At 46.2% G+C, this 412,856-nt stretch overlaps 11 protein-coding genes, 1 long non-coding RNA gene and 2 pseudogenes across 39 annotated transcripts; 12 read left to right on the top strand and 2 right to left on the bottom strand.

Moving 5' to 3' along the window:
- Window positions 1-13,611: 13,611 nt before the first annotated feature.
- On the top strand, window positions 13,612-52,735 carry KDM4A (lysine demethylase 4A). 3 transcript variants are annotated; one of them, XM_031465581.2, is made up of 22 exons: window positions 13,612-13,724; window positions 16,024-16,201; window positions 16,833-17,008; window positions 19,637-19,751; window positions 20,930-21,123; window positions 23,185-23,234; window positions 23,952-24,055; window positions 24,450-24,587; window positions 25,292-25,539; window positions 25,943-26,142; window positions 27,710-28,095; window positions 36,282-36,402; window positions 39,483-39,664; window positions 41,179-41,383; window positions 41,855-41,931; window positions 42,625-42,680; window positions 44,251-44,359; window positions 44,666-44,851; window positions 47,699-47,869; window positions 50,830-50,949; window positions 51,215-51,307; window positions 51,438-52,735. In XM_031465581.2, the coding sequence occupies exons 2-22, from the start codon at window positions 16,064-16,066 to the stop codon at window positions 51,576-51,578; spliced, it is 3,210 nt and encodes a 1,069-aa protein (XP_031321441.2). In that variant the 5' UTR covers window positions 13,612-13,724; window positions 16,024-16,063; the 3' UTR covers window positions 51,579-52,735. The 3 variants fall into 3 exon arrangements, with proteins under 3 accessions (XP_031321441.2, XP_064349726.1, XP_031321442.2); XM_031465582.2 differs by lacking the exon at window positions 13,612-13,724 and adding an exon at window positions 13,946-14,019; XM_064493656.1 differs by lacking the exon at window positions 24,450-24,587.
- A 2,098-nt stretch (window positions 52,736-54,833) lies between these two features.
- ST3GAL3 (ST3 beta-galactoside alpha-2,3-sialyltransferase 3) lies at window positions 54,834-240,149 on the top strand. 9 transcript variants are annotated; one of them, XR_010383863.1, is made up of 12 exons: window positions 54,834-54,982; window positions 76,209-76,353; window positions 131,409-131,456; window positions 147,770-147,812; window positions 169,595-169,687; window positions 212,037-212,131; window positions 214,720-214,783; window positions 215,616-215,711; window positions 216,007-216,193; window positions 232,419-232,486; window positions 233,441-233,587; window positions 233,766-233,905. XR_010383863.1 is itself a non-coding variant. In XM_031465604.2 (12 exons), the coding sequence occupies exons 2-12, from the start codon at window positions 76,239-76,241 to the stop codon at window positions 239,196-239,198; spliced, it is 1,125 nt and encodes a 374-aa protein (XP_031321464.2). In that variant the 5' UTR covers window positions 54,835-54,982; window positions 76,209-76,238; the 3' UTR covers window positions 239,199-240,149. The 9 variants fall into 9 exon arrangements, 6 of the variants coding, with proteins under 6 accessions (XP_031321468.1, XP_031321464.2, XP_031321465.2 ...); XR_004140935.2 differs by lacking the exon at window positions 233,766-233,905 and adding an exon at window positions 217,255-217,339 and having other exon boundaries at window positions 233,441-233,491; XM_031465604.2 differs by lacking the exon at window positions 232,419-232,486 and adding an exon at window positions 239,109-240,149 and having other exon boundaries at window positions 54,835-54,982; window positions 233,766-233,912.
- LOC135322847 (receptor-interacting serine/threonine-protein kinase 2-like) lies at window positions 93,037-94,297 on the top strand (annotated as a pseudogene).
- Window positions 94,942-95,446, top strand: LOC105090923 (receptor-interacting serine/threonine-protein kinase 2-like). The gene has a single exon (XM_064493655.1). It carries the CDS (start codon window positions 94,961-94,963, stop codon window positions 95,444-95,446), a length of 486 nt encoding a protein of 161 aa, XP_064349725.1. The 5' UTR covers window positions 94,942-94,960.
- Window positions 108,261-110,396, top strand: LOC116156744 (small ribosomal subunit protein eS28-like; annotated as a pseudogene).
- Window positions 225,520-242,420, bottom strand: LOC135322881 (uncharacterized). The gene is made up of 5 exons (XR_010383865.1): window positions 242,124-242,420; window positions 228,752-228,950; window positions 228,268-228,558; window positions 228,003-228,124; window positions 225,520-227,240 (listed from the first exon to the last, which is right to left on the bottom strand). It is a non-coding gene; the product is annotated as an uncharacterized LOC135322881 (long non-coding RNA).
- Window positions 242,421-242,907: 487 nt separating this feature from the next.
- ARTN (artemin) lies at window positions 242,908-246,088 on the top strand. The gene is made up of 3 exons (XM_064493658.1): window positions 242,908-244,694; window positions 244,990-245,134; window positions 245,206-246,088. Exons 1-3 carry the CDS (start codon window positions 244,635-244,637, stop codon window positions 245,670-245,672), a joined length of 672 nt encoding a protein of 223 aa, XP_064349728.1. The 5' UTR covers window positions 242,908-244,634; the 3' UTR covers window positions 245,673-246,088.
- A 7,187-nt stretch (window positions 246,089-253,275) lies between these two features.
- Window positions 253,276-273,392, top strand: IPO13 (importin 13). 2 transcript variants are annotated; one of them, XM_031465585.2, is made up of 20 exons: window positions 253,276-254,139; window positions 255,864-256,645; window positions 262,060-262,200; window positions 262,291-262,432; window positions 262,526-262,692; window positions 262,895-263,015; window positions 263,102-263,249; window positions 263,690-263,871; window positions 263,951-263,977; window positions 264,162-264,296; window positions 264,470-264,613; window positions 265,954-266,034; window positions 266,561-266,698; window positions 266,889-266,985; window positions 269,903-269,955; window positions 272,223-272,289; window positions 272,378-272,436; window positions 272,590-272,679; window positions 272,946-273,127; window positions 273,220-273,392. In XM_031465585.2, exons 1-20 carry the CDS (start codon window positions 254,056-254,058, stop codon window positions 273,314-273,316), a joined length of 2,937 nt encoding a protein of 978 aa, XP_031321445.1. In that variant the 5' UTR covers window positions 253,276-254,055; the 3' UTR covers window positions 273,317-273,392. The 2 variants fall into 2 exon arrangements, with proteins under 2 accessions (XP_031321445.1, XP_010980610.2); XM_010982308.3 differs by having other exon boundaries at window positions 253,279-254,139; window positions 255,909-256,645.
- Window positions 273,393-275,408: 2,016 nt separating this feature from the next.
- DPH2 (diphthamide biosynthesis 2) lies at window positions 275,409-280,270 on the top strand. 3 transcript variants are annotated; one of them, XR_010383862.1, is made up of 7 exons: window positions 275,409-275,759; window positions 275,954-276,066; window positions 276,321-276,544; window positions 276,727-277,410; window positions 277,500-277,676; window positions 277,758-278,056; window positions 278,721-280,270. XR_010383862.1 is itself a non-coding variant. In XM_010982306.3 (6 exons), the coding sequence occupies exons 1-6, from the start codon at window positions 275,613-275,615 to the stop codon at window positions 277,880-277,882; spliced, it is 1,470 nt and encodes a 489-aa protein (XP_010980608.2). In that variant the 5' UTR covers window positions 275,409-275,612; the 3' UTR covers window positions 277,883-278,686. The 3 variants fall into 3 exon arrangements, 2 of the variants coding, with proteins under 2 accessions (XP_010980608.2, XP_010980609.2); XM_010982306.3 differs by lacking the exon at window positions 278,721-280,270 and having other exon boundaries at window positions 277,758-278,686; XM_010982307.3 differs by lacking the exons at window positions 276,727-277,410; window positions 278,721-280,270 and having other exon boundaries at window positions 277,758-278,686.
- Window positions 280,271-280,380: 110 nt separating this feature from the next.
- On the top strand, window positions 280,381-283,702 carry ATP6V0B (ATPase H+ transporting V0 subunit b). Of its 2 annotated transcripts, XM_010982305.3 has the most exons (8): window positions 280,381-280,562; window positions 281,266-281,314; window positions 281,534-281,617; window positions 281,746-281,823; window positions 282,037-282,106; window positions 282,217-282,268; window positions 282,488-282,678; window positions 283,402-283,702. In XM_010982305.3, the coding sequence occupies exons 1-8, from the start codon at window positions 280,496-280,498 to the stop codon at window positions 283,426-283,428; spliced, it is 618 nt and encodes a 205-aa protein (XP_010980607.1). In that variant the 5' UTR covers window positions 280,381-280,495; the 3' UTR covers window positions 283,429-283,702. The 2 variants fall into 2 exon arrangements, with proteins under 2 accessions (XP_010980607.1, XP_031321480.1); XM_031465620.2 differs by lacking the exon at window positions 281,266-281,314 and having other exon boundaries at window positions 280,432-280,562.
- An 881-nt stretch (window positions 283,703-284,583) lies between these two features.
- B4GALT2 (beta-1,4-galactosyltransferase 2) lies at window positions 284,584-294,492 on the top strand. Of its 3 annotated transcripts, none has more exons than XM_064493653.1 (7): window positions 284,584-284,873; window positions 286,500-286,855; window positions 287,052-287,287; window positions 290,347-290,537; window positions 290,714-290,836; window positions 290,951-291,055; window positions 293,622-294,492. In XM_064493653.1, the coding sequence occupies exons 2-7, from the start codon at window positions 286,552-286,554 to the stop codon at window positions 293,770-293,772; spliced, it is 1,110 nt and encodes a 369-aa protein (XP_064349723.1). In that variant the 5' UTR covers window positions 284,584-284,873; window positions 286,500-286,551; the 3' UTR covers window positions 293,773-294,492. The 3 variants fall into 3 exon arrangements, with proteins under 3 accessions (XP_064349723.1, XP_010980606.2, XP_064349722.1); XM_010982304.3 differs by having other exon boundaries at window positions 284,749-284,979; XM_064493652.1 differs by lacking the exon at window positions 284,584-284,873 and adding an exon at window positions 285,854-286,004.
- Window positions 294,493-294,905: 413 nt separating this feature from the next.
- CCDC24 (coiled-coil domain containing 24) lies at window positions 294,906-298,646 on the top strand. Of its 7 annotated transcripts, none has more exons than XM_031465618.2 (9): window positions 294,906-295,025; window positions 295,249-295,420; window positions 295,647-295,822; window positions 295,944-296,060; window positions 296,761-296,832; window positions 297,416-297,470; window positions 297,948-298,017; window positions 298,102-298,180; window positions 298,264-298,646. In XM_031465618.2, exons 2-9 carry the CDS (start codon window positions 295,295-295,297, stop codon window positions 298,499-298,501), a joined length of 933 nt encoding a protein of 310 aa, XP_031321478.1. In that variant the 5' UTR covers window positions 294,906-295,025; window positions 295,249-295,294; the 3' UTR covers window positions 298,502-298,646. The 7 variants fall into 7 exon arrangements, with proteins under 7 accessions (XP_031321478.1, XP_031321479.1, XP_031321477.1 ...); XM_031465619.2 differs by having other exon boundaries at window positions 296,758-296,832; window positions 298,268-298,646; XM_031465617.2 differs by having other exon boundaries at window positions 296,758-296,832.
- Window positions 298,647-298,783: 137 nt separating this feature from the next.
- On the bottom strand, window positions 298,784-329,517 carry SLC6A9 (solute carrier family 6 member 9). Of its 6 annotated transcripts, none has more exons than XM_010982298.3 (14): window positions 329,224-329,517; window positions 323,624-323,739; window positions 312,047-312,203; window positions 311,334-311,465; window positions 310,708-310,978; window positions 304,831-304,963; window positions 304,471-304,605; window positions 304,269-304,372; window positions 303,656-303,893; window positions 303,432-303,566; window positions 303,220-303,319; window positions 303,030-303,130; window positions 300,168-300,338; window positions 298,784-300,049 (listed from the first exon to the last, which is right to left on the bottom strand). In XM_010982298.3, the coding sequence occupies exons 2-14, from the start codon at window positions 323,651-323,653 to the stop codon at window positions 299,855-299,857; spliced, it is 1,902 nt and encodes a 633-aa protein (XP_010980600.1). In that variant the 5' UTR covers window positions 323,654-323,739; window positions 329,224-329,517; the 3' UTR covers window positions 298,784-299,854. The 6 variants fall into 6 exon arrangements, with proteins under 6 accessions (XP_010980600.1, XP_031321446.1, XP_064349717.1 ...); XM_031465586.2 differs by lacking the exon at window positions 329,224-329,517 and adding an exon at window positions 329,031-329,173; XM_064493647.1 differs by lacking the exon at window positions 329,224-329,517 and adding an exon at window positions 327,093-328,044.
- A 63,948-nt stretch (window positions 329,518-393,465) lies between these two features.
- On the top strand, window positions 393,466-394,878 carry KLF17 (KLF transcription factor 17). Its single transcript, XM_010982344.3, has 2 exons — window positions 393,466-394,306; window positions 394,623-394,878. The coding sequence occupies exons 1-2, from the start codon at window positions 393,475-393,477 to the stop codon at window positions 394,868-394,870; spliced, it is 1,080 nt and encodes a 359-aa protein (XP_010980646.3). The 5' UTR covers window positions 393,466-393,474; the 3' UTR covers window positions 394,871-394,878.
- The last annotated feature ends 17,978 nt before the right edge of the window (window positions 394,879-412,856 follow it).

The following is a 412,856-nucleotide window of genomic DNA, read 5'->3' as shown; positions in this document are numbered from 1 at the left end:
CTTGTCATTCTAGTAAAGTAGGTACTGGACACACAGCAACATCTGCAGGAGCCTTTCTGCTGGTCATCAGTCAAGTCCTACCGGGTTGTCAAACCATGGAACTTCTGGGGACAAGAGATGAACAAGACCCAGAACGAGTGGGGAAGAGAAATAATACATGTAGTCAGCAATGACCAGACTGGAGAGAGTGTCCTGATGAGCACAACACAGAGGTGCTGTGGGTGCACTGAGGCAGCACCTCTCCCTGCGACAGGATCAGGGAAGTCTTCCTGGAGGAGGTGACAAACTGGATTCTGAGTGCTTCATAGGGTGAGTAGGTGTTGCTTTCAAAAGGTGGGAGAAGCATTTCTGATGGAGAGAGCAACTTGTACAAAGGCTTGGAAGCATGAAACACATCAACAAACATGAGAAACTACAAGGAGCACACATGACTGAGCTAGAGACCTAAGGTGAGAGAGGTTAGCTAGAAGCAGCTAAGGGGACTGAAGGGGGTGCAGGTGTCCCTGCTGGGTGACGGGCCTCTGTAATGTGCTGTGCCACCAACATTGTGGCTCTAGCGCACTCCAGTGTTGCTAGCTGTCTCCTTGGGGGCTGTGAGTGACCAAGGCCTGGGCTCAGAGCTCTCCTTGGTTTCCCAGCTCCTAGCTCAGTGCCTGGCATATTTCTATTCATTAAGTAAAACACCATCGCTGCTTTATGCTTGATGGTATTAAATTTGAATAAATGTTTGCTAAATTAAAGAATGAGTCATTAGGTATTTTCAAGTGAGGGATAAATATCAGATTGTCACCTGAGGAACAACAGCATAAGAACTGCACCAGGCAGGCTCTGCACACTGCTTTAGGGACATGAGTAGACCCTCTTCTCCCCACAGATGAGACAGGGTGATGGAGATTAAAAACCTGGTCAAAAACCACAGGGCAGGTGCGCACCAGAGCTGGGACCCATGCCTGGTTATGGCTGCTCCAGAGCCCCTGCCCTTTCATGGACTGGTGTCAGCCCCCCTCCCTTCACTGTCACCCCCCAACCCTGCTCCTCCTCCCGGGCACCCCATCACAGTGTATGGCACCCCACCCACCCACCGGTTCCCCACTCAGACCTCTTTTCCTCACCACCGCATTCAGGTGATCACCACACCCTGCCCATTCGGCCTCCTCCTGCACCTGCTCCGTTCTCTGCATTTCCAGTGTTTCTGTCCCCTCTCCTGCCTGGTCTGCTGCTCTGCCTGCCCCCAGCCCTGCCCCAGCACTGCAGCCAGTGATTCTATTGGCAGACGTGACCTGATGAGACCATGCCAAGACCTCCTAGCCAGCCCAAAATCCTCGGGTTTCTGAGGCTGCGGGACCCAGTTTCTGCAGCCTCCTCTCCCGTCCCTGCCCCCGCTCCCCCATCATGACCCAGTCTACTCTTTACCTTTTGTGCCTACCTCATCATTCTCTCAGCTTCAGACCTTCACACAAACTATTCTGGAATATTCTCCCCCACCTCTCTAGCTGGCTAGCTCCTGGTCGCTAGGTTTCCGCTGAAATAATTCTTTTAAAAGCCATCCTGAACCATCCTAAATGAGGTTGGCTGACCCTGCTGTGCAAGTAACCTGAAATATTTGTCCTGTCATTCTCACAACAAGGTGGGGGGTGGGTCCTATTATGCCCATTTTGTAGATGGGAAAATTAGGTCTCACCCACTCAGTCAGTACTTGTCGAACATCTGCCGTGGGCCAGTCGCATCAGTGTGAAGACTTCTGCCCATGCAGTGTTTATACTCTGGTGGGAGGGAAAATGGTTCACGTGAAAAGTAATAAATAAATGTATATGCAGTTTGTCAGAAAGTGATGTGTCCTGAGGGGGGAAATCAGAACTGGAGGGGTCAGGCACATAGGGAAGGTTAGATTATTAATCGGGGTGGTCAGAAGAAGCCTCATTGAAAAGATGGGATTTGAGGCAAGACTTGAAGCTGGTGAGGGATTTTGCCTAAACGTCTTCGAGATGAGCATCCATGCTGAGGGCACAGCCAGAGCAGAGGCCGGGGTGCGAATGTGCCAGGAGGGTTGAGGCAGGTGTGGCCATGACACTGGGAGCAGGGGTGAGAGCAGTGGAGGTGAGGTCAGAGGAAACAGTGCAGCTCCTACGCCAAGGGAAAGATTTGGGCAGAAATCCAGGCCTGGTAAGTAGGGCCCAGATACTGGTTCTGTCTTGGAGGTAGATAGAACTAAGAGGATGTGCTTGTGGACTGGAGGAGGGGAAGGAGTCAAGGTTCACCCCACAGTTTTGGCCTGAGCAACTGGAAGGATGAAGTTGCCATTTGTGGAAATGTGAAGCTGCAAGGAAGGGCTGAGTACCTGCTCCAGGCTCCCAACTGGAATTTGGTGGGTCTGCCTGACTCCAGGGCACTTACCTCACTGCCACCTGCCCATGGCTAGAGGCAGAGTCAGACACATAGAGTCAAAAAAAAAAAAAAAAAAAAAATGGAAGGAAATACACCAAGAATTGTGAGGTTGGGTGATTGTTTTCTTTGTAATTTTCCAAATTTTCTATAAAGCATTAATATGACTTCAGTTTTTAAAAAGACAAACTTTTAAAATGGTACAACCAATACTTCGTTTTTAAAAACAACAAACAGAATAGGATAGAAGTGTAAAACATTAAGGTCCCCCTCCCGTTCCTGCCCCTGTCTCCCTGCAGGGAGTCACAATTTAGTCTACATTCTGCTGAGTGTTTCTATGAATATACAAACGTATATAAACTTCCATTTTTTTTTATAAAACTACCATCATATTAGTCATATCTTTCTGCAAGTTGCCCTTTTCATTTAAGTCCATTGGGGACTTCTTTCCATGTCAGTATTTCATTTTTAAAACTGCCACATACTCTTCTGTTATAGATGTGGCATGATTTTTAAATAGTTACCAGTATAGCTTTTTTAGTAAAGAAAAAGTGGACACACACGATTAAATAGATAAAAATAATTCAAAACAGCCTTAAAGGATACAAAACAGGTCAACTTTCCTCCCTTCTCTCCCCAGCTCCAGTTTCCTTCCCTGGAGCTCCTGATTTGAGCAATTTGGCTGATAGCATCGTATCTTCAAAAAAAAGTTGATTGCACCGTTAGTAGGTAGTACCTGGTGAGTCTTTACAATAAAACACGTGGGGTTTGGTCAATTTAGATGACCTCCCACCTGTACCTCCTGATTTTGTTAGATAAATTATTACCCTTAATTCCTCTGGAGCTCCCTGATAACTTTAAACAACATATATATAAACATTTATTTATCACCTTAGGCAGTGTTCTATTGATGACCTTCTATGAAGAACGAGAAAATTAGCTCACTTTCCTTGGGTTCCCCTCCTTCCTCCTCCAACTACCCATTTTTTGTTATTTCACACTGTCAAGGTTTGTAATATTTTTTGTTCTGTCAGGATAATTAAGTATTTCATCCCCCAAACTGAAAGCCGATAAACAGCATTTTAATTGGGTGTTTATGAAAATCTTTCGAGCAGCCATTTCAGATAAGTCTCTCCACTTTTTTGTTTCCTTCCCTTCTGCGTCACACGCAGCTACTGCTGCTGCTTAGCACCTTAAGTCTTTTTCTTTACCTGAGTGGAGTACCTGTCACAGTTTTTCCCCCCGTAGGATCATAAACGGATTCTTGTATGTCTGAAAAGATCTTTCTTTTACATTCACTCTCAGTTTTAGCTTGGTCTGGTGAGGGCTTCGTTGTGAAAATAATTCTCCCCAGAAACATTTAAAGCTGTTGTTTCTAGTTCTGTCTTAAGCAGCTGTTGGAGGAGGAGGAGGGCTGTAAGGCAGCTGTTGCTGCTTTGCTAATGGCTTTCTTTGTCAAATTACCCTGCTGTTTGCCTGGTCGCCCACTTTGATTTTTTATTTGTAGATTCTGAACTTGCAGCCAGTCTAGGCTTCTCTTGGGAAGGACGACCTTTGACTCAGGGATCTTTTGCTGTGGTTTCTCTCAGGTCTGATTTCTCCATCAACCCAAGTGCACCCGCTATCTTTTGGAATTTTTATTTCAAAAAATACTTTGGTGTACAGTTATTGTGAGTATCTAAATTGGGTTCCCCTCCTAAATAGTTATTTGTTTAGATCACCTTCCCCCCCGAACTGATTTGTGATGCCTCCTTTTTATTACATAGGAAGTTATAAGTACAGAGTCTACTTCTGGGCCTCAAGTGTGTTCCATTTGTCTGTCAAGGCCAAGCCATAACTACTCATTTAACTTCTGTGACTTTGTTTTATTACTTAACACAGCTAATCCCCCATCATTATCTTTTTTTTTCTCTTCAAAATTAATTAGTTCTAGTCCCCTGTTTTTCTTCCAAGTAGACATTAGATTATTTTTGGAAAATTCCCCTCCCTCAACTTTGGTTGCAGATTTTATTGTAGCTTGATAAAATTGCCAGCCATGTGTGTGAAGGATATATGTTAACATAAAAGAAAGAAAAGCTGGTTGGAGTCTAAATGAAGCCTAAAAATTGGAATCAAAAGCAAGCTGTGCTTATCCAGCCTTGCTGAGAGGGAGGAAACACTGTCTGACAGGTGCAGCCATCCCAATTTCTAGAATGAGGGCAGTAACGCATGCAGTGCAGCCTCTCCACATCCCCAGGGGCCACAGCCTGGCGCTTCAGACCATCAGGCTCTTCTACACGGCTCATCTCTCCTTAAACCCTTTACTCTGGCTTTCTCTAAATACCGTAGTTTCCTAAGCCCGCCATGCTAAACATCTGTAACAATCAAAGGGTTGAATCCAAAACTGCTCTCAAATCAATAGGAACAAAAGGAAACACCCTGATAGAAAAATGGGCATGAACACAAATAGACAATTTACAAAACAAGATACACAAATTCCAGTAAAACTATGGAAGCTACTTCAGCCTCGCTATTATTCAAAGAAGTGCCAATTGAAACAACAATGAGATACCATTATGTGGCTATCAAATTGGCAAAACTTATGTGTTAATATGATGTGGTGATTTGAGCACCCACGTTGCTAGTGGGGATATAATCTGGTGCTACCTTTTGGGAGGAATATTTTCAATATCAGTCAAAAACCTTAAAATATTTTTAAGCCTTAAAACTTTACCTTTGACCCAGTGACACACATTTAGGAATGTTTATAATGGAAACAATCAGACAAATATTTTTTAAATCTATAGGCAAAGCTTCATGGTAGCATCATTTATAATACTGAAAAGTTCGAAACAACCCCAGATACACACACAGATATATAATCTATAGCTTTGCTCAAGTGAATTTGGAGTCCATCAGTATCTGCATCGCCTGGGAGCATTTTAGAAACACTGAATCTCAGGTCCCACCCCAGACCTACTGAATCAGAATTTGTATTTTGACAACTCTTTAAGGCATCTGTATAAGCATTAAAATTAGAGAAGCCCTGGCAAGCTTGTTAGCAGTAATTTTTCCAGGTTGTGATGCTCCCTGTTTTAAATGTCTTTTCTGGCTCCTCTACCTCTACTGTGCACTTTTTTTAAAAATAAGATTATGTCAATGGTAGAGAAATTGATCAGGCTGTGGTTGCACTTGCCTGGATGCCTTTCCTAGCACATCTCATCCAAGTCCTCGAGGAATTGTCTCTTAGCCCCTTCCTCCCCTACCCTTGACCAGACGGCCTCATATCCAGCTGTGCTGCTGGTCCAGCAACCATAGCACTGTGCTGAAATTATTCTTCTTGCTTCTTCAGCTGTTCACATACTCAGATAGGAAAAAACAGAACAAAACTAAAGAAATTATCCAGGCTGCAGTGCAGAAATGAAATGCAAATTGACATGATAATTATTGTTTGATTCATCTGTCTCCTCCACTGGACTGTGAACTTCTTGAAGGCAAGGACTGTGTCTCACTTGCCTGCCAGCTTAGTCTGGCCCAAAGTAGGATCTGAACAAATGTTTGCTAAATGGATAAAAGGGGAGGAGCTTGACCTGGTCCTGAGGCAGGAAGTAAATCTGATCTTCAGGCAGGATTACAGTTGAGGTTGCCACAATACACAGTCCTCAGAATCTCCACCCTGAGTACACACCCTGGTCAGCTCCTAGAGGGACTTCCCACCCTTCCAATCACCTCAGCTAAGGATCTGCATCTGCCACACCAAACCCCAACCTCTCCCTGAGGACCTGCTTTTCTCCCCATCCCCCACACCAACAGGAGGAAATGTCTTGATGGAGATTTACTAAGCAACAAGATTTTTGAATGAAAGAAAGAAAAGTCAGCCAGGACCTGGACTGGACTTTGACCTGTAGGGAGATTTCTGGCCCCAGAAGCTGGCTCCTCAATCTCTCCACAAAGACCTTGTGTCCCAGGCCCCTCTCCAGGGATGGTCCTTTCTGGCCTCCTCTCTAGCACACTTTCAGGGCAGTCTGCAGTTACTCCCTTCTGAGCTCCTATGTGGTCCTAAAGATTTAAATCCAACAAACGCACAGTATACACCTATGACGCACTATAATAATGCCTGCTACCATCACTAACCACTTAAACATGCCAAGCACTTTACCTGCTTGTTAAAATGTAATTCCCCCAACAGTCCTGTATAGTAGCTTGTATTAGTATCTCCTTTTGCAGCTGAAGACTAAGATTCAGAGAGGTCAAGCAACTCATCTAAGTCACACAGCTAGAAAGGAAGCAGCATCTATATGTGAACCTGGATCTGTGTGACTCCAGAGCCTGAATGATTAACTATTCCACAAACTGCAATCCATGCGGTTTCATTTCTCTATTCCTTCCACAAATAATATTCTAGGAGTGTTTACAGAGGACTTACTGTGAACCAGGCATTGTACAAGGGTGATGGGATTCAATGGTGGAAAACATAGTAGTCCCTCCCATTAGAGGCTTAGTCTGGTGGGAAACTGACATCAGTCACAGAAATCTTACCCACATACATAATGACAAACTCTCCAAGATGCTCTGAGGAAAAGTGCCTAAAGCAAGGAGAGCAGCACGGAACTAGCCCGACAATCAGAGAGGCTTCTCCCAGGAAGTGGTCTTTAGTAAAAGCCCTGAGGCAGGGGTTTCTAAAACAGCTCCTTAAAGAAAGGTCTAAGAGAGGATTCCTCCTTAAGGAGCTGTTTTAGAAAACAGAATGAAGGCCAGGGAGGCTGGAACCCAGAGAGGGGCAGGATAGGGTGGAGAGTGGGCAGGGGCCAGGTCGGTCAGGGCCTGGTAGACCAGGGTCAGGAGATTTGGAGTCCATGGTGAGGGCACAGGAAGCTTTGAAAGGGTTTTCAATAGAGCAGTGAATTCAGATTTACTTTTTAGAAAGATCAGTCTGGTTGCCGTTTGGAGAACAGATTGGAGGGGGTAATGGTTGCAGGGGTCCTGGAGAACAGTGGTGTGGCTTGAGGTGGGACGGCAGTGCCAGGGCAGGTAAGAAGAGCAGGGTTCAGGATAGAGTTTTGAAAGTTAGGTCAATAGGACTGGATGTGGCTGCAGGAGAGGAGGACCGACTCTCGGGACCCCTGGATGAATACAGATGCCTCTACTGAGACGGGGAACACCGAGTGGGGAGCAGGGTTAGTGGAGAACCCAGAGTGCTTCTGCTGAGTCTGAGGTCCCTGCAACTGCCCAAGCAGAGAAACAGGGACCTCATCTTTGTATCCTGAGTTAGCACAAGATAGGTGCTTATTTTAAAATCTTTTAGATAAAAGAATGTGCACATGGGTAGAATTTGAGTCACATCTTGAAGGATGGGTTGCATTTGGCCTTGAGATACAGGTATTTTGGAGCCCGAGATGAAAACAAAACGAAACCCAAGTGGAACTATTGGTGGGAGCAAAGGAGAAGGGAGAGACTGTGCTGTGGAAGTGGCTTGTGGGCACCCCTTGCTGAAACTTGCCAGGGCTTTTGTGCCTGGGCTGTAACCTGGAGCATCCTCTGCAGAGCGAGAGAAGAAATCAGAGCTAGAGAGAAAAATTATGTTTTCATTAATGGAGGAATCCAGGGTGTATTTGTGGGTGTGTATGTGTCTGCCTCAGAGTATTTTTACATTTGTATTTTTATGTTTCATAGGTTAGAAGGCTCTGGTCTTCCCAACTGTGTCTGCAAGACTGAACTGAGGCTGAATTCTCTGTATACATGGATAGGCCTGGCTGCAGAAGCCCCCTCCAGTGAAGCGGGCTGAGGGGGTCAGGCAATGTATGCAAGTGCCTGGTGCCTACAGATCATGGCTTCTTTTCCTGGGCAACTAGTGTCAGGCCCTTTGCCCAGAGCATCCCAAAGCTCCAGGGAAGATATTTCTGTTCCCCAGCTGATGTCCATAGGCAAGGGTTGGAATGTGATGCCACCAGAGGTGAAGGCCAAAGGCCTCACTAACATGCAAACATAGTCCTTCCTGTCTGTTTACTCATTCAGTTCATCATTCATTCATCCATTTATTCAACATGTATCCACAGGCTCAGTGTTCATTGCAGGTTACTTAACCTCCCAGCATCCTGGTCTCCTCAGCTGTAAAATGGGAACAGTATTAACACCTTCTTCCAAAGTTCATTCTGAGAATAAAATTCAGAAATGTCATTTGTTCACTCAACAAATATTTAGTGAGCACATACAAAGTGCCAGGGCTGTCCTAAATGCAGAGGATCTTGATGGGCAAAACACAGACCCCTGTCCCCACAGAGCGGATTCTAATGGGGAGAGTTAAACAGTAGAAAAATTAGTAAAGTATGTAGTGATGATCTGGGAAGGCTTCACTGAGGAGGTGACATGTCGGCAAGGCCCTGAAGGAGGTGAGGGAGTAAGCCATTCAGAGTGGGGGAATAGGCAACCAGAGCAGTGAGCTGGGGGAGGAGTTACGCAGGGAGGGGGGTGGGGGAAGACTGTAGGCCATTATGAGGACTTGGCATCTCTCCAGAATGAGATAGAGAGCCATTTAATGGTTCTAAGAGGAAAAGTAACATGATCTGGCTTCTAGTATTAAAGAATTACTCTGCCTGCTGTGCTGAGCAGACTGCAAGGGGGCCAGGCAGAAGCAGGGAGAATTATTCTGATCAGGCTATATAGATGATGACGGCTTGCGTCAGGGTGGTGGCAGTGCAGGTGGAGGAAGTGCTGGGCTCTGGACAAATTCTGGAGGCAGAGAAGGACTCTAATTTCTTTTTTTTATTGAAGTATAGTCAGTTTACAATGTTGTGTCAGTTTTTGGTACATAGCGTAATAGTTCAGTCATACATATATATACATATATTCATTTTCACATTCTTTTTCATTATAGGTTACTACAAGATATTAATACAGTTCCATGCTATACAGTATGAACTTGTTATTTATCTATTTTATATATAGTAGTTAGTATCTGCAAATCTTGAGCTCCCAATTTATCCCTTCCTATCCCCTTCCCTCACGCCACTTCGCAACCACAAGCTTACCCTTTGTGTCTGTGAGTCTGTTTCACAGACAAGCCCACCTTTCTTTTCTCTAGATTCTACATATAAGTGACATCACACAGCATTCCTCTTTCTCTTTCTGGCCTGCTTCACCCAGAATGATAATCTCTAGGTTCATCCACGTTGCTACAAATGACATTTTTTTATTATCTTTTATGGCTGAGTAGTATTCCACAGTATAAACACACCACAACTTCTTTATCTAGTCATCTATCAGTGGGCATCTAGGTTGTTTCCATGTCTTGGCTATTGTAAATAGTGATGCTATGAACACACTCCATGTTATTTGTCATCAGGGAAATGCAAGTTAAAATCCCAATGAGATAGCATTTCACACCCACTAGAATGGCTATAATCAGAAAGATAGTAACAAATGTTGGCAAATATGTGGAGAAATGTGGAGAAAAGGATGATGGAGATGGAAAATGCTACAGCCACTTTAGAAAACAGTTTGGCAGCTTCTTAAAAAAATAAATATAAATTTACTGTAAGACAGAAATTCCTCTCCTAATTATCTAAGAGAAATGAAAACATACACGTTCACACAAAGGCTCCCACATAAACGTTGATAGAATCCCTATTTATAGTAGCCAAAAAAGTGGAAAACAAGCCAAATGTCAATCAATACTACAAAAGGATACTATTCAACATTAAAAAAAACAAAATACTGACACATGCTACAGCGTGGACAAATCTCAAAAAAAAAATCATGCTCAGTGAAAAAAGCCAGACACAAAAGACCATCTACTGTATGGCTCTATTTATATGAAATGTCCAGAAAAGGCAGATCTGTACAGAGAAAGTAGATGAATGGTTGCCTGTGCGCTGGGAGTGGAGACAGAGAGTCACTGTAACTGGGCACGAGGGATCTTAATGAGGTGGTAGGTTTCACTGAGGTGATGAAAGTGTTCTAAAACTGGGTTGCTTGACGGCTGAATGACTTGGCAAATTAGGCTCTACCCTTAAAGCGGTCAGATTTTATGGTATGTAAATTATACCTCAATTAAAAGTTGTTTTTGGAAAAACTAAAGTGTTAATAACAATGTAAACAATTTTTGTGAATATAAGGCATTTAGCCTGTTGCTCAGAACGTCGTCAGTGCTGAGGAAACGTAGTTACATTTGTAAGCTAATGTTACTGCCATGATTGTTACTGATCTAAGGCTTACCCTGGGCTGGGCGTGGTGCTGGGAGCTGGGTGAAATGAAGCTCCAGGAGAGAGCCCTTGAGCTACGAGCCTGCTGTGAATTTTATGCCAAAATGACAGTTTAAGGTCCAAATCCTACCACCGTTGCCAGTGAGTTACTCTAAAAGTTGTTCTCCCCTCTTCTTCTCCTTCATCACAAGCACAATTTTTGTGATTTTATTTATTTGTGTGAGCACTTGTTTCATGTCTGTCTCCATCACTAGACTGTAAACACCACGAAGGCAGGGTAAGGTCTTCCACTCCTTACTGGCAGGTGGACAGATTCTGGGAGACTTTTTGCTGGATCTGATACGAGGGAAGGGTGCTGCTGATACTGTCCCTTTCTTCCGTATTCCCTTGAGTATGGACAGGGTGCCTGGAGCTTCAGTAATCCCGTCACAACCGTGAGATGCACACGTGAGGGCCAAGACCAAGTTGTCAAGTAGGATGGAGAAAGATGGAGGAAGCCTGTATATTTGGTGACCTCGTTGAGCATTGAGCCAATGCCAATAAATGCCCCCCTTCAGACTTTTTATTACATTTGGGAAAAATAACTTTGCATTTGTTTAAGTCACTGTTGCTAGGGTTTTCTATTTCTGGCAATGGGACACATTCCTAAAGGATACTACCAATAAGACCAAAGTGATACTCTTGAGAGATTTTCGTCTCATGGAGGAAGATGGGCATGGAAACAAATCCAAACATTTGTAAAGCACTTGCTCTGTGGGACTCTGTATGGGTGAGGTGAGGTGATAGACAACATTAAGGAATCCGTAGTTGCCTACTGGTTTCAGGCTTTTTTTTTTTTTTTTTTTTTTTTGGTTTAGGCAATTGGATGGATGGCTGTCCCACTAAGATAGGAGACCTAGGAGGTGGAGCTCATTTGTGGAGTGAATAGATTAGTTCTTTCTTGGGCATGTGGGTTCTGGGTACCTGTAGGACACCCAGGTGGGTGGGGAAGGGGGGTGTGTCCAGAGATAGGAGGATGTATGATTCTGAACTAGGTCCTACTGTATAGCACAGGGAACTATATTCAACACTTCATAATGGCCTATAATAAAAAAATAAAAAGAAATGTGTGTAGATAGATAGATATAGATATAGCTATATATATCTGAGTCATTATGCTGTACACCAGAAACTAACACAACATTGTAAATCAACTATACTTCAATTTAAAAAAAATTAAGATCAGATACATCAAATGCTATGCACAACTTAAAAGTGTACAGCTCAACATTTTGAACACTTCAGTGTAATAACCACTATCCAGATCAAGAAACAGAACATTACTAATACCCCAGAAATTTTCCTTATGCCCACCCCCGCCCCGCCCCCCAATATGTTTTACAACACCATAGATGAGTTTTGCTTCAAATATCAACAATTTAGGGGTGGGAAAGGAAAGATGAGCTTAAAAGGGTGACTGAGATAAACTGATCAGAGATATGGGAGGATAACAAGAGAACATGATCTAGGTTCTACCTATCATGTGCAGATACCAATTGGAAGCTAGTGATACAAAGTAACAGGGATCCTGGAAAACCCTTTTTGGCAGCAGTGAGAAATGTAGCAAGATCAAATTCATGGAGGAGTTGGTAGTGACAGCAGTGCTAGTAACTGTATCCATGCCCAGCACAGTGGAGTCAATGAGGCAAGCTAGAGCATCTGAGAGTGGTGAATGAATTCTATGGTCTGATTTGGGGTGGTATTTTCCTTGTTATGTATACTCCAGGTTGGATTCTTCAGATTCAGAAATTTTCTGAGCTAACCAATATAATCTACAAGAGAAAAACTTTATAATTGTGAAAGACTATTGGTTTCCTACCCAACAGTCATTCCCTTGTCTTTTTTGCAACACAATTCGGTTTTTTGTTTGTTTGTTTTTTAAGGAAGCCCATGCTCAGGACCAGGGTAAAAATCATGATTGCTTTATGTTCATTCCATACGATGTACTACCATCCTTTTTGCCAACATATATTAACTTTCATCTTCATAACAATCCTGCAAGACAGATACTATCTTTTCCTTTTTACTGATGGGAAGATCCAAGCTAAGAGGAGTGACTGGTTTTGAACACTGATGTGACTCCGTAGCTTTTTACAGTGCACAACAGAACTACTCATCCAGGATTATTTTGTACATCTTTTATGGCTGGTTGTGGGTATTCCACTTTTCTGTTTGACCTCTCAGACTGTCCTGTACGCCTCCCTCTCTATCACCCTTGACAATCTGGGAGTTCCTTAGGACGACTCATTACCTCTCAGGAACAGTTCCTAATGACTTCTAGGAAACCCCTCTCCCTCCAGAAGTGTGTCTAATGACTCCCTGGATCTTCTCCCACCCCAAGAGCTGCTCCTAATGACCCCCTAAATCCCCGCCCACTGAGGAAATGCTTTTTAATGACCCTAAGGACATCCCCTCTCAGGACTTGTCCTAATGACGCTCAGAGCTCCTTTAACTGCTCCTTTCAAGAAATGTCCCGGTTTGTCGGCAAGTGAGAGGGTTCTCAAGACATGGGACTTTGTATTTTAAAAACCGAGACAGTACCAGGCAAGCCGGGACAAGTTGGTCACCTTATCAGGAACTCCTTGACTTCGGAAGCTGCCCCTAAGGGTCGAGAGCGCACTTCTATCTTAGGTAAGGGTTCTACTCACCCCTAAAAGACTGTCCCCACCCCTTCGTTAGAAACATCTTACAATGGCCTCATCATCGCCTTTACTCTGGCTGACTATCCCATTTCTAGGCACTAGTCTCTTTCAATCTAGAGTAGCTACGGGCAGCGAGAAGCCCGCCTATGATTGGCCAGCTCTGAGATTCAGGCGAGATGCTCAGTGGCCGCGGTCCCGAGTGGTATAGCATTTCCTCCTGGCAACAGCCCGAGTCGGCGCTCATAGGCTGAGGAGATTGATATGCCCGGACTTTGGGGCGGATGCAGCACTCGCTCATTGGCTGCTGGAAGGCTCATGGCGGCCCTCGGATTGGTTGACTCTGTGGAGCACTGTGCGGCTGCGCAGAGGCCGACTTGAGAGGAGGCGGAGCCTTGTCCTTCGCCGGCTGGGAAAGCAGTGGGATCGGCTAGTGGCGACAGCAGAAGCCGTGCCTTAGCCCTGCCGGGGCGGTGGGCTTTAAGTAAGAACCACAGGGTTTTTGAATCCTTTAGGTTTGTTGCTGCTGGTAGCCGTGACCGTGAGCTCCGATGGGGGAGGGGCGGAGGGTGGCCTTCAGTGGTGACTGAAAGGCATGGGCCTCGGCCAATGGAAACAGGAGCTCCTAAACTGGGTCCTGGGATTGGTCCTTTCCAATCTCTTATGGCCAATGGACGTCGGGAAGGGTGGGCGGGTCTACTGGGCCTTATTTTCTTCTTCCTGCGGCCCAGCCTCACTCGCCTAGGCGGCGGGGCCGGGAGGGGCCGGGCGTCTGCGCGGTGAGCTTTGGGGACCTTGGGAGCGAGGGGCTACTTTGGGAGCGATGCCCGCGGGAGCGGCTGCGGGGGGAGGGGGCGGGAGTTTGAGGTGGTTGTTGGCGACAGCTCCCTTTATTGAGTACCAGGCCTAGTGCTTAGTGCTTAGCGTTTCGCTTGCATCATCTGAGTTAATCACAGCAACCCTGCAGGGCAGAGAGGTTGGGATCCCCATTTTACAGGAGGAGATACTGAGACTCGGGCAGCTTACACAGCCAAGGTCATACAGCTAACAGACAGCAGAGACCGGATCTGTATTCAGAGTTGTTTTGACTTCTGGGCCAGTGCTCTCTTGAACCACTAGGCTTTGTTGTTGGGCGGGGAAAGGAAGGTGTCAGGGAACAGGAACTCTCCCCAGGGAATAGAATGGGGGAAGGGAATCCTCGAGTAGAAAAAAGGGAGCGAGCTATTGAGGTAAGGGCGAGGAAATCAGTTATTCAGCAGTTACTGAGTGCCTACTCTGTGCGGTGCATTGTTCTAGGTTCTAGGCATACAAAGATGAATTAAGGCCAGAGTCGCATGAAGCCTCAATAGGGGTTTCTGAGGCCTGGGGATGGGCCCTAACACTGTGTTCACATGATTGTATGTTTTTGTAAAATTTGCGAAAGTAAGATATCTTGTGTTATTTTTAAAAAGAGGGTCCTCAAAATTGAATAAAACTTCAGATTCCTCTACACTGGAATCTGCCCTTGCAAAGGGCTTAGACTAAGGGGAGATTATGATGTAGGCAGCATAGAGTAATGGAAGGAGTACTTGGAGTGCATTACAGGACTGTGGGCAGACTTCCTAGTATGTAAAATAGGAATTACAGCATACCTGCCATGCAAAGTTTTGGTGAGGTGCATGAAAGTGCTAGGCCAGAACACAGTTTATTTTTGGTGAAATGGAAGCAAGAGAGATGGGGGTTCTGGGGCTTGTCTTCTCTCCTGCCTTAGACAGTTCTGCTCCATGCTGCCTTCCCAGTCTTTTACTAGGTTGTTGGTAGGTTGGAGGCAGTTTCCTCCCTTGTGATCTCTCCGGCTCTCAAGGGGCTCTCAAGGGGACTCTTGGAGCTGAACTGCCGTGGCTTTGAGGCCCAGGTTGGGGGGAGGGGGGTGCTGAGTAGAGAAAAAAAGGACACATTGGTTTTGCTTTTAAACTGGCTCCTTTATCTGGTGTGCTTGATTCTTACTCAGTTGAAATAGAATGTTGTGTTATCAGGCAGTGGGGATGCACCCACTTAGCTGAAGGCCTCATCTAGAAACAAAGTGGTATTTAATCTCCAGTCAATTATGAAGTTTGCCCTGTATTGCCAGTTTATTGCCTGTTTAAATTTTGTCCTTTGAGTTCTGGGTACAGTACAGTTGAACTAGTCTCTGGCTTGACTTCATGTAGCAGTCATGTAACTATATTTTGGTTTAGATGTGAGAACAATTTCACTTTAGGTTTTAACATTCTTAACTGGGGCTACTAATAACAGGGTACTTTTTAACTCTTGAACTTTGTAATCTTGTAGCCAAGTTAACTTAGGAATCTAGAATCCTTTTTCAAAACTGTGCCTTAGAAGGGAGCCCATTGGTTGATTTTTATTTCTAAAAGAATCTGGTTCTAGTATAATCAGTTTAATACTTAGAAGCAACTAGCAAGGTGTGAATAAGGGAGCAGCTGAAAAGATAAGAATAAAATATGGGCGGGGCAGCTGTATTGTTAGATGGGACCAGCAAGCAAATAATTAGTTTCCCTTTTTTAGCAGAAACAATGTCTCCACTTGAATACATATAGTTTTGATACATCAGATTCTTTCAAACAGCCTTTTCTATCTGTATTTCTTACTCACTTAAATAATTTACCTAGAGGCAGATTCCAAGTGTGAGGTCTTAATGCTTCTTGAGAATTTCTACGTCTTTTACTATTTTCAGCACTGACATTTCCAGCATTTAATTTAAGTTATATTTTAAGTAATTTTATACTTTTAATGTGTTTCTTCAGATTCCTGCCTGACCAAAGTGACCTCAAAAAAGAAGGAAAAATGGCTTCTGAATCTGAAACCTTGAATCCCAGCGCTCGGATAATGACCTTTTACCCAACCATGGATGAGTTCCGGAATTTTAGTCGTTACATTGCCTACATTGAATCCCAAGGAGCTCATCGGGCTGGGCTGGCCAAGGTGAGGGGTGAGGCTTTTGTAACGGAGGGCAGGCGGTAGTCAGACTTTCCCTAAGTGAAGGCTGGAAGAACTGAGTTTTACTGAAAGGCAGGTGGGGTCATGATTGAGTGTATGCTGTCCTATTTGCAAGTTAATTCCTTTCGTTAACATCTGAAGTGTCTCTGAGGTAGGTAGAGAGCTGTTTGGCATCTTTAAAAGGGAGGTGAAGAGCAGTGTCCCAGGACCAACGATGGGTGCTTTAGTGTTTTCATCTGTCACTGAGTGCTCGCGCCACCCAGCTTCTCTCCATCTCACTTAGCACTGATAGTACTTTGGCTTCCCACTTTGGACTTTCTATTAGATTGAGAGAGAATCAGCTCTTCAGCCTCCTCTCTTGGTGCCCAGATAGGATTCCAAGGCTGAGAGTGAATATTCCTTACCTGAGGTCATTGCAACCTGGCAGCTTGTTGGTGGCAGAACTGGATGGGGGCTAGCATGACAGTGTAACTTTGTGTTTGAGTGAGCATGGTGGAATCAAAGTGACTTTCTAGTAAAATCGACTGTGATGTTGGACAGCAGCCTGCCCACTTCCTGGACTCTGACCACCAACATGCCAGGTTTCTGAGCTCTTTGTTTCTTGTGTTCCCTACAGGTTGTGCCTCCAAAAGAGTGGAAGCCACGAGCGTCCTATGATGACATCGACGATCTGGTCATCCCTGCCCCCATCCAGCAGCTGGTGACTGGGCAGTCTGGCCTCTTCACTCAGTACAACATACAGAAGAAAGCCATGACCGTTCGAGAGTTCCGCAAGATAGCCAACAGCGACAAGTGAGTGAGAACACTTTCTTTCCCACGCGTCTGGGACCTGGCATGTTCTGCTCAGAGCTGTCTCCCAGACTATTGCCCTCTTACTGAACTGTTTCTGGAACTCTAGCTTCTGTCTCCCTTTCTGTTCTGTTCTTTACACAGAAGCGTTCCTCATCTCTATGCACTGTCACGGTCTAAACTTGTCCTTATTCTTACATAACTTAATCCCATTGTTTTCCTTCTAAAGTAGGACCATTTTCTGACTCTGGTAAGTTGCAAGGTTGCAAAGGAGAAGGTTGGTTCAAAAGGAGCTTCTGCCAGATCTATCGATAATACCCACCTACCGAAAAGTGGCCTTAGTAGTTTAAGTTGATCTCTTTCTTCTGGGTTCCTCTGTCTTTAATCATGTCAGACTCCTCACCACCCATCAAGATGCTGTCATTTGCATTTTGACATTAATCAGTTGTGAGTTGACTCCCAAGCTGGGTGCTATTTTCTGTCACTCTGTCATCTGTACATTCTTGTCTCTGTGGGAAATGTCTTTGTTTAGGCCTGCTGTTTTTCAGTTGTTTTTCTCTGCTGTCTTTAGTGTTTTGGTCTCATTTGACCTCAAGATTCACAGAGGAAGAATTTTGTGTTTCCCTTCTCCAGCTCCGACTGCGCCTTCTTAATCCTCTTTCTTGGATCTTCTCCCTTCCCACGTTGCTTCTTCATTTTGAGGCTCCACAAGGGATTCTGCCTTCCCCCCTTGTCTTTTCTCCAGAGCTTTTTGGACCCACACATGTCTCGGTTTCAGCCAGGCAGATGTATTGTGGCTCCGCCGTAGGGGAGCACAGAGCTGGAGCCTCAGCTTGCCAGCCTTCACACGTCCTGTGCTGTCATCTCACATCAGATCTCACTCTTTCTACATTTGTGCTTTGCTTTTTCCTTTGACTTATCACAGTTCTAAATGTGTGCTTCAGCATTATTGGCAGCTTAACTCTTAAAGCATCTCTATTGCTGGCCAGCCTGCTGTTTCTAACGAGAATCCGGGTAAAAGCACATTGAGGAAGAAGTGTGCATGCTCTGCACCCGAGAGGCTGTGCCATCCTTCACGTCTGCTTTCCAGCTCTGCCAGAGACCAAGTGCACTGCTCTGTGTCACATGGGGCTCCTCCCACTCAGAGGCCACACTCGGCCTTACCTTCTTTCAGGATAATACCCTCTTTTTAAGTGAACCAGTCCTGTGTCTTTTCTCTTCAGCCGGAATACAGCCAGTTGTTGCCCTTGATTTCTGTCTGCATGGTCTGCCAGCTCTAAGAAAACCCAGTAGGTAAAATCTAAATTTATAAAGCAGATCAGTTGGAAGTAGTTATTTATATTTCATAGGGAACTTGAGAGTTCTCAACTTTTTTGTTCATTAGATTGACATCAAAATGTAAGGCAATATTTAAAGTAAGTTGCTCCCCCCCACACACTTATCCCACTATCTCTACACAATTTCATTTTGGTCTTCACTTCCACTCCTTATCCACTCATTTTTGGCCATTTGAGTTAGAGTGTGCATTTTCAAATACCTGTTAGGTTTACATATTACTCTTTTTAAATTGCTGCATATTAATTTTCATAGGGAGCAGATTCTCAATATTATTGAGCTTTAAAGAGCATAGATATTTTCAACGGCTTTATGTACAGTTAGAGGTATAGATAGTTGTGTATGAGTGCGTGTGCATACATATAGATGTGTATTGCACTAGGGACATGATATGCAAAACCCTATATATTTTTTTATTCTTATTTTTTATAAACATATAGTCGATTTACAGTGTTAGTTTCTTGTACAGCAAAGTGATTCAGTTATACATATACATACAAGTATGTTTTTTCAGAATCTTTTCCATTACAGCTCATTACAAGAAATTGAGTAGAGTTCCCTGTGCTACACAGTAGATTCCTGTTTATCTGTTTTATCTATAGTAATGTGTATCTGTTATTCCCAAACTCTCCTAATCTGTCCCTCCCTGCTTTTCGCCCCTGGTAAACCACAGTTTGTTTTCTATGTCTGTGAGTCTATTTCTGGCAAAACCCTCTTTTTATGTTTTTAGGACTGTTTTATATTTCTATTAAAATATTTTGTTTTCAGGAATGGTTATTGATTGAATGTTAGTCACCACACAGGGGGCCAGGAAGGTAGCAGTGACGAGACAAGTGAGCCCTCTGGGAGCTGCTTCCTCACAGCGCAGGGAAGTGAATACTCTTCCAGGGCCTCAGCTCTCCATGTGCTGGAGGGTTTTGGCTGTCTGTGGATATGCAGGGATTTGCAGTTCTTGGTTCTCACAAATTTTTAAGCCTGTTTTCTCCCTGGGTGGCCAGGCCACTGCTGACTAAGCAGGGTGTAGTTTTAGTAGAGTCTTGAAAGAGTTGAGATAATTCTTAAGACGATGGGCTCACGTCTTTGTGTAGGTTACCTTCCTTGGGCCCAGAACTCATGGAAGGGATGTTGAAGGAGTTACTGGGTATTGGAACCTTGAAGGCCAAGGTTATGTGTCGTTCATTTGAAATTGTCTTGGTATCCGTGGGACAAGGGATTGTATCTTGTGCTGTTCATAATGCCTAATGAATTTAGTCCCTTGTAAGTGGCTAACACTTTTTTTTCTCCCACTTTTGAAAGGTACTGTACCCCACGCTATAGTGAGTTTGAAGAGCTTGAACGGAAATACTGGAAAAACCTCACATTCAATCCCCCAATCTATGGTGCAGATGTGAATGGCACTCTCTATGAAAAGGTGAGACTCACTGGAAACTCTGCAGCATTTGTGCAGTTTTGTAATGTAATCCCATTTTTATCTGCCCAGCGTGCAGTAGGCACCTCAAAGCTGTTTTGCTGAATGGGCGTTTGGACAGAGGAATGCTGTGCTCTCTTAATTACGGGTACTTTTGCATGTGACTGAATTTTACTTCTCCCACTCTAAAGGTGAATTGGATGATATGGTGTTCTTTGCAAGGGCTGTTAGAAGAGTCCGTGGGTGGTAGTGGATGGGTTCTGGAAAGGGTGGGATCGCAGTAAATGAAATGTTGGAGGAGGGCAGAGCGGTTTCTGGGGGAAAAAAAAAAGAATCGCTGACTAATATAATGAAAGGAGTATGCATTTAAGGAGAGAAACATATTTAGGTTTTTAGAATCCTCAAATAAGATTCTGTAGCAAAATCTGTTTTAACAAATTTCTTTGGCTTAGGATGTAGTGCTTTTTGGCATAAAGAACCGCCTTAGATACGGTACAAGGAAGGAATATCTGGGACCATTTTAAGATGATTAAAAAACCTGTAGGGTGTTTCAGGGATTATCCCTCTGATTACTTTAATGTTTTTGTAAATTATTGGAATGAAGGTGTACAAGAAGTGGCTTCCAGTTTTGTTGGTGAGGGTGTTTTTGGGTGGTGGGAAGTGGAGCTGGAAGGCTCGAGTCCAGACATACAGAGAAAGTGGGCTCCTCGCTGCCACTGACCAGTACGACTCAGGGTAAGGACGTGACATTGTAGACTTACTGAAGACACTGCCCAGTGGAAATTAGGGCTAGACAGGTCACATATTGGTATAGCTAATTTCCACATTTTGTGTCTTTTATGCTTTGAGAGTTCTTTCCTCTTTTGACTTGAGTTTCTTTAGCGTCTGTTCCGATGCTTCCTTTTGCTGTCACCTCCTTTTTTATTTTTCATTTACTGGTGTTTAGTGTTGTTCAGCAAGTGGTATTTGTCCTTCAGGGGTACAGTGGCTTCAGTTCCAGCGGTGGCTTTGCACTGGGAATGAGGGGTGCTGTGGTCTTCATGTCCATGCAGTTTCCACATTAATCTAGGTCTTTGTTACAAGTGACAGCTCACCTGTGATCCACTCTGTGATTGGTAGGTTCAGAGCCTCAGTTTATATTCAGTGTAATAACTTGCCCTGGTCCGTCATTTCCTTTGCAGCATATTGATGAGTGGAATATTGGCCGTTTGAAAACAATCCTGGACTTGGTGGAAAAGGAGAGTGGGATCACCATCGAGGGTGTGAACACCCCCTACCTGTACTTCGGCATGTGGAAGACATCCTTTGCCTGGCACACCGAAGACATGGACTTGTACAGTATCAATTACCTGCACTTCGGAGAACCTAAATCCTGGTAAAGTTGGCCTACAGTTGGCACTGCAGCTTCTCAACTGTCTTGTGCACAGGAAACACCTTGGGATCGAGGCAAAATGCAGATTCTGGTTTGACAGGCTTGGGGTGGGACTGGCATTTTGCATATTATCCTGATTTTCAAGCAGTGAGGTGCAATTGAAACTCTGGTGCTCCCACTGCCCTTTGAGTAGCAGGTGTTTGAGGGCAGGGCCCTTAATACCACTGTATGAAAACAGAAGGTGGCTGAGTTACTGAGAGCCACAGAGGCTCTCCCAGGCTCTCCCTCTGCTTTCTAATTTCTTTTTTTGAGCAGGCCTGAGGCTTTTCTTAGAGGCAGATTTCCAAGACTGGAGTCACTCCTTCAGATGATAGAAAGCTTTCTTTTCCTCATGGAAAAAATATTTGGTGAGCAGCAGTGTGTGCTTAACTCAAGATGCAAGGCCACTCAGTGTATGCTCCCTGCTCTTCACTATGGCTGCAGTCTGGCCTGCGAGACAAAGATTGGTTCTCTGGTCTCTCCCTGCGCCCACCCATCTCCATCTCGGCATGTTAGTGAAGGTGCTGCCTTCAGAGCGTAAGACAGATGAGGTGCCCACCCTCACACAGGTGGGAGACTGGTTAGGAGATGGAAGGTGGGAAAGGAGCTCTGATGGGGAACAGTGGGTGCGACAGGTCCACATGGGAAGGTGCGTGAGCGTGGGAATTGGAGAAGGCTCCCCTGAAAGAGGTGACCTTGCAGATGAGGATGTGGTTCAGGGGGTTGGTGGTGGGTTAGAAGGGGACCGGGGGAAGTGTGTCTGTGTGGCTACAACAACACCTGCAAAGACTAAGTTGAGAGCGAGCTTGATGTCTTTAGTGACGAGAGGAAGGAAGTCCCTTTGGTTTGGGTGCCATGTATAAGGTGGAGGAGCGAGGAGGCCGGAGGGGACACCGTGGCTGGTCATGGGGAGTCAGGGAGACTGCATCCACCTTCATTCCTTCTCTAACTTCTTCAGCCACATCCTTTCCTAGGGGTTTTCTTTTCTGTCAACTGTGTCACATTTTCCATCCTTGAGGGGGGAAGCCCTTTGGAGCCTGTGACTCCCCCCCGACTACTGTCCCGGTTCCTTCCTTGGATGGCTCAACCTCTAGAACCTCTGGCTTTTGTGTCTGCACCACGTTTACTGCTTGTTCCCTGAAGCTGCTTGTTCTGTTTTCCTGTTGAGAGGTTTTCCCGTTCCTGCGTACCCTCTTGAGGTCATCTGAAGTGAGGCCTCCAGAGACTTCTGTGCAAGGTCCCCGATAGATCCGACTCCTTTAGGGGACAGGCATTTTCTCAGCCCCTCATCTGTTTTGTTTTATAATAAAGCTGTTTAGGATGGGAAGGTTTTGCTGTTGTGGAGTAATCTTTAGAATTGATTATAGAGGTTCAAATAGACTTACTGTGAGTTCCAGAATATACAATTTAACAGTTTTGCAAAAGTTTTAAATAGTCTTATATGTGTTTTTTTTTTTTTTTTCTGTCATTTTTTAATGAAGAGTTCTTTGGTGTCTAGATAGATACCCAAGAGGGTAGAGGAGTGAGTAGTGAGTGATTGGGTAATCAGTGTAGCTGTTGTGGAGAAGGGAAAATGGGTTTATCAGCAGGTATGGGGCCAGATCTGGTGTCGAATCCATCTTCACCTAGTTTTCGACTATTCCTCTGTGCCACCCCAGTTAGGTCTTTGAGGCTCTACCAAGAGCACTTTAGTGCTGTGCTTTTTTTTTTTTTTTTTAATTTTATTGCACCAACAACATTAAAAGGAAAGCAACAATGAATGCACATGGTAAATCCTGGTTCACGGTAGATGTCCAATAAATGTCTTGTTAAATGGACGAATGTAAAAGAAAGAAAATTGCTTCTGCTTTTATGTGGGTGCCCCACTCCTTGCCCAAATAATCTAATATTTTTCCATATTCCTGTCTAGTTTTGGTAGTTGGGAAGTTGAAAACTCTGTTACTTTGAGCTGTTTTGGGAGTGGGAGCAGGCCCCTTGGCTCCTGTACTGTCCTGCTCAGTGGCCAGCGCTTTTGTGTGATTGCAGGTACTCTGTCCCACCCGAGCACGGAAAGCGTTTGGAGCGCCTGGCCAAAGGTACGCTGTCTCCTCGGTGCTGGGGCAGACCCTCCTGTGAGCTGCACTCATTGCTCTAGATGTCCACTTTCTGTGGTCAGAGTCTTACTTGTCCTTTCACAGGCCTGCATTTGAGGGGTGAGGTAGGCTGATCTCCATAGCAGAGCAACTGAAATTGGAGCCTTTCCCCATTTTGTCCTTGGAAGGGAATTAGTAATTCTTAGACTGCCTTTGTCTAAGTTTTATCATGCATGGGTTTATTTGGCCAAGGATACTATTTGTACTGGGTTCTTTTCCCTAAAACCCAAGTGTTAAATTCAAAATTGAATTATTTTATGCTCTGGTTCTTTTTAAGTAAACTTTAGTAAATTTGTCCCTCTAGGGAGTCTGTTTCACAAGAGCTTGGTTAATGTGCACTGTAGATGTGTTACTGACAAAGGGTGGAGGATACAGGTGAATGAAGAGCAGCTCTAAATAGTTTCGAGGCTTTTTATAAGAACAGAGGTAGCCGGGGCGATCCCCCAAACAGAATTTGATGACCCAGCCTACAAGAGAGACAGCCCAGAGGCTTGTTGTAGAATCTTAGGATTGGCCCTGGAGCTAGAGGGATCCATGGAGATCACATTGGTGATTCATCCTCCTTATCATTCAGATGAGACACCCAAGTGTGAAGCGACTCCGGGCTTACAGAGGCAGCATGGAGCCGTGTATTAACTGTCCCCGTTTTCAATTCAACAGGCTTTTTCCCAGGCAGTGCTCAAAGCTGTGAGGCTTTTCTCCGACATAAGATGACTTTGATTTCTCCTTTAATGCTAAAGAAGTACGGCATTCCCTTCGACAAGGTGAGCAGGTTTTGCACACAGTGGTCCTTAGGCGTACATGGAAACCACCCTTTGTGGTCTGTTTCACAGAGGAGCTTTATTCTGGTCGATCCTCTGTCCCAGGTATGGACCTGGTAGACACTGATTTCAGTGCATTAAAGGTGGGCAACTACCTTCCTGGGGACAGAGGAGGGTCGCACCCCCTTGAGCAGAGTTAATTTGGAGGAATCATTAATTATAGTCATGGCGTCTGATATGTGAGGGTTTTGTATGTCACAGAGGACACCAGGTCCCCAGGAGTTTTATGGCTTGTCCGTGGTCACATAGCTAAAGCACGACAGAGCTGGAGCCCAGGGTTCCAGGTCTGGAGACTTCTGCCATTTGCTGCAGCTGCTCCAAGTCTGCTCTTGTTCAGGTGACTCAGGAAGCCGGAGAATTTATGATCACTTTTCCTTATGGGTACCATGCTGGCTTCAACCACGGCTTCAACTGTGCCGAGTCTACCAATTTTGCCACCCGGCGGTGGATCGAGTATGGCAAACAAGCTGTGCTGGTGAGTCTGCATGGTTTCTCTCTGTAATAACCACATCTAACAATGACTGGTTGAACACACTCTTAGATACACTGGCGGGCATTTAGAACATTTCTTTGAGCAGCTGGAATTCAGAAACAAAGTGGCAGGGAATGTGCAAAAGTGCCAGCATCTTGTGTTCACAGAGTGATTTAAAAATTTCTTCAGATTGGGCACGTATAAAATGAAGTTTCCATGCTTGAGTCCATTGAGCATTAAAACCACACCCACACCCAGCGCTGTTTCTTGCTTTAGTCACCGTGGGATTTGTCTGTTGAGGAGTTCTTAGGGATTTCCTTTTGCTCTAGGGAAGCAGCAGGGCTGGATGCTTGGCCAGGAGTTGACTTGCTCACGTGGTCCTGGCTTGGAGAGAAATCAAAGGGAAGGTGGACGTTGACCGTACAGGGTCTAAGTGCTGAACTGCATCTCTACCAGCTCTCCACGTGCCCTCTCGGTGCCTGGGTGGACTTGCCCCAGTGCCATGCGTTCTCCGCCCTTTTTCCCTGCTTCCTTTCTCATTTGGAGACTCCAGCAAGGGTGTTATGCCCTCAGCCTGTGAACCCAGAAGAGTTCAGCTTTGAGCTGTCTTGTGTTTTTTTCCACTTGGAGGGAGGAGATGGGAGCTGGGGTCCGGTGGAAGCAGGGAGCGCGTGCTCACCTGAGGCCCCTCTGGTGCCTTGTGACAGTGCTCCTGCAGGAAGGACATGGTGAAGATCTCCATGGATGTGTTTGTGAGGAAGTTCCAGCCAGAGAGGTACAAACTCTGGAAAGCTGGGAAGGACAGCACAGTCATCGACCACACCCTGCCCACTCCAGAAGCGGCCGAGTTCCTTCAGGAGAGCGAGCTGCTGCCGAGAGCCCGGCATGAGGAGGAGTGCCCGGAGGAGGACATGGAAGCGCTTGAGGATGGAGAGGAGGGTGACACGAAGAGGAGGTAACCTACAGCCCTCAGGGCCCAGTTGCTTGGGGTGGGCGGTCCAGGCGGCTCCATAACCTGCCAGGAGGCTGCTTTTGAGTGGGGTGTTTAAGCCTCCGCTGAGGGAATTTTCTTCTTGGGACAGGCTCCAGAATCCTCAGTGAGGTGTTCAGGCCCTTCTTTGTGGCTGCCGCCCAGGAGGGATAGCACCTCCACGGGGGCCTTAGTTTGCTGGAGCGAGGGTCACATACAGGCAAGGTGGGTGCTGATACAACTGTGTTGGATAGAACAGGCTTGCGGAGGTGACGTCTCCGGTCTCAGGCCTGACGGGCTCTGGCCGTTTGTTTCAGGTCGTGTGTGAATGTGTGTGTGTGAGCCGATGTGTCAGGGGCTCTTAAAGAGTCTGCCCTTCTCCTTGCAGCCTTGCCAAGCACCGCATCGGGACAAAGAGGCACCGAGTTTGTCTTGAAATACCGCAGGAGGTGAGTCAGAGCGAGCTGTTCCCCAAGGAGGAGCTGGGCTCAGGGCAGTACGACATGACGGAGTGCCAGGCTGCCCTCGCGCCCATGAGGCCCACCCACAGCTCCGTGCGCCAAGTCGAGGACGGTCTTGCCTTCCCAGGTGAGTTGGTTGTGGTATTTGCCCCACAGCCCTGCTGCTCTGTTCTGTTAGGTGCCATGTGAGGGCGCGGTCACAGAGGAGGAGCGGGGAGGCAGGTCTGGGAGCAAGTAGCACGACTGGAGTGTGAGAAAGAAGTGCTTCGGTTAGGGTTAGGGACACACGGGGCGGCTGAGGGATGTAGGGAGAGACCCCGCTACCCCTTAGCCTGGTGAGGTAACGAGGAACGGGCTCCTGTGAGATGAGCAGGAATTCTGCAGGCAGACTGGAGGACGTAGAAAGGGCATCCTCGAGAGGAGCAGCAGGGGTGAAGGCGTGGAGATGTGCCACTGCACCAGCTGTTTGGGGATCTGGTAGTGACATCCTGTGACTTGAACTTGGGGTGGGAAGTGTAGGGGACGGGTGTGTCACAGGAGATGTTGCTGGAGGAACGGGAATGAGATGGTGGGGGTACTGCCCACCATCTGAGAGTTTGCTCACTGGGAGGCTTGAGGGGCTGTGTTGTATTTTAGGAAGGGATGTTGTGGTCCAATACAGTGTTTTGTTTTATTGTTTTTAATTTATTTTATTGAAGTATAGTTGGTTTATGATATTGTGTTAATTTCCAGTATACAGCATAGTCATTCAGTTATACATATATATATTTCTTTTCATATTCTTTTTTATTATAGGCTATTACAAGGTATTGAATATAGTTCCCTGTGCTCTACAGTAGGACCTTGTTGTTTATCTATTTTATGTATAGTATTTAGTATCTGCAAAACCCGATCTCCCATTTTATCCCCTACCCGTGTTAGCGTAAGTTTGTTTTCTATGTCTGTGAGTCTGTTTGTTTTGTAAATAAGTTCATTTGTATCATTTTTTTTAGATTTTCACATATAAGTGATATCATGTGCTATTTTTCTTTCTGGCTTAATCGCAATCACCAGGTCTATCCATGTTGCAGCAAATGGCATTATTTCATTCTTTTTTGTGGTTGAGTAGTATTCGCACGCGCATGTGTACACACACCCCCTGCGGCTTCTTTATCTGCTTCCATGTCTTGGCTCCAATACAGTGTTTTTAAAACATCCACTGGGGAGGTTGTTGAGGGTGGATGTGTTAGGGAGTGGCTACTTTCATTCTTGGGACAGGCATGAAGAATCTCTGTGCTGACAGTGTGTCTACCGACAGCCAGACAGCTCTGTGGACTCAGACCCTAGGGCCTGACTGCCTTTGGTGGAGCAGACTTTCTAGCCTGGACTGGCTGACTCTCTGCTGAGCCGCAGGAGACATCTGAGGAATGGCAGCTGCCACTTACTGAGTGTCTGCCAAGAGCCTGACTGTGCTCCCATCTTATACACAGCCCTGGAGATAGGTGCTAGGACCCTTGCATTACAGAGGGTGAGTGAAACTGGAGGCCCAGGGAGGCTAGGAGCTAGCCCGCATCACACAGTGCCCCCATAGGTGATGGAGTCGGAGTTTGGAGCCTCGCTCGCCGTCCACGATGTCTGTGCTTTGTCACTCTGCCTTTCACGAAGTTCAGATGTGCATGAGGAAATGGGCTCCGTCCAGTGTATCTGTGTTTCAGATTATTCCGACTCCACTGAAGTCAAATTTGAAGAGCTTAAAAATGTCAAGCTAGAAGAGGAAGAGGAGGAGGAGGAGGAGGAGGAGGAGGAACAGGAAGCAGCGGCCTTGGACCTTTCTGTGAATCCAGCTTCTCTCGGGGAACGCCTTATCTTCTCAGGCTCCAAAAAGAAGTTGTCTTCCAGCCTGGGCTCTGGTTCTTCCCAGGATTCTATTTCTTCCGATTCAGAAACCAGTGAGCCTCTGTCCTGCCGAGCCCAAGGGCAAACGGGAGTTCTCACTGTGCACAGCTATGCCAAAGGGGACGGCCGGGTCCCCGTGGGAGAGCCGTGCACAAGGAAGAAGGCGAGCACCACCAGGAGCCTCAGTGAGCGGGAGCTGGCCGAGGTACGGGCTTCGGGCCATGGTTCTGGGGTGGGCTGCTGCAGGGCTTCCAGATGGCAGGAGAGACCCTTAGAACAGACCTCCAGTCTGCACACGAGCCGAGCAAAAGCCAGGTGGCCTTGGCTCACTTCCAGCTCATTCTCTGCTGGGAGTTCCTGCCTCTTTCTCTGTGACTGTTGTTCCAGAGACTTGCATTGCAGCCTCAGTGATGCCCTCGGTGGATTTCAGCTGAGTCAGGTGCGTCCTCTGACCCTCCTGGCAGTAGGGACACAGGGTTAGGGGGCAGTGGTTGCAACCCAAGTGTTTGAGGGTTGGGGATAAGGTGGCCTTTCTTACCCTAGACTACCCCTGTAACATTCTTCACCTCCTGGGATAACATTGCTGGGAGAACTTCCTTTTGGAGACCAGGATGAATTCCCAGAGCTGTAAACGTGGACATGTTGGTTCAGGCTTTCTCCTAGAACACACTGTTGCCAAAAGCTATGTCTTGTTCGTTCTGTGCAGAAAGGCACTTGGTGGGTCTGAGTGGGATGCAGCAGGGCCGCACTGGATGCAGCCAGACTCAGGCTACCCAAGCGAGCTGCTGTCTCCCAGCCGCACAGCCTGTGGGCAGGTGGCAGTCCGGGGCAGCATGCGGCGGGGCCGCTAGCAGGTAGAAGTCAGCGCAGAAGTTCTCCTTTGTCCCACATTCCCTTCCCTTTCCCTTTGAAAAATTTGTTCTCAAAGTTTTTATTACGAAACATTTTAAGAGTACATAAATAGGATACTGTCGCCAGTCCCCGTGGACACTCTGCACGTTAACGTTTGGCACGTTGGCTTTACTTTGTCTTCGGCTGAAGTGCTAACACTTCATCCACGTTAAAATTCCTGTTTTTCAGTAGTGCCTTCCTGTGGTTGGTGTGTCCCCTTGTCTTTAACACCTGTGTCATTTTCCCTTCTGCTGTCTCTGAGTCTTGGGGCTCAGTCTCTGTAGACTCCCTTTATCCTCCCCCTTCTCACGGCGGGTGCAGGCTAGTGAGCCGGTGACCACTGTGCTGCCTCTGATGGCTGCTCTGTCTGCGCCACTGCGGCCTCTTCCACAGAGGGCTCTTCAGCTGGGAGACGGAACCCCTTCAGTTCCCTGTGGTCGCATCCCAGCCGTTGTTCCTTTGCAGAGCCCTGTGCCCTCTCGTTCATCCTGCCATCGCACTGCAGGTCCCACTGTCCTTCTCTTGCAGTGTCCTGACTTTCTTGCCTCCAGTTGCAATCACAAATGCAGCTAACAGTAGCAAGGACTTACTGTGTTCTAAATACTTTATCTGCATCGTTCAGACGATAATGGCTAACTTAATTTTGCCACAGAGTCTTGTTTTTTATGGCTTTTTTTTTTTTGGTGGGGAGAGCCAATAAATAAATAACTCCTTTATTCCTCCAAAATTACAAACCAGTTAAATATTGGGTACAGGAAGCAGGCATATGATGCTCAGAATGTCACTTTATTGCCATTTACAGTTGATTGAAGGGACTGGCTTCTAACCTGTGGCCACATGGCCAGGCTGCTCACTTACCCTCAGTTAGACAGATGACCCACCTGGTCACAGGCAGTCCTGGACTGCGCAGGCACTTCCCGACACTGTGGCAGAGCGTCTCCTGCTCGCCTTCCACGTGTTGTGTACACAGACCAGAAGGTACTCCCTCCACAAAAGGCAGGTCCCAGTGTAGTGATGCCCACTGACGTCCGAGGGCCAGGGAGGAAGGCAGGAATCCTCTCCGTGGCGAGGGCCAGGGAGGAAGGCAGGAATCCTCTCCGTGGGAATATGCCGGGAGAGGAGGCTTCTCTCCAACACGCCTCTCTTGTGCAGCCCCTACTCAGAAACTGTTGAGTGTCTGTCCTGGTTCCTTTTTACTTTGTGTGGACCTCTCGGCCACAGCCGGATGGTAATACCCTTCTCCACTCTGTCACTGGTCATCTCTCCCACCTCCCCCCTTGCTGTGCTGGCATCTTTGCAGTACTTCAGATTCACTAAAATATCTTAGCTGCTTGGCCTCTTCACTTTATAATGGTTGCTAGTGTCTACTCTTGGGCTCAGACTGTGTCTTCAAGGACCTCACGGTCCAGGCAAGTAGACAGGTGAGCGGGGATTTCTGATACTTAGTGATACTCGTAGCACCAGTGGAAGAGTTGGCAGCTTGGCCCGGGGTTGGGGTGAGGACTTGAGAGAGACTGCGGGGAAGAGGTGTTAGCAGAAGTATGCCTGGTGAATGGGATGAAATTGGAGAGGGAATCTGGGGGAGAAGAGGGTTGAATTTGGTGATGGTGGCTCATGCCGCGGTCTGAGCACATGGGGGTCCACGGTGGTTTTTTAGGTCTCAGGCATGTGAGATGAGAGGGCCTTGGGAGGTGTGGGTAGGGGTGACTGGAGCTGGGTCTTGGAGTTCTGCCTGTTCTCTGAGGCACCTTGACTTGACAGTTGTGGCTCAGGAGGCAGGGGAACGTTCCCGCTGTGTGTTTTTGGAGATTGGAGATTCCATAACACATTTTTTTTAATACACAGCGATGCACTGGAAATAATGCGATGAACCACAAATACTCCTCACCGAGATCTAACAGCTGTCAGTATTTTCCACAGTTGCCTCATCTCTCCTTTTTTATTTGTTGAAGTACTGTGTAGCAAATCCTGGTGTCATGTGATTTCTTCTCTTCTTCAGTGTGCATCTCTTAAAAATACAGGTGTTTTCTTAATCACCACACATGCCATTATTGTACCCAGCAAAATCAGAAAAATTCTTTAGCATCATCTAATACTCAGTCCATTATCAAATTTCCTCAGCAGTCTAACATTGTTTTACAGTAGGTTTGTTTGAATCAAGATTTAATTGATCTTACAATTGTTTATTATGTCTTTTAAGTTTGCCTTAACCTGGGCAGTGCCCCTCTGTCCAGCCCCCGCTGACACACTCAAGAAACGGTGTTGGTGGTTCTTTAGATTGTCCAGTGAAGGGTTTTTGAAGCTCCGCTCTGATATTTTGGAAGAACATTTTGGAAGCAGTAGAAGGGTTTTGGGGGGAAGAAGGAGGCAAAATTAGAAACAGCAGTGGCTCTCTTGATGGTGGAATTATGGATGATTTTCACTTCTTGCATTTATAAATTGAATACTTTTTATGAATAATGTGTTATTTTTATGATCAAATACTTCTGCATCAGGAAAGGAGGGAAAAAGACTTGCAGTAGGGAATTCAGTTTGGAACCTGCTCCTTTAGTCTGTGATGTGGGAGGACCGGTGGGGAGAGTGGGGCTAGACTGGGGGCTGCCTGAAAGGTAGGAGCCCAGGGCTGGGGGCTGGTGTGGGCTGAGTGGGAGGGCATTGCGGTGTGACTTGGGATTCCAGCTTGAGTTATTTACTAGATGGACGGCAGTGTATCAGTGGAGGATGGAGGTCACAGGAAAAGTGAAGGGATGTTTGAATTCGGCTCAGGACGCACATTCAGTGTGGGGCGTGCTGAGTGTGACCTGCCTGTGAGGTCACACACACCTGCAGCTCCAGAGGGTCGGCCTTCCCTTGGAGGGCATTGGTGGGCATGGAGGAGCTCACCTGTGGGGCGTGTGGAGGCTGGAGGCAGAGGGCCTGGGAAGGGGGACAGTGAGTAAAGAGCAGCCAGAGGTGCAGGGGAACTGGGAGAGGCTGGTGCCTCAAGAGCTAGGGAGGAGAGACTGGGAGCCTGTGAGTGTGCCTGTGTTGTAGGGTGAGGAGAGGGCCTGGAGCCCTGAGCAGGAGGGTGCGAGGGGCTACCCCGAGACGGGGCAAGAGGGGGTGGCTGCAGGTGGGTTTGTTTTTATTGTGGTAAAATAGATGTGACATAAAATATGACTCTAACCGTTTGCCTTTGTTTGGTGTACAGCTCAGGGGCCTGTTGTGCAGCCGTCACCAGCTGCAGATGCTTCTGAGGTGGGAGGAGACAGGTGTCACTCCTGGAACAGTCCTCTGGCTTTTTGGGCCCCAGCCCTTTTCCAAATCCACTACCCTGGAAGCCTTTCATTGCTTCCCACCTGCTTCCGGGTCTCCTTCCAGTCTCTGTGGTGCTTTGTTCCTTTTTCACGTCACTGGGCCCTGGTCTCGGGGCGATCGTCACAGGCTGGTGCGGATGTGCTGTGAGGAGCCGGGCCCGTGGTGCATTCGGCTTTGCTCCCTAAAGCACCAGCGTTGTCCCCAGGGCTGGGCCCAGGAGCCTTCTGTTATCGTGGGCGGGATGAGTGGAAGTTTAACTTTAGTGAGAAGCTGACGTCAGGATTAGTGGGGTGGGCGGAATGGTGGACTGGCAATCAAGGCTTTGGCAGAAGCTGAGACATGCTGCTGATCCCTGGAGAAGTCTCACAGCGTTGAGTCCATATTTGGAAACAGCTGGATTTTGAGGCGCACCCTTGTGGCCCCCTCTCCTCACTTCAAGCGTCCCCCAAGGTGTAACTGGGCTTCTTGCTGTTCGGCTGATGTGCCACCACCTTGTGTCAAGGACCCTGGGTGACTGGCTGCCAGGGCATTGCAGCCTCGGAGTTTTCAGTTACCTGCAGGCTGAGCCGCAGGGGTGTGCCTGCTGCAGGAGTTCTTGTTAGTTGGGGCTGCTTTGGAAAGGTAAGTTCCCGAAAGAAGAGAGAACGGTTGGTTCTTCTGCAGCAGAACAAGCCCTATTAGGAACATTGATCTTGACCTCTCTGCCCCACATTAAGGGGGTAACAAGGAACTTGAGAGCTTTGAGCTCCCACTTTCTTGCCGGCAGAGGCCTGGGAAACCCTACACGCCATCCCACCCCATCCTCACAAAGAGCCCTGGGGGGCCGTGCCCATTACCCCACTTAAGCAGTAGGTTGCTACTTGCCAGGGTCACATGGCTAGTTGGTTGAACTGGGGTTTGAACCCAGCCCTTTCTGATAAATCCTGTTAAATTCTAATTCCAGTTTAGAAATTGGAATATGTTGGAGGGCAAGACAGCACTGTGGGGAAGGGTGTGGATGCCCTGTAGCAGGAGGCAGACTTTAGCCAGAAGATGGGAAAATGTGGAAGGACGTTCAGGTATTTGAATAGGCCTGACTGCTTTGGTCAATGTCAGTGTGATGATAGCGGAAAGGGCAGGCTTAGACTGGGACACCAAGTCTCCCTCTGGCTGGGCTGTAAGGTCCTTGAAGGTAGAGTCAGGTCTTACAATGTCTGCATGGCCACAGCACCAGCAGGCATGGCATCCTGGGCACATCTGCTGGGTGTGTAGCAGGCACTTAGGTTAAACACATGTGGACAGAGGCGGCCTCCTCCTTCCTTTCCCAGAGCCACATCCTGGTGTTCTCGGTCTTGACCCCTCTGCCTCCTCCAGTACTAGCCTATAAAATAATTTGTCTCCACCTCTTACCCTATACTAAACCTTTTGTTGCTGCTTCAACAAGTTTCACAAACTTAGTGTCTTAAAACAATGCACACTTACTCTCTTGTAGTTCTTCAGAAGTCTGAAATGGGGGCAGGGCTGTGTACCTTCCTGGAGGCGTGGGGGGATCCATTTCCTTGCCCTTTCCAGCTTCCACCCGGCTCCTCCGTTCCTTGGCCCATGGCCCTTTTCTTCCACCTAGGGCAACTACACCTTCCTCGTTCACATCACTTTGGCATTGACTCTTCTTCCTTTTTCCATTACTGAGCACTGAATACATACGGCCCACCCAGATAATCCAGCATGATTTAAATTTAAAGGCATCTGATTAGCAACTTTAACAGTTCTTTGTGATGTTAACCTAACGTATTCACAGGGATTAGGACTGTGTTTGGGGGACCATTACTCCCTCTGCCACGTCTCCCTAGTGTCTTTCCTTTCAGGATCATCTTCTCCGCCCATAAAACCATACTCACAAGGCCCTTACCCTGAAATACAACTGCAGGAAATTTCCTTCTCAAGCCGCGATCTCATTCCTTCCCTTGATCGTCTCAAAAACAGTCTCTGTGATGTATTCACTCCCTAGTTCCTTATTGCGTGGAATTTACTTCTAAAAAAGTCCTGGCATGTCCCAGTTGCTGAATCCCTTGGCCACTGCCTGCTCAGCTCTTCGGTGGTCTTTGGACTGGATTTCCCCCCAGAAGCCTCGCCCACACCCCTGCTTATATCCTCCTTTCTTCCCGCGTCCTGGAAGGCTTCGTCTCCAGACAGCCCTCCAGTCAGTCTTTCACTGATAGTGTCATCCGTTCACGATTTTAATTCTGAACCCGATGCTGAGGAGTCCCAGATCTACAGCTCTTGCCGTGAACTTGTTTCTGAACCCCCAGGCTGGATTTCTTCTTGCCTCCTGGGTATTTCAAAGGAAGGCCCCCAGGCAGGGGGCGTGTGTACCACATGCTGCATGTTCAGCTTGGCTTGTTACCACTCCCGCCTCGTCCACCTGAGCCGTCTCAGCCTCTCACCTTGCTGACCAGGCTGGAAACCCCACCGTCTGTTTCCTTTATTCTCTTGCCTTTTCTTCCTAGTCTCTGCCACATCTCACATTTAGGCCTGTTATCTAGGTGGTCTTCAAAGTGGGGGATGCAAGAAGATTATGGGGGTGCAGGAATTAAATAATGGGACTTTATTTTTACCTTAATCATTTTGTAGTCTACTTTTGCTTTAATGTGTAAATACATTGGGATGTAGAATTCATCAGTAAGCATACATGTGTTAGGGTGCATCTTCCTACACCTTTTATTTCCATGGTAAGACTATCAAATAAATTCGGTAACTGTGGGTTTTCCAGTTTGTTTTAGCCAAAGAACCACTTTAAGTGAAACCTTAGTCATTTAAAAAAATGTAAATGGAAAGCAGGGCTGTCGTGGTTGGAATGGAGGTGGGCCTGGAGCCCCAACTGTTCATGCTAATGGAGGCTTTTGAGGGGCCTTCTTGGTGTATGTTTTGGAAACCAGTGCCTTAGACTGTCATCATGGTTCAGATCTGATTAAAAGTCCGTGATGGTTGAAATCTCTGTGGACTCAGTAGTAAAGCTTCCCCACCGCCCTCTCTCCTCCACCATGTTGCACGCTGCCCTGAGCACCACTCACTCGTGTGAGCATGGGTCACCTCCTAGTTCCGTTTCCTCACACCTTCCTTCCCCGGGCAGGCCTTTGGGCTTGGTAGTCTCGGTCAATGATTGCTGAACGAATGGACTAAAAGACACTCAGCTGATGTCTGGAATTGGAGGCTGTGCTCTGCCTGGACGTGGCCTGCTCAGCGTTTGGTTTTTCTTGATGTCCCTGGCATGGCCCTCAGTCCCGGGGCCCCGTGAGCTGCCCGCAGGGTCTGCAGGCCCAGCGTTGCTTCCCTGATGTGGCTCTGCGGTGCTGCCACTTCTCTGTGGCACTTGGAGGCACTGGTTTTTGTCCCAGTTTGCAGAGTGGCCCTCTTCCAGGCCTCGTTTCCTCGCTAAATGGGTTTTGCTATGACCCCGTGCCTCCTGTTCGGTATAACCAAGTTTTAAATATGTTGATTAGAGACAGGCTCTGATGCGTGTTATGATTCAGTCCTATGCACTGTGAACCTGATCACATTTGCTCTGACACTGTGAATGTGGTGTTAAACGGACCCTTCCTTCCGTGGCCAGGCTGGAGCTTTCGAGTGGCGCTGTGTCCTGGCTGATGGTCTCCCTGGCGGAGGGGAGACTGATGGAGCGGTGACCAGTACCAGCTAGAGCTGAGGTCTCAGCTTCAGGGGAGGTCGGCCTGCTTTCTTTTTAATGAGCCAACTACTCCTCACTCCTTTGAATGTCCTCTGGCCTTTCAGACCTGGACGGCCCAGCCACCTGGTGCTTTGTGGCAGGTGCTGCTTGCCTTCTGGTCCAAGGAAAGGGGCCTGTGGTGCTTCCTGGTGCTCTTAGACAGTCTTGTGACAGTGCGCTTAAGGGGGGCACTTGGCACCTTCAGAGCTAGACTGGTTTTACTTTTGGTACATTTGTTTCAGGCTGCTTCTGAGAAGGCCAGGACCCTCACTTACTAGGCACAGATTTTGCCCGGAAATGTTTACATAATCCTAGTTTAGACTGGTTTGCATGACACTGTCACTTTGGCTTTTTCTAAGACAGGTGTTTTCTGTGTGTGATTTTATACTTCTCCGTGTCTCTCTGTTCCCCGCTCTTTCCCTCGATTTTCATTGTAAGACTAACTTCTGTTGTGTCCCCAAGTGGAGCAGAGACCATTCTGCTTTCTTGTGTTTGCCTAGGTCACGGATGAATACGTGTTTTCCCTGGAGGAGACTAAGAAGTCCAAGGGCCGGCGGCAGCCTTTGAGCAGACTCCCCCGCCATCACCCTCTCGTGTTGCAGGAATGCGTCAGCGATGATGGTGAGTGTTGTTCCCCATCCACCAGGAGAGCAGCTCTCCCTGCATTAGGACCCGCTCTGACAGGACCTCAGGAGGCCAAGCTGAAGGCCAGGGGGTAGGCCTGTGTGTCTTAGCTGTTCTCCCAGATGCTCCATGAAGAGGGCAGGATGTCAGGATATCTAATTTATAATCGTTCTGAGTTTGAGTACCTTGGAATGTACCTGTTGGGGATCACTGTATGCAGATTCTTTCCTTCTCTTAGTAGGCACCAGACTGATTTTTCAGGATAGCAAGTTCTGTCTGATGCCAAGCCTTGTGCTGAGTGTGTGGCAACAGAGATAACTAAGATATGTCCCCACCCTCGGGAAGCTCACAGGGTAGTGAGGCAGACTGACCTGTAAACAGATCTGAAGGAAGTAGGTGTTAGTTAACACAGGCAGAGGGGACAGCATGACTAACCATGGGGAAGACAAGCAAGAAGGTGTATACAGAGGAAGCAGCTCAGTGTGGCTGGAGTTACAGGGCCAGGCTGGGGGTGACGAGTGGAGGAGGAGGAGTGAGGTCATTGTGAACTAAAGAGTGGGGACTTTGCTCTTTGCTCATAGATGTTCTGGAGCCTTGGAAGTGTAGTCAGCAGAGGAGTGACGTGGTCAAGTTTGACTGTTAGATAGATTGTTCCTGGTGGTTGCCTCTTGAGAAAGAGCAGAGGGCTTGTATTGTGGTCTCTGTGAGATAGGAGGGTCTGAAACAGCATAGTGGTGGTCAGGATGGGGGACTGATGTGGTGAATGTGTCTGGAGGATAAAGTCCACTGGATGTGGTAGTGTGAGGGCAGTAGGGAAGGGGGAAGCCCAAGTAGAGTGCCTTCCGGGGATCTGGTGCTGGTTGGGTTTTGGAAATCTGTGTTCAGCGTCTATGGAGGATCTAGACTTGGGGTGCATGGAGGTGGTGCTTGCTGTCTTTATTAGGATAGACGGGGCCACTTGGGGAGAGGGCACAGAGGCTGGGATAAAGAGGACAGAGAAGAGGAGCCTGTGAAGGAGACAGAGGAGGAGGCAGCACATGGAGGGTAACTGAGGTGTCGCTGGGGCTGAGGGAGTGACTGCCGTCCGCGCAGCGTGGTCTCCTGTGCTGTCTGGAGCCCCCGGACCCAGTGAGGTCTGCTGGTGAGCCTGTCAGTGACCAGGTCCCTTGTTACTCCCAGCCAGTGCCCGGCTTCTTCCTGCCCTGTCCTAGCCTTGCTCGCACCCAGGGCTGGGTGGGCAGTTTCTCTGCTGTTCTCTATGGTACAAGGACCTTGATAAACTGGTGGGGAAAGCCTCTTGATCCTGCAGTCAGAAGTAGGCCAGACCCAAGTCAGAAGTCCTCAGTGGCCTTCCTCCAGCCCAGACTGGGGCTTCAGGTCCTCTGGGGTAGCAGCAGCCTAGCTTCATGATGGCTCCCAATGTGCAAAAGCAATGTAGACTGTAGAAAACTGGGAGAGCAGAAAAAGCTATAAAGAGGACAGCAAAACTACCCCGCAGAGGTGACCACTGTGAACATTTTAACGTGTTACTCTTGCCAACTGTTACAGTCAGATGTTATATTATGTCCATGTCCTTTTTATAATAATGCAGATGAGATCATAATATACAACTCTCCAACTTTTGTGATTTTAAAAAAAAATCTCAAGGGTGGAAAAGTTGAAGGAATAAAAATCCTGTGTATCCGCCTCCAGTGTTCAACAGCTGTTACCACTTTGCCAAAATTGCTGTTTCTCCGCGTGCCTTGTTTACGTACACACGTGTGTACATATTTGCTGTATCATTTGAAAGGAAGCTGTGTCATCAGATCACTTGACTTAAAGTACACCGGTAGGCATCTCCCAGGAGGGCTCGTCTCCTGTATAAACACCCCACTTCACTACATCTCAGGAAGTGAGCGGTGACTCCATCATAGCCTCTGCCCTTCAGTCTGTGTGCGTCTTTCCCCGCTTGTCCTAAACGTGTGTTTTTATAGCTTTTTCCCTTTAAACCGGTATGAACCAAGCTAGCGTCACACATTGCATTTGAATGTTTCTTTAGTCTTGAACACACCCCTCTTTCCACTTATAACTTTTTTACCCCCCAATGGAGGCAGGACTCATTCAGGGAAATGCACACATTTTCACTTTACAGCTCAGTGAAGTTTTTATCTATATGAACTGTAGAATTTTGACTCCTGCAATTTTCACTTAACAGTGAACATTTTCCTTCATTATTCATTCAGTTTTCACAAATAGAATGATTTTTGGCCACTTTTGATTTTTGTAAGCAGAGCAGATGTCAGTGTGTTAAGTTTTTCAGTTGTGATTGTGAGGCAGTCTGTTTCTGTTTCTTCCCTCCTGTTCTGGTCACTCTTGTTCTAGCCAGGATGCAGAAATTACCTGTGTTTGTGTTTTGGCACCATGGCTTCTGGCTTGGCCTGTTGGATGGGGCTTGTAGGAGTTGATTTTCATTGTCTGCATTGGCTTAAATTTGCTATGGTACCCTTCACTGAGGTCGGTCGTGTGCACTGGCAGCTGCCAAACCCCTTTGGATTAAACATGTCTGAAGGCATCAGGGATAACTGTATTTTTTTTTTTTTTTTTGGAGTTGGGAGGTAATTAGGTTTATTTGTTTACTGTAGGTGCTGGGGATTGAACCCAGGACCTTGTGCATGCTAATAAGCATGTGCTCTACCACTGAGCTATACCCTTCTCCTGGGGATAACTATTTATTTGCACCAAGCTTGAGTTGTAAGACATGAACACATAAATGGGTACCTCGCCTAAGTATGTTTCAGAGCTTTCCTCGGGCTGCTCTGCACAGGTCTCCAGGGTCTCGTGGAAAGCACTCGTGTCCAGGAAGAAGTGAGATCATTGGAGGGGTTGTAGCTGTGGGTTCCAGGGCTCTCATGGCATCATCCAAGTATTGTAGGAGTCTTTTGAAAATGACTTCCGCCCTTTGCCTCTGTCACCCGTAGGATCTTGGTTAGTCCCAACCTGGGACCATGAGCCTTGGCTGAGCTTATCTGCGCTCCAGGCACAGCTACAGACGTGCAGGCCTGGTGCCGACTGACTCTTGCCTCTGCTTTGTCCTCTAGAGATATCAGAACAGGGGACCCCCGAGGAGGAGGCTGAGGAGACAGAGGCCTGGGCCAAGCCCCTGAGCCAGCTATGGCAGAACCGACCTCCAAACTTCGAGGCCGAAAAGGAATTCAATGAGACCATCGCCCAGCAGGCCCCTCACTGCGCTGTCTGTATGATCTTTCAGACTTACCATCAGGTAAGCCCACCTCGTCCCCTCTTTTGGCCCAGGACCAGCAGTCATAGGGAAGCTAGGTTTAATGGGGGGTGCATAGCTTAGGGAAAGGCATGTTTCCTAGTGTCTTCTGTCCCATCATGTGCTGGAAAGGCTTTGCCAGGTGGTTAACTGTCAGCAGTGCGGGGTTTTTACTCGAGAATGCTTTGGGGAAAAGCTGAGGGCGCGGCTTAGGCTCTGGGGGATTTCCTGCTGCCCTTGGCAGTCATTGTTTGCTGAGGAACCTGCCCTTCTGTTACTCTGGTCAGTGACGATTCCTCCCAAGTGGGTTGCAGTTCTGGCCAGTCAGTCTGGAGGACTGCAGATTTCTTTAAATTAGTCTGAACTTCAGATGAAAAGCCAGATCCTCCAATGTTGTCTCTTCTTTCCTTTGCTACCATGGATGTTGGCAGTGTTGGAAAGGAACTTGGGAGGGGTAGGAGCAGAGGGCCTGCAGGATGGGGAAGGGTGGGAAGGCACCGTGGCTGAGCCCAGCTGTGCCCCTCCCATCCCTGGGGTGTTTGATGGCTCCTCCATCATGGGTCTCTTTGGGTCCAGCTCTAGGAGGCCAGGAAGGCACCCACAGCAGCATGTGCCAGATGGCTAACTCAGTCTCAGCTGGGACCTGCACAGGGTGGTATGTTGTTAACCAGTCCCCTGGTGACGGTTAAAGTGGTGTAGCCGCCACAGAGCCTGGCAGCCAGGTTCATGTTTGCCAAAGAATGAAACTTTAGACCTAGACCAATGCACTTTGAGTTAGTAATTCATTACTTCTTTCCATTGACCAAAAACAAAGCCCAAAGAACTTTATGCCTTTGCCTGTGAGGGAAGCAGGCAGATGGCCTGGCTGTATTGTCAGCAGATCTGCCGAGTGGGGCTCAGAGTTTTATGAGTGGCATAGGCTTGGGGGTCGACATTTCTGGGCCCGTCCTTGGAACCGGGGTGATGGTGGCATCCAGTGGCAGAGCCAGCAGAGTCTTGCAGTCAGGCCATTTGCCAAGGGAAGTCCATGGACATAATAATGTTCTTCCTGAAGGGGCGGGGCCCCAAGCCAGGAATGGCACATGGGGCTCCAGCCATGTGACATGACTGCCGACATGGGCCCCAAGAGGAAGTCAGTGCTGGCTGCTGGGAGCACCTGTTCTGGGTCCTCTCCCTGGGTGGGGCCGCCGAGCCGTGCCAGGGAGCCCCCAAGAGCAGCCTGCTAACATCTCAGTGCATTTTATTACCACTTGGTTTGGAGAGATTGAAATCCCAGTTGCCTCTTACCTCGCTCCCTTTTCTCAGTTGTCCCCTGGGGGCTTTCGTTTGATGCTGCTCTGAGAAATTGAATTGGAGTCATTAGAGGTAACTTCAATTAGCAGCTCTGGGATAATGGCTGTGCACCCAAGGGCCATAGCAGTTCCTTGTCAGGAAGGGAGCAGCTTTCTACCATGGAGCAGGCGGGAGCTGAGGACTTGGCGCATGTTCACTGAGGTGTGTGCCTACTCCCTCCTCAGGTCGAGTTTGGAGGCCTTAGTCAGAACTGTGGAAATGCTTCAGATTTAGCCCCCCAGAAGCAGAGGACCAAGCCACTGATTCCAGAAATGTGCTTCACCTCGACTGGCTGCAGCACGGACATCAACCTGTCTACCCCCTACCTTGAGGAGGACGGCACCAGCATTCTAGTTTCCTGCAAGAAGTGCAGTGTCCGCGTCCACGCCAGTGAGTGCCTCTCACCTCTTCTCTACATCCTGCCCCAGTGGCGTGGGACTTCTCACTGGCAGTCCTGCCACTTGTTGGCCTCCCTGCAGCCTCCCAGTGGCCTCCCTGGTCCCTCAGTGCAGAGACTGCTTTTGTGTTCTTGGGGAGGTTGGTGCTAATTGAGTCTTGAGTTTCCTGGGACTCTGGGGTCCATGCTTTCACTGTCCACCCTGGACTGTCCTCTTGGTCACAGATACCAGGAGGGGCTCAGTCCCCAGTGCTCACTAGGTGTTTGTACCCATGAATCTAGTTTCTGACTTTTTGAGACTTTGGAGCGTACTATATGGCTACATCGTGGGGGCCCGGACTCTAGAATTCAGGGGTCTCTGTAAGATTTGGTCGTAGCTTTGGGAGGTAGTATTTGGAAAGAGTTAGTCTTCACTCTAACGCTTACATCTGGGTTTAATTTGCCCATCTCGGTGTCTCTGTTAGGTTGCTATGGGGTCCCCCCTGCAAAGGCTTCTGAAGACTGGATGTGTTCTCGGTGTTCGGCCAATGCCTTGGAAGAGGTGAGTGCTTCCATGATGTTGCTGTCTCCCCATGAGACCTGGAGTTTGCTCAGGGCTGGACTATTTCATGTGGGCTTTATGTCCCAGCAGTCTGCACGTGGCCTGTTACACAGTGATGTCAGGGAGTGTTGTCAGAATAAAACCCCACGACAGTGAGAGTGTTCTTTGCCCACCTGTGGCAGGGCAAGAATGGAGTCTGGAAACTGTTTGCTCCATTGTGTCAGGACCAAGTGGAGGTCCTCCTGTGGATGGACCATAACCCTCTGGAAAGAATTGAGCCATCAGGCTGGAGCATCAGAATAGGGCTCAGGTGGTTCATTTCATAGCCTTCTCTTCATCCCTGTCCCACCGCCCCTGGAGCCTGGCAGTGCCCACATAGGAGGCAGTCAGAGCCCTATGCCTCCAGCTTGAGCAGAGTGTCATCCATGACTCTGCTTATTGTTATTATTAATAAATAGTACCGGCAAAGAGGATTATGTTAAGTCAGGGGAGTAATTGGTGTGCTTTAGCCCCGCGTGGCCTCCGTGTCTTCCTCCAGGGGTGTGCTGTTACAGGGCTGAGCTGGCGAGGCCCCGCATGCTGTGGGCTGCTCTCTTATGTGGGGGCCACGGTTGCCCAAAGGAAGTTGAGGGGAGAGCAGATGGGCTGTTAACGACCCCGTGGTGACCACTCTCCCTCCCTGCTTCTTGGCAGGACTGCTGTTTATGCTCATTACGAGGAGGAGCCCTGCAGAGAGCCAACGACGACAGGTGAGTTCAGAGCTCTGAAGCCGCAGGCGGGCACACCGTGAGGAGGGTGGCTGTTCACCGACACGACTGATGAGGACTTGGAAAGCACATTGTTTGGGGCTGAAATAGCATCTCCAAGACTCATTTTGAAAAAGGGAAGTCAAGTGGTCCCAGAGCCTTCCTACTCTACTTCCTCTCTGAGGCAGCCCTGGAAGTAACGTCCTCTGCTCGGAGGAGCTCAGGTGGACTCACGAGAGGACGAAGGCCCCATGGAGGTGACCCAGGGGCTTCACGGCTGGAAGTGAGGGTGGTTATGGTGTTAGCACGGGGGCTGGTGCAGAGGTAGCCACGGCTGTGGGCTCTGAGCCCTTTCGACAGGCAGGCTCCCTTGCTGTTTAGAATGAGGGTGGGTGTCCTAAGGAGGACAGTGGGACGAGGAGGAGATCCCCGTCCTACCTACCCTACTGCTTCACATCTGCAGAATGCTCTGGGTTCCTTAGCTCTGAGCTGGGCTTTTTGGCTGTTGGGCAGCTCGCTTTCACTGAGCTGGATTTTTGTGTTTGGTCTTGGCTTAGTGGTTCTGAGGTAGAAATGTGAGGGGATTGAGGCTTTTGCCCTAAAGAGCCGGCTGTCTAGGGGCTAGTGCACACAGGTCAATGGGCAATGAGGTGAAGCTCCTGCTTCGGCTAAAATCCTTGGAGCACATGCACTGCCTGGCCTCCAGCCTCACAGGAATCCCCTTGTGCTGTTCTGCTTGCTACTTCCAGTCCTTTAAAGGCACTCGCTGCCACAACTTGAGGTCACTGTGTTTCTCACAGTTGGAAGACAGTGGTGTTAAAGTTCTTCCTCATTTGGAGTGGAAATGGCTCTTCTTGGACCTCCCACCTTGACCTTACAACCCTTGGTCAGCCCTCCAGGGCCACGCAAAACAAATCTGTTCCCACTCTCACACCACAGCCCTGTCCGTACTGCAGACAGTGTCCCTGAGCCCTGACACTGGCTGTTTAGGTTTTCACCTGCTCTGGTTCTAAGATCTCTCGCCATCTTAGCTGATCTCATCTTGGTGCATGTCAATTTCCCCAAATGTTCAGAACTCACTTTAATTGAACTGACCTCTCAGAGTAAGTGGGGCTTGCACCAGACCTTACAGTCTGAGGTGGATGAAGGGAGCAGAAGGCAGTGGTCATTTCAGCCCGGGGAAAGGTTTGGGCAAAGGCCTAGAGGGGAGGGCGGGCTGGGGTTACTGGCAGATTGGGACATAGTTGGAGATGTTTTGAGGAAGCACCTAGGCCCTCTAATTTCTTCTCACTCCCCAGTTAGCTTGGCTCTGCTCCTTTTGCAACAGGTTGTGAGCTAGTGGTGTAAGAAGTATGTCCCTGTGCTGACCAGGGCAGTGTGGTGGGGACCTGTTTCCGCATATCATTGTGGAGACACTTCTGGTTCTTACCTCATTGGGTTTCAGGAACTTGCTGGGAAGTCTAGTGGTCAGGCCGAGTAAGGCAGGAAGCTCTATCGGCAGCCCTCGTAGGAAGAGAAGGCCCCAGGGCCTCGGAGCCAGAGAGAGACTGAGATGGCCTTTGCGTTTTGGCAGGTGGGTCCATGTCTCATGTGCTGTGGCGATTCTGGAAGCGAGATTTGTCAACATTGCAGAAAGAAGTCCAGTGGACGTGAGCAAAATTCCCCTGCCCCGCTTCAAACTGGTAAGGAGAAAGATGGGCTTGTGACTCTACATCCTATCCCTGTTTCCGGGTCTCTGTGTAGACGGGGACATAGCATTTCTGATGGCGTCCTCTGCTGGCCTTGGTTTTGGTCACGGTTTACGAGTCTCGTCCTCTGGCTAAAGCTACTTCATGAGGACACCTGTGGTCAGACACAAGATTAAAAGAGGGTGTGTGCGCCCTTGTGTTTTGGGAAGGGGGTTGGCTCTTGCATTGGGGCAGGGGAACAGTAGAGGAAACTGGACTGTTAGTTCCTGGAACCATTGGCTTGCTTTCCCTGTGTCATAGAAATGTGTCTTCTGTAAGAAGCGGAGGAAAAGAACCGCTGGCTGCTGTGTGCAGTGCTCTCACGGCCGTTGCCCAACCGCCTTCCACGTGAGCTGTGCGCAGGCCGCGGGTGTGATGATGCAGCCAGATGACTGGCCTTTTGTTGTCTTCATTACCTGCTTTCGGCACAAGATTCCCAACTTGGAGGTGAGGGGGGTGCCATTCTAGAATCCTCTCGATGGTTTCCAGGACCGTTTTCTCTGCAGGCTGTCTGTTTATTGTGTCAGCAAGTGTTATGCTTTGCGGAGCGTGCTAATGGGTACGGGGGTGGCCCCCGTCCATCTCTCCTTCCTGCCTTGTGCTTCCTAATCCAGTGGCATCAGCTGCTGTGGTCGATTCCTTTTGATTAGCTGTTCACTTGTTTGCCTCTCCTCCGGATAAACTCCTTGAGGGTCTCTGTCTTATCAATCTCGGTGTCCCTGTACTTAACACAGTGTCAGGAACATAGCAGAAACTCTGTGTAAAGTGTTGTGAACTGGGGGGAAGAGCGGTTAGCCATTAACCCCCATACAGTAGAGGGTTTTGTACTTCTCTAAACGGTGAAGCTCAGTGCAAAATCCATGAAAGGGTTTGGGGTTGAAGGTGACATTTGAAGTGGGTCTTAAACAGTAAGTAGGAATTGTGAGCAAGAGGGCCTTCAAGTCTTCAGAAACAGAATGAGTGAGTCTCAGAAGAACAGAAGTGGAAGACTGGTTCCAGGAACGTGGCGGGGGTGACACTGGACAGGCAAGCAGTGCCAGAGGATGAGGGCCCTGGGCCACCATTCTTAGGAGCTTGACCTCTGTCCTTCAAGGTGTGGAGAGCTTCTCTAATATTATGATTTAGAAATATATATATATATATATATTTGTCTTTTTTAACAGTTCCCCTGGTGGTTGTTTGAAGAAAGGATTGAGGGAATGAGAATTTGAGGCAGGGAGACCAGTTAGCCAAGGTGAGAAGTGAGGTCTGAAGTGGGAGCACAGAGGCACAGCTTTAGGGTCACATCCAGCACTGGGCTCCTACAGTGGGTGGAACTGTGACACAGTTTGTTGACTGCCATGGGGAGAGAGGACGGAGGAAGAGGAAGGGTGAGGGAGTGAGGGAGTGTGAATTTAAGATGACCCAGGCTGCTCCCTTGAAGGGTGGAAGGGATGCTGATATGATGGTATTAACTGCAAACAGGAGCTGAGATGGGGCTGGGCTATTTTGCAGTGGGGAGGGAGGAAGATGAAAATGAGGAAAGAACCTGTAGACTGAGATTGCAGGAGAATCTGATGGAGCTCCCAGTAGGCAGCTGGATTAACTGGATTAAGACTGGGTTATCATCAGCATTTAACAGGATAGTTAAATCTAATTCCCATTAGAAACGGGGCTCTGGAGATTCCTAATCTAAGGAGCAGATGGCGGAGCAGGAGGCAGAGGGAGCAGCTGAGCAGCAGAGGGGTGGAGGGAAGCAGAGCACCACAGCCAGCAGGCCAGCAGGGGGCTCCCGAGGGCCAGCGCTGGCGGGAGGGCCAGCTGGCAGCATGGTCACTGGGTTCCCCAAACCGGTGGCTCCATGGGGCAGTCAGGTCAGAAGCCAGACTGCAGCTGGAGGAGACCACCATCAGTGAGGTATAGTCCAACAAAGGAGACGCTGATAAGAGGCTTGTCCACGATGTGGCAGAAACAATCACAAAAGGAAGGACACGACAGAGCACCACTAGCCCTGAGGATAAACTCTACCATTTGGATCATGAAGGCCAGTCTGCTGACTGGGCTCTCCTTTCTTCATAAAGATGTTTTAATTGAGCAAAAGTGCTTGGGTGTGGGTTAGGAGCTTAGGAAGAGGGATAAAATTGTCAGCGTGTAAATGGGGCTCTGGAGGAATAAAAGCCTGAGGACTCTTGAGTCCTGGCTCTGGTAAGGAAATAGGAGTTTCACGCTGGAACAGGAGAGTGGTTTGGCGGCTGTATGCTGTTGGTGCTGGGGGTTCTGTGGACTATTTCTTTCACTAATTCATTCTTCACGTATTTATTGAGCATCTACTGCATGTTAGGCAGTTTTAGGTGTGTTTTGTCTAGTGAACCAGACAAAAACAGTCCCTGCCCTCCTGCATTTCATACAGTAGAAAGATATATAGAAACAAGTAAATAATACAGCGTGTCAGATGGGAAGAAGTGTGGGGATAAATAGCAGGATACGAGAATGGAAGAGGAGGTGGTAAGGAGTGTTGTCAGTAAGTTGACACTGGGATGTGAGGGAGCCAGTGTGCAGAGCACTGGGCAGTAGCATTTCAGGTAGTGGGAATAGCAGCACAGAGACCCTGAGGAAGGAGCACGCTTGGCACGCATGCTCAGAGAACAGCAAGGAGGCCAGCATGGCTGGAGCACAGTGCCTGGGCAGCCTGGGGAGGAATGGTTAGACATTAGACTGCCACATGCTCTGTGATCTCAAGGGCGAGTTCAGAATGAGAAGAAGGATGATGTGAGGGCCCCAGAGATGGCAGGGCCCTTGTGATGGGGAGCTGTTTGTCTGTCGTATGCAGCTGAGGACATCCAGGGGACCTGAGTCTTTGTTCCCTAGCCCAGAGGGTAGAGCTAGTGCTAAGACCTGTGTGGAACGTTGTGTGGGGGCCCTGGGCCTCAGATCACATGTTGAGTCTCTACTTTGCTGTGTGTCTAAGTTGTGTGCACTAGTAGGTGCTGTTTGGTCAGTTCCTTGCAACAAAAGGGAAATCACAAGGGTCTGTTCTGGGAGGTTGGTGTAAGATAGGGTGGTATAAGGACTAGTTGTGGACTGGGAACGGGGGAGGAGCTACATTCATGGGCGAAAATATGACACTAGGTTTTTTTATGTCTGGCTGGGGTGTGGATATCTGGAGAGACCTGGTTCAGCTCCTATCTCTTACTCCTTTTCACTTTTCCATTCTCATGCTTATCTTTTCCTGGTAAAGAGGAACCAGTTGATCTTGGTGCCCATTTGCCAGGCCTCTGGCAACGTGGGCCTAACCCAAGCCTCTGTTTTTTCCAGCGTGCCAAGGGGGCCTTGCAGAGCATCACTGCGGGCCAGAAGGTCATTAGCAAGCACAAGAACGGGCGCTTCTACCAGTGTGAGGTGGTAAGGCTCACCACCGAAACCTTCTATGAAGTCAACTTTGATGACGGCTCCTTCAGCGACAATCTCTACCCCGAGGACATAGTGGTAATGTCTGCAAGGAGCTTCTTGGGCTTTTTGGAACAGGGGTATTTTTAAGTCTGGCTGGCAGACTGGCTGTGGGCCTGCCTGCCTTTTCTAGCCAAGCCCATGGTCCCATCAGTCATTCCCTGAACAGAAAAGCATTTGTGCTGGTCTTTCTGTGCAGAGAAAACTGTGTGCCACTCAGATGCCTTGCTTCCTCTGGAAGCTTCTAGGAATCAGCATTTTCTGTAGTTCTTTGAAACATGCTTGTATTTCTGTCTAAACTACTCCTGGAGGCGTTCTGGTGTGGTTTCCAGCCCAGGCTTCAGAATAAGACCAGTTTGTCAGTACAAGCTGCATCGCTTAGTAGCTGTGTGATTTGGGGGAGAATTACCCAGCTGAACTCTTTTCTACCATGTCTTCTTAGTAGATGTATGGAATTTGCTTTTGGTTCTGTATAGTTGAAGGCTTTGGGGCTGAATAGAAACTGCTTGGAGGCATCCCTGGCCTACTTATGTTATCAACACCTGAGACACTGGGGGCCCTACCTGGACCCAGTCCTGGGTTTCCTGGCTCAGGACTGAGGACTCAGTTCAGGTTTCCCCTATCCTCACCCCCGACCCTGCCTTCTTTTCTTGTTAGACTAAGCACCAGTGTAGCGGGAGGAAGCCACGTCTTCCTTTACCAACAGGTGTTTCCCACATTTATACCACACTAGCAACTTAGTTGCTAAAAGCACTCATTAGTTATAAGGTGGTATCAGTGTTTGTGGCAGTGGAATAGCTAAGATTTATTAAAGCTTTTCCAGTTCGCCAGGCACTACGTATGCTAAGTGCTTCACCCAAGTATCTCATGCCTCATTCCAACTCTGAGAAGTAGGTGCTATCTCTGACTCAGAGAACAGTGATCTCAGGTCTCTTCTAAAAGTTACGGAGGACTTAAAGAGCTTGTATTGCCAAAGAGCTTGTGTGTTTGAATTATGTATGTCAGTATTTTCTCATTAGAAATTAAAACAGATTAAGTGATTTGAAGTAGTCCCTTTTAAAATGAAAAACAACTTCATTTTAAATAAAACAAAAAACATTAGTGAGAAGAGTGCCATTTTCCTACAGTTTTGTGTGTCTTTTTAATGTCACATCTTCGGTTTGTTGCCGTATATTGTTTTGGTTAAAGTATATGAAAGAAATTTGGCCTCACAGGGATATGTAATTGAAAAGGGGAGGAGTATTTAAATAGCCTCTCGGATGATTGTGGTTATTCTACTTCGCTACTACACCAAAGCTCAACGAGTGGTTATTTCTCAAAAGCTAGAAGCAGTGTGGAATCTGAAAGCAGCTCAGCGAACCTTGCGTGCTCTACTACGTTGAAGTTCGTGGGTCTGTCTTGCACCGGGAACGGGTCTTTGACCCAGGCATGATTTTGTGCCATCATCCACGTTGATGCAGTGGGCTCTGCCAGTCTTCCAGATGTTAAGTTTTATGATGCTATATCAAAAATGCAACTTACGATGCAGTATCACTTTCATTTGTATCATCGATCTGAGAAAAATCTTTACATTTTAGGAAGCTTCAAGCTCATGGTGGTGATACAACTCTTCTGAAATTCTAATTTGCGCTTGAAAGCCTGGGTTTTATTATTGGTGGTACTGTCAGTTGTTTTCCTCGAAGTGACAGGCCCACTTCATTCATTTTCAGGAGGCTGTTTGCCAGTACCCAAGTCTGAATAACCATAGTTTGTCGGTTGGTTTTTTTTTTTTTTTTAAATCTGGTGTTCAATGAAAAAAAGCAGTTACTTCTTACAACTTGAACAGTTAGACCATGCTTTTCCTCTAGACAACCATCATGCTTTGGCGTCCAGCAGAAGTGTCTTTTGGGTACTAACACATGAACTCAAAGATTAAGGTTTAACAAAAGTAATGCTTTTTCTGCTTCATCAAGGGACAGTGTTACGTGAAAGTAGGTTTTCCCCCCTTTTCCTACAGTATGAGTCCACAGCGGTTAAGAGTGCAGTAACACGTAGTAGAGCTCAGGGCCATTGGTTTGTGCTGAGGTGCCAGCAGGTGTACCTGTGATAGGTTTTGCACAATCACTGCAAATGTCAACACAGTGAAAGAGGCTAGTAATGTTTTAATGCTGTTATGGAAACCGTCATGCCCTCACATGCTCCTGTGGGCGTCTCAGGGACCCCTCTGGTCTGCAGACCACACTTTAAGAGCTGCTGCTATAGGAGAGGAAACTTAATCTCTGAGAACTTAAGTGACTTATCAAGGATCACATACTGGGCTAGCTAAAACTTCCACCTGAGATTGGGGGGGGGCAATACTTTCTACCTGATTGTTGAATTTATACACATTATAGTTACTGAGTACCTAGTCAGTGATGGGCACAGTATACAACCATTTCTACTCAGTAAGTGAGCAGGAGTATAGAACCTTCCTAACTCTTGTCAGTAGTAGTGAAGTTGGTAAGAGCAGTTTGAATATTGCCTCATTTTAGACTCTGTCCTGCTCCCTCCCCTGTGTGTACCTTTTCAGGCCACGTTCCCAAGGATGTTCTCCCCGGTCTGCCCATCAGACCTTTCATTCAGCTACCATGAACACGCTCGTACATTGACCTCCCACTTTATACCAAGCCCTCTGCTGGCATTGCAGCAAGGGTACTCCCTTCTGCAGGGAGTAAGAGTCCTAAAGTTTTTTTGCCAAGTCCCTTGGTAGGTGTTCCTGTTAAGAACCCACTTCTTAAAATAGCTGAGCGCAGTTTGAGTGTTTGTTCCTGGAAGAGCCCTGTCCCTTAAAAGAGACACAGTCGAAGGAATGTGAGAAGGACTCTTGATCGTGGCACTTGTCATCTACCTTTATTGAGTTTACTAAGTTGACTTTTTTCGTTGACCAAGAAGCAGTAGCCAGCAGAGATATGGGGCCAACTTTGGGGCAGGTCTTTAGAAGGTGGACCTTCTTTCACTCTTCTCCCTTCCTGTTCCCTCAGAGTCAGGACTGTCTCCAGTTGGGTCCACCTGCTGAAGGGGAAGTAGTCCAAGTGAGATGGACTGACGGCCAAGTCTATGGAGCCAAGTTTGTGGCCTCCCACCCCATCCAGATGTATCAGGTAGCCAAAGATTTTTGCTGGGGATGGGGGAGGGGGGAGGGTACTTGATTAATTCATTGTTTCCTCTTGGGCCAGAGGCAGGTATTTGCTTTTGGGAGTGCTAAGGACTGCCCTGTGTCCAGTCTGCCAGGTATGGCTTCAAACATGGCAGGCTTTACTTCAGTGTTCTAAACCCTTCCTGCGACTGCAGGAAATTGCACTGTGAGTGGTGGACCAGGGAGAGAGGGAAGGATATCTTGGCCAAAGGCCTTTGTTTCCTTGGTAGGTGGAGTTTGAGGATGGCTCACAGCTTGTGGTTAAGAGAGATGATGTGTATACGCTGGATGAAGAGCTTCCCAAGAGAGTCAAGTCTAGACTGGTGAGTGTGTTTTCTGTGTGCCCTCGGTTCCTATCTGGGAGGGAGGGAACAAAAGAATGTGTTCCTTTGGCTTTTTTCTCTGGGATGATTGGCCACAAAGGGCTCATTTGGCTTGCCTGTTCTTCTGCAGTCAGTAGCCTCAGACATGCGCTTCAATGAGATTTTCACAGAGAAAGAGGTTAAGCAGGAAAAGAAACGGCAGCGAGTTATCAACTCAAGATACCGGGAAGATTACATCGAGCCTGCACTGTACCGGGCCATCATGGAGTAGATGCTTCCAGTGGCCAAGAGATTCCCAGCTGTCAAGCCGAAAGCACTCTGGGGTTCCACAGCACAGCAGCCACTTGGAACTCTGAAGTCTCTAAAAGTGAATTGTAAAATGAAAAGGAATGAAATAACCGACCCCATCATCTTCTCACCCCACCCTCATCGAATTCCACTGTAGTGAAAGGACAAGCCGTTCTTGGACATGTGGCAACAGCCACTGATCTCCCAGCGGATGGGCTGAGCACTGGAACGCTGTGGCTGCATTGGCCCCGGTCTAGAATGGGGTCGACTGTGCTGGCTGGGCTGGTTGCCCTGTTCCTGGCCTAGGACTTAAGCTTCCTAATGATCACCTGCACCAACTAGGCAGAGGTGCTGGTGCTTGCCCCTCCACCCTTTTGTATTTATGTGTGTGTGTGTGTGTGTGTGTGTGTGTGTGTGTGTGTGTGTGTGTGTTTGCGTGCGCGTGCGTGTGTGCGTGTGTGTGCTTGGTCTGGACCAGCTTCTGCCAGCCCCTGGCCTTTACTTTCTTCCTTGCCTATCCAGGGCAACAAAAATGTGAAATTCTGCCCTCAGCTTAGCTGAGTGAGGGCTCCTGGGGGTTGGCTGGAGATGGGTGTGGCATCTGTCTGTCCCTGGAACTGCCTCAAGGGAGTGCTGGCAAAGTAATGAGATGCCGAGAAGTTAAGGCCACTTCTTGGCCCTCTCTTGAAGGAGAAGATGGGGGTTGCGTGGGTGTGTGCCTGTAAATACCACGCTAGGCATGGAGCCGCTGAGGACAGTGTTAGAGGATGTGGGTGGGGAAGACCCTGAAGGGGGACTCTAATGATGGAAGCAGGCAGAGCCTGGTGGGTGATTCTGTCAACAGAAAATTGCAATCATGCAGGGGCTGGGAGGGTTAAGATGAACTGGGGCCACTGGAGACTGGGGCAGGTTTAGATGTGCCTCTGGTCTGGGGGTGGGAGGGAGCTGATTTGGGGGGTGGGTGGGACTGGAGGGCAACACTGAAGGGGTTAAACAGGTTTTTGCTCCTCATGAATTTGTTTGCCTGGGTCCAGGATCGGAGGGCTTCACACTTATACCCTGTGTATACAAGAATCAGATTTATAATACTTCCCCATTTTTTGTTACGTATGAACGCTATAAACCAAATTATTTTGAAAACCGGTGCATCACCTTGTCCTTAGCAATAAAATATATTGAGCAGAGGTTTGGCTGTATCTGCCCCAAGGAGCCCGAGTGGCCCAGGGTCAGGCCGAGAGTGTATCTAGTCACAGGCCATGGAACAGGGCCGTGTATTTTATGAAGGCTCAGTAAGGCAGGATCCAGGAAGCCCTCCTGAAGAGATGGGTTGCTTGTCAAGTTCTGGTCCTGTGGCTCTGTATGGTGGGACCTGGGGAGCAGAGGCACATCTGGCCATGAGTACCTCCTTTTGCTTTCCTTGCCTTAGTGATGGGGAGGAAGAGGTAGTAAGAGGAAGGACCAGGCCACTTCCACAGCCTTGTAGAACTGAATTTGATCTCATCTTGCCCCAACTTGTTAACTTCATTGAACAGATACAAGTTTATGCCGGTGTCTGTTCCATCAAAATTGTGGAGCTAGCCTGAAAGGAAGCAGTATATTTTAGGTGCTTGAAGAGCAAGGCGTCGATCCCCAGGTGGGTTCTGAAGCTGTTCTGAGCTTCCTGTAGTTGGAGAGATGCTTCCCTGGGGGAAGACCCAGTCCCTTTGACCCCCCAGTGAGTTCCTGAGGTCCAGGTGGACAAGGATAGAGCAGCAGCAGGGCAAGGAGGGTTCAGTGAATTGGGCACAACAGAGCTGTTCCAGCTGGTCTTGGACAGCCAGGTACTAGGCCCTATTTCTTGGCTCCTTCCAGGTGCGGGTCAGCTCAGCAATTCAATGCTTCTTTGTGTCCTGGAGCTTGGGAGGTGGTTGTCACCTGGTGTCTGGTTGTGGGGGAAGGGAGGAGCAGCAGGTCTCAAAGATACTCTTCTATGCCAGTTCCCTCCCTCCTGGGGCCGTGAAAGGGAGGTTGACTTTTTTTGTCCAGCACCTAAGGATTCCTAGGGGAGAGTAGACAGAGCCAGGACTTAATGGATTGGCAATCCCTGGGAGCACACATCTTTGGAGGGAAGGAACACTTCCCCAGACTTGGTAAGGAGGGTCCCAGACCTCCTTACCTCTCACTGACCCTAGCATCCCCAGCCCTACTGAACGACAGGCAGAGTTGGGGTGTTTGGTGTAACCCCTGTCGAGTTCTTGCTCAGCAGCTTTTTTTCTAGAAACTTACTTTTATTTTGGCCTAATGTTCTAACCCCCTGGGAAACTGAAGTTTAAAGAGGTGATGATGCTCAAACCACACAGAACAGGCTGTCTCTCCTGCCTGCAGTGAGGCCTGGGCTCAGAGGACTGGCTGACTCCAGGGAAGCGCCCAGCAGGTCTTAGGCAGGCTCCCCTCAGAAGCCTTCTTGCCAGGGCAAACTGCCTTCCTTTGCAGTCATGGATCACAGCCTGACAGTTCCTCCTCTCTCTGTAAATCCCCTGGGAAGAATTTCCTTTTAAATTGCGCCCCAGGAGGATGCCAGGGCTCAGCTGCGGGAATGAGGGAGTGGGGTGGGAGAGCTGGGACCGCCAGAGCTGCAAAGGGTAGACGAGTCGGGGCCGAGTGGTCCTATGCCCAGACTAAAAATTTTCTGCGAGGCTCTAAAGTTAGTGATAAATAAGGGCAGCCAGTGACCTCTGTCCTCCCTAACCCACAGGACTGGGCAAGGTCACCCAGCTCGTGGACGTCCCACAGCTTTGGGACTCAGCCTGGCTCCGGGCTGATGCCTGTGTCCCTCGGCGTGGAAAGATCGTGGCCCCTCGCCCCCCGCATGGGCGAGGAAACAGGGTCGTCCCGGCGGACAGCGAGCCCCGCGGCCGTCAGAGGTCAGCGCGCTCTCCGGAGCGTCAAGCCGGGGAAAGAGGATTGCTCAAGGTGGCGGATGGGCTCCTTGTAGAGTGCTGGGCGTCCGCTCGAGCTTCCCAGTCCTGGCCCCCGGGAGGGGTGGCCGGGTCGGAGAACTGGGTTCCCGTGCCTAGTGGGCTGCTAGGGGCTTGCGCCCGCCCACGGCCTGCAGCACAGCTCGGCATTGGTCAGCCGTGCGCCCCGCCCGGCGCCCGTGCGCCGATTGGCCGCTGATGCCCGGCGCTGAGGCGGAGAGCGGGATTGGTGGTCCCGCCGTACCCGGGTCGCGGCCGTGCGCTCCGCCCGCCGCTGCGTCCCCACTATGGCGGCGCCCAGGCAGCCCACCGCGTCGTGGGCGCCCGCCGGGGTCCCCCGCGGCCGCCGCCGCCGCCTCCGCCGTCGCCCCCGCCTTCCCGCTCGCGTTGAGCCGGGCGCCGCCTCCTCCCTGCCTCCCTCTCCGCTGCGGTAAGGGCGGGTCCTGCGCGCGTCGGGAGGGCAATCACCGCGGCTAACGGTTGCCGCGCCGCCCCTCCCCTCCCCCGCCGCCCTCGGTCTCCGGGTCCGGGGGGAGGCGCGGAGCCCGCACGCGCTGCTGCTAGGAAAGGAGGGGTCGGGCGCGGCCCCGCCATCTCTGAATAATGAAGTCTGGCTCTGACTGGGGGCTCGGGCAGGGAGCCCGGGCCCTGGACGACCTCGCCAGGGTAGGGACTGCCAGGCCTCGGGAGAGAGAACGGCTGGACCTGGGCCGAGCGGTCTGAGGTCACCAGCGCGCGAGACCCCGCAGCGCTGCGCACCTTGGCGCAGAGGAAGGACATGTCAGGCGGGCCTTCTCTATGGGAAGAGGGAGGAAAAGTGGAAAGCCTGAGTGGGAATCAGCAGCATACGGGTAGCAGTTGTCATTGCTTTTTGCTCTACCAGCCTCCAGATGTTCAGGGGCCCGGGGTCAATTTGATTGACAGACTACCGCCTTCTGCTTTCTCTCCTGTGGTACTTCTCCCCATTGTTTACTCTGTGATTATGCTTGTAGGAGGAAATATCTTAGTGATGAAAGTAAGTTTGATTGGGATAGTATCCTACGAATATTTCGAATTCCTTTTTACAACAGTGCCCTTTTTTTTATAGTTCCTTAATAAACCTCATTTATGTTTGTGTTACTCGCACGTATGAAGGACTGAAACTTATGAACTGAATCATTGTTATTAATTGAGAGAGAGACCAACGAAGGTAGCTGTTATTTTGTAAAGAAATACGAACTTTTCTGTGGATTCACTTTGAGTTATCTTTACTATAGCTGATTGAACACCAAGCTGGGAGGAAAAAAAAAAAAAAAGCACTGATTAGGTTCCTGAAAGGAAACAGTCCTCATGGAAAATTAGGTTATTTCTAAGTCAGAATCACCTTGGAGTGATGATTATTGCCTTGTTTGGTGTATCTTCAAATCAAAAGGATTAAAAGGAAGTTGGTACAAAAATTTATGACCAAATGGTTTTTTCAAATAATCTCTTAAGGCAGTAGCAGCTCCTAAGATGAAAGATTCTGAACTCAAGGGTATTTTGAAGTATTAACTGATGAATCTTTCTATTTCTCATGTCTAAATGTCTCACCATGGTTTAATAAAAGAAAATTATTAATGAGGGGAAAAGGCGTGCATATTCTTAGAGACTAAGTGACTGCATCATCAATAAAGTGTCTACTGAGTGCATATTGTGTGCAAGGCAATGAAACTGTGGGGACCTCATGACCTGTATTATTGTATGAGGCTTGTTCTAATGGGCCTGCGAGATAGTTGTGGGGATAAAGGGTACACAGGAAAATGATCACTAATAATGTGGTCTCTGGAATTCCAAAACAGTAGGGACTATGAGAATTTGGGGAAAGGAGAAATCCATGTGTTTGAGGAAAGTTTCACAGGGGAGCTGAGGCTTGAGTTGAGCCATGAATGGGTAGGCCTGGGTGGTGAAGAGACAGAAGTGAGGAAATGAGAAGGTGAAGATGGGAAAGGTGGCAGAGGAGAACCGAAAATGATCATGGGTGGTTTCAGGATGTTCTTACTGGACAAAGTAGGAGATGAGGTTGTACAAAAAAGATAGGTTGATAGCATCAAATCAGGAGGTAACTTTGTCCTCAGTAGAGCAAAGTATAAAGAAGTAGTACTTCAGATGAAGCTGGAGCTAGCCATTAGAACCATGTACAGTAGCACTGCATTTGGCCTTGTGACTTTTCTGATTAACCTCTCAGCTACCCAGGATCCTCACCCCAAGATTCATTTTTGCCTTTCTTCTTTTCGTCCCTTGTGTTAAGCTGGTTGCCAGCTCTTGTTGCTGCTACCTCCACACTCTTTTCTAGCTTCTTTCTCTGCCTACTGTCATCACCCTGATTTGGGGCCATTGATAACATTCTCTTGAATTACTGCAGAAACCCCCCAGCCTTTCCCCGCCCCCTTCCTCCCATCTATCCTGTGTACTGTTGTCACCTCCTGGTAACTAACTGCCTCAGCCTAGACTTCTGATGGCTTACCACCATCTGCTGAGTTAAGCACAGACCAGCCTGGCCTGGGCAGTGTGGGTAAAAGCACTATTTGCCATTTCCTTAGTTTTTTTTTAATATTTCTGGGTCAGTGGAACTATTTGCTCTTTGTGTGTTGCTGTTTACTTCAAATCTTTGCTCATGTTGCTTTTTCTATCTTCAGTGACCACCCCCCACCTTGAATCTCTAATTGTTGGTTTTTACCCATGTTTCAGGGCCATTTGATATGGAACTTTCTTTGTGAAGTTTTCCTATGCTTTTCTTACCATCTAGATGGGACTTGTATCTCCTTTAAACCATCATAACACTAGAGCCTGCCTTTTTTCGTCTGCTGCCAACGTAAGACTGAAGCTTTTCCAAGACATGGGCTATCTGCATCATCTAGCACAGTGTTTTGTACATGCATAGTAGGTACTTGGCAATATTTTACATTGAACCTAGCTTTGAACCAGGATGGATGCAAACAAAATTATTTACACAGCCAAAACTTTCATCATAAAATCTGTAAATAAGTTTCCTTATGTGAGAGAATTCCTTACTGAGAGAGTACATTGATCTGGATAGCTTGGATTAAGCTGAATTAACAAAAATTGTCAAGATTTCAGTAGCTTAACAGAACAAAAGTTGACTTCTTATTCATGCCTCGTGTCTAGCATGATTGCACAGGTAAGTCTGCTCCTCTCAGTCACTCAGGAACCCAGGCTGATGGGAACTCCATCTTAACATGGTGTTTCCATGATCATTTTTATCGAGTGGAAGATGGTGATCAAAGGACAGTGGCTTTTAAAGTTTCTGTCCTGAAGTGGCACATGTCACTTTCATTTATGTATCATTGGCTAAAGCAAGTCATGTGGCCATGCCTAATTTAAAGAAGGGCAGGAAATTGCAGTCTTAGCATGTGCCCAGAAAGCAAAAAGCCAGAAATAACTGTTGGACAGCACTAATGTCTGCTACATCTTCCTGGAGTAGCACAGCCCATGGAAGATCAGAGGTAGTAAAATCAGATGGGCTACTGAAGAGAAACATATTAACAGTAGCAAGAAATAATAGCTCTCGGCATGGGATGAAGGTGAATTAGGAAGTCAGAACTCCATTAGAGGCAAACAGGCCAAGGCCGTTGCTACAAGGGCAGTCAGTGCTATTCCAGCCATAGCACGGTCTTTCCCAAGAGCATTGCTGTTTTACAGCGCCCTCTGTAATGAACACAGGAATGGTCCTGAGGCGTCCACAAAAAGTTAAATTTTATTCAAGATATTCAATTTAGGAAGCCAGGAAGTGTGTAATAACTTGAGGTACATTTTCACCTGAATGGTTAAAACAAAAAGGATCTTAGTCCAACCTTATTAGTTTAATTGGGTTTAATGGAGGCTGTAAAACTTTGGTATTTGGGGAGGAGATTTCACTTTCAAAAAAGAAAATGAAAGAATGGATTGAAATCTGGCTTCTGCCACTGATTGCCTGATACTGAGCATGTGTCTTCGGTCTGAGTTTCCTCATCAGGGAAATGCATAGGGTGATTACGAGTTCATTTTGCATGAAGTGCTTTGCATAGTACGTAATTCAAAGTAAACAGACATGATCATGATCAGTAGCAGCAGCAGGGTTTGAAGAAACTGAGAAATCAGGTAAGAAAATCCCAGGGATGTAGGCAGAAGGGTTCCCCCAGATTTTCCTACCTGTTCCCCCTTCCTTGGATCGCATCCTGCCACACCTTTCTTATTTTTGTATATATCATATTTTATTTTACTTTGTTGTATATGTGTCTGTAGCTTCCACTATACTAGGCTCCCTTGTCATCCCACAGAGAGTTATTGAACATGAACTCTGTGCTAGGCTCTGTGCTAGGTCACGGTGTTATAAATGTAAAAGGCTTATCACACGCCTCAGAGAGCCTCTAGTCTGGTAGGACCAGAAGCCAGTAAACCAGCAGTCAGGATACAGTGTAACAGGCTTTGTTTGAAGGTCCTGTGGGATCCCCTCAAAGGGGACCTGATGTCACACAGAGAATATAAATAATGGTTTTCTAGAGAAGCTCACACCTAAGTCTTGAAACAACTAATTAGCTGGGCAAATATGGGTTTTCAGGCAGGAAACAATGTATGTAATGGCCTAGAAACACAAGAGAATGTGGCTACGTCCTGAAGATGCTTACGAGGCAGGAGAACAGGATGTGTTCGGGAGTGTGTGGGGGCTGCAGAGGTCAAATTGTGAAGACTTTTGAGTTCAGGAGTTTATCCTGATGAGAAGGAAGAGCCACTGAAGGATTTGAAGGTAGGAAATGACTTTATCAGCTTTGCCTTTTAGGAAGATCACTGTGTGTGGAGGCAGGAGAGGAGTGAATGTCCTGTCTCCCTGACATGGGAAGTTCTAAGGTTTGCAACCATAGTACCACACCTGCTACACAGAGTAAAATATTTATGTATGAGGAGAGCTTAGAATGGAGGGAAGGTTATCAGTTAGACTACTGCAGTAATAGGAGGGGCATGTCCACGTCCTTTCCAGGGGTACAGGAGTCAGCAGACCAGGATTTCCATTGTGGCTTCACCAGTTTCTACAGTATGGCCTTGGGCAGGCTTCAGGACCTCTTGTGTTGTCTTGGCTTTCAAATTTGTAAAATGGGGATAAAAATCCCTACCTTGCCAGGTTGTTCTGAAAATCTGAGCAAATAAGTGTAAAATGCCTGGTCTTGTACTATTGGATACATGAGGGACCTATTATAATAAAAATAATAGTTTTAAGATTCTTAACCTGAAGTGTATTACCTGGTTCATGGTAGGTGATCATCAGCCTAAAATCGCACCACCTAGAAATAACCACTGCCAACATCGTGGCTTTATTTACACATCTTAATTGATTGATGACGCTGGTCTGGGCAGGTTAGGCATAGGGAATTATTCTGAGATCATGAGGGGAAGAGTTGGTTAGTATGAATATTATACCAATTTAAGCATTCTTCATATCCCAACAGATTATATGTGGCCATTCAGCCTTTCCCAGCCATCAATCAGAAGTGACACTTGCACACATGCAGATGCTCTTGTCACTGACGTTCTGACGTTCTGTCTGCCTGGGCTGCTGACGTGTGCGCCCCTCCTTCGCCTGTCCTCCTCACTGCCGACTGTTGCCCTGAAGTTTTGCTCCTCCTCAGTCTTCTAAATATGTTTGTAAATGTGATAACGGGGTTTTAATTCCAATTTGTTCTCCTTCAGGATTCTCCCTGGTCATCCTGGCTGACAGGAGTTTCTCCCCCTCGAACTTCTGCGCAACGTAATTTATGTTATTCTGATTAAATGTTGTCGACTGCCTTGTCTTACCCTTATTTGTCTATATGTCAGTAAATTTCCCTTTTTCTTGATAGCAGTTTTCCTTACAAAATAATGGGAAGATGGCATGTTTATGTATTTTTAACATAGCTTAAAAACCCATGGAAGCCTTTTGTTTGAAATATGTTAAACAAGTTAGAATATTCTGTTACTAAATTTTCTAAGTATATAGTAGTGATTTTTAGACTTTTTGGTCTCAGGACCCTCTTTATAAGTTTAAAAATTATGAAACCCCAGAGAACTTTCTTTTTTGTGGGTTTTGTCCATTGATAATTAATGTATTAAAAATTACTGAGAAAATTTAAAATCATAATACACAAGCACACACTCTGTTAGCTGTGAGGACAGTGGTATAGTCACATGCTATATGTCACATGTTCCGTAGCCTCCGGAAAACCGTGCTGGGCTCTTGTCAGTAAGAGCGAACAAGGCAAATAATGTCTGAGAATTACTGTGAAAATAGTTTTAAACTCATAGATCCATTGAAAAGGTCTTGGGGACCCTCAAGGGTCCTGAGACCACAAATTGAGAACTGCTGGCGTATAGATATGAGAGTTTTTATAAGCGACACTTTTATATCTTTTTGGCAACAGAGTAACATAAGGATGAAATCACTGCCAAACATCTGTTTTCATAATGCACTCAACATAGTTTCTTTAAAAAAAAAAAAAAGAAAAAACCTAGTTTCTAGCTTTTGTTAAGACACATTCTTCACCTTGAAAGAGCAGGTATGCATATTTTTGGAAAATCTTCTAGGTGCCATACTGTTAACAGACATTTGCCGTCCCAGAAAAGATCAGCAACCTTGAAACACCGTATTTTTTGTGAAAGAAAAATATACAACTGCTCTTCAAGTTCTAGAAATCTTATACGTGCTTGGCCAGATGATAACCAGAGAACTCTGAGGCATGTGGTTACTCACCAGCTTATTGTCAAGTTTAATTATGATCCTATTTAAAATAAGATCTACTTTTTATGAAATTAACCACAGAGATGTCATTTTTTAACGCACAGACTGCACTGCACCACACAGCAGTGGTGAGTGTTGGTACCAATACCCACCATGCTGTGGAACTTGCACACTTTCTGAGGATTCTTCCTGAACCTCACGTGCCACAAAACATCTGACATAGGGATTATGTGAGGAGGCCAGCAAACACTGAAATTAAATACCAGGAAAGTTCATGAACAGAAGTTCTGGTATCTTCTTTTGTTACCTTGGTGAATCATTTTGAGTGCTGTTTGTGATGTCCATCCTCTCTGACGGCAGAGGCCTGGGCTGTTACAACAGCCTCATCTTGTTCTTTCTGGCCATCTCCAGGCAGTCCTCCATCTTGCTACTCAAGGGATCTTTCTAAAAAACAGGTCTGTGTCACTTCTCTCCTTAATCCCTTCAGTGGTTCTCCATTGCCGGGTGGGATAAATTTGAGACTCCTTAGATCTACTGTTTTGCTGCTTCAACGTCTTTGCTGAAGCTTTTCTGAAACCTCACAGACAGTTACTAATTTCCACTGCCCCACAATGTCTGTAGCTGTTTAACTCCACGCATTACACTGTTCTTGAGGGCGGTTACCACACTGTCCTACTGCTCTGTTCAGGTGAGTAATAGTGGCTTCTGCCTGGACTGATAAGAACGACATAGCTTCTAGCATGGTTCCAACATAGTTATTCTGCAGCATTATATTTCTTTCCTTGCCTTTTTTTTTTTTTTTTTTTTAAGATATGAGCAGGTAAACACTATGGAACTGCTACGTAGCCTAAGACATCCAAAGTCCTAGAGATGTAATAGCAATGGAAGGGAGCATTTGTCTCATGTTTTCTAATGATGTATTTTACACGTACAAGAATGTAACAATATAATTATACCCATCACTAAATCTTAACATGCCATATTGCTTCAGTTTTTGTCTTTTTAAAGAAATAGAACATTTCCAGTAAAAGCCCTCTGTATATTTCTCCCGATCTCCTTCCTCCTTCACCATTCAATTCACTGTCTTGAATTTAAAGTTTTAAAATTCCCATACATGTTCTTACGCTTGTGCACTTTTGCTACATGTTATGTGTCCATGTACAATACGTAGCAGGGGCCACCAAACAGGCCTGTGGGTTTTACTGGAATGCAGCCATAGCCATGTTTAAGTATTGTTCCTGACTGTTCTCGTGCTGCAATCATCTGTTTCCGGTTTTCTGGACATATTGCCATCTGCCATCCCCTAGCCACCTTCCACACCAGCCCCCATCCTTTTATCTCCATTGGCCCAGACAAAGCAAGGTCATCTTTTCAAATATTCCAGTTGAATTTTCTCAAGGCTGATTGAAGTCAACTTTTCCAAATAAAAAATTATGTCTAGAACCTTGTCCTCTGAACAACGTTAAAACAAATAAGCAAAGCCCCAATAAAACCAAACATTGACAGCTCCTATTCAGAAAGGCTTTTTTTTTTTTTTAAGTAAAAACAGAAGTGAATTAAAACACGCGAAACTGAAAGTTCTGTTTCTTTGGGTTTTTACCCCTCTCCCCTAGCCTTTTTTCTCAGTTACTTCTAAAGGGGACATCTGACCAGAGACAAACTATTTTTTACTCTTCCGTCTTCTATTTTAAAACCTTGGTGTAGATATCTAATTTCTGCTCAGAAAGTCAACTGACTGCCCATGTTACACAAGTCTGGGTCCAGTCAAGAGAGAGAAAACACCTGGTACTTTGAGCAAGTAAAGTTTAACATAAGAATTATCAACTTTAACACTGAATTAGAGTAACATGAGATTAGCTAGTGAGAAGTAGAGAAATAAGCGCATGGAAAGACCCAGCATTAGCCGTCGGGGGAATGCACATCAAAACCATAGCGAGACACCACTTCACACCCACCAGGATGGCTGTAATCAAAAAGGTAGATGATAAGGAGTGTTGGCACAGGTGTGGAAAAATCAGAACTCACATACACTGCTGATGGGAATGTAAAATGGTACAGGGGCTTTGGAAAACAGCCTGGCATTTCCTCAAACAGTTTAACAGAGTTACCATATGATCTGGGTATATTTCACTCCCAAAGAAATCGAAACTTATGTTGATACAGAAATTTGTACATGAATATGCATTGCGGTATTATTCAGTCAAAAGATGGAAACAACCCAAATGTCCATCAACTGACAAATGGGTAAATAAAAGATGGTATATCCATACGATGGAATGTTATTTGGCAGTAAAAAGAAAGGAAGTACTGACATGCTACAACATGCACGAACCTTGGCAACACTATGCCATGTGCAGGAAGTCTGTCACACAGGACTACATATTGTGTGATTCCATTTATATGAAGTGTCTATAAACATTTGCCTGTTCTGTGGAATAGAAAGTAGTTTAGTGGTTGCTTAGGGCTGGAGGCTTTTAGGGGATTGTCACTAGGGTGCAGAGTATCATTTGGGTAATAGAAATGTCCTAAAATTGATTGTGGTCATGTTTGCACAACTCTGAAAATACAGAAAGCCATTGAAATGTATACTTTGAATGGGTGAGTTGTATGGTATGTGAATGATATTTCAATAATGCTGTCAAAAAGAAGTGAAGAGAATGCTCAAAAATAGAGAAACAGACCTAAGGAGCAGCTGCTGCCCCAGGGCTGAGCTAGGGTGCTCGACAGAGAGAGCTCCCAAGAGATCCCCCCGCAGGCTGAGATCCAGGCCACGGCTCACTGGATTGCAGATGAGCCACTCTGATGCTGCATGGTGGTCCTTGCCAGAAATCTGCCGTCCAGGTACTGAGGAAAGCTGTTTGCAGAGGGGTGTCTCATCAGAGGCACTCTGCTATGAAACTGCCCAAGAGGAGAGCTGAGGGAAGCTGTTGGCTGCTGCTCATTGCTGACTGCTGTGCACTGGAAAAGCCGAGTGTGACACAGGAGCCTACCAGTAGCACACTGGTACATACTGCAACCCAGAAGCAGGGGCTTTCTGACATCCTTTAGTGACAAAGCTTGGTCTCATGCCAGCTGAGAAAAGAAACATTAAGGGCCCAGATCCATTTTGCAGAACAAGCAAAAAGGATGAATTTGGAGCTGAGAGGCAGTAAGTCCGTAACCCCCACAGTGGCTAATCAGAACTGCAGCATACCTTTAGCTTTTTAATTCCCTTTGGAGAGCTTCAGGTTATCCTCCCCACCTTGGCTGTTGTAGTTTGGAAAAGTTGGGATGCTGTGTCGTTGGTCCAACTTACCCTCAGCCCTGCTCTCTCTGATTAGCCGTTTTTGCATGTCCTTTTTTGTACCATTTGCTTGGGTCTCTTTTTCAGACACCAGTTATGTTTATATGAGATCTCCTATGATTCCTGTTGTGTTTTTATGTTTTTGTTTGGATTTGTTCTGGTAATCCTTTTAAATATTTTGTTCTTTTTCATTTTATCTTGCTCATTTTTTAATCCACCATGGCCTTCATGACTCTTACTGTGAGGCTTTTGTTTTTGTGGTGGTGATGTTTTTCTTCCTTCGCTTTTCCTGAGTGCTAACTTTATTTTATTTAAAATTTGTTGTTTTACTGTTTCCCCCCTGAGCTCTCCCTTTAATCTCTGCTTTTAGTCAGCTCTTGTTTTACAGAGCCTTTTGGGAGTGGACAGGGCTGGGAGAACCTTTGTTGTGATCTTTGTCTGTTCTGTACTTCCCCTTGACCCTGCCCCTTCATTTCTTCCACTTGATTCTGTAATGATTCCATTTTATTATTGTTCTGATGTACCATTTCACCTCTTCAGGTGAAAAAAGTTACATGACTGAAATCAGATCATTTGGATTTGAATCCTAGCTCTTCTGCTTACTAGCTTCATGGTCTTAGGATAATTTTACCTGTGCCTCAGTTTCTCTCTATATATAATGGGAATGATAACCTTATAGGATTGTTGAGAAGGTTCAGTGAGTTAAATCATAGAAAACTTTTAGAACCGCAGCTAGTCCACAGTAAGCACTATATGAATATTAGCAATATTAATTAATTTTTCCCTCACAGTGACTTGCAATTAGAAAATGCACAGTTCTTCTGCATAGAATAATGTAATATATTGCATGTTAATTAACACCTTAAATCTGCGCAGTCATGCGTAAAGTCTGAAAAGGAGGTGTACATTCAGCAAAAACATTTTAAGAAACTGATGAGCTTTTCAGTAACTTGTTCAGAGATCTGGGTAATAAATAGTATGTAATAACTTCTAGTTGGCTTGTGTCAAAATATTCAAAGGGGAAATACTTTGTGGCTTTTGCTCTGTGGAACTTTGTCATAATTGACTTCATATTCATTATGGCTGATATTTGAAGGTCAGCAAAATTCTAACATATCAGGCTAAAAATTGTTGCCAGGTATAGTTCAGAAAATAACCACATTGTAGGATGTTTTAGAAATGACAGGAGTTTGGTGCAGTTTGTTTCAGTGAGTTCAAATTTTTATAAAATTTTATTTTTTGTAGCTGATTGAAACAACCTAGCTTTATGTACATTTTGTACCTTTTTTTGAGCAGACTAACTGACTGAACATTTGGTCAGTGAGCAGATACATTTTGAATACCTACCAGGGATGCAGTGGTGAATAAAATAGACATGTTCCCTGACTGGATTAGCCAGAATATAAATTTTAAGCAAATTACTGTAAATACTCGTAAGATTATAAGTGCACTATGTAATGGATGGGGATATACAGATGCTGTGGGAATTTCTAATAAGGGGATGAACCCTAAAGTGTGGAGACAGGTGAGGCTTCCCTGTGGAATTAACTTTTCAGCTGAGACTTAAAGGCTTAGTGGGAGTTGTCTAGATGGAGTGACAGAATCAGGATGGCTTCAGCCTGACATTGGGAGACTGTGTGGAGAGTTCAAAACCCTGAAAGACATTCATTGTTGCATGTGAATGGTGAGGTGGTGAGGTATGGCAAGAAAGATGGGTGGAGAGGTGGGTAGGGGCCAGATCATGCAGAGTCTCACATGCCTTTTAAGGGGTTAGGACTTGACCCTGAAGAGGGTGGGAAATTCATAAAGCTTAAGCCTGGAAGTGAAGTGAATTCTATGTGGAGAATGAATTGAAGAGGATCAAGGATGGAAATGGGAGTACCCAAAGGAACTGAAAACAGGATTTTGATGAGATAATGCACAGCCATGTTTATCTCAGCATTGTTCACAGTAGGCAAGATACAGAAACAACCCAAATGCCCATCAACAGATAAATGGGTTTAAAAAAAAGATGTGGTGCATATTCACAGTGGACTATTATTCAGCCACGAGAAAGGAGGATATTCTACCATTTGTGACAATATGGATTGACCTTGAGCACATTATGCTAAGTGAGATAAGTCAGAGAAAGACGAATACTGCACGGTATCATTTATATGTGGAATCTAAAAATCAACCTGTAAAAAAGCAGAGTAAATGGAAGTTACCACAGGATAGGGGATAGGGAGGTAAGACTGATGATGGTTAAGGGTACAAACTTGTAGAGGTAAGTAAATAAGCCATAGAGGCCAAATAAGCACAATATGATGAATATAGATAATAATATTGTACCATAATGTAAAGTGATAAATATTGCTTCAGTGGCAATCATAATATATAAATGCATCAAAGTAACACATACATCTTAAATTTACAAAATGTAGCATGTCGGATTTATCACATGCACACATGGAAGAGTGGATACGGGAGCTTATTGGGAGGCTATAGTAGTCCAATTAACAGGTTATGGTGACTTGAAATATGATGGTGGCATGAAGGTAGAGGGGTGGATGGATTCCAGACGTATTTAAGAGGCAAAATTCATAGGACTTGATGGTGATTATATATGGAGGGTGAGTGAGAAGGAAGGTAGTGTCACAGATAATTTCCAGGTTTCTGACAGAGGCATCTGTGAAGGTGTTGCCTTTAATTCTTTTATTGAGATTATGAACACTGGAGAAAGAGGAGGTTTATAGACTATAGACATTTGTGAAACATCTAGGTGATGATATAGAAGTAAATAAACGGACATGGAACTTAGAAGAGACATCTGGATGGAATATATAAAGTTTGGGATAGTCAGCATAAGGATGGTAAATGAAATCATGGAAGTTAAATGAGATTGCCTTGCGGGTATTTATGGAATGAGAATATAAGAAGGCCTGAGACAGCGCCCGAGGTTCTCTCTACATTTAAAATTGCTTGTGCACTGTCTCTTTCCCCACGTACACAAACACATGCATGTGCAAATTATGTCTTTAGTATGTATTACTTTTTGGAATGTGTACAGATTACATTAATTGTGTCTAGAGTTGGGAAAATAATTAGAAATGTATTAATTTATTTGATCTTTAAACAAACACTTCTTAAAAGTACTGTGTCCTAGGTGCTATGCTGTTAAATATAGGTGACTCACAGACTGAAGTTATAGTTTCTGCTTTCAGACTGTATGCTCATTCTTTACAGAGATAGAGAAATAGACAAGATATTTTACAAATGTTATGATAAAGGTAAGCATGCATATTAGGAGAGCACAGGGAGCCGCAGTGTAGGGCAGTGTTTAAGGAGTGTTTTTTGAAGGAGATAAGACTTTCACAGAGTCCTGAAAGGTGAGTTGGTGTTGCTAGGTGAAGAAGGCAAGAAAGAGCTCTTAGCACCACACCATACCATCTCTTACAGTTTCTGATGCTGTATTAAGTTCAAGTCACGGGAGGAGTGGTGTCCAGTGGCTTTCGCAGTTAAGAGGTGACAGGTAGGATCCGAAGCCAGATCAGATTGTGGTGGGTTGAAGAATGAATGGGAAGTGAGAAGTCAGACAAACTCTTGTAGGGCAGGGTCTAGGTTTGCCTGTCTTAGTGTCCTCTGTGCCTCACATAATCCCTGGCACTTGGTGTTTGTTGCATTAGCTTTGAACAGAAGAGGGACACGTGCTTCTCTGAGAGATGAATGCATAAGGAGGGGATGAGTCCAGATTGCTGGGTTCCCTCTACATGCTGAAGAGAGCTTGCTGTGAGCACCTGCAGCTCTTCACCCGCATGCTTTTTTATGGCTGTTCAGGGAGGTCAGGTGCGCTCCTGCAGCCAGAAAAGTTCTCAGCGTTAGCCTACTGTTAGTGTTCTGTGTTTTATTCTGGTCTTTTTCCTTTTTTATAGTTGAGTATATGATACTTGTATCTTACCTTTTTTTCATTCAATACTAGGTAACAAGCATTTCCCCAAGTCATTAAAATTTTTTCGTAGACGATATCTCAGTTGGCTGCATAATCTCTCATTTGATGTTTTTTTGAACGTGCATTTGCCCATGTGGTTTAATTTTTTTCTTTTAAGAATTTTAACTTTGAAATAGTTTCAGACTTACAAATAAGTTGCAAAAATATTACAGAGAACTCTTGGGTGTCCTTCAGCTAGTTTACAGTGGTGTCTACCAGATTTCTACACTGTAAAATTACTCTCTTCCTTTCTGTATACATTAGATTATATACTATCCCATTTCTCAAATTTTTACTCATTAATTTCGGCATTCTTTGATGTTTCTTAGCTGACTTATTGCTAAAATGGTTGCTGAATGGTGATTTTCTTATTACATTATTCCTTCTACATTCATTCCACTCTAAGGAAGAGCGTTCTCCTCTCATTTACTAAATTTTAATTTAATGAGTCATAATCCGTTATTATGTCTAAATTACTCCAGATCTGGCCGTGAGGTGCCCCTCAAGCTGGCTGCTTTTTCCTTTTGACATGTTGTCACTCTTTGAGTATTTTCTTACCTTCAGGCTTGTCTTGTGCTTTCTGTGCCTCAGCCCTGGAATTAGCCATCCTTCCAAGGATCACCGGCTGCTGTTACATAGTGGAGGATGGTATTTAAAAAGCAAGATCTGGGTGCTAGGTGTGCTCATTGCTGGTGGGCTGTGATTGCTGCTGGGCCCGTTCAATGGACAGAGCTAGGGCTTATATGCGTGTACACACACCAAGGCACACCCACACTGTCCACTGCTACAGTTACTTTTATATTTGTATGTGTGTATATATTGAAAACCATCAGTTCACACTGATACCGTCAATTCTAGTGCAGTGCATAAGATTTATTCTAGTTTTTCCTTTTCCTTATTTGTGGCTCGCTTCTCCATCATTGAGAAATCCAGCTCCTGTTAGTCTCAATAAATTTACTTATTGGGTCAATCTCATATCATGTGTTGCCACACCCCCAGACCTCTCACCATGGCCTGATGCTCCTCCCCCACTTCACTCCAGGTACCTGTGCCTATCTTGCTTGGCCCCTAAAGCCTAATGGCTTTTAGGTTAAGTTATTTAGAAAAGAAGAGAGGGAGAGAGCTCATTCTTTTTTATGGCTGCATAATCCTGCATTTTGTGGATATACCCTGGTTTATTCAACTCCTACTGAAGGACTTTTATATTACAAATAGTGCTGTAGTAAATAGCCGTGTGTGTAAGTCTTTTTGTATTTTTTTGTCAGTGTATCTTTTGGGATAGTTTCTTAGAAGTGAGATTATTGGGTTAAAGGGTGGGGGCATGTGTGATTTTGTTAAATATTGCCGAGTCCCGCCCACCACCAGCACTGTGTGAGGGTTCTCCCTGCAGCCTCACCACTGGAATATGTTGTTAACCTTTTGTCCCCACAGTGAGTCTGAAATTTCATCTCAGAATCTTGAGGTGTTCTTTCCTCTTTGTCTTCGAGGTTTGGGCTTAGATTAAGCTCTCATTTGCTTCTTCGTATGTCATCCACTTTTGAAAATCAGTTTCCTCTTTAAGATGTTTGTTCTGCCTTTTTATTTGAAGATGATTTTCCTTAATGGAAAAGACAGAAATAAAGTAGGTGACTAGTTCACCATTCTCACTGCCGTATCTGTTGAACAAATTGGGCAAATCTGTTGGCTGACTGTTGGTTGTGTGGGTGGAAGTCCCTGTGTGGCTGTGGCAGTTCAGGACAGAAAGACCTGGGTGGGGCTGGTACCAGCCACTTCAGTCCCCTTTCAAAAAGAATGAAAAAACTTTCCAAGAACCACCTGCCTTTTGTAGGCAGGCTGCTTACACCTTAAATTTTTTGTTGTTTTTGTGGGAGGAGTGGACAGAATACATAGTCCTTTGTGTTACTGGAAATGCAAGTCTCCAATTTTTATTTCACTATGAAACCTTTGTACACTTGTTACTTGAATAAATACAAAAATTAAAGTTCAGTATACGAAAACATTGTGAAAAATACCCTCTCCAGACCCACTTTTCAGAGATGATTATTGTGAGAAGCTTGGTGCATATTCTTTTATGTATGTACTTAATAATTAACCTTAATTTTAAATATTACTGTCGTCCTTGTTTGTTGCCACCAGCGTGGGGCCATACAGACATTCATAGACATACTGTTCTACAGGATTTTCTTTCACTTAGCAGTATATTCTATTTTCCTGTGTCAGGACATGTGGGTGTGTCTCATTCTTTTTAACTGGTACATTGTATTCTACACTTGTTATCCTCCTGCCCCCATCGATTCATCATCCACCTTCTTTCCTTGTGTGCTGGTATCCGACCTCTACAAACTGCATCATCTGGGCTTCCTTGCTCTCTGGTTCCAGTTGGGATCAGCTGGTAAAAGGTTATCAGAGGGCGAATGATGAGAGAAGTCAGAGTATTTATTGTCCCCAGCTGTGCCTTGCCCTGGCTGTAGTAGCAGCTGTGTTTATCTGTGGCCACTGCCCCTATTGGCTGGCCTGTCTTCTCCAGCCAACCCTTGCTGGGCTCCAGGAACGCCCTTTTTTCTCCTTCCATTTTCAGCTTGAAAGTAGAAGTAGCTTCCTGCTGTTGCTAGTTCTTGAATGCTTCACACCCCTGGGTGGTTCCTCTAACCTACTCACACAGCTACGGAAAAGCCCGTCATTCCCTTCCTTTGGTTAACTCCTTTTCCTACACGGTCTACTTCCTGCCAAGACCTCAGCTGATACAGGTATCATTGTGTAGACGTCCTACAGTGTATTTGTCTGGTTTCCTACTGATGGACATGAATGTTGTAAATTTCAGTAGATTCAGGTTTCCCCTGCTATCTGAAAGTGGACCATTCCTGTGAAATCTTTCGTAAGCTGAAATGGTGGAAAGCGAAGATGCAATTACCACTAATATATAGGGAAAATTTTTTGAGTGTTCCCAGACCCAAAAAATAACCTACCAAATCATACCAGATAACATCAACATATAGTAAAAGCAGAAATGAAATGATAAACACACAGCCTTCATAAAATAGAAATAATGTATGCATGGTGTTGTTTCACTCCCCAGAATTGGGAAGACAGCAGTTACACTGGAAGGCTAAGAGGTGGTGGTGACGGTGTGTGAGGCTGAATTGTTGGAGACTGGGGTGGTGGGAGGTACAGGAGACTGGGGTGGAGGAGAGAGGGGAAGAGGGTAATTTATTAACATCTCATCATTGTCTGAATCCATCAGAGCAGGCCGGTTACTGATGTCTACACCTTTTTCTGTGTCTGTCTGCCTTGATGTCAAAGGTTGACATTTATTGTCTGCTGTGGGTAATGTGGCTGATGTGACAGGCTTGAATAGAACAGTATGCTTGACTGCTTAGCCTCACACATTTTTCTATCATACAATTCTTTACAGATGCTCAAAACATCCTGCAGACCTGCCCTAAACCTGTGTATCCTTTCAAAATTTAAGTCATACTTTTGTGCAGCACTGCCAGTCATAGTGAAAATCTTACGTAAATGTTTCATAATCAGTTCCTGGATGACTTCACTATTTGGCTGTTTGCTATTGCATTCAGTTTCAATCTGTATCCTTTACTCTTGCAATTATGGCAGTTCTTCATCTGTCAGTTCTTGGTCATAGGGTGCCAAAATCTCGTCAGCACCTTCATCAGCTTCTGCAAACCCAGCCTCCTTAGCTAAAGTCACTATTTCCTTACTTATTCTTGACTTGAAGCCCTGAAAATTGCTTACTACTTCAGGACCCTGTTTCTTCCAAACACCGTTTTCTCACCAAGACTTTTAGCCTATTGAGAGCATCTCCACGATTAGCAGTTGTCAAGTGTATATTGTAATCTTTTCAGATCTCTCATAAAGATGCTTTGGAGTTGCCCCCTCTGTCAGTGGCACTTATAATAAAACGCACCACATTTTTGCCCATAGTACGTAAGCCTTAATTGTGGCTGTTAGGCCTTGGCCATGCAGTTGCAGCAACATCGTATTTGGTGGTGAGAACACATCATGGATGGTACTACTATACTTGGTAATGCCATGTGGATGAATGGCACAATTATCCATAGTCATGAGGCAGCTATCACTGAGGTTTTTTCTCTACAGTATTTTTCAACAGAAGGACTAATGTGTCCACTCGTGTACTCAGAAAAAGTCAGGTGGATATTCCAACCACTTGGATGGGAATGAAACATAATAGGAAGTGTGTTCTTATCATGCCTTTAAGTGCCCCCGGGTTTTCTGGGGGGTACACGGCTAGAGGCCCTAGGGCAGCATCACAGTGGTGTTAACAGTAGGCAGAGGGCAAGCCTGTCCTTCGATGCCTTGTGTCGCTTAGCCTGCTTTTCTTCTATTGAAGTACATGTCTTGCTCAGCAATTTTTTCCAATAAATTGCAGTTTTGTCACAGTTAAACAGTAATTTTCTTCAATTCTTCTGGGAACTTTTCAGCAACTTCAGTATCAGCCAAAGCACTCTGTCCAGTAACCTTTAAGCTGTGAGGCTGCCTTCATCTCAGAAACTAAACCACCTTTAAATTTTACTCTTGTAACACTTTCATCAACATCGTCCAGTGCTTTCTAATTCAGCTTATTTAAAAGACTGATTTCTCCTAAAGTATAAGATAGCGGAACACTATGCTTTCTGCACCCCGCAATCCACTCAAGCAATGAACTTTGCAATTTATCCATAACTGGATGCCAACTAAAAGAGACCACTTGGCTACTAGCAGAACCAGTGGTAACTTTGGCAGTTTTCAACACTCTTTCTCTCTGAGTGTAAATAGTATGAACAGTGGACGAAGGCAAGTTCAACGCAAGCACAGTCTAAATGCTTACTTATGTCCAGTTTTATGCTAAGCATAACACCCTTACAAGTTCTCTTAGGCTTTTCTGATACCTGAGGACACGTCTTGCTAACAGATACACAAAATAAATGGAGATAAAGCACAGATGCTCACTTTTACAATTTAAAGCTCTGGTGGCTTCATGCGGACGGAGATGCCCAGTGTAGTTCCTGGGGAAGGAAGTTGGTGGTGCCCCTCTGGGTGTCCGCTGCTTCCGTAATGGCTGGATGCAAAACAGATGCTGAAGGCTGTCTTGGCCGTTCACCTCTTTTCATGAAAGTGAAAATCCTCTTTAGATTTCTTTCACTTAGTAAAAACAGGTACTAATGTAGGTCTTTCTCAGAAGTGGTGTAAAGCAAACTTTCAAAAAATGGAATATCTCTACCTCCAAATTGCTCCTGAAAGTCTACCAATTTAGATTTCTATTGTGTTATTTGTTTGATTTTTTAATATTCAAAATTATCGAGGCAATACTTGACTTATGACATTTAATTCAAAGTATATAAAGGGAAAGTTATCTTTCATCATTGTATCCTATATTTTAGAGGTAACCATGTCAACAGTTAGCTATAGGTGGGGGCGGGTACAGCTCAGTGGCATAGTGTGCTTAGCATGCACAAGGTGCTAGGTTCAATCCCCAGTGCCTCCATTTAAATAAATAAACCTAATTACCCCCCCCAAAAACCAAAATAGTTAGCTGTGTACCCCATAATAGCTTTTTAAGAAAACATATGTGCTTGTCATAAAGTCAAATATATAGACAAAATAAATTCATTTCTATACGTGTGTGTGTATCTATTTCTGTATCTGTATCAGTCTGTTTATTGAAAGAGCTCACTTCTAGACTCTTCCGTTGATACGTTTGTCCTTTCCTGTGCCAGTATCCATCAAGCTTAATAATTATGACTTTGAGTTGATCTTAGTATGATAAGGCTAATCCTCATTTCATTATTTTTTATTAAATTTTTTTCTTCACTCTTCTTGGGCATGAACTCTTTGGATTAACATTAAATCTAAGTTAAAAAAATAATAGGTTTTGACTGGAGTTAGACTGAACTTGGAGAGAACTGACATTTCAGGAGAGCTGACATATTTCCAGTATTGAATCTTGTCACTTAGGAACTTGTTATGTCTGTTTATTTGGATTTTTTATGTCCTTTGGTGAAAATCTTTTGTTTCTTCCAAAGCTTAGTTTTAGGTATTTTATAGATTTTGTTGCCATCGTGAATGGAATTTTTTCCCCTTATGTTTTCTAGTTGGTTATTGCTGGTGTAGTTTTTTAGAGGCTGTTGATTTTTGCAAGTAAACCATATAATCACTTACTTTAATGCATTTTCCATTAGTTCTAATAGTTTTTTGATTGGTTCTCATGGCTTTTGTAGGTGGACAGTTATATAATCTGCAAGTGATAACCTTTTATCACTTCATTTATAATATTTATACATATTTTGTCATATATTATTTTGTGACTGAGGTATCTGGGAGGTGGGGAAGGGTGATCCTGGGAAGTCTTTTTGGCTGATGCTACATTAAGGTGAGTATCAAAGAATGTGCAGTAGGTGGAAAGCAGGGTGGTGGAGAATGTATTCCAGACAGACCTTGAAGAGAGAAACAACAGGAAACGTTCAGCGCATAGAAAGAAGAGGGGCTAGGGCACAGGGCACAGATGAGGTTGTGAGAAGCAAGAGGTGGTTGGAGGGTAAATAGGACTGCAGTCAGAAGCTGCTAGACTATAGGGAGCAATTACTTTAGAGCAGTTACTTTATTCTAAAGGAATTGAGAGTTTAGTGAAAGGTGTGTTAGGCAGAATGACCCTTCAAAGATGGCCACACCCTAATCCCTGGAATCTGTAAATATGTTACTTTACATGGCAAAAGGGACTTTGCACAAGAAATGTAAGACCTTAAAATAGAGAGGTTATCCTGGATTATTCAAGTGGGCCCAGTCTAATCACATGAAAAAAGCAAGGAAGTTTCTTTGGCCAGAAACAGAAGCAAGGAGAAGTTGGAGAGATCAGAGGGGGAGGGACTTAACCCTCCATGGGACCATGTGGAAAACATGAGAAGGAGTAGGGGAGCAAAGACTGTCTGATAACCAGCGGAGAAACACGGGGACTTGGGCACTACGGCTGCAAGGAACTGAATTCAGGCTTCAGCCTGAAGGATCTAGGAAGTGAATTTACCTCCAGCTTCTCCAGAAAGAAATGCAGCCCTGCTGGGCCCCTGGGTTAGGGGCTTGTGATACCCTGTGCAGAGGACCCTGCTGAACCACACCATACCTGGATTTTTGGCCTTTATAACTAAATCCATGTGGTGTCAGGCTGCTACATTTGTGGTACTTTGTTGGAGCAGCAGTTAAGTACTTATACAAAGGGGTTTATGTAATGTCACATTTTGTGATACTAACAGATTGCTCCTTGTGCTGTGTGGAAAGTAGGTTTGGGAGAGTGCATATTTGCAGGTGGGAGAACATAAGTGGTGTGGACTGGGGTAGTGATGGAGGGAAGGCTGTCTGATTTGAGATTTATTTGGGAGGTTGGAATTGCCAGAGTTCAGTCATTGATTGGGTGTCAGCAGTGAGGGAGAGGAGGGCCATGAGGATGACTGCTGACTTCTGGCTTGGATGCTGAGTAATGGTGAAGCTGTTCTTTGAGACTGGGTTGAGCAGGTTGGAGGATCCCAGGTCATCAACTCAGTCAGTGGTAATTCTAGGTTGTCCTTCATTTGGAAATTCTCCTATAAATAGTTATTTTAAGGTGGAGTATATCAATAAGATGATTGCTTGATCATTTAAGACCTAAATTGTCTTTTTTTTTTTTTTTTTTTTTTTAGGTCATGTAGGCAATTGTAAATCATGTGAAGATGGGACTCTTGGTATTTGTACGCAATCTGCTGCTAGCCCTCTGCCTTTTTCTGGTCCTGGGATTTCTGTATTATTCTGCATGGAAGCTACATTTACTCCAGTGGGAGGACTCCAGTAAGTATGGCCAGTCTCGCCCACCCCCAGGAAGAGCCTGCTGCAGGTCAGGACTTGGGGTTTTCCTGTGGCTGCAATGCTCTCATTGTCTTCAGAAATGGGCAGTGAGAGTAAACTGAGCATTTCTGGGACTGAGGCTTAGAAACCACTCTTGTTGCTGTAGGTTGAGACCTTTGATATTCAAAAAAAAAAAAAAAAACCCCAACTGCATGTCATGGCAAATCTTTTTATGAACTCAGGGAAAATGTGCAATTCTTCCATAAAAACCCAAACCATACCAGTCCTTCTGGTTCTCCAGTGTTGTTCTTTTTAAATCACTACAGTTTCTTGCCACTCCCATTTGCCAGTTATTGCCTTAGGGCTTGCTGTTGAAGTTGGTTTCCTGATGCCCTTAAAACATTCACCTTTATCTTTTCCTTGCATTTTCAGTTTTCAGTTTAACACTGGCTTTGTTTTATTTTCACTAAGGAAATTTTGTCCACCTAATCTTTTTAGCCCTTGCTGGTACTGCACGTGCAGCTGAATAGAACAGTGGCTTTTCCCCCACACCCACTGACTCCTAATCCTGTTCTCCCACTTGTAGTCATACTCACTGTTGTCTGTGTGGCTGTCTGAACGCCCCACCCCCGCCCCTGACTTGCTTCTGGCTCCCCAGCACTGCCTGTGTTGTGGTTTGGGGATTGCAGTTGGAGAACTTGCATTGAGCCGCACCGACCTCTGCACGTTGTCCCCTTGGCTGTAGTTCCAGGTGTCACACGGTGGTCACATGTAGCTTTCCTTTTGGTTCTTTTATCTGACGGCTGTCTGAGCTGTGCCCAGGAAAGGTTGGGTGGCCTGTTCTGATTCCTAGTGAGTGTTTCTTCTCTAAAATAGTTTTATTTTTACAAACACCTACTAGATACCAGTGTGGAATTCACTCAAGAGTAGAGTCAGTCTCTAGATATGAGGTTAAAATGAGTTGGAAGAGGCAACTGGCAATTGGCCTATTGCTCTACTGACTCCTTAACATGGAACTGCTCCTATGAAGTGGTTCATTTCTTTCTCAAACTTCTGAAGCAACTTCAGCCAGTTTTAAAAGCGTAGTGTTACAGCTTTCATTTATTGTTTTATATGGAATGTTCAAGTGCCTCTTAAATGCGTAGCTTATAATTATCACTAATTACTTTGTGTTTCCAGAGTTTATTTAAATTTCCCTGTTCCAACTTATTTTTAAAATCAAGGCGACAGCTCAGAGTAAGGAGTATTTATATCAGTGCAGTGCGGAATTCTGTAGTTAGAGACATTGTTCATACCCCTAATGGATGGATTCATCTGTATCCATAAAAAAGATGGAAAAATGTGCAAGGATTGGGGGTGGGGTCTCTCTGTTAAAAGCTACTGTCCAATGACATAACCAAGGATTCAGTCATTTTTTCCTAGAGAAATCAAGAAAGACGTTAACTTGGGGAAGAACTCTCGTGTTTCAAGTTTTAGGCTAGATAATTTACAAATTTAATTTACTTCTTGTTATAACCATGGGAAGATGCGATTATTATCCCTATTTTCCATTTGAGCAGACTGAAGTATTTAGCTTAACTAATTTACCCAAGTTTTGTAGCTAATTGTTAGAACTGGAATTGAATTCTGATTTTCTGTCTTTAAAACCTATGTTCATTATTTTACTGTAAAGTGTAATAAAGATTAGGATAGGATTTAATTCTGTATTCTAGTTGGTGAAAAGAGAGAGGGGAGGGACTCAGAGAAGAAATAGTATAAAGTGTCAGGAGGGACAAAGAGAAAGAAAAAGAAAGGAAATTAAGGGGAAGGGAAAGGCAGAAAGTCCTCCAGGCGACAGGGGTTTGTTAGCTTAGAGGTGACAGGTGCTGCTCGTGTGCTGTAGGCTTCCATAGTTTGTGTTATCTGCTGTCCTTTGAGTTAGTTGTTCGCTGACTAACCACTATCCACAGCTTTTCTGTGACTCTGACTCTCAAGCCTTGCAGGTATTTGACTCCAAGTAGGTTGTTTAGACCTTCTTACTAGAGCATATTGTTTCTGTGCAGTAATATCAGAGACTAGAGTGATATGACCAGCCCTGAAGGCTTAACAAGTCAGAGAAGGGTCCCTCACTCAATAAACAAGGTCAGGCTGAAGGAGCTTCCCAAAGCAGATGACTGCTGTGTACCAACCGAAAGTTAGGCAATGGTTTAATGCTACTGATGGTGATGCCAATAATAATGAAATGAAAATAATTTATTGACTGTCTACTGTATGTCTGTACTGTAATGAGAGCTTTATTTTCATAATTTCATTTGATCCTCATAGTTTATGTTGATTATTATTATCCTCTTTTACACAGGGCTGTAGAAACTGAGGCTTCAAAAAGGCTCAGTAATCACGAGTTTGTATGTCTTCATCTGTGGAACTCAGAGGGCATTTCCAAGTTTGAAAAAATAAATGTCTTTAGCACAATTTTCCCTTAATTTTTATACTACTTGTGACTCATCAACAATATGTATTGGAATTCCTTCATAGTGGGGGAAGAAGAAGAGTCTAGAATTACATTTTTATTATTAAATTATTCATCCAATAAGCCGTATGTTCTTATTATGGCCCACATGCTGTTCTGTGTAAACTGCATATAAGATGAACATAGACTTTATGCTCTCAACCTATAACATGAGAAAGAAATAGGACAACTATTATAATGTGTAATGTTCTAAAAAAGAGGTTTATGTGAAATGCCATGTTAGAGCATGTAATCCCCTCCAGCTAGAAAATTTTAAGATTTAATTAATCCCAAGGCATATTGTAGAAGGATGCAAACTATTTTGTTTTGAGCAGTTTATAGTCACACATGGCCAAGACTTGCCAGGACTTGAGTCAAATGCTTCCTGTATGAGACTGGTGTAGTTATCAATCTGTTTTAAAAAGTTGAGGTTTCCTGTTCTGCATGATAATGAGCTTGAAAGTTGCCATTTTGACCTACAACAAATGAAAAGCTGAACAGACTGAAAACTCACCTCTTCTTGGATCTGTAAGTGAGGGGAGGACACAGGGCAGACCACTGCCACCCAGATGGGCGAGGCAGGTGAATACAGAGGGTCTCATGTCAGAACTGTCACAGGAGCCAGCGCCGGAGTAGACAAACTTGAATTACACTTGATGAATTGCTGGAGGCTCAGGGTGGACAAGACTAAGAATTATAAACTCCAGGAGGACCCAGTCATAGGGGGACCCCTACAGTATCATGAGATTTACCTCCAGGAGCTGGACCAGATTCCCAAAATAAATATTGGAGAAAAATCCCCTCCTGCATCTGGCAGGGAAAGAAAAAAGAACCATTCTGAAATATACTGGAGTACTTTGTTTTTCTTAACAAGGCCTGCCCTCCAGAAAAACTAGTTAACTGGAGCCTAACCTGTTGGAGTATTATCAGAGCCTAACTGGCCTGGGGGAAGTGAAATACCCACTCCAGCCATCTCTAGTGTTGCATGTGGAAGGGAAATATTCCGCTCCAGCCCACTAGCCACTTTACCCCACCTAAGTGGGGAGAGAAAAACTGGGAAATGCTTGTGAAGTTCACTGAAAGACTGAGACCCAATCATAGGGCTGTAGAAAGTTTCCCATCCCCCCACATCTTACCACCTCATTACTAAAGGCCTATTTATAGCGTTCCTTTTACCTGGTACATTATGTCTGGCTATCAAGAAAAGTTATAAAGCATAACAATAAACAGAAACAATTTAAAGAGACAGAGCAAGCATCAGAACCGGATGTGGCAGAGATATTGGAATTACCAAAGCAAGAATTTAAAACAACTATGATTGAATATGCTAAGGGCTTTACTAAGGGCTTTACTGGATAGAGTAGATAGCATGCAAAAACAGATGGCCAGTGTAAGCAGAGAGGTGGAAATTCTATGAAAGAACCAAAAAGAAATACTAGAGATAAAAAAAATACTGTAACAGAAATGAAGAACCCCTTTGATGGGCTTGTTAGTAGACTGGACATGGCTGAGGAAAGACTCTCTGAACTAGAGACTATATCAATAGAATCCTCAAAAACTAGAAAGCAAAGAGAACAAGGACTGAAAAAACAAAAAAACAAAAACCAAACAAACACACAAAAACCCAGAATATCCAGGGACTATGGGACAGCTGTGAGAGGTGTAACATGTGAAATGGGAAAACCAGAAGGAAAAGAGGGAAAGGAACAAGAAATATTTGAAACAGTAATGACTGAGAATTTCCCCAAATTAATGTCAGAACCAAACCACAGATTCAGGACACTCAGAGAACACCAAGTAGGAAAATGCCTAAAAACGATACCAAAGCATATCATTTTCACACTACAGAAAATCAGAGATAAAAAATCCTCGAAGAAGCTAGAAGGCAAAATATACCTTATTCATAGAGGAACACAGATAAGAATTGTATCTGACTTCATCTCAGAAACCATGCAAGCAAGAACAGAGTGAGGTGAAATATTTAAAGTGTTGAGAGAAAAAACCCACCAACCTAGAATTCTGTACCCTGTGAAACTACTCTTCAACAGTGAAGGAGAAATAAAGATTTTCTCAGACAAACAAAAATCGAGGGAATTTGTTGCAGTAGACCTGCCTTGCAAGAAATGTGAAAAGAAGTCTTTAGAGAGAAGGAAAGTAATATAGGTCAGACACTCAGATCTACATAAAGAGCACTGGAGAAGGAACAAGTAAAGGTAAAATAGAAACTTTCATTTTTCTTATTCATAATTCATCTAACAGATAACAGTTTGTTCAAGATAATTCCAACAATGTATTTGATTATGTATGCTTACATATATATCACATGTATGTGTATGTTTATGTACAAATAAAATAAATGATAGCAATGATATATTGGATGAGAGGTAGAAATTAGGATTACTTTGTTACTATAAGGTATTCACGCTACCCGTGAAGTGATATAGTGTTATTTGAAAGTGGACTTAGATTAGTTGTAAATATACATTGCAACCTTCTAGGACAACCACTGAAAAAAGTAAAAATGAAGTATAACCATTATGCTAAAAAAAGACAGTAAATGGAATCATAAAAATGCTCAGTTAAAATCACAAAAGTCATAAAAAGAGTGGAAGAGAAAACAGTAATGAATATGGTATTACTCTGCCTGTATCAGTAATCTTGTTGAACGTCAGTGGTCTAAATGCACCAATTAAAAGACAGAGATTGTCAGAATGGATCAAAAAATACAATCCAACTATCTGTTGTCTACAAGAAACCCATTTTACTTATAACGACATACAGATTAAAAGTAATTGGAGAAAAATATACTATGCTAATGCTAGTCAAAAATAAGCAAGAACAGCTGTATTCATTTCAGTCAAAGCAGGCTTCAAAACAAGGAAAGTTATCACTGATAGGGAAGGCATTACATAATGATAAAGGCTTCAGTTCCCCAAGAAGATATCAAAATTCTTAATGTGTATACACCTAACAGCAGATCCTCAAACTATGTGAGGGAAAAATTAATAGAATTACAAAGAGAAATAAATGAATCCACCACCATAGTTGGAGACTACAACACCCCTTTGTCAGAAATGGACAGATCCAGCAGGCAGGATATCAGTAAGAACCTAGTTGAACTCAATAACACTGTTAATCAATTGGATATAATTGACACCTATAGACTACTTCACCTAACGACAACAGAACACATGTTTCTTAGACTCACGTGGAGCATTCAAGATAGACCACATTCCGTGCCATAAAACATATCTTAACAAATTTGAGAGAATAGAAACCATACAATGTTTGCTTTCAGGCCACAAAAGGATTAAGCTAGAAATCAGTAAAACAAAGATAACTGGAAAATGCCCAAATATCTGAAGATTAAACATAACACTTCTAAATAACACATGAGTCAAAGAAGAAATATGTGATAATTTTTTTAATATTTAGAACTAAATGAAAATGAAAACAAAACTTATCAAAATTGTAGGACACAGCAAAAAGAGAAATTTATAGCACTAATGCATATATTAAAAATATATTAAAATGCATATATTTTAAAAAAGATCTAAAATCAATCACCTAAGTTTTCACCTTACAAAACTAGAAAAAGAGCAAATTAAATCCAAAGCACACAGAAGAAAAGAAATAATAAGAATTAGAGCAGAAATTAGTGAAATTGAAAACAGCAAAACAATAGAGAAAATCAGTGAAACCCAAACCAGTTTCTTTGAAAAGATCAATAAACTCAGTAAGCCTCCAATGAGGCTAATGAAGTAAAAAGAGAGATGACACAAATTACTAATACCAGAAATGAAAGAGGGATCATCATTTACTGATTTAAAGGCTTAGAAAGAAATACTGTGACCAACTCTGTCCGCAAATTTGGTAACCTAGACAAGATAGACCAATTCCTTGAAAGACACAATTTGCCAAAATTGACGCAAAAAGAAATTGACAGTTTAAGTAGGGCCATATCTATTAAAATAACTGAATCTGTAATCAGTACCTTCCAAAACAGAAGGCATCAGGCCCGGATGGGGTCACTGGTGAATTCTACCAAATTTTAAGAAAGAAATTAAGCCAATTCTCTACCATCTCTTTCAGAGGACAGAAGCAAAGGGAGAACTTCCTAACTTATTCTATGAGGCCAGCATTACTCTAATACCAAAAGCAAAGACATTACAAGAAAATTACAGACCAGTATCTCTCATGAACATACACACAAAAATCCTCAACAAAATATGAGCAAATCAAATCCATAAATCTATAAAAGAATTATACACTATAGTTGTAGGATTAATCTCAGGGTTTGCAAGACTGGTTTAACATTTGAAAACCAATTAATATAATTCACACATCAACAAGTTAAGGAAGAAAAATCACATGATCATTTCAGTAGCTGCAGAAAAGGTATTTGACAAAATCCAACACCAAATCATGATAAAAATTTTCAGTAAACTAGGAATAAAAGGAAATTTCCTCACCTTGATAAAGCATATCTACAAAAACCTGCAGATAACATCATACTTAATGGTGAGAAAATAGAAGCTTTTCTGTTAAAGTCAGGAACAAGGTGAGGATGTCCCTCTCACCACTCCTTTTCATTATTGTACTGGAAGTCTTAGCTAATGTGATAAAACAAAACAAAACAAAAAAAGGAAATAAAAGCTATACAGATAGGGAAGGGAAAAATAAAACTGTCTTTGTTCACATATGACACAATTGTCTATGTAGAAAATCCACAGGAAGTGACAAAAAGCTCCTAGAACTAGTAAGCAATTATAGGAAGATTGTAGGATACAAGGTGAACATACAAAAGTCAATTACTTTTATATTAAACCAGCAGTGAACAAGTAGAATTTGAAGTTAGACATAATACCATTTACAGTAGCACTACCCAAAATAAAACACTTATGTATAAAACTAACAAAATACACACAAGATCTATACGAGGAAAACTACAAAACTTTGATGAACAAAAAATAAATTGAAGGATATTCCATTTTCATGGATAGGAGGACTCAATACTGTCAAGATGTCAGTTCTTTCCAACTTTATTTATAGACTCAAGGCAATTCCAATTAAAATCCCAGCAAGTTATTTTGTGGATATCGACAAACTGATCCTAATGTTTACATGGAGAAGCAAAAGACCCAGAATAGCCAACACAATATTATCGAAGAGCAAAGATGGAAGACTGGCAATTACCTGACTTCAAGACTTAGTATATTAAAAAAAAAAAAAAGGCTTGCTCTAAAACTACAGTAATCAAGATAGTGTGGCATTGGCAAAAGATTAGACAACAGATCAATGGAACATTGGTAAAGAGCGCAGAAATAGACCCACATAAGTATAGTCAGCTTATCTTGACAAAGGAGCAAAAGCAATGCAATGGAGAAAAGATAGTCTTTTTAACAAAGTTGTACTGGAACAACTGGACATCCATATACCAAAAAAAAAAAAAAAAGAAAGAAAAAGAAATCTAGACAGACTCTACACCTTTTCCAAAAATTAACTCAAAATGGATCACAGTCCTAAGTATAAAAACATAAAACTAAAAAATTTTTAGAAGATAGAGGAGAAAATCTAAGATGACCTTGGATTTGGTGATGACTTTGTAGATATAACACCAAAAGCACAATTCATGAAAAAAGAACTAATAAACTGGACTCCATTAAAATTAGAAACTTCTGCTCTGTGAAGAGAATGAAAAAACAAGCCACAGTTTGGGAGAAAATATTTGTAAGGACACATCTGATAAAGGATTGTTATTTAAAAATATGAACTCTTAAAACTCAACAATAAGAACACAGGTAATCCAGTTTAAAAATGGGCCAGAGACCTCACCAAAGAATGTTTACAGTTGGAAAATAAACATATGAAGATGCTCCACATCATATGTCACCAGGGAAATGCAAATTAAAATAACAATGAGATATCACTACATACCTATTAGAATGGCCAAAGTCTGGGACACTGATAACACCAAATGCTGACAAGGATGTGGAGCAACAGGAACTCTCATTCATTGCTAGTTGGAATGCAGAATGGTACAGCTACTTTGGAAGACAGTTTGGCAGTTTCTTACAATGCTAAATATACTCTTACTCTATGATCCAGTAATCACATTCCTTGATATTTACCCAAAGGATTTAAAACCTTGTGTTCACACAAAAACCTGCACATCGATGTTTTTAACAGCTTTATTCATAATTGCCAAAACTTGGAAGTAACCAAGATGTCCTTCAGTAAGTGGAATGGATATCTAAATTATAGTACATCCAGACAATGAAATATTATTAAATGCTAATAAGAAATGGACTCTCAAGGCATGAAAAGACATGGAGGAAACTTAAATGCATATTGCTAAGTGAAAGAAGCTAATTTGAAAAGGCTACATACTGTATGATTCCAATTCCAGCTATGTGACACTCTGGAAAAGCAAAACTGTAAAGATAATAAAAAGATTAGCCAAGGTTTGTGGGTAGGAGAGGGGATGAATAGTCAGGGCACAGAGAATTTTTAGGGCAGTAAATCTGTATAGACTATCATAAGGGTGGATATAATCATTATGCTTTTGTCCAAACACACAAAGTGTGTACATGAAGCATAGACTGTAAACTACGGACTTTGGATGGTGATAATGTGTCAACATAGGTTCATCAGTTTTACAAATGTACCACTCTGATGAGGGATACTGATAATGGGGGAAGAGTATACATGTGTGAGGGTGGGGGTATATGGGAAATCTCGGTACTTTCCCCTCAATTTGCTATGAACCTAAAACTGCTCTAAAAAAATAAGGTCTTAATTTTAAAAGTACTGTAGAATTATCCTACTTTATGTGTGTATGTGCATGTATATACACACATACATATATATTATGATAAAAATTATGTACATATATTTAAATTAATGAACAAACCAACACAGTGGAGCCAGAAAGAGTTGAATGCACTCAGTTTCTTCATCTTCAAAGTGGAGATACTATACTTAATTTCTCAGCTCTAATGCTTTTACTTAGGTCAGTGCCTTGTATAAGTGTCGGATAGTTGCCTCTTATCAATAGACTTTATTTCTATGGTCCATTTTATGGAAGCATAACATTTTAATTTGTTTTGACTTTTATTTATATATAATAAATTAAAGTGGATATTTCAAATGATTAGTATTAATTTCCTGTGTTATGGGAGCTTTAAAAATTCATGTTACTCCATTTATCAGTTAGCAATTCCTTTTGTGTTTTTGCCCATATTTACAGAAGATCGTTACCAGAGAGATGATAAAATATTCATTAGTGATCTGATTGCTATGGAGAATACCATCTGGCAAGTAAGTTGGAGTTTGGATCTGATATTGGGAGGATACCTTGAACTTAGCTTGATAGTCATAAACAATTATATTAACTGGTTTCCATCTTAAAAATGAAATGGAGGCTGGCATTTCTGTCCTGTGGCTTAGGATGGCACTCTGCTTCTGATGATAATAGCATTAACTGGTATCAGGCTAGTCCTCCCTCTTTAAACAGCTGTAGAACTGGACAAAATAAAGGAAGCAGCTCCCATCAAGCAGTGGACCACAGGCAGTGTAAAAGTTCAGTCCCTAAGAGAGGGAAGAGTGATGAGGTGACTTCCACAGTTGCCTAGTTCTCTTTTGGGGGACAGTTTCCCACTCCTGTTCAGTGACCTGGAGTCTGAACAATCTGTGGTGGTTCCACTAAACTGAGGAGGCAGGGATCAGAGTTTAGGGCAGCTGAAGTGGTTGAAATCTGTGGGGTGAGCCATCACTGAGTAGGGAGTGATGAGGGTCTCAGAAGTCTGTAGGGGGATTTCCTGTGAGCCTACAGCTGAGGACTTGGCTGTTAGACACACACACACACACACACACACACACAGGGCAGAAACACCTGAGGCTTTGCCATGCAAATAGCAGCTGCTGTAGGGTGAGAGCAGAGGTCAGTATAACGGGGGTAATGGAGGGCCGGGGACCTTGAAATCACAGCCCTGCCAGCGTGGAGAGATCTCATTAACACTCGAACACCCCCCTCCCCCCGGCGTCCAGCTGAGATATCAGAAAGGCCATGCCTTACAAGTAAAGATCTCATCCTGGAGGAAGATCTACTCGAGACGCACCCTAACAGGGGCCCGAACCAAGCCTCAGCAAAGCAGATTTTGAAGATGGGTCCCTTCCAGTTAGAGAAGTCTAAAATACCATAGACTTTCCTCAAATCCGTACGAAACATAGCATAACATCATGGCTATACAGGTTGAAAGTGGTCAGGCAGTGACTGAACTTTCTCAAAATACAAATCAACATTCTCCAGAGGAAGACAGTAGTACTCATAGTTTCTACATATAACATCCACAGTGTCCAGTGTTCAGTAAGAAGTTACTGGACACACAAATAAACAGGAAAATGTGATCCGTACGCAAGAAAAAAACCCCAAGTCTATCGGTAAGAGGACCCAGATACTGGACTTAGCAGACAGAGTAGCTATTATGGGTAATCTCAAGAATTAAAAGAAATACAGTGAACAGTAAGTAATCTCAGCAGATAAATAGAAACTGTAAACCAAATGCAAATTCTAGAACTGAAAAGTGTAGGAATTGAAATGACTATTTTATCTAACACTAGACAGGATATAACAGAAGTAATGAACTTGAAAAGAGTAGAGTAAAAATTATCCAGTAGGAACCACAGAAAGGAAAAAATATTGAAGGAAAATGAACAGAGCCTCAGGGATCTGTGGTACAACATAAAATTTTCTAATATATAGGAGAATTGGGCAGAAAAAATTTTGAAGAAATAATGGCTGAAAACTTCCTAAAATTTTGGTGAAAACATTGACTTACAGATCTAAGAAGCTCAGCAAACTAAGAAGGATAAATATTGGGGGAGGGGGGAAATCTAGATACATTAATAGTCAAACTTCTGAAACCTAAACATAAAGTGAAAATCTTGAAAGCGGACTTTACATATGGGGGTAAGAAATTCCACTTACCTTTCAGCATAAACAGTAAGGATCTGAACACAATGAAAGATCTTTAAAGGACTGAAAGAAAATACCAAAAACCTGTGATTCCAGAATTCTTTATCTGAGGAAAATATCCTTCAAAAATGAGGATAAAATAAAGACACTTCCAAATAAAGAAAAGTTAGCAGAATTAGTTGCTAGTGGAATTGTAATACAAAAGAAAGGATATCCTTCAGGCCAGTGGGAAGTGATAGAAGATGGAAACTTGGATCTACAGGAAAAAATGAAGATCCCCGGAAATGGTAAATAGTGGACAAATATAAGAGACTTTCCTTTCTTCTCATAACTTGCTTAAAAGACAACTAATTGCTTACAGCAAAAACAGTAACCCTATAAGGTGAGATTTAGAAGACGCGTAGAAGTGAAAGATACGACAACACTTGCACGAGGAGTGGGGGGTGAGTAAGTGGAATTTTATGCTTATAAGATTACATTTGTGAAAAGGAAATAAATGGAAAGTAGGAATGTTGTGAGTAAAGGGTAAAGTGAGTAAAGTTTGTGAAGTAAGGAGTAGGAAATGTCAGATGAAAAGAGGTATTATACTGACTCTGAATAGACTCTGGCGAGTAAAGGATGTGTACTCTTTATTAGAACTCTTAAGTAGAACAACTGCTAACGAAAATAACAAAAAGAGGTGTGTATCTAAGAAATACAGTAGAAGAAATAAAATGGAGTGCTAAAAACATATTCAGTTAACTCCCCAAAACAGCAATAGAAGAAGAAAAAACAGAAGGGAGAAATGGAAAACAAATGGTAAGACAGTTGACGCCATCCTTAGTGTATAAATAATTATATTTAAATGTGAATGGGTTAAAACTCCAGTTGAAGACAAAGTGTCAGAATGGTTAACAAAACATGATCTATGTCCTGATGTAAGAGATATATTTTAAATTTAAAGACGCAAATAGGTTCAGAGTAAAAGGTTGGAAAATATATCTTATATAAACAGTAAGATTAGAAAGTTGGCACAGCTATATTAATTTCAGGAAATTATACTTCAAGACAAAGAGTTTGCGAGAGATTAGAGAAGGTCATTACATAATGATAAAAGGAGCAGTTCACTAGGGAGACATCTATTAATATGTATGTATCTAATAAGAGAGTGTCACACTTCATTAAGCAAAAACTAATAAGACTAAAGGGAGGACAGGGCAAATCCACAATAATGTTCAAATATATTAATACTCCTCTCTCAGTAATTAATAAAACAAGTCAAGAAATCTATAAAGATATAGAAGATCTAAGCAACACTATCAACTACTTCTGCCTAGTTGACATTTGTAGAACACTTCATCCAATAATGGCAGAATATATGTTCTTTTCAAGTGTAAACAGAGTGTTCATTGAGACTGATATTAGGCCATAAAATACGTCTCAATACATCTTAAAAGACTGAAATCTTACAGCATATATTCTATGATTATGATAGAATTAAATAAGAAATCAGTAATGATAAGACAGTAATTGCAGGTAGAGGCAAACTAAAGCTTGCAGGCCAAATCCAGCCTGCTGCCTATTTTTGTAAATAAAGTTTTATCAGGTCACAACCATGTCAGTTTATTTATGTATTGTCTATTGCTGCTTTTGTGCTCTAATGGCATCATTGAATAGTTGTGACAGAGGCTATCTGGTCTGCAAAGCTTAAAATATTTTAAAACAGAAAATAACAAGTGTGGGCAGGGATGTGGAGAAATTGGGACTCTTGCTGCATTGCTAGTGGGAATATAAAATGCATTCCTATGTGCATTCATAGGTGCAGCTGCCATGGAAAATGGTATGATGATTTCTGAAAAAATTAAAAATAAAATTACTATATGATCTATACTATATGATCTATATCTATATACTACAGGATTATACTTCTGGGTATATACACAAAAGGCGTAAAAGCAGGGACTTGAACAGATATTTGTACACATGTGTTCATAACAGCATTATTCACAGTTGCCAAAAGGTAGAAGCAACTGACCTGTCCATCAGTGAATGAGTGGGTAAAGAACGAAATGTGGTGTATACATGCAATGGAATATTATTCTGTCTTAAAAAGGAAAGACATTTTGACACATGCTATATGGATGAACTTTGAATTCATTATGCTAAATTAAACAAACCGGTCAGTAAAGGACCAATATAGTATGATTCCATGAGGTTCCTGGAGTATCAAAATTCATAGAGACAGAAAGTAGAATGGTAGTTGCCAGGGTCTGGAGGAAGTGGGGGGCGGATGTGGAGCCAGCTTCTAATGGTACAGAGTTTCAGTTGGGAAAGATGAAGAAGTTCTGGAGATGGATGATAGCAATGAATGCACAACAGTGTGAATAATTGTCACAGAACTGTACACTTAAAGTGGTTAAAATGGTAAATTTTATGTGTATTTTATAACAATACATTTTTTAAAAGGAATAATCAAGGAAATAAGAGAGAAAACATAATTTAGGAAGAGATGTGGCAATATTACTACAGATCCCACACATAGTAAAGGGGTAATAAGGGAATATTATGGCCAGTTTTATGGTAATAAAATTGACAATTTAGGTGAAATGGGCAAATTCCTTTGAAAACACAGCTTACCAAAACTGATTCAAGAAGAAATGGAAAAACTTGAGTAGCTTTGTATCTATTAAGGAGCTTGAATTCATAATCAGAAAGCTTTGGGCCCAGAGAGTTTCACTGGTGAATTCTGTAAACATTCAAGGAATGGTTTAATACTAGTCTTACAGAAACTCTGAAAATAGAGGGAGAAATAGTTTGCAGTCCATTTTATGGGGCCAGCATGATCTTGACCAAAGTATAGCAAGTATATTACAGAAAATAAGATTAGCGATCATTATCCTTCATGGACATCGATACAAAAATCTTCAATAAAATGTTAGAAATTGAGTGTGAGATACATATATTTAATATAAAAATTATTATATAATGTGTGTGTGTGTGTGTGTGTATATATATATATATATATATAATTATACCCAATGTATAATAAGGATATTACATTATGCCTAAGGACTTCAAGGTTGGTTCACCATTTAAAAATTAATCAATGTAGGTAGAAAGTGCCAAGATGACAGAGTAGAAGGATGCTCTTAGCTCACCCTCTCCCACGAATACACTAAGAGAGACATCCACAGACCCACGCATTCACTCAGAACACCTGTTGAACTTTGGCAGAACATCGCCTACTTCAAAAGACAAAAAAAATTCCTCACAAAATCTGGGAGGAGAAAGGAGAAAAAGAAGAAAAAGGAAATTAGTGGGAGAATCTGTCCTGTGGGGAGGGAGCGGCAAAAGAGGAATATTGCTCTTATGTTGGAATGCCCCCTCTCCAAGGAAGAGGTCAGTGGGTACAGAGGGGGACCTCTGAGGCTTAGAGGGTTGCATGGCAGGTGCTTGGCTGACAGAACTGAGAGAAGCCGGCACAGAGGGCCCTGCGATCTCTAGCCCTAGATGTGAGCCAGTGAGGGTGGGCCAAGACTGGCTGCCCGAGCTGGGCAGAGGGCTGGGGCTGACTGCCAAGAGGCAGCCTCTGAGGGCTGGAGTGTGCTGTGGGCTGTGGCTGGGAATGTATACTGAACAGAGTAGCCCAAGTCCCCCATAAAAAAAGGCAACACAGCTGGTGTGTTGAGGGGAGGGGTGCAGTATAGCTGGGCTGTAGCCTCTGTCTCCACAGGCCCATGGCACCATTGTTGACACGTTCTCATGAGAAGAGAGGTGGGGCTCAGCCATAGCCACCATATTCACTGGTGCAGGGGTGAGGTTGAAAACTGAATCCGTACCCAGGGCCTGCACAACTTCATAGATGGGACTGAAATTTGTTTACCACCTCAGGCAGAGGGGACTGATTTGCTCCACGGGTGCCTTTGTGGATCCGCGCCTCTAAGACAAACAAGCAAGGAGCGGAGTTCGCACAGCAGGGGCGAGTGCCGGTGCGGTTTTCAGTGGACCTGCATACTTTACGTGGACGTGGTGCTGGGGACAGCACTGACCCAGTAGCGCAGCTACACAATTGCTAGGGCTCTGGGGGCTTTGCGAGCATGCGCCTCTGAGACCAACGAGTGGAGTTCGCACAGAGGGGGCAAGTGCAGGTGCAGCGTTTTCAGGGGACCTGTGTGTCTTACATGGACATGGCACTGGGGACGGCACTGACCCAATAGCCCACCGCGATCCAGGTGTGTGACCCAGATGTCAGCGGATGTGCACTGGTAGCTCTGAGGGCAGAGAACCTGGGGGATGCCAGAGCAGAGCACTGACCTTCCTGCGGCCAACACGGGGACAAGGGCAGCATCAACAAAGAGTGCCTGAAGTACTCCAGCACCCCCTGCCATGCACTGCAGCTCAGACACAGGCCTGGAAGCCTCCAGTCCAACAGAAGGGGAACAGGCCTGGCCCCTGTCAGGCTGTGACAACCACAGAACAGAAAGGAGGTCCCACTCAACAACCTGGGCAGGCTCTGGTCACCACGACACAGGCCACACCCACAATCAAAGGGATAACAGCCACACACACGGATGTGGCAACCGTTCATAACAGACCTCGCTACAAACTTAGTAGAGGTGCACGGTCTACGTGGGAACACATCCTCTTTAAAACAAAAGACAGAAAAATAGCCCTTCAAGAGCATGGTAGATAACTGATACTCCATAATCCATAGGGCCAGAGAGATACAAGTAAAGCGAGGAAGCAGAGGAACCACTCCCAATTAAAGGAATGAGAGAAATGCCCCGAAAGAACCGCCAGTGATTCAGACTTCAGATAGTCTACTAGATCATGACTTCAAAAAGGGGATGGTAAAAGCACTGAAAAATGAGACTGAATAAACATGCAGAATACTATAAAAAGGAAGTAAAAACTATAAAGAGGAGCTGATTAAAAACAGAAAAATCGGTGGCTGAGATAAGAGTTGAGCTAAAGGCAGTCAAAAGCAGATTAGATAATTCAGAGAGACTAGGTGACTTAGAAGACAGGATAACGGAAGTCACCTAAACAGAACAGCAGACAGAGAAGCCAGTGAAAACAACACAAGGGACCTCTGGGATAATATAGAGCATGCTAATCAACAAATAGGGGTCCCAGAAGGAGGAGAAAGAGAAAAAAGGATTGAAAAGATATTTGAAGAAATCATAAAGATCCACTGCCCAGAAGAGATTTCTCCCCCGGGGTGAGAGTTTTCTGACTCGGTATGAGGCTGCTGAGAGCAACTTTCCTCAAAAGAGAACTTCCAAACCCAGCGGTTAGGGGCAAGAAGACATATTGGGCGCCCTTGGCTTCCTTCCCCACCTCCGAGCCCCGCGAGTGTGGCCCAGACCGGGGCCGTGCCACAAGACGGAGATCCCAGGCCCCAGGCCCTCTTCCCCGCCTCAGCGTCCACGGCTTAAGTCGCCTGAGATGCGTGGGGAGGGAGGAGCTCGGCAGGCGGGCGGTGCCTGGGAGGGCCGGATCTGGGAGAGGAAACCCGCAGAGTTGACCCCAGTCTCCAGAAGAGTCTGCCCCAGCTGCGGAAGAGCAGCGGCTTGGCGTAGGCTGCATGGGGAACGGACGGCCTCGTGACTTAGTGTCCGGTGGCCTAGAGGGCCTGGCCGACTCCGCTCGTGCAGGGGCGAAGCCGCGGAAGCGGAGGGCACAACTGGAACCACCGGCGGCCTGAGTGCCCGCGCCGCGGGCCACCACAAACGAGGGGGCCGTGTGCAGCACCTGCCCACCACGGGCTTGCCGACCTGTGCTACCTGAGCCGCGGTGCCTCTGGCACCCTGTCGTCGGCCCGGCACGCAGACCGGTGCGTTCAGGTGGCTGTGAAGCACCTGCACGTGCACATCCCGCTTCTCGACAGTGAAAGAACTGATGTCTTAAAGAGAAGCTGAAATTTTACACAAAGCTAGATTTAGTTACATTCTTCCAATTTTGGGAATTTGCAATGAGCCTGAATTTTTGGGAATAATTACTGAATACATGACAAATGAATCATTAAGTGAACTCCTACATGGGAAAAATGAATATCCCGATGTTCCTTGACCATTGAGATTTCGCATTCTGCATGAAATTGCACTAGGTGTAAATTATCTGCACAATATGAATCTTCCTGTACTTTATCATGACCTGAAGACTCAAAATATCTTATTGGATAATGAATTTCATGTTAAGATGGCAGATTTTGGTTCACCAAAATTGCACATGGTGTCCCTCTAACAATCACGAAGTAGTAAATCTGCACCAGAAGGAGGGGCAGTTATGTATATGCCACCTGAAAGCTATGAACCTGGACAGAAGTCAAGGGTGAGTATCAGCATGATATAAGTAGCTATGCAATTATCACATGGGAAGTCTTACTCAGAAAACAGCCTTTTGAAAAGTCACCAGTCCTTTGCAGGTTATGTATAGCGTGTCACAAGGACATCGACCTGACACTAATGAAGAAAGTTTGCCATTTGAAAACAGCCTTTTGAAAAGTCACCAGTCCTTTGCAGGTTATGTATAGCGTGTCACAAGGACATCGACCTGACACTAATGAAGAAAGTTTGCCATTTGATTTACCTCAATGAGCACTTATGATCTCTAATAGAAAGTGGATGGGCACAAAAATCCAGAAGAAAAACCATCATTCTTAAAATGTTTAATAGAACTTGAATCAGTGTTGAGAACATTTGAAGAGATAACTTTTCTTGAAGCTGTTATTCAACTAAAGAAAACAAAGTTACAGAGTGTTTCAAGTACTGTTCACTTCTGTGACAAGAAGAAAATGGAGTTATCTATAAACACATCTGTAAATCATGGTCTGCAGGAGGAATTGTGTGGATCCTCTCAGCTCCATAGAACTAGTGGTTCTCCTGGAGCCTCAGGGTTCCTGTCAGCTCCTCAAGAAAATGATTTTTTTTTACCTAATTCTTAAGATCAGTACTTCTGGATCATATAGTTAGTAGCTGGCAAACCCAAGACTCAGAGTCAGGTCTTTTGATAAATATTTTCATGTCACTGTACTATACCATGTTGTCATCATGAAGAAATTGTTTCTGGTTGAAGGTTGAACATCCTATAGTTAGAAAGGATGGGCATTCCAGGCAAAAGGAACAACATAGAGGCAAAGAAGCAAGAAAACAGAGAACAGAAAAATGCAAAACTTTTCTGTGCTGCGTCAATGTCCAGTAAATCACAGTTGGAACAGTAACATTTCTGTGGCTCAAAAGACAACATTCTGTGATCACAAGACTGCCCCATGTTCTTTAGCAATAATAAATCCACTCTCAGCTGAGGGAACTTCAGAGCGATTTCAGCCTGGTATAGACCAACAGTGGATTCAGAGTAAAAGAGAAGACATTGTGAACCAAATAACTGAAGCCTGCCTTAACCAGTTGCTAGATGCCCTTCTGTCCAGGGATTTGATCATGAAGGGGGACTATGAGCTCATTAGTACCAAACCTACAAGGACCTCAAAACTCAGACAGCTGGATACCAGTGACATCCACGGAGAAGAATTTGCCAAAGTTATAGTACAAAAGTTGAAGGATAACAAGCAAATGGGTCTTCAGCCTTACCCAGAAATACTTTTGGCTTCTCAATCATCATCTTTAAATTTATTTCAAAATAAAAGCTTATAAATGACTCTTTTGCAAGAAGAAAAGTCAGTTTATAAAAGGGTATTTTATGTTTGTATTGCCTTGATCATGTTGTTTATATAGGATCCATAGGAGTATTAAAAACTAGAATGAAATTTCTTCTTCAGATAAAAAAAATTAATTACTGTAAAATGTCAATGGACTAAATGCTCCATCAAAAGATACAGAGTGGCAGATTGGATAATAAAACAAGAACCTACAATATGTTGCATACAAGAGACCCACTTTAGGGTGAAGGACATACATGGATTGAAAGTGAGAGGATGAAAAAAGATATTTCATGCAAATAGAAATGACAAGAAAGCAGGAATAGCAATACTGATTTCAGACAAAACAAACTTTAAAACAGAGACCATAAAGGAAGACAAAGGTAACACTATATAATGATTAAAGGAGCAATATAAGATGAGGATATTACACTCATTAAAATATATGCACCCCATATAGGAGCACCTAAATACATAAAGAAAATACTAACAGACATAAAGGGAGAAATTGGCAGTGATACAATAACAGTAGGGACTTAAATACCCCACGTGCATCAATGGACAGATCATCCAGACAGAGGGATCAATAAGGAAACACAGACCTTAAATAACACTTTACACCAAATGGGCTTAATTGCTATTTATAGAGTATTCCACCCAAAAGCAGCAGAATACACATTCTTTTCAAGTGCACATGAAACCTTCTCCAGGATAGAGCACATGCTAGACTACAAAACAAGCCTCAATAAATCTAAGAAAACTGAAATTGCCAAACTAGAAACAACTCAAAGACAGTTAATGGATAAACAAATTGTTATATATCTATACAATGGAATAATATGCAGTATTAAAATGGAATTAACTATTTTTTCTGTTTTTATCAAGACATAATTGACATGTAACATTGTGCTGATTTCAGGTCTACAGCATGATGATATAATATATGCATATATTGCAAAACTTACCATAGTAAGTTTAGTTAGCATTCATTACCTCCCATAGTTACAAAAAAAGAATTAACTATTGATGCACAAATAACATGGATGAATCTCAAAATAATTGTGCTGAGTGAAAGAAGCCAGACATAACTGAGTACGTAAAATATGCTTCCACTTACAAAAGGCAATCTCATTTATAGTGACAAAAAGCAGATCAGGGGTAGCATAGGAATGGGGTGGGGTGATGGGTGGATTTAAAGGGGCATGAGGTAACTTTGGGGCTTGATAGATATGTTCATTAATTAATTGTGATGATTTTGCAGATGCATGTCAAAATTCACTATGTTGTACATTTTATATGTGGATAGTTTATTGTATGTTAATTATTCCTCAATAATAACGTTTTTTAAAATAGCCAGAGAAAAAAAGACTGATTACCTTCAAAAGAACAACAGTTAGACTTACAGGTGACTTCTCAAGAGTAGCAATAAAAGCCAGAAGACAGTGGACTGTTTTATTGTGTTTAAGGAAAATAACTGTCAACCCAGAACCTGCATATGCAGTGAAATCATTTTTCAAGAATGAAACAAACACTGAAGAAAGTTCACTACTGATACATAAAGCCACTTACAAAATATAAGCCTCAGAAAAAAGAAAATTATTCCAGGAAGAGGATGCAAGAAGGAATGGTAAGAAAAGAGAATGGTAAACATGTGGGTAATCTAAATCAATATTAGCCATATAGTATTTTTAAATGGCAGTATTGTCCAATATTCAGCATTATAAAAAACAAAGGGATGGAACCATACTATGAGTCAGTAATAGCATATAAATTGAGAGAAGATGTTAAGAGTTAAAGTATATTTCTTGTAATGTTTGGTAGGAGGGTTAAATATATCAGTAAACTTAGAGGTTAAGTTAAATATGCAGGTAAGATTTAAGTTAAATATGCAGGCAACTACTACTCGAATAGAAAGAGTACATAACTTAAAAACTAACAAAAGAAAAAAATTAATGAGAAAAAAAGAAGGCAGGAAAGTCAAACAAAAAGCTGATTTTGAAGGAAGGCCAATACTTAATATCTGAAACAAAAAATTGAATAGTTGGTAGTTTAAGCAAGGAGAGTCATGCTTGTAAGACCTAGTCTCAATAAAGCAGAGAGCAATGGCTTTCAAAGTTTGGTCAAGAGTATTTTCATATTAATGACAAGATATTGGTTGCCCTATGCAGTGTGTTGACATTTGCACTAATGATGTAAAGTGATGGTGGGTGAAGCTGTTCACACCTGAGCACAGATCAAAGCAATGGCACCAAACTGTCCTGGCAGTCATTGTGTTTTTCACTGCCACACACAGTACATTAAAACAAAGAAAGAAACAAAACCAGTTTCACTTAAGAATGTTCTTGATGAAACAGATTTAATTATATCTTGACTTTGGGGTATCATTTTACTGAAAAACAGATATGAAGATGAAGTGGGAAATATGCATAATTATCCATATACTTCCTTACTTGCACTGTGAAGTGTTAACATTATCTTGAGGAAACGCACTTGTGCGATTGGACTGCAAGCTGAAATAGCTGCTCCTTTGGTGGAACACCATTTCCACTTGGAGAAATGATTGACAGGCAAACTGTGGTTATTCACGCTTGAGGGTTTGGCAGTCCTTATCTTAGAAATGAATGAAGTAAATGAGCCTGTCATTTCAAGGGGAACAACTATTTTTTACTATGATAAAACTTGAGATTTCAAGTGAAAATTTGAATTCTGAAAAATGTATCTGTCTCCATGAAACTGGCACCTCAATATTTAAATGCTTTTCTGATGAGATTGATAGTGATATTGACAAATGTGCTTTTTTATATTGTTTAATGAACATGAAAACATAGGAAGGTCTACATAACTCAGTGAACCAATAATGTCCAAATGACCACTGTCAGGATGTTATCAAATCATGCAAGGATAAAAGATTCATTCAAGGTGTAAGATAGACCAGTTAATTTTAATGTAACAAAGTATGAAAATGTTCACTGATACGGCTTCCATTTTAACGCTGCCACTAACCTTTAAGAAACTACCACTTTTTGAGTTTTGGTGTGGTATCAAAGAGGAATACACATACTCATCTGAAAAGGTTATTATAATACTTATCCGTCTTCTAACTATGATAGACCAACATTTTTTTCATATATTTCATTCAGAACATTTCACAACAGATTGAATGTAGAAACTGATGAGAATCCAAATTTCCCTTATTAAGTTGTAAATTAAAGAGATTTGCAAAAAAGTAAAACTATGCTACTTTTTTCCTACTAATTTTTTTGGGAAATAGTTTTTTTTTCATAAAATTATATTCTGTATGATAATATTTAATGGGTTTATTATTAACTTTAAGTGAATTAGTATTTTAAAATATCTTATTTTCTAATGTATTAAAAATTAATAATTATGAACCCACATACACAAACACTCTCAGGAGTCCTCAGTGAGTTTTAAGAGTATAAAAGTGTCCTGATACTAAAAGTTTAAGAACTACTGTTTTTTCTGGAGTCTTCAGAAGAGTGGTTCAAGGACTGGTGGACTTTCAGAAGCAAGAGTATTTAGGGAGTGGTTGACCTTAAGCTGTGAGTTCACAGTTACCTGAGTAAGACCATTGCTGATTGGATGACTTTCAGAAGCGTAGTCATTGAAGTTGTTGTCTGGCTTTCAAAAGCTTGTATAATAGTGTGAAGCTATCATTGTTTGATTTAGATGAGTTGAAAACTAGTTCTGCCATAGAAAACGAAAGTCAGTACTCTGCGTAATTAGGACCCTTTTATTCTCTTTGGAAAAGATGGGAGAAAAACAGAAAGCACAACTCCTATAACTCAGTAATAAAGAGACAGATAACCCAGTTTTTCAAATGGGCAAAATATCTGAATAGCCATTTCTCCAAAGAAGATTTAAACAGTAAGCAGATGAAAAGATGTACATCATCATTAGTCACCAGGGAAACGTAAGTCAAAATCACAAGATACTGCTTAACATCCATGAGGACGGCTATAATCAAAATGACAGGCAATAACAAGTGTTGGTGACAGTGTGGAGAAATTGGAACCCTCTTGCACTGCTGCTGAGAATGTAAAGTGCTGTAGCCACTTTGGAAGACAGTCTGGCAGTTACTTAAAAAGTTAAACATTTAGTTACTATTTGACCCAACAGTTCCGCTTCTAGGCATAAAACTCAAGAGAAATGAAAACATATCTACATTAGAACTCACACACAAACATCCATAGCAGCATTATTCATAACAGCCAAAAAGTAGAAACAATCCAAATGTCCATCAACTGCTGAATGGATTAATAAGGTATGGTACATTCGTACAATGGAATATTATTCACCAATAAAAGGGAATGAGGGCAACATGAATGAACCTTGAAAACATGCTAAGTGAAAGGAGCCAATCACAAAGGACCATGTATTGTATGAGATGTCCAAAATAGGCAAACCTATAGACACAGAAGATGGATTAGTAGTTGCTTAGGACTGGGCGATAGCTGAAGTGTAGAGAGTGATTCTTCCTTAACCGCCATCTGTCAAGGCCACATCAAGGTGGGCAGTAGGAGAGATACCCTTCCTGGGAGCTGTGTAGCCTTAGCAGTTCGTTTCTTGTTGGTGGGGGTTTGGGAGCCTAGGAATTCTTTTAAGATTTAATCATCACAAGCTATTGCAGACTGGGCTCGGAATTTCTTTGGCTATACAGTTCCCTCAAAACCTAAGTAGCCAAGTATAAAAATATTTTTTTGAGATAATTGTGGAAATACGAATGTGGACTGAGCATTTGATGATATTAAGAAATTATGCACTTTGTTAGAAATGATGATACTGTGGTCATGTAAGGAAATGTCTATGTGTGTTATAATTATGTCTAGGCAAAGTATTCAAGGATGAAACAGCATGATATCGAGAGACTTGTTTTAAAATAATGCAGCCAAAAAAGAGAGAAGGAGAAATAAAGAGGGGTGAGGGAGGGCATGAAAGGGAGAGAACCAAACCAGGAAGCCAGTAGCAAAATGTTTGTTTCATCTATAGGATGGGGCTCATTGTATTCTTCTCTGCACTTTTGTGTGGTTAGAAAACTTTCATTAAAAAAAGTCAAACAAAAACTTTTATAGGTAAGTAACCACAGCTGCCGAAGATCTTATTTAGACTCTTGATCTTTTGTTCACTGGCCTCTGTGTTCTGTCCTTCTTCTAGCCTTTAAATTAATTTGTGACTACTTTGTGAGACCTTTCGAAACAGTAGCCTAGGGTGGGAGAAAGTACTTCTGATCTTCCCCTGTGGATTCACTCCACAGGTCTGGCAGATAACTAACTACAGGTTGAAAAATGTTTGAGGTCACAGTTTTCTCCTGTGAAAGTTGCCACTTGGCAGCATCCCCTTAAAACTGCTTCAATTTGGGTTACAAATCCTACCATTTATATATAAATACAGAATGTATTTATATAGAAAGAAGGGGAAAGTCTTGTGCATATATATTCATATTTATATATACACAGGTACATATATTTAATATAGATTTGCATAAATATGTATAAAACAACTCTGAAAGCATAGAACCCAGTAATAATAACTTTGGCTGCCTTCAGGGAAGAAAGCTGATAGCTAGGTGAGGATACAGGATAAAAGAGAACGAAGGACCAAATCCTGGAGGAACCAACATCTAAGAGGTGGGAGGTAGGTGGTCACCTCTTATGAAGTCACCCTGAATAAACAATGTTTCATACACTCTTAGGAAGCCATGGGAAGAAGCCTGAGAAGGAGCAGCCAGAGAGATAGGAGGGGAAGTCAGAGGTGGGAGTTTTAAAAAGGCTAAGGCTTGCATGTGCCCTTTGACCCAGCATTTCCAGTTCCAGGAATTCATCTACAGGTATACTCGCACATTTGGAAAACGGGCTGTGTAGACGGTTATCCACTGCAGCATTTTTTTTGCCTATTTGTTTTTGGCATCGTTTTTAGCATCATTGTTTTTAATAGCAGAAGTTTGGAAACAACTTAAATGTTCACCAGTAGGGGCCAAGTTCACTCATCCAGTGGGGGTGCTCTGCACCTGAAGAATGAGGAGGCTCTGTTATGTGCTGATATGAAAAGAGTTCTAAAATACATTGTTCAGTATGAAAAGCAAGGATCAGGAGTTTTGTGTGCTTAGGATGTTTTAAACTTTTATCGTTCTGAAAGGATGGTTATCATATTCCTTATTATCATGGCAAAATACTGTTTTTTTGGTTGTGCTTCTGTGAACTCTAGTATTGTTACTATTTGCTTTTTTATTACAAGCAATGGTCGGCATAATCAAATATTTGAGTTATTAAATCTGTTCCATTTTGAGCCAATCACAGTTGCCTCCTGCTGTTTTGTATCTGACTGCCTAGTGCCTTTATATGGTGTTTTAGCTTTCTAATGGAGCTTTGATATGTAGCAGTCTCCTTGAGCCACAAGAGGGCAGAAGAACCTTATGATTGCCTCAGGACAGGCTTGTACTGGGTATCTTCCTTCTGGCAAAATTGTGCATGGAATTGTTCTTTCACTGATTCGTTCACTAGATGGCATGCACCTAGAAGGCAGGGCTTCTTCGTGTCATAAATGGAGGCAGTAGGGGGATGACAGGAGAGAACATAGATTTTGGCATCACAGATACCTGCTTTTTGCTCTTCCTCCCTCCCCTGTGCAAATTACTTAGTGAACTAGTTACAATCCTTAATCTCTTAGAGCTTGAATATGCAAGACATATATGCAAGAATATGCAAGACGTCCTAGAGACTGGAGGCTTCAGAATAAGCTGGACCTGACTCTGATCCCAGCCCTGTGACCTTGGGTAATTTATTTACTCTGTGTGAACCTGAGTTTTCTCACCTGCAAAAGTAGTTAAGGATTCAGTGAGATAGTGCATTTAAAGCTCTTAGCACTATGTGACAAGCAATGAAGAAGTAACTGCTATAATTGTAAGACCAGCTAACAATACAGATGGATAATGGATCCTCAGTAATTTTTGTTATGTGGCTCTTTGTTATGTACTTACTAATTCTTTATTTGATTACAAGCAAGGTGGTAATATTTTCATTAGGACAATTTCAAAAGCTCCTTTTCTTAGAGGGGCCCTCAAAATATTTGTGGTCTCTTACTGATTTCCTTGCAAAGAATTAGTCTCTTAATACTGTAAAACATTTTGAATTTTTGTGGAGAGTCTCAATTTTACAGCTTCCATCCCACTGTGATTTTGTGTATTTTTATTTTTGATTGGAATATAGGTATTTGTGCCCTGGGCAGAGGTAGTGTTGGGTGACATGGTATTGCGTCAAGGATACTGCACCTGTCTCAGATTGGGATCCCAGGGAAATGGCTCTGAGATAAAGAGTAGTATGTGAAAATCTTATTGTGGAATACTTTAGGGAGCAACACCCCTGGAAGGAAAGGAAAGGAAAAGGCAGCAGGATGGTACAGAGGGAGAAGTTGGCTGTGATTCAGTCCCAAGAAAGGCCTCAGGCTACCGCACGGGGACTGTGAAGTTGGAATGGTCCTTCTGAGCTAGGGGGAGGGGGCTGGTTCCTCCTAGAATAGTCATTGGATGAGGCCACCCTGCCCACGCATGACCCTGGGCAAGGCAGCTCTCTTCAGCCACAGCGATTCCTGAAGAGAGCTGAGAACTGGGGGCTTTCTTCCCACCGTGATCCCAGCAGCGGACTAGTCCTTCATTACTTGAGGGGGGATCTGAGGGGCACACTACAGCTTTCATCAGTGCCTGTGGCCCCCTAAAGGGAAAACAGTAACATGGCTAGTGCAGTTTAACGAAAGACAGCTTTAGACAGAATTGCTTGTGAGTAATACTTAGAAATGATTGTTACTTTTAACTTTTAAGAATTCAGGATAAAGTCATTTTAGTCTAAGTGGACCCTTTACTATCCCCAAATTTCTGTGGCTTAGCACATTGAAGGCTCATTTCTCTCACCACACTATCTAGTGCAGATCTGTGACACTAGGGGAAGGCGTTCTGTTCTACCTAATTCATTCAGGGACACAGACTCCTTCAAACTAGTGACCCTGCCACCTCTGAGGGCCGTGGAATCTTCCACTGGGTCCTCTGAGCAGAAACAGGCAAGATTGTGGAGAATGTGCTGAGGGTCTCAAGGGGCCAGCTTGGAGGTGATGTGTTTCTGCCACCCACATTCCATTGGCCAGACCCCATTCACAGGGTCCCACCTACTGAGGGGAGCTGGAAACTAGAGTAGTGGGGTACCCAGGTGGAAAAGGATGGACATGTAACCCTCACTGCTACAGTATTATCTTGCTCTTATCCTTGTGGTGGCTGGATTTAGTCACTGCTGGTGAATCAAAGACACTTCAAAACTGTACGTTTTTAATTTCCCAGAGTTACGTATTTAAATTGCCATCATCATAATAGCATGGTTTTGTTCATCTGGGGCTTATTTTAAAAGGCTCAGGAAAGCAAAATTTTACCAGAGAGAAAGGATGGAACAGAGTTAAAACAGAGCTGAGAATTTAAGGATTCCCTGCTCTGGAAAGGCAAAAAAGAGGCAAAATAACTTCAGGTGTGAGCGTGTGTGTGTGTGTGTGTCACAGTAGAGAAGAAAACTGGAAGCCTTTGCGCATGTCGTCTAGCTGTGAAAGCAAGCTCACCTCTCTCCCCCAGCTTGAGCAGGAGCATCTTCTCAGAGGTAACATGGAGGTAGTGGGAGACAGAGGATTACAAGGAAATGTGCCTGCAAGTTGCACTGATAGGTCCTTGTGGGGTCTCGTGTAAATACCACCCAGGCAGCCCTTGAGCTGGAGGGAGAGAAGCCAAGGTAGCGATATCAACTTTTTCTGTTAGCCAACAAGAAAGAGTACTGCTGAGTGGCGGCTGGTTACTTGCTCAGCTTTGTTCTAGGCAGTGTGGGGCACACAGGAAGAGAGGCAGCAGGGCCTGAGAAGTGTGCAGACTGACAGCTGATGTCGCAGAAAAGATAAGACAGGGCCAGATTAAGTGTTTCAGAGATGAGAAGGAAGATGTGAAATTGAGGAGGGCTTTGAGAAAGAGGTAGGCTCTGAGTCAGGAACCCTGACAGGTGGCCTGGGATATCTGGGGACCAGGGAAAGGTGGTCTGGTTAAGTAGAACATTAGCAGAACCTCTGAAGCAACAGCGATTGCTGAGAGTGATGTGAAGAATGGTGGGGGGAGGGGGCAAGGAGTAGTGAGACCAAAGACTGGAGAGTGAGGGCAGAGCCAGGTCACAGAGGGCCTTAATGTCAGGTGCGCGAGGCAAGGCCATGAGAGGTTCTTCCACTTAATAGAAATACCTGATGGAGATGTGGTGTTCTGGACTTCTGTGTGAAGGAAGATTCACAGAGGTTTCCTGTGGAATTTCTGTTTGAGTACCTAGAATTTTAAACTGTCTTCCTTTATTCCATCAGCAAAGTTCATTCCACAGCCATTTAAATCATACTTATTAAGCTAGTTACTGTACCAGTGTCTAAAGATCAAAGTTAAGCCACGGTCTCTACTTTTGAGGAAATTATTGTCTGGTTAGGTAAGATACACTTTGTAAAAACAAGTGCACTGGGTCACATATGTGAAGACAGAGGGATGTACAGCTGTGCTTATAGCGCTCGCCAAGCTTTTAAAAAGCCCACACTCTCCTGTGGAAACATTGAAGTCTCTCAGTCTCTCTTCATTAATGTTTAATAATACAACAAATGCCATAATTAGAAATTAATTCAGGGAAATCCTCCTGCCCCTCCCACTCCCCTTGATTATTACCGTTAGACAGGGAGTGGTTAACTGCACTCGGAAGAGCTGCGCTGGGGATGGGCACAGGAAAGCCTTCAGAGAGGAAGTGACTCACAAGCCTGGACCTGAAAGATGAATGAATAAGGTGAGAAGTGCATTTTAGGCAGAGAGAGTAGCGTGAGTAAAGGGGGAGGGACCTGGAATAGGGCTAGGAGAGAGCCTTGTAAAGAATGCTGAGTTTGAACTTTGTTAGTGGGAAGCCGCTAATGCAAGGATTTTAAGCAGGAGAGAAGTGTGGTGGGATTCGCATTTCAGGAAGAGAACTCTGGCAGCAGTATGGAGGATAGATTGAGACCGAAAGATGGGAGGTAGAGATACCACCTGCCACAGCACTTCACCAGGTGGGGAGGTTCAGGGATGGGGGAATGCCTGGAAAGGCTGCACGGTGCAGGGGGTACCTGAGCTGAACAGAGAAGGATAAGGAGGCACAGAAAGTAGCAGTAGGGGTGTTCCTGGCAAAGGGCAGATTATGGGCAAGGGCACACAGTGTGAAAGAGCATGGCATGTGTAGAAAGCTGTGGGGAGTCTCTATGGCTGGCATATAGGATATAAATGGGGAATGATAATCACTGGGTGGGTAGGTAATCATTCAGATCACATTAAAGAGGTTAGACTTATTAGGTAAATGAAGAGGAAGCCACAGACCACATAGGAAGCAAGTCCCAACAAGTTTCCAAGGGTTGATAGCATACAGAACAAAGTCTCTGGCCATAGTTGAATTAAGCTAGCACTCAATAACAGAAGGATAACTAGAAAATCCCTTTCTGTTTAGAAATTAAGACATGAACTTGTAAATAATTGTTGGGTCAAAAAAATCATAATGGAAATTGAAAAACAGTTTGGACTGAATGGTATTGAAAATACTACATATCAGAACTTATATAATGCTACTAAAACCAAGCTTTGAGGGAAATTCTTGGACCTAAAGGCATAAGTTTGGTGGAGGGGAGCCAAAGGCTGAAAATCTAAACTTGTATTTCAATAAGTTGCAAAATGTACTATAGCAAATGAAACCCAAAGCAGGAAAACAAAATAATAAAGAGCAGAGTTTGATGAAAAAACAATTTACAGTGTAAAGGATTAACAAAGCCCAAAACGTGTTCTTTCAAAAGACTGATAAAATTGACAAACCCCTGGCAAGACTGATCAGGAGGAGCTGGGGGAGAGAGAGCACGCAGGCACCAGTGCAAATGAGCTATGCCAGGAATGGGAAGGGGACAGCACTGGGGAAGGCACAGACATTCAACAGATAGAAAGAGGAGGTTGTGAGCAATTTTATACCAAAAGTTCTGAGAATTTTGTGAAAATGGATCAGTTTCTAAAATAACTGACCAAAACTGACTCAAGAAGTAATAGAAACCATACAATCCTGTGAGCATTAAACCAAGGAAATCAATAATCAAAAATCTTTCTACAGAGAAAACTCCAAGCTCAGATGGCTTTATTGGAGATTTCTTAAAAAGATTGAAAAGAATAAATAAATAATTCCAGCCTCATACAAACTCTTCCACAGAACAGAAAAAAAGTGACACCCCTTACTTGTTTTTTGAGACTAGCACATCCTTGATACCAAAACCCACCAAAGACAGCTCAAGAAAGGAAAATGACAGGCCAAGCTGCTTAAAAATATGGATATAAAAATCCAGAACGAAACTTTAGCAAATTCCACAATATATTAAAAAAAATACATCATCACCTAGTTGGTCTTATCCTAAGAATATACACGATTGATTTAACATTAGAGAAATCCATCAAAGTAATTAATCACATTAATAATAGGTTTTAGTAGGTTAAGTATATTTAAATGGATTATAAAGGAAAAGTCATAGTATTTCAATAGATACAGAAAAAAACATTTGGTAAAATTCAGCATTCACTCATGCTAGGACTGCTTAGCAAACTAGAGCTAGCAGAGAACTTTAAGCTGAAAAAAGATATCTATCCATAAAAACTCTCCATAAAACATCTTGCTTACTAGGGAAATTTTGGAGGTTTTCCTTTCAGGATCAGAAACAAGACAAGCACCAAACATGACTTTTTCAGTATTGAGCTGGATGCCTAGTGCAGTGAGGCAAGAAAAAAAATGATGAAAATCTAACCTGAGGAAGTTAATAGGAGAGAGGTGTGGGCATGGGTTTGAGAGAAATTTAGAAAGCCTTGCCTGACTTGGACCCATGTATTCATTTCTTTCATTGATTAAATATATTGGCTGGTAATGAGAATATAGAAAGAAGTTGAAACAAAGGAAAAGGACCTAATATTTATTCAGTTCTTATTCTGTGAAAGTTCTGTACTAGATGCTTTTGCATATTTAATTATTTAAATCACATATTCTCTTTACTATCTTGAAAACTCATGCAGTTGATGATTAGGGAAACTACCTGAGAAAAAGGAAATACATTTGCATAAATTCATCCCAATTGTTAAATACTAGTTCAAGCTCATATTTAGCTATCAAGAGTATGTTATACTTTATATATTTTTTCATTCGTTTTTAATCATATAGCAGGTCTTTGAGGTAGAATGAAGTCTGTCAAAAGGTCTTTTCCTAATTTTATAGATGAAGAAGCAAATATAAAATTATACTGATTCGCTCAGTGTCAATATAGGACCAAGACTTTAATCTTTCACTCCAGGGAGCACAGAAACTATAACTTCAAAGCACATAATCAAAAGATTTTGGAAATGGAAATCTGTTGGGGTCCTAGAAGCATGGTTTGGGCCATCACACAGAATATCTCTAGTTACAGTGTGTGTAAGACTATGAGAGAAAGAAAGGGCAGGGAGGGAGAAGCGGAAGGCGGAGAGAGAGAGGAACAGCGACCTCCTCCGCCCCAGTGACAGGCCTCAGGTCCACAGCTGTATGCAAAGATTAACACAAACAGGGCAGATTTTGGAAGTATTGGCACAGGAGGGAGGTGCAACCTTATTATGACTCGCTGAGGGAGAACTGGTGACAAAAACACCATGAAAGGGAATGTCCTGTACAAAGACCACATTTATTGGAGAAAAAGAAGCCACCCTGAGAGTGAGAATAGAATGAAAATTGCTAGCTCTCCGCTGCCCGCCACCGCGGCGCCGTCGTGAACACGAGCGTGTGCAGCCCATCAAGCCGGCTGTGGTGACCAAGGTGCTGGCTGGGCAGGACCGGTTTGCAAGGACAGTGCACGCAGGTCCGCGAAGAATTCACGGATGTACCGAGCCGCTCCATCATCCAAAACCTGAAAGGTCCCGTGCGCGAGGGTGACGTGCTCGCCCCTTTGGAGTCGGAGCGGGAGGCTGGGAGCCTGCGCTGAGCTTACGGCTGGGTCCCGGATATCTGAGTCAACCACTTGGTCCACGAGGAAGATCTGCCTACCGTTTATATTGTTTAAAAAAAGAAAGAAGGAAAATTGCTTAGTTTATTAACTGTTAATACTAAAAACAAAACATCTGATAAAATCTTGCCTTGCTTAGAAGGAAGAAGACATTATTCAGTTTAGCAAACATTTCCGAATTTCTGCTGCATGCCAGATAGTTTGCCAAGTGGCTGGGATGCTTAATCAAACAAGTTCGATCTCTGAGCTGGAAGGAAGCTCTGAGACGTGATCTCCAGCAGAAAGTGTCCACAACTTCCTCTCCTGATATACAGAGCCCTCCACCTTTTGCTCTTCAGCTGTCTTTGCAACTTCATCTGCCAGAGTCACAAAGTTAGCTGTCATCTGCTGCCTTTCGTACTTTTCATCCTTATCTGCTTTCATCACATCTCCACTCTTCCAGTTGTTTCCAGTTGACAAGTCCAGTGAAATTCTTTTTCCCTTATCAGCTGTCTGTCACCATCAGTTACCTTCCTCTCTGACATTGCCACCTTCCACTTTTTCCTGGCTCTTTCCTTTGGGCAATAAACATGCTTACTTACATATACATAAAAATTATGAATATATTTTATATCTGAAATAAGTACTTGAATATGTCTGTAGTAAATAGATTGACATGAATTAGGGATCTCTTTTCCATGTAGTATAGATTCTTAGAAGTTATTATTTATATTTAAATAAATGAGACTGTTAGGTGACACCTCTTGGGGAAACCACTTTTGACTCAGTGATCTAAAACTTAGGCCAGAACTCAGAAATTATAGTTTTTAATAATTTTTTGTGTATATTTACACCATTATAAAAGAAAGTTCATTATAGAATAAACATTTATAATTCTGTCATTTGGAGGCAATTTGAGGTAAATTTTGTTTTATTTTCTCCTGAACTTTTTCCTATGTCTAGCTTTTTTCTTTGTTGTATATAATTAATCACATTGGTGTATAGATACCATATATTTCTTAAGATTTTTAATTGTGTAACATAGCAAGAATATTCTGAAATTATAAGGTCACAGTGTATTATGTAATTAAATGAGTAATACATGTTAAACATGAATACATGGTCATGTAAATACCTTCAATAAACAAGTGTACAGAGTGAAAAACAAGTTATCCATCACAAAATCCTATTCTTAAAGATTTGCTGTGTATTCTTCAAGGCCATTTTTCATGGATGTGTGTTTTGTATATGTGTGTGCAATGTTTGTACCATCAAGGCTATGGTGGTTATAGTTGTGATGATTATACCATTAAATTAAGGAAAATAAATTTCTTAGACAAATGGACACTTCTCCTTGTTTAACAGAAGATTGTCTCTTTCAAAGGTGTGTGCTCCTGGATTTGGGACATCATTTTTCTCTCCTCCAGGATCATGGAAGTTAAGCGAAAATATACAAAAGGGAGGGATATTAGAATTCTGCTGACTTGAAACAGAATGTATCTAGGAGAGGTGTAAGCTCTGTACCTAGATTCTTTTTTCTTTTGGCCTGTGGATGTCCTGTTGTTCCAGCACCACTTGTTGAAAAGGCTGTCTTTGCTCCTTTGTACTGCCTTTGCTCCTTTGTCAAGATCAGTTGACTGTACTTATGTGGATCTATTTCTGGGCTCCCTATCAAGGTTCCATCGATCTATTTGTCTAGTCTTTTGCCAATTCCACACTGTCTTGATTACTGTAGTTTTATGGTAATTCAGTCAGGCAATGTCAGTCTTCCAACCTTGTTCTTTTACAATATTGTGTTGGCTATTCTGAATCTTTTGCCTCTCCACATAAACATTAGGATCAGTTTGTCAGTATCCACAAAATAACTTGCCGGGATTTTAATTGGAATTGCCTTGAAACTGTTGATCAAGTTGAGAAGAACTAATACCTTGACAAAATTGAGTTTTCCTATGGAACATGGAATGTCTCCATTTATTTAGTTTTTTTTTTAATTTTGTTTATCAGAGTTTTGTACTTTTCCTTATATAGATCTTATGTGTATTTTGTTAGATTTATGCCTGTGTATTTTATTTCGAAAGGTACTAATGTAAATGGTATACGTTTTAATTTAAATTACACTTGCTTAATGCTGGTTTATGGAAGAGTGATTGGCTTTCATATATTCTCCTTTTATCCTACAACCTTGCCATAAGTTTTTTTGTCAATTCTTTTAGATTTTCTACATAAACAATCATGTCATATGTGAACAAAGACAGTGTTATTTCCTCCTTCCCTATCTGTACACCTTTTATTTCCTTTTCTTGTTTTAGCTAAGACTTTCAATGTTGAAAAGGAGTGGTGAGAGGGGACATCCTTGCCTTGTTTCTGACTTTAATGAAAACTCTTCTATTTTCTCACCAATAAGTATGATGTTATCTATAGGTTTTTGTAGATATGCTTTATCAGGTTGAGATTTCTTTTTATTCCTAGTGTACTAAAAGTTTTTTATCATGTTTTGGTGTTGGATTTTGTCATGTACTTTTTCTGCATCTACTGATAAGATCGTATGATTTTTCTTCCTTACCTTGCTGTGCTGTATTACATTAATTGATTTTCAAATGTTGAACCAGACTTGCATACCTGGGATTAAGCCCACAACCATGGTATATAATTCATATTACAGATTGCTGTTATTTGATTTGCTCACATTTTGCTGAAGATTTTTGTGTGTATGTTCATAAGAGATACTGGTCTGTAGTTTTCTTGTAATGGTTTTGTTTCTTTGTCTGGTTTTGGTATTAAAGTAATGCTGGCCTCATAGAATGAGTTAGGAAGTTCTCCCTTTGCTTCTGTCCTCTGAAAGAGATGGTAGAGAATTGGCTTAATTTCTTTCTTAAAATTTGGTAGAATTCACCAGTGACCCCATCTGGGCCTGGAGCTTTCTGTTTTGGAAGTTACTGATTACTGATTCAGTTTCTTTAGTAGGTATAGGCCTATTCTCATTGTCAATTTCTTCTTGTGTGAGTTTTGGCCAATTGCGTCTTTCAAGGAATTGGTTCATCTCATCTGGGTTATCAAATTTGTGGGCATAGAGTTGTTCATGTATTCCTTTATCTGAAAGTAAGTTTCAGAGTTTTTGATACTTTCTCTTAAATATCTGCATCTCCTAAAAACAAGGATATACTCTTACTTAACCATAGTACCATTATTACACTAAGAAAATTGACTTATTAATTCTCATATTAATTACTTAATAATTAACTTACTAGTCACAAAGGGAGAAAGCATTCTGAGGGTCAACACCTTAACCAAATGATCAAATTTAACATCATCAATATGATAGTCTGACATTATATGCCTTCTAATGTAATGCAATAAGAAATACACATCACTTTTAGACTGTTTGTTCCAATAATGTTTAACCTGAATCTAATTGTGAGGAAATAATCAGACAAGTACAAGATGTAGGACATGCTATGAGCCAGCTGACCTGGACTCCTTAAAGAAAAGTTGGTTACATGAGTAAACAAAGATGGAGGAGTTGGGGTGGACCTAATTAAAAGAGGCCAGAGAGACAAATATCCAAATGCCAAGGGCAAGCTTTGACTGGAACCCAGATAAAAGGGGGAAAAGCCATAAAAGACCTTAGAGGGGATAATTGGGTCAGTTTTACTACTATATATGGTAATACTGAATCCTTGTTATTTTTATATGAAACAATGTTAGTAGTTGTGATTCTAATTCTAACTTGATTTTTTTCTTTTGATATTTTTATTCTTGTTTCACTGAGCAAATGGGACTGTATACCCTGTAATATATTTTAATAAAGATCGAAGCTATTTTCTGTCCCATTCCCTTGTGGATGGTAAATGTTTTTGCAGTAAATGTTTCCAGAAGGCTGCACCCTGCTATATATACGTGCAGGTGTTGTGTTGGCCCGGAGTGGGCTCATGTCTCTGCCATATTCAGGATCTTTGTGTTGCTGATTGGGAACTGGATTTTTTAGGATCAAGAGTAGAGAAAGGGCAAGAGCGGTAAAGGATAAGTATGGCATAAGCTCTGTTTGAAGAGAAAAATTACTCATCTTCTTTGAGGAAGATAGAAGCAAGCATCCTATAGGTATTCTAAAATAGAGACTCCTAAATACCTGTAGTGAGAAGTGCTATGAGAGGGAATAATAGGAAGACTGTCCCAACCTGAGGTGTTACCTCAAAGTATAACTCTGAAGATGTTTAGCCCTACATCTCCATCCTCTGCCTCTGATTACATCCAGTCCCTGTCTGCCTGATTCTTTTACATTTCCCTCCCTAGTTTTAGAGTGAGAACCAGCTAACTTATTCTTTGCATACTTTGGATATCAATTTATAAAGATAACTTGTTACTGTTGCTGAAAAAAAGAAGCACTCTTCTCTATTGCCAGGATCTACCTATTTTTCAAGAGAAGCTGGAAATCTATGTTTTTATGTGGTATCTCCTGATTTATGAATGTTAACAAATTAATAACTTTTCATGCACTTTGTGGACTAAGCATAACATCACCGTGAGCCTCCAGTTTGCAACATGTGCTGAGGGGACACAGAATTACAGGTATAGGAAAATTCTGAGTCAAAGATTAGGCAAAACTCCCTTCTTGTCCAACCCTAAATTAAAGTGTTTTACAAAGTTACTAAATAAAAGATTCAGAATACTAAGGACAGAAACCAGAAGAGGTTTTTTGGTTTTTTTAAAAAAACAAGTCCTTTTAATTTTCTCTTCAATATAATATTAAGTAAAATAATTATTACCTTCATTGATTTTTTTAGTCCTCTGCTGGTGAGGTTTCTTGGTTTCATTTTTTAAACTCCAAACACTAAAGTTCCCTCTGTATTATGAGGGGCAGACAAAGGTGATTTGTCCACAATTGACCCTTGTGACCACAGGGGTCCATGTTTCCCTAGAGATGAGGTGACCTGCCTTCCACTCCTTTTTATTTTTTAAGGTAACAGCTTTCTTAAAACACAATTTCTGTATCATAGAATTCTCCCACTGAAAGTATACAATTCAATGGTTTTTAGTATATTCACAGAGTGTGCAAACATCACCACGGTTAATTTTAGGACTTTTTCATTACCCCAGAAAGGAACCCTGTATCCATTTGCAGTCATGCTCCATTTCCCCCAAACACCTCTGGTCCTAAGGAGCCACAAAGCTACTTCCCACCACTGTAGATTTGCCTGCCCTGGACATTTTATATAAATGGAATCATACATTATGTTATCTTTTGTGACTGACTGCTTTCACTTCACATGTTTCAAGATTCATCCATGTTGAAGCATGTATCAATACTTCATTCCTTTTTATGTTGAAATAATATTCTATTGTGGATAGACCACGTTATTTATGGTGTCAACTTTAATAATATAATAACCAGTGATTTTACCAGCAGAAGTGAGCTTATTTGGGAACAGCAGAGAAATCGCAATTCAGGTACTGTAAACTGTGGTGAACCATAAGCAAATTCAAAGAACGAGAAAGGAGAACTTTTATAGGGAAACAGAGGTGGGAATTGGGAGGGGCTGGAATAACCAGAGAGTTCATTGGAGGAAGCTGGGAGTCCAGAGTATGGAGGCTTCTCATTGGTTGGACTGCTGCAGTCTCTGATTGGCTGGGCTGTCCTGGGGTGGAGAGAAGTTTTCTACTTCCTTTTGGATAGTAAAGTAGACGTACCTTTCTGTTGGAGATCTGGCATATGTCTCTTCCTGTTTGGAGTAATTGAAGATATGTGACAGGGTGTGAGAGCTCCCCCTACAGGCCTGTTCTGACTCCAGTTTTAGCTGAGATTTCCTTAATTAATTACACATTTCCACCATTTGATTAAGATCATCCCTTGAAAGCATTGCTGATCAAGAGTCAGAATCTCCACATGTAGTAGTTTGCCTCTCAACCTTCCTTGGTTGTCATGTTCTTTGTTGGAGGGAAAGTACACAAATTAGAAACCTCCTCACAAGACCACATTTGAGTAACAAGGAAAGGTAGTAAGTATGGAAACTTCTCAAAAGTTTCTTATTAAAAGTCCATATTTAGTCAAGGTAAGTGCTGTAAATTGTTCTTAAGCACTGGACTGGCATCATCTTACTAGACATGTCATTTTTTCAGAGATTTGACAAGCAGTAGGTGCAGAACTTAACAAATATACAGAGCCGAATTTAAAACAGCATAATAAACCCAGTGTGCAAGATAATTCTAAACCAGAAGCCCAAACCTGATGGTAGCCAGTTGAATAAATCAAAAGATAAATGGGTTGACAGGCAAAATTTGGGGTAACCAATGTGCTTGCTCTTTAATTTTATGCAACTGGGTCTCTACTTCCCCAGAGGCATTTATCCACATGCAACAAGAGGTGTTTGCTGTTGCACAGATGCCTCCTTGTTCAGGAAGTAAGTAATCAAGGGCTGTGTGGCAATCCACAACCACCTTGGCCAAGGAGCTAATTGAACACTGCTGAGCTGAAACTGCATTGGCTATGGAGTTAGCTAACTCCTAACGTCAAGGAGAGATTCCTGATTATGTGTTCATTGGTGCTCACTTCAGTCCATGGGAAGAAAGCGCTCCCTACAGAGGCAAAACTAGAATCTTGTATGCTTCCTGGAAGTTCTCGCTTAAGGTGTTTTTAAAGCTCTAATGGGATGGACCAATGAGAGGCTTCTGTTTGGCTATGAAGGGAGAACAAGACAGTGAATATAGCAAGGGTGCACCATCCTTGTGTTCTCCAGTTATCAAGGCAATGAGTTGTCCAGGCATAAAGGCCATTCCCAAACTTCCACATATGAAGGCATAACCAGGGGTGTAATAAGGCCCCCTCATAAATGATAGTGTCTATAGAGTCATTTGTTGGCATAAAGGCATTAGCATTACTTAACTAAGGCTTGTACATAAGGTTATTACACACCAAGAGATTACCTATACGTATAGATGTGTCAGTGAGTTTACAAATGACGTGACTAACACTGGCAACTCTACAGAACCTTTCATACAGATATTTAAAGATCTTGTTTTCACATCCCAGGGTTGGGTCAAATTGAAGCAAGGAATAAGTTTAGGCAGGCTTAGCACACTGACTCTATAAAATTGGCCCATGGAACAATTTGGACAGACAACAGCATCTGGAACCCCAGTGAAATTACTTATAGGATGAACCAAAGGGTCATCTTGAATGGACTGATGTTTCCAACGGCAAATCCAGAAATCAGACAGGTTTCCCCTTTTCACAAGGGATTGAGAAATATACAGACAAGGGCATTGTCCTTCCGTGGAAAGGAGGAAGAAAGCATGGTGAGGGACAGTATTGAAAGAAAGGTACACGGGCTTGGTCTGGACAATCTTGGGAAAGCTTTCAGCCTCTGATACTGTCTGCTTCAGATCCTAGTGAGTTTTATTTTCAGGTCACCAGATGGTCCATTTGGGGTTCAGTTGCCTCTTTAAGTACAACATGTGGATCCAGAAATCTACTCCTTGGAGTTTGGTGGCAAAAGGATTAGTTAACAGTACCTGATATGGGCCCTTCCAGGGAGGCTGGAGAGAGTTCTTTTGAAGGTGCCTCTTCTAGTACACAAAATCTCCAGGTTGTAGAGTGTGATGTTTGGGGTCTTTGTCTCCTGTGAATGTGCTGTGAACAGGGTGCTCTACTAGAGCATCGCGATTATTTTTAATATATGTAATTAGGCCTTTACAGAAGTATGTCTCTTTATCAGTTGCAGATTGAAAGGAGCAGGAGCCAAGTGCATTGGGCATCCTGTTACAAGAACAGACTCCCATCAAACCCATGCAAATATATACACTGCCATGAAAAAACGAGAATATTTAGTAAGTTTCAGGACTTTTGGAGAGCCAGGTGTGGAGAAAAGGATAAATGCTTCAATCTTTGTTGTGAACATACACTTTATTAAATACTGTAAGTTTAGATAGCCTTAAAAGGAGAGGAGGGAAAGAGTCCCTTTACCACTAGGAAAAAAAACATTAAAGCAATCAGTTTTCCATTACTTTTAGAATTCCTTACCCAGTTCAGTCTTATGATCTAAAGTTATCAAAACCCTGAATTCCAAAGTACCTGTCAGAGTTTTTTACATGAATCTCTTTAAAGATGAAATGTATTTGCAAAGCATTAGAGTAAAGCAATAACTGCCTATAAGTGGCAAAAAGACTTGAAAATACCCATTATTAAATATCTAATGAGAGTCTATTATAACAGGATTGACAAGGGGTTCCATTAATTTCTGTGACATACATTTTAAAATTATGACTAATAACATTATAATCAGGACACCTTAGAATTTCAGGAATTTTATACAATTTCAGAACACTTTTATTAACATATACCTATTACAAATATAAGGCTCAAAGTTTTAGTATTCCTTCTTATTTGACAAATGTCTGATATAATCAAACATATCAAAGAAGCCTGATGAGTTTAACATTTTACTAGATGAGAGAAAAATCCTTTGAGGTTTTGCAGGGGCCCTGTGGAGTAAGAGCCCAGAGCTAGTTCAAGGTTGGAGAAACTTCATTTAGAACCTGATTTTTGGGAAGTTTGTAAAAAAACATCAAAAGATTTTGGACATTTGATCAAACAGGATCATAGATTATTATGAAATGATACTTAATTATCTATTTGATCAAAGTAATAATAACTAACAGATTACAGAGGCAAATATAAAAGGTTACATAGTTGTAAGCAAACCTTAACTCTTTTAATATTAAGAAGATTCAATTTTCTTAAGTAATTAGAGGCCAGATTAAGACAACATGAAGCACAGGGAAGAATTTTGGTAAAACACAAATCTGTGTTTTCTAAGCAAATTACTTACAGGTAAGGAAAAACCTTTCACTATCTCTTATCAGGAGCAGACCAATAGTTCAAAAAAACTTTGATCTTTTAACAGACATAAAAACCAAATTCTAGTTTTGGACCAGTGTACTTTTGACATTAAAAATGAGTTTACATTTTAAAATATATTCGGTTTAATCCTAGCCAGCTTGATCACACAAAAGTTCCTTCTTTCAAAAATTCTTTTTCCATAAATCTTCTACAGCTTACTATTTCCATTCAACCTTGTCCTGTTTTTCCTCTTCCCCGCTCTGAAACATTCAGTGTCACTTTAGGATAAAGTTACTTTCTTTTCCTCAACAAAATGCATTTCCATTCCTCTACCTTTCCTTGCCCAAAACACGTATCTTACTTTTCTTATATACATAGTTGTTTCCCCTTATTATTTCTGATAGCTCTAAGCAATTGTGAATGGCTCGTTACAAATTTATGAATACACTTCATAATTCTTAAAAGCGTATTTCCCTCATAGGAAATTTTCCAATGTGGCATGTTTACCAATAGACTCAAATATCTTTAGTTCTTTTGTAAGGGAAGCCAAAAGTAGATGAACCTATTTTAAGTAATATTTCAGTATTTTATCTTATCTGAGAATGAGCTAGATATTTAAATGACTACCCATTATTTAATTTAGCAAAACTGTAAGGTTTCAGGATACCAAAAAGATTTGGGGAAGCTATTTAAAAGGCTTACCTAGAAACTTATATGTTATCCACATCCTTTCAATTCACTTGTTCTCAGCAGTTATATTTAGAACACTCATGAAAAATTTTATCATGCCAAGTATTTTTCTTGCTGACCAATTTTGTAACAAAGATAACATGAATTTCTCTGGCCAATAAACCAGGTAGAATAAAAATTGTATGCCTACATTATTTTCAGCACTGATAACTCCAAAGACATGCCTGTTTTAATTAAACCATCAACCCCAAACTAGCTTTCAAAACCAGATCACATAAATTCAGAAAGCACCTTGGCCAATCTCAGTTATATTTTAATTCATATAAGTGCTTGTTTGTTTTTAAACAAATTAAATAAAGCTCTTTTACAAATTAATTTTAACAATACCATCCAGAGGTAGAAAAGAAAAAACAATACCATGCATCTACAACACACATATACATACATATATAGATACACATCAGCATACAGACAGATGCAAATAGGGACCTTATAGTTTTATTTAAAATTTTAGTGATGTCTCAGGTACAGTAATACCTCAAAAAGAATAGTTTGATCCAAATTGTGTTCCTGGCTTATTGTAAGGATCATTTTAGAGCTGTTTTTAGAATTAATTTGTCTTTCAGAAAGTTCTGCATACCAATCAAAGAAGGCAATCTGTTGTCTCGTGAGTGGTTTGGAATTCTCTCTTTTAAGGGTGCCCCTCAAGGTGGACTTATTTAAAACAAAGGTTGAACCTTTTGAACAGGATGGGTGACTTACCAAAAAGCTTCACAAACAGGCAGACACAGAAAGCAAATTTTCTCCTAGGAGTTTTGAAGTCTGTCTATTATCACAAATCTAGGGCAATTGCTGTTTAAATCTTTCCTTTTAGTTGTTTATTTGCTCCAGTTGACTTACAAACAGTAATTAGGAGTTTAGCATTTGGATCCTCAGAGGGTCTAACTTTAGAGGAGCAGGTTTTTGCAGAGGAGGAGAAAGGAAGATAGCATCAGGGACAGGGTCTGAGCACAAGCTGGCTGCCAGGGCCGAGTCTGAGACAAAGCAGGTGGAGAAGACACACAACATGGTGCCCAAGACAGAGCAGTTGGGGGAAGGGGACACAAAGAGCTTGACTTTGGAAGCTGTTTTGTTCTTTTCTAGTGTTTTTGTTTTTGTTTGAGGCGGGGTTATTTCAACCAATTTAGAAACGGAATCTTGCAGAAAGGAAATTTTAGAGTTTTGTACACATTTTGGAGCTTCCAGGTATCAGTGAAAATAAATACACCATTTGTTTTGTTTCATTTTAGAACTGTGGTCCTCCAATTTAATCTTAAGAAAAATGAGTTTGGGGAGATTAAAAGTTCCCTTTAATGGCCACTGTAATTTCAGATTACTTTAGTTCATTTGGCCAACTTAGTTAAAAATGCACATGTCGGGGTTCCATAGGTTTTAAGCATGAACCAGCCAGAGTCCCCATAAAAGGGCTGCCCTCAGAGCATTTAGATGATCAAGATCCCATTTCCCTAAATTCTTCCAGAAACCCAAGAAAGTTGATAGAGTCCTAGCCCAGACTGCAAAAGGAATAAGGCAAACTCTTAGTTCCCAGTTAGCTCAATCCTCAAAAGAGAACCTAGCTACCGCGTGCTCCAGAAGACAACTTGAGTACTCATTAAGGACAAAGCCTCGAACCAGAAAGGACAAAGCCTTTCCTCTGAAAGGAGAAAGCCTTTCCAGATCTTGAGTAAAATTGAAGACCTCAAAATACAAAAAGAGCAGAGCTCAGAATTTGAGAGGAGACTCACCAAATTGAAAGCAGGCAGCGACTCAGGGAAGCCATGAGTACAAGGGTCTCAGTACAGGTACCTCGCTTGATTCCAGGAGCCATCATCTCTCAGGGTTTGCTTCCTTTGGACCCCACTTCTGACACCAAATATGTCAACTTTAGAAATATAATAGCTCGATATTTTACCAGCAAAAGTGCATTTATTTGGGAGTACCAGAAAAATTGCTGTTTGGGTAGTGCAAATTATGGCAAATCATAGGTAAATCCAGAGCACAAGGAAGGATAACGTGCTTGTATAGGGAAGTGAGGGGGAAGTGGGGTTTGAAGGGTCTGTGATAACCAAAGAGTCCATTGGAGGAAGCTGGGAGTCCAGAGTTGACAGGTTTCTCATTGGTTGGACTGCTGCAGTCTCTGATTGGCTGGGCTGTCCTGGAGTGGAGAGAAGTTTTCTTCTTCCTTCTGAGAGTAAAGTAGAGGCACCTCTCTGTTGGAGATCTGGTGTGTGTCTTCCTGTTTGGAATAATTGAGGATGCGTGGCAGGGTGTGAGAGCTTTCCCTATAGACCTGTCCTAACTCTAGTTTTACCTGAAATCTGTATTCACAATCCATTCATCATGATGGACATTGAGGTTGCTTCCACTTTTTGGCAATTGTGAATAATATTGCTGTAAACATGCATGTTCAAGTTTTTGTGTGGACATGAAATTTTCATTTCTCTTGGGTATATGTATACCTAGCAGTGGAATTGCTGAGTCATATGGCGACTCTGTACTTAATGTATTAAGGAATACCCAGGCTATTTTTCCAAAGCTGCTTTACCCTTTACATTCCCATTAGTAATGTATTCCCTTTCTGCCCATGCCTTCCACTCTTAGTACTTAAGAGGAATGATGGTGATATCAACCAATTACAACTTTTCATTTCTCAGTTGTGGTACTAAGAGATATATATCCTTTCTTTGCAAATAGAAATAATGCAAAGTAATGGATATACAATTTTTCTTTTCATGACAAAATGTAAAAACTTAACTGAGCAACCTTTCATCTTATTCCTTCCGTTTGTCTTAACTAAGTTATCTCTTGGTAGTGGAATGGTACCGTACTCTTGATGACAGCCTATCAATTACCTCTTTTTTTCCAGGTGAAGGAAAGAATGTCATATGGCAGATTGACTCATCCTGTCCAAAGGACTCTGGCATATGTGAATATTGCAGGCCCTGTTCTCATGGAGATTCATACCTTTTTTCAATATTTGGATTTTTAAAATTATTTAGATTTGAAAGGAAATCCCAAGCATCATGTCGTTTTACTCATAAATATTTCTGTATGCATCTCTAACAGATAAGAACATTTGAAAATATAGCCATTAAAATAAAACAAAAATAAATAAGTGGGACCTAATTAAACTTATTTTTAATTAAACTTAAAAGCTTTTGCACAGCAAAGAAAACCAGAAGCAAAACAGTAAGACAATATACAGAATGGGAGAAAATATTTGCAAATGATATGACCAGCAAGGGATTAATTTCCAAAATATACAAACAGCTTATACAGCTAAATATTTTTTTAAAAACCCAATCAAAAAATGAGCAGAAGATCTAAATAGACATTTCTCCAAAGAAGACATACAGATGGCCAACAGGCACATGAAAAGATGCTCAGTATCACTGATTGTTAGAGAAATGCAAATCAAAACTATAATGAAGTGACACCACACACCAGTCAGAATGGCCATCATCAAAAAGTCTACAAATAATAAATGCTGGAGAGGATGTGGAGAAAAGAAACCCTCCACACTGTTGGTAGGAATGTAAATTGGTGCAGCCACTATGGAGAACAGTATGGAGGTTCCTTAGAAAACTAAAAAGCTAAAAATAGAGTTACTATATGATCTAGCAATTCCTGTATACCCAGAGAAAACTCTAATTCAAAAAGATACATATAGCCCAGTAGCCCAACATTCATAGCAGCACTATTTACAATAGCCAAGACATGGAAGCAGCCTAAATGCCCATCAATAGATGAATGGATAAAGAAGCTATACACACACACACACACACACACACACACACACGAATATTACTCAGCCATAAAAAGGAATGAAATAATGCCATTTGCGGCAACATAGATGGACCTAGAGATTATCATACTAAGTGAAGTAAGTCAGACAGAAAAAGGCAAATACCATATGATATCGCTTATATGTGGAATCCAAAAAAAAAAAAAAAGATACAAATGAACTTATTTACAAAACAGAAATAGACTCACAGACATAGAAAACAAACTTATGGTACCCAAGGAGAAGGGGAGGGAGAGATAAATTGGAATTCTGGGATTAGCACAGCTTCTAATAATTTCCTGATAAAGGATGCATGAGAGGTAAATTTCTGAGACCTTGCCTGTGTAAGAGTGTCTTAATTCTAATCTTGTACTTAATTGATAGTTTGGCTGGGTATACAATTCTTGGTTGGAAATTATTTTCCCTCAGAATTTTAAAGATATTGCCTCAATGTATTTTAGGCTTTCAGTGTTTTTCTTGAGGGGTCTTATGCTGCTCAGATTTTTAAAACCTGTTTGTCGTTCTCTCTGAAAATTTGAGTATTCTGAAATTTCATGATGATGTACCTTGCTGGAGGGCTATTTTCATCTTGTGCTGTACACTCAGAGGGCCCTTTTGGGCTCAAAAAACTCAAATTCTTTAGTTATGGGGAAATTTTATTGAATTATTTCTTTGACTATTTTCTCCCTTCCATTTAAATTTTGTTTTCTTTTCATAGAACTCCCATAATTCAGTTGTCATGTTTCCTAGACTGGTCCTCTAATTGTTTAAGGAAACCTTTTGTCTTCTGTTTTCTATCTTTATCTTTTTTGCTGTATTCTGAAAGATTTTCTCAACTTATTTTTTAATCCTTTTTATTTCTGCTATCATGTTTTTAGTTTTCAAGTTATTCTTTTGTTTTTATTTACTAAATGTACCTTTAAAAATGATTATCTGTTTTGTAAACAAAATATCTTCCCTCTGAGGATTTTAATGATTTTATTCCTGAGTTTTCACCTTCATGTGTATTTTCTATTTTTCTGCATTGTGATCATTTTTCACTTGTTTTGGTCTCTGTCTTTATTTTAGATGCTTTCCTCTAATGCCTTGTTGTTGGTTGTCAGCCCATACTGCAGAGTGTGCTGTCTTGTTTTTAGTATTGTCTTCTCTCCTACTTCTAGTGGTACTGGTGGGGCCAGTGGTTGAGGCTTTGGGGAGTGTGGTGGTGTATTTGAGGTCATATTTCAGCTTTCCCCACTGCTAGTAGTATAGGATTCACCTTTCCTAGTTTTGCTGAGTAAGTTCCACTGGTTTATTTGCTTTTCCAAAACTTTTGTTGCTGATGTCTCCTCTCCTATTTTCTTGTTATTGTGTATTTCTGATTTACAAGAAATAAACAACCTTTTCTGTCATTTTGAGGGGCTTGGAAGAGAGCGGAGGCATGTGTGGAATCTAAATCAGAGTTCAGCAAATTCTGGTTCCTGCACCAAACCCATCCCTTTCCTATTTCCAGGGCACCACGACTAAAACTTTCCCAGGCACCTGAAGTTCCAGACTTCATCCTACCATCTCACTCTCAGTTTCCACACATGCCTAGTATCGTTCCAGCTTCTTCTGTTGCACAAACAGGTGTTTGTAAGCAGTGCCACCCTTCCTCCACCTGCCCCCACCCTCCTAGAGGGCAGTTGGTAGTAGAATTCAAGCTACTCCCAGACTTCCTGGTCTCCCCATGGGTGATTATACCCCAGGGGGTGTCCTGCCTCTGATCCTCAGCCAAGTGCCTTTTGTCTCCTGGATGACATAGCAATTTCTTTCTCAATTTCATGATGACTCAGTTTTTAAAAATAGTCTTTGATGTGTCAAAGCCTTTTTTGAAAGTCTAAACAGGCTGTATTGACTAGTTCCCTTTTAGTAACATGCATTTTACCTCCTGAAAGGAGCCCTAATATATTAATTAGGTATGATTTTACCTTCCTGTAACCACACACCTCTCACTTTCCATGCTTCAGTGCCCCTTCTTCGATGTTCCCTCCCTCCCAGCACAGCCTGTCCTGTAAGGTTACGGCATACCAGCTCCAATACTATCTCCTCCATGTCTTCCCAGGTTCTCCCAGAAAAAAATTCTCCCTCCTGCATCTGAACTCCTGTAGCAACTTCTCTAGAGGCATGGAATACATTTGTATCTTCGTATTATCCTCCTGATAGTTCAGAAACTCTTTTCATGTCAGGGACCATGTCTAATCTTTCCATACAGCCTCTTGAACTTACTAAGACCTCTGTATATGTTTGGTAAGTTAAATTAATTAAATAAATCTAAGGAATACCTTCCTGAAATAAGTCTACTAAATCAACAGCCTCCACTTAATTCATTTACAGCTGAGGCCCTGCAGTCTGATCACTGTACAGAAATTGTTCCCACTGAAGTTACGGATGCCCTCCCAATGAGTGATTCTTCAGTATCTTTGCATCCATCAGCGTCTTCCACCTCTTTGCCACATTTGGATCCTCCTTATAAATAATTCTTACTTCCTCTGGCTTCCTCTGTGCTGCTACTCCTACCTCTGATTATTTCACTGATTTCTCTTCCATATGTCACATCCTTCTAAATCAGTGGTTATGTCTTATTTTCTGTCCTCAGCTTTTTTTTTTCTCTATGTATTGTCATTTACTCTTGTTTGTTTGAGATTGGAGTTGAGAGGGAAGAAATTGAGGGCCTCAGACTAGGGGTTAGAGGAGAACCAGGATCTAAGCAATGGAGAAAGTAGAACATAACACAGGTAGCCACATGGCCACTAAAGTATCAGTTTTGCTGGTGGACTGATAAATCCCCAAAGGTGAGAGCTCGTTCATGAAGCTAGACTGGAGAACACAGCTTAGACCCAAGGACCAAGCAGCGCCTTCTACCTGTCCTGAGATTTAGACCCTGTGGTGCGAGTTGTGCTCGGAGCAGGTCATCAGGGAGGCAGAAAGTGCTCCAGGGTATTAAAAGCATGAGGGCTGGAGGGTAGAGGAGGTGAGCCCACTCAGACTACAGACAGCTCCAAGATACCAAGAGACTTGAAAAGGAGAATCTCAATTATAGGCCAATTCTTAAGGGAACTGAGGAAGTGCTAAGCCCTAAAGTCTCATGGAAAGATGATCCATGGTGTAGCTGACTGCCGCAGAGACTGGCCCTGGAGGAACATTCTGGATCTAAGGTGGCTCTTTAAAGTGTCTTGTTACCCTCAACTGAGGGTCGTGGCTCTTTACTCTGATGCTCTGCCACTAACGTGGGCCCCAAGGCCCGGCATCAAGTCCAGCCCGTGGCCTCCCAGTTTCTGCTCTTCTTTGCTTGTATGCTTGTATCTCCTGCCAACCGCCCCAACTCTCTGCACTTCCCAATCCCAGTCTCCAAAAGGTGGAACTTCTCTGCCTTTTAGATGGCTGATCAGTCTATGAATTGCCTTCTCTTGGGTCAGGTACTCACCTGTGGTCCAGTTGTCAGTGCCCAGAGGAGAGGCAGGGTCCTGTGGCTTAGGTGAAGGCCCCTCCCAGTCAAGCAACAGTCAGTTTCCATTCACCTAAGCCCAGAATGTAAATATAGTCCTCTTTCTTTCGTGTCTCTCACTCATGTCCCAACAGTCACTAGTCCTATAAATGTTCCTTTTTAAACATTATTAGCATCCAACCTTATTTCTTTTGTTTTCTTTTTTTCCCCTATTTTTTCTACCTTTTTTTTTTTCTTTCTTTCTATAATGGAAATCCATCCTTTTTTCTTGGTTTCTGTTGCCACTGCGTTGGTTCAGGCCACTGTCACCTCTCATCTGGAATGTTGCATTCTCCTCTACCAGTCTCTCTCCCCTAACCTACCTGTTACCCTGTTACCAGAACAGTCAGTTTACTTCCCACATAGCAATGAAAGTTTATATTTAAGAATATAAATCAGATCACATTACTCCTTTGGCTTTAAGCAGGGGCTTCTACCTGCTATTGAAATACAGCCACAGACGTCTTCCTGTGGCCTCCGCCATGAGGCCTCCTACAGATCTGGCTCCTGCCCTCCTCTCTGACCTCATTTCCCACCCTCCTTGTGTTCTCCACGCTCTGTATTCCAGCAACACTGGCCTTCTCTCTGTGTCTTAAATATACCAAGATTGCTGTACTTGCCTTCCTTCTACCTGGAGCTCTTCCTCCCTTGGTCTTGTCTTGGCGGGCTCCTGTCTCCAGGTCTCAGCCATATGTCACCTCCTCAGAGAAGCCTTCCCCAAACACCTTGTGTCTAGTATTGCCTGTACTTCCACCCTTGGTCACCATTATGTTGTTGAATATTCTTCATCCCACTTATCAACGTCAGAAATTATTCTGTTCATTGCTTACTTATTTTTTTCAAACTCTCTGACTAAAATATAAATTCCTTGAGAACAGGAACATTCTTGTTCTTTACCATTGTATACCTGAGTCTGGTGCATGGTAGTCACTTAATAAATATGTTAAATTAATGAACAGTGAAATATCTCCCTCATTACCCTTGTATCCATATCTATACATTATACTTAGCCTCCCCCAGCTTTATTGAGACACAATTTACAAATAACATTGTGTAAGTTTAAGGTGTAGGACGTGGTCATTTGAAAAACATATATTGTGAAATGATTGCCACAATAAGGTTAGCCAGCAAATCCATCACCTCACAGAGTTACCTTCTTGTGTGTATGCATGCGCTGAGAACATTTAAGATCTACTCACTTTGGCAGATTTCAGGTATACAGTGCTGTATTGTTACCTATAGAATGCTTGGCTTTATGTGTGTTTTTATTTTACCTGTTAGGTTGCAAGCTACTGGAGGGAAGAGGTTTTTTTGTTCTTTATGTTTTGTTTTCATTCATTCTTACCTCACTAGGGCTTACACATGGCGTCCAGCAGAACACATGCACTGAATGTGTACCATGACAGATAGTACCCAAAAGTGTAGCTGCTTCACTGCGTAATTTGAGTTTTGGAAGCCTCTCCAATGCCTGGAAAGACTGAGCCCCATTCTTCATCCTCCTTTTATATTCTTTTTATCCGCTTCAGAAACCAGACACAGGAAACATCTGACCATAATAAAAGATTTCCAGTAAACTCCAGGTTTCCTCACTGAACAGAGTCATGTGCAGCAATGCTCTGTTGTACTTTGGTCTGGAATTCTGTTTGGTCACTTGTGTAGCACACCACATGGCTGCCTCTGGCCTGGGAGCCAGGAACAGCCGGAGCCCGGGCTGCTTGAAATAAAAATGACACATTTGTGAGCCTGAGAGGGAGAAGCCTTGATATTCTTGCTCTGTTTCTTGCAAAACAAACTTCTCAATTTGTTGAATACTGAATTTTCTCTTTAGCTGTCAAAGTGGTTTATAACTAAAATGATCTTACATCCTTTAGAATAAACACAAAAAAATGAATGGCCAAACTGATTCTCAAATCTCTGCCTTAAATGCTCAAAGCAACATCTGTCAAAACTTATGCAAAACATGGTGTGTGTCACTACCATCCTCCTGAAGCTTCTGCCCTCTCACGTGCATCTTCTGCAGTTTAGGGACTCGTGTTCTCGGGAGCATCCCACTATCACTTGAAATAATATTTGCAAAAACTCTGACTTTTTCCTTCCAGTGAGACTCATTTGTTTGGTGCTCACCCCTTGCACACCCTTATCACACTTTATATTTATTTTAAGTGCCTCTTAACATGTCTGTCTTTCTGGGCTGAAAGGCAAAGACTATGTCCTATGCAGCTCTCTGTCTCTCATGTCTGGCACATAAAAGGCACTTGATCATATTTGTGGGAAGGAAGGAAGAAGAAAAGAATTTTACAGAAGCCAGTCTATTTAGGAATTGATGTAGCTGAGGTATGTTTAAAGTGTCATGAAATATAAGGGTGACCTCAGTAACTAAGTAACTAAGCTGAATAGCTTTTCCACATGTACAGTGAATAACAAAGGAGATCAAGAACCTTCCATCCTTTTGCATTGGTACCAGTGAGCTAGAGGTCAGAAATCCTAGAGCTGCTTTAGAGAGTTCTTTTTTAACTTTTTTTTCCCCCTGATAATACAAGTAATACATGTTCACTGTAGAAATTTTGCAAAAATACAAAGAATAAACATCACCTATAATTCTTTCACCCGGAGACGACCATTGTTAACACTTAATTGTTTTTCTTTCTTTTACTCTTACTGAAGTTTTAGTCTTTTAGTTAACTTTCAGCCTTTTTTCTTTACATTTAGACTGACGAGTTTAATAGAGATTATTTCAGGACTGCTTGTGAGTACAAAGAAGGTAAATTGGAGTTGGGAAAATACTTGTCAACTGCAATAAAAATTTGAGATGCTGTTTTTATTGTTGCCTGTCTGGGCAGTCAAGTCCTCAGAAAGACTTTCCTAATTTTCTCCAGGTGAATGCGCTCTCTCATCTGGAAAGTGCCTAGGGCCCTTTTCTTACTACCCACCCACCTCTGGCCCCTCCGTACTGCTTTGTGGGAGAGCTTTTATCTTCCAGGGGTGGGGCCGGGCTTGAACCTCTGAAGGTACAAGGGTATTTCAAGGTTGACTTGAATTGAATGAGAATCTGTATGCAGAATGGATTTATCCCATCCCCAGTCTGAGAAATATCACTTAGATAACATCACCTTTGAAGGAAAGCAGATATTTACTAGTTTATTCCTTTGTTTAATGAACATGTTGATCATTTTCTGTGTGTCAGACACTGGTCTAGGCAACAAAGCTTCAAAGTGGATAGATGGTCCTTGTCCTCAGGGAACTTGCAGTTTAGTAAGAGAAAAAGAGAAGTAGGCACGGATTATAATGCAGTATAATAAATGCCATTGATGGTGGTACAGTGATGGCCTAAAGAAGAGGAGGGGCAGAACTGATCAGAGAAGGCTTCAAGAAAAGGAGATGATTGCGTTGGGTCTTCATAGAAAAGTGGGAGTTTCTTAATGCAAACACAGAGAAAACAGTACCTCTGATGTCTAAAGACACGAAGGTGCATCTCTCTTTGGAGAAATAGAAATAGAAGTAGTCTGACATATCTGGAACATGAGATATATTTGAGGTGGTAAATGAGCCAAAATGGTAAAGACCTTGAATGTCAGGGTTTGCACTTTATCTTACAGGCTATGGGAAGCCAGAGAAGTATTTAATCAAGAACAAAAACACACTCTGGTGTACTTTTTAGAAAAATTGTGCAGCCGTATAAAGGATGATGAACGTGGGCTAAGCTGGAAACAGGGGTTTGGCTAGAGGACTATGAGAACAGTGCCAGTGAGAAAGGATAAGCAGACTTCCAGAAAAAGCAACTCTACAGCGACAGAAAGTAAATTAGTGGTAGCCTGGGACTAGAGGTGGGAACAGGGCGTGACTGTAAGTGGGCACGAGGGATCTTTTTAGGGTGACAGAAATGTTCAAAAACTACTTATGCTGATGGTTACACAACTCTGTAAATTTTCTGAAAATTATTGAATTATATTTTTTAAATTAGTGAATTTTATAGTATGCGAATTACACATCAATAAAGCTCTTTTAAAAGAGAGAGAAATAGGACTTCTCTTCTGAACAGCAGCATTGAGAGGAGACAGATGTGAGAAACGTTGATAAAGAAGTAAAATTTGTAAGAGTTAGATGTGGATTGGATCTCCTACAAGGTAAGATGGTCAACTATATGATTAGCCAAGTGTCCTAATTATGCTTCTACATTTTTCTGAAAGAAAAAAAAAAATCAACCCTAGCTTTTATTTGGTAGGTTTCAAAGCAAATGGATCTGCCCTTAATTGGCAGTACAGCATCTGCCTTTGGATCTTTATCAAAACCACATCCTCCAGCTCTCTCCAGTTTACCCAGTTCTTAGTAAACAGCTGGTTATGAGAAAAAATGTTTATGAACGGTTGCCTGAAGGAGCTGAGATCCATCCATTTCTCTAGGCACTGTCATCCAGCAAATAGGTATTGCCTGCCAGGTGTTACGCTGGTAACAGAGCTGTGAATAAGGCAGGCAGAGTGTCTGCCTTTACGAAGCTTAGAGTCTAGCAGTGGGGACAGAAGTTACTTATAGTTATGATAATGACTGTGTCAGATTTCCATGTGCGATAAGACAAAATGACATTCTTCTGAGATCTGAAGGATCATGTTGGGGTGGGACACTGCACGGGGTGTAGACACTGGTCCTGTATGCAGCCAGCCAGCATTGCTTTGTAGAGACTGAGCCTTTTTAATGTGATCCCTTTTTAGTCTGGGGTCTCTGGGGTTATCTTGGGCCTTAAATTATCTTGGTGTCATTTATAATGGCTTTTATTGAGCTGTGCATTGGCTTTATGCCATCATTGGTATTGGCTCATGTTGTAAGAAACTGCCATACAGGATTCACAATTACTTGTTACAGCAATGTTGTAGAAGTTACAGTCTTCAACATCATGCAACATCCTCCCTTACTAAGACCCATTAAGAGAAATTTCTTTCTGATCACTGTATAGTATATGCATTTATACTTTGCTCTTCTGGCCGCTCGGAGACGCCCTGTCCCATCTAACTTCGGGTCTCCACGTATAGCATCCTCTCTGCCTGGAATGCCCCATTCCCTTCTTGTCAGGTTTAATCCTTACTTATTCTTCATTATTTGTTCAAGTGTCACTTCTTTAGGGAAGATGTCCCTAACCAACACCTACTCCTCTTCCAAACTAGGTCTAGCTCCTAATAGAAACTTTCTCAGCACTCTTTTCTCTTCTTCTTTACTTAATCCGTTTTTATTTGAAATAACTTGTTGTTTGGTAACTTTTTTCTCTCTTAGACTGATGACAGATCCATGAGGACAGAGACCATGCTGTTTTTTGTTTGCTCCTGGATCTCATAGTCATAGTGTAGTGTCTTGCACTTAGTAGATGCCCAATAAAGATATACTGAATGGTTGAGTGAATGAATGAATGAATGGTGGGCAGTAAATCGTATTCATTTTCCCCTTTTCTTTAGCTGTTTGGGAGCCCCGGCTTCTTTGATTCTATCTGTAGTGTTTGTGTAGGTCCTCATGGCATGCATTTTGTGCACTAACAGTCCCCTGACTGTATTTTTCCTTTCTTTGATTTCTTCACTTTTAAAATTCCAGTGCATACTGTAAATTCCTATAGGTCACTTTATGCCTTTTGGGGGAAGAAATAATAAACTGGGTGTATGAGCAGGAAGAGAAAGGGAGGAGCCCAAGGGAAATACTAGTGCCTTTAACCAGATGCAGGAGGGAAGTTTCCTTTTTGCTTTGTTTTCATTTTGTGTTCACTGTGAGAAGGAAAAAGAAGTAAATGTGTCCCATAATTTGGCAGGAAATGCCTCTGAAGATTTTGGGGCCTGTCTCTGCCCTGAGATGTTCCTCCCAGTGGCACGAGGCTGGGGGCTGGGCACGGCAGGGCCTCTTGGCCCAGTGGACGGGTGGGCATGGACCTGTGGAGACTGTCTATGCAGCTGAGTCCCATTCCAGTTTGCCTTTCCTTGGGGGAGGGTTTGGGCAGCCCCAGTGGGAGTTCTTTTGTCTGTTGTTTTACTATAAGAAGGGGAAAGAAATGAACTTGTCCTCTTGTATTGCAGATTCAATGGTTCTTTCCTTTGACTCCGCTGGACAAACACTAGGCTCAGGTACCAATCCCTCTCTACCATCCTTTCAGCCCCCAGCACTGGCCGCATTTGAAGTGGAGCCTAATGAGGTGGGGGAGGGGGTGTCTGGGGAGGGCACTGGAGTATCTCAGTATTGTGGGAAAATCTCAAGAAGCTTTTCTAGAGACCTGTGGTCTGGGAAGCAGCAGGAGGACGCACCATCTGGAAAACTTTGCCAATTGCTTTAAAAGTGTGCACTGAGGAGTTTGCAGTAGATGCTCCTTCCTCATTCAAAGTGGTCCAGGTTCATGGGAGAGGTGTCTGTTTTCTGTGCACATATCCTGGCTCAGAGAGTGAGGCGGAGGGCGCTGAGAGACCCCGGGCTCTGGGCACGCTGGAGTAGATGACCATCGGGGCTGTCCAGTAACATGCCGGCTAGTGAGAGTATCGCTGCTTCCTGAGGACATCCATCCACCCTGTTGCATGTTCACACGCATGCCCCCACATACTCGAATACACACCTCCTCCAGGAGATGCACTGCACTGTGTACTTGTGCCCAAGCACATGCAGGCCAACATACCCCTGCTTTTCCCTGTGTCTGTGGTGCAGGACAGACAAATTGGCACACCCTTGCTTTGACACAGTTCACCCAGGCTTAATGCAGCTTGACTCTCCCCTGTCTAAGGCAGTCTGCCTGCCCCACACTACTATGCTGTTGGCAGTGAACAAAAAGAGAAGATACTTTGATTCTTCAGTTCGCTGCCACCGCATCCCCAAGGGAGCCTTAGAATGACTTTACCTCATGAGAAGAGCATCTCTATGCATCAGGTCTCCATTTTTAGTTGAAGTTGGTGGTCCTTGTACCACAGGTGCTGCCTGTGAATAACAGGGAGACGTTGCTGGCCAGCTAAGGGCAGTGGACCCATTTTGCTCCCCTTGCCTGCAGTAGACTGATGTTTCACAGAGCAGCTGTGAGTTCAGGCCGTTGTGACAATGAGGACAAGGGGGAAGATGTTCAGAGAATATGATCACAGCTACCACTTGTTTAATATGGCCACTCATAGAGCCAGTACTCTCTGCCTTACCATGCTTCAGGTGTCCCTAATGAAATGCTGAGATGAGGGAGTCGCCTTAAGATAGAGTAGACAGATAAAAGCATTTTTAAATAGATGCAACATTGTGTCAATTCATATGGGAAAAAATGGAACAATTTTATAAAAGTTAAGAACTTCTATTAATCAGAGATACCATTAGGAGACTGAAAAGGCACTCCAGGGTGAAAAAAAGATACCTGCAACACAAATAACCAGCAAAGGGCTTGTTTCCAGAATAAGGAACTACAAAAATCAGCAGGAGTAAAGAAACAACCTAACATAGAGACAAGCAAAAGACCCGGGCAGGTGCTTCGCAAAAGAGGGCTCTAAATGACCGATAACTCTGTGGAAAGGTGTTGGATTGTGTTAGTACCTAGGAAAATGCAAAGTAGCGTTTCAGTTCTATATCACTGCCCATCTATCAAAACAAAGAAACTTGAAGAGCTGGTCATCCCAGGGCTGTTGAGGATGTGGTGCAGTGGAAGCTCTGAGGCTCCACTGGTCAGTGGGTAAGTTGGTTACAACCACTTTGGAAAAAACTTTGATGGTGTCTTGCTAAATTTGAAGGTACACCTACCCACGACCTGGCATTTCCTCCTCTAAGTATATTCCCTGCACAAATGGGATACATGTACAAGATACATATATAAGGACCTATTTCTGTCACTGAATGCAGCCGAAGGCTTGGACAGAATGCATTTAGCAGCTATTTGAGGACTCTGAAATATAAATAGTAGTAGACAGATTGGGGGAAAACTAGAATTAAACGTACCATCACACTGGCAGTGAATTTCTCATTTTTCCCCTGGTATCCCATGACCTGGACTCAAGGCAGCCTGAAACCTAGGCACAAACAGAGTGGACACCAGGGCACAAATGGAGAGAATTCCAGAGGACCTCTAGTTATGGCTCTAGGTATAAGACTCAGATGGAGGGAGAAATCCCAAGGGTTGTTTTTGTCTGTTTTCTTTATCCCTGGTCCCCAGGCAGTGCTCTCAGTGGAGGTGGTGGTAGTGCTGGTGGCAGCAGTGGGGCCTTCAAGCACCTGAAACTGAGGAAGGGAAACCTTCTCCTTGATCAAACCTTTCTCCCTGTAATCCCAAGACAGTAGGGTGAAGTCTAGTTTCTTTTCTGTCTCTCTGCCTTTTTGCTGTTTGGTCTCAGATTTGGGTACAGCTCAGGAAATGTGTGGCAGAAAGTGGTAACTAAAACTCCAGATTTGGGGCCAGAGAACCAAGAAGGGGAGTCTTAGTGACCTGGGAAGTGTACGGAGATAACAGAGAGGAAGGAGCTCAGGAAAGCGACTCCATAAAGCTGTGTGTGAACTTCTGGGCTCACCCTGAGCTGAGCATGTGTGCATCGGACTCACCAACACACCAAAATACTCTGAGAACTGAACCAAGGGATAGACCACCACCTGGGTCCCAGAATGGACGCTGGTGGTGCACACAGGGACACAGCTGAACAGGCTTTGATGAAACTGGCATTGAAACTACAACTCACAGAGGGCTGGTCAGATCTTGCCACCTAAATCCAACCTGGTTGATTGTCTGGTGAAACAAAAATATCAATATTCTCTACTGGATTTAAATAAGACCTAGTTTCATCATGTAATATTCAAAATATCTAGGATACAATCCAAAATTAATTATCATATGAAGAACCAGGAAAATCTCAACTTGCATGGGAAGAGACGGTCAACAGATGCCCATGCTGAGATGAAACAAATGTTGGGATAATCTGGCAGACTTTAAAGCAGCTTCTGTAAAAACACTCCCGAAAGTAAGGACAAACACCACTGAAATGAATGGAAAGATAGAACACGTTAGCTAAAGAAAGAAAAGATACAGAGGAGAACCAAATGGAGATATAAGAAAAAAAATACAGTAACTGAACATTTGAAAACTCAACTGAACAGACTCAATCACAAAATGGAGAAGACAGAGGAAAGAATCCGTGCACTTGAAAATGAAGCAGTAGAAACTATCCAATCTGAACAGCAGAAGAAAAAAGATTTTAAAAGTTGAATGGAGCCTCAGTGACTTGAGGGACAATACCAGAAGGTTTACCATCTGTGTTGTTAGATTCCCAGAAGAAGAGAAAGGGTGCGGTACAGAAGAAATACTGAAGACGTAATGGCTTAAACTTCCCAAATTTGGTGCCCAAGTGGGGTTTATCCTGGAAATGCAAGGCTGATTCAACATTCAAAAATCAGTCAATGTAACCTACCATATTAACTGTCTAAAGAAGAAAAACTACATGATCATGTCAATTGATGATGAAAAAGCCTCTGACAAAATTGAACATCTACTCATGATAAAAACTCTCAGCAAACTTCAAAAGGAACTTTTTCAAACTGATATAGGGCATCTACAAAAAACCTACAGCAAACATCATACTTAATGGTAAGAGACTGCTCTTCCCCTGAGATCAGGAACCACCCTTGAAAGTCCTAGCCAGTGTGGTAAGAAGAAAAAGAAATAAAAAGAATACAGGAAAGGAAGAAATAAAACTAACCCTCCCCGTAAGTGACATGATTGCCTACGTAGAAAGTGCCAAGGAATCTAAAAAGCAGTCCTAGAACTAATAACTGACAGGATACAAGATCAAAACACAAAAAATCAATTATATTTCTAGGTACTAGCAATGAATAATTGAAAATCAAAAATTTTTCTAAAAATTACAGTAGCCCCCCAACAAAATACCCCCTCATCTATAAATCTAATGAAATGTGTGGGATCTGTATACTGAAACTTGTTCTTCACCCATTTTCCCCCCATCTACCAAACCATTCAAGCCACAAACCTAGGAATGACCATAATTGTACTTTTTCCTCACTCTGTCCCACCTTTTCTGTCTTCACAGTGTGTTCTTGTCCAGCCAACTCTTTCTTTTAAAAAAAAAATTCTTTGTGTTTTTTTTTTGTTATTTTGGGGGGCAATTTTATTTGGTTCATTTATTTAAATGGAGGTACCAGGGATTGAACCCAGGACCTCGTGCATGCTAAGCACCGCACTCTACCACTGAGCTATACCCTCCCCTCCAGCCAACTCTTCCTAACACCACTGTCCAAGGTACCATCTCCTCCCCTCAAGACAAGTAAACATCTAACTGGTCTCTCGCCTCCCAGGGGTCCATTCTCCACGTTGTACCCAAAGTGACCTTTTAAAAATGTAAATCAGATCATATCTTTATCCCACTGAAATCTCTTCAGTGACTTTATGGTGCATTTAAAATCCAAATTCCATGACCTATAGGACCCGACTTGCTGGCTCCTACTCCAGTTTCTGTTTAATTATCTCAACACTTTCACTTTAGTCCATTTGCCCGTCACTGGCATGCCTGCCATTCCATGAATATGCCAAGTCCCTTCCTGCCCCAGGACCTTTGTACTCACTTTTCCTCTACCTCGACTGCTCTTACCTCCTGCCTTGCATGACTGTCTCAGGTCTTTATTCAAATGTCACCTCTGCAAGAACACCTTCCCAGACCACTTTATGTAAAGTATACAGTAGTCTACTCTCTTGACACCCAGGTCTTCTCTAAGAAGATATGTCTATTTCTTGTCAGCACTTATCCTTCCTGCAGAGTATCTACTTATTTTCCTGCAGACTGTTGGTCTCCCGAACTACAGTGTAGGTTTCATCTGGCCAGGGACCTTGCTTATCTTGTTCACCACTGTGTCCCTGGTACTTAAAACATTACCTGGCTCATAATAGGTTCTCAGTAAATATTTGTTGAATGAAGAGTAGAAAAATAGAAATAATAATGTCTATCACTTAACGAATGCTTAAAGATTACATAAACAATGGCATATCCATACAGTGGAATACTGTACAGCCATTAAAAATGATGATGAAACTTTATTTTTATTGACACAGAAGATGTTGAGGGTATTGTTGAGTGAATAAACAGAAACAAACAGCATATATATTGAGGTCACATGTAAGTTAAATTATATACACACATTCACACATATATTTGTAGAGATTTCTGGGAAGATGTTCACCAAAATATTTGCAGCAATTAACTTTAGGTAATGAGGGTTTTGAATGGTTCTTACCTCATTGTTTATAAGTTTTTTACATCTGAGTTTTTACAGTAAGTTTGTATTATTCCTGCAACTGGGAAAAAAAAGTTTTTGTTTGGAGAGAGGGACTCTGTCTTTGCTTGGTGATTATTTGTATATATCTACCCCATTAGGTGGTAAGCTCCATGAAGTTTCAGGTACAGTCTGCAGAGTGAATCATTTTTCCCATTTTCTGTCCCATCTGCTCTTTTGACAAATTGTCCTTCATAATCCTCCTGCAGCTTAGCACAGGATGCCCTGGATGGTCTGGACACACTTGGCATCACGAATAGAACTGAGTTCACTGCGTGCTTAGCTCTAGATGTCTGCTTTTTTCCCAGGACAGAGGGGAAATGGTGCATGACTTCTTTGCCTGCTTTGGGATGGGACTTCTACCCACCAATGGAGGTTCCACGCTCCATTGGCTCCCAGTACCGTCACAGCTGTGCTGTGCTTGGGTGAAGGGCTCATAGTCACAGGGGACTCCATCTTATCAGGAGCCCCTTGCGAGGCCTCTCTCCTCCCCCACAGCAGTGTACACCCGTTTGAGATTGGACTTCAGTTTGTGAATGTCTAACTTCTTTTACTGGGTCAGTTAAATTAGTCCAGGTCAGTGACTTTTTCTGTGTTTATTTTATAAAACCGCTTTTCCTATTTTAGTTTGTCTTTGATTAATTGATCCTATGTTATGATTTATTTTCCCGACTGGAAATGATGTGGGAGCTGTTTGCACTCTGGTCAGCCCCCCTGGGCCTCTGTTGACTCCCGTGGCTCATGTGTGAGCATGGATGGGCCTTTTGACACCACCCTGGGGCCAGGGTGGGAAGCAGTGGAAGATAACTGCTCTCGTGGCAGCTCTGCTGACATGAAGCTCTGCTTTTCTTGTTTCCTCTCAGGATCAGCGCAGCATAGAGTAAGGAAAAGAAGCTGCAGAGTCTGACCTGGGTCGGTTCAGCAACAGCCCAGCTAGTCCATGTTCTGGTTGTGGCCCTCTCTGATGCTCTGTTTCCTCCTCTGTAAAGCAGAGAAGATACCCAGCTCACGGGGGTCCCAAGCATCAAGCTGAGACTGTGGTCTAGAGGACTGAGCGCAGCATGAGTTCACAGCAGGTGCTCAGTCAGTTGTAATGCCCTCCATCTTCCCCTTTGTCTGGCCTGTCTGACCGTCCATTTGCAACTGTTGCCAACTTCTTCCTCCACCCAAGTCATGACATACATTACTTAGGTTTAATGTAGCCCATGACTTTTACTGGAGGCTGTACAGGGCCATTTCTTCAGAAATGCGGGATCTATTTGGGTCAGGTTAGGCCCTCATTCCATTTACACCTCTTCCCTCTGCGCTCAGCAATTCATCACAGCGCAGAGATTGGCGTCAAAGACCCCTTCGGAGAAGACCTGGCTGCAGAGCCATTTCTCCTGTGTGGTTGCAGTTTCCTTGCCTGATGGCCTGCCCTGCTTCTCCGGCTTTTGTGCATTCTGATACGAAGCACTGCAGTTATCTGATAGAACGAAGCCGTGTTTTTATCCCATAAGCTGAACTTTGTCTACTTCAATAATGTTCCTCAAGCTGGCCTTCCTGAGGAATATTCACTGTTGTCATTAGCAGCAGTTATTTCATATTCGTCTGCTTTGTGCAAAGCGCAGTGACAGCCGATGGGAATTTGTGGTGGTTCTTTAGAAAGGGAAGTGGGTCACTGGAGACGGAAAGTGCTGGTAGCACTGCTGGCTCACAGTGGGCACCTGTATTCCTGGAAAGTCCGTTTGGGGGCTCAGTGTACGGAGAGTGGGGCTAGAGTGGGGCACTTCCTTTCAGAGAGCTCTCCCTTCATCCTAGGATAGGATCCCACTGTGTAGCCAGTGCCCCAGCTGTTTATACATGAGAGTATAAGGAGGAAGTGATATTTGCACACCCTGCTAAGATAAGCATGAGGGGACTTAGGGTTATCTAAAGAGGGCATTGTGAAAACATCTGTAATTTTCTTTACATTATGGAATTACGAGGAGCAAAATGAAATACAAAGTATTATGGAACATATCAAATGTTGAATCGCTGTAAAACATAAAAAGAAATATTTTCAAGTTTTTAAGTTAAAAACTTGAGCTTGTTTCACTCATCTTTATCTCAGGCTGTATGCCTCTCAGGTGGTCAGTTTTCATAAATGTTCCATATATGCTTCAAAAGAATGTACATTCTCCACTTGTTGGATGTAGGATCCTCTGTAAACCAAGCTAGTTCAAATTTATTCATTATTCTCTTCAGATCTTCTGATTTCTCACAGATTTTGTAAGCCTGATTTTCCAGTGGTGTATGAGTTTCCCATGTGATGACAAGGGGCCCATTATATATTTCTCCTTGTAATTCTGTTAATTTTGCCTGATACAGAGGGAGGTTTCGTTATTAGGTGCATACACACTGTAGTGTGCGGTCCTTTTTGTTTATATCCAGTTTCTGAACCTCATAGGAGTTTAGATAAGTTCAGAACAATATATCCCTTTGGCAATGGAAGAGTTAATGGTTAATTTCAAAGACTCTTAAGCTTCTGAAAGGCACTTTATACATTCACAGGTCTGACTTGGTGCAGCTGCAGGAGAGGAAGAGCAGAGATTTGCATCATTCATGCAACTTCCCACCTGGAGCCGGGCAAGGACACACATGTGCTCTTTGGTTAGGGGCTCTTTTTTTTTTTTTTTTTTTTTTTTAATAATGCTGGGCTTCCCACCCTGGCTGAGGCAGGAAGCCTAAACCACCAGACTAAACATCGCTCCTTCACTGTGCAGCTGCGGTCTTGCTTCTTTGACACCTGGGAGGAGAGCACCTTCAGGTGCTGGTAGAGCTGTGCGTGTGCATCAGCACACATTGTGCCTGGTGGCTTGAGAGTCCCAGAGTCTTCCATCCTTATAGATTTGGGATCATTGGACTGCTGGTGAGATCAGATTCTTTCTGCCAGCTTCCCCAGAGGTGAATTGTCCCTGAAAAATTGGTACACTCAAAATAGCATTTCCATTTATAAGCTAAATTTACATGCAACCTCAAGAAACATTTGTACACAGTGAGATGCTCTGAGATCTGCAGCTTTGCCCAGACCCAGCAGTAAGAAGCTCTGCTCCTGTATTCCCAGAGCATTATGCCTGTGACTCCCTGATCGCTTTCTGTTCTAGTTTATATTCCCTAAAGATTGTGTGTTGGCTTTCCTGCTAGTCAGGGAACTCTGAGGAACTGGGTATAGATTAGACCATCAGTAACAAATTGGGAGTATGCCTCGTATTCAGTAATAGCTCATGAATATGAGAATAGAATGCTTATCAGATAAGATCCCTGGGAGAGCTGGAGATGGGGCAGTGACTGTTTACTCAGGGGTCTCAAGAAGGCTTTGCAGAGAAGGTTAAATTTTAGGCTTTTATAAATGGCAGGATGTAATTACCTTGGCAAATTTAGAATCATCAAAAGGGAACTCCAAAGTAAAAGCCAGAAACTGAAATTAGGGAAGAGTGCCTAAGAAGAACCAGGGCAAGGTCTCCATAGGCAGGTGACTTCGCTGTAATCAGCTGGATAGGCTGGAAACCAAGCATGGCCAGAGCAAGGGAAGCACCACTGTAAAAGGTGGTCGGACTAGTGACTGCTAGAGGCAGCAAGAGGTGGAGGAAGACAGGTCTTAGGAGGAAGTCAGTTCTTAGGGCTATTCACTAGGCCCTCTTGGTCGCTAGGTCACTCGTTCATTCTTCCATTCATTCAGCACATGTATGAGCCCCAACTGTGCCAGACCCTATATTAGGTACCAGAGATACAGACACATACAGTTAGGATTGTTTATTATAAGCAACAGAAACTGACCCTGGCTAACTTAAAACAGAAAGGAACTTATCAGAAGGACACGGTACCCACAGAATCAAATTAAAAGCCAAACCACTGGCCCTCAGAAAGAGCATGAAGGGCAGTGCTGGGAATTCGGGAATCTAGACTGGAACAGTGGTCCATCTCTTGGATGAAGCATTAGTAGAACTTCTAGTCTAGTGGAGGAGAGCCAGCAGGCAGAGTCTGATGAACGTATAATTACATTTGTATAAGGGAGTAACTATTATGAGGTCAAGTAGGTACACTGTAAAAGGAGCACGCATGCAGGAGGGACACAGCCCAGACAGGAGGGTCCAGGAGGCTCTGCTAAAAGAGGACGTTGGAACTAGGGTCTCAAAGATGAGTAGGAATCAAACCAAATAAAGAGACATTTTAGGCAGAAAAGAAACTGCTTCTAAGAGAAAGGCCTGTGTTGAGAGAACTCATGGCTCATTCAGAGAACTGAAAGAAGGCCCAAGTGGCCAGAGCACACAGCACATAGGGGAGAAGATAGTACAAGACAGAGCTGGAAAGGCAGCTAAGGCCCAGTCGTGAAGGTCCTTGTGGCGCTACAGAAACGTCTGCTAGATTTAGCTTTGGTGACAGCTGTATCTTGAAGGATGAGTTGAGTTTACCCAGTCAGCAAGGTGAATGGGGGCATTTCAGGTAGAGGGAACGTCACCTGTGACAGGTGTCAGGCATGACGGCTGCCTGGAGGGGGTGGCGGAAGGCAAGGCTGGAAGACAGGCGGAGACAGACTGCGCGGTTGCCGCATGGCCCAAGCAGCAGTGAAGGCTCCAGCAAAAGCAGCGGCCACGGTATAGGAAGGAGGATTTGTATTTAGAAATGAGAGAAATAGGGCACACCAAAACTTTCATTCTCAGAGGACTGAACGGTAATGCCATTACCAGAGAAACAACAGGGCTAGGGGGACAGGGGAAGGTAAGTCTGATTTTCAGCGTTTTGAGTTTGAGGTGACTCTGAGTCATTTAGGGGCAATGTGTAGGAAATACCCAATGTGAAAGGGGGTGGGGAATGATACTGTAAGTAAAGGGAAAGGCAGGCATGAAGATCTGGAGATGGTAAAGATACTTTGGAGGAAAATAAAATAGTTGAGTCTGGCTAGGACAGAAGTGTCAGGGCAAATGGGGCGACGCAGGGAGTCAAAAAGTGAACTTGAGATGATCATTACAGGTCAGATCATGAAGGTCCTTGTAAACCAAGAGACTGAGATTTATTCTGGGAACAACAGAGGCCATTTAGATTTTTGAGCAGTTATGACATAATCATATCTATCTTATAGAAAGCTAGCTCTGGTTACCTCATGGAGAATCCAGCAGAAAGAGACAAGATGGGACCCAGGGAAGCCTGGTAGGAGGCAGTTGCTAGTAATGCAGGTGAGAAGTGACGCTTAGTCAAGGATAGTAGAAATGGAGAAAAGTAAGTGGATTTGCGATCCACTTAGAAGATGAAATTAAAAGGGCGTGGTAGTGAATTAATGAAATAAGAGAGAAGCAAGAATCAGGGAGTTCTCTCAGGTTTCAAGCTTGGGCAGTTGGGTGAAAAGTGGTAGCATTCATTAGGGTAGGGAATACAGGAGGAGCTCTGTATGTGAGAGTGGTGAAAATGAACTCTGTGTGAGGCAGCCTGAGTTTCAAGTGCCTATAGGATATCAAAGTGGAAATGTCCAGGGGACAGCTGGGTACACAAGTCCAGAACTCAGGAGAGAAGGCTGGACAGGAAGGAGAACCCAAACAGAACCCAAGAGTCTTCCTAAGAGGAAACAGAGTTGAGAATTTGAGGGAACCAAGGCAGCCAGAATTCACGGGCAGAGTACAAGAGAGGAGAGAGCTGCACACAGAGAAAGCACTGGACTCCTCAGCTGATCAGAGCATGTGTGTGAGGAAACGACTGGAAGCCAGGGAAAGAACCTGGAAAGGAGGAGGCAGAATAACCCCTGCAGCTCACACCTAGGAATAGTGGGGAAATGCCACAATACATGGGGCATCACATAGCGTACTCAGAAGGGTATTGCCTTGGCAGAGGGGCAAAATTAGTAACGGTGCAAATTAGCCATAGACTAACGTCCACTTTTGCCTCTAACCCTCACCCTACATAGCTTAAAAGCAAGCCTTGAAATGATCAAACTGTTTCTAAGTAATTTAAGTGCACTTCAAAAATACTTAAGGAATGCACAAATATCCTGCACCCAACATGGGAAAATGCATATTATTGGCATCCAATCAAGAATGACCGGGCAATTCAGAAAAGCTTGAAAGTACAACCCATAGTGAGGGGGGAAACCAATCAATAGAATCAGACATAGAGATGACACAAATGATAGAATTAGTAGGCAAAGACATTAAAATATATTCCATACTTCAAGAAGGTAGAAGAAAGCATGAGGATATCAAGGAAAGACATGTAGGATATAAGAAAGAAACCTAGAGCTAAGAAAATAGTTTTTGAGATGAAAGTATACTAAATAAATAAATAGCAAATTAGACACTGCAGAAGAAAAAACAGTGAACTAGAAGAGACATCAGTACTATCCAAAATGAAATACAGAGTGAAAAATTACTGGAAAGAAATGAACAGAGCATCAATCAATGAGTGGTGGGACTTCATGCAGCTTGACGCATGTGTAGTCAGAGCCCCCAGGAGAGAGGGGAGGGCAGGAAATTTTTTGAGGGAATAATGGCCAAGATTTTTTCAAGTTTGATTAAAACTTTAAACCCCCAGATCCCAGAAGCTCAGCAAACCCCAAACACAAGGAAAATGATGAAAAGTGCAGCACAGCACTTCATAAGCATTCCCTTCTCACTACCCACAGGTCCTTAGCATTTGAGAGAAAAAGCAGCTGCCCCTTGAGAGCCGCAGGAAAAGCCCAGTCTCGCAGGGCAGAGCCAGGCTTCAGGTCGGCCAGAAGGTAGAGGGAAGTAAGCCAGGTAGTTGGCATCGGAAGTTCAGAGGGCATCATGAGACAGATTTAAAGAGGAGACTGGACAGGGAAGAGAAAACCCACAGCAGAATGTGGATGTGAGAAGAAAGTCCGTGGCCCATTTTAGCGGTGGTCGTACCTATTGTATCTGGGAGATTCAGCCAGCTCTATGTTTTCCAAGGACTTCTGCTGTTCCCAGGAGCTTTTATTTGTTCAGGACAGCACGTTCCTCCTTCTGGTAAAATGCTCCTTCTAACCAGATGTGTCATGTTGGAATCAGAATTTGATACAAACCCCATCTCCTTGAGCACTGTGACGAAGACAGGGGTGAGGAGCTGATGCAAGCTAGACCACTTCGATCCCTTCCCGGGGAGTTTGCCATCAGGAGCAGAGACCGGGTCCATCCCCTTCTCAGTGGCTGAGCTGAAGATTCAGCCTGCAAGTTGCTGCCGGCTGTTTCCTGACTTAGGAGGAGAGCTAGTCAGGGACAGCAGAGCTAACCGAGGGAAGCCTGAAGCCTGCTGGCGTTCGAGTCCCTTTCGGTCTTCCCCGAAGTCGTCTGCACCCTGACCCTTCCCACGCTTTGGTTATGTGAAACAAACCAAACTGCCCTACTTGCCTAAGCTGGTACAACCAGTATGTTGGACATGCAGGAAACATCAGGGGATAATCACAGCCACTTTCATTGGTCTCTCTCTGTCCCGTTAAGATGTTTTCAGTGCGGGAGGTCCAGAGAATTTTTTGGTACCTATGAGGTAATAAGAATCCTGTGGTCACATTGAGTCACCAGTTCCAAAATTAGAGCGTCCCCGCCTTATATAATAGTCGCAGCTTTCAGTTCATTCAGAGCTGCCCCCGCATCAGGGCTTAGTACCAGCAATGCTGACCCAGGGAAGGGGATGTGCCCTGCTTGTCCTTCTCCCACTGGTCCCTCAGTCGCTGGCTGCAGTTTCTGACCTCTGGAATTGGTGGGGAAGGGAGAGAGAGAATGAGCAGAGAAGACAGAAGATAGTGTCGGCACTGCGCTGGCAAGTGTGTTAAGCTGACTCTTGTGGGGTGCTCTCATAGACGTTTTGGAGACCACTCTCTCTAGGGACCTCTCCTCTGCAGGTCCCCTGATGTGGGTCATGCACTCACAAAAACCCTGTCGCTCACTCCTGTAGCTCCTGGGACTCCCAATGTCCATTCTCACTTCTGTTTGCTGAGGACCCAACAGCCCTCTGGGCAGATCTTTTGGAAAGGACCTGAAACAACCAAATACTAGCTTATTCATGCCTCCTTCTCTGCAACAAATTCTAGAGGTCAGTTCTGATGCAGCTCTATCCTCCCCAGCCAGCCCATCTTGCGTCCTTCGTACTTCTCAGGTAGAACTCAGGCACCTGGCAGTCCGCTGTGTTTCTCATTCTTTACGGGTCATGTGTTGAGCTTCCCTCACCAGGCTTAAGTAAGAGACAAGTACTAAGGGAGGTGGAGTTCTGCCCCTTCAGGGTAGTGGAGTTCATACACTGCTTTCTCCGTAGAAATTCTTCAAGTCCTCTCTCTTTTAATCTCTCACCATCAGTTACTTTTATATTTGATGTAGGAGAGCCTTTAGAATTATGTAACACATTTTCAGATATTACCTTAGAAAACTTAAAACCTAGTCTAGCATCTCACTTCAGTGTCTGAAAATTTACCATCCTAGAGGCTGGGCTAAAACTTTCTTAGCATCCTGTTAGAATTTGACTTGGATTTATGACCAATGTGACCAAATAATCCTGATAACAATAGTCAACAAATATTTATGAAGCATCTCCTGTGTGCAGCCACAAAAGAGAGCTGCTTCTAGCCCTCCTGAGCTGCTCATCCAGGGCAGCATTTACAGACCAGCGGCCTGCTGGCTGCGTCCTGCCCCTGGGCATACTGTGGTTGAGCCTCATAATCGTTAATTTTTTTCTTGAATCTTTTGCCAATATTTACAAATTGAGAAATTTTACCTTAGAAGTTCCAGATTCTTGGCTTTAAAAAATTAGAAAATGTGGCAACGCCAGGCCTGCACTGCTCCTTGGTGTAGTTGGCTGGAGGTGGGGGAGGCTGCTCTTTCCGACAGGGCATAGCGTCTCCAGATGGACTCCGTTCCCTTTTGGTGGCTCTGAGACCTGAAGCCAGTGTCAGTTGCCATTTACCATTGGGCGCATGCAGTTACCTTTTCTTAAATTAAGAGTAAAATGAAATGTCTCTGGTACTTGTGTCTCTTAACAAAAGAGAACAAATAACAGATAGTCCAAGAGAGCCATGGAAGGACAGGACATAATTGATTTAGAAATGCAAAGTGTTCTTACATATTTAATGTGCAATTAGTGTGTGTGCGTGTAAAACAGAACTTAAGATGCCATTGGAAAATGACCCACGGATATAATTATGGTTACTATACAAAAATAAGTGATGAAAAAAGACCTTTCAACAGGATCTGTTTTCAGTGCAGCTAAAGTAAGTGGTGTGAGCTGCTGTGAGAGGGCATTACATTCTCCCACTTCTCTGGTTTATGTTATCTTCTTGCTTGGCCCCTGACATTTGAGTTTGCAGCAAAGGAAAAGCATTCTCTGGCCTCTCTGGAGGGAATCAGCCAAAGTGTGGATTCATCGTATGTCCAAGGAAGTCTTAGCTCGGGTCTGAGGAGCGGCAGGAGGGTTTCCCCAGTGTTATGGCCACGTGGGGAAAAAGCAGCAGGTGTTGGCAAGTTAACGAGGTTTTCTTTTTCATGCAGTGATAAAATAGGATTGAAAGAGCATTAAAATTTGAAACTAACTCTTTTGGCAAATTTTGTTTTCAGTTTATTTTAAAAATTGAAATCTTATTGATTTTTTAGAAGTTCCTGATGTATTAAGCAAAGTGTCTCATCCATTCATCTGAATTAGAGCAAAACCAGGATTATTTTGAGGAAAGGCTTTCACTTGCCTGAGCGTATTCTCTTGGAAGGCAAGCCTTCTGTTGAGTTGTGTGTCCTAGTTGGTTTATCTTCCGTTTTAGTAGGAGGAATTATTCTCTCCCCGAAGCTCAGCTGCTTGTGAAAGCACACAGTCTGGCCTTAATTGGCCTTGCAGAGTGGCTCTTGTGAGATACTTGTCCGTGTGTGTAACTTCCCTCTTTAGCCATTCATTGCTTATTAAAGACTGAATTCCTTGAAAGCCGTGCTGTATGGCCTTTTCCAAAGTTGTTTGGTCTTGGTATTCTGTTTTATCCTCAAATTAAGCCAGGCCAGCTGAGAGCTGCATTCCTAGACCACCTTATTTTGACACAGCACTCTATACACACACACACACACACACTCCAGTCATTGAACAGAGCTATATGAAACAATCTTATAACACTTTCTGTCATTTCTTTTTTTTTTAATTGAAGTACTGTCAGTTATAATGTGTCAGTTTCTGGTGTACAGCGCAATGTCCCAGTCATACATATACATACATATATTTGTCTATCATTTCTTTATAAAAATATGTTTGAGGACACAGGAAACTTCTCTGAAGTGTTATTACCAGAAAGAGCTAGGATTCTCCTAGTTTATTTCATGGATACTCTAAACCATTGTATCAGTGCTTTGCACTTAGTTTCAGCTGTGAGAAATCTTGGGGCTAGATCTGTAATCCTTTTCCAGCAAACACATAAAAGCTTAGGACATCTACTTTTGGCATTCTTATCCTGGCTGCTTTTTATTATTTTTCCTATGCTTATTTCCCCCTTGTCCCCAGATTTCTTCTTTTTTAAAATCTTGTACTGCATACAGTTTTTAAAATCTTCTTCAACTTCATTTTAGAATGAGGCAAGATACAGAGAAATTAAATAAAATAATGATTTATCATTTGTTTCAAACATCTTACCAGGTTTTTTTTAGATTTCATTTTAAATTTCCTACCCTTTATTAAATCAAATCTATCACTTCTTTGTAATTGTCATGAAGAGGATCACTGCCATGGGTTTGAGGACCCTTGGCTGCCATATCTTCACCCCAAAGTTAACATGGCTGATTCAGCACAAATCTGAGAACTCAGAGCTTAGAGAAAGCAGAGACTGCTTCTGACCCTCTTACTTCTCCAGGGGTCCCGTGTTGTGGTTTACTAAATTTCAGCTTCAAGCACAACATTTGAACAGGAAGGCAGTTACAGACCAGCATAGGCCTGTTTGGCCTACAAGGCCTAGGAAGTACCGGCATGGAACCTGGTCCTTCACAAGGCAGGTGTTCAGCAAGAGTGTGGTGACTTAACTTTATTTGCAGCTTAGGTGTTTGGATCTGTCCTTTGAAGCAGTTGTCTGCCACCCCTGGTCAGGGCCTGGGGAATGCAATCTGCTCCTGTCACCCATGTTCCTGGGGAATGCAATCTCCTAGTGTCAGCTGTGCTCGACATCACTGACATTTCCTGCTTTGCTTTTCTTTTTCAGAGTATGATCGTTTGGGCTTCCTCCTGAAGCTGGACTCTAAACTGTGAGTAGAATGAGAGCAAGCCTTGACTGTGTGGTAGAGAGCTCTGTGAGAGCTGGGGGCCAATCCTGGAGGGTCATCTCTCACCACCCCTGGGGTTGTTGGGGGATTCCCAGGGCCTCTGTCCTCAGTCTGTCGGCAGAATCCTGGAGTCTGCTGGGGCCCAGAGAGGATGGGGTTGTGGGTACAAACATAAGGCCTGGCAGACACAGACAGCTCATTACAGAAGGAGCCACTGCCAGGAGTTTGAGGGATGAGAAGGAAAGTCCTCTGCTGCAGAGTGGAGGGTGATTGAGTTGCAGCAGGAGGCGGTGGCCTTTCAAAGATGCTCTGCAGCCTGGCATGCAAAACCTCCCATGATCAGCTTTCCTCCCCACCTTAACTCCTGTCACTCTCCCATGGGTAAACCCTCCCTTTCCCTCTCTCTGCCTTTGCATGTGTTTGTTATCTGTGTCTGCAATCCCCTTTCCTTGCTTGTCCACTGGGAAAACTCAAAGGCCACCTCCCTACACGAAATGATCTCTTCCTCTGCTTCCTGTGAATTTTCTGCCTCTGGCACCCATTATCTCATTATTTTATAATTAACCATGTAATAGTTATTAATTTAAGTAACAGCACAGTCTTGGAGCTGGGCCAAGCTGGGTTCAAATCCCAGATTGCCATCTACTTTCTTTCTGACTTGGGGCAGGCCACTTAACCACTCTAAGCCTCAGTTTCACCTGTAACATAAGGATGTGAATATGCCTCCCTCACAGGGTTGTGGTAAGGATTGAATTGAAATGATGAATTCACAGGGGCTTTCAAGTAAGTATCTAATCCTTTCAGTATCCTCCCTGTTCTAGCCCTCTCAGTCTCCCTAGCACCTAGGCAGGGCTGGCATGTGTGTGTTAGGTGCTCAGTAAACATGAATACACGGAGCCTGGATGACAGCTGGATACCTGTGCTCTTCCCTCGTTAGACTGGGCTGCCTTGAGATGGGGCTGAATCCCCTCTGTGCTCGTGCCCTGCACAGCACCTCTCACATGGTTGATGTGCAGTAAATGGTTGCAGAACTGCCTGTGGCTCCTTTCTGTGGTTAGTCATCTTCATATGCCTCTGCCCTTGGCCCGTACCAGACAGACGTGAAAGGTCAGAATTATGTCCCCTTTCTTTCCTCTTTTGCACGAGGCCTTGACCACAATTGCTTCTGATGGTGACGGCTGCACCTACCTACAAGACCTCAAACCTGGGGTTGTTTGGCTTTCCTGCTGAGTTGTCTGGCATCTAGCCCCCTTACCCTGGCATCTGGCTTCTTGGCCCTGGTGCCTCTTCCTATGAGTTCAGGCATTGTAATTCTCTCAGTTTTTATATATCGTGGAGGCAGCCATGAGGGAAGAGTGGTCTGTTCTTTATACCAAGCTAGTAGAGAGATGTCAGCGACGTGTTAACACCTGGGGAATCGGGCTGGATTATGCTAGTAATTCACAGCCTTCACCCTTAGAAAATTCTTGTTTTAGTGCTCTGGGCAAAAAACAAATCAGGAATAAGCTATAAGAAGTGAAATACAACCAGAATGGAAGAGATGTAGTAATTTACCAAGTCGAATCACGTTGATGAACGAAAGACATGTTACCCAGGACATGCTAACTACAGTATTTAACCTGTCTTCAGTGGTGTAAGGGGGGATTAGGAGGGCATTCCTGCCCTGCTCTCCTGACAGCTGGGTGGTACACAGTAGGTGGTGTACCAGGCCAGTTCCATAAACCGTTGGAATCAACTTGGTCTTTAGCCCAGAGAATTGGTTTGGCCTCATTAGATTTAACTCCCAATTTAAGGTATAAGCTAGAACATTCCTGCCTCTTACTGCAAAGGTTTTTCCAATCCAGTGCTGTCTTCAGAACAAAGCACAGATCTGTGGGAAAGGTTTTTAATCTGCTTTCAGGGAGAAGTTTCCAAGTTAAAGATTCTGGGTTTTAGAAGGAATTCCTTAGCAATGCTCAGTTTTCCCCTTATGAAGTCTTTCTCTGCTGTGTTGTGTTCTATTTCTGATGTATAGGAAAGATCCTGAACTAGGATCAAACTGGATTTGATACAATTATGAGCAGCCCTTGCTGCATAGAATTATACGGCCCTATATAATTGATTTTAGCTCTCTGGATCACAATTTTCCCTTATGAAAAATATAGATAATAATACCCACTTCCTTAGGTTTTTATGAAGAATAAAAGAAAGAGTTCTATAAAGTATGAATAAATATGCAAATGTAAGAATTGCTTTTTATTTACTTTGATTGATTTGTTTAGCTTCTGTAGTAAAAGAATTCTTATGTTCTGGAAAATTTTAAGCCATTATGTCTTTAAATACTGCCTCTATCCCACTTTCTCTCTCTACTCCTTTTCTGAAACTCTGATTAAGTGTTAGACCTTCCCATTCTAGCCTCCAGGTCTACTGACTTCCGTATTTTCCATCTTTTGATGCTTTCTGCATTAAGCTGGAACCCCGAAAGACTCAGCATAAGGATAAACTAGGACTAAACCTGCACCCCTAAACCAGGACTGCAGGGAAGATTGCCAGAGCCCTGAGTGGATCAGGGCACTAAGTCTATAAAAAAGAAACTCTTGATATTCACAGCGAGGGCTCTCATCACTCAGGTGAGCCCTCAAACCATGAACTCAGTCCAGGACATTCCAGGCTGGTAGTGCCTTCGAGCTCCTGGCAGAAGCAAATGCAGACCCTTTCTGGAGGAAGACATGAGTTCTTTACAAATAACTTTTCAAGGAAATGAATAGCTCAAGGTGAAAAATAACTAAGCACACAGGAAACAAGGCTCCATTAGGGAGAACCATGAACAACAACAAAGGGGGACCTACGAAGACTTCTGAAATTGGAATTATCAGACACAGTTTATAAAGCAATTAGATACACTGTATTTGAGGAAATAAAGATAAAAATTGAACTATATATATATAAAGGGAAGTATAAAAAGCAAAATAGTAGATTGGAAAAACAAAAATTCTAGAATTGAAAAATACATTGACCAAAATTAAAAACTCAATAGAAGGATTTAGCAGCTGATTAGATACAGTTGAAGACAGAATTAGTGAACTTGAAGCTAAGTCAGAAGAAATGACTAAAACAGAGGTTGGCCAGCTTTTTTTTTGTGAGGAGCCAGTCAGTATTTCAGGGTTTGGGGACTTCACTGTCTGTGTCACAACTACTCACCTTTGCTGCTGTAACATGAAAGCACGCACAGGCAGCGCATGGACAAGTGAGTATGGCTGTAGCTGTAGCCAATAAAACTTTATTTACAGGCACTGTAATTTCAATTTCATGTAACTTTTACGTCATTAAATATTATTCTTCTAATTTTTTTAATCAACCATTAAAAATGTAAAAGATGTTCCTAACTCCACAGACCATACAAAAAACAGATAGCAGGTCAGATTTGGCCCACAGATCATACTTGGCTGGCCCTTCATTGAGAGTGCAGTACCAGTGTATCTGCATGAGAAGTGCCTCCCCACCCTAGGTGTTCTCAAATCTTGAAATCCGTTTACAGTTGACCCTTGAGCTACACGGTTTTGAACTGCAGTGAGTCCGCTTCTACGTAGATCTTTTCAACAGTAAACACTGTAGCACTACACGGTCTGCCATTGATTGCATTCGTGCATGTGCGATTGCATATATGGAGGGCTGACTGTAAGTTATATGCAGATCTTTGACTGTGTGGAGGGTCAGCGCCCCTAACCACCTTGTTGTTCAAGGGGCAACCATATATAGAAATATTCTATTAATTATTATTATTAAAATATAGAAATCTTCCTAAAATATCTCTATATCCAGTGATACTCCAAACATCTGGAAATAGATGTTTTGGGGTTTTTTTTTTCTTCACTGTATTCTTTTAATTACGTCTTTGCAGAGTAACTAGTTTCCTATTTCCTTTGAGGGTTCCCTCAATTCTTGTATCTACATGACAGAATCATTTGTTGGTGCTATGAAAATTATTCAGAACACTTAATATGCACTGAGCTGTACAAAACCTTCTTTTAACTGCAAACTCTGTTGTTCAGGAGGGCAGTGTTTTTTGGAGGTTCAAAACGTGGGCTGTCGAGTCAGACAAGGATTTTTAAAGCCCAGTTACACATCTTACTAGCTATAATCTTGAGTGAGTTATTTAACTGCTGAGCCTCAGTTTCCCATTCTGAAGTTGGGATGATAGTAATCACCCAAGGATGAAATTCAACCTATCCTTATCGATGTTTGGTAAACCGGGAAGGATATAGCCCCTAAATGAGATCTGAACCTCAGCTTGCCTCCTGCTTCATGCCACAGATTTCATTTCCTCACTCATTCTTTTAGCAAATATTTTATGAGTGCTGACTGTGTGCTTTGTAATTGGGATAAAACTGAAATTCTAAACCCATGTGAACAGCCTTAGAAGCCTGATTGGAAAGGATGTCTTGTGAGCTGAATCTTGGTGAAGGGGCAGGGAGTAGATGAGAACAGCAAGTGGGGGTAAGAAGTAGTATTTCTGGATAGCATGAGCGATGGACAGGTTTTTTTTTTTTAAATAAAGATGATATACTTGTGTCTTGGAAGCATAAATGGAGCACAGAGAGGGTATGAGGGATCCTCAGATGCATGGGGTATAAAGGAAATGGTGTTTTCAGGGCTCAGGTTTCTATGAAAGCAGAAGATGGAAGGAACATTCACTGAAAAAGTGAGGCTGTAAAGAAACAAAAGTTCATGGAAGACAGTGGAAAGTTAAGAGTCTGGTAGGGGAAGGGTGGTGGGGGAGAAGCAGGAGATTGGACCAAGAAGAGGAAGCCACAGAGAGCAGTAACTGGGGCATGAGAAAACCCACAAGGATATCATTGAGGGGGTGAATAACCAGGATGTGAGGCTGGTGAGCTGGGTTTTGCTGGCCTCAGAATTGCCTGGGAGTTAACCTTGTGTTCCCTTGTGGGTGGGCACTTAGGCTGCTCAGGGCATTCAGCTGCAGTCTTATTGGATGATACCTCCAGAGGCTTCAAGTCTGGTCCCTGGGGAGGCTCTGGGTTCCCTGAAAGGAGTCTGCTGTCCAAAGTGCAGGGCCCTAGGGAAAGGTTCAGGGCTCCAGGCTGCTGCCTAGACATTGAGGTAAGCACTTCCTCATTCATTCTTTCTTGAGCAGCTACTATGTATCTTTTGTGTCAGGCAGTATCCTATGCTCTGAGGATATACCAGTGAACAAGGTGGTCTGTAAACAGAAAGTGTGATAAGTAATTAATGTTTTCATTATCTTGGAAGCTGATGAGTGTTATGGAAGAAAACAGAGCAGGAAAAAGAAATGCTGGAGAAGAGACTGCAAGTTTAAAGGGGATAGTCAGGACAGGCTCATTGCAAGGTGACGTTTGAGCAAAGACTCACAACAAAAGAGAGGGAGTTAACCCTGCCAGTATCCAGAGGCAGAGCACTTCAGACAGAACCCTGAGGAAATCTCAGTCTCAGTTATGAGGAACATGACACCAGGAGCCAGGAATGTGCCCATGGTCCAGCCCAGAGAAGAGCCATCTGGAGCCTTGATGGCGCCAGACCCTGGTGTCCAGGTGTGTTTTTCCTGGGCTGATGTCAGCCTTCTGGAACCTGATTTAATTAAATGGAGGTGTCATCTGTTTCAGCTGGATGTGGGTGGGTGCTCCGTGCTCTGGGAAAGCACCTGTGTCCTGCCACAGTGGGTGTTTTATGGTAGCCGTGTGGGCAAGAGTGTGGGGGCCTTAATGCTCAGTCTGATTTTATAAGGAATTCTGCATGAAGACCCAAAGATACAGGAGCCAAAACCAACAACTTCTAACCCCCAAAGGCTTGTGAAAACCCAGCCAATTGTGAAAGGCCTGTAAACACGGAGCAGTCTAAAATATACCCCAAGGCATAGTTTACTATTTCCAGAACCACCTGCCAGGTTCCCTATGGCTGCAGGAGGAACGTGTGTATTGAGCACCTACTCTCCGCACAATTCCATGCTAGGTACTTTCTGTGTTACCTGTTCTGCACAACAACTGCTTACACAGTCTCATTCAGTCTCGTGGCTTTTATATCATCTATGTGCTGATGACTCCCAAATTTGTATCCCCTTTCCCCACACTCCAGACTCATGTATCCACTTGCCTCCTTTACTTGGCTGTGTAATAGGCATCTCACATTTAACATGTCCAGAAACAAACACCTGATTCTCACCCCTGCCTCCCAGAATCTTCCCTAGTCCAGTAAATGGCCACTTCATCCTTCCGGCTGTTAAGCATCGTATCTTTGACACCAAACTGATCATCAGCAAACTCCACTGGCTTTACCACCACTTCTCACCGCTTGACCTATCACTGTGTGCCGACAGCCATCATCTCCTACCTCCTCGTTGCACTCCTATCTGCTCTCCTTGCTTTCATGGTTGCTGCCCTGTGGTCTGCTTCCACACTGAAGCCAAAGCCATCCTGTTAAAATGCAAGATGGCTCTGGCTACTCCTGAGATCTGAACCGTCCAATGGCTCCCCATTTGTCTTAGAATAAGAACCAGAGTTTTTACCACGTTCAACCATGCTCATGATCTGGACCACATTTTCTCACTACTCTCCTTGTTTATTATTCCATACTGGGCTCCTTGTTGTGCCTCAGGTACTCCAGGTCCATTCCTGCCTCAGACTCTTAGCATTTGCTCATTCCTTTGGGACGCTCTTTCCCAAACACCTGCAGAGATTGCTCCCTTCCTCACCTCTTCAGACGTTAGCGCAAATGTCCCCTTCTAAGATGTTCCCTGCCCATGCCATTTAAAATTATATATCCATCCCCCATTAGCATCCCCTGTTCCCCTTACCGTGTCATTTTTCTCCAGAGTGTTTATCACTGTTGGACTCCACTTGTTGACTGTCTGTCTCACTTGAGGGAGGGCAGCAGTGGGGGAGTGGGGAGGGGGTTCTAATTTGTTCACTGCTATTTCCTAGCTCCTAAAACATTGCCAGCACTTAGTGATTGCTCAGTAAATATTTGTTGGTTGAATGTGTGAATTGGCGGACCACTCTATGAAGTAGGAAGTATTTAAATGCATGTAACAAATGAGAACCATAAAAGCAATTTACTGTGTTCACAGAACCATATGTGGTGAAGCCAGCATCCCAACCATTCTCTGCCTGACTCCAAACATCCTACTCGTCGCACTATTCAACATAGGTTTCTATTTTTTCCAAATTCACACTGTCAGTTTGATCCTAAGTTTGAGCAACTACAAAAACTTTGTAAGGGCAGGAACTGTGAATGTCCCACTCATGGATGTATTCCCGATGCCTAGTCCAATGTTTCTGGTGCATAGTAAATATTCAATAAATGTTCACAACATCAGTTAAGGACAGAGAAAGAGGATATGAGAAAGAACAATGCCATCTTTAATAACAAATCCCAGATCCCCCAAGTATCAATATTGGAAGATTTGAGGGAAATCACATCTTTATGCAGTGATGAGGACTCCCCTGCCCTTAATCCTGAGTTTCACCATCTCCTGGTGGGTCTCTCACTTCAAGAGCTGCTGCCACCAGCACGTTGACTCCAGAGAGCACAGGTTCTCTTTAATGCTTTAAGGAAAAGAGAAACCACCACCAAAACAACAACAACAAAACGTTTTCTCTTGGTTCCTCCGAACAAAGCTAAAAATATTTCACTAAAGATTAAAAGAGGACAACAGGGAAACCCTGAGGGTAAAAGAAACCCAAAGAAGCAGTCAGGTTTGCAAAATACAGAGTTCTGTCCCTTTTGTAGACAGCTGAAGCCAGGGCCGGACTTTGTTCATGGCCGGAGAGCGCAGCATTGCAGGGTCTGACTGGGTTCTTTGCTTCATAGCTTCCAGCCTGTTTCACAACTCGCTGTTCAAAGACAGCCTCCTAGACATCTTGATACCTATGTGATCAAGACCCAAAGAGCCAAAGTCCCACTCTGTAGCTCACCTGGAGCTCTTAGCACAGTGGGTCTTAACCTTAGCTGCATATTGGAATTACTTGGGGAGCTTAAAAAAATTACTGATGCCTGCATCCCACCCCCTAGAGATTCTGAAGTCATTGGGTTGGGGTGCAGTATTGGGATTTTTTTTTAATCCCAGATGACTCCAATATCCAGCCAAGTTGAGAACCACTACTCTAAAAGATTCCATTTCCTGTCTGAGGAACTCTTCACTTTCCAGGTGATGGATGCCAAGAATAAACTCACCCTGGAGGTGAGGCTCCTGCTTGTACATAAATCATGTATACACAGTGTTTCTCAACCCAGGACCTCACCACCCAGAGATTCTGATTTAGTTTCAGGAATCGGACTCATTAATGTTTAAAAGTTCTGCCAGGTGATTTTAACCAGCCAGGGTTGAGAACCAAGGGGGTGTAGCCTTCAAGCCTATCACTGTGACCATATCTGAATATGGCATAATAACTATGCAGAATGTAGTAGTAATTACGTTAGGACAGTGAGATTGTGGGAACTTTTTCTTCTGAGCTTACATTTTCTGTGTTGTCCTTAATATACCTTTACAATGAAAAAGTATATTTGGATGTGCCTTTTCTGTAATGAAAAAAAACTTTCATTATGATCTCTAGGTCTCTAAACACTATTTTCAGAAATTCCTTTTATATTAATTTTTGGTTACCAGCCCATTACCTAATTTTTCCTTCATGGCCTTTTAAAATCTGAATCCATTGAAGGGTTTCCTGTACATTCTATCAGCCTGTTTAAATATCTCTTAATTATCTATAATTGAAATAAATATTTGTGTGAAAATTTAGTATCTATCTTTTCTGTGCTGTCAAATCTCCAAGAGGTCTGAGGGTGAGGCATAAGTCTGGAGGAATGAGCAGACCAAAGCATGCAAGGCTTTAGAGACAACAGTAAGAAGTTTTGGCTCATCTCGAAGGCAAAAGATGCACTAGAAGTATTTTAAGCAGGTGAAAAGCAGAATCAGTTTGACTCGTAGAAAGATGATTTTGGCTGTGGGAAGGTAGATGGGTTGGAGAGCAGCAGGAGTGGAAAAGGAAATAATACTTAGGAGGCCATCAAAGAAGCAAAGGGCAGAAATCAGTAAAGAAAATCAATACAACCAAAAGTGGATCCTCTGACAATATTAATAAAATTGATAAACGTCTAGCGAGGCTAGAGAAGACATAAATTACTAATACCAGAAATGAAAGAGGAATCATCACTACTGATTCCAGAGATGTTAAGAGAGTTATAAAGGAATATTATGAACAACTCTGTGCTCACAAATTTCATAACTGAGATGCAGCAGACTACAAGTGACTGGTTTCACTAGTGACTTCTGTCTAACATTAAGGAGAAGATGATACCAGTTCTCTTTAATATCTCCCAGAAAATAGAAGCAGAGGGCACACTTCCCAACTTGTTCTGTGAAGCCAGCATTACCCTAAAACCAAAAACAGATAAAGACATTATAAGAGAAGAAAACTACGGACCAATATCCCTCATGAACATAATGCAAATATTCTCAATGAAATATTAGCTTTATTATATCGTATTAGCATATTGAACCCAACAATGTATAAAGCCACACACCTAAATGAAGTGGGATTTATTCTAGCTATGCAAGGCTGGTTCAGCACTAGAAAATCAGGTACTGTATTGCATCACATTAACAGGCTAAAGAAGAAAAATCACATGATCATAACCATAAGATGCAGAAAAGCAAGAATCCAATCATGATTTAAAAAAAAAAAACTCAGAGAACTAGGAATAGAAAGAAACTTCCCCAATTTGATAAAGAACATCTACAAAAAAAATCTACAGCTAGCATCATGCTTGATGATAAGAAACTAGATGCTTCCCCCCTAAGTTTGGGAAAAGGCAAGATTGTCTCCTTTCACTACTCCTATACTGAAAGCTCTAGCTAATTCAGTAAGAAAAGTAAAGGAAATAAAAGGCATAGATATTGGGAAGGAAGAAATAAAACTGTCTTTGTTCACAGTTGACATGGTTGACTATGTAGAAAATCCCAGAGAACTGACCAAAAACTCCTAGAGCTAACTAGCAGTTATAGCAATGTTGCAGGATACAAAGTTAATATATAAACATCAGTTGCTTTCCTGTATACCAGCAACGAACAATCAGAATTTGAAATTAAAAACACAGTATCATATACATTAACACACACGAAAAGGAATACTTAGGTATAAATCTAAATATGTATGTAACTACAAAACTCTGATCAGAGAAATCTAGATAAATGGAGACCTATTCCATCCGTAGATGGAAAGATTCATAAAAAGATTCATTGTTGTTTAAATGTCAGTTCCTCCGGACTTGGTCTATAGATTCAATGTAATCTCGATTAAAATCCCAGCAAGTTATTTTATGGATATCAACAAACTTATTTTAAAGTTTATATGGAAACACCAACAACCAAGAGTAGCTCCCATAAAACTGATGTAGAAGAACAAAGCTGAAGGACTGAGGCTACATGACTTTAGACTTACAATAAACCTGTAGTAATCAAGACAGCATGGTATTTGTAAAAGAACTGACAAACAGACCAATGGAACAGAACAGAGAGTCCAGAAGTAGTCAATTGATCTTTTACAAAAGAGCAAAAGTAATTCAATGGAAGAAAGGACCGTCTTTTCAACGTGCTAGAACAACTGGACATCCATATACAGAAACTGACTCTTCCACCTTACACCTTTCCTAAAAATTAACTCAGAATGGAATGTAATAGACCTAAGTGTAAAACACAAAACTTCTAGAAGGAAACAGAGGAGAAAATCTAAGTGACTTTGGGTTTGGCAATGAGTTTTTAGTTATAAAACCAAAAGTATAATTCATGAAAGAAGAGATCAATAACTTGACATATTAAAATTAAAAAAAAATTTTTCTGTGAAAGACATTGTTAAAAGAATTTTTACAAAGGCCACAAAATGGAAAAAAATACTTGTAAAACACATGTTTGATAAAAGACTTTTATCCAAACACAACTGTGTAAATCAACTGTGTTTCAACTTTTAAATAAATAAATAAGCCTATTAGATCAATTGCAAAAAACAAAACAAAACAAAACCAAAAACTCCTCTTATCCAGAATATACAAAGAACTCTTAAAGCTCAGCAATAAGAAAACAACAACCCAATTAAAAATGGGCTGAAGCCAGAAATAAACCCACACACCTATAGTCAATTAATCTTCGACAAAGGAGGCAAGAATTTACAATGGAGAAAAGACAATCTCTTTTGCAAGTGGTGTTGGAAAAGCTGGACAGCTGCATGTAAATCAGTGAAGTTAGAACACTCCCTCACACCATATACAAAAATAAACTCAAAATGGCTTAAAGACTTAAACATAAGACAGGACATCATAAATCTCCTAGAAGAGAACATAGGCAAAACCATTCTCTGACATAAATCATAGCAATGTTTTTCCTAGGTCAGTCTCCCATGGGAATAGAAATAAAAGCAAAAAATATATATATAAATGAATCACTATGCTGTACACTAGAAATTAACACAACATTGTAAATTGACTATACTTTAATAAAAAAAATTGAACAACAAAACAAACAAATGAGTATATTTACAAAACAGAAAGTGACTCACAGACATAGATAACAAACTTGTGGTTACCAAAGGGGAAAGGGAGGAGGGATTAGCAGATACAAACTACTATGGATAAAATAGATGAACAACAAGGTCCTACTTTATAGCACAGGGAACTACATTCTATATCTTGTAATAACCTATAATGAAAAAGAATCTGAAAAATATATATACATATATATGTATAACTGAATCACTATGCTGTACACCAGAAACTAACAACATTGTAAATCAACTAAACTTCAATAAAAAATAAAAATCACCTGGCCAGATATCCACCTTACCTGACAAGATACGCAGATGGCAAATAAGCTTATGAAAAGGTGCTCACATCATATGTCATTAGGGAAATGCGAATTAAAACAACACTAAAACATCACCACACACATATTAAAACGGCTAAAATCCAAAACACTAACATATCAAATGGTGACAAGGATGTGGAGCAACAGGAAGTCTCATACATTGCTGGCGGGAGTGCAGAATGATTCAGCCATTCTGGCAACGTATTTATTATAAAGCTAAACATCTCCTGACCACGTTATTTAGCAATTTCTCTTGTCCGTATTTACCCAATTAAGTTGAAAACCTATGTCTATACAGACACTGCTCACAAATATTGTAATATGGCACAAATGTTGCACATTGCTCTAGTTTATACAATAATAAAGGCCTTTTTGTTTTATTACCTTTAAAAAAATTCATAATTGCCAGCAATTGGAAGCAACCAAGACATCTTTCACTAGGTGAATGGATGAAACAAACTGTAGTACATCTAGACAAGGGAATATTATTTGGTGTTAAAAAGACTTGGAGGGACCTTAAATGCATATTGCTAAGTGAAAGAAGCTAGTCTGAAAAAATCTACACACTCTATGGTTTCAACTATATGACATTCTGGGAAAGGAAAAACCGTGGAGACAGTAAAAAGATCAGTTAAGTACTACACTGCAGCTCTTATGAGATTTAGCCCTTCCACTGGGCTCAAATATGCACTGGCATGCCAGTTGAAGACAAGTCCCTCTATATGAGATGTTGGCTTCATTTCAGTGACCCTCCTTCTCTGTTCCCAGGAGTCTCCTGACCTCACTGCTGTAGAGCAGAAGTTTGGAGACAGCCAAGTGAATAGGAGAGACTAACGCAAGTTAGAAAAGTAAAAGGAACAATCTTTTCCTCATTAAATTAGTCAAATGATGATAATAATTCAGGTGACCTACAAGTAGTAAAAGCAGAAGTCAGACATTAAAACAGTAGGAATATTTACTGACATTTGTATAACCTTTCAAAGAATGTTCTGACCTATATTGTTGCAGGAAATCATTTGATCTTCCCAACAGTCCTATATTTATTATAGCTATTTTAAGAGTTAAGGGAACCAATTATCACATGCCTGAGGTTACACAACTAGTAAGTGGAAGAGCTAGTTACTTAAACTCTAGTCTTTCTACCTTTAAGCCCCACTGTTCTTTCTACCAAAGAAAGCAAGGGCTTTGGTGAGAAAAAAAAAAAAAAGAATGGATTTTAGAGTCAGCTTGTCAAAAATGAGAATAATACCCTAGAGTAAGGCTGCTTCACGGGTGAGCCCAACCCTGGCTAAATATTTTTTTTTGTAAGGCTTTATAAATAAGTTGATGGGTCTGTGTGAGATATAATGATTTATTGATGAGGATTTAGAGCAATGGGGGAAGAAGTGTTATTTACATATGTGTTTATTATCCAGTCAGGGCACATGAGGGTTCTTCATAGTATCCAAACACCATTTCTTTCTGTTCAGGTTCAGGAAACACCTCATCATGTTTTTTATTATCAGGTGCATCATTCTCACCAATTTCACATTTCCTACCACAAGAAAAAGGTAGCAGTACTGTTATTATTTAAGGTGTCATGTTTCTCTGGAACGTGTTTTATAGAAACGATGTACATCTTCCTGTCTCTTCAGTCCTCTGGTACACTTTATTTCTTGCTGGTTACATCATTACTCATGATGCTGTATTATCCTTAGACTTCATGCAGGCCAAAAATACTGGCTTCCAGTGACTCTCAAAGGTTGTGACTGCTTTGCTGACAATGATCACAAACGCAAGTCTTACCCAAAGCATGCAGGGAAAATGTGAATTGTAATTAGTTTTATGGTTGTGTTAAATTTATCATTTGAAACTGCCAAGACTGACTCACGAAGAAATGGATAATCTGAACAGACCAATTACTAGTTCGGAGATGGAATCAGTAGTCAGAAGCCTCCCAATGAACAAAAGTCCAGGACCAGGTGGCTTCACTGGTAAATTTTACCAAACATTTAAAGAAGAATGAATACCAGTCCTTCTCAAACATTTCCAAAGAATAGAAGAGGAGGCTATTCAAACACTTCCAAACTCATTTTACGAGTCCAGCATTACCCTGATACCAAAACTAGACAAAGACACTACAAGAAAAGAAAATTACAGACCAATAGCTCTGATGACCATAGATGCAACAATCCTCAACAAAATTTTAGCAAGCCAAATTCAACAACAGATTAAAAGGATCATACACTATGATCAAGTGGGATTAATTCCAGGGATGCAAGGATGATTCAACATCCATAAATCAATCAATGCAATACACCACAGTAACAAAATGAAGGAAAAAAGTATATGATCATCTCAATAGATGCAGAAGCAGCATGTGACAAAGTTCAACATCCATTCATAACAAAAACTGTCAAAAAGTGAGTATAAAGGGAATATGCCTCAACAGAATAAAGGCTATATATTTTAAGTCCATAGATAGTGTCATATTCAATGGTGAAGAGCTGAAAAGTTTTTCCTCTAAGATCAGGAACAAGACAACAATGCCCACCTTTGCCACTTTATTCATCATAGTATCTGAAGTCCTAGCCAAAGCAATTAGGCAAGAAAAGGAAATAAGAGGAATCCAAATTGTATTTGCAGATGACATGATATTGCATATAGAAAATCCTAAAGACTCCACCAAAAAACTGTTAGAACTATTAAACAAATATAGTAAAGTTGCAGGATACAGAATCAATACACAAAAATCAGTTGTGTTTAAAACAGTCTCATTAATAATTGCATCAAAAATAACAAAATACCTTGGAATAAATTACCAAGGAAGGGAAAGACACGCACACTGAAAACTATAAGACACTGATGAAAGAAATTAAGGAAGACACAAGTAAATGGAACGATAGTCTATGCTCATGAATTGGAAGAATTAATATTGTTAAAATGTCCATAGAATCCAAAACAATCTACAGGTTCAGTGCAATCCCTATCAATATTTATCATTTGAAATTTTATAGTATAAACTTGAAACAGCACATCTTCCAACATGTCTTCTCTTGGACTCTTTTAGCCTCACATGCCTGGGTCTAAAGGCTGCACTGCCTTAGAGGATTATTCTAAAGCTAAATTAGATAATTAAGTCAACTGTCTGGCACATGGTTTATTCTCAATAAATGTTAGTTCCCCTGTTCTTTTCACTACCATCCAGAAAGAGGTTGTGTTTTCTTTTTTTAAGTAAGACGTAGAAACAAAATAGAATTAGAGCAGTTGCAAGAGATCCCTGGTGGAGAGTCTTTGTGAGAGTTGCCTATACAGCTCAGGCTAAAGCGTTTGCAAGAGCTTATTGGAGAGCATCCTCCCAGCTAAAATGAAATAAATTTCAAGGCCCTGGAGACAAAGATAAACTACAGTAATGTCAGCTCCAGGATCACTAATCAAACAGCAGAGTGGCCTGGTTTGTTGAAAGGGTATTGCAGTGCCCAGTCGCACGAGCTGAAAGGTAGGGCCTCCAGAGCTGAGAAATAGCCCAGATTCTAGGTGGCATAGACCAAGCAGTCCCTCTTCTCTTATAGTTCTGGAAGAGACATGATACTATGCAGCCAAGTTTATCATAGGTCACCGTAAATGGGGCAAAGCTACATAGAAGCCCAAGTGTGTGGTGGAGTTCACAAAGGGTCAGTGATGCCCACCCAGAGCAGGATGGATTGGCAACACCCCAAATGTGAGTGAACAAAGAGACTGGTGATAATACAGGCAGAGCAAGCAGGCCTGTAATCAGGGGATCAGAGGGAAAAGGCAGTCAGAGGAGACAGAAATTGTCCTTAAGGAAAAACTTTTCTATCTTGGAGCTTGAAAGGGTCTGTGGCACTGTTAAGTGTTAAGTAACCTTTCTTCCATAAAGGCTATTTCAGAAAAAAGAAATGTAAAATGAAAATGTTTAGTGACTGGCTAAGATTACTAACCTAGGCTGCTTCTGCCATTTCCCAAACCATGTCATTTTTCCAGAAACATCCCTTTAGTACCTAAAGAAGTGCATCTTCATCAGGAAGGTTAGAGAGGATAGAACTGGAGAAGCAGTGGTGGGGTGAGCTCTGTGCTGAGGGTTCTTTCTGTGTGCTCATCATGCAGGCCCTCCCATCACAGTTATACTGGCTACCTTTGATCAAGTTGCTATATTTGTTTGAAAAGAAACCATTATTTATTAACTGTGATTTTTCAGGCAGTGTGCTAAGCGTTACATACATGGTCTTATTTCATCCTCACAACCAGTTCCTTGAACTGCTTCCACTGAATGAGATAAATTTCCAGTAAACTACGACGTGGAATGAGGGAGGGGGCATAGTAGGGGGTTGATTTGAGTTCAGTCCTTTCTGAGAGGTTCTAGAAATTAGACCATTGGTCACGAGATGCCCATCACTGATCTATAGAGTCCTAACCCTAAAAGTCCCTTCTCCATTTCCACCAGCCATCACCATCACACCCCCACACTTCCTATCAATTAACCTTTCAAGTCAAAGTAACCAATGGAGTTCAGTCCAACAGACATTCTGTTGGGTACTTACATACTCAGCACCATGCACTGTGCTCAGATTTCTTGGTCTGGGAGAGAAAGATATTTAAATGGACAGTTATTCTTCAGTATAACAAGCGCTAGCCATATTGTGTCCTAGTCATCATTGTATCCCTAATCCCAGGCCAGCATCTGGCACAGAACAAGACTGTTAGAGTTAGCATTTTCTGAGAGAGAACCATGTGCCAGGCATTGTACTAAGCACTTTATTCTCAACATAATCCTCACAATAATTTTATGAAGTAAGTACTAGTATAATTCCAGTTTTAAAGATGTGGCGATTGAGGCACAGAGTAATTAAATAACATGCCCAGCTAGTAAGGGATAGAGCCAGGATACAAATCCAAGCAGAATGACTGTTGCTTCTAAATATCTGTTGAGCGAATGAATGAATGAATGAATGAACGAGAGGGAGGGAAAGACGTGGGAGAGAAAGAGAGTGTGGGAACAACTGAGCAAGGTCAGGTTCATGTCAGCTCTAGGTAAGATGGGGCCCACAGGCAGGGTAGGTTGGTTCTACTTTGGAGGGGAAGCAATCACGAGAAGCTTCATAAAGGAAAGTGGTGCTTAAACTGAATGTTACAAGACAAACCGGTAGTCACTGGCCAGGGCAGGGCAGGGCAGGGTAAACAGAGCTAAGGCACATTCTCAAGGACATTTCTCGAACTGTCACATCTCTCCTGCATCATGCATGAGTTTGCTCCTTATTCTAACCAGCTCATAAACTTGCTAAAAATTTTCCTAACCTCAAAACACATCTTTCCCTGCTTCTTCCCTCTAGCTATTGACGCATTTCTCTGTCTTCCTTTATAGCAAAACTTCTAAACATTGCAGTCTCTATTCCAGAACTCCAGTTCTTCTGTTTTCTCTTAAACCCAATGAAGTCAGCATTTTGCCCCCACACTCCAGTGACACAGCTGTACTCAAAGTCAGGAGTAACCTCCATGTTGCCCAATCCAGCTGGGCGTCCAGGTGTGGTCAATCCTATGTCCCCACATTAGCGGGCCTAGTGCAGCGTTTCACTCAGCTGGTCCCTGCGTCCTTCTTGAGACACCTCCTTCCTTTGGCAACTGAGACCTCACACTCTCTCCTGATTATTTTTCTATCTCATGGACTGCTGCTTTCAGCCTTTTGCTGTGCTGCTCCTCGCCTCCCAAATGTTGATCCTTAAAACGCACATGGTGATCAGGGCACTGTCCCACTGGAAATTGTTCAGTGAGGATGTGTGACAGAATCCACACTTGAGCCAGGTGTTGGAAACCTCCAGGACCTGCCCGTGCCACCTCACCTTTCATGTCATATCTGTGTGGTGCTCTAGAGGACAGCCAGCCCCTCCAAGCGTGCTTTCTCACCACATTCTCCACCATCCCTGGGAACTGAGAGGTTCCCACTTGCAGACGAGGAAGCAGAGAATCAGGTTGTCCACCACTTGCCCCAGGTCACACAGCTTGCAGTGTCTTTTGTAAAAGTTTCTGATTCCGGGTCCTACATCCTTCCCATTTACGACCCATCGTTTGGCCTGATCCCTTAAGCTCAGTGCATCCGAGTGAAGCAGAGGAGTGGAAGTCTGGTTCCTTCTTTTAGGTTCCAGCCTTTCCATCTGGATTTCCTCTTGAGAGTGCAGTGGTTTACACTCTTCACCCCAGGCGCTTGGTAGTCACGTTTGCAGGACAATGGGTGCTCTTACTGGTTGAAATGCTAAATCCCCCCAAAGGAAAGGCCAGCTGCAGAGTATGAGAAGAACAAGGGCTGCATGATTTGATCAGACATCTAGGGGGGCCTCCTGGCATTTGGAGTGTGAGCGCCTTAGAGAAACTAACTATTCTGGCCCGAGGGAGTTGGCGACTGTTAATCTTGGTGGTTTTGACCGCTAACTGCCCTAGAGGTCCCCGCCTGCTGTATGACTCAGAATCCCCAACACTCCCACTATTCTTCTCTCGCTGGGATGGTCAGGAGGCCATTTCTGAGGCATTTTAATTTGGTAATGACTTGACGTGGCCCACTCTACCCAGGGCTATGTGTTTTAGAAGTTACTGTTGCTTTCTCAATGGGGGGTTGATTTAGACCTGCTCATCCTCGATATCTAGCGACCCTGCACTGCCCTGGGAGGAGCCTGTCCTGCTGGGTTCTGGTCTCCCTGTGCTCCAGTTTACCTGGGCACCCTCTTCTCATCATGGCTCGGACTCTTCCATAGCCCTGATTCTTGAAGCACCTTGCCGGAAGTTGATGGTGTGCAGGAGAGAGGGGAAAGATGTGCCCGAAGCTTTGTCTGTAGTTGTACAGGCCTTTCTGCAGTGCTCTGTGCTAAAGGGGCAACCGCCACCCATCTTTCCTTCTCTTTGTGAGACTTATGGAATTCAGAAAGCCCATAGGGACCCACAGAGCAAGGCAGGCAGAAGGTGGGAGACTGAGAGACGAGAATATGACAGGCTCATGATGTCTCACTGCTGGTATTCATGCTCCCCGAGAGCTGTGCATGGCTGCTTCTTCTTCTATTTTTTTTATGATATTCGTAAATTTATTCATGATGTACATGTTAGAAACTAATGCTGTGTTTGGTGGAGCTTTAGGCATAGCTCTTTAAGAGAGATCTTTTTTAAAAAAACAAATATTGTATTTTAAAATCACCATTCTAGAAGATAAAACTCAATATAGATTCTGAAAATGAACGTGGACAAGGATTGGAGGGTAGCATAAAATGAAAAAGTCAAGGATTGCTGGTGAGATGGTGGAAGATTATTTTTCTTATTTAGAGTTTTCTGATGTACTATATTGTGGCAAGTGATTGAGAAGCCAGACCTTCAGACAGCAGCTTTTAAAGTGTACAAGTATGTATAGTCCTGTGGGACTTCAAGCTTATGCCCTGGTGGGCAGCGTGGCCAGTTGATCTCGAGGTGTCCCCTGGGCAGCAGTCCCCACAACGGGGCTCCAAATGAGTGTATAAACTCCTGTCTCGGAGATACCTGGGAATGGCTTTGACGCGGACTTCCTCTCGTTCGGGGTTGCTGGGAGTGGCTCAGCCCGTCTTTAAGTTTTTTCAGAGGGTTGTTCCATGTAGCTGTAGACTCGGTGTGTTTGTGGGAGGAGGTAAGATCAGGTGTTTGTGGGAGGAGGTAAGATCAGGATCCTCTTCCAGTGCCATCTTGACCAGGAAACTCCTAAACCTCTTAATTGCAGTATCTACCTGAAACCAGAGGTCAAGTGTAAGAATAGAGTTTATTAGGGTACACTGTCACAGACAGCAGTGGGCCACGCCGGCCAGAGGTGCCCGTGTGAGCCTGTGCGGGGCTCCTTGACTCTCGTGTCTGCCCCATCTGCAGCAGCACCGACCACTCGTGCTATCCCTGGACTCGGTGCTTCCCTCTGTGGTGGCGCTGACTGTGACCCACACCAGTGGTGGTGCCGGAAGAGCTCCTGCACTGCTGTTACAGAGTAATCAGTTCAAATAGTATCTACCACCTCCTAACTGTCATCTTGGCTAAGTCTCTTCATCTTTTTGAGCTCACGTGTGAATTAATCATTAATAGCACCTATGCATGTGGCTGTTGAGAGGAGTGACTTAAAAAATGTATAATGTTTTAAAATTGCTGTGCCTAGTCCAGAAGCTTCAGGCAGCTTCAGTAATTGCACTGAAGTTTATATTTCATTTCTGAAATATAGTTGCTTACATAAGGAAATATTGTTATGCACATGCTCTTATTAAAGCGTTGACTTTCTTTTGCCTACCAAATAGAGGTTCCTGCCCCCACCCCCACACTCTGTCTTGTCACTCAGCATTTGTATTTCCATTTCAGGCTTTAAATTTCACTGGTAGGGAAGGCTAAAAAAAAGTAGATTTCTAGAAGAAATTGCCCATGGATACAGATGAATTTTGTCTAAATTCAACAAGCAATGACTGTGTAAGGCCCTGGGCTGGGCCCACAGGGCACAAGAATGAGTCACATGTGACACAGGACAGGCAGTGGCGTCATGGTTCCTGGCCATCCAGTATAGGTGCCAGCTGCCCCCCTCCCCCACCCCCCACCGTACCTGCCCCCCTAGCCCCTGCAGAAGGCAGCCTGGAGGGAAGACTTGCCACAGGGCCCCAGCGCAGCAGAGCAGCTGGGCTTTAGAGTGCTGGCAGCTGGCCCAAGGGGTGGGGGGAGGTCGGGACTGGGAACTGGCAACCAGCCAGGGCTCCCTCAGGTGCCCCAGCCATCACTGAATGTGTCCTGTTCTTCGGCTGTGGTTTTCTCTAGACTGTATTAGGCAGAGTTTTTGGTGGCAGGGCAGTGACCCCAGCCCCACATTGAACACATAAGGACATCGAAGCCCAGAAATGCAAGGTGACGTGACTACAGTCACACAGCAACAAAGCCAAGGCTAGAACATACAAGTCTCCTGAAAAAATAGCTCCCCCTGACTTGTGGCCTCCTGAGATTGCCTTGTTTCCAGTCCAAGTGCAGTGAGGCTGTCAGGGCCATTTTGTTCCTTTAGAAAATCACAGGGGTCTTCTGTGTGCCCATCTCTGTGCAAGGAACTGGGGTTGCAGGGTTAAATCTGATCCTGACCCCGGGAATGTACAGTACAATGAGGGAAACACACCACCACCAATTGTAGTTCAGTGTGGCAAGTACTGATGGGGGTCAGCACGTAGTGTGGGTGGCAGGGGGGCAGACGATGAGCAAAGTGGACGCACTTGGCCCAGTCCGGGGGTCAGGGAATTACTCCCAGGGAAGCTGGCATCTGAGCTGAGTAGAGAAGGACTAGGAGCCCTAGGCAGGTGGAGAGGGACATGGAAGAACATGCCAGGCAGAGAGAACAGGAGAGCAGGAAAGCATCCTCAGCTAAACATCTGAGGGCTACAGTAATAGCCCCAACATACATGTGACCTGCATGAGGGCCCTGCAAGTGGCTCCCGCTGACTGGCTCATAGCTTGTCTGGGGAGAACAGAGGCAGATGAGGCAGGACATGTAGGACAAGGCAGGAAGGTTGAAAGGGCAGTGCCTATGACTTTATCACAGCCTGAGCAGCTCTCTCCTTAGGTCTCCAGGCCTCACTCTCCCATTCTGGGAGCCTGGATGGAGTTCCTGATTTCCTCAGGATCAGGCTTACTGCCGAGGATCTATGCGAAACCCACTGGCTTCCTTTTACCAAATTCTACTGAGAGGCCTTGTGTATTTATCTACCTATTCCTTTTGGGTTTCTTGGTCCCCCCCCCCCCTTGGTGTGGGGAAGGGGCTGAAGTGCTGATTGGAGGGAATGAAGCTGTATTCAAGGTTTAAACACCTACAGCCGGCTCTTCACGAGCTGGTGCCCCACTGCCCAGGACCTGGTGAGCTGTGACCCTCCTTCTCTTCCCGCAGGCCTGCTGACTTAGCCACCAAGTACGCAAACTTTTCCGAGGGGACTTGCAAGCCTGGCTATGCTTCGGCTTTGATGACTGCCATCTTCCCCAGGTAAGTGCTCCTGTTTCTTCCCACCACCTAGACAGCCCGGTCCATGGCCCAGGACCAGACACCCTGCCCCTTGTGGCCAGTGCTGTGCTCCTGAGAAGATGAGATTCTGGGGTGCCTTCCCTCCTGTGTCCTTGAGTCTGTGGGTGCCTGGGAAGGACCTTGCTTTCAGTTGGTTCCTACCCCAGCCCCACCCTGGGCCCTTGCTACCCCTTGCCCCTGTCCTGTCACTTGGAGCTGGTACTTGCCATCACAGCTTTTTCTGTGGAGGGGCGGGAGGGGGTGAAAATTCCATTGTTGCCCCTTGGAAGCCAGGTGTCCAGAAGCAGCCAGACAACGCTGCACAGCACAGAAGCTCGTGGTCTTTTTTGGAAGCTGGGACCAACAACCTGGCTTTGGGAAGGCATAGCCAAATAAAGCAGGAAATACAAAGGAGTTTCTGAGTTCCTGATTTCCTTGATGTCAGGCTTGCTGAAAGAAGCTGTGCCAAACCCCAGGAGTTCCTTTTACCAAATTCCACTCAGGGGCCTTGCTTGCTTATCTGCCTTTTCCTTTCAGCCTTTCTTTTCTGAAGCCTTGGTGTGGAAAAGGGCCTGACAGGCTGAGATCATCTTGTCTACAGTCCGAGTGCAGTGAGACTATTGGGGTTGTTTTTGTTCCTTCAGAAAGTTACAGGAGTATCTGACTTGGAGGGGATGTAGGAGAGGCTGCTCTGGACCTCCAGGAATCAGGACATAGTACTTGGACCACCAGAGGAGCCCTAGGGGCAGCCTCTTGGGGTGGGCTCTGTTCACCGGGGCAAGTGTGTGCACCCCATCCCTTAGAAGGCTGGAGTTGGGGCACACAATGTGCTTGCAAAGGAATGCCGAGAAACAGCTTGCCCAGAAGCAAATCCGGGATGTTTGGATTTTATGCTCCTTTTCTTTTTCTAATGTGAGCAATCTAAGCTTAGCTCCTTGTAGAAAACAGGGGCTCTGCTGGCCAAAGATCTGGTGTTCAGATAGCGATCTCTTTGTCCAGGGTCTGTCTTCTGACTTGATTCCAAATGTTTTGCTTCCCCCAGCTATTTACTGAGTACCTCTTAAGTGTCTGGCACTATGTTCCGTATTCTTACACAGATTCTCTCAGATCTACATGGCTCGGTCCCCTGGACCAGACACCTGTGACTTTTCCTTGACCTGTATACAGATTTTCTAATTGAAAGTAATACAAGCATGTGGAATAAAAAAGCCTCAAATAGGACAAAAGGGTATATACTCCCACTCCAGACCCCAGAGACAGCCAATATTGCCATAAACGGGAACATGCTGTATTTATTGTTCTGTATCTTACTTTTCACTCCTAACAATAGATCTTAGAGATTATCCTATTACCAGCATATATGGATCCACTGTATATTTTAAGAGACAGAACATAGTCTTTTTTTTATTGAAGCATAGTCAGTTTACAATGTGTCAATTTCTGGTGTACAGCATAATGCTTCACTCATATATATACATACGTATATTCCTTTTCATATTTTTTCATTGTAGATTACTACAAAATAGTGAGTATAGTTCCCTGTGCTGTCCAATATAAACTTGTTGTTTATCTATTTTATATATAGTAGTTAGTATCTGCAGATCTCAAAATCCCAATTTATCCCTTTCCACCCCCTCATCGTAAATTTTAAATGATTGCATAATATGTAATTGTATGGAGGTATCACAGTTTTATTAAAATAAGATTTGTTGTGGTTTAATTTACATACAGTAAAATTTACTTATTAGTATAGTTGTGTGAGTTTTGGTAATATCTTTGTACAACCACCACATCAATAGAACATTTCCATCATTAACCTCCAAAAGTTCCCTCGTGCTCCTTTGCAGTTAATCCTTCCCTTGACCTTTCTTGAATCTTTCTTGAAAGATTGTCTTTCAAGAAATTTGACCAGGCCCTGACAACCACTGTCCTTCTATATTATCAGAATGTCACATAAATGGATCATATAGGAGCCTTTTGAGTCTGCCTCTTTTGTTTAGTATTATGCATTTGAGATTAATACATGTGTGTAGCAGTTGCTTGTTCCTTTTTAATTGCTGAATAGTATTCCATTGTTTGGGTGTTACATTGTATGTTGTTTATCTATTCAACAATCAAAAGACATTTGGGTTAATTCCAGTTTTCAGCTCTCATAAATGAAGCCAATATAGACATTTGTGTACAGGATGTATGCTTCGCTTTCTAGGAATTTGCCAAGTTTGCTTCCCCAAGTGACTATACTGTTTTACTTTCCTGCCAGCAAAGTATGAGAATTCTAGTTGTTCTGCATCCCTGGCTTCAGTCTTTTTAATTTTAGCTGTTCTAGTAGGCCTAGAGTGATATCTCACTGTGATTTTAATTTGTGTTTTACTAATGACCAATGATGTTGAGTACCATTTTCATGTACTTGTTTGCTTTTCTTTTATCTTTGGGGAAATGTCCAGATCTGTTGTCTTTTTTCAGTTGGTTGGTTGTCTCCTCATTGAATTGTAAGAAGACTTTTGTAAATATTCTGGTTAGAAGTCCTTTCTCAGATAGGTGATATGCAAATATTTTCCTCCAGTCTGTAGCTTGTCTTTTCAGTCCCTTGATGAAGTCTTTCACAGAGAAGAAGTTTTTAATCTTGATCATGTCCATTTTATCAATTTTTTCTTTTATGGATTTCGCTTTTCATGTTTTATCTAAGAAAATTTTCCCCTGATCCAAAGTCAAAAGGTTTTTTCCTATTTCCTTCTAGAATTTTTATAGGTTTAGTTCTTACGTTTAGGTCTATGACCCATTTCCAGTTATTTTTTGTATATAGAAAAAGGTAAGGGTTGAGATTCATTTTTTGGCAAATGGATGTTCAGTTGTTTCAGAACCATTTGTTAAAGACTATCCTTTCTCCAAGGAACAACCATGGCATATTGGCTGAAAATCAGTTAATATACATGTGTGCTTCTGTTGCTGGATTCCTTGTCCTATTCTGCTGATCTCTATGTCTATACTTGCACCAGTATCATGCACACACAGATAATCACGTCCTCTGTCAACAGACAGTTTTGTTTCTTCCTTTCCAATCTGGATGCCTGTTATTCCTTTTTCCTGCCTCCCTGAATTGGCAAGGTGAGAGTGAGCATACTTGCCTTAGTCTTTTACCATTATGGTGTTAGTTCTAAGGGTTTCATAGATACCTTTCTCAGGTAGAGGAAATTCTCTTCTATTCCTGGCTTGTTGAAAGTTTTTAATCATTAATAGATGTTGAACTTTGTCAAATACTTTTTCTGCATCGTTTGAGATAACCATATGGCTTTTCTTTTTTTGTCTTTTAATACGATTGATCACATTGATTGATTTTTTCATTGATTGACTTCGGATGTTAAGCCAATCTTTCATTTCTCGGCTAAACTTCATTTTGTCCTGATGTATTATTTTCATATATTGCTGGATTCAATTTGCTATTGTTTTGTTAAGGATTTTTATTTTTCTGTTCATGAAAGATATTGTTCTATACTTTCCTTTTCTTGTAATATCTTTAGTATGCAGTTTTCTGAAAGTTTTGTGTAGAATTGATAATAGTTTTCCTTAAATGTTTGATAGAATTCACCAACAAAGACATCTAGGCCTGCAGTTTTCTTTATGAAAAGCTTTTTTACTAAGAATTTAACTTCTTTAATAGGTCTGAGGCTTTCTTATTTCTATTCAGACTTTCCTATTTCCTCTTTGATAGATTGTCTTTCAAGAAATTTGACCATTTCATCTAGTTGTTGTTAAATTTATTGGCATAAAATTGTTTATAAAATGTAACTCTTTTAATGGCTAGGATCTCCAGATAGGTCTTCTCTTTCATGCTTAATATTGGTAATTTCTATTTTTCTCTTTTCTTCCTAATCTGCCTACTTAGAAGTTTATTATTTTTATTGATCTTTCCAAAGAACTTACTTTTGGTTTCACTGATTTTTCTCCATTGGTATTTTTTTCAATATAGTGTTGATTTCTGCTTTTACCTTTATTATTTCCTTCCACTTACTTGAGGCTTAATTCTTTTTTGTTTGTTTGATTATTTCTTAGGGTAGAAGTTTAGACGATTGATTTAATTCCTTTCTAACATAAACATTTAGTTTCTCTCTAGATTCTTTTGAAGTTTTTTTGCTTAATTTCCAAACATTTGAGGATGTTCTAGATATGTTAAAGATTTTTGGCTTATTTTTGTTGTGATCAGACAGTATACTTTGTATGATTTTAATACTTTTAAATTTATTGAGACCTGAGTTATGGGATAAAATATGGTCTAGCTTGGTGAATATTCTTGTGTACTTAGGAAATATTCTGCTGTTATTGGGTATTCTATAAATGGTAATTAGATTAGGCTGGTTGATAGTATTTGTCAGTTCTGTATCCTTACTGATCTTCTGTCAATTACTGAGAGAGGGATGTTGAAGTCTCCATTTATCAGTTTTTGCTTCAATATATTTTGAAACTCTGCCATTTAGTGCATATACATTTAGAATCATTCTATCCCTTTGCTGAATAGATCCCTTCATTGTTCTGAAATGTCTCTTTTGCGCTGGTAATAAATCTTCTTTGTAGGATACTAGTGTAACCACTCCAGCTTTTTAAAAATTAGCTTCATCATGTACATGTTTTTCTGTCCTTTTACTTTTTTGGTGAGGAAGGCATATGTGTGTTATACCCTTGAGTATCAGAGAAGTTGGATTTTAGAGGTAGGATGGGCAGCAGTCCTTCCTTTTACATTTAACCTATTTCCTTATAATTAGAGTGGGTTTCTTGTAGATGGCACATAATTGAATCTTGCTGTTTTATCCAATCTGACAATGCCTGCCTTTTAATGCAGTGTTTATACCATTTATGTTTGATGTAATCATCAATGTGGTTGGGTTTAAATCTACCACCTCACTATTAGTTTTCTGCTTGGTTCTTTTTTTCTCCCCTTTATTTTCCTGCCTCCTTTTGGATTAATTGAGTGTGTTTTACAATTTTATTTTACCTTTACTATTGGCTTACCTCTTTGTTTTGTTTTTTCATGATTTTTATAAAGTTTATATAATATATGTATATATTTTTTCCTTTTTCTTTTTTATTGATGTATAATCAGTTTACAGTGTTGTGTCAATTTCTGGTGTACAACATAATGTTTCAGTCATACATATAATACATACATTCAACATCTTTAATTTATAATCTGTTTTCACACAATATTATATAGCACTTCACTTAGAGCTCATGAACCTTAGAACACTGTACTTCCATTTCCCCTCCTGCCTTTTGTGCTGTTTTTGTCGTACATTTCATATTTATATATATTATAAGCCCACACAGCATTGTTCTTATTTATTTTTGTTTTAAACAGTTAATCATTTAAACTGAATTAAAAAGAGCAGGAAAAGGCAGCCATGAAATGGCAGAAGATATTTGCAAATCATATATCTGATATGAGGTTAATATCCAGAATCATTAAAGAACTTTTACAACTCAACAATACCAGCAACAACAGCAGCAGAAATAGACAAAGGACTCATATAGACATTTCTGCAAAGAAAGTATACAAATGGCCAACAAACACATGAAAAGATGCTCAACATCATTAGTCATTAGGGAAATGCAAATCAAAGCCATCTTGAGATACTATCTCACACTCATTCGAGTGGCTGTTATAAAAAAAAAAGCAGAAAATAGCAAGTGTAGACAAGGATGTTGAGAAATTGGAACCCTTGTACCCTGTTGGTGGCAATGTAAAGTGGTGCAGCCACAATGGAAAACAGTATGGTGGTTCCTCAAAAAACTGAAAATAGAATTACTATATGACCCAGCAATTCCACTTCGGGGTATATACCACAAAGAAATGAAAGCAGGTTCTCAAAGAGATATTTGCACACTCATGTTCATAGCAGCATTATTCACAATAGCTAAAGCAACCCAGATGTCCATCAACAGATGAAAAGATAAAATGTGGTATATACATACAACAGAATATTATTCACCCTTAAAAAGAGGGGAAATTCTGACACATGCTACTGTGTGGATGAACCTTGAGGACATTATGCTAAGTGAAATAAGCTAGTCATAGAAAGACAATACTGTCTTAGTCCACTTATGTAAGGTAACTGGAGGAGTCAAATTCACAGAGATAGAAGATAGAATCGTGGTTGCCAGAGGCTGGGGACAGGGGGAAATGAGAATTTGCTGTTTGATGGATATTTAATAGATACAGTTTCAGTTTTGCGAGATGAGAAGAGTTCTGGAGATTGGTTGCATAATGTGAAAGTATTTTACTGAATTTTACCCTTAAAAATGTTTAAGATGGTAAATTTTATGTTATGTATATTTTACCATAATTTAAATTTTTTAAATTAGTATGAAAAGTCTTTTATAGTTACCCACAAACTTAGTTTTACTGTTGGTCTTTATTTCTTTATGTATTTCTATATGGTATTCTTTCAGGTTCTTCCACCTGAAAAACTTCTTTTAACATTTCTTATGAGGACAATCTGATGGCGTTAAGTCTTTCAGCTTTGGGTTGCCTTTATTTTACCTTCAGTCTTGTAAGTTAGTTTATTTGTTTGATTGGTAGGTTTTGGCTGGGTGTACAATTTTAGGTTGACAATTTTACACATACAGTACTTTAAAGATATAACTTCATTTTCTTTCGGCTTGTATAGTTTCTAACAAAAGTCTTCTGTCAGTTTAATCTTTTTTTTATTTTTTGAGATTTTTCTCCTTATCACTGGTTTTCAGCAATTTGATATGATGCACTTTGTTGTGGTTTTCTTTATATTATTCTTGGCTTGGGTTTATTTAGCTCATTGGATCTATGGGTTTATAGTTTATTTTTAAATTAAATTTTATTTTTTGCCCTTATTTTTTCAAATATGTTTCTGCCCACCTCCCTTCCCAGGATTTCAGTTACATGTATGTTAAGCCATTGGTCCCATTGGTTTGTTTGATGCTCTGGCTTGTTTAGTGTTTTTTCCCCTATCTTATTTCTCTTTAGGCTTCATTTTGGATAGTTGATATTGCTGTGTTTTCATGTCCACTGATACTTCTTTTGTGGTATCTAATCAGCTGTTAATCCCATATGGTATATTTTCATTTCAGATATTGTGGGTTTTTAAATATTTTTTATTGAAGTGTAGTGGATTTACAATGTTAGTTTCAGGTATACAGCAAAATGATTCAGTTATACATATACATACACATATATACATATATGTATTTTTCTTTTCAGATTCTTTTTCATTATGTTATTACAAGAAATTGAATATAGTTCCCTGTGCTATACAGTAGGCCCTTGTTGTTTATCTATTTTATATATAGTAACGTATGTCTATAATCCCCAACCCCTAATTTATCCCTCCCCACCCTTTCCTCTTTGGTAACCATAGTTTGTTTTCTATGTCTGTGAGTCTGTTTTCGGTTTGTAAACAGATTTTGTATTGTGGTTTTTTTTGTGTGTGTTGTGTTTTTATTCGCTGAAGTTTCATTTAGGTCTTTGTATATCTTCCATTTCATTCTTTATTATGTTCATGTGTTTACCTTCTTGAATACTTGGAACATATTTATAATATCCTTTAACATCCTTGTCTGGTAATCTCATCATCTCTGTCATTTCTGGGATGGTTTCTATTGATTGATTTTTCTCCTGGTCATGGACTATATCTTTCTGATTCTTCATATGCCTGCCTGGTAATTTTTAAATTAGATTCCAGACAATGCAGAATTTACATTTTTCTGTGCTAGACCTTGTTGCATTCCTTTAAATAGCGCTAGTTTTGCTGGGCCTGTGGTTAAGTTACTTGGAATCAGTTGTATTCCTTTGAGACTTGCTTTTAGCATGGTTAGTACAGGTCTTGAACAGCCCTTTGTCTTGGACTAGTTTATCCCCATTACTAACGCAGTACCCATCTGAGAGCTCAACCCAATGCCTTGTGTATTTTGAGGCATTTCCACTGTGGCTGAGTTGTTGCCACAATGGTTTCACGAATACAAACAACTCCCAGGCCTGTGTGAACACGAGGAATTGTTTGATCTACTGCTTCCTGATGGTCTTTCTGAGCCTCAGAGTTTCCTCTCCTTGTATGTGCAGATCAGTACTTGGCCCAAGATCTGAGGGGACCCCTTTGCAGATCTCCAGGGCTTTCTGAGCAGCTCTGTCCTCTATGCTAGTCCTCTCCACAAATTCTAGTCTCCTTGGCCTCTCTAAACATTGATCTCTCTTCTCACTCAGAAAGACCACTGGGCTCTGTTTGGTTCCCCATCCCTGCACTGGTCCGAAAACTTATCTCATCTATTTTGATTTGTTTTCTAGTTGTTTAAGGTCCCATCCCTGTTATTCCATCGTGGCTGGAAGCAGAAGTCCCTTCTTTACATAGCATTCCGTGAACTGAGCTACAGCCTAGTGCGTCCGTTCCCTATTCATGGACAATTAGGCAATCGTCATTTCTCACTACTGCAGATACTACTTCAGCCTTTCAGAATAACCCTTTTTTATACAGCATTTCCCACATGTGAGATTATCTAGAATAAAGTGATACTTCTGGGTCAAAATTTATGTGCATTTGTAATTTTGAAAGTTATTGGCAAATTGCCGTCTGTAGCAGTTTTTGAATTCACATCTGCACATAGTAGTTTATAGCGGTGCTTTCCTCTGTTGTTTTTTTTTTCCCACTACTTTTATAGCTTTGTTATTTATATTTAAATTATTAATCCATCCAGGTTTTTTATTATTGTTTTGTTTTGCTGCTGGTGTTAGGCACGATCCCTGGTGCTGGGATCTAGGTTTGTTTAATTTTTCTCCCTGTGGGTAGCTACTGTTTCTTGATATTTTGACCAAAAAGTTCTAAGTACATTCAGGATTTTGATTTTTAATGCAACAATATTTTGACACTAAAGATCTTAATGTAGCTCTTCTGACGTATTAGTTTTGACACAGTCTGATAAAAACAAACTATTTAATCTTTCTCTCTTTTTTTTTAATTACCAAGTGTCATGTGAAGCATATTCTCACTCTGTCCCTAAGCCTCACTCCTCCTGAGCCCGCCCAGCCACTGACTCCCATACTTGGGCCCAGTCTGGGGAGCAGGCTGCAGAGTCCTGCTCCTCTGGGAAGCCAGCCTGTTCCCTCACACACCTTTGTGCTGTCTGCTGGGAAATCCTCCTTCCTTCCTCAAGACTTGCCTGCCCGGTACATCCTCCTCTAATGGGAGAGACAGGGAGGAGGGGGCATGAGGTCCGAAGGAACTCAAATTTATTGAACATCTTCTCTGCTCTACACATTGGATTAGGCTTTTGTATCTATTGGTCTCATGGAATGGAAAGTCTTCCCTAACCTCAGCCCCTCTGCACACATCCAGTTTCCCGTTCCTCAACCTGTACCACCGCAGCGCCGCACACGTAGCTCTGTTGTCGGAGTTCTAGTTATGCATTAGTATCTCTTCTCCCATAGTAAGCTGTGTACTTAGCACAGAGGCAGGGTCTTGTTCATGGCCGCCAGCACTTAGCAGAGCCTTTAGCACTTAGGAGGCACTTAGTACTTACTTTATGAATAGATATTAATTTCTGCCCTTGGGAGACTGACAATCTGAGGGTGTGAAGTATGTTGGTAAAACACTCTTTCAGTGGAGAGAGTTACTGAAGAAACAATAATTATTTTGACATGTACAAATACATGATAGATTCGAAAGAGATGAGATTTGAAGACAGAAAGTTCTCACAGCTTTCTCACTTAACAGGCTGTATGTGACCTTGGAAATGTCTGAGCACTAGTTTTTAGAATTTTAGAGACTAACTCATTAGTCAAGAGAATGAAATGAGATGAGGTATCTGGGGCTATACATGTTAGATCATTCCAGCAAAATTTAATGTTAGACACTAAGTGAATTCTGTTTTCTCAATGATTTTCATTAAATCAGGTAAGTTTTTTCGGGAAGAAGTAAAGATCCCAGAATAGGTCATGATAAAACATTTAAAAGTAGTTTTAAAGAAAACGATATAACTTATGAAGACTTAATTGACGTTCTCCATTCTCCTGGCAAAATACTTTGGTACATACGTTTGGATGGCGTTTTGCAATTTGGTGAATGACTGGGTGTCATGTCGCTTGGATGGGACCAGTGGAGCCACTCACCACTGGGAGCAAGCATGGTGTCATGATGCTAAGCCTGTGGCACACAGTTTCAGCAGAACGCAGAACCCGATCCAGGCTGTGCCCATGCTGCAGAGCAAGAACAGCAGTGACAGGGATGGCTAACAACTGCTGATGTATCGATACTGATGTATCAGGGCTTCTGCTCAGACCTTTTCCTTTTTTTTTTTTTTTTTTTTGTTTGTTTGTTTTAGTCCTCCTAAAGATCATATGAACTAGGATTGTTATTAATACAGTTTTAACTATGAGGAAATCGAGGCATAGAGAAGTCAAGCAATTTGCCTGAGGTCACACAGACAGAAAGTGATGAAGCCCAGTTTTGAACCCAAGCACTCTGAGCGCAGAGCCCACATGCTTAACTACTGCATTCTACTTCCTCTCACAGATACTGTTTCATGGACAGGGTGGCTAGTGGCTAGAGTCCAGAGGTCCACCAGATGCCTGGTGGCGGCTCATGAGGTACTGGTGTAAGAATTACCCTCTTGCCCAGCTCTAACAGAGGAAAACCTCACTTCTCTTAAGACACGCTTTGCTTTGGGAAGGCCAGGGTGCATGGTGTGTATCTGTGACCATGTGTGTCTGGTTCTCATACGGCTAAGGAATCATTGCCATGGTCCAAGCTGGCCGAGTTCCCCAGAGTGCAAGGGTGGCCTTTGAAACCTTGCTGAGCTCTCAGAGACAGGAAGTCTGGAGTATTGACAGAGTCCCAGCTGACTGTTTTGGGACCCTTGCGTGAGAAGGTGCAGGAGGTCTATTGCACTGCCCTGGGGAATTTGAAAGCTTATGGGCTCCTGGCCAGGGTAGCTGGGTATCTGGTATCCCCGCATTCCAAAGCCCCTCCCTCTCTGCCCTTCCAGAGAAGGATCCTGGGACTTCTAGCACTACAACAGTGGGGAGGAATGGTAAGATTGAGCGGCATCCATGTAAAACTTTGTTGCGGTACCATAAGTTACAGAGGAGAATAGAGCACCGCCCACTTCCACAGAATCACTGTCCTTCTAGATTGAGGGCAGGCCAAGTGTCCCCCCACCCAGGGGTATGCAGAAGACTCATTGCTCTATGCTTCCTCACATCCCCTGATCTCTGCCGTTTAGCTTCCACCCCTGCCCCTCCCATCTCTGAAATGCTCTTGTCCACATCACCCAAAAGGACCAACTGATAAACCCAATGGGTAGACCTCTTTTTTTACCTCTCAGAAGCATTGGGCACTATTGATCTCTTCCTCCATTCTGAACATTTTGAAACTCTCGCTTCTCAATTCTTTGTCTAAATTCCCTTCCAGTTCTCCTCCTATTTCTCTATTATTCCTTCTCAGTCTCTTTTATAAGCAGTCTTTTTCCTGTACCCAACCTTAAATGCTGATGTTAGAAAAAAAATGTTGCTTTCTGCCAGGGTTCAGTTGTGGCCCTCTCTTCTCCTCCTCTCCCCTCCCCTCCCCTCCCCTCCCCTTCCCTCTTCTCCCCTCCCCTCCCCTCCCCTTCCCTTCCTTCTCCTCCCCTCCCCTCACTCCAGCTAACAAATACTCTCAGATCTTTTTGGAGCCCCACTCTCTCTGGATTTCTAGACCCACATATCCAACTCCCTGCTGGACAGTTCCACTTGGATGACTCTTGAGTATCTCAAACTCAATGTATCCAGCTCACCAAATTTCCACTAATCTAGTCAGTCCACATTGCCTATTTTGGTGAATGACACCACTGTCCACTCTGTCATCTGAGCCAGAAGTCTGGGAGTTACTCTTTCTCCTTCCTTTCTCAACCAAATATCCTGTGAATCGTTGAGTCCTGACACTTCTACCATTTATTGAGAAGTAGTCCCTTCCCCTGTGTTCTGATTCTCCAGTCTTTCCTGGATCTTGGACCCGAACATCCAGGAACCTGCATCTTCATTCTCTTTACTGACTCCTTCATATCACTGTTTAATCACACTCAGGTTGCCTTCATTCCTCAAGAAGCTGCCACAATGACCCTGCTGTTCTATAGTAGATCTAATGGTAAGAGCTACCATGTCATTCATTCAGCACATCTTTATTGAGCAGCTTCTATGCACCAGACACTTTTCTAGGTGCTAGAAGCTTCAGCATCGTATAAGATACGTAAAATCTCTCCCCTCAATAGCTTACACTCTGTTGGCAGATGCAGCCCATGTGTATAAAATGTCACAGCTTTGCAGAGCCATTGCTGTGTGCCAGCAACTGTGCTAAACACTGTATATTCACTACCTCATTTAGCCTTACAATAGCCCTGGGGAGTAAGTGTTGTTATGCCCATTTTACAAACAAAAAAGCTGTAACTTACCAAGGTTGCAATAGCACAGAATCAGGAGTCAGACCCACCAGCCCCACCTTATGTCCTGAGTCATGGCTCTGAACTGTGAGCCTGTAGGGGATTACAGATGCCTTTCGACTGAGAATGTTTTGAGTATTTTCAATATTTAAGTATTTCAGTGCAATGAATCCTTGAGTGCTGGGCCTTTCTGGGAAGAGTGGAGTGCTCAGTAACTAAAGCTTCTCTGCAGAGTGTCCAAGGGCTGACAGCTTTGCCTGGGCTAGACAGACCACATGCCTCTCTTTGACTTGGACTCCAGCTTGAAGCTGGAGGAATTACCATTTGTGTCCTGATGGTTTCTCTGTCATCAGTGTTTTTCTTGTGTTCCTATGTGAGAAATGTTCTGACCTCCTCTGGGAACCAATCCAAGATCTGCTTTTAAATTAACTCCCCTTCTTGTCTCAACGTACCCTTCTTGTTTCCCCAGTGGTTCCAGGAACTCAGCCCCCTAGGACCCTGTCGTTCCGCTCTCCCTACTCCCCATCTCTTTCCTCTTAGCTCTGTCTTCCAACCATTATAGGTGGGTCTGTAGCATATGGCCAGAATAGTGTTTTCTTGGAAAAATCTCCTTTCCTGGATGACGAGGGACCCACACTTCTTTGCATATGTGGATGTTGCAGACCCACCTGTGGGGTTTTTCCTGATTATAAGTTCACCTGCTCTAGATGAAGTGCTGGGCCCCAGTCTGCTCACTGCTCCTGATATGATCGAAGCATGTCTTTTCTCCTGCCCAGGTCAGGACCTGAGGGGCTGTGTCTCATCCTCTCTCTAACCTCTCTACCAAGAGACCTCGGCAGAGTGTCCCAGCAGGCAGCAGTTGGTTGGGAGCCTGTTATGTGTCATGGAATCAAAAGTGATGTGAACTGGCCTGCAACAAGATTTTTGAGGATTTGAGAATAAAGTTTTAGAAATGTCTATAGCCTAGGGGAGAGTGTAGCTCAAGTGATAGAGTGTGTGCTTAGTATACACAAGGTCCTGGGTTCAATCCCCAGTATCTCCTCTATAAATAAATAAATAAATAAATAAACAAACAAACAAACAAACAAACAAACCTAATTACCCCCCCCAAAAAAGTCTATAGCAATTAGAGTAAGTTTTTGTCAGTTGAATCTAATAATTAAAAAATGGAGCTTATATATGTGTGTTTTAATTCTTCTAGAGATTCATTTTTATTAAACTTTATAAAAGGGTCACACTCTGTGACAGAATTGAAATTTAAAAGGCAAAACAAACTGGTCCTTCTTCACAGGTGGTTTGAGAAGTGTGGATTCTGGTGAGATGAGTACAGGCTTTGGAAGTGAACAGGACTGGGTCAGCTTAACCTCTCCAAACCTCCCTTTCTCAGTCTGTACCTGCCAGCCTTAAGGTTGAGGGAGGCAGCCCATGGACACAAACACATAGCGGGTGTGTGTGCTCTGGAAGAGGCCAGGACAGAGGGCTGTGGAGGCACAGAGGAGGGGCGATGAGAGTTTGACTGGGGGCATTCCTGGTGCAGGTGATGCCTGGGCTATCCTGGGAAGGATGGAGCTTCAGAAGCAAAGTCAGACACACCAGTAGGGAGCAGCTTGTCCCCTTGCGGACCCAGCTCCAGGCTCTGCCAGAGGAACCCTCGATGTGCTTAGAAGCTCAGCGCCTGCTGAGAGCCGGCTGGCAGGCTGCATTCCTGTGGTATTTGGAAATTGATCTTGTCAGATTAGCAGCTTTGCTTTTTTTGGTTCAGGTACAAGATTCCCATGTGGGAAGCTCTGCTGCCTATGGGGACCAAGAGCTGGTGAAAGCACAGAACCTGATCCTGGCCCTTCTCCCGAGCTGTGCGAGGCTCCGGGCCAGGACCGGCCCAGCCACGGGCTACTCAGTGAGGGGGAGGGCCCGAGTTTGAGCTCCACCCTCACCAGTCCCGGGGCAGAGGCAGAGGCTCTGCAGAGAAGAGGATGCTGGTGGTTTCAGGACCTTGGTCCGGCTCTCCCTGCTCTGTCTGCAGTGGAGGTAGGGGGCATCACTGGGTGACTTGCCTCCCCAAACAAATGGCCAGAGCTGGAAGGGAGAAGCAGGGCTGAAGCCTCCCACTCCCAAGTAAAGGCAGGACACCAGTCCATGCCCACCTCTTGTCATGCGAGCTCTCTACTCTCTGCCCCCACACCTTGCATGGAGCCCGGGCTGAGGCAAGTGAAGTAGCCAGAGGGAAGCCACGGAGCCTGAGTTCAGCAAATCACTCAGGAGAGAGGTCTGAGATGGAGGAAGGAAAATGGAGATCATCCATTGGGAGGGCAGACGGGATTGTCCAGGGTGATGTGGAGAGGATTGGGCATATGGTCTCTGCTCTTGGGAGACCCCCATGGTGGGGACACAAGCCTGACTGCTGGCAGCATCACAATGGTAGGCCTGTTGACAGCTGGCTCTATGACATCTCTGTGCCTCTCGTGTTGGGACGACCCATCCTCCTTCCCTGTGTTCCCAGGGCTTAGGATGGGGAAGCTTCCTGCAACAGAACAACTTGAGAGTGTGCAGTTTGAAAACAGATAGTTGCAAAAAAAAAAAAAAAATTTTGCACTCTGCTGCTCAGCCCCTCAAGAAAGAGTGTCTGGGCCAGAGGCCAGCTGTAGAGCTTGTCCCAAGAAGCCCCCAAATGGAGCAAGACCCCCACGTAGGGCAGGGCAGGTGCAGGAGGCCTGGGCTCTGTGGGGCCTGATTAGGGGTGATTCTGTGCCTGCTGTCCCCGCTAACCTTATTCCCATGTGTCCCCGGGTGGCTGTCATCAGCAAGGTTCTGGCCGGGTGAAGGGCTGTCTCCACCTCATTCCCCATCTCCGCCATCCAACCTGCACACCCCCAGGACCAGCAACAGGGATTAAGGGCAGGACTTGGCTCAGCTGTGTGCTTGCCCTTAGGGCCTTTTGCACCCTCTCTAAGCCGCTGCCAAAACACCTGTGCTTTCTCTTCTTGCTCAGAGGCTGTTGCATGCACAGGTGCCCCGACAACCAGGTCCCTTCCCCCACAGCGGGCCTGTCTCCACTCCTCCCCTTCCCCTGAGGGAGGATGCAGTGAGAATGACCACTGGTTTGATTAGGTCTTGTGAGCCCCTGTGGTTGATGGAAGGGAGGCCTCAGAGGCAATGACCTTTTTTTAAAATATGGTCAGCAGCTGCCTGTGGTGTGGTCAGTTCTTCTGGTAGCTGGTCTTCCTGAAGCAGCAGGAAGAGCAGTGCCAGAGTTAGCCAGTGCTCGAGGCTGTGGGGAAAGACTGCTCGTCCGGGAGACTTGGGCCCTTGACCCAGCCCTGTCTCCAGTAGGCTCCAGCTGTCACTGACCCTCATGGAGATGCCTTCCTTTGCTGCCACTCCAATTATTGGGAGGAAACAAAAGGTTCAGGGGCTGCAGCTAGCCAGGGAGATCTGCTGGCACAGCCACAGCTGTGTATAGGGTGCAGGTTCCCAGGTAAGCCTGGCTCTGTCTGTCTCTGTCCCAGTACTCATCCAGAGACTCCCTGGGGCAGCATCTGCTGAAGGAAGGAAAGACCAGCCACTCTCTGCCCAGCATCTGGATCCCCAGGGCCGGCCTCTGTGAACAGCAGGTCTTGTCCTTGTCCAGTTATGAGCCCTTTCAAGCAGGGCTCGGGAGTAGGATGCAGAGAGGGTAGGGCCAGGGGCCTGTGGCTGCAGCCACCATGCTCCCTCCTGCTGGAGGTTGCCCATTTTCCTTCCCTGGCCGTGACTGGGCCTAATTACTGGTTATATTTCAGCCTTTTTCTGAGGATTTCCCTGGATTTCAGGAAGTAGAGAGCTTTGTTGCTGGGGTGAAATTGGTCAGGGGAAATGGAGGGAGGTTCTGTGCCACCTGACTTCGCCCCTAGGTCAGTGATCCCTGAGGTCAGGGCCCAGCCAGTACCCATCCAGTTTCACAACATCTCATGCATGCCCTTAGCAAAGACTGAATGGGGCTGGGGGCTCCCCTTCCTCAATCTGAGCAAATGAAAAGAGCTTGGGTTTTGGAGTCAAATGAACCTGGGTTTGAATCCCAGCTTCGCCACTTAGCTAGCTAGGTGACCCTGGACAAGTTCCTTGGCCACGCCCAGCTTCGCTTCCTCATCTGCAAAATGGAGATAGCAGTCCCTGTGTCAGGGACAGTTCTGAGGATGACAGGAGCTGAAATCCATGAGGTATGTGGCCTGCAGTGAGTGCTCAGCCATGCTGGTAATTGTTGTTGCTGTTCTGGCCTCATACCCTGACGGCCTCAACTCCTGTCGAGACCTTCCAGTGATGTGTCTCATCTGGGAACCGTCAGGACTTGTGCAGACAATGCATACAGACCCAGATGATTGGCATTTGTTGATATAGGACTGCCTCTACATATCAGGAAGTGTGGCTTTTGAAAACTCCAGCTACACAGGATGCTATGATAATTTGTAATTCAGTTAAAAAAAAAATTCTTCTGACCCCCTGACAGCCGTCACAGCACAGGGAACTGGTACCTGCTGGCGCCCTAACCCGTGGGTGGCCCTGCCCCACAAACCATCATCTTTTATGCCTTTGTGCTGTGCACATGCTATTCCCCTAACCTGGCATGCTCTTCCCCAAATTCTCCACCTTGAGAACCATGACTTTGACAGGAAGCAGCTTGAACATCATCTACCACAGAGCATGGCAGCCTCTTGTGTGCCGCCTGGGGTGTCCCTCCTCACACTCTCCACCTTTCAGACTCCAACTCGGATGGCACCTCCTCTGTGATGTTCTTGGGGACCCACAGGCAGAGGTTGACAGCTCTTTGTGTGTCTCTGTCTGTAACCCGTCACACACTGCACTGCAACTCCCTCCTGGGTCTCTGCTCATCCTTGTCTGATTTTCACCTTCAGTATACCCTGTGTTGCCCTTACTCAGAACGAGTTGGGGCCAGCTCCGTTTCCCTCGCCTTCGTCAGTCCTGTCACACAGTCATTGCAGCGGCTTCGGCTTGGAGCAGGAGACGAAAGCGGGGTCCTGCTCACCTTCCTGTGCCACATCCAAGCCTGCAGCGCCCCCAGACCTGGCACTCTGCACCTCCTTCCAGCAGCCACCCCACTAGCGTCAACAGTGGGAAGAGTCTCATCAGTTTATTCTAAGAAGTATTAAATTCCAGATAATTCTCCCCTCAACACATGGAATTTGATGGGCTCCCTGAATAAACTCAAATAATTGGGAATTGCAGATCTATTTGGTCACTTAACTCAGTTTTGCTGAGTGCCTGTGTTGGACACTGGAGAAATGGGCTTGAAAAATGCAGCCATGGTGCCAGATCAGCATCTGGGGGCCAGAAGTCAGAGCTGTCCCTCTGTACCTTGGGGTTCTGGTGGCACTCAGGCCAGGCTGAAAGGTGAGGCCCTCTCCCCGCCACACCCCAACCCTGGCCCTGGTCTGGCTACAGCACATGCCATCACTCGGTGAGTGTCACAGTAGCTCTGCGGGCAGTGGCAGGACTGAGAGGGTGACAGCTTTTTAGCCACAGAAAAGCTGGCTTGTGAATGCCTTTCATGGAGCAGAGTTATAAGGAGACAGAAGTGACATCTGAAAAGCCTTCTGAGCAAGTCTTCTTGGCATGTTCACCCGAGTCAAGCCCAAACAAAAGGCTCTTGATGCTATTTCTTCTGCACGAGTCACGAAAAGCTTCAGACTGAGGCTGGGCAGTTTCTGCCTCTACACTTCAGAGACCGTAAAGAATGAGGACTGGCTCGGGGAAGTTGTGGCTCCGTCACTGAGCCAGACTCTGCCCCCTGGAATTGGGCGTGCCTGCGCAGCGTGTGGTCTTAATCCTCCCCAGCCCCCCACAGAGGCTCCTGTGTGGCAGAGGGTGCCCTCGGGGCACAGGAGCAAGCCTCCCACACCCTCCTCCTCCACCTTGGGGACCAGGACCAGGACTTGCAGACCCTCATCTGGACCTTTCCCCTTGGTGACAGTTTGCCCCACTCCTGACCTCCAGGGACCCAAGGTAGATTCTGCCCCTTCCCCAGACCCTAAGCACCCCTTCTCTGCCAAGCTGGATACAGGGCTTTGGGGAACAGTGACAAAGGAAGAAACAATTGTTGCTCCCAGGAAAGGCTCCCTCACGCTGAGGGTGATCACTGGTGAGTAGCCTGGGCTGTCTGGAGTCCGGGCCCTGGGTGGGAAGAGGCCTTGGATGACATGCTGAGGAGTTTGCTCTTTGTTATAAGGTCAGCAAAGGTTTTGAGGGAGAGAGGGACAGCGTCAGATTTGTGCTTTAGAAAGGTCATTACTGCCAATGGTCGGGGAAGGATTAGAGGTGAGACTTAGGAGGGAGCCTCTTGGGAGGCAGTGATAAGGCAAGGATGGGTTGGTGAGATGTTTGAGGAGAAGTGACATTAGGGGGCTGGTGTAGGGATAAGTGAGGAGAAGGGGTAAAAATGGATCCCCAGATTCTGTTTGGGGTAGCTGGGGAGATGGTGGCACCACTTTCTAACCTGGAGAACACAGGGGGAGAGCAAGTTTGGGGGCAGCTCTTGAGATCATTTGGGGAAATGCTGACCTTAAAGTTCCTGTGAAGCATCTGGTGGAGATGTGGAACACCAGGGTCCTTAGTTTTTCTTTTCCCCAATATCTTTCTTTTATAAACAGCATTGGTATGAACAATATCCTTATAAATAAGTCTCTATACAGTTCTTTGACAATTTCCTCATGTCTCTGACACAATGGAAGAAATTTTTTCTTGATATACTGATTTGTTATTTATCCCTCTTTATCCCTAGACTTCTCAACTTGAAAACTCTTTGCCTAAACTTCCTTCCTACTCCTTCCCCGATTATTTATCTTATAAGCATTACCATATACTGGATACCATGCTGGGTACTAAGGATACAGAATAATAAATAAACCCTACCCTAGAATTTGAATCTCTAGGGGGAGTCAGACATGAAAACAAAAATATACTATGGCATAAATGAAAATATAGGATGCTGTGAATATACAGAAAGAAGACTCCAAATTAAATTGGAGAGGTCAGAGAAGACTTTTTTTCCTAAGGTGAATTTCTGGTTTCACTCCTCTCCTACCATTATTATTTACAATATCTCTTGATTGTCATTCTAAAAATCTGCTTGTAGCATTTAAACACCAGAGACTATCCTTTCTCGTTGGTTCATTGGTGAGTGGTGACTCACCATCATTCAGCTGAAAACTTTTCTTTCCTTTTTATTGTTTTGTATTTGGCAGGGGTGAGTATTCCAGTTGTCAGTGGTTAGGTTAGATCACGTCAGTAGCTCCCCCAAAATATGTGGCCTGTGGTCCTGAAAGGTTCATGGGCCCCTCAAAGCCACACCCAACCAGAACCCAAGAGCTGTACCTTTTCCTGGTCTCCTGACCTCTTCTGGAATCCTCGCTGTTTGCTCTGCACTCTGTATTTTCTCATCAGTGCCTGCTCTCAGAGATACCCAGGTGAGGACGTGCCCAGCAGTCTGGGCAAAATGCCTGGGAAGTTCCTGTCCCTCTGGTGCTGTGAGCCTGTAGCCCTGGGAGGGCACGTGACAAAGAACACCTGGAGAAGCCATCTTCTTTGGGTGAAGTGGTCAGAGAAGGATTTTTGAAAGAAGTGTTATTTTATCCAACTGTTAAAGATTGCATAGAAATTAGGCAACTGAAAAATGATAGGGCAGGTGTTCTAGACAGGGGAACTGCACAAACTAATAGCGTGAGATACTCAAGGATATTCAGAGAACTGCAAGTGATTTGGCGTGTTTGGGGCACATGTTACATCCCAGAATGCTGGAAGACAAGGCTGGAGACGTCATCCAGGCCTAGGGCCAGGGCCAAGGAGACCTTACAAGTCCTACTGAAAGGATTCTGATTCTATCCTGAAGGACACCAGGGAATTATTGACATGTTTTAGACAAGGAGGTAAGAGAATGCCGTGATCAGATTTGCTACTTGGAGAGATTGCTTTAACCCAACAGGGAAGATGCACTGGAGGAGGGAACTTGGAAACATGAAGATGGGTTAGGAGACCGCTGCAGTAGCTGCTGAAGGCAGTCCCATGGGGATGGAGATTAGAGGCTATTTGAGGAACACTAAGGAAATAGAATCAACGTGTCCCTCCTCTCCTCCCAGAACATCTTGTGTGGCCGTTCTCCCACCACTACCACATCTGATCATGACACTGTTGTCTGTCTCCCCCTCCAGGACGGGAGCGTATATGCCTCTTTGTGGCCAACCCTAGCACCTAACAGCCCCTGGCACTGATTAGGTGGTCAGTAAATACTTATCAAGCCTGCTGAATTGATTTGGCGATTAACTGAGTATGGAAGGCTGGGGAGAGGGAAAAATCTGGAATGACTTCCAAGTTTCTGGCTTTGAAGGTAGGAAAAATGGGAATACCATTCATTGAGATAGGGAACCCAAGAAGAAGAGCAGTTGTTTCTGGTTTTAGACTTCTGGCTTTTGTTAGGAGAAGAGGAAAGGGCAGAGATCACAAATTTGGTTGTGGACGTAATGAGGCTGAAATACCTCCAGGACACTTAAGGAGAGATGTGGAATAATTATTTACATGCGTGAGTCTGGAGTCCAGGAGGAGAGGTCAGATCCAGAGATGATGCACTGGGAACTCTCAGAGTGTAGATGGAGTTTGGGCAGTGGATGAGGTAGTGTAGGGCAAGTGTGTAGACCGGGTCCTCATCTGGCAGCTTGCAACCTGAAGTAGACATGCTTTGTGTAGCTGGCATAGTGTTTTCAAATCATGTGAATACTTTCAGGCAGTGTGTCCACTCTGGCTTGCCACTCCCCGCCACTTCTTGTTGTCTTAACATCTGGCCCAATTAACATATTTGTAGTAACTTCTGGGCTCCAGCAGGCATTTGAGCTTATAATTTTTGGAGGAAGAAGAAGAAAACAGAAGGACACAACTCTGAGGAATACTAACTGATAAGGGCTGAATAGGAGGAAGAAATAATGAAGGAGAATGGGGAAGAATGGCCAGAGAGACTAGAGGAAGTCATGAAATCAATATTTTGTTCACTTGAAAATTATGGGAAGCAAAGTGTCATAAAGTATAAAATGCGGATTTCATTTGTTCCAGCAATTCCACTTCTCAGTATTTAACATAAGGAAACAATCACATCTGTGCACACAAGTTTGGGTAATATGATGCTTGTTGCAGCACATTTATATTAGCAGAAAATTGGAAAGAACATACATGTCTCTTAGTTGAGAATGATTAAGTAAATATAGGAAGTCCATGTGAAGAAATATATGTAGTCATAAAAAATGATGCCAGACTTATTTCCTGACGTGACCCCACAATTTATTTTTTCAGTTTTTCGAAAGCTAGTTATGGAACAGTACATATCAGATCATTCCGTTTATGTTAAATGTCTTGTTATAGAAGGAAATGTCTGGAAGCCTTCATACACAAATTACAAGAAGTTCCCAAAAGCTAAATCTAGTAGACCTTTCTCTGGCTTCTGTGTCTCTGACCTTTCTGTGGTTTTTGACATTGTTAACCTTTCTTGGCTTCTGCTCCTTGTCGTCATTCCCTGACCTTTGTCCCAGAGGCTGGTGATCAGGACTGAAAAGTGGCACTCAATCCTAGGAGAACCCTTCGAAACTGGTAGCTTGTTTATATACGAGACACACCCAAAGCAGGGCACTTACTGAGCAATTCTATGGAAAGGAGCAGTTAGGGACAGTATTTCCCTGGTCCTTAGTCCCTCCAAGTCTACATAACTTTCTGGAATACAGCCCTTCCCAGGGTCTCTGGGTACAAGTTTCCTCTCCTCACCCACATCCCCCGCCCTCTAGCAGAATTGCCTGGCTATCCCCTCTCTCCCACGCCTTCTGTTCAATCAAGGGGTTATTTTTAACAGCGTTGTGTATACCCTGCTTAAATCCTGGCAAAACACCAGAGCTTTGGAATAGACACCAAGATGGAAATATTCTCCCACAGCCTCCCCCCTTTCTAAAATTTTTCCTTTTAAAGAGAGAAAACAAGTCTTCTAAATCGTAGACAGCCCTACTAAGAAAGTCCCTGGACACTAGCACTGAGTGACTAAACTCGCGGCCTTGGCCACAGAGGTTGGACTGGAGACAGGACCTGCTGCCACTTTGGGCCCAACTTCAGCCCAGGGGAGCCCAGGAGGAGATGGTTCCTGCCACTTCCCTGGGCTTGGTGGGCCTAGAACCCCTGTCTCAGAATGGTGGAGATTACCTAGTCCACTCCCTATTCCCAATAGCCAGAGGCTCTGAACTTCCAGAAGCAGCCTGTCCACTTGAGGATACTCAGTAACTGGTAAGTTTTAACTAGGAAAAGCCAATATCTGCCTGTCTGTAACTTCCACCTGTGGCCCTGCCTCCACCTGTCAAAGCCACACAGAACAAGCCTAACCCCTCCTCTCTCTCCGATGCTCAGAGATTTGAGGCTGGTGATCAGGTGCCCTCAAGTCCTCTCTAGCCAGACATCTCTGCCCTCATGAGGTCCCATAAGGCCCCTGCCTGTCACGGCGGTTCTCTTCTCTGGGCTGGTTCCCTTTAGGAGGTGCCCAGAGTAGAGCTTATGCTTGCCCAGAGGTGGCCTGCCAGGCAGAAAGGATGCATCTCCCCATTTCCACAGCTCCTCATAGTGGCTGACACCTAGAGACACTACTTTAGTGGTCATGGCACCTTGACCATAAGCCTCTTCTTGACATGCTGCTGCCAAGTCCCCACCCCCTTCCTACTCAGCACGCGTGATGGAATGTATGGGCCCAAACCAGGCCTGGCCATTGTAGCTGCCTATCTGGAGCGTTTTCAGTCCTCCATGGACCTCCGACATAAGCTGTTTCTTTCCTTTCTGTTTGTCTTTCATAGATTTGATGACCAGCCATTCTATCCTTGTCCAAACAGTAGACATAAAAACAGTGACCAAGTTTGGGATTAACAGATACACACCACTATATATAAAATGAACAACAAGGACGTACTGTACGGCACAGGGAACTATATTCAATTTCTTGTAATAAGCTTTAATGGAAAAAAATCTGAAAGAAAAAATGTATGTATGTGTATGTATAGCTGAATCTCTTTGCTGTACACCTGAAACTAACATTGTAAATCAACGGCACTTCAATAAAAAATAAAATTAAAAAAACCCCAGAAACAAACAAACAAACAAAAACAGTGACCAAGGTAAGCCTAGAGCAGAATCTGCCACTGACCTGGTAGGTGTGAGCAGAACTAGTCACCAGCTACCAAGCTCTCAAACCACCTTGCCGTCTCACCCACGTTGCTATCTATCCCTCATCCCTTAGAGAATCTACCTGAAAGGGCATTTGCCACTTGCTCTTCCAGGACCTTGTCACAGGCGAACTTGTGTCTGAGAGCTCCATGCACAGGACTCCTCCTTTAAGACTGCAGACTCCTAGAAGGAGCACCGACTTGGAAATCAGGAACCTCAGCTTTCAGACCTGGCTCGGCACCTTCTCACTTTGAACAAATCACTTAGAAAGTCTTTGAACCTCTGTTTAGTCATCTGTAAATTAGGGGAAATGTAGTCCCTGCTTACTTCAAATGGCTTTTGTGAGGCTAAAAGGATTATGGTATAATGAGAAACAGTAGGTAAGAATAAGATGATGATAAACACTTATTGAAAACCCACCAGTGTGTAAGCACCATGAGTGACACAAATAGGAATCACAGAAGCCCTGCTGAATTTTGATCCAGCAGGAGGTTTGGGTATGCCACAGCCCATCGCGACCCCAGGCCATGCCCTGAGCAAAGGAGCTAGAACCCGGGGGCAGGGGAAGTCAGGGCTCAGGGACCTGAGACTGGGCAGGGTAGGAGCTGCCCAGGAGGGTCTGAAATCAAGTTGAGAACAGCCTGCCTTTGCTAGTTGGGTCCAGTGTCAGGACACGTATTGAGAAGCGGCTTGAAACCTGTGGAGGCAAGTCAGGAATAGGAGCTTAGAGGTTGGAACTAGCGATGAAGTCCTCAGCAAGAGCCGTGTCTCCTGAGTGGTCGGAGTGGAAGCAGCTGACATCAAGCTGCATCACAAGACAAGGGTCTGTGGTCACCGCACGGGGACTGTTCCTAGAGACCGTGCCTGTGAAGGGAGAAGGACGGTGGGCTTGAGGCTGGGGCCGGTGCGGCCATGAGAGTGAAGTGGGTGTGCGGACCACCAACAGGAGGGACCCTGGACACCGAGGGGAAAGGTGGAAATGAGGAGGAGAGTGGTGGGATAAATGATACAACAAGGTCCCCGAGGTCAGTGAGGGGAGGGAGTGGCCTTTGCTCTAACAGGGAGACTTCGTTCCACAGGACAGCAGAGTGGTGGAAACACACGTGGGCTTGCACGTGCAGCATAAGGGTGAAGGAAGTCCCTTCTGGTGGCTTTTGTTTTCCCTGGGAAGCAGAGATGGGACCAGGTGCTGACCACGAAGGGCAGGTGTCAGGAGAGAAGGCTGAGAAGAGTGGAGAGCGTCTGTGAGGCCCCGTGGAGTCCTCAACAGGAGCGGCTGCTTACTAGGGCAGCCCCGGGCCGGCAGCAGCGAAGCAGGCCAGGTGGGAGGCCAGGACTCGGAGCAGCACCAGCTTATGTGCTTGGGTGCATTTCCTACGACAGGCTTAGCCATCCAAGCATGGGGGCGAGGGTTCTAGAAGAAGTAATGCCAGCAGAAATCTTGGCCTAGGTTGATTGTGTTTCTGTGGGGACTCGTCTGTGGGAAACAGCCCCTGTTCCAAAGTGTGGAGAAAGGTGCCAGGAGTTGGTGTCGGGACAGGACTCAGGCTGCTCCAGAAGGGAGCAGCATGGCCAGAACAGACTGTGCCAGGCGAGTGGCTGGCCAGGGACAGTCCCTGCACGTGGACACAGCAGTGGTCTCTGGTGGACTGAGCGCCCTAGCCTTCCTGGGATGCAGTGGCCTGGCAGGTGGTACACTGAGCGTGGAGGGCCCAGGAGAGCCCCGGTGGGGATTCTGGAGAAGGAGGCGACAAAGACAGCCAGGCTGTGCTGCTGTATGGATCCATGAGGCCAAGACGTGAGCCCACAGGGGAGGGCCGTCCGGGCTGTGTCTGGGGTGTGAGGGAGAGGCTGGGGTATGAGGCACAACAGCCCCGGGCCCTTGATACAAGGGCGTGGTCTGAGGACAGGACTTGCGAACGGAACGTCTCACTCAGTCACTCTGCAGGCTTTAGCTTCCTGGGTTAAATAGAGGTGGTTCACGTCTAACCAAGGATATCAACGTCTGGGAGCAGGGCCGAGCCTGGCCCGGGGCTGAGGGACTCCTGGGGGGGCTGCTGCCGGCTGCTGGTAGGGCAGTTACTGCCATCAGCCCTGCCTCTGACCTGGGACTCCCTGTGGGGAGGGAGGGCACGGCTGAGACCAAAACTGGGAGGGAATGGGGCGAAGGAAACCGACAGTTGTTGAGCAACATGGTGTGCAGGAACTTTGCATGCCCCGTGTCATTCCATCTTCACAATAATCTGTGAGGTGGAGTGGTATTGGCCCCGTTTTACATTCATTTCATTCAACAGGTATTCATTGAGTGCCTGCCAAGTGTCGGGAGCTTCTCTAGGTGCTGAGGTACAGCAGCGAGCAGAAGAGAACATCCCCGCCTTTGCAGCACTCATGTTCTGATGGGGAGCGGGCCAAAAAACCGCTGATACATAAATAAAATGTATATAGTATGTTAGATAGCGGAGATGCTAGAGAAAAATACAGCAGGAATGGGGAACCAAAAGTCAGGGAGGGGTTGCCGTGTTAGACGGGGTGACTGGGAAAGGTGACATTTCAGTAAAAACCTGAAAGAAGTTAGGGAGGGGCCGTGTCGATCATCTGGGGGAATAGCCGTCCAGGCAGGGGAAACAGTGCAAAAGTGCTGAGGTGGATGGGATCCAAAAACAGGAAAGAGGCCTGTGTTGCTGGAGGGGGAAATAAAAGACGAAGTCAGATCATTAAGAGAAGTCGACAGCATGGGGAGGGGACATTGTGGGTCATCCTAAGGATGGGGGATTCTGAGCAGAGGAGTAACTTTGGTTTTAAAGGATCCCTCTGGCTGCCTGGATGAGAAGAGACCGTTGTGAGGCAGGGAGTCCAATTAGGAGGCTGCCGTAATAACCTATAAGAGAGACAATGGTGACTCGGACCACGGTGGGAGCAGTGGTGGTGGTAAGAAATTGTTGCATTCAGGATATATTCTCAAGGGAGAGCTGACGGGTTTGCTGACAGCTCGGACGTGGGGATGAGAGAAGGAGGGTGACTGACATCAGGTCTTTAGCCTAAGCAGCTGGAAGAATGAAGGTGCCGTTTATCCAGATGGAGAAATGCTTGCAAGAAAAGCAGGTTTTAGGGGGAGTGGGAGGAACTCAAGCTTAAATATGCAAAGTTTGAGATGCCGCTTAGATAGTGGAGATATCGAGATGGCAGGGGAATATCCAAGCATGGCATTCGAGGGAGTGGTCCAGGCTCTGAAAGCAGCAGAGATTGTCATATAAGTGAATGTATATGGAGAGAGGAGGCCAGGGCTGAGCCCTCCGGCATAGAACATTTAGTGGTGCCGAGAATGAGGAGGAACGCCCAGTGTGATGGCAGGAAAACCTGAAAATTGTGGTATTCTGGAAGCCAAATTAAGCAAGTATACCAAGGGGAGTAATTAACTATGTAACATGTTACTGATAGGTAGGGTGATTGTATAAGTTATTGTCCAAACTAGGACACTGTTGAGAGTGAAAGTGGATATTTTTAATAGTTACTCCAGGGTAAAGACACATAAACCAAGATCATCCCACGCAAATCAGAATGTTGTCTGATAGGTCAATAAGAACTGACCATTATATTTAGCAACATGAAGGTAACTGGTGACCTTAAAGGACCAGTTTAGGAGTCACTAGAATGGATTCAAGAGAGGCGAGAGATCAGAAATGGCGAGTGTAATAGCTCTTTCAGGGTGTGTTTCAGTAAAGAGAAAAAAAGAAATGCGTGGTAGCTGAATCTAGGTGGTCGTACTATTCTTTCAACTTTTCTGTATGTTTGGTTTTTTTTTGATAATACAGAGTTGGAAAAGTGAAACTGTTAAAGCGTTTAAAAATATTTTTATAATATGGGAAAAATAACATATTTGGATGCTGATGGGAAGGGATAGGGTCTAGGAAACAGAAATTGGCCTTAGTCGCGAGTATAGACGCTCCAAACAGAAAAGAAAGTAGAGAAGGGAGGCAAAGGTGCAGACACGTGGTGGTGCAGAGCCTGCGGGAGTTCTGCTTGTTTCAGATATTTCAGTGCAGTGGTGAGCAAAGTCATCTGCTGAGAATAAGGATGAGGGAGGAGGTGTTAGAAATGCGAAGTCAGAAGGAGCGTGAATAGTTATTTAGGGAAATGAGAGAGTAACAGGACTAGTAGCATGTAGTATGTTTGCCAGGCAGTTTAAGGGCCTTACTCACTTGAATTTTTTTTTCAAGAATTTTTTCCCCATCTTTATTGAGACTTTTTTTTAAATCGAGGTGTAATTGACATACAAGATTATATTAGTTTCAGGTTATAACATAATGATTCCATATTTGTATATACTGCAAAATGATGACCACAATAAGTCCAGTTAACATCCATCACCACACAATTACAGAATTTTTTTCTTGTAGTGAGAACTTTTAAGATTTACTGTCTAGCAACTTTCAAATATGCAATACAGTTTTATTAACTGTAGTCACCATGGTGTACATTACATTTTATAATTGGAATTTTGTAACTTTTGACCTCCTTCATCCATTTTGCCTGCCCCACAACCCCACCCCCCACCTTTGGTAACCATCAGTCTGTTCTCTGTGTGTATGAACTTGGGTTTTTGTGTTTGTTTGTTTTAGATTCTACATAAAAGTGAGATCACATGGTTTTTGTATTTTCTTTGACTTGACTTATTTCACTTAGCATGATGCTTTAAAGATCTACGTTGTCAGAAATGGCAAGATTTAATTCTTTTTTATGACTAAATAATATTCCATTGTGTGTGTGTGTGTCTGTGTGTATATCACATTTTCTTTATCCATTTATCCATCGATGGACACTTAGGTTGTTTCCATATCTTTATCTCACTTGAATTTAAGGCAAGACAAACCATTAGCCTATGAGGCTCAGAAAATAATGTTTCCTACAGCTTCTGTAACAAATTATTCTCTCGTAGCCCTGGAAGCCAGAAGTCTGAAATCAGCATCCCTGGGCTGAAATCAAGGCACCAGCAGGGCTGCATTCCCTTTAGATCCTCTGGGAGATTGTCTGTTCCTTGCCTCTTCCAGCTCCTGGTGGCTGCTGGCATTCCTTGGCTTGTGGCCACATCACTTCAGTCTCTGTCCCTGTGGTCACATTGCCTTTTCTTCTTACATACAGAAGCCTTCCACTGCCTCTGTCTCCTAAAGACATTCGTGAATGCATGATCCAGGATAATCTCATCTCAATATTCCACCTTTATGTGGTACAGCCACTGTGGAGAACAGTATGGAGGTTCCCTAAGAAACTAAAAATAGAGTTACCATATGATCCAGCAATCCTACTCCTGGACATATATCTGGAAAAGATAAAAACTCTTAATTTGCACCCCAGTGTTCACAGCAGCACTATTTACAATAGCCAAAACATGGAAGCAACCTAAATGCCCTTTGACAGATAAATGGATAAAGAAGTTGTGGTGTATATATACAATGGAATATTACTCAGCCATAAAAAGGAATGAAATAATGCCATTTGCAGCAACATGGATAGACCTAGAGATGATCATACTAAGTGAAGTAAATCAGACAAAGACAAATCTCATATGATATCACTTATATGTAGAATCTAAAAAATGCTCATGAACTTATTTATAAAACAGAAACAGACTTATAGACATAGAAGACAAACTTATACGGAGAAGGATAATTTAGGAGTTTGGAATTAAAAGATACACACTACTATATGTAAAATAGATGAACAACAGAGACCTACTATATAGCACTATGTTCAATACCTTGTAATAACCTATAAAAATAATCCAAAAAAGAATATATATCTGAATCACTTTGCTGTAAACCTGAAACTAGCACAACATTGTAAAGCAACTATAGTTCAATTAAAAAAAGATCCTACCTTTATGAAGTTTATAGTGTAACAGAGAAACACCGACAATAAACAACTTATAAGTGAATTATTTAGTAAATTAGAACAAGCTAAATACTGTGGGGATGGGGGAGTAAGAGTATGACAAAGTGACAGGTTGAGTGCTAAACAGAGCGGTCAGGATTCACCTCAGGGGAAAGGTGGAACTTGAATAAAGACTGGAAGGATGTGTGGGAGTGAGCCAGACACATATCTGGAGGAGAATGTTCTGGACAAAGGAGACAGCTCAAGACAAGGCCCCAAGGCAGCAGGGAGTATGGCTGTGGCGGAGGGAGCAGAGGGCGGGCAGTAGGACATGGAGACAGAGAGGAAATGGAGGAGGGGGGGTCAGGGATCACGGTGGCCTTGGCCACTGTACAGCCTTTACCCTTTCCTCTGACTGAGACAGGAAGACATTGCACATCAGGAGAGATTGATCTTCAATAGATGAATGGACACTTCCTCACTTTTATCAAGAGGGAAGGAGAAGAAAGTGGGGCAGATACAAGTGGTTTTGTAGATTTGGTGACAGACAGATCTGTGACCTCACTTCACAAATATCTATTCAGCACCTACTATGCTAGACATAGTTCTAGGTGCTGGGGGATATGACTGAACAAGAGAGGCAGACCCCTCGTCACAGAGAGCTTGCTTTCTCTAATTATAATAAACCAGTACACATGAGAGAGAGTCAGCAATTGGGCAAGACAATTTTAAATGGTGCTAAATGTTTATGAAGAAAATAAAATAAACATAAGTGATAGAGACAAAAGGAAACCCACCTTCAACAGAGGAATCAGGGAAGACTTCTCGGAGGAGGTGACATTTGAACAGAGACTTGAATGAACATGAAAACCCAGGCTTGGGAAGGTCCAGAGGGGTTCTAGAAAGATCTAGGGGCAGAAAAATGCGGTGTTGAAGGACTAGCCAGAAGGGGGAGGGGGAGTCGGGGAGAGGACCTGAAGTGAGGCACGAGGCAGGTGGGGTTTAGTCATTGTGACCACAGTGTGGTGTTACCCAGAGGGCAGTGGGGAGGTTTGGGGCAGAGGAATGGTACCACGTGGTTGATGACTGAGGACCCTTCCTGGCTTATCTAGGGAATGGAATGAGGTGCAAGAGTGGAAGCTGGTCACTGATCGTTGCAGCATTGGAAAGGTGATGGCTTGGACCTGGGTGGAGACAGCGATAAGTGGATGGATTTACAATATGTTTAGAGAGTAACAGGATTTGCTGATGACCTGGATGAGAGGCAGACGAGAAAGAGAAATGAGTCAAGAATGACTCAGAGGGATACTGCCCAATCGGCAAGAGAGAGGATTATTTGTAAAATAGGTGTTTCTCTTTGTAGAATGTGACAATCCCAGGCAAATGGGACTGAAAAAGAAAAGAATGATCCTAGGTTTTGCTTGATTGACTATGGGAGCCAGAACCAGCACCTCTCCATGATGGTCCTAGGCACCGTTGGTATTCCCACCATTTCTTTGAGTTCTGTCACACTCCTGCCCTTCCAACTCACCCTCGAACATCAGTGCCCAAACTTGGTGAAATCTCTCCAGCCACCTTTTCTGCTTCTGCTTCTGCTTCTGGGCTGCTGAACTGTTAACAGAGACACACAAACACACGTATTGGCCCCGCCGTGGTGTCGTGGGCTGCAGCCTCTGCCAGTGCTCAGCAATCCTGGCCCTGGTTGACTTACCACAGTGACTGTTCCAAACCGCTACCATTCATTGGTTACTGCAGCCTACATCTTCCCACCCACAATCCCTAACCCCAGAGATCTCCCCAGAGAAATGGGACTATCTGGTGAGCATTCTCAGGTTCCCCCACCTCTCAGTGCACCTACCAAAGTAGCCACCCACACATCCTCCCCCATTCCCCAGGAAGAAGGCATCCTGCCTTCTTGTGTTCCCCACCTCGTATTCTGCATCCCATCCCCTTCTGGTCCTCAGGACCTCACTCCGCTGTCGCCCCTGTGTCCTGCACCCCACCTCTCCTCTGCCGTCTCTTTCCCACAATACAAACATGCTCAATTCTTTCCCCTCCCACTATGCTCGCCAGCTACTGTTCCATTTCTGTCCTCTCCTCCACGACCACGTTTCTGGAGACATTGCCCCTTGTCTCTTGAACACTTTCTCACGTCTCTCCCTGCTCATCCCCCTGCAGTCCGGTTCTGCCCTCTCTCTCTCCCTGATAGTGCACTTCCGTGTATCCCAAAGGCAATGAGATAAATAAAAATAAGGATGTAAATTGTGCCGATCCCTGAGGCCCTTGTGGGGATGAAGTAAGATGATGTGCATGAGCACTTAGAACAGTGTCTAGGACATTGAAATTGAAAGAGCTCGGTAGCTGTAACTTGTTGCTGTTACCATTGCTACTGTAGCGGTATGTTTCACATTTGCCTCTGTGTGTATCATGTGTTTCACCATGGCTGCCTCACCCATTATCTGCGAAGCAGGGACTCTAGCTGTTTGTTGTCATGTTCCCAATGACTAGCGCAATGCCCAGGATGAGCTAAGTTCAGCACATATTGGAGAGACGGAGCGGGGCACTGGGGGTGGGATCATGTCCTTGGGCTCTGGGTTTTGTGGCCTCTGAAGACAGTCTGACCATCGTCTGGGCTCTCGCTGGGGGAGGCACACTTGCCCCCCATAGCAGCTTCTCAGCTCATAGTCCTGTCCTCACCTCCCATGCTGCCCACCCTTAACCAGGAAGTCCAGGCCCCTGTCCTTCCTCCCTTGTCCTCACTGGGTACTGGCTGTCAGCAGAGCCAGCGGGAGCCCTGTCAGCAGGATCCCAGGCACTGCCCCCTTGAGGGCCTCGGGCTCCGCCTCCCCTCCCCTCCTTCAGCACAGGCCTCCCTGCCTGTCATACGTGTCATGCATGTGGCTCCAGCCTGTCTGGACAAGATGCGGCCAGGGTCCCTAAGCAGGCGGAGGGGCAGCAGCGGGCAGGATTTCAGACGAGGAGGGGCCAGCTAGGAAACAGTAGAGACATGAGAAAGCCCAGCCCTCAGAGCAGGGAGATGAGAGTATCCACGAGGGGCCACGCGAAAGCCGCCCTCAGATCTCCACAGGCGAGCAGCACCTTGGCCGGGATTGGCCCGGGAAGAGCCACACCGTGGAGCCCGTCACCCCAAGCCCTCCCCCCTCTTCCACCAGCGGTCATTTACTGAGCACCTGCTGCGCAGCTGTGTGCTGGGGTGGGAACGGCCGGGAGTGTGCAGTCAGTGCCACGAGCAGGGCACGGAAACAGCAGGGACCTGGAGGCTCGTCAGCCCCACGTGGCTCAGGGAAGGCCCTACCTGTGGGGAGACAGGGCAGAAATTCAGCCTGTGAGTGAGAAGGGGAAGAGAACTCCAGGCCAAGGGAACAGCAAGTGGAAAGGCATGGAGGTGTTAAAGAGCCGGGCAGGTTCTAGAGTCTGTAAGTAGCTGGATCTGGTGAGAGCTTTGGGAAGGGGAGGAGAAGAGGGGGTATCTGAGGCAGGGACGTAGACACAGGGCAGTCAGATCACAGGCTTTGTAAACCACACTAAAGGGATTACACTGTATCCTCTAGTAGCTGTTGTAGTTGGTAGAAACCCGTGTCAAACTAATTCAAGCAAAAAGGAAATGTATGGATTTACGTAACTGTTAAGATCAGGGCTGAACTGTCTCCAGGCCCACCCGAAACTAGGACTCAAACAGTGTCTTTCACCCCCCATCTTGGTGCTATCTTCCTCTGGGCTTGACTGTGTGTAGACAGTTCCCCTGTGGAGTCACAGAAGATGGTTCTGGCGGTTCTAGGCCCAGGCTCCACAGATTTTTTTCTCAAGGGTCCAGATGGTAAATTTTTCAGCTTTGCAGGCCAAATCTTCTCTGTCACAACTACTCAACTCTGCTATTACAGCATGAAAGCAACCATAGACACTAGGTAAATGAATGAGTGTATCTGTGTTTTAATAAAACTTTATTCAAACAGGCAGCTGGCCCTGGGCCAAAGTTTGCGCAAGCCCTGTTCTAGGCTTACATGGTCTTTATAGCTCACTATCTTGGAAGAGAAGCGAGACTCCTACATCCCCCAGTGTCCACGCGTTAAATCCCAGAGAAGATTTTGATTCATCCCACTTGGGCAGGTGCCAGTCATTGAGCCAATGCCTGTGGTTCTGATGGTGAAATATCTTGATTGGCCAGCCTGAGCCTTGTGCCCATCCCAGTAGCAGTGGTGGGGTCAGCTCAACTAGGACCGTATGGAATGAAAAGTAGGATGCTTTCCAGAAGTGGGGAGGAGTGCAGATTTCCCCTGCAAGGTGCCAACAAGAAAGAGCATGAACTGAGTGCCCCAAGTTACCAGTGATGATCCAGCTTGAAATTGGTCCTGACACAGCCTCAGGGCAGCAGGCCAACCCTGGCAGTGCTGATGCAGGCCCTGCCCTGGCCTTTTCCCTCTGTGAAGAGTTTGCGCCTCAGCTGCCTTATTTACACCCAGTCAGAATTTCCTTGCCCACTCATTCCTCCTTACACGTTGCTGCGCCTGCCTGGGTGGGACTAGGGGGCAGGTCCCTGGGAGTGGGTGTGGGTGGGGGGCTGAAGCTCCCCTGCCCTTGGCAGGCGCTGCTTCCTTCTGGCAACCTTGGCACTCTCTCTCCCCATCTTGAGGGGAAGGTTACTTCTGGTTCTCTTCCCTCCTGTGCCTTTGTCTGCACTCCCCTTCTCTTCGAATACCCTTCCCAAAATGTTCCACAAAGCTCACACTTACTTATCTTTCAAGGCTCAGCTTGGTTTTGTCAACATCTCCTTCAGGATTTTCTGACACACTATCAGAGTAGCTAAAGTAAAAAATAGCGACAACCCCCAATGCTGGCAAGGATGTGAAGGAACCGGATCACTCATGCGTGGTTGATGGGATGTGCAATGGCCCAGTCATTTGGAAACAGTGGAAGCTTCTTCAAAAAGTATACTTGAAGAACCATATGACCCCACAACTGCACCCTTGATATTTATTTCAAAAAGTGAAAACAGATGTTCACAGAGAAACTTATGCACGAATGTTCATAGTAACTTATGTACAACAGCCCAAAGTGAGGCAATCCACAAGTCATCCAGTGGGTGACTGGGTCACAGACGTTGTACCTGAATATCAGAATACTACTCAGCCCTGAAAAGGAAGGAGTACTTAATGTACACAACAGTTTTGATGAATCTACAGGGGATTATGCAGAGTGAAAAAGGCCAATTCCCAAAACCTACATATTCTAGGGCTCTATTTCATATGTCTATATAGCACTTCTGAACAAAATTAAAAATTAAAAACCAATTAGTGGTTGCAGGAGTTAGGGGCAGGGAGAGAACATGGGAGAAAGGAGGTGGATGTTGTCATAAAGGTGAAATGTGAAGGATCATTGAGGTGATGGAAGTGATTTATATCCGGACCTCCGTGGTGGATACGAACCTACACATGTGATAATATCACATAGAACTAAACATACACACATAGACACAAATGAATACAAGTAACCCTGGGGAAATCTGAATTTGAAAACGGGGCAATGATTGGATCAGACACTTCACCAAACAAGATACACAGATGACAGATAGCCCTCGGAAGATATTCAGTATCATTAGTCACTAAAGAAATGAAAATTAAAACCATGAGATGCCACTTTGGGCTGACTGGAATGGCTTTGATGAAAACCTGACATCTCCAGAGCTGATGGGGATGGGCAGCAAGTGGAATTCTCATAAATGGCCGAGGACAATAAAAGGCAGAATCCAGCTTCCACACTCAAAAATAGTTGCCGGTTTCTTAAACAAGTAAACATATACCTACCCTGAGCTATCAATTCAATTTCCAGGTATTGACCAGGTGAAATAAAGACTTATGTCCACAAAGTACCTATGACAAGTGTTATAAAGGCTTTATGTGACAAAGAGTGGACACTGGATCCAACTCAAATGAAGGATAAACAAACTGGGTTCATCCATGCATTGGAATCTGCTCAAAAATGGACGTAGAGTGAACTACTAATGCCTACAACAATGTAGACAGATCTCAAATGCATTATGCCAAGTGAAAGAAGCCAGAATCAAAGGACTACCGTGTATGATTCCATTTCTGTGGTATTCTGACAAAGACTCAACTGTAGGGACAGACAGCAGATCAGTAGTTGGCAGAGGTAGGGGTGGAGAAGGGTCTGACTACAACAGGACCTGGGGAAATTATGGGAATGATCGAACTGTTATATATTGTGGTTGTGGGGTGTTTACACCTCTGTATGCATTTATCAATACTCATAAAAATATTTCTTCAAAAAAAAAATTTCCCCACACTCCAAAGTTGGTCCGAGACCTTTGTACCCACACCAGTTCCAAAACATAGGATGTGCAGACGTATTTTCTTATGATTATTTGTTTACCTATGTCTACCATTAGCTCCTGTAGGGAAGGACCAAAGCTAGTTTACCTTTAGGTCCCCAGCCAGCACTCCAAGCTGGACCAGGCACTGAGTAGGCAAGTAGTCGCTGGATGAAGCTGTGTTCTCCAGCTCCATCTAATCCCGCATAGGACTGGGGACAGGAGCTTCGTGCTCATGCTCGGAGCAGTACTGGTTGGTTGTTACCTGCTGTTTGTCTTCTTTGCCTCTTCTCGCAGGACATAGGCCCACCTGTCCTACAGATTTACCACCCTTCCTCCTCAGGCTCCTGCTTGCCATGGGATCCATTCAGGTGGGTCAGCGAGAGAAGTGACAGCAGGATGTAAGCTTGACAAGGCACCGACCAAGTGCTCATCTTGTTTGCTTGGCCATATCCCAAGGTGTCACTGTGCAGGGCCATTTATGTGGGGCTGCCGCAGCGAGATCCCAAACAAGACCAGGTAGATTCTAGAGAACCCGTGTCCCTCCGCTTTGTCTACCTGCCCCTTCCCAGATCAGGTTCTAGGAAGGAGGATCTGTGTGGTTTGGCTTTCACCCATTAGATGACAGTCTCACGCTTCTGGGACCAAGGGCTGTGGCTGAATCTAGCAGACTGACGCGCTGTGGCCCCTGGTCTCAGCACCTACTATTGGGCTCTGCCTTCTCTTTGTCTCCTGGGCTGCTTGGGCTTTTCACACGTATTGGGAATAGCGGCTAGAAGGCTGGCTGCCCGACCAAACAGGCACAGATGGAGAGGTGAAGCTGGGTGTTGTCCTAATCCAGCAAACCCACATCTGGAGGCGCCTTTCTCAGCGGGTTGGTGGGGACGACGAGGAGACCCCACTCTGGGTCTGCTGGTGCCCACAAACAACTACTCCCCTCCCAGGAAATAAGACCCAGTTAGCTGTCCTGCCGGTCTCTGGGCACAGTTTGTTCTGGGCTTCAGGAAATGGTTTAGGTAGATGCACCAGAATTGGATACATTCACCTTCTACACTGCACCTCAGCCACACTGCTGGATGTTAAATGAGCTGCAAGATCCCTTTGGGGTGTCCTGGGTTGCCCATCCTGGCTGGTAGACTGGCCATCGTAAGAGTCATCATCCTCTCTCAGTCTGTAGTCAGGGCAGCCTTGGGGACCTGCGGTCCCAGCCTTGCTGTGAAAGGCACAGGAGTCAGACTCCCTTAGCATGTGCCCTCCTAGAGCCCCAAGTCTCCACCACGCTACACACTAGGATCCAAGAAGACAAGATGCACAGGTCCCCATGCAGCTTCCGCCTCCTTCTTCCCCTGTTTCTTCTCACGCACTCACACACACCCTCCTGAAACCTGATCTTAAGGCCCCTTTGCGTGCTGGGGCTCTCGGCAGAGGCGGTGAGCTGGCGGGCTGGGGCCTGTCTACTGGAGCCTGCCGCTGCCCCACCCTGCCCCGCCCCCCCAAGGCCAGGGCAAGCAGGTCAGGCATCCCACACCCCCACCAGTCTGGCCAGTTATTCTGCACCTTGAGGGCCACCTCCGCCCTGGCCAGGCCCCCAGACTGGCACTCTGGTCTCTGGGCAGAAGCCCTTGAATTCTCTTCCAGGTGTAGCATGGAGCTCTGCCCAGACCACCTGCACAATTAACACAGACACACACACACACACATACAGCACCTCTGTGTGTCACCCCAACCCACTTCCTGTTGTTTATGGCCCCCCGGCTCAGCTTCCAAGGCCTCTGCAGGCACTGAGCCACCTCATGGGGGCTGAACAAAGTGCAGTGGAAATACTAAGGGAAGAATGCAAGTCTACCTGGGGTTGTCAGGAAGACTGTCCAGAGGAAGTAGCATTTGCACTTAAAGAATGAGAAGGGATTTTCCAGGCAAATATAGAAGGAAGAGGGCTGGTTGGGGGCGGGTACATTTCAGGCAGAGGGACTGTGTGTGTAAATGCACCAAGAGCAGCATATTCGGGAGCTATAGAGTGCATGGTTGGTGGAACACAACTGGTCTCAGGAGAATGAAATCCAGGTTGCATTAGATGGAGGAGTGGATAGTAGATGAGGAAGTTGAGACAGAATATCCACTGCTGTTTCTCGAAGTTTTGCCACGAAAGGATAGAGAGAGATGGGTAACTTGGGTACATGGTCAGGAAAGTGCTGAGTTTGTTTGTTTGTTTGTTTTCACACAGGAGAGACCTCAGCTTGATTGTATGCTTAGGCCAAACAGGGATGGGATCCATCCACAGCATGACAGAGGATTAAGCTTTGGTGGACGAAGGGCTGGGGTTAGGGAGCAAGAGGCTGAAGGAGTTCCTGTCTCGTCGGCTTGGTTTTGTGTGTGAAGTGAGAGAAGAGAAGAGATTCCTGCTTAGATAATGTTGGAAGAGGATAGAGAGTTTATGGAGAGTAGAGAAGGTTTGGAATAACTACTGAGCAAAGGAAAGGGTCCAACTAAGGCTCAAGTCCATCAGTTTGTTGTGGTACCTAGCAGTCCATGCATGTGTGTGTGTGCGTGTGTGTTTGTGTGTGTGTGTGTGTTCCTACAGCACTTTGAGTATATAAAATATGAGTGTAGGATCAGATTAATCTCTGATTGGGTTTTGCCTAATGGATGAGACAAAAAGACAATGGAGCAAGAGGATACAGGGTCCTGGCAAGAGAGAAATTGAAGAAATGAATGAGATTCTAGCCAGGAAAGAGATATAACCTGGGAATGAAGAAACTTTTTAAACTAAAACTCAAAACCCAGAAGCAATAAGGGAAAAGATTGACAAATTTGACTACATTAAAAAAAATATTGCCCAAAAAAGGGAGGAAAAGAAAGCAAGAAAAGAAAACACCACAAGCCAAGTGAATAAATAAATAAACTCAGAGAGATATTTATAATTGTATCTCAGAGAATTCATACATTTAATAGATAAAGAGTTTCAAAACAAGAGAAAAGATGGTTAGCTAATGCTGTGGTGGTAATCATATTGCAGTATCTGTGTATAAAATCACATGTTGTACACCTTAAACTTACACAATGTTACACATCAGTTATAGTCAGTTATATCTTAATAAAGCTAGGGGGGAAAAAGAAGAAAAAGACCAATAACCCTTTAGAAAAATGGGCAAGACACATGAACCAAGTTCACGGAAAAAGAACTACAAACGGTTCTTCCATTAATGAGACAAATGTTCAATCCATTCATAATAAAAAATGCAAATTAAACCCACACTGAGATACTATTTCTTCCTATCAGACTGGCAAAATAGAAATGTTCAACAGTACATTCTGTTGGTGAGGCTGAGGGTGGAAAGGGCACTTTCATATGTTGCTGGTGGGTGTTGTGAAACGGTGTGATCTTGGTGGAAAGGAATTTGGCAATATGGAGCAAAATTATATATATGCGTATTTCCCTTTGATCCAGCAAACCCACTTCCAGGAATCTATTCTAAAGATACACTGGCAAATGGAAAAGATGTATGCATGATGTTATCCATTGTAATCACTGTGGTGGGACCTACTTTACAAAAGACTAGAAACAACTCAGGGGACTGATTGAATAATATATGTACATACCATAATGGGGTGTTATCAAGTCTATTACTCTCCTACCAGGATCTATTGTAAAGTGGGGAAAAAAATAAAAAAGTGAAACAGGGTATATGTTCCCTTTCTAGTGAATATAGAAGGGAATAGAAGTTCACACAGAAATGTTATGTATTTGCTTATATCAAAAAAAAAAAAACAAAACAGCAAAGGAGGCTAAAATAAAAACTAATAAAAATGAATACTGTATGGGAATAGAAATAACAGGAGTTGGACACAAATGAAAGTGTGACTTCTCTGAGTATATCTTGCTTTATGGATTTAATTTTGGAATTCTATAAAGGTTCATATCATCATAAAACAAAATTAAATTAAAATGAGGGATCAGAGGACTCTCAGAAGCAAAACCAAAATGAAACAAATGAACCTAACTATGTATTGTTGATGAAGTAAACTTAGCAGTTTTCTTTCAAAATAATTTTGCAAAAGCAAAGTAGTTTGTCTGTACCTCTTGTGGGGTATACCCTAAGGAAAAAAGAACTGCAAAGGAACTTTAAATAATTTTTAGTAGTGATAATGCTAGTAATAATACTGGTGTTGTTATTCTGAAACTATTCTACATATTTTCTATATGTATCTACATGTATGGATATATTAGGATAAAGCAAATAAATAAAATGTTACTGTCACTATAAACAATGATGTCAGCTTAAGAGAAAAGAGCTATAAATATAAAATCAAATGTTCTCAACACATTTCTTCATTTGCGTATCTTTGTACATTTGATTTTGGGGGGTCAATTTTTGTCAGGTTACCAGCAGCTTATGGTTTTTATTCTGTCTATTTGCATAGCAATGTTTGCATACTATTATAAAGTGAAAAAAGTAGTCTATAGAGCAATCTGAAAAACAATATGGGAAAAGGAAGATCAGTATGGATGCATACCAAAAGGTTAATTGTCTGTGTTGTGGGATTCTGGTTATTTTCTACTTGTGCGTGTGTGTGTGTGTGTGTGCGCGCGTGCACATGTGCACGCACATACCTATCTGTTTTTTTTTTCCAAAACTAACACATATTACAAGCGACACCAAAAATAAGGTGTTTCTTTAAGTAAAAATTAACATAATGAGCTTTCTAATCAGCTGGAAAGAAGTGAGGAAGGAGGAGGACAAGGAAAAAAATATGTGAGACCATTTGGCTAGATCTTAGGCGATTTCACTAGCATATAACATACAGTACATGCTGGGAAGCAGATAAAATCCTGTCCAAGCCTGACGAGCAACTGCGTAACTTTTATAAGCATGGTCCTGACACAGGAGAGGTTCTTGCCCCAGGTTTATCCACGGGGACCTCTGGTAAAACATCAAATATATTAATTCACTTAGATTGCGTGTCCAGGCATGAGAAACATGCATGACCTTTGTACACAGAAGGGACGTGTGCTCACTCAGAAGCCCAGAGGAAAGCCACTGTGCAGGAATGGCCTTCCTGTGCTGTCACGTGCTGACAGCTTCTTCCCAGCAGCAAGTGATGGGGAGGGAGCAGCACTGAAAGTTTTCGGCCTATTTCAAGTTCACTTCACAATCTCTAATAATGTTAGGCCTCCGGGTGATTACTGATGTTGTTCCCCGGGGTCCAGTGACTGATGCGGTTGGTGACGATGGGAGTGAGACGTGGACACTGAGGTTAGAGTCTGTGGGAGGGGCCGGATGAGGTCTAGCTTCTGGGCTGGGGGTGCCTCTCCTCCAGTCTTCAGTTTTTCAGTGGGCTGATTCAGGCTGAGTGAGAAACAGAGACCATCCCCAAGGCCTGGGCCTCCACACTTCCATTCTTGGCCAAGAAGACCCCAAGCAGACCCCGCAGCAAGGTCAACACACAGACAGTGACCAGGTGCTGGCCATCTCCTGGGCTGCCCTGAAAAAGGTCTCAAAACCAGGTTGCTAGGTTCCGTGTGAAGTCGTGTTGTCCAAGCACCTCTGACAAGCTTGATGCCTCTTGTCCCTCCGCTGCCCTCACTTCCTTCTGCCTCCCCCTGATGCCATGCCCACCCCCTGCGTCCCCCCTGCCCTGTCCTGCCCACTCTTCTGCCTCCGGGGGAAAGTGAGACTTGCCTTTTCTGTTTTCTCTTCGCAGCTCAACATCATCACCTCATGCTTTCTTCGCCCCTCTTTTCCCTCCCATCTTTACCCCAGGCCAGCACTCCCCCTCACCTTAAGCTCCGAGTCCCTCCCCGACCTCCTGAGGAGCTCAGCACTCCCCGTCCTCCTCTGCCAGCCACAGTGTTCAGGCTTCTGCGTGTCTGAAGCCTCCCCTCAGCCCTGCCTGCTGGCCACAGGAGACTGCGATTTTTCTCTTTGTCAGACGGCCAGCTCCTATGGCTGTTCACCTGCTCTGTCCTCTCGTCTGAATTCTTCCTCCTCACCCTGGGTGGTCCACCTCCCAGAATTCTCTCCCAAGTTCTGCCTCTCTGCCTTGGCTGTATTTGGGGGTATTTTTCTGCTCAGCTGGATAGTGTCTCATCTCCGTGTTCCCAGATCTCAGGAACAGCGTGGGCAGCAGTGACTATTTGATGGATGTATGCATGGATAACCTGCCAGAGGGCTTCCTACTCTGAGATACTGGTCCCTGCTGAGGGCATCTTGTCTCTCCATTCCTACAGCTGGCCACATAAGGACTGGCCAGGCCCATTCCTCCAAACTCAGGCTCCACTAAACAAGATCTGTCAGACCCCACCCGGCAGCTACCCAATGAACAGGCTGGGGCAGGGAGGGTGTACTGGATCATGGAGGGTGGCTTCCGGCAGACCCACAGCCAAGACAGATGTACAGAAGAGCCAGCCAGTACTTCAGACTAGTACTGGAGCATTTTGGGATCCTGAATAGCCCTGTTGTATTCCAGGTTCTCCAAGCCAGCACCCATGTTCCTGGATGACTCCTTCCGCAAGTGGGCTAGGATCCGGGAGTTTGTGCCGCCTTTTGGGATCAAAGGTCAAGGTATGTTGGGAACCCTGTCCCCATTCTCCATTAACATCTCATCCCCTAGACTATCTCCCTACACTCCAGGACAGGACTTTACCCTCAGAAGTCTCCCTGCCTGGGAGCATCCCCCTCAACAGTGCCCTCCCTTCTCTCCCTCTTTCCTGTCCTTCCTTTTTTCTTACTTCTTTAGTGGAACATTTTCTCAGAGCCCACCACTCTGCCAGGGGCTGGGTGTACAACAGTGGAGCGGACAGGTGTGGTCCCTCTCCTCAAAAAGCTCCATTCTACTGCAGACACAGATCCTTAGAGCGCAAGACAGTAAGGACTCTGATGAGGGAAGATCACAGTGCTGAGATCACAGAAAATGGGTGTCTGAGACATCAGTGCCCCCTCACACCTAGACCTTCAAGGACAAATCTAGTAGGTTGGGTTGAACCATATGAAGAGCTCCTTTTTCCTGGGTGCAGGTGTCCAAGCAGCCTAACTTTTCTCCTAAATCCTCACTCGAGATTCTGATCCTACTAAGCTTTGAAGGACAGGAAAGGCCAATTCAGAGCCCATAGGCCAGCAGGCAAAAGCACCCAATAGTTGATGGCCCTTCTGCTAAGGTTCCCCTCCTAGAAAAAAAAATTCATATACTTGACCTTGGCCAATTGGTAGCAATATGCTTTCTCCTCAGAGGTGAAACTGGAGGTGGGAGAAGGAGGGGATCTGTGGCCTTCCCTGAAGCCCACTGTAAAGTGGATCTGTAGGCACTCAGTATAGAACATTCCTTACAGGTTTGTTTCCTTACCCTTTCTCATTCGACTTCTGGACAAAATTGTCCATGCCTACTGTCTCCTCTTTCTCACCATTTACTCCTGAAGAACCTCTTCTCCTCCCGCCAATTCAGTGAAACTGCTCAGTGCCCCCATGAGATCCAAAGGGTACATTTCAAGTTCTTAATTTGATCTCTTAGCTGCATCTGACAATCTGTTAAAAAATATGTGGTTGTTATGTTTAATTTTGGAAGCATCCTTACTTTATCTGAAATATTTCAGGCATATAAAAAAAGCATAAAGCCTAGTATAATGAGTACCCACGTACTCCCTACCCAGCCTCAGAAATAAAACTTGAGATAGAATTAAAGCTCTGTGTAGCCCTTCCCTTCCTTCCCCAGGAGACCATCATCCTGGTTTGGGCATAATCATTCCATGCCTGCTTATATATTTCTACAGCATTTATATATCCATCAAAAATATGGCATGATTTTTGCACTTTTTGAACTTTACAAAGGTATTGTATATGTGTGTGTGTATTTCTCAGATTGATTTTTTTGCTTATGCTTTATCTGTGTTGATACATGTATCTGTGTTGGTATGTGTAACTCTAGGTCATTGACTTTGTAACTGCTATGTTGTATTCCATATATCGCATTTTATCCATTTTCCTTTGGTGGACATTCAGGTTGCCTCCAACATTTTGCTGTTACAAACAGTTCTGCAGTGAACATTCTTGTACAAGTCACCTTAAACAAACGTGTGAGTTTGTTGATGCTATCCACCTAGGAGCAGAGTTGCAAGATTCTAGTCTATGCACATCTCTAGCTTTACTTGATAGTAACATGCCTTCCACTGTGGTTTTACCAACTTACTTACCTTGTCTTTAGGTCTTTATGTACATTATCTTTTCATCTTCCTAACAACTCTGCACAGTAGAAATTACCATCTTCATTTGAAAGATGAGGAAACCAAAGCTCAAAGAAGTTAAGTGATTTATCTGAGGTCACAGAGCTCATAAGCAGCATAGCCAGGATTTGAGTCCAAAGCTGATATCATGATCTGTTAATATTATAATGCCCTCATTAAACCAGAGTCTGAAAGGAGAGCCACCCTCACTGCCAAAGCCAGAGAGAGGCCAAGAAGAATGAGGTCTGAATATGGTCACAGGATCTGAGAGCACAGAGGTCACAGGGCCCTTGCTGAGGGCAGCCTGAGCAGAGTGCAGGTAGGCAGATGCCAGGCTGCAGGGCTTGGAGAGGGAAGGCGGTAGAGACAGCTGGCAAGAACAGGATTAGAGACCGACAGTGTTAGAGGGAGAAGGTGAGGGGAAGATGGTACTGGAAAATGCGGCAGAGTGGCCTGACCTGGGGAGCTGGCTGGGACTACTCTACACCATTGGTTGTCCCCTCACTTGCTTCCTGGTATCTGCTCGGTGGGGGCACAGAGGTGAGCACGTGGTCTCTGCCTCTGATAAGCACTCTCATTCCAGGAAAGGCTGACAGGCAAGGCCATGCCTGGGGATGTAAGTCCAGAGAGCCTGACTGCAGAGCTTCCAAAAGCCAGCTGACACCCCCCAGGAAGGGCCAGGGAAGCCCTGAGTAAGGAACTGCAGGCCGGTGCTGGGGTCTGACTCCAAGCAGAGCTGTGGGTGCCCGCCTCTTCTTCTGCTTCCATCTCCTTTCTCAGGGAGGAAGTTGGGCCAGTGGCCCAGCCTTGTGTCCAGAGCTCGCTCCTCCACCTCCACCTCCAACTTCACTCCAGAACCAGGTGCCTTTAAATCGGCCAACATTTCATGGGAACTTAAGTGACCCTCTAACAGCTACCTCCCTTCTCTGTCCACAGACAATCTGATCAAAGCCATCTTGTCTGTCACCAAAGAGTACCGCCTGACCCCTGCCTTGGACAGGTGAGCCACTTGCTGCCCAGCCTCCCGTCCCTCGGCTGCTTGGCACGTGCAGAGGTGCTGAGGCCCAGCTGGCCTTCCCTGGACACGGGCAGGTCCTCCAGCGTAGCCACACATGCACACACAGCACACACACTGGGATGGGTGAGCAGATATGCGGGGCCACCTCTCAGCCCTCAGACAGCAGGATCTGAGGGTGAGAACTGAGCTTACTGGGCTGGAATCATTGGGATTGAGAAGCTGGGTGGTGGGGCAGCTGAAGGGGCTTAAATCCAGGAGGTACTGACAGCTCTGAAGCCAACAGACCCTGAATGGGGGAAGCCCCAGGGTCAGAGGTGGGAGAAGCAAACTGAGTAGGGTCCCAGGTGGCTGCTGAGTGCATGGGGGCTTCTTAGTTAAAAATAAGTGCAGCCTTGAGTCCTGGAGCCTCTGGTCCCATTCCTCTGTTCTGGCTTTTCTGGAGTAGCCCTCAGGCTCTGCCTGCTTCTCCCTTTCCCTTGAAAGCCTAAACCCCACTAATCCTTGAGGAGTCATTAACCCAGAATATCGTCTCTCCAGAGTCTCTTTCCTCCCACCCCAGAGCTAGTGCCCAAGCCCCGCCCACACGTTTCCCTGGAGAAGCGTCAGGACAGGAGTGTCTGCGAGCCCGAGTGGCTCAGCTCTCCTCTCTGCAGTGTGGTTCTGACCTCCTCCCAGAAATGCTGCTGAAAGCCCACTGGTCTTCCTCCTCTGTCCCAGCCTGTGCTTGGCCGAGGGCATGGGATCAGGGGTCAAAGGAGCTGGGGGGAGGAGGCCTGGTGGACAGCCCTCCAGAGGCCTCTACCTGTCCCCTCAGCCTCAGCTGCCGCCGCTGCATCATCGTGGGCAACGGAGGTGTCCTTGCCAACAAGTCTCTGGGGTCACGAATTGATGACTATGACATCGTGGTCAGGTGAGCTCCCCAAAGCAGAGTCTCAGGCACATCCGTGTCCTGGCCCAAACCCTGGCCCCTGAGCCCTTTAAGGACTGTCTGTCCTTCTGGCCCATTGGGCTGGAGATCTGCTGAAGCCTCGAGAAGAACCCTGGGTCGGAGGGATTCCAGACAGGAAGCTAGGCGGCATTGGGCGGCCTGGGCTTGTCATTCTGAGCACCTGGGGTATCCTGGGGTCATGGTGCCTCCCCAGACACAGGCCTGCAGACCATGCAGTGAGTGCAGGGCAGGCTCTGACTGGGCCTGCTCTCTGCAGACTGAACTCAGCACCCGTGAAAGGCTTTGAGAAGGACGTGGGCAGCAAAACTACACTGCGCATCACCTACCCGGAGGGCGCCATGCAGCGGCCTGAGCAGTATGAACGCGATTCTCTCTTTGTCCTCGCTGGCTTCAAGTGGCAGGACTTCAAGTGGTTGAAGTACATCGTCTACAAGGAGAGAGTGGTGAGCTCCCTGTGTGCCGGCTCATGCCCCTCTTGCCCCGGCCTTGCCTAGCTTCCAAGTCAGCCCCTTCCCCTGAACCAGGCAGAGGGCAAAGAACAAGTAGAAACTTTCTAAAGGAGGCGTTAAGGACCCAGAGGTGAAAGGGGCAGAGAGGCCAGGGGATGCCAGGGTCGCTGGCCCAGACTCCTGGAGCCGATATGTCTGCTCTCTGCTACCTGCCTCCAGCTCCCTGGGCTGCAGGTCCTGCCTCGGCCTTCTCTAGCCAGGCCCCTAGTGCCTCCTCAGCAGCTCCCTGGGCCCTTCCCTGACCCTTGCTCCCCGCTAAGGAAAGCTCTCACTTGGCTTGCCTAGCATACTGCTGATCTTCATAATCCCCTGCCCTCACTTTGTCCTTGTCCCCCAAGTCCCTCTTGCCATCGGTGAGGTCTCTCTGACCCCAGTCGTGTGGGTCTCCCCTCCTTCCCAGCCAAGGGAAGAAGGCCTTATTTGGACCCTGGGACCGTTCTGCAGGGACAGCAGACCCCTCAGTTGAGGGTGCCAGTTCCCAGACTCGTAAGTCCTGGCCTCTCTCCACTTTGTGCTTTTACCAGTGACCTGTGGTTGGGTCCCCATCCTGCCATTGAGTCTGGTTCCACTCTGAGGATGGACAGATTCTGTACTCATTGTTCTCGACAGACAAGGGTCAGGGCCCGTTTCTTTAGAGAGCTTACATGGCCGAGTAGGGTCAGACTGCTCCTTAGTGGACCACCCACTGAGTCCCCCTCCTGAGTCCTCTGTCTCTCAGCTCTGGCCTATGGGGCTCTCTGCCAACTTGTCCAGGCCCGTTCCTCCTCTCCCCTCAACCAGCTGTCACCAGCCACCATGAGGGAGGGGCACTGCAGAGTTCAGGCCATTCATCTTCCAGTACCCCAGCCTCTTACCAGGGGAGAAAGATGACAGACAGCCCTCCGCCTAAAGTAAGAAGCTAGCTGTTCTTTCTGGAGGCTTAGAGGAGAGCTGGGGGGCTGGGACAGCTTCTCCTGCCTGTGGAGGTCTCAGCGCAATCTGGTTTAACTCCACAGCCTTTTCCCAAGCAAGGCCAAGTGCAGGCAGTGCCAAGTAGGTAGCAAGCAAGAGAGAAGACAGAAGTCAGGTCCAGAAATTCAGGTAGGTGGGACAGGGGAAAGGGGAGCCCACTCAGAGCCAGGCTGAAGGCGGCAGCCTGGCTCCCCAAAGGGGAAGAAAGGGTTTGGCTTCAGCCAGTCCCAGCTGCAAGCAGACCCACTGCCCACACAAACCAGGCAGAGTGTGGGGGCTGAGGGAGCGCCCCTCTGTCCTCACAACCCCATGGCCTGAGACACTAGTGTCCTCAGAGCCCTTCTCTTTGCCTTGAAGGAATAGAATTGGCATCACAGGTAGGCACTTTTCAGGGAGAAATGGGAGGAAAGTGGGTCTGCCTTGGTGAACCCCAGAGAGCCTGGGGGCTGCTTTCTCACCCTGCCTTCTGCCCATCTGCCCACCCGCTCCTGGCAGATCTGCTCCTCTGCCCGTGGATACCTGTCAGAGGAGCTCCTAGAGGGCAGGGCCCTGATCCCATTTGCTTTTCTTCCCCCTCAGTGCCCAGTCACCACAGATAATCTGGAATTGGCTCAAACACCAGATCCTGCTTCCCGCTGGGCAGACTGGGATAGGACAGGCTAGGCCACAGGGTGGGGCAGGGCCAGCCAGGTGGGTCTTATCACATGTTTCTTCCAAGGTCACCCAGATCAGTTAATTCAAGGCTCTTACAATTAGTCCAAGGGAGTAAGGAAGGAAAGAAGAAAAGGAAGGAAGCCAACTAGAGGCGGAAGACTCAGTGTACACAGGCCCCTCGGGGAGCAGACAGCAGGGCCTCATTTTTCCCAGGAAGACTCAGGAGCTCACGGCTGGCCTGGCCTTGGCGACAGGCCTATCCAAGGGACTAACTAGAGCAGTTGGGATGAGGAGGTGTGAGCTGTGCTCAGTCACACCCTCACTGTGCCGATGTCTGTGTCCTGTCTTGGCCAGGCCCAGGCACATGACCAGTCCTGTGGGCCTTGGTGAGTACTCCTTCCCAGGGTTGGGGCATGTGAGTGGAAAGGGGACAGAGGAGATCGGACAGAGTCCTCTGAAGTTCCATGAGCCTTCCCTGGCTCCAAAGGCAAAAATAACTTGGGCCTTTAGAGTGAGCTTCTGGAGGAAAGCAAGTGACGCCCATGGCCTCACCTCTCCCAGCACCTGAAGTGGGCCCGCCCAGGGCCCTGGAAGTTACCCTGGAAGTCTCTCCTTTAGTGCCCTCCTCTATCCCAAGCCTAGGGCTGATGCCTTCACAGGACCTCTCCCACACTCTCCTTCACTTCTCTGCATCTGAGACCGAGGTAAATGTGGGAGAGGCTGCTTCCCCAGACCCCCATCTGTCTGGTGCCCAGCCACAGACTTGCCCTGCTCCTGCAGTGATGTTTCTAACCATGCATCCTCTGGGCTACTGGAGAGCTCACTGCACCTGTGTGGAGCTTCACCTGCAGAATTCTGGCAGAAGGCAGCTCTGTATTCAGGAGCCACAGCCTGGCTGGGCAGGCCGGAGCAGGTAATAGGCCTCAGTCATGGCTGCTGCCTGCCACTTGCTATGCGAGCAGTCACTCACTGCATGTGTAACTTCCTGGTACCCAGGAGTCCTGATGGGGCATGGGAAAGGGAAAGATGTAGGGAAGGAAGAGGGAACAACCCCAAAACAGCGTGTGCTGGGGCTTTTCATGCTTTCTTCATCCAAATAGGAGCTGTCCTCGTCACCTTTTGTGGCTGTTTGGTTTCCTGATTCACTGGGCAGTAGCACAGATAACTCCAAACAAGTTACCTTTAAAGGGGCCCTTTATCCCCCAGATCCCAGGAGACCAAGCAGGTGGCGGAGTTCCCAGCAGGCCTTGTGTGCTGGATAGGTCTGAGGGGCGCCAGTGGACTATGAGTGGGGAAGCTGAGGTTCGGAGGGAGGGAGGAACTGGGGATATGGATGTAGGTCTGTGGAGGGAGGGGCAGCCTCCAGCTTTTGTGAAATTCTTCTCAGAGGCATATCTAGTTCCATCCCTCCACGCACGCACTCATTTGCCAGGCATCACTGGGTGTTCTCTGCTGGCACTGTGCTGCTCCCTGGGAATACAGAGATGAGTTAAATACTGTTTCTGACCCAAAGTCACTCAGTCTGGTGGGAGAGACAGTGCCCAGCTGGAGTTATAATGCAGTGTGATAGGTGCTCTGACCCGAGCATCCTCTTCCTGCTGTTTGATGAAGGCTGGATACGCCCTGTCCATTGTCCTGAGGAAGGAGCCCTGGGACCTGGAGAGGAGGGGGCATGTGACAGGCAGAGCTTCCTGTGCTGTGTCCACTGCCTCCAGCAGCCTCCCAACCATGTCCCAGAATGCTGGTAGCCCAGGGCTTCAGAGACCCCAGGGAGCTGCCTTCCTAGTCCTCTAGGCTGCCTCCTCGGCTCTTTGTAATCCTCTTTCTCATCCTCAATTGTGAAGCTGGAATGCTGGCCTCACTGCTGAGCGGCCTCTGACTGGTGGGCAATTCAGCAAGGCCCCGAGGCCTGGGCTGGCTTGGCATGGTTCTGGGCCAGGAGAGGGTTGGGAAGAGGACACAGGAGAGGTGTGCCCCTGGACAGCCTTGACACAAGCCTGACCTTCTAGCTGTAGCTCAGTCTTTGCGGAAGGAGGGAAGGACCCACATTCATGCATAGGAAACCGGGCCCCAGATTTGAGAGGCAACAAGGTTGAAGAGAGAAAAGCAGCTTCGGCCTTGGCGTCAGATAGACTTGGGTTTACATTTAGACTCTGTCACTCTTAGCTGGGTTGCCTTGGGCACATCACCTTGGCCCCTTAGGCTTAATCTCATCTATAAAACTGATCTTTCAGAGTTGTTTTAAAAATTAAACAGGATGAAATATAGAAGCACCTGGCACAGTGCTTGACAATAATTTCTGTCTATGGCAAGTATTAATACTATATATTATTTTAATATTATTACTGGTGGTAGTGCTGTTAGAAGAGGCCAGTTATACTAGGGAGTGAAGCACTTATCTGTCTAGACTGTAGGGCCTGACCTAGGAGGTGACCTAAAAACAGGGGTCAGAGGCCGGGCCTAGAGAAGGGAGAGACATGGGCCTCCTGGTGCAAGGCCGCAGGGGTGGGCTAGCATCCTGGAAATCCACAGGGTGGATGGCCACTAGGTGCCCGCGTGCAAGGCTTTATGGGACCAGGGCTGAGATGGGAATTGAGTGTCCATGTGCACCTAAACCTATGCTCTGCTCCAGGCCTGAGAGGGAGGCAGAGCCTTAGGATGGGCTCTGCCCAGGAGGAGCCCAGCGTGGACACCACCTTGCCTCTGGGGATACTCAGAGCAGGGCATCCAAAAAGCATGGGGATGAGGGGAGGGCATAGCTCAAGTGGCATCCCCAGTACCTGCTCTAAAAATAAACAAACCTAGTTACCTCCCCTGCAACCAAAAACAAAAGGCGTGGTCAGGCTGGCCAGCACCATGGCCTCCTATTGCTCAACGAGGCCTCTGCTGAGCCAGCTCCATGGTCCTCACCCCACAACCTCCTTTCCGAGCCTTGGAGATGAGCTCTCCCGGATACCATGTCCTCTTCAGCCATTTCCAGTGGACACAGCCCTTTCTCCCTTATCTCTATCCCCTGTGAGAGCCAGCGAGGCGCCCTGCTCATTCCCCATCCCCCATCCCAACCATTGCTCCTCCCCCCACAGAAATGCCGAGGGATAGGGGCTCAGGTCACCACATCCTGCTCCTCTTTGTCACCATCATTCATGACCTCTTGGTGACTTGCCTCATAATCACTGTCATTGCCACAATCATTGTCTCTCCTCTTCCCCCTCCTCGTCTTCTTCCTCCTCCTCCTTTTCTTCCTCCTCCTCCTTCCATCATCCTCATCATAGCCCTCTTTTATTAAGCTTTTCAGTTCGCCAGCCTTTTTTGAGTTCCTTCCTTCAGTTCTCATAATGACCCGATTTGATAAGTACTGTTACTATCCCCGTCGTGGGGTTTAGGAAGCTGAGGCACAGAGAAGATGTATCATTTGTTTAAGAGCACAGAAGTAGGTAAAGGGTAGAGGTGAACTCTGACCCAGCTCTGACTGCCCCAGGGATCTTCCTAAGAAATACATCTGACCACATCACCCTCCTGCTTAGAATTCTCCATCAGTCAGCTCCTACCTGCCGTGGCCCACGGGAGTGATAAGAGCTACCTTTTACTGAGCTCTTCCACATGCCAGGCCCTGGGCTGCGTGATCTATGAGGCTGTGTCAGCCAGCCATCTCAACCCTGTGAGGCCGATACTGTGAGAAGTAAGTGGTAGAGTGGCGTTTTGGACCAAAGGTGTCTCACTTGAACCGTCACACTCTAACACCTCTCATTTACTCCATGATTCATTTATTCAGCAAATCCAAGTCAGTCACCAAAATCACACAGAGCCCCGGGTTTCAAGTACTGTCTCTCTCGCTTAACAACTGCCTCTGCCCTTGACTTTCTCCGTTTCCAGCCAGTCTAGCACCAGAGAGTCACACGAGGAGAGAGCTCCAGCTGAGATGGTAACACTTAGTGGTGTTAACTTACTAATATCTTGACACTGCTTGCCACTCCCATGTCCTATCATTGTTCTCAGAACCTACTCTCACCATCATCTTCAGTTCTGCTCTATCTCCATCCCCACTCTAACCAGAAATCTCATGTCCAGCTCTGCAGGGAAGATAAAGGTCATCACTAGCTGAAAACTCTCAGTGTCCCCTGCCTCTGACCTATAAACTTAACTGCACCCCATCCATCCCTACATCCATCCTCCATCCTTTCGGTGCCTCTTGTGTTCAAGTTCACTTTTCTCTTCTGCTCTAGGTGCTGTCTCCTCCCACCTTCTCAGGAACTGTCTTCTTTTATTTATCTCTTTTGTTACCTCTTTACTGGTGCCCCCTCTTACATCTACACATTTGTTCAGGTCTCTCTCACCTCAAAAATAAAAGCTTCCTCTTCAGCTGGTGTTCACTCTCTCCCCTTCCTTTCTTTTTCAGGTTCCTGGAAAGAGTCATCACCTGTCCATCTCCATGTTTTTCTTCTTCTGATTCTCAACCCTCTCCAGTCTATTTTCCAAACCTATCCCTCTATGGCAGTGGCCTTCTGATTCTAAATCCAGTGTACTCAGCCTTGCCTCCCTTTAAAGGAACAGCTCATCAGTAAATATTCAGCGAGCATTTACTGTGGCCTGGGCACAGAGCTGAGCTCTCGGGATATACCTTGATTCTTACAGACTCGTGGCCAAAATCCTGGGAAGCATGCTTGATTCCTCCATCTCCTTTGCCTTCTGTATTCAATCATTCAGTCTCCAAATCTATGGTTCTCCCTTTTAAAAATGTCTTCCTTGGATTATTTCAGCAGCTTCCTATCTCCTTGCCTCCAGTGGGGTCTGCCACCAACCCATTCCCCACATCTGTATCCAAAAGATTCATCTTCAAGTGTCCATCTGGTTGGTTCATTCTCCCACTTAATGGGTCCCTCCCCATCGCCCACATGCAACAGCTCTTGAAGTGCCTTCTCGAACAGTAGCATCAGTATCACCTGGAAACTTGTCAGAAATGCATTTGGGGGCCCCACCTTAGATCCTCTGAATGAGCACCTCTGGGGGTGGGCTCAGCAGTCTGGTCTAACGAGCCCGCCAGGTGATCTGGATGCAGGCTCAGGTGAGAGAGCCACTGGCCTGCAGGATAAAATCCCAAGTTCACAGCCTAGCACTCTGGGACCGGGGCCTTCCCGCCCCTTCCTTGTCCTTGCCACTCTGTCTTGCACCCAACGTCGCTCTCCACGCTGGCCATATCAGAGTATATATCCCATTTCACACCTCCATGTTTTGCCTGCTTCCCTTCCCGAGGCTGGATTAGATGCTCCTCCTCTGAGTCCCCATCATAATGCTCATCACTCTGTTGTACTTAAGGGTTTACTTATCTGTCAACTCTTATAAGCCTCTGGAGGGCAGGAACTGCCCTGTTTATCTCTGTAAGCCCATCGCCTCCAGCAGCATTGGAGACAGAATTAGCATATGTAAATGAATAAATAAATGTGGAAACTGAGGCCCAGAGGAAGGCAGGGACTTGTGGCAGAGTCAGGATTGCAACCTTGATCTTCTGACCCTCCATCAGGGCTCTTTCCTCGCAAGTAGGCCACCTCCTCTCCCATTGCCCCATGAGATCATTCTTTTCTATTCGGACCCTTCTGTCCTTTTGCTCTCGTCTCACCTCTCCTGGGCAACTCTTTCCTCTTAGCCATGTTTGATCTTCTTCTGTGGTTCCCAGATCATTCTCCTTGATAAAGAAATGAAAACTAAACAGTCCCTGGCGCTCTGCCTCTTTTAGAGGCACCGCACAGCCGGCCCCAAGCCGACTCCTCTCTTTGTTCATTGCTTTTTCCAAATATAGCTTTCAGAAAGGTTTCTGACCCTCTCTTCATGGCATACATCAAAATAAATTCCAAATGGACTAAAAAGTAAAATATGAAAAAACAACCAAAGGAAATTTTGAAGGAAGTAGAATAGAAATCAAATCCCTGGAGGGGAAAGAACTTCCAAGGGACAGAAGTGCTAGGAGGAATCAGGCTTGATAATATATGAAAATTTATATTAAATTTGCAACAACAGAGGGAAGAGTATAGCTCTAGTGGTAGAATGCATGCTCAGCACCCAAGAGGTCAGGGGTTCAAACCCCAGTACCTCCTGCAAGGGGAAATCACTGAAGAAACCTAATTACCTCCTCCTCATAAATTCACAACAACAAAAAAGACTGGCTACCACCAAACTTTGAAAATATATTAAGGAAATATGACAAATAGTTATCATCATCAGAGTTAACAAGAAGACCATTCGGACCCCAGCAGATAATGGGCAGGAGACTGAACAGATCACACAGAAGGAAATATAACTAGTAAGCAATAGAAATATGTTTGACCTTTCTGGCAGGCAGAAGATTCATGTGAAGGCACCAGGAGGCCATTTATCACCTATCACATCTTTGGAGGATGTGTTTAACTATAACGCGTGATTCTGGCAAGAGTGCAGTGACAGGTGCTCTCAAAGGCAGCTAGTCAGGGTGTAAATGGGGACCAACTTTTTGGAAAGGAAATGACACTTGGCACCAGGAGGCATCACCCAAAGGAGGAAAAATCTGCCTACAAAGATTTGTATTATAGTGTTATTTATAATGGCCAAACCCAAATATAACCTAAGGGGTTTATTATGGAAAGCATGGTTCAACTACTGGACGGAGTATAAAGGAGCAGACCGGCGACCCTGCAGAGGCTGCAGGCGCCCGGACCAGCCAGCGCAGCTGCTGTTGCTGTTGCTCCTTTGGTGCGGGTGAGGTTGGTGAAACAGCACTGGAGTCAGTATTAGGAACAGAAACCAGTCCCTTCCTCTGCCTCAGCCCACATCTTTGAGTTTCATTTTCCCCTTCTGTACAATGGGCATAGTAAAAGCTTCCCTGTGTGGCTCGCCTTGCTGGATCTCTTTTCAGGGTCCAGAGGGAAATGCCCACCCTAGGCCCATCCTCCCCTGCTAGACCATCACCAGGTACCGGAGACCTCAGAATTTCTTGCCCTAGCAGTGCCAAGCTCACTGATGGTGGAACTCACCTCCCTGCGCATATCCCTAAGCCCAAGGAGGGATGCTTGCAGAGGCATTGAGCAGAACTTGGATGTACAAGCTGGGCAATCCCCATGCCTGCACACAGGGATGGGACCAGGGTGAAGGGGAGGGGAAGATAGACTGGGGCTAGCTTTCCCTACTCCACTGTGGTCCAGAATTGTTTTGGGGGGTTGTTTTTTTTTTTTTTTTTTGGTGGAAGGGGGGGCAATTAGATTTATTTATTTATTTTTGAAGTGACAGTACTAGGGATTGAACCCAGGACCTCATACATGCTAAGTACACACCCTCCCCCTAGAGCTCCAGGAATCCAAATTCTCAATTCAGGCCTGCCCTTCCAGGTTGTTTTTCAAGAGAGGATAGAATAAGGGATAAGTGGGGAGCTCAAGATTTCCAGATACTACTATATATAAAATATGATAAATAAGTTTCTTCTGTTATAGCACAGGAACTATATTCAATATCTTGTAGTAACCTATAATGAAAAAGAACATGAAAAGGAATATATGTATGTATGCGTATGACTTAACATTATGCTGTACAACAGAAATTGACACAACACTGTAAACTGACTACTTCAATTAAAAAATTCTTTAAAAGAAAATAAATAAAAGCATGCAGAGGTCTTTAAACAGAGAGAGAGAGAGGATAGAATATATTTTATTTAATAGCTTGATACCTTGATTAGAATCTAAAATTTAAACATGTGGTATGTGGACATCCACTTGTAATTTTGTCCCTGGCCCCACAAATCTTAGGGATGAGCCTGCCCATGCATGTAGTACCAATGGTTGGAAGTGAAGCTGGGTAGACAAGGGACAGACGGTGAAGGGTCTTGTAAGCCAGAGTCACATCAAGGTGCTTGGACTTCGTCCTGCACACTAATAATAGAAGACAACGAGCTGACTTTCTACCAAACATATCATGTGCGTGACTTTTAATTGTCATAGCATAGAAACGCTATGAAGAAGGGACTAGTCTTCTTTCTCATATTTTATAGATGATAACGTGACTTTGAAGGACAAAGAACTCTCTTACGGATACAGAGTTAGTTGTTAGGGTTCAAAAACAGAATCACGGAATTTGAGGGCAGCCCAATCCACAAGCAAGGATGGGAAGGGTGCAGTTGTGGCTGGATCTGCACAGAAGCCACATATTGGTGTTGCTTGGTTCCTAGGAATGACTGAGGATTGAAGACCGAGTTGTTGGGGAGGGATGGTGGCAGCTGGATCCCTCAGAAGAAATGGATTGGATAAGAAAACAAACCTCTCAGGTCCTTGGGTTTCTTTAGGAGGGGACTGGACTGGATGTTCATAAAGGTCTCTTGTATGAATGCAATCAGTATTTTGAGGGTTATTCATTGCCTGAAATATTATAGAATACATTTGTACAAAAAGTACATGGTTTATATGTAACAGATACTTGTGTATTTGTTGTTTCGTTGATCTGGGTTAATTAATTCTGAAATATTTACATCTGTAAATAGCCCTCTTTTCAAGCTCTTCTTCACTTTACTTCGAGTTTTCTTAGTATGACACCTTGCTCATTCTCCGTTTTAAGTACTATGCATGTGAACATTTTGAGGGTAGGTCTTCCATGTATATGTTTTAAATAAGTATAGCAGATGTTTTAAACCTCTTTTTGGCTTTCTCACATCATAATAATTATACTAAATATTGAGATATTTGTACACAGCCCTGTCTTTCCCACTGGTTCATAAACTCCTTTTGAATAAGGAAAAAAAACAAAACCAGACCTGCGCTCTTGACTATCCTGACCAGCTGTCTCAGTGGTCAGTGGAAAGCCTCTGAGATTTTGGCCCTGAGAGTATCGAGATCAGATTTGCGCAGAATTGAAGGAAGGCAAGATGGAGGCAGGGAGGGCTGGTGACTCCTGGAGTGACTGCAGTGAGAGCTGATGACCTGTCCTCGGGCAGGAGCAGCAGTGGGGACAGGAGCAAACACACCTGCCCTACTCCTAGCTGCAGGAGTCCAGCCCCGGGTCAGTCTCTCCATTCCCAGACCTCTCATCTCAGCATGCAGACTGCATCTCTCCTAACAGAGAAGGGCAAAGAGGCTGCGGGAGAAGCAGCCTGCGAGAGCTCAGGGCAACACTGTGGGAACCCGACTGGGAAGGTGCTTCCTTCCCAGAAGCTTTTCCCCTTTGCTTCTGGCTGTTCTAACAAGAGCAGAACAAGTTGCATCAGCAGGAGACTGGCGGCTCCACACAGATGAGCTGGGTCCAGACTTGACTGAGGCAGGGACATTCCTGGAGGAGGGATTCAAACAAGAATGCAGCCCGCAGGTGGCCTGGAGGAGAGGTTCATCTGTTCCGGGGCTGGATTTATAGACCTCTGTGTTGTGTCCTGTGGGGCAGGGGAATGAGACATGAGAGGCCTCAGGCCATGTTTGGATTGGCCTTCTGGAGCAGGGATGTGTTCTGGTGGCAGGCTTGGCAGTGTCACCCAGCAGCAGAAAGGCCTTCAGCACCCACTGCCCTTCTGCAGGAACCAGAGGGGAAAGCTGGCTCCCTCATTTGAATTATGTATGTCTATGGCCTCTCTATGGCCTCTGACATTGCTGGCCACACCCTCTGCTTCACTCTCTTGGCTTCTGTGACACTCACTCATAACCGTAATACGTAAGACTTAATGAGCTCTTGCCATGTGCCAAACATGGTTCCAGATGATGTAAAACACACAGCACCTCACTTAGTCATCACAACTCTCTGGAAAGTAGGTCCTGACATCCCCGATATGCACGAGGAACTTGAATCTTAAAGGGATTATATGACTTGCCCCGAGTCACACAGACATGGACTCTGGATGTGGACGTGGGTCTTCCCACAATCGTCCACTGCCTCACACTCCCCTGGACCTTCTCGCTGCTCTTACTGTTGTTCCTCAGTCTCTCCCGCAGGCTCCTCTGCTCCCACTTGCCCCTTCGGCGTTGGTGCTTACCGGATTCCGTTCAGGGTTCCCCTCCCTTCTCAGTCTGCACAGAGATTCTCAATCTGAAGTCACCAAACCCCCGCGCCTTCAGGGACCCTGCGTCCTTCTGCCGTGGGGTGCTACGTGTTATGTGTGTGTGCCTGTGTATGTTTTTCTGAGAAGAGCCGTAGCTTTTACCTTAGGAGACAGGCTGCAGTTGTGTTGGTACTTGATATTCGCATGCCTGGGGGAGCGCGGCCATGCCCCAGCCAGATCTTGGTCTGACTGTTCCTCCTTTCCCTGGAATTCCTGAGGAGGCTCTGCACCAGGACAGCGACAGATGGGAAAAATAAAATCACAGCGCCGAATTGTTAGTTGTGCTGGTTCCCAGCGCCCTAACGCAGGCTCTCCGGGACTGGAGATCTAAGCACAGGACTTGTTTCCTCCGGGGTCCCCATCTTACCCTGCCCGAAGGTGGTAGGAGGTTCAGCGCTCCCAGCACAGGTGAGCAGAGCAGGGGCCAGGATGCTAGGCTGCTCCAGGGAGGCCAGGAGGAGCTGCGTGTGTGCCTTTTCATCTCCTGCCAGTGAACGTAACACATGTATCCTCAGGTCCAAGCAGTCGCATCCATCGTTTCCCCTCCCGGGAAAGAGTAGCTTCCCCTTCCACCCTGGGGCTCCTGTCAGATTCTCAAAGGGGGCTTGGGATCATACTGCTAGTTTCCTCCCGTTTCGCATGGTGGTTACACCTGGACCTGTAAGTACATGGGAAAAGCAGAAGTTCAGAGAGGGAATCTCGTGTCACAGAGACCCAGGCTCTGAAGCTGAATCCAGCTCAGATTCTCCCCAGCTGCATATGCATCTGGTCAGGTCCCCTCACATCTCTGAGCCTCAGTGCCCTCTATGAACTGGGATGCGAGGCACCAACCAGAGCAACCCCTAACTCACCTCAGAGCTCCTGGCAGGTAGACCGGGGTCCCAGTCATCCTTGACCCCAGGCCCCCAGACCTCCTGAGGTGAGAATAACAGTGATGATAAATGATGTGGCAGAAAGAACACACATCTTGGAGTCACGACACCCGGGTTTGCATCTCGGCACAGCCGCTTACGTGACCTTGAGCATGTGGCTTCATCTTGGGTTGTGTACCTGGGATGTGGGTGAAAGTTGAAGAGACATAAAGAATGTCTGTGGAAACCAGCCTGGAGCCTCCCTCTCCCCCTATCTCTGCCTCTCCCTCTCCTTCCCCTCCCCAGAAGCCTTGCACATCCTCCATTTCGGGTGTGTGTGGGCAGGCGTGGGCAGGAACCCTGGTGGGCATGGGGGCTGCTGGGGCCTGCTGGGCTCTGGAGGAGGGACAGAGGCTGTGCACCTGCCATCCCTCCCAGCACACATCTGGCCCTCCCAGGAGGGGCTTCTCCCCAGCTCTGCGTAAGATCTTGGCCATTTCTCTTACCCTTCCCTTTCCTACTGGGTCCTACTGCCCTGACCTATATCCTGTTACACACACACACTTCTCCTGGACACAGAGGGAGACAGAGGAGGAAGCTGGCCGGAGGTCTGCTCTCTTGTCTCACTGGGGCTGAGACCCAGAGAAGTTTGCTCCAAGAGCTGATCCTTTGAGCTCTGACTGTTGGAGGACAGGTAGAATTTGCCCAAGAAAGAGGTGTTGCCAGAGAGGTGGGGAAATACGAGGCAGGGGTAGCTGGAGGAGCATACAGTGCATTGAAGGCCGCGGAAGATGACCCTGGAGATGGGCTGAGGACAGCGGAGGAGCCTGGGATGGACTTCGTGTCCCTTCTACCCTGGTGGGCGGTGTTGCACTGGGCCACAGAAATGAATCCGACAGCCCCTGCCCTGGGGCTAATGCTGGTGATAATAACAGCTGGCCAGTGACTGTGAGCTGGGCACTCAGCCTGAATTATCTCACTGAATCCTCACAGCACAAGATAAATCTGCTAGTATCCCTGGTTTATCCATAAGGAGATGGTATGTTTCTTGCCCAAGGTCCCCACACAGTTGAGTGACCAGAGCTGAGTTTGGATCCAGGGCCAGGGCTCTCCTGTCTTAGTCAGCTTATGCTGAGTGCAGACTGGGTGGCTTATAAACAACAGACATTTGTTTCTCACAGTTCTGGATACTGGGGAGTCCAAGACCATGTTGCTGACAGATCTGGTATTTGATGAGGGCTTCTTGCTTCATAGATGGTTCTCAGTTCATAGATCATTATGTCCTCACTTGGAAGAGGCGAGGGAGCTCTCTTGGGCCTCTTTTATAAGGGCACGAATCCCATTCTTGAGGTCCCTGCCCTTAGGACCTAATGAACGCTTCTCAAAGGCCCCACCTCCTAATACCATCACCTTGGGCATTAGGCGTTCAACATAAATGAGTCGGGGTGGGGGGAACAAACATTCAAACCATTGCAGATCTTAACCATATTTTATTGCCTCCCAAAGACTAGAGGTCATTTCTACCTTGGGATGAAGGAATTCAGGAAAGACATGAGGAAGGAGGAGATGCTGAGTCTTAACAAATGAGGAGGGTGGATCAGGTGGATAGAGGTGGGCAGGCCATTAGAGACGGAGGAGCAGCATGAGCAAAAGCGTGGAGGCGTGAGTTAGCCGGTGGAGCCTTCAGATCGGCCGAAATGGGGACTGGAACAACAGGCAGCGTTACTGGCTGAAAAGCTGAGATCTCCTGTGGACAGTGGTGATGTGATCTGGTTGTATATAGATCATTCTGGCAGAGAGCAGAAAGTGGTTTGGATGGGCAGAGGGGGCCCATCGTTGGGCACTCATTACATGTTTGTTGAGTAAATGAATGGAATTCAACAATAATTTTGTACCGTTTATGCTCCAGTCATTCTACTGGGCTCTGGGGGCGGGGGTTAGTGGTCAACAAGACAGACACTGGACATGGCCAGTCATTATGATGGTCCGTTTGAAAGATGGTGAGACCTGGACTTTGAGTGGCAGCAGTGGCTTTGGGAGGAAAGGATGGATCTGTGGGAGTCTACAGAAAACAGAATCAAAAGAACTAGATAACCAGTAGTACAGAATGGATGGGAGAGATGAGGAATGTCAATTCCCAGGCTTCTGGTTTGGAAACCTGGGTGGACAACAGAGGTTAGGGAACACAGGAGGAGGAGCAGACCTGGGGAAGCCAGAAGTGACTGAGCTGTCTAACAGCAGAGGATGGGTTACATAGGTTATGGTACACCCTCGTGACAAACTTCTTAGAGAACGCAATTTTGACGTCTATCGCATTCAGTTATGTAGATGTGTCATTTAATCAAACCTCCATTGTACACTTTCAGATTTTTTTTCTGGTTTTCCACTTTTATAAATAACACTGTAATCTTGACAAAAGTCTTCACCATTCTGATTACTCTTTTAGAAGAGAAATGTAGTCATCAAGTGTAAACAACTTTGAGGCTTTTGCTACATGTTGTCAGATTGCTTTCTAGAGAGGCTGTACCGAAAGTTACTCCTATAGTGGTGTAGCAGAATTCGGTCACAGCACATCAACACAAGCACTAAGATGTGTACACAGATACACATGCATACTTTAGGGGATAAAAAAACAGTATCCTATCATCTGCATTTCTTTTTCACTATTGAGTTTTTTCATGCTTTTTAACCTTATTTTACATTTTTCCCCATTTTTATGGGGCTTATTGATTTTTCATGACTTTTTAAAATATTATGTATTATTATTTGTGTGATAAAATTTTCCCCACTTTTTTGTTTCCCTATTAGTTTTGCTTATTATATTTTTGATGCACCAAAGCACTTTAAAGTATTTACAAAGTCAAAATCTGTTTAGCTTTTTATTTCTAACATTGCATTAAGGAAGTTTAGTGATAAAATATACATCTAAATTTTCTTTTAGTTTTTTTTTTTTTAGCAATTAGTTATTTTGTGTGTGGTGTGAGGAAGTAAATTGATCTTCTTCCTAAGTAGCGAATTTTCAAATATCACTTGCTAAGAAAATCGTCTTATTCCCACTGATGGTGAAACTTCCTTTATCATAACCTAAGATCTGCTTCTGGACCATCTTGTTTCATTGATCTTTGTGTTGATTCTTATACATCACTGTCTGAATCACTGAAAATTCATAATATACTCTAATATCTAATTTTTAAATGGGGGGATGTTTTTACCTGTTAAATCTTTGGAGTGGGTTTTTTAAATTTTTATTTTATTATTTTATTTTATTTTTTGGAGTGTGTTTTTAGAGTCCTTTTGATAAATTTCAAAAAACAAAATCCTACTAGGATTCTCCTTAGAATTATGTTACAGTGTTACACCTGCACTGATCTAGATGGAATTGGCATTGTGTTAATATTCAGCCTTCCCACTGAAGAACATGGTTTGCCTCTCCCATTTTTTTAAGTTATCTTTTTATATCTTTCAATGAAGGATTATAGTTTGGTTTTTTTTTTAACCATAGGTCCCACATAATTAACTTTATTGCTCAGCATTTGATGTTTTTGTTAGGACTGCAAACAGATCTAGTTTTTATTATGTCTGGTGACTTTCCTACTGGAGTACAGATCCCATTGCTAAATTATTTGATCCATTCTGAGTTTAGTTGATTCTTTTTTTTTTTTTTCAGGCAAATAACACACTCCCTGGAAATAATCAGCTGGAGTGCATGGTTTGGTTACGTCTCCAGTCTGCAGGGTTGGTTTGTGACTGTGTCCAGCGGTACTCAGGAGCCCAGGTGTAAGGGTGGGAAAGGTGGATGAATGGGTTGATTGCAAGTTCATGGTTTCCCTGGACTAGGACAAGAAGATGGCAAGGGGCACTCACAAAGAGAGTGACTAAGGTGACATACTTGAGGGACTAGACCAGGAGACTAGACGTGTACCGAGCAGAAAACCAGGGCTGGGAACTAGAGGAAGGGAGATGGGTAGATGGAGAGGAATTGGTGGCCCTGGAGTGAACGCTGGGGTGTCAGGTTTCAGAGCTGATGCCTTTCCAGTCCAGTACTGAGATCTCTGCAGGAAGAATGACCTCATTTGCAGGCAAAGAAACTGAGGCTCAGGGAGCCTGTCCCTTGCCCAAAGTTCCCCAACACCTTCGGTGGCAGAACTGGGACTTGGGTGTCATTCTGCTGTGCGGTACTATCTCATGTTCTGTCTTTATTTTTCAGGTTCACTTTAGAACAGTTGACTGAGAGAGCGAGGAAATTCAGCAGAAGGGAAAGGAGGCGAGCCCAGCAGAGCAGATAGGAGAGAGAGGACAGGCTCCTTCTGGGCCCCTCAGTAGTGGTGAAGGGGAAGGGTACAGCTGGGCCGCTGGGTCTCCCTATTGGCCCAGGAACCCCTCAGGCCAGAGCAGGACACCCCGTGCCCGGCCCTGCAGCTCACTTTGTATCCTCCATCCACACTGTGGCCCCACCATGTGCTCGCTGTTCTCCACCACACACCTTGTCTGTCACACATCCGTGTCCCCACCACACAGCAGGTCCTCCTTCCTCCAGCTGTGTCTACTCCCCATGACCCAGGTTCCCCGTACACCCCATGCTCCCCACCTCGTTTCTCATTTGCCTGTACACACTTTGGGTCCCCACTATTCACCTCGTCCCATCATAAGCTGTGTGCCCACTCACGCCCACTTGTGCTATGTCTACAGAGTGCATCGGATGGCTTCTGGAAGTCTGTGGCCACTCGAGTGCCCAAGGAACCCCCCGAGATTCGCATCCTGAACCCATACTTCATCCAGGAAGCTGCCTTCACCCTCATTGGACTGCCTTTCAACAATGGCCTCATGGGCCGTGGGGTGAGATGTCTGGGCACTGGGAGAGGGAGGAGGGGACCTGGGCCAGAGGTGCCTTGGGAAGGAGGGATGGGGAGGCAGGGTGGGGACAGAGAACTCAGTTCTCAGAAGTGGAGCTCAGCTCAGGAGAGCTTAGCTGAGGGTCTCAGCCTCACTCTGCACCCCCTCCACCTCCCTCCAGAACATCCCGACCCTCGGCAGTGTGGCAGTGACCATGGCACTACACGGCTGTGATGAGGTGGCAGTTGCAGGCTTTGGCTACGACATGAGCACACCCAACGCGCCCCTGCACTACTATGAGACTGTGCGCATGGCAGCCATCAAAGAGGTGCAAGCCTTGGGGGGGGGGGCGGTCCCTGGGCAGGGAGGGGGAGGGGGCAGTGCCAGCAGGAAGGACAGACTCTGATGGTGTATGCACAAGTGAACAGTAAAGGGACAAGCCAGAGGCATGTCTGGCTGCCCAAAGCTCCTTGGAAGGCCCTGCCCTACCCTCAGTTAAATTGGGTCACCAGGCATCCATCCCTGTCTTGCAGGCCTCTGACCTGCACCACACATCCTCTGTGCCCCTCTCCTCAGCCTCCCTCTGAACCCTGCACTCCCTTCCCCAGCCTTCTCCCCACACTTTCCCTCCCTGGCCCTCTCCTTGTCCTGGTCCTGCCTCCTCTTTGCTCTTCCCCAGCCACCATATGCTCATCCTGGCTCAAGGTTGGAGCCATCCTGTCTACCCCAGTTCTCCCCTTCCCCTCAAGGACTTCCTCGCCCCCTCAAACAGCCCACAGACATTACCTTTCAGTCCCAGGATGCCCCCGTACCTCCTCCATGCTGCCCCCTGGCCAAGCACTGAAGCTTCTCATCCCCCAGAATTGCTTTCTAGGTGATCCACACATACCTTACAGTTCCAGAAGCATTACAGTTCTCCCAGTCAGTCAGCCTCTCCTGGCCTCCCTCCCTTCACAGCAAGAGCCCATGTAGAAAATCTGAACGCCTCTTACAACACCCCTTGCCTTGCCTTCCGCTGCTCCCATCCTGGACCCTGGGCATCTTGGGCTTGTGCTTTGAGCAGTTTGTCTACTCCTGCAACTGGGTGGTGAGGGTGGTTAGACGAAATCTCCCATCTGTGCAGATTCACAGTTGAACAAGCCCTCATTCCTCCTCACCAGTCTCTACATGCCCATCTCCAGCCCTACTTCTCTGTTCGGAGCCTTATGCTCCCCAAAGCTCTCACCCCCCTCACCTCCTCCACAGCGAGAAACTGAGGCTGCAGTGGGGACTCTGTCCCCTTGGCACTCCTCACTCCTACTTGGCCCTTGCCTGTCGCAGCCTGGCTTCCCCCTTCACCTAGCATGACTCCCACCAAGGTCACCAGTGACTCAAGGTTGCCAAATCCAAAGGACACTTGGGAGTCTTGTCCTTCCTGACCTCTCAGAAGCAAGCTCTCTTGCTCAGCCTTCTGAGTCAGTCATTTCTAGTGCCCCGCCCATTCCACTTGCCAGTCTCTCATCCTCTTTTTCAGTGTCTTTGATTTCAACCCACCCCTTAAGCATCAGCATTAGCTAGGGCTCCAATCCTAGACAATCTTCTCCCCACTCTACGCATTCTCCAGGAGATTTATGTCCCCATCCGTAGCTTCAGTTCCCATCGCTGTTGTTTTAGGAGTTTTTGGTTCCTTCAGGCTGCCTCAAGTAATTGGGAGTCATTTCAAAGACATAAGAGAGACTTGGGAATCTCATGGGAAACCAGGAGCAGCCTTACAAATGAGCCCCCTGTTGCCTGGAATGGGGTTCAGGAGTGGGAAGCTCATCCTGGGTCCAGGAGAGAGAGCCCAGAACTGTCTGATCCCCCTAGCCCTGCCTCATTTTCGCCATGACCCTGTTGGTCCTTCCATCTCTGCCCCTCTTCACGTACCTCCTAGCTGTTCAGTCCTCTGCCAGCACCCAGTCCACATTGATCTTACAGCCCTCACCTGCCCCCCAGCTTCTGTCTACTACTATATTTGGTCTCTTACAGATTCCTTTTCTGTAAACTCTTTGTAAACGTTTTCAGCAGAAGGTGAGAGGCCATAGACCTAGGCAGGAGCCGGATCATGAAAGGCTTTCTCTGCCCTGGTGAGGAGAAAGGAGTCTAGACTTTGCTCTGAAGGCAGGAGGGAGCCATGGACTAGTTTCAGGCTGTAGATTAGCAGGCAGGAGGGTCACTGTGGCTGCAGCAAGAAATAGAGGGGTACAGGCAGGAACAGAAACTAGCCAGAACGCTGTCATCACAGTCTTGACAAGAGATGCAGGCTCCTGCATGGGAACTGTTCAGTGATGATAAGACAGAGTAAGAAAATTAGGACTTTAAATCAGCGAGGCCTGGAGACTGCCTCAATGCACGAATGAGGCAGAAGGACGCCACCTTCCCCGAAGCCCTTCGGTGGAGGCTGTTCCTTTCTTCCACCTGCCACGTCTCAGTTTTCAGGCCATTGCCCCCGACCTCCTTCCTCATCCTGTATAACCATCTGGCTCTGAGGCTCATGGCATCTGCTGCACCTCCATGCAGAACGCTGAAGAGTGCTGGCTCTGAAATCAAGTGGCCTGGGCTGAGCCTGGCTCAGTACCTTCCTTTCTCTGTCATTAAAAGGGTAATAATAATAGCACCTACCTCCTAGGTTTGGGAAAGATTCCCTGTGATAATGTATTAAAAAAAAAAAAAACCTGGCCACAGTAAGTGCCCATACATGTTAGCCACTGTTAATGTTCATGTTTTTACCCCTACTTATTACTGTTACCTCTCAGCATCCTAGAGGAGTCCCTGAAATGCTGGCGCCCGGGTGTAGGATCCCCACTGTCACCTCGGGGTGTCTTCAGCAGTCACTGAACCGTTTAGCACCTCAGCCTCACCATGGCTTCACCTCCACTTGACTGGCCAGCCCATTCTTTGGGCCCAGTGGGGGCGTATGGGATGTGAAGACAATGGAGCAAGGATCGAACCCTGGGGGATATGTGAGGGATGTCAAAGGAATTCATAAAGGAGGAGCAAGCAGAGAAGTTAGGAGATACAGGGTCGTGGAGACCAAAGGAGGGAGTGTTCACGATGTCCGGCTCCGCAGGGAAGTGCATCGAGATGTGTGCTGAGACACGGCCATCAGCCATACCAGTTAGGGGGTGCCCGATGGCCGTACCAGTTAGGGGGTGCCCACAGACTGTGGGAAGCGTAGTTTCAAAGCAGATGGGGCATTGGAGCCAGGTTGCAGTAGCTGAACACTGAGTGAGGGCAGTACAGGGAGCGCCGGTGCAGCGCACGGTGAGTGCTCCCTGGGGAAGCTTGGAGGACAGGCTGAACTGAGCAGTAGCTAGAGGCTGCAGTGGGTTTGCGTGGGAGTCTGCCACGGCAGGGACATCTGGGCTGGAAATGTCCATTTGTGAGTTGCGAGCACAGCTGCCTGTTCAGATGAGATTTCCTGGGAGATGACAGAGGAGGGAGTGTGATGGTCAGGGCAGGACCCTGGGAGCACCAATATTTAAGGACTGGCTGAGGGAAGAGGAGCCAGAGATAAAAGACGGAAAAAGCAGTGAGAAGGAAGGCACCTCTGCGAGTGTGGACTGTGAATGGGATGGACCTCTGCGTCCAGAGTTGGGGGTCCTGGGGAGGACCCCAGAATCCTGCCCCGGGCCCGGCCCGCAGACAGCGTGGACAGCGCGGGCTGGAGAGCTCTGTGATCTCCTGTGCTGTCTGCGGAGGAGGAATAGGGGAAAGAGAGCACAGGGAGGAGGCGAGGCCTGTCCCAGAGATCTGCCTGGGGCAGGCTTTTTGTCAACTCTTTTATTATGAACTTTGTCAAACACATTCAAAGTATAGAGAATAAAATAATGAACTCCCATGTACCTTCACCTCCCTGCCCCAGTTAACATGGAGGCCAGCATTGTTGGTTCTCCCCCACCCCTCACTGCTTATTTGGAAACAAGCCTCAGACATCATTTCTTCTAGCCATAAACATTTCAGTAAGTTTCTCTAAAAGATCAGGATGATTTTTTCATCATTACACCATTATCACATCTGAAAATTTAACAATAATTCCTTAATATCATCAGATATCCAGTCCTCTGCTGAGCTTTCACCCTCAGTGACTCTCGTTGGGTGATCTGGAAACTGACCCGTCAGTTACGTCTTCCTGGGAAGTGATGAAGGCATGGGATGAGTAAAGAGCCGTATGAGTTTCTACACTTGCCTGGATCCTGGCCCTGCCACTCCTCCATGCCTCCATTTTCTTCCCTGTAAAGCCTCATTTCATTCAACACATATCTACTGAGCATCTACTCCGTGCCAAACAGTCCCTGCCTTCAAAGAGAGACAGGGAGCCAGATGTTTAAATCTTCAAGGAATGAGGGGAATCACCCAGGGTCTGCAATATGGAGGAGCAGTTTGCAGACTGCTGAGGGTAACAGCAGGGGCCAAAGGAGCCAGAGGTTTGAGGGAGCACCAAGGGACAGTTGTGTAGACGCAGCAACAAAGAGTGAAGGAGACCCTGCCCAGCTCCAGGCACCCTGGAACGTGGGTGTGAGGGAAGAAAGAGCGTGTCTTGGGGATGCTGTCCTGAGGGGCAGCCAGGCTTGTGAGCACAGGATGTTGAAGGGAGCGTTCAGAGAAGAGGATTATAGAGAATTTTGCCCAAGTTTCAGACTGAAAATATTTGGAAGGTTGGAGAAGGAGGACTGGATCAACAAGGACCAGACCAGAGCTGTAAGTTCTTCGTGTTGGTAAATAGTGGCCGTGAACACGGCCAGGGCAAGCCTCAGTGCTGACCGGTGCAACAGAGCGGTCAGCTGTGTCCGGACTGTGTCAAGGCTATTGGTTTCAGCATTCTTTTATTCATTCAGTCCTTTTTCATTCTTTGAGAGACTTAGCCATCACAGCTTCCTGGTGAGACTACTGGGGATAGGAGAGAAAGTGAGCCTGGGAGCAGTCTTCCCCAGAAAAGCCCTGGCTGGCAGCGTCTTCCCTGCAATGTCCACATTACTAGTAAGATGAGCTTGTCTTCCGGCCCCCTGGCTCCTCTGATCTGAGGCAGGATTTCATCAGCTGCCCCCAGGCCTGGAGAGTAGATTGCATCAGGCCGAGAATGACTAAGCCGCCCACGTGGTTCACTTTCCAGCAGGCCCACCCCCAGGCCTGGGCCGGACTGAAGTGACTCACGTTGCCTGACCTCTGGGTGCCTAGGACCAGGCCCCGGACGAGCTGCCGGGCAAGGAGGGGCTGAAGTCTGTGGGAACAAGGTTGCAAAGCCTACTCTCCTAAGACTTGGAAGAAGTTAAAAGGCATGATTTTCCTGGGCTGGGGAAGGGGGTTAGAAGGTCATTTTCTCCAAGCCTCTGGAAGGGAGGAGGGTGAGCTGTGGCACTTCTAGAGCAGTCCTCCCGCAGGCACAGGGGGTTGGGAGTGCTGCTCGGAAGAGGGCATTGAGTCCTGGGAAGGTGCGCTTTAGCAGGGCCATGTCTCGGTAGCCACCTGGGCTGCCCCCTGATCTCTGCTCCATCTTTTCTTCCAGTCCTGGACGCACAATATTCAGCGAGAGAAAGAGTTTCTGCGGAAGCTGGTGAAAGCGCGTGTCATCACTGACCTAACCAGTGGCATCTGAGGTGGACCCAGCACATAGCTGCAAAGGTCCAGCCACCACCACCCGCCCACGTCATTGGCCTGGGTCTGGCTCTGCCTGAGAGGCACGGGGGTCCTCAAACCCAGAGAAGGACAGTGCCAAGTGGCCCCAGGGGTGACGAAGCCTTGGCGGGGCAGCCAGAGCTGTGTCTGCTCGGAGGCCAGCCTCAGAGACCAGCACTCAGCCTCACTCTCAGCCTGGGTCCTTGCAGCCAAAGGGCCAGGAGGCCACTGGCCGTGCCCAGCGGGCCCAGCATGCAGGAGGTAGACATTAGGCAGCAAGGCTGCTGCCGGAATCATTTCTCCAATCAGTGTTCAGTGTATTATCATTTTGTGAATTTGGGGTGGGGGGAGGGGAGGGATAATTTATTTTTAAATATGGTTGGAGATGTCAAGTTTGGTCCATTTGCCGTGCAGAAAGAGACCCAGTAAAGGGCCCCTCAGGCAGTGGTACCAGTGGGCTCCCTGTCTCAAGAAGTGCCATGACAGGCCCTGCTCCGGGGCTGCAGGGACATGGGCAGGATCTCAGGCCAGCCCTCGCCAGCTCATGACACTATTTGGCCTTTCCTGGGGAGAAGGTGGGGTACTCCCACTCAGCAGCCCCTAGCTGTCCCACAGGGAACCCTGGAGCCATCCTTTAAGCCAACAAGATGCCCCTGGGCCTGAGTGGACAGAACTTCAGAGCTCAGGAGTCGAGACCTGGCACAGTCTGATGGGAATGGCCCCCTCCCCTACTGCAACTGACCCCTTGGACAGTGCCCCAGGCCTGGACTGACCGACCTGGCAGCTGTTCTGGATTTCAGCAATGAGACTGCCAAGTTCCTGGGTTCTACCTTGAGCCTGGACCAGGGGGAAGTGAGGCTCAAGGACCTCACCCAGGCTGTGGCAGCCATGCTGGGCAGCCATCATGGAAGCAATAAAGCTCTTCCCTGAACCTGGCCTCCTCTCACTTCCTCTGACTTTCCTGGGAGAAACAGGAACCTGGGGCCTCAGCAATGGTGCTAAACACAAGGGCCATCTCTCCAGCCCTCCCTCGTCCCTTTCATTTCTTGCGTCAGCTGCAGGACCTAGGTAGCCACCTACGGGCCTCTTGGAGCCTCTCTTGTCCCATATAGTCTTGTACCCTCTTTGCCTTAAGAGAGGCAGACCAGGGGTATCAGGGCATACCCCAGAATCTGCCCTGGTGCCTCCTAAAAGAGCCAGAGGGCAGGGGGTTGGAGCCCACAAGCCCTAGGGACAGAGATTCCGGCAAGCCCAGAAAGATGCACTGCAGAGCAGCCCATGGACTGAACCCACTCCTGGCAGCCCCAGCTGAGCCCTGGAAAGACACAACCCCCACTCAGCACACTGGCAAACAGTCTCCCCTGAGCACCCCTCTTCCTGCACAGAACAGGAAGGCACAGCCCAGCTCTAGGCTCCCTCTGGCAAACATTAGAAAGGACATCCCCCTACCTCCAACCCTACACCCCTAGAGTCCTGGAATCTGCTCTCTCCCTTTCCCAGCATCCCTAGGCAGGCCTGAGAATGAGGCCAACACATGCCTGTACCTGAGGCCACAAGCCTTGGAGTGAGCATCCTGCCAGAGCTGCCACAGTGCAGCAGGTGGGGCTGGCTGGCCTCTCACCTCTCACCTGCCATCCCAATACCAGTGCCATCCCTCCCAATTGCCCACATGCCCCTTTACTGCTGTGCTTTGTCCTCAGAAGAAGCCTCCTCAGCTGAGGGGAAAGCAAGGCCCTGACTGAGGGACAGGCAGGCCCAGAAACCCCCTTTGATTCTGCTGGAAACAAGGCCACTGTGATGCAAACTCCAATGCACACTGTGTGCTACGTGAATGATGCCCGTAGAGCTGCACAGGGCATAGGCTGCATGCCTGCAAGTGGAGGCCTGGCTGATAAAGCCCCGGGGAAGAACCCTCCCCCTCAACTGGGCAGCTGGCGGTGGGGAGGCAGCAGAGAGCACAGCTGCTTGCTCACTGCCAGGCCTCTTGTCCCAAGGGATCCTGCCAAGCCTGGGGACAGCCTCCAGCCCCACCAGTCAGTCCCCACTGCTGCATGGAAACTGCTCTCCCAAAAGCTGTGGTTCTCAGGCTGGCCATACCCCAGAATCACCTGTGCAGATATGGAAACTGCACATGCCCACCCCAGTTCTGATTCAGGTTTGGGGTAGGGCCTGGATGCACATAGTTTTAAAACATCCACAGGTAGTTCTGATGCACTGCCAGGGTTCCGCCCATCCACACACGTTCCTTGTTCCTTGAGCACCTTCACCCCTACCCACGGCTTCCAATTGTCGGTTGATCAACAATTCCCAAATCCATCTCCAGCCCAGTTCTCTTCACTTCGTGCCAGGTGACAAATTCAGCCACTTCCTGAACATTTCCACTAGGATAATCCACAGGTCCCTCCAACCTGACGTCAGACTCTGAACTCATGTGCTCCTGCCCCCAACCTGTCCCTCCTCCAGGAGCCCCAGCTGCAAGGATACATCCCCTCCCTCTGGTGACCCAGGCCAAAAGTATGCAGTTGTCTGTCCTGCTTCCTAACCCCATCCAATCAGGCACCAACAGAGTTTGCAAAAAGGGGTGGTCCTACAAGAGCCCACAAAGCCCCATGCTCTCCCTACAGCTCAGCTCGCCTCCTCTCTCTCCCAGCAGCCTCCCAACATACCTCCAAACCATCCTCCCAGCTGCAGCCAGAGCCAGTCACTGAAACGTACGTCTGATCACACCATTCTCCTGCCTGAACTCTTTCAATAGTCCCCAGTGTCAGTGAGATAAAGTCCAGACTCCCCAGTATGACACCCAGGATCTGGCCTTTCCTTACCTCTACCCATGTTGCTCGCCCAGCCTCCATCCCACCTGCCAAATTGCCATGAGGCATCTGAAATACTACCCTCCAGCACGTACCTCAAGCCTCAGTGCAAGTGTTCCTCCTCCAGGACCCTCCCCTTCTTCAGCTGTTCCGGCCAAGTAGCGGTGCTTGCAGGTGTGTCTGGACTCCAAGCCCCAGGCAGCGCGGGAAGGGAGCGGTGGGGAGGCCAGAGCAGGATCAGACCTTGAAAACTCCAGTGCAGTGCCTCACCGACCCAAGGATTCCAGTGGGTCTGTTGAAAGAAGAAACTAGCAGTGGATCAGAGAGAGCAGCTAGTGTGGAGGGTGGAGATCGTGAGAACCCAAAGGCCGGTGGCCCAAGGCAGGGACTGGCCTGTCCCCTCCCTCTCCCACCCTCAGCCCGGCCTCCCAACTCCCTACTTCAAATGTCTACAAACTGTGACCGCCCAGTTCCGCGCTTCTGCGCCGCCTGGGTTCTCCCTTCTGTCCTGGGGGCCCTTCCCAGTGTCTCCTCCCTTCCACCTCTGGGGACGCAGAGGAGCCAGGGGGACTGGATTCTGGAGGGTGGAGCAGCCAGGTGAGCCCTGAAAGGTGGGGCTGGGCGGGGGTGCTTGGGCCCCACCCCAGGATCCGGTGACGCCGGGGCTGGAATTTGACACCGGACGGCTGCGGGAGTGAGGCTCCTGAGGGATGGAGTTGGGCCCAGCCCCTAGACACGGCCCACGGGCTCTACCAGCAGCAGGTCCCTCGGGTCCAAGCCCTCGCTGTGTCCCAGACCCAGAGCCCTGTACCCACGGTAAGCCGTCCTGTTTGCCCACCCCCCATCCCAGCCCTGGGGCTAGGGGAAGTGGGCAGGGTCGTCCCCCTCCACTCCTTTCTTACATCCTCCCTCTCCTGGGCCCGCTGCGCAGCTCTCCGCCCCTCCCAGCCCCCTCAGTCCCTCTTGTCTCTTGTCGGACTGCGCTAGCCTGGCCGGCCCGCTGTAACGTGAGGCTCCCGCTGCTGCTCCAGGGCTCAGACTGGTTGCCAAGTCCACGCTTTGGGCTAAAAGAGGCACTGCCAGGTGCATAGCCCTGGGCATGAGCCTTTTGAGCTGTGGGGGAAAGCCCAGCACTGGTCCCAGGAAAGGTGCCTAGAAGAATACAACACAGAGCCACCGTGGTGAGTATCGGACTGCTGGATGGGGAGGCAAGGCAAGGGCTGCAGGACAAGTGGCCCCAGACAGTTGGAAAGCAGACATAGGGCATGAGCTGCCCTCAAGAGACCTGCTCCTGGGCTCCCCCTAGTGCAGGGGGTCCTTAAGCCTTCTTTGCCCTGCTTTCCCTCTATCCATGAAAACAGTCACTAGGCTGGCTCCTCAGGCCTTTATTCCATTAGCTGAGCACACCTGGCCCTGAAGAACCACACCAGGGAGGTCTGGGGAGGAGGTCTGGTCCACAGGTATGCAGAAATTCTGTGTGCTAGGGGATGGGGGTGGAGCTGACCACTAGGACCCAGGAGCAGGCCAGCTAGTGAAGGCTCATGAGGGCCCCAGGGCCGCAGAGGGGTTTTTGGGAGTGCCAAGCACTGTGGCCTCACAAAAGCTGGTGGGGCTCTGAAAGGCTGATTGGGCTCAGGAAGGATGGTTCATGGGGGCAACTTCTAGGAGCAGGGCCGGGCTGCCAGATCCAGAAGAAGCTGGAAGGGGAATAGGCCAAGACCAGCTCTCAGGGTGGCTCAGCTCTCAGAGACCAACCAGGATGGTGTAGAAGCCTGGCTCACCCTTGTGGGAGTTGCTCAGGCCTGAACCTGGCTGAAGGTAGCAGAAAAGCCCACCCCGCTTTGAGTCCACAGGCTTGGCAGATGCTGCCCCCTGGTGGCCATAGGGAGCCATGGCCCAGGCCCCTTGTTCCTAGAGGTCTCATCGCCTCCCACCATCTGCCGGCTCTTGAGGGGACATCTGTGGTCAGAAGAGAGGACTTCTGTGGTCAGTCGGCTCTGAGTCCAGATAGAGGTCATAGAGGAGCAAGGTGCAGTGGCGCTGGGCGGGCAGCACAGGCTGAAGCCTGGGCCTCACTGTCATCAGCTATCTCCGGTCAACCAGCAAGCATCCTAATTCTCTCCTGGCCACAACTTCCTCTTCTTCCACAAGGAGAGAAAATTCTCTGTGAGATCGAGGGTGTCCAACTCCTCCCTTATCCAGTCAGTTCTGGCCGCTCTAGCCCTGCAGCACAGAGTAGGAAGGTTCCTTCCTTCCCCGCACAGCTGTATGGGTCTAGCCTTGGGACCTTAGATAATCGCTGAGCTTCTCTGAGCCTTGTTTGTCTTGTTTGTCTGGAAAATGAGGATTGTACCATTTACCCCATGGAGTCGTGAGATCAGGAAGAGGAAACAGGTGCAAAGCACCAACACATAGGTTCTTGATGCAGCCGCTTCTCTTGGGCTGAGTCCAGCTGCCCAAGCCCCTTGTCCCTCACCTGGAGAAGCTGAAGTGGAAGGATAACCTGCACAAAGGAGAACTCGACTCTTAATGTTCCGAGCTGGCTCTAAAGGAGGGTGGGGGACCAGGTCCACTACAGCTGATGGGAGCTCCTGGTGTTGACAGAGATGGAGCCCGGACGTGGAGGCCTGTCAGTGCTGCCCCTCTGGCCCCGGACTAGGCGGCAGGTGAGTGGTTCTCCAAGTGACTCCCACTTGGTATTGAGGAAAGGTGGCTGGACCAGGAAGGGAAGGCAGGGCTCCCTGCACAGGCATCAAAAGTGGGAGGGGAAATGGTCAGGGAGGGACCAGGAGGAAGGTCAGTGCCCTCGAGTGATTCCTTCCCCCGGCTCCCTGGGACAGCTGACCCACCATCCTCCAACCTAAGCCATTCCTTCCGGCTCCAGCCCCTCCCTGAGCTCCACCCTAAGCCTACCCGGGTGTCCTCTTCCCCGCTGAGGCTGCGCGTGGTCTCTCCGGACAGCCTGCCCTGTGGCCCACCCTGGCCGCTCTGGCCCTGCTGAGCAGCGTCGCGGAGGGCGAAGCCTCCCTGGGCCCCGCGCCCCGCAGCCCGGCCCCCCGCGAAGGCCCCGCGCCGGCTCCGGCGCCCCCCGCGGGCCACCTGCCGGGTAGGTGACAGGGCGAGGGCGCGGGACTGGGGGCTGGCCGGGGACCCGCGCGTGACTGCGTCTCGTTCCAGGGGGCCGCGGGGCCCGTCCCTGCGGCGGAAGAGCCCGGCGGCCACCGCCCCCGCCGCCCGCTCCCGCGCCTTCGCCCGCGTCCCCACGCGGGGCCCGCGCAGCGCGGGCCGGGGGCCGGGACCGCCCCGGGGGCCTGGGGAGCCGCACGCGGTCCGCGGGGGCGCGGGGCTGCCGCCTGCGCTCGCAGCTGGTGCCGGTGCGCGCCCTCGGCCTGGGCCACCGCTCCGACGAGCTGGTGCGTTTCCGCTTCTGCAGCGGCTCCTGCCGCCGCGCGCGCTCCCCGCACGACCTCAGCCTGGCCAGCCTGCTGGGCGCCGGCGCTCTGCGGCCGCCCCCTGGCTCGCGGCCCGTTAGCCAGCCCTGCTGCCGCCCCACGCGCTACGAGGCCGTCTCCTTCATGGATGTTAACAGCACCTGGAGGACCGTGGACCGCCTCTCGGCCACTGCCTGCGGCTGTCTGGGCTGACGGCTCCCTTCGGGGATTTGCAGACCGCACCCCTGCCAATGGATCTTCCTGCTTGGGGCGGGCCAGGGCCTCAGCTGGAGATCGAGGCCTTGGCTGGGTGAGTGATGGACATCCGCCCTGCAGAGAGGGAGGCCCGACTGACCAGAGGCCCCAGGGCTCTCACCCTGCCAGTCTCAGACCCAAAGACCCGTGGAGACCCGAGGACCCACTTCTCACAGACTGGCACTGACCAGGCCATGGACCCAGGACTCCTCTGGAGAACCAGCAGTGTCAGGTCTCAGCCACAGCCCAGGCATGCGGGGACAGATTTGGAGGAGACACGTTGGAATTGCATTGCTGGAATGCCTGTGCTGGACTGGGCCTTTACTCACTTGTGGGAGCTGGAGCCCTATTTATTATTTCTAAGTTATTTATTTACTTCTGTGGTTTGTCAGATCCTTTACTGAGCTGTGGCAGCTGCATGGGGGATAGGTAGAAGCAGCTGGATGGAGATCACTCCCTGAGCATCCCACTCACAACTTCAGGCTCACTCAGCAATCATAGGCGTAACCTGGGACTGCCTGCCCCCAGCCAGCAGCTCTGGGACATAAAAGGAATGAAATCCATACAGAGTGGGTGGCAAAGTTGTGTTCACCAGTTCCAACAGTCCACACACAAACCCTTGCACAGTCCCCAGCAGTTGGATCCTGGGGTTGCAGATGGAGAAAGCCCTACCCTTGTGACCTCAGGCATCTTGGGAGCATTGTTTAATGGTAAAGATGCAGAGAATGACACGTTGCCCCACCCCGCTGTCATTGTCCTACAATGTCATTGTCCTAGTAGGACATCAGTGTCCTACTCTCCAGGGCACCCTGACAGGTGCGGATACTGCCTGTGCTTCCAGATGGCCCACCTTGGGGAGCTCACTGCCCACACTCGGAAGCACCCCAGATCAAGAGAGATCTGAAAAGGCCAAGGGTGGGGAAGAGATGCAGTGGTGGAAGGCTGGTTTAGGGGGATGAGGCCCAGAACATCATGGGAATAAGAAAGCAGGAAAAGACTGAGTGTGCCTCGAGGGACCTGCATCTTGGATAATGAACAAGGGTATTTATTTATTCATTCAACAGATATTTATTAAGTACCTATTTTATGTCGGATGCTGGGTAGACCCCAGGAATACAGAAGTGAAAAGGACACAATCTCTGCCTTTAAGCTTAAATAAGCAGAGACAGACAATAAGTAAATAATTACATAAATAATTATTTAAATTCAGTTTGGCAAATAGTATGAAAAAGGACAAAACGCTAAGAGGTACATACCGTCATCTGGAAGGAAGAGGCTAAAGCTGACTCTGGCCCTCCACACTGTCCCCAGGTCATCTCTAAAAAGTCAGTGCAGTCCCTCTGAGCTTCTGTGTCATCTCTAAAAAGTCAGTGCAGTCCCTCTGAGCTTCTGTGTATATCCCGTGAAACCTTGTTTCCAGGGTCCTATGAATTTGTCCTACACGATTTTTTTCTTTAAAAACAAGATCAGGACGTGTTTGGAAAGCATGCTGGGTCTAGGGAACTGTGGGACATCTGGAGGGGTGGTCAGGAGGCAGTGGGATATGCCGGTCTGGGGCTGAAGAGGGAGGTCTGGGCTGGAGGTTGATTTGGCAGCTGTAAGCACAGAGGCGTTAGCTGCAGCCAGGGGTGCCGGAGACACCAGGAGAGTGAGGCAGGCTGAGGCTGGGATCCCACAGGCATTTGACACAATTAACCAATATTCCTTCCAAACTGCCTAAGTGCCTGCCGGCTTTGGCACAGCTGCCCCCTTCGCCCAGGCTGGAATGGGGAGCTGGCAGGAGCTCTCAGGGCTGTGTGCATTCAGGGTCAGGGAGGAGAAATGAGTCTGTGCTTCCACTCTTCTGTGTTCGCTGCCCCATTTTCTAGGTGTCCTCAAAACTTTGGTGCTCTCATGCTGCCCTCAAACACCGCCTTGATCTCTCTCTCTGCCTCCAAACTGATTGAGGGTCTTCAGTCACCAACCCCCACCTCCCACCAAAGAAAATGGCAGCAGTGCCATCCAGTTTGGAGACACCTCATGAAGGCTGGGCCCTGGCCCTGGTTGGGAGTGAAGGGGGGCAGCCTGTCAATTCCAGGGTCACTGGGGCCAGGGAGCCCCTGCTGGAAAGACTTGAAAGCCTTAACAGGAGGGTATAGCTCAGTGGTAGGGTGCATGCTTAGCATGCACAGGATCCTGGGTTCAATCCCTGGTACCTCCATTAAAATAAATAAATAAAACCTACCTATCCCCTTTAAAAAATTTAAAAATAAAAATGCTCTCTCTAGATATATAAAAAGCCTGGCCTCATCCCCAAACCCTCCAGGACCTGCCCCTCAGTGGACATCTCTGCTCTCAGAGACACTTACAGGAGCTGAGATGAAGCCATCTCTGACAATGCTTGGAGAGAGAGCCAGGTGAGAACCCCAGACAAAGGTACTGGCTCTCAGCACTCCCCAAACTGTCAGTCCTGGAGGGAATAGGGTCCCCCCCAACTCAAGGCTGCATTCTGGGCCCCAAAGAGATTGTGCCCAACATCTTACAAAGTCATGGATGAGATAGCAACTTCTCCAAAAGAAACATTCCCACAAGAACTAGTCTCATTTTGCAGCTCACAACAAACCAAATCCCTCTTTAAAAAAAAGTAATAAATAAAGCTATTTTCCAAAAGGAAACAAGTTGCCAGGCTGCACTTCTCTGCGTACAACTTAGCAAAAGTCACCTGGCACATGACCTCACCTGGAGAGCACTTGTGCTCCTGGGGGCCACAGGTGACCCTAATATCTCCATTTTTGACTATAATCTGTTTCATATTTGCAAAACAACACTGCCCATTTGAACGATCTTCCCAGAACTAAGGTGTGGTCTCCTCCAAAGGGGCATTAAGTCTTGCAAGGCAAAACTGCAGTTGGCTTTGAAATGGCAGTTTTTTCACCTTCAGGGGCACCCAAACATCCCTCTAGATTAGTTTCATCCAGGAGTCAAAGTTTGGGGATCCATGTGCTTCCCCTGCCCTGGCCAATGGTGTTCCTCCTCTTTGGGTCAGGGACTGCCATACTTCCCCCAGCTAGAGTTCTCTGAGACTGAGTGCATGTGGACTGGCTGCCTAACTGAGGTCTTATAAAGGAGAGGTAGGGTAGAAAGCAGAGATTGAAGATCTGGGAGAATTTGTGCCATGTGAGTTCACTTTTCTTGTTCACATGGGTGGCTCTTAAGCTGTTTTGGAACTCTAGAATCCTTAGAGAAACTGATGAATACCAAGGATCCAACCCCCCAACCCCCACCTCAGTGCTGAAAAAGTCACTGATGTGTATATCTGGTGGCCAATTTTAGGGAGCCCTCAGACTTTCTGAAGCTCATTGAACGAGTATGTAGGAGTCCGTGGCCCTCGAGGTATCATGCCCTGCTCCAGGTGATGCTGTCATCAGTGTCCTCCTGGAGCTGGACTGTTTCCTCCTCCTGTGCTCAGGCTCCCGTATCAGGGCTCTCTGTCCCCATTATTTACAAGCCTCCCTGTTCTTCAACCTTTTTCTATTGAATAACCCCTTTCCCTCTGCATTTAAACTTGCTTGAATATATCACAGCAAAAAAAAAGACATTGTGATCACAAATATATAAATATATGATCTGCTTCCACCTCACTTCCTTCATTAAAAGAGCTCTTGCTGTGGTCCCCAGGGGCCTCATCATCACTAAACCCAAAGACTGGTTCTCAGCCTTTAGTCCTTTGAACTCTTGGAAGCACTCAACTTCGTCATCCCTCTGGGAACACCTGTCTTCTCTGGACTCTCTCCATCCCATGCTTGCTTGGATTTTCTCCCAACCCTTGCTGCTTATTCTCAGACTCTTTTTGGGTTCCTTTTCCTCTTTCTCTGCCTCTTGCAGTGTTCCTTAGGGCTCCGATATAGGCCTTCTCTCCCCATTCTACGCTCCCTGAGCAGTAGTTTCAACTCCCACGGTTTCAGTTACCACCTCCAGGCTGACAATGCTCACACTGTATCTCCAGCCTAACTTTTCTTCTAAGCTCCAAGCCTGTACGTCTATCTGTGTATCCTCAGAAGCCTCAAACTTAATATATCTGTCCTGCATATGTTCTGTCTGTTCCTTTAGATCCTCTCTCCATCCCTCCCTACCCTTCTCTGAGCCTCACATCAATGAGCATCCCTGCTCTCCAGCCTCCAAACCCCTTCCAATGTCTCCTCCTGAGGGAACAGCACCAACTTCCATCCAGTGACACTTAGGCAACATCCTAGACTCCTTGAGATTTGTCACTTCTTTTCCATTGGTCCTCAGATCCTTAGATCTTGCAAGTCCACCCGCTTCTTTCTATTTCCAATGCTTCATAATTTGTAGAGTGGTTTATTGCTCATCCTCCTAATTGGTCTCTGTCTCCAGTCTCAATTCCCTCCAGTCACTCTCAACCCTGTGACATTTTAACATTAATTGAGCACTAACAGTTATGCCTTGGGCAAATTATGGGGATTCTGAGGTCAGCTAGAAACATGTTCCTCCATCAAAGAGACCATAGATGGAGATGGAGGTGGGAAAGGGCTGCCAAATTTAGCAAATAAAAATACAGGCCTTCCAGTTAAACTTGAATCTCAGATGGGCAATAAATACTTTTCTTAGTAAATATGTCTCATGCAATAATTGAGACACACAAAAAAATTGTTGTTGTTTACCCATTATTCAAATTTAACTGGGTGTACTGTATTTTTTATGGCAACCCTAGGTGGGGGTAAAGAAGTAAATAAAAAATTCAGTCAACCATTGTAAGTCCTCCAGTAGAAGTATGAACTGAGGCACAGTTACATACGTCAGGGTGAGGGAGAATTCTGCACTCACAAAGGGAGAAGGATCAATTCTACCTGGTTGGAAGGGTAAGACGAGGCAGGAAAGTCTTCGTGAAGGAGGTGACACTTGAGCCTTGAAAAATGAAATATTTGCACGAGGTGGACAAGGGGCATCGGGCCTGTGCTGGTTATCCTTTATTGCCTTCATTGCCTCTCAGCTCTAGATTCCCCCTTTTCACCAGCCATGCCCTGTCCCACAAGGTCTGGGTCTCAGGCTTGGGCAGGAGTCGGGGGTGAGGGCCTCTTCCTTGGGCTCTCTAGCTCAGCCCTAGGACTCTGCTATTCCCATCTTCTTTAGCGTTCTCTTTGCTTCTCACTTGCCAACCCCTCATTATTTCAATCCCTTACTGCAGTTTAAAATTTTTATATTAAATTGTCGCTGTGTGGTTACTGCATGGTTTCTCCTGATTGGCTCCAGCCTGATGCAGAGCCTTCTCAGCAGAGGCAGTAGCATGAACTAAGGCAGGGAAATGTGGAACAGCCCGGGTAGCTAGCGATTTTGTGTAGAATGGGGGAGGGCTCTCATCAGGACAGAAGTCTAGAGAGATCATAAAGGTCTTTGAATGCTACACCAGGGAACTTGGACTTGGTCCTGAGGGAGCCATTGAAGGGTTTTAAGGGGGATTGTCTAGAGATGCGCTTCAGGAGGGTGGCAATCCAGGATAGCTTAGAGCCCACTGGGGGATGAGTCTTTGAGAGCTAGTCACAGATGGGTTATTTTCTCATCTGAGGGACAAGAGTGGGACATAGAGGGGCCAAAACCTGTGACAACCCTGGGAGGGTTCCAAAATTCAGGAGAGAGCATTCCAAAGCCCAGGAGAAGAGGAAGAGGAAAAGGAGCTTCTTTTGTCTGCCTGGACCTACTAGCGATCTCCTTTGGTCTGGCACCCAGAAATGCTCCCAACCTGCCTGGGGCTCACTTCAATCCATCTGTCCTACGTAGTGTTTATGAAGCATGTTCAGGAGCCATTGTTGGTGAGACTTGGCTTCTTTCTCTGTCATGGGAAGCCCCAGACCCCAGGAAGTAGCCCTGGATTGGAAGCAGGAAGAAAACTCACATTGACCAAGTTGTGGCCTCTGGGTTGAACCCTAAGTCATATACTATTTCAGTGTGTCCATCACTGGAGGGCTTACTGTTCTCATTTTTTTTTTTTAAGTGACGTTCAGAAGAAATCAAGTTCTTATGGTTAGAAAGAGGTAGGACAGGTTTTGAACATGGTCTTAACCTTCCCTTCCCCCCAATACCTTCCAAGATGAAATCTCAGGGCCAAGGCATTTCACACAGCTATGCACAGACCTGGAATCAATTACTTGATTTTGGCTTCCTGTTTCCTTCTTCCAAATTTTCCCTGCCTCTACTCTTTCCTCCTTCAATTTATCCTATATACTACAGATAGATTTTTCTAAAATGCAAATCCAATCATCACTGCCCACTTTGAAACTCCATCATGGATTCATATTTCTTGGAGGATAAAGTCCAAACTCCTTCAAGAGTCTACTGTTCCCAACTTGTCTTCCCAACCTCACCTCTGTTACTCATCCCCTCCCCCTTCCTCACCCACTGACAATTGCTTCAAGTGAGGACAAATTATTAGCTGAACTTCAAACACTTGATAAAGATTGGTAGAATGACTAGATTCCCACTGGACTCCACTTACCAGCTAATCAAGCCCCCACCCCCACCCCCGTCTCTCCTTGTTCCTCCAGCTCAGGTCAAGTTTCTCCTCAGGGAAGCCTTCATCCACATTTGCAGGCCTCAGTTGCCTATTGCCAACGCCAGTTTCCTCCACTCTACACAAGTACAGAGGTCTTTTCCCTTTTGATTATATTTTTTCCCCCTGCTGGGATGGCTGGCAAGAGATAATAAAAGGCCAGGTGGAGGGGTAAGTGGTAGGGACTGCTGGGGTCTGCGGCCAACCAGACTTGTGGCTGGTCTCTGCTACCCTCGCTGTGGGTCCAGAGACAAGATAAGCTCAACTTTCCTCACTTCGGTTTCCTCATATGAAAATGGTGAATGAGAATACCCACCACAGGGTTGTTGAGACAATTGGACCTAAGGTATGCAAGTACAGTTCCTAGCACTTAAATGTGAGCTATTCTCATTTTAATTACTCATAAAGAGAAGTTGCTTCCAAGAACCTGATGAAATTCTCCGAGCACTGTCCATGGTATGTGGTTTCCCGGTTGCTCACTGGGTGTCCCCGAGAGCCGTCCTTTTTATTCCTGAGGCGCGCCAAGCCCCCTTTCTTCTCAGGGTGGTGAGGACGCCTTCCTCCCAGACGGCCCCTATCCTGGGCCCCAGGTCGTGCATAAGCGTGACCTGTGTCCCCCCGACCCCGCTCCCCAACACACACTTAATCCTCCAGCCCAGGTTTCCAAGTCCATCCACCGGCCCCCTGAGTCATGCCCTCCTAAGGAACTGCCCCGCAGCGCCTCCCGCCGGTGTGACCCGAAGGGCCTGTGGGCCGCGGTCGGCCTGGGGCTGGCGGGGCTCGGCTGGTCCCCAACCCATGTGATCCCGGCCTCAGCCGCGAGGCGCCGCCCTCCCGCCGGGCGCAGTACGGACCACATGCCCCAGGATGCACAGCGGCCGGGCCTTGGCTCGGCGGGGGCCTCGAGCGGAGCGTCGCTCTATGCCTGCTCGGGGGCGCGCGGGCTCGCGCGAGGACAGGAGCGGGGACCCGGAATGAGTTTCTGCGCAGTTCCGCTGAGCCGTGCCGGGCTGTGCCGGGCCGGGTCGGGCCAGGGCAGGCGCGGGAGGAGGGGGACGGCTCCTGAGTCGGCGGTGCCGGGGACAGGCGCTCGGGGCAGCCCGTGCCTATCTGAGGTCCCCGCCCCGTCCCGGCCGGGCCGGCTCGCCTGTCAGTCACTGGGGCGGAGGCAGGCGGCGGTAGCGGGGCCGGAGCCGGGCGGTGAGAAGAGCGCGGGCCAGGCCGAGCGGAGGGGACCTGCTACAGCCCCCCAACTCTACGGACTCTTCGCCCCAGACTCGCGGAGCTGCACCCCTGTGCTTCGTTGGACGCCTCCGTAACCTGCGAAGGGCTCTCTCTCTCTCCCCCGAGACCCCCTACCACCGTGACCTCCTCCTAGGACCCGAGAGCTCACTCAGACGAGGGTGTTGTGGGTACAGGCTGTCGACCCTGTGACCCCTCACAGGCCAGGGCCTCGGTTTCCCCCAGGCCTCCCTGCCCTATGACTTCCTCCTCATAGATTCTGGGGACAGAGCCGTGACCTACCACCGGGACCCTCACCTGCCAACTCCTCACTGACGGCTTCCTTCTCTGAATTTCCCTCAGTGGGTGTCCTCCTCAGAGCACCCTTTTGCCCTCTGGCAAGCCCCCCACCCCCAACGGAGGTGGGGAGGCCTCGGCAGCCATGCTCACCCTGGGCCCCCTGTCACTCCACCATTCCCTGGACACCCAAGCCGGAATCTAGCAGGGAGCCAGCAGCCAAGAGGCTGGGGCAGAAGACAGGTCACGGTCCACCTCCCTGCTGGGGAGGGAGCAAAGATGGAGCGGCGGGAGGAGCAGCCCGGGGCTGCAGGGGCTGGAGCAGCACCAGCCTTGGACTTCACTGTGGAGAACGTGGAGAAGGTATGAGGGCCCTGGGGTGGGCACTCCAGTGACAGAGCAGAAGTTCTGGGGACTGACACTAATGCCAGAGCCCAGGCCTGGGCTGGGTGCCCGCTGGGATGGTGCCTCCAGAGCACCTGGCATTTGCTGTCTCTGGGCAGGCAGGACAGCAGTGTAATGGTGTCTTAATAGGCTATTTTTGGCCTTCCTTTAGACATGGGTCCTCTGTGGATACTCTAGGGTCTTGGGATGGTCCTTTCAGGGTGCTGATGGTTTAGACCTCCAGCCAGATTGGCTGTTCTCCAGCTCCAGGGGAACTGCATGAGCAGTGCAGTAAGAAACCAGGAACCCAGGAGACCTGCAGCTCAGTCCCCAGAAACCATAGTGATGCTGAACCATCCTGGACCTGTTTTGTTGAGCCAGGAATTCAGAAAATAACCTGGAACTAAAGCAATCTGGGTTATGTTTCCCTCCTTCTTAGAGAGGGTCCTTCCTTTGTTGGATGGAGGCCAAACTACTCCTGGGCAGGCAGGAGTAGGGCTGGCCCCCTTTGTTTTGTGCTAGGTCCAAGGGGCCTGGTCCTGCTGGCAGCTTCAGTGTCCTTAGCTACTCACCTGCCCATATGGCTTCCTGCCATGGCACTCCTAGGCTTCCACACTGCCCAGTCCATCTTTTTGAACTGTTTCTCTGTTTCTTTTCTGGGTTCTGCCCCCAGAGGCCTGGAATGCAGAAATGCATACCCCCCTGGGATGAATGGGAAGATGGGCCTACCTTGCTGGAAAGCAGGGAATGGTTGCAGATATTCATTTGTTATTCTTGAGCCCTGTTTACCATTCCAAATGGTGAGGCTGCATCTCTCTGCTTCTGTTCTCTGCCTGCCTCAGCATCCCTGAGGGGACCAAACAAGTAACAGTGGCATAACTGGCTGTCAGGGGTACAGATAGGGCTAAGCCTACTTAAATGGAGCCTGGTTAGGAGGTAAGAGTCCTGGCCTCGGTCTTCTACCCTGAGGCTGGGAAGTGTTGGCATGGTGGTGCACTGTTCCATGTGCTACCAGGGAGATAAACCACTGTTTTCTTACTGTGTGAAGTCCCAATGGAGTTGGGACCCTAGGGTTTTGGCTAGTTGAGAGCTCCAGGGTAGGCATTTGCCAGGGCTACAGGCCAAGACTTCTCTGGACCAGCTTTTTGGACCCTCTCATATGCTCCCTGAGGATTGTTCTCACCCTTCCCTCCAGTGTGTCTCTGCCCTAGGGCTGCATGGCCAGGTCTTAGTCCTGCTCAGATTTCACAGTGGGTTTGGTGCCAGCATCTGAAGTGACCTAGGGATGATCCTGGGGGAGCTAAATGGAGCTATTGGAGGAGATGGGAACAGCTGTGCCTGGGAGGGTTAGGGCCCTTCAGGCTGTTCCACTCTCTTCTCGGGTTTAGCTTCTTCCCTGTGGAGCCGTTCCTTCCACCTGAGCCTTGCCCTTTACCTCAGGTGCTTCCCCTTTGGGGAACTCGGCCTCTTCTTTTTCTGCTTTCTTTTGGAGGTTCACTCCCTGAACCCATAGTGTTTTGCTATAAGAAGAAGAGGATATGGTAGAACATGGACAAAGTTCAGGCTCTCAAGATACTGGCAGGACCCCAGGCCCGGGAAACACTGCAGAGCCCTGAGGTCTCCCTTCCTGCTCAGCCCCCCAGTCAGAAAGAGAGCACAGTCTTGCAGGACCAAGTCACGCCCTCTGTTCTGGGCTCTGGCAGGATCCAGAGTGGCCGGCACCTGCTCAGTCCTGTGCTGTCCTGCAGGCTCTGCACCAGCTCTACTACGACCCCAACATTGAGAACAAGAACCTGGCTCAGAAGTGGCTGATGCAGGCCCAGGTCTCCCCACAGGCCTGGCACTTCAGCTGGCAGCTACTGCAGCCCGACAAGGTGCCTGAGATCCAGTACTTTGGGGCCAGTGCCCTGCACATCAAGATCTCGCGCTACTGGAGTGACATCCCTACTGACCAGTATGAGAGTCTAAAGGCACAGCTCTTCACCCAGATCACCCGCTTTGCCAGTGGCTCCAAGATTGTGCTGACTCGGCTATGTGTGGCGCTGGCCTCGCTGGCTCTCAGCATGATGCCTGACGCTTGGCCGTGTGCTGTGGCAGATATGGTACGGCTCTTCCAGGCTGAGGACTCACCGGTGGATGGCCAGGGCCGCTGCCTGGCCCTGCTGGAGCTACTGACAGTGCTGCCCGAGGAGTTCCAGACCAGCCGCCTGCCCCAGTATCGCAAAAGCCTGGTGCGGACCAGCCTGGCAGTGGAGTGTGGGGCTGTCTTCCCACTGCTGGAGCAGCTGCTGCAGCAGCCCAGCTCACCCAGCTGTGTGCGTCAGAAGGTGCTCAAGTGCTTTTCCAGCTGGGTGCAGCTGGAGGTGCCGCTGCAGGACTGCGAGGCGCTCATTCAGGCTGCCTTCGCTGCTCTGCAGGACTCAGAGCTCTTCGACAGCAGTGTGGAGGCCATTGTCAATGCCATCTCACAGCCTGATGCCCAGAGGTGAGCTGGTCCCCACTGTCCTGGAGATGGACAGCTTGCTTGGCCAGCCACACACACATCCATCCATCCACCCATTCAGTAAACATTAATTGAGTGCCTATTGCATGCTTGAAAATATAGCAAGGAACCAAATGAGACATTTCCCTTGTCCCTATGGTTCAGAGAGGGAGACAGACATTAAACAACTAACCATCCAACAAACTATTCAATGAAAATATTTCACCCTCTCCTCTCTTTCTCTCAATCAATCAGTCACCAGGTCCTGGCTGTCCTGTTCCTGATCACATTGCATATCTATTTTTTCCATTTCCGCTGCCACCACCTCCGTCAAGGCTGTCCTCATCTCTCTCCCCAGATAACTGAGGAGCTTCCTCACCAGTCCCTGGTTTTTACTCTTAGACCCTTCATTGTCTACCTAGCAGCCAGAATGATCTTTTAAAAATGAGTATCTAGTCTTTCCTTTCTGCTCAGAACCCTCCAGTGGCTCTTCACTGCTCTTAGGGTAAGGTTCAAATCCTTAACGTGATTCACAAGGGTGCTGCACATTACGGCACTTCCAGCCTAATCTCATGCCGTGCTCCTTGCTGTCTTCACTCTCACATGGTCGTTTTAACTCCGTGAGTGGCCCAGGCTCCTTCCAGCCTCTGAACGTTCACATGTACCTGACATGTCACCTTTGCCGCAGCTGGAACTTCACTTTCTTAGGGAAGTCCTCATGATTTCTAAGACTCAGTTTAGTCTTCTCTTTTATTTTATCTCAGAGCTCCCAGTGTTTTTCCTTCTTAGCCCATGACATGATTTCATTATAAATTAATGTACATCTCCCCATTAGTTTCTCAGCAATGTGAGGACAGGCACTCTGTCATTTTATTTTGTCACATTGTGCCTGGCAGCACTTGGTATCATTCATTATTTTTCAAACAGATGAAAAGTAGGAGTTGCCTGAGTGGTGAGGGGTGGGGAAGGGGGATGTTGGAAGAGGAGTGAGTGTTCCAGGCTTCGGGAACCACAGCAGGGGCAAAGTCCTGCAGTGGACAGCACCACTGTACATTCAAGGACCCCGAAGAAGGTGAGTGTAGTCAGGTGCTTGTTCAGCAAATGTTTCTTGAGCTCCTGTTTATGTTTGGGGCCCTGGGCTGAGCACAGGGAGCATAAAGACAAATGGGTTGACTTCTGCAAGTCAGGAGCTAACAATCTAATAGACACTTGAATGGACAAGTACAGTCAACGTGATGAGGAAAGCAGGGGGCTGTCAGAACCCTGAGGAGGCATTTAACCCAGCCTGAGGATTATGAGGGGCTTCCCAGAGGAGGTGGCATCTGAGCTGGGCTTTGAAGACTGTGTAAGAATTAGCCAGATGGAGGTCGATGGATATGGGAGGACATTGCAACAAGATGGAAGAGCCCAAGCAAGGGAAGGGTGTGAGGGATCCTGGTGAGTGAGTGTGATTAGGCAGCAGGGTGTAAGGCCAGTGGTGGGAGAGCCAGGCCCAGAACATGCAAGACCTTGTCAGCCAGGCTTAAGATTTTGGTCTTTATCCTAATGTAAAGATATCAAAGGATTTTAAGCAGTGAAAATAGCATGATGAGATTTTTAGTGTAAATTGGATTGGCCAGGGCAAGACTGGAGGCCTTACACCTAACATTTCAGAGAAAAGGCTTTGGGAATGCTTGGCAGAATGAGAGGGAAAATGCCACTGAAAGAGACGGCATGGGGAAGTGGTTAATGGCTCTAGCCTTGGCATTAGTCACATTTGAGTCTGAATCCCAGATGGTCCACTTACTAGATCTGAGACCTTGGGTAGGCCACTTTTAAGCCTCAGTTTTTATCATCAGTGAAATAGGTTGATCATATTACCTCACAGAGTTTAAATAGGATCATGTGCCCAGGGCCTGCCCCTCATATGCTGTGGAGAATATTTTGTTATGAGGATTAAATAAGAGGATATTTGTGAAAGGTTTAGCATGGTTCCTGGACAATCCATAAATGGCAGTTGCTTGCATTTGGTATCGTTATCGCATTGGCAGTTACTATGAGCCCTTTCCCATGGTTTCCCAGGTTTACCAACTTAAGGTGGGTACCAAGTCCCAGGTCAAGTCCTTTCTTGGCAGTCTGAAGCTCCGGTGCAGGCTGGGCTTGGACAGTTGGTGCCTAAGGGGAATTGGCAGGGCCAGTGCATGGGTGATGTGGAGTGTCCTTGGATACACTCAGGTTTACCTGCCTAGCCAGTCTTGAGGGCTCTGGCAGGTAATTGATGCCTCTTCTTCTCTGAACGAATGAACGAGCAAGAAGCCAGTGAGGGAACCTATAGCCTCCTGAGCGCCCATTGGCTGCAGCCCCCTTGGTTGCTTAGCAACTCTCCCCATTTTCTCAGCTCTGCTCCCAGAGCTCTAATTGCAGGTCTAGGCTGAGCTCAGTGTGAGTGGCAGCCAAGGAGTCCTAGCAGCCCTGCCCCGGCAGCTCAAGCTGACCAACAGGAGCCAGGCCTCTTGAACCAAGTCTCAGCCGTGGTACTTAAAGACATCCTTTCTATCTCCCTCCCCCAAACCTAGATGCCTCTGGGGGTTCTCAGGCCTGTTCTCCTGTCTGCTCACACATCTCAGGCATAGGCGCCCAGGTGGTAGGAAATCTACACAGGAGTTTCCCCCGTGGGTGGTCTGCACCCAGCCCAAGTCAGCGAGTCAGCATTTGGGCCTTGCTCTGTCTTGTCTGTTTCCTGGCTTTGGCTTGGGAAAGTTACCTTCAGTGGCTTTGACTCCTGGGTCATCCAGCCACTACCTCCCCAGGTGTACTAGACATTGGCCCTCTCCTTGGCTGAACTTGCACTCAAGTCACTCTTCTCCCACCCCTCCACAGCTGCTTCTGCTTGCCTGGCTCTCTCTCCTTTGAAATTTTTTTTCCTGAGATTTATTTTTAATCCTGGAAAAGCTTTTCACTGGGGGCCATGGAAGGAAAGAAGGTGAATTATACAGGCTCTTGGGGGGCTCCCATCAATTAGAACTTTAGATATGGGCTAAGAGCTGCGTAGATCCTTTGAGGAAGTTCAAGTTGGGTCCTGAAACAGAAGCAGACCTATAGCTGTATAAGGAGGTGTCTCAGCTTGGGATCTGTGTCTAACTTGCACTATGACCTTGAGTAATACTGGGAGCTCTACTGGCTACATTGTTCTTCGTGTATCCTATTATGAGCCTCAGTTGAGACAAATTAAGAACTTTCCTTGAGTACCTACTGTGTACATGAATTTTGAAGGCATGAGGGAGCTTTCGAATACAGTGGGGATGCTGTGGGGGTAGGGCACTACTTCCTGCTCCCATCTCAGCTGTTGGGGAGTTCTCAGGCTGTGGCCTTGGCCCTGCCCCTACTCTTTGTGCCAGAGTCTGGCCTGAGGGTGCCCATTGTCTTGTGGTGCAGCCCGTGTCAGAGTCATGAGACTGAAGCTATCCCAGCTGTCTCCAGGCAGCACCCTCTGGAGCTGTCTCTGGACTGCGGGTGTCCTGCTATCTTGTTCCTCAAGAACGGGGATGTGTAGAAGGCCAACATCCTGGGCTGGTTGCCTCTTGTCCTTTTTGTTTTTCTTTCTTTCTTCCTTCCTTCCTTCCTTCCCGTCTTTCTTCCTTTCATTTTTGAAGGCGGGAGGTAATTAGGTTTATCTATTTAATGGAGGTACTGGGAATTGAACCCAGGACCTTGTGCGTACTAAGCATGCGCTCTACCACTGAGCTGTATCCCTCCTGCCTCTTGTCCTTTTCATCCTCCCACTAAGGTTATGAGGGAGGTTACCTGCCTAGCAACCTGCTTAGGGCAAGTCCAGATAGAAGTCCTTCTGGACTCTTAGTCCACACCCCCCGCCCCTCCATAGATTGCTGTGGTGACATTGTGATTGACAGCAGAGGGATCCCAAGCATCTGATCCCCCTTGAGAGTATCACTTACTCTACTTAGTCTCATCTCCACAGAGCAGGCTTCTGGGAAGGGGTCCAGTGGGATGGGGCTAGCCTTCTCTGTCTCCTTTGTATATTCTGCTTCCTCCGCTCCTTCTTTAGGGATCATTGTGCTTCAGGGCTCTGACCTGGACCCTCTTCTTTTCTCTCATTCAACACTTTCTTCCTGGGCATTTCTCATTTACTCCCATAGCTGTTTGTGGATGACTCCTGCATCTGTGTCTCTTGCTCTAAGTGTTTTATATCCAACTGTCTGGACCCTTCTACCTGCATATCTCACCAGGTACCTCTGATTCAACATGCCTAGCACTGAACCACCTTCTAGCCACTCACTGAATTTGCTTACTGTCTCCCTCTACCCATCCCTCTAAGTCTCAGAAAATACCTCCACCATATACTTAGTTGTTTAGCTGGTAACCTGAGAGCTGTCCTTGACTCTTCCCCATCCTCGTATCCAGTCCTTTATCAAGTCCTGTCTGTTTTGCCTCTAAGCTCCCTCTGAGTTCATCATCTTCTCTCCCCTCCTGCTGCTGCCAGCGTCCTTAGGAGTTAGGATTCGGTGGTAGAGGGTGGAGTGGGAGGTGGGGACTGGTGCTCTTGGGAGCTGTTGCTGCCTTCTAAAGTCTTTAAGAGGACTCCTCAGCCTGTGTTACCTCTTCTGTCGTCCATCCTGGTTCAGCCTCCACTGACACTGGTGTATTCAATTCCTAGAGCTGCCATAATAAAGTGCCACACACTGGCACACAAAACGGAAATTTATTATCTCACAATTGTGGAGGCTAGAGGTCCGAAACTAAGGTGTCAGCATCCTTTGAAACCTGTAGGGAGGTCCTTCCTTGCCACCTCCTAGCTTCTGGTGGTTTGCTGGCAACCTTTGGTGTTCACCTGGCTTGCAGCTGCATAATTCCAGCCTCTGCCTTTATCATCACAGGTCATTCTCCCTGCAGGTCTCTGTCTTCATCTGAATGTCTTCTTTTAAGGACACTTGTCATATTGTATTAGGGATACCCCTTACTCTATGACCTCATCTGCAATGACCCTATTTCCAAATAAAGTCACATTCTGCGATACTGGAGGTCAGGACTTAAGCTTATCTTTTTGCAGGGAACAGAGCTCAATTCATAACAGTCTGTTCTCTGGCCCTCCAAAATTTATGAGCTTCTCACATGCAAAATAGATCCACTCATCCCAACCTCCCCAAAAGTCTTAACTCATTTCAGCATCAACTCTAAGTCCAATTGAAGGACATAAGTCAACCCATAACACTGACCTTCTCCTGGAGGTCTCTAATCTAAAATTTTCCCCAAATTGGGCAGCATCACACCTGCCATGTAGGCCCTCACCTCTTTTTTTGCTTTGGATTTGATATGGGAAGCAGGGCTTTGATGGAAGACAGGGAGCTTGTGCCTTTCTCTCAAAACTGGTGGGGGATGAGCAGACTGTTCTGATGAGTCTCCTCACCTCATGCCTCCAGGTACGTGAACACACTCCTGAAACTCATCCCGCTGGTGCTGGGACTGCAGGATCAACTGCGACAGGCAGTGCAGAATGGGGATATGGAGACTTCCCACGGCATCTGTCGCATTGCTGTGGCCCTGGGCGAGAACCATTCCCGGTGAGGAGAGGTGCAGTTGTGGTTGGGACAGCAGGGCCCTCTAAGAGGTGGGGCAGGCAGAATGACCTCACTATGTCTTCTCTCTTCCAGGGCCTTGCTGGACCAGGTGGAGCACTGGCAGAGCTTCCTGGCCCTTGTCAACATGATCATGTTCTGCACGGGCATCCCTGGCCACTTTCCTGTCAATGAGACTACCAGCTCCCTGACTCTCACCTTCTGGTACACACTGCAGGTGTGTCTGTGTGACCTTCAGTAGAACTGGGCCATGGTGGATGAAGGTGGATCATGGGCTTCTGTGGCTAACTCCCTTCCCTGGCTCTCTCAGGATGACATTCTGTCCTTCGAGGCAGAGAAGCAGGCTGTGTACCAGCAGGTGTACCGGCCAGTCTACTTCCAGCTGGTGGATGTGCTTCTGCACAAGGCCCAGTTCCCTTCTGATGAAGAATATGGATTCTGGTCCTCAGATGAGAAGGAGCAGTTCCGAATTTACAGGTGATGGCAGCAGGCCAATCCTGGCTCTAAAGGGAGTCCTGAAATAATGAAGGCAATGAGGGGAGGGGCCCAAGGCTAGGCTTCCTGAATCCTGGGCCTCCTCTGTCTATTCTCTATGTACTTTCACATGAGGGTACTGGGTGGACTCCTGGGCTTGGGGGAAGCATCCAGGCCGTGTATAAGGCCTTCATCTGCTTCTCAGGGTGGACATCTCAGACACGCTCATGTATGTCTATGAGATGCTGGGGGCCGAGCTGCTCAGCAACCTCTATGACAAGCTGGGCCGTTTGCTCACCAGCTCAGAGGAGCCCTACTCCTGGCAGGTACCTCCCAAGCCTGAATCCCTCAGCCCTCCCAGACCTGTCACACCCTCCTCCTCAGCCAAGCCAGTAGCATCCTCTTTCCCCAGCACACAGAGGCCCTGCTCTATGGCTTCCAATCCATCGCAGAGACCATCGATGTCAACTATTCTGACGTGGTGCCCGGGCTCATTGGCCTCATCCCACGGATCAGCATCAGCAACGTGCAGCTGGCGGACACTGTCATGTTCACCATTGGTGAGACCTGGCACACACCCAGGAGCACATTCCCAGAGCCAAGGCACCCATCCCCAGCCACAGCCAGCCTGCTGGGTCCGATCCAAAATGGGAGGCATACAGGCCCACGCACACAATCAGCCTTGCAGACAACTGACTGTCCTGGCACATCTAAGGGTCCTTGCTACAGCGTACTGAGCTGCATTTCAGTGAGGCTAGTTCACTGTCGATGCAACAGCAGCGCTGAGCCTCTCCTGAGTAACTCCTTCCTGCTTCTCAGCTGTAAGGCTCATGTTTGAGCATGTGTGTGTGTGTTTGCCCATTCCATCCTCTGAATGAGCAGTGCTCTGTACTGGGGCTGCAACTCAACCCTGCCAGGAGCTCTGCCTGCCTCACCAGGATGTGGTACAAAGCCAGCCTGGCCTGCCTCTGAAGTCCTCCCTTCTCCCTTCTTCCCCCAGGAGCCCTGTCTGAATGGCTGGCCGACCACCCCGTCATGATCAACAGCGTTCTGCCCCTTGTACTGCATGCCCTAGGCAATCCCGAGCTCTCCATCTCTTCCGTGTCCACCCTCAAGAAGATCTGCCGAGAATGCAAGTATGACCTGCCGCCCTATGCTGCCAACATTGTGGCTGTCTCCCAGGTATGTGGGGCCCTGGTGCAGCTGGACCTCAGGGCACACTGTACTGCATTGATACCATATTCCTTTTCTTTATCTCCAGGATGTCCTGATGAAACAGATCCATAAGGTGAGCTAAGAATTTTCTAGGGGGCTTCTTGGGGTATTGTGGGGATCTATAGAAATCCCATCTTCTGCTGTTCCCCCACCTCTTGTCCCTTATTCTCTGTTCTTAGAACCTTCCCCAAGAGGTTCATTCTTCCCACCCACAACCAGATATGTCCAGGACTGACCCTCCATGTTCTGCCCCACAGACGAGCCAGTGCATGTGGCTGATGCAGGCACTGGGCTTCCTGCTGTCAGCCCTGCAAGTGGAGGAGATTCTTAAAAACCTGCACTCACTCATCTCACCGTATATCCAACAGCTGGAGAAGCTGGCAGAGGAGATAGTGAGTGAGCTGGTGTGCGTGTGTGTGTGGCTGGGGAAAGCAGTGGGACTCTAGGGCTTTTCTGTGTGGGCTGTGGCTGCTGAGGGGTGGGGTTGGAGCTGGCAGTCAGGGCTGGGGCCAGGGGGTCCAGCTGGGGATGGGAGATTCAGAGCTTGGTTCACTTCTCCCCATAGCCTAATCCCTCCAACAAGCTGGCCATTGTCCACATCTTGGGGCTTCTCTCCAACCTCTTCACCACACTGGACGTCAGTCATCATGAGGATGATCACGAAGGCCCTGAGCTCCGGAAGCTGCCAGTGCCGCAGGGACCCAACCCTGTGGGTGATGTTGTCATTGCCATTGCCCCCCCAAGCCCTGTGAGAATGTCATTGTCACCCCCCAACTCTATGAGTAATAATTGTCATTGTTTCCCTAGCCCCATGGGGCATGATGCATTTGGTCCTCTGACCCCATAAATGACAGTATCATTGCTCCCCACTCTGTAGAGAGTGATGTCATTGTCTCAGTCAGCCCTGTGGGTGATGTTGTCATTGTCCCCAGCCCAACTAGGGTGATGTTATTATCCTGTTTCCTCCACTCCATGGGGGACTCTGACATTATCCTTCGACCCCTAAGTGATGTAATATCGGCCACTTTTTAACCCCCAACTCTGTGGGGCCTTCTACTTCAACATTCACTGTCCCCTGTGGGCACTGAGGATGCTTACATGCTCCACATGTAATAGTTCTTGTCTTGGGGTTGTTCCCAGTCTAGAGAAAAGACATATAAGCAGATTGTGACAGAGCAGTGTGATAAGTGCTGTGGTAAGCTCCGGCACGGGGGGCTGCAGTGACCACTTACAAGCTGTTTGATCTGGGGCAAGCCTCAGCCTCCCATTCAGAACTATGAACATCAGGATATCTGACACTCATCTCATAGAACTGTGCTGGATAGCAGATGTGGTCTTGATTGAAAGTACTCTGCATACTGTAAAGCTCTGTACAGATGTGAGAGACTGCTTTGGTCATTGTTCCAAGTACGCCCTCCAGGGTTTTTCCTGGAGAAAAGGAAGCCACAATACCCTGGCCCCTCTACTCAACTCCTGACCCCTCTACTCAACTCCTGACCCCAGTTTCAGTTACCCTTTCGGCTCCAGACCAAAGCGAAGCCACTGTCCTCCCAAGGAGCCCTTCTCCTTCGGAGGTAGTCATCATCCTGCCCACCCTCACCTTCCAGCACCTCAGGCTGCTCTCTGCTCCCCCATAAGCTGCCTGTATCTGTGCATGCCTTGGCGCTCTCTACCCTAAGATTATCTGGGTGAGACAGCATCTATCCTTCTTCAGGAATTAGCCCGTAGGCCTTTTGCTGAGCAGAAGTAGATAGGGAGTGAGTCTTTTAAAAGGTTACAAAATTTTAATAATCTTCTGAAGTACTCATAATACCTCTACTTTGCAGTTTGAGGCTTTCTCTGAAATGATTACTAGAATTCTGGATATCTTCTTGCATTCATGGGGGTTCAGCAAAGCACTCCTTCCCCCAGGGTCCCATGCACTGAGTCTTCAACCTGCAGTCTGGGGGAATGGGTTTGAACTCCTGGCCTACTTCCAGCAGCCAAGTAGTCCTTCTCAGGTGGGTGAAAGTAGAGGTGGGGGCACCTCATTTCTTCCTGTGTCTTCAGGTGGTCGTGGTACTGCAGCAGGTCTTCCAGCTTATCCAGAAGGTGCTGAGCAAATGGCTGAATGATGCCCAGGTTGTGGAGGTAAGCCTCGACCCTTGCCCTCTGCCCCATGGTGACTGTGCTCAGAGGTGGAGCAGAAGGAAAGTGTTGCTGCCCCATCTCAGCTTGTGATGATCTGAAGGAAATAAAGGAGACGAATCCCATAGACACAAACAAACCTTTGGGGAAGACATTCAGAACTTCCTGGTACCCAAGGATGGTGATGTTGGGGCCAAGTGACGGTCAGGGATTGATTTTAGCATCACAGACCTGCCTCGGTTCTTTTCAATTCAAGAGTTTCTTGCTGTTGTTGCTCCCTGAGAGGAAGTGGTGGAGATGTAAGCAGCAAGATCTAAGTTACAAAGTTCTATCCTCTGTCCCTCTGGGAAGTGCCTCTCAGCCTCCTCCTGTCCAGGGTGCGGGTCAGACGTGCTTCCCTTCCCTGGTTTGCAGAGCCAGGTGAGACCTGTGGGTAAGGCCCCTTAGGCCTCTGCAGTGCGGGGCCTTGGTTCCGTTCCAGCCAGTGGTGACCCGCTGACCCTCTAGAGCCCCTTTGCTTTCTTCCCAGGCGGTGTGCGCTATCTTCGAGAAGTCCGTTAAGACGCTGCTGGACGACTTTGCCCCCATGGTGCCACAGCTGTGTGAGATGCTGGGTCGGATGTACAGCACCATCCCGCAGGCCTCTGCTCTTGACCTCACTCGACAGGTGAGCCTTATGATTGGGGCAGCAGTGTTTGGGATGTGATCCTAGTCAGAGATCAGGCCAGGGATTGGGTAGGTGGGTGGAGTCAGGTTGATGGCTGCTCTGGCAGGGGTCCTCACCTGCATTCCAGGGATGCTGACCTGTCCTAATGGGCCAGGGCCTCAGCTGACCAGTATTCCCTGCTTTGTTGTAGCTGGTCCACATCTTTGCTCATGAGCCTGCCCACTTTCCCCCAATTGAGGCCCTCTTCCTGCTCGTCACCTCCGTCACACTCACTCTCTTCCAGCAAGGTAGGTCCTGACCAGGGTCTCTGCTGCTGCTGCCACTGCCACTGCCTCTGCTTCCCCAACTGGGGAGCCAAAGCCGCCCACTCTGTTCTCCTCTCTCCCCCAAGTTGCACCTGGGACTTGATGGGAAACTAACGGGATCAAGCACAGCACAGTTGTCACCTTACAAATAGTTGACACCTTAGGTTGAAGTGGACAAGAGAGTGAATGCTGTCTTCTACTGGCCTGCTGGGGTCAGGGCCAGTTTGGATGTGGGGGAAGGTGGGGATGGAAGCTCTGAGGGACTTGGGGCACCAAGGTGGCTCCATTTCCTTTGGGATACAATGAAAAGTGGGAAGAGCATGGGCTTTGAAGTCAGGTAGACCTAGATTCTAAGCTCATCACCACCAACTAGTTGTGTGACCTTGGGCAAGTCACTTACTTTTTCAGAGCCTTTGTTTCCATATCTGTGAAATGGAGATTTCCTATACTTGATGGGGTTGTGATAGATATTAAAGTAACGTCTTTTAGGCCCCTGGCTTGGGGTTATTTCACACAATGTACTCAGAAGTGCTGGTTCCTTTCCCTGCATTGAGACTTACTCCTTTTAAGGCCAAAAGCCTTTGGCTGTGGTCCCAGCCTCCGTTCACTGTGGCCCTCTGTCTGAGAGAGGTTGGGTGCAGGGGGCTCCAGGCTTCCCCTGCTGCCTCACCCAGGCTTCTCACTTGGAAGAGAAACTACATTGCTCTGTCAGCCTCATGAGTCTTGCCTAGATTTGTGGTCACAGGTTTGAGGCTCACCAGGGGTCACAGCTGGAGCTAGAGTGCTCTCTGCTTAAGTCCTCAGTGTCTGGTCCCATGATGCTGGCCTCTGATCCAATGGGCCATGGGGTAGGTTCAACGTGGCGGGGAAACCTGAGCCAGAAATGCAGGTGTGGTCATCTCAGCTCCACCTCTCCTTGTCCTAGTATCTGGGTCGGGTCAAGTTCTGATGGTCCCTCAGTCTGCCCACTTCTCCCTACCCTCCATGGCCACTGCTCCAGTGTAAGGTGTCAGCTGGATCACCTCAGCAGTCTTCTAACTGGTTTCCCTGACATCTGCTCTTCTCCTTTTCTGCACCCTGAGGCTGTACTGTTTTTTGTAAGACACATATCTGAGCATTTTCCCTCCCTGGCTTAAGGCCCTTGCATTGTTCCCCATCGCCCTCGGGTTATCATCCCACTCCCACCCACACAATGGAGCTCTGGCACGCCTCTCAGCCTCCATCCCTGGCATCCCCATGGCTCCAGCAGTTCAGCCACACCAACTTTCCCCTCTCCGTGTCCCATTTGATCCCTGTGCTGTGCTTCTCTGCCTGGATTACTCTGTGCCCTTTACTGGGTGAACTTTTACTTCTCCACACCTTTCCCATGCATCAGTCCTCAGAAGCTTCTGTGAGTCAGAACTGGGTGCTTCTGACCCCGTGCTGAAACTGCATCGTACATGCACCGCTGATACAGCACCAGTCACACTCAGTAAGCTGCGTCCATGTCTGTCTCTCTCCCTAGACTAAGCCCCTCAAGGGCAGGCTTGGGTCTCTTCCCTCTGCGTCCCTCAGAACAAGACCAGCATAGAATAGGTATCAGATGCCTTTGAAGAAGGGAGAGTGAGGGCTCCTTGCCCTCAGAGCCTTTCTTCCTCGCTAGCAGGGTGGCTGTTGAACTTCCGACCTGCTGTCTGCAGTGGGGCCCAGGCATAGGGCACATTGGGCCTCACTTTCCAGGACTTGACTAACTTGGGGCACAGATGTGAAAGGAATGGGCTTTATCAATGGCTCCTTACCGCCTGGGGAAGGAAGCAGGGGAGAGATTATTATCTGCTTGACAGTCGGGAAAACTGAGCGTTTGTGGCTTGCGCAAGATCACACAGCTCCTTAGTGGTGTCTCAGGCACAGGTTCCTGCAGCGCCTCCTCCTGAGAGTGGAGCAGCCAGGCAGGAGCTCCAGGCACACACTTTGCCGCAGGACTCATCAGAACTGGAGGCAGAATAGTGTCCAACATCCTGTTTGTTGGGCTTGTTGGTTGTCTTGCAGGACATATGGCCCCCTTATCTGTTATGCTGTCCTAGTCTTGCTGTCCCTTCCTCGGGATTTGCCTTCCCACCACACCATGGGGTGACACGCTGACTGGTTTCCTTCTTTCTTCGTGCATCCAGATGGTGGAAGCTGGTCGTCAGCCCTGAGCCTGGCTCTCCGCTGAGTCTGTGTCCATGTGGAGGGGTTTTGCTGGGTGGGGCTCTCATTTTTGGCCTCATGATGCAATTCCCTCCCCTAGGCCTTGCCAGTGGCTTGCCTGGCCATCCCCATAGCATACTGGGCACTGCCCTACCCAAGATTTAAGAGAACACAAGAGATTCCTTTCCTTGGCTAGACCAAGGGCCCTAACGCCATGGAAGTGAGGGGACACCTGCTCAGACCCTGATACCCTGGCCTTTCCAGGGCCTTCAGCCAGGCCTCCAAAGGAGGTACCAAGGATCGCCTCCCACCAGCCCTGCCCCCCCTCTTTGATGGCTAGTGATGGGGCAGTATGTGCTAGGAAGCAGTGTAGGGCCACCCCAGCGTGCCAGAGGCCATAGCAAGAGTGTGGGGGCTGTTTCTCCAGCCACATGGGGGCCACATTGCTCGGGCACCGCAGGATCACTTGGGGACTGACCTGAGGAGTGGGTAGTAGGCGGAAGGCCGGTTGGGAGGGAGCTGGGGCAGGCCCGTCCTTCACTTTGCCGTCTCTTTCTGTTGGGCTTCTCCCAGTTCATGGTTTTTGTATGTTTTGTTTCTTTATCTTGCTTCCTGCTGCTCATGTGCCCCCACGCTGTCTCCCTGCAGGCTCTCAGTCCCACATAACTATATGAGGTTGAGTTGCTGTTTGTATAATTTTTTCTTAAGTTCCATCTTTATTATATTTTAGGGCCCAGGGATCATCCTGATATTGTTGATTCATTTATGCAACTCCTGGCACAGGTGTGTTTTAGTTTTATTCATTCACGTTCTGTTCTCTCTCTTTCTCTTTCTCTTATGTTGAAATTCAATTTAAGCCTATTTTTAGCTTTCTGTTGACAAATTTTTTTTTCTGTTCAGTTGAATAGAGTTTCTTCATCTGTTTCCGTGGAAGTTGACAACCCAACATCCTCCTTTAGTGCCCCTTTGCCTCAAGTAGCTCAGTCTTCTGCAGAGACCAGGGAGAGGCTTATCCCAAGGGGAGGGAGCTGGGCTGGCCTGGGGGGTCGCCAAGGGAGGGAGTGGCAACTGTGCCCAGCAGCTCCTGTGCAGCTGGGGTGCCTGAGAAGTTCAAGGGCTGGAGCGGAATTGAAGGGCCTGGGGTTTATTGTCCCCGTGCTCCTGCCGGGAACTGCCTGCCTCAGTGTCCCCTGCCTGCTCCCCGAGGTAGGCTGGGAGGAGCTCCGAGGGAGGGGCTGAGCTGAATGTGCTGTGATGGAGCCAAGAGCTGGGCTGTTGGACGGGTTGTGCTGCTGCTGGGAGGTGGGGTGCTGGCTCCACTGTGAGACAGTGTTAGGTTGTGTTTATGTTTGGTGTGTGTGTTAAAGTGTGCTAGACCTTAGTTGTATGTTTTGAGTTCAGTTTGGGAAGGGAGTGGATATCACATAGCTGCTCTAAGTAGCATGTGTATCGTGTTGGGTGTTGGGATGAATGTGTAGTTGGAGTGTGGCCCCGTGCATTGATGCATGTTGTATGTTGATGTGCGTTAGGCTTTGATGGATTTTGAATGTTGATGTGTATTGGAGGCATGTCTGTAGTGGGCTGTGGGCTGTGGGAGTGCGTGTTATGAAGATCGTATATATTGCAGCAGTATGTCTGCATTAGGGGTTATATGTTTTGGAAGATATATGTATTGGGCTGTGGGAATGTGGGGTTAGTGTGATGGGGGTCCTGTGTGTTTGCGAGTTCCTATGACTTGGAGAGTCCTGTGGGTTGGGCAGAGGATGTATTTCTGTGCTTAATCATTCAAAAACAAAAATATTTTTTGACTGTGTAATACGTGGTTGGTAGTCTGCTGGGCGCTGAGGATATAATGCTGAGCAAAAACAGGCACAGCTCTTACTCTCTTGGAACTTATGGTCCAGTGGCGGGTGGGGCGCAGGAGGACAGGGGAATGGGGAGTGTGTTCTGGGTCTGGATAGACGTCAATGTGGGTATCTGTGAGGGTGTATCTTTGGGGTGAGGGCGTTTGAGTGTGTATCTGTGAATGTGTGCGTTGGGAGAGTATGTGTGCTGGAGAACTGGGTAGCTTGAGGGTGTGGGTGTGTGGACATGCCTGGGGATGTGGGGGGATTGGGATGTGAACATGTAGCGAGGGTGTGTTGCAAATGTATGAGAGTGGTGTGTATAAGGGGTGTGGTAGAGGTATGTTTGAGGGTAAGTAGGACATTTCAAATGAGGGTGCACGTGGGGCTGTTTGCACATGAATGAACTTGGGGGAGTGGAAGGTATGTGAGGGGCTGGCCGGTTAGGGGTTGATGTGGTATATGTTGGGGGGCTGCTGGGGAACAGCAGTGCTTGATGACTGCGGGGGCTGTGCAGAGCATCTCCTGTGACCTGACGATGTGCCAGTCATGTCCTGGTACCACTTGGGGTGGGCTCTCTGCCCTTGTACTCCCTCCGACATTGCAGCCCTGCTTCCTGGGCTGGGTATGGATGAGAGGGGCCTGGACACAGGAGATCCTGAGAGGTGGAGCCATGGCTCCCAGGCTCCTGCCCTGCTTTTCCTCTTTCTAAGCTGGAGAGTGCCTGAGGGGTGCGGGTGGGACATGGGAGGGGGGCTGTTCGACCCGGCTCCACATCCAACTGCCATCTCTTCTTCCTGCTGCCCTGTTAACTAATCCAGGGGCCTCAAAGGCCTTTGTGAATCAAAGTGAAATCACTGCTGGCAACCTGGAGCCTGCAGGAGATCTAGCCCTGATGGAGGGTTGGGGGGAAGGTGTTTGCTCGGGGTTACTTGGGACCCAAGCTTTCTGCGTTATGACCCCCAGTCTCTCCCATGTATACCTGTGCCATGGTCATATACACATACATGTATGTAGCATCCCTTGGCTGCTCCCCTCCTGATCTACTGAACTCTGGAGTGGTCTGGGTCCCCCAGAGATGGCTGGGTGGCTGATTTTGGCAGCCTCTACTTGTGGTATGTGAAGTTGGGGCCTGGGTGGCAGGTGAGTGGGGGGATGGTTCTTGGAGTTGGCTGGGGCTGGGCTTACCAGCTCCACCTCCTGCAGGCTCTGAAGCGGAAGCCAGATTTGTTCCTGTGTGAACGATTGGATGTCAAAGCTGTGTTCCAGTGTGGTAAGTGGGGCCAGGTGGGCAGGTGGGCCTGGAGCCCCCTCTAGAGGATCCTTGGGCCCCATCTGATCTGCTTCTGCCTTTCCCACAGCTGTGCTGGCCCTCAAGTTCCCCGAAGCACCTACTGTCAAGGCCTCCTGTGGCTTCTTTGTGAGTTCCATGCTGACCCCTGACTCCCCACCACCCTTATACCCGGCCCACACTGGCCAGGATTCTAGAGGGTAGAGGTGTGGTGTGCAGGGTCTTGTCTCCAGGGAGACGGGGGAAAGAGCTGGGGCTGACGAGCCTCTCCGTCCTCTGTAGACAGAGCTGCTGCCTCGGTGTGGGGAAGTAGAACCTGTGGGAAAGGTGGTACAGGAGGATGGCCGTATGCTGCTCATAGCAGTGCTGGAGGTGAGGTGGAGCAAGTGGGGCTTGGTGTGGGGGGAGGCCCTCACTGCTGAGGCAGCTGCCTTCCTGGGAAGCTTGAGCTGTTGGTTCCCTAAGCTCTCTGATTCTGTTGTTAAGTTGCTTTGAGGATCAGCTGGCTCTCAAAAAGCAGCACTCATCTGTCATGTGCACTTTGACTGAGGAAATGTCCAAGGGTGGGTGGGCGTGGCTAGGCACCCTTGCTGCAGAAGGGGTGAGGCCCTAGTGTGCTGAGAACCCGTCTCCCTCAGGCCATTGGGGGCCAGGCCTCCCGCAGCCTCATGGACTGCTTTGCCGACATCCTGTTTGCTCTGAACAAACACTGCTTCAGCCTCCTGAGTGTGTGGATCAAGGAGGCACTGCAGTCACCTGGTTTTCCCTCTGCCCGCCTCAGCCCTGAGCAGAAGGACACCTTCAGCCAACAGATCCTTCGGTAAGCATAGCTGGCGAGGCCTGGGCTCAGGTCTCGGGGGAGGAGGAGGCAGGGCTGGCTGGTGCTAACTTGCTCTCCCTTCTCTCCTTTAGGGAGCGAGTAAACAAGAGGCGGGTGAAGGAGATGGTGAAAGAGTTCACACTGCTGTGCCGGGGGCTACATGGCACAGATTACACAGCTGACTACTGAGGGGCACCCTTGTCCCACCCACACCTCCTCCTCATCCTTCCCCATTCCCAAAGAGTAAACCTGAATCCTCACTGCACTGTTGTCAATGCTTCCTTTCCACTGCCACTGCCTCCTAACTGGGTGACCTCAGAAGACCTAGGGGAAGGATGGGAGGATGCTTGGACCCAGGGCTTGGTAGGGAGTGGTGGGGCCAACCTCTAGCTCCTAGGTGAAAGGGGCAGTGCTGTATCCAAGCCATCTAGGCTTGAGCCATTCAGAATACTGCCATTGCCCTTGGGGTTGGTGGGGACTGCAGTAGTGTCAGCAGTTCCACCCCTCCCATTAAACTAGTCCTAATGTTCATGCACGCTTACATTTATTTAATCAACAATGGTGAGTATTAGGCCCCTAATTCTGCCTTGTCTTGTTCTGTCTGAACAAAGGCTGATCTAGTCCATAAGCTGGGAGAATGGGACCAGTGAGGAAAGGCTATGTGGAGGAGTTTCATTTCTGAAAGGAATAGGAGGTTTCCTAGATAGAGGACTTGGGGCCTTGGGCTGGAAGTGAGGTGGGGCTAGGTCCAGTTGTGGGGGAAGAATTGGAGAGTGGTTTTGAGTTCTAGGATGGGTTTCTTGTATGGAGTTATAAAGGCACCCAAATTGCACTTGGTTGAGGAGAGGTATAAAAAGGTGGGCTTAGCATGTGGAGGGGAGGAGGCATGTGGCCCCCAGAGGAAGAGGAAGACAGACCCTAGTGTTGTCTGCAAACCCATAGCTCCCCACCTCTATGGTATCTGACCAGCACAAGATGGTCAGGCCTTGGTCAGGACCAAGGACAGCTCCTGGCCAGCTGCTGCTATCCTCTAGGAGGGTTCCCTCTTTCTGTCTCCTCAATCAGAGTTCCACCCTGACTGCCTCTCAGGCACCCAAGTCTTATCCTCAGTTAGGATCTCAAGAGCAAGACAGCGCTTATTCTCATTCCTGAGCCTTGAGTCTCCTTGGAGGTGATAGAACAGTTTATTCCCATGTTTGTCTCACTCTTTTTCCTGTTCTTTTCTCAGCCTCTGCACAAATTCTGTGCCCTCCATTCTTTATCCTCATTCAATCTCTTCCTACACCAGCCAGCATCAGTCCCCCTTTCATGTTATCCCCTGAGGTCACTGTCCCCTTTCCCCTACCCTTCCTCAGTCCCATTCTCACTTTACTCTTGATTTGTCACTTCTCCTAGGGTGTATGGAGATGTTTCACGTACTTTTTGTCCTCTTCTCCCACGACATGGCACGCAGGTGTGTTTCTCCTCCCTGCCATGACCAAATGTAGCACACATAACCCGGGAGAATGAGGGGTCTAAATAACAGCTTATGAACTCAGACCTGGGTTTGATACTGATGGTGCCAGTGACTTGCTGTGTCTTATTTGGCATTTAGCCTCTGAACCTCAGTTTCCTCATCTGTAAAATGGGACGATTCTTACTCCAAAGACTAAACTCTCAGAATGTAGTACCTGGTAAACAGTAAGTGCTCAGTGTTTGCCTGATTGACATAGACTGCTGTGAGGGTAACAGCGAATTCCTTCTGTACATGTGCTACGCAGAGGACTACTTTATAAAGTTTTATATCTAAATTAATTTGACCCAGCAATCCTATTAAGAGTACTGTTGTTACAACCCCCGTTCTGCAGATGGGGAAACAGCCTTAAAGACATTAACTTTGTTAAGAGTCTCAGTAAATGGCAGAGCCCAATATTCGAACGAAGGCAGTTTGGCACCTGAATTAAAAATTATGCAACGCCATCTCCCAGATGTTAGAGTGCACAGGAAGTGCTTAACAGTGTAGGTAAATAGGAACTGCTCAAACTGGTAGTTATTTTCAGGGAGTCGGTGTTTCTGAGGGCCCGGGGAGCTGACCCCGAAGACCAGAATCTGGAGAGGCTAGCCAGGAGAACTACAACACCCATGAGGCTCCGCGCCTTCCTCTGAGGCACTTCCGGTTGGCTTGGGGCTCTGAGGCAGGCCATTGGTTCTCTGTGGGCGGCTTGGCGAGGATTGGAGGGCGGGAGCCCTGCCGTTTAAGATTGGTAAAATTGCCATCCGCCCCGCCTCAAACGCCCGGAAGTAATCTCCCTTGAGACCCATGCGTAGCTGAGAAACGGGAATTTGAAAGGGTTGGGGGCTGGACCAAGGGCTGCGGAGTGAATGACCCCCAGCCCCCTGCCCCTACCAAACGACTCTGACCCCTTGAGGACTGCGTTTGAGGACGCGGGGCCTGAAGCTGACCGAGGGAGATCCCCGCTGCTTCCCGCCACCGAAGCTGTGCCTCATGGTATCTACGTTCAGTAGCCCCGCCGAGGCGGCGCTGCAGCGAGAGGCGGGCGCAGCAGGGCTGCTCACTCCTCTCGATGACCTGGATCGAGTGTACGAGCTGGAGCGAGTCGTTGGATTTGTCCGCAACCTGGGGTGTCGAAGGGTGAGGGCAGGTTCGAGAGGGAATGGTTGCCCAGAGGATTGGGATCTTGGGGTATTTTTGTGAGGATGGGGTCTGGGGGAGGTGTTCCTCTGGAAGGCGCTTTGAAGGTTAGGTAGGGAGTCCCGGCAGGTTTTCCTTGAAGAGGCCCTCGGTGCAGGAGAGGCCGTATCTGACTCCATGCTTTATGCTTAAAGGTGGCCTTGCAGTTCCCTGACCAGCTGTTGGGAGATGCTGGGGCCGTGGCTGCACGACTGGAGAGGGCTACGGGGTCGAAGATGTTCATTCTGGGAGACACGGCCTATGGCAGGTGTGAACTTGAGTTTAAGGATTGGGGGTGGGGTAGGTTTAGTGATCTGGGGCTCATGGTGTTTCTCCTCTATGACAGCGTCTGCCCCAATGGCTGTATTTCTCCATTATGATGACTCCTCTCCTGCTACTAGCTTTTCTCAGTGACAGCGTTTTCTTTTCGTAATGTCATTTTCTTCACTGACCACGTGTCCCATTGATGACAGCAACTCTTCCTGATGAGAACCCCTCTCACTAATGGTATCTCCTTTGCAGCTGCTGTGTGGATGTACTGGGTGCTGAGCAAGCTGGAGCTCAGGCCCTTGTACATTTTGGCCCTGCCTGCTTAAGCCCTCCTGCCCGCCCACTGCCTGTGGCCTTCATCCTTGGTCAACGTTCTGTGGCCTTGGAACTCTGCGCTAAGGCCTTTGAAGCCCAGAACCCAGACCCTACAGTTCCTGTGGTGCTGCTGAGTGAGCCGGCCTGCGCCCATGCCCTGGGTGAGGGGTTTTGCCTGTGCATGCCACTCTGTGCCTTCATTTCCCCATTTCAGTACAGTCCCATGGAGCTCTCAATATGGGCTTGACCCCACTCTTTGCTTTTGGGTCACATTCAGTCTCCTGGGGATGAGGGGGATCCTGATTTACCAGGCCCCAACCCTGACACCACTTCCTTCTTCCAGAGGCCTTGGCCACTCTTCTGCGCCCACGGTACTCAGATCTGGTTGTCTCCAGCCCGGCTTTTCCCCTGCGAGTGGATTCCCTCAATCCAGATCCTGAACCCCTGGAGCGTTTTGGGCGCCACTTCCCCCTGGCTCCAGGGAGGTGTCTGGAAGAGTATGGTGCCTTCTATGTTGGGGGCTCTGAGTCCATTTCAGACCCTGACCATGACCCAGACCTGAGCCGGCTGCTCTTGGGCTGGGCACCAGGGCAGTCTTTCTTCTCCTGCTGCCCAGACACAGGGCAGACTCGGAATGAAGGTGCTCGGGCTGGGCGGCTCAGAGCACGTAGACACTATCTGGTAGAGAGAGCTAGAGATGCCCGTGTGGTGGGGCTGCTGGCGGGCACACTGGGTGTGGCCCAACACCGTGAGGCACTGGCACACTTGCGGAACCTGACGCAGGCTGCCGGCAAGCGTAGCTATGTTTTGGCCCTGGGACGACCCACGCCTGCCAAGCTTGCCAACTTCCCTGAGGTGGATGTCTTTGTGCTATTGGCCTGTCCTCTGGGTGCCCTAGCCCCCCAGCCTTCTGGCAGCTTCTTCCGGCCTGTATTGACACCGTGTGAGCTGGAGGCTGCCTGCAACCCTGCCTGGCCACCTCCAGGCCTGGCTCCCCACCTCACACATTATGCAGACTTATTACCTGGTGAGTGGTGGGGGCACTGCCTAAGCTAAAAACACTTGGGGCATGGAGTCAGGGGGCCAGTATGGATCCTCTTTCATCTTCCCTTCCAGGCTCTCCCTTCCACGTGCCCCTCCCTCCACCTGACTCAGAGCTGTGGGACACCCCAGATGTGTCACTCATTACTGGGGACCTACGACCCCCACCTGCCTGGAAGCCATCGAGTGATCCTGGATGCACAGCCCTAACGCCGCGGCCCCAACTGGAGCTGGCTGAGAGCAGCCCTGCAGGTGAGTGTGGCAAATCCCCACTCCCCTCTGAACTCTTCCCCCGGATTCAGCCCACTCAGCCTTAGCCCCCTACCTCTGCAGCCTCGTTTCTTAGTTCTCGGAGCTGGCAGGGACTACAGCCCCGCTTGGGTCAGACGCCAGTGACAGGAGCTGTGAGCGGAAGACGAGGGATTGCCATCGCCTACGAGGATGAGGGAAGCAGCTGATACCATGTGGGACCAGAGTCACAGGTGGACTTAAGAATCACTGCTAAAACCTTTAGTGCTCCCTACATCAACCTCACCCCTCTGCCAGGATCCTTGAAGGAGACTCTCACTGAGGCAGCCCCTCACTTAGGATAGGATCCAGCTCTATCCTGTCCTTTCCTGGCACTGGCACAGGTACACAGCTTGGCAGATATTGGCTTACTAAATGCCTGTTGTTTGACTGATGGGGGGAAATGGCTTTGGGTCTTCCCTGAGGCCTTCTGGGCCAACTATCCTCCTGGGAGCAGTCCAAGACCTCTGGCCAGTCCCAGTTCCTGTTGTGCAGTCAAAGGCAGGTGCTAGATGGTCTAGACCAGGGCTCTTAACCTTGGCATTATTGACACTTTGGGCCAGATAATTGTTTGTTGTGAGGGGCTATCCTGTGCATTGTAGGATGTTTAGCGTCGTCTCTGGTTTCTGCCCACTGGATGCCAGTAGCATACTCCTCCCCAGTTATGATAACCAAAAGTGTCTCTAGACATTGACAAATGTCCCCTGTGGGTGCAAAATTGAGAACCACTAGTCTATACCTATGCTGTTCAATACAGTAGCCACATGTGGCTGTTCAAATATAAATTTGAATTAACTAAGATTAAAAACTCAGTTTCTCAGTTATACTAGTCAAATTTCAGTGCTCAGAAAGCCACATGAGAGGACAGCACAGATATAGGCCATTTCCTGACATTTCTGTCAGGCTATACTGGTCTACCCTGACTCCAGTTTGTTTCTCAGGGAACAGAAACTTGAATAAACTAGATAATTTTTCTTCTTGTTTCTTTTTATTTGTCAAATGCTGCAGGTCTTACACAGGTCGTGTGGGTCCAGATCTGAATTGTATTTGACTGGATTCCTGTCCTCACAGTGTAGTTGGAAGAAAGGCAGTTAAAACAGGCAATTACCACACAGTGAAGCAGTATTTGTGAGGAGGGAAGTCCCCAAGGGTAGCTGAAGCCCAGAAGAGACTTACCAGAGGGAGTGTTACCCAAGCTGGATCTCTTTGAGAAAAAAAATAATTATCGGAAGAAATGGAGTGAAAAGGACATTTGGGCAAAGGGTACACCATGCTTAAACACACAGGCATGAACTAGCATGGTGGGTGCTTCAAGCAAAGTGGAGTTGCTGGACCCTAAAGGTTCAGAGGTATGAAGAAAACTACTCACGTCATTCCCTGCATTTGCTGAGAATTTTGGCCTATTGGCATTGTCCGGGGTGTTGAAGAAGCCAGTGAACAGGGAGATGTGGTTACTGCCCTCAAGGATTGCCCAGTCTGCTGGTGGAGGCAATTTATAAACTCAACTGTGGTAACTGGGACAAGGGTACCAATCATGTTCTACAAATATGTATTGGGCACCCACTGTGTGCCAAGCACTGGAAATCCAGTGGTGAGCTCAGGGATCCTTTAACAGTGCTTACATTCTCTTGGTGGGACAAGCTAGACAATCATAACACTTAGTATGCCGAATGGTGATGAGTGCCGTGGAGAAATACAAAGCTAGGAAGGAGTGTAAGAGAGAGGGGCTTGCAATATTAAACAGGATGGTCAGAGAGGGCCCCCCCCCCATGTTTTATGTTTATCAGTAGTTCATTGCTTTTTATTGCTGAACATTCACCCATAGTATAAATATGCTACAATTAGACTATGCATGTTGACAGAAGGGAAGGCCTTTTGAAGACAACAAGCAAAGACTGAGAGAAGTTACAAGTGAGCCACATGAATAGTAGGGAAAGCAGTAGGAACAAGTGCACGTGCAATGCGGTGGGATAATGACTGGTATGTACAAGGAATAGCAGGGAGGCCAGAACAGCCAGAGGAGGGAGTTAGTGGGGAAGTATTAGGGGGTGAGGTCAGGTAAGAGGCATGGGGAGCAGCATCAGTAGAGGCCTAGAAGGCCACTATAAGGACTATGGCTTTTATTCCGTGGGAAATGGGAGCCACTGAGGTATTTTAAAGAGAGTAACACCATTTTGCTTAAGTTTCATAAAGATCTCCAGGGAGGCGGGGGAGCCCAGAGCAGGCGCCCTGCCTCTGGTTGTGGAAGGAAGGCTTCCTGGAAGAATGGTATCTGAGGACCAGCAGGTGTTGGCCAGGCCCTGTAGTGAGCACAAAGAAGCGTGCTTCAGGTAGAGGAAACAGCAGGGCTCAGGGAGAGAGCAGACACTCTCACGGAGCTGGGCGGGCCGGCCAGGGACGAGGCCCGCGGGATCAGCACTGGCTTGGAGGCTAAGCTCGGGTGGAAAGCAGAGCTGGTGGGCCAGGGCAGGGAGGAGAAGGAGCGGGCGTGGAGGGATGCGAGCCGGGCTGCCAGGGAGAGGGCGAGGTACTCCGTAAGGAGGGTACCCGAGCCCCTAGGGGCGCGAGACTACAACCACCACAATCCTTAAGCGCTAGCAGTTCCGGCGTCGCCAAGTACCAGACCTGCGGCGACCCGGCGTGGGGTCACGTGGCTCTGGTACGTCACGTGGGCGAGTCAGGTGACGCTGCGGGGTGGGCCGACAGATTGCGGGGCTGACGGTGGACGCAGGGACGCGGTTCAGTTCCGGACCCCCCAACCGAGCCCCGCTCTCTTTGCCGCCATGACGGGGCTGGTGCTGCTCTACTCTGGGGTCTTCGTGGCCTTCTGGGCCTGCATGCTCGTCGTGGGTGAGGCCGGGCCCTGGCGGGCGGGGCCGGCATCGGGCCGAGCTGGAGCCCAGCTGGGAAGCGGGGTCTTGGGAGTACTGGTACCCCGGGCCCTGCCGCGTTCCTGTCCCGGGCTCTAGCCCCGACAGAAGAGACCTGGATCTCCAGCTGCTTGAGGAGGGGCGCCGGCGGGGGCCGATGGGGACCGCGAGCGCAGCTCTAGTGTTTCTGCCGCCTCTTTCCCCGGCACACTGCTGTGGTCCCTCTCTTGCTCCTGATCGGCCTGCTTGGGTCACGAGCCGGCTGCTCCAGTTCCTCTTTTCCCGATCGTTTTGCCTTCCCCCACCCACAGTTTGTTGGGTAAACAGCGGTGCAGACTGGGCTGACTGGATCTGGTGAGGCCGTCCCAGACCTCTTTGTCCTTCCCCTCGTCCAGGGTATTCTGGTCTGCGGGTAGCTAGCTGCCCTTGGGAGGTCTCGATCTGGGAGGTGCAGTCACAGAGGGAGATACGTTACTGAGGGAGTGGCAGAAAATGGAGGCCTGAGCTGAGGGATGTGTATACAGCTGTGCTTTCACGTGGGGCCCGCCTGCGGACTCTCCTTGACTTAGGTATAGGCAGCTCTTCGGGAAGGTGGTCCATCAGCTGGTCAGCAACTTATTGTCTAAGTTAGGGAGCTTCTCTTCAGGGAGGAGCCCCTAACCCCATTTTTCTTACTGCTTCAGGAATCTGCTACACCATTTTTGACTTGGGTTTCCGCTTTGATGTGGCATGGTAAGGGAGAGGATTTCCCTAGGAGAGTCTTTGCAACCTGCCTTCTCTGATCTGAACCCCCAACCCCACCCCACCCCACCCCACCCCTCAGCTGTCTGGGAAATAGGAAATGTTATGTCTCAGCATGCAGGACTGGTGGGATTGGAGTGGACACGGGGGTGGATTTTGTGCTCACTTCTCTACCAGAGCTGAATGCCTTCCTTTCTATCCGCACACCAGGTTCCTGACAGAGACTTCTCCCTTCATGTGGTCAAACCTGGGCATTGGCCTCGCTATCTCCTTGTCTGTGGTTGGGGCAGCATGGTGAGTTTTGGAGCCATGGGACTGAGTGAGGGACTGAATCATAGCAGGTGGTGTCATTGGGCTCTTAGTCACCTTGGGAGCAATGACAAATTTGCGCTCTGCTCATTGGTTTCTTATCCATTTTCCAGGGGCATCTATATTACTGGCTCTTCCATCATTGGGGGAGGGGTGAAGGCCCCCAGGATCAAGACCAAGAACCTAGTCAGGTAAGTGTAAGACCCTTGGACTGTTGTCAGAACCAGTTGCATTTGGAGCTGCCTGTGTATATGACCTGACATGGTATTCCTGACCAGCCTCCTGATGGGATGGGGTGTCAGTGAGGGAGAGGTGGCTGAAGAATCTGGGGAGAAAGGTTGGTTTCTTTCTCATTTCTTTCTTCCTCTCCTCTCCTACCCCCAATCCCCCACTGCCACTACCAGCATCATCTTCTGTGAGGCTGTGGCCATCTATGGCATCATCATGGCAATTGTCATTAGCAACATGGCTGAGGTATGGAGGACCAGGGTGGGGTGGGCATCCATTTCAGTATATTGCTTAGTGATGGTGGGGAGGGGGATGGAGTATGGGGTGGTATCTGATTACTTCTCTGCCTCCCTCAGCCTTTCAGTGCTACTGACCCCAAGGCCATTGGCCATCGAAACTACCATGCAGGTAGGTGGGTGTGTGGAGGCAAAAGGCTGGGGCTTCACAGCTTCTTCCCCATCCCATGCACCCTCAAGCTCAGACTCCTCATTTTGATAGTCCCCCACCTACTTTGGCCTGCTCTGCAGAGTTGGGGTGGTGGCTGGCCCCATTAGTTTGTGCTGGATTCTTGCCCTCATCTCTCCTTGTTTCTGGCTTGACCTCAGTGCTCCCTTTCCATCCCCGCAGGCTACTCCATGTTTGGGGCTGGCCTCACAGTGGGCCTGTCTAACCTCTTCTGCGGAGTCTGTGTGGGCATCGTGGGCAGTGGAGCCGCCCTGGCTGACGCGCAGAACCCCAGTCTCTTTGTAAAGATTCTCATCGTGGAGATCTTTGGCAGTGCCATCGGCCTCTTTGGGGTCATTGTTGCAATCCTTCAGGTGCTGAATCCCCCTGGGGAGCCTCTGTCCTTGTCCCCAACCCAGCCTCACCCTTCTGGAGGAGCCGCAGTGTACCCTTCTCAACCTGTAACCGTAGAACCCCTGAACAGCTTCCACACTGCATTCCCATCTTCTGGTTTTCCCCTTTTGAAGCCTTCCATTTATTTGTTTCCAGCTTGGTATCTGACAACTGTCTTTTTTTGTATGTTGTATTGTATCTATATATGTTTCACTTAGCCTCTCTTTTCCTGTTGTTATTGTATCTGTCTCGCTGTTTCTTTGTAGTGTAGACCAGGTTGGGATCTCGTCTGTGTCTGTCTTGGTGTGAGTGACTTTCTCATGGCCTGTGGGTATCTATGCTGTCAGCAGGACAGCACAACTGAGGTGTGTGTATCTTGTTTGTTTGGAAATGTGTGAGTGTGGCTAAGGAGCAGCTGAGTGTGACTGGGGGAGCCTGACTGGGGGAGCCTGACTGGGTTGACGTTCGGTGACTCTCACTGTCCGTATGCAGCTTCGGTCTGTCTGTCACGCAGTCCAGCTCTGTAGTTGTCTGTCTCTGTTCATCTGTGTTTGTCACAGCATGTCCATCCTGGTCCAGTTATCCGTGTGTTGTGGCCCCTCCATCCTGCCATGGGTTTGCTAGGTCTCATCTGTCATTTGTCACTGTCTAATTTATTTCTCTGTCCCTGCCTGATTTCTCCTGTTCTTTTTTTTTTTTTGCAGACTTCCCGAGTGAAGATGGGTGACTAGATGATCTGTGTGGGTGGGGGCCGTGCCCCACTCTTATTTATGTGTGGTTTTCCCGGGACAGCTGGAGTTGTGCCCCTTAGGCTTTCAGGGGGCTCAGTGTTCAGGGCTCTCCCCACACTCCTCGCTGCGTCAACTTGGAGGCACTGCCTGGCTGGATCCTCAGTGTGGGAATGGGCTGCTGATGACTATGTGCAGCTTTGCACCTGTGTCCCACCACCACCTGTAAACCATCTTCCCAGTGTTTGTGAAATAAAAGTGGTATTTGTCTGGGTCAGTGCCGCTTCTGTTGCCTTCCTTCACCACCTCCTTTCACAGAGGGAGGGTAAACAGGTCTATAAGCCTCAACCTCATGCCAGCCTCTTGCCAGCTTTCTGACTCATACACACTGTCTCTGCTCTGGACAGAGCTGGCTCTTGGGTGGGGAGGGAAGAATGCTGGGCTGAGGACTCTAGCCCTGAACATCTTCACTGAAGGGAAGGAGGGAGTCAGGATATGGACCCAGGTGTTTGTGTGGGAGGGAGGTGTCCTTCTAGTCCCATGCCCTCAGGGCTCTTGTCAGATCAGCTGCAAGTACTCACCCTACTCTACCCTCAGGTATCCATCACCTCTTATGCCGTGGGGCTTGGAACGCATTCATTTGCCTCCATGCATCTCAGCACCATCCCCTGTCAGTAACTAATTTGATCCCTTGTTTCCAAGGCCCTGTCCGGCTCCTCCCACTCCTGTCCAACCTCTTACCCAACCTTCTGTTACCCTGAAAGCCCCTGTCACACACTTCAGTCCACGCATTTGAGGGTCCTGTCCAACTAGCAGCCCCCTTTAATCATGTTCCTATGGATGAGTGGATAAATCCCTGACGCCCCTGCACCTAACTTCCAAGTGCACTTTTTTGGCTGAGTTCGCGCTCCAACCCAGACCAGACTCCACTCCTCCGTAATGCGTTTGACCCATCCACACTCTGTCCGGTCCGGACTTCGAATCCAATCCCTTGGATGAGCCTGATCAATTTCTCCCGCCCCTCGCTCCGAGGCGCCTGGACGCCGGCAGGCCCGGGCGACGGAGGCGCGCTGCGGGTGCGGGCGCGCTGGAGGCGGGGGCCGCGGGGGCGCGCGCGCGGGCGCGCCGGCCGGGCCTGCCCCTCCGAGGAGCCGTAGCGCGGGAGGGAGGCGGCGGCGCTGTGGTCCATCGGTCCGCGGGTCCGTGGGTCTGCCCGGCCGCCCGGCCCCGCCCTGCCCCCCGGGGCGGCTCGGCTCCATGGCCCGCGGCGGCGGCAGGCGGCGGCCCGGGGGCCGCGGGGGCCGCTGACCGGGCGGCGGGAGGCGGCGGGGCCGGGCCATGGGGGACGGAGCCGTCCGCAGCCGCCGGAGCCCGGAACGGAGCCCGGAACGGAGCCCGGAACCCAGCCCGAGCCGGAGCGGCACTCCCTGCTGAGCCCCGAGCGCCCGGTGAGAGCGGGGCGCGCGCAGCCCCCAGCCCGGGGCCCGGAGATTCCAGACCCGGCCCCGCGAGGGGCGCCTGAAGCGCGGCCCCGAGATCCCCGCCCAGGACCCGGTGAGAAGCGCTGGCGGCCAGACCCCGGCCTGGCGTCACCCCACCCTACCCCCATCCCTTGGCTCCCCCGACCTGGGCTCCTCTGCCCGCCCCCAGCCAGCCTCCCTCATTGTCCTCGCTCACCCCGGCCTCGTGGCGTGGGGAGGCGCTCTACTCACGTTACCCTTTGCCTGGGCCCCCGCCCCACATCCTCTCCCCCAATCCACGCCCCCCCTACCCCAGGCTCCACACCCACCCGGTCTTTGCTGCCTCCTAGTCTTGGGGTGCCACGTGCTCAGGCCACTCAGCCTTCCAGCCCCGCCCAAACGCACCTTGCAGCCTGGCCGGTAGCCTGACCCAGAACCGCTGCCCCGGAGGGAGGGGGTGGGAGTGTTTGCACGTGGGTCAGGGTGTTGTGAGCTGCCCAGGGGCCTGTATGTATGGCTGAGTTAAGTCCAGGAGCAGTGGCTTTGTTTATGCGTGCGTGACTCTGTGCATTTCTGTTACTGTCACCCGGGCATGTCTGTGACTGTATGTAGTTCTCTGTATGCAGGCAACTGTAGCTGGGACCGAGGGTGCCTGTGTAGTTGTGTGATACTATGTATCTGTGAGTGAGACTCACCCTGCTCCCTGAAGCAAGCCAGAAACGCTCCTAGGAGCGTTACTGCTGTGTTGGACCCACAGCTAGAGCCAGGACCCAGGCAAGACTCTCTTCTAACATGCTGTCTCCAGGGCCCAAGCGTTCCCCTTTCTGGGAATTAGAACCAGAGGTGCTGGGCAGGCCCTGGGGAGTTCATCCCAATCCTTGAGGTATTAGGGAAGGGGTGTCCCATGCCCCACCCTGTATTTTGACCTCTTGCTCCAGAGGGAAGGGATCCCATAAACATCTTGTTCAAATTTGGGCCGCCTGGATGCTGAGGGCCACTTCCTAACCTGGTCCCAGATGGCCTGACCTGCTTGCCACTGGGAGCTGTCCAACCAAACCACTGTCCACCATGTTCTCAGGAGGACTAAATGAAGCCATGAGTACAAAGCACTCTAGCATGGTAGGTACTCGGTAAATGGTCTCCCTTCCCTAGGTCTTGAGTCCTGGGTTGAGGATGCTGGCCTATGGGATGTTTGTTCTCTGGGGCACAGAGAACACTTGTGGATCTGTAGGTAAACGTGTTTCCGTGTTCATGTATGAACCAGTGTGATCAGAGGTCACATGTCCATGTTCCTGGGCATCCACGGGGGCATGTGTGAAGTTGTGCCGTGAGGACACATACCTGAGTGTGAGGGTGCACGAGGCTGTACTTGTGTGTGTGTGTGAGTGAGGACAAGGAAGGTAGGCATGTGTGGGTTAGTGCTCAGGTGTATACAGGTGTTTGAGTAGTGAGTTGCCAGGGAGTGTGTCATGTGTGTGTTTGTTGTAAGTCTGTGAGTGTCAAAGCATGAGGATGTGGGTCTGAGAGTATGAACAGTGGGCAAGAGGTAGGTGGGTGGCCTTGCCCCCTCCAGTCCTGACCTGCTGGGTCTGTTTCTCTCCTACCCCTGCCCAGGCCGGCGGCCGGATGCCCGGGCCCATTGGGCGGGCCGGTGGCCGCCTGCGGGATGAGCAGACTGCTGGGGGGGACGCTGGAGCGCGTCTGCAAGGCCGTGCTCCTTCTCTGCCTGCTGCACTTCCTTGTGGCCGTCATCCTCTACTTTGACGTCTACGCCCAGCACTTGGCCTTCTTCAGCCGCTTCAGTGTGCGCGGCCCCACCCGTGCCCTCCACCCAGTTGCCAGCAGCAGCACCAACTGCTCTCGGCCTAACACCACTGTCCCCAGCTCCGGGCTTCCTGAGGCTCCCAGCGCCCGGCCAGGCCCCACGGCTCCTGTCCTGCCACCCTGTCCTGACTCGCCACCTGGTCTTGGTGAGCCTGCAGGGTGGGGCTCACCTCCAGGGTTGGGCAGAGGATGGGGGACTGGAGTCTTGCTCAGGGTGGGGTGGGGGTGCCAAGGGTCCAGGTGTGTTGGAAGAGGGCTATTTCAGGGGCTCACTTGCCCACCCCAGGCAGAGGGAGAGGGCTTGGCGTCCCTGGGTTCTGATGAAGTCCTAATCCCCTGTAGTGGGCCGACTGCTGATTGAGTTCACCTCACCCATGCCACTGGAGCGGGTGCAGAGGGAGAACCCTGGCGTGCTCCTGGGTGGCCGCTACACACCGCCCGACTGCACACCTGCCCAGACCGTGGCGGTCATCATCCCCTTTCGACACCGGGAGCACCACCTACGCTACTGGCTCCACTACCTGCACCCCATCCTCAGGCGACAGCGGCTGCACTACGGCATCTACGTCATCAACCAGGTGTGCTGCCTGTGGCCCCCAGGCTGGCCCCTAGCCACCAGGGAACCTGCGCGCCCCTGTGGGTGCAGGGCCCACATGCCTGTTGGTGCATCCATGGGGTCAGGGGCATTTGTGGGTGCTTATCTGCCTGTGTTCATGTAGACATGTGAATGTACTTGTGGGGGTACGTGTCGGTCAGGGCGTGTGGAGGCAGGTTTGCTTGTGCATTAAGGGAAGTACATCTGTGTGAATGTTGGTGTGCACACTGCCAGGTGTGTGTGTAGCCTCAGTGGAGATGGGAGCCATTGTCCACCCTTGGTAAGCTCCACCCCATGGTGGTAGCGGCTTTGGGTGTGCTGGCTATGGGATGTTGAGGGCCTGAGTAGAGGGAGAGTTAGACCCTGAAAGAGGGATCAAGTCTGCCTTAGGGCCAAGTGCAGAGCAGAGCTGAGGTCCAGGAATTCAGCTTGGCCTCTGAGCCCTGCCACGGGCCTGGCTGGGGCTGGCTGCCGGGGCCTGGAAAGGATCTAAGACAGGCCCTCCTCCCCACAGAGAATTCCCAGACTTGAACTTGGATCCCTTGAGACTCCAGAATGATAATGTGTGACTGGAGTTGGAGCAGGGGGCTGTGGGGCCACCAAGGGGCCTGGGCCAGCCCTGGGGTGGGGAAGTATTGATTGAGAAGGGTCTTGAGGGATGAACAGGCATCAGCCGGTGGAGTGACTTGGGGAGGCAAGCATTACCAGCAGAGGGACCTGGAGACCCCAAGCCCAACAAGAGAACTGGGCTTATGTGTTGGGGAACTGTTGGCTGAGGGGTGGGGTCCAATATGTAAGGTGGGTAGCAGAGGTGAGGTTGGAGTTGCCAGTGGAGGCAAAATCCAGAAAGGTCTTAGGAGGCATCTTAAACAGCTGAATTCTAGCCTGAAAGTGGTGTTTCCAGCCTAAAAGTCATGGGGCACCATTGTAAGGTTTTAAGGAGAAAATGATGTGTACGTTTACTTACTAGACAGATTGCATGTGGGGAATGGGATGGAAGGGGAGCCTCAAGGAAGGGGGTCCAGTTGGGAAGAGGCTGCGATCGATGTTCAGGAAAGAAATGGTGAACACGAGCTGGGCAGTAGTCATGCGGGTAAGGGGAGCGATTTATGCAAATAGTGGAGAGTAAGGGAAAGAGACGTGGGACACCTCGCGGGGTTCCATCCTGACTGTTCTGTGTGTGGATGGCTGCGCCTGTGAGCGGGATGGGAACACAGGATCAGGCCGGGTCTCGGGGAGAGTGAGACTGAATTTTTTTTCCCATGTGATGAATTTAAGTGCCCAGGGGAAGTATCACAGGAAGGTTTAGCAGGCAGTCGGACAAGTGAGTCAACCTCAGAGTGAGGTCTAAGGTGGAGAGAAGGATCTGGGAGCCATGAGTATGTAGATGGTCCCCAAACCAGCAATGTCCGACCTGCCCTGGGGGCCTGGGAGCTGAGAGGAGAAAGCCAGCACAAGGGACCGGGGTGGGGATGGGGGGTGCAGGGAGAGACTGCTGTAGAGTCTGCGAAGGTTGGCCAGAAAGGTTCGAGGAGACCTGAGGGAGCATGGTGTCCCAGAAGCCCAGGAATAAGTGTTGAGAAGGAAGCGTAGCAGCTGCGTGAGCGCTGCCGGGGGAGGAAGGAAGGATGTGGACCCAGAAGCGTCCAGTGGATTTAGCAACAAGGTGGGCCCAGCGAGAGCCATTTCAGGGGCATGGTGGGGGCGGGAGCAGATTGCAGTGGGTTGCAGAAGGAATCAGATTTGACAAAATGGAAGTAGCCAATTGGAGACAACTCTATTAAAAAAAAAAAAAAAAAACCCTCTGCGGAGAAGGGAAGGCAAAAGGTAGGGCCATGCTAGAGGGAGGGTTTTCTTGGGATGGAAGAGACTTGAGCATGTTTATAGGCCCTGTGGGAGGGTTCCTGGGTGGTGAGAGAGGTTAAGGAATGCTGATGAGCTGGGGAGAATGGACAGTTATTCCAAGGGCTGGTGCAAGAGAAGGTTCAGGGGAAGGAGGAGAGAGAGAAGGTGAAGCTGAGCCCTTCAGGGTCCAGGGTAGCAGCACCCCCTCGCGCCCAGGCTGGCTGGTGGAGAGCAGGAGCTACCATTCCTCCTCTCCTTCCAGTAGGTCCCACTTGAAGACCCCCCTCACCAGGAGCCTCTCTGGTTCTAGCCTGGAGATCATGGGTTGGGGCTGGGGGCTCAGGGGCCAGCTCCTTCCATGGAAAACTCCTTGCTCTGGAGGCCAGCCTCAAGGAGACCTGGCCCCGCAGCCCCATTTCCAGGGGACTCCAAAATCACCATGCTTGTCATCTTTTGGGGGAGATGAATGAAGCCCGGTCCTGTCCTGGTCTCAGAGGCTGCCCAGGGGGTTGGATGTGGATCCACGTGAGCCGGAGTGACAGGTGGCCAGGGTTTAGTGGCTCAGTCCCCATGGTCTCTGGATTTTAGACGCTGGTCACTTGGGGGCATGCTTTTTTCATCTCACTTAGGGATGGTGCTCAGGGCCACTCACCTCTAGGATCCTCACTGGCACGAAGAAGATGCCTGGCACCAAGGACAGGGCCTCAGGGCATGTTTGAATGAATGAATGAAACAGGAGTTCTAAGTTATAAGAGTCTGAATGGACCCTGGTATAACTGAAGCCCATGGGAGAGAATGAGTATTTATACTGGGGTAGGGAGGTATGGTCAGGGAGGCCTTTCCAGACATGAGTTGGACAAGCAGAGAAAGAGCATTCCAGGCGGAGGGAACTGCTGACACCAAGGCCTGGAGGCAAGAAAGAGTCTGGCGTGCCCTGGGGTTGCAGAGGAATGTAGTATAGCAGGGCCTTGGGGTCTGAGGGCAGTGGCCAGAGAGGAGACAGGAGCCAAATCATGAAAAGCTGGGGAAGGCCAGGTCCAGGATGAGGAGCTGGACTTGATCCCAAGAGTCTGGAGGAGCGATGATGGGGTGGATGGGATAGTGCTAGGCCCCAGGGACTGCTCTAGACAGTGGTAAAGTGGCAGGTGCCTGCCAGTCTCAGGCCTAGAGCTGACCTGTCCCCTCCACCAACCCCAGCACGGTGAGGACACCTTCAACCGGGCCAAGCTGCTCAATGTGGGTTTCCTAGAGGCACTGAAGGAGGACGCCACCTACGACTGCTTCATCTTCAGTGACGTGGACCTGGTCCCCATGGATGACCGCAACCTGTACCGCTGTGGCGATCAGCCTCGCCACTTCGCCGTTGCCATGGACAAGTTCGGCTTCCGGTGAGGGCTCCCTTCTTGGCTGGACTCAGGCCTCCCCGCCTCACCGTCCCGACTGCCTCCACCCCACCTGGCTGGGAGCCAGGGCCTCCCTTGCTGCGGGACCCCCTGTCTCTGGACCTCCATCCCTCCTGGATTCACCTCAGGCCCCTCACTGACGCCTGACTTCTGTGCCCCAGGCTGCCCTACGCTGGCTACTTTGGAGGCGTGTCAGGCCTGAGTAAAGCCCAGTTCCTGAGAATCAACGGCTTTCCCAACGAGTACTGGGGCTGGGGTGGTGAGGATGACGACATCTTCAACCGGTGAGCAGGGACGGGCTGGGGCCTAGACTGGGTGTGCGAGAGTGGGTGGCGTAGACTGGGTGGGGCCCTTTGCCCTTCCTGGTGCCTGCTCAGCCCATCTGTCCCCGTCCCCAGGATCTCCCTGACTGGGATGAAGATCTCGCGCCCAGACATCCGCATAGGCCGCTACCGCATGATCAAGCACGACCGGGACAAGCATAACGAGCCCAACCCTCAGAGGTGACCCCCAGCGCCCCTGACCCCAACCCACCCTTACTGCATAGAGGTGATGCCCTAGTGCCACTGACCCCCTGAGGTGATCCCAAGGCCCCTGACCCTTGACTCCTAGAGATGACTCCCGGCGCCCCGATCCCTGTTCCCCAGTCCCCAGCTCAGCCTCACCCCAGCCGACTCTCTCCCCTGGCCTGACTCCTAAAAAGAACTAAAATTTAAGGGCAGGGCTTAAATCATCATTGAGTAGATTGCATTCCTCTCGGTGCCCCCACAGACCTCACTTGTGCCAGAGCAGATAGGATGAGAGACTGTGGGCACTGGGCACAATTCCTGGGCCTGGGGACCCAACAAAGGTGGCTTGGGCAGTATGGGGCAGGAATGGAAAGACATTGCTGAGCCGTCTGAGATTGGAGTAGGCGGTTCCTTTCTGAGGAGGAAGCAACACTGGGTGTCTGGTGCCAGCTGGGAGAATGCTTGGGAGGGCACGTGACATTAGATGGGGTGAGGGGGCCCAGAGCAGTCATACCCAATCTCTGTTGGATAGCCCACATGAAGTTCATTCTAAGGAGGAAGACAGGCTGCTACAGCACAAGGTGATCAGGGCAAGGTGCTGTCCTGACAAAAGGGAGTGATGGTGGGAGGCTTCCTGGAGGAGGTGATGGTCAATGGGGGTTTGAAAAGAGTTATTTATTCTGCAGATATTTGTCATACACCTACCTTGGGCACAGTGCTATATTCACCAGGCTGATGGGGGAGGCCAGTCTGGATAAAAGGAATAGTGTGTGTGGGAGTCTGGAATGTAAACGTCCATTGTATGTGCTGAGAGTCTGAAACTCTTTGGTATTACAGTCTGAAGGCTGGGAGGGATGGGAGAAGGGTCCATACTGATCCCAGACTGGGAGTTTCACTTTTGTCCAGGGGTGCTGAGGAGTCATGGGAGGGCTTTCAGTGGGGAAGGGGCATGATAATGAGATTTGCATTTAGAAGGATCACTCTTTGAGTTTGAAGAAGGTGAAGGGCTGGCAGGGCTGCTGGGTGGACCAGGAGGAAGCAGATTGAGCCCGAAGGAATCGATGGAGCCCAGGGGGTATGCTGGCTATGAGGCTGCTGTGCCTCCACTGGAACAGGAGGGATGTTCTGCTCTGGAGCCAGGGCGTAAGAGTGTGGAGGGAGGCAGTAGCACTATGGGAGGTTGATATTTGGCAGAAGCAGGAAGCACCTGGTGTCCAGGGAGTTGATGAAAAAGCAGTTCGGATGAAAACTGGTGAGCAAGGCAGGGTCAACAGGCTGGGATAAGAGGGGCTTCAGGGCATCTGAGGGGGAGAGCTCAGTGTTGGTCTGGCTCTGGAGAGGGATCTGAACTCAGCTCAGAAGGACTGGGAGGATCAAAACGGTTGGGATGAGGGTGGGAGTGGAGCTCTGGAAGCACATGCCGGGAGCCATGCTCCCGTTTCGGGAATAGGGCGTCTAGGTGCCATCCTCAGTGATGTCTGCTTTTGCCTGGGGAAGTGGCAAGCTAGCAAGATGTCTCTGGCTTAAGGAACTCTGTGGATGCTGGTTTCATCTACCTAGTTGCTTTTGCCTCAAATCTAGGAGTTCTCCTGGGTTCTTCTTTCCCTCACTGTGTATGTCCATACCATCAGCAGGTCAATCAGTGCCACTCCCCAAACATATATGAGCTTGTCCGCTTGTCCCTTTTCCTCTGCCCTAGTGCAGCCTCTGTCATCTTGCCCGGCTGGTTTCCCATCTTCCCTCTTCAGTAGTTCATGTTCTCTGTCCCTCCCTTCTCCCAAACTGGGCTAAAAATCCTTCAGTGTCTTCTCACTCACAGAATAAAAAAACTGCGTCCTCTGACTTACAGAGGCCTGTCCATATACGCTCTAACCACCAAGCTAATCTTAATCTGTTTTTCGCCTTGGCCCATTAAGCTCTGGCCACTCAGCTGTGCAAATTCTCATTTCCAGTTTAGGGTCAGCATATATACTGTTACCTCTGCCTGGAATGCTCTTCCCCTGCTGTCAGCTTGATTGTCCCATACTTACCCCTTCCATGGCAATCACTTCTCCTGTCTTCTTTAGCACTCCGATGTGTTCCTTGTGTGTTACCTGTCCATTACCACTGTTTCTTAGTGGAACAGTCTTGCCGTGAGAGGAAAGACTTTGCTGTCCTGTTCATGGCTGTGTCCCTGGTGCTTAGAGTAGGCTGACACATAAATAGATGGTGACGGGGTGACTGAAGGATGAGGAACAGAGAAGGTGGCACAGAGAGTAAAGATAATGCATCTGATAAAGACATGTTGCATTTGAGGTGCTGGTAGAGTGCCCCATGTCTGGATCTGAGATGAGAGAAAGATTGGTGAGGGTGTCATGATTCTGGACTCAAGGGGGTGAGCTCTTTGTTGTGAGGGTAGATACAAGACCCAAAGGGCTCCAGGCAGGTGGAGGGTGGAGAGGGTGGCAAGGAGAACCAAGTCACCCCTGGAAGAAGCCAGGATGGCATGAGCCTTGGCCGCAGTGATCTCTATTGGGTTTGATGGTGAGCCCTGATCTGGATCCACTTCCATCCTATCTAGGTTTACCAAGATTCAGAACACGAAGCTGACCATGAAGCGGGACGGCATTGGGTCAGTGCGGTACCAGGTTTTGGAGGTGTCTCGGCAACCGCTCTTCACCAATATCACAGTGGACATTGGGCGGCCACCATCATGGCCCCCTCGGGGCTGACGCTAATGGACAAAGGCTTCCAGTGCCAAGGATTGCCTGCCAGAGGACTGACCTACAGCCTGGCTGGCGGCTGCCCTGTGGGGGATCCCCCAGGACTGAGACTGTGGGCTCTGTTTTCTGAGGGTCTTTAGGAGGCCCCCAGCTGCACCTGGAAGTTTCAGAACCTACTTTGGGGGGCTTCCATCCTGGGCAAGCCCCTCAAGTGTGGCCCTCTATGGGGTCAACCCTTCTTCCTGCTCCTCCCTCCCCAGTCCAGCCCCACCTCACTGTCAGGGTTGGGCCAGCCCCTGCACTGCCTCACCGAGTGGCCTGGGCCAGGTCACTCCACCTCTCTGTGCCTCAGTTTCCCCCCCTTGAGTCCCCTAGGGCCTGGTAGAGTGGGAGGTATGACTAGGGGCAATGTTGCTTCCAGGGGGAATTCTCAGACCTGGGGATCCCCCACGCTCCCAGGGGAGGGGAAACCTTTTTCATTCAACATTGTAGGGCAAACTCCAGTGCGCCCCCTGCTGAGGAGCAGCCCCAGGAGGGGACCAGAGGGGGTGCTGTGTCGCTGCCTGGGATCTTGGGGTTGGGCTTTGCATGGGGGCGGGTGGGGCTTGGATCAGTCAATCTGGTTCCCGCCTCCCCCTCTCAGAGAGAAGGCAGCAGCCCCAGGGCCGGCTCGTGTATGTACATTGCAAAGAAACTTGTGTGGGTGCTTTAGTAAAAAACGTGAATGGAGCAGCCCCTTTGTCTGTTGTTGATGGGATCTGGATCCCTAAACCCAGGCTCAGAGTGTGTTGTGGGAGAGCGCCTGGCCCTACCTATGGGTCTGCCCCGGGCTGTTCTAGTTCCCCAGGCCTCTTCAAGCGCAGCCTTTCGCTAGACTTCCGCGGGCTGGACCGCGGAAAAGTTTACTCTGCCGCTGCCTCCGGGCCAGAAGAGGCAGGGAAGTAATAAACCTAGTGGACTCAGATTTCATGGTTCTTTCACCTGCCCTGAAGCCGAAAGGTGCTTGGGGTCAGGGCGGTGGGGATGGTTGGGACTCCAAAACCACCTAGCACGGCTGTAAGGGTCGACTCCGCGAGCGCGCGTCGCTCTCCAGACTCGGAGTGGGCGCGGGCGGGGCCCTCTGGGGGCGGGGCCTGGGTAGCGGCCCTGTTTCCCGGGTGATGGCTGCTCGGAAGCGGCAGGGTTAGGGCCCAGGCCTCCGCGGCCCGGTTCCTGGGGCCGCGACCAGGAACCTCAGCCTGCGGGAGTCAGCCAGGAGCGAGGTAGGAAAGACAGCCCCGAGAGACCGGCGGCTCTGGACCAGGCAACTCCAGCCGTGGGGACTGGTGGCAGAACGGGGATGGGGCTTGGGAGAGGCCGGCCCACGTGACAGCCTGCGGGCGTGGCCCGTGAGGCCAGGAAGGGGCGGGAAGTGAGCGGGCGTGCCCGGTCCTGGGCAATCCGCGGTCTCCCAGTAACCCGGCCCTCCGACGTGATGTCTCACAGGTCCAAGCCTGGGGCCGCGCATCGGCGGGCGGCGGCCCGGCAGGCCATGTCTGAGGACTCCCCGTCGCTGTGGGAGCTGGTGGAGGAGCACGTTCCGCTCCCGGAGCAGCCCGAAGTAAAGAGAATTCTAGGGGAGACGGCAGTGGACCTGAGCCTGGAGCTGCGGGCAGAGGTGGGGCGTGGGAAGGTGGGCACCACCTTGGCCTGTCCTACGACTCGGCTAATTTCCCCACCCCCTCCGGGTCCGTGACCCTGCCCGGTAACTCTCGAGGTCTGGTCTGATCTCACTGTCCGACCAACCATCTCCAGTTTAACTCTGCCCTGCCCCTCACTCCCCAGGTCCCCTCACTCCCCTCACTTACCTCCGCAGTCGCAAGGTGTCCCAGCTCTCTTTGCAGGTGGTGATGCTACGATCACTGCTCCGAGAGGCTCGATCCTCCCAAGCCCCTGGCTCCCGCCCCACCTTTCACCCTTCCTCCCTTCTGGCACCGCCACCCCTTCTAAGAGATCTCGTGCGCCGGGAACTGAGGCAGCTGCTCCAAGGTCTCCGCCAGAAGGCCATCTGTGAGGGCAGGTGGGCGCCTCAGACCAGAACTCAAGTGGGCTAGCCCTGCATCTGACAAGGAGCCAGAGTCGCCTTTCCTTTGGTTCCCGGGAAGAAGCCCCTGAGTTTCCTTTGTACGCTCCTTCCACAGGGACCAGACCCAGGCTTGGGCCCAGTATAGCCCCAGGATCCTGCGCTTTGCCTTGGAAGAGCCCAGGTGTGATTTGCCAGAACAGGAAATATTCCAGATGAGGGCTGGTGAATCCAGGTAAAGTGGTAGGAAAGGAGGGATCTGTCCCTGCTTGGCAGAGGGCCCCAGCAAACTGGTGGGTCCTGCCTGGCTGCATGGAGGAGCTCCTGGTCTGGGTCTGGACATTTCCACAGACACTTGTGGTAGGAATCAGCCCATGAGGGCTGCAGAAGCCCAAGAGACACGTGTGAAGCCTGGGAGCTTGGTTTGAGCTGAGTCTTAGAGTCTGAGGAACAGACTTCCGGACAGATAAAGCAAGAAGAGCTTTTCAGGAAGAGGGAACACCATATACAGACATGGGTGGAAGGTTTCACCCAGTGGTCAGTTGTTCCTCAGGCTTTGAGAACAGGATTAAGGGCTGGACTGGAAAGGGCTGGGGGCTGAATGAGATAAATGAGCAGGAACACGTTAAGTGAACGGCAGCAACTTATTTCTAATTCTTACACATCCTTATGAAATGGGTGATGTCCCCATTTTGCAAATGAGGAAACTAAAACTCAGAAAGGATAATCGATTTGCCACACACACAGTGAAGCCACACACAGTGAAGGGTGGCAAAGCCCATTTGCAAACCCAGGCTCCAGAACTCCTCTTTGTATGGTATTATGTTGCCTTCGTGAGTAAAGACACAAAATTCTCTAGGAGAAATGGCTTTTGTGTACTGAAGGCCTGGAGTGAAACAACATGGGAAAGTAATGTTGACTTCATCTGCCAGCAGCTGTCCCAGAGACCTCAGCATCATCGACCAACTGAATGTGTACAACATTGACCAGGTGGCCAGACACCTGCGGTGAGGCCCCTGAGTGTATGCACTGGGGATGGAGACCGGGTGGATGGGATGGGGGATGGACCGTAATACTCTGGGAGTATGAGAGAAAGGAGGCAGCACACCTGGTGGGGAGACCGGGAGAATGGGGCTGAGAAGTGGAAGGGGCAGGCTTTGCAGGGCTGGTGAGGTTGCTGCCAGGAAGTAGCCAAGAACAGATGCCAGCAGGGGCTGTGTTCTGGGGACTTTTATCTTGAGAGGATGATGGAGAGATAGACCACAGAAGAGTTTTTAAGCAGGGGAAGGTCTATGCTGTGGGAAAGAATGAAGGCAGGAGGACTCGCTGGCCCAGGGCACTTATGCAGAAGAGAGAATTGTGCCCGCTGGGGTGGGTGCTGGGAGGAAGGCAAGGAGAGGACACTTCTCACCCAGGAAGAGGCTGGCAGGGGCTGCAAGGCTGTGCTGGGGTAGCGGAGGGAAAGGTGGGCTGAGAAAGGAGGGGCCTGGAAGGGCTCCTGGTGAGGCTGGAAGTTGGCATGTGTGGAGGGCGCAGCTGAGACCTGGGCCAGCAACGCTGCTGCTGGTGCCATGCTCCCTCGTGTCCCAGGGCCCTGCTGGAGGAGGAGTGTCGTATGTTGGAGAGGGAGATTCCCATCCTTCAGGTAAGCTGCAGCCCTGGGCCTCCTCGCCCCCAGAGCCTTTCTGCCATCTCTCACCTGGTGTGTGATATCCACATGCGTGTGTGTGCGCGCGCACGTGTACGTGCATGCAAAGTTTGTGCGAGTCCTGTGGCCGTTTCATCATGTATGCACACTTCCCAAGAGTATGAATCCAGAAGCCCAAGGTTCTCATTGAGCCCCTAAATGCAAGGCCAGCACTTTTAGATTAGCCTGCTGGATTTGCCCTGGGTCTTTTGCAGCCTTCTCTGGGTCCAGGCCTGCCACCTACTGGCCAAACCTGGCTTCTCAGGGAGGCTGGCGTTACCCTGGGCCGCCCTCAGGTGGTTGGGATGAGGAGCCTGCATGGGCTGGTTTCTGGGCTCTGCCCCAGGGATCTTGGCCTCTGCATCCTGCCCTGCCCCCCCCCCGCCCCCCCCCCCCCGCCATCAGGTCGGGGCACTGAGCTGGCTTTTCCTGCAGCGCTGCCTGGAAGGGGAGTACACAGGGGCACCCCAGCCCTCCGAGGCAACCCTAGAGCCCACCCTGGCAGGTGAGGACCCTGAGCAGGCCCCTGTCCTTGCCCCACTCCTGTACACATGCCAGAAGAGCTGTCTCAGACAGACCTCTCCTCCAGAGCTAAAGGAACAGAAGGCAGCCATGCAACGGGCTCTGCAGTCACCTCCGAGGCCCTCCCCGGTCTCCCCCAGCCACAGGTAAACCAGAGCAGATGAACTGCTGGACGGGGCGGGCTAAGGGTCAGGCCATGGCCCCCTCACAGCTACTCCCTCCTGTCCAGGCAGTGGCCCTTGGGGTCCTCCAGCCAGGGTCTCAGACCCTTGCCTTGCCTCCGTGGGGCTGCTGGAGTTTGGACCAGGCCTCTCCAGTGCTGCCTGCCTGTTCCTCCTCTGGAGTGCTGCCCCAAGCCCCGAGGTCCGGCTGCCACCTGCCGCTGGGGGCGGAAGCTTCAGTGCAGCCCCAGGAAAAGGCTAATGTCCACTCCAATGTCTAGCTCAACACCCCAGACCCCAACCTGAAGGGTCAGTCAGGAAAGAGGCTTCAGCTTCTGCTGGCATTCGCCCCATCTGCTGCTGCCACCTCTCAGCTGCTGTGAGCCAGCCCACTTCAGATCTGGTCTTGGATCAGCCCTCAGCAGGATCCCGAGGCTGTCTGTCACCCCGCCCCCTCACTAGGTCTGACCATCATAGCCTTTGGCCTGTCTCCTCCCAGGCATCCCTCAAAGGCCTGGTGGGAAGAGGTCTCATCTCAGCCCTGACTCTTATTCCCCTGGGGGAACCCAGATAAAGCACAGCAGCTGCTCAGAGACAGGAATAGAAATTTCATTAAAATCTATGGACTTTAAAATCCTAGTGGTGCACGGATGGGCAAGGTGGGCGGCGCACCGTTATTGCTACAGAGGATTAGAGGTGGCTCTTCTGGGGCTGTCACAGCACAGAGGGGCACAGAGGACAGACAGACACTGCAGGGCTTGGGGGAAGGAGCTCTGGCTCCAGAGAGGAGGTGGGGCACATGGGCTGGGGCCATTTGGCACATTAACAAGGGCAGCCCAGTTTGGAAAGACTGGGCCTTTAGCCTGGTGGAGTGAGGGCAAGGGGGTGTCAGGTAGGGTCCCCTTCCCCAGGGCTCCGGGCTCCAACCTCCTGCTGAGCATCACCCACCCCTACCCCCCAGGAATGAGTGCTTTGGGCAGGCTGTGGGGTTATGGGCCTCTGCTGGCTGGCAGGAGATGCAGAAAGCCCAGAGCAGCCGAGTGAGGTGCAGGCAGGCCCGGAAGACGGATGGGGCCTGAGGCCAGGGGCAAGGGGTGGCAACCACAGATAAGACAGTTTTTACAAAAATAATTACACAGACAAATGGCTGGGCAGCACAGACTGACACGTAACACTGCACAGCCCCCTGGCCCCTTACCCTGCCCCCAGGAAGGAAGATCCAAATTGGCCTGGGTAGAGGCGGGGGTCTGCTCTGAGGGCAGGAACACTGGTCAGGAGGCTGAAGGCTCAAGGAAAGGGACAGGTAGGGGGCCCACCCAGAACCTCAGCTCAGGGCAAAATGTGAGGGCATCGGAGGCCACGTAAAGCCCCACAGGTCTCTGGGGACCTGGCCTGAGATTTCCCCCCCTTCAAAGTGCTTTGGGCTTCCCCCAGCAACCCTCCCATTGCCCACACCCCCAGCTGCCATCTTGGCATCCAAGGACCTGTAAACACTAGGGACACGAGCACGAATGACCGCGCTAGCAGTGGTGGCCAAGGTGACAGGAACCACCCTGGCCAGGGCATTGTGGGGGCAGGCGGTGACACTTGTCCACTGCCTCCCCAGTCTCTGTGGTGGTAGCACAGGGCGGGGGTAGGGCACTCCCCCGGCAGCTGTGCTCATATCCGGGAGTCCTGCAGGCGGCTGGAGCCATTACTGCCCACCATGGGGATCTGGGCCTTGTCCGGGTGCAGCGGCTGGACCTCAAGCCCATCTTCAGGAGACGGCGGAATGGTGGGGGCGTAGCGCCCAGTTCGATGCTCCAGGAGGGCAGGGCCCCAGTCTCTGCTTGGCTTTGTGGCATTTTTCAAACGCTGCAGGAGAGGCAGAGGTGTGGGATACGGTCAGGCAGGGCTCATCAGAAGGGAACCCTTAAGCCCCATCCTTCCACCCACTCCTTTGACTTGGCTGCCCCCTGCCCTGACCCCTCACCTGGAGGAGTGTATCCCCTTCTGTGCGGCAGAGCTGGACCAGGGCGTAGAGTGGAATGCAAATGACAGAGGACAGAGCCATGAGGAAGCCGATGGCCACGGCCCAGCCTGGATACTGGTAGTGGTTGTAGGTGATTGGCTGGTACTGGATCACCGTGAAGATGAGAATGAACTGCAAAGAGGAAGGGATGGGAGCGGGGCATGAGTCCTGCCCAGCCCCACGCAGGTCTCGGGCCTCCTATCAGCACCCCTCCCCTTCCTCTCCCAAACCAGAAAGAGGCATTTGGGGGAGTGTAGGGGGGTGATGTCAACGTTTGGAAAGTGGAAGAAGTTGATGAAACCTGGGTAAGATTCCTGAACCAGCCAGGAAACCATGCAGCTGCTGTGGCCTCAGGAAGGCAGTCAATTCTGCTCAAAGACTCGCAATGCCGCCCCACTGCCTACTGAAGTAAGGCCAAACCCTTGGCCTTTAGGGCTTTCTCCACCTCACATTGAGACGTCAGCTTATCTTTCTGGTCCCATTACCCTGTCTCAATGTCTGAGCTATAGCCGGCATTTTCCACCCTCTTCATTTACTATGGAGAGTCCGCTGCATCACCCTCTGCCAAACCTTAGGCAAATGCCACCTCCTTCAAGAAGCCTCTACTGATTTCCCATCTCCCCCTGCTGAAAGGGCTTCAGTGGCATTTTCTATCTACTAAGTATTCTTAAAATGTTTCCTACAGTCCTGGGAGTTCCCAGGGTTGCATCAGTTCTGGGTCTCCAGTGCCCAGCACAGTGCCTGGCATAAGGTCATTTGCTGATCTGAACTGACTTATGCAGAGAGGTGGGAGTGATGAGGGAGAGGGAAGGGCAAAGTCCTGCCTGTCTCCAGCTGTGAAGACAGTGACAGACAGCTTGGGGAGGCTCCAAAGGCTAGAAATGGTGCGTCAGGCTGGGGATGCTCTTGGAAAGCGATGAAGGAGGTGGGAAATAAAGCCTGGCATTGTAGCAACAAAAAACTAAAGGAAGCAGGAAGATGGGCAGGGGGATCATGGGCCATCCAGAGGGCCCAGGGGAGTGGATGCTGCCTGCCAGGAGGGCCCAGCATCCACCCCCCCTCCCCACCCCGAGCCCTCAGCTACATCCCGGAGCTCAGGCCCCTCCAGCCTTCCTCATGACCAAATTTGGGAGGACAAGACCCATATCCTGGGACACTGCACAGAGAGGTGCTTAGAACAAGTTTCCTTGAATGCAACTAGATCCTGATCTAAGGTGTGGACAAATTCCTTATTTGAGCTCATAGAAGGATGGAGTCTGTTGAAGAAAAAAAAAAAGCTTTTCAGAAATATAAAGAAGTAAAGCCCCCAAAGAAAACACAACATCCTAGAAACACGTGTCCACAGAGCCTGGAGTCTTCACCTTAGGGTGACTCCAGCCTGGCTTTCTGGGCACAGAGAGGGCCCTGCACACTTTGCCTCAGTCTCGTGGAGACACTGGACCCAGGCCCCTTCCTGCCTCCCGCCCTGCCTTGGCGGTGCCCCGGGGTCTCCCCGCAGGGCCGCAGCCTCCCGGGAGCGATGGAGGATGAGCTCCCCAGGGCAAGGCGTGGAGGGCACGGAGCTTGGCGGTGATGCGTATCCTCCCCTTCCTCCCACCCTTCACAGGAGACTTCCGCTCCTCCTGTTTCAAAGCTGGGCCAGTGGCCAGAGCTGGTGCCTGTGCCCGGCTCGGGGAGATCCCACACCCCATGTGATGGAGGCCTTAGCCCTCAGGGGCCTCCTTTTCAGAAACAGGAGCCAAAGTGGAAATCTGCTGCTGAGCTCCCTGTGGCACAGAGGAGCGGGGGTGAGGGGGACATGACTCCGGACACTGCCCTGGCCACTGGGCTGACCCCTCTGTCACTCAGAGGTGGCCCTGCCCCTTCTCTGTGGCAGGACCATTACACTATCAAACATTACCCTTTTGCCCCCCTCTTCTCACCCTGGGTGTAAAGGAGCAAAATTGGAGGGTTTTTAGTCCATGGACCAGCCCTCCTTCCTGCTTCTTTGTTCCTAGTGTAGCACTGGCCCAGCACGTGGGCTCCACTACCTGCTTCAGATGGTGGCTCTGCCTGTTATCAGCTGTGTAACTTTGGGTCAACTACTTAACATCTCTGTGCCTCAGTTTCCTCATCTGGAAAGTTGGGATAATAATACCTTGGAGAGCTGTATCACATGAGTTAATGTACGGTTCCTGGCCATGGTGGAAATTCCCACCACCAATTTAGCTCCCTGATGGGAATTTCCCAGGTGTTGAATATTGGTAGAAAGCCAGAATTCACCCTCCCAAGCCAGCCCATCCACTGCCTGGAAGGCTTACGAGGGTGCCCCGGATTCTGAGCAGACATCTGACTCGTACAACCTGCTTCTGGAACACTCATGCGTTCACACCACATACCTTGAGCACTCCAAGCACCTCGGTTGTGAGGAATTGGAGACAGGAGCTCAGCAAAAGCTGACAGAGGCTGACACCAATATCAGTTATGGTCCCTGAGGCTCCTCTGGGGACGCCAGGCAGGAATACCAGGGAGGGAGGGCTGGCTCTCAGCTGCTGCCAGCCTGCTTTCCCCTTCTGAGGCTGGGTACCTTATTCAGTCAAATACAGTGCCCTATGCTCCCTTTCTAACCCAAAGCCAGGGCCTGGGTGGTTCTGAGTCTTCAGACACCTGTCTGATTCTATGCAACCTTGCTTGGCCTCCTAATGGCCAGAGTTGTGGGTGCAGAGCCCCCATGGGGAGCTCTGGTCAGATGGATGGGCTCCTGCTCTCCCTTCGTTGGCCCCCAAGAGAAGGACACTGGCTGAGGGGCTGCAGGGGAAGGAAGGGACCAGCCAAGGAACTTACAAAGATGATAGCTGGGGAGACAAAGCGCCAGCAGATCTGGAAGAAGAGGGGCGGTGGGAATCCCAGCATCATTTGGATGTCCTGGAAGTAGTTCCGGTGCCCTGGAGAGAGGGAGGTCAGCGGCCCGGCAGGATGGTGTGGGCAGGCCCAGGGCTGGGACATGGGAGGCCACGGACGCCTGGGTACTTACCGTAGATGTACATGATGGACACGCACATGATGCAGGAAATGATGACCAAGGAGAAGCTGGCCGCATAGTTGTCCATCAGCAGCAGCCAGTAGATGCCTGCCTACGGGACAGTGGGCAGCTGAGTCGGGGGTGCCCAGAGCTAGGCACTCCCACCTATTATTCCCCGCCCCCACCCCCGGCAACTCCAGCCTAGCCTTTCCCTCAGTTCTTACCTGGCTGGTGAGGGGGATGCCCAGCAGGAAGCCAGCCACAGCCACACCCAAGGTCACATAAGTTTTTTTCTGCAGGATCCACTCATTCCCTACCTCATCCACAATGGCTGTGACTAGCGTCTCTAGGAGGCAGAACTGCAGGATGAGGCCATCAGAGTAGGGGCCTAAACTCAGCCCCGCCTCCTCCCTCCCCAAGCCACTGGCCCGCGTCCCACACCTCTTACCTGAGTGCCCAGCCCCAGCAAGATGAGCATGAAGAAGAAGAGCAAGGACCAGAGTGGGGAGATGGGCAGCAGTGTGAGGGCCTCGGGGTACGCCACGAAGGCCAGGCCTGGGCCGTGGTCTGCCACACGGGACACGTCCACACCCAGGTGATTGGCCATGAAGCCCAAGATGGAGAAGATGACAAAGCCGGCATAGACGCTGGTGGCACAGTTAGTGATGCTGATGATGACGCTGTCCCTGATGGGGAGGAAAGCAGGTCGAGGGTTCAGGACACGCAGCTTACTTGCCTCTGCCTGATTAGGGCCAAGACACCTGGGAAAGTTCTAGGAACAAAGGTGCCTCCAATCTCCATTCTGGTCTGCTCTGGGCCTCTTTAAGTGGGCCTGCAGTCTTGATTCCTCACAGACCCCTGGTACATTGCCGTCTCCACCCTCTCTCCATTCTCCAATGACTGGGTCCAGACCCAGCGTTGCCAGGATCTCAAAGCTGTGAGTGGAAGGGAGGGCCCTGGTGGGTGGGGAGGCTGCACTGGATCTGGTGGGTCTGGGGAGCCAGGTCAGGCTGTAGGGCAGGGAACTGGAGCAGCCCCAGGGCTGGCAGGGAGAGTCTCACCGGTAGCAGTTGTTATGGAACTTGTTGTAGGAAGCCATGGTGATGAGGCCACCCCACGCACAGCCCAGCGAGTAGAAGATCTGGGAGGCGGCATCCCCCCACACCTGCGGGGAGGGATGGGCCGGCAAGGAACTTTGGTCAGAGACAGGCACCTCTCTGCCCCTCCCCGTCCCTTCGGGGTCACCCTCCATCCTCATCCCACCTTGGCCTCCAGGATCTTGTCCCACTGTGGGGTCACATAGTACATGATGCCGGTGAAGGCTCCTTCCAAGGTCACACCGCGGACAAACAGGATGGTCAGCACCACGTAGGGAAATGTGGCCGTAAAGTACACCACCTGGGTGTGAGAGGGGCTCCACTGGACTCCTCTGGGCTCTTCCTGCCTCCCGACCTGACCCCCAATCACCACTGTCCCTCTGGTCCCTCTTCCTCTCCCCCTGGTCCCTCTTCCTCTCCCCTATCCATTCATCACCACCCCACCCCCTGCAACATAAAACCCACGGGGGGGGGGGGCAGGATCTTTCAAGATGGGCACAGACCCTGCTGGGGGAGGGGTACTTACTTTCCCTGAAGACTTGACCCCTCGGATGAGGCAGAGGAAGACAACCACCCAGGAGACACCGAGGCAACCAAGGAGAGGCAGTCGCACCTCCCCGAAGTTTCCGATGTCATCTGACAGCTTTAGCACATAGAGCCTGGGGAAGGGGATAGCCTGTCACTGAAGGTCAGCACCACTGCCACCAGCAACAACTTCCCAAGGGCCAAGGCCCAGCCCAGCAGCTCCCACTTCCCTCACGAAGTCCCAGCAGGCGGTTCACGTAAGATAGGAGCCACTGTGAGGCTCCAGCCAGGCTGGCCCAGCCCCCTCTGCCTTCTGTCCCCTGGGGAGTCCATGGCTTGCATCCTCTCCCAGGACCCTCAAGGGCACCTGGAGGTCACACCCTGGGCCTGGGCCAGCCTCCTCAGCCTCTGGGATGTAGAAGTCTCCCGGTCCCTGCTCAGACCCGGCACAGGCTCTTGCTTGTGTTTTTCTCCCTTCAGGGATGCCCTCTCCTCCAGACTAGACACACCCTATCTGGTGTCACCTCCTCCAGGAAGCCTTCTGTGAGCTTTTCACTCACACTGATTCTCCAACTCTGATGCACAGAGGGAGGCAGCGGAATGCTGAGTAAAGATTGGAAGCTCTAGAGGCCTAGACTTGAACCCAAATTCCTCCCCTACATATGCATGGCTCTATCTGGCTGATGCCAGGCCAGCTGTGCTCTTTCAATCAACTGGACATTTACGTGCCAGGCCCTTGCTAGATGCTGGACATATAGACCTGGATCAGGCATTGCGGGCACTGCCAGGAGTGTTTCAATCCCGGGGAGGAGCACACTGGAAGCTTTCCTGGAAGAGGTGAGGCCAAGCCAAAGTTTGAGAAATAGGGAGGAGGTGGGTGAAGAGGAGTGGAAGCCCACACCAGGTAGAGGAACAGCAAGGCCTGGGTATGTCGGTAGCTCAGGAAGGCCGGAGGAGAAGGGGAAGGGGATGGAGAAGGATGAGGCTAGGAAGGGACCAGACCAAAAGAAGCTGCGGAATCGAGGCTGAGACGTTTGGATTTTATCCTGAGGGCAATGAAAAGCTTCTGAAGGGTTTTTATAAAAACATCCTCAGGGGCTCTCCTTGGCTCCAAACCTTGCAGCGGCTCCCATCTCCAACCATGGAAAAATCAAAGTCCTTACAGTGGCTCCAAGGCCCTGTGTGATCCATTACCCCCTACCTGTCATCTCTCTGATCTCCTCTCCTCCTACTCTCCCCCTTGCCCACTGCTCCAGCTGCACTGGGCTCCTTGTGGTTCCTTAATGTGCCAGGAATGCTCCCATCTCAGGGCCTATGCATATGCCATTCCCTGTCTGGAGTGCTCTTTCCCCAAATATCCATATGTCCACATGGGTGAGACCTGTGCAGTCACACAGGGCTCCATGCTTGAAGGGCCTTGTGTTTGGTTTAATGCCCTGCCATCACCATCTTGAAATTCTTAATACATTTAAACAAGAGGCCCCATATTTTCATTTTGCACTGAGCCCCAGAAATGATGTGCTGGGCTTGTCAACGTGGCTTCCTTCCTCTCACTTCCCTCACGTCTTTACTCAGGTGTCCTCTCAGCAAAGGGGCCTTCTCTGGCTACTCTGATTAAAACTGCAGCCTTGGCCCCAGCACGCCTTACCCCCTTCTTAGCTGTATTTTCCTCCACAGCACGTCTCCTTCCTTCATACTGTGCACTTTACTATTTCGTTTGTCATCTGTCTTCTGTAAAGGCACGGGGTTTTATCTGTATCCCCCAGTGCCTAGCACAGTGCCTGACACACAGCAGTGTTCAGTAAATATTTGTTGAAGGAATGAAGGGATGAATGAACATCATGGAAAATGGATTGGGAAGTATAAAGAAGACACCCAGGAGGGGGACCAGTTTGGCTGTTGGAGTTATCCAGGTTAGAAGAGATGAGCAAGAGACAAGCTCTTGAGCCTCAGTTTCCTCATCTATAAAATGGGCATCATAACACTGATATAGGATAATTTGTAGATAGATTTAGGTAAATACAAGCTCCCTTCTTTCCCCTCTTTCAGCTCGGACCTCTCAGCATAGCTCATAGGCTGTCCTCTATCATTCTTAGCTATTTTTACATTGTTTTTTCCAAATCGGTTTTCAAACCTCATGATAATATGTTTAATATCTGGTGATGGGTTGCACTCCGGCCCCTCATGGGACAATGTTGCCAGGCCTGGGATTTGGTTTTTGGCTAGCCTGCTTGACTGTTAGACTGCAAGTGCCTTGTCCAGCCTCCTCTGCTTCCAATCTTCCTTGGGCCACCCTTCACATTGTGGCCTGCAGAGGGCGCTGTCCAACACATCCCTCTCCTGCACACCTCGCAGGTTCATCCAACAGGCAACAGGGCCAGGCCCTGGGCTAGAACTTTCCAGGCTCTTAGTCCATGGGGGAACCAAAGGCAAAGGGAAGGAGAAGTTCAGGAGCTGTGGAATCCGTAAGGAGAGACTCCTGGGACCCTGCATCAGGGCTTTCCTATCTTTTTCCCTTCATGGCATCCAGAAAAAATATTTTTAGCCCATAGGGGCAAATAGACAAGGTCACTCAAGCTGAAGACAGCTGGCCTGGGGACTCTGGGTGGCCCAGGCCTCACCTAACTGGCACACTTTTTGGGGCACATCAGTTTGGGAGGCTCTGCCTTCCAGAATAGCCACAGGGTCTTATTGCTATAGCTGAGAGGCACTTTACTTCAAGCACCAGCATTCAAAGTAAAGAAACCATTTCTAGCTCAAAAGACTTTTTAAAAACATTGTCTAATTATATGTGTTCAACTGGTAGTATTTTTGATTATTTTTTTATTGCAAGAGTCCAGCATTACAATATGAAGGTTTAAAGAGTTTAGAAGGCTAGCCTGGGAACTAAATAATTAACTCCACCTTTCTTTCTATGGCACCATAGTTAGTGTTTTGTTTTGGTTTTGGACCATGTGCTTTTGAGATCAAACAACTAACTGAAGAACTTTTGGAATTCCACATATTTACAAATTGCCCCTCCATGCATAACATCTCTGGAACTATCCTGCGTTATTTTTAAAATTTCCCTACCAGATAATAAATGCCTTGAGAATGGGACACCCAGACGTATTTCATTGCATCTCCAGAAGCAATGATCCCTCTGCTTACCGAGCACCCGTCACCGTTCTTAGTGCTTTATGCTGCATCATCTCATTTTTATCTTTACAAAAACAAGGATGGTGGTGACCACCACCATTGAATAGATGAATAGCTGAGACTTAGAGAGGTTTGGTAACCTCCCAAGGCCACACAGCTGGTAAGGGGCCGAACCGGGATTTGAGTGAGGGCTGTGGCTCCGGAGCTGCCCTGAGGACACCGGGAGAGGGGTGCTGGGATCCGAGCCCGCTGTGTCAGGTGTTCTGCTGTGGAGGTGAGAGGGCATGGTCTCACCAGCTTCGGACCTACTAGCAGGAATCAGACCAGCATGCTGAGGGCTGTAAAACTAGATTATGACAGGGTGGTGAGGGAGGGGAAGGCTGTGGGCCAGAAAGGTGAGCAGGAGGCAGACGTGGGCTCAGAAATCCGTCCTGGGAGTTTGCTCACTTTAAAGGAGTCACTTCATCTTTCTTTTGACTTGCTTTCCTCACTGGTAAAATGGGAATATTTTATAAAACCTGCAACGCTACCTAACAGGGTTGCTGTGGGTCTCAAATGAGATCTTGCAGCTGGAGAGCGTGGACCAAAAACACCTGCAGAGTATCATCGGCCTAATTCACACCAGGTACCAGGCACCAGGGGACATATATATCCCGACTCAGAATTCCGCCTAGATCCTTAGCCCCTGAGCATCAGTATCTGAATCTGAAGAGGAGGGAGAAGATCATATAAGATAATACACCTGGCATTAGTCGGGGGGTGCTCGCCTCACATCCTTACCAAAGCTAGCCCTGGCAGCCTTCTCAAGGGTCACTTCCCCAGGCTCTCCAGAAGGGGGCAGCAGGGAGCCATCCTGCAAAGAAGGAGTCCTGCCTGGGACAGCGGCTAGTTTAGGGAGGCCTGGCACTAGCCCCAGCTGAGGAGTAGAGTTCAACTGGTCTCCGGATCCATGGCCAGTTTTCTCTGAGGGCGATTCCCCTCTGATTGCACTGGATAAAGTCTCCTGAGCTTTGTCCTGCGGTGGCCCCACCCTGGCTGACAGCCCCTGGGGTGAGAACTTCTGGAGCATCTCCAGGGTGTGGGTGGGGCTTTGTGCTTCTGGGAGCTTCCAGAAGGTTCACCCCCTACTCTAGATCAAGTTGCCCAGTCCACATCATGCCTTGAATGCAGCAGAATACCTAACTGGGGAGTTACGTGCTTAATTCTCCCATTAGATGTATGCTCCATGAAGGCGGAGTCTGTGTGTCTTACTCTCTGCTCTGTGCCCCGCTGAGTGCAGTGCCTGGTACCTACTAGGTGCTCAGGACATGATCTATCCAATGACTGAGTGACCGTGTTTGCCCAGAAGTAATTTTGTTCACCTCTTACTGGGAGGCAACAGCTCTGTTGTCTCCACCACAAGCCCTGAGGGTGGTGAACACATCTCAGCCATCTTTGAATGCATATAGCCCAGCTCAGAGGCTTGCACAGGGATGCTGGGCCCCTCAGGGTCTGAGCACTGGGCCTGGGCTTCTAGGACACTGACCTGCTAGGACTTCAGGTATCACTGGGGCCTTGGCCACTCACCTATGGTTCCCCATCAAATAGTGGAGAACAGCTGGGCATGGGAAGCCCTGCACCTTATGATGCTCTGGCCTCTTCTGTCCCCATACTCAGTGTCCCACCTGCCCCTGACTCCAGCTCCACTTTGCCACCTCTTGGCCTCACATCTTTCCTGATCTCCCCCTCTCCCTCCTCATCTCCCTCTCTCCCTCCTCTGGGAAGCCTTCTTGATCATCTGCTCTTGCCCCCATCCCCTCAGAACGACCACCACCCACTCTGTGCCCCCATCGCACACCTGCATACACCTGCACTGAGGCACCTGCCCCTCACAGGGTTAGCTACTGATCTCGCCACTGGACTGTGAACTCCTGAGGGCAGGGGCTCTGGGCCACTCACACCCCATGGGCACACAGGGCTGGCAGTGTGGACGCCATAAATGTTGGTGGAGTGAATGAACGAGGCTGACTTCCCAGCCCACAAAGCCCTCTTCCCCTGAGTTCCCCAACAGGACATGGGGAATTTCCTCCAGGATGTCCTGCTGTGCCCTCACACCCACCCAGTTGGGACAAGATGTTCCAAACACCTCCAGTGGCGGCTTCAGCCAGCCCCAAGCCTCCACTCTCTGTCACTGCAGAGCACGGTGGTGCCAGGCTGTCTTTCGTAAGCACAGCTTGATGATGACAGCCCTGGGCCCAGGAAACTTCCATGGCTTCTTTTGTTCTGTAGCATTAAGTCTAAGCTTCATTCTTGTATGCCCTCCAAGAAGGCCAGTGCTCCCTCCCAGGCTACCTCCCGGCTCATGAGATCCCCACACACCTGTTACTCTCCTGTTACTTCCCTCGGGCTTGGAACCAGCCCCTGTTCATCTGGGAGCCCGAGCTTCTGCTCATGCTGTTCTTCTCTCCAGGAAGCCATCCCCCTGCTCCCTGCCTGGCCTCTGCAGACCCCTGTACCCTTGCCTCCCTCACTGCTGCTCTGTAAGGGCTCCCCAGCTCAACACCCCACCTCCCATCACTCTGATGCATCCACCTCTTTTCCTGAACTAGGCCACGAACTCCCAATACCCCTTCAAGCACCTCTACCCTGCGCTGTTCCTGGCACCCTCCCTAGTCCGCAGACAGTTGCTGGATGGTGACAAAGAGGGTGAGGGGCTGGCACCAGGTGGCCCTCAGAAGCACAGGTCCGACGGAGGCCTCACCTCCAGTACTCCTCGCTGGGGCTGGTCCGCTGGAGGCTGTGGTTGAGCACGTGGGAGAGGTTGCCAGGCAGGGCGGGATTCCGGGAGCCGTTGGTGATGTTGGAGGCATCCAGGACGCCGGCGCAGTCGGGTGTGTTCCAGGGGTTATTGCAGTAGGCCCAGGGCAGCACGGGCGTCATGGACGAGAAGAAGTAGTAGAAGGCGATGCAGATGACCACGTTGTAATAGATGCCAATGTATGTAGACACCACCATCATGCCGTAGCCCACACCTGGGGGAGGAGAGGGGTGGGAGCAGCCTCACATATCAAGCAGAAGGAGGTCAGGTTAATTCTGAAGGGCCTAAGGGACGGGCTTTCACAAAGGGACAGGTCAAGGCCATGGCAGGGGCAAGTTCAGGGTGGGGCGAAGGGATTTTGTGTACGACGGATATGGTAGGAGGGGAGGGTGGAGGCCAAGTAAACATAGATCCCAGCATGTGTCCATGGCCTTGGCCATTGATGTGGGGCTTGGGGTCAGCACCAGGGTTCCGTAGGGGTTGGCAGTGTTTATACAGATGGGTGAGTCAGCATGGCCTGTGTGTGTGCATGGGCGTGTATGTGCATGAGCACCCCACCCAGGCCTCACCTTTGAACATGGGGCTGATCCTCCAGACCCCAAGGCAGCCCTGACTTGCAAACTGGCCAAAGGACAGCTCCATGAAGAAGAGCGGGATCCCGCAGAAGATCAGCATGATGAAGTAGGGGAACATGAAGGCACCTGGCGGGCAGGGAGAGGGCTGGCTCAGGCGCAGCTTTGGGGGGTTCTGCCCTCTTCCTGCTCCGAACCCAACAGCAAAACTTGCGGAACTGGCCAGGCCCCCCCCAGTGGGGTCCTATGCATTGAGTCAGAGCGTGGTCTGAGGCACACTGCTCGAGGTCTGTCTTTGAATTTGAGAGGCTCCCAGGAAGTCTATTCTGAGCTGAACCCAGACCCTAGAGCTGCCATGTTTGGGTGGGATGTGATGGCTTAACCAAGCAATTCCACACGCGCTCATCACTAGAAGCCTCAAATAGCCCTGAATCGTTTGTGGGGGGTAGAAGACAGGGAGCTTTGGGAGGTTGGCGTGCTTTTCTCCACCTCTCCTCCACCTCTCCTCACCTCAGTGAGCAGGTGGCCAGGGTCAGGGGGTGGTCTGTGCCTTAGGTAAAGGGTCCCTAAGCCAGGGATGGGGGCAAAGGAGATCAGGGCCAGAGAGGCCAGCCTATCAGGAGTGGGGTCTGTGCCAGGGAGGGGGCACTGGGCCCTAGTGGGTGGGCTCTGTCCATGCGGGTGGCCCCGGCCCTGTGCCCCCTGGGTACCTCCCCCGTTGCGATAGCAGAGGTATGGGAAGCGCCAGACATTGCCCAGGCCCACGGCATAGCCCACGCTCGTCAGCACAAACTCGATCTGGTTGCCCCAGTTGCCCCGTTTGAGGTTCTGGTCCCTCTTGGTGGCCTCGCTGGGCACAGCACCATTCTGTTGGGACAGGAGAGAAGCTACCATCAGCAAGGCATTTGCGCTCAATGCCTGACCCTTTGGGCCTCCCCCAGCGGGGACACCAAGGACCCTCCAAGCGCCCATCACCACCCTGGGCCTCCCCTCTGCTGGCAGGAGCTGCAGGCAGGCCTGGCAGAGGAAGGGAGAGGGGAGGAACAGCTCGGCTGCCAGAGGGCACAAATGGGGCCTCCCTCCCCAGCCCCTCAGCACCCCGTGTCAGGGGTGCCAGCCCACCTGAGGAGCTGTTGCCAACATCTGAGAGGTGGGACACTGAGAGGGAGCTAGAGTTGACAACCCCCAGCCCCAGCCCCTCCAAAGCCTCCCTTCTGCCTTCTGGGTGAGGATCTGGGAGCAGCTGAGCCTCATACCAAGCAGCCAAGTCGGGCTGGGCACAAAGGGGCCTGTGTCCAGACAGCTCCCCCTCACCCGCCACCACCACATCACCAGGCTGAGCACGCTGCCCACAGCAGGCGGCTGCGGGGGAGGGGAGGCTGGACCCCTCCCCCAACTGAAGGCTTTTTCCTGGGGGCACAGGGTGGGCTGAGCTGTGGGGTGGGGGAAGGGAGGAGCAACTGAACTGGGCCAGACCTGGGGACGGCATTCTGGGACTCAGGATGGGAGGGCCCAAGGGAGCCATCTATACTGCCCACGACTGGGGAGGGGGCCCTGGGGAAGCTGACCTGGGCTGGGGGGTGCTGGCCAGGAGTTGGGGGAAGAGACCGGAGTTGTAGGCACCACGCCAGACTTGGAGGACAGATTCTGCTAGGGGAAACAGAGGGAGTGACTCCGGAAAAGGGTCTCTAAGCTGAGAGGCAGTGGGCTGCAAAGGGGGGAAACTGGTCAGGAGGGGCTGATGAGGGGGTCTGCCTGGAGGGAAGGATGCCGGACTGGCCCGGGGGAGCTGGGGGCTGGGCTGAGTGGCCAGAGGCCCCACTGAGGACCCTAACTCCAAGGTTGGAACTAATCCAGTAAGTCTCTTTGTAAGTGTGAGCACCCCCTCCCCCATATCATGTCCCTCCACCCCCTCCCAGGTGAGTGGGAAATCAAACCAGGGACCAGGAGTCACCAATAGAGAACCCCAGGGGGTCCTTGAGTGGCACAGACAGCCTCCCAGACATGGGCTGTTCTCCCTGGAGGACACCCAGCATCAGAGACCCAGCAGCATGGCCTCTGGGGGATGGCACGGTGGTGATGCTGACCCTCAGCTGGAAAGAGACATATTCAAGGACAACAGGCACGCTGGCTGATAACAGAGGGGCCTGGTGCTTTGACATGCTGTCGGACCCTGACACTGACTGACAAAAAAGAGGGGAGGAATGGCTTCATGGGGCCCTGGGCCTTCCGGAAAGGCCCACTGGGGAAGGCAGACACAGGAGACCCCAACATACACCCCTTGCTCCCACAGTGGGCATATATGGGGGGCCCCTCTGGGCTTGCACACCACGTGGGTGCTACAGCACAGACACCCTTGTCCTGCACACCCCATCCAGGATGGACCCTGGAGACACTGAGCCTCATACCCTCCTGGGAGGTTTGGGGGCACAGGAGCAGGAACTGTGGCATTTTTGTTCTCTTCAAGGAGCACCCAGAGCCAGCTGGCAGAGGCTGCACATGCACTTGTGCAGCCACAGGGGTTTACTAACACCTACTGTGTACAAAACACTCCCCTGCCCACTCAGAGCTAGTGGGGAAGTAAGCCATCAATGAGATAAGCAAATACATAATTTTTATGTGCAACTTCAACGTGACCACAAAGGGGAATTTCTCAAGTCACAAGAGCATGGAAGGATGACAAGGGTTGGGGGTGGGGGTGGGGGCAGGGTGAGGTCACAGAAGGTCTCCCTGATGAAGGTACTTGAAGGCCACCTTGGCTCTGGGAGAGGGTGGCTCATGGTCTGAGTGTGACAGGTCCCTACAGAATCCTGCCTAAGCCTGTCACCACCTCCCAGGGCCTTTTTTGGGACAGGCCTAGCAATACTGTAGGATCAGGGGGGCATTTTTTCAGAGCGTGTGAGGCTTGCCTAGGGTAGTTTATCCATTCCCAAACAAATCCCAGCCAAATAGGGCTCCTATATGTTGATCCTACAATAACAGTTTTATTCTGTCCAAGGCTTGTTTACTTAGGGGCACAATGGGGGATTGTGGCGGCTGCAGAGTACGTGGGTGGGGTCACGAAGCAGCGGTCACAGCTGTAAAGAGACAACTGAGGGTCCAGGATGGCCTCATGGGCAGGGCAAGGGCAAGGCCTCTTACAGAAATTGAGGTCCCCAAGGCTTGAAGTTCAAGGACTCTTTCCTGGCCCCAGACCTGCAACCAAGTGCAGCGGCACCAGAGCTGAACCTCTGAGTCCTGCTCCTTCCCTGGCATGGAGGGGACAGGGAGGGTGGTGATGCCCCCAGCCACGGCCACAGGTGGCCACCTGAGTGCGCCCTCCAGAGCCAGTGGCCGCTTCATAAACAAGCAGCACACCAGTTTGAACTTGCTGGCTGTGACCCGGGAGGAACTGGGAGTTGGGGGTTGGGCTGAGGCAGGAAATTACCAACAACACTAGGGGTCTGCAGCACAGAAGGAGTTGAAATGATGCCCTGCAAGTGGCGTGAGGAGCTCCCAGCAGAAGCAGCACCATCTGCCGCTCCCCGGCCCCGCCATACGTTGTGCAGGAGCTGCAGATAGGATGCTGCCGTGGAAGCCTGGTCCACAGGTCTCTGACTTCAGTTTCAGTGCCATCTATGTTCAGACAGCCTAGCTGGTGACAGAGGAAGCCCACCTTCCTGCAAGTACACTGGACAGAAGGGTCCCTCCGGGGGTCCTGAGGGCTCTAGTGCCCTTCCTCCTCCAGCCCCCCCTTGGGGGACTTCCTTCCACTTCCTTCCTGGGCAGCGATGCCCATATCTGGCGAGTTGGGCAATGCTGTACCACTGTCTTTTCTCCTTGCATAATCTTCCCTATTCTAAGCCTCCTATTTTCTTGATCCACTGGGTGGATGGTGTGTCACTGATATTAACTGTCCCTGCAGAGGTTGTCAGGTCTGAGGTGTCCACTAAAGAATCTCTTTGTGCTCATGGTTTGACCCAGACTGGTGGCCTGTCTGCCTAACCCAGCTCAGCCCTGCCGACTGGCCAGGCTCCAGGCTTCTCCTGCCCATCACCCATCTCCCACTGTCCGCCCCTTGCCGCTCTCCCAACCGCCCTCCCTCGCTCACACCTGGGGGGGTGAATTAAATCATAGTGGCCTGATATCCCTCTAGGTTGTCCTTCCTCCTCAGGTCCCTGGGTAGCCCCCACCCTCACCTCTGACTCGCCCACCATGGGCCTGGTGGATGGTCTCCAGGATGCGGACTGCCCTGCCCTGTGCCCCAGCTTCTTCCCCAGGCTGGGCAGAATGCAGGCTATGAGATATTCCTTCCGTAGCTGAGGGGGTGGGCTAGCTGATCATCCTTCATGTAGCCTACCATGCACAGACATACACACAGAAGACCCTCAAGGCCCCTGCCCTTAGAAGCGGTCCTGCAGGTAGCAGTGTCTAACCCTGCACAAGGATGTCACAACCTGTCTTGGGTTCACAACCTCTCACCCCCATCCTTACCTCGAGGGGTGAGCCACACTGAGCAGTCACTTACATAAGTCCTTTACATATTCGCTGCTCTGAGGGAGCTCCTGGAATTAAGCCTGTTCAGCTCTGATGGCAGAATCCAGATGTCCCCCTGCACCTTGGGCTTGACCCTGCGCTGGGGGTTAGAACCCTAGCCTTCCAGAGCCTCCTCTCCCAGCGCCCTGGGCAAGTCACTTCCACTCTTGGCATTCAGTGTCCTTACATATAAAATCAGGGGCTAGACCAGACAACCTCAATAGATCGCTTACTATTCTGTAGCTCCTCGTGGCCTGGAATTTGCTATTTCAGACTCTCCCCTGTATTTTCCATTAGTTCTCACTAGTTTTCTAAACAACGTTAAAAAAAAAAAGATGTTATTGCTTTCTTTCTGATTATAAAAGCATTATAAGCTTATCATTAAAAAAAATTGGAAACTACAGCTAAGTGTAAAGAGGAAACAATGCTGTCAAGCCCGCTCCCAGAGGCCACGGGCACCAACACCACCACGCGGCCGCCCCTCCTTTTTGGGCCCAGACTCAGAGACAGCCCAGGTTTCTACCCTGGGCGATGCCTGTGCTCCGGCTCCCAACTCCCGCCCTGCCAGAGCAGTGTCCATTGGATATTTTTGTGAAGTGTGAGCTCCCTCCTCTGCTCTCAGCGGACACTCAGGACTCCTGGAGTTGCCCTGGTTGGGCGGGTCCCGCTGGGACTCAGCAGGCTTCTTGTCCAGGACTCTGCAGCCCCAGGGTTTGCTCAAGGGATGAAGTCCCATCCAAGACAAACTTTGCGGAGGAGAACAGGCAAGACCCTACATCGCAGACTGACCTTGAGCCAAATTCAGATCACTGGCAACTTTCTCTGAGCCCCAGTGGGGAATTCAGGCAGAACAGCTATGACAGTAAATTGTGGCTGCTGCCTCAGGAGACCCCGTGACCTCCTCACACCCCTCGGTTCCTGTTTCCCCAACTTCTCTCCCCTTAGTCCAGTCAGTCCCAGGGGGCACCTGCCCTGCAATGACAGAGCCTCCCATCTTTCAACTGGCCTCGTTTATCCAGACATGGGAAAGAGCCAAGGGCTGGGGCTGGAGGAGCAGGAACATGGGAAAGTCTACCCCAGGCCCGGGCAGTCTGCAGGGGCTATTAGTACCTGTTGCCTCAAGAAAAGCCTCAGAGCACCTGTTAGGAGGAGGTGAGAGAGGCAAGGACATGCCCTGTGCTGTTTCGTCCCAGAGCCCTGATTGGCAGAGAGTGACCTGCCAATACTGTGGGCAGCAGACAGAAGATGCACCCCAGGGATGCCAGGCTCCACTCCAGGCCCTGGGAGCAGTGATGGGGCCATTGGATGGACTCTGGTCTTTGCCCTGGAGAAGCCCAGCAGCCCTGCCCTACACTGTGGCAGCCTTGAGCAGTCTCTGCCCCAGTCGGCTGGCAGCTGGTTGGCACTCTGGGAAGTAACTTTGGTTTCTGACCCCAGCAGTCCTGAGGGTGGAGGGCAGCCCTGCATAATGCTTCTCCCAAACCCAACTCACATCTCCCCGGAGGACATTCCTTCTCTTCCCTCCTGAAGGTCAAGTCAGGATGCCCTACAGGGAAGTAAGGTGGCTTTTCCAGTCCCCTCACCCTTGCTGCCATCTGTCCCACGGTGCCTGACATCCCTGCCCATCCCTGGCTTCCAGGGATGAGAGTACACCACTGCCCACCTAACCTGGGCCCTTGCCCTGGATACTGGTGAATGTTCCGTGGGGTCTCTCTCCTCCCAGCCAAACTCTTGCCCCATCCCCTTCCCCCACCCTCACTACCAAGTCCATGTACCAAGTCCCCCTGCCCCCTCACCCACTCTCCCCATAGGAGTAACTGCCGTGGTACAGACAATGGGGCTGTATTGATTAGTACAATTCCTGGGCACCTCCGGCTCGTCTCCCCGGGAGCTAGGACAATGCAGCTTTGATACACAGAGCAGATTCTCAGCAGGTCCTTGGGCTGGGGGAACCCTCACACCCCCATTCTCCTCCCCCGTAGCCCCCACCACACAGCTAACTCTTCCTGCTCCTTTGCACAGTTGCAACTTTCTGGGTCACTTTGGCTGGTGTCTGTCTCGCTGGCTGGCTGTGCCTGCCCCTCCCTGGCACAGACCACTCAGCCCCTCTCCCCACCCGCAGCCCAGCCTCCCAGCCTGCCTGGCACCAGGGAGAGGGGCTTGACCTTCTGGAAGGTGACTGACCTGTTCTGGGGAGGAGGGGGCCACAGGTCCCTGAGCCGCGGCCATCCCAGGGTGAGCACTTGGAGCGGAGCTGCGTGCGTGTCTCCTCCGCTCATTCACACCTCTGCCAGCTCCAGGCGACACTGACGCATCCCCTGCCCCTTCCACTGCCGGCTGGGCAGCATCAATTACTTTCACCTCATCTCCTCCCGAAGCTCTGCCTCCCCCCTCCTCTGGCCCTCCCCCTCCGGCCAGTTCCCCTGCAGCCCAGTGCGGATGCTCCACGGCTAGAGCGAGGCGTGGGGTTTGTTGTGTTTCTCCCTTGTTCCCAGCAAGTTATTGGAACAAAAAACACACACACACACTCGCAACCACAGGGTGAGGCAGAGCGGGTACAGCAGAGAGAGAGGGCGGCTCACTCCCAACCTAGAACAGGGTCTGGGGCCCAGATGCTTCTGAGCACACAGGCCTGGCACTTGGTGGGCTCCTGGTAGGCTGACTGGGTGCCACCTGGGACTCGAGATACTGGAGGGGCAGGAAGAAGGGGGCGCAGCCCACAGGGCACTACCAGAGCATCTCAGACTTCCTAGAGTGCTGCAGACTGGGGGATAAGGGGCCCTGGAGTAATCCCCTGGGAGCTAGGGACCCCCAACCAGCCAAGATGATGGAGCGTCCCCATTGGAGAATGTGACTGACCGTGCAAAAATACTCTGGCCCCATGAACTGCACTGTCACCTGTCTGAAGAAAGATGGCCTTAGCCAAGAGCTACCACAGAGTCCAAAGTGGGGCTGCAGAAGACAGACCCTTGGGGATTTGTATTGTGATGCCCAGAACCTGAGGTGTTCACTCTGGGAGTGTGTGCTGAATGGGTTGGGTACAGGCCAGCACATGACTGGGGTGGGACATCACACAGACCCACCCAGTCCCTCTTCTCTGAGGCCACACTCACTGGTCAGTCTCCAGCTGATGCCCAGGAAGGTGGGCATGAATATTCTGGTCCAGGAAAGGCACAACTGATAAGTTGGAAACTGGTAAGTTGGCCAAGGGGCTGGTACGTGGTAGGATCTCAGTAAACACCTGTCAGATGGAAGGACGTACAAATTCTGCTGTAAAAGACAGCTTTCCATGAGTTTGGTAAGTGTGGTGACCCCAATGGGAACATGGCAAGATGACTTTAAAAGGAAAAAAAAGGGCAAAGGCCTTAGAGTCAGACAGGCCAAGGGTCAAACCCCAGCTCCTGCCTAAGCAGATCAATCGATCTATTGGTCTATCTATCTATCTATCTATCTATCTATCTATCTATCTATCTATCTATCTCCTTAGGCAAGTCACTTAACTTGTCTGGTCTTAGTTTCTTCATCTCTAAAATGGGGATTGTATCCACTCATCGAAGCTAGTGAGCATTATAATAATAGTGTTAGATAATACATATTAAGTGCTTACTATGAGCCAGACGCCGTCCTAAACACTTTTTATATGCAGTAACTCATTGAGTTTTCCCAATAGCTCCTTGAGGTAGATGTGTTATTAAGCCCATCTAGGGGGAGAAGAGGGGGGCTGACCTTGGCTCAAGTAAGTCTCCTCAGAATGGCCTCAGACCCCAGTGACTGAGCTGCTCCCTGGCCAGCCTCATGCAGCCGGGTACCCAGACACGCTCCGCTGACTTCCTGCAAGCCCAGACTGAGGGCCAAAGCCCTGGCTAGGCCACTGGCTCCAGGAAGGCTCAGTCACCCATGATGCCCAAATGCTCACTTCCACCCAGGGTGGGCTCTGGGCTTGGCTGCCCTGGCCTGGGCTGGGTGCCCAGAACAGGCAGCCCTGGCTGGACAGCTTTCTCTGGCTCTGGCCACGGGGACAGGAGGCGGCAGGAGCCCAGCTGGGTCCTGGCCGTAATGAGGCCTCATTAGTGGGATCCAGCTGCTCCAGCCCCACTCAGGGAGGCCAACTCCCCCCAACCCCGCTTCTGACTTTTCTTAATAAGAGTGGGCATCCTTCCAGAGGGCTAAGGAGTCTAGGGGCTTTGTTGTGCCCTGTGACTCTGAGGGAAAGTCTTGCTGAGCCACGGCTGAGAAGTGCTTGGGGTGGCAGGGCTGCAGGGAAGCCGTGTGAAGGGAGGTGAGGGCACAGGGCTGAGTAGATGGGCTCCAGGAAGCCTGGGGATGGGAGGGAGACCAAGGGAAATGGAGGGCAGGTTCTGGGTCCAGAGAGGAAGCCTGAGGAATGTTGGGCCTTTTCCTCTGAATCTAGAAAGTGTCCATTTCATTGGGAGGTGGGGGTTGCACATCTAGGATCACCTAGGATCATCTAGTTGATTATCTAAGTCACTGATCAGGGTGTCCCAGCTAAGAGAGCCCCTCCTCTGTGCCAGTCCCTGAGCTAGGAGAAGACCCACTGTCAAACCCATGCTAGGAAAGCACCCACTGTGTGTCAGCCCCATGCCAGTGAGCCCCTGTGGTGTGCTAGGTCCTGCACTAGACCAGTGCCCCATGCATGCCAAATTCTGTGCCAGGCGAGGACCCATTATATGCCTAACTCTGAGCAGGGTGAGTACCTACTGTGCGCCTGGCACTCCACTAAGGGAGTGCCCAGTGTGTGCCATGTCTATACTAGCTGAGCACTTATCACATGCTGGGACTCATGCTAGGTGAGTGCCTAGTGACAGACAGACCCTCTACCAAGGGAGGGCCCAGCGTGTGCCAAGCCCTGTGCTCGGTGAGCTCCCAATATGTGTCAAGCCTGTACCAATTGGGCACTTCCCACATGCCAGGACTTGGGCTGAATGAGTACCCACTGTGCACCAAGTCCTATGATGGACACTGCAAACAAGAAGTATCCAAACCTTCTCATCAGAGCATAACAGAACAGGTCAGGGTGGGGCAGCCCCAGGTGGTCTGAGGTGCTTGCAAAGCCTTCCAGGAAGAGGCACCCAGGGCCCTAGTGACTCTGCTCTTATTCATCACGAGGCTTCCCTGAGGTAGAAGCAACCGGTGCCCTCAAAGATGTGAGGACAGGCCAGTGAGGCTCACCAAGGCCTTTCTGCCCAAGAGGCTGTACGAGGGAGGAGTGGGCACAGGGGAGGGGACTGAGTCAGACAACTTGTGGACTTGGTGTGAGGCCGTGGAGTTCAAACTGACCCAGTGGGGCTCTCCTGTCCTGGGCTCTTCTCCTCCAGCTCCCTGTCCTCTGAGCCCTAAGCAGCCCAGACCCACATGTGTACAGAGTCACTAGGTCTCCATGAAAGAACCACCCCCACCTCCCACCCCCTGGTGCCCCCAAGCATCCCAGCTGCTCTCAGGCTTGGAGGCACCCTGGCCAGCTGGGTTCTTGCACAGCCCTGTCCTAGGAGCTGCTGAGGCGTGAGGGAGGCAGCTGAGCTGGCCTGGCAGAGACCATCTGGGCTGGGAGTGGGGAGAGGGACACGTGCAGCAGGCATGTGGGCCTGGGCACGTGCTGGGAAGTGGTTTGCCCTCCACGGGGCACTGGCCGCATGAAGGGCCCAGCAGAAGCTCCAAGGATGATATAGGGCGTCTTTGGACACTGAAGAGACCCATGTCTCACACCCCAAACCTGGGGCAAAGGGGGATGGAGGTGAGGACCCAATGGCAGGGGCCACTGCCCACTCCCAGCATACCAGGGCACAAATGGAAACAGAATCCATAGACCTGGGATAGTCCAAGTGCCACTGTCTTACTTGCATGGCCCTCAGCACCCTCTATCCTGCCCCAACATGGCATTCAGAGAAGAAGCATCCTTAGTCATTTGCCCTTAGGGGACCACAGGCACCTAACAAAGTCCTGATTCAGCTGCCTAGGTTAACTAGGGGAGTTGGCCCTCCTCAGAAGCTGTATCCTAGAGACAAACACTGAATGGAGGCAGCTTTGGTTCCAAACTGGAGCCCAAGAATAGCGTAGCCCAAGGTCATCAGCAGAGCTGAGAAAAAGGCAGGAATAGAATCTCGAGCAACCACTGGGGGTGCCCAGGGGACATGCTACGAGCCTCAGTCACAGCAGTGGCGGGCAGAAGTCAAAGAGCAGAGGGCATTGAGGAAACCAAGACCCATCTATCTTTAGGCACATCCTGGTGCTGGGAACGGGCGTCCCAAGGCAGCATTCCCTTCCACAAAGCGACTGGCCTGCTGGCTGGCTGAACCCAGGGTCTAGGAAGCTCAGCTCCGGCAGGGATTCTGGGACATTGTGATTCATGCTCCCTAAACTGCCCACGTGGGTCCCCCATCTCTCCTGCCTGCAGGCCCCAGTCCTTTCAGGGTCACTCCAGAGAAAACAGAGCAGCCAGCGAGTACTCAGAGGGTTTCTTAAGTTTCCTGGGACTCCTAATCTCTATGGAGGGAGGGGCAGGGCCACACCCCGCTTCCTGCGACAGACCCAAGGCAATTCTGTCCCTTCCAGGAAGGGCGAGGCCATTTCTGATTCTCACGACATCCACTGCTAGCAAATATTCAGGTCATGAGACCTCCATCTCTGCCCACATCTGAGAACCCAGAGTTCAGGTTGGCTCAGGAATACTTTGAGAAGCTTAGTTCATCCAGACTTGTTCCAATCAGAAGGGGGCCAGCCCAGAGCAGGCCCAAGGGGCCGGATGCTGGAAGTTCAGAACAGGGTAAGACAGAGGGTCCTCAGCCTGGAGCAGAACTGTCCAGCTTCCTCCCACAGACCATTCCCCTTGGACCAAATACTTTGAGTCCCAGCAATCTTTAGTGAGAGACAGGGCTTGTTTGGGGAGGGCTCAGCAGAGACCCTGAGCCAGTCAATCTTTCACTGAATGAGAGCAACAGGAGGGACTGATGTGGGGAAGGGAGGAGCCAAGGGAGGGGCCATGCTCAGTCACTGGCTCCCTCCCCTGACAGCTGCCCACTCTCGCTGGCTCCCAAAGCAAGATCCCAAGAGAAGAACTACAACCACTGCCCTTGGGGTAATAATCTGGCATCTCTGTCCTGGTTCCTGCTTCCAGTGCCAGCCTGCTCCGTCCATCAGTGAGCCGCCTTCCCTCACTTAGCGGGCCCTGCTCTTGCCTGCTGCCTCTCAGAGAGACTCTGGGGCAAGGGAGGATTGTGGCTTGGGGAAGGGAGCGAGAGAAGTTTCCCGAGATCAGGACAGGATTCAAGATGAAATGCTCTGTGCTACTTTTCAGAGTGGAAGTAGAGAAAAACCGGACAGGGTCTGAGAACCTCTTGATGAGCACATACTGAATGCTCCCCGTGGCAGGCAGAGCACAAGGTGGGAGTGGGGGTGGAGGTGCCAGGGTGTCCACCAGGGGACAACCCCAGGTGTCCTGCTGTCCTTCCAGCAGGACAAACTGCAGCCTTCTCTCCAGGGTCTCTTGTGGTGAGGATGGGGAGTGTATCTCCTGCCTCCTGGCAGCCTTTTGGGCTCTGTGGCAGAATCTGCCCTGCTATGGGCTCAGAGCTGGGTGAGGGACTGCCCACCTGAGCCTGGGACAGCCCTAGCCCTCAGGAGCCCAGGCAGTGCCAGACTCGGGGCCCCATGGAGACTCCCAGGCTGTCCTGTCACAGTAAGCAGCTGACAGCAGGCCCCAGAGGGGATGGTGCTCAGGACCCCTCACCCCCCACTGTCCTTTTCCCTGTACTCACCAGCATCCCTTTGGCACCTTTTCCTACCATGGCGGCGGTGGGCTGGGGGCTCTGGGGTCCCAGACCACACTCACAGGCTCAGCTTCTAGCACCTTTCAGAGCTCGGGCCTCAAGAACTGTGGAGAGAGTAGAGTGAGGTGAGGACCTGTCCCAGGAAGGCCAGGACGTGTGGCCCTGAGGGCTCTCCAGAACAGACAGTACAGGGCCCGGATCATCAGCTTGCAGTCCCTCTTTCCCTCCTGCCCTGGCCCCCCTCCACCAGGCTATTTCCCATCTTGCTCCTTTCCAGATGACCCTCCATCCAGCCCCCACCTCACTCTTCTTCCAACCTTTCCCCTGGATCCCTTGGTCTCCAGGCTTCCTGTCCCAATGGGCAAAGGTCTATTTTTGACTCTCCAGATGCCCAATTCTATAAAAGATAAAAAATGAACACAGAACTGGGACAGGGTCCAATTCCTTCATCGTCTCTATGAATGGCTTCAACCTTTCCCCTGAGAGGGAGTCAGCTTGGATCAGCACAACCTCCTCAACCTCACCCTAGCCAGGCAGCCAGGATGCTCCTTCCCTATCCTGGTGCCACGCAGCTCGGGCTCCAGGGCAGCTGGGTTTGTTGTTATGTCACTAACTTGGACCAGAAGCTCTAGGCACACCAAACACAGCGTGTGTGGGCATGCCTCCCTACCCCTGCTTGGGCTGGCCCCTGCCTAGCACCTTCGCTCCTATTCGCCAGGTGAAATTCTACAAATCCTTTAGGACCCTGCTTAAGTATCACTTCTCCTCTGTAGCTTTTCCTGACACTCCTCTGACCTCAGCCCAGAATGAACAAATTTTTTCCTCCTTTCTGTGGTGTGCAGACTTCTACCAGTGTCCCTATCAACTCATATTAGACATATTTGCTTATAAGTCTGTCAACCACAGGTTGGCCAATCCTGAAGGGCTGGATGTGTTTCATTTACTCCTCTGCGCCCAGCACCTAGGGCAGCACTCATCTTGCAGGAAATGTTGGTGGAACTGAGTTGAACGGAAATAAACCGGTAAGGAGGAAACCTTGAAATGAGGGTCTGAGTCAGCTGGAGTCTTGTAGGAAGCCTCTGAGAGGCAATGTGGGGCTGGGGACAGATGGGAGGCTTGGCCATGTGGCATGCAGCTGTATGCAGGTTTAATGCCAGCCACAGATGGAAGAGGGGGGAATTTTTGACAGGTCACAGGAGAGGAAACAACCTTGGGGGAGCCTCAAAGAATTCCTCCCCAGGAGGAAAACACGGGGTCAGATGGACAAGGACATTCAACTTCCACAGAGCCTGGTCCCAGGAAGGATCCGGCTCTGCCTCTGGGATCTTCTCTGGGTCCTCCCAGGGAGCAGACTCTACTCCCAAGGCTGTTTGGTGCCACTCTGCCCAACTTGCGTCCACCTCAAGGGCCATGTCTCACTCACAGGCCCAGGAAGTCATCGGAAGGCTAGAAAAGAGGAAGAAGCTATTTTTTGCCTATACAAACCAGCCCTGGGCTACCTGAGGCTTCTGCCCTGGCCACCAGTGTTCTGTACAACCTTCTCCTCAGGGCAGGGCCAAGTGGGGACGTGACTTGTGACCATTTCCCTTTGGTTAGTCACCCAGGCTGGCCTTCCTGCCTCTCAGTGTGGTGTCCCTAAAGAGGTCCCTGCTCATGGCTTTGGTCTCCTAGAGGCAGCCAGGATAAGAGGGGTTATGCTCCCCTAGAAGATCATACCCTTGTCCACCTCACTCACAGCACCCCTCCCTCTGAGCTGTAAACTGTAGATTTGACGTTCTCAAAGCTATCTCTCTTCGACCAACAAATAATCACGACAATGATGACAGTAATGACAACAGATTGCATTATTAAGAGTCACCTCATGGGTTGTGAATATGCCCTCTGGTCAGGTGAGTAAACTGAGGATACTCTGTCTTGGAACTTAGGGTACAGGGTGCTATCTCTGAGCACTGCAAATACAGTCCTTGTGGGCAGGGTGCTTACAGATTAGTGGAAAAAAGACGGCTTTATGGTCATTTCCAGGACAGTAAGTTGGATGTAAAGCACCTGCTTTTTCTCCTGCCTCTGTCATTTCTGTTAAATGGCCCCATCCATCCATTCAAAAAGTACCACCTGATCACCAGGCCCTCTCCTAGGGGTTGGGCATCCACATTTCTCAGGCACCAGACCTGCCCCTAACCTAGAATGGGCCACCATTGACCAGCAGTGGGTCAGAGTCAGTTTAGCATGTGATAAAGAGTTTGGGCTCTGGACCTGGCTCTGCCACTCACTAGGTATGTGAATTCAAGCAATTTACTTAACCTCTCCGAGCCTCAGTTTTCTCAGTCTGGAAGGTGGGTCTAATCCTACTTCCTTTGTATGTTCTGCTGAAGTTGGAAGTTTCTGCTTCATTTTTGACTCCACTACACGTCCTCCACTTTTTCCTTCCCTCCAATCCATTAATCTTCCCCCAACTCCTAAAGCCCCAGTTCTCTCCAGGAGTTCTCCACAGCCAACAGGATATGGCCTAAATTGTTCAGCAGGCATTTGGGGGTGGCCACAATTCAATTCATCTATTCCCCAAATATTTATTTTAGGCTTGCTCTGGGTCAGACCTGTGCTGGGCATCAAAAATGCCTCAGTCTCTGCCCCGCTGCAGCTTACAGGCTGGGGGAACAAATGAAACTGGTGACTCAAATGTGTATCAGTAAAGCCTTCGATAAAGGGTGTGAAAGTGAAAGAGTCTTTTTACACCAAGGGAACTTGGCCTTGTCTAAGAGTTACCGAGGACTTTCCTGAGGAAGTGATGTTTAAGAGTCAGAGGGAGTTAATTAGGCAATAGTGAGGAAGAGAAGAGGAAGAGAGATTCAAACAAATGAAATAATATGTGGAAAGACCATTGGGCTGGGGCTCAGGTAGCCAGGGAGAAAGCAGCCAAAGATGAAGGTGGACAGATAAGCAGCGTCAGGGTCTTCAGGGCCTCAGTTTTGGTCTTTATCCTGAGGGCAATGGCAGCTACTGAAGTCTTTAAAGCAGAGTTGTAGCTGTGAGGAGGAGTAGTTGATGGAGCATGCACTTTGAAAACATCACCCTAGATTAGTGCGGAGAAAGGACTGGAGGGAGGCGGTGGTGGAAGAGAGGATATCAGTTAGGAATAGGCCAGGCCAGAGATGAGGGGACTTGGATCAGGAAGGTGGCAATGGGGTGGAGAGAGATGCACAAATTTGAGAAAAATATAGAAAGTAACTTTGGCAGGACTTGGAGATGAATTGGACTTGGGGGCTGAGGGGTAAGGTGGGGTCTCTGGTTTCTGGAGGTGTAATAGGAAGAAGCCAGTGCCAGTGTGAGACAGGAATGCTGGAGAGGCTGCAGGTTTGGAATGGGGAGAAGATCAGCAGGACTGAGTGAGCTGCGTTTGAGTTGTCTGTGAGCCACCAAAGGGCGATGCTAAGGGGGTAGTCTTAGGACCCTGGCTTACCTTTACAGTCTCATTGCTCAGTCTTGCCTCTCCTCCAAACAGGACTGTCAGGTCAATCAATTTTAAGAGTCAAGTCCTGGAGTCCTCACTAGGTAGATATAGACCTCACAGTTTCCAGGAAAGATAGTGGAGGAAGCATAATCTCCATTTGCTGTGATGGAGGGTATGGATAGGCTGTAGGAGTAGGGGAGGGACCTCAGTTCTGCCTAGATCCAAGGTCGGCTACCTGTGGCCACTTGTGGCCACCTGTAGGCCACCTATCCAGCCTTCCCGGAGGGTTCTTGCTTCATGCCTTCCCTCTTTTTTGAGCACCCTTGTCCCCATTTCCGTTTGTATATACCCTACCCATCTTCAAAACTTGTCCCAATGCTATTCTCATCCGGAAGCCTTCTTTTCTCCTCCCAGTTGCAGTCAATCTTTCCACGGTACACACAAAGCACGCTGTGTACATCTGATTAACATGCTCCTCACACACAGCCGTTGCGGCATGGTTATTTGTGTCCAAATCTGCTTTCCCCACCAGCTGGAGAAATCATCTAGGGCAGAGGTGTGATTCTTCTGTGTGCCCGGAGCTGGGCACTGAGCGGGTACCGCCGCAGTCGCAGTGTAGGCCGAGTAAGGGAGCGTTTTCTCTGCGGTCTTTGGAAACACTTAGGCATGCTCAGTGCTACCCATTAGTCCCTTCCTATAACTAGTCCCAATCTTCTGATGCTCCCTCACTTTTGAGGGTCTTTAATCTCTTAGGTCCTTGCCTACTTCTCCACTCCTCACCCTCTCTAGCCTTTATCTCCTAGCGGCCGAAGCATCAGGCTTTCAGCAAAGAAACAGAACCTGGCTGTGTACAAGAGCTGTCAGACAGTCAGGGACGCGGCTCCTTTAAGAGTGACCCGCGAAGGGCGTGGTCTGCGGAGAGCAGGCCCGAAAGGGGGCGCGGCTCCTTTAAGAAGCAGCCGGCAAGCTGAGAGGAGGCCCCAGAACGGCAGGAAGAGGCGAGGTCGCTTTCGGAGCTGCTGCACCTCCTGGAGCGCCCCGATTCCTCGAAGCGGGGCGCGTCCACCTTAATCCGAGTGCGAGGCGATGGGGGCGGGCGTTACATCAGCCGCCACGTGTGGGCCTCTGAGCTGGTGAGGGGGCGGCAGCCCCGCCCCCGGTCCCTGCGGTGGAAAAGTACCGGGGCGCCCAGGTCCCCGCCCCCTTGCCCCTCCCCCGGGCCGGCTACGGCCCCTCCCGGCCCTCCGGGAAAGCCCCCCCTCCCGCCCTGCCCGGGCCCCGCCGCTTGGCCCCGCCGCTTTCTCCCGCCCGGCAGTGGCTGCGGGGTGCGGGGCGCCGGCTAGGGGTGGGCGCCCCGGGCTGCTAGGCCCCTGCTCTCACCTGCGGCCGCCCGGGCTCGCCCTACGTGCACCCGGAATGAAGGCTGGGGTGGGGAGGACGCAGATTCTTTCCGGGGTAGCAGCCCCCAAAGAACACCACGGGCATAGCCCCTTCCCAAAGCCGTGGCCGGGAGCCGCGGACAAAGACACCCCGAGGGGGCCGAGACTCCCTGTCGCGGCTTCCCGGGACCTGCGGGCGCGCGGGAACCCGCACCCGGCCGGCGAGTGGGCGGGCAGATAGGGAGGCCGGCCGGCTGGAGGGACCAGATAGGCAGCCAGGCCGGCCAGCAGGGCGAGGAGATGGAAAGCCGGAGCTCGCATGCCGGGCACAGACCGGGCCCGCTGGTTCTCGTCGCCCGCAGGCCCCCGGCGCGCAGACCCACTGGCGCCTCAGACAGACGCTTTGGTTCCGGCACTGCCGGCACATCCTTGCGCCCGTCGCCCGGGACCGAACCGAAGTCGGCACGCAGCTCCCCCTCCTCCGGGAGCGCCCCCTCGCCCCGCGCCACCGTTCCTGCCCGCTTCAGCTCCTCGGTGACACTGGTGACACCCAGACGCGCGCACCTACCCCGACCTTTCCGGCGAGACAGACCATCCCCGTGCGTGCACCCACACTCTTACCCACAGATGCCCGCATGCATGCGCGATCACACACACACACACACACACACACACACACAGCCCCGCGGACTGTGTGTCCGACGGCAGGACTGACTGAGGCGCAGCCGCAGCCGCAGCGCCCCCTTCCCCCAGCCCCTTACCATGCTGCAGCCCCCGGCCCGGGCGTGCTGGGTCCGCACCGCGGTGCACCCAGGTGGTTTTCTTAAAGGGAAAGTTGCATCAGCCTCCTGAGGCTCAGTGCTGCCGTGAGTCCGCCCGCCCCGCCGCGCCACTCGCCGCTCCTCCAGAGCTAGTTGTGTTTTGGTTTCGGGGAGGCGGGGGCCAAGAGTTTGGTGAAAGTTTGGAGAGTGAAGAAGGCTTGGGAGACCTAGCCAAGTCCCTCCCCTCTCTGAACAGCTCCCCTGGCCGCCCTGCCTCCCCCCCATCTCATCCCCACCCTGGCCGACTTCTTAGGCTCCTCCTCCCAGGGAATAAAATTACAAGTCGCTCCAGCTTTTAGATGATTGATCCTCACGAACTCCTGGGAGTGGGCTCTGTAAAGGAGCCCCCTTCTCCGTCCCTGCCTCGCTGCCCTCCAGCTGGGGCCCTTGGAGGAAGCAGATGTCGTCCCCTTCGGGCTAGGCTGGAATGAAGCTAGAAGGCCTTGGGCACTCGGGGTGCTGAGGCTTGAGTTAGCCTGAAAGGCCCCCGGCTTTCTGCGCCTGCGTTCCCCCTAGAGAGAAGTCAGAGCAAATTCCATTCCCTTTGGAGCAGTGCCACTAGGGACTGTGGGCACAGCTGGGTAAGGCCTGGGTCCTACTCCTTGGAACTGGAGGGCTGGGGGTCCTTTCTCCACGGACCCTCCTTTGACCACGGATTTGGTCAGCCCTACTCTGGCAGTTGTATTACAGGGGCTACAGACACCCACCTGGGTCCCCTCTTCCCTCCCTGGGGAGACAGACCTGGGTTCCTACTCCAGCTGGAGACTTTGCCAAAGGGAGCTTTGCTGAGCCTCAGTTTCCTGTCCTGCAAAATATACAAAACACATTGTTCTAGGCTGCCTCTGGGCAGCAAGGCTTGGCAATTGGTGGAAAGGGGCTCCCACACTTGCTTACCTTGAGCACTACCAGCTTTAAGGAGAATGACCAGTTAGTACTGACTGTCAAGGGACTGTTTTTGCCCCCAGCATCTGCTCAGGAAGGGGATCAGCACAGAGAGATAGTCTCTCCTCTGCACCCTGAGTCTCTTCCTCACAGTTGTCTGGCCAAGAAACCAGTTTTATTTGTTCCCTGAAGATAGTCAGCCTCTAAGAGGCAGATTCACACATGCAAACACACACAGGATCAATTGATGAGTGAGATTCCACTTTATTAATTTACAACCAGAGGCACTGAGCAAGATAACAGGTATCAGGCACAGATACTTGCAGCAAGGAACGCTCTCAGGCCACACATAGTTCACTCCACCAGCCTTCCCTAGGGCGCTAGGGACTCAGAACTGACAACCTATTCACATTAGAGACTTGATCAAATCTAGGAAGGTCTGGAGATGTTAATCTCATCTTTCCCTTTAACTTTGTCCCCAAACCTAGCAGGTATAGCATGTTTGGGATTTATATCCTCCTGTGAACGGATTGCAGATGTCTTGTGTGTGCTCGCATGCCTCTACTTGAGCAGTCTGTTGTGCCTGTGCCCACCCTGCTCCTGTGGATTTCTGTAGGTGGGTCTGTGTTTGTGGAAGAGTGTGTGCACTGCAGCAGCTCTGTGTAGAGGTGTGTGTGTGCCCAACTCCAGGGACTAGGTACATCTGGTCAAAACCCCACCCCCACCCCTTGCCTCTCCTGCTAGGGCATAAATTCTGTTTGTGATGGCTCCCTCCCTCCTTCCCCCTGGGGCTTGTCTAAAAGGGCCACCACACAGGGAAGGCAGGATGGAGGCCGCTGGACAATCCCCCAGGTAGTGGTGTGGGGACAAGGAAGAGTGTGAGAGGGTGGGACAGTGGCCTCCTTTCCCCTTGAAGAGTAGGCTGGGGGTAGGGGTGCCTGAGAAGAGGGCACTGAGTGTCAGTGTTGCTTCTGAGACTGTCATGGCCGAAGAAAGTGAGACTTCCCGCCTCACCCTAAGGACCCCATATGAAGGGAGGCAGGCTCAAATGCTCAGAACCAGACCCCCAGGAGCCTCTCAGGACCTGTGGCTGGGGGTGGGGTTAGAAGAAGAGTGGAGTGCTCAGGGTTCAGCCCTCTGAGCCTCTATCAGGAAGAAAGAGTGTCTGGGATTAATCTGGGGCCAGGGCCAGCCTAGTACTTTAGCCCATGGGGTGGGGGGAAAAAGATTTTCCCCAGAGTATTGGGGAAAGTTGATTTTACTAGACAGATGACACAACACAAAGAATATTTGCATATAGATGTTTGTATTTTGTCTTCTGTGATCTAGAAAGGGCTTCAGGCAGCCACACAGTGAGTTGAGTCCTGAGGGGAAGTTTATGAGAAAGATTCTGTTTTTTTGAAAAGCCGTCTCCACAAGACAGGGACTAAAGCAGCTGTTTTTTTCCAACCCAACCGAGGCCCCAAGGGAGGCAGGTTTGGGCCTAGCCCAGGTCAGAGCTGGGATGGCCTTCATCCCAGGCTGTGAGCTCCTGGCCCTGGGCAGATGGCCCACAGGGTGGGAAGGGTATGGCCAGCCTGGGCCACTGTGGGGAGAGTGGAGGGGTCAGGCCAGAGGACGGACAGGAGGACTGTTGGGGTCAGACATCATACTGGCGAGCTTCTTCCTGGGGCAGGGCAGCAGAGGACGGGCAGCAGCCGGGCCCCACCCACTGTGGGCTAGGGCGTGTCTCAGGAGCCTCCAGCTGCTATTTCCTGGGAGGGCAGGCCCCGGGCGTCAGATCCCCCAGTGCTGGCTGGTTTCACTTGTCAACATCAGCCTGCAGGAACCAGGCCTCTGTTGGGACCCAGGGAGTGCGCTTAGGTGTATGTCTGGTGGGAACAGTGATAAGGACAGATGTGGGCCACTTCTGGAAGACACTGTAGGAGCCGGCAGCCCTGGGCACCTGGTGGGGAGGGGTGCTGAGGGGCCCTTCTGGGAAGTTGGGGGAGGGTGGCAGCCTGGCCTGGGCCCCAGCCTCAGGAGCTGCAGAAGCCCACCTAAGCTCTTCTCTCAGATTCTTCCTGCCTTGACCTTGGAGCTTAGTGGTCAGTGCCTGGCACCTTCCTTGCCCTGTCCCAATGCAAAAGAGCCGGTTAGATTGGTTCCAGATCTGAGCTGTCTCTGGGGCTCCATGTGCCGTTCAGGCCATCCTGTTGTGCTTTCTCTGACCCTGGTCCATGGGGGCAGCATGAGCCAATTATGGGAATCAGAGCAGGGTTCAAGGCCGGGCCTCAGCAGCTGCAAGTAAAATGAGACATAGGGATTGGAAATACTGACTTTGGCCCTGTCTGGGGTATAGCCCTGATGTCCAGAACTTTCCATGTCAAGATTCCTAAATAGCTTAGAGCTCCCAAAGTCCAGAATTCCCAATGCCAAGGGTGCCAGAGCTCCCAACATTGCAGAGAACCCAAACCCGAGTTTCCAGCACCCGGAGCACCCAGTGCCCAGCACCCAGGGGGCCTAATTCCCAGGGTGCCTAACATCTAGACCACCTGATGTTCCTAACAACCAACTCTCGGTGCACCAACGTCCCAGTTCACTGGAGAGGAATCTGGAGGGGAGGAGTGGTAGCCCTCATGACCCAGATCCCTTCAGTGACTGGCATCTTCTGGAGAATGGCCATCGCAGAAGCTGGGGCCGGGGGTGGTTCTGGAAACAACAGTGATGCTTCCTGGATGCTCCCATTCTGTGGAGAGATCAAATCTGGTAGCTTTTCTTCCAGTCCTACCTCCCCCTGGTCACATGAACTGTGTAAATGAATGTCCACTTGCTCAGCCTGTATGAGCGGACATCTGCTCTGTGCTGGGAACTGTGCTGATTTCTAGGAACTTGGCCCTGAGAGAAAAGGAGTTCCTACTCTCCTATATGGGACATGTGACTGTGTGCCTGTGTCATGTGCCAGTGAGGGGCACATGACCCACTGAGGTCTGTGGCCCATGTGTGGCCGAGGGCTTGGCCATAAGAATGAATGTCTTCCAGTGTGTGACAGGGATGATGGGAGGCCATGAGCACAAACTGTCAGCAAGTTGGCATGTCTGACTGTCAGAGCCAGTCTGGCTGAGTCCGTACACCTGGCTATCCTTAGAATCCCTCCCTGCCTCACTGCCTTCCTAAGGGATGAGTTGTAAGGCTCCTCTTCCCAGCATCAGACCTCCCCGTGGGGAGCAGGGGCTGGCCCAGAGCTAGAGGCTGACATCCAGAGCCGCCCTGTGGAGGGACTGGTGATTCCTCCCACTGCCCCTACTCCTGCTGAACCCAGAGCCTCTTTGGATTGGGAGGAGTGGCTAAAAGTGGAGCAGCCAACACCAAAAATAGCCATCCACCCTGACACCACCCCTCTGCCCAGTCCAGCCCAACCCCGCTTGCTGACCTGAAGCCTGGGTAAGGCTGCTGTCAGACTCCACTTCCCCAGCTCCCATTTGAGTAACCCCTTCAGCCTTGAGAGAAGGCGAAGCCATGGTGTGACTGCACGTGATGACATCATAGGGAGCTATGGCATCAACGGCCGTGACACCAGGGACTCCACACATGGGTGATACATGGCCGCCTGAGTGGGTGGGGCTCCATCTGCTGGCAGCACCCCACAACTCCCAGTTGCTGAGGATGGTGAGGCTGGATAAGGCCGTGCCCCTGGGGCCCTGCCTTATCAATCTCCCCCACTTGCCTGATGAGCTTCTTAAGGTGGGCTAGCTCAGGGAGCAGGCAGGGAGCAGGCTGGAAGAGCAGAAGGGTCAGCTGGGGCTGGCTGAGCTCCAGGGCAGACAGCTGGGGTCTGGAGAGTCCTGGCAGAGCCCCAGGAAGGGGCGTGAGGGGCCACTCGGAAAGGAATATGGATTCTGAATTCAGGCTGCCTGCATTCTTATCCCAAGTTTTCTACCTAATAGCCAGGTAAACTGGAACCCAGTTTCCTCAATATTCCTCCAGAGGAAGATGATTAGTAGTGACTATCACACACTTATTTTTGTGAGGAAGAAATATGTGTGAAGTAGGCATAGAAGGGGGCCTGGTATAGAGTCAGTACTCGCCCTCCTCCCTGGGTGAGATCAGGAGGTACCCCTTGCCCAGCAGCACACCCTGGTGGCCTGGGCCTTGCTGGGTTTTCCAGAGTCTGCACAGCCCCATGTACATCCCTACACCTTCCCAGCCTGCACTTGCCTCCAGACTCCCCAGGACTCCTGGACTTTCTGGCAGGGTTCTTCCAGCACCCCCCACTGACATCTTAGAGCCCTGGTGCCCTCTGCTGACACAAGCCATACATGGCAGTTACAGCCCTATCCCCAGGGCACGTCTAGCCAGACAAGGAGCTGTCACTTGTCTGGTTATTTTATGTCTTCCTCACATTCTCTTTACAAGGTAGGAATTATCTCCACCTTGGAGAACTAAAACCCAGGCAGGTTTAATAACTGGCCCTAGGTTACAGAACTAGTAAGTGGTAGAACCTGAACTTGAACCCAGGTTGGCCCGTCTTCAAACCCTACACTCTCACCTTGTGAACAATATGCACACTGTCACAGGGTGACCCTGTAGATGTTTTGTGTGCCACACTGATCATTGGAGTGCCACTCTAACTGGGTGTGTGCTCATTGAAATTCTTCAGCTGTGAATATAAAATAGTGTGAATTGGATTTGAGCACAATAAGACTGGGTGTTTAGTGGAACTTTTTGTGCGGCGTTGGTGTAGCCATAAGATTGTATTGTGTGAATGTAACCATGGTTCAGCTGGTTATTTTTGCTGTGTGACGTTAGCCATAGCAAAGTCCAGCTCTGTGTGTGTGTGAGTGGTGTGTGTGTATGTGTGTTTCTATGTGTGTGTGTGTGACTCTGTTGTAGAGGGATGTGTGGCTAGCTAGAGAGATTGTGTGGGGAAAGGTGGCCGAGGGCCCTGAGTTCCCAGCACCACTTGCCTTTGCGGTCCCAGGACTGTGTCTGCTCACCATGACACACATGATGGATGACTTCACATGCCTGATGCACTCCCATGGGCCTCCCCGTTCTTAATCCTCCCCTCTCCCCCACTTTTTTTGGAGGAAGTAAAGCAAATAGTACTACAAATGGAGTTGGTTTTCATTTTTTTCCATGGGATATTTGAGAGCCTTTTACAAACCTTTGAGTGATATCTCAAAAAAAAAAGTCATTTAAAAAGGCAAATAAATGTGGCTATTTGAATTCTTTCATTTGAGTTTGAATGTCAGTTCTTATCTGTTCTTGGGGTCTTATTCACAGACCCCTGGGGGTCTCAAAGACCCTTGCAGGGGATCCACAAGGCAAAAATGATGTTCATAATACTACTAAGTTATTATTTGCCATTTTCACTTCATTGATATTTGTGCTGATGATGCAAGAGCAGCAGTGGGTAAAACTGCTGGCACTCAAGTAGGAATCAAGGCATGGTCCCAACTGTACTAGCAGTCTCCGTATTTTTCTCTGCCACTATGCGTGCACAGTACAAAAAAAAAGGCAAGAAAGTGAAATAAAGAATTTTAAAAGTCCAGTTTCACTTTAGGGTGTCCTTGATAAAGCAAAAAAAATTATTAATTTCATGAAATCTCAACTCTTTTTTAAAATCTTAATTAAAAAAAAATTGAAGTACAGTCAGTTTACATGTTGTGTCAATTTCTGGTGTCCAGCACAATGCTTCAGTCATACATATACAGACATATATTTGTTTTCATATTTAAACATCAACTCTTGAATACATGTCTTTTCAATACTTTGTGTGACAGAGGGGCAGTTTATATAAAGCACACCTGCTTCATACTGATGTAGGGTAGTTATCCCAAGGAAAAACACTTCAGTGATTGAGTTGAGAGCCGAAAGTCACCTTCCTCACCGAATGACTACTTTCGCTTAAAAGAACATGTGACAAAAGTTATTCAAACTTAGGTATTTGGCATATGTTGTCTCAAAAGTGAATGAAGTGAGTCTGTTACTTCAAGGGAAACAAACTATCAGTGTTTGTTGCCAGTGATATAATTAGAGCTTTCAAGTGAAAATTAGAATTTGGAAAATTTCTGTATGCTACCGTGAGTTTGAAAGCTACCCAAGCTTGATGAGATTGGTAATGACATTAATGAATGTAAGGGGGTTTGTTTCATTTTGCTTTTTGGATTTTTGCTTTGCGGGTTGGTTGATTGTTGGTTGCTGTATAATGAAGTGTGTCAACATTTGGAAGATCTGACAACTCAGTGAACCAACATTTTCCAAATGACCAGTATATGAGGTTGCAGAATCATGCATGGCTAAAAAATAACCATTCAAAATGCAAGACAGACCAATGGATTTTAACGTAACAGAATATAGAAAGTTCATTGATATAGCTTCAGATTCCACACTGTCACTAAGCTTTAAGAAGCAATACCTGTTGAGTTTTGGTGTAGGATCAAAGAATGTCCACAATGAACCAAAAAGGCTATTAAACCACTTCTCCCTTTTCCAGCTACATCCGCTATGAGGCTGAGTTTCCTTCACATCTTTCAACCAAAACCACGTATTGCAACAGATTGAATATAGAAGGGGGTATGAGAGTCCAGCTGTCTTCTATTGAGCCAGACATCAAGGAAATTTGCAAAAATGTAAAACAATGCCTGTGTCCCACTAAAGTTCTTGTTTTGGGAAATACATAGATATTTTTCATAGACTTATTTTTTTTTCTGGTAATATGCAATACATGTATCACTGTTATTTAATTATATATTTTAAATTTTTCTCAGCATTGACTTCAATTATAATGAATATCAATAGATAAAACTCAAACAAAACTCTTTGGGTCCTCAGTTATTTTTAAGTGTAAAGACCAAAAAGCTTGAGAAACACTGAATTAGAATTTTACTTAAAAAAAAAAAAAAAGAGAGAGATAAAACTGTATTAAAAACTTGCCAAGAGACTAGATCTTAATTGTCCCTGGAAGAAATGATAATTATGTGACATGATAGAAGTGTTAGCTAATGCTACAATGGCCATAATATTGTAAAATATAAATGTATCAAATTAATATGTGGTTCACCTTAAACTTACACTATGTTAAATGTTACTTTTATCTCAAGTTTTTTAAAAAGAGCTTTTATTTTTCTTTGCCCTGGACCTTTGTTATTATTAATGTGCTGTCTAAGAATAAGCTTATTTTATTGCTTCCATCACAATACATATAAGCCACAGATTTCCAGCATGTTCCCAGTGTGGTTGGTGGCATTTTCTCTCCCTTGTGGAATGTGCATCTTGTCACCTTTCCTCCCCACACAGCCTGGTTTTCTCAATGAGAAGATAATTGATCCCTCAGTAGCTACTGCCTACTGAGGACCAGTGAGGTCGACCAGCTGTCTGGCTGGGCTCTACATAATGATTGGTACTCCCTCTCTGTCCCATCCCTCCCTTTTCTAAGAACTCTTTTTAAAAAGCAATTATTTGTTGAGTACGTTCTGTGTTTAGAGCTTTATATTCATTTTCACTTAATCCTCACAATGATTTTACAAGCTAGAAACTATGATTCCCATTTTATGGATAAGAAAACCTCAGAAAGGTTAGGAGAAGCCTCTAGGAATGTCACTGACCTTAAATCCCTTTTAATGTATACATTCAAAAAGTTCTTCATTTAAAGTTTAGTACCTTAACAATTGTTCTTAGGAACAGATTCCCACTGAAGGGAGACTCGAGCACAGATCTGCACCTGAGCCCCATCTGAGCCCTCACATTTGGGTCCTTACACCTGAGACTCCTCTGAAGCCATGTCGCATTGAGGGCATGTCTGAGCCCTGGTACTGATATCTTGCCTGAATTGTTTCCAGAAGCTTTAAGCTGAGCCTCCCCCGCCCTCCATTCTCCCTACCTGCACCTCTCTGAGCTTTTCCCTGGGGCAACGTGCTTGAACTCCTCACCTGAGCCTACATACCTGAGCTCTCTGATCAGCCCTCACATCAGAACCCTGCCCTCCGTGTTGAAATGCAGGTGGACTCAGACTCCCAGAGCCCCTTTCAGGGAGCAGCAGCGGCTGGAGGCTGAGGGGGTTCGTGGGGGTGGGGTGTGAGCTGAGAGAAGCAGGAGTGGAGGGGAACCCTGGGCTCTCAGCCCCCAGCCATGGTCAGGGATGTTCCCAGATAGCGCTGACCTCTCACCCCAACCCACTTCAGCTAGAAGATCCACTGACTGCCCCCTGTCCCCCCACTTCAAGGACTAGCAGCTGCCTCTGGAGCAACTGGGGCATCACCGTGGCAACAAGTCTAGGACAGGGTGGGGGTAGGGTGCGGCTGTTTTAAAATCTATTATTGCCCTAAAACATGGGCCTGATCCTCTCATCCTGGTCATGTTCAGAAGCTCTGGATTTGCAGGGGGGTGGGCGGGGCGGGGGTGTGTGTGTCCAGAAGTGCTGGGATCATCTGCTCCCCATCATGTCTCTCAGCCCGGAGAAGGATGTTCCTCTGGTCTCAGTCAGATCCTTCCTGACACAATCCAGTGGGAAATCCAAGCTCTCTGTCCAGGGACCCCCAGCCACCATCAAAACTATATAGATGCTGGTGAACTGGCATCCTGGTGGCAGAGCTGGAAGGGAGGCTGGGAGGGTTGACCTCTTGCCTCTGCCCCATGGACTGTGCTGTATTAGGGAGAGATCTGTCAATCAAGTAACTGATGGGAGGAATAGAGGAGTGACTGGGGGGCAGGTGGGGGCTGCTCAGGGCTTGGTGACCTAGGCAGAGGCCTTGTGTGGGCGATTAGCTGTCACATTGGGTCTAAGCTCCTTACCCAAAGAATCTAGCCTCCCCACCCCCAAGGCTAATCCAGAGGTGGGGGAGGGGACTTGGTGGGTCCCCAGTGACCCATTTAACATAACCAGCTGTGGCCTTGAGGGGATCGGGCCTCTCTCTGTCTCTGTGAGTTTCTCTTCTCCATGGGCTTCTCTGCCCCTCCTGCCTTGTGTTGTGCCTCTGTGTCTCAGTCTCCTTGCCTCCCTGTGTACTTGGTGCCTTGTCTCTGTGAAGAGCTCTGTGGCCCTGAGTCCATCAAACTGTGGTGGGTGACACAGAGCATGGATGTCATGAGGCGATGGGCTGCACAGATCTCAGTGACAGGACTGTGGGTGACAGGAAGTCTTGGGGATACAGACTGGTAGGTGGCATGAGGTTTTTAGACAACACAGGGTCTGGGTGGCAATGTGTTGTGAGTGACTCAGGTTTGAAGGATGTTGGGTTGTTTGACACACGGATTGGGTGACTCTGAGTTGTGGCTAACATAGGATCTGGATGACTCAACAGTAGCAATTCAAAATGAATTTGGAGGCAGGGGAGAGACAGCAGTGGTCTCAACTGGGGCGATTCTGTGTCCCCCCCACACACCCCGGGGACATCTGGCAATGTCTGGAGACATTTTTGGTTGTCACATGTAGTGGGTAGAGGCTAGGGATGCTTCTCTCCATCCCACATGCAGGAGGCAGTGTCCCACCACAAAGCCTGTCTGGCCCAAGTGCACAGAGGGCTCTAGAGGCCAGCTGCCCGGGTTGAAATCCCAGCTCCCGCACTCTGCCACCGTGGGCAAATTTTCTCGTATCTAACAAGGAATACCCAACAGTACCCTTCTGAGGTCACTGGGATTGCTGAGCTGAGACTTGTAGAGTGTTTAGAATAATGCCCAGCACACAGTCAGTAGTGTTTATTGACTCAAACCTGGAGAGACCAATAGTAGGTTTATACTCAGGAAGTCAAATGTTCTCTCTTTATTGTTACAGATTCTACTTCAGATGGGTGTCTTCCATTGGTGGGGGAGAGAGTAAACCACATGGCCAAAAGCAGTTCCCATCTTACCTCACATGGCTTAGTGATACCAGAGGAAAACCACAGTACTTGTAAATCTGAAGAATGGCTCTGATTGGCTTAGCCTGGGTCATGTGATCACCCGTGTTTTGCAGGGCGCTGTATAAATAGATTATCTCTTCTAATCTTCACCACAACCCTTTGGAGTAGATCCTCTTACCTTCCTCTTTTAACAGCTAAGGAAACTGGTGCACCGAGGTTCAGTAACTTGCTGGTAAATAGCAAGCAGAGGATTTGATCCAAGGCAGTCTGGTTTAAAGACAAGCACCCTCAATGGCCACCATCTTGAATATTTATGTTTAGCTATGTTGGGTTTTATTTTCAAATGAGCAATAAGAAGCAATGTTGCATTTGTTAGGAAGGCCCAATCATAGAAATGTCTTCATTACAAAAGCTGCTCATTTTTGTTTTTCTCAGATTAAAAGCAGTTGTGTGAATAGATTAAGCCAGCCATTCCTTTGAGTGGGCTAATAAGAGATTTGTCATGACTTTAGCAACTTTGGGGAGAGAAAACAATAAAAGCTGGTTCTGGTGAAGGGTAGGGTAGGAGGGAGAAAGGGACCTGGGTGGTGAACAGGAGAAGAATCAGGTCTAGATAGGACCTAGCCTGCTTCTGAGATGGGGCTGCCATTGTTGACAAATCCTTTATGTTTGGATAATGACCCAAGACCCAACTCAACTCTTTGAGCTTTCCTGGAACATTGACAAGGATCCAGCCCAGTCGAGTCAACTTTGCTAATAATACATCTGCCATCAGTCACATACATCTTGAGGGAAAGAATGCCTGGATTGTGTTTGTATCCTGCCCTGGGAACAGGGTCGTGAGAATAGAGGCATGGATAGGAGAGCTACTTTTGTCCTTATTCGTGTCACCTATTTCCTTCTCAGGTGCTTAGTATAAGGAATAATCAGTTGGAAACACCTGGTTGGGTTGGATAGGAAGAGGAAGTTTCCTCTGGGAATTTGCAGAAGCCATTCTGTAACAAATTGGTGCCAGAGGTGGAGTTATATTTCCCTCTAGTGGACACTTTATGAATTTACACAATATTAGACGAGATGTGGCCGATTAAGATAGGCTAAATCCGCCCAAGGCAAGCTTTTTCACCAGCAGGGTGGCCTCCAAAGTGTTTGGAAAGCAGGCTCATAAGAGACTCTTGTGTTTGTGTGTGTGTGTGTGTTGGGAGCTGTGTGGCTTCTTCTAACTTCAGGAAACAGAAGTCAAGAAATAGAGAGGCAAGATGTGGGAGTAGCTGATGGCAATAACCCAAAGATTTAATTTAAAATGTGAGAAAACCAAAGACCGAGGAGACAGGAACTTTCCCCACTTCTCTTGACAGTAGACTAAGTAAGGTGATTTAAATAAGAAAAGAAGGCACAACTAGTAACTTTCCAAGCAGAATTGGATGCGTGCGTGGGGTGATTCTGGATGTCAGTTAAACAGAAATACTCCTATTTCTTTGATCCCCTTGATTTACCTGGAATAGACGGAGGACCAAGAGATACCATACCCACAGCGAAATAAAGGGACGTTTGGTCAGGATGGAGAAATAGAGGAGTTTGGGGGGAAGGGCGGGTAAGAGCAGATGTGTTAGAGGTTTCTTCTTAATGGTGAATATTTTTGTCTTTAAATATGCTTTTAACTTTTTCTCCTTCTGAGAAATTACCACAATCTTTGAGTTTCCAACCAGAAATTGGGTCTTTGATATGACTGGATTTAGAGCTAGTTGGTTAAAAATTAATATCATTATCAGAATAAATCAACTTTTTCAACATTTCTAATTCATAGATAAATCTTACTGTGTTCATAAATTAAACAAATTATACCTTGGCCAGTCAAACACATAAGGACAATTTTGCCAAGAGCAACTTAGGCTCACAATAAAGCAATCCATTTACAGACTTAAGAGAAGCCATTCATGCAAACAAAGTATTTCCTAAATCCCAGATACTAAGTTATTTTGGTTTTGTGTGTGCAAGTAATCCACAAATACATTAGTTTGATAAAGTTTAATTGGAATCACTCATTAATACATTATTACAACTTGATCACATCTGTGCAAACATAACTTTTTTGGGCTGCTCAGAATGCTGTAACAAAATATCATAGACTGGGAGGCTCAGACTTCAGACATTTATTTCTCACATTTCTGGAGGCTGGGAAGTCCAAGATCAAGGTGCTGGCAGATTCAGTTCTTGGTGAGAGCACTCTCCCTGGCTTCTTGGCTTGCAGAAAGTCATCTTTTTGCTGTGTCTTCACATGGTGGGGAGGATGGAGAAGAGAGAAAGAGAAAGAGAGATGGAGAGGTTATAGACCCTAATCCCACTATGGGAGCTCCACTCTCATGACCACATCTAAACCTAATTACTTCCCCAAAGTCCCACCTCATAATGTAACAGAGAACAAACCTGACTCCATATTGGATCTATTCCTTTAGCTCTAACCTTTGTGCTCAGTTTCCTGTGCTTCGTAATGCTGACTCTGCACCTTTGTAAAGGAATGTTGCCTGTAGCCTGAAATATACATAATAGCCCTTTCTCAAGGCTCTGCCTCCCAGGCTTGACCTTTAAAGGTATAACAATTTTCACTTTATACAGAGATAAAAAGTTGCAGAACAGAGAAAAACATTTGTCTTATTGGAGGTTTACAGGAACATGGTGAGCAGACCTACTTGGACAGTTGCAAGAACAAAGAATTATCACATCCCCTCTGGGGCTGGGCCAGCACCAAGAAGTTTGGACCAACCAGTCACATCCCCTCCTCTTTTAGTATAAAAGAAGACTGAATTCTAACTTGAGTAAGATAGTTCTTTGGGACACTGGTCTGCCATCTTCTCAGACTGCTGCTTTCTGAATAAAGTCACTATTCCTTGCCCCAGCACCTCATCTCTTGACTTATTGGCCTACCATGGACTGAGCAGCACGAGCTTGGATTTGGTAACAATAATGTCATCATATTGGGGATTAGGTTTTCATCGTAAGAATGTTGGGGGACAAAGACATTCAGTCTGTACAATAACCATCCAGTAAAGAGGCCTCCCAGTTGTAACGGAGCAGATCCATTTGGGGCCTTTTTGCGACAGACCCTTCCCCCACACCCCCTGCTTTAGCTCCTCTCTGAAGTACCTAGAAAACAGTATCTGATGCATATTTCCTGAGTTGTTTTACAGATGCTAAAACTCCCATCAAATGGAAGATAATAACTACTAGGTGACCATGAGCACACAGACTCCAGGCCTCCCCAAACCTAAGCATTGATAATATTAACCCCTGTGACTCCACCCTGTTACCACATGATCAGCCAATCAGAGATTTGTGCACCAGTTGATTCCATACCCTGTGACCCACTTCCCTCACTTTGACTTTAAAAAATGCCTCCCTGAAACCCACCGGGGAGTTCGGGTGTTTTGAGCACTAGCTGCCCTGGACTCCTTGCTTGGTGCCCTGCAGTAAACACTGCACTTTCCTTCCCTACAACCCAGTGTCAGTAGACTGGCTTGACTGCATGCTGATGAGTGGACCCAAGATTCGTTTGGTAACAAAATCACTACCTTCTCTGTCCTCTCCAAAGTGACCCCTATCCTGACTTCTAACCCCCCTGGAGGAGTTTTGCCTGATTTTGAACTTTATATGGATAGAATTATACAGTATACAGTCTTCTGTACTCGTGAGATTGATTCACCCACGATGTTACGTGTAGTAGCAGCTTATTCATTTCCGTTGCAGTATTCCATTGCATGAACACAGGGCAACTTAACCATTCTAGTTTTTCAGTCTTCGACTATTATAAATAATATAACTCTCTTGGTGTACATACTTAGAATTGGAATTGCTCTCTCCCAGCATAGGCAGCTTTAGTAGATTTTGTGGGATGATTTTATAAAGTGGTTGAACCAACTTACACTCCTATCAGCAACGTGATGGAGTTCAGCCAAGTACTTACCCTACAGAAGTTGGCAACTTCTACAAATCAGAGCTTCTTTCTCAGACAGCCAGTTGTTAAGAGGTTACCAGTGCACCACAGCCAATACCCAGTGTCACAAAAAGTCCACATGCTTTCAAACTCTTGGTGGTGTTAGTCTTTTTCTCCCCTCAAAATAAATAATCAAGTAATTTTTTCATTCCAAATTTTAATTGAATGTATTTTAACTCTAATATAAGGCAGAATTTAGAGCTATTATTTTTATTTTATTAAGACCAAATATACAAATAGTCAGGCATTTCTTACTTTCTGTACACACCCCTCAAATTTAAAAATGATAACTTTTTCTTCAGTTCTTTCAAAATCATATATCTTAATGTAGAGGATGAGAAAAAACCAGAACAATGTTACATTGTTGATGAGAGTGTAAACTGGTCTATGACCACTTTGGAAAACTCCCACAATATTTACTAAAACTAAACACACATATATCCCTGACCAGCAATTCTAATCCTGGATATATACTCAATGGAGATGAGTGCTCTGTCCACCAGAAGGCATGGACGAGAGTGTTTGTAACAGCTTTCTTCATGACAACCCACTCTGGAAACAACCTAAATGTCCATCGGCAGTAGAAAGTGTAAATACATTGTGATGTGTCCAGACAATGGAATATTACATGGCAATAAAAAGGGAAAAAAGTATGGATAATACAGCCACAGGGGTGAGCCTCACATAATTTTGACTGAAAGAAGTCAGATACAAGAGTCCATACTGTATGATTATAATTATATGAAGTTAAAAACTGGCACAACTAATCAACAGTAGTGGAGGCCAGATAAAGATTACCCATGGGAGTGGTACTAACTTGCAGGAAACATGAAAGAGACTTCTGGAAGGCTGGACTTACTCTATTCTTTATTTGGGTGAAATTACACAGGGTATAAATATTTAAAATTGAGTTGTACACATTACTGTATCTAAATTATATGCCCCTCAAAATGGAAAAAGTCATATAGTTGCCTGTTATTATGAGTGGTGTTACAGAGTCAGATCCTTATGCCAGCTGCAGCCTAAGTCTTAGGCTGTATTTGGTTGACATTGTAGTGTAACATGAAAATACCATTTTTCAGAGACATGTTATAAGAAAGGGAAAAACCAAGCTACTTCTTCTGTAATCGTTGGGAGCACTCTTCATTTTGGCTACTCCAGAAATCATTCATCATAAGATTTGGCACCTGCCACCTCATTTTTTTTTTAAAGAAATCATTTGGATGTATTCTCTTTTCTTAAGGGGTTTAGACACAGCTTGAGAATAATAATGCTCTGCTTTTTTTTTTTTTCCAGTTTTCTTTTCTTCAACCTTAGATTAAGGAGGAATGAGTTTGTGAAATATGTCAAAATTCACCAGCAAAAGACCACCGGGAACACACCTGTAGTTATCAAAGCTAGGTGTATTTGGCTTGCTGTGGTGGGAAATGCACCCCAGAGGAATCTGGGGGCCACCTCAGGGATACTTGGGTTTGGGCTTTTGCTAGGAAGGGATTAGGGAAGAATTCTGCATGGAATGCTGTTAGGAACCAGGAACAACTGTTGTAATGCTGAAAGGTCAGCCTTCAGAGGCACAGAGCGGGGTGGAAAAAGGCAGAAAGTAGGCCCAAAGGGCAAATGCTGCCCACGTTATCTTCTCCAAAATAACTATTAGAGGAAATCCTTCAATGAAGGAAAGAAAAATGAATGAGAAAAGTTAGCTGAAATACAAGGAAGGCATATTTGCTGAACACGGCACTATGCAACAAAACCAGTAAAATTTATGGTTAAGTGTAAGTAATTCTTGATATGGTGATTGTGGAAAAATTCTTAAATAAATATCATAATAGACATATCCTCCTCATAAAAATTAATAAAAAATATACTAAAAAAGGTTATTTAAATTGCTCCAAATACCACTACCCCCAAACAATCATCTTCAACCTTTGTTGAGCATTGTTCTAGAAACTTCCTATGTTAATATAGACATAGAAGGCTAGATATAAATAATTTAACGATGTACAATGTGAAATCATTTTGTTTTAGGAATGTGCCAAAGTCTAGCTGCACATTTGGAATTTGGCTCACATCCGTTTTGGCCTTAATACTTAGAAGGCTGAAGAGTCACGTACCTACTTCATATCATTTCTGACATCCTTGAGTTTGTGTGTGATCCATTGTGTATATTTCTATCACATCTTGTTAACATCACATCACATCTTGTCAACATAACAATATCAGCATAAGCTGACTATAACTCAATAAAAAATGTTAAAAAAAATAACAGTATCAGCAAATTAAGCGATCCATGTTACTCGGATTTGTTATTAATATCTGCATGTTCACTTTCAAACATAGGTAATCATTCAAGATGTAACTCAGTGAAAATGTCCTTCTTTTGCTTTATGTGCTGAAATTCTATCAGTCAGTTGACGTATAAATGCAATTTAATATTTCATGAGTAAAATGCTGTGGTTATTGATGATGCTTTGAAAGCTGCTAATTGTGTTTACAAAAACACTAAGAACTTTCAAATAAGTATGAAAATAGGTTGATAGTGCAGTTTTTGAGAGAAAGTATGTTAACTAGGCATCTTTAGGAAGAAATTCATATTGTTTAAAAGTCAAGAACTGTTACTGTACTGGCACAAAAACAGACATGATAGATCAATGGAACAAGATAGAAAGCCCAGAAATAAACCCATGCATTTATGGTCAATTAATTTACGACAAAGGAGGCAAGAATATACAGTGGAGAAAAGACAGTCTCTTCAGTAAGTGGTGCTGGGAAAACAAGACAGCTACATGTAAAACAATGAAATTAGAACATTCTCTAACACCATATACAAAAGTAAACTCAAAATGGATTAAAGACCTAAAAGAAAAACTGGATACTATAAAACTCCTGGAGGAAAACATAGGCAGAACACTCTTTGACATAAATTGCAGCAATATTTTTTGGATCCACCTCCTAAAGGAAAGGAAATAAAAGCAAAAATAAACAAATGGGACCTAATCAAACTTGCACAGCAAAGGAAACCATCAACAAAACAAAAAGACAACCTACTGAATGGGAGAAAATACTTGCAAATTATTTGATGGATAAGGGATTAATATCCAACATTTATAAACAGCTCATACAACTCAACATTAAAAAAGCAAACAGCCTAATTTAAAAATGGGCAGAAAAACTGAATAGATAGTATTCCAAAGAGGAAATGCAGTTGGCCAACAGGTACCTGAAAAGAAGCTGATCATCCCTAACCATCAGGGAAATGCAAATTGAAGCCACAATGGGATATCACCTCACACCTGTCAGAATGGCTATCATCAAAAAGAACACAAATAACAAATGTTGGCAAGGAGTGGATAAAAGGGAACCTTCCTACACTGTTGGTGGGAATGTAAATTGATGCAGCCAGTGTGGAAAACAGTATGGAGGTTTCTCAAAAAACTAAAACTAGAACTACCATATAATCCAGAAATTCCATTCCTGGATATATATCCAATACCCCCCAAACACTAATTTGAAAAGATACATGCACCCCAATGTTCATAACAGCATTATGTACAATAGCCAAGACACAGAAGCAATCTAAGTGTCTGTCAACAGATGAATGGATAAAGAAGATGTAGTGTATATATATACACTACACACAAAGGAATCCTACTCAACCATAAAAAAGAATGAAATATTTCCATTTGCAGCAACAGGAATGGATTCGGAGGGCATTATGCTAAGTGAAATAACTCAGACAGAGAAAGACAAATACTGTATGATATCACTAATATGTGGAATCTAAAGAATACAACAAACTAGTGAATATAACAAAAAAGAAGTAGACTCACAGATACAGAGAACAACCTAGTGGCAGCCAGGTTCAGGGGTGAATTTTGGGGATGGGAGAGTGGAAGGCATAAATTATTGGGTGTAAGACAGGATAGAAGGATGTATCATACAACACGGGGAATAGAACCAATATTTTGTAATAACTGTAACCTTTAAAAATTGTATATTAAAAAAATTTAAGTCAAAAACTGCTTATAAAAATTTAAATAATACAAATCAGAATACTAGTGATCAGATATTATCATAATTCCAATTTTGGAAAATTGTTTGGTGTAATAGTATTTCTAACATTGATCAAAATATCTTTAATAGCTGTATTACTTCTGTATATTAGAAGATTCCTCAAAAGAAATAAAAATGCAAACCACAAGCAAAGGAGATGTTTGTAACAAATACAACCAACAAAGTATTAATATCCAGTATATGTAAATAACTCAGTAACAAGAAGAAAAAGAGAAGCAATTCAATAGAAAAATTGACAAAAGGGATTCTCAGAAAAGGAAACTTGTTTGGTCAATAAATTGATGAAAAATGTTTATTAACTTTGTTAATGATTGGGGCAATGTAAATCAAGACCAGAGTGAGATACCATTTTATAAGCATTCAATTGCCAAAATTAAGAAGTATAACAACATTTTCTTTTTTTAAAATTCTTTTTTCTTCCAATTTATTGAAATAAAATTGACATACAACACTGTATAAGTTCAAGGTGTACAGAATAATGATTCGCCTTATGTACCACATGAAATGATTATTACAATAAATTTAGTGAACATCTCTCATCTCAAATAGATACAAAGTTAAAGAAATAGAAAAAAATTTTTCCTTGTGGTGAGAACTCAAGATTTACTCTCTTAACTTTCACATATAACATATAGCAGTGTTAATTGTGTTGATCATGTTGTACATGACATGATGGCAATATTTTCTGAAAAGAACATCGGTCAATGAGATCTCTTATACGTTATTGGTGGGTGTGAAAATTGAACAACTACTTTGGACAATTTGGCATTATCTTATGCTACTGAATAATCACATACCTAGAAACTCAACTCTTAGGTATAGACCCAAGAGAAATTTTTGCCAAATACACCAGAAGACATGTGCCAAGAATGTTGTCCAGTAGCACTATCTGGAAGAGCGAAAAAAAAAAAAAAAAAAAAGAACAATTCAAATGCCCACTGACCACAGAATGGATAGTTTGTGGTGTATTTGCACATGGAACACGACACAGCAGTAAAAGTGAATGATATCCCTTTACAGGTCACAACATGGATGAACCTCAGTAATTATAATTTTGAGTGGAAAGGCAAGTCTCAAAAGACTACTCTCCATAAAGATCAAATCCAAATAAAACAAAAAATATCTTATTTAGGCATCTCCATCTGTGATAAAACCCTCAGACAGTGGTGACCTTGTGGGGGAGGCAGGGGTATTGGGTAGGAGAGGAGCATATGGATAAACCCAAGTTACTGATAATATTTTAGCTCTTGGGATGGGCACTGAACTCTTGGGTGCTCACTATATTATTTTAAAAAATAAAAACAAAGAATAAATAAATAACCATCACTCTCTCATCCTTTAATACCAGTAGGATCTTCATTGCCTTCAAACCCAGCCAGGTAGGATGACCAATCCCAACCCGAGGCCAGACTCCCACTCCCCTGAGTGTTAATTGCTGCAGCTGTTTCTGGTGTGAATCTTTGAATTGGTCAAAGGTCTTCATGTAGACCACAGGCTCTGTAATACTCAGTTTAAACAGAAAGGGATTTATTACAAGGTTTTGGGTATTGAGGAAAGCTGAATTTTGAGAGGTGATAAATTGTGGCTGATGTGGGGTCATGGATGAGGCTGGTTGTGAATGACAAGACACTTTTGTAGGGTGGGATCCCTAGAACAGAGCCTGCCATGGAGATTCTTGTTTAAGCGATGTATTGGAGGAGGGCTCTTGGGAGAAAATGTGTGAGGGGAGCCGGACAGGACAGAGAAAGAAAGTTAAACAAGGATGTGGGTGTGGTCTCATCCTCAGCCTGGTTCACAGGGGAGCATCGGAACTTGAATTGTACCACAGAATCAGTTCCTATTTCAGGCAAATGGGATAGGATATCCCTTTGGACCCCAGGGAGGGTGCCTAACCTCAGAGTAGGGGGCAGGAGTTGATTTCCATATGGCTGAGAAGGGGCACCCGGCTCTCACAGCAACTGGGGTTGGGTGCACTGATCAGGGCAGTGACTCAGTACCAACCTGACCTTACTTGGGAGGGTGAATGAGATCTGGGACCAGGTTGGGATTAGGTGTCAGGGATGGAGGAGGGCCATGAGATGGGGGTGCCGAAGTGGGGCTGTCTGTGCAGCCTGGAAGCACAAGCCTGGGTTTCTTGAGAACTTGGTGGCTTGGTCTCATGCAGCAGTGACCTCTCTTCTCCATTTGAACATGAGGGCCAAGCCCTCCCCTTAGCTTCTCACTCCAGTGAGTGCCAAGCATGTCATCACCCTACCCTTAGTCATCAGTGTCACCCTCCCTGCTACTCAGGTGGTGAGAACTAGAATTCTCTAACAACCTGCTCTGTCTCCCCAATCACTGCCCCCCCCCCCCCCCGCCTTGCCTTGATCTCAGGCTCTGAAGGTGCTCAATTCAATGTGATGTCTGATTCATTGGGTGATAGGCAGTTTTTTCCCAAGCTGCCTGCCTCAGTCTGGAGTGGAACATTCTAGCCTCATAGGAGGACAGACCAGGGGTATGAAGCCCTGCTCTGCCAGCATACTTCTCCAGGGCCAGAACCTGGCATTCGGAAGATTGTTTTCTCCAGGATGGCACCAAAGGGAGCCTCGCAGAGGGCTTTAGACACTCCCTGTACCTCCTCATTCTCACCCAGGCCATCTAAGAAACACTGAATCTGAGTAAAAGGAGTGTACCCTGGTCCACCCCCGCTTTCTGAAACAACTGTCTCCCTCTGCCCTTCTGTCTATACTTTCTGGGGACACCAATGTTCCACCTCTAACTGAGGGGCCCACCTGTGCCTTCTGCACACCTTCTCCCATCCGCCTCCTCCAAGGGGCCAGTCCCTACCTCCAGCAGAGATTTATATCTTCCTGAGCACGCACGCAGGAAGCCAGAGCCAGCACACGCTAGCAACGAAGTTCAGAGGCTGAGACAGGCTTGGGTGGGAGACATCTCAGCATTCCAGTTCTCCCAGCCTTCCAGCTGGTGGATGGGGACATCTTGATGGGGTTGGGGTAAGGGCTGAGTGGGGGCCGGCAGGGGGTGAGAGATTTCTGGGAGGGGACTGGCTGGAGGCAGCTCAGCAGGTTTAGCCCAAGGTGGTGGTCCTTTTTCCCCTCTATGACCCCTCATCTTGGAGATGCTGAGGGAAATGCTGTGTCTGTGGTTTCCCCTGGCTGCTGGGGTGGATCAGGGCCCCATGTTCCAACCCAAATGTACCAACTTCCCCCTTTCCTTGCCCTTGCCTCAGCTCCTGCTGTGGCCCTTCCTTCAGACCCCACCGTCCCCTACAGCTGTGGTCACTCTGGTCATAGGGGGCACCTCTGCCTTGGTAGCACATACATCCCCTTGGTGGGGACCCACATCCTCAGCCATCCCCCCTGTGCTCTGGATACCCCTATCTTCCACCCTCTGGTTTTATTGATTAGTCCTTGTCACTCGCATTTTTAGCCTCCAGATCTATAGGTCTCTATGTATAGCTTATAAACTTGCAAAAACCTCCTTCATTTGAAAAAAAAAAAGGGCCCCAAATCTACCTCTGCCCAACGTCCCGCCCGGTGTTCTCCCTTCTTTGTCTCCATTAGAGCCACACCCTTCTGGATTACCTAATGGACAAACCAAGCATGGGCCTCAGGCTCCTGCCCAGAGGAGCAACACCATGACTAAGTTGTACGGTAGGAACTGGAAAAGTCATTTTCAATAAAAATGACAATCAATTAACATTGTACTTAAGATAATTTAGAAAGGGCTTATTGAATTTTAGCATACATACAAGTTTCACATTATTTTGAAAATTAAAAAATTAGTCTGTATCTTATATAGGACGGATGGGAACCCACATCTCTTCAAGGTGTTAATTTCCACTTCCTCACCTCTCGTTCTTCAACCCTCTGTGTCTTCAGACACCATCGAGTTACTAACTGCTTCTGCCAAGGCCACAGTGCCCTTCATGTTGACAAATCCAATGGAAGTGTTTCATTCTCGGCTGTGACCTCAGCAGAAGTCACCTCTAGCCTTGAAAAGCTCTCCTGGGGGTTCTGTGACAACTGCTCTCCTGGTTTCCCCTCTACTTTGTAAACCCCTCCCTTTCTGACTTCCTCCTGGTTCTTCTTCCTCCCAGAACGTTTGTGTTTCCTTTAGAGTCCTCAGCTGGGTTTCATCTCCTCTGCCTCTCTACGCATCTCTCCTGGGAGAGTCCCTCCACTTTTCTAGTCTCAGTCACTGCCTATAATCAGATTACCTCTAAACAGTGTTCCTTAGCTCAGCCATTGCTCCTGGTCCCAGGATCTGCATATCCAACTATCTTTCAGGTGCCTAAATTCACTACGTCTGAACCTGAGTTCTCATGTCCCCCACAAAAACCTTCCTTCTCTGGCAGCCCCTGTCTGAGCCATCAGGGGCATCATCCATTCAAACTCGAAGCCTTTCTCCCCCACATCCTCCACCCTACCCTCTACAACCTACCAGCTCTGTCCATTGATTCTATCTCCTAAATATCTTGAATTTACCCATTTCTCTTTCCTTTCTGGCTACCACCCTAGTCCAAGTTGCTGTTATCTCTCAGGTATATACTGCAATAGCCTCTGAATTGGTCTCCCAGCCTCTGCTTGCTCAATCCACTTTCCATGCTGAAGCCAGTCTGATGAGATTGCAGTGATTCATCACTGGGTCAAGATAAACCCAAGCTCCTTAAAGTGACAGTTCAGACTTTCTATCTTCCGGTTTCTGACCTCAGGTGTGCATGTGTTCAGGAGAACATTAGCTCTCCCTGCTATTGGGCACCCACTGTCTGCTCCAACAATATTTAACCACCTGGGGTTTCCCTTCTGCCCCATTACACGGTTTCTCCCCTCTGCTGCCCAGGCTGCCTTTCCTTCTCCTCCTCCTCCTCTGACTATTCTGTTTTGGAACAGAATTTGCCAGGCAAGAGAGCTGGAGGCTTGAACTAGGGTGGTGACATGTATGTGGTAAGAAATGATGAGATTATTCTGGACCTACTTTGAAGGCAGACACAATAGGACATGTTGGATTTGTAAATGTGCGAAGAGAAAAAGAAAGGAGTCCAGGATAACTTCCCTGGTTCGTTTGTTTGTTTGCCCGAGTAACGAGGAAAAAAAATAAATTCCACTATCAGAGTTGGGAAGATAGCAGGAATGGTGGGTTTGGGTGGAAAGATAAGGAGTTCAGTTTTGGATACGTTAGTGGAAATGGCTTTTAGAAATCCAGTTAGGTATATGAGCCTGGATTCAGGGGACTCATCTGTAAATGAGGTGAGATGTAAATTTATGAGTCACCGGTGTAAAGGCGATATTTAAAGCCACAAGACTGGATGAGAACTCTGAGGGCATAAGTTAGGTAGAAAATAAAAGAGGCCCAAGAGCCTGAAGCATTAAAGAGGCTGGAGAGATGAGCCTCAGAATGGAAAGACAGGGATGCAGGAGAAAAAGCAGGAAAGTAGCATCCTGAGAGCCTAGTGGGAAAGGGATTTACTGGAGGAGGAAGTGGTCAACCGTGTCAAAAGTCAAGTAAGCTGAAGGCTGAGAATTGACTACTGGATTTAAGAACAGGAAGATCATTGATGCTGTCGTACGAGCAGTTCAGCATATGGTGTGGGCACAAGCTTGTGGGAGTACATCCAAGAGAGAAAGGACAGAGAGGGGTTGGAATTAGACAATTCTTTTAAGAAATTTTGCTGTAAAAAAGGTACAGTAAAGTGGATGCTAGCTGGAGGGCGAGTTAGGGTCATAGGAGTTAGTTTTTTTGTTGGGATAAATGACAGCAGATTATTTCTGTATATTTATGGGATTGCTCCAGTAGAGAGGAAAAGACTGATGAAGCAAGATAGAAGAAATATTCAAAGAACAGAGTTCTAGAGGGATTGAGAGAGGAAAGAACCTACTCCCCAAGCAGACAGGCTGGCTTTATACGGGAACTCTTCTGAGCTTATTGTGTGGCTTCCTCTCTCCCTTCACTCTGCTCTGATGCCTGCTCTTTAGAGAGATCTTTCCTGGCCCCCCTTCTAGAATGGTGCTATGCATCACTCTTTAACCTTTTATCCTGCTTTGCTTTCATTTGTAACATTTCTCATAATAATATGATACAATTTTCTGTCTTCATCATTAGAATATGAATTCCACGCAGGGAGAGGCCTGGTCTTGTTCCCTGTTGTATTGCCAGCACCCAGTATAGTGCCTCCTACAGTAGCTGCCCAATAATATTTGGGAGTGAAGGAAGAAGTGAATCTTTCCCCCATGCCCTTGTAATACACTCAATTCTCATTCCATTCTTGTCTTCATTCCATTCTTCTATAACCCAGATATCCTCCCATTCTCCTTCCCCAAGAAAATATTCTATCTCATCTCCACTGGCATCCCCATCATTCCCATACCACCCTCCCCCTATATTATCCTTGTCCTATGGATATCCATCTTCATCTATGTCTTACCTCCCCCATCTTAATTCCCCTTCTAATCCCAGTCTCAGCTCTATCGCCACCCACATCCTGTCTCCTCATCCTGACTGCATATTTCTGGCTAACCTCAATCCTGTTTCTGTTGCCAACACAGTCTCTGTCCTGCCCCTCTCCCATTCCATTCTCTTGCAATCTCCATCTCGATTACCATCATTCCCCCCTCCCCTTTTGCCATCACCATCACCACCCAATCTGCCTCAAGGAAAGAAACACAGCTTTGCACTGTGTATTGGTTAGAACTCGCCAAGGCCATGGTTACTACCAAGGAAGAAAGACAGATGGAACTGCTTCTTTTCATAGTGACTTAAAGGTGATATTTAAAGCCACAAGACAGGATGAGAACACTGAGGGCATAAGTTAAGTAGAAAATAAAAGAGGTCCAAGAGCCTGAAGCATTAAAGAGACTGGAGAGATGAGCCTCGGAAGGGAAAGACAGGGATGCAGGAGAAAAAGCAGGAAAGTAGCATCCTGAGAGCCTAGTGGGCAAGGGATTTGCTTAAGTAAATATTAACAAGCGTATTTCATGATCTAGCATTATTCCCTACAACAGACATAATGAGTGACTCTCTGAAATTTTCTAAAATATGTTTTACCAACATTGGCATTATCACAAGCCTTGGGACTAGGGGTTCCAAGCCTGCAAGATTAAGACAATCTCTGTGGTAAAACAATCTCCCTTCTCAGAGGGCCCTTTCTTCTTCATTTCCAATGTCAGGAAACACTGGAAGACTGTCTATAAGTTATGATAAAAAACAAAGCAATTCAAATTGAGTATTACTTGATACTCCAGTCTTTGCCCCAGATTGGCTAGTCAGCTAAAAAGGATTTTGCATTCCTCATTGGGTTACATGTACTCTGTATCCTTTTTTATCTTATTTTCAAGAGAAATTATAAGCCTAGGACCTGAATACATATTTTCATCCCCTTGAGATTTTTGTCCTCGCTTTGTAATTTTTCTCCCATATCAATTTGTGACCTAGAATTCCCTTCTGGCCAAGGCTGGACAAAAATGTATACATGTTCTAATTAATGAATTTATTAATTATATAATATATAGATATTGGAATAATTATATGTTGTAATACTTGCTTAACATATAATTAGTTACTTCACATATTAATAAAACTATTATTCTCAATATAACTATGATTCCTTATGTAATTTTATTTTATTTTTAGTTATCTTAGTAAGATGCCAACCCAAGATCATAGGTCTGAATTCTCAATGTGGTGTTTGACACATTTCCTTTAGAATTTTCTGGAATGTATAGTAGTGTTCTTTACCAAGGTGGCCACAAAAAAAAAAAACTAGAATTAAGTCAAGAGATGTGATTTTATATAAACAATGGTTGAATTTGCTACCATTATCGTTGTATTTAAATTTGTCTTGTAAGGATGTTTATTTGAATCAGGATCTAATAAATGTTTCTAAAGTTGGAATATATTGTCATTGAGACCAAGGATGTAGAGTCCTTGGCCCAAGTCACTTTGCCTTCTGCACAGTGTTTGGGTAAGTATTGTCAATTTAACAATCCCCTCTGAAGATCCTATCTTGTTCAAGGTCCCTACTGACCAAGATCCTTCAGATTGACATTTTTTTCCCTATTTTCTTATAAATTATGAAACAAATTACTTTTTGCATCCTAAGGAGTAAGATGACAAGTAGTAACACTATAGGGAGTGATAATGTGTAAAAATTGTAAGGCACAAAGGCACACCAGTGAATACCCATCATCTAGTTTGGGAACAAGAGTCTCACCAATATTTTTTAAGCCTTTTGGAAGATCCTTTCCAACTGCATTGCACTCCCTCCTCTGCAAGAATAATGACTATTCTAAATTTGTGGGTATAATCCCTTTGCTTTTTGTTATCATTTTATTACAGAGTATGTACATGACCCTAAAAAACATATTGTTAAACTTTGTGTATCTTTGAGTATTATATGAAGGGTGTTGTGTGTTATTCTCCAGTGATTTGCTTTTACCAATTAACATTTTGTTCTTGAGTTTATCCATACGTAATTGTAGTTTGCACATTTTCAGCATGTACAATGTAATACAGTAAGAACAAACAACAGTTTATTTGTTCATTCTCCTGTTGACGGGCATTTGGGTTACTTCTGGCTTTTGACCACTACAAACGAGGTTGCTGTAAGCATTTTTGCTCCTGTGATCTGGTTCACATGTGCACAGATATACCAAAAGCATGAACCTGGGAGTAGGTTGTAGGATTTATACATCTCCAGCTTTACCAGATACGGCCAAACTTTTTTCTGAAGTTGTTGTACCAATTCAGTATTCCATCAGCAGTGTATGTGTTTTTTTATGGTGACACAAACCTTGTGTGCCTTCTCAGGTTCCCTCAACTGCCTCCTTTTCTCTCCTTTCTGAGCATCTGAACTCCACCTAGTTACCTGGACACTTTGTTATCTTCAGAAGATACATATGCAACATATAGGAGTTCTTTATCTTTTCTGGACACTAGTCCTTCATTGATTATGTATGCTGTAGATATCTTCTGCCACTCCGAGAATTAGTTTTTCACTGTCTTAATGATATCTTTTCTTGCACAGAAGTGTATTTGAATTTAGTCAAATGACCAGTCTTTTCCTTTATTGTTAGAGCTGTCTTAGGAACACTGAGACCATGAAGCTATTCTTTTATAGTATCTTCCAAAAGTTTTATTGTTCTGCCTTTTACATGTAAGTATTCAGCTCTCAGTTTATTACTGCTCAATTCCAAATTCACCCTCCTTTGTCCTATTTTGTAATACTGGAGCTAGACCTGGTCAACTGTTGTCCGCATCAACTGACACAGTGCTAGGTCTTGCCAGAGAGGGCGCTAGAGGGACACTGCAAGAGGAAATTACTGTTTGGTTTGATGCCTTTCCTTCTCAATGGCCTGGATGCCAGTAAGTGGCTCCCCTGCCATCTGGTGGCTGCTCCCTGCATTTGCAATGCCCTTTTATTTGGACTTCTCTACTTACTCCTTTAAGTAGTTAATCCCCTTGTAACTAGTTAGTAATTTAAATTTTCCTGGTTTAAATGACTTGTGTGGTTTCTTTTGCCTGACTGGACCCTGACTGACGAGGATTTAATCTACCTAGAAAGGATTTTGTATGTGGTATGAGATAGGAGTTCAACTTCACTTTTTCTGTACAGAGAGCTGGTTGTCTGGGCATCATTTAGTGAAAAGACCATTTTCCTCACTGCTCTTCAGTGACAGCTCTGTCATATACCAACAGCCCACATGCGCTTGACTCTGTTTCTAGGATGAATGTTTTATCGCAATTTTCTATTTATCTGTGTCTGCACTAATGCCGCCATGTCTTAATGATCATATTTTATACTAAGTTTTGGTATCTAGTAAAGCATATATCCTTCTACCATTTTCATTTCCTTCAAAAGTATGTTAGGTTTTTATCAAATGCTTTTTTCTACTTTTTATGAGATGATCTTATATTTTCTTCTCTAATCTATGGTGACTCACATTGGTTGCTTTTTAAATGTTAAAGTCTAAATCCGTTTTGCTGTTGCTGATTCTGCCTCATGGTGGTTTGCTTCCTCATGTGGCAGATTTTTTTTTTTTTTTTTTTTTTTTTACTGTTTGCTCATATTTGGTTAAGTAATCTGTGAGCTTAAGATTATATAAATTTGAACCCCAGACTCATGAGAGGGCAAGTTCATAGTTAAAATTTCTCTGGGGAGGGTATTATTATTATTATTATTATTACTATTATTATTATTATTATTATTATTATTATTATTATTATTATTATTATTATGTTTCACTCAAGTCGCTTCAGAGACAGGTAAATTTTTCTTGTTACTGCTCTGCCTTGTGTAGGCCCAAGACTTACCTTTTGTTTCCCAGAGTGTCTATTTACCCCCAAAGCTGTAAGTTCCTAGTGTTGGCATTTCCCCCAAAGACAGCCCAGCTCCGTGCTGGTGTATCACTCATCCCAGGAGTATGTGTCTCTTTTAGGCCTCTTGAGATTTTCCTTAGTGTCTTCAAGTCCTAACAAAGTGTATGAACCTATATCTGTTGAAATTTATCCAGTATCAATATGTTTTTAAGCAGGAGGGCTTTTTCTAGGGAGCCATACTGCTGGTGGTAGAAGTCTTTTTGTTGTAATATCTTCTAGAATGTTCTTAGAGTAACATTACCAACTTATTCTAAAATGTTAAATACTTTTTCTTAATGGAGCTGGCGACACTTTATATTGTGGAACTTAATGTCCAAAGCCTTTCTGTTTCACTTATTTCTCTGAGATTCTATAATTTTGCTTAGGAGAGAGACTAGAGGTAGTGCATAACCAGGATAAATATCTCCATCATTACATTGGCAGGACCAGTTCCTTTGGTGCCAAAAGTAAGCTCATAGTGGGGAGGGTATAGCTCAAGAGGTAGAGCGCATGCTTAGGTTCAGTCAACTGAGGTTCAATCCCCAGTACCTCCATTAAAAAATAATTAAATAAAGTAAACCTAATTACCTCCCCTCAAAAGAAATTTAAAAAAAAAGAAAAAAAAAAAAAGTAAGCTCACGTACCAAAGATGCAATAAGTCCTAAGAAATGATCACCAACAGTCTAATTGGGCAACTGAGCAATTGAATAGCAGAAGATTAAGATATAGAGGTGTCCTGAATTCAGGGAAATATAAGGATTAATACAGCATTCATTATAATGACATTGGCTACTGGCCACAGGAACTAATCCATTTTGAATGAAACATTAAAATTCTTTCATGGTCAGGGCTGTTTATGGAAAGAGTATAGAAGTATTGGAAATCACACTGGGCACAGGGTGCATTTGGAGGGTTTTATTGCTTCTAGTCCAGTAGAAATCGAAACAAGTTTTTTTTTTTTTTTTTTTTTTTGCATCCCCAGGCTACAAAAACCTTCCTAGAGGAGGAACACTGGCAACATGAGTGTCCCATGAGGACTGATCCAACCTCTTGCAGATATAAAGTTTCTTTATGAACAGAAGGAATCATTTAAAGAGTTATATTTTTGTCTCTGGACTTTTGACACTCAAAAGTCATACAACAGTAATTTTGGAATTTTCCCCGAACTTTTGGATAGTCCTTTTTTCTCTGGAGTACATCCTTTTCACTTTGGAATGGCACGTTTTCTGAACCTCAAGAGCAAGATCCAAAACAAAATCGGCACATTTGGAAGGGACGGTGGGACCACCGCCACAGTGACTGCCTGGTGGAGCTGACCTCATCACTTGGTCTCTTGGCCAGAGGAGAGGGGATCAGTATACTCACTGTGTCTTTAAATATTTTGGGGACAGGGAGGTAATTCGATTGATTGAATTTTGAATGAATGTACTAGTGACTGAACCCAGGATCTCGTGCATACTAAGTATGCGCTCTACCACTGAACTACACCCTTCCCCTGAAAGGCAGATTTTTGTTTGTTTGTTTGTGGGGGAGATAATTAGGTTTCTTTCTTTCTTTCTTTCTTTTTAATGGAGGTACTAGGTATTGAACCCAGACCTCGTGCATGCTAAGAACATAATCTACCACTAAGCTATATTCTCCCACAAGGCTTTTTTTTTTTTTTTTTTTTTTTTTTTTGGTTCAGTGAAGGAAGTGGGAATAGCTAATTTGCTTTAAATTTTTTCCACATAGAAGAGAGGTTAGTGACAGAATTATTCTCTTTAAAGTTACAACCTCTTACATTTCTCACAAACTGGCCCTCTTCCAGCCTCCTTTGATAGGATAAGTATCTCTTGGCATGCAGAGAGCAAATAATGATCCAATACAAAATATCCACCAAGTTATTCTTAAGGTTAAAAGTCCATGAAATAGGTACAAGAAGCTGTGATGCCCTCAGGGCACACATCTCCTTAAGGCGGAAAGTCTGGGCCAGAGTACAAGGGTGCTAAGTACAAGCTGGGATGGTCCCCTCCAGTGAGGTTCAAGTGATGCTTCTTTCCTCTGATTAATCCTAATGTATATTCAATCTCCAGTTAGTAGATTATAGTTCAGTTTCTCCAGGGTGATTTTTAGGCTTCTTGTTACTGTGACTAGAAAGTTTCAACACACTTTAGTAATACTGTAAGAAAGTAGCAAAATGCCATTTAATACCTAAATATTTTCCAAGAGGATGTCCACAGGAAGAATAGCAGGAAGTTTCATGAGCTTACCCAGTCCTGTTGGCTATGGATATCATAGTCTTGAGAATTATGGGCAAGACAGCTAACAGTTTTGGTCTATGCATTTTGGTCAATTTACTTTTCAAAATCTCCCTTTGGCTGTCTACCATTCTGAACTAATCGTGGGTGATGTGAACAGTGAATATATTAGCGTCGGTAGGCTTTACATATTTCGTTTATAATCTGACTTGAAACCTGAGGGCCCTGATCACTGTTGAAGGATAACGAATGTTGCCTAAACCTGGGAGTGAAGCTCTTTCTAAGTCTTTGATTAGTGGTGACTGTGTAAGCCTTTGCTCATTGCTAAGTTTCTCTCTGTTCTAAAAACATATGTGCATTACCAAGTTCACAATCAAATGAACAATCTTTCTTTGCCTGGGTAGAAAAAAATCTAAATATTTACAAATGTCTTTGTGGTAGAGGATGAGCTACTGGTATTTATGGGAAGTGGGTGTGACTGTTTATTCATTCAGTGAATATTTATTGAGCACCTGCTATATGCCAGGCACTGTTCTAGACGCTGAGGATAAAATGGTGACTAAAGAAAGCAAAGATTCCTTCTCTCCCAGAGCTCACATTCTAGTGGGGAAGACAGAAAACAAACAAGGTATAGAAGTAAAAAAGTATATTATGTTAGTTAGTACTTAGTGCTATGAGAAAAATAAAGTGGGGAAAAGGGATAGAAAGTAGGTATGCAAGTGCAACCATTATGGAAAACAGTATGGAGAGTCCTCAAAAAACTAAAAATAGACATACCATGTGATCCAGCAATCCCACATCTGGGTGTAAATCCAGAGGGTACTCTAATTCGAAAGATACATGCACCCCAATGTTTATAGCAGCACTATATACAATAGCCAAAACATGGAAGCAACATAAATATCTATCAACAGATGACTAGATAAAGAAATTGTGGTATATTTATACAATGGAATACTACTCAGCCATAAAAAATAATAAAATAATTCCATTTGCAGCAACATGGATGGACCTGGAGATCATCAGTCAAAGTGAAGTAAGACAGAAAGAGAAAGAAAAATACCACATGATATCACTCATATGTAGAATCTAAAAAAAGAAAAAACAAGACATTAATTAACTCATCTTCAAAACAGAAACAGACTTGCAGACATAGAAAACATTCTTGTGGTTATGGGGTTTTTGGGTGGGGGAAAGGAGGTGGGAAGTGATAAATTTAGGAGTTCAAGATTTGCAAATATTAACTACCATATATAAAAATAGATAAAAACAAATTTCTTCTATATAGCACAGGGAACTATGTTCAGTATCTTGTAATAAACTTTAATGAAAAACAATATGAGGATGCTCCTGGAGAATGTCATTCTAAGTGAAGTAAGCCAGAAAGAGAAAGAAAAATACCATATGAGATCGCTCATATGTGGAATCTAAAAAAAACAAAAAACAAAAAACAAACAAAGCACAAATACAAAACAGAAATAGACTCAGAGACATAGAATACAAACTTGTGGTTGCCAAGGGGGTGGAGGGTGGGAAGGGATAGATGGGATTTCAAAATCGTAGAATAGATAAACAAGATTATACTGTATAGCACAGGGAAATATACACAAGATCTTATGGTAGCTCACAGAGAAAAAAATGTGACAATGAATATATATATGTTCATGTATAACTGAAAAATTGTGCTCTACACTGGAATTTGACACAACATTGTAAAATGATTATAAATCAATAAAAAAGGTTAAAAAAATGAAAACAAATACATGTATGTGTATGTATGACTGGGGCATTATGCTGTACACCAGAAATTGATACACTGTAACTGACTATATTAACAATAAAAAAAAGAAAAACAGACGATATTGAAAAGATTCAAAACACAGAAAATAATAAGCAGAAATTCATAATTATATAAAAAAAGAAAGTACGTATGGGGCAGGTGGTAAGAGAATTGCTGTTTTAGACAGGGTGGCCAGGGCAAGGCTTCGCTGGGAAGGGGACCTTTGAATAAAGCCAGAAGGAAATAAAAGGAAGCCTCATGGATATCGGAGGGGATGGGCACTTCAAGATTATGAGTAGTAAATTCTGTACACCTCAGTTCCATTTGACAAGAGAGAAGCAGTCGGGGGCATTCTTGTTACAAGAAGTCTGGGAGATGAGGAGGAAGCCGTAAACGTTTCCCTGAGGCAGAAGGCTAAACAGGAGACGATGCTGTTCTGGAAGTGCAGTGAGGAAAAAGCTTTCAAGGAGGAGAGGGTGAGCGTGTCTGTCAAATGCTGCTGGCAGTGGAGTAAGATGAGGACAGAGAGTGGGCCAGCCCTGGGGGAGCAGCAGCGGGGATGACTGAGGTGGCTTCAGAGGGGAACAGATGAAGAGAAACTGGAGACGGTGAGCACAAAATCTGGAGGGATTTTGCTTTAAAGGGGAGCAGAGAAACAGTCCCATGGAAGGGGAAATAGGTAGAGAAATCTTTGCCTTTTTGTTTTCTGTTTTGAGGGGTTGGGAGATCACACAGCATCTCTGAATGCTGGTGGCAATTATCCAGCAGAAAGAGACTGTCGTGCTAGAGGAGAGTTAAGGAGACTGCAGGAGCAAAGTGAGGGCACAGAGCCCAGGAGAGAAGGCAGAGGCCTGCGGAGAGATGTTGGTAGGCTGGCGGATTTGACAGCAGGAGCTGTGGAAGTTCTCTCCTGGTGGCCTCTATTTGTGAAATCAGAAGCAAGGTCATCAGCAGGCAGCGAGGATGGAACCTGTATGAAGAGGGAGGGAAGGATGTGAAATAATTAACTGAGAGAGTTAATGGACTAGAAAAATGTAGAATAATTGCTAGGAAGTGAAGTGCCCACTGGAGGTAAGTGGTCGTGAATTTAAAGTAGTCCAGGCAACATTACTGCTTCTCTTCAGCCATATTCAGCAGCACTGGTACAGACATGGCGTAGCTGGAAGAACTGCATTTCGCCAAGGTTTAGGTGTTGCCAAGCAAGGAATACAAACTGAGATCTGGCCAAGGGAGTGGAGGGTGTTTGCCGCGGTCGATTTTGATTGATGATGGAATTTAAACTGGATGAGGAAGTGTCTTAGCACAGGCTGCCTTTCAAGGCACCACAGACTGAGTGACTTAAACTATAGACATTTATTTTCTCATCGTTCTGGAGGCTGGAAGGCCAAGATCAAGGTGCTGGCAGATGTGCTTTCTGATGAAGCCTCTCTTGTGGGTAGTTGTGTTCTTGCTGTGTCCTCACATGGCTCTTCTTTTGTTTGTAGACACACACACACACACACAGATCTCTGGGGTCTCTTCCTCTTCTTATAAGGACACCAACCTTATGACCTCATTTAATCTTTTTTCTCTAAATTCTTTTTTTTTAAAGTTTTTTTGGGGGTAATTAGGTTTACTTACTTATTTTTTAATGGAGGTACTAGGGATTGAACCCAGCACCTTGTGCATGCTAAGCACACACTCTATCACTGAGCTGTACCCACCCCCAACCTCATTTAATCTTAATTATCTCCCTACAGGCCTGACCAATGGTGTCACTGACTGGATTTTCCAGAAGCGGAGGTTGAGATGGAATTTGAAGGACAAGAAGTTTCCTAGGGATTGACATTTGTGAAAAGAAAGAAGAGGAAGTAGGATTGGGCAGAGGAAGAACTTGAACTGTGATGCAGGTCCTACAAAGCCAGCAGGGAGCTCTGGAGCAAACAGTGCACATCAAAGTGTTCGATGTCAGGCCAAAATAGCTGGGTCTTTAGGTCCCACAGCCCCCCTCAATCACCAGATATGGGTTGCACTGGGATGTGTCAGACCTTGGGCAGGCAGCTCTCTGCAGATGTGGCAGATAACTGAATAGCTGACAGCTGGAGGCTGTCTACCTAATGCACTTCCTGCAGCTGGAAAACAAGTTCTGCCTGATGAGGCATCTGGGTAGTTCATCATTATGTCTACTGCAAAGTGACTCATTTTATTTTGCATATATAAAGAACCCTTACAAATCAAAATGAACATCTAGGTGGCCAAGGCTGCCTAAATCTGAATCTCTTTACATTCCAAATAACAGTATAGTAAAGGGGTCAGCAAATGATGTCCTAGGGGCTGGGCAACTGTCTTTGTAAATAAAGATTTACTGGAACAGGGTTACACTCGTTCATTTAAGCATTGTCTTTATGGCTGCTGGCAAGCCTCAGTGGCAGGGTTGAGTAGCTGTGACGGAGATAGAGTGGCTTGCAAGCTTAAAATATTATCTGGACCTTTAAGAAAAAATTTGCTGACTCTTGATATAGAATAAGAAAAAAATAAGACAAAACCTACACTCTCAGCATAACTCGATGACAGTGAGTGCCCTAAATTCAAATGACCTGTAAGTAGAACCAGATCCCAGTGAAATCTTTCACTATCCAACTGCAAATCTTTGTAGAGAGCGAGGGCAGCCCAGGAAAAACTGTAGATCAGAAGGGGGGCAGCTAACGGCAGGTCAAAGATTGATCTCAAATCACTATTAAGTGAAAAAATACCGAAAAAGAATCCTGGTAGATCAGCTCTGACCGCGGGAAGGGATATAAAAAGGCATTGCAGGACGAGGGAGGCAATCTCAGAAAAGTAATGTTTCTGGGAAATAGAATGCAAAAAAAGGAGAGGAGAGGCACCCTTTGGAGATTAGATGGTGAAAAGGAAAATGATAAAAAGAGGAAAATGTAGGGCCATGCAACCCAAAACAGAACCAAAAAAAAAAAAAAAAAAACAACTGCAGAATAAAAAACTCCCATCACACACACACACACGCATGAGTCATCCATTCAAGTAGCTGTTTTCAAACTTGTTGGCCTCAGGACTTTGTTACACTCTTAAAACATGAACAGCCCACGTTCCTTTTATATGTGTAGGTTATTCTTACCACTATTTACTATATTTGATATTAAAACTGAGATTTTAAAAAATATTTTAGAAATTAATTTAAAAGCAATGATAATAAACTTATGCATGTTAACTAATATTTTAGTGAAAACAGCCATATTTTTCAAAACAAAAAAATTTCATGAGAAGAGTGGCATTATCTTACATTTTAAAAACTCTTTTAATGTCTGGCTTAAGAGAAGATAGCTGATTCTCTTATTTGTATATCTGCATTCAATTTGTTGCAATATCACATTGTGTAGCTTCTAGAAAGCTCCACACACTAGTGAAAGAATCAGAGTGAAAGAAGCAAATAATATATTTATACTATTTTGAAAATAGTTTTGACTTTGTAGCTACCTGAAAGGTTCTGGGGGCCCTTAGGGGTCCCTGAGCCACACTTTGAGAACTGGTGCATACAAAAAATTCTACTTCACTACTCTGACAGAAGGGGGTACCATTGACCTAAGAATCTTAGAAACCACCCTCAATTCAAAACATGAGTAGGTGAAGATAGATTAAATTGACCAAAGTCTCTATAAGAAAATAAAAAATAAGAATCAAAATAGCTCAGATGGTGAACATTTCCACATCACTCACTCCTCACCCCTCAAATGAAAACAACCGTGAAGCAGGAGACAACTGCAACACGAGACACCAAACTGAATTAATTCTCATCAAACAAGAATTTGGGGATATGAAAAATCACTCTGAAATAGAAATACAAAAATTATGAACAGAAATGGACATGCACCCTTCCAAAAAATAAATGGAAAGAATTGATTGAACTCAGGAAAGTAGAGAAAAATCATTTCAGAATTGAAGACTAAATTATAAGGTGCTCAAGGGGGAATAAGCTCAAATGGAAATGTTATAAGAGGCATCGAAGAAAGAGGAAAAAACCAAAGATGAAAACAAAATAAAGAAAGAAGCATTGGAAAGAAAAACTCCTCTACCAAATTAGTTGAGGGACTGCAAATGAACCTGTGATAGACAGATTAAGACAGTCTAAAAAGGCTGGCAAATCTTTGTTCACATACACACAACCTCAGATGACACCAGCAAAGACTGGGAAAAGGAAGTCACGATGGATACTGAGATGACAACGTAGGTAACCAAATTGTTACATTAGTGGACACTCTAGGCCATAAAGATTTCAAATACCCCAAATACAATTAGAGGAGCTGTCCAGGCTGAGGTAGCTGAGATGTGGATACCAGCAGGAAAGGAGTTTGAAGATGAATCCTGACCTCCTGATTCATCCCTTAAAGAAACACAACTCCAGCTGCCCCCTATGAATCCGTTCAAGCCGCCATTCAGCAAAGACCTCAAATCCTCATCTCTAGTAGGGAAACTCCTACCACTAATGGATTTCCTGTGCTGTTACACCGCTAAGCTATAAATGAAGCTGTTGTTATTTAAAGATTGGTTAGTGTCTTTAAAAAAAAAACTGATGATACCACAAAGAAAAAAACAACCACCTTGATTTGTTACAGCCAGATACATTGACACAGATATATAGTCTAAAGGGTTTTTTTTTTAATTTGTTAGTTTTTCTTTTTAATTGCAGTAAAACACACGTAGAATTTACTGTCTTAATTATTTTTAAGTGTACAGTTCAGTAGTGTTAAGTATATTCATATTGTTATGCAACCAATCTCCAGAACTTTTTCTTCTTGCAAAACTGAAACTCTATACTCATTAAACAACAACGTCTCATTTCCCCTTCCTGCCCAGCCCCTGGCAACCACTATTCTACTTTCTGTCTCTATGGATTTGACTACTCTAGAAATCTCATAGATGTAGAATCATGTAGTATTTGTCTTTTTGTGACTGGTTTATTTCACTTACCATAATGTCCTCAAGTTTCACTCATATTATAGCATGTGTCAGACTTTCCTTCTTTTTAAACTTTAACTTTTCTCAGCTTTATTGAGATATAATGGACATACAGCACTGAATAAGTTTAAGATGAACAGCATAATGACTTGACATACATATACTGTGAAATGATTACCACAATAAGTTTAGTTAACATCCACACCACCTCATATAGTTACAAAATTTTTTTCCCTTGCGATGAGAGCTTTTAGGCTCTACTAGTAACCTTCAAATACGCCATACAGCATAGTCACCACATTGTACATTACATCCCCAGCACTCATTTATCCTATAACTAGAGGTCTGTACCTCTTGCCCACCTTCATTCAATTCCTCCACCCTTTTTCCTTCCTTTTTGAGGTTGAACAATAGTCCACTGCATGTATATACTACATTTTGTTTATCCCTTCACAGACTCAAAGATTTTGAGATATACAAAGTTTTTTTTTTTTAAGAGCTGAGGAGATTCAGGCTATTTTGGCGGCTCCTTAAACAGCTGCTGGGTGCGGTTGCTGAATAAAAGAATGAGAGGTCAGGATTTCTGCCAGTGCACCTAGACAGCCAGACGGTTTAATCTCTGCTTTCAAAAATTCTGTTTACTTAAGGTAAAGAAACAACATGCACTTGAGATTTTTCTTTTTTAATTAGAGGGAAAAGAAGCTGCAATAATTGCTAGAAATTATTAATGATTTAGAAAATTAAAAAATGCTAACTAATTTAAAAAAAGAGATAAGTGGGGAGGGCATAGCTCAGTGGTCACATATGTGCTCAGCATGCACGAGGTCCTGGGTTCAATCCCAGTACCTCCATTAAACATACATAAATAAATAAACCTAATTACCTCCCCGCAAAATGTAATAAAGTTTAAAAAAAAGGTTTTTTTTTAAAAAAAAGAAAGTAGGACTTCTCTTTATGCTCAAAAAATGGATTTTCCCATGAAATTTTAGTAAGTGGAATTAACTTGCTGAGATTTATGGAAACTCTGCCAAATATGTATTAAAAGATATTGAATCAAAGTGAACTAAGCTCTGTTTCCAACCAAACTATAAATGGTTCCAGTTTTCTCTTTTGATTTGCAATGTTACTGCATACTTTTAAAGGAAACAACTAAAGTGGATTTAATTGTCAGTCAAAGTAAGAGAGCATTGACCTGTACCCTTTTGTTCAGGTAACTGTAGGAGAATTTTGGCTGGAGGTTTCAGTAAAGAGATTTGGTGCTGAGTGTAAGAGAGTCCCTCCTCCACATGTACATTAGCAAAAATTAATCTGAAGTCTGTGGAATTTGTTCCAATAATAACCAAGATAGAATTTCAGACGTGTAAATCCAACTAACAAAATATCTTTAGTGTGAGCATTCAAAGTATCAATCAATTTGATTCAGGACATTCACAAGTTATAAGAGAAAAATCCTACAACCATTTCAATAGACATAGAAAGAGCATTTGATAACATTTAATATCTTTTATGAAAACTCCTAACAAACTTAAGAATTGAATGACATTTCCTTAATCTGATAAAAGCTGTTTACAAAAACCCTGTGGCAAGCAACAAAGCTTTCTTTCTGAGATTGGATCAAGACATGAATGCCTGCAATCATTTCTATTCAATGTTGTCCTTGAGGTCATAGCCTGTGATGTATGAAAAGGAAAAAAATTAGAAGACATCATAATGGACATACTTTTACCTTTGTCTCCAAAGAACACTTTCGTTTTATTTGTTTACTTATGTGCTTTAATTAGCCCCTTTGAATTATAAGCCATGTTTTATTGTTTAGCCTAAGAGAAGATTTATTTAGTAATTCTTCTCAGATATGGAAGCACAGTCATAACTAACATATTGGCCAGACTAAGACTGCTGGTTAAATACATTTTATTCACCATTAAGTGATCTTTACCAACATTCTGGATTAGACAACAAATAATCCTTTTTGGATGTTTTGGTAAACTATATTCCTGTTTAAATGTTAAATTTTTATTTCTAAAGTTTAATTTTAAGATGTTAGAATGTTCAGTTTATGTATTTGAAATACAATAAACCAACCCTTTTTATAAAAAAAAATAAAGGATTGGGAAAGGAAGAAACAAAACTGACATTATTCGCAGATCCTATGATTATATGTATTTAAAAACTTTAAATAACCTAGAGATAAATGTAATCTAGCACAGTTGCTAGACATAAAGTCAACATTAAAAAAGTCAATTGTATTTCTACATTCCTCTAAGAAATCAAAATTGAAATTAAAAAAAATTCACAATGCCATAAAAAAAAATGAAGTCAAAGGACTAAGTCTACCAAAATATGAGCAAGACCTCTTCAGGGAAAACAGTAAAATTTTAATGAGAGACATTATAGAAGATCTAAATAGATGGAAAGATATGTGTTTATGGATTGGAAGAGTAATGTATCTAGTTTCTCTAAATGGATTTGTAAATTCAGTGCAAATCCCCCCAAAAATCCCAACATGACAAGAAAATTATAAAGTATTTGTGAGAATGTAAATGGATAAGAATTACCAAATTACCTCTTGGAACAAAATAAGACAGTAGGACCCATACTACTAGGGAGTAATATTTACTAAAAACCTGCGGTGATTTAGATAGTGTGGTATTCCCAATGTTCACTGCAGCATTATTTACAAGATAAGATATGGAAGCAACCTAAGTGTCCATCAACAGATGAATGGATAAAGAAGTTGTAGTGTGTGTGTGTGTGTGTGTATATATATATATATATATATATATATATATATATATATATATATATATATATATATAATGGAATACTACTCAACCATAAAAAAGAGTGAAAAATTTGCCCTTTGTAGCAACAAGGATGGACTTGGAGGGCATTATGCTCTGTGAAATAAGTCAGATAAAGAAAGACAAATACTGGAGGAGGAGATAGTTCAGGGGCAGAGTGACTGCCTAGCATGCAGGAGGTCCTGGGTTCAATCTCCAGTACCTCTACTTAAGCAATAAGTAAATAGACAAAGCTAATTACCTCCTCCTCTAAAAATAAATAAATAAGTAAATAAAATAAAAAGAAAGATAAATATTGTATGATATCACTTATATGTGGAATCTAAAAAATACAACAAACTAGTGAGTATAAAAAAAGGCAGACTCACAGATGCAGAGAACAAACTAGTCGTTACCAGTGGGGGGTGGGAAGGGGCAACATGGAACTGGGGAGTGGGAGGTACAAACTATTGGGTGTAAGACAGGCTACAAGGATGTATTGTACAACAGGGGGAATAGAGCTAATATTTTGTAATAATTGTAAATGGAGTGTAACCTTTAAAAGTTATATAAAAATTAAAAAAAATTTTTTAAAGATAGTGTGGTATTAGTGTAGAAACTGGCCAATGGAAAAGTATGGATTTGGACAGTGGGAGCCCATATCTACCCATTGTCCAAGAGGACTAGCCAGCCGTGGGCACCTCCTCTCATAGACTGCTACCTTCCTTGGTAACGTTATTCTCTGAAGTATGGAGTCAGAGCCCCCTTCAAGAAGTATAGCAAGGGCGGAATAAGTGCCCATAATGAGAGCAGAGAGACTGTCTCAAGCTACAAGCATTTGGGGACATTCTCCTAGGAGATTTTGTAACTCAATTTATAAGAGAAGCACATTCAGATAGAGTCAATATAGAACCTCCACCATCCATGATTGTACCTCATGAGAACATATCTTGTTCTGATAATTCTTAGTTCATACTGGGAAAAAAGTCACTCACATCTATACCTGGAGGAGAGAACAACTTCTTAGCTCAATCTGGTCTGATCGTCTCTTAGCCAGATCAATTCAATGACAATGGTTATAAAAAGATGTTGAAGGGGACTTTTCCTGTTATTCCAGGAGACCAAAGCTGAGGACAAAGTAGCATCAGCTATTCCAGTTATGAAGAGTTGGCCACCCCTTTGAAGACTTAGGTAATCCAACTAGTTCTGCTACTTCCAACCACCATTCCAAAACCCCCTCTCCATGGAAGCAGAAAAAAAAGGAGGAGGGAGAGTGGGAATGAAGGGAGTTATCAGAGACATGAGCCTTTGTTCTAGGGGGAAGAGCTCTGGCTCTTCTTTCCGTGGGGGAGGAAGAGATTTCATACCCTTCTTCAAGAGAGGGTGGTCCAAAAGAATCATTTTTAGAGATACTGGAGATAATCAAAGGAGACTGGTAGTTTACGCCCATGCTGGACATGCAATGGACTTGGTCTGCCTTCTGTGTCTGGTTGAGCAGAAGGAAAGAAAACTGCATAGAGCTAGCGGGGTAGCAAGGGAGTGCTACCATGGAGCAGTCTGTACGCCTATGACTTGGAGTTGCCTGTAAGCCGATGGCTACCAGCTGAGTTTATGTGACTCTGCCAGTTCCCTACTCAAGAGTACTGGGTGAGGAGATCCTATCAACTGGAAGCTGTAGAGTGCACTGCTCCCATTCTGACTTCATATGAATCATCGCCTCCAACCTGATTCCACACTCTTCATGATTCCATTCTATTCTCATTTCCACACCCATTCCACCTCCACTCCTATCCCTACGTCCATATCCCTCTCCTCATCTCCATTTCCCTATCCCTACAGATCCATCTTCCCAGCTTCATTCCCATTCTCATCCATCTCCTTCTCTATCCCCTTCTTTATCCTCCAATTCTACCCCATCCCTATCTGGTCTCCATTCCATCCACATCTCCATCTTCATTTTTATCTCCAGTTCCACCCATCTTTATCACCAGCTCCTGCTTCTCCCAGGGTTCGCTCCTTTCCCATTCCAGTCCCTGTCTCTGGTGAATCTCAGTCTTCATTGCTATCTCCATCCTAGCTCCAGTGCACCCCATACTGATTTTATACATTTCCTTTCCATCCTCACTTCCTCCAAGGTGAAAATTGAGAAAGATTCATGAAAAAGCCTAGAAGTATGGAGGAATGTTGGGGTTATCAAGGTTGATGTTTCCTCCATACAAAATTTCCTCCCCAGATTCCAAGTGAGAAACTTCAAAAGAAACCATTCAAGTTAGAATTCAGATAGAACTTCTCCACTGTCCATGGTGAGTGTAGGTTGGGATAGGAAGTAGAAGGGAGTAGAAGGGAGGCAAGGCAGCCTGAGAGACACACAAAGACAAAGACACAAAGAGAGAAGTTAAGAAGTCAGAGGCCAGAAGAGGTAAAAGAGAAAGAAATGTATGGAGAACCAGATCTCAAGTCCAGTTTAATCTGAACCTCTTCTCCATTCCCTCCCCCTTTCCTTCCCAGGTCAGGTTTTGATACCAGGAATTCAGAGAAAGGGAAAGGTGTGGTCTGCTCTTTCCTTCAATCCTTTGTTCAGCATTGCCTTTTTATTCAAATGAATAAGAAAGGAGCTGGAATGGACTATTATCTCCGATGTTTCTGGCTGCAGAGATGATTGTGTTTAGGATGGAAACAGAAGTTGCAGGGGGGAGCAATGGAGATGAGAACAGAGGTGGAACTGTAATGATGGTGATGAGCTGATGAATATGAGACTAGAGTTTTAAATCATATTGAATGACTGGAAAGCTAATGAGTCTGCTTAAGATACTAAGGTACTGGAAAGGGAAGGGTGACAAAACCGAGTTGAAGGCGGCGATTAGAGAATAACAGCAGCCTCCTGTTTGCACCCCAACTGAGTTTCAGACCGTTCAACAAGCCAGTTACCTGCTGTGTAGAGCCTCCTCCTTTTCCCAAGACCTTGCTGTGAGTTTTCCTGACCTTACCTACTGGTGAGCTTGGAGGCTTCCAAAGATAGATAAACCCATACTAAGGAAGCTTTGCTCAGAGATTCTGAAAGGTTTCTTCCCTTGTGTCAGAGCTGGGAATTCAGTAGCAGACGCTCTGACCGGTTACCTTCTGATAAGATTAGCAGGAGAACCTCAAGGGTTGTTTAAGCCATGTCTTTTCTTAACCCTTGGAGTGAATCCCAAGAGGCACTGGAATATTACTTTTGCTAACTCTGTTTCTCCCTCCTTTGTTTGTATTTCTGGTTATTGGTCAAGCCTGTTTGTCTGTGACTTGTCTAACTTGTCTTTTCGGCTGTGTTCCTTTCCATAGCTGGTCCACTGAGCCAGGTAGACTGCATTGCTGAGAGGGCAGTCTGTGTGCACAAGAGTTTACTTGTGCCAGGGTGATGAGTTTTCCTCATGGGTAGCCTCAATGGTCAGGAATCTAGTTTTATGTTTGACCATTGGTGATCTCTGCCAGGTGGATGGTGATGCGAGCTCTCTGTTGGATGAGAGATAACAGAGAATGTGGTTTGTTGGTTCTTTTTGTTTGTCTGATTGTTTATTTGTGATATCAAGTCACTTAAAATATTTAGTGCCCAAGGGAAAGGAGAGAAGGCCTTTGAGATCTGGACTGGTGAGTTTTTGTGATTCTGTGTCTACTCTGAGTAGTGACTAAAATTGTAAAACTGAAGCTGCGAACTCCAGGCAGTCTGGAGGCCTATAAACGAGTACAGCCTTTAATCTCATTGTGCTAGTGTGGAATACTTTCCTACTTCCTAAGGGTGTTAACAAATTAGATTATAAAGACTCAAAGGAGATTTGTTCTGATTGGTTTATAAAGACTGATAAGAGCTTACATAAATCCAATATTGCCCAAACTCCCAGAAAACAAAGAAGCTGAACTTCTAATACTGTAAATGGATAAAACAAAACAAAAACCACTTTCTCATAAAAACTACTAGCTCAGAAGCAATTTTATACAAATCCAAGTTTACCTAAGTTCATGTAATCAAGCAAGGTTTAATCCTTGGACAAGTCAGACTGATCTGAAACTTTGTCTTAAAAACAAACATGTTTCCCAGATTTTACCAGTGTAGAGTATCATACAAATATACATTTTAGTTTCTTTGATTTTTTTAAGTTTGCTTTTGTTTTCTCATGAAGAGAATAGCTGACGTGAGCATTCTAATACACAGCATACTCCTCTGACACTATTGCTCCTTGTATAGCCTCAATCACCTTTGTTGTAACTTTTACCAAAGTAATTAGCTTCTGCTTCAGGGAGAGAACAGGGAGGCAGGACACTGAGAACCATCTATCATGAACAAATATGTTATCAAAACTTTTAGGTTCCTGGACCCAATTCTTTGTGTGTGTGTAAAGACTCCCCTACAGCAACAAGTAATTCTCAGACACCAGCAAGGTGCCCTACAATTCAACTCAACGATCTACCTGGAGATAGCATCAGATCCCACAAGTTAACAGTTCAGACTTAACAACCCCCTGCCCTTCTCTAAGGGTTATTACCTGTGCTTCCCCTCCCTCCTTCACATCAACTGCCTAGGGGAGAGCAATCCTTTATTACTGAAACTGAAATCTAGTCTACAACTGACCGATTGGTAAGGGTAAGCCCGAGAAATTCTAAGAGAGGCAGTCCTCACTCTCCTGGGGGGCAGAGACAAGGCCAGTGGGTCAAGCTGCAGGAAGTAGGGGATGGCCAGGACGTGCGTGGTCAGGGGCTGGCTCTAGACTCGCTGCAGCATCTCTCAGCCTCGGGCCTGGCTGTGGGAGTCCCAGCTCCCGATGCTCTGAATCATGTGGAACAGCCACTGCCTCCCCTCCAAAGGTTTGCCTTTGTTTGACTTGCTATTACAACTAATTAGGGTCTAGATTCTCTGAAGTTACATGTTTTTCCTAGTACAGATGTAAATGATATCTGTACAGTAGAGGAGGTAACTCCAAATCTTAGAGTTTTAATGTCCTGTAGGACATTAACTAGTTTCATCTTTGTCTTAGTCAGTTCAGGCTGCCAAAACAAAGTACCATAGACTAGGTGTCTTACAAGGAATGGAAATGTATTTTTCAGTTTTGAAGGTTGGAAGTCCAAGGTCAGGGTCAGGTTCTGGAGGGAGCCCTCTTCTGAGTAGCAGACTGCCATTTTCTCCTTATATCCTTACATGGGAGAAAGAGAGAGAGAGAAGTCTTTGGGGTTCCTTTCATAAGGACACTAGTCCTATTCATGAGGGTTCCAGCCTCATTACCTAATTATCTCCTAAGGACTCCACCTCCTATGACCATCACATTTCAATATACAAAGTTTGGGGAACACAAACATTCAGTCCATAAGCCTCTAATTTAGGAAACTTATTTAAGCATTTCCTTCCCATGTAATTATGTAAATCTCTGCTCTTTAAACATTTTTTGTTTTTTATTTTTTAATTTTTTTAAATTGAAGTATAGTCACTTTACAATGTTGTGTTAACTTCTGGTGTACAGCATAAGTGATATATATATGTACATATGTATAGTAATATTCTTTTTATATTCTTTTTCATTATAGGCTATAACAAGGTATTGAATATTGTTCCCTGTACTATATAGTAAGACCTTGTTGTTTATCTATTTTATGTATAGTGGTTAGTATCTGCAAATCCTGAACCACACTTTATCCCTCCATGCTCCTTTTCCCCCTGGTAATCCTAAGTTTGTTTTCTATATCTGTGAGTCTGTTTCTATTTTATAAATATGTTAATTTGTGTCCTTTTTTTTTTTAGAATCCACATATATGTCATATCATAACTATTTTTCTTTCTTTCTGGCTTACTTCTCTTAGTATGACAATCTGTAGGTCCACCCATGTTGCTGCAAATGACATTATTGTATTCTTTTTATGGCTGAGTAGTATTCCATTATAATATACCACATCTTCTTTATTCAATTCTCTTTCAGTGGACGTTTAGGTTGCTTCCACGTCTTGGTTATTGTAAATAGTGCTGCTATGAACATTGGGATGCATGTATATTTCAAATTAGAGTTTCGTCCAGATATATGCCCAGGAGTGGGATTGCTGGATCATATGGTAAGTATATTTTTAGTTTTTTAAGGGGTCTCCATATTGTTTTCCATAATGGCTGTACCAAACTGCATTCCCAACAACAGTGTAGGAGGGTTCCCTTTTCTCCACATCCTCTTCAGCATTTATTGGTTTAAATGCTCTTGAATCAGCTTTCCCCACCTTCTGAGTTAAACTTTAAAAAAAAATTCTATCTTGGGGAGGGGATAGCTCAGTGGTAGAGCATATGCTTAGCATGCACGAGGTCCTGGGTTCAATCCCCAGTACCTCACTAAAAAAAAAAAAAAAAAAAAAAAAAAATTAATAATAAACCTAATTACCTCCCCTACAAAAAATTAAAAGTTAAAAAAGAAAAAGAGAAAAAAATTCTATTTTGACAGGGTTAGTGTGAACCTGGGGTTGAGGGTTGATATGACATTATTGAGAAATTAAGATCTGTTCTATACTTATATAATTTGACAATTTGAGGGGTATAGCTCAACGGTAGAGCACATGTTTAATGTGCACGAGGTCCTCGGTTCAATCCCCAGTATCTCCACTAACTAACTAACTTAATAAATAAACCTAATTATCACCCCCCCCCAAAAAAAACCAAAACAAAACCAAAATTTAACAATTCAGAAATCCCCTACAGTCTTTTTTCCTTTCTTGGGAAAAAACCATTTAAACATACAGAGAATAATATGATAATGATAACCAATGTATTTATCTCCCAGGTTTGTCAGATCTTAGCATTTACAATATTTGCCCCAGATTCCTTTAAAGAGAAAGAAACGTATCTTTGAAACACCTTAACTACTTTTTGGATCTGCTTTCTCGCTTTCCTCCTTCCTGTCCCTTGTACCACTATCTTAAATTTGGTATTGATCATTCCCAGGAATTTTAAAAATCTTTATTATACAGATATGTATTTATAAAATATCTAGTATTATTTTGTGTGTTTTAAAACTATTTATAAATGTTATCCTATTGCATGAATTCCTTGTTTTCTTTGAGCTTACATTTTTATAAGTAAACTATTTGGGAATAATTTTAGATTCACAGAAGACTTGCAAGTGTCGTACAGAGAGTTAGTGTACACCCTTCTCTCAGCTTCCCATAATGTTAACATCAGACATAACTGGGGTCGTTTGTCAAAACCAAGAAACAAATACTGGGATACAATGCTAACTAATCTACAGACTTGATTTAGATTTCACCCATTTTTCCACTAATGTCCTTTTCCAGTTCTAGGATCCAATACAGGAGACCATATTACATTTAGCAGACTACATTTTTGAGATTTTTGATGAGACATGGCATTCTTATACATTCATTCTGACCGAAGATAGAATTCCACGGTTTGACTGTAACCAACGTATGTATTCTCCTATTGGTAGATATTTAGGTTGCTTCCAAATTTCCTTACTATTATAAACTGGTGTGGTCCTCATACCTTTGTCCTTATCTTCTTCACTGTATCAGGAAACAGAGAAAGAGCATCTATCTGTAAACTGTGTTGAAGTCCCAACCTATAATCTTCAAAATCTGGCTCTGACTTTCTGTTCTAGCCTCATTTCACCCTCAGCCAAACTTTCAAGTTCACTGCTGACTTCTCCAGCTCTCTATTGTTTTCTAATTCTGCCCAGGGCTTTCCTGTTTCCCAGACCTGCTTTTTCTGTTATCAGTGAGGCCATCTTCCTCACCTCACCATCAGCCCCAACAGTATCTGTTGGAATGCTGTGTGGATTAGAAGCAGAATGGGGTTAGTGAGTATGCTGTAAGAAATAATTGTTATTTAAACTGCTATTTCTTTTTTTAATGATCAGCGTGGATACGGAATAACACCACACAGAGATGTATGAAAGTAAAAGAGATGTATCATGCTCACAGGTTGTAGCAGAGGGAGGGAGGCAGGCCCACTACCCAGGGAGCTCAATGGAAGGTTTGCTAAGGGAGTTGGGTCAACAAAGCAGGTGGAGAGCAAAGAGAGGGTGAAGACGGTGGGCAAGTGCCTTTATGAGGGTCAGGGTGAAGTACACAGCTAAAGGCATGAGGGAATTTCATTGGTATGTTTGAATGTCACTGGGTCACAATCAGGGAAGGACAAGAAGGCGAACTTGCAGCAAGGACAGTCTTCTCATACTGGTGCACCTGACCTCCTGGGCAGAGGGCTCACAGACTGTGGGGGTGATTGAGGCAGCAGGAAAAAACATGACTTCCAATCTATGCCGGGTGATCTCATACATCCTAATGGCTTCAACTCTGAAATCTACACCTCCAGCCTAGACTTTGCTTCCAAGCTTCTAATGCATATATCTAACTGCTTCCTGAACATCCCCCATTTGGCTTTGTCATAGGTAACCTCAAAGTCGACCTGTTCAAAAATTAATTCATCATCTGTAAACATGCCCTGAATCTGCTCCTCTTCCGGTGTTCCCTAAATCTTAGGGAATGGCATCAGCAACCTCTCAGAACTCCTGGTCAAGACCTAGGAGTTTCCTTTGATCCTCTTCTCTTCCACAGCATCAATCCAATGTAACACCAAGTTCTGTCTATTCTATTACCTTAGCATGGACACATTTGTCAGCTGCATTCACGTGTTATTCATTTTTGCGTCTGTCCAATGTCTTTTTATGCCAGGACCTGTCCTGGGTTCTGGGAAACAAAAATAAACCAGTGCTTCTCAAACTGTCTTGGTGAAGGATCATTTCTTTTCTTTTTTCTTTTTCCAATCAGTCAAGGATGGATTCTTTTGTAAAACATAATGGAGATCAATTACTAGAAAAAGAAAAAGGAAAAAAAGGACATAAAAAATACAAGCCCCAGTTTTTCATTATTAGATTCAATAAACAAAAATTACTTGCCAAATTGCTATAAAAGTTTCTAAATGTTTCTCTCGATTTCTATACCGTTCTCACCGCAGGCTGGTTAAGTCTGCAAACTGGTGTCATCCATGGAGCACTCACTGAGTATCACAGAGGAGAGAGAGGCAAACACAGAATGGGATGTGTAAATGTGGGCCTCAGAGTGGGAGGTGGGAAGGCAGAAAAGAAGAGGGGAAGGCACAAAAGAAGAATCTTAAGCAAATAAACAATAACCACATCATCAACAACAAAAGCAATTAGTTATCTGTGCCAAGATGTGGGTAACCCAAGGCAACGGGAGCACAGAGGAGGCACCTAACCCAGCCTGAGTATCAAGGGAAGTCTACCTTATAGGAGGGGCAAGGCAGGTAGGAGTTAGTCAGATTGGGGATGCTCTAATGAGGAACGGGAGAGATACTCGTGGTAGAGAAACAAGTTCCGGAGGCATTAGGCAGCATATGGCTTGGAGAATTACCTTTCCTGTGATTTGATGGACTGATTGTTTTCCTCTGAGCCTCAGCATCAGTTTCCACATGTATAAATGGATGTGATAATCTTCTTTGAATGATGAAAGAAGAGAAGCATGAAATGTGCCTGCAACGGTGCCTGGAGCTTGATACCATTGCTTTCTTGTGTATAAGGAATTCTCATAGGAATCAGAGCTTCCTCGGATGGTGGGGCGGAGTGGGTGGAGGGACAGCTCATTGACCCAGGACTGGAGTCCAGAATGACCCGGGCTCTGGGGGTGACAGGGAAAACAGGAGGCTATGCCTGCCTCTGAGTCATTCCCAGGCCTGAGGCGTGTTTCTCTAAGACAGTCAGCAGACTACGGGGTGTAGTTGTAGTTTGGGGCAGGAGGCAGCAACCCAGAGTAAGCGCCTCTTCCTCACAAGTCTCTGGTGTTCCAGATGTCCATGACAAAAATAAACTCTTAATTAAAAGGCTGAAGGGTGGAGCTGGCTTTGTCCTGTTGTGCATGGCCCTGGGGTATTTGATGAAATAAAGATATTATTGGATCATTCATAAATCACAGAGCTAATCCTCTCAGCTGCTGGTTGCTAATAAAGAACGTAAGAATCAGGAAGATTAAATTACAGATTCCAAAATCTCAAAACCAGAGCGATGCAAAATAAACATGAAATTAATTAATACAAAATTTGATCGATGAAAATAATTTTATCTGATAGAGGAACGAGGTGTTACAAATTAATCTACTCTGTCAAATATGATTCATTCCACAAATATTTTCTAAGTGCCATGTTGGAAGAAACACTAGGTGTATGTATGGTAACTGGAAGAGATAACAAATGGGAGTCAGAGATGGCCCAGGAGGAGTTGATACCTGAGCAGGTGTTATTCATGGAAGCATTGCCACTATTTCTCAAGGCCTGCTCTCCGCCCCACCCCATGCTAGTGGCTGGAAACACTAAGATATGTAGGACTCCAGTTACCCTATCTGTTATTATAGAGAAAAGTCCCTGCTCTCACCAAAGGCCCTCTTGCCTATTTGTACCCTGGGTCCTGTCTTTTCTTCACTTATCATTGGCACTCCTGTAATTCAGCCCTCTCTCTGCTCCAATAGCAGTTTCTCTTTGTTGGTGGATCCCCGTCAGCCTTCCTTAATCCTCCTTCCAACGACCACCTCATTTCTCTGCCCCCTTTCATAGCAAAACTTTGAAAGAGTTGTTGACGAGACAGGGTCTCAGTGTCTCCACCTCACCAGCACCTGTTGCCTTCTCACCCACTCTTATCAGGCTTCTGTTTCCTCTGTAACTGCTTTTGTCAAAGTCACGAATGACTTCCATCTCATCAAATCCAGTAGGCACTTACCTGGTTCCTATCTCAGTAACTTCTGATGCCGTTGAAAATTCCCTCTTTTAAATACATGCTTCTCTCAGCTTCTTGAAATATAATTTCCTGCCTTCTCCCCTACTTCTCTGGCTGCTCCTTCTGGGTCTCTTTGGATGATCTCACTGTTCTACTGGATCTTAAATGGAGAGGGTACACGGGTTCCAACCTGTTTTTCTCTGTCTCCTTAGTTGATATCATCCACTCTCGTGGCTTTCTATCCACCAACTCTATGTTGACAACACTTAAATTTACATTTACAGCCCTGACCTCTCCCTGAGCATATTTAATAGCCATCTCAAAATCAACATGTCTAAAATGGAATTCTTGTTTCAGCTGCTTCCAAATCTGCTCAAATTCCCATCTTTTCATATTACCAAATGGTGCAATTGCTCCCCCAATAACCTAGGGGTCATCTTTGATCCCTCTTTTCCTTTAAGCTATGTACCATTCCATTCCATTACCAAGTCAGGACCTTTTTAATTTTGAAATATTCTCTAATCGCCATCACTCCTCCTCACCCCCACACCAAACACTGACTTCTCTTACTTGGAAAACTCCTTTAGCCTTCTAACTGGTGTCCCTGCTTCCATTTTGTCCATAAGCCTTGAAGGAACCCAATGATTATTTTAGAAACTTAGATCGTATCAATTTCCTACTTAAAATTCTTCCCTGGCTTCCCATCACATTTAGAATAAAAGCCAAACTACTTTCCAAGGTCTCTGAGACCCTGCCCATCTCTGTCCTCACGGCATTCCACTCTCCTTAACTCACATCACTGAGGTCACCTGAATGTCCTGTTTTCCCTCTCACACGCCAATCTCTTTCTTGACTCAGACCCCTCCAATCTTCCTATGGTTGATTCCTTTCAGGCACTTGGTTCTCAGATCACATATTCCTGTTCTATTTTCTCTACAGTACTCACCACCATCTAAAATTGTATTAACTATTGACTTTATTATATTCATTCCTTGCCTGCTCATTCAGGATGAAAATTTCTTGGAAGCAAGTACTCCGTTCTGTCTTGTTTGTAATTGTATTCCTAGTTTCAAAAAACGGTGCCCAACATACAGTACCTACTCCCGAATTATCTTAGAATAAAGACTTTGTTTCCCCGAGCTCCCAGTCATCGGTGTGTGCACACAAGGGACATAGATACTTGGCCTAGAGCAGAAGAGATCCAGCTTCTGGCAAGAATCCTGGTGGGGTGGCGATGGAGGCTAGCTTGTCTGCAGAGGTCCTACGCCCAGATCTGCTGCTCTCTCCAGCCTCTTTCCCTCATTCTTCCACTCGGAGGTCAACAAGACCCGGCTGAAGCCTGCAACCTCCATGTCCTCACCCCAACTTGGGCTAAACAAAGCGGATCAGACTGAAAGGAGGACAGGGTGGGTAAGGTGGGGAAGACGTGAGATATAATAAATGATGAAAGTATAAGGTCCTGTTAGTGACCCTGCTGCCTTTGGGCAGGATTAGCGGGTGGCTGGAGCACGCAGGGTGGGGCAGTGGCTGCTGGGTGGGTAGGTGGGTGCGGCCCTTGGCTCCGCCCCCCTGCGCAGTAAGAAGTAGAAGCTGAGCGCGGTGATTGTGGCGTGGTGGTTCCAGGACATCAGACCTGCAACACATGCCAGTCTCAGCTCTGCGCATGTGTGGATCTGGACCCTCACGCAGTCCCAATGTGCAACCGATCCCAGCTTGAGATGGAGCAGGGGGCTGAGGGCCTGAGCCAGTGGCACGTGGCTCCGCCCCAGTACACAGAGGTGAGTCAGGGCGTCAGCCCTGGGGCCCTGCGTCGGGGCTGATGGAGTGGAGGCTGGGGAAGGGCGGGGCGGGGTGGGGGGTAGGCAGAAATCTGGAGGGTTAGGAGTCCGAGGGACAGGTTGGGAAGGGAGGGATGGGAAATTGAGAACATAAGACCCGTGCCATTTATTCAATTAACGTTCTCCAAGCATTAGCGTTAGGCACTGGGGGCTAAAGAGGTTCCGGTAACTTCTGATAGAGACTTTTGAGTACTCCGGGAAGAAGACAAAGTTAGGAAGTCAGCGGGAAGCAGACAGGGAGGGAAAAATTACTAAGTGCCGGGCCTTTGCCAGATCCTGGGAATAAGGTGGGGCGTTTACTGTAAGTTATTTTACCATTTTATTAATAAGTAGCTGAATGTTTGGAAGTGTACAAATTACTGTAAAGGAGAAGTACAGGCACCACAGGAACAAATAGCAGAGGTGTTTGATCTGATTTAGGATGTGGAGAAGACAGCTGAGGTTTTGGTCTGGGACCAGAGAACTGATTAGGTGAAGGGTTAGCAAATCCTGAGACCAGAAACAGAATGCCTCCACCTTGGAGGTAGTGAAAGATGGACTATGAAATCAAGGCCAAGAGAGGGATGGGAGACTGGCCAAGGAGAGGCAAGGCAGGGACCCTGGGCACCACTGAGATTACGCAGGGCATGAGTTGCTTATTCCAAGAGTAATGGGGAGCCATCTATGAGACATGATCAATCACAATTAGATTTGTATTTTTAAGAGTGCCCTGGCGGGTGTGGGCAGAATTCAAGGCAACAGTTAGAAATTGGATTAAAAATTTAGATAATCCAATCTAAAATCAAAATGGTGGCCTAACTAGAGAGGTGAGTGGAGACGGAGATGGAGTAGATCTTGGAGATGTTTTGGAGGTAGACACCACACAAATTGGTAATTACTTGGATCTGGGTGGTGAAGGAGGCATCCAGGACAACTTTCCAGATTTCTGGCTTACACAATTGGGTAAGAATAGCGGGGACGTTTTCTGAAATCAAAGAGTGATAAGGAACAAGATTAATAGTTTTTGTCCTCTGGAGGGGAGGTAGGTTGGTGGGTAGGTGGGCGGTAAAGATGATCATGATTTTGGGGCAGAGTCTGAAGTGCCTTGGGCTCTCCAAATGGATTGAGCATTAGGCAGCTGGAAGATTCAGGAGAGGTCTGCCCTGGAGCTATTGATCTAAGAATAATGACTATAAACAGAAATGGATTCATTAACATGAGAAAGATTGCCCTGAGAGTAGCAAACGGGAAACCTGCAAAGGGAATTGCAAAGGAAGAAGGCCAGAGAGAAGGGAAGGAAAAAAACCAGGCAAGTGTGTCAATGTGTTCCTAAGGCCAAGGGAAGGAGACATTTCAAGACGAGTGTGGCTGGTAGTCTCAGAAGTTCATGAGAGGTCAAGCAAGGATTCTGACACGTGCTTGGACTTAGTAACAATGGAGATCGCCAGTGACCTTTATGAAAGCTGTTTCTGTGGCGAGATGGGGGCCACACCGAACTTGGAGGAATAGAAAGGCGAGGTAGTGGTAAAGATGTGTTTAGACATCTGCAAAGATGGTTGCCTGTGAGGGATCAGGAGAATAAAAGAGAGAGGAAAAAATGGCTGAGTACCCCAGAAATATCCGTCCAGTAGACAGTTATCCGGGGCCTATTATGTACCTACTTTATGCTAGTTACTAAGTGTATAGCGGTGAATCAAATGAATTGGAGCTCTGATAAAACAGATAAGAGGACAGTTTTTTCCCCTCCATAGTCAAAACATTATCAGACCTGTCAGAATTGGTAATTTCTTAGTATCATCTTAGATGTAATTCTTTATTCAAATTCCCCTAGTTGTTCCTAAAATGTCCTTTCCAGCTAGTATGTCTAAACCAGGATCCAATTTAAGACCACACATTAGATCTGCTTATTATGTCTCTTGAGTCTCTTTGAAATTAGTATAGCTCTCTTTTTTCTGGACTGATTTTTTTGTTTTTCATGATCCTAACTTTTGTCCTTTGAATGATCTTTCTTGTGGATTTACCAGATTGCTTTCTCACGGTATAATGTAGCTTGATGTATCTCTTGTATTCCCTCTGAATTGAAGTCAAATTATGAAACTAATTGGATTCCTGATTTGGGGTAAGGATGTTTCACAGGTACAGTAGGCTTTGTCTTGCATTACGTCAGGAAGCACATCTGGTAACTTTGAGCGTGGCCCTTGAATTAGGATAGCGAAAAAGCCTCATCGATCTCTCTATTCAAACTTATCTTTTAGCCCTGTGGTCAGAAAGTAATCTGTAATGTTATCTTGGATGTATCCAAATGTCCAGTTCCCCACCAAGCATTCACTTTATGGGTTCCAACCAAATATTTTTTTCCCTTATTCCAGAGTTTCCTTAGAGATTGTAAAATGATTATCCAATTCCATCATTCCTTCTACATTTATTACTTTATATTCTTTTGTAAAGTAGGATTTTTCATAAACAAATGTAATCATTTGGTGATTCTGAAATAATAGTGTCCTGTTGGACGGAAAAAATGCTTCATTCTTTCAGTTCAATTCACAGTGTTCAAAGCTGGGGTAATGGCTGACCTGTTGTCATAGATTCAATCTATTAAAATCAATAATCATTCTTTTTGATTCTCAAATGGTCACAGATTTGGCTGGGGGGAACCCCTTCTGTGCCCCTTTTTAAACATGTGAAAAATTATAGTAAAATCTCTATACCATAAAAATATCATTATAACCGCGTTAAAGTGTATGGTTCAGTGGTATTAAACACACATCTGCATTATTGTGCAACCATTGCCACCACCCATGTCCAGAACTTTTCTCATCTTCCCAAACTGAAACTTCCTTAACCATTAAAATAGTAACTTCCCAATTCTCCCTGCCCCTCCCAGCTCCTCCAGTCCCTGGCAATCACTATTCTATCTCTTTGAATTTAACTTAAATATCTCATAAACAGAATCATACATTATTTGTCCTTTTGTGACTGGCTTATTTTGCTTAGCTTGATGTCTTAATGTTGAAGCATCTGTCAAAATTTCCTTCCATTTTAAGGCTGATTGATAATCTGTTTGTATATACCACATTTTGTTTATCTATTCGTCTGTTGATGGACACAGATTGTTTCTGCATTTTACCTACTGTGAATAATGCCGCTTTGAACATAGGTGTACAAATATCTATTCCAGTCTCTGCCTTCAATTTTTGTAGGTATGTACCCAGAAGTGGAATTGCTGGATCACATGCTAATCCCATTTTTAAGCACCATGCTGTTTCTATAGCAGCTGCACCGTTTTAACAGTCTCACCAGCAGTATGCAAGGATTCCAGTTTCTTCTCAACTTGCCAATACTTTCTTTTTTTAATAATCATTTTATTGGGTGTGAAGTGGTATTCCATTGTGGTTTTGATTTTCATTTCCCTAATGATTTAGTGATGTTGAGCATCTTACCATGTGCTTGTTGGCTATTTGTATGTCTTTGGAGTGTCTATTTAAGTCCTTTGCCCCTTTTTGAGTCAAGTTTTTATGGTAAGTTTTAGGAGTTCTCTATATATTCTGGATATTAATCCCTTTTCAGATATATGACTTGCAAATGATTTCTCCCAGTTAGTGGGTTGCCTTTATACTCAGTTGGTAGTGTCTTTTGATGCACACAAGTTTTTAATTTTGAAGTCTAATTTTGCCTATTTTTTCTTTTGTTGCCTGTGCCTTTGGTGTCATCTGAGAAATCATTGCCAAAACCAATGGCATGAAGCTTCTTATGTTTTCTTCTAAGAGTTTTATAGTTGGCTATTACACTTAGGATTTTGATCTGTTTTGAGTTAATTTTTGTACATGGGGTTACATAAGGGTCCAATGTCATTCTTTTGCGTGTGGATGTCTAATTATACCAGTGCCATTTATTGAAAAGACTGTTCTTTCCTCATTGACTGATCTTGGCATCCTTTGACAGTCATTTGGTCATATATGTGAGGGTTAATTCCTGGGCTTTATTCCTTTCTGTTGGTGAATTGATCTGTCCTTAATACCAATACTGCACTGTTTTGATTACTGTAGCTTTATAGTAAGATTTGAATCAGGGAGTGTGAATTTTCCAATTTTGTTCGTACTTTCCAAGATTGTTTATAACTATTAGGGGTCCCTTGGGATTCTGTATGAATTTAAAGAGTGGATTTTTCTATTTTTGCAAAAAACGTATTTTGATAGGGATTACACTGAAACTGTGTATTGTTTTGGGTAACTATTGAGCCCTCCAATCCGTGAACATAAGATTATGTCTTTTCATTTTTTTATGTCTTCTTTAATTTTTTTCAGTAGTGTTTTATAGTTTTAGTGATTAAGTTAAACTCATTATTTCTAAGTTTATTTTTGATGCCATTGTAAATTGAATTTTTTTCTTTTCTTTTTAGATTGTTCATTGTATAGAAACACAACTGATTTTTGTGTGTTGAATTTGTATTATGCTACTTTGCTGAATTTATTTATTAGTTCTAACAGGCTTGTGCGTGTGTGTATGTAACTTTTAGGATTTTCTACATATAAGATTGTATCATCTGGGAACAGAGATAGTTTTACTTTTCCAATTTGGATGACTTTTTTTTTGAATAATTGCTCTGGCTAGTACTTCCAATAGTGTTGAATAGAAGTGGTGAACGCAGGCATCCTTGCCTTTTTCCTAATCTTAGAGGAAAAGCATTCAGTCTTTTACCACTGCGTGTGATGTTAGCAGTGGATTCTTCATAAATGCCTTTTATGATGTTGGAAGTTTCTTTCCATTCCTAATTTTTTTAGTGTTATTAATCATGAAAGGGTATTGAATTTTTTTTTGAATGCTTTTTCTACATCAATTTAGATGATGTGTTTTTTCACCTTTATTTTACTTCTATAATATATCACATTGATTGATTTTTGTGTGTTGAATTAGTCTGGCATTCCTGGGATAAATCCCTCTTGATCATGTTATATAATCTGCTTAATATACTGGTGGGTTTGGTTTGCTGGGGTTTTGTTGTTGTTGTTGTTGTTGAGGATTTTCACGTCTATATTTATAAAAGATATTGGTCTGTATTTTTCTTTACTTGTGATGTCTTTGTCTGGCTTTGGGATCAGGTCAATGGCCAGCTCATGGAATGGATTAGGAAGTAGTCCCCCTGTTTAATTTTTTTATAGAATTAGAGAAGCACTGACGTTCTTCTTTAAATGTTTAGTAGAATTTACCTTGAAGTCATCAAGTTCAGGGCCTTTCTTTGTCCTGGAAGCTTTTGATTACTGATTCCGACTCCTTAATAGTTACGGGTCTGTTAATTTCTATTTTTTCATCATTCAGTTCTGGTAGGTATTATCTATGATTTTATCCATTTCATTTAGGTTTTCCAATTTGTTGGCATGCAACTATTCATAGTACTCGCTTATAGTCCTTTTCATTTCCATAGAATTAGTAGTAATGGCCTCATTTTCACTTCTGGTATCAATAATTTGAGCCTTCTCTTTTCTTCATCAGTCTAGCTAAAGGTTTGGCAATTTTGTTAATCTTTCCAAAGAACTAACTTTTGGTTTCATTAATATGTCTCTAATATTTCCTTCCCTCTGCTGACTTTGGGGTTAGTTTGTTCTTTATCTAGTTCCTTAAGGGGTAAAACTAGGTTGTTAGTTTGAGATCTTTTAAAATTGTAAGCATTTATGCTATAAAGTTCCTCTTAGCACTGCTTTTGCTATACCTTGTAAGTTTTTAAATGTTGTTTTCATTTTCATTAGTCTCACATATTTTCTAATTCCCCTTGTGGTTTCTTTTTTGACCATTGGTTGTTGAAGAGTATGTTGTTTAATTCTACAAATTTGGAGATTTTCCAGTGTTCCTGCCATTATTGATTCCCAGCGATCTTTTGAAATCTATTAAGCCTTAATTTGTGACCTAACGTATGATCTGTTCTGGAGAAGGTTGTACCATGTGCACTTGAAGAATGTGGATTCTGTTGTTGGGTAGAGTGTTCTGTATATGTTCGTTATACCTAGTTGGTTTACTGTGTTCAAGTTCTCTGTTTCCCTACTTATCTTCTGATCTATTCATTTATAGTAGGGTATGGACGTCTCCAAATATTATTTAGCACGGTCTATTTGTCCCTTCAATTCTGCCAGATTTTGCTTCATATATTTTGATGGTCTATTATTAGGTGTGTATATGTTTATAATTGTTTATCTTCCTGCTGTATTGAAACGTCTATTAATATATAATATTCTAAAGTCTATTACATTTGATAACCACTACTATAGCCATGCCCATTCTTGTTTACTATTTCCATAGAATATCTTTTTCTATCCTTTCAGTCTACTTTTGTCTCTGGATCTAAAGTAATCTCTTACAAACTATATACAATTAAATCATGTTTCTTTTAATACATTCTTCCAGTTTCTGTCTTGATTGGAGTTTAAAACATTTATATTTAGAGTAATTACTGATAAGTTGGGACTTCTGTAAATTTGCTATTTGTTTTCTATATGCCTTTTAGCTTTTCGTGTCTTTTCTTTCCTGTATTATGTCTTTTGTGTTTAATTGATTTTTTTTGTAATGAAACTTTAATTCCTTTCTCATTTCTTTTTGTATATATTCTATAGCTATTTTCTTTGTTTACTATGGGGATTACTTTTAACATCCAAACATGACTTATAACACTCTAATTTGAATTGATACCACTTTAATAGTATACAAAGACTGCCCTATCCACTTTATGCATTGTGTGTCTAAAAATATAGACAAATAACAGTTTTTAAGAATATATTAGTTTCTGAGAAAACAATTTTCCTTCATTTTCATACTCACAACACTTACGACACAAGATATGTAGGTTTTCTGCACCAAGCAACACTGACACAAACTGCTTGGAATTAGTGCCCAATCCCACAGGTTAAGGGTTTAATCTCACAGACTGCTCCTACCCCATGCTTCAGACACAAGTCCAGGTTGTCACCTGAGCTTGTGACCAATAGGCTAAAAATCAGTGTTTCTATAACCCCCTCCTCAGGTCTGATAATTTTCTAGAGCAGCTCACAGAACCCAGGAAAACAGTTTACATACTATTTTTTTTTTTTTATCACAAATGACATTTTAAAGATTACAGTTGAACAGCCAGATAGAGAGATACATAGAGGGTGAGGTATGGAGAAGGGGCACAGAGATTCCATTCTGTCTGTGGGCACAACACCCTCCTAGTACCTTCAGGTGTTCAACAACCCAGAAGCTCTCTGAACTCTATACTTCGGGGATTTTTATGGAGGCTTTATCATGTAGATATGATCAATTATTAACTCATTTTCTAGCCCCTCTCCCCTCTGGGGAATAAGGGATGGGGCCAAAAATTACAAGCTTCTAATCATGGATTGATCTTTCTGGTGATCAGCTTACTAAGAGTCACCTCATTAGAACAAAAGATGCTCTTATCACCCAGGAAATTCCAAAGGATTTAGAAACTCTGTGTCAGGAACTGAGGCAAAGACCAATTTACAGATTTCTTATTCCACCATTAGTCTCTTAAATCATGTAGCAAATGATTTGACCTACCAGACCCTATTACCATTTCTTGCAGGGCAGTTCAGGGCTAATGGTAATGAGCTCCTTCAGCTTTTGTTCATCTAGGAATGACTTAATTTCTCCTTCATTCTTCAAGGACAGTTTTGTGAGATATAAAATTCTTAGTTAGACAGTTTCTTCCAGCATTTTGAATATATCAGCTCATTGCCTTTTGGCATCCAAGGTTTCTGATGAGAAATCTGCTGATAATCTTACTTGGGATCCCTTATATGTGATGAATTGCTTCTCCCTTGCTACTCTTAAGGTTCTCTTTGTCTTTGGACACTTTGATTATAATGTGTCTCAGTGTGGATTTCTTTGAGTTTATTCTACCTGAAGTTCATTGAGCTCCTTGGAGGTCTATATTCATGTTTTTCATCAAATTTGAGATATTTTCAGCCATTATTTTTTTCAAGCAATCTCTGCCCCTTTCTCTCTTCTAAGACTCCCACAGCGCATATGCTGGTCTTTTGTCTCACAGGTCACTTATGCACTCTGTTCAGTTTTCTTCAGTCTCTTTTCTTCCTGTTCTTCAACTTGACAATTTCAATTGTCTTATCTTCAAATTAGTTGATTTTTTTGCCTGCTCAAATCCACTTCTGAATCCTTCTAGTCAGTTTTTCATTTTAGTTATTATATTTTTCAGATCCAGAGCTTGTTTTTTAGTTTCTCTTTAGGTTTTCTACCTCTTTATAAAAATTTACATTTTGTACACACATCATTTTCATAACTTTGTCCACATCTTCTTTTAACTCTTTGAAGTTTTTTAAGACAGTTGTTTTAAATTCTTTGTGTAGTAAGTTCACCATCTGGTCTTTCTCAGAGACATTTCTGGAGTTTTTTGTATATTTTCCTTGAATGGGTCATACAATCCTGTGTCTTTTTCTCTTGTGATACTTTTTTGTTGAAAACTGGACATCTAAGTCTTATAATGTGGCAACTCTGGCAATCAGATTCTTCCTCTTCCTCCGGGTTTGCTCTTTTTGTTTTTTGTTTGTTTACATTTTTTTTTTTTTAATTGATGTATGTTTTCTCTGTGCCAAGATCAGCCTGAGATGTAAACTTAAGGTTTTCTCAGATGTCTTCTGGGCCTGCAATCTTTTCTTCGGTATGGGTGGTGACTTTCCAAATTCCCTGGTATATGTGGTTGCTTGTGAATATACTATTCTTAAATATCTGGTTCCCAAAAGGTGAAAAAGGGAAAAGTGAAGGGGGAAAGAAACAGGTGCTAGTCCTTTTAAGTACCCTGGAATCCTGTCAGTTGTAGGAGTGTCTTGTATCAACGGCAGTGGGAGCTGCAATAATAGCTTCCCACCTCTGTGTCTGCACCTCATGCTCAGAAGCAGCAATTAGCCATCAGAATAGATTCCCCAATGTTTGGAGCACAAGGTTTTTATTGTCCACTCTGGCTCAAACAAGCTGAGGCAAGCTGCTCCAGAAACAGTTTCCTGGTATAGGACTCAGGGTGTTTTGGGGTAGCCACTACCTACGTAAGAGCTGAAAGTGAAATTAACTGAAGTTTACCTTCCAAACCTTGGAAGTCACAAGCATTTAATAGACTCTATTGCTCCAAAGTAATTACATCAAGCAAATTCTGCAGGTATAATTGTTATCTTGGTGGGGATGTAGTTTCCTTGTGCTTCCTACTCTGCCATCTTCCCTGGCATCACTTCCTGTGTTCTTTTAACATAATTCTAATGATCTTAGAAAGTTCCTTTATTTTCTGGCACAATAAAGATGCACCAGGCTCACTTATTCCTGCCTTATTCCTGATTGGAGTCAGGAAATTCTCCAAGGATGACTCTTCCTTTTAGTAAAGACTGGAATTGAAGGCCAAAATCAGTGCATGAAGGTTTTGTGTTTGTGTAGAGTCTTTCCTATTTAAATATAGCATTATTTTTATTTCTGATTTTTATAATTTCACTAATGCTGAAAATCTTGATTACTCAAAGTATTATTTTAAAACCATTTTATTATGAAAAATAACACTGAAATGGAGAAATGAATATAAGTATACAGCTTAATGGATTATTACAAAATAAAGACCTTTGAAACACTGTCAGCACTGCAGGAGCCCCTGCAGTTCCTCTTATCATTGCCCCCTCCCTCCCCTCTAATATTATTCATAGCCTATTGTCTGGACACAACTTCTTTGAATTCTTCTATTTCTGCCCCGTGGTGCTCCTGTCGTTGATGTAAAAGCTGCAATTGCTTTCTTAAATTTTGCTTTCTTTTTAAAAAAAAATTGTGTTTGAATGTTGTTAACTTTTCCTTGATCTGTGGCAACACTTTTCTGGTGAATTTTCCATTTTCTTTTGAGAAATTATCATCTTTAATCTATTTTGATGTTTTAGTATCTCCTATGGATACTGTATTTTTTACTCATGTCTGGTTTCGTATTTGAATGGATTGGTCTTTTCTGGACCCTCCCAATGGAGGAGAAGATGGGAGATGATGGGGTAGCAATTCTAGTTTCTCAGCTCAAGAGCTCTCTCTGTTGCTACAGTAATTAACAACTTTGAAATATATGATTCTTGGCTCCTATCCTGTTTCAAGAGGTTCTAGCTTCTTTTTCCCATTCATACCAGTCAGTCACCAAGGAACACTGCCCTTGACTTCCAAGACAATCCCCAACGCTTTAAAATTTTTTTCTTACCTCCTCTAATGCTTGATCTCAGACCTGCCCACAACATTCCCACTCAGGTGAGAGCCTCTTCCATAGGTGAATATTTGCAAATGCTTTCTCAAGTTTTGCGAAATCCAAGACCTGTCTGAACCCTCCATTCTTCTCACCTTTGTGGCTTTCTGAACCCGTTCTGCTGGTTTGGGATGGTCTTTCACCCTCCCCTTAAACATAAACATAATCGGGAATTTGAAGGTTTTTCTCGGAGTTTTGCTGATGGCATAAGTTGTGGACTATTTTATTTGCTATTTGTGCTTTTTTGGAAAGAAAACCAAAAACATGCCAAGCAGGAAAAGTGGTGAGAATCACATCTAGGCTTCCATTGTGCTTCTGTCAACCAGAATTGCATTTTAGAAAGCCCAAACTAGAGAATGGCCTGGAGGAGGGATAATTCAGGCAAGAGATGATGGAGCCTGGATTAGGGTGGGATCTGAAAATGGGGAGAAGGGACATGTGGAACTGGAATTTGTGCTAGGGTAACTTCCACCTGACTTCCTCTCTCCAAGGATACTGAGAAGTCAATATCCATCTTGGGCATGTCTTCATCTCCTGGAAGCAGTGGAGTGCACACCTCTTGGAACCATGGTGCATCAGGCATTAAACACATCCCTCAGTGCACAGAACTGGAGAGGATCTCCTTGGTCTCTGCTGAGGCACCCAGGCAGAATGCAAGTGAAATGGGGCCACCGTTCAGTATGTCGCTGCCTGACCATGGTGCGAACTACTGCCCACAAATGACTTTCACTCCTTCCCAGATGACTTACAGTCAGGGAATGTCTTCCTCCCAGCCAGGAATGATGATTTTCAAGGAGCCCCAAGAGATGCCCTTAGGAGATCCCAATATTCCAGGGATGGCCATGACCTTTAGTGGAAATCTAATTATGCCCCCCAGTGAACTGCCAGTCTCACCTCCCAGTGGAATCCCAATGATGTCCCACGTCAGAGTGCCAACAATGCCTTATTCTGTCCTCCCAACAGTACCTTCTAATGGAGACTCTTTAGCACCTAAAATGTTATTGCATCCAACCATGCCTCCCACTGAGGCCCAGGCAATGCTCCCCTCTTTGGCTCAGATGTTGCCTCCTAGAGATCCCCATGACTTTGGGATGCCCCCTGCTGGGCCCTCATCCTTGCTGACTTTGGAATCCCAAGGCTCTTTTGTGAGTCAGCCAGTCTCCCAGGAAAACTCCTTCCTACTTGAGCAACCCTTACCAGCTCCAGGGACAGCAGAGCAGAACCCCAGGGCCCAGGAAAGGGCTCCCAGGAAGAGATCCCCAGTTTCAAGGCCTTACTGCTGCGAGTATGAGAACTGTGGAAAAGCTTATACTAAGCGCTCCCACCTCGTGAGTCACCAGCGCAAACACACAGGTAAATGAGGTCTCAGAAGATGGGGTGGTGGAGGAAACTCTGGAGGTATCAGAAGGAGGGGGACCCTGGTTTGTAATGGTTTGGGATTAGCTCAACGTCCTCCCAGTTTGGGTTCTCAAGCTCTATTGGCCCCACCAACTTGCTTTCCCACAGCCCAGTATGACTGTGCTAAGATGGTGCTGTCTCCTCAGGGCTTTCCTACGGTTTACCTTTTGATTCCTCAACTTTGACTGCTCTGCTTAAAGTCCGACCCCTCCCTTCCCAATGGCTGGCATATTCCTCTACTTAATTCCTTCTCTCCCTTGTCATCCCCTAGGTGAGAGGCCCTATAAATGCACGTGGGAAGCCTGTACATGGTCCTTCTTCCGTTCCGATGAACTTGGAAGACATACTCGGATACACACCAGACACCGACCACATAAATGTGACCAGTGTGGCCGACAGTTCATGAGATCTGACCATCTCCGACAACACCAAAGGACTCATATGCGGGTGCCAATATCCTCGGACCCACAGGCCAACAATGGACATATGTCTGGTCCTCCTCCTATTCCTGGTCTTTAGGTCATTCTCCTCTTCCCCTCATTTTGGCCTCTCCACCCAGATCCTGCCTGCCTCTGACCAGCTAGTCTCTTTGGTAGGTGTAGGCTTAGGTGAAGAGAAAGATTATGAGGCAGTGTTGTTGAAGCCCATATGAGCTCTGGACCCAGTCAGGGACTCCTCAAAAACTGTCTTGGATGTCCTCATATCTCTGGGACCACCTGCTTCTGCCAAGTTTAGCCACATGGGAAGATGAAGCAAAGTAGAGATTGGGAGCGTTATTAAAAAGCTCATTATCTTCTGTCACTCCCAGCTTGAAACCCTTTAGTGACTCTCCTTTGCCGGCTACATAAAATCCAAGTTCCATAGTTCCCAGAGCTAGACTATGTTCAAATCCTGAATTTACCAATTATTAGCCATGAGACCTTGGGAAAGGTCTTTGATCATTATGCCAGGTTTCTTCTGTTAAATGAGACAAATAGTGTTGGACTGTTTTAAATACATCTTAGTCCAGAATCAGATTCTCTCTGGCACTCACCAAGCATGTGCCCAGAGTTTGTCTCCTCCCATCATTTCCAGACTTGGATGGATGGATGGAATGCCCCCCAGAGGATGTGGGACCTGGCATGTCAAGCAGCCACTAGAAACCCAGGAATGTGGAGAAGTTAATGCTCCTGGGGTGATATTTGACAAACGGGAGAAAGCCAGGCAGATAAATTCCCTCTTCTCTTCGTTCCTGAACTAGTGCAAGGCACATTTCTCCACACAGTACAGCCAATGGAAAAGCCTCCCAAGTAGCCAGTGGACATACCTTCTGTGCCTCTTCAAGGCTTGTTGTGAAGCAGACTCAACTTGCTGTTACCTTGCGTTACCTCCCATTCTTCCTTGGCTTGCTTCCTTTCTCCCACTCTAAAATGCCGTGGGTTGGCATTGCTCAAATAAAACATCGGTACTTAGTTCTTGTTCTAGGCTCCGTTTTCTAGGTGACTTTGGGGTGGAGGACAATCAGCTGGGGGAGAGAAGGATGAACCCCACTGTAACTTCCCCTTTCCCCCATGAAGCCCAGGTACCTGGATTCCTAAATATCAGGCATTACAGGGCCTGTCTGCCCTGCCTTTCTCATAGGGTTGAGAGTATAATGACTATCCTGACAACTCAGTCAGGTAGTTCAGAACCTTATTTCTGGACTTCTTAGCTGTTTTACTGAACAGCAAACTAATAGGAACTTGCCAAAGTTCTCAAGTGGCAGAGCTGGGATCTCAACCAGGATCTGTCCTCTCCAGAGGTACATCTCTTACCTTAGAGATGGTGCCTTCTATGGGTGTCTCCTGTGCCCATTTTGTTGCCCAGCATCTCCAGGTGATGGTCACAGTGAAATGGATCAAGTCTGGTTCCTGTGGCCCAGGGATCATCTTGGTCTCAGGGCTGAGAGGTCCACTTTTGTGGTAGTCATGGAGAGGAGGGGGCACTTAAAGGGGGAAAGTCAGAAAGGCTTTCTGGAGGAGGTGATCAGTAAGCCAGGGTATGTAACAGCTAGTAATCCTTTAAATGTTGGGAAGGAAACTGAGCAGATGAAGAGGAAAGAGAATTCCAGGCAGAGAGAAGCTAGACCTGGCAACTACTCAGAGAAGAATCCACCTACAAGTTTCCATTTATTTGACAACTATTCCTGAGCCCACAATACAGAGAATGCCATGGCTATGGGGACAACTCATGGTAGGGGACAGAGACAATGGAAGTGTGTATCAGGGAAGAAAGACTGAAAGACTCTCAAGGAGGTGCTGAGTCAGACCTAAAGAGTTCATGGGGGTTAGCTGGACTTCCCATTTCCTGGACGTCTACCCTTAGTCATGTCTTGTGCTGGACACTAAGGACTTGGAGAGCATGACTGTGCCTTGCTGCAAGGCAGAAAAATTACAGACAAAAATTCTGAAAGTGCTCAATGTTGTCAAAGAGAAGAGCCAAACCTCTGTGGACTTAAACTTATTCCAGGCATCTGGGGGAGTCCCATGGCCTTGGCTGTGCCTGCCCATTCCACCTCCACCTTGACCCTGTCCTGCATGGCCACCTTGGAGGTCTGTTTCCTTAGCTGCTCCAGCATACTTGGGCCTGGCATCCCCATGGCTTCCACCCAGATTCCTAGAGAGGAGAGTGGATATGAAAAACAAAATTGGGGTAGGGGGTGCAAGTCTTGTGACCCAATTACTGGCCCTAGGGACAGCAGTCTCAAGTACCCAAATGTCTTTCATTCTCACCTGGGCTTTAACTCCCTTTTATGGAGCAGGGCATCTCAGGCTCAAGGGCTAAGGCTAGTCCCTGTCCACCCCTCACCTGATTCACACAGCCCTGCTGGTAGGGTCATCAGACCTACCTGTTGCTTGTTGGGATGGTCTCTTGGTGACCCATCACTTTTGCTGAGGAATAGAAGCAGGTAGGAACCAGAGTGGGCACCAGTGTGCGATGTATGCTACAGTGGTGGGCAAAACAGAACCTTCCATCAATCCTTCCATCAGGCCCAACCAAGATGGGCTTCTCAAATAATCCTCTGTCCATTATAATTATAATCTATTATATCCTATATAATCCTATTACAATCCTCTGTCTCTGGGTTAGCCTTTCCTGCACTTAGCCCAGATTGGAGACACTAAGATCCAGGTGACCTCTTGACCACTGTATCCCCAGCACCAAGACCCCTGGATCAACGAAACTGGGAATATAGAAGAGTCCATTAGGAGGCTCAGACAGAAGTCCTCCTGGCTCTCTAGAGTATACCCTAATGAGCTAATGGGGCATCTTTTTCTGGCTCGGCAGCCACTGGGGCTCCTGGATACATTGAATTCTCCAGGCAGGCCCGATTACCCTACTTGCAGTGGCCTAGATCACTGGTCACTCAGCCTGGTCACAACCTCTCAGTGTCTGGCTCACTGAGGCCATGATGGGGTAGACTGTGCTGCTCAGTCAGACCCTGAAGGATCAAGGGGTGGAGCTGAGGAGTCCAGGTCCACATCAGTGTCCTATTTGTGATCTTTCAGGCCCAACCATAATAAGACTTTGGCAGACCTTAGGCCAGAAGCAGCCCTCCCCACACTGGATTTGGTCAGAGCCACGCACTGCAGTTTTCTGGAGGGATTTGCTGGCAATAACTCACCACACCTGCATATTGAGGACTTTGGTTGAAGCATTTTTCTCCCATCTGAGTACTTGTCCACTCCTAGAATTTCCCTCCTTTTCCTTCCTATCCCTCCTCCATAAAAAGGTAGGAGTCTTTTGTTGGAGGCAATGAGAGAATTGCCCCCGCCTGTGCAGCAGTCCCGGAGCCCCTGCCTGGTGCTGTCTCATGGGGAAGGAAGCAACACTGGAGAGCTGGCACCTCTTCTTTTTGCTCCCTGCTTGCTCTCCAGCAGTAAGTGGATAAAGGCTTGATTTGTACTTTCAGTTGGGCTCATTGTGCTAACTGATCATCTCAGTCCTGAGGGCATAGCACTGGGTGATGGGCTGTCACAGGTGGTTATTTTTTATACACATATCTTATATATATTAATTCATATCACCCAAATACAAGAGTAAGGAATGATATTTAAAACCATGTCTGGGTCTCCTGAAGACCCAGGGCTCTAGCTTCTGGGGCCTCTGTGTGGTGACTGAGGAGGGTCAAGTAGAACTACAAATGTTGTAGGCAAACTGAAGCCCTGGGATTTGTGGTCTGCTCCCTCTTAGTGCTCTGGGTGGAATGTGCTTTGCAAAGTGCCCCCTTGGAAATGAGCAGTGGAACAGATCACATCCTTGGCTTTACGCAGACCTTTCTCCCAGGGAAATATCATCCAAGTTGGCAGTTGGATGAGAATCCAAGTAAGACCTAAGAGGACAGGACCTGTAGAGTTGGGAGAAGGACCTAGATAGCTTGGGAAGATGGCTAAGCTCTTCAGAAGCAGGTGTCCAGCCATGCCCAGGCCAGGAAAACAGACCACAGGTCCCTGCTGCTGCAGGCATGTCAGCAGAAGCTGTGATGGGAAGGCCCCGAGGGCCTATGGAAAGGATATGTCCTTCCCCTGGCAGCCAGTACTTGACCCCTCTCTTCTCCTCCAACGCCACCACCCCTGTGTCCTGACAGCATATTGAGAAGACAGAGGGGAAAGGGAGACACTTTGCCTGAGAGAAGAAACAGCTGAGACAGGGGGTTCAACATTTTAATAGATTAAGTTCATCCAAATGAGCTTCATTTACTCTGAGACCACTTTATACTGGAAGTGATCCCTCCTCTTAACTCCATAGAAATGGACCTCCAGAATACATGAGCTCAGATACTGAAAATGCTACAAGAATTGCACATCTGAACTGTGCATACGTTGCAATCATCTCCATAGAAACATCTTTACACATACACGTGGAAGTAAGTACACAGGCGACCATCAAGAATTCCTAGCACACTGATGAAAATAGTCACCCCAGAGAGGGAAGTGAATGAAGAGTACTTCTGATTCTATTGATATGCATATAGGTATTCTCTGTAAGTTTCAGGAAAAAACTAATGAAAACCTTAAAAGTTTACAACTAATATTTAAGCATCTACTCTGTGCCGGCACAGTGCTAGGTGCCCAGCAAAGAAAGCCTCAGCAGGAAGGATCTTTCAGCTCAGCTCATTTCCTTAGAGGCTGCTGGGTTTGTGGTCACAGGCGAAACTGATCTGTGGACTCTCTGGTGCTGCTTTAAGTGATCGGATCGTGCAAAGTTCTTGTTGCACTGAGGACACAGGTAGGGCCGCTCCCGAGTGTGCTTTCTCTTGTGTCTGTTGAGTTCGTCTGAACGGGGGAATGCCCACATGCATCCCTTTACGTTGCATTTATAGGGCTTCTCTCCTGGACCCGAGAAAGAAAGGGAGACCCGTCATGCTTCAGGGGAGCGTGGGACAAGGCAGTTGGAAGTGAATGGAGAAGAAACGGGATTTGAACATGTTGGGGTGGGAGAGGGAGAGCCAGAGGACAGGAGACTGGAGGGGATGCGTGAAAAAGGAGGAGAAGGAGGGCAGTATGGGCTAGTAGGCTGATGGGAAATTTTGGAGGAGGGAGAGGAAAAGAAGAACAAAGATAGGAGGTCAGTGGGGGAAAAGAAAGTTGAGGGAGGGGCTCATCTGTTGGGCCTACTGGAGTCCACGAAGTGACAGCCCCAGCAGAGGTAGGGTCAAGACCATCCTAAGAGGTCAAACAAATACCTTCACTTTTCCCATAAGCCCAGCACCGTCAACATGACAAAAGGCTGCAACCAGGTTAGTTCTGGCCCAGACCTAGATTCTGTTTGTGGGACTGCTTTATATACCCTTTCAGATTTGCCAACCTTTTCTAAGGTCTTCTGGGTCTCAGGCTTAGAGGGAGGTGGCAACAATCTTAAAAGATCCCAAAGTTTTGTAAAGGCACAAGTCTTAAGTCAATTTCCTGACACCCCCATCCTTTAGTCTTCACTCACCAGTGTGTAGGCGCTCATGGATTCGCAGGTGAGAAGACTTTGAATAAGATTTCCCACAGTCTTGGTATGTGCAGGTGTAGGGCTTAAAAATGTCAGAATTCTTCTGCAACTGACATCTCCGAGTCTTGAGGTTCCACTTTTGATTTTCAAGGGATTGTCCTTGGATCAAATGGGAACTTGAAATGTATGAGGATCCAGGGTATGGCAATGATGACAGTGAGTGTGGCATCATACGACTTCCAAGGAGAGTGTGGTCATCGCTGAGGGTCTTCATCTTACATCCTTGGAGGGTCTGGTCCCCACTGAAGGGCATCAAGCCTCCACTGAGGGTCTGGCATTCACTGGTGGTCTTTATCTGACACATGTAGAGGGTCTGGCCTCCACTGAAGGTCATCTGGTCCCCACTGAGGGTCTGGTATTCACTGATGGTATTCATCGGACCCCCAAAGAGGGTCTGGCCCCCACTGAAGGTCATCTGGCCTTCAGTGAGGGTCTGGAATTCATTTAAGGTCTTCATCTGACCCACACAGAGGGTCTGGTCCCCACTGACGATCATCTGACCTCCAGTAAGGGTCTGGCATTCACTGATGGTATTCATCTGACCCCCATAGAGGGTCTGATCCTCACTGAAGGTCATCTGGCCTCCATGGAGGGTCTGATATTCACCAGTGGTCTTCATTTGACCCCCATAGAGGGTCTGGTCCCCACTGAAGGTCATCTGGCCTCCATGGAGGGTCTGATATTCACCAGTGGTCTTCATCTGACCCCCATAGAGGGTCTGGTCCCCACTGAAGGTCATCTGGCCTCCATGGAGGGTCTGATATTCACCAGTGGTCTTCATCTGACCCCCATAGAGGGTCTCTTCCCCACTGAAGGTCATCTGAACCCCGTAGAGGTTCTGGCCTCCACTGAAGGTCTTCACTTGGCTACCCTCTTTGGGGATTGTCATCTTGTTTGCATCGATCATTGTGTCTTGGCCATCAGTGAACAATGTCTTTGGGGTGTCAGTGACATCTGTCATCTGGGATGTTGCTGTGGGTTTTCTCTCATCAGAAGTGGTCACCTTGGGGTTAAAAAAAAAAAGTCTTGCTTAAGTTTCTAGGGGGCAAATCAAGGTTTTTCACATGGGGTGTTGTTAGTTCTGGGTAAGAACTGTCTCAGGCATGTTAGAAAATGCAGAAATCATCATTTTGAGCCTCAAGGGATTCATTACCTGGTTCTGAAGTGACACCTTTTGGCTGTCCTCATCATGGGTAATCAGAGGTACATGCAGTTCTGGCTGTGATGCAGCTGGGATTCTTGCCTCATGCATCTCATTGAAGTCCTGGAGAAACTCCTCAATTTCCTCAAGTGTCCAGAGGAAAGAGTCCCCAGAAGCCTCTTTGCTGTTGCCTGATAACTGAACTAGATCTTCAGTTGTGAGATCCTGCAAAAAAAGTTAGAAGTTCAGTTGTCCTATCCAGCTCAAATCCCAGTTCCACACACCCTTCCTCTCCATCCCTGCTGATCAAATCCTTATCTAGCCCCCCATCACTGCTTGCCTAACTCCCTGAAGTTGCCCCTCAGTTGGCTTCTGTGAATCTGGAGTTGACTCTGTCTAGTGTTCCCTCCACACAGTCAGAGAAACATTTCTAAAATGCGAACTCTTTGTATGTTACTTCTATGGACCAGGAATCTAGATGAATGCATGAAAGTCCTATCATCATATACAGAGATCTTGCCCAGCAGAATTTTAAAATTGAAATGTATTGTTGTTTAAGGATTAAGGACAAACCATGAAAAGAACACAAAATACAATTCTAAAATTCAAGTCAGCCCACAAAAGACCCAAACAACAAAGGCAATCTGAGAAAGAAAAACATAGCTGGAGGCATAACACATCCTGATTTCAGACTGTATTATAAAACTATTATAATCAAAATAGTATGGTATTCTTAAAAAAACAGACACACAGACCAATGGAACAAAATAGAGAGCCAGAAATAAACCCACGCATATACGTCAACTAATCTTTGACCAGGGTGCAAAGAAACACAATGGAAAAAACAATCCCTTCAATAAAGGAAGCTGGGAAACCTGGATATACACAGGCAGAAGAATAAAACTGAAGCCCTATCTTGTAACGCTTACAAAAATCAACCTGAAATAGCCTATAGAATTAAATCTAAGACTTGAAATCAAGAAGCTTCTAGAAGAAAAGATAGGGGAAAAGCTCCTTGACATTGATCTTGCCATTTATTATTTTGGATTTGACACCACAAGCACATGGAAGAGAAGCCAAAATAAACCAGTGGGACTTCATCAAACTGAAAAGCTTCTGTACAGCAAAGGAAACAATCAACAAAATGAAAAAGAAACCTGTGGAATGGGAGAAAATCTTTGCAAACCATATGATAAAGGGGTTAATATGTAAATATATAAGGAACTCATACCACTCTGCAGCAAAAAACAATCTGACTTAAAAGGGGGCAAAGGACCTTCATCGACATTTTTGCAAAAAGAGATAAAGATGGCCAACGGGTACCTGAAAAGGTGCTGATAATCCCTAATCATCAGAGAAATACAAACAGAAATCACAATGAGATAGCACCTCATACCTGTTAGAATAGCTATTGCCAAAAAGCCAAGAGAGAAATTTGGGGGAGGATGTTAGGAAAAAGGAACCCTCATGCACTGTTGTTGGGAATGTAAATTGGTACAGCCTTTATGGAAAACAGTATGGAAGTTCCTCAGGGAATAAATACTAGAACTACCACATGATCCAGCTATTCCACTTCTGGGTATTCAAAGGAAATGAAATCAGTATCTGGAAAAGAGATCTGTCTCCAAGGTTCATTGCAGTCCTATTCACAATAGCTGAGATATGGAAACAATCTAAGTGTCTGTCCACGGGATGAATGGTAAAAAAAAAAAAAAAAAAAAAAGAAAAAAATGTGGTATTTAGGTATCTGGTGCTTTCCAAAGTTTGCATTATGGCATTTTGCTTTTATGGAAAATCGACATTAGTACCTGTGTTTGATAACCAAAAAACAAACACCCCCCCCCCCAAATTAGAAGTGGATGTTTTGCTTTTACAAAAACAGGCAAAAGTGAAAATAGTGCTCATTATTTGTTTTGCAGTGAGCTTGCACAGAGGGAACACACACCTGGAACAGGGAGAGTGGCAGCTCCTCCCTGGGGAACTACACTCAGCCTCTCCTCAGCAAGCCACAGCAGATTTGAACTGTGTTGGTGAGCATCTATGCTTTATCTCCATGTTTTGTGCATCCGTTAGTATGAAGTATACTAAGGTAATTGCTTCTTTGCTTTATGCCATTTTAGCTTACAGAAGGTTTCATATCAATCCTCTACTTTCTGATAGCAGGGGAAACCTGTCTATATACAACAAAACATTATTCAGCCATGAAAAAGAAAAAAATCCTGCCATTTGTGATCACATGGAAGAACCGAGAGGGCTCATTCTATCTGAAATAAGTCAGAGAAAGATGAAAACTGGATGGTATCACTTCTATGTAGAATAAGAAAAAAGCAGCTGAATCCTAGAATCAGAAAGTAGAGTGGTGGTAGCTAGGGGCAGGGGAGTGGGGAAATGGGAGCTGTTGGTCAAAGAGTACCGTCTTAGGAAGAATAACTTCTGAGGATCTAATATACATGGAGATTATAGGTAATATTGCTGTATTTTTTACAAGAAATTTGCTAAGAGATTAGATCTTAAGCATCCTCCCCAAAACAGAAGACTAGTCACATGTGGTGAAGGATGTGTTAGTCACCTTGATTGTGGTAATCATTTCATAACATATACATACATACATACATGTACACCTTAAATATATGTGACTTTGTTAATTATTTCTCAGTAAATCTGGGGAAAATAAAAAATATTTTTTCAGGGAGGGAAGAAATCGATGCCACCCACAGGCTATAACTCTTTCTCTTGATTGTCTAATTAATTTTAACGGAACCCACCCAGTCCCCTCCACCTCATGGCCTGGAATTTTGGGTGTCCTTCCATTCCTGCCCCAGAGTTTCCCAGTTGCCTAGTACCAGGCAGTGGTCTGGGGACTCAGGGGGACCATCCAGGCAGCAGCCATGCTCTTAAGGGGCCTACAGGGACAGAAGTCAACTGGACAGGTTCCTACACTGTGTCCTCTGCAGGACCCTGACTGGCTGGATAAGGGCACCCCCTGGGCAGGGCAGGCACACAGGGGTGCTCGGTAAACAGGTTCATAAAGAAATAAACCATTTCGAATTCTTGGGCCCCTCTTCCCGCATGAGTGGACACCCTGCTAGGATTTACCAGGGTCCACCTGGGTGTTTCTTCCACCCCAGCACCAAGACTTTGGCCCCTGCGATGGAAGATGCAGACTCACCATCAGTGGATCCATTGTGTGTCCCAGGATCAAACCGCCGTGGGCCTGCAGTTGCCAGCACTGGATTGCTGGCTGAAGTCCCTGCCTCTTATAGAGCCTGGAGGCCGGATGTTGGGGTCCCAGACCCGAATTCTTTGGTTGGCCACGCCCTTGTGGGCGGATCCCTGTGCACGGAAAACGAGTCACCTACCCGATTGGATTACCTGCAAGGCGCTTCTGCACGATATCTTTACAGTCATTTCCCAACTGTTCTGTGGGGGAAAGAAATGTATACAACTAGCCCGTTTCATCCTCACACAGTCCTTTGAGGTGGAATTTATAATTGTCGGCCTCGGATGCAGACAGTGAGGCTCAGAGACGTTAAGCAATTTGCCCGAGGTCACAAAGATTCAATCATAGATTCTAGATTTGAAATCAAAGGATTTAGCTTTCGTAATCTAAGTCCTTAAACAAACAGGACGCATCAATCCTAGATCCAATCAAACACTCAATTCTGCAGATTCCAGCTCTTTGTTGTAAATCTAATCAGAAATACTTCCAGGGTGAAATCCCAGATTTGATCAGATCACATAGAAAAGGCAATGGCAGTTTTTGATGCCCATCTCCCCTCCCCCACCCCCAAGTTGGAGGAAGACCGTTTCATTCCAGCATAGCAATATACCCTTGGGGTCACGTGAGTGACTTGTGGCGTCTGGGGCTTAAATATGGCTGTATGACTCCTTAATTTGATATATTTCCTTAATTTGACCGTCTGAGAAATAAACATCAAATAATGTCATTTTAATCTATGTAAGACTCTGGATTTCGTTTAAATACAAAGACTAAATTAAAAGAATCACCTCAATTCCTTAAATTGCCTATGGGTCATAGAGTTTATTATTATTTACACTAATATTTAAGGATTCTCAATGTGCACATGGCTGTCCAATTAAGTCGAATCATAATTTAAACAACTAACATTTTTATCAATTTTGTCATTATAAATCTCAGGCAAAAATGAAATTTATGTGAGGCTATGGAGTTAGGCTCACTAAACTAACTTGGTAATGTTTTCAGGGGTCATGATTCTTGGTTAGACTGTTACTATTAACAGTGATTGTATTATTCTTTAATGATAATCTAATTAAGTCAGATAAAGTTGCTAGCTGACTTTAGGATCTTGGACTAATCCAATTTTGAGATAATAGTAGTCATTGTTTACCTGGAAGCCTCCAAAGAAGTGAAAATTTAGAGGAGGGAAAAAATAAAATTCTTAAATGCCATATGATCTTCAAATGAATTTTTAACCTATGTATTCTTGACCATGTATTTGTTCTTTGTAGTGCTCAAATTAAGATGGAAAGTCATTCTGTCCCTTAAAATCATTGTTCTAAAATAGTGTGTCTTCATGCACCCCAATGTTCATAGCAGCACTACTTACAATAGCCAAGACATGGAAGCAACCTAAATGTCCATCAACAGATGGCTGGATAAAGAAGATGTGGTATATATATATATATATATATACACACACACACACACATACACACACGTACATACACACATACAGTGATGATCTCCAGGTCCATCCATGTTGCTGCAAATGGCATTATTTTATTCTTTTTTGTGGCTTACACAAAAAAATCATGTTTTTTCACTTTATTCTACCATTCTCTGTCTTTGATTGGCGAGTTTAATCCATTGAGGTAATTACTGACAAGGAGGAATTTAATTCTACCATTTTCCTATCTGTTTTTGTTTTCTTCTATATGCCTTTATAGCATTTTTGTCCCTCATTTCCTGCATTCTTGCCTTCTTCTACATTTAGCTGATTTTTTGTAGGGTTTATTTCCTTTGTATCCTTTCATATATGTTGCATAGCTTTCTTCTTGGTTACCATGGGGACTGTGTTTAACATCTTAAAGTTTTAACATTCTAATTTGAATTTACACCAGCTTAACTTCAAAAACATACAGAAGCTTTGCTTCTCTGCAGCTCCATCCCCACCCTTTTCAGGAAGGGCAAATGGGAACACTATTTTCTGAGTTCTGGCATGTTTAAATTTGCTCTCCTACAGCCTTGATGTTATAGGTAAACTGTTCCACAATTTCTTTCCTTGTGTAGATGCTAGTCTACTGTTTTCTTGATTGAATATTTATGTTAGGAAAATAATGCCAAACTAACTTTTCCTTTTGTGACATAACTTAGTCTTTTCTGCTTGGAGTTCCTAAATTTTTTAAATTTTTAAAGTCTAATCATTCTACAAGGATATGTCTCAGAGTTGAATGTACTGAGTCAATTTCTCTAGGTAGTTGTGTCGCTTTTTAAATATATACAGATGGATATTATTTAACTTCAAAACGTTTTCTTGAATTAGAATGCTAAAAATTAGTTTCTTTCCACTATTTGGATTTTCTTTCTCAGAGGTTCCAACTATGTATCTGTTAAATCTTCCTTATCTGTTTTCTATATCTAACACTTTCTCTTTGATCTTCAGAAATCGAGTTCTTTAATTTTGAAACATTTTGTTGGTTCTTTTCATTTCTGTTCTCTATATCCTTTATTGTATTTTCAGCTTATCTATTCTCACAGACACTGTGTAGTTTAATCTTCATTTCTGAGATCATTTTGTCTTTGTCAATCTCATTCCTGAGCTAATAAGTGAGCTACAGTTTACATGATCTCCTGGTTTGGTCCATTTCTGTATTTTTGTATCTTTGTTTCTTGTGATCCCCTCCCCACATATCTACAATTGCTTGGTTAAGTATTTGAAATTCAGGTTGGATTCTTGTTTCATAATTTTCCTCTGCTATATGACAGTGTGTTTTCATCTGACAAAAATGGTTGATTCTCATTTTTAACAATCATTGTATCTTTGTATGTATGCTTGATTTTTATTGCTCTTGTTCATGTTTAGAATGTGCTGGATTTTTCTGGCCCATCTATTTGAAGGAAGAATTTCTGGAGGGCTGGGAGGAAAGGATTAGGGATTTTTACTAATTTTCAGTTCAAGGGCTCCCTTTTCCGTTGCTACAACATAGAGCTGTTTCTTTAATATATGGTACCTTCATTTCTGGTAAAGTTTTCTCTGACCCTTAGATCTTATCTATTTAAGTAGAGTCTTTATTATAAGCTACTTCTTTCCTTTGCTTCACCATCTACTGGGGTCTCCTCTAGACACTGTTATCTTCTAGGGTGCCTCTCTTTTTCTCCCTTAGGATTGGTACCTTCCAAAGGCTTTACACTTTTGGTCACGGACACTTTCCAAACCACTTGCTTTTGAGTTCTCTATTGTTAGTGCTCTGACACATCAGTCTCAGATCTTCTTTCAGTACTTCCCTTCAGGATGGATTCTTCTCTGTTTCGGGATGAACTTTGTTAATATTATCTGTGTTCTGCCTCTGCCAGGACCCACACACATTCTCCTCTCTTGCATGCAACTCCGTCTGCACTCCTACATCTGTGTGGGCTCAAGTACAAATTCTACTGGTCCCTGGTGTTTATCTCCCTCACTTTCTATTAAATTGGAATGTGCAGTCTCTTCTGTCTGAGAGGTACACTCTGAGGGTAAGTTCTGGGTATTTTTATTTACTTTCAGTTCTCTGTTTGGTTTTTAGGAGGAGGTGTGGGAGGTATCAGATCTAGGCAGCATCCACTATCATACTATAAAATTCTACAGGTTACAGACTTAAGAGGTTTCTTCCTTTGTGAGACCTGAAATTAAGCTGCCGTGTCAGAGAGGCTTTACCAGACTGCAGACAAACCAAAGTGGAGTCTTTGATCTATATTAGAGGGAAACCTATTAGCAAGAAATGCATTGCTTTTCCTCATCAGTAGGAATCTATCTGTTCTGGAGGAAGGATCACATGTAAGGCATGTGGATTTTTTAAAAGGTCAGAATGGGATGTATGACTATATTTCTGAGTGTATCTTTTCAAATCATGGATGAATTGGGTCTGATTATTTGAAGCTTGTTCCAAATGTGTGAATCTCCTTTCTTCATTTCCTTTGGAAGAAATGTGGAAATCTACAAAAATGTCAGATGATTTGCATGAGTCAGATATTGTTTTAATAATAGTTCATTATAAACAACCCCCCACCCCCAGTCTCAGTGGCTTACAATGACATACAGGCACACCTTTGTTTCATTGTCTTTCATTTTATTGTACTTAACAGATACTGACATTTACAAAAGGAAGGTTTGTGGCAAACCTGCCTTAAGCAAATCAATCAGCACCATCTTTCCAACAGTATTTGCTCATTTTGTGTCTCTGTGTCACATTTTGGTAATTCTTGCAATATTTCAAACGTTTTCAGTATTACAGTATTTGTTATGTTGATCCATAATCAGTGATCTTTGACATTATTATTACAAAAAATTCCTTTTTTACTGAAGGCTCAGAGGATGGTTAGCATTTTCTAGCAATAAAGTATTCTTTAATTAAACTATGTACAGTGCTTTTTTAGACATAATGCTATTACACACTTAACAGACTACAGTATAGTGTAAGCATAACTTTTATAAACACTGGGAAACCAAAAAATTTGTGTGACCTGCTTTATTGCAATTTTCACTTAATCGTGGTGATCTGGAATTGAACCCACAGTATAAATAAATGCGTGTACATTTATTTTTCTTGTTCATAAATCTGCGGGTCAGCTGGGGCATCTGCTTCACTTTGGACTGGCTGGGCTTGTCTGGAGGCCATGGCCTTGGCTCAGGTCTGCTCCTCATGCTTTCTTTCTGGGGCCCACCCTGAGGAGGCAGCGGCTACCTAGACACTCTTTTCTTGTGGTGCATCACAGGAGTATAAGAGCGGAGAGTGGGAAAACGTGCAATATTCCCAGCTAAAAACTGCAGTTACTTCTGCTCATATGCCACTGGCCAAAGCAAATCACATGGCCAAGCCCAATATCAGTGTGGTAGAGAGCTGGGGCTCTGCCTCCTTTAGTGGGAGGTACTACAAGGTCCCAAAGTCCACGCATGTATAATTTTAGCACAGGAAAGGACTGAAGCATTGGAAGCATTGATCCAACCTATTACATACACCAAATAAGGAAGTGGAGAAAAACTTATATGTCAGAAAAAAGGTATTTTTATGCATGAATATTAGATCTTGTACTAAGCTTAAGCCATCAACCCAGTTGGACAATGAAAGCAGCACATGTAATAAAACAGGAAGAAATATTCTCCAAAAATAAAATCTTCACATGAGAGTTTCCTGGCTTAAAAACGCTTGTTCCTTTACTGGGATACTTACCAGAGTTTGGCTTTGGGGAAAGAGGACTTGTTGCCTTAGAGGGAGATTTTCTTAAAATCTCTAGGTTGCCTGAGAATTGAATGAAATCTACTCATTGAGTACATGAGATCTTTTTTTCTCTTTCCTGGAAGAAAGCATGAATTGTTCGAGAGATGGAGAGTGGAGATTTTAGGAGGATTCTGGAAACTTAATGTTGAATCCCACTTTTTGAAAAACAGATTTTATATTGAAATCATTTCAAACTTACAGAAAAGTTTCAGGAATTTCAGGAATCATACACAGGACTTCGATCTATCCAACCAGGTTCCCCAGCTGTTGGTATTTTACCACATCTGCCTGATCATACGTATTGTTATTCTCTCTCTGTATATATAGATGTATCTGTTTTTTCCTGAACAATTGAAAAATAAGTTGTGCACGGTGCTCCATTAATACTTCAATACCACCCCTTAATACTTCAATGTTGACTTCCTAAAAGCAAGATCACTCCCCTACATAACCACAGTACAACCAATCGACAAATCGGAAAATTAATACTGGAGCAATTTGACTATGCAATTTATACACCCCACTCACATTTTGTCTGTTATCTTTTATAGGTCCAAGATCCAATCCAGAATCATCCAATCCTTTCATCATCTTGACACTTTTTAAAGAATGCAGACCAGTTACTTTGTAGAATGTTCCTTAATTTGGGTTTGTGTGATGTTTTAAATTATTTGATTCAGACTGTGTACTTTTGGCAGGAAAACCTGAGAATTGATGCCCTGTTCTTCTCATACCAGGAGGCACGTGATGTTGATTTGTCCCATTATAGTTGATATAAGCTTTTAATCACTGGGTTAAGATGGTGTCTTCCAGATTTCTCCACTGTAATGATAATTAATAGGTATGTTGTCCTTATTAATTTAACTGACAAGTATCTTGTACTTATAAATTTAATAAGTAATTAAGAAGTATTTTGTGGGGATACAATTTGAGATTATGTAAATACTTGTTTTCCCATCAGTTTTCCCTATTAGTTTTAGCATTCATTAATGATTCTTGCATAAATCAATTATCATTACGATGATGGCCAATTAATAATTTCCTGCTTCTACACTTCCTTCTACATTTATTAGTTGGCATTCATTGTTCAAAAGAGCTTTCAATTCTCCCTCACTTATTTTTTTATTCATTTATTTATTTATATGCATATGGGCTCATGGATCTGTATTTTATTTGATGAGTTAAAATCCATTATCATAATTATATACTTTGATGCTCAGATTGTCTCTAATTTGACCAGTGGTAGTACCTGTATTCTTTTCTCAAGTTCCTCTTGACATATTCTCATAGTTCTTTTTTTTAAGATTTTGTTTAATTCATTTTTCAGGGAGAGGTAATTAGGTCTATCTATTTATTTTTAGAGGAGTTACTGGGGATTTTACCCTGGACGGCGTGCATGCTAAGCACATACATACTCTACCACTGACCTATAGCCTACCCCTTCCCACAGTTCTTTGACCATCTCCTTCTTTTCTGATACAAGATATTCTAGGCTTTTTTTTTTTTTTTTTCTGATCCAGCCCTGGAATTAGCCATTTTTCTAAGAACCCTTCTTTCCTTTTATGGAAAAATAGTATTTAGATTAGGATGCTAAGGATCCTTGTTGTTATGGTATGACATTGCTTCTAGACCCTCTCAAAGGACAGAGCTAGGAAGTATACATACACATTCGCAAATACATCTATATTTGCTTTTTATATCCATCTGTTAAAAATCATGAGTTCTCATCAATACCTCCAATTCCAATACAATCCCAGAGAATTATTCTAGTCTATCCCCTTTCCGTATTTGTAACTCCCTTCTTCAATATGGTTCCTAATATTCTCAATGTATTTACCTACTTGCCTGTAGGTAAGAAATCTGGCCACATTGGTAGCCTGCTTGACCTAATCCCACTGACCTCTGGCTACTCTGGTTGAGCCAGCCAATTCCTTGGTCCTGGTCCTGGCAGCCATGCCTACTGCACTGCCTTACTCCTTGGCTTCAATCCCAGAGACAATGCCAGCAGCACCAACCAGATCTTCGACTCCTGTTTTGTTAACTGTGTTGGCCGTGCTGTCAAACATGTGACCCTGCAAGCCAAATCTTAGGCTTATTTTATACCAAAGGACAGAGGTAGCAGTTGCCTTTGTTACTGCTTAGTGACGATGGTTGAATATAGATTCTACTGATAGCGCTTCTGACAGAAGCAGAAAGTGGCTCATAATTTTTACAGCAAAAGAATAGAATCACAGCTTTACAAATTTTTTTTTTTTAAATTTAAGTGCTGGAAGAAGGGGACAGAGATATTACAAAGGAAAGAGGAGGAAGGACTTTTAAATAAGATCCTGAGTAGAAAAAGTTTTATTTCTGTAGGCAAAGAGATCTCTGGAAAAAATAAGTGCCTATATTGACCTCCAGACAGAGGTAATTCCTTGGACCCATCTCCTCAGGGGGGCTCAGAATCAAGTTGTACCCCCAAATCTGTACTCCTTTTATGGGAGCCTAGGAATTAGGTCATTTCCCCATAGCAGAAGTCCTAGGTCACTCTGATTTTTATGTCTTCCACACACTAGGTGGCATCCAAGTCAAGGGCTTATCCCTTGTTCAGTTCTGGTAAGTTTTGCCAAATTTCTCTCTCTTCAAAAAAGTTTAATGCTGTGGGAATTTCTAATCAAAGTGTGACTTCTTCTCTCTCTCTCCCTGCGAATGTTACCTTGAAGCCATTCTACATTTTTAACTAAATCTTTCTTTTCCTGTCAACCTGATGTAGACTTGATGGAAAGTTTCTGGAGGACACCCCAATCTCCCAGGAAAGGTGGTTTCTGCATTAGTAGCTCTGACTAAATAAATCTCCAGTGTCCAATTCCAAAAACCTCTTTTTCAATGATCTTTACACAAAAGTTCTTGCTT

The sequence above is a fragment of the Camelus dromedarius genome, chromosome 14, assembly GCF_036321535.1.
Source record: "Camelus dromedarius isolate mCamDro1 chromosome 14, mCamDro1.pat, whole genome shotgun sequence".
NCBI classification, from domain to species: Eukaryota; Metazoa; Chordata; class Mammalia; order Artiodactyla; family Camelidae; genus Camelus; species Camelus dromedarius.
Note: the sequence above shows the minus strand (reverse complement) of the source record. Positions and strands in the feature narration are given on the sequence as shown.

Coding starts and splice junctions, on each gene's coding strand:
- KLF17 (XM_010982344.3), top strand. CDS start 393,475: ATGTCTTCATCTCCTGGAAGCAGTGGAGTGCACACCTCTTGGAACCAT. Junction 394,307..394,622: donor TCACCAGCGCAAACACACAG/GTAAATGAGGTC, acceptor GTCATCCCCTAG/GTGAGAGGCCCTATAAATGC.
- LOC105090923 (XM_064493655.1), top strand. CDS start 94,961: ATGCAAAACTTTTCTGTGCTGCGTCAATGTCCAGTAAATCACAGTTGG.
- SLC6A9 (XM_010982296.3), bottom strand. CDS start 318,130: ATGAGCGGAGGAGACACGCACGCAGCTCCGCTCCAAGTGCTCACCCTG. Junction 303,894..304,268: donor TTCCATAACAACTGCTACCG/GTGAGACTCTCC, acceptor CCTCCCCATCAG/GGACAGCGTCATCATCAGCA. Junction 300,339..303,029: donor TCTCCCCAGCTATCATCTTT/GTAAGTTCCTTG, acceptor TCCTCTTTGCAG/TTCATTCTCATCTTCACGGT.
- IPO13 (XM_031465585.2), top strand. CDS start 254,056: ATGGAGCGGCGGGAGGAGCAGCCCGGGGCTGCAGGGGCTGGAGCAGCA. Junction 263,016..263,101: donor AGGAGCCCTACTCCTGGCAG/GTACCTCCCAAG, acceptor CTCTTTCCCCAG/CACACAGAGGCCCTGCTCTA. Junction 272,680..272,945: donor TGCTCATAGCAGTGCTGGAG/GTGAGGTGGAGC, acceptor CGTCTCCCTCAG/GCCATTGGGGGCCAGGCCTC.
- ST3GAL3 (XM_031465604.2), top strand. CDS start 76,239: ATGGGACTCTTGGTATTTGTACGCAATCTGCTGCTAGCCCTCTGCCTT. Junction 169,688..212,036: donor ATGACTGCCATCTTCCCCAG/GTAAGTGCTCCT, acceptor GTTGTATTCCAG/GTTCTCCAAGCCAGCACCCA. Junction 215,712..216,006: donor GACTATGACATCGTGGTCAG/GTGAGCTCCCCA, acceptor TGCTCTCTGCAG/ACTGAACTCAGCACCCGTGA.
- KDM4A (XM_031465581.2), top strand. CDS start 16,064: ATGGCTTCTGAATCTGAAACCTTGAATCCCAGCGCTCGGATAATGACC. Junction 36,403..39,482: donor GGAATGCGTCAGCGATGATG/GTGAGTGTTGTT, acceptor TTTGTCCTCTAG/AGATATCAGAACAGGGGACC. Junction 44,360..44,665: donor CCCTGCCCCGCTTCAAACTG/GTAAGGAGAAAG, acceptor CCTGTGTCATAG/AAATGTGTCTTCTGTAAGAA.
- ATP6V0B (XM_010982305.3), top strand. CDS start 280,496: ATGACGGGGCTGGTGCTGCTCTACTCTGGGGTCTTCGTGGCCTTCTGG. Junction 281,315..281,533: donor TTCCGCTTTGATGTGGCATG/GTAAGGGAGAGG, acceptor TCCGCACACCAG/GTTCCTGACAGAGACTTCTC. Junction 282,107..282,216: donor TCATTAGCAACATGGCTGAG/GTATGGAGGACC, acceptor TGCCTCCCTCAG/CCTTTCAGTGCTACTGACCC.
- CCDC24 (XM_064493648.1), top strand. CDS start 295,295: ATGTCTGAGGACTCCCCGTCGCTGTGGGAGCTGGTGGAGGAGCACGTT. Junction 295,421..295,646: donor GCCTGGAGCTGCGGGCAGAG/GTGGGGCGTGGG, acceptor CTCTCTTTGCAG/GTGGTGATGCTACGATCACT. Junction 296,061..296,757: donor ATGAGGGCTGGTGAATCCAG/GTAAAGTGGTAG, acceptor TTCATCTGCCAG/CAGCTGTCCCAGAGACCTCA.
- B4GALT2 (XM_064493653.1), top strand. CDS start 286,552: ATGAGCAGACTGCTGGGGGGGACGCTGGAGCGCGTCTGCAAGGCCGTG. Junction 286,856..287,051: donor TGACTCGCCACCTGGTCTTG/GTGAGCCTGCAG, acceptor AATCCCCTGTAG/TGGGCCGACTGCTGATTGAG. Junction 290,837..290,950: donor GATGACGACATCTTCAACCG/GTGAGCAGGGAC, acceptor CCCCGTCCCCAG/GATCTCCCTGACTGGGATGA.
- ARTN (XM_064493658.1), top strand. CDS start 244,635: ATGGAGCCCGGACGTGGAGGCCTGTCAGTGCTGCCCCTCTGGCCCCGG. Junction 244,695..244,989: donor GGCCCCGGACTAGGCGGCAG/GTGAGTGGTTCT, acceptor CTCTCCGGACAG/CCTGCCCTGTGGCCCACCCT. Junction 245,135..245,205: donor CCCCGCGGGCCACCTGCCGG/GTAGGTGACAGG, acceptor GTCTCGTTCCAG/GGGGCCGCGGGGCCCGTCCC.
- DPH2 (XM_010982306.3), top strand. CDS start 275,613: ATGGTATCTACGTTCAGTAGCCCCGCCGAGGCGGCGCTGCAGCGAGAG. Junction 275,760..275,953: donor GCAACCTGGGGTGTCGAAGG/GTGAGGGCAGGT, acceptor TTATGCTTAAAG/GTGGCCTTGCAGTTCCCTGA. Junction 277,677..277,757: donor GGCTGAGAGCAGCCCTGCAG/GTGAGTGTGGCA, acceptor CTACCTCTGCAG/CCTCGTTTCTTAGTTCTCGG.